Source organism: Schistocerca serialis, chromosome 2 (assembly GCF_023864345.2).
Source record: "Schistocerca serialis cubense isolate TAMUIC-IGC-003099 chromosome 2, iqSchSeri2.2, whole genome shotgun sequence".
NCBI classification, from domain to species: domain Eukaryota; kingdom Metazoa; phylum Arthropoda; class Insecta; order Orthoptera; family Acrididae; genus Schistocerca; species Schistocerca serialis.
The window spans coordinates 90,650,797-91,227,512 of NC_064639.1; the positions used below are offsets into that span (position 1 = coordinate 90,650,797).

Sequence of the window (576,716 nt, forward strand, 5' to 3'; positions counted from 1 at the left end):
CCTTGCTTCCATTATTAGCCGTAACGTCAGAATTGCCTCTCTCGTCCCTTTACTTTTCCTAAAGCCAAACTAATCGTCACCTAGCGCATTCTCAATTTTCTTTTCCATTCTTCTGTATATTATTCTTGTAAGCAGCTTCGATGCATGAGCTGTTAAGCTGATTGTGCGATAATTCTCGCACTTGTCAGCTCTTGCCGACTTCGGAATTGTGTGGATGATGCTTTTCCGAAAGTCAGATGGTATATCGCCAGACTCATATATTCTACACACCAACTTGAATAGTCGTTTTGTTGCCACTTCCCCCAATGATTTTAGAAAACTGATGGAATGTTATCAATCCCTTCTGCCTTGTTTGACCGTAAGTCCTCCAAAGCTCTTTTAAATTCCGATTCAAATACTGGATCCCCTATCTCTTCTAAATCGACTCCTGTTTCTTCTTCTATCACATCAGACAAATCTTCAGCCTCATAGAGGCTTTCAATGTATTATTTCCACCTATCTGCTCTCTCCTCTGCATTTAACAGTGGAATTCCCGTTGCACTCTTAATGTTACCGCCATTGCTTTTAATGTCACCAAAGGTTGTTTTGACTTTCCTGTATGCTGAGTCTGTCCTTCTGACAATCATATCTTTTTCGATGTCTTCACATTTTTCCTCCAGCCATTTCGTCTTAGCTTCCCTGCACTTCCTATTTATTTCATTCCTCAGCGACTTGTATTTCTGTATTCCTGATTTTCCAGGAACATGTTTGTACTTCCTCCTTTCATCAATCAACTGAAGTATTTCTTCTGTTACCCATGGTTTCTTCGCAAGTACCTTCTTTGTACCTATGTTTTCCTTCCCAACTTCTGTGGTGGCCCTTTTTAGAGATGTCCATTCCTCTTCAACTGTACTGCCTACTGCGCTATTCCTTATTGCTGTATCTATAGCGTTAGAGAACTTCAAACGTATCTCGTCATTCCTTAGTACTTCCGTATCCCACTTCTTTGCGTATTGATTCTTCCTGACTAATGCCTTGAACTTCAGCCTACTCTTCAACACTACTATATTGTGATCTGAGTCTATATCTGCTCCTGGGTACGCCTTACAATCCAGTATCTGATTTCGGAATCTCTGACTGACCATGATGTAATCTAATTGAAATCTTCCCGTATCTCCCGACCTTTTCCAAGTATACCTCCTCCTCTTGTGATTCTTGAACAGGGTATTCGCTATTACTTGCTGAAACTTGTTACAGAACTCAATTAGTCTTTCTCCTCTTTCATTCCTTGTCCCAAGCCCATATTCTCCTGTAACCTTTTCTTCTACTCCTTCCCCTACAACTGCATTCCAGTCGCCCGTGACTATTAGATTTTCGTCCCCCTTTACATACTGCATTACCCTTTCAATATCCTCATACACTTTCTCTATCTGTTCATCTTCAGCTTGCGACGTCGGCATGTATACCTGAACTATCATTGTCGGTGTTGGTCTGCTGTCGATTCTGATTAGAACAACCCGGTCACTGAACTGTTCACAGTAACACACCCTCTGCCCTACCTTCCTATCCATAACGAATCCTACACCTGTTATACCATTTTCTGCTGCTGTTGATATTACCCGATACTCATCTGACCAGATATCCTTGTCTTCCTTCCACTTCACTTCACTGACCCCTACTATATCTAGATCGAGCCTTTGGATTTACCTTTTCAGATTTTCTAGTTTCCCTACCACGTTCAAGCTTCTGACATTCCACGCCCCGACTCGTAGAACGTTATCCTTTCGTTGATTATTCAATCTTTTTCTCAAGGTAACCTTCCCCTTGGCAGTCCCCTCCCGGAGATCCGAATGGGGGACTATTCCGGAATCTTTTGCCAATGGAGAGATCGTCATGACACTTCTTCAAATACAGGACACATGTCCTGTGGATACACGTTACGTGTCTTTAATGCAGTGGTTTCCATTGCCTTCTGCATCCTCATGTCGTTGATCGTTGCTGATTCTTGCGCCTTTATGGGCAATTTCCCAGCCCTAGGACAAGAGAGTGCCCTGAACCTCTATCCGCTCCTCCGCCCTCTTTGACAAGGCCCTTGGCAGAATGAGGCTGACTTCTTATGCCGGAAGTCTTCGGCTGCGAATGCTGATTATTTATCAAAATTTAGGCAGTGGTGGGGATCGAACCCGGGACCGAAGACGTTTTGATTATGAATCAAAGACGCTACCCCATTTTTTTTCTTTCTTTTTTTTCATTTTGTTTGTTATTGATCGTTGTGTTTGGTCGTTGCGGACGTCGCAAGACATCCTGCTCAAGTTCGGTGGTTGATCCTTCCACTCAGTTTTTTATTACAGAGGCCAACCGGCCAACACCCCTAGACCACAGTAGGAAACACATAAGAAGACTAATTCTGATTTCCGTTCGACCAACATGGAGGAATACGACCTGCCTTTCTCTCTATGGGAGCTGGACAATGCATTGTCCGTAGCTTGTGATAAGACCCCTGTAAACGAGCTGATAAAGTACAGCACATTGAAACAGTGGATCTACGATCAAAGGAGTTCCTCCTTCAGCTCTTTAATGAAATTTGAATGATGGGCGACTTTCTCAACTCGTGGAAAGATGTCCACAGCTTGTGGTCTAGGGGCTAGTGTTGCTGCCTCTGGATCATGGGGTCTGGGCTCGATTCCCAACCAGGTTGGGGATTTTCTCTGACTGCGGACTGGGTGTTTGTGTTGTCCTCATCATTTCATCATTATCATCATTTGTGAGAGTGACTAGATTGGATTTTGAAAGGAACATGGACTGTGTAAAAATTGGGACTTTGTATGGGTGCTGATGTCTGCGGAGTTGAGCGTCCCACAAAGCAAACATCATCATCATCATCGTGGAAAGAATGTATTTTAATCGCAATTTTAAATCCAGGGAAGGATTGGACAGACCCCAGTAGTTATTGCAGTATTAGCCTGACAAGCTGTGTAGGAAAGACACTGGAGTGTATGGTCAATTGTAGATTCTCAAAACCAGGTCCATACTCAATTGCTCCCAGTGTGAGTTCAGGACATATCACTCCACACTCGATACCCTGACCCTGCCTGAAGTAGCAATTCAAGCTTTCCTTCGTAATTAACACCTTATCGGTGATTTTTTCAATTTGGACAAGAGCTACGATATTACCTGGAGGCATAATATTTTTTCGCAGCTCCATCAGTGGGGATCCTGTGGACATCTACCCACCTTGATACGGTCCTTTCATCTCGGACAGATATTTTAGATAGAAGGTTAGAAATTTCCTGGCTCTGAGCACTATGGGTCTTAGCTGCTGAGGTCATCAGTCCCCTAGAACTTAAAACTACTTAAACCTAACTAACCTAAGGACATCACACACATCCATGCCCGAGGCAGGATTCGAACCTGCGACTGTAGCTGTCGCGCGGTTCCAGACTGCAGCGCCTAGAACCGCTCGGCCACTCCGGCCGGCAGAAATTTCCTGTCTGACCATTTTAAGCAAGAGAATGGTGTCCCTCAAGGGACTGTTTTAATTGTTATAGCATTTGCCATTGCAATACGCAGTATTACGTCCACAGTGCGACGATTTCTCCATCTTCTGTGTATTCTCCAGCCTTGCAACGGCTACTCGGCAATTGCAACTGACGATAAGGTGGTTGGAGGAGTGGTCTTACACCACAGGATTTAAATTCTCTTAGGAGAAAACTGTTTGAGTTGATTTTAAACATTCCCATTCTCTTTTTAAATTACCCACTTTAAAATCGAGGGACACCATTCTGACTTTTAAGGAAAAGTATCTGCGCCTTTCTTTTGATTAGACGTTAACGTGGCTGCCACACCTTAAAGAACTGAAACTGAGATTTCTAAAGACCTTAAACATCCTCAAATATGACAGTCATAGGACTTGGGGAGCCGACAGGGCACGTCTGCTCCAACTTTATAAGGCCTTTGTGCGACCTGGCTTGAATATGGATGCCAGATTTATTGGTCAGCAAGGCGTTCAAAGCTCAATATGCTCGATGTGGTTAACCACGAGGGTATAAGGCTGTCAGCACGAGCCTTGTTGTTAGTTTGTTTGTGGATGTTGGTGAGCCTCTGCTGTCCATCGACGTCATCTTCTCGTGGTACGCCAGGCATATAGTGCTTTGTCCATTCCTACATCGCAAGCATCCAGTTATGTTGCGCAGCCGCCACTGGAATGACAGTTCAGTCTTCAGTCACAAGCTACAAGGCCATTTGGAATCAGTGCAAGGGAGAGCCTGGAGTTATTACAGCATTAAAGTCCAAGGCCATGGGTGGAGTAGGGCATCCCTTTGGCTACTACAGAGCCCCTGATTATTTCTAGAACTGAGTCTTTACAGTAAGCGTTGGACACCTGACTACATTTTTGCGATCAACTCTAATGAGATTTTGCGTCGCCGCTGGTTTGTCGTGTTCGCCGACATTGTCCCAAGGGTAGGCCCCCAGAGCAGTTTTCAGTTTACTACGCGGAATTGTTTGCTATCCTGAGGGCAATGGAACAGATGAGACGAGTCAAGACAAGAAATTCCTCATCTGCTCAGTTTCTTAAAGTACCCAACAGGTCGGATGGTGCTACAAGGACACTCTCCTTCTCTTGCAAAGACAATACAAGGAAATCTTTTCTGCTGTCCTCCAAGGCACATAGAGATTTGGGGAGACGAACTCGCTTATGCGGCTGCCAAGGAGGCTTGCTCTTTTCCCCCTCCTGCTCGCTGGTCAGCCCCCCTGCAGGCTGTCAGTTTGTGACCAGGAAGGTCAGGCGTTGGTGGGAGGCTCAGTAGCTGGAAATGAAGAACGATAAACTAAGTTCCATGTAAACTTGAGAGCGGCAGTGGTTTACCTTCTTCCAACCACGATGGTCTGAAGAAGTAGCCCTTACACGACTTAGAGTGGGACATTAACCATTGACGGCTTCGTCTCACTTCGGAAGGAGGCTCCAGTATGTAGGAGACGTGGGTCACAGTTGTAAAAACAACTGAGTGTGTTTTCTTTGTTGACCTGGGCGTTGAACTGGGGCTCCCACAGGATCTGTCCTCTATTTTAACTGATAACAAGGAGATGTTGTTCGTGTTTTAAGAATTTGTGTGGTGTCCGGAATTCTTCCCAAAATATTGGGTGTGGGGCTGGGTCACTCATTGTTTATAAGCAATCATCCAGCTGCAGTTATCTGTCCCTGCCTTAACAGCGTTTTTACAGTTATTTTATCCCGGGTTTTATCTAGCTATTCTGCTGTGTCTCACTGGGATTTTGTTAAGAGCTTTTCTGAAGCTCCCCTTGTTGGGGTTGTCTTGCAATTCTTGTGGTGGGATGAAATTTAGTTTTACGTTTATTGACCTATTTTCATTGATTTTCACCTTTCTCATCGTTAAATCATTACTGCAATGGCGCTGATGACCTTTCTGTTTACCGCCCTCAGCCCTCAGTCATTATTATCATCATCTCCTGAACTACGTGTAGCACCAAGATATAATTTTGTAGGTACATTTAGCTGCATATGTGGATACCATATGTGAAATTTACCAAGATTTTTTGAAACTGATCCAGTGGTTTAGGAGATACCATTGTCCACTATATGTGGCCCCTTGTTACCGTTATCCATTGTAATAATACAGTTTGTTCCATAATCTAAGACACCATTCCTTTTACAAGTTGATATGGTTCTCCTAACTGTTGTAACTTTTGTAATAGGATTATCTGAATATTGTTGTAGGCTCTTGTGGTACCAGAGAATAGAGCAGCTGAATATTTTAGCTCACGAAAGCTGAGGATACTGGAATAGGGATATTATCCATACAACTTCTACCTCTAGGAAATTCGAATTGAGAATCGGCTAATATGGGCAAGTATTCTAACCACCATTCCAAGCGTCTTTTTCTTAGCTTTACCGTTGTTTTTGTGATGCTTAATGATAATGTGATCTTTCCCCATTTTGTGTATAGGAATTATTTGGGCTAATTCTTGTAGTAGGCTATCCATTATATACTTAGAGAAGCAGCTCTAAGACATTCCCAGGAGAAGTAGGGCAAAGAGTGTGTCAGCTCACTGTGCATTGTTGCCATATTTATTCAAGATGACGGATCCAAGATGGCGGTGGTATATATGGCAACATCATAATGACATCATGGTGATAAGTTCAAATTTTTGCGTGAAGATAGGTCACTTGGGCTACCTCCAGTAATCTAACTCCCTCCCCTCTCCCCTCCCCTCCCCTCCCGCAGAAAAATGGTGGGAAGTTCACATTCCTGCAGGACAATACAACACACCACGGTAGTTTCCACTAACTTAAGAAAACGGTGGGAAAAAAGGTCACTTGGGCTACCTCCACTAACCTAAGTCATCTGACCGACACCTCTTCCTAGGAATTGATGGGAAAAGGACTCTGACTGTGCTGGGCTGCAGGACAGGATGGACGAAAGTCTGTATTTTGCATGTAGTGTTTATTTAAACAATCGGAGGCAGTAGCTCCATCCAGTGTGTTCATCATGAAGTCTAGAGTCCAACTGACCTAGTACACAGTACTGCCACCAGAGGGCACTGTCATTGCATGACATAATCCAAGATGGTGGTCTGGGGGGGGGGGGAGTGATGGGAACCAATAGGAACCCTTAACCCATTAACGTGTTAGATTTCAGCCAGTGGGATGGTGGTATCTGGTAATGTCATTGAAGCAGCATGTCTGGGACCTCAGTCTCACTCAGTCAGCAGCAGCAACAGGAGAAAAAGAACCATGAAGTGTCAACAGCAGCCGCAGTCCAACACATCCCTGCAGAACAGGAAGAAATGGAAAAGTAAGTACCTCCTATCACATATATGTCTGTGGTTAGCATTATCATTATTATTATTATTTTTATTATTGGTTGTTTTCGCGTCTTGGTCCATATGTAATGCTTCCTCTTCTTCGTTCACCTGTAGCCCTCGACACGTCCTAGCCCGCAGGGTCGAGCGCCAACATGCCAATCTCTGCCACATGTGGACCTGTAGCAACCTCAGCTGCCATCTTGTAGAGAGCTATACCGATTTCTGGACCTGCAGCAGCAACAACCTGTAGCGACCACGTGGGATCCTGTAGTGCACATAGCCCACTTGCTGGAGCAGGACAAGGAGCTTGCTGTCTGTGCCACTCATCAATTTGTGTGATGAGGACATGCGATCTGCTCCCCATACATCGAATGCTGCTGGTGATCCTAAACAACAGCAAGATGGATGACAGTACCGGCCACCAACATATGACCGATCCCATCAGAACATCCCTGTGCTAGTGCAGGCACACAGTACAGATGCTGTGGATTAGAAGGAATCGAGTGCACCCATGCTTTTCAGTTCTACATGCAATTTAACTCTGAGTGGAACGAAATGTGTAAACGTTGGTATAGAAACACATCATGTCTGGGGCTTGCATGCGATAATAGAAATTGAAAATGTATTGAAGGCTGTTAAAGTGCCAATTTCTGATATCGACTGGGACGAAATATGTCGTGCATAGCCCCACATCAATCAGCAGATGACTACAGAGTACTATCCAACTCGTTCTCCCCCAGACATTCGCCTTATTCGTGTGGCACTATTACAACAGTGTATGATGACTGTGGACTATGTGTGAAATCGGGTGACAACTGTGTTTATCTATGGCACACCTCAGTTATGAACTTATATGATCTGGATACTGCGCTATGTCTTGCATTGGAAAGAATGAACCGTTGGTTTCTGAGCATAGACTCTGCATACAATGACGTTGTAAACTTCCTAAGTGTGCATAGTGTACATGTTGATGATTTGTTGCAGTACCTTTGTTTGCACATGAAAGCTAAACCAAGAGAAAAACAGATTAAACGTGCATGTGAAAAACCCGAGCACTGTGATGCATCCATTGGCTTGAAGGAGATAAGCGCGGAATTTATTGCATATCAAAAGGCTTTGTTTGGGAAATAGTGTACAGGTGCGAAGAAGAAGAAGATACAGAAAGAATCTGACGATTTTCTTGAAATACTGTATCCTATGTATGACATTTAAATAAATAATATATGTATATATAATCTTAAACCGTGTTTGTGTTTTATTCCATACCTCTCTCATTATAGTCAAAGTATTACGCTTATTAATATCATTATTTTTTCAATGCTACACCTATAATGATGCAGCAGCAGGCAGTTACTCCAGACATCGTCTCACCAGTTATTGACATAATGAATGATCAAGTTACTCTTCATGGATAAAATATATATAGCTGATTTATCTGTGTAGCCAATATAGCTCAGTCGGTTAAGTGATGCAGCTATAGTGACTACACATAGTATGACCTTCCCTTCAAGCGTCTTTGTATATACGTCAACTACTTGTCAGTATGTGGCGCAGTTAGCATCATGGCAGGGTGGGTGAAACAACCGCATCACAAGGTTTTGTTGTCGGTGACTGGCCCTGTGAAGATGCAAAAGAAGATCTGAAGAAAAATAAGAATGGAATTCTCCTTCCTGATAATATACGAGCAATTATTGTCGGTCCGTCCAATTGTGGCAAGACTAATGTCCTCATGACGTTGCTAACACATGTAGATAGAGTCCGATTTCAACATTTTTGTGTATTCTCAAAAACACTGCTTCAACTCAAGTATCAGCTATTACAGGAGATATTGCGCGCTGTAGATGGTGTTATATACACGACATACAGTGAAAGCGGTGATATCCTTCCACCTGAAAAAGCAAAGCCAAACACTGTTTTCATATTTGACGGTGTTGCTGTGGAAAACCAAGACCAAATTCCAAAATATTACTGTTTCGGTCCTCATACGGGTGCTGACGTATTTTATCTGAACCAAACACATTCCAGAATCTCGAAACAGTTGTTTAGGGGTAAGGCAAACGTCATTATAGCCTTCAAACAAGACAGTCAGAATTTAAAACACATTTACCAGGCACATGTAGGAACTGACGTGTCGTTCAATGATTTCGTAAGGATACGTACTGATTGCTGGAGTGCGATAACGATGGTGTTGCCATTGACGAATTCATTATCCGTCGCTCCCCTAAACAGACAGATAGAACATTCGGCGTTAGCAGGGGAAGACCGTACATGTTGGACATGCATCCTATAACTGTAACTGATGACACAATACAGATTGTTGATAGGCGGTTTGAGAGAGCACCTGGCTTAATGAATCTTATTCTCCTAAGACCTACCAAAAAACCTATAAATTATTCAGTTAATGATAGGAAAACGTACTGTGAAATACTGCTCAAGACTGGTGTACATAAGATCGCGAAAAGCCTGAGCAACAAGAAATATAAAACCATTATAAAACCAATATTTGGTGGCGAAAATAACAACAACAGCAGCAGCAGTGGTGACGGTATTGATATTGAGCATAAAGAAGTGAACAACCGAATCCCCCAGTATATACACTCCTGGAAATGGAAAAAAGAACACATTGACACCGGTGTGTCAGACCCACCATACTTGCTCCGGACACTGCGAGAGGGCTGTACAAGCAATGATCACACGCACGGCACAGCGGACACACCAGGAACCGCGGTGTTGGCCGTCGAATGGCGCTAGCTGCGCAGCATTTGTGCACCGCCGCCGTCAGTGTCAGCCAGTTTGCCGTGGCATACGGAGCTCCATCGCAGTCTTTAAGACTGGTAGCATGCCGCGACAGCGTGGACGTGAACCGTATGTGCAGTTGACGGACTTTGAGCGAGGGCGTATAGTGGGCATGCGGGAGGCCGGGTGGACGTACCGCCGAATTGCTCAACACGTGAGGCGTGAGGTCTCCACAGTACATCGATGTTGTCGCCAGTGGTCGGCGGAAGGTGCACGTGCCCGTCGACCTGGGACCGGACTGCAGCGACGCACGGATGCACGCCAAGACCGTAGGATCCTACGCAGTGCCGTAGGGGACCGCACCGCCACTTCCCAGCAAATTAGGGACACTGTTGCTCCTGGGGTATCGGCGAGGACCATTCGCAACCGTCTCCATGAAGCTGGGCTACGGTCCCGCACACCGTTAGGCCGTCTTCCGCTCACGCCCCAACATCGTGCAGCCCGCCTCCAGTGGTGTCGCGACAGGCGTGAATGGAGGGACGAATGGAGACGTGTCGTCTTCAGCGATGAGAGTCGCTTCTGCCTTGGTGCCAATGATGGTCGTATGCGTGTTTGGCGCCGTGCAGGTGAGCGTCACAATCAGGACTGCATACGACCGAGGCACACAGGGCCAACACCCGGCATCATGGTGTGGGGAGCGATCTCCTACACTGGCCGTACACCACTGGTGATCGTCGAGGGGACACTGAATAGTGCACGGTACATCCAAACCGTCATCGAACCCATCGTTCTACCATTCCTAGACCGGCAAGGGAACTTGCTGTTCCAACAGGACAATGCACGTCCGCATGTATCCCATGCCACCCAACGTACTCTAGAAGGTGTAAGTCAACTACGCTGGCCAGCAAGATCTCCGGATCTGTCCCCCATTGAGCATGTTTGGGACTGGATGAAGCGTCGTCTCACGCGGTCTGCACGTCCAGCACGAACGCTGGTCCAACTGAGGCGCCAGGTGGAAATGGCATGGCAAGCCGTTCCACAGGACTACATCCAGCATCTCTACGATCGTCTCCATGGGAGAATAGCAGCCTGCATTGCTGCAAAAGGTGGATATACACTGTACTAGTGCCGACATTGTGCATGCTCTGTTGCCTGTGTCTACGTGCCTGTGGTTCTGTCAGTGTGATCATGTGATGTATCTGACCCCAGGAATGTGTCAATAAAGTTTCCCCTTCCTGGGACAATGAATTCACGGTGTTCTTGTTTCAATTTCCAGGAGTGTATATTATGACGACCCCAACGAGCAAATAGATCGACTGCGGCTGCTCATGGCATCAGGTGCTGCAGGTAGTAGAGGTCATTTGAATGAGGCTGTTTCAATAATCTCTGTGCTTAGAGAGAGATGTATCATCGAATAAATATAGAGACAGTAGTTCCAGAACTGCACAAACCAGCACGCAAAACATACCCTCGTAGGCATGTTATGATTAAAGATTTGGATGATTTATGGCAAGCTGATCTTGTAGATATGAGGGAATATTCACATGAGAATAATGGATTCAAATATATTTTAATGGTTATTGATACATACTCCAAATTTGCCTGGGCACCACCTGTTAAAGCAAAAACGGGTAGAAATATCGCAGACGTTTTCGAGCGTTTGCTACAGACAGGGACGAATCGATGCCCAGATAACTTCCAAACTGAACACGGTGGAGAGTTTTACAACAGGTATATTTCAAGACCGTAATGCAGCGGTACGGAATACATCACTACTCAACATTCACTCACCTGAAGGCAAGTATCGTGGAGCGTCTGAATATAACCATAAAAGGTGGAATGAGGATCCGTTTTAACCTACGCGGCTCATAAAAATGGACAGATATCCTCCCAGAAATAATTGCTCAGTATAATCCAACCAAAAACATACCACAATAAATATGAGACTAATCGACGTTCGTGATAATGGACTCATGGATATGGTGCACTACCGCAATAAAATGCTGGTTTCACGCAGTCAGAAGTTTAATGTAGGTGATTTGGTATGTATCGCAAAACACAAGACGGAATTTGAGAAATCATACTACTGAACTGGTCAACAGAGATATTTACAGTTTTAAGGGTGCAAAGAAGGAATCCTAGAACTAATATATATGGTAAAGGTGAAGACATTGCAGGCTGCTTCTACACCGAGGAGTTGCAGAAAATTTCAGAACCGGATGTTTTTCTCGTGTAGAGAGTCATAAGACGTCGGGGAAATAAAGCACTAGTCAAATGGCTTAGTTTTTCTGCTACAGCTCGACGAAGCTGGTATGGAACACGACATTGCATACACTGCAAATATAGATCTATCAAGTCGTCACACTGCAGATAGGATTTTAGCTGATAAGGCTAAGGCGATACGGAGAAGAAAGGTTATTGGTGTAGGTCAATGCATCGCAGCATTTGCAGTTGATAAAAACCATGCGTGGAAAAATTAAGTTGGGTTTAGGAGCGATGAATTTCAAGCGAGTTATGAATGCTGCACGTTGTGCACTAAACAAGAAGAAGAACAAGAAGGGCGGGAAGCAGGGCTGTTTGAAGAACTGTATCCTGACGGCGATGTATGCAGCTAAAAACGCACTGAAGTGGAAAGGTGTGGGAAGAAGAAGAAGAGGATCGGTTAACGCATCTCGAGTTCTACCAATTCCCAAGACACCCCGCGGTTTTCTCTCATTTCTCATCCCGGCCCTCTCCTCGCTCTCGGCGGTAGGGTCCCTCGCTGGTGGTGCTGCAGCTGTTGCTTGAATGGTCACGAACGAGCAAAACTTCCAAGCGCAGTTAGAACAGGCGAGAGGATATAACTGCATGATGGAAGGCGCAGCCATCGGAAAAGGACTATACTTGAAACTACACAGGAAAGGGCTTAGTCTATTCATAAATAGAAAAAGCCCATGAGCGGGCCTACCAGACAGACCACTCACAAATACTGATATCCTTAAGTTTGTTAGAAAGAAATTCAGCATTCCAAGGTTCCGTGGTGGGTTTAGGCGGAATACATTACCGAAGACTATGTGGAAAATGTGAATGTGGCATTGTGAACTTAGATGTTGCTGGAGGCCCCGGCACCCACTGGGTATCTTATGTTATGAAAAGTGCAGATACCGCCTACTATTTCGACTCATCTGGTGATCTGCAAACGCCAGAAGAATTACAGTGATACTTCACTCACAGAAGACGCGTGTTCTGCAATTATCGGCGCTATCAGGACTTTAATACATATCTCTGTGGACATCTGTGGATCATGTTTAACTTGACATTTACCAAGAAGAAGAAGCGTGCTATATAAGGAGTCATTAAAGAAAACCGACGTCAACAACATAGTGGGATCCAAGCTTACACGTAATGCTTTAGCATTCCTGTTCCAAGAGATACGCTATGAACTCAATGGGTCTGAGAACGACCGTACACGCAACGTCGGCATAACATCAACACTTAAAACATACGCCTCTGCATCACCCGCGGATTTGCATAGTTAAGAAAATGCGGGGTGGTTCGTAGACGATCCGGCGGATAGAACAGTTTCAAAGTACAAGCGATTTACTGCATGCATACCTCTAAAAATGCTTATGGGCTACTTTGAGGACATGAGACAGATTATTATGAACGCTAAACAAGAACTTATTCTGGTACAGAGTGTGATGGACAATAAGTCATACCTTCAAGGAGTTCAATAGGAGAATGTGATCACAATCAGCAAGATAATATGGAAAATGCCTCACATCAGTGTATCAGACGAGGAGCATTTGAAGCTTTTAAAAGTCCTGAATTCCGATACGTTTCTATCACTGACATTTCGCTTGTGGGAGGTTTTCGAGTACCCAGTGTTACCAACTGTGAGCAGACAAACATGGGCTATTAAAACCTCCTCTCCGCTAGAGACACCTAAATTCATCATACTTGCGTTTCAGACTGATGAGAAGAGGTAATGCCGGCCAGTGTGGCCGTGCAGTTCTAGGCGCTTCAGTCTGGAACAGCGTGACCGCTACAGTCGCAGGTTCGAATCCTGCCTCGATCATGGGTGTGTGTGATGTCCTTAGGTTGGTTAGGTTTAAGTAGTTCTAAGTTCTAGAGAACTGATGACCACAGATGCTAAGTCCCATATTGCTCAGAGCCATTTGAACCATTTTTTTTTTTTTTTGAAGCGGTAATACGAGGTGCATTCAAGTTCTAAGGCCTCCGATTTTTTTTCTAATTAACTACTCACCCGAAATCGATGAAACTGGCGTTACTTTTCGACGTAATCGCCCTGCAGACGTACACATTTTTCACAACGCTGACGTCATGATTCCATGGCAGCGGCGAAGGTTTCTTTAGGAGTCTGTTTTGACCACTGGAAAATCGCTGAGGCAATAGCAGCACGGCTGGTGAATGTGCGGCCACAGAGAGTGTCTTTCATTGTTGGAAAAAGCCAAAGGTCACTAGGAGCCAGGTCAGGTGAGTAGGGAGCATGAGGAATCATTTCAAAGTTGTTATCACGAAAAAACTGTTGCGTAACGTTAGCTCGATGTGCGGGTGTGTTGTCTTGGTGAAGCAGCACACGCGCAGCCCTTCCCGGACGTTTTTGTTGCAGTGCAGGAAGGAATTTGTTCTTCAAAACATTTTCGTAGGATGCACGTGTTGCCGTAGTGCCCTTTGGAACGCAATGGGTAAGGATTACGCCCTCGCTATCCCAGAACATGGACACCATCATTTTTTCAGCACTGGCGGTTACCCGAAATTTTTTTGGTGGCGGTGAATGTGTGTGCTTCCATTGAGCTGACTGGCGCTTTGTTTCTGGATTGAAAAATGGCATCCACGTCTCATCCATTGTCACAACCGACGAAAAGAATGTCCCATTCATGCTGTCGTTGCGCGTCAACATTGCTTGGCAACATGCCACACGGGCAGCCATGTGGTCGTCCGTCAGCATTCGTGGCACCCACCTGGATGACACTTTTAGCATTTTCAGGTCGTCATGCAGGATTGTGTGCACAGAACCCACAGAAATGCCAATTCTGGAGGCGATCTGTTCAACAGTCATTCGGCGATCCCCCAAAACAACTCTCTCCACTTTCTCGATCATGTTGTCAGACCGGCAGGTGCGAGCCCGAGGTTGTTTCGGCTTGTTGTCACACGATGTTCTGCCTTCATTAAACTGTCGCACTCACGAACGCACTTTCGACACATCCATAACTCCATCACCACATGTCTCCTTCAACTGTCGATGAATTTCAATTGGTTTCACACCACGCAAATTCAGAAAACGAATGATTGCACGCTGTTCAAGTAAGGAAAACGTCGCCATTTTAAGTATTTAAAACAGTTCTCATTCTCGCCGCAGGCGGTAAAATTCCATCTGCCGTACGGTGCTGCCATCTCTGGGACGTATTGACAATGAATGCGGCCTCATTTTAAAACAATGCGCATGTTTCTATCTCTTTCCAGTCTGGAGAAAAAAAATCGGAGCCCTTAGAACTTGAATGCACCTCGTATAACAAATGATTCCACTGTGTTTGACAACTGCAAGTTAACTAATGCCAAAGTCTATCTGAATGCAGAATTCTGCCCATATGAGAATTTACATCTGCAGTGGAATGAAAATGTATACAGTCTAGTATATGACATGTATGCCTGGTTTCTTGCTTCTTACTATGAAACTGCTGAAGGAGAGGCAGAAGGGCGTCTACTCAGTCCACGGAAGTTCAAGGAACTTTCACCGATCATCGTAATAGACTGCTCGTAACAGAATGTGATAATTAAGTCTGGACCTATGGATGTGCGAATTGAATTTGAATCTTTGACAAATTTCTTCAAGCAGAGAAGATATAATTTTAGACATGTCTGCTATATATCTTTAAAAAGCCGACACGGTCACGTGCATTCTGCTCCCATAACCCATATTTTTCTGTTTTCGCTTTTTAATATTTTTTTGTTTATCCTTCTCTTAAAATTTTTCTTTCTTTCACACAAACGCCGACACACACACACACACACACACACACACACACACACACAATTACTTTCAATATGATAAAAGGGTCACACTACTACTCTGCAGACTCTCTCTCTCTCTCTTTCTCTCTCTCTCGTTGGTTTTCTTCCTCTCACTCAATCAGGGTCCCCCACCCCCTCTCTCGCTACAAGTGAGTAGTGTGACTATGGGAGAGTTTCAATCCCGTCATCACAAATGACCCTTTCATCGGCATGTGGCGACAGACCGATTTTAGACTGCAGCACAGTGTACACCTCGTGTCCTCTCGATCGAATACTGGTCTGCTGTACCATATGCGGCGGCTGCGGTGCTGCACCGTGAGCACCACTGCACAGGCACCACAAATAGCTTTCGATATAGAGGGCTCTCGATGCCATACGACGCATGCCCTTAGCCCGCCTGTGGGTGGCACCTTCCAATATGCAGTACGCATACATTTTTGAGTGTAGACCTACAAACTCCACAATCAGCAATCCATTGGCCTCGTCCTTCATAAGACCGATAACCTACTTGTGCTGTGGAATAATACCATAAGGATTATCGGTCGTGTATGAGGACGTGTCGAATTCATTACTGCGGCACCTCATTCTTCACCCTTAAGATAAAGTTATCTGTATCCTCATAAAGCGATTTAGGATCTGCGAAATAAGTTTTTGCATACTCATTATGAAAGCGGTACATGTGGAGTTTGGATAGGTCTAGTATACGCATTCCCACACAAATAAGTTTCATAAACTCTACTGCAGTCTTCTCCACCTCCACAGCAACAAAGTTCTTATTAAATATGGTAACCTGCTTAAAACTTGGTCTGGCAATGCATTTTCTTACGCCATAGCGCCCATCCCATTCGGTTCTAATCAAAATTCCACATCGTTCCTTCAAATTCTCCATTGTTTTACCAGAAATTGAATTATGTATTAATTTATAAAAATCTTTCTCATAGTCACATGTCTGTCTGTCTTGTATTCAAATCAATATACTCTTTCAACCAGGGGGATTGCTTGAAGGAGATGGTGCGGGTGATTCTAACCAGCTCCATACCCAAGAAGCTGAGACACTGCTGGAAATTACGATAATGAATAATGTATCTCCGCTTATCCCCCTGTGTTGTCACCTTTTTTGTTGTGGTGCCACCTCGCGGAACTAGTTGCTCTGGACGCAGCGGCAAATCGGCGTGCGCATATTGCAAACTAATAGTGTATGTGAGTTCTGTCTCCACCACATACCCTACATCAGAATCAGCTGCCGTACCCCCCATGATTTTTCCACCTAATCCCTTGCATTCGTCTTTGGGCACCCATCAAAACTCACCAATCGGCAGTGATTTCTACATGTCATGCCCATATAAGTTACTTACGTCCAGGTATATTATTTAACTCAAATCAAGGGATGCGTTGAACGTGGCACCCATCTGCAACTATTTGCATTTGCGTGCCTATGGACACGTTGGCAAAGTTCCCCACGGATACCTTGCTCAAAGAAAAGAAACATGTCGGTGTCGGTCAATAATTCAATGCTGCTATTCATTTTCTTGAGCATTGTGTCCCAAGACAACCAAGGTGCTGTGTAATAAAAGGTGGGATCCAGAGAATATGTGGCCATGCATAGACGCATGTCTATGTCTATGTTAAGCCGTGCATACTCTCCTAAAGTGGAAATATTGAATTCCCGCCAGACATTCACGGCATGCTCATACTTTGCCTTCGTTATGGCATCACCTGTAAGGTCACTGGAGAATGCAGTTATGTCGAATAGCCTGGTTTCATTGAGTTTCGCCGTACTATCCACATACTCATATGGGAAAATCCCCTTCCTAGTCACAAGTTGAAACTTTTCCTCGTTAGGAAATGCTGCTCGAGTGAAATGCATATCCTCCCGAGGTAGCATTTCAACGATTTTATGGAGTATCAAGGAAGCATAGCGTAATTCTTGGCGTCGTTTGCTTAGAGAAGGAAATGTATTTCTCGACGCTCTCAGGTAGGACACTGAGCTGATTTTTCTCCCAACCGAAATCAGCCAAGTGCTCAACCAGGAAGTGAGCGTCATACCCGCTTAAATTGTGGAAGAAAATGGATATGTGTCTTGGTAGTTGGTACTTCAAATGCATGTATTGTGAGCTGCGCCACGGAACTTCCCCGTAAGATGACAGTGGTCTCTACAAGGAGTTTCCACTTTTATGTCTAACGGCAGCCCACAAATATAACAATCAGTCATGTTATTATACAGATCTTCATTCTCATTCGATTTGGTCATGGGAACGTTGCCACTGTAAAGCTTATCAACCTCATGTGAAAATTTTTCGAGCTCAGTGAGCAGCCAAACCACAGGATTATCCCTGACATAAAATTTGTAGCGATTAAGACTGGAATCATAGGACAATAGAGTTTGGTACACTGCCGCATATGGTAGGCGTTTTTTTGTAAAGGTGGTATGTGAGGCTGCGGGGTCATCTTCACAGTGGGTCACAGGAGCGAGGAGGCATTTGAAGTCGGCGTACACTACAAACAGGCATCGCTCCTGTTGGTGAGATTTCTTAAACTTTATGGATTTGTTTTCCTCAGTACGCATAATAACACGTACTGGGTCCTTGAAAGCGGAATCTACTAGGTTCGCCGCTAATAACTTGTCTGAGGAAAAGGCAATGAGGCACCTTAATCAAATATGCTGCTTACCATGATGATTACTCAGTTGGGAGGAAAGGAGTCGGGACATATGTTTGATCCAAACATAGTGATAATTATCACCTTCAGAGAAGAGCAGCATGTTTACATGCAACTCACGCTCCGCGGCAAATTTTGAGAAATGGAGGGGAGCGACGACAATATGCACATGTTGCTCACCTGATTTGCTTTTTTTCTCCAGGACATAAACATGAACCGATATTCCAGTATTCTGAGCCTCAAATTTAGGTATGTCCTGGATCTTGACAGGGAATTCGGTACCATCAAAGTGATAACACCCACGAATATTATCACGTATGTAGTATGTATTCGGACGATCTGGATGATCTCTGACCGCAAGCCAGGATCGACCACGCAAAACAAGCCTGATCGTTTCTGTTTTCGACATTAATTCATGCCCTCTTGTTAGCTATATCTTTAGGGAGCGTGATATAGCTTGACCCTCCATTTACCGCATCATAGACCTGTGTTTGCACCTGTGGTCTAGGGGTAGCATCTTTGATTCATAATCAGAACGTCTTTGTTCCGGGTTAGAATCCTGCCGCTGCTTAAATTTTGATTAATATCGGTATTGGCGGCCGAAGGCTTCCTGCATAAGAAGTCACCCTCATTCTGCTAAAGGTCCTGCCAAAGAGGACGGAGGAGCGGACAGAGGATCAGGGCACTCTCTGGCCCTAGGGATGGGAAATTACCCCTAAAGGCGGAAGAATCAGCAATGATCAACGACATGAGGATGCAGAAGGCAATGGAAACCACTGCATTAAAGACACGTAATGTGTATCCACAAGACATGTGGCCTGTAATTGAAGAAGTATCATGATGATCTCTCCATTGGCAAAAGATTCCGGAATAGTCCCCCATTCGAATCTCCAGGAGGGGACTGCCAAGGGGAAGGTTACCATGAGGAAAAGACTGAATAATCAACGAAAGGATAACGTCCTACGAGTCGGGGCATGGAATGTCAGAAGCTTGAACGTGATAGGGAAACTAGAAAAATCTGAAAAGGGAAATGTAAAGGCTAACTGAAATGGAAAGAAAACGAGGATTTCTGGTCAGATGAGTATAGGGTAATATCAACAGCAGCAGTAAATCGTGTAATGGGAGTAGGATTCGTTATGAATAGAAGGTAGGGCAGAGAGTGTGTTACTGCGAACAGTTCAGTGACAGGGTTGTTCTTATCAGAATCGACAGCAAACCAACACTGACAACGATAGTTCAGGTATACATGCCAACGTCGCAAGCTGAAGACGAAGAGATAGAGCAGGTGTATGAGGATACTGAAAGGGTGATACAGTATGTAAAGGGGGATTAAAACCTAATAGTCATGGGAGACTGCAATGCAGTTGTAGGGGAAGGAGCAGAAGAAAAGGTTACAGGAGAATATGGTCTTGGCACAAGGAATGAGAGAGGAGAAAGACTAATTGAGTTCTGTAACAAGTTTCAGCCAGTAATAGCGAATACTCTGTTCAAGAATCACAAGAGGAGGAGGTATACTTGGAAATGACCAGGCGATGTGGGAAGATTTCAATTACATTACATCATGGTCAGACAGAGATTCCGAAATCAGATACCAGATTGTAAGGCGTACCCAGGAGCAGATATAGACTCAGATCACAATATAGTAGTGTTGAAGAGTAGGCTGAAGTTCAAGGTATTAGTCAGGAAGAATCAATACGCAAAGAAGTGGGATACGGAAGTACTAAGGAATGACGAGATACGTTTGAAGTTCTCTAACGCTATAGATACAGCAATAAGGAATAGCGCAGTAGGCAGTACAGTTGAAGAGGAATGGACATCTCTAAAAAGGGCCACCACAGAAGTAGGGAAGGAAAACATAGGTACAAAGAAGGTAGCTGCGAAGAAACCATGGGTAACAGAAGAAATACTTCAGTTGATTGATGAAAGGAGGAAGTACAAACATGTTCCTGGAAAATCAGGAATACAGAAATACAAGTCGCTGAGGAATGAAATAAATAGGAAGTGCAGGGAAGCTAAGACGAAATGGCTGGAGGAAAAATGTGAAGACATCGAAAAAGATATGATTGTCGGAAGGACAGACTCAACATACAGGAAAGTCAAAACAACGTTCGGCGACATTAAAACCAAGGGTGATAACATTAAGAGTGCAACGGGAATTCCACTGTTAAATGCAGAGGAGAGAGCGGATAAATGGAAAGAATACACCGGGGAAGATTTTTATGATGTGATGGAAGAAGAAACAGGAGTCGATTTAGAAGAGATAGGTGATGCAGTATTAGAATCAGACTTTAAAAGAGCTTTGAAGGAACTGAGATCAAATAAGGCAGAAGGGATAGATAATATTCCATCAGATTTCTAAAATCATTGGGAAAGTGGCAACAAAACAACTATTCACGTTGTTGTGTAGAATGTATGAGCCTGGCGATATACCATCTGACTTTTGGAAAAGCATCATCCACACAGTTCCCAAGACGGCATGAGCTGACAAGTGCGAGAATTATCGCACAATCAGCTTAACAGCTCATACATCCAAGTTGCTTGCAAGAATAATATACAGAAGAGTGGGAAAAAATTGAGGATCCGCTAGATGACGATCGGTTTGGCTTTAGGAAAGGTAATGGCACGAGAGAGGCAATTCTGACGTTGTGGTTAAAAATGGAAGCAAGACTACAGAAAGTCAAGACACGTTCGTAGGATTTGTCGACCTGGAAAAAGCGTTCGACAATGTAAAATGGTGCAACATGTTCCAAATTATAAAAAAAGTAGGTGTAAGCTATAGGGAGAAACGGGTTATGTACAATATGTACAAGAGCCAAGAGGGAATAATAAGAGTGGACGGCCAAAACGAAGTGCTCGCATTAAAAAGGGTGTAAGACAAGGACGTAGCCTTCCGCCCCAACTGTTCAAGAGTCCATCGAGGAAGCAACGATGGATATAAAAGATAGGTTCAGTAGCGGAATTAAAATTCAGAGTAAAAGGATATCAATGATACGATTCGCTGATGACATTGTTATCCTTAGTGAAAGTGAAGAAGAATTAAGTGATCTGCTGAACGGAATGAACAGTCTAATGAGTACAGTGTATGGATTGAGAGTAAATCGAAGAAAGACGGAGGTAATGAGAAGTAGTAGGAATGAGAAAAGCGAGGAACTTAACATTGGGATTGATGGTCATGAAGTAGACGAAGTTAAGGAATTCTGGTACCTAGGCAGCAAATAACCAATGATGGACAGAGCAAGGAGGACATCAAAAGCAGACTAGCAATGGTACAAAGGGTATTCCTGGCCAATAGAAGTCTACTAATATCAAATATCGGCCTTAATTTGAGGAAGAAATTTCTGTGAATGTACATCTGGAGTACAGCATTGTATGGAAGTGAAGCGTGGACTGTGGGAAAACCGGAACAGAAGAGAATTGAATCATTTGAGATGTTGAAAATTAGGTAGACTGATAATGTATGGATTGAGGAGGTGCTGTGCAGAATCGTAGAGGAAAGGAGTATGTGGAAAACACTGATAAGGAGAAGGGGCAGGATGATAGGACATCTTTTAATACATGAGGAATGACTTCTATGGTACTGGAAGGAGCTGTAAAGGGCAAAAACTGTTGAGGAAGACAAATATTGGAATACATCCAGGAATTCATGGTGGGCCACATCAAGCCAGGCAGAAGACTGATTAAAAAAAAAAAAAAAAGAAAAAAAAAGACGTATATGGATGTCAAGATGTAGTAATCAGGTAATCGGCTCCACTTTGGGAGAGTGCGATAATTCTACGGAAAGCATCGCACTGCATTTAATGGCGGGATATCACGGATCGTTGACTACCCTGAGGAGCTTTGTTTCCACGACAGGAAGACACGCCCTTAGAAAACCAACAAGGTCGTGGTGTGACGCTACAACGCAGTCATTGCTATGAATTTTTTCGCTTACTTAACACATGAAACTGTTTGTATACGATGTATTGTCTAGTGTAAATATGTATTGTAAATACTATGTTTAAATTATGAAATATTTAACACTGGCAAGTCAGGGCATATTTAGTTAACGTTGAAGTCAGAGAGATTGTTTTGTCGAGCCGTTGGGCGCGGGAGCGCGCCAGCGGGCAGTAGTAGCAGTGACGCCGTGCTCGGAGTAAGACGTTCAGTCGAGTGCTGCTGTTCCTAGCTGTGTTAATCTAACGACTAGTGTGTGGATCTAAGTACGACGGGAAAGTAATGGTCGACATATCTGGCAGCGTGGCCGGGCAAGTTATTATGGATTAATGGGCATAGTGCTGAAAAAACGAGGGCTTAAATGTGAAGCGCACTGTGGGCCCAAGTCGCAACAGTAAAAGCCCGCTGCCAAATTGTGTCGCCGCCGTGGACTTCCGTCGATCCACCGGCAACGAGGGAAGTAAGATCTACGTAATTTTCGTAGGATAAAATTGTAGAAGGCTTGCCAGTGACTGTGCTTTTCTCTGAAGTCGAACAATTAATAACAAGCAGTTTATAATCGAAGTGTTGCAGTTACATTACACCCGACAATAACACCAACTAGATTCCTTCCGATCCTTACCTTATTGAACCGAGTGTGTCACGCCATATCAGGAGAAAATATGTTAATTTTCAAATTATTTACATAGACGGTGAAGAGTAAATTTCAGACTGTTTTGAACGATTGGTTATCGTTGTTAATTGTTGCACTTAATAAGCTTACGCCAACCGTAGTAACTTAATAATAGACTGAAGTAATTAATTTGATTATTAAGATTTATTTCAATGCATATTCAGCTGAAGTTAGTTCAAGGATATTTCATGAAACTATAAAGCTTATGCCAATCTCCCAATTAATGAATTATTATCATTCAAAACATAGTTAATTAATTATTGGCAATATATTTCATTATCAGTAGATTAAACTGTGCAAAGTACGTAATTTTAAAGACAGAATGACAGTCCATTATTCAAAATCTCGATAGATAATTATCTGTGTTGTCAGCATTGCACTTAGTTGACAAATTATGAACAAAATAATTATCAAAATACTTATTGAAAGTTAACCATTAATGTTTAAGTGTAGTTAGATTGTTATGACATTATTTTATATGACTACTGAGCCTGACACAGCACTTACGCAAAAGTTCCGGTTCCACCTGCTGCGCTACAAACAGGTAAACTTTATTTTTGACACAATTATTCACGTACTTAACAGTACCGTCGCTCATCAGTTGAGCTGGCGACCGATTTTTTAATTGCTTTTACAACTTAATCATTTCTTTCGGCAAAATTTCCACTGCCAAAATTTATTTCCAAATTATTTCCATTATTTCATTTACCGATCGTTATTGAATGAAATTACTCATTCAATGACGATCAAGTTATAACGTCTCCTGTTTCCCGCGGAATAATCATTATTTACTTCGGATTCGGATGCCTTATTCCGACACGGGTCAAAATTCATAATTCACGGTCAATGTTAACTTGTAATTTCGCAAATCCCGGGAAGCAGGGGGAAGTTATAGTGGTACCCCCCTGCCGGGTTCTCCATCCTCGTGAATGATATTCGTTCCTCAAAAGCGTCTGCAATCACCGAATATTCTAACTGTGGTATGGTATCACTGACCTGATGTCCTTCACTAAAAGGACGGGAGAGAGAACTGCCACTAGCCACAGGATCATCAATATTAGTATTAATACGATTCTGAGTCCACGCCGTTGATGATGGTGTTGGGGAGGGGCAGTTCAGTATGTGCTGAGGCACACGCACCTTGCGTCTACGCCGATTCTGACGAGGTTCATATGATGATGATGATGATGACGAAGGAGGATGTTGCGTTGCTGCTGGGCCAGAGCGATGGAAACAGCCAGGCTGCGGCGATGGTTCCCGATGCTGCCGTAGACCCGACCCGGTAACCTGAGGGGTGGTGGTTCGTTGCTCGGCCCACGGACGGCAGAGCTGCGGCGGCGGCGGTTTCCCGCGCAGCGAGTAGCGGCCCCCTTTTAGGCGAGGCGTGCCTTACCGGGCTCCGCTTCGGCGAGGATGACGGTTTAGCCGCCCCAGGTATGCGCACCACACTGTGCTGAGGTTGCTGAGACACGACTGCTCTAGAAGAAGAGATAAAATAAATAATAGTTGCGTACATTGCTTAGCGTTGCTGGCACGGTGAAAGAAAGAATTCTGTCCATCACAAGGTTAGAAGCAGAGCTCGTAATTACCTTTTTCGCTATGGCTCCAGGGCGTTAATAATTCTTCATCGGGCTACTCCACTACACCCTCAAAAAAGTCATCATCATCGTTGTCTAATAGGGCCAGATCAGAGAGCCTTTATATGACCCGTTCAGGTATGTCATCGTCCTCGTCAGAATCTGGAAATTGGTCTGTCTCGCCTACAACAACAACAACAACAAACAAGATATATAAATCGATTTGTTACAGAAAAAAATCTTCCTATACTACTACTATTAGCCATACTACTAGAGGCACGTACAAACGTAACCTTTTTCTTTTTTTTAACTTACGAGTATACTGCTTGGGCATCTCATTATTTGCTGGAGGCTGTTCCTGCATCTGCTGATTAAAAGCCTCCAGCTGCCTGTCCAAGAAATCGAACTCCTCTAGAGCAGTTCCTGTAACAGGACGAGACATAATTTTATCTATTTTGAATGCCGAGTTACACAGGAAAAGCACACATGGATATTTTTTTCTGTGCTTACGCGAGTGTTATTGGCTATACACAGCTGGGGGCTGTTCCACATAGCGTTGCTGCTGCTGCAGCGGATAGTTCTTTTCAGCCCCCAGCTCGGCCTCCAGCTCACTTTGCATTTGCATCAAGTGAGCCAGAGAAAAAAAGTATGAAATAAGAAAATTTTGAATCGCTACTATACAAGAACAAATTACAATAAAAGTTATACTCACATGGCAATTCTGGCTGTGAACCCAGCCCCGGAGGCTGGACGTCGAGAGTCTGCCGCTGTTCAGCCCCCTCCTGCCTCTCCTCACACTCAAAGAACGAATCCTGGAGTTGTACTATAACAAGAAGACGGAATTAATAAGGCTAATTTAACATACACACGAAAATTTACACTCAAAATAGAAATTATTTACTCACTTTATAATCCTGTCTCCAGAACTGTAAGCCTCTTGCCGCAACACTCTGAAGCGTTGCTGCAGCTACCTCTCTTCATCTTGCAGAGAGAAAGAACGAGTACACACAGATAGAACGCAAAGCAAGGCTGACAGCAGCGGACTGAGGCCGTTGGAGGTTCGTTGTGGGTTTATACACACATCAAAAAAAGTTTTGCATTACCCCAGTTCCCAGAACTCAAAAAAAAATTTTGCATTACCCCAGTTCCCAGAACTCCTAAAGATAGACGTTGACTGTGAATATTGCATCACGGACACAGTCCATTTGACTGTTCAGAGATGTCATTACACCCACCCAAAGATGTAAACAACCATGTACGAGCATCGCCTATTAGACGGAGCGGGCCTGACAGTCGATCAGTTCCTGTCAGGAATGACGTACACGGCTCGTGTTGTCTGTAGTTCAACCATGCCTAGATGGTCAATACCGCCATTCAATCGTGTCCGCATTGTCGTGCCAGGAAGGGCTCTCAACAACGGAAGTGTCCAGGCGTGTCGGAGTGCACCAAAGCGATGTTGTTCGGACATGGAAGAGATACAAAGAGACAGTAACTGTCGATGACATACCCCCTCAGGCCGTCCAAGAACTACTACTGCAGTGGATGACCGCTATCTACGGATTATGACTCGGAGGAACCCTAACAGCAACACCACCTTATTGAATAATGATTTTCGTGCAGCCACAAAACCTCGTGTTACGACTAAAACTGTGCGCAATAGGCTGCATGATGCGCAACCTCACTCCCGATGTCCATGGCGATGTCCATCTTTGCGACCACGACACCATGCAGCGCGGTATAGATGGGCCCAACATGCCGAATGGACCGCTCAGGACTGGCATCACGCTCTCTTCACTGATGAGTGTCGCATATGCCTTCACTCAGACAATCGACGGAGACGTGTTTGGAGGCAACCCGGTCAGGCTGAACGCCTTCACGCACTGTCCAGCGAGTGCAGCAAGGTGGAGATTCCCTGTTGTTTTGGGGTGGCATTATGTGGGACTGAAGTACGCCGCTGGTGGTCCTGGAAGGTGCCGTAACGGCTGTACGATATGTGAATGCCATTCTGCGACCGCTAGTGCAACCATATCAGCAGCATATCGGTGAGTCATTTGTCTTCATGGACGACAATTCGCGCCCCCATCGTGCACGTCTTGTAAATGACTTCCTTCAGGATAACAACATCGCTCGACTAGAGTGGCTAGCATGTTCTCCAGACACGAAGCGTATCGAACGTAGCTGGGATGGATTGAAAAGGGCTGTTTATGGACGACGTGATCCACCAACCACTCTGAGAGATCTACGCCAAATCGCCGTTGAGGAGTGGGACAATCTGAACTAACAGTGCCTTACTTGTGGATAGTAAGTCATGACGAATACAGGCATGCATCAATACAAGAGGAAGTGCTACTGAATATTAGAGATACCGGCGTGTGCAGTAATCTGGACCACTACCTCTGAAGATTTTGCTGTAAACATGTAAAACATGCAATGTGTGGTTTTCATGAGCAATAAAAAGGACGGAAACGATTTTTATGATGATCTCTATTCCAAATTTCTGTACAGGTCCGGAACTCTTCGGACCCGAGGTGATGCAAAACTTTTTTTTGATGTGGGTATATAGACCGAGGCGACCAATGAGGGAACTTCATTTTTAATGTTCAACCAATGAAAAGCTTTAATGGAACCTCACTATTTCTGAAAGGGCTTGATGCAACCATCGTCTCTCTCTCTCCAAGTAACAAAAATGACTTTATGATTAACGGTGGTTTTGCAAGCGTGCACATTAGGGTGAGTCAAAAATCGAAGTAGTTTTTTTTGAACGCATAACCTCTTAATTTATTTGTACGATGTCAAAACAACTATATGTAAGATTTCAGAACCGTAGGATGGTGGCAACCCGTGCCGACTTGCATTGAAATACGTCAGGTTGGCTGTACTTGGTAAGAAAGGCGAAGGCGCGCTCCCTCGTGTCGGTGTGTCTCTAACATTGTTAGTCTAAATTGTTGTCAGTAAGTGAAACTGTCAGTGGAATTACGTAGCCTTCTAAAACGAGTATATTTTTAATACTTGCGGAAAAACATCAGATAACAGGTTCGAAAGTGCCATCTAATGGACAAGTTCTAGCAGTTTTATTTTGTAATATCCGGGAAGTAATTTAACTGTCAGTGAAAGTGAAAATCTCACTATTCGGGAGTGTATGATCTTTTGGGAAAAGGCGCGTATACCTACCAAATCTGTACCTAATTGTTTGAAGAAATTAGTGAACTTATATCAAGTTTGGAGGAAGTTGCAAAAAAATGCTCAAAAAACCCAAAAGGTATTTTAGCAGCGCCGATAAGAGTTTGTCAACAAGTTGGATGATTTGTTCGACATTACACACGCCGATGCACTTCAGTTAATGAAAATAAATGAAGATAAAATCTTTTTACAGCGACGGAGAGAGCCAGGTCGGCCTCGCCACTTAGCTGGAGTGGACAAGAAACTGGCTAATAAAGAGGAAAGGTCGCGCATCAGAACTATTGAGTAAGAAAACCGACATGCTAAATATTTTTCCACGTCAGCTCCTTCGACAGCATCTTATGAAGCATTACAAAATGACTCATCTTCAGATTGTAATGAAAATGAGATGTGTTTGCAAGAAAATTTCCCAATTGTGATTGAGAACATAAAATCTGGAACCAGTAAAACAACTATGCGGAAAAATTTCATTACTCTAAAATTAGCAGCAGCGCTAGATCGGTGTCAGTTGAGTGTGAGAGATTCAGTGTATATTCTTAAAGCTACCGTTGAGGCACTTGGATGTAATATGAATTTCACATAAGTAAGTCCTCGACTCAAAGAATTCCTACGGAGAAACGGAAAGAGTGTGAGGAAGCTATAAAAGATAATTTTCAAAACGAAGTACCAGATGTTGTGACTGTTCATTGGGATGACAAACTGTTGCCTGCTACACATGATCGGGAATCAAAAGAAGGAAGTCTTCTGATAGTTATTTCATATAGAAATAAAGAGCAAGTTATTGCAGAGCCAAGGTTGTAAAACTCTTCACGATGTGAACAAGCGGAAGCTGTTTGGAACGCGATTGTAGACTGGAATGTCGAAGACAAAGTGCAGTTTCTTTGTTGTGATACTATGGCTTCAAATATAGGTCATATCAATGGTGCCTGTGTGCTACTTGAACAAAAACGTAACAGAAGTGTCATTCTTTTTCCTTGCCACCACCACGTGTATGAACTAGTGTTAAAAAACGTCTTCCAGATAAAAATCTGTTCAGTGACAAGTCCTAATATTCCACTCTTCGAAAAGTTCCGAGACAACTCGAAAAGAGTAGATCCAGATAACATACAGTGCTACAAAGAAAAGGTCACAATGAACCTGACTGTTTCAGAAATTGACAATCTGATTGAGTTTTACCGCACTGAACTGACAAAAGAAATAACCAGAGATGATTACCGAGAGTTGATAGAGTTTTCTGTTATATTTTTAGGTGGAGATACAGACAGAAAATTCAAGATACCGTCTCCAGGCGCCATACAACAAGCTCGATGGATGGCGAGAGCTATACATTCCCTAAAAATATAATTACTTTGTGCTCAGTTAAAACTTTCGAGCAAGGAGAAGATAGCGCTGTTTGATGTCTGCCTGTTCGTCGTGACATCCTACGTCAGGCCATGGCTCCGGTGTATTTTGGCAGTAAAGGCACCCTACACAGATTTGTGCTTTTTGAAGTCAATGAAGGGATATGAAAAAGTAGATAAAGACATCTCAAAATCAGCTCAACAGAAGATAATCCAGCATTTGTGGTATTTGACTGATAAAGTTTCTGTCTTGTCACTGTTTGACGGTGATGTGATCTAGAAACAAAAGTAAAAATGGTTGAGAACTTAACCAAAGATAATTTATCAGCTCATGCTAACCATTAGGCCCTACATCCCTTCGAAGGAAGAACTTTGCGGTCCATTGTATGGTGAATTAAATAAATGAACAGGGACGTTGTTTCATTAGTTTTCTGTTTACATCACAACTTTGTTAACTGGTTTGCTCTCTCTTAATTACAGAGAAAAACATCTACGACTTCATTTCAGTCAGAAGCAAGACAGTTTTCTCCACGAATGTTCTGCCATGTGGTCAAACAATGCTTCCTTTCAAGAAACCAGAAAGTTTCAGCACTGAGAGTAGTGAATGATACAGCTGAAAGAGGGGTCAAGTTGATGCAAGACTTCCATGGTTTAATCTCGGTTGAGGAGGAACAAAAACAATTTTTGTTACGTTGCGTACCGAAAGATTTATCCTGACTGAAAAAAAAAACTAACTTTGAAATGAAAATTTAGAGACTAATGTTTTTACATGTTAAATAGTGAATAAACACGATTTGGGCAATTTGGTGTTTTATTTGCCAAACAATCATTAAGTTCTAGAATCCCTCCATTCCCACTAGTAAAAGTTTTCAAGTCTTATGTGTAGCGTCAAGTCGGCACGTGTTATAATAATTTAATTGTAATAATATTTAGTATGTGAGTTATTAAGAAAAAAATAGAGGGTACGCGTTTTCGATTTCACAAAAATAAAATCCCCATTATATCTTGGGACACCCTACGTTTACAGCTAATGCAGAGGTACTACAAGCTAATTATACTATCTTACACAGCAAATACTATCGCTAGTGAAGTTCCACCCGAAAGGCGAAAATATTTCTTTGAGGTGGCTGGCTGTAAACATTTTACACTACCAGAAGCAAGTGAGAATTTAATTGGGTGAAACTCACATACTTAAAACTAGTTCTGACTGCATGGCTAGCGGTAGGTGAAACTTACAACTAAAATCTAACCTATAACCACTCACACGGAAGCACATATGAAGTGTGAAAACTTGGTTTTTTCTTCATATACAGGTACAAATGAAGCGCGAAAACTTGCTTTTTGTTCATATATTAAGTAGTAATAATGATGAAAAATATTTACATAGATAGAGACTTTTTTCTAAATGCTTTTTCAGCTTTTTTCGTTTTTATGATTTTCTTTGGCAAAATAATCAACATATATTTACACAGACATATACTTAACACAGGCCCCCACACTCATTCGCACTCTCAGGCATACATGGAAGCATGCAGACTGATACACACCACACAACACACTCATCCAATGTGATAAAAGAGCCATACTATTTCCATACATAATCCCCATTCAACCCATTCACACGCTCATTCCCTCTCTATCAATCAACCAGAGTCCCCCCCATCCCCCCCTACTTTTGTTTCAAGAAAATAGTATGAGTATGAGAGGGTTTCCTACCCCATCCTCACAAATGACTCTTTTATCGCCATGAGGAGACAATACGATTTTAGACTGCAGCACAGTGTACACGTCGTGACCTCGTGATCGAATGCTAGATTGCTGAACCATGCGTGGACGAGCGCCTTGAATGCTGCAACCATACAGGCATTGCAAATAGTAATGAACCGTAAGAGCATGAGATGCCATGCATCTAACAACCTTTGCCCGCCTCTAAGTGCCTCCATCCATTGTACTATATGCATACATTTTGGACCTCAACCCCACAAACTCTGCAATCGGTAAACCATTCGAGTCGTCATGAGACTGACAACCTTCTTGTTTTGAGGAACAATACCGTAAGGATTATGGGCCCCATAAGAAGATGTGTCGAATTCTTTACCGTTGCATCTACTTACTTCATATAGATCGCAGTTCTTGATCCAGTAGATAAAGCTGTCTGTATCCATATAAAGTAACTTTAGTTCTACGAAATGAGGTTTCGCAAACTCGTAGTGGAATCAGTACATGCAGAATTTGGAGATATCCATTATGCACATCCCCAAATAGATAGGCTTCATAAACTCTACTGCAGTCTTTGACATCTCCAAATCAAGATGATGGCACGCTTAAAATTTGGCCTGGCTATATATTTTCTCACTCCATAACGCCCTTCCCATTCGAATCTAATCACAATATCGTATTTATTTAGTACATTCTGCATAGTTTTCCCGAAAATGGAATTATTCATTAATTTATAAAAGTCTTTTTCAAAACCACTACTCGCGACCGCCCTCTTTTCGGTATTTAGTTCAATATACTCTTTCAATCAGGGGGATTGCTTGAAGGAGACTGCCTGGGTGACTCAAACAAGCTTCATCCCTAATCTGAGGCACTGCTGCAGGTTACGATAATGAATAATGTACCTCTGCTTATCTCCAACAGTAGCCAACAGATTAGGGTTCGTGCCTCCTAGCAGAAGTTACTGCTCTGGACATAACGGTAGGTCGCTTGTCTCTCCATGCAAATTATTTGGATATGCGATGTTTGCCTCAAGCACATACCCTACATCAGAATCAGCCGCAAGACCCATTATTTGTCCACCTAAACCCTCCAATTTGTCTTCGGGCACCAATCGAAGCCCACCAACCGGCGGTGGCTGCATCATGGCGTGCCCATATAAGTTGTTCACATCTAAGTTCAAAATGTAACTAGAATCAAGGAATGTATTGAACTCGACACCCATCCGGGGGTTATTTGCTTGGCGTACCTGTGAACATATTGACAAAGACCCCAGTGATCCCTCACTCAAAAAATAGAAACATTGCAGCATCAGTCAAAAGTTCAATGCTGCACTCAGTTTTTTTTTTTAGCATAGCGTCCCAGGACAACCCAGGTGCCATGTAATGAAAGGCGGGGTCCAGAGAGTACGTGGTCATACATACACTCTGGAAATTTTAGAAAACAGCTGCAAGCAAACGCACGTCCGTGTCCATGTATAACCTTGCATATTCACCCAAATTAGGGATGTTGAATTCCCCTCGGACATTCACAGCATGCTCATAATCTGCTGTAGTTATGGCTTTGCCTGTGAGATTACTGCTAAATGCAGATATGTCTGGAAACCTGGTTCCATTGAATTTCGAAATACTATCAACATACTCACATGGGAAAACTCCTTTCCTAGTCGCAAGCTGGAACTTTTCCTCATCGAGAAATGCAGATCGAGTGATATGCATATCATTCCGAGGTAAAGTCTCATCCAGTTTCTGGAGTGAAGTCTGCATAAAGCGTTACGAGTCAAGGAAGCGGAGCATAATTTTTGGCGTCATTCGTTTTGAAAAAGAAATGTACTTCTCAACACATTCAGGGAGGACACTGACCTGATCATTCTTCTTACCGAAATTAGCCAAGTGCTCAACGAGAAAATGAGCGTCATACCCGCTCAAATTATGAATATAGACGGGTATGTGTCTAGGTAACTGATACTTCAAATAGCATGCGTTGTGAGTTGCACTGCGGAACTTACTCGTAAGATAACAGTGATAGGAGTTCCCGCTATTCTATCTAAAGCCAGCCCGAATATGACAATTAACCGCCTTTTCATACATTTCATTATCTTCCTTTGATTTGGCCATTGAAATGTTAGTGCTGTAGAGGCTATCAACTTCCCATGAGAGTTTTTCAAGCTCAATGAGAAGCCAAACTGCTGGATCGTTCCCTATATAAGACTGGTAGTGGTTAAGTTTACAATCATACGCACATACAACTTGGAACGCTGCCACATAAGGTACGTGTTTTTGTGTGAAACTTGTGTGTGAGGCTAAGGGGTTCCCTTCACAGCAAGTAATAGAGGACAGCAGACATTCAAAGTCGGCATACACTACAAAAGGACATCGCTGCTGGTGGTGAGCATTTTGAAATTTAATGACGTTATTTTCGTCTGTAGGCATAATCACTCGTACCACATCCTTGGAAGCACAATCTAATAGCTGTATCGCTAATAACCGTTCACATGAAAAATAATTGAAACACCTTAAACAAATATGCTTTTTATTGTGATCTTCTGATAGTTGGGTGGAAAGGAGTCGGGACATGTCTTTGATCCAGACGTACTGGTAATTATCACCTTCAGAGAAGGGCTGCATATTTACGTGCAACTCTCTCTCACCTGCAAATTTTGAGAAATGGAGGAGACCAACTACTGTGTGCTTGTCTTGCTCATTTGACATGTCCTTCTTCTTCTTCTTCTTCTTCTTCTTCTTCTTCTTCTCCAGACCATAAACGTGAACCGATATTCCGGTATTCTGAGCCTCAAACTTATGTATGTCCTGGATCTTTACAGGGAACTCAATACCATCGAAGTTATACTGTCTCTTAAAATCTTTGACTTTGTAACTGCTGGGACATGCAGGATGATCTTTGTAATTGTAATTTCTCTGACTGATTTTGAACGTTAATGCACGCGTGCTTATTCTCAATATCTTTAGGGAGTTTAATACAACTGGACCCTCCATTTATTGGATCATAGACATTTATATGGATGTCGAGGTATGGTATACAGCTCAGCAGTTTAGAGGAGCCACGTACTTCCATCTCAGAAAATTGGGCCATAATAGTGTTCAAGGTGGATTCTCGATAACACTCAGCAATGGATGAGCTCCGAGAAATAACTCCTTTAGCACTCCATATATAGTGCAGGTTCGTTGTCTCTGCGTCACCTTGATGTTTAGGGGGATGATTCAATTCGTAGCATAATACTGCACTGCATTTAATTGCATTAAATCTTGGATCTTCTAGGACTTTGAGGAGCTCAGTCTCCAATACAGGGAGGCATGCCTCTAAAAACCCGACAGGGTCGCGGTACCTCCCTCACGGATTCTCAGTTCTAGTGAACGAGATGCCCCCCTCAAAAGCCCTAGCAACCGCTGAGTATTCTAGGGGGGTCATTCCGCCATTATTCTGATCAAAATCACTATCGATAGGGCAGGAGAGAGCACTACCACTAGCCACAGGATAATCACTATTACTATTGCTACTACTACTAGAACTAGGGGTCCAGCCGGTCGAAGATGGGGCTGGCGATGGCTCGTCATCGTCTACAGGGAACCTTGCGCTGGCGGCGGGGGTGAGCTGGTTGAGGAGGAGGCGGTGACTGCCAGCTGGAGCAGCAGGGCTGTGGCGACGGCCCCCGGGGTGCGTTGCTCCTGCTACCAGCTGGTGGGGTGGGAGACCGTTGCACGTGCTGTTCTTCTTCTTCTTCTTCTTCGTAGCCCGCCGGTTGAGTTGCCCAGGGGTGCCGAGGCCCTGGGACGGTGCGGAGGGCGGTGATGGTGTGGCTGCTGCTGCCTCTCACGCCGCTCTGATAGGGGCTACACAGGGTGCCACATGTGTTTGCGGCTGTGTGCCCCCGATTCCCGCCCCCGCAAACACCGCTCTAGGTATATGGCCCACGCCGAGTGATATACCTACAACATAAATAAGAAAAAAAGTTTAATGATGTAAATTTAAAAGAGCAATAAGTAATAATAAGACAAAATAATGGTAATTATTTGGTCTAATAATAATGTTCAAAACTATTCGTCTTCTCCGCTCTGGCTCCATGGTTTGAGCAACTCATTGCCACATTCAACCAGGTCTCCCACCCAATCAGCCAGATCGAACTCCTCCGCCTCCTCCTCTAAAAACTCCATAATTTGGTGGTTTTCTGCAGCAGCTGCCATTTGAGACCCTCCTTGCACACCACCCTCTGTGCTCCCCTCCCTATGCATGGAACCATGATCATCTAGAAAGAAAAGAATATGTCTTAGAAAGCTCAATCTTGACACTTTAAAAACGAGTATATACATTAATCGAAATTATTTGATCTAAGAACTACGATTTTATTAGAAACGTACTTACATTCGAGCTGTGCTTGTGCCCTCTCCATCTCTAGCTGCTGGTCAAGCTCCTCCAGCATTTGAGGGATGTAATCTAGAAAGATGGAAAAGACTGACTATAATATCGAGTATGGAAGAAAATATCAGTAGAACAAGTGCAATGAGTTAAATGGTACAGCAGTCAGCGGCCCAAAAACGGATATAACATATTGACACACAAACACATAAAATCTTTATAGTGAGCGATCGAAGAAAGATATAACATACTCACACACGGAACATAGACACACAATTTGTTAAAAGACCCGGGAAACTGTATAAAGAGCGGTCCAAAATAGATATAACACGTAACTCAGGACATATAGACACAAACAATCTGTTAAAAGACTTGGCAAACTGTATAGAGAGCGGTCCAAAACATTTATAACAGAGACACACACAGAACACATAGGCACATACAATCTGTTCAAAGACCTGGAAAACTGTATAGAGAGCGGTCCAAAACAGATATAACACGTAACACAGAACATATAGACACGCACACACACACACACACACACACACACACACACACACACACACACACACACACACACAAAATCTGTTAAAGGACGAAGCATTCTGTATAGAGTGAGATCGAAAACATATGTAAGACAGATACACTGAGTTAAAGGATGCAGATATTGGAGCAATGAAAATGTACTTACGAGGTAATGGAACTTCTTCCACATGAGATCGTTTGCTCCTGCTGCTGCCACTGGCACAGTCGCTGGTGCTGCATGCTCGCTTCATAATGACTGAATTCACAATCACGTCTACACACATACACTTATCGAACAAAATATAGGAGCAGAGTGAAGGTGAATTGGGTTGTGGTCGGGTTTATATTGGTTTTATGATGTAGAGTCACGTGACTAGTGCAGTAGCCAATAGGGGAGCAGCATTCTAGGAGTGGGGGTGGTAAATCACTGCGCTCCTAGTGGGGAAATGTTTTTTGAATATCGAAGTGGTACATTAAAATTGAAATGGAATTAAGTACTTCAGTAACTCATATGTTAGATGCACTATGTCGGTGTTACTTTAGTTAGAATATTTACAGAAGACTATGTCCGGCACGAGTATAATGGTCTAGGCTGGGGGACTGTGACGTCAGCGGTCGTGCGCTCGTGGGACTCTGACACGGCGTGAGAGAGAGAGCAGATGATCTTGCGTCACCACCCGACGTCACAGTGGCGTCCTCTGGTGGCGACGATATGAACTAAGGCAGTTGGGCTCTGGACTCAGTGGTGAACTCGCTGGGTACGGCCATGTTGAATAATGGTATTTGCGTCATTACCTGACGTCACAGTGGCGTCCTCTGGTGGCGACGATATGAACTAAGCCAGTTGGAGTTCAGACCCACTGGCGAACACACCTGCTTGAAATTGGATAAATAATAAAGACAAGTCCTTTTTTTCCACGAATCCTTAGGTTAGTGGATGTTGGCCTAGAGTCCTATCTTCCCTCAATTTTCTTTGCTTATAGAGATAAGAGTGGTGTGGTGCATTATCCTGTTGGAATTTGAACTTTTCGCCATTTTTCTGGGGGAGGGAGGCTTGGCACTTTCCCACCAAAATTCAAACATCCCGCCAAAACCAGTCATCTTGAATGACGTCACGGCCGCCATATTTGATGACGACATCGCTGCCATCTTGGATGACGGCATCTCCGCCATCTTGGATAATGGTACTTTGGACTAGTACAAAGATTGTTCTAATGCTGTCCCACTGCCTAAGTGAAATGGTGGGTGGAGGGTGTTGAGGTTATATAAACCCCCATCATGGTGCAGTCACTATCATTCTGCTATCGTCCGCGGTGGGATCAGCTTGATTGTGCTGTTCTCACTCGTGTGTCTGTGCTACCAGCTTACTTGAAAAAAAAAAAAAAATGAAGCAGTCTGCAGCAACAGGTGGCAGTGGTAGTGCCAGTAGCGGCAAATGCCGGAGACAATGGGAATTACCAGGTGAAAAATACTCATATTTAATTTCATAGCATAGGGTCGCCTTTCGCATTGTATATCTTCGTAAAAAGTTTCGTAGCTTCAAGTTCAGATTTCCATTCTTTAAAATAATGTTTCGTTGCATGAATTCATTACATGTTCAGATTTCTAAGCTAAAAGAAGTCTCGTGGCATATGTTTTCGGATTTAGGTCTTAATTGTTTTCTTATTCTTCAACAAAATTCTTCAGGGTATCAGACCGCATCGTCATAATTTTAAAATGCGCCAACGCATTGGCGCATTTTAAAATTATGACGATGCGGTCTGATACCCTGAAGAATTTTATTGAAGAAGACAACGGCCGCGGAAGCCTACGCTTACATGTTTTCTTATTGTTTCAGCATACGTCCACCAAATCGTGGAAGAGTTGGAGGCAGAGGTTCAACAGCAGCAGCAGCAGCAGAAATATCCTCGTAAGTAGTATATATATTTTTCATCGAATATGTAATATGACTTCCCATGAACTATGGACCTTGCCATTGGTGGGGAGGCTTGCGTGCCTCAGCGATACAGATAGCCATTCTGTAGGTGCAACCACAATAGAGGGGTATCTGTTGAGAGGCCACACAAATGTGTGGTTCCTGAAGAGGGGCAGCAGCCTTTCAAGTAGTTGCAGAGGCAACAGTCTGGATGATTGACTGATCCCACCTTGTAACACTAACCAAAATAGCCTTGCTGTGCTGGTACTGTGAACAGCTGAAAGCAAGGGGAAACTACAGTTGTAATTTTTCCCGAGGGCATGCAACTTTACTGTATGGTTAAATGATGATGGTGTCCTCTTGAGTAAAATATTCCGTAGGTAAAATATTCCCACATTCGGATCTCCGGCTGGGTACTACTCAGGAGGACACCGTGATCGCTATCAGAAGATAGAAAACTGGCATTCTATGGATCGGAGCATGGAATGTCAGATCCCGTAATCGGGCAGGTAGGTCAGATAATTTAAAAAGGGAAATGACTAGGTTAAAGTTATATATGGTGGGAATTAGTGAAGTTCGATGGCAGGAGGAACAAGATTTTTAGTCAGGTGAATACAGGGTTATAAATACATAATCAAATAGGGGTAATGCGGGAGTTAGATTAATAATGAATAAAAAAGTAGGAGTGCGGGTAAGCATAGTGAACGTCTTATTGTCGCCAAGATAGACACGAAGCCCACGCCCACCACTGCAGTACAAGTTTATATGCCAACTAGCTCAGCAGATGACGAAGAGATTGATGAAATGTATGATGAGATAAAAGAAATTATTCAGATACTGAAGGGAGACAAAAATTTAATAGTCATGGGTGACTGGAATTCGATAGTAGGAAAAGGGAGAGAAGGAAACGTAATAGGTGAATATGGAATGGCGGTAAGAAATGAAAGAGGAAGCCGCCTGGTAGAATTTTGCATGGAACATAACTTAATCATAGCTAATACTTGGTTCAAGAACCATGAAAGAAGGCTGTGTACATGGAAGAGGCCTGGAGGTACTGGAAGAGATTTAGGAACCAGGTTTTAAAATGTAAGTCATTTGCAGGGGCAGATGACGACTCTGACCACAATCTATTGGTTATGAACTGTAGATTAAAACTGAAGAAACTGCAAAAAGTGGGAACTTAAGGAGATGGGACCTGGATAAACTGACAGATCCAGAGGTTATAGAGAGTTTCAGGGTGAGCATTAGGAAACGATTGACAGGAATGGGGGAAACACTGTTTTAGTAATACGTCCATTAATTTTCTTTTTCATCTCCATAGTAGTGTGTACACGTAATAAAATTTCATTGTATATGTAATATGGTGCATATCCTTTGTTATTGTGGATGATTTCCTGATAGACGAAGAAGGGGGACAGGGAGGGGTATGTGCTGAAGATATCCAGGAACCACTGCAGATGTCATGTGAGTGTATATTCTAAAGAAAATATATTTGTGTCCCGTTGTTTTTGTGTGTATGTGTTTTTACTGTTAGATCATTATTGTTGTAGGCAACATCAGTGAGATGAATCAATGGGCCCTGCCCAATTCAGCCGACAGCTAAATGCCACAATTGGTAGAGGAGTTGGGCGAAGACCTTCGTCGGCGTGAGAAGATGACAGAGATGCCAAGGAGCCAGTGAGAAGAAATAGGCAATACAGACTCACTCTACGTACAAATAATCAGCATTCTTTCTTTCCTTGTAGCAGTAGCAGGGCAGCAGCAGCAGAAGGCGATGTCTAGAAATTTGTGCTTATTTTTTTGTCGTTATTCTACAGCGGCTGCATCAGGGGAATAACTCACGTAATACGCAGAGGCTCAGGTGCCAGAGGCGGCGAAGCCTGTAATATCGAGACGGGGTCCTGTGCGACATTATTCACCAGCAAGAGCGCGAGGGCGGCCCCCAGTCGCCGCGTGGGTCACTGCCGGCGCCGCCCCTGCACCGCTCTGGCGTCCGAGGACCACCCTCCCTCACGCTAGCTGCAGCAACCAAACTGCTCGCACTGGCACGATTCTGTAGCATCACCTCCTCCTCCGTCATGGCGTTCTCGCCGATGTCGTGAGGCACAGCACACAACCGCCGGCCGGTGTGGCCGTGCGGTTCTAAGCGCGTCGGTTTGGAACCGCGTGACCGCTACGGTCGCAGGTTCGAATCCTGCCTCGGGCATGGATGTGTGTGATGTCCTTAGGTTAGTTAGGTTTAAGTAGTTCTACGTTCTAGGGGACTGATGACCTCAGTAGTTAAGTCCCATAGTGCTCAGAGCCAACAGCACACAACCCTCAACACATTACCACAAGAAGCTTCATCACCTAGTTATAGTATTAGTAATGGAGACGATCCTCTGGCTAGAGGCAGTTCCCTCTCCCATCCTTTTGGCGAAGGCATCAGGTCAGTGACACCATACCACAGTTAGAATACTCAGGGATTGCAGACGACTTTGAGGAACGAATCTGATTCATGAGCATCGAGGATCGATCTGGAGGGTATGGTAACCATGTCGGGTTTCTAAGGACGTGCCTTCCTGTCATGGAAACAGAGCTCCTCAAAGTGATCAATGGTCCTTGGTATGCCACCTTAAATGAAGTGTGCTGCTCTGCGTCGAATTGTCGCATGCTCTCCCTCCCCAAAAGTTGATTTTGTGGCATTGAAGAGACAGGTCTTCATTATCTCTGGGGGAAGGGGGGGGGGGGGGGGAATGATGTGATAACGCGGAGCACATCAATCACCTAGTGGTTTTATAAATCCACCTGGAGTGCTATACTGGCCTAGTTTTCTGAGAGGGAAGTGAGAGGGTCACCTAAGGCACTCAGCCGAATACTACACCTGGACATCCATACACGTGTCTATGATACGGTAAATGGAGGGTATAGCTATATCAAGCCCCGTAAAGATATAGCTAATAAGCAGGCATGTATTAATGTCGAAAATAAAACCGATCAGGATTGTTTTGCGTGGTCGGTCTTGGCTTGTGAGAGAAATTACACAAAAGATCTGCAGCGGACATATTGATATGGTAGATACTTTGACATTCATATCTTTGATGTTATAGAATTCACCTTCAAGATATTGGACAAATCTAAATTTGAGGTGCAGAATACAGGAATATTGGTTCATATTAATGGCCTGGAGATGAAAGGCAAGTCAGATGAGCAGGACAAGCATGTTGTCGTAGGCCCCTCCATTTCTCAAAATTTACCAGTGAGTGTAAGATGCATATAAATATGTTGCTCTTCTCTGGACGTAATAATTATCATTATTATCGATCAGAGACGTGTCCTGGCTCCTATTATCTCAGTTGAGTTACCGCAAGTGTAATGATCATATTTGCTTAAGGTGTCTGAATCATTATTCCTAATACAAAGTTATTTGCGGCGCCTCTCGTAGATTGTGCTCCTAAGGACCCGGTACATGTTATTATGGCTACTTAGGTAGACAAATTCATAAAGTTTGAAAATTCTCACCACCAGGAGTGATGCCCGTTTGTAGTGTACGCCGACTCTGAATGTCTCCTCGCTCTTGTGACCCACTGCGAAGGTGACCCCACGACGTCACATAACACCTTTACAGAAAAACATACCATATGTGGCAGTGAACCAAATTGTTTTGTCCTATGATTTGAGTCTAAACCGGTACAGATCTTATGTCGGGGATAATCCCGCTGTTTGGCTGCTCACTGCAATTGAAAAACTTTCATGGGAGGTTGATAAACTTCACAGCGACAGCGTTCCAATGACCAAATCGAAGGGCAATGGAGATTTGTACAATAACGCGGTTGATTGTCGTTAGATAGAAAGGCAGAAACTTCTCGTAGGAACCACTGTCATCTTACAGGGAAGTTCCGTGGCGCAGCTCACAATACATGCAATTTGAGTACCAGCTAACAAGGCACATACCGGTTTTCTTCCATAATTTAAGCAGGTGTGATGCTCACTTTCTAGTTGTGCACTTAGCTGATTTCAGCATGGAGAAAGATCAGGTCAGTGTAATATCTGATAGAGTCGAGAAACACATTTCATTCTCCAGACGAATAGCGCCAAGAATTACGCTACACTTGCTTGATACGCTACGTTTTATGCAGGCACCACTCCAGAAACTCGTCGAAACGCTACCTCGGGAGGATATGCATATCACTCTAGCTGCGTTTCCCGACGAGGAAAATTTTCAACTTGTGACTAGGAAGGGGGTTTTCCCATACGAATATGTGGATAGTATGGTGAAACTTAACGAAACCAGGCTACATAACATAACTGTATTCTCCAGCAATCTTACAGGCGCTGCCATAATGCACACAGAGTATGAGCATGCTGTGAAAGTCTGGTGAGAATTCAACATCTCCACTTTAATAGTATGTGCACAGCTTAACATGGACACAGGTGTGCGCTTGCTTACAGACGTTTTCGAGAAATTCTGGAGTCTATGCATGACCACATATTCTCTGGATCCTGCATTTTATTACACGACACCTGGGTTGTCTTGAGACTCAATGCTCAAGACAACAAAATACATCATCAAATTATTGACTGATGCTGACATGCTCCTTTTCTTTGAGCGAGGGATCTGTGGGAGACTTTGCCAATGTGTTCATAGGCATGCGAAGGCAAATAACTCATGGATGGGTGAAAAGTTCAACGCATCCTTTGATTCAGGTTACATAATGTACTTGGATGTAAATAACTTACTGCCGATTGGTGAGTTTGATGGTTGCCCAAAGACAAGTGCAAGGGATTAGGAGGAAAAATCGTGGGAATTATGGCGAGTGAACCTGATGTAGGATGTGTGGTGGAGACAGAACTCACATACCCTACTAGTTTGCATGATGCGCACGCCAATTTGCCACTGTGTCCAGAGCCACGAGGCGGCTCCACTCCAAAACTGATGACAACACTGGCGAATAAGCGGAGATACATTATTATCACAATCTCCAGCAGTGTCTCAGAGATGGAGCTGGTTAAAATCAACTGGGCTATCTCCTTTAAGCAATCCCCTTGGCTGAAAGAATATATTGATTTGAATACAAGACAGAGAGCTTCTGCGATTTGTGACTTTGAAAAAGGTTTTTATAAATTAAAGAATAATTCAATTTTCGGTAAAACATTGGAGAATTTGAGGGAGCGGCGAGAAATTTTGATTAGAACCAAATGGGATGGGCGTTATGGCGTAAGAAAATGCATTGCCAGATCAAATTTTAACCATGTTCACCATGTTCAATAACAACTTTGTTGCTGTGGACATGGCGAAGACTGCAATAGAGTTTATGATACCTATTTATGTGGGGACGTGCGTACTAGACCTATTCTAACTCCACATGTACCGCTTTCATTATGAGTTTGCGAAAACTTATTTCGCAGATCCTAAATTACTTTATATGGATACAGATAACTCTATCTATTGGGTGAAGAACTGCAATCCACATGAAGTAATGAGGTATCACGGTAATGAATTCGACACGTTGTGCTGTGTCAAAACGTACGGGTTACGTTCACCCTTACTAGTGCTGAGCATTCTACACGATAACTTTATAATAACACCTGGTGGTTACTGTAAATACACATGTACGATGTATTAAGAAAAAGAAAAATATGTTGTAGATGAGCCGCGAACGTCGACCAAAACACAGGTGGTGAGCGCGCGCGACTTCAGCGATGCAACAACTCGCCATCACTGGGTCCAGAGATGCTGCCTGAGCAACGCGCAGTAGCCGGCCGCTGTCGTAGAGAACCGGCAGCAGCAACGAATAATTAATTAAGAGTCAAAAGTTGGCGTGGCTCTGCGTGTTTGTTCGTTTTAAATTATTCCTATGGTATGACATAAAGAGTTAGTTAGTTCCCATGTAGACCTCTCACCGACTAAGTGGATATATCGGTGTGCGTCTAGATCTGATAGTAGAGCAACCCACTGCGTGGTGTAGTGAGGCACCGCAGCCGGCGGTTAAGGTTTGGGAGAGGGAAAGGAGTTTTGATTGGTAGCACCAGTATTTTAATTTGGGTACAGGTCGCGGAGGCAGCGTGGCTATTTAGTCTGTTAGGGGCCTGCTTATATACCTGGCTGTGATGGTTGTTTCCTTCAAACGCTGAGCAATGGAATATACAGAGATTCTGTGGGATTTTCTGAATAGTCGCTGGTGATACACTGGTTTTAGCGAATTTAGGTGCACGAGCTATCAATTGATTGTCGTCTTGTGGACAGTTTCGGTCGTAAAGTTTGCTGTGGTAAATCCAGGGTGAGCCTGTTCAGAGAGAGAAGTAGATTTGTAGGTGCTGAGTTTTTGGGAATCAGTGGAACCGATATCCTGTCTGTGTTGTGCGATTAGCGGTCGAAGCTCACCCAGAGGTAATTGGGTTATTAGCCGTTCTATTGAAGTGGTTTGGTAGTGGTACTACTATTTTACTATATTGTGATAGAGTGCACCGGCAGTTGAGTGGATAAGCGACGTGAAACTAAAGGAACCATTCTACAAGCAGCACGCAGATAAACAAAAACTGGATTAGCCAAAGTGACGAGTGGCCGAATTCATGTAGGGAACTTAGCGGATCGCGTATTGTCAACGCCTGAAGAGGTTCAGAATTGTCTCCAACAATGCCTCTGAGCACTATGGGACTTAACATCTCAGGTCATCAGTCCCCTAGAACTTAGAACTACTTAAACCTATCCAACCTAAGGACATCACACGCATCCATGTCCGAGGCAGGATTCGAACCTGCGACCGTAGCACTCGCGTGGTTCCAGACTGAAGAGCCTAGAACCGCTCGGCCACACTGGCCGGCTAGATTTGTTTTAAATTGTTACTTAGGGTTAGATTTAAAGTGGCGGTGGCACTTGTGGTTTTTGTTTAATTTTTTTTTACTGAATTTCCGTGTTGTGGGGTGTAGACTTTGATCTTTGATGGCACTCGCTCACTTACGTGAATTAAATTGTATTGAAATACCCAGAGAAAATAAATTCAAGTTTTCTTGGGTTAACATAAACCTTATGTGTATTTAATTAGTATCTGGTATGTGTATATATATTTTACGAGAAAATAAAAGGGGCAATTCCAGAGATCTTAATACCACGTTGCAGGACACAAGCATACGCTGTTATTTGTAAGTTTGCCTAATCAAAAGTTCATTGATTGAGTGGAACCACGATAAATCTACAGAAGGTAGATATTCTGAAAAGTTAAGACGTTTTCATTGATGGAAAGGGTGTCTAAGTAAATGCAAGTAGAACTGAAGTTGTCGTAATTTATTGCGGAAAGGTCAACGATTACACCAAGGACAAAGATTATTAAATCTGTGAAGTACATGAAGTCGTATTATTTACATAGCAACGTTGGGCTAAATGGAAAGAGATTTAGTGGTAGCATAAACTATTTCAATTCTTATCGATATTGGTGGAATCGTTTTAATACAAACTGGTCATAACACTACGGTATATGGAATAGGAATTTTGTAAGTAATTAAAAAGTTACGAGTTTCTTCCAGAGATAATGTGCTGCGTTGTGAGAATTTCGTTGTGTGGGAGAACATTTGCAAGCTAGTTGGGGCATTTATCTCGACACAATATAATCAGATACTTTATTTAAAGAGATTTGGTGCTTGGATTCGACCAGTACCTTAGATAACGGGAATTGTTATCTAAATCGGCCTATCTCGTAATTACTGCTTGATATTGGTGATCATTCTCATTAGGTTTGGATCTGTCTATTTGTAGTGTAATCGTGTCATTGTTCGATCTCGGCGTTATGTAAAGTAAGGGTGTTGTCTATCATTATTCGATACTCGAGTCGGCTGCGTAGTCAGTGGTTGAGGTTGCCACAGTAGTACTAAGGTTGATCTATCTTCAATTTGACCCTGAGAGTGCCATTACGGTACGAGTTGGACTTCGAGTAGTCGCCAGGCGCTCCACTACGACTGGAATCTTCTAAAATCAGATAGCGATCCGCAGTCATAACATCAAATGTTCAAATGTGTGTGAAATCTCATGGGACTTAACTGTTAAGGTCATCAGTCCCTAAGCTTACACACTACTTAACCTAAATTTCCCTAAGGACAAACACACACACCCATGCCCGAGGGAGGACTCGAACCTCCGCCGGGACCAGCCGCACAGTCCATGACTGCAGCGCCTAACACCGCTCGGCTAATTCCACGCAGCACAGTCATAACATCGACTGTGAAATTACAAGCTGTAAATAATTAAAGCTGTAGTGGTCGATTGGTTCGCCCAAGTATATTGTGCTGCAGGAAGCCATACAATAACGTCCTAGCGACGTTGGTACAGTACGATCCATTGTCGTTGTAAGTTCGATCCAGGGTATTGCCAGTCGGCGCATTACAACGTCCTCATACACGTCCGACAATCCTTATGGTATTGTTCCACAGTACAAGAAGGTTATTGGCCTTATGAAAGACGAGGCGAATGAATTGCCAATTGCTGAGTTTGCGGGTCTGTGATCAAAAATGTAAGCGTATCGCACATTAGAAGGTGCCACCCAGAGGCAGGCTAAGGGTGTGCATTGTACAGCATCGAGAGCCTCTCTATCGAAGACTATTTGCAGTGCCTGTACAGCAGTGTTCACGGTGCTGCACCCCTGACACCCCATACGACAGAGCGCATTAGTGTCAAGAGGATACGAGGTGTACACTGTGCTGCAGTCTACAGTCTAAAATCGGCTTGCCACCTCATGACCATAAAAGGGTCATTTGTGATGACGGGATTGAAACTCTCCCCTACTCACACTACTCACTTGTAATGAGAGAAGAGGTAGGGGACTCTGACTGAGTGAAAAGGAGAGAATTAGTCATATATATATATATATATAAGTAACCTTGTATATATGTGTATGTGTGTGTGTGTGTGTGTGTGTGTGTGTGTGTGTGTGTGTGTGTGTGTATGTGGCTTGTAAATATTTATGTGTACTATGTACACATGCAACATATGTGGAAAAAAGATAAATATATGCACACCATGTGTGTGATAAAGAAGTTTAAAAAAGCATCATCAAAAAATATTTATTAAAAAAGGCATAAACAGAAAAAATATTTGTATATTTACTTATTCATATACAACATATATCTACCTTGTAAATATATATCTACACACCTTGTGTGTCTTGTTAAGTTTTCACCTGCTGCTAGCCGTCCAAGTCAGATATGTTTTTAAATATATATATCTGCATACCTCACAGTTCATCAGAATTATTATTGTAAAAACCTTTTCTATTGGGGCTGTGGAATTAGATTCTACACACCTGGAAATGGAAAAAAGAACACATTGACACCGGTGTGTCAGACCCACCATACTTGCTCCGGACACTGCGAGAGGGCTGTACAAGCAATGATCACACGCACGGCACAGCGGACACACCAGGAACCGCGGTGTTGGCCGTCGAATGGCGCTAGCTGCGCAGCATTTGTGCACCGCCGCCGTCAGTGTCAGCCAGTTTGCCGTGGCATACGGAGCTCCATCGCAGTCTTTAACACTGGTAGCATGCCGCGACAGCGTGGACGTGAACCGTATGTGCAGTTGACGGACTTTGAGCGAGGGCGTATAGTGGGCATGCGGGAGGCCAGGTGGACGTACCGCCGAATGCTCAACACGTGGGGCGTGAGGTCTCCACAGTACATCGATGTTGTCGCCAGTGGTCGGCGGAAGGTGCACGTGCCCGTCGATCTGGGACCGGAACGCAGCGACGCACGGATGCACGCCAAGACCGTAGGATCCTACGCAGTGCCGTAGGGGACTGCACCGCCACTTCCCAGCAAATTAGGGACACTGTTGCTCCTGGGGTATCGGCGAGGACCATTCGCAACCGTCTCCATGAAGCTGGGCTACGGTCCCGCACACCGTTAGGCCGTCTTCCGCTCACGCCCCAACATCGTGCAGCCCGCCTCCAGTGGTGTCGCGACAGGCGTGAATGGAGGGACGAATGGAGGCGTGTCGTCTTCAGCGATGAGAGTCGCTTCTGCCTTGGTGCCAATGATGGTCGTATGCGTGTTTGGCGCCGTGCAGGTGAGCGCCACAATCAGGACTGCATACGACCGAGGCACACAGGGCCAACACCCGGCATCATGGTGTGGGGAGCGATCTCCTACACTGGCCGTACACCATTGGTGATCGTCGAGGGGACACTGAATAGTGCACGGTACATCCAAACCGTCATCAAACCCATCGTTCTACCATTCCTAGACCGACAAGGGAACTTGCTGTTCCAACAGGACAATGCACGTCCGCATGTATCCCGTGCCACCCAACGTGCTCTAGAAGGTGTAAGTCAACTACCCTGGCCAGCAAGATCTCCGGATCTGTCCCCCATTGAGCATGTTTGGGACTGGATGAAGCGTCGTCTCACGCGGTCTGCACGTCCAGCACGAACGCTGGTCCAACTGAGGCGCCAGGTGGAAATGGCATGGCAAGCCGTTCCACAGAACTACAGCCAGCATCTCTACGATCGTCTCCATGGGAGAATAGCAGCCTGCATTGCTGCGAAAGGTGGATATACACTGTACTAGTGCAGACATTGTGCATGCTCTGTTGCCTGTGTGTATATGCCTGTGGTTCTGTCGGTGTGATCATGTGATGTATCTGACCCCAGGAATGTGTCAATAAAGTTTCCCCTTCCTGGGACAATGAATTCACGGTGTTCTTATTTCAATTTCCAGGAGTGTATGTGTTCACAGTCCATCAGAGTTACTACAAAAACAATGCTACGGGGACTGTGAAATTTAGTTGTAGCATTAACAAAAGTATCTCTGCATAGTTTTTAGCATAAATTTATATTTCTGGAAAAATTATAACATTCTCATCAACTGCTACTGAGAAAAATTTGTAAAAAAAAAATTATCAATCAGTCATTGTTGTAGCATGTAAGTTAAAAATATCTTTGTACTGGAACAGCAGAGTTAAATTGTACCTCGAGAACTATACTGTACCTCAAGAACTGAACTGTACTTCAAGAACTGAATTGTAATCTCAAGAACTGAATTGTATTTGTGTGGATAGAATAAACGATAAATTCGTTACCATTCGTCTTTGTTGTTGTTATTTACAAAAAGAACCTATCACTTATTGCATTATGTATGTTTATATATAAAGGCTGTGCTTACAAATGAAATTAGTTTTTCTCAAGATGAGTCATATCAAGGAAGTGAAGTTTAACATGGAACATAACAAAATAAAGTGTATTTGAAAAAGAACTCCCTAGTTTTAATGTGTCCTAGAATCTGTACAAAGTGATATATACAATTCTAATTTGTGGTATTTGATTCATCAGCTCTCCACGTTTGGCTCCCCTGGAGTTGGAAGGTCTGCTTGACCTTGAGACGGCACCATTACTGTTTTTTTCCTCTGTTCCATCGGTTCAGTTCAGTCCAGGCGTGCGTGCAGTGCAGTATAGAGCAACTCAGTAACAATGTGTACTCCACTACAAAAAGCGCAGCGTCATTTGGATTGTTAAAACTGAGTTATAACAGTGCAACGTAATATTAGACGTCAGTATGGTGGTGAACCACCTACTGCAAAAAATGTCATTGGCTGAAGTCTTTCAAGGAAACCAGTAGTGTTTTACAAGCAAAATCACCAGATAGACAGAGAACTTCTGAAGATGTTGTTGAACAGATCCGTGTTTCGTGTGTTCAGAGCCTGAAGAAGTCATTAGACAGATGTAGTCTACAATCAGTAGTATCTAAAGGTACTGTGTATGGCGTTGTGCATAAAAGACTTAAGTTGCTCAGCTAAAAATTGCAGCTGTTACATGAATTTTCTGCTGACTTTCTACACAGAATTGATGATGATGTCAATTTATAAAAAAAAACTCTTTTTGATGAGGCTACATTTCATGTCACTGGAAAAGTTAACTGTCATAACAGCAGAATGTGGGGGGCAGATCATCCACATTAAGTTATTTGGTATCACCGTGACTCCCCATAAGTTAATGTCTGGGGTGGTTTGATGAAAGACCATGTGACTGGTCCACTCATTTTTTTAGAAAAAACAACGAATGGGGACGTTTACTGTGACATGTTGACAAAGTATTTCTTTCCAGAAATGGATGATATTGAGGCGGGAAAGGGGCTTGTGTTTTTCCAACAAGATGGCGCCTCATCGCATTACAGTAACCATGAATGTGCGGCTCTTGACACTCGTTTTCCGGGAAGGTGGACAGGCAGAGCTGGCCCAATATCTTGGCCACCACAAAGTCCAGACTTAACCCCACTGGACTTTTATTTTTGGGCCACATAAACAATGTTGTGTACAGTGAAAAAATCAGAGACATCAATCATTTTTGGGAAAGAATCGTCGTGGCAGTTGGGACATTAACACCTAAAATGTTGGTAAATATGTGGCGAGAAGAGGAATATCGCCTCGACGTGTGCAGGGCAACAAATGGATCCCACATTGAAGTCTACTAACGTTAAACAAAACTTTGTGGAATTCTCTTTCATGATATGAACTCATTGATGTAATTTTTCATAAATTTCCCCATTACATTTATACTTAAAACTAGGGAACTCTTTTTCAAACACCTTGTATATAGAATGGCTGCATGCGATTACACCTATCACTCAGCACAAATTGGCTTATGAGAGCAGAAGGCATGTGACCATGTCTGCTTCCAAAGACATATAGCAAACATATCTAAAATTATATCTCCCGTCCTTGAAGAAAATCACAGACATAATCTGGGTAAAACTGTATACTATCAAAGGGGAAACAGGGCGGGAAAAAAATACAGAGATTGTGAGGTAAAAATTCATTTACTTCTCACCCAACTTAAAAGTAACGTTACATTTTCATAAACAGGCACAGTAAAACTATTTTCACACATCTTCCTCCTGAGTTGATTGAGAACAGGACACCCATAGAATTCCAGGTCTTGAAAGCAGGCAAAGTTCAATATTCTATGGAACCATGAGATCTTCTCGTTCCCCTTATGTAGATGATGGTATCTGTCTGATCAAATAACCAAAGCGACGTCACCATATCTCTGTGGGATATGTCAGGATGATCCTAGTGAATTCCATGGTAGAGAAGTGTTAACCACTTCACAAGCTTGAAATACCTTGGTGATGCAATATTTGCTGAGAATGTTCCTATTATTCTGCCATCTTCTGTGTACACTACAAATGCAACGTCTTTAAATATAAACTGCCTACGCTCAGCATCCTAGAAACCCTGAACGTCTGCATTGACTTTCACACCATGAGATGCCATTGCAGAATGCTCTAGGTATGGCACAGCCCCTGTTCATTTATACAGCTCGGTGCACAACACCAGTGAGGAGGCAGTAGCGGATCACATGGTCATATAGAACTGGAGCATATGTGGCAGTGTGTTCTGTGAAATTTGTCGAAGATTCTAATTCAATTTGTACATCTATAGGTCCAGACTTAATTATCTCGTTCTCTTTTGAGCAGTCTATTACGATGAGTGACGCCAGTTCCTTGAATTACTATGAACTGAGTAGACATCCCTTTTGTTCATAGTATGAAGCACAGAACCACAGATATATGTCATATGCTAGACTGCATTCATTTTCATTCCACGGCAGGTATAAATTATCATACAAGTGTAATTTATAGTTCATGTTGACTCTGGAATTAGTTAACTTACAGTTGTCGAATACAGTGGAATCATTTGCTATATTGCCTCTTCTATTGGTCTGAAACGCAAGTATGATGAATCTAAGCATCTCTAGCTGAGAGGAGGTTTTAATAGACCACATTTGTATGCTTGCAGTCGGTTACACAGGGTATTCGAAAATCTCATATGAAGGGAAAGGTAGCACTAGAAATACACTGGAATTCAGAACTTTTAAAAACTTCAAACGCTGCTCATCCAGTACTGTGATGTATGTCATTTTCCATATTATTTTGTTGATGGTGATCTCGTTCTTCTCTTGAGTTCCTTGAATGCATGAGTTGTCAACCATTGCACTTTGTGCAGAATAAGTTCCTGTTTAGCACTCAGAATAATCTACCACATGTCCTAAAAGTACCCCTTAAGCAATTTTAAAGGTATACGCAGTAAATCTCTTGCACTCTTCCATTGTTCTATCCACCTGGTCGTTTATGAACCATGCAGCATTTTATAAATCGTTCAAATCCAAGGGAGAAGCAGAGATATACATTTTAAGAGTTGAAGTTATGCCTACGAGGGGCGTTTGAAAAGTCCATGCAAAGTCCGAGAGATGGCACCACCGGCGAGTATCGAGGTCATGTCTAGTTAGTAGCATCTTTGGAAAGAATGCACACCAAGTTTCAGCCATATTGGGATATTTCTTTGTGTTTGGCATTCGTGTGAATCAAGAAAGTCGAGTGATGGTCAAAAAATGGACGAAAAACAATTTAGTGTGGTGATTAAACATTACTTTATGAAAGGCAAAACGCTTCAGGAGACTAAAGAGAAGCTTGATAAACATTACGGTGACTCTGTACCTTTGATTAGAACAGTTTATAAGTGGTTTCGAAATTTTCGGAGTGGCCATATGGGCACAAGCGATGCTGAACGTTCTGGACGCCCTGTGGAAGTTATAAGTCCAGAAATCATTGATAAAATCCATGATATGGTGATGGATGACAGAAGAGTTAAGATGCATGAGATTGATAGTGCTGTGGGCATCTTGAATGAACAGGTAAATAATATTTTGCATAAACATTTGGACATAAGAAAGCTATCTGCAAGATGGGTTCCGCGATTGCTCACGCTTGACCAAAAACGGAATTGTGTGAAGTGTTGCAAGGATGTTTTTTTTTTGCAGCTGTTCAGGAAGAATCCGCAGGGCTTAAAGCGTCGTTTCGTCACTGTATATGAAACATGGATACATTACTATACTCCTCAGACCAAACAACAATCTAAACAATGGGTTCCCAAGGGAGAATCTGCACCAAAAAATGTGAATACCATTCCTTAGGCCAGAAAGGTTATGGCGACTGTCTTTTGGGATTCGCAAGGGGTAATCCTCTTCGACAGGTGCGTATTATTCATCGTTATTGAACCGTTTGAAAACCGAGCTGCAAGAAAAACACTGGCGATTGGACCTTTTCCATCACGAGAATGCACCAGCACACACCTCAGCTGTTTTGGTCGCAAAATTAATGGAAATAGGATTCCAACTCGTTTCACATCCCCCTATCCTCCAGATGTGGCTCCCTCGGACTACTATTTGTTCCACAACTTGAAGAAATGGCTGGCGAGACAAAGATTTTATTCAAACGAGAGGTGATTGCAGTAACTAATAGCTATTTTGCAGACTTGGACAATTCCTATTATTCGGAAGCGATCAACAAATTAGAACAGCTTTGGACGAAGAGTATAAGTCTAAATGGAGACTACGTCAAAAAATAAAAAAGGTTTACCCCAAACACGAGTAGTTTTTATTTTTGCACGGACTTTTCAAATGTCCCTTGTACATTGCGTGTACGGTCAATCTCGACGCCTTTAAGTTCATACCATATGCCATGGAACAGGAACACTAAAGCATTCTGTGTAAGCTTCAATGCTGTTGTAGCTGTACCATCCCTTTTTGTAAATGACCCATCAAGACATATGAAATTCTTGCACGGGAGGGTTGAAGCATCCTGCTGCTGGATGGCAATCCCAATTTCATTCTTCTTGTTAAATTTGGTTTATGCATAAGGCTGGTGTATAATACTCTCGTCATGTTCCACTGGGCTAGTTATATCGAATAGCGTCATTGTGCGGTTTTGGTTCCGTTGGTTTAAGAAACTCGTTGTTTCCACATGTCTTTACCTTGCTGTTCTGCTGTGAAATGCAGTGCCGCACGTTCTGTACTTTGCTTTTATACCTTCCTCCCATCCTGTCTTTGTTGACAATACGGGGCTGCTGCGATCCCCTGACTGGTTGAGGCTCGCTATTAGCGCTTCTGGCTCTCTGAAATTTCAACGTCGCTGCTGGTTCGGCTTTAGATGTAGCTGTACAATGATTTCATCGCCGCGAAAATCGACAAGTTGATTATCCTGGTCCACAATACACAGTTCCAAATGGCCAAAGCCTGAACTGTTACTGAGAGCTAAATACCGTTGGCAGGGTCTCAACGTTCTTATACCATGTTCCCACTGATGGGAAGAATCCGTAAATTCTATGAATCACTCTGTTGTTGAGAGAGGAGTTCGTTGCAATGTTACACTCGACCCAGACTGTACTGACAGCGAGTATATACACTGACTGGTTGGATCTTTAGAATTTATTAGGATCCTTCTTCAAATGGTTCAGATGGCTCTAAGCACTATGGGACTTAACATCTGAGGTCATCAGTCGCCTAGACTTAGAACTATCTAAACCTAACTAACCTAAGGACATCACACACATCCATGCCCAGTGCAATCAGCGCAATAATCCACTTCCCATTGCTTAAATCAATCGGTGGGAAGTAATTTGCACATAATATCGACGATCGTTCTTTTAAAGTCAGAGTATACGATATTGCATGTAAACCTCGACTTGCAGGTGTATGCTTAATGCATCTCATTACGTATATATGATTCTTTGTGAATGTTATGAGGAACATGATGCGTAGATGCCCACATAAATAAGTACTGTATTTACAGGAATCTAATGCGCCATCAAATGTAATGCGCATCCCAATTTTAAAAATTTAAATTAATAAAAAAAAGGAATTTTGGCGCATCGCTGGCAGGGTATTTTTGAATTGTTAAAATTTATTTTACAATGGTAGCTTTACTTCAAAGAATAGTGAATGTATACATGAACTATAAGAAACAACAATAATTTATTTTTAAGTTACTCATTACAGTAATAAGTGACATTCATTATTAAAAAAGAATGCCTAGCTTGATTACCTACATGACATACCGTATTTAAGTGAATTTAATGAGCCATCGAATGTAATGCACACCTAAATTTTGAGTATTTCAAATGGTAAAAAAGATGCTCACAAGGTTAGCGCAAATACGGTATTAAAGTCCCGGTAGCGATGAAAACTGTAGAACACAGGTCTTCTGTCAGTGAAGTTCTTTACTCTTCTGACGGTTGCAAGTCTCCAAATGAGCCGAAAAAGTAGACATTATTTGCATTTTTCTTAAAATACTACATCCAGTGGGTTCCTGGTCCTCCAGCAACATCTAAATTCACAGTTCTACATTCTTTGGATTTCTACATAGTCTTTGGTAATGTATCCTGCATAAACCCATCATGGAATCTTGGAATGCTGAATTTCTTCCTGACAAACTTGAGCAGATCTGTATTTGTAAGCAGTCTGTCCAGTAGAATAGCTAATGGATTACCTTTTTAATTCATGAAGAGACCTACTCCTTACCTGTAAGGTTTCAGGTATAGTCCTTGTGCAATGGCTGATGTGTCCATCATGTGGTTATGCCTTCTTGCTTCCTCTAGCTGTTCCTGGGAGTTGTGTGTGTTCCACCACCACCCTGTGAAACAAAGTGAGAGGACAGGAATAGGGAAGAGGATAGTTCTACCTGATGGCTTGGGCACTGGAAGAACACGAGGTGCTTTAACTGCTCCTTTATGCTTCAGGGCACTTTAAGCTGCATACATTGTTCTCAGGCTACAGTTTTTTAAACACACCTGCTTCTTTATTGGTGTCTTCTTCTTCTTATTCTTCAGAGCACGACATGCAGCATTCATAACTTGCTTGGAATTCATCGCCCCTAAGCCCAATTTAATTATACCACAAATTATTTTATCAACTAAAAATGCAGCAATGTGCTGTCCTATACCAGTGTCCTTTCTTCTGCGTATCGCCTTGGCTTTATCAGTGAGAATTCCATCTGTGGCGTGACGTCCTGGGAGATCTTTATGTTTTGCGTATGCAATGTTGTGTTCTGAACACCCCCTGTCAAGTAGGTTAATCCCCTTATCACCACGGGCCAAATGTTTAGAAGCTTTGTACCAGTCCACAATAGTTATACCCTGGAATGTGTAACTGCACAAGCAATTTGTCTAGAATACCACCGCCTCCTGTAATAGTCTCCTATAATGTATATTAGAATACTGTGCTGGTTGTGTTCTGTGCACCCCACTAAATACCAAATCATCAGCGTCAATCTAGCGGAAAATCAAGCCATTTAAAGGGGCTGATCCATGAATACTAGGGGAAACTTTGAAAAAACTGTCAGGTTTTGAAGCAGTGTAACTCAAAGAATAAGATTTATAAGCTCATATAATGCTTGCCACCTATTGGGAATATTTTTATGTATGAACCACAGCTTTAGGTCCCACACTTTTTAATAGTATTTTATGGCTGCAAGTGAAATAAATCATGCTTATAATTTATGTTCATCATAGGTACACATTACTCAAAATACAAACAAAGTAGAAGGTTTATGTTTTTCCTGCAAGTACTGGGCACTATTATCTTTAAAGGAGACTATTGAAAAGATGATGCTGTCATAAATTGTAGTACAAAACAATTTAAGTAAGATTATAAAAAATTTTGGAAATGACTTCAGGGTTTTTATTCAAAAAACATCTTATTTTCAAAGTTAAGTCACAAGAGTGGTCTACTTTTTAGTTAAGCATGTTTTAAGACAGTATACAAAATTTCAGCTCTCTATCTTTAATAGTTTTTAGCCAATGTGTACCAGAACATGAAATAACTTTTGGGAGAATGAAGGCTTAAGTTAAAACTTGCTTTTTCTATTAAACATGGATGGCACTAATGCATCCCAGGTCTATATTCATCGTCTTTCCTGTGTTGTTTTTCCTCCCTTCTCTTTTTCACACTTCTTCTTCTTGTTCTTGCTTGTTTGGTGGCTTCCAACACTGAATTTTTTGCTTCAAAGTGTCTCCTTTGGTCAATGGCTATTAGATCTCTATGCCTATTTAGTCCATCAGGCACGCCCATCAGTTCCATAACATTAAGCCCTGATACTACACCATCTCTGAAATATAGCACAGCGTCTATCACACATATTTTCCTACTAGAACAGTTTTTGGTATTTGTTCCCATATATAATTGTTGAAACTTTCATTTAGATTTTGAATCCTAACATTTAAATATTTCTCTAATAATCTTGTGGCACTAAGATCCAACAGTAAACCAAAACTGCGGCCATCTTAGGCCAAGTATTTCAATGCTACCCTAATACAAATAATTTACAAACTTCATAAATGGAAAGTAGGTTCTAACTTAACCCCTTACCGCATACTGTGCCAGATATGGCACATACCACTTTTCTCTTTGTCAATCTCATACCTGAGAATATATTTCCAAACTGCATGTTGGGACAGATATGGCACACAGTCAAGAGCAGCTGTGCAAGTAGTGTATGCCATCTGTTGGGAGAGTAAGGAATTATGTGTTATGAATCTTTGCTTTGTGTTGCTAGCTGTTTACATCCACATTTAGTCACACAAACAGTTGCATCCGGTACAGTAAACGATTGATTTCAGTGCTTATATTATTTACAGAGGGAAAAGAACATCTGTGGACAGTTATAAAGAGGTAAGTTTATATATTTGTTCATTAGATTACATATAATAATGAAAAATAGGTCTGTGGCGGATATGGCACAACATGCAGCCTTGAAAGCATAGAGTAAAAGTTGAACATAACCTAACCTTTCCTACTAACATATAGCAGTTCGTTTTCTTTCTTTTCAGCTCTGTTACTGCAATGAACATAAAGTTTTATGGCTCTTCGGCCGCAATAAGAGTTATAGAGGACGAAAATGCTAGTGAGGATCCTGATATGTCAAATGACGAGACATTGTCCATGGAAAAAAAAACTTGCAAAATGGACATCTTGTTTTCTGTTCGGAATCAGACAGTGATGATGATATTAGGCCTAAGAGTTATAATACAAAAAAACAGAAGTGCTGTGATATCAGAAATGGAGTCAGAAACAGAAGACAACAGTGAGATTTGGTCTACTGATGATTGTGACCTTGAAAGCATTCCTCTTGCAGACAGGATGACATCAATGCAACGAGATTCAAAACCTTCAAACCTACCATACATTGGAAAGCAGGACATTTGATTAGAGAGGATGATGAGACGAAATTCCCCGGAAATACTGCTCTTCCTCAGGAAGTATTGGAACTTGACACTCCAGTGGAAAATTTCCAGTATTTCTTCACTAAAGACATAGTACAGTACATAGTCGAACAATCCAATCTGTATTCAGTACAGTGCCGACCCAATAAATGTGTAAATGTTAGTGCTGGAAAAAATTGAACAATTTATTGGTACTGCCTTGTTTGTCAGTCGTTCAACTCCCAGCAACAAGACATTATTGGTGCAAATATCTTGGCCAACCTGCTGTGGGTGACATAATTTGTTGTAATCGATGGGAGAAAATAAAGCGTTTCATACACTTCTGTGAAAACAGTAATCTAGTTCCCGCTGCTGAACCCAACCATGACAAACTTTTCAAAGTTCGCCCACTGCTAGACCAACTGTGTGAAAGACTGTTGCGAGTACCAAAAGAGGAAGTCTTAGCTGTGGATGAACGGATAATTCCAACAAAATGCAGATCTTCACTAAAGCATTACAACCCCAGTAAACCACATAAATGGGGCTTCAAAGATTTTGTCCTCAGTGGAGTGTCAGGCTTCAGCTATGATTATGAAATTTTTGCTGAAGCTCAGAGTAATATCGTAATACCTGGTGCTATGAATCTAGGAGCTAGCAGCAATGTTGTTGTGCGTCTTACACAAACAGTCTCACGACATGTGAATCACAAGTTATTTTTTGATAACTGGTTCACTAGTATACCCTTGGAAGTGTATTTGCACAAGGAAGGTATACAATCACTAGGGACAGTCCAGTCCAATCGAGTACGTGGTTGCATTTTACCTAAGGAGGCAGCAATGAAGAAGAATGGTCGAGGCAGCATGGAGGAAAAGATAGCAACTGTAGACGGTGTGCAACTGTCAGTAGTCTCCTGGTTTGATAATAAAGTAGTCAACACTTTGTCAACTTACGTTGGATGCAAACCAGAAGGCGAGATCAAGAGGCTTTTCAGGAAGGAAAAAGAATACAAATTGTCCACGCTCTGTGACGATCTACAATGACTACATGGGGGGTGTCGATCTATTAGATTCTATGATAGGATATTACAGCATTCAAATCAGATCAAAGAAATGGTACTTGAAGATATTCTTTCATCTAGTTGACTTGGCTTGTGTGAACAGCTGGCTGTTATGGAGAAGAAGAAATATGGACTACATACCCCTTGTTGATTTCAAGGTCGCAGTTGCAGAGGCCTTTCGTAAAACTGGGAAATCCTTATCCAAGAAATGTGGTAGGCCAAACAATGAAATACAAAAACAGCTTCACTGCAAGATGAAGAGAGGTCCTACAGCAGATCTTCCACAGCGTCAGGTGCGACTAGATGGGATAGATCAGCCGGCCGCGGTGGCCGTGCGGTTCTGGCGCTGCAGTCCGGAACCGCGGGACTGCTCCGGTCGCAGGTTCGAATCCTGCCTCGGGCATGGGTGTGTGTGATGTCCTTAGGTTAGTTAGGTTTAAGTAGTTCTAAGTTCTAGGGGACTTATAACCTAAGATGTTGAGTCCCATAGTGCTCAGAGCCATTTGAACCATTTGGGATAGATCACATGCCTATCTGGCTGGAAAATCGTGGTCGTTGCAAGTATCCAGAATGCAAGGGAAAATCCTGTATAGCGTGTATGAAGTGCAGTGCGACATTGTGCTTGAATAAGGAGAGAAATTGCTTCATCAAGTTTCATAATGAATAGAGAAAAATGGAAACAGAATTTGTGTTATTTTCTCAAAATATGTGTATTGTAATGAATAGAAAGTGTAATTGTTTTACATAAATACAGTTCTGCTAGTTCATGTACGTATCTTATTGTATATTTTCCACATTGTGCATCATAAATCCCAAAACTGGTATCACATGGTATTAGTCGTTACTGCATGCTGTCCCATATATGGCACAAACACTTAATTCTAAAATAACCGCCCATACATAAGATTTAGAATTTTTTAAGCATTTTTTAGGAAGTCAGAACATCGAACATAACATGTAACATTTTTTTCAGAAAAATAAAAAAAAAAAATCATCCAGTAAGGGGAGAGCAAGACGTTATTTTTAACAGAGATGACTGTGTGCTATGCTTTCTGTGGTCCATTTTCCTGGAAGTAAACTTTTTCTTGTTCAGAAAATTAGAGAGAATTCGATTTTTTGACCGTTATTTACATACAAGCCCCTTAACTATTACCCTATTCCCTCGACTTCGTAAGACACGTTCCATGAGAAACACGTGCGCTTCTGAGCTCTTATGCATTTCCTAGGTGTAAAAGCACCCTGAAATTTCAGTACCACTGCTATCCTTCAAGATGTAAGCTCTGAGGTTTGTTCGCTGTGCTTTGGAAACTGTGAAGATTTCACTCGATCAGTTTGGGAGGTATGACTTCTCAAATGCCGTCGTGTGTTCTGAGATATGCTCCAAATCACCTGTATTAAATTTCTGATTACGTGGATCCAGCGTTTTAACACGATAGTACACTGTATCCATGAGTCCATTATCATGAACACCAATTGGTCTCATTTTTATTGTGCTACATTTGGCTCAATTATACTGTACAGTTATTTCTGGGAGGACATCTATCCATTGGTATGAGCCAAGAAGATTGAAACACATCCTCATTTGACCTTTTATTGTTCTGTTCAGACGTTCCACTATACTTGCATTCTGGTGGGTAATAATGAGTAGTGATGTACTCCATACTGCAGCATCACAGTCTTGAAATACCTATTGTAAAACTCTCTACTATGATCGGTTTGTTGGTTGTCAGGGCATTGATTCGTCCCTGTCTATAACAAATGTTCAAACACTTTGTGACATTTCTCCCTGTTTTTGTTTCAGCAGGTAATGTCCCGGAAAATTTGTAGTATGTATCAATAACCATTAAAATGTATTTCACTCCATTATTTTCATGTGAATAATCTCTCATATCTATAAGATCAGCCTGTCATAAGACACCCAAGCCTTTAATCACAATATGCCTATGAGGGTATGTTTTGCTTACTGAGTTTTGCAGTTATTGGACTACCGTCTCCATACTTATTCCATTATATATTTCTCTCTAAGCTCTGAAATTATTGAGACAAACTCATTTGAATGAGCCATATTGCCCACGCAGCTGATGTCATGAGCAGTCGTAATCAATCTATTATCTCATATATACTGAGGACACTGACTGCTGACTCTTTTATACAGAATGTCAATACCATCACCACTGCTTTACCGGCTGTCTAATAATAATGGTTTTATAATGTCCCTGTATTTTGCACTGTGTTGGTTTCCTGCTTTCCTGTGTACACTGTTCAGTTGTACTATTTCACCATGCATCTCCAGATCTTTGTGTGAAAATTTTACCGTTTTTGAGTGTTTGAGGAAAATGAGGTTCAAAATGGTTCAAATGGCTCTGAGCACTATGGGACTCAACTGCTGTGGTCATAAGTCCCCTAGAACTTAGAACTACTTAAACCTAACTAACCTAAGGACGTCACACACATCCATGCCCGAGGCAGGATTCGAACCTGCGACCGTAGCGGTCGTGCGGTTCCAGACTGTAGCGCATTTAACCGCTCGGCAACTCCGGCCGGCAAAATGAGGTTCAGTACACATGGTGTTCTTTTAAATTGCCTATCTCCTCTGCATTGTTTTTTTCATTCAAAGTTATAGGCCATGTGCGCAACATGTATGGTTTTTCGCCACTAACACCAAATGTTTTGTATATTGCTGTGACGGTTAATGAAACTGGCAATAGTATCATTGTCATCATTGTGTAATTTCACAGAGAGTACATTGAAAGATTCAGTAACGGGTTTAAATGTTATATCCTAGCCAGTAATGCCACCCGAGCCCGCTGCCAAAAGGTTGGCAGCATCAAAGTCCGGACGCCGTCCGCATAAGCAGCGCCAGCGAGACAGGAAATCGCCACAAGTCTGCGCGCGCCACCGCTGGCTTCTGGTTTCTTAAGCGCTGGAGTCGCGAGCGCTAGGACAGTTCTGTATTCGCCGCTCAGTTGTATACTCGCCACCGAATTGTGTACTTGCTAGTCAGTTGTGTGTTCATCGCAGCAGAGTTGTTGTTTGTCGTCAGCCGACGCTGACCTAGCCGCTCCGACCCAAACTAGACAGATTTCTGTAGACACGGAGTTCACTACTGTGTTTCTGTATCTTCGTTAATAAAGATAAGTACCGAATTTTATTTAATCAGAGTGTTTGGGTTTTCATCTTTCTGTTCACTGTTCCAGCGGACCGGTCGGCCCGCTATTAAAAGTGTGGCGGTGACTTCGTAAGCTGTTTCTACAGCGAATTGTTTGTCGCTACGAACGCCGCCACAAAATTAAATATTCCTCCCAGTGTATTCCCTTGATCCAAATGTCCTAACTCCAGCATCCGTAACTTTTCTCGAATGGCCTTCCTTGCAGTGATGACCTTATGCTTAGTTGACATCTTGCTACCTATTAAGCAGGGTGCTTCAGCAGATGCACCTTATATGCATTTCATTCAGGCTTTACAGTTAAGTCATGAACTTTCTTTTCAGTTCCATCAACTTTTACAGCTAAGTCATCTACTTTCTTTCTCAGAATGATGTAGGTGTATATGTATAGTTCCTTAACCCTAGCATATAACTTATCGATCTGTCTTGGAAAGGTCTGCGCATATGTCTCTAGGTCCTTACATTTACGTTTGAGAGATTGAAATTTTCCACCTGTTTACAGATATATTCTCTGTCTATGCACACCTATCCTCTCAGGCTGAGTGCCTGACATATGTGCAAACTTGTTGATGGTGTAATGTAAACTGACATGCTCATGTCTTTTTCCATATATACACTCCTGGAAATGGAAAAAAGAACACATTGACACCGGTGTGTCAGACCCACCATACTTGCTCCGGACACTGCGAGAGGGCTGTACAAGCAATGATCACACGCACGGCACAGCGGACACACCAGGAACCGCGGTGTTGGCCTTCGAATGGCGCTAGCTGCGCAGCATTTGTGCACCGCCGCCGTCAGTGTCAGCCAGTTTGCCGTGGCATACGGAGCTCCATCGCAGTCTTTAACACTGGTAGCATGCCGCGACAGCGTGGACGTGAACCGTATGTGCAGTTGACGGACTTTGAGCGAGGGCGTATAGTGGGCATGCGGGAGGCCAGGTGGACGTACCGCCGAATGCTCAACACGTGGGGCGTGAGGTCTCCACAGTACATCGATGTTGTCGCCAGTGGTCGGCGGAAGGTACACGTGCCCGTCGATCTGGGACCGGACCGCAGCGACGCACGGATGCACGCCAAGACCGTAGGATCCTACGCAGTGCCGTAGGGGACCGCACCGCCACTTCCCAGCAAATTAGGGACACTGTTGCTCCTGGGGTATCGGCGAGGACCATTCGCAACCGTCTCCATGAAGCTGGGCTACGGTCCCGCACACCGTTAGGCCGTCTTCCGCTCACGCCCCAACATCGTGCAGCCCGCCTCCAGTGGTGTCGCGACAGGCGTGAATGGAGGGACGAATGGAGACGTGTCGTCTTCAGCGATGAGAGTCGCTTCTGCCTTGGTGCCAATGATGGTCGTATGCGTGTTTGGCGCCGTGCAGGTGAGCGCCACAATCAGGACTGCATACGACCGAGGCACACAGGGCCAACACCCGGCACCATGGTGTGGGGAGCGATCTCCTACACTGGCCGTACGCCACTGGTGATCGTCGAGGGGACACTGAATAGTGCACGGTACATCCAAACCGTCATCGAACCCATCGTTCTACCATTCCTAGACCGGCAAGGGAACTTGCTGTTCCAACAGGACAATGCACGTCCGCATGTATCCCGTGCCACCCAATGTGCTCTAGAAGGTGTAAGTCAACTACCCTGGCCAGCAAGATCTCCGGATCTGTCCCCCATTGAGCATGTTTGGGACTGGATGAAGCGTCGTCTCACGCGGTCTGCACGTCCAGCACGAACGCTGGTCCAACTGAGGCGCCAGGTGGAAATGGCATGGCAAGCCGTTCCACAGGACTACATCCAGCATCTCTACGATCGTCTCCATGGGAGAATAACAGCCTGCATTGCTGCGAAAGGTGGATATACACTGTACTAGTGCTGACATTGTGCATGCTCTGTTGCCTGTGTCTATGTGCCTGTGGTTCTGTCAGTGTGATCATGTGATGTATCTGACCCCAGGAATGTGTCAATAAAGTTTCCTCTTCCTGGGACAATGAATTCACGGTGTTCTTATTTCAATTTCCAGGATTGTATATATATATATATATATATAATATAAATATATATATATATATATATATATATATATATATATATATATAGGCACATGTATTGACTGGCTAGTCACTCTATGATTTTGTAAGGATATGTGCAGATTGCTGGAATCACCCACAGTATGGGTTTCTTGTTATTGACAAGTCAAGAAAACTGAATGACAGTAGGTATATATGGAACTTCTTGGAGTTTATATAGAAACTCTAGGAAGTTCCATCTATGTTATTGACAAGTCAAGAAAACTGAATGACAGTAGGTTTATATAGAAACTCCAGGAAGGTCCATCTATACCACTGTTATTCAGTTTTCTTGACTTGTCAATAACACAGATGGAACTTCCTGGAGTTTATATATATATATATATATATATATATATATATATATATATATATATATATATATATATAAAGAAACTCAAGGAAGTACCATCTATACCTATTGTCATTCAGTTTTCTTGACTTGTCAATAACAAGAAACCCATACTATGGGTGATTCCAGCAATCTGCACATGTCTTTACAAAATCATAGAGTAACTTGCCAATCGATAAATGTACCTGGTAAATGTGTTTTACATTCAAATTGTCTCACCTGAAAGCTATAATGACATTTGCATTATCCCTCATCAACTGTTTTGTCATACTGGAATATGTCTGACACAAATAAAAAACGAACACTGAGTTTGGCTTTACTTTTTCTGGTGGGGAAACCTGACTACTGAATGTCATGCATGTTACACCATCAACACTGCAGTATCTTTTGCAGTAGATGGTACTTGGGTTGAAACAGCATTTTTGAAAATATGCACATGCTCAATGTGGTCTCCATCTGTGTGTGTTAGTAGTGACATGAGAACATATGTCTTGCTGCAGTGAGCTGTACCTACAGTTATCGCTCTTATGTTATGTGGGAGGAGTATTCCATTCTTTTCCTTCTTCTTCTTCTCCTTCTTCTTCCAGTCTTCTTCTGCACCATCACAGGACCAGTCACATACAAAAAATGCTGATACTTCACCCACCCAGTCATGATACCTACTGTGTCAGGTTTTGGTGTGCAACAGGGTTGTATAGAAAAAATGAACACTTGTACTAATAATAAAATATTTTTGCTGCTACAGCGCAGTCATCTTACCAAGTGAACTGCAATGGCTACACCTTATATTACATAATTATGAAATAGTAAATAAGAAAAAACAAAGATTTACAATTATGTCTATTTTCAGAATGAGATTTTCACTCTGCAGTGGAGTGTGCGCTGATATGAAACTTCCTGGCAGCACTTACCTGCAAAAGGCAAAGGTCCAGAGTTCGAGCCTTGGTCCGGCACACAGTTTTAATCTGCCTGGAAGTTTCTTATGTCTATTTTATTTACATTTCAGCAATGATGCATAGGCTGCATTACATCAACAACAACGACAAAAACAACTGATTGATTTTTTACAGTGTTTCTCAAATAACTTTTCCTTGTATACAGTAAATTCAACATGTATTTCTCTCAAACTGATGGGAGTTCCTTTAGGTTAATCCTTTGGCACCATATTGATTCACTGCTCTATATCATCTGCATGCACACTGTATGTACAGAGATAGTTCACAGTGTCTTTGTACACAGTTTGAATACACCACAGCCCACAGGTCGAACTTTCCAGCACAAGGGATAGCATTGCCCATAGACTGAATAAGTTTGTAATGGTGGAGTGTTGCAGATAAGTGGGTCGACCTCCAGATCTCACCATGAGTGTCACATCATTGTATAATGATGTATAGAAAGTGTTAGACCTGCAAAGTAAATGTCTGGAGATGGAGACTATTCAGAGGTCATCTGTTGGTTGATGTAATGTTCTGCATGACTCAGTTCATCCCATTCCAGCTCCATAAACAGCACTTTAACACTTTTCGATGCATTTTCAATCTCTAACACAACACCAGTCACTATCCACTGATGCTTATACACCAACATTTAAGCGCTTTGAACCACTAGCTGTTAAATTGTAAGTTGAAGTGAAAAGTAGTAGAGCACTGGGAGGAACCAGCAGCTTCTCATCCATCACATCAATACTCTGTTCTTGCAGTAACACCAGAATGTTCTGAGATGGTGCATACGTTGGAGACCAGTACTGGCCTCCACTGTATGGGGTAGGGCACAGTTCTTCTGAGAGTCAGGGACTTCCTGGGTTGCTAAATCAATGAGTGGAATGGATAGTAGCAGCTCGTTATCTGCTTCAGCATGCTGGTGGTCAGGTGCGCTACAGGATCTTATGGTGTTGCTACCACTGCTGATGTTGACAGGCCAGGGTCCGCTGCAAGTCCTGATGAGCTGAAGGTGGCTGCTACAGGTCCAGACACCACAGGCGCTGCTGAACGAAGAAGAAGAAGAAAGAATAAGAATCTACAGACAATTACAAAGAGTTGAACGAAGAAAGGGAACTTGACAAAGAAGAGGAGGAGAAGGAACTACTGTATGCAGTAATAGTATGAATGAAATGTAATAAGTACTTACTTTTACGCTTTTTCTGCGATGGAGAGGCCATGAGCATTTCGACTGCTGGCGATGCTTCATGGTTGTTCTTCTTTCAGAGACTGACTGTGACTGAGAGTGGTGAGCTATCGCACCCACCATACAGCCCCTATATCATGATCAAGTGATCGGAAATTAATTATTTATTGACTTCAGCGATATTCTTGGATGGATTATGAGTCAGAAATTTGCCTTCGAGGGAGTTCTCGGGTGCGTCGGTATTCCGCAGGGGTTTACTGGATAAACGCTGCTTTGTTTGCAGTTCGGTCCGACCACAAGCAACGGTGCACGCAGGCCAGGCGGTGGCACGCTACAAGACGAGAGATAGAGAGAGAGAGAGAGAGAGAGAGAGAGAGAGAGAGAGAGAGAGAGCGAGCACGTGTTTTGACATAAATTTCTTGTGTGTCAAGTATCAAAGGATTGCCGCCGCCTAATGCTTTTGTTCGGGGACTAGGGAGACATCTGGTCTGTCAGTCGCGGACCCTGAGCCGACACTCTTGGACACTGGCGCGTGGCGCGACCACTGACGGACGCTTAGCTTTGTGAGACCCCGAGCAACCTGCATGTGCAGTGGTGCAAGCTGGCACTGGGAACGAGATGGTGGATGGTGCGTACTTCGCGATCGAAAGATTTTTAACAGTGTGATTACACGTGATGGGTGTTTCAGGATGGTATTCCTTGCGTGGTTGGAATAAAAAAAGCGATCGATTTAATTACTTCTTTTCGATGTATTTTACAAAACCTGCATCTTCCCAAACAGCAGACAATGATGAGTAAGAGAGCTCCAACCCCTACAAAATGAATTTCTTTATAGAAAAACAGCATACCCTCTGCTACATAATTGAATTTCCTGTCATGAGATCCTTTCTCTCTAGCAAGAGCCGCCAATTTCCAGGCTGGGGGAGACGGTAGGGGGGGGGGGGGTTGGAAGGTTTACCAGAGGGAGGTTAATTAACTGGTCAATTTAACTAAGCAGTCAGTCATACTGATAGATTGGGAGGGGGCTATTCGAATAACTCAGGCCTGAAAGTGTACCGGTATCAGTGAGGGGGAGGTAAGAGGGTTGGAGATTTCCTGAGGGGTTGTGAGGAGGAGGGGGAGGGGGAGGGATGGGGCAGGTTTCTCAGAAGGACAGATTATCCTCAGGGGTCATAATCCGCATGGCAGAACAATAGGTGAGGGCCTGTCAATCAAAAGAGAACATTAGATTTGCCTCTGAATATATACTTGGTCCTGAATGTAAGCAGTCCACACTAAAAAAACGCGTTTGTGGCCCCCTTGCCCCACTACCGAAGGAAACTATGGCGAACAGCCAAATATTGTTGAGTTTGAGCCTGGCTGGAAAGAAAGGAACGTGGCGGAGGACATATTCCCTATTAATGAAGGAATTCACACCTGGAGATATGTAGGAAGTTCGGAAATTTGTGAGAGTGCACATAGCTTGTTTTGAAGAGGTGCTGTTGATGAAGCTGAAAAGAATTCTCTCAAGTGGCTCACAAGGGGAGACCACGACGTTTGGAAAGCGGATTTACTGTAAACTTCGTACACTCGTAGTACTCCATGAGGACAGCAAAATGTGTAAGCGGTAGTGCGTACTTCTCAAGCGTTACTGAGAAAATAGCAAGATAATTTCGGTCGTCGAATATATATCTGTGGGTGTACATTTTAACCATGAAGCGACTGCAGCCGAGTGGTGACGGCACGGTAGCACGGCTGGTGACGGCACGGTAGCACAGCGTGTTCGGTCAGAGCGTTAGCTTCAATTTCTAATAAAGAAAACTGAGCGAACAGATGAACGAACAAACTGAATGGGTGTTATCGGACGCCCGCCCTGAACAAATTCAGCGAACAATATAGAACAATTTTTTTTTTAATGACGCTATTGAAATACACTCGATACTGAATAACCAATTATCAGCGCCGATTTTTAAGGAAATACTGTGTTATGCATGGTTTGCTTCCAAGCTACCGTCTGAAAGAGAGGTTTTTGAAAATGTTAACAAGGTTTGTTTTTCCACAGAAAACGTCTAAAGATCTCGTGTATGCGGAAACATAGCTTTTATTCAATGGAGCTGGTGCCGTCAAACTTTCTGTTTTCCATGTTTTTACGAAAAATACCATCCTCGTACTCGTAATGTCGAAAGCGACGATTGATTGTACATCTTTCGAAAGCCGTCTGTGTCGGTCAAAACTTTGAGGTATCAAGTCGTTTCAGGCTCCTTCCAGGTATAAGGGATTTCTCAAATCACGGACAAGCATACATTTTCAGTGTGACTTTATGCATTTGGTCGTTTACTAGTCGATAGTTATGAATATTACATTATTTGTGATAATAAAAATTAGTAGACTGCCAAATAATATTGTAAATTTAATAAAATTTCATGTGATTACACGTACTTTCCCCATTATATCAGTTGTAATATAAATAATAAAGAAATGACTGTATTGAAAATAAAAAAAAATTCACGAACGCAACTCGATCCAGCGATCTAACAGCTTGAACGCCAAACACTATTTTTTTTTTTAAAAACCATTTTGTTCTATATTGTTCGTTGAATTTGTTCATGGCAGATGTCCAATGACACCCATTCAGCTTGTTCATTCATCTGTTCTCTCAGTTTTTTTATTAGAAAGGGAAGCTAACGCTCTTACCGAACATGCTGAGCTGCCGTGCTGGCACCACTCAGCTGCAGCTGCTTCCTGGTTAAAATGGCCAAGCACAGATATATATATTCGACGACAGAAATTATTTTGCGATTTTCTCAGTAACGCTTGAGAAGTACACGCTACTGCTTACACATCTTGTTGTCCTCATGGAGTACTATGATTGTACGAAGTTTGCAGTAAATCGGCGTTCCAAACGTCGTCGCCTCCCCTTGTCAGTAATGTAGGGAGCAATTTAACATTATCAGAAGAAAGATTTAAACCACCTGTTTATTCATGTTATAAACAGCCTCTCTCTCTCCCCAACAATAGTCAGTTTCTTCTTCCTGGACTTCTGAAATAAAATAAAGATGTAATCACATCAAACGTGAACTTTCATTAAGTAATGTGCTATGTATAGAAATCGAAAAACACATGAAGGAGTTACTTCCATATTTACAAACGATTGATAACACACATGAAGATCATACAGTCACCTTGACTCACTGTATGCCTGTATTCAGATGTTTAATGCTTGTTCAGTCCATTTCATTTCTAGAATAAGAAACAGTCAGTACATAGAATGCTTTTTGTAAACAGCTTATATGTTATAAAGTCTGCTGGAAAAATACATAATTTTTGTTTAATTACTGCACTAATGAACTCTGAAAAACGTGCAAAATTACCAATGAGAAAACTATGAGAGTACACCATAAAAAATAAAAATTTCGAATTCCCATTCACTGTGCATTCTTTCAGTCGCAGCTACTGTGTATGGTACCCTTATGCGGAAATCAACTAGGTATAAACTGTGTTTCGGAGGTGGTGGAAAAAAGCAGTCTGATTTATTCAAGGACTGATCCTAGAGAATCATGTAAGAAACACTTCAATCGACCTAATGTAATGATATTCCAATGTTGTTATATGTATAACTACTTAATATATGTCAAAGAAATATAAAGAAATTTACTTCAAAAATGTAATGTACATATGAACAGTACCAGCAGAAACTATATACCATATTCAAGGCTGTCACTGACACATAATAAGAACAAACACTTAAGTCTGAAGGTATGGGGTCAGCAAACAGCACTCCCAGCTCTTGTCGACCTTCCGGTCTTGTAGCTGCTCCTCAATTGCCATCACAAGGCTCAGTAAACTCCAGTCTAGTCCTCCCACAAAGAGAAAAAACCCTGTCAGAACTAGGAATCGAACCTAGATCCCCAGCATGAGAGTCCGTCGCACTGACTATTCAGCTATCAAGGCAGACAGAATTAAAGGTGTGGTTCTAAAATATGACGTATTATTCAGTAGAAGAATACCATCAAAGTAACCAGATGGACATGTATAATGTGGAAGAAATCACTAATTACTAGTAAATGAGAATATCATATCTGTATAATCACAATATACTTTTTCAGTCACATGAACTGTATATATACCATGTACATAATGTGCAACTCGAGGAATATGTGTGTACTTTGCAGTGTATCTGCCTTTCTAGGGGTAAACTTTGTAAACAGAAACTAATTCAAAGTAAATATCATTACAGAAGATGGTAGCTGAAACAAATGATCTCGAAATGTGATGGGTATAGCTCAATTTGTTCAAAGTAATAAACTTTGAACAGAACTCATCTTCATTTCGTTGCTTCGCTGCAGTTGATGTTTCCTGTAAGTTTTTTTATGTAAGAAAGGACCAGAGTACACCATGGTTCTCAAAATATGTGAGAAGTCATTTGTCGTTTCAGGTGTAACATTTATTACATCACAGAGTGCTACTCAAGATCTTACATCATACAGGGCCTCCAACTCATTGTCTAATGGGACTTATATATTCTCGCTGACAACTGATGCATTGTTGTGTGTAGTAAATTTCTCTAATTACAGTTACAAAAGTTGTTATTACTTACAAAAGATGGCGGCCGAAGTGGCCGTGTGGTTCTAGGTGCTGCAGTCTGGAACCACAAGACCGCTACGGTCGCAGGTTCGAATCCTGCCTTGGGCAAGGATGTATGTGATGCCCTTAGGTTAGTTAGGTTTAACTAGTTCTAAGTTCTAGGGGACTAATGACCTCAGAAGTTTTGTCCCATAGTGCTCAGAGCCATACAAAAGATGTTATCATCCAGTGGTTACAATAGAAATGCATGGATGTGACATAAAAATGATTACATATATCTTGTTGTCGTGGAAAAATGAATGATATGATACAAATAAACGATGCTAATTACATTTTTGTTAATTACACTGAAACTGGATTATTCTAAATATTCCTACAGTGTTTCCTGTTTCAAATATGAGTACATAATTTTTTAGTGTGAACAAAATTTCAATAAAAAGAACAGTGGCCCAAATAAACACTTTTTTTCCTTGTTAATTTGCTTTCATTTTACGAATTACAGTAATTATGACGTAATTACATGTTGTTATGTTAGCCAATAGCATAGCAAGCTGGCAATATGATAAATAGAGTTGTTACAGGTTTCAAACAATATAAGTACAGTATATCTGGTATCTCTTTTGTTGCTTGACTGTTCATAAATAAAAACAGTAATTGCAATTGGACGAACTGAGAATGCATGTTTCTACGAATGGATGGAAAATATATTGATGAGTATTTTGACACAAAGTGACTGAAAATTACGTTACAGAGATCTAAGGACGAAATTACTTACAGGTATCCTACCTAATGATGTAACAGTTAATCATACAGTTCAAATTAGTTTCGAAATCGTATGAAAAATAAACTGTTACATTTCAACTTCTGTAATTAATATGCTGATATAATGGGAGAGGGGATGCATTTGTCTATGTATGATTGTGTAGACATGTAATGAGATATGCCAGAATGTAAATTATATAATGAAAATCATCAGTTTGTAAATGTTTTACAAATGAAACTGTTAAAAACTAAAAGGTAAATGTACATATACAACTTCAATTAACGAAGTCAGCTGCTTGGTAGATGTTCTGAAAGGCTAATAAATAAACATCTAAACAAACAGAAAGCATGCTATGAGTACCCCTTTCTACACATTGGCGAGTTTTAGCCCCTCTAGTGCACATACACATATGTGTTTAGAAGTAGTGTCTACTCTTATTTGCACATGCATATAATGTGTGTGCTAATTCCATTAGTTCCATCCATTGAACTGCTAGAATGCTCTCAAGCTAGTCATGTCCCTGTAACGAGTTACCCCTTATTACCCATTAAGGGTGCTCATTAACAGGAGATTATGGTATATCTATATTGGCGAATAGCTGACTAGACATCAGCATAAATTTTATTGGTTTTTCTGTATTGTGTTGTACGACTTTCGCAAATATGTGTTCTGTGTTTTTTGTGTGAGGCTAATCCCTCTCCCTATCTGTCTATAGAGCTGTGACAACACTGAGGTATTGCCGTAAAGACATTTACAATATCGCATTACATAATTTGTTGAGAAATGCGAGGTAAGCTTCAGAGCCCAGCCCACTACAGGATCATCTGTGAAGCAGTCAGAGTCCTCACTCTTGTCGCCATGCATACCCTACAACAAATAAGTACATGAAAACAATAATATTTATTCACTTCCGACACTGTGTGATGGCTTGCGACAGCAAACATGTAGTTTTACAGTGACGAAAACTTACCTCTCTCCCCAATGGAGTTGTGAAAACTTCTGTGCCAGGCCTTGTCACTTCTCCACTATGAATAAATGACAGTGGCTCGCAGAGGAACCAGGACGCTTTTGGCACATCAACGACTTGGGAACTAATTTTCCTCTCCGACATGTAGTCGTTATGTACGCATGTGAAGCAGGAACGAAGATTTTTCGTATCTTTTTTTAGTGTTACCTTCATTGTTGGTATGTTATACATATTTGTCAGGAACTGTACACAGTAATTTCTCGTAATTACGTCTTTGTAGTGTTCAGACTTGATGAACCACAAACAAGGAAAACAACGATTGTTCTCCACAAATTCTATTTGTTTCTCATTAGCTCCATCAGCGATTGTGCTAATGCAAAAACATACAAAAAACTGGATCTTTTCACTATCAGTGACAATCACACAAACAAATAAATGGAGGGAACTGTGAACATAGGCATGAATGTAGCACGTTTCGCCCTGACTGGAGTGGGAGTCTCCTGCACCTGTGCATGGAGGCCTATGCACACACATCAGAGGCATGTGTGACATTACACCAGTGCATGCACCCCCTCGCATCTTGCCTATTATGCTTTGAAAGTGAATCAGGTATAAACGCACCTTTACAGTATACACAGCATATTATTTGGCACTGGTTCGCTCCATATGTATTTTATCGAGTTACTGATTGTTGACATTGGCTACTAAGATGGCCACATCGAAGATACTGGAACAATTGTCTCACTAATGGTATGTAGTACCTAACATTACACCTCGTACCATAATACTGTTACATGTTTTGGCAGAAATTGTGGCTCAAAGGCGACTATATGTTTTTATTGGGGGATGTTGCTCATTGTACATAATTGGTTTATTTGTTCATCATCTTATGCACGTGTGTGATAGGAATGGTAGACTGAACAGCTTTTTTCAGTTCTTGCTCCGTCATTTCAGTGTCATTTCTAGAAAGTCCCTGGCAGTGTGCTCTGTGGTTTGGTAAGTGTGCTGACACCTTTTTGCCATATGAATGCTTGTCTTCCGCAAATTTGGTAATCACCTCCCTTGTAGACTGATACATTAGAATTCTTTTCTTTCCCAATGTCTTGAGATTCCTGATTTTATATACTTGTATTCAAAATCTATTGTGGATAGTACTTTACCTAAAGCCATAGGATAATATTTACCAACATTCTCATTGATATCATCAAAAAAGACATAAAAGGAGCACCTGCATCACTCTAATATCTATTGGTTTAATTCTGATTATATAATATATTCATATTTGTTTGAGAAGTGCTTTCAGTCGGACTATTTTGTGTTTGTTGCAATTGTTATTTGCTATTTATCACCTAATAACGGCTTTAAAGACATCTGTTGTGTATGGAACTTGGTTCTTGATTTGAAGAAAATGTGCAAGACATAAGTTCTTTGCTGGTTATTGTTGACGTTGCTGAGCAGTGACAGTACGTTACTTCTTTTGCCCTTCAATCCGTTTCAGTGTGCGTTTTGTCTCAAAACTCGACGATTAATACATTCTCATGTTTATTTTCAGAAGAGCTTCAGTATCCTATAGATCGTGAGAGCATACCTCCACGTAGAACGGCGGGGGAGGGGAAGGGTGAGGTGACCTCCTCCTTTCCCGAATGGGTCACCGTCTATTCTTATTGAACCACTATCTATTCAGTTTATGTAAAGTTTTGATCTTATTTTAAAAATTGCTCACACACGACTTGTAAGAGTACAAAGCGCATTTTTCTTATTTACTGCAATCAAAAACGAAAGATCCAGAATTGTTGTTCTCTGTTGCGCTTTCGGTTGTGTTTGCTCGGTTAAAAGGTGGCTAAGTAATCATATTAAGAATTCTCGTGATAATCTTGTTTTATTGACTTCTTATTTTCATGACTATTTAAAGAAGTTAAATTTTTATTTGCATATAAACCATTCTTATAATTTAATATACTGGTAATAAGTTAGTAGGAGGCGTGGTCGTACTTGTCTGTCTAAAATATCAACTTTGGATACCTTACACAGTAAATTCATTGGTCAGCGCTTCAATTGTTATGTAGCAACTGTGTACTGTTTCAGCTGTACTGCTGTAATCCGTGCAAAGAGTTTGTGTTCGTTTGTAGGCGTGTAAACTGTAAGCAGCAGTAATGAATATAACATCAGCAGGTTTGTATAAGTTATTTATGCTGGAAGTAATCAAATATATGACATTTCATTTCATTCTGGCATAATATACGGCTAGTTTCATATTAGCAAGTAATAGTTCTAACGAAGTTGCAAGTCACGTAATGTCATGACGAGCTTCATTTGTAAACACGATGGGGCTTGTTGAAATACAACAGTACTCCATCGTTTTGGGTTGTATACTTATTATTTTTAAATTCTGATAATATTTTGCAGCGGGGATTATTTCCCTGTTAGACGAACCCATGCCGGAACTCAAGGTTTTCGCACTGAAAAAACTCGACTTAATCGTTGACGAATTTTGGCCAGAAATATCAGAAGCAATAGAGAAAATGTAAGTACTTTAATAAACATTTGCCGTGTTTTAGATATTTAAAATTTTAAACAGAAATGCATATCTGAAAATTTTCTTGAATTACTAGCTGTTGCTAAATTTTTCAGCATATTGATTAGGTGGCAAAATGTCGCAATCATTTAGAAAAATTGGTTAAATTAAATTAGAAAGTCGTAAATTACACATAAACAAAACATATTTTGTTACTAACAGTGCCGTTAATTTCGCAAATTGATTCATAGATGCCTTGTTTGTTGACTGTCAAACATACCCTACTAAAATAGCTTTCAAAATTGGCTTGCTGTTTTTTGCAGTATGGTGTAGGTAAGGGTTTTAATTAACCTTTGCGATAGGTCAGGAACCAAAATCTGTCAATGTTATAATAGCTTCGGGAGGGATATCTTCAAACAGGCTGATACTTCTATGTCAGTATTTAAAAGAAAAATATTTAATACTTGTTTGAGTCATACGCCCTGAGTTGGCTTAATATTACAATACAGCTTGGAAGAACAATTTGGTGATATGACATATCCTGAATGCCAGTGTGGAGCTCATTGTGTATAGCATCATACTCCCACAACAAACTTCAGTATTTGTAGAGCCCCGATATTCTTTATTGTGGGCTCTTACGCCTCATTTGTCTTTGATCTTGCTTGTTGATGGGGTTTGACCCAAATTTTCCCTAATTCTTATTTTTATGTGTGATGTCAACAAACTACCCGTAGATGCTGTACTTTTGACACTAGATGATCTGTTATAGAAACTAGTTGTAAATTTAAAAAAAAAGTAGCCTGTTGTGATTCTAAGAAGTCATTCCTGAATCTATTGAACGCTGTAGACCACAGCCTTTAGAAAGCAAAATGGATGCAGTTGAGGACTGCAACTGTCTTACAGAAATTCCATTTCACACTTTTTTGCTTTGATTATTCATTAATCTCCAATAATAGTTTGCCATTACATGGTTAGGTGTAGCACTGTCATTCTTAGATACGCCTAATTGTGTTCATTTCTAATGTAGTGTTCGTGCCGAGTTTTCCAATTAGATTAGGTGGAAAAATTCTGTCTTCAGTTGCAAAAATTAGTAGGGTCGACAGAAGCGCCCGATCCCACGCGTCGGCTTTGACCCGTGACGTAAGGATGTTGTGTGTGACGTCATGACGGTGCGGAGTTTGGTTTGAGTGTGGCTGTCTCCAGTTCTGTTTTATCTTATTTTATTTACTTTTCTGATCTGTTCATTCTATCTCATGAGATTTTTTTAAAATTTAAAAACGCTTATTACTTATTTTAATTATGTTTCCTCCAATTTCTGTTTTAGTTTATTATATTTATCTTTCTGATCCGTTCGTTCTATCCCGTGAGATTTTTTTTTTTTTTAAAGACAAGAAACACTAATCAGCTACTGAAGCATCTTTATCTTCTATGGGTTGCTGGGGTTACGACCCCTGGGGGAGGTGGGTGGGGTATTCATGCATGGCTGTCTTCACTTACACGTTGTAGCTATGCAAGGCGTCTAAATTTGTTTATATTTAGTGTGCCCCCCCCCCCCCCCCCCCCCCAAAACACCCCATTTCCCGCGCTTGTCCCGTTAGTGTCATTAGGCTTCTTGTGGAAAGTGTGTGTGTTTGTTTTTGTTTCCGCCATATTTGTGACGTCATGGGTCAAAGCAGACGGGCGGGATCGGACGCTTCCGTATTTCCAATTAGTACATTAAATTAGTAGTTGGTATATTATACACAAACAAAACATTTTTGTTACTGCTGGAAGGAGCCATTTTCACCATATCAAAGCAGGCAGGTAGATCACTCTCTTCTGTAATGCCAAAGTAGTTATACCTCCTGGAGCACCCTGTGTAGGTCAAATTTTGCCGTTTAATTTGTTAGTGGTGTTCTGGGTGGTATCTATTTGGTGAGCATTGTTTAGATATCACAACTAACATGCTCTGAATTTCCTTTCATGTGATGCTCTTTCCTTAAACTAGATATGTGTATTGGATATATTGGTACCAATTTGATTTGAAATCAACTTGTTATAATGTTTTGTAGGCTACTGATTGTTGCAACTGTATCAAAATTGAGTTTGTTAATGAATGATTAATTTCTTTGCTTGGGTCAACTAAACGTACTAATATCAGGTGGCAGATTCATCGCATTACATAACAGTTATGAGGCATGTGAGGTCATATATATATATGGAAGGAAACATTCCACGTGGGAAAAATTATATATAAAAACAAAGATGAGGTGACTTACCGAACAAAAGCGCTGGCAGGTCGATAGACACACAAACAAACACAAACATACACACAAAATTCAAGCTTTCGCAACAAACTGTTGCCTCATCTGGAAAGAGGGAAGGAGAGGGGAAGACGAAAGGAAGTGGGTTTTAAGGGAGAGGGTAAGGAGTCATTCCAATCCCGGGAGTGGAAAGACTTACCTTAGGGGGAAAAAAGGACAGGTATACACTCGCACATATGTCTGCTTGTGTCTGTATGTGTGGATGGATATGTGCGTGTGTGCGAGTGTATACCTGTCCTTTTTTCCCCCTAAGGTAAGTCTTTCCGCTCCCGGGATTGGAATGACTCCTTACCCTCTCCCTTAAAACCCACTTCCTTTCGTCTTCCCCTCTCCTTCCCTCTTTCCAGATGAGGCAACAGTTTGTTGCGAAAGCTTGAATTTTGTGTGTATGTTTGTGTTTGTTTGTGTGTCTATCGACCTGCCAGCGCTTTTGTTCGGTAAGTCACCTCATCTTTGTTTTTTATATATATATATATATATATATATATATATATATATATATATATATATATATATATACACACACACACACTCACACACACTGATAGTTTTTTTCTATCCGTGTTGGTTTTTGGAATGTTGGTTGTGGTGACAGACTGATTTGTTGGGAGCGTGAGGTCAAAGTTAGATCCTTCGTAGAAAGATGCAGTCAGTGAAGACACCCACTGCTGAACACCCCCGCCCCCCCTCCACCCCCATCGTCGTCACTGTCAAAGTGCCTTCATCCAAAATCACCCTTCAAAGTGGTGGTCAGATGTGCGAGATCGCGATTACATGGTGAACTGCTCCCAACCAAATTGTTAAATAAGGTTTTGAGTGACAGCAGCAGAATGGGGACATATATTGTCATGGAGCAACACAATGCATGACTGAGCAATCCACACCTAATCTTTTGAATTACGCACTGAATTTTTCTCAATGTTTCACAGTATCAACCCCCACTGATGGTATCACCTCTGGGAAGGGACTCAACAAGCAGAATGCCCTGATGTCCTGTCTGTCACAGAACACAGCACGCTTGATTCTTTTGTGCAGACATAATTTTTTTCTATTTTTTGGGAGGGGTGGGGAGGGATCATGGAGTGCCTCTACTCTATCGGCTGTTGTTTCGATTCTGGAATGTCGTGACAAACTCATGTTTAATCACCAGTCATGATTCTGTATAATAATTCATCTCGGTCATCCCCTCACCTGTTTCAGATTCATTGATGACATCTTTATTATGTGGATTGAAGGTGAGAATACCCTGTCCACATTCCACCAGAACCTCAACATCTTCTCCCCCATTTGCTTCACTTGGTCCTACTCAACCCAACAAGCCACCTTCCTAGATGTTGACCTCCACTTCAAAGATGGCTACATCAGTACCTCTGTCCATATCAAACCTGCTAACCACCAGCTATACCTTCACTTCAATAGTCGTTTACCTCCTCTCTGTATTTTTGTTGTATAGTTCCGACGTGGGCACTTATGACCCCAGTTGTTTTTTGCACCCTACAGCAAAACAAAACAAAAAAAATCCTCCAGTTCAACAGCTGCCACCCATTCCATATCAAGAGGTCCCTTCTGTACAGTCTAGCCACCCGAGGTCGTCGCATCTGCAGTGGTGAGCAGTTCCTCTCGAAATGCACTGAGGGTCTCACTGAAGCCTTCGCTGGCCGTAATTGTCCTCCCAATCGTGTACAAAAACAAATCTCCCATGCCTTATCTTTCCAGTCTCCCACCACTTCCCAAAGTCCCACCGTCTGGCCACAGAGGAGCATTCTCCTTATAACTCAGTACCACCCAGGAGCAACTGAATTACATTCTCTGCCAGGGTTTCGATTACCTCTCATTGGGCCATGGAATGAGAAATGTCCAGGCCACTATCCTTCCCAGTCCTCCCACAGTAGTGTTCCACCATCTACCGAACCTACATAATATACTCGTCCATCCTAACACAATCCCTGCTTCCAATCCATTACCTCATGGCTCATACCTTTGTAATAGACCTAGATGCCAGACCTGTCCTATACATCCTCCCACCACCACCACCACCACCTACTCCAGTCCGGTCACCAACATCACCTATTCCATCAAAGGCAGGGCTACCTGTGGAACCAGTAATGTGGTCTACAAGATAAGCTGCAGCTACTGTGCTGCATCCTGTGTAGGCAAGACAACCAACAAGCTGTCTGTCTGCATGAATGGCTACTGACAAACTGTGGCCAAAAAACAAATGGACCCCCCCCCCCCCCCCCCTGTTGCTGAAAATGCTGCCAAATATGATATCCTTCATTTCAATGACTACTTCACAGCCTGCACCACCACACCCAGTCTTCTTATGTCTCTCCTTTTCCGTCCCCCCCCCCCCCCCTCCTCCTTCCCACCTCTGCCCTGGCCACCATCTGACCTGCAGCACTTCACTGTCCGCCACCCCCACTGTACTATCCTGAACCAGTAATGTGGTCTACAAGATAAGCTGCAGCCACTGCGCGCACACACACACACACACACACACACACACACACACACACAGATGGGAGTGACGACTGGGTGGGGGTAAGGAGGAGGCTGGGATGGGGAAGGATAGTACAGTGGGGATGGCGGACACACACACACACACACACACACACACACACGGGAGTGACGACTGGGTCTGGGTGGGGGTAAGGAGGAGGCTGGGATGGGGAAGGATAGTACAGTGGGGATGGTGGACAGTGAAGTGCTGACAAAGGCCTTAATGGCCGAAAACTTTAATTATGTGTGTGTTTGTTGTTCCGATCTGCAACTCAGCATCTCTGCTATATGGTGAGTAGCAACTTTTCTTCTCATAATATTATCACACCATCTGGTAAGAAATGTCAAAACACTGCGAAATTGCTGCATTTTCGGAACCCAACAGGATTACAATTTGCGGAAATTTAAGCAACTTGTGACAATGTCGTGCAAAACATTTTTTGAAATTTATGGAAACACATCAGAGCAGTTTTATTGTGAACCATCCATTTTCATGAATTTTCTCATTAACGTTCTCAAGCAAGTGTAAACACAACACATTCTGGCTGTAACTGTGTCAATTGAAAGACAATGAACCAGAGATAAGTGTGAATGTGCGAATCTGCGACACTATTGCTGTGGTGGCAATAGAATGAAATGGTACATATTTGTGGATAAACCTTGTATAAAGGTTGGTGCGCATTTTTTAGGGTGGGCTTTCTGAAGATTTATAATGCACATTTCATGTGCAGCATGGCAACTTCACATTTCCTGAACAATTGCATGGGCTGGGAAGCTAACTACAGCAGCACAGGTATGATTTCTGTAGCTACAGCTTAGTCAACTTCATTTTGAGCCTCAGACAATTTTATTGATTGTTAGTGTTTTTCTCTTAAAGCCAGGGAGCAATTTGCATCAAAAAATACCCTCTGAATTACTGTCTATCAGATGTGACTGCAGTTGCTTCCATTTAATTTATCTTTAAACAGCACATTGCAGGATTCAGTACAGTGCTACTTTTCCTTGTGTAAAATCAAATTTGTAAATTTGGTGGTGGTCTCTAACAGCTTCCAAAAAGAAGAAGAAGAAGAAAAAAAAACAAAGATTGTATATGGTATTTTTGTGATCTGTGTTCTTGTCAGAAATAAATATTAATGCATTTTGTCATCCACTTTAGTGAAATTCTTCACGAGGACAGGGGCTTCAACCAACATGAGCTAGCAGCTCTGGTGGCAAGCAAGGTGTACTATCATCTGGGATCATTTGAAGACTCCTTGACATACGCCTTGGGAGCTGGAGACTTATTTGATGTTAATGGCCATAGTGAATACGTGGATACAACTATTGGTAAGACATTGCTTGTGTAACGGTGGCAGCCCACACATTTTTTCTTTTAAATGTCACTTGTAATTTCTCTTGCATTGTCAGTTGTTACGAAAAGTGTCTTTAAGAATTGGTTGGTGGTGTAAATTTTTTTAGACTAAAGAGGAACTTAGCTAAGCAACACAACTGTTGATAATGATAATGCAGCTACTGCAATGGCTTTGTCAAAACTTTCAGATGTGTGCAATACGCAGTTGTCTGTTGCGAGCTATCTGAAGTAACCAGTGCCACAAATTACGTGAAAATGGTGAAAGTACCATCAGTTTAAAAAATGTGGACTAAGGGCCACTTAAATTCAGAGGGAATTTCATGAGGATTGATGACTATTTATTACTGGAGAAGTGTTTGCTAGTGTGATCACATGAGCATTTCATGCTTGCCACAGTTGATGGCCTACTGAGGTTTTGTGTTAAATCATTGTTGAAATGCTAGGCATCTCCTATTAATAGGACTGTAACATCTGGGATGATAACATGCATACATAGAAGCAAAGTGTCGATGTGTGGGTTGTTTGATCTATCTGGACCAATAACACTTGGGGAAGGATGAGACTGACAAAGCTTAATCCAAAGGACATGTGGCAGTGTGATGCAACTGAACGAACTGGGATACGCCGGTATGCTTTAGAGGTGAAACTACAGTCTAAATTGTGGAATGGAGAGGACGGACAGCCAAAAGCCACCAAAAGCTATTAGAGCCCTCTTGGCTTTTGACTGTATTTTGTAATTTACTGGTTACGACCAGGAGAGGTGAGAGTGGTGAGACTCTGGACTCATCCTCGAGGGCAGCGGTTTTATCCGTGACTGACCATCTGGATTTCGATTTTCATAGATTCCATAAATCATTTAAGGCTGGGATGTTTCTTTGAAAGTGCGCTGTGAATATTCTAACCCCAATCTGACCTAGTGGACGGTGGTGATTGAGTGCAAGATTAGAACTGCTTCATGTAGTTCACTAGGGGCTTGGTTGAAACAATTTTTTTATTTTTTTAATGAGTTATTTACTATGTTTTTATCAAACGCATTAGTGCATCTTGATATTCTTGTAAACCAGATCCATAATAATGCTTTCAAAATTGACCAGCTGTTGTTTGCAATATGGTGTTGTAAAAAGTTTAATCAAAACTTAATAGTAGCCTAGGAACTAATTTGTCAGTATTACAATAGATGCAGGAGTGGATCTGGCGCGTACTGCTATATCAGTATTCAAAACAAAAATGTTTAAAACTTGTTTCAGTTTTAGGCCTTCAGATGGCATAGTATTACAGAGTGCATACACCCCAGGAAGTGTACATTTTTTTCATTGTGGAAAACCTCCAGAATTCCTAGAATTTTTTATTGTTTTAGTTTTCAGTTAGTTTTGTAATTTTGACAGGCAAGAGCTGATACTCCAACAAAGAATTTTACTTTAGCCACTACTGAAGAACAATACTGCAGCAATAAAACATAAACGAGTGAATAATACCAAAATAAAACTTTAGTTGCAAAGAAAATGTGCCATTGGCAACAACAAAACACACCACACCCAAGTGTGTGCTGACACCGAAATGTGTGAAAGGCTTTAGGGTGAAGACTATGCAATGCAACAAATGGCTTTCGATGAGCATGATGTCATAACTATTCACATTTCTAACAGGTCAAGGGAAAATATTGTGAATGATGATTTTAGAAGTGTTACTTTCAAAGTAAATTTGCTTTAAGCAAATGAATTGCTAAGTGTGAAAGGGGGTGATTAATTTGTAAAATCACAGAGCATTTGACTCTCATTCAAAACTTGACACTTTTAGGAACAGCACTTCATTTATGCCATTATTTAGAATTTTACTGGCATATTTGTATTTGATATATCTTGAAGGGTAACACATGCTAAAATAGACCAGTATTGTGTGAGAAAGGTGAGCTTTTCTTTTAGCTATAAATCATTAACTTTTCCTATTTGTGTGTTCGTGCTATTTAGCGGTCGTGTTGCTATTAGCTGACTACGTCATGTGTCCTATACTCTTAGTTTCTGCTGTCATTGGCTGACAGGATCATGTGATGTGAGCTGTGACTGCTTGACATAAGCACATCTCAGTTTTGATTGGAGTGCTTCAGAAGCTACTGCACTGTATTGGGCAGAATTCGTATTTATACTTTCGTAATACGAAAATGTGCTGTGTACCTGTTCGCTCATGTCGAAGATCTTTCCAAAACATGTTTTTTTTCTTCTTGGTTTCATTTCCTAAAGTGGCAGGAAGTTCTGCGCCGATGTATAAAACCTTCCCCATTTAAAGGACTGATAAGTTTTACAGATCTGAGGGAAAGTATATTGTCACTTAATATGGTAAAAGTGTACTTTCATGTGGAATGTAGTGTATTGTCACCTGGGAGAAACTGTGGTTTATTTGGGAATAATCTGGACATTTATTTCTTGTTCAGGTATATATCCTTTATTATAATACAGCTTGGTGGTTCATTGACATCACGTAGAATGAATGCTGACTCATAGCCCAGTGTATGGAGCATCATGTTTCCACTACAGGCTTCAGTATTTGCAGAGCCCCAGTACTCATTATTGTGGGCTCTTATCTCTCATTTCTGTCTCCGATTGTTTTATTTTGATTTTAGGGTGCAAAAACAACTAGGGTCATATGCACCTAAGTCAGGACCATAGAACATTAAGACAAAGACAGGAGTTAAACACGACTACACGTTAAGCTCAGTTGACAGGAGGAAAGACAGCTAAAAAACAGGGATGTGGAGAAAGATCTATAAAATATACCATAGAGAAACGGAAATCCTGAAATAAAGATTAAATTTCCTTTGCCATATTGTTACACCAGATAAAAAGAAAATGCGGTTAACAGCCATTGTGTCGTCGGCTAAAATGGCCGATAACTCAGACAGCAAACACAAATGAGCTTGTGAGTTGCTTAAAGAAAAAAAAGACATTCCACCAGGAAATGGCAGACCGTCAAAGGTTGAGGGCAATTAGCACAAAATTGTGGGGGAGCACCACTTAACAAATGGCAATGGCGAAAATGACCGTGCCCAGTATGCAACCTAGCTAAAATAATGTCCTCACAGCAAGAGGGCCAAGATGAGATTATCCAAGCCTCTAGCAGATGCCTAATTCTCTGGACCTAGTTCACATGAAGAGAGGACCAGTGATGACACCAAAGTGACACCTCCTGCTGACAGATGGCAACACAGAGATCATCGGAGGAAATGAAAGAACTAGTCAGCTGAGGTATGACAACTGCAGCCTTGGCAGCAGCATCAGCAGCCTCATTTCCCATCAGACCGATCAGGAACCTACATAAACATCATAGTGGCTCTATCAAGAGCGAACAAGTGACAGCTTTCCTGGACCCATTTGCACTAAGGGATGGACAGTGTACTGCACACAGAGGCTTTGAAGGGCACTGAGAGAGTCGGAGCAGATGACACAATTGAAAAGCCTGCGTCACCATATGTAGTGCATGGTCTAATACAAGGTGAAGAACTCTGCTGTAAATACTGAGCACTGTTCCAGAAGCAGATACCGGAAAATGTCGGTGCCAATGATGAAGGTACACCTGACACCACGGTCAGTCTGAGAGCCATCAATATACACAAAGATAATATTGCGAAGTTCTGTGTGCAAAGGTCGTGAAACATACAGCAGTAGAGTGAGGCTGGGGTTGTGTCCTTTGGAAGCAAATGAAGGACAAGGTGAACACAGTCCTCGCATGATGCTAAGGTGGTGAAGGGTTCACACCCACCGGGAAAGTGGCAGTTAGTGTGAAGTGAAGCTGCTGGAGTAAGAGCAGAAAGAGAACTCCAGGAGGTAACAGAGAAGACTGACGCACCCCTTGCTGAGGTCATCAAAGGAGGAGGCATAGCATGGGTGGCCACTCAAGGCAGACAAACGGCATGCATATCTGCTGAGGAGGAGATCATGGTGGTAGGGCAGCGGTAGTTCGGCAGCTTCTGCATACAGACTCTCAACCAGGCTAGTGTAAAAGGTGCCAGTGGCGAAACGGATGTCACAATGGTGGATAGTATTGAGACTATGTAAGATGGACGGATGTGCAGATCCATAAACGAAACGCCCGTAGTCTAGTTTCGAACGGACAAGGGACCGGTACAGATGGAGGAGGGTGGTTTGTTCGATCTGCTCTCCAGGAAGTACCACAGAGGACATGTAGAACATTAAGGGATTGCATACAGTGGGCCGCCATATAAGAATTATGGGAGGACCAAGAAAGTTTCTTATCGAGCAGTAGCCCAAGGAATTTTGTAGTTTCAACCAATGGAACAGCAATAGGCCTAAGGTGTAAAGACACCAGAAGAAACCAATTGTGCTGCTAGAAATTCAAACAAATGGTTTTGTCAATGGAAAAATGAAACCAATTGTCAATGCACCATGAGTAAAGATGATACAGACATCGCAGGAGACGCAGCTCAAGGAGGCATCTGTGAAGAATTGCAATGGATCACAAAATTGTCAATGAACAGGGAGCCAGAGATGACCGGCAGAAGACAAGTCATTGTAGGGTTAATGAGCGATACCAAAGAGGAAGATGCTCAGGACAGAACCATGAGGCACACTGTTTTGCTGCATAGAGGTGTCCAACAAGGCAGAACCACACATGCTTTGAAGACAAGGTGTTTTAAAAATTCTTGAAGGAAAATGGGGCATACGGCCATGAAAGCCCCATGTGTAGAGTACGGAGGATACCAATTCTCCATAAGGTGTCGTAAGCTTTCCCCAAATCAAAAAACACGGCCATAGTCTGGGATTTCTGCAGGAAGCCATTCATGACATGGGTGGAGAAAGTGGCGAGACGGTCAACTGCAGAACAGCGCGCTTGAAATCCACCATGTGCAGTGGTTTGTAAATTGTGAGACTTGAGTTACCATATCAACCGGGCATGAATCATAATTCCCATCACCTTGCAAACACAGCTGCTGAGAAAAATGGGCAGTAGTTAGAAGGAAAGTGTTTGTCCTTAGTGGATTTAGGTATGTGTATGACAGTGGCTTCACACTAGCATTTGGGAATTGTGCCCTCTGCCCAGTTGCTGTTGTATGTATAAAGCAGAAAGTGCTTGCCTGCAAGAGAAAGGTTCTGGAACATCTGAATGTGAACATTATCCAGCCTGGGGGTGGAGGATCAGGATGAAATGAGAGCATGCTCTAGCTCCCCCATAGTAAAGACAGCATTGTAGCACTCGAGATTCTAAGGAGATAAGAGTATCGCCCGAGCCTTCTCCACCTCGTTTCCAATGGAGGAAGGCAGGTGATAGTGGGAGGAGATGCAAAAAATGGTGGCCCAAGGTGTTGGAGGTAGCAGTAGGGTCTTGTATGACATCGTCTGCCACTGTCAGGCTGGAAATTGGGGAATGGACCTTCGTCCCAGAGAGCCATCAGAGGTTAGTGCGCATGTAGGAAGAGGGAGTGAAACTATTAAAGGAACTAGTAAATGAAATCCAGCTAGCTTTTCTTGCTACCCAGAAAAACATGACGACACTGTGCACGCAACTGTTCACAACGAATATGCCTTGCCATCGTAGATGATGATTAAAAATGTGGAGAGAACGTCTGTATGTGCGAGTTGTGTTGCGGCATGCCTCAGTCTACCAAGAGAGTGGGACACAGTGTGGTAAAGAGGAAGTGTGAGGAATGAAACATTCTGTGGCGGTAAGGATAATGTTTGTAAGATATTCTACCTGGTCATCACAACTGTTGGAGAGAATGGATCACTGGTTGGCAAGCTGGGCAGTGCAGGAGGAGAGGTCCAAATGGTAATAGGTGTGTGTGGAGTGTAAGGCAGATAAGGTTCAGCTGATTGAGAAGGTCAGCCAGGAGGGCACCTCTTGGACAGTTCTGGGAGAACTCCAAAGGGGATGGTGTGCATTAAAGTGACCGAGCAGCAGAAAGGGCTGAGGGAGTTGCCAAATAAGCTGGAGTAAGTCTGCTATGATGACACCGAATGACAGAAGGATGCAAACGCTACAAAGAGAAAAGATCAAGTGAGGAAGTAAAATGCGGACTGAAACAGCTTGAAGCCAGGTAGTCAGGGAGATGGTTTGACTATGAACGTCATCCTGTATCAGCAGCATGACTCCACCATGAGAGGGAATGCCACCCTCAGGGAGGATGGGGGGAGGTCAAAGCAGACTAGGAAGAAATGAGAGCACTCAAAGCGGTCGTGAAGATGCAATTTTGTTTCCTGGGGCAGAAAACAAGTGGACGCCTGTGATTATAAGAGCAGTCCTCTTTGTTTGATCAAAGGCTGTGTATGTTCCATTGGAGGAGAGTCATGACGAGGAAAGGAGAGGAGGGAAAAAATGAAGGGGTGTCACCTCGGCAGCTGCTGAGTGCCACCCTTCGAAGACTCAGTGCTACAGGATGCAAAGGCTGGAGGATCCTGCTCCTTGAGGTCTACAGAGGTGTTGGACCGTTTACCTTTGTTGGATTCCTTGGAGCTCTTCTGGTTGGCAGGGGAAGACTCAGATATTTGTTGCCTGGAGGTACATAGGAAGTCTTTGTGGGAACATTCCTGCTGTCCCCTTTGCCTCGCTCTGTGAGGCAAGATTTTGGTGGCTTGTTGCACAGATTGAGAAGGAGACGGGGATGCTATCATTACACTGGGCAATTTTACAACAGTGGTACTGAATTTGAGGTCGGATGTGTGCGTGGCCACGTCCTTCGTGGAGTGGGATGTAAGCAAGAACTGTACTGTAGGTGTCAGATAGTAAATGCAGGGCTTGTGATTAGTCAGCAACTTGCGAGCAACTGGGTAAGGCACTTTTTCCTTCACCCGGGTCTCCTGGACAGCCTGCACACACCGGACAATCTCGAGAGGTGGTGGCATGGTCACCTTTGCAGTTGATACAGGGGGGAGGAGGAGGTGAACAGTCGCCCTCGTGAGCATCTCTACCACAGGTTACACATTTGGCTGGGTATCAACAGAACATTAGTGTGTGATTGTAACGATGACACTGGTAGCAACGCATCAGGTTTGGAATGTACGGTCAGACTGTGATAACTTCAAACCAGCTTTGATTTTTGACAGAAGCACTACTTTATGAAAAGTGAGAAAGAGAGTGCATGTGGGCACTGAGGACACATCTACCTTTCTCATCACCCAATGAATTGCAATGACACCCTGATCAGAAAGGTATGTTTAGATTTCTCCCTTGGTCAGGCCATCGAACAGCCTAGTGTAAATAACACTACAGGTAGATTTCAGTGTTCAGTGGGCCTCAACACGAACAGAATAGCTGTGGAGAAGTGAAGTGGCAAGCATGCTTGAGAATCAGAAATAGTCTCCAAAATCAAAATGCCACTTGCGTAAACAAGAGCAGAATTTCACAGGGTGGGCAATTTACGTTTGTCAGACGTTGACTGTGGAGATGATGATCGGCTCATAGTGAGAAAATCCGCCATGATTGGCAGCTTCTCCAATGGTGCATTCCTTTTAACTGGGTGCCCTCTTCAGAAGGGGATGCACCTCCCTTAGGTGACTGTTCGTGCCTCGGCTCACATCTCCTGAACACCTGCTAGAGGCACCAATCAGCTATTTGGGAAGGAAGCAGCTCAGGCAACCGCTCCTCCCTGGGCCTGGCATGTACCAGAAGGTATGTGCAAACCCCACCTGTTGACTTGGGGCTGGGAATTACATGTTACCCATTCACCTGTTACGCGTCAGACACGTGGGCTGGCCTTCAGAAAAAGGTAATTTTTAGTAATTTGAAGAAGTCACTCCTGAATCACTTGAGAGTTGTAAAACACTGCCTTTAGAAATCAAAACAGATTCAGTTGAGCGTTGCATCTATCTTACAAAATTTTCAACATTTCACACTTGTTTACTTTGATTATTTTTAATTTCCAATAGTAGTTTGCCATTACATGCTAAGATGTAACACAGTCATTCTTGGGCATTTCTAATTACATTCATTTCTAATGCAGTGTTTGTACAGCATTTTCCAGTTAGATGAGGTGAAAAATATTGTCTTCAGTTAGAAAAATTACATTAAGTTAATAGTTACTAAATTATACACAAACAAAACATTTTTGTTACTAAGATTGGCGATATGTTCACAACCTGATCCACCACTTTTACAAATACTATTTTACAAAGATATGTTGCAGCCTACAGTTGACAGACATTTAGTGTTGAATGTTGCAAAGGTGCCAACCTGTAACTGGTTGTATGTAGGACATTATTTTGCAGAGTTTAATTATTCCAGTACACTTACTAGATTTTTGGACTGGAAATACGAAAGAACTGTAGTTCATCCAAAACATGTTTGTTAGGGTTCAGGTAGAAGCAGTGGGCTGTCAAAACGAGCAGATATACTTTTTTTTGAGCCCTGATCCACTGCTTCAGTTTCGTACTGTTACCATAGAGAATGGAGTATCCTGTTGTCTAAATGTTTTTCATGAGCATGTGTGTTCATATTTGCTGAGCCAGACCACTACAGTTTATTCTTGAGATTCCTGTTATTCGAAAACTCTCATATTTTCAATTATCTGAGCATGGAGAGGTACACACACACACACACACACACACACACACACACACACACAGGGCACCTACTGTGACATTTTGGTGTGTAAATTCTTTTTACACTGTTCCACAGGCCAAATAAGCTGGCAGCTTGAAATAAAAATGGAGAACAAGCAGTGAAACAATAGTTAAGAAACTTTACAGATTCAAAGAATGTGATGCCATATTGTGAAACTGATGAGAAAATAGATAGATATGGAAATACTCCCGATTCTTTGGCCTCACTGGAGCAAATAACAGGTTGTTGCTTGCCCTAGTGCAACCACAGCAGGTGGAGTATAGAGTGGCTGTGTGTGCTCATGTAGCTGTGTGTGCTCATGTATGCACACTGCAACCATATTTATTTGGGAATACCAGATACCAATGTAGGCAAGTCCACCTTAATTGAAAGAAGCTAGTAGCAACTTGTTTATATGCCATATTGTTTCGAATTTAGATGTGGCAGGCGTCATAATAGAATACATAAGGTTATTTGGTGTACCCCAAGAAGAATGGCAAGTGTTTTAGGAATGGTAAATGTTTTGGGATATGTCAGGAAAGATCATTCGAAGCAAAAAAGTCTTGGCTAAATGTGGGCATACTTTGAGAGCTATGACCACTTCTTCAGCAGAAGAGATGTTTCATAGTAGTGAAGACAAAAAAGTGCTCATAGCTCTTAAGATATGCAATTATTAACAAGAAATGGGTCGGTGTAATAAACTTCTGAAGTATATTGCATGCGTGAGTGTGCGTGGGGTTTTGTCACAATTGTGTTACAATAAAAAAGCTACAGATTTTCGTTACAGTTCCTGTTAAGTACTGAGATAGTGGTAAATCCAGCTGAATTGCTTTGCCATCATATGTAGAGGTATTATTTCAGAACCTGCTAGCTGTTAATCTGTTAGGTAGAATAGTTGGTTGATGTCAAAATAGTACAAGTTAATGTAAACTCCTACCCAAGAAGATATTCAGAAAGTGTAAGCATTTAATAGACTGAGAAAACATCTGCATATAAATGTTGTTGTTGGTATTCCCTATTCTTAGCAATTGAATACAAATGAGAAATTCAATCTGTTTACTGTTTAAACTTTCTTATAACGACATTGGTTATGACAACTTGGCTAGAACATTGTGATTTGTGGTATGTCCGTATTCTTCGTAATAAACATACTTTTCATCCTTGCTTAATATGACAGATATATATGTGTATACCTCATATGTAACATCGCTTTATCTCATTTAGCAACAATACTTTCCAAGAATCAACGTACTGTAGAAGGAAATCTGTTGTAATAAGACTACTTAGCATATTGTTCTCTCTGCCATTCCATTGGCAATAGGTGTTGGATAGATTCCTCACCTGATTGTTATTCTAGGGCATTCATACTACAGTAGTGGTGACAGTCACAGAACTCGTCAACAGTACATGTGGTATTAGTTTCCATAACAATCTTCTATGAAGTGCACGCATTTTGAATCGCTTTATCTCATTTAGCAACAATATTTTCCAAGAATCAACGTACTGTAGAAGGAAATCTCTTGTAATAAGACTACTTAGCATATTGTTCTCTCTGCCATTCCATTGGCAATAGGTGTTGGATAGATTCCTCACCTGATTGTTATCCTAGGGCATTCATACTACAGTAGTGGTGACAGTCACAGAACTCGTCAATAGTACATGTGGTATTAGTTTCCATAACAATCTTCTATGAAGTGCACGCATTTTGAATAGCATGGCAGTAAAAGAAAAAGTAAGTGATCAACTAAATCGAGAATGGAGCTAAAATGATTGAATTATGCCATCAGTTTGGCCTTATAAATTCCACAGTCCAAATGATTTGGAAGAACAAGAATAAAATTGTTACTGCATTTGAACAAAATGGATCTTAAATCAGGCAGTTATAAAAAGCTGAATGGGGTGATGTGAGAAGTACTGCTTAAGTGGTTTAAACAAGAGGGAAACAACAATGTATCCATTAGTGGACCTCTCTTTATGGTGAAAATGGAAGAACTTACCAAGAAATTAAAATATGGGGAATTTATGTGCAGCAGTGGCTGGATTGACAGATTCAAGCAGTCACGGCATTACTTTTGGCAAAATGAGCAGTGAAGCCAACAGTGTGAATACTGAAAGAATCCAACAATGGCTCATTACCTTGTGGGCTTTGCTTCATGAAGGATATGCAGACTGTGACATCTTTAATGCAGATGCTACTGGCATTTTCTTTAAATTGGCACCTGACAAAACTCTAAAATTAAATGGTGAAAAATTTGTTGGTGGCAAGTTACCCAAAGACTGAATAACAGCTCTGGTTTATGTTAATGCAAGTGGAACTGAGAAAAAAAAATTGCTCGTGATAGGCAAGTAAAAAATCATAGCTGTTCTAAGCATGTAAAAAAAACTACCGGTGTATTACAATGCTAACAAATTCCCGGATGACCTGCGAACTTTTTGAACTGTAATACGGCATTGGGATTGGGAACATAGAAGTCAGACATTGAAGATACTGGTTCTAATTGGCAACTGTCCACCACATCCTGCACTCTCTGGTCTGGAGAATATTATGTTTGTTTTTCTTCCTGCAAATACAAAAGCTTATTGCAGCCCATGGACCAAGGATTAATTAGTAGTCTGAAGTGCCACTCTTGTAAGCTCATATTCCTGAAAATGATACTGTGCATTGAGAAAAAGTAGGGTTATTCTGTCACACTGAAGGATCTGGGCAGATACTTTACCAAAGCTTGTTGCTGGGTCATAGCCCAAACTATCAAGACCTCTGTCATGCAGGAATCACAAATGAAGGAATTAATGCCACTGCAACTGAAGACACGTGTGATAACACTGATCTGGCACCATATGGATTGCTGCAAGAAACAAACTGTGATATTCTGTCAGTGCAACTATGAAATATATGCAAGAATAGAGGATGACCTTATTACAAATGAAGTGCAAACTGAAGACTAAATTGCAAATTAAATGAAGAATGTGGGTCACAGTGGTGATGACGTGAGCTGAGGAGGAGGAGGAGAAAGAAAGAAAGTGCTGATCCTACTGTGCGTGGCACTTGAGTAGCCATTAAGATTATAAACATGTTCTATGAAGTTAGGGGAGGGAGCAGTGAAATTGCGAATAAAATAATGAATACAGAATGTTATTTAGAAAGTATGTATTGGGCAAATGGACAACAGAGTAAAATGACTGTCATTCCTAAGTTAAGAAGTTTGGTGAGTACTAGATACACCGCTATGTATACTGTATGCATGTAAGCTTAAGAGTGAAACCTGTATGCAAAGTAAAATAAGGCTAAATAAATTTGCTCTTTTCCATTTTCCACCACAATAGACTGACAATACGAATCTCTGTTACAACACTCGTTTATAACAACATAATTTTCAAGATCCTTTGAATGTTGTTGTATCTGGGTTCCGTTGTATTATAAATTCACTGTTTTGTAAAAGCAAAAGAAAATTCCTGCATTTACTTAATGAAGTTAATCTTGATATGTTAATGCAATGTTTTTGCTGCTTCTAATGCTGCATTGTTGCTAGATTCTCTGAGATTATTCTTACGCATTTGCATTTTTTGGTTGCAGCAAAATGTATTGATTTCTACACACAGCAGCGTACAGCAAACGCTGAAGATGCGAAGAAGATTGATCACCGTTTGGAAGCTATTGTAAATAGAATGTTCCAGCGCTGTCTTGATGATGGGCAATATCGCCAGGCTCTTGGTCTAGCACTGGAAACTCGTCGGATGGATATCTTTGAAAGAGCCATTAAAGAATCTGTGAGAAAATTTTCATTCACTCTTATCATGGTCTACAAATTTTCACTTTGCCAGATATTCCTCTCTTTATATTTTCAGCTGATTTATGATTTAATGCTAAAATTTGCTTTCCTCTTCCATGTTAAATTTCATTTTGTGTGTGTGTGTGTGTGTGTGTGTGTGTGTGTGTGTGTGTGTGTGTGTGTGTGTGTGTGTGTGTGTTTGGGGAGGGGGGGGGGGGAGGACAGAATGAGTGTTAGTTCGTAAGTAATTTTCCAAATTTAATTGACTTTTTTGAGTGTTTCATTAGTTTAATTATGGACACACACTGATGAGCTGAAGCTTGCTTGTTCAGAGGTGTTTGGTACTAAATTGCTGAAATGGCACTAAATGGCTGGCCAGTGGCCTTCTTCACGGGGCAAATTTCTTCTACTGCCAATAGCTAGATTTAAAGTAAAAAAAGAACTATCATGTAATTTCCAATGGCAAGAAACAGGGATAGGTTTGGGAAGGATGGGAAAGTCGGTTAGATCATCGGTTGAGAAGGACCCATCTATCTAATATACATTTGTAAACAATATACAGTCTATGGATTTCATCTGGATGTATACATTGATTAAATATACATTATATAAATACATGTACACAAGTAGCCACTCTTCATTTAAACACAAATACCTAAATACAGTTTTTACTCACCAAAGTGGGCGCTTATGATCCTAGTAGCGTTTGCTGCTTCTTCTGGCAGAAGGGTTGCAAACCATGTGTGAAAGGCAACAGGCAATTCCCATATTTCTAGATTTTGGGGAAGTATTTGACTCTAGTCTACAACAGAGAGATGGGTAAATCGTATTACATGTCCACCATGCCGTTGGTTATCATTGTAAAATAAATGAGTCTGAATCTGTTTCAGTATGGGCCAAAAGTGTTGACAATTGCAGCAAAATAAAACTAGTTGGTGATCCCACCCATTATTATAGAAATTAAATAAAGTGTTCCCTCTACCGACCCTTACCAATAGTACAGTGTCCTGTGTTCATCAGAGACAAGGGTACTGCTAGGAGGGCCGCAGGGAAGTGTGCTTATTCTCTATATACATAAATGGTCTGACAGCGAGAGCAGCACTCTGTGAATGTTTACTGATGATGCTGTGGTGTATGGGAAGTTGTTGTCTTTGAATCAGCCTAAGGATGCAAGATGGTGTAGACAAGATGTCTAGTTGGTGTGATGAATGGCAGATAGCTCGAAATGTAGGAAATGTAAGTTAATGTGGACAAGTAGGAAAAACAATGCCGTAATGTTGCAGTGTGGCATTAGTACTATGCTGTTTGACATTGTGATGTCTATTAAATATGCCGGTTTAATGTTGCAAAAAGATGTGAATTGAACTAGCATGTAAGAACTGCAGTAGAGAAGGCAAATGGCCAACTTTTGTTTGGTGGCAGAATTTTAACAAAGTGATGCTCATGTATAAAAGAGACTGCATACAGAACACTAGCGTGAGCTATTCTTTTATACTGCTTGGGTATTCACGGCCACCACCAGGTTAGATTAAGCTAGATTTCTTACCAGTAGCTTCAATCAACACAAGAGTATTATGGAGATGATTTGGGAACTCAAATGGGGATCTCTGGAGGGGAGACTACACTCTTTTCACTAAACTCTATTGAAAAAAACTTTAGAGAACTGGAATTTGAAGCTGACTGCACAAAGATTCTGCTGCCACCAATGCATGTTTCACATAAGGACCATAAAGATAAGAGAAATTAGGGCTCGTATGGTGGCATATGGACAGTCATTTTCCCCTCAATTTGAGAGTTAAATAGAAAATGAAATGACTGGTAGTGATAAAAGGTACCTTCCACCATGCACCATATGGTGGCTTGTGATGTATGTATGTAGATATAAGTACCACCCTCTCTTGGCACCCCAAAGGTTCCTCTCTTCCAGTGTCTCCTCCCGGCCCAGCCTGAAAAATATGATCAGACTGCCAGCCCTAAATTATATGCAACTTCAAGGCAGACACTGCTGCTTCATCCTCCTCCCTGCAGGCAAAGGCCTCATTTCTGTGGCACATTCTCTGAGGATGTAGCAGTAGGGCAGTTTCAGTCCTGACACCATGACATACAAAACTTTTCCTAATGACCCCATTCCCTTTTTTTACCTTGTACATCTCAATCATAATTTTTCATAGAATAGCTTTTAATGAGCAACATTATAGTAATAATGAAAAATATTTACTGTATTTGCTGCTGGCCCTTTTTTATGGTAAGAATTTGTGTTTATCCACTTTGAAGTTGGGTGCTATGAATACATACTCGGTGATTTCTCAGAATTAGAAAGTCATATATTTGCATACTGCTGTCTGAGTAATGTTTAAAAGTGGCATGTGATCGTACCATACCATTTTAGTTACAATGTTGTCTAGTACTTTTTATGTGAAACATAATTGACATACAATAAAATGTACTGCAGTTCTATTAAAAAAAAAGGAACCAGTTATTTACATAACAATGAAATGAATTATGTGTTATGCTCTTTTGTCTTCTCTTTGTCCTTACATGTGGTCCTTCTCATCCTGCTGTTGGAGTGACCTACCATTCTTTTTTGACCTTCCCAAACTACCTGTCTCTCCTCCCTAAGGAGGAAACTTCTAGTTCAGAAAGTTGAGATAGTGTCACATACCATCTGCATAACCTTCTGAAAATAGGTACTTGGCAACAATTCTCCTTCATAATTTTATGGTTTGCTGAGGAACTCTTTACTCTTGATAAAAATGTGTGTTAATCATTTAATGGGTGGAATATCTCAGTGCTGCAACACACGAAATGCATTTTTGAGTATTGCAGTAATATCATGATGTAGAAGCATATACAGCCACTGGAGTTTGGATACCGCCTTTTGAAACTAGTAACTCTACTGTTACTTCACCACTCGAATAATTCACAAACAAATTTATAAATATCCATATGTGTCTGGCATAAAATTTTCCAGTTTATGTACAACTTGATATGCTATCACTAATCATTTTGGGAAAAAAAATTATTTTATCTTTTCAGGATGACGTATTTGGAATGTTAACATACGCCTTCCAGGTGGCAATGAGCCTCATTCAGAACCGTGGATTCAGGAACACAGTTCTTAGGTCATTAGTTGATCTGTATAGGAATCTTGCCACTCCAGATTATGTTAACATGTGTCAGTGTCTCATCTTTCTTGACGACCCTTTGGCTGTAGCAGAGATTCTGGACAAACTTAGCAAGGATACAGAGGTAAGTGTTATGTATTATACAGTAAAAAGCTGTTACTTCAGCATATTTTGTTATATTCAAAGAAAGGAAATGTATGAATTGGCACTATTAGTGAGGCTTAGTTTATATATCTTGGACAACATGCAGGATGGTAAATGTTGTGCCAGCCTTCTCTGAAGATGTAACAGTAAGAACTCGGTGTCAGTGTTCGCACTGTAACAGTTGGACGAGTTTGAGGAAGCTCTGTACGGCTGATTACCATACCTGCTCTTCTGTTCTGTACCTGATTGAGGAGCTAAATTCTTGGGATATCCAGCAGCTCAAGGGAAACTTGTTGAAATTAAGTAATCTTAATTTAAATGTCAGGGCATTCATTTTAATTCTGAATTGTGTGTTGTTTATTTCTTATAATACCAGTAGTGCCTCTGATACACACCTCAGTTGCTTGTGCTCTGTTCTTATCTTTCTTTCTTCGTTATGATCCATTTTTCACATCTAAACTCCAGAATGATGGATAGCTGATTTAGTTTAGATTAGATTTACTTTCATTCCAATTGATCTGTAGTGAGGAGGTCCTCCAGGATGTGGAACATGTCAGGAAAACAACAATACATGACAAATATTTACAACTAAAACAAATAAGCTAATGTACCATTCCACAGGTCCCAAGTGGAATGATCGTCATTTTTTAATAAACACTATATGAAAGTAATTTTACAAATACTAATGCACTGAATTTACAATAAAGTTTTTTATTTATTTATAACGTAATAAACATGTAATACAACTACTGTAGGAATGTTTGCCAACATTCCACGTGGGAAAAATATTTCTAAAACCAAGAATGATGTGACTTACCAAACGAAATCGCTGGCAGGTCGATAGACACACAAACATACACACACAATTCAAGCTTTCGCAACAAACTGTTGCCTCATCAGGAAAGAGGGAAGGAGAGGGAAAGACGAAAGGATGTGGGTTTTAAGGGAGAGGGTAAGGAGTCATTCCAGTCCCGGGAGCGGAAAGACTTACCTTAGGGGGAAAGAAGGACGGGTATACACTTGCGTGCGCGTGCGCGCGCGCACACACACACACACACACACACACACACACACACACACACACACACACACATCCATCCGCACATACACAGACACAAGCAGACATTTGTAAATATGTCAAATATGGCCTTTACAAATGTCTGCTTGTGTCTATGTATGTGCGGATGGATATGTGTATGTGTGTGTGTGTGTGTGCGCGTGTGCGTGCGTGTGCGTGTGCGTGTTCGAGTGTATACTTGTCCTTTTTTCCCCCTAAGGTAAGTCTTTCCGCTCCCGGGATTGGAATGACTCCTTATCCTCTCCCTTAAAACCCACATCCTTTCGTCTTTCCCTCTCCTTCCCTCTTTCCTGATGAAGCAACCATTGGCTGTGAAAGCTAGAATTTTGTGTGTGTGTATGTATGTATGTGTTTGTTTGTGTTTCTATCGACCCGCCAGCGCTTTCGTGTGGTAAGTCACATCATCTTTGTTTTTAAATATATTTTTCCCGCGTGGAATGTTTCCCTCTATTATATTCATATCATTAGTATGGCATGAAATTATAGATTTTAGACTTAGTTGTTGGTTGTTAAGAACACACGATTTTCTTCATTTGGTTATGAGTGACTTATTACCCATCTGCAAAGTACATTTTTTAAGATTTCTCTTCCCACAGGACAGTGCACTGATGGCATGCCAGATCGCCTTTGACCTGTATGAGAGTGCAACTCAGCAGTTTCTCGGCAGAGTCCTCCAGGCATTAAGAGCCACAGCTCCCATACCAACTGGTACAAGTGACACCGTGGAGAAAAAGACTGATACTTCAGAGACCACCACTGCTTCTGCTGGTGAACAAGAAATAAAAACAGAACGCAAACTTGAAAATCTGGTATGTATCCCTCAGCCTCACAAATTATCGAAATTCTGCCATTTTCAAACTGAGGTGTCAGTTATCAGAAAAAATCACGAACTGAGCATTACTGTTGCGGTTATTGTTCTTGTAGTGATTGTCTGCCTTTATCTTCCTGAACCCTGTTCAGAATTAACAAATGTTTGTACATATCATGCAGCTGATAGTAATGAAGGGTTGTGCAGTACAATATTGTTTTTGGGTAGGTAAAAAATCTACTCATGAAGTGACTACAGAACATGCACATAAAAGGAGGCCAGAATTGTGCAAGCCTTTGGAGCCAGTGGCTCCTTTTTCCGGAAGAAGGGTTCAAGGGAAACGAAGAGGGGTGAAGGAAAAGGACTGGACAGGTCTAGGAAAATAGGTAGATTTCAAAAGTCACCCGGAACTGTGGGTCAGAGGAGACTCTGAGGGATGGTATTAGAAGGAAAGACTGATTCGATGGGACAGCACTAGGTGAGATTTAAAAACATGAGAGTTTAAAGATGGAAGACAGGGTGTTACTGCCAAAACATTGTGCAAGAGTCAATAAGAGTGAAAAGCTAAGTGCATTGTACTTAAGAGGTGGGAGGGGGATGACAAAAAATAGAAAGCAAGAAAATTGAAGATGTAGAAAACTGAAACAGAGTGAAGAATGAAGTAGCTATTGTGATGAAATCCTGAGATCGAAGAAATTGTCATAAATTAAGGGCAGGTGGGTGGCGAGAAACAAGGACATATGTAGTGGTAGTTCCCACCTGCGGAGGTCTGAGGGGGGGCTCCGGGGAAAGAATCCAGATGGCACATGTGGTGAAACAGGCACAGAGTTCACAACTGTCATGTTGTAGAGCATGTTTTTGAAACATGATGTTGTTTGTTGGCAATATACACCATCTGCCAGTCACAACAGTACTGGCAGAAGTAAAGCTGTGAGGACGGGGCGTGAGTTGTGCTTGGGTAGCTCAGTTGGTAGAGCACTTGCCTGCGAAAGGCAAAGGTCCTGAGTTCGAGTCTCGGTCCGGCACAGAGTTTTAATCTGCCAGGAAGTTTCACAACAGTACAGTGTTCTCAACTTCTCATCTCTCCCCTCCTGAATTATCTGTACTATCCAAGGGTCTCGCTTTCAGCCTTAAACCTGCATTTGATCATGCGTTGAACCCTGCCTCAAACAGTTCCGACTATGATCCAACTTGGTCCAGCACCCCTTACACCCCTTCCAAGAATTCCTCACATCCAGCATTGCTTCACAACCCTTCCTCAGGTCCCTACAACATGACCCAACCTGTTCTCTGCTGAACTCCAGACTCTGCGACCCCACCCCATGCGGACCCGGGGATTAGAATAGGCCCGAGGTCTTCCTGCCTGTCGTAACAAGTGACTAAAAGGGGTCCCACACATTTCGGCCTTTATGTGATGGTTTCGTCTAGGGCTTGACCTCCATCTTTCAAAATTTTCCCAAAGAGTGAGCCAATTGGGGAAGGGTACCTTACGTGGTGCATTGTGTCCATCATGCCTTGATATCTTCAGCCCACTTCCTCGTCATCACACTGCAGTCCACCTCATTCTCCATCTCTTGGACGAGGACACCTTCCTGGGTGCATTTTCCACCATGCGCTATGCAGTGTCGCTTTTTGCGCCGATGGTGACCATGTACTTCTTTGCACCTCACATCCAGCACAGTAGCCAGTCCGTTGTGGTGGGGCTGCCAAGTACCCTGTTGGCTGTAGCCCCCTGACAATACGGGGATCGCTCTGCTGATGCCTGTGCCGTTAACTCCCCGCATATGCCATTGAGTAGATGCCAGTCATCCTGGGGCATTGGGACTTCCAGCAATGGTCATCCTGCCAGGAAGCCTTTGCTGCAGCTGGGTGGCACCGTGGGGAGGCCCCCTGGTCAGAGTGGATGGCATCAGGGCAGATGATGGATGATGAAGCGTACCACGTTATCACTTAATGGTTATCAAACACCAGTAGTCTCAAACCGTTCCAAGGCTCAGTACAGTGCAAGAAAGTATGACCCTAAATCATTCCCATCCCTGGCCACACCATGGGAGGAATGCTAGGCAATGAACCTTACTCACCCCAGTACCTTGTATGTTCGAGAACTGATGTGGACTCCTTTGCTTCGATGAAGCCAGTTTTTTGTACAGCATTTAGAGGAAAAGTATGGGGTGGTGGAGGGCTTGTCCAAAATGCGACGTGGGTCATTCTTAATAAAAACAGCATCCTTTGCCCAGCCACGGACTTTACTCACTTGGAACAAGTTGGGGGATGTTTCTGTTACCATCTCACCACATAAGAGCTTAAATATGGTCCAGGGTATTATCTTCCACAGGGACCTTCTTTTACAGTCTGACGACGAGCTGCACACCAGCTTAGAACGACGAGGTGTCCATTTCGTCCGGTGCACCCATCAGAGTTAGAGGGATAATCAGGTTGCCACCCGTGCCTCCATCTTGGCCTTCGAGGGTGACACCTTACCTGAGAAGATCAAGGTGGTGGTCTATCACTGTGATGTCAAGCCATATATCCCTCCCCAGATGCGGTGCTTCAAGTGCTGGAAGTTCAGCCAATGTCTTCATGCTGTACTTACAGCATCACATGTCGAGATTGTGGACGTCCATCACGTCTCAATACTCCGTCTGCCCTGCCTCCCATCAGTGTCAACTGCGGACTGCATCATTCACCTTGCTCGCCAGACTGCAGGATTTTACAGAAAGAGAGGAAAATCATGGAATACAAGACCCTGGACTGACTGATGTACACTGAGGCTAAGAGAAAATGCCAGAGCCTACATCCTGTGGCTATGACTTCCTCATATGTCGCCACTATGAGAGCAGTTCTGCGAATTCTAGTCAGCTCTCAGACCCAGAAGGCTACATCTGCCCCCTTCATGGTGGGGGGCACTTCCCACCTGTTGTTCCCGCACCATCTACCTTGGGAGCACTCCCTCCCCCCCCCCCCATCCCCATCTATCGGGGACACCAGTTCCCACTTTTCGGCTGGAGAAGCGTAAGTCTTCTTCAGCTCCTCTCGCCAGGAAGGAGTCCCTTCAGTCACTCCCTTCCCAGGTTTCTGCTAATGGGAAAGATGACACCTGCCAGTGGCTGAAGTGCCCAAAAGCGGCTGGCCGTAGGGCTTCACGATCATCAGTCCTTGAGCCTGAATCAGTGAAGTCCTTCCAGCCAGAGAAACCCAAGGAGCAGTGAAAAAGTCCAAAAAGAGGACCCCCAAGACCAAGGAAATTGCGGTGGCACCCACACCAACGCTACCTACAAGCTCTGCGGCTGAGGATGGGGTGGAGATTTTGGCATCCGCTGAGGACCTATATTTCGCCAGATCCTCACACAATGGATATAGACTGCTCAGGCAATAAATCGGTAGCAGCAGGTGACCCTGAGGCGTAAACTGCCTCATTGAATGTTCCATGCCTTCCCAGTCTCACAATGTCACCCTCGAGTGGAATTGCGGCAGTTTTTCCACTGCCTGGCTGAGCTACAGCAACTGTTAAGCCTTACACCTGGTATCTGCATTGCCCTCCAGGAAACCTGGTTCCTTGCAATGCAGATCCCTATAAGGGATATTACAGGAACCATAGCGACTATACTCGAGTGTCAGGTGGAGTTTCCATTTATGTCCTAGATTCAGTCTGTAGTGAACATGTGCCCCTTAAAACCCCTCTTGAAGCTGTGGCTGTCAGAATAAGGACAACACAGGAAATAACTGTCTGCAATGTATCTCTTCCTCCAGATGGTGCAATACTCCTGAAAGTATTAGCTGCACAGGTCACTGGTTGATCAACTCCCTAAACCTTTTGTACTTCTGGGAGATTTTAATGGCGATAACCCATTGTGGGGTCGTACCGTGCTTATTGGCTGAGGCAGAGATTTCAAAATGTTACCATTGCAATTCAACCTCTGCCTCTTAAATACTGGGGCCGCTGCACATTTCAGTGTGGCTCATGGTAGTTACTCGGCCATTGGTTTATCAACTTGCAGCCCAGGACTTCTCCCATGTAGCCACTGGGGAGCACATGACGACCTGTGTGGTAGTGACCAGTTCCCCATCTTCCTGTCACTGCCCCAGTGTCAGACACATTTGACGCCTACCGAGATGGGCATTGAACAAGGCAGACTGGGGAACTTTCATCTCTGCTGTCAAAGCTGAATCTCCCCCCACATGGTAACATCGATGTGATGGTTGAGCAGGTGACCAGCACAATTGTTTCTGTGGCAGAAAACACAATCCCTCTCTTCAGGGTGCCCGAGGCGTAAGGCAGCCCCTTGGTGGTTGCCGGAAGTCACTGAAGCAATTAAGGAGTGTCGGTGAGCTCTATGGCAGCATAAGCGGCACCCATCCCTGGAGCACCTCATAGCTTTAAATGGCTCTGTGCCCGTGTTCACTACCTTATCAAACAAAGGAGGAGTAGTGTTGGGAGAGATACGTCTCCACCATTGGGTGCCACATGTCATCTTTTCGGGTACCAGGCCCCAACAGCTGTCCCCGGTGTTACCATAAATGGCAGTTATGTACCGACGCAAACACGATTGCCGAGCACTTTGCTGAACACTTTGCTCGAGCCTCTGCATTGGAGAATTACCCCACAGCCTTTCGCAAACTCAAATGGTGCCTGGAAGGTAATGTCCTCTCGTTCACTATGTGCTGCAGTGAATCCTATAATGCCCCATTTACAGAGTGGGAGCTCCTCAGTGCTGTTGCACATTGCCCTGACACAGCTCCTGGGCCTGATCATATCCACAGCCAGATAATTAAACATCTCTCATCTGACTATAAGTGACATCTTCTCGTCATCTTTAATCAGGTCTAGTGCAATGGTGTCTTTCCATCGTAATGGTGGGAGAACACCATCATTCCGGTGCTCAAACCCGGTAGGTATCAGCCCCTCAGCCTCACCAACGTTCTTTGTAAGCTGCTGGAACGTATGGTATGTTGGCGGTTGGGTTGGGTCCTGGAGTCGCGTGGTTTGTAGTGCTTGCTCCATGTCAGGGCAGCTTCTGCCAGGGTTGCTCTACCACTGATAATCTTGTGTCCATTGAGTCTGCCATCCGAACAGCCTTTTCCAGACGGAAACACCTAATTGCCATCTTTTTCGACTTACGTAAAGCATACAACACGACTTGGCGACATCATATCCTTACCACGTTGTATGAGTGGGGTCTCCGGGAACCACTCCCATTTTTATCCAAAATTTCCTGTCGCTCTGGCTCTGTATTGAGTGTGTCATGCACTTCTGTCGACATCGTACTGTTCATCTGGAACCCGCACTTTACCGTAATGACGATCCACTCACTGTAGTGGAGACATATCAGTTCCTAGGACTAGTTTACGATGCTCGGTTGATTTTTCTCTCTCATCTTCGTCAGCTAAAGCAGAAGTGCTGGCAGCACCTCAATGCCCTCCGTTGCCTGAGCAACACTAATTGAGGTCCAGATCACTGTATGCTACTGCAGCTCTACAGAGCCCTTGTCCAATTCTGAATTGACTATGGGAGTGCGGTTTATGGTTCGGCAGTGCCTTCAGCATTGCATTTACTTGACCCTGTGCACGACTGTGGGGTTCGATTAGTGACAGGAGATTTTAGAACGAGTCCAGTGACCAGCGTACTGGTGGAGGCTGGTGTCCCTCCACTGCAGATCAGACATGCGCAACTGCTCACAAGTTATGCAGCACACATTAATAGTTCCCCTGAGCACCCGAATTACCGTCTCCCTTTCCTGCCCCCGGCAGTCCATCTCCCGAATCGGCAGCCCAGATTGGGGCTAACAATACCGGTTCGCGTGCAGTATCTTCTCTCTGAACTGGAGTCCTAGCCTTTACCACCTCTACTTGCAGTCCATTCACATACGCCTTCATGGTGTAAGTCTCGGCCACAGCTTCGTCTGGACCTTTTGCATGGCCCTAAGGACTCCATTAACCCCATCGCTCTCCACTCTCACTTCCTCTCGATTCTTGATGTGTTCCGGGGCTCAAAAAAAAAAAAAAAATATTGGTTTACACTGACGGCTCAGTGTCGGATGGTCACGTAGGCTTTGCATATGTTCATGGAGGACACGTTGGGCAGCACTCCTTGCCAGTTGGCTGATGTGTTTTCACTGCACAGCTGGTGGCTGTATCTCATGCTCTTGAGTACATCCACAAGCTATCAACCAATGATACCCTCGCCACCCTCTGGTAGCGTCCATTCAGGAGTTCGTCTATGCTCTGGAACAGTCCTGCCATTCCGTGGTGTTTGTGTGGACCCCAGGACACGTCACAATCCCCGGCAACAAACTTGCCGACAGGCTGGTCAAACAGGCGATGTGGAAACTGCTTCTGGAGATAGGTGTCTCTGGAAACTGCTTCTGGAGATTGGCATCCCCGTGATTGACCTGCAATCATTATTACGCTGCAAGGTTTATCAGATTTTGTAGGCGGAATGGCATAATCTCAATATGCGTGCCATTAAGGCCTCCATGTGGGCCTCTTGCAGGGAATCTGTGGTTCTGTGCCGGCTCCGCATTGGCCATACGTGGCTAAGACATAGCTACCTCCTCTGTCACGAGGACCCACCTTGGTGTCACTGTGGCTCACATATGACTGTTGTCCATATCTTGCTGGACTGTCCACTTTTAGCCCTTCTTCGTCGGACTTCTAACCTTCCCAGCACCCTACCTTCAGTGTTTGGTGACAATGCCTCAACAGCAGATTTAGTTTTACGTTTTATTCCTGATGGTTTTTTTTTATCATACCATCTAAGGGTGCACATGTAGCCTTCTCTCCAAGGTCGCCACCCTCTCTCCATTTTAACTTTGTTGCACTTTCTTTGCATTTGTTTGTCTTGGTGGTCATCTTTTCCCTACTTGTGTTCATCTTGCCTTGTTTTCTTGGGGTGGACATTTTAATGTGTTGCAGAGTGGCTGGTTCATCCTTTTTTTATTATTGTGATCAGTCAGCCTAAATCATCTGATCTATGGTTTTATTACCTTCTACTTTTCCTTGTGGTGTAAGTTTTCCCCCTTTTTTGTTCGTTCCATTCGTTTTGTTTTTAGGTGTGGTTCCCCATTCCTTTTTCCCCATTTATTTTCTCAAACGTACTTGGGTATTTTTGTACCTTGAGCCTTGTTTGCATCAGGAAAAAGCGACTGATGACCCTGTAGTTTAGTCCCTTTATACCCCAAACCAACCAACCAACCAACCAACCAATCTGCATTCCCTGAAAGGTAATGACTCCATCATTATCCTCCCAGCAGACAAAGGATCTACCACTATGGTAGTTGATTGAAAGGAGTATGTTAGTGAAGGTCCATGCCAGCTGTCTGACACTTCTGTGTACAGCACCTGCCATCAAGTCCCATCCCTTTGATTCAAGCTGACCTGCAGTCCATCCATAAAACCTCAGGATCCTCACAAGGACTAACACCTCAGCCCATAGAACTTCTTACTCCACCCAAACCATGCTTCCCCAACTTTTACCTTCTTCCTAAGATCCACAGACTCAATCATCCTGGCTGTCCTATAGTTGCTGGCTTCAAAACACCCACCGAACATATATCTGCCTTAGTTGATCAGCACCTGCAATCATAGTACAGACTTCCCTACTGTATCAAAGACACCAACCATTTCTTAGATTGTCTGAAATCTGTACCCGTGCCACTCCCACCAAACACCTTGCTTGTCTCCATTGATGCCACCTCCCTCTAAACGAACATCACTACATATGTGGTCTGTCTGCTGCTGAACATTTTTTCAGTAAGTGCCCACCTAATTCAAAACTGATGATGTCTTTAACAAACTTTATGCTTACCAACTACTACTTCACCTTTGAGGGGCAGACATACAAACAGATCAGGGGTACAACCATGGGAACCAGGGTGGCTCCTTCCTATGCCAACCTTTTCATGGGTCACTTGGAGGGAGATTTCCTGGGATCCATAGGTCTTGAGCCCCTAGTTTGGTTTAGATACATTGATGACAGCTTTTCCATATGGACTCATGCCGACCTGATAAAATTCCTAAAATATCTGAATATCCCCCCCCCCCCCCTCCCCCCAGTTACATTTTGCCTGGTCCTGTACCAAATCCCGTGACATTTTTTTTTTTATGTTTGTTTTGTCCTCACCAAAGGCCAGCTACTCTCTCCTGTCGCGATTAAAGCTACTAACAACCAACAGTATTTACATTTTGACAGTTGCCCCTTCCATGCCAAACATTCCTTCCCATGCGACCTTGCATTTGTTCAGATGCAGACTCCTTACAGCAATACACTGCAATTCTCACCTCTGCCTTCACTGGATGTAATTACCCCACCAGCCTAGTTCAAAAGCAGGTTTCCAGGGCCATCACATCCAATCCAAAAAAACAACTTCGGGGCACACAAGTTGTCACTCAGTATTATCCTGGTCTGGAATATATTAATCAGCTACTTTGACAAGATTATGACTTCCTAAAATATGCCTGAAATGAGATACATTCTGTCTGATATTTTGCCCACCATACCTAGAATAGCTTTCCGTCTCCCTCTCAATCTCAGCAATACCCTTGTCAGACCCTACGCTCCTTCTGCACCCATCTCCCTACCCTATGGCTCCTACCCCTCTGACCATACTTGTGAAAGACTTGCCCTCTGCACCCTCCTACCACCATCTACACCAGCCCTGTAAATGGCAAAACATATACTATCAAAAGGAGAGCCACCTGTGAAATGACATATCATATACCAGCTGTTCGGCCTTTTACACCTGCATGACTATTAGGATGAATGGGCATAGGCAACAATATCCTGTTGCAGAGCATGCTTTTCAATATGACAGTTGTGACCTCAGTGCTTGTTTCACCACATGCACCATCGGGATCTTCCCCCAGACAAGCAGTTTCTCAGAACTCCACAGGTGGGAACTACCACTATAACGTGTCCTTGGTTCTTGTCATCCATCTGGCCTTAATTTACATTAATTTATTCAGTCTCAGCATTTCTTTACAGCAACTACTCCTTTCTTCACTCTTGTTTTACTTTTCTACATTTTTAATTTTTTTACTTGTCTTTTTTTTTGCTGTCCACCTCCCAACTCTGTTACGTACAATAGTCTTAGCTTTTCACTCTTACTAACTTGTACATGAAGTTTCAGCAGTAATTCCCTGTCTTCTACCATTAAGACCTCATATTTTCAGATCTCATCAGGTGCAGTCCCCAAGACTCAGTTTTTCCTTCTCATCCCATCCCTGAAGTCTGTCCTGTGTGACTTTTCTGAAGTCTACCCCTTTTCCTAGACCTCTCCAGTCTCTTTCTTTCACCTGTCTTCCTTCCCCTTCAACCCTTTTGCCAGAAGGAGCCACTGGCTCTGAAAGCATGTATAATTATAGCCTTCTTTTATGTGCATGTTCTGCAACCGCTTAGTGAGCAGATTTTTTATCTATACAATTACATTATATTTTTTTGTTGCATGTGAATCTTGAGTGGGAAAAAATAAGTGTCAGATCCTATCCTCTGCATAGTTGTGAAAGAATCTAATAGAGAAGTTTTTCTACTTTTCATATAAACAGGAGATTATTTAATTTAACATGCATGATGCTGATTTAAAACTCTCACTTCACATATTGTGGTAATATTTTCTTAAGATATACTTGAAATTTAATACAATACAGCTGTGACCATCTATTTACATATTCTGCAAACCACTTTCACACATCCTGTTACATAAATATTTAAGTTTGAATTGTTCGTGTGTCTGTGTAAACTCATTAGAATTTTTTTCCACCTAGAATGAAGATGAGAAGTTACATCAGTTGCGTATTGAGAAACTATCAAGTATTCTTAGTGGTGAAGTATCCATAGATCTCCACTTGCAGTTTCTCATTCGTAGCAACCATTCTGATATGCTTATACTCAAAAACACAAAAGATGCTATCAGAGTATCTATATGTCATACTGCCACAGTTATTGCCAATGCTTACATGCACAGTGGCACGACGAGTGATCAGTTCCTTCGGTAAGTTATAGAATTGTAAACATTATTTACATATTAGTTTCCAAAACATTTTCAGAGTCCCTGTGTGTGTGTGTGTGTGTGTGTGTGTGTGTGTGTGTGTGTGTACACAAGACATGTATTAATAGAGATATAGTGCTGGTAGGTCACCATCAGTTCAGGAGTAGTGTGTCTGTATAGTGATATACATTTTATAGTGTTATCTACCCACTTTCAGCTTAATCATCATCTCAGTTTAGTTGTCTTATCATTTTGTTGTTATACAATATTTTTTTTTTAAAAAATGGGGCTGCTTGGTCTCATAAATAAAAATGTCAAAGATCTGTACTTCTTGGTCTCATCTTTCGTCAGAGCAATGATTTGCAAGAGCCCGCCTTCCCAAGTATGTTGGGTGGTTCTGACAATGTCTGTTTAAGTATGCTGTGGCAGATCTGGGTTTTTTTTTTTTTTTTTTTTTTTTTTTTTTTTTTTTTTTTTTTTTTTCCCATGGTAAAATGTTAATGTAATGGTGTATTTTACCTGATCCGTTTGTATGTTATTGGTGAATGAAGAAACTAAGGGGATGAGCATCCACAGAAAATGTGGAGGGCACATGACATGCTCAAAGACTATAAACTGATGACTAGTACATGCGCTTTTTACTGTGTACAGAGAATGGTAATGTGCATACTGTGATAACCTGCCAGCTGGTAATGGGCACCACAGGAAGCAGTGCAGCTCATTGGACTAAAGCCTAGAACAGTAGTGTCAGCAAGGGCACTTTTTGTGGTACTGCATCTTCTTGGTGTCATCAATAGGAGGATGGTTTTTGGTAAAAACTCAGAAGAGCTGATGTACTATTTTGTGTGCCAAATTTGGAACTTTCTAATATTTTTAGCAGATTTTTCATAGTTAAGTTGCTTTATAAGAAATTGCCATCACCACACCTTCTATGTGTGTTTCTTCTTTTGAATGAATAGTGTGTTGACAGACTGATCGGTAGTCAAGAGGTAGACTGTTCAAAGAAAAAGGTCAGTTACAGCTAATGATTGGAGATTGGCTACAATTACTGAAGTGTTCAGGTAGCGGTATCAGCTGTATATAGTGTACAACAAAATTAATTTTGCTGTGTCGAATATCTTGCCAACTCTTAGAATTACAACCCCTATTTTTTTAAATAAAAGTTAGTTATTGGCCTTTCTCACAGCAGTTGTTTCCACAATTACTTCATGTTATTACTACTAAACGTGCTGTTCTCTGTTGCTCTTGTTGGGTAATTACAACCAGACACTGACACTGACACTGATACACCACCTCACATTGTCACATTTCATAGTGGGTACAGGATCTTGGAAGGAGGAGTAGAGGGGGCTTTAAGAAAGATGAAGAATCATAAAGCTAGTGGAATTGATGGAATACCAGCAGAATTGTTTAAGAGCCTTGAGAATAGTGGTGTGGAAGAACTAACGTCCATATGTGTAAGATGTATGAGAAAGGTAAATGACCAGGTGACTTCCACTAGGCAGTAATGATCCTGATTGAGAAAAAAGCAGTGCCAATAAATGTGAGGATTTTAGAACCACGAGTTCAATTTCTCGTGCAGCAAAAATTCCACTAAGGGTGATACATAGAGACTTCACAGTAGAGTGGAAAAAACGTATGCACAAGAGCAGTGTGGATTTAGAAGAGGGGAAGGTACAAGGTATGTAGTTGGACTGCTGAGAATTATAGGCGAGAGATACATTGAAAGAGAAATAGGAGTTTATACTGTTTTCATTGACTTGGAGAAAGCCTGTGATAGAGCACAGTAGAATAAACAATGGTGTTGACTGGAGGGATAGAAGGCTGATTAAGAACCTACACCTAAAACCAAAAATAAGAGTGCAGATTTGGAATGGAGACGACTGTGGAAAGCACAGTTGGAAGGGGAGTGAGGCAATACTCCTTAACATATGTCTGTAAAAATTTAGAAATGTTTGAAATAAAAAGAGGGGTGTGGGTAGGTGGCAGAAGGATAGAATGTATCAGCCTTGCAGATATGAGGTTATTGGCAGAGAGTGAAAAGCTATGGTTGGAATGTGAAATGAGTTAAATAAGACCTGTGGGGAACTTGGAATGAGAATAATAAGAAAAGACAAAATGCATGGTGATAATTACAAGGAAAATAAAAACAACTAAAAATTAGAGCAGGAAGATATAGAAAGAGTTAGTGATTTCAGATACCTGGGAAGCATAATTACAGACAACACGATATGTAATAAGGAGGTGAAAACACGTATAGCAGTTGCCAAGGAGACATGGAGACATTTAACAAGAAGAGGAGACTTCTATGTAGGTGTGTGGACAGGGACTTAAGGAAGAAACTGGTGAAGCACTTTATTTGGAGCTGAGATGTGGACACTGAGGATGGGGGAAGAAAGAAGAATAGAAGCATTTGAAATTTGGATTTGGAGGGGAATGGAAGGCAGAAAATGGGCAGACTAAGTGAGAAATAAGATGTTGGGAAGAGAGAGGAAACACATTTGACTTGGAAATTGGGTGAGAAGAGATTGTTTACTGATGGATGCAGTGGAAGGAATGGTGAATGGGGGGTGGGGGGAAGAGGAGGAGGAGGAGATGGTATAAGGATAGGGAACAATTATGAGAAAACAAACAGCGTAGCAGATAACAGGATTGCATGGAGAGCACACTTTCTTAGTGGCAAGGCATGGTCAATTAAGATTGAGTTGTCAAGTGAGCAGTGTCAGTAGGCATCGAAGCAAAGGAAATGATTGGGTCAGTCAGGCGAATTGCACTTCCTCTTGATTTGCTGTCTCTCTTCAGTGTGAGATGTTTGCTGTATTATGGTGTGACAGCAGATGTCTAGGCCTATTTGGAGTGTGTGTGTCAATTGCAGAAAACTCAAGACAACTCTACATTCTGCTGATAACTTTCACCACCAATGCCTCTCTTCCCCATGTTTGATGTAGCATTTTCCTGTGGAACAGTTGTGCTAAATGTCAGGGTGGTTTGAGGTAAATGGTGAACACCAAATGGCCTGTTACATACTTGTCGCCCTCCCCTCTCCCCACCCCCACAGTACCAACTGAATAGCAACTCCTACTGCATAAAAATCAAACAATGGAAAATCCAGGATGGAATGTAACAATATCAGAGAAGGAAAGTTGCTACTCACCATATAGCGGAGATGCTGAGTCGCGATAGGCATAATAAAACACACACACACACACACACACACACACACACACACACACACACACACACACACACACTTGCAACACATCTGCAGTCTCAGAGAGCTGAGACCACACTGCGAACAGCAGCACCAGTGCATGATGGGAGTGGCGACTCAGTGGGGGTAAGGAGGAGGCTGGGGTTGGGAGGGGGAGAGATAGTATGGTGGGAGTGGAGGACAGTCAAGTGTTGCAGTTTGGATGGAGGGCAGGAGAGCAGGTGCAGAGGGGGGGGGGGGGTGGCAAGTACTGGAAATTGGCGGTGAAATGATGGCTGTGTAGTGCAGGAATGGGAACAGGAAGGGGGATGGATGGGTGAGGACAGTGACTAACCTGCATCCAGTCGCCACTCCCATCATGCACCAGTGCTGCTGTTCGCAGTGGGGTCTCAGCTCTCTGGGCATGCACATGTGTGTGCAAGTTGCGTTTCTGTGTGTGTGTGTGTGTGTGTGTGTGTGTGTGTGTGTGTGTGTGTGTGTGTGTACTGCTGACATAGGCCTTAATGGCCAAAAGCTTTAATTGCGTGAATCTTTTTATTGTGCCTGTCGTGAATCATCATCTCCGCTATATGGTGAGTAGCAACTTTCCTTCTCTGGTATTGATACTGCATAAAAAAGTTTATATGCAGCTGGAACTGCTGTTGAATCAAATTGGTGACACTTGGGATACCATATCCCAGGAAGAACATGCTGAACAAAATAACAAAAATGGAAATGTGCTTCAACAATGATACTTTAAACTTGCTGTTGTTGCTGCTGCTGGCGTCATCATCTTCAGTTCAAAGACTGGTTTAATGGAGCTCTCCATGCTACTCTAACCTGTGCAAGTCTCATCGCCTTCAGGACCACCTCCATGGCGCAGCGGTAGCATTACCGCCTACCATGCAAGGGGGACCAGGTTCGATTGCCAGCAGGGGACTGGGTGTTGTGTGCCTTTCATCATAATTTTCATCATCATTGACACGAAAGTCGCCAAAGTGGCGTCAAATAAAAAGTCTCGCAATACAGCAGCCGAATCCCGAAGGGGATATCCCAGCCAATAAATGCCATATGATGATTTAATTTCATTTTTCATTATCTCCAAATAACTGTACTGCAACTTACATCCTTCTGAATCATCTTACTGTATTCATCTCTTGGGTCTTAAACCCCAGTTGCCTCCAGTCTAAATTGATGGTCCCTTGATGTCTCAGAATGTGTCCTATCAGCTGATCCCTTCTTTTAGTCAGGTTGTGCCACATATTCATTTTCTCCCCAATTCTGTTACCACCTCATTAGTTACATGGTCTACCCATTTAATCTTCAGCATTATTATGTAGTACCACATTTCAGAACTTCTATTCTCTTCTTATCTAAATTGTTTATCATCGCCGTTTCACTCCATACAAATACTCTGAGAAAAGATTTTGTAACGCTTAATTCTACATTTGATGATAATGAATTTCTCTTTTCTTTCCATTTCCAGTATACATTTTATATCCTCTCTACTTTGACCATCATCAGTTATTTTGCTGCCCAAGAACAAAACTTGTCTAGGCTTTAAGTATCTCATTTCCCAGTCTAATTCCCTCAGCATCACCTGATTTAACTAGACTACATTCCACTACTGTTGATTTGCTTTTGTTGATGTTCACCTTACACCCATCCTCCTTTCAAGATGCTGTCCATTCCATTCTACAATTCTTCAGAGTCCTTTGCTGTCTCTGGTAGAATTACAGTGTCATCGGTAAGCCTCTAAAGTTTTTGTTTCTTCTCCCTGATCTTTAATTATCGTTCTAAATTTTTCTTTGGTTTCCTTTACTGCTTGCTCAGTGTACAGATTGAATAACTTTGGATAAGTTACAGCCATGTCTCACTCCCTTCACCAGCAGTGCTTCCTTTTTGTGCTCCTCAACTCTTATAATTGCCGTCTGGTTTCTGCACAAGTTGTAAATAGCCTTCCATTCGCTGTGTTTTATCTCTGCTACCTTCAGAATTTCAAAGAGAGTGTTAGTCAACATTGTCAAAAGCTTTCTCCAAGTCTCCAAATGCTATAAACATAGGTTTGCCTTTCCTTGACCTACCTTCTAAGATAAGTTTTAGGTTCAGTACTGCCTCGTGTGTTACTAAATTTCTGTGGTATCCAAACTGATCTTCCTCGAGGTCCACTTCTACCAAATATTCCATTCTTCTGTAAACAGTTCGTGTTAGTAAATTCTTCATTTGTGTAGCCATATTGTTAATTGCAAAGATAGAATGAAAATACGCTCAAGAATTTGTATTAGTATTTTGCAGCCATGTATTATCAAATTGATAGTTTAGTAATTCTCACACCTGTCAGCACCTACTTTCTTTGGAGTTTTAATTATTAAATTATTCTTGTAGTCTGAGGGTATTTGCCTGTCTCATTCATCTTGCACACCAGATGGAAGAGTTTTGTCATGGCTGGATCTCCCAAGTCTATCAGTAGTTCTGATCGAACATAGTCTACCTCTGTGGCCTTATTTTGACATAGGCATTTCTGTGCTCTGACAAATTCTTTTCTGACTCATATCTCCCATATCATCTTCATCTACCTCCTCTTTCATGTCTATAATATTGCCTTTATGTTCGTCTCCCTTGTATAGAACCTTTATATATTCCTTCCATCTTTAAGCTTTCCCTTCTTCGCTTATGACATGTGAGCTCGTGATATTCATACAGCTGCTTCTCTGTCCACCAAAGGCCTTTTTATTTTCCTGTAGGCAGTATCTATTTTTTCCCTTAATGAACTGTGCTTTTTAAATCCTTACATTTGTCCTTTAGCTATTTGTGCTTAACCATTTTGCATTTCCTGTCACTCACTTTTTGGATGTTTGTATTCTCTTTCATCTGCTTCATTGGCAGCATTTTTTTATATTTTCTCCTTCCATCAATTAATTTAAACATCTCTTGTGTTATCCAAATATTTCTGCTAGACCTTGTCATTCTACTTATTTGATCCTCTGCTGCCTTCACTATTTCATCTCTCAGAGAAGCTCCTCTTTCGTTTTCTACTATATTCCTTTCCCCAGTTCCTGTCTTGCCTAATGCTTCCTCTGAAACTATGAAAAACATCTGGTTCTTTCAACATATCCAGGTCCCATCTACTTAATTTGCTATCTTTTTACAGTTTCTTTAGTTTTAATCTACAGTTCAAAACCAATCAATTGTAGTCTGTCCACATATGCCCCCGGAAATGTCTTGCTACATAAAATCTGGTTCCGAAATCTCTCTTACCATTGTGTAATCAATCTGAAACCTTCCAGTGTCTCAGTATGTGTACAATCTTCTTTCGTGATTCTTAAACCAAGTTGAAACACTCCCTATTAATGTGACTTGGATTGCCATGAACCAAAACAGGAATCTAACTTTAATTTTGATATGACCGTGGCCTAATAAATAAATCTGATTGTATTTAGCTGCTTTGTGAGTTGTTTCTGGTCAGGGTGTGGATGCTAAACAATGTTCGCACAGTAATTAAGGATTTTGCAATAATCAACATAAAGATGTTGTACGCTGTTAGAGTGATATATTTGCTTCGACACAATATGAGGCAGACACTACTTTCATCTCGTGCTTTTAATTATGGTTAATCTCATCACAGATATGAATTCTTGGTATTACATCAGTTGCTATAGTAATGGTGAATACATACAATCCTCACTCCAGTCAAATACAGGGTGTTTATGCTAGAATATCGGGGTTTTAATATAATAAATATTATTATGCGTTAAAACCCTGATATTCATTTGTAAACACCCTTTATTTAGCTGGCGTCGGTGATTTGAACAAAAATGTACAGCACACTTTAAACCTTTATAAACACTCATAAGAAATATAACTTGTCATGAATTTGTGATGTTTTGCTGAGGGTCAACCCATGGTGGTAGGGCTCACTCATCCATTACAACGCAATGCATAGCTCTCGACTCCGTCTGGACTCAATGGACTCAAGACTCAAACTCTTCTGACACTTCACTTACTTAACACTAGTGGCACTTAACAATAGATTTTGCTTGCTTTAAACCTGTGCAAGGAAAAAAAAAAGATGTTATCATAGGGTGAGGAATCACAAACCCCTTACAGAGTGTTAGCAATGATTAAATTATGCTATGTACAAAATTCTACCAGGCGCTTCCTCTTTCCTTCCTTTCCCCCAAGTCCGTGATCACCTACAAATTTTTCTTCTCTTCCTTTTCCTACTATTTGAATTCCAGTTCCCTATCACAATTAAATTTTTGTCTCCTTTAACTATCTGAATTTTTTTTGATCTTATCATACATTTCTTCAGTCTCTTCATCTGTGGAGCTAGTTGGCATAAGCTGGTACTACTGTGGTAAGTGTGGGCTTTGCATCTACCTTGGCTACGATATGCTTTCACTATACCATTCATAGTATTGTCCATGCAGAATGCTGTGGCTGGTATATGCACAAAAGACAGTGCACGCATAGGGAGAGCGGTAGTGGTGGGGGTTACAGGCAAGCATTGATAAGGAAATGCCGAGTGCTGGAAGGGAAGTGCCATTATAAACTGAAGCCTATGCTCACATCTTTTGTAAATACTAAGTGGCCCCCTCTGTGCGCACACTTTCGTGGTGACCATTCAAAAAGATCTGCTGTCACATCTGCTTGGGTTAGTATCTAAAAAGAAGTCCTCTGAATATGCAGCAATTTATTTTTGCTGGCTTCTTAACCATTTGTAACTTTCAGAGAACTGTCTTGAGAGACAAATTTTGAGTGAAACCTACACATCTCCGGTTGCCATGTTAAAATTTCTTTCTTTTCCCAAAACGCAGCAGAGTTACACAGTCTCACCTCACTGTTTTGTGCAGACACAGTTGTAAGAGAATTCTGAAACAGTGGTGTATTAAGTTTATTAAGTGATGAACTGAGGAAAAGTGAGGTCAATATCTTATGAAAAAGCAAGTTGTGCAAGTTGGCAGTACAAAAAAGTGTAATGTCTTCACTGATCTTCCAAAACTGAAGCATTTCTCATTTCATCAGCTATCGATGGCCCTTAAAGACTGCATTCATTCATCAAAAAATCCTGTAGTTACTGGAATAACTCGGTAGATAATGAGGTTTTACGTCATAATGACATGGCAAAATACTCTCCTCTTTGCACACTATCATTTGCCAAAGTCTCATTTCGATATCTGAAACCGTTTATGAAATATGAGGAATATTGTGGATATCTCACTATGGCTTTATTGCTGGCACGCTGCAATTGCAAATGAGTGTGCTCTGTCAGACAAATTTTCTTGGGATTGCCTAAGCCTAAAGAAAAATTCAGTGTGTTAGCTAAATTTCATATGCAACAACATAGTATGTAATATGCACGAAACCCAAAATCACAGTGACCTGTATTTTTCATTGCAAACTTTTTCGAACATTGCATAGTCTCTTGAATCCATGTAAATATCACAATCGTCGTGAATCTCTCATATAAAGCTATAAGTAAAACAAAAATGAAGTTGAAACTTCCTGGCAGATTAAAATTGTGTGCTGGACTGAGACTTGAACTCGGGACCTTTGCTCGTCGCGGGCAAGTGCTCTACCAACTGAGCTACCCAAGCACGGCTCACGCCCTGTCCTCAAAGCTTTACTTCTGCCAGTACGTCGTCTCCTACCTTCCAAACTTTACAGAAGCTCTCTTGCGAAACTTGCGGAACTAGCACTCCTGAAAGAAAGGATATTGCGAAGACATGGCTTAGCCACTCTGCAGAGTGAAAATCTCATTCTGGAAACATCCCCCAGGCTGTGGCTAAGCCATGTCTCCGCAGTATCCTTTCTTTCAGCAAGTTTCGCAGGACAGCTTCTGTAATGTTTGGAAGGTAGGACATGAGGTACTGGCAGAAGTAAAGCTGTGAGGACGGGACGCGAGTCGTGCTTGGGTAGCTCAGATGGTAGAGCACTTGCCCACGAAAGGCAAAGGTCCCGAGTTAGAGTCTCAGTTTGGAACAAAGTTTTAATCTGCCAGGAAGTTTCATATCAGTGCACACTCCGCTGCAGAGTGTAAATCTCATCCTAAAAATGAAGTTTTTTACTGAATAGTTTCTGTAAAATCGTTTGAGAAAGACATCAGGGTATGTGTTTTGATTCTGTCATTGCTGACCAGCCAAAAGGTGGAAAATATTTGTTGGCCTCTCCTTCTGAACCAGAAAATGAACTCCCCCATCACTTTGAATGAAAACTGGTCACTGCGTAGTGGCCACTGTGTCCTGCGTGGACTCTCACCCCCAATCCTGTTTTCTTATTCATTATTAAACCTACTCTTGCATTACCCCAATTTGATTTTTATTTATAATCCTGTATTCACCTGACCAGATGTCCTGTTCCTACTGCCACCGAACTTCACTAATTCCCATTACAACTGATTTCAACCTCTCCATTTCCCTTTTTAAATTTTCTAACTTAACTACCCGACTAAGAAATCTTAACATTCCACACTCCAGTTCATAGAATGCCAATTTCGTTTGTCCTGATAATGACGTCCATCTGAGTAATCCCCACCAGAGATCTGAATGGGGGACTATTTTCCTCTGGAATATTTTACACAAGTCGATGCTATCATTATTTAACCATACAGTCCAGTTGCATGCCTTCAAGAAAAGTTACAGCTGTAATTTTCGCGTGCTTTCAGCCGTTCATAGTACATGGTTGGTGTTGCAAAGTGAGATCAATCATCCAGGCTGTTGCCCCTGCAACTACTGATTAGGTTGCTGCCCCTCTTCAGGAACCACATATTTGTCTGGCATCTCAATAGATACCCCTCCGATGTGGTTTACCTGTGGTACAGCTATTGTATCGTTGAGGCACACAGGCCACCCAACTAATGGCAAGGTCCATGTTCATGGGGAGGACTTTCAACATATTGAGACCATTATCTTACTTGTTGAAATGAGTCACAGTTGTTGATAATGATCAGAATTACTTTTTTCCTTTGATATTACATTAATTTTGTGATGTGTTTATTGTATCTTTTATGTACTTGGCCAGTTTCAATGGATATATTATTCAATTTCAGAGACAATTTAGAATGGTTAGCAAGAGCAACAAATTGGGCCAAAATGACGGCTACGGCATCTCTCGGTGTTATACACAGAGGCCACGAGCAAGAGGCTCTTGCACTGATGCAGAGCTACCTGCCCCGTGAAGTTGGACCGAGCTCGGGCTATTCAGAAGGTGGAGGGCTCTATGCATTAGGACTCATACATGCAAACCATGGAGCTCGCATTATTGATTATCTGCTGGGACAGTTAAAAGATGCAGAAAATGAGGTAAGTTAATAAGAGGAGTTACAGTTAAAAATAGTGTGAGGACATAAGAGTACTTTCTCTAATTAGGGGAATCAAAAACCAAATGCAGAGTATGGACAGCTGCCCAGAAAGTATTGAGGAAATGTCAGTAGCTGTTTTATTAAGATTTAGTATTGGATCATTCTCTTGGCTTATGCTTTCATGCACAATGCATTTTATCCAGTGCACGGGGTCTATAGCTGGATTTCAGCGCCAAGATGTAAACGTTTTCTCACGACGAGATAAGAGACTGACGTGATGTTTTCTTTCCAATGTCAACAGTTTATCTCAAACTGAGAACCAGCCTAGTATTGTGACATATAAATGAATCCATCTTATCGGTTGACTCCTGCGCAATAATTCCAGTGAAGTGACATGCAGCTAAAACAAGCATTTGCAAAGCAGACACTGTCTTCCAACTGTAGAGTTCTGCGTGGTGATAAGGATTAACTCGCAGTGCTTAGAGGCCTGAGACTTAGGTCGACATCTTATTCAATAAAAAAACTCTTTTTTTTTTTTTTTTTTTTTTTTTTTTTTTTTTTTTTTTTTTTTTTTTTTTTTTTTTTTTTAAAGAATGGAAGTTTGAAAAGATTTGAACTATTGAATGAGGCAGTGACATGGTAAAGACACAGTATTTCCAGTTTGAAACCCTCTCTGGCCATCAAATTTAAATTTCCCATGGTTTCCCTAAATTGCTTTAGGCAAATGTGCCACAGTGTTTCTTTCAAAATGTTGTAGACTGGTTCCTAATCTGTGTTTGTAATGTTTTCAATGTTAATGGGACATCAAACCCTAATCTTCCTTTATTTCTTCATAACAAAACATAACCACATATGGTGCCACTGACAGTTTGTAAACTTTTAACATTCTGCGTGAAGTCTCATACTGCTCTATCAGTGGCTGTTGGTCTTTTCACTCTTACAGTTTTAAACCAGATCCTGGTTGTTTCTATGCCATATTGTTGATTACCTGTCGGGATGTTTCTGGAAAGCTTGTAGACTGTAGGTAACCAGCTAAAAGGGGGTGGGAATTTTGTAAGTCTTGGACAGAGCTCAGCCAGTAAAACAAGAATGATTCCGATGAATCAGCACAGTGGACAATGTCCACTCTACTGGAAACTATCAAACAAATGAATATAAATGAATCAACTTTGAAGACATATTTAAGTCAGCCACACAGTCATTGTACAGGCTCTCACGGAATGAGAGGTAGAACAAACTTAAGATGATCCACAAGATTTATAGGAAATCAGCATCATTTGTCACCATTGGAAAACACACTGAAGAAATTTTCAGTGTTAGAGCTGTGAAACAAGAGGACCCAATGTCACCAAAACTATTAACGGGTGTTTTGAAGATGGCAATGTCAAAGATCACTTTCAAGGGAACCTCCCCATCGCACCCCCCTCTGATGTAGTTATAAGTTGGCACAGTGGATAGGCCTTGAAAAACTGAACACAGATCAATTGAGAAAACAAGAAGAAGTTGTGTGGAACTATGAAAAAAAATTAGTAAAACATACAAGCTGAGTAGCCCATGCCAAAGATAGGCAACATCAAGGAAAGAGTAAGCGTAGGAGCGCCGTGGTTAGCGTGAGTAGCTGCGGAACGAGAGGTCCTTGGTTCAAGTCTTCCCTCGACTGAAAATTTTACTTTCTTTATTTTCGCAAAGTTATGGTCTGTCCGTTCGTTCATTGACGTCGCTGTTCACTGTAATAAGTTTAGTGTCTGTGTTTTGCGACCGCACCGCAAAACCGTGCGATTAGTAGACGAAAGGACGCGCCTCTCCAATGGGAACCGAAAACATTTGATCGCAAGGTCATAGATCAACTGATTCCTCCTCAGGAAAACTCATCTGATATATTCTATACGACACTGGTGACGGCATGTGTGTCACATGACAGGAATATGTTGTCGACCCACCTAACTTGTACACTTAGTGAATGGGTAAAAAGATTCTTCTACCTTGTGCGATTTAGGTTTTCTTGTAGATGTGATAATCTCTCCCAAAAAAAGTGATGAAAACATAAGAGTTTGTCACATAAACTGAAAATAAAAAATTAAACTTTTCACTCAAGGGAAGACTTGAACCTAGGACCTCTTGTTCTGTAGCTGCTCTCGCTAACCACGGGACCCCGGCGCTCCTTGACTCCCCTTGTCCTTGATGTTGCTTAGCTTCACATGGACTACTCAGTTTGTATATTTTACTAATTTTTTTCATAGTTCCACACAACTTCTTCCTGTTTTCTCGATTGATCTGTGTTCAGTTTTTCAAGGCCTATCCACTGTGCCAACTTATAACTGAATCTGAGGGGGGTGCGATGGGGAGGTTCCCTTGTTAGTAGAAAAGAGGAATGGAATGCAATTAGACACTTTCTCTTTGCAGATAATATTGTACTTCTAGCTAATGACATCGAGGGACTGCAGTTTCTGGTTTTGACATTGTTGAAATGTGTTAAGAATTTGGACTCGAGGTAAACATCTCGAAAATAAAAACAGTGTTCAGTATGTCAGAGGTGAATGAAAAAGTGATCAATGGCACAAAGGCTCCATTGTCATCTGAAGAGTTTGTGTGTCTTGGTCAGCTGTTGAATAATAATTGCAATATTAAGTTGTCAGATCACCGCTGAGAATCACAAGTAGCTCGAACTTCCGAGAAATTACTGCTTAACTTGAAGAGGCTACAGCTCACTATCTATTAAAATAGCTACTTACTAATAGTAATAATAATGCGTTCATTGGAGATCCAGAATGTCCCTGTAAAGTTTTTTTTCTGTATACATAAATGATCTTACGGACAGGGTCAGCAGCAGTTCACAGTTGTTTGCTGCTGATACTGCTGCATCTGAAGGTGGTGTTCAGTGACTGTAGGGTGATACAAGATGACTATATCATCTTGTATGAGGTGCTATCAAATTTCTAGTTGGTGTGATGGAAGGCAGCTTGCTCTAAATGTAGAAAAATGTAACTTAATGTAGGTAAGAAAAACAATCCTATGACATTTGAATACAGCATTATTAGTGTGCTGTTTGACACTGTCATGATGATAAAATATTTGAGCATAACATTACAGAGCAACATGAAATGCAACGAGATCGCAAGGACAGCAGTAGAGAATGTGAATGGTCGACTTAGAATTATTGGGAGAATTCTAGGTAACTGTAGCTCATCTGTAAATGTGTTTGTGGAACACTTGGGCATCACATTCTTGTCTACTGTTCAATTGTTGAGGATCCCCCAGCAGGTCAGATTAAAGAAAAACATCGAAGTAGTTCAAAGGCAAGCTGCTAGACATGTTACTGCTAACTTCGATCAACACAAAAGTATGAAGGATGTTCAATAAGTAACATAATGCATTTTTTCCGCAGCCAGTTTTGGTTGAAAAATGAGGAATTTGCTGTGGGACTGTGTGGAATATTCTTACTTCAGTCGCTATAGTTTCATGAAATTCAGAGAGGCTGTGCTATATGGAGCCCCCAAGATGGCGTCTGTAACAGTGGTGTGTTCTAAGCAGATAGCTGTCATTGCTTCTTTTGGCAGAAAACCAGAGGATTGCTGATATTCATATGCACTTGCACAATGTCATGGCAGGCCGGGTGGTGAACAAATTTACAGTGTGCCATTGCGAAAGATGTCTGTTATTAGTGCTGCAAGGTTGCACAAACCTACCTGATCTCCCACATGCTGGTCAGCTGCATGCAGGTGCGACTCCTGCAGTGTTGGAAAGTGTGGACACTCTCATTCAAGGTAATCAATGGATTACAAACAAACGCTTCGCTGCACAACTGGAAGTCCATGTTGGTAGTGCTGACACTCTCCACCAGTTGGGGGTACTGAAAGGTGTGTGCCCGCTGTGTTCCTCGCTGCCTAATAGAAGGCCATACAGAGCAATGAAGGACCACTTGTGCAGGATTGCGTGCACATTAAGAGGCTGATCGTGACAATGTTTTGTTTGTTGAACCTTCATCACAGGCAAAGAAACAATAGATCATCACATCAAACCAGAAATTAAACAGCAATCCATGGGATGGAGCCACACTGTCTCTCCTCCAAATAAAAAGTTAAAAGCTATACTCTCAACCAGCAAAATCATGGTGACTATCTTCTGGGACTCTGAAGGGGTTACTTTGTTTGATGTCTTCCCTCATGGTGCAACAATCAACTCTGTAGTGTACTGTGCTGCCATCAGACAATTGAAGAAACAACTTCCGCATGTTCATCACCATCAAAATGCAAAAGGACTACTTCTCCATGACAACGCAATGCTCCCCACAAATCTCCACACCCAAGAGGAGCTCACAAAACTTTATTGGAATGTTCATCCTCATCCACCTTACAGGACAAATCTCTCACCTTCTGACTTCCATTTGTTTGGCCCAATAAGGACGCACACCGTGGGAAGCAGTATGTGGATGATTGGGAGGTTATTGATGCAGCAAGATGTTGTCCCCGATGTAGCCCAGTAGAGAGGTACCGAGCGGGTACACAGGCACTCCCAGAAAGGTGGTATTAGGCCATCACATTGAATGGAGATTATGTTGCAAAAAAGGAGTTTGTAGCAAACCTTCTTTCAGAAGAAAAACGTGCTGTATTACTTACCTAATGCCCCTTGTATTACAGAGATGTCTTGTAAATACAAATGAGAAACCTGGAGGGAAGGTGGCTTTCTTTTTGTTAGTAACTATTGAGAAAATTTTGAGAACCTGCATATGAGGCTGACAACAGAATGATTCTAATGCCGCTAATGTACATCTTGCGTAAGGACCATGAGGATAAGAGATATTAGGGCTCATATGGAGGTATATAATCATTTTTTTTTCCTTGATTTGTTTGAAAATGGAGTGGGGGAAAAGGAAATGACTAGTAGTGGCTTGTGGAGTACATATGTAGATGAGGTTTTTATATTATTGTTATTATTATTATTAATTATTAATTATTATTATACCATTTCTACAACCTCAATTTTGAGTGCTATCATAATAATATTTTAGTTCAGTTAAACCCAATAAATTAACAAATAAGTCAGCGTAGGTGGTGGTGGTGGTGGTGGTGGTGGTGGTGGTGGTGGTTCTCTTCGACCCAAAGACTGAATTGTTGCACCTCTCCACACTTGTCTGTCCTATGCAGGTATCTTGTTCTTTGCATAATTATTGCAGCCTACATACATTTGAACCTATTCATTAGTCAAGGTTTGCTCTCCTGCTACAATTTTTGCTGCTCACACCTCTGTCCATTGCCATATTGATGATTATTTATGCCACATGGTGTTTCCTATTACCTGATCCTTTCTTTTAGTCACTGTACCCAACAGATTTCTTTTTTTCCAATTGGATTCAGCACTTCATTAGCTATCCGTTGTATCTTCAGCATTTTCATCGAGTGCTGCGTTCAGAAGCTTATATTTTCCTCATGTCTGTAGTATTTATCATTAATGTTTCACTTCCATATAAGGCTGCAGCTCTATTTGAATATTTTCAGAAGACGCATTGTATTTTCTTTTAGAAATGATAACTCGACATAAGTACAGTGTGTTTTAGTGTAATGAGAAACAACATAGAAGGGAAAGGGCCCTAACAGAAAGCTACACTCTGATGTTAAATGTTTTGAGAGATAGTTTTCACTAGTCTATATAAGTGTACAATAAATACAGATGACGATCCAGGTGGATTAATACTGTTGCCAAAACAATGACATAGATTTTGTGTGTTCTCCCAGTTGCTGTCAGGGGTTGCAAACATATGGTGTGGTTTACCTACAGTCTTAGCACCACGGTGAGTGAAATCGTTGCCAGAAATCATAATGAAACAATGTGGCCTGTCAAAATGTGGAGGCTTCTCATCAGCTCTATTAGCAGAGCCTGGGGGTGCAGATATTAATCTATTGTCTGTGATTCAGTAATGCATATATCCATGTGTCCAAATAAATTAACATAAGGCAATCTTCTGTGCTAACACTAATAAAAAATGAGAACACAAAAGTATGGTCTTTTGTCAATCCATCCAGTACACTGAAGCTCAAATACTGGGTTTGACAATCTTCTGTATTATATGCATTGCATGTTACATCTGCTCTGCATCTTTGAAAATTTTGCAGATTCATTGACGCTCTGTAAGCAGTTGGTGTCACTGTCCAATAAGAGAAATGTGATTAGTTATTTGCATATCCTGTGGATCATAATTGCGGCTTCTTGTTATGGTATGGAATGGATCACTTTTACAATTGCAGTAAATCTTCTTGGTGTAAAACATGGCGGTGTGTGTGTGTGTGTGTGTGTGTGTGTGTGTGTGTGTGTGTGTGTGTGTGTGTGTTTGTTTGTCTTTCTTCATCTGATAAAGTACTTTGTGTGATAACTGAATAATAGCCTAAAACTGTGCTTGTCTGCTACTAAACTTTAACCTTATAGTTACAGAAGGTGAAAACCAGTTATCGAGATCTCTGGTATTACTCTGGGCACACACTTCTCACAAATTACAGAAAAATATAAGTGGGCAATATTTTGTTATTTAAATTTTGTGTAGTATGATTTGTGATTTGAACAATGGCATGTACTGTGGAGAGACCGTTTTGAAATCCAAATTGAGTCTAAGGATATCATTTTGAAAGAAGTGTTTTTTTTTTTCTTTCTTCAGTATCCTTGAGGAGTAGGTAACTTTAAATTTTGGCATAAATAAAATATATGGAATATTCAGTATGTCTAACAGTAGTATTTGATAATGAATTACATTGCAGATGGTTCGACATGGAGGGTGCCTTGGTCTCGGTCTAGCTGCCATGGGAACCAATCGACAAGATGTTTATGAGCAACTGAAATTCAATCTGTACCAAGATGATGCTATTACGGGTGAGGCTGCTGGAATTGCGATGGGCATGGTAATGCTTGGGTCCAAAGCTACCCAAGCTATCGAGGACATGGTTGCGGTATGTAATTCTTAGTGAACACTGCTTAAATCTGTATCACTAAAGCTTCTTCTTCTTCTTCTTCCTTTTTTTGGAAGGGGGGGGGGATGAAGAGATATAACGTAAGTTTCATAAGATCATGTTAGTACAATATTGTATGAAAATGACTTTTGGGGGTATGAGTAAAATGTGAGTGAGTGCAATTCAGGCAGCAGTAATGGTTTCTTGAAGTTGTGAAAGACTGTGTGTACTAGATCAGGCAGAGTTGGAAATGCTATGATGATTGAATATTCATGTATTAAGAAATAAAATCCAAAGAACATAATGAAGTGGAGTGATGAAATTAAGGGAACAAACATTCAAAGGAAGCATTTGAAATTTGTAAAATACGAAACCTCAAGTATGAAAATTTGGAGGAAGATAGGAAAAGATGAGTGTCACAGCAGGCAAATGACTAGTTCTCAAAATGCAGAAAAGACAACTTCTGATATTTTGGTAAGGGTTCTTTTATATTATGTATTTCACATTTGCACTGAATGATTGTATGTAAGGAATTTCTTTCTTTGGTCATCCCTTGAGCCTTCCCTTGTGTTTGAGAAGAAAATTAGCCCCTCGGCTAGCTCTGTCTGTTGAAAATTCAGTAAAAGAACAAGGACAAACCTCACTGCATTTGTACTATAATGTAACACAGTAAATATATCTTAAATCTTCGTTTGAAGTTATAATTTACACTGAAAGGAGAATGATCATAGGGAAGAGACTAAAAAGGAAATGACACCCTTTATCTGCAACACCTACAAACTTTGTCTTTCGGTCGTTATTCATCATGTATGTGGCTAGGAATTGGATAGGTAGATTGGCTAACTAGTGAAGAGATACTGAATTGAACTGAGGGAAAAAAATCTTTATAGTAAAACTTGACTAAAAGAGAGTGCTTTAGCAAGAACAAACTTGATTTATGGAATATTTACTACTTTGCAGAGCAACATGTAAGGCACAGTGAAGGACAGGTTGTATGTAGCACTGGAAACATTGAGAAGACAACAGTAATATGGGTTACAGAATAGGCTGAGCGCACTTTTGTGATTGCTTAAGATTGCTTAAGTAAGACTGTTTCTTTGGTGGCTCACCCCTGTGCGCCAAGGGGCCGACCTAACATCGATAAGCAGGCTTGTGAACTGTATGGACACGCGATCTCTGAAATCGGGCACGTCGTGAGTGAAGGTACATCAGAGGGGCAGGTTGATAGTGTAGTGGACTGACAAGACAGCCAGTCCACAGTGACGGGTAACCGAAAGGCACGCGCTTAAACTCACGCAGGCTGGCGTGAGGTCTGAAACAGGATACGTAATGAATGCTATAAAGAAAAGTACGTAGCTGCTGGAATACTTAACTTTAATCCACAATTGGTGAACATTGATCTTGTTGATGTACATGCTTCATTAGATACATAGCAAAGGATAAATGGCACCTTGCTAGGTCGTAGCAATTGACTTAGCTGAAGGCTATGCTAACTATCGTCTCGGCAATTGAGAGCGTAATTCTCAGTGAGCCATGGCTAGCAACGTCGGCTGTACAACTGGGGCGAGTGCTAGTAAGTCTGTCTAGACCTGCCGTGTGGCGGCGCTCGGTCTGCTATCACTGATAGTGGCGACATGCGGGTCCGACGTATACTAGCGGACCGCGGCCGATTTAAAAGCTACCACCTAGCAAGTGTGGTGTCTGGCAGTGACACCACAGATAGCTCAGCTCTTGAGGTATCGGGGAGTAGTTCATAATGGAGAGAAGTGTGAGGAGTAAAAATTTTATCAAATGACCAATGCTTGACTACAGTAAATAGGTTTAAGTGAATGTACATTGCAGTAGTTGTATTGAGATGATTAAGCTTGCACAGGATAGAGTAGAGTGATACCAAAGCAGTCTATGGATTGAAGGCGGTGGCGGCAGTGGCAGCAGCAGCAACAACAACAGCAAAACAGGAAAAGTATGTATTAAATTGTTGGGCGGCTCATTTTGTTAGACAAACTGTGTTAAATTACCTGCCTGCATAGCCACGTATGTTAAAGTGCCATTTCTGGGATCAGACAGATAACTGCCTGTACTTCGTCATAAATGTAGCGTTACTGACAGAATGATGACATAACAAATATTAGCACCATATTGCTTATTCATTTGCTCTTGAAATGTAATGGTAAGTAAAGACGCAGTCACTTCACTGCTGAAACAAGAAATGTTGCTCTGCAAAGTCATACTGTGGATGATGTAGTGTAGCCTAAGGGCAGAAGTGTGTCCAGTCCCTTCTTACTGAGAGGTCATGATGTTAAAGCCGTAAAAGACAAATAAGAGATCAAGAGTTCCAAAGTTTCCATTGAATCATTGTAGATACAGAGGACTCCGGCTGATTTCAGGGAAAGCTGTGTGATAAATAGTTCCTTGTTAACAATAATATGGAAGAATAACAACGAAAACTCCAGGTTGAAATATCAACAATGTAAAGAAAAGATAAGTTGCTGTTGACTGTAAAGATATCATGGTTTAGCATCCATTCGCCGGGTACGGGCTTGGTGACCCCGGCTTCCTGAGCTGGGGGCTGGTAAGCACTGCCAATCTTCTCATTGTAAACTCTGCATATGTATCACAGGGGATGGGGATCTTGACTTGACCACCCAGATCGTGAGAATGGAAAAAGCTCTTTAAAAACCCCTCAATCTCGAGGTGTGCTGTGTGTTGATGAGACAGGTGGCTGTTGAGGTAGAACAGTCAGTGGGCAACCTCTGGGGGACCTGCTGCACCTCAATTGTATGTGACTTACCTCGGCAAGTGAGCTTTGACTCTGTATTTTTATTTCCGTAGCTGCTTGTGGGGACAAGATGGTTCCTTCGAAATTTTCTCTTCCTGCTCCCAGTGGAAAGGACGGGGCACTGGGTGGCATGAACACTGAGACAAACGAGGGGGCTCATGTAACCTGTCCTCCCGGCTCAGAATTCTTGTAGAATCTGTTATGTATAGTAACAAATATAAGTTGCTTGTCAGAACATATTTTTATTAGGTAAAAGGAAAGAGGAGAACTTTGACAGTCTCACCTTTTTACATTAAAAAGGATATAGGGCGGGATTGCTGGTGTGTTAAAATCTGTTAAGCAGTTGCAAAATGGGATGCTGCTTGTCTTAACCTCAAGTACCCAACAAGTGACAAACCTGTGGAAAGCTTAAAGAGGACATGCAGATACCTCGTAGATATCCCCAAAGAAAACCTCCAAATTGAGTGGGCCCAAGAAAGCATTGTGGCTATGCAGAATACCATGAAAAGGGTGGAAGGTGATCTGACCAAACACGTCTCATTCAGCCCCAGTTTTAATAGCATGAAACCCCTGGAGCATATTAAGGCAGGTTTTTTTCGCTTAATCCTGCAGCCCTAAAAGGGGTGTTTTACGTACCAGCACTTTGTGTGCACACCACTCTTGGATGTAAGGGATAAGCCACTTATGGCAAAAAGGGATAAGCCGCTTGTTTCAAAGGTGGTGATGTATCCAACAAAGGAGTCGGATGTTAATCTCCTCCAGCATGGGTGAATTGCTCTGGAGCTCATCCTGTCTGGAGTAGGGACTGCTATGTCTTCCTTGAAGAATGGAAGATGCAGAAGATCAAAACTTCAAAACAGATCCCCTGTGGGGAGGCCAAAAATATTTGTAAGGCCATGCAGCCCCTCACATTTGCTACCTCCTTTGCTTTGGTTGTTGAACATCTGGTTTAGAAAACTGATAATGCTACACTAATGGAGGTTGCCAGTGACAGCAGCTGCATTTGTCAATGCACTTGGGTTGCTGCAATTACTTTGAAGCCTATGCTTCTGCCCACAAAATTGGACACGGCCACAGTAACTGACGTTACGGAGTTCCCTGCTCATCCAAAGGTTTAGTCTGGTCCACGTTCAGCACTGCCTCACCACAGGCATGGTTTGTTGCTCCGACGTGTACCCAGGGAAAAAGATTAAATACACTCTGTTGCTGATGGAATCTGGAGGTGAGCTGTTTGACAATTCAATGTTGCTCTCTCTGATGTTCTCATGATTAGTCTTCGGAGCTGATGAAGCTTGCTTGATGTTGGCCTAGGGCAGGCTGTTCCAGCTCGTCGGCTCCATTGCGAGCCGCGGAGCGCTCCCTGCTCCAGGGAGCCATGTCACTTGCTGTGACCATTCAAGTGGGCCGGCACGTGGCATGGCTGGCTGAGGCAGGTGGCAAGGCAAGCATTTTGATGTAACAGCTGTGTCTTACAAGTTCAACAACCTCATACTCTTAGCTGCTAAGGCGTGGTGACATGCTACACCAGGAAATACGATGTTCAGGAAATAAATAAGAAACAACTGTTTTACAAGAAATTGCATACTAAATTTATTGGTCCCCTTTAGCGTGACCTTTTCTTTTCATTACAAGATCGGAAATATCAGGGGTCAAAGTGTTCACAGCATTAATGCGGAGGATGGCCTTCATTGTTGCATCCTGAAGAGATGATCGTTCCTTACTTTTTACTCTTTTCATTGCTGAGAAAAACTGCTCAAAACAATACGTAGATTCAAACATGCACATGATCTGAGTTGCATTGTTGTGAAACTTGGGAAATGTTTTTTGCTGTAGTGAACAATACCGTCATGACAAATCCAACATGTTGTAGTACCTCTGTTTCAACAAAGTTGAATGTTGCAAATCAGTAATCTCCAATTGAAGTGACGATGACAAGTCATTGGGGGAAACTGAAAAGAGTGCTGAACACCTTAAGTTCCATTTCCAAACTAGTGAGGTCTCTGAATTGTGTTTCAAACGACGCGATGAACTGCTTTAACTTTGCTTGGTAATCACCGAAAGTAATACCTTCAGGTAGTTTTAAAGAAGCAAGACGATTGAAGAACGTTAAATGTCCATTACTCATCTGCCTCTCAAATAAATGTAACTTTTCCATGAATGCTTTGATCTGGTCATGCATGTCAACGATTAGCTGCCCTTTGCCCTGCAATGACAGATTTAAATTATTCAGGTGCATAGTTATGTCACCTAGGAACACCAGGCCTGATATCCATTTTATATCTTTCAGACAACGCATTTCTTCCCCTTTCATTTAGAGAAAAAGGGATATTTCCTCACGAATGGCAAAGAAAACATCAAGAACTTTCCCAGACTCAGCTAACAAACTGTACTGTGGTAAGGTATATCCCCATAATCCGCTTCCATATCTTTCAGGAATCCTTTGAATTGGTGATGATTCATACCGTGACACCGCACAAAATTCACACACTTCACGACATCTTTCATTATGCCACCTAGCTCTACTGTTTCAGCACACAGTGCCTCTTGGTGAATAAAACAATGAAGAGTCAAAATGTCTTTCCCGAATTTGTCCCTGAGTTTAAACGAGAAGCAAAACCTTGGTGACGACTGATCATTTGTGGTGCACCGTCTGTCGCTACGGAATGGAGCTTATCCCAAGGCAAATTCATATTGTCCACTGATTCACAAACAGCTTTTAGAAATGTCACGTCCTGTTGCGATGTAATCAAGTGGTATCACATCCAAGAGTTTTTCAGTTACTTGCAGTTCCATGTCGACACCACGCACAGACTGCAAGCTGAGCACAGTCTGATATGTTGGTGCTTTCGTCAAGCGCTAGCATAAATGCAACAAAGCTCTCCAGCTTTTTCCTGAGCTGTGTCTCTAAATCCGTTGCGATGTCCAGGATTCAACGAGACATTGTTTGCTTCGACAGGCAAACCCCTTCAATTGCCTGCACCTCCCTTGGAAACAACATTCTGTGACTGCTACCATGCACGATTTTACGAGTGGTCCCACCGAAAACGATTTGCCACTCATCACAATGATATGAGCGACCCTGTAGCTTTCTCAAATTGCAGATTCAGTAGTGTTTTCTCCGCTCTCATTCACCTGAAAACTATAAACGAATTACAGAACACGAATTACGTTGCATGTTTTGATACTCTCCATATTACGAAACCATTTTTAAACTTACATTTCCTGGTATGTCATTCTTAAGACTTGCTACCAGTTCTGTGCATGCAACGCCTTCTACCTGATCGTAGTGCGCTGTGTGAAGATGTGTATAATGTCGTTGTATGTTGTACCTCTTCTCAGAATTAAATACTTTATGACATACGAGGCACTGCGGACGACCATCCCTCTCGATGAATAGAAAGGTATCCTCCAATAGAGGTACAGGGCTCCCGCGGCTAGTCATAGCTGTCATTGAACATGGATTATTGCGTCAGTTGCGGCTGCATGCGGCCAGGGGCAGTCAGTTTGCTTTCACCCTCCACGCGGGCTCCGAGCTGCCACAGTGAGCGCTCCAGCTCCCTGGAGCTTGGTTGGAACAGCATGGCCTAGGGCACTTGTCTCGCCCCAAGACCGAACTTCCACCCAATATGGACTCACCTCTCTAGTGGAAAGAGCTAACTCCTTGATAAATGCCTCCCATACTATAGTGGAACATTAATGGATTCAGGATGCATGTTGAGTAATTGAAACTCCTAGCACACCCCCTGTACTTGTGTTCACAAGAAACACATTTTAAAGCCACTGACACCCCTGCCCTAGGGGCTACACCCTTCATCAAAATAATGACCTGAGTGGGGACAGAGCCGAGGGTGGGATTGCTCTGTTTAACAATACATACCAATCCTCTTCTCTTTCCTTGGATACTGATCACTGCCGTTCATGTGGGTGAGATCAGTATCTGCTCACTGTACTTTCCTGCACAGGGTGCGACAGACTCTGAGTATTTCACAGGCTTTATTGAACATCATCTCCACCCATTTCTCCTACTGAGTGATTTTGATGCCCATAATGTATTATGGGGTTTGAACTATACTTGTCCTAGGGGTCAACTCTTGGACAACCTCGTGATGTCTTGAGAGCTGTGCTTTCTACACCCTTGCATATTTGGTTCAGTGGCAAGCAAATGATGACCTTCATTCCAGTGACCACTTCCTTTCGTGGATCCATCTACTGGATAGAGCATTACCTGAACAAGCCACTAAAATGGACGGTCAGCAGGGCTAACTGGATGCTGTTCAGCAAGCTGACTGTGACAACATCCGGGAATGGGGGAGGCCCATATTACACGAGTGATCCATCATGTCACTGACATACCCATCCCAAAGTACTCAGGTCATCTTAGGAGGCAAACTACACTTTGCATCGTGGTGGGCCGATGAGTGCCACTCAGCGATTCGGGACAGGCACTTCGACGGTTTAAGTACTGCCCAAAATTAGACAACCTCTCAGCCTTTCAGGTCATTAAAGCAAAGGCTCGACGCATAATTTAGGAGAGCAAGAAAAGGTCATGTAAAACGTCCCTGGACACCATCAACCATTCAACTTGGTCTGCAAATGTATGGGAAACCATCAGGATGATTCCCAGTAAACACAGTCGTTTACCAATAGCACTAGTGCTGAAATGGGATTCTCAAACAACACCCAGAGATACTACTTGCTAGAAGAGGTCCCCAGCAGTGAAATTGCTTTTTTATTTTTTATTTATTTATTGAAACCAAGTGTACGGTGGTGTAGGTTAAGAACCCAGCTATCACAACCTGCAGCGGTTCATCCTGGGAGTTTTGCTTGTTTCTGTTCCTCCTCCAGTGTTGTTGCATCAGTGACTCACTAGTTGCATCTTACAGTGATGAGGTTAGAATAGTGGGCAGTGAAGATCGGTTTTGTTTTCTGCAGGTGAGGGAAAGTTTTGTTTTCTGCAGGTGTGTGTGTGTGTGTGTGTGTGTGTGTGTGTGTGTGTGTGTGTGTGTGTGTGTGTGTAATTGGACGGTTTTTCAAAAACAGTGAATCGGTGACTGAAAATGAGAGCAATTTGGGTTGTCTGCTGTCTGGAAGACAATACTGAAATTGGTCAAAAACCAGAAATGAATATCTGTTACAATGAAAACTGTCTGACCAATCTGGGACCATTAGAACAGTAGATGGTTTGGTAGCTGTTGCAACAAACAGGGTTAATTTGCCAATTTACTAATTTATGAAGTGCGGGAGGTGGAGGTGGCGGCAGCAGCAGCAGCAGTACAAACTGGGGCAAGCAATATGTGGAATGTGGGAAGGAAAGCAGAACGGTGTGCTGGCAGCAAAATTCATTGTGCTCCCAGTTACGGGAATGTATGATGCAGGTTTGTACTTGTTATCAGCATCTGCTTATGTTATGCTATGTTCCCATGAGGGTCAAATAAGGTGGTGGACTAAATTTTGGTTCTAACCTTTTGTACACTTGAAGTGTAATTCCACCAATTGTTAGTCACGGGTTATTCACACCGACTGACATATCTACAAAGATGTGACGTAGTTGATCGCAAAAGCAAAGCTTGGTATCTTTCTTTATTCTCAGGAGACTCTTAAGAGTCAGAAATTTTTATTTCATGTTAAAAAAAAAGTGATTAGAAAATTTGTGGCCAATACCTGAGAAGCCACACCACAATTTGTAGGTTCATAGTTATGGACTTTTATCAGTTATCAAATATGATTTTTTGAGTTGTTGCTGAATAAATGGGAAAATGAAATGATTCATTTACTGCAAGTACAAGACTTTTGGCATTTAAATGTCGTCTATACTGGATCCTGACAGCTTCTTAAGAGCTATTTCAACTCATGACAGTAGTTACTCCTCAGATTAAATTTTGGAAATGACTAATTTTTTCCCAAGTCTGTAATCACAAGCGTACTGAAATTCTCTTCGGAGTTGCCATTTTCATGTCTCTGTCACTGTAATGTTTCCTACTTGATTCATAGAACAATGGCTCACTTCAATACTCTTCCAGCATCTGCATAGTTTCACTTTCGTGTATTATCACCCGACTTGTTGTTGACGTAGAGGAGGTGACTGAAGATCAAACAGATTTGGTATGAAGCATGAGTCCTCACACTGCCCTCTGACAGCATAGTATTTACCACAATACTTTGTTCAGATGGGTCATGGTTCATGAAAACCTGGCTCATGCCAGCAGGTTATGCCATGTGGAATGCGCATTTAAACCGGCATTGGCCTGAAACTAGTTGTAATCGTCATTGATTTGATATCACAGGTTCAACATTAGTACACATTTCTACAGGAGATAAATTAATTAAATCATAAATATGCTCACACAGAACATGAAAAATGTGGGACGTCAAATGAAACTCAAGGTTCAGCAGTGACACTAAATGTTCTACTGCTTCACATCGTTGTTGATTTTCAAGGTTAGCAAGAAATGGACAGAGTGCGCTGTTAGACCCATGTGTTCAAATTTTGTACCTGTTTGGCTGTAAGATGCTGCAAGACCAAGTTCTGAAGGAATCTTATCTATTCCTTCTGTATTGTTTGGTCTCATGTCTTCCAAATAGGCACCAGTTTCTTCTACCATGTCAGCGGCCATTTACCCCGATATAGGCCTTCAGTGTTAAGTTTTCATCTATCTGCTCTCTCCTCTGTGTTCAACAGTTGAATTATTCTTGAACTCCTGTAAAATCTCTTGCTCCTTTCCAGTGACAGTTATTTTTAGTTTTCTATATGTTGAATCTGTTTGCCTTCCGTCCAATTCCTGTTTAATTTTTTCACATTTTTCCTGCAGCCATTACGCTTTTGTCTTGCAGCACTTCCTATTGACTTTGTTCACAGGTTACATTGCAGTTAAAGCCCATTTTACACTGCCATTTTTTGTGACCTTTTTGTATTTTCTTCTTTTGTCAATTGATGTATTTCTTCTAGTAGTCAGTTTTTCTTGTAATTACTTTTCTTGTATAGTGTTTGTCTGCCCAGCTTCTGTAATTGTCCTTTTTGGAGATACCCATTCCTCTTCTGCTACATCATGGTATACAAACAATGGAAACCCCAGGTAGGAATATCAACAATGTGGGAAAAGACAGATCACTACTTACCATAAAGAAGACACACAAAGTTGCAGACAGGCACAATCAAGACACTTACATTAAGCTTTCGACAGGCTTCATCATGAACACACGCACGCACGCAAGAAAAAAGCAAGCACTCGTCATGCACACATGGCCTCCTTCTCCAGCTTCTTGGGCCAAGATGCTGGAATTGGCAGGTGTGTGTGTGTGTGTGTGTGTGTGTGTGTGTGTGTGTGTGTGTGATGGGTGGATGGATGATGGATGGATGACTGGAGATGTTTGTATTGGCGAACAAGAGCAAGATCTTTAGCGCCTGTGGGAAAACAGATTGAGACGAGTGTCAATGAAATTCATAGAATAGGAAGATAAAACAGTACGTAAAACACAGGTAACAAAAGTTGTAAAACTAGGCGCATGCCCGTACAGAAGCCCAAAACAAAGTATTGTGTCAGTATAAAACATTGGCACAGGAAGAAAGTGGTATAAAGAGTTAAAACAATATAGCAGATGGGTTTGGCTGGCTGATCACAAGAAAAGGAGTCAGCCACTCTGCAGCCTGAAAGTTTAGGCCAGAGTCCAGACATATAAAACTTTAAAACCTTAATTACATTTGTCTCATCAGCTAAAATAGGGAGCAGATCCCCACTAATATTTGCTTCTGCCCTTACAGTATAAAATGCACTCTGTTAAAATATGGCGGATAGAGATTTGCACGCCACAAGCTTCACAAAACAGGGAATCCTCTCACAGTAGTAAAAAGCTGTGTGTGAAAGGGCAGTGTCCAATTGTAAGACTTGTAAGAGTCACTTCATCCTGCCTGAGCAACTGGCAGGAGGAATGCCATGGCCGCGTTGTTTGTCACTAACCACAGCTTATTGGCTGTCACCGCCAGCCACTCCTCATCCCACAACTGCATGAATTTCCTGTGTAGTGTAGAAATGACAGCACGCAAAATAATAGGACACTGCCACTTCATTACTCCATATCCATACATGATGTGACACCCAGCAGAATGACACCTGCTTATCCCACCATTGGAACAAGTACAGCTGGACTAACTCCTCAGCTGGGTGCAGGTTCTGTAATGATTGTAAGGCACTAAGGGAATTGTTTGCTGTGAATATATATGACGCATCTCCTCCAGTGCCCTCAGGATCACGTGGAGCTCTGCTGCGGATATGGTGTACTCATAAGGAAGGTGAATCCAGGTGACATGGTCAGAAAACACTACAGAACAGCCAAGAGAATTCCCTTGTTTGGAACCTTCAGTGTAAATGTCTGTGAAACCATGATCCATATCTAAAATGTTACGAAACAAAGATTGGAATCTTGAATATAAAATCTGGCATACTATCTTTCTTAAAATTAGCAAATCTAAAATAAGTCTGGGTTGCTGGAGAAGCCAAGGTGCAAATCTGCACCAGCCTTAACATAAAACATTAAGACCAGCCACATCCATCCGTAAAAGGCAATCCTGTGTGCAAATCCCATAAGGCCTTATTGTTTGTTGCTGGTTATGAAAAAGCCATGCCAGTGGAAACCGAGGAACGGTATGGTATGCAGGTGTGTATGGTATGGACGGTGTTTTATGTACCTCGCACACTGTAAGTAGCCGTCACCTGACATGAAGTGGTGGTTCACCAGCCTCTGCACTGGGACTTGGTATGGGGCTTGTTCTGAATGCCACGGTGGCCAACTGAATCCCTTCATGGTGCACCACATCCAACATCTTATTATTTAAAGTCTTGCAGATCCATACCTGTGCACCCATAATCAAGCAGAGATCACACAAATACCCTGTAAAACCAGAGTAGGCAAGTCCTGTCAGTTTCCCATGTGCTGTGGCTAAGACATTTTAAAATACCAAGAGCCTTAAATGACTGTTTCTTCAGGTCATTAAGATGTGGCAACCATGTAAGTTGACAGTGAAATATGAAGCCCAGAAACCTCACTGCATCTTTAAAATTAAGAACAGTGTCCCACATCATCAACTCAGGAAAGTTAAGAATGGAATGAGAACAGTGGAAAAGAACACACACAAAAATCTCATTTGAAAACTTAAAACTACTTTTCTGCACCCATCCATCCAAACGTCGGAGTTAGTTGCAACTGATGTTTTGTCATTGCAAGGCTGGAAGAAGAACAAAACACAGAGAAGGCTTTTGGACAAGACTTTTCACTACTGATGTAAAGCTATTAATAGCCGTGGCAAAGACAGTCACACTTAAAACACTACCTTGAGGGACACAGTTATCCTGCTCAAAGCGGTCACCGTCTCGGTATCAAAAATACTATGGCGAGAGAGAGGACTAAATAAAAATGGGTAGACAACCACGAAAACCCCATTTGTGAGGCTGCTCGAGGATAAGATGTCTCCAAGTAGTATTGTAGGCCTTCTCGATGTCAAAAAAATTACCTAGAAGGTGATGCTGGTGTAGGAAAACCTATTGTAGAACTGCCTCCACAAGGGTGAGGTTATCAAAGGTGGAGTGGTACCTCCTGAATCCACACTGAAAGCAACTAAGGAGTTGTCTGGATTCTAAGATCCAGACAAGGCAGCAGTTGACCATCTGCTCCAAGGTCTTTCCCATGTAGCTAGTGAGGGCACATTCAGTCTTTCTCATGTTCTAAAACAGGAATCAAAGGGGCCTCATGCCATAAGTTGAAAAAGTGACGTACGCCCAAATGGCATTAAAAAGTGTGAGGAGGATATCTTTGTTTCGGCTTGTGAAGTGCCGCAGCATACTGTAATGGATTTTGTTCTGACCAGGGGATTTGTCACAAGTTCCCACATGGAAAATGAGAAGTGGTAATCTTCATCAGAGATGGACTGGAAGTCCAAACTGCTCCTCTCAGCAACTGCTCTTTGGTGCTGAAAATCTGGGTCCTGACTGGTGATTGCAGTAGCTGTGGCAAAATAGGACGCCATCATATGGGCAGTGTCTCGCGGATTGGTTCGGAGAGTGTCGTTCCACACTATAGCAGCCATGAGGCACCTCCCTCCTCTCCCAGAAATTCTCCTGATGGTCTCCCATACAACAGAGTTCTCCGTGGAATGATGAATGGTATTCAGGAACCATTGCTACAACCTCCTCCTTGCTCTCTCGAATAATCGGGCGACATTTCGCCCTCGCCACCTGAAAGACTGCAAGATTCTCTGCAGTTGGTAGGCACTTGAACGTACGCAGAGTAGCACGCCTAGTTCTGATTGCAGAGTGGCATTCGGCACTCCATCAAGGGACCGTGGACTGTGGAATGGATGCTTCAGTGGCACAGTGGATCATATTGGTAATATGATGCACCCATTCATCAACATGGACATGATGTTTAAACTGGGCTAGCTGCCTGTAAAGCATTCAGTCCGCTCTAGTGAGCATCCATCACAGTGGCTTCCTGTCGGATTCCACCGTATTGGGAAAGTGGATCCAGATCGGGAAGTGATCACTTCTGTGCAAGTCGTCTCCCACTTCCCATTGAGTCATGTGTGCAAGGGCTGGAGAGCAAAGCGAGAGATTGATGGCAGAGAATGACCCAGTTTGCAGTGCAGAAGTGCTTGCTCTGTCCTGTATTTAGCAAATATACACACGATGACACGAGAAGCCTCTCTACTGCTCGACATGAGAAGCCTCTCTACTGCTCTACCACTGGGACAGGTAGTTGCAGAACCCCAAAGCACATTGTGTACATTAAAATCACTACAGAGGATGAAGGGGGTTGGGGAGCTGTGTAAGAAGGTTGTTTAGAGCCTCTTCATCGAGCACATCGCGTGGTGGCAGGTGAAGGGGATATATTGTCAATGGGTGACGCACGTGCACTGATATGGCAACTGCTTGTAAATTTGTCGTGAGGGAGAGGGGAGGAGTGGTAGTCAGAACTGTTGAAAATACCTACTCCTCCTCTAGCTCTCTTTCCACTCAGGTCATCCTTTTTGTGGGGTACATAGCCCTGAAGCTCAGGGGTGTATGATGGAAATTAGTCTCCTGGAGACACACACACAATGGCCTAACCTGAGATAGTAGATGAAGTTCCTCCACATGTGTCCTGAACCCCTGCAAGTTCCACTAAAGTTTGGAAGCCATCTAGCCATCTATCACAGGGGTAGCACCTTCATCCTCTCTCCGTTTGGGGAGGGTGGGGGGGGGGGGGGGGGGGGGAGAGGAGCAGAGTGTGCAGCCGGTGGTGGAGGTTCAGTTATGGAGTGAGATGATTACTTCATACATACCTCATACTCCATCGGCTGTGGTTTACTACTTAATTTTACCTGCTGTTGCTGCTTTAGAGTAGCCTTTCGTGGAGTTGCCTTTGCTGGAGTAGGGGTGGCTTCTGAACAGTGCAAGCCGTTGGAGCTACCAGAGACTCTTTTTATGTCTGACAGTCCTTATGGAGTACTTTGTCACCCTTGTCAGCCTCAACAGTCTGAACTCCCACCACTCTGTCTTTAGTTCACATTACACATCACACTTCACATTTTCCTTCTGTAGTTCTTACCAAAGGGCTCCGTTCTCAATGTACAGGGTATCCTCACCATTTCATGAGCACCACTGAGTTGCACGGTGCATGCACACCAGTGACAGAGCACACTTATCTCGACATGTTGGCAAACTATGCAGTTCAGCAAATGCCTTTCGACACCATTTTCCACCCCACTATAATGGACATGTTACCAAATTTCTCCACGAGACATTTCCTGAGCATTGGACCTGAAGGCGTGGGTCCCATTGCCTGACCCCTAAGTCTACTGATCTGCTGGATTTAAGTGCGTAAGGGCTTATCACGGACATTGTTTACAGAACAAAGGTCTGACATCTGATAGATTTGAGACAACAGATCTACACCACAGTAGAGCCCATAACACTTGTCATGCTTACGAACACGTGGTCAGAAGTTAAGTACTGTTTCAAAATCTGTTGAGTTACAAATGGTGCCCACATTGAACTGTACCAATACGCATAAGTATGTTTGATCTCCTATGTACATTGTGGGACAAGTAAAGTTATAAGCACCAAAATATAAACAAATGTTTTGTACACCTCTAGCTCAAACACTCTGTATATTATTCACAATGAGCACAGTCATTATTAATCTTTATGAGTAGTAATCTGTGGACACTAAAATTAGGCTGAAGTTTAAAAGAATCATAAGGAAGAATCTAAATGTAAAGTGGGATACTTATGTACTGAGAAAGCATGTGTATTTGAAGTCCCATGAGGCAGTAGATACTGAAATAATGAATACCATGGTTTATCAAATGAGGAAAAGACAGATTGCTACTTACCATAAAGAAGACACTTCAAGTTGCAGACAGGCACATTTAAAAGACACTCACATGAAGCTATCGGCTACAGTCTTCATCAGAGAGAGAGAGAGAGAGAGAGAGAGAGAGAGAGAGAGAGAGAGAGAGAGACCATTCACAGGGATCTAGTCGGCACTTCCAAGTAGGAATTGTAACATCAGTGGGCTCCAGAAGGTATAGTAGATGTACAAAATGTCATGGTAACGGTTGATGGGAATCTCATCAATTCCGACTCCTTTATCCTAGCATTCAGTAGCGCGAAACTTCCTGAGTATGTTAAGTCTGGCTCCCTTCACCTTAGTGTGAGGCCTTATTTCACAAGCACAATGGGCTGTTTCAAATGCCAGTGTTTTGGGTATACAACAACCCTAGAATGTAAAGGAGATGCAGTGTGCAACAACTGTGGTAAGGCCCCTCACGATGGAGTTGTTTCCTCGTCTCCAGCCAAATGTACCAATTGCTCTGGAAACCACCTTGTTTCGAGTGGGGACTGCAGAATCTTTCTAGAGGAAAGTATAGAAATAAAAATAACCAAGCGTATCCCCTATGATGAGGCCAAAAAGATTTACAAATCCATGCAGCATCTCCCATTTGCTATACATCTTTTGCATCCATGCTTCAGAAGCCTATTCCAAAAGCTGATGCCTCTACGCAAACAAAGGTGGCTAGTATTGGCACTAACACCTGCATGTGTTAGTGCACTTGCAAGGCAGCAAGTGTTTCAGAGCCTGTAGCCCTCAACGTTTGCGAATCATGTAACTGATGTGGGTCTTATGTACCAGCCCAATATTCACTTAGTCAGATGTGGAGAAACCACCAAAAAATCGCAGTCAGGCTGGCAGGCACACACCCCCTCATTGTGAATCTGCTGGGCAGATCTGATCTAGGGCCAGTCCTGGAAGTGGCACTTAAACATGCACAGCTATCTGGGTTGATATTTGTCAATGCTACTTTCCATCTGAGGAAATTGTCAGCAGGTTGTTCCAGTGGATAGCTTTCTTGGGATCATTTGCATCAGGGACAAGAGATTGTGGTAGACCTCACACAGTTTGGATATCCTATGTGGAGGAGCAAATGATGCCACTAGTAGATGATTATCCCAAAGCAAGTCTGAGGATTGGAGCTGCTAAAGGCATAAACCACACTCCAGCATGATCATATCTGCATGAGCAATGCTTACAATGTCTAAAAGTTCTCAGGCCATAAGATGACCTTATCTTGTTACTGAAACAAATAGTGGAAACTCCAGGTTGGAATATCAATAATGTAAGGAAAAGATAATTGTTACAGTAAAGAGGATACATTAAAACACACATACACACACACACACACACGCACGGGGGAGGGAGAGAGAGAGAGAGAGAGAGAGAGAGAGAGAGAGAGAGAGAGAGAGAGAGAGAGAGTGTCGTGGTGTGTTTTTTTGCTGTGGGTGAAAGCTAATGTGTAAGTGTCTTTTAGGCGTACCTGCAACTTAAAGTGTCGTCTTTACCGTAAATAGAAATCTGTCTTTTTCTTACATTGTTGATATCTTGTTACTGGTTTGCAAATGGATTGTAAGGCAGGGTGTTGAAGATCTGCAGTTCAGTGTACATTTTAATTACTGATAAGGTGACATTCACTTACAGTGGGATGGTGAATTACGACAATAACTACAGTACACGTGGGCACATCCTTGAGCAATTGTGGAAGTAAGGCATTGGGTTCATTTCATTTCAGTGTGTGGGCAGGAATTGTGGGACTAGCAGGACCAGGCAACATAGTTGTGGCAAATTACCCACAGTATTGGAGAATGTAATCTTATGAGGGACAAAGCATAAATAATGCACAGGTTGGTATTATTGTGGATTGTTTGGTGCAACAAAAGTTACATCAGATGTAATTGGGAGTTTGAAGAAGAAGCACTTGGAACTCATCTGACCAGGCCATAGTTTTCCAGTCATATGGTCACAAGCACAGGAGAGGGGCTGCCGATGATGTCATGCTAGTAGCAAAGGCACTCGCATCAGTCATCTCCCGCCATAGCCCAGTAATGCCAAATTTTGCCGCATTGTCGTAACAGATACAGTATGTGGTCAAAAGTAGCCAGACTCCCCCTCCCCCCCAAAAAATAAGTTTTTCATATAAGGTGCATTGTGCTGCCACTTACTACCAGGTACTCCATATCAGCGACCTCAGTAGTCATTAGACATTGTGAGAGAGCAGAATGGTGCGCTCTGCGGAACTTGCTGACTTCAAATGTGGTCAACTGATTGGGTGTCACTTGTGTCATACGTCTGTACACGAGATTTCCACACTCCTAATCATCTCTAGGTCCACTGTTTTTGATGAGATAGTGAAGTGGAAACGTGAAGGGACATGTGTGTACACAAAAGTGTACAGGCCGACCTCTTCTGTTGACTGACAGACTGCCGACAGTTGAAGAGGTTCGTGATGTGTAATAGGCAGACACCTATCCAGACCATTACGTAGGAATTCCAAACTGCATCAGGATCTACTGCAAGTACTATGACAGTTAGGCAGGATGTGAAAAAACTTGAATTTCATGGTCGAGCGGCTGCTCAAAAGCCAAACCTGCCGGCAAAAATCCAAACGATGCCTTGCTTGGTGTAAGGTGCGTAAACATTTGACGATTGAACAGTGGAAAAACGTTGTGTGGAGTGAAAAATCACAGTACACAATGTGGCAATTAAAAAAAGGCACGAGGGTGATTTGAACACGGATCTCATGGTTCTTCTGCTTGGCAGTCCAACACAGTGACCACATAACCACAACTCCGTAGTACTTGTAATACACTTGATGTTGCACAGCTTATGCTAGGCCTGTTAACTGTTTCTGTTTTGCTGCTTTTTTCACAGTTCAGTACACATTCTTCTTTTCAAGCTTGACCTGTGTTCAGATTTTGATGGGCTATCCACTGGGCCATTTTACCATTAAATCTGAGGGTGATGCGATGGGAGTTTCCCCTGTGAGCATAAATGACAGCTCCCTCAATGCACTGCCCTTTTATACCTTGTGTACATGATACTACTGCTATCTGTATATAAGTATACCACTATGCACAATTTTTTGTCAAGCCATTTTCCTTTAGTTCTATCACAACTCCACGCAGTAACAACCTAATAAAATATATTAACCAAAATTCAACAGTGACTGCTTAAATTGCAGGATCATCTTGCTGACAGCTGGTATGTGTGCACAAATGTCCATGGGTTGATTATCTGCTGGAAATGTGTTCGTTTTACAAATATTCAATTTACACATGCTGTCTTCAGAATAAATTTTTCATCCGACAGTGCATTACTTAATACCAATAAAGTTACTCCAGTTAATACAGTCGATTCCCATTTATTCAAATTTGCTATTAGGTTAGTATATTCAAGGGATATTAGAACAGTAACAAGAATTTACCAGTGAATCACAGTTTCATTAAAAGACGTGATAGGAAAGTCCTTTATGAAATATAAATAATTTAAGGAGTAAAGGCATCATGAGTTGTTACTGTTACTTCTTAGATGTTATTGCTCAAAAGAGACTATTTTTTTCTTTTGTTTCTACATGAAGTTATTGCTATGAGAATGGAACATCACGTATCACTAAAGTGTGTTCAATGTGTGCACAAAGTTACTAGTAAATTATTGTGACTAGTTTTTTGTTATTATTCTGGTTGTAACATGTAAACTTTGATGGTCAGAAATATCGGAATTAATAAAAAGTTCTGGGCTGTAATGTTGTGGTCGACTTAATTTCATGTTTAAACACAATGTTTGCCTCCATCTGTGGAGGACATTCAAGGGGCCTTGTAGCTTCTTTGGCTGTCCGATTCATATGCTGCCAAGCTACTGTCCACACAACCAACAACAAAAGTGAGGCATCATAAAAACATTGGCAGATAGAGCAAGGGACGTCTGGAAACCAGAGCTGCTTGACGCGGAATTAAAACATCTCACCAATGCATTGCTGAAGAACGAGCTAATCATCTGTTGAGGTAAAAAATGCGTGAAGAGGGCCGCGCAAAAATTGAAGCGATGCACAAGCACCTGTGGAGTCCAAAGTTGTCCTGCCTTTCGTTAAGGATGTTACTGACTGTATAGGAGAAATCTTGAAAAAAGTGATTATACCGGTAACCTACAAATCCATGTGGAAGATATGGTATCACCTAAAATTGTTCAAGGGTGCTCACAAACTGCTGGAAAACCAGGAATTTATAGGATACTGTGTAGTTGTGGGGAGGCGTACACGGTTTCTTCAAAAAGAACCACCAAAAAGCGTCTAGAAGAGGACAAAGGCAATGGTAGAAGTGGGAGAGTGTGTAATGTCTCTTGCAGTGGTCTCTCTCTGATATTTTCAGAAATTTTAGAAATTATATATCTCGGTACATATCTCAAAATATCTCTTCTTATCTTACCGATTCCTAAACTTTAATATACAATGATTATCAATGCAAAGTAGTTTCAAGCCCTATTATTCCTTGGAGCGTCCATTTACTCCACGGAATAGCTTCTTTGCTATCTGTGTTATCTTTTAGGAAAAGAATGATTGAGATCTTGCCGATTAGCCGTGAAAGAACAAGGATGTATATGTATGTATTGCTGAGCTACTCACAATCTTGATGAGATTCTGTATGAGAAGGAATTTAATACATGAACTAAATAAAAGTGTGTTCGCGTGTTATTTAACTGATTATTATTGACAGTGTCTGCTTACTACACTGTGTTGCACGGGATCAGTGGGGAACGTCTGATTTACACTGGATGAACCTGCCGTTTTGTATGCTCAAGATATCCAGTTTATTACTTCAAAATAGGCTAACACGGTCTTACCAGCAGATCTCCGGTCTTCCCCATGTGATCACCGAAAGTTAATAATTATTACAAATGTTTTCAGGAGATCGACTGACAATTTTCGTTGCACTGAGACTTCGAAATTGCTTCACTGCTCCATAAAGTCAGCCGGGGAATACAAAAGGGGCAAACCTGTTTTAAACGAAATTAATTCCGTGGCAGTGTTGAGATATAAGGAGGGTGAATTAATGACAGATGAATTGACGAGAGACTTAGACGCCTGTGTAGTCGAAGATAAAAGGGTTCCTGTGTCTGAGATCATCACAGAAGTGGGAGGAATTTTAACCAATGTTGTATTGGACACAGCTTCATCTACAGACATAGTACCCGGAACTTTGTTTCGCAGAATTAGTAAAATTGAGAAAATCCCTGTTCTACCAGTACGAAATTGCCAAGTTATAGGTGCAGTGGGAGCAAAATCCCTGAACGTCAAGATACAAATGCTTATAGAGATAAAATTGGGAAATGTAGCTAAACAATGCACATTACTTGTAGTGGAAAAGTTGTTAGTAGATTGTATTCTTGGCATTGGAACTTTGCAAGCCTGCAATTGCAAGTTGGACTTGGTAGAAGGAAAGGTGAATTTTAAAATCGAAGATCAATTTGTTACACTAATCTTACTGAGAAAGGAGGCAGTGTATGAGCAATATTTCCGTGGTGCTGCTGTGCAGTTGATTTGTGCTGAAAATAATAATATGTACCGACTACCGATCAAGTCAGTTCAAGTAGAGGATTTCAGACAAACAGTCGAACAGAAAAACGGATAGTCAGAGGGAACAATTATTCAATATATTAACAGAATATGAGTCAGTTTTCAATGAAAAGCCCGGAATTATTAGAGGATATGTTTGTACATTACAGATTAAGCCCCATAAGACATTTTGCCGCACACACTATCCCATTCCCTGGTGATTAAAACAACCAGTTCAGGAAGAGATACAAAAAATGTTAAACTGGAATCTTATTGGACCATCGAACAGCCCATATTGTTCTCCGTTGCTTGTTGTACCAAAGCCAGGAGGAAAAGTTCGATTGGTATTAGATGCAAGGGAAATTACCAACATTATAGTACCTGTGCGCACACGTCCGGAGAACATCGATGAGTTAATACAGAAATTTCAAGATGTATCCTATTTAACCGGTATTGATTTGAGAAGTTCATTCTGGCAAGTCCAGTTAGACAAGGACTCAAGAAAATATACTGCTTTTATATATGGAGGGAGAAGCTATCAGTTAAAGGTCGTTCCGTTTGCTCTCAATATCAGCTCTGGAGTTTTTATTTGTGCGTTGGACTATGCCCTTGGACCAGAACTACGTAGTCGAATAACAGTTTTTGTGGACGATCTATTAATTGCCTCTAAAACTTGGGAGGAACATGTACAACTTATTATGAGGATTTTTGCTGTGTTCAAACAAACTGGTATAACTGCAAATCTAAAAAAATCCCGATTTTCTCTACAGAGAATTAAATTCATAGGACATATGATTAATGCAAAAGGCATTCTTCCAACAGAAGCGAAGATTAGTGCGATACAAAAATTTTCCAACTCCAAGAAACAGAAGACAACTGAAAGGCTTTATAGGCTTGGCTTCATTTTTTCGTCGATTTATTAAAACTCAATCAATGAACTCTGAAGCACTAAACCAGCTCCTGAGGAAAGATGTACCATGGCAATGGTCTAATAATTGTGAAAAGGCTTTTTGTGAAATTAAGGATCAACTGATAAATGCTCCGTCATTATACCACCCTGATATGAATGTCGGATTCTGTTTAGCCACTGATTCATCAGATGTGGGATTAGGATCTTGTTTATTTCAAATTAGGTACATCAATGGTGTAAAAACCTTTTGTACAATTGCATTTGCTAGCAGAGTTTTATCCACCTGTGAAAGAGCATATACCACTACGGAATTGGAAGCTTTAGCAGTTATTTGGTCTTTGAAAAGGTTTAATTATTATGTATATGGCTCAAGGATAACCGTTTATTGTGACCACCAATCACTAGCCTTTTTACAAACTTGTAAGTTGCTGCATCCTCGCTTGTCAAGGTGGACGCTGGCGCTGCAAGAATATCAGTTTCAAATTATTCAGGTAGCCGGAAAAGAAAATATTATAGCTGACGCGTTGTCAAGATCTCCAGAAGGAATGACAACTGAAATGGATGTAAATAATAAGGCAGAATTTCCAGTGCTTCTTCTTCAAGAAAATAATTACAAGTTATATTATATTCATTTATGTAAGACAATGGCTCAGCTTCAGAAGAATGATTGGCGATGGAATGCTATAATACGACAGTTCAATCAACAAAATCCTACGGTCAATTTGGAATACCATCGGCTTGTGAATAATATTTTATTTTTTAAATCTGGGAAGGCTGAGAATCCAAAGTGGTGTGTCTGCATATCCGAAGAATATGAAGAACGATTAATTTGGTTTACACATTTGACCTGGGGTCATGTTGGTGTTGTAAAGTGTCCTTATAAGATTAGATATTATTGTTACTTCCCAAATATAAGACAAAAAGTGCACAAAGTCATACAGAAATGTGTTCTCTGTCAAAAGGCTAAGCCGGACAACAAGGGAAATAAAATTGCGCTTCACTCAGTAATGCCTGAAGCACCAAGATCACTTATATCATGTGATATTTGTGGACCACTTCCTAGAGCCAGAGGTGGTGTTAAGTACATTATTGGATTCTGTGATGTGTTTACAAAATATGTTAAACTATATCCTATAAAATCAGCAACTGCAAGAGCTGCCGCAGTAAAGTTTGTAAATGACTACATTCCTCATGCAGGGATTCCAAAATCTATAATCTCTGACAATGCGAAGATATTTACTGGATATTTATGGAGAAAATTAGTATCACAACTAGGAATAAAACAGATATTTACATCTTGATATCAACCACAAGGGAATTTAATTGAACGGGTTTTCTGAGAACTAAACAGATTCATGAGAAAGTACTGTCATGATAAGCAAACTATCTGGATAAACTATTTGACCGAGTTTGAGCAGGTTTATAATAATTTACCACATAGTTCTACAAACTTTACCCCGAATGAACTGATGTTCAGAGATAACGAAAGAAACTTTTGGGTAGATAACTTGCCTAAACTCGAGGACACCAAAATGTCATGGGAAGAAAAAATTCGCAATGCTCTCATTAATATTACGGAGAAAGCAAGACAACGAAAGGAAATCCATGATAGAAACATCAAACGGATTCAGACTTTAAATATCGGACAGAAAATTCTTTTAATAAGACGCATCAAGTCATCGAAGTTGAAGAAGACCATCAGGAAATGCAATCTAATTTATACAGGTCCATATATAATAGTTGATATACCGAATCCTGGTGCGTATTTATTAGCATATCCGGATTCTGGAAGAATAAAAGGATTATTTCCTCATGCAGACCTAAAGAGGTACTTTTATGGCAAGTGTGTCAAATGAAATGAAAAGTCTGTATGAAGTATTTGGATGTTAAAAAAAATTGAAGTGCGAAGGACAGTATGCCTCAGCTACTGTAATAGATTAAATGACAGCATGCCAAGCATCTGTGATAGTTTAATGAACAGTAAGCAATTGCTTCTGTGATAGTATAGGAATATTTAGAAAAGTGGAACTGTAGCTATTGCTGCTGTGAAGACTTACGGATTATCTGTCTACGCGATGATCACCAAAGAAGCTTGTGCGTGTGAAATAATATACATTCAGAGAGAGTTAATCTCCAGTGATAATAAGTTAACTGAAACTATATGATCGAATACGGCGCTTGCGTGTGAAGTTAGTGTTTGTAAACTGACAGTTGACAGGAGAACAAATGAACCGCGTTAGAAAATTAGAATTGATTGCAACTGTCCACAGACATAAAGACTCGCTGGTTTTTTTTTGGTGCGAGCTAAATTCTATTCAAGAGAATTTCATTAACTAGCTTAGTGTGTGTTTGTAAAATTAGAGTTAATAAGAAAGTTCTTCATTGAATTTATAATAATGTGTCATTTTCCAGTTGGATTTGTTTATTGTTACATTGCATTCATACATGTTCATGAGAAAATGCGGCAATCGGAGTATAAAAAAGAAAAATTTGATCATCAATCACTACTAACAAAGATTAATTTCAGCTGGAGAGGTCATGCAGCAAGACTTAATTAAACGTTCTCTTTCAGCAAAATTTCATTGTAATTGTGTTGTTTGTTGTTGTGGTCTTCAGTCCTGAGACTGGTTTGATGCAGCTCTCCATGCTACTCTATCCTGTGCAAGCTTTTTCATCTCCCAGTACCTACTGCAACCTACATCCTTCTGAATCTGCTTAGTGTACTCATCTCTTGGTCTCCCTCTACAATTTTTACTCTCCACACTGCCCTCCAATAGTAAATTGGTGATCCCTTGATGCCTCAGAACATGTCCTACCAACCGATCCCTTCTTGTGGTCAAGTTGTGCCACAAACTACTCTCCTCCCCAATCCTATTCAGTACTTCCTCATTAGTCATGTGATCTACCCATCTAATCTTCAGCATTCTTCTGTAGCACCACATTTCGAAAGCTTCTATTCTCTTCTTGTCCAAACTATTTACCGCCCATGTTTCACTTCCATACATGGCTACACTCCATACAAATACTTTCAGAAATGACTTCCTGACATTTAAATCTATACTCGATGTTAACAAATTTCTCTTCTTCAGAAACGCTTTTCTTGCGATTGCCAGTCTACATTTTATATCTTTTCTACTTCGGCCATCATCAGTTATTTTGCTACCCAAATACCAAAACTCCTTTACTACTTCAAGTGTCTCATTTCCTAATCTAATTCCCTCAGCATCACCCGACTTAATTAGACTACATTCTATTATCCTTGTTTTCCTTTTGTTGATGTTCATCTTATATCCTTCTTTCAAGACATTGTCCGTTCCATTCAACTGCTCTTCCAAGTCCTTTGCTGTCTCTGACAGAATTACAATGTCGTCGGCGAACCTCAAAGTTTTTATTTCTTCTCCATGAATTTTAATACCTACTCCGAATTTTTCTTTTGTTTCCTTTACTGCTTGCTCAATATACAGATTGAAGAACATCGGGGACAGGCTACAGCCCTGTCTCACTCCCTTCCCAACCACTGCTTCCCTTTCATGTCCCTCGACTCTTATAACTGCCATCTGGTTTCTGTACAAATTGTAAATAGTCTTTCGCTCCTTGTATTTTACCCTGCCACCTTTAGAATATGAAAGAGAGCATTCCAGTCAACATTGTCAAAAGCTTTCTCTAAGTCTACAAATGCTAGAAACGTAGGTTTGCGTTTCCTTAATCTTTCTTCTAAGATAAGTTGTAAGGTCAGTATTGCCTCACGTGTTCCAGTGTTTCTACGGAATCCAAACTGATCTTCCCCGAGGTTGGCTTCTACTAGTTTTTCCATTCGTCTGTAAAGAATTCGTGTTAATATTTTGCAGCTGTGACTTATTAAACTGATAGTTCAGTAATTTTCACATCTGTCAACACCTGCTTTCTTTGGGATTGAAATTATTATATTCTTCTTGAAGTCTGAGGGTATTTCGCCTGTTTCATACATCTTGCTCACCAGATGGTAGAGTTCTGTCAGGACTGGCTCTCCCAAGGCCGTCAGTAGCTCCAGTGGAATGTTGTCTACTCCGGGGGCCTTGTTTCGACTCAGGTCTTTCAGTGCTCTGTCAAACTCTTCATGCAGTATCATATCTCCCATTTCATCTTCATCTACATCCTCTTCCATTTCCATAATATTGTCTGAATAAGATATAATTTTTTTTGGAAATTGTCTCAAATAATAAAGTTTTTAATATTCTGACATGCTATCCACATTCGTACTTGAAACCAAATTAGGAAAGATTCAGATCTACTTCCACCTGGAAAATCCAACAAAAAAAAAGGAAAAGAAAAAGAGCAGGATTAGAACCTTTCGGCTTACTCGAGAAGATGGATGAAATTATCCATGTTTTCAAAAATTGTTTTCCGATCTGGAGTTGTTATATTGTGCAACTACAGTATCGATTAAGACACCTAGGTGTGGAAAGTATGAGACGAATGGATTTTCCCATTCCTCAGATGGAAGATTGGATGGATCAGGTCCATATTTGAGTTCAAAATGAATCTGGAAAAATTCGACTAACCCTTCTCTTCCAGGAATCTTTAATAATTGACCATTCCTTAGATGAATTTCGATTGTTTCATGCTACAATCCTGAGTACCTGTTCCTGAGGTTCCTTCTGGTCTCTCAAATCCGTTACGTCTCCTGTCTGGTACGCCAATGCGACGCCTGTCCTCCATGCCATATCCCATGTTCCTGTTTGATCAGTTTCACCGCAGTTCAGCAAGACATGGATGAAGACAATTTTTCAGAAGATTGTAAAAATTTGCATGTGTAAAGATTTTTTTTTTTTTTGGCTATGAGGCAGATTTTATCTTTCCTATGAATTCTAGAATATCTCTCAAATTTCTAAATTATTCTGTCTTTCCTATCATCTGTGATACCTAGTTGGGGTCTAAGTCTCCAGATTTTCTGGGGTTTCCCTGTGAATGCCAGTTCTTGAATAGGTAGACCTGATCAACAACTATACAAGTCCATCTTCCCTGGTTGTGTACGTGGGATGCGGGTATGCCCCAGTACACGTGAAAGCAACAACTAGGTATCTAGGTGACGAAGATTGGTGTTACCTATACCAAATCTCTTTCAGTTCTTGTAATCAAAAAATCTTATTAACTTCTTAAAATTTATAGGAACGTATGTTCCACAAATTCTAACGAGTTAGCTAAGACAATAGTTAGCTCGCAGAGTGGATACATATCAACTTTGCTCACTGCGAGGGGCGATGTAATGTCTCTTGCAGCGGTCTCTCCGCGATATTTTCAGTAATTTTATAAATTATATAACTCAGTACATATCTCGAAATATCTCTTCTTATCTTACCGATTCCTAAACTTTAGTATACGATGATTATCAATGCAAAGTAGTTTTAAGCCCTATTATTCCTTGGAGCGTCCATTTACTCCATGGACTAGCTTCTCTGCTATCTATGTTTTCTCTTATGACTAGAATGAAGGATCTTGCCGATTAGCTGTGAAAGGAGGAGGATGTATATGTATGTATTGTTGAGCTAGTCGCCATCTTGATGAGATTCTGTATGAGAAGGAATTTAATACATGAAATAAACTAAAGTAAGTGTGTTCGCGTATTATTTAATTGATTATTATTGACAGTGTCTGCTTACTACACTGTGTTGCATGGGATCAGTGGGGAACGTCTGATTTACACTGGACGAACCTGCGGTTTTGTATGCTCAAGATATGCAGTTACTTCAAATAAATAGGCTAACACGGTCTTACCAGCAGATCTCCGGTCTTCCCCATGTGATCACCGAAAGTTAATAATTATTACAAATGTTTTCAGGAGATCGACTGACAATTTTCGTTGCACCGAGACTTCGAAATTGCTTCACTGCCTTATGGAATTTAAGTTAAGCTCAATTTAATCAGGATAGAACAGTATTGAACCGTGTGAATGTGATAATCCTGCTTTGTGAATGAAAATTCCCTTAATATACGCATGTTTTTTTTTTTACTGTCCTGATCAGTGAAGCTAAATCAGGCCGGTGTGAGAGAGGTTTTTTAAATTAGGAAAGATCCCACAAAAAAAATTAAGTGACAGATCGGCTGTAGCAGAACATACTTTGCAGCCTGGAGACCACCACATTCATTTTGATAGGACTAGAGTACTGGCAGCCACTAGCAGATACCATGAGAGGCTGTACCGAGAAAACATAGAGATTGTAAAACACCCTTGTAAATGCAATAGCAAGGAGGAGGGCATGATATTGAATTACTTTTGGATCCTGGTGCTAAAGATAATGTGTACCAGTCTTCCACCATGGGATGGCGACAACAGCAGGTGATGGCAGTTGACAAAGGCCAGTTGTGCATGGGTACGTAAAACGTGACCTCACACTACTGTGCAGGAGCGCACACAAACAAAATTTTCCTGTAGTCATTAGCGACCCAGCATGTGAATCAGACTCTCAAAGATGCTTTAACCCCTCTTAAAAATGTCCTCCACAGATGGAAATGAAACATTGATTTTTCAACTTTAAGGATTTGTTTGTTAACTGATATTTTTTATTGAAGGTGATATAATGTAAGGAACAGATTTTGTAGACAAATAACTTCAATTCCTGTAAGACATCCTAAAAGTTACCACCACAACACAGTTCATGTTGGAGCTTCAGATGCATAAATATCTGGATGCACACAAAGTAAAGTAAATAATATGCCCGAGAAAAGTAATGGTAAAATAAAAGCTGCCCTAATTTTGTTGTGCCAAGTCATTCATATTTTTACCAGCTGCAGACTTGAAATGTCAGATTTCAGGCTACAGTTAAAATCTTAAGAAACAAAGAACATCTCTCCCTTACACGTATAAATCTTTGGCAATGTTCAGCCATGTATGTGCTTATTTTTCTCCTTAGTTTGCCGTTTAAATAAATATTTCATGACAGTAAATTTAATAGTAATAGAAATAAAGATAGATTTAAAAAAATGGGGTGTATGTGCTCTCTCTTTCTCTCACGCACTTTACCAAGGTGGTATTGGTTGTTCTGGAGCTGCTGCTGCTGAACTGACCAAACACAAATGGTGTATTATTTCTTCATCCATAGGGCTTCTATGAAATAAGGCAGACAGGAGCAGACTATAGCAAGTATGAGGCATATTTTTTAAGTAAGGTCCGTTTTGCTGTAGACACTAGTAGTTCGTGCGCGTACCGCAATGAGTGCGTGCATCGTGTACCGGCATGCCACAGGAACAACTGCGCTCAGTTTCAGCTCTGTAGCTAACCTGTACGGTTCTTTCAAAATGTTTAAGACTATCAACTTGCCTGCTGCTAGTGAGGTTCGCTCAGTGATTTGGTTTTTGTCAGCAAGGAACCTGTCTGCTGCAGAAATTCATTGACAGATTTGCAAAGTGTACGATGATACTGTTAGGAGTGAAAGCAAAGTGTGTAAGTGGGTACGAGAATCCAAAGATTGCCGTGACAATGTCCATGAAGAGGACCGCTCCCGTCACCCTTCTTTGATTACAGACGATTTGGTGGCTTCATTTGAAGCCAGGATGCATGAGAACAGGCGCTTCACAATAACAGGTCTCTCAAATGAATTTCCCGACGTGTCAGGATCAGTGCTTTACAATATTGTTTCTGAACACCTAAAGTTTATGAAACTGTGCTCCCGTTGGGTCCCGAAACTCCTGACAGAGGACCACAAAAACCAAAGATTTGAGTGTGCGTTGGAGTTATGACTCGTTATCACGAAGAAGTTGACGGCTTCAAAATCATTGCATCGGTGTTTTGGGATAGGCATGGTGTTTTGTTGGTCAACTTCATGCAACGAGGAACCACTATCAATGCAGAAGCGTACTGCTAAACCCTGAGAAAGTTATGCAGAGTGATTCAAAACAAAAGATGCGGCATGCTTACAAAGGGAATTGTCCTTCTCCATGACAATACAAGACCTCACATTGCAGGTCAGACCCACGATTTGTTGGACAGTTTTTGCTGGGAAGTTTTAGACCACCCACCCTGCAGTCCTGACCTTGCGCCGAGCGATTACCACAGTTACGATGATGATGATGATGATGATGATGATGATGACGTGAAAACGGCAGTGAACTCTTGGTTATCGGAGCAGGTGGCAAGTTTTTATGAAGAGGGTATTTTAAAATTGGTTGAAAGGTGTGATACGTGTTGGAACAAACTTGGCAACTATATTGAAAAATAGTGAAGTATTTACTTTCTGAAAATTAACTTACTTTTTTGAAATAACATTTCGTTGAGTACTTATGTTCAAACGGACATTACTTAAAAATCACCCCAAGTAGTAGAAAATTAAATTTGTAAGAGGCTGGCAACTACAAAAAAGTTTGTAACTACTCAAAATATAAGTAATGGTCATTGAGGGAATTCAATTATAAAACAATTTTTATCTGTGAGCAGTTCAATTTCATAGGAATTTTCTTCAAACTGCAACTGAATTCATTTGTGACATGCTCATTAGTCAATGCTGAGAGACAGGAAAACTGGAAAATCCAGTACTGCCAATTTTGTCAAAATAGACTTGATTTTCAGAATATGAATCTGTGATAATCAGTTATCTCTCGTATTGATGTTACATGAAGTTATTAGATTGAGGTGTCAGTTTCTGAACATCTCAGCAGTTAAGATTTCCATCTCATTTGTTTAGACGAAGCAGGAATTCCCAAAGTGCCGAAGGCTCACAATTTTGGTACCAATTACAGCAGAGCTCATTTTTTTTGGGAACAGGAGACAGATACCAAATATAGTAACATTTCATATTTTGTGCACTGAAGTGAAAACTATGCACAATAAAGATTGTACCCTCATTTGGATAAACTGAGCCACAGTAGTGTACATCCAATGTTTGCTATTACCACAATATCAAGTTCCATGCCGAAAGTGTTGCTGTGAAACTAACATTAGCACCAGTTGGCCAGATTTTGTGACTAAGGTAGGGACTTACGCTTTGTTGCAGTATGCACAGGACACGCAGCACGAGAAGATCCTACGTGGACTGGCTGTCGGCATCGCACTCACGATGTACGGCCGTCTGGAGGAGGCAGACCCCCTGGCCACTTCCCTCTGCCAGGACAAGGACCCAATCCTGCGCCGCTCCGGCATGTACACAATAGCGATGGCCTACTGCGGTACCGGCAACAACCAAGCCATTCGACGTCTGCTGCATGTTGCTGTGAGTAGCTGCATGCATTTTATGTTACCAGAAGGGTTGGTCTGGCTAGTGTATATATTCAATCCTGTTGCCTGAGATTGTGTTCTGTTGGATAGTTTTCTGTGAAGGATTGTAATAAAACAGGGGAAAATCTTGGAAACAATGTGCCCAGTGTTGCAAGTAATGCAGTAGGTTGCAGGTAGATAAATGATAGTCTAGCATTAAATGGGTAAATATCAAATACTCTGTTCCACCAATCCTGACATTTGTAATTGGTAGGGTGTTAGGAATTAGAATATTCATAGAAATTACGCTATCGAATAGTCAATTGAATATTAGATGAATTCTCTGGAGGTGTAATTTACCTGCATGGAGACAACTTGTGGAATATTGGAGAGACTTATTGTGTTGTAAATGAGACTGGTAAGAGAAATATAGTGTAATGGTAAATACATGGAAGTACATTCCCTGGATGGAAACTAGGTCAGATGTTGCACAGGCAAACAAAGTTAGAAGGAAGCTAACTGTGAGGAGGAAATCTTGGGTAGCAGGAGAAATACTACAATTGATCAATCAAAGAAGAACAAAAATGTTCAGGGTGAGGCAGGGATACAGAAATGAGTCACTTATGAATGGAATTACATGTGAAGAAATTGAAGTTGATAGGGAATTGGTATGGGATCCAGTATTAGTCAGAATTTAAAAGATGTGTAAGACTTGAGATCTAATAAGGTAGATGAATGGATAACATTTCATTGGAATTTCTATAATTATTGGTGGGGAAGTGGCAACCAAGCAGCTATTCCAGACAGACTCTCAAAAAATATCATTTACACAATTCTGAAGACAGCAAGAGCAGGTAAGTGTAAGAACTATTGCACAGTCAGCTTGACAGCTCATGCATCCAATTTGATGACAAGAATGACGTACAGAAAGGATTGAGGGTCTGTTAGATGCTGAGTTTCGCTTTAGGAAAGGTTAGGACACATGAGAGGTGGTCCTGATATTGCACTTGATAATGAAAGCAAGACTGAAAAAACATCAAGACATGTTCATAAGATTTGTTGTCCTGGAAAATGTGTTCAACAATGTAAAGTGGTGCGAAATTTTGGAAATTCTCAGAAAAATAGAAGTAAGCCATAGGGAATGACAGGTAATATACAGAATGTAAAGAACCAAGAGGGAATAATAAGACTGGAAGACCATGAATGATGTGCCTGGATTAAAAAGGGTATAAGACAGGCACGCTGTCTGTTGCCCCTACTGTTCAACATGTACACTGAAGAAGCAATGACATAAATAAAAGAAAGGTTAGAGAGTGGGATTAAAATTTGGCGTGGGTGAGGATATCAATGATAAGGTTAGCTGATGGTGTTCTTACCCGTAGTAAAGGTGAAGAGGAATTACAGGATCTCGTGAATGGAATGAACAGTCTAATGAGTACAAAATGTGGACTGATTGTAAGTTGAAGAAAGATGAAAGTTGTGAGAAGTCGCAGAAATGAGATCAGTGAGAAACTTATAGGGATGGTGATCACAAAGCAGAGAAAGTTAAGGAACTCTCCTACCTAGGCAGCAAAGTAAACCATGACGGAGAAGGCAAGGAGGATGTAAAAAGCAGACTAGTACTAGCAGAATGTGCATTTATAGCCAAGAGAAGTGTACTAGTATCAAACAAAGCCTTAATTTGAAGAAAAAAATTCTGAGTGTGTACTTAGGAGCTCAGCATTGTACAGTATTTGAAACAGAGACTGTGAGAAAGCAGAAGAATCAGAAGAGAATCAAAGTATTTGAGAATTGGGGCTACAGAAGGACGGACTGGTAAGGTAAAGGAATGAGGTGGTTCAACGCAGAATTGGCAAAGAAAGAAATGTCTAGAAAACACTGACAAGAAGAAGGGACTGGATGACAGGACACCTGTCCTATGATCAGGGAATGACTGCCATGATATTAGAGGGAGCTGTAGAGTGTAAAAATTGTAGAGGAAGAAGGAGATTGGAATGTGTCCAGCAAATTATTGAGGGATGTTGGGTGCAAGAGTTTCTCTTAGAGAAGAGATTGGCACAGGAGATAAATTTGTGGCAAGCAACATCAAACCAGTCAAAAGACTGATGACTCAGAAAGAGAGATGATTCTAATATCGTGTAACACTATATGTAGCCCTTATAATAGCCTCAGTATGGCAAGGAAGTTTTTTCAGGTTTGCCATGTGATGCTAAATTGATTAGACATTATAATGCTTTGAAATTTTGGGGATGTTGAGTCCTTCATTTGGATGCTTTAGCAAGCAGCTCAAAATGTGGTAGGGTGCCTGAGTGGTAACTGGAAATGCATCCTAGCAGACTCTTTAGTGTTCTCAGAAACTGGTTGTGATTTACTTGAGTTCACTGAGGGCACCAATTCCTGATGGTTTTGGAACCAACTGTCATCAGTAGTGCAAGACACAAATAAGCAGTTACCAATTACAGGAGATAGGATTTTTTAAGATCACTTATCTTCTGCAATGCTACATGGCTGCGAGTGGTACACCACTTGGTGCAGACACATTGGACTGCCTTTGTTGGTGCACCAACAAATTGGGCAGCTTCTTCCACATCAAGGTCATGGGGACATCTAAACACTATAGCTCCTTTCTACTAAGTCTGTCATGTTAACCTATGTTACAATGATAATTCCATATGATCGACTGGCACATACATACTACTTCATTGCAATAGCTCTCGTCATAGTGTTGGCATCACTGCCTGGTACTAGTTCTATACTGCCTACAGTGTTGGAATATATGTGAACTGTGATTTTGATGCCAGATCATGTGTCTGTAAATTTTTCTGTAGGATATAATGTTTTTGTGATTTCTGGTGCGATGTGAGATGGAAAGCAGCTTAATAGGTAGTCACTTAACTGTAGTTGTAAGTGGTTGTATTTTACAATACTGGACTGTTGTGCTTTGAAACTACCACATGGCCCATTGCATTTTACTTCTTTTTCCCACCCCAATGACAGTGTGAGCATACATTTATAATTTCTATAAATAATTTAAGAATGATTTTAAAATAAATGTTACACATAAATCTGTTTTCTTACCCTGTTTTCTGTGTTCTGTGGTTGATATATCACTTGGAGGAAAACTTTCAGAATCACTACACATATTGCAATAAAGATCAGCTTTTTTTTTTATCCAGAGAGGTAGATTAATATAGGTTGGTAAATACAAATGGATGAATGATTTATTACGTATAAGGATATAGTCTCCCACTCGATGTAATAAGCCAATTCGTATTCTGAAAATTTTTCACAGGGCATTGTTTTACAGTTTTGTTTTCTTCAGTAACAAATTCAGATTATAGTCAATTCACATTTGTCAATGATACTTCTAAAAGTTTTGGGCATATTAAATAAGGGGTTGCCCTGTTACAATGTGAGTAATAACATGAAACATAAACTGTAATCACGAAAATACGAAATATGCGGTGCTCACTCTTCGGGAACACAGCGTTTTTATGTGCAGAATGTGTGTGTAACATGTACATGTTTAGCAGGTGCTGTCTTACAGGTGTCTGATGTAAACGATGATGTCCGGAGGGCGGCTGTAACGGGACTCGGCTTCCTGCTGTTCAGGTAAGTGCGCTAAAACATTTTACAGAACATGGAAACTAGACCTGGCTGTTACTGAGATTAGAAAACTGCCTTACAAGAGAACAGTTGTTTGGATTCCCACGGATCTTTTTGCTGCACACAGTTATGAAACTTCCAGATTCCCATACACTTGGAATACTGTTACTGGATACAGGTATTAGGGAGTGTGTGACTTCTTAAGAGTACATTTATTGTCTAACTTGTCAGGTTTTAAAAGTTCTGAAATTTCTTCAACTTTAATGTGCTGCCCAGATTGTAACCTCGATTTCTGTAAGTAGTTGTTCAATTTGTAGTTAAGTTGCCAACTGTTAGTTGTCGACACACACGCGCTCGCTCGCGCTCGCGCCTGCACAACAGGAACTGGGCTACAATATTTACTCTTTGAATTGTCTATGATTTGCCATTCTAACATTGAATTTCTGTTTACTTCCAATCTTTTGGCAGAAAGCATAGTATAAGTGTGAAGACTGACTGGTTTGTGAGGCTTCACTTAAAGATGACATTCATATTCTTTCATTATACCAGGTCATTACTGAAAAACGTCTACGCAAAGAAGGGCTGCATGAATGATCACAAATTTGTTTGACATGGTAGTGTGTCATAGGAATGTTGAAAAATCTGAATTGGCAGACGCTTCAAGAAATGTCATATATCCCACATAAGCCTACTTGAAACATTGTAAGATTTAGTATTAAGTGAAGAATCAAGATGTTCTTCATCCCCCTAAATATCGCTCCTGTAGAGATTGTGGAGACAAGATTGGAATAATTACAGCATGTACATGTACATGGACATTTAAGCAGTCATTCTTCCTGTGCTCTATGCCTGATTGGAACCAGAAAAAAACTGTTCTACCCAACAGTCCTAAATTTTGTAAGATTATAATACAATGCATTTTAAATTTTAATGTGAGCTGTAATAATTTGTAATGCATTTTGGGACGGTCTATACATGTCAATTGCATTCAGTCAGTCAGTCAGTCAGTCAGTCATCATTCCCACTTGCCAGTGATGGTGAAAACTAAAGTAAGAACAGTCTTTGTAAGTCTGTCTTTATATGGAATGACTGAGGGCCTTTGGCTGTTCAATATAAAATGCCAAATGAAAAACCACTTCAGCTGTCTAGATGTCAAAGTTTGTTTTACATATGTGACCAGTTTCGGCCTTTCACAATGCCGTCTTAATGGTCCATGACTGACATGTGGGAAGAATCCCATGTCATTTTCAATTGAAATAGTGGCCAGAATTCAGTAATTGACTACGCTTTAACAACATGATCCCTTTGTTCATCAGTAGCAGTCTGCTATTGATGAATGAAGGGATCATGTTGTTAAAAAATAGTACACGGGTACTACTGAATGCTGGCCCCTATTTTGATTGCACAAGAGGTGGGATTCTTCCTACACATTGAGCAGGGGGCTGAAGATGGCGTAGTGAAATTATGAAACTGGTCACATAAGTAAAATAAAATTTGAAATGCACGCAGCTGAAGATGTTTTTGATTTGACGTTCTTCAGAGTAAGAACAGTCTTTAATCAGTTTCATTGCGTGCACAGCCCAAGTATGTTGTGGTCCATACAGTTAATTTAAAATTCACAATGGAGAAAGAGATTGTTCATAAAAGATCAGCTGAATAAATATTACAGGTAATTGAGTCAGTAGTAGTCCAACTACAAGTAATATTGCCAAAAATGAAACGTTCAAAGTAACATGGTGTATGAATAAATGCAGAAATGCAGTGCTATGTATTTGACCGTGTAAGACTGTTTTACACACAACAGCTATGCAACCAAATCTGCTGTTTTTCATGAGCAGTCGATTTTATCTGTCTATTACCCCCCCCCCCCCCCCCCTGCACTAATCTTTTAGACCAATTTGCATGTGTCACGAATGCCTTTCTTGGTGTAAGCGATAGGCTAAAGTAACGAGGTTCTATGTGTATTAAAGAATCAGAAAGCAGTAAAAACAAACCTGTACTCTTACTTCACAACAAATGTCATTGTGAGGACTAAAATTCTACACAGAAACCAAACATTTCCTGGAAATTAAGATCCTCTTGACTACTAAAATCTCACGAAAACAAGGAAAAAAGTTATCTTGGCCTTGCGTGTTGATGAATCCTGATTATGATACAGACAGTGGAATTCTGAGGAAATTCAGGAAAGTATTTTTGGCTGAGTTTAGGCAGATAAGAAAGCTACTCTTCCATTTTTTGTTACTTAATGAACATAAAATGTGTGTACAGGAGTTGAGGTCCTGGTAATGAGGGCAAGTTTGTTTCTTGTCAGATTTCAGATCTGACATGCTATGCTGTCAAATAAGTGCATGTGTCACATTATGAGGGTGTGTCCACATGGATTTTGATGCTCTTCTTAATAATTATCTGATCCTGCCACCAAATCGTACAAACAACACAACAAGAGTGCCAATAAATCTATAGTCCTTCAAACATTCTGACAGTTCCTTCCTGGGTGTGTGATTATCCAGATGTTTGGTGGAAAGCAACGGTTAACTTCCAATAAACATATTAAGTGGATTCCAGAATCATCTCCTGTCAGATGTAGCTCTGCTCAAAGTAATCTGCATTGATATAGTCAGACCCAGATAATTGTTATGGCATTTCAATGGGAGGGGGACATGCTTCATGGCAGTACATTGAGGAACAGCTGCTGACTGCTTTACAGTGTCTCTGGGTCGTAAAGGATCTGGAAAAGAGCATTTCAGGAGAAACTGGACCTTGCAGCAGTGTCGTCCTTGTCATGGTGCGAAGATTGTTTGCAACTTAGAAGCAACCTGTTTATTTAACTTTTGATTTTCAGATAACAGTTGGACCCTTGCCTGAAGTAATGCCCCATGGTCAGTATTTGATATAATCTAGCTGCAGTTACAGACATGATGGTGCTTGGTGTCAGTCACAAGACTCTTTATTTCCCCCCACCCAAGCAATTCTTTGAAACATTTAGGTATTCGCTGACATCCCACATTTGCTCAAACTCTTAAAGAACCGTTTACTGAATTGGTACATTATTTTGGAAAAAAAAGGCAGTGACAAATCCATGTTTGAGAAACTGTTAATTTTGGAGAGTGGCAAGATGGAAAAAGTGCCACAAGCTACCTCAGCAGCCCACTGAAGTGAAGGGCAGAGACCAGCAGCAAGTGTGCTCAGGAGCTGAACTGCTATTTAGTGCCAGGAGAAAGACAGGTTAGTGATTCCATGCAGCTGGTAGATCAAGTCTTGCTGTATTCAATTCAAGGGCTCACAGAGTAATAAACCTCTGGTCTGTGGGTTCGGTATTCATTTTAAGCCCTAATAACGGTACACAAAATTTATATATATTGCAAGAACATGTGCATTGGCTACTCAAAGTGTCAGCATCTGCTATGATTTTGAAAAGAATTTTTGAAAACTATTGAATAACTTTCGTGCATGTTAAGTGACTTTTGCGGTGTACAGTATTGAATAAATTCTTAATGCAAGGCAAAATCAAGACTGCTTGCAGAACTTTTTTTAACTTATAAGAGGCATTGTAAAGAGCCAGATAGGATTGTTGTTGGGAGCAAACACAAATGATATTTTTTGTTCCAAATCCATCATGTTTTGAGCCAGATGTAGTTCAAAGATATGTGACTGCAACAGTCTTCGGCAGCATTCTACCAGGTTTGTCCGAGGCACTGGCAATTTTTGAAGGAGAACAGGAGATCAAAGACAGAGAAATCACTGTAAAAGATACTGATATGCCATCAGTCATAGGCTTCTGACTGTAGGTTGGAAGGATGTAAATGTCTCACTTAATATGTAACACAATGATGTAGACAGTAAGTCAAATAATCCAGCTACTGCAGAGTCATTGACAATGCCTTGAGGACACTGTTGGGTGCCTGGAATTGATTTCTTGCTGGGGTTTGCTTGTACCCTCAGAAGTGCAGAAATGGACAGCGAATTTGAATTAATTTTTGCTCGGTTCCATGAATATGACTATTTATCCTTGGAAACTAGTGTCATTAAGAGCCTGAGTGACATTTCCTGAGAGTTTCTGTACTGTTAATCCAGAAATTCTTAAAATTTACACCAGAACATGAACATTCGGTTATCTGCACTGGCAGTCTTCAAAAGAGAAAGTAATTGGAGATAGCTCACTATTATAAAGCAAAGTAGTGGCATTTGTCAATGCCTTTTGGGTAAAATAGTTGTTTGTGTAAATCAATATGTATAAGAACTTAGTTACAGGTAGTGTTTTTTGGCAACATTAGAACTCCAACTATGCAGCAAGATTCAAAGATTAATGGTGCTAATGTTTGGCTTATTTCACACACCAAACCCCAGCTTTATGGAACAGAAAGCATGATAAGTGAACTTGCACAATAATGCAAAAGAATTTCTCCTTCATGGCAATGCTAGGCCTCACGCAAGTCTACACACCCAAGTCATGCATTCCATGAATGTGGTGTACAAATTTTGTTTGTTACATGGTCATTATAAATTTAAATAAGCTTTTCTTCCTCTGTGTGCCAGTGCCTCCCACACAGCTCTACTAGCTTGGTACCTGTGCCTGGTGACTTGTTGGTTGGTGCTGACATTGTGATTTCTATGATTCAGAAAGGTTCCAAGAAGTTTTGGTTTTACTGTACTGTTATTGTGTTCTCTCTTTTCCAGCTGCACTCATTTTTTTAACTGTTACAATTTCAGAGATAAGTGTATATGAACTGAAAGTAATTGAAAATTAATTAAGAAATTTGAACATGCATCCTAGAAGTATGATGGTGCTTACACTGCAAGGATGTAATAATTTGGCTTTTTGGGCACTTGTATTCCTTTATCTCACAAGGGATTGATACAAGATGCTGAAATTTGGCCCATGCTGCCAACAAGTTAAATTTGGAACTCTTGGCCATGCAGCTGTTGTCAATTTTTTTTTTTTTTTTTTTTTTTTTTTTTTTTTTTGCTTTCTATCTCCTGGTTGTTTGAATATCTTGGGCTATCCATTTTGGCACCTCATAAATTTGTCGTAATTCAGCAAAGTAAAATTCCGTAATCCAGAATGAAATTTTCACTGTGCAGTGGAGTGTGTGCTCTATGAAACTTACTGGCAGATTAAAATTGTGTCAGACCGAGACTTGAACTTGGGACCTTTGCCTTTCACGGGCAAGTGCTCTAAAATTCCATAATGTTTCTTCTACATTGCTAAGTCTTTTATGTGTTCTCAGCAGCTGTATGACTGTGAGCTTGGCTCACCCCACCAATTAAATCTTGCGGAGATTGACAACATGCATTGCCAGACAAGCTTTCTGTGTACTATATTCATTAATTCTGGAAGGGATTTGGCAGAGGCATGTGGAACTTCAAAGTGGGCTTGGGGGGAGGAGGATTGGGGTAGGAGATTCTTTATTCTTTGTTAGAGCTCAGAGATCTGAGCAAAATCTGTCATATTTCTCTTTCGATTTTATTTAAATGTGTTTCTGTGTGTGTTTTGGCTAGACAGGATAACTAAAGTCAAAACCTGATTTATGACAGGAAATATTTGTGTATATTAGTGCTCTAGTGTAGGCTTGTTTTATGGTATTTATCATCTGTACGTAAAGTGTAATTGAGATGAAAATGCTTATCTAGCCCACCAGTGCCTATACAGTGTGGGTAACCACCTGAAAGTCATTCTGATACCTCAACAAAACCATATCTGAATTGAGACAGCATTTGCTTGCACAATCTGATAATCTTGACACATGGTTGCCGTAACCACATCAGTGGCTTAAAAATTTTCCAGTGGTTAACAGACACAAAACACAGACTGACATTTAACTATCTCTGCATTTAAACAGAGGAGTTCTTTGCTACATCACTGGACCGAATATTATGATGTTCCTCTGATGGTGGTCAAAAATGGAAGTGCATAACAACTGCTAATGTTTACATTAGAGAAATAAGATTGTACTATACATTACCGTGAGCCAAGATGGAAATAAAATAATAACTTCCAAAATAATTGAGTATGTGTTGTTGGGTGGGGGCCAAGCAGTTCACATTAGTGGTATGGGCCTAGCTCAACTTTAAACTGCCCATGGCTGTCGTACCCCTTTATCTATTTTTACTGGGTGTGGAGCTGAAGATGACTTGTAACAAAGGACAAAACTGGTAATCCAAATTAAAAAAAATGACCCAGGCTGTATCTTCATTATATTAATACTCGTCCTTTTACCATCAGTTGTCATGTGTCTTCAGTGATTAATGTACTTTCACTGAATGTTTTCTAACTGTCTGGCTCAGTATATCTTCTCCACATCATAAAATTCTATCATTTGTGGAAGATGTTTTAAATCTGTGTAAAACAAACAAACACACACACACACACACACACACACACACACACACACACACACAGAGAGAGAGAGAGAGAGAGAGAGAGAGAGAGAGAGAGAGAGAGAATGAATTTCATTTTTCTTATTGTGGTAAATGGACATAGATTTGTCTCCATGCTTACTCCTTTACTTTACAATATTTAGGCCAAGTGCAAAGATGTGAAAAAATTAAGTTACTGCATTTTTTTCCTCTTTGAAGGGACAATACTGTATCTTTGTGGCTACATGTTTGGGAAGGGTTTGAATCCCTCGTAAATATTCATCCTTTTCCAGGTTTGGAAATCGTTGAATGGGTGTTTGGCATCAAGTTTTGGTTAGCAGTATATACAGACACCAGAGTTATCATACTAGCTATGTGCCATGTGAATCTGCATCTGACCTTTGTGGGGAAGAGATGTACATGAATTGTGATGTTTTATCCTGGACTGTAAAGAGGGAACAGTTTTCTATGAAATGGTACTGAACTTCGGAACCAAAACAAATTCAGTCTCTGTTTATCCACCATGGACAGGGGACATCAGCTGGTCAAGTAATTGTCTGTGAAATTCACGAACAGCCATGTAATTGAGATGTTATTTTATTTCGACTACCAGTTTCAGTATGTCACAATGCCACATTCAGGCCCCACATGTATCTCTAAAAAATAAACAGTATTATCATATAGTGGCATATATTTCTGGATGTCATGAATTGAAAACCGTATCCCAAGTGCTTCATTTGAATACTTGAAAGCAACTCGAAATAAAGTCTTCAGATGAAGCACTTGGGATATGGTTTTGAATTCACGCCATCCTGTATGACAATATTGTTTATTTTTGAGAGATGCATGTGGGACTTAAAGATGGCATTGTGGAATGCCGAAACTGGTAATCAAAATAAAATAACGTCTCAATTACATGGCTGTTGGTGAATTTCATTGATAATTACCAAAAAAAATTTGTTGATTTTGAATTTCAATGGCATCTGCTCCCTAATATAAAGACGTAAAATTTAATGATGTGTTTATTTCTATCTCTCGGCAGTGTATCGTGGATGAACTGTGTACAGTGGTTTCATTACCTCTAACTATGAACTTAGATTCCTCTAATGCAGAAAACCAACGTGACAAAAGAGAGACAAAAATGCATTTAGCTCAAAGAGAAACACACAAACTGTTGGTGTCAGTAGGCTTGCGTGTCTGTGTATTATTTGTTTTAGTGTTTTACTATCTGTGAACAGCTGCCGAGAACTAGAGGCAATGTGGATGTTGATGTTCTTATTAACAAGTGGCATCAGTCCTGCTGTTCAGTGTAGAATATTTTGTTTCTGTAGTCTTCCAACTGCATTTGAGTGTGACCTAAAATCTTCCATTCTCTACTGAATTCCATATAGTGCATGAAAAAATGTAGAAGGTAAATGGCACCTCTTTCTACTTCTCTTTGTTCTGCTGTTGTACAAAATGTCGCCACTTTCTGAATGATACACAGCTTTTGATAGATGTGTTTGTCGTGCAACTATTAGTCATTAGTGTTGATACGTCACAACTACTTTTGGTTTATTCAGAACTAGTGGGAATGTAACAATCACTGCTAGTTTTCTATTTGTCTTTCAGTTTCAATATATTCCAACTGGAGCTCACTGGAGATGTTTCAACCATTTAGTTATGTCCTTGTCTGTTAATACACAACCAAGCACATTAGGTATAGCGAGATGAAATATTGTTGTGCCTATGTAGACTCTCCTGCCCTATTCATTTCATTCATTTATATTGTAAAGGCTAATGCCTCATTTTTGGAGTCACTGTATTCTGTTATTGGCTGATATGTTGCAATTAAGTTAACAATACTGTGAGCAGGTTTTACTGTTTGCCGAGGGGGGAGGATTCAATATGTGGTTTTGAGTTTGAAGGCATGTCGTCTCAATTCTTCAGTGTCCACAGTTTGAAGTCAATGTGTGTGATAATTCAAAGTAGAGGCTTAGGTAACTAATTTCTCTTCCCTGTCCCTTGAAACTCCATATCAAGAACATAGAGAGATTGAAGCCAGAAATAAAGGTAGTTAATAAAACTAAAAATGAAAGTAAAGAAATTATAATGGACAGTAGATTGGATATATGGCTGCGATATCATAAACAAATTGTACTGCTTTCTAAGTTGGTTGCATGCAAAAGAAATTGGTAGGTGCAAAACAAATTGGATGCCAAGAGGCGTTGACTGTCGTGGATGTTCATCACAGAAGTTAAGGAAACATGAGTGGTCTAAACCACATACGACTGCACAGCTAGAGCACAATGTTATAGGGAAACACAATATTAGACAGCAACCGTATAGTGCTTATAGGCAGTTAATTGAAAGAGAATAATCAATTTGCAGAAGTCATTATGTACGCTCTAAAATTATGGATTGTATGAAATTTTGTGGTACTTTCGAGATCACACTTTGTGGACGTGATAAATGCAATAACTCATCAAATCCAGGAATTTTCTGCTGTCATAAATTTCACTGCTGAACTTGGCGTGCTTACTAATCATTTTTCGAAGGCTCCTGGTTTCAAAGGTACTACTAAACATGTTCAAAATGATTTATTTTTTTGTATGCCGGAAGTTTATCATGACAGAGTAAGAAAGGAAATTGAAGTCAGGGATGATGTATCAGTTATCTCGGGTGAGACTACCGATATTTCAATAAATTCACAGTTGATTTTGAACTTTCCTCATTCCTCATGAACATGATGCAAAAACATTAGCAGAATCAATTAAAGAAACTGTATTGGATATTGTGGATAATCCAGATGAAGTTTCTCAGAGTTACAATGATGCAGCTGTTATGAGTGTTCTTACTTCAGGTTTATGGACTCTTCTGAATGAACATAATAAACATGCCTATTGTGTTCATAAGTTGAATCTGATTTTAGCTGAAGTAACAACTTGAATGTGGATATAAGGTTTTTTGTTCTTCTTCTTCTTCTTTTCTTCCTCCTGAACTTTGTGAGATTTCTAGTGTTTCATAGTTCATCACAGCAGTGCTAATTATCATAGTGAACAAGAAAGTTGAGTATAAAAATAGGGAGTCACCTGTAGAAAGCCTGGAGCAAATTCAGCTTATGTCTTGGCAGACTACTACAATTACTCAAGCAAGAGGGCTGCACTTGAAATTAGAGCATCCAGAATTTTGATTTTGATTGTGATTGTCTGTATTTGATTATTTGTGCCACATGTTGACATATCATACAGTCAATTACAAAATCAGTCAGTTGACCCACTGACTGTACAATGAGGAAGCAGAACATTTCAAAAGATCCATACAGGATATAAAAGGCAGCATCATTGACATTATCCGTACCTGCAGAGATCTGCTGAATCCTGTGAAGTGACGGACAAGGAAACAAAATTCCAGAAACTGTTGCTCCTAAAAAAGTGTAAGATACAGTTATTACTCAGATTTCTGCATACTTCAACATCAGAGGGCATCACACAACTGCAGTTTTATTTAATTCTGAAAAGTTTGTTTTGTATGCAAGTCACTTTCCACAACTGTTGCTGCAGAGCTCTTGCAAAATACATATCCATTTCTTGAATGCAGTAGGCTGAGACTGGAGCTTCAGATACTGTTCATGAGGAACTACTTTAAAACTATCACAGGTGCTGCTCCACTGTCATTTTTGCTCGAAAATGACTTGCAGGCACTTTTCAGTAAAATGATGAAACTCCTGAGAGTGATTATCATACCAGTGACAACATCTGAGATGGAGCAATCTTTTCTTTGCCCTGAAAGGAAAGAAAACAAAAACTTTCCCACAAAGTACCGTGAATTAGACTAGCGATGGCACTATAGACAGTCTTCATTGAGAAAAACTTGGTACACAGCATGGTCGATTTCAGTGAGTGGTTCATTCAGATTCCCTGCTCATAAGAAGTGTGTGAGTTATTCATACAAACATTCATCGTAAGGTAAGTGCATTTCTGTACTATAATTAATTTGTTAATCATTTTTAGCTTTCTTAAGTCCGTCATTTGGAGTTTTGTTGTCCATTTCCAACGAACTTCCTAGAAAAACTTTGCAAATTGTTGCTGACACACAAACCTCCATATGACCGACACTCAGATTGGTACCAAAAGTTGTGTGCTGATACAATATCAACCAAAACTGACGTAGTTCGTGTTAAATGCTGTCGTCCAGTAGAAGATGGGTAAACTGTAATTGAAAGTGACACCAGAACTACAGAGTATAGGCAAACTGTATGTGTGAGCTCTGAATGTGAAGATCTCTGGTAGAGCATCAGAATGTCTTACTAAAGGTCACGAGTTCAAAACCCACTGACGATGATTTTGTTTTAACAGGTTACGCATGAAATTGTTATATGGGAGAACATTTTACTGCCATGTAAAAGGATGTTTCAGAGTTTGTAGCAATTTTCTTTTGGCAGTCCACTTTAACTTTGTTAGTTGAAATTAGCAAACCTATAGAGCACATTTGATGTGATGTTATCTATACAAATGTGCAGTATAGGTTTGCTACTTTCAACTAATGAAGCGAAAGCAGACTGCTAACAGAACATTGCTACAAACTCTTAAACGTCCTTTTACATAGCAGAAAATGTTCTCCCGTATAACAGTTTCACAGGTAATCTGTTAAAACCATCAGTGGGTTTTGAACTCGGGACCTTCAGCATGACAGTTTGACACTCTACCAACTCACTTACCAGAGATCTTAACATTTAGAGCTCACAGATATGATCTGCATATACTCTGCAGTTCTCGTGTTACTTTTAACTACTGTGTACGCATCTTCTGATGGATAACAGCACACAGCACAAACAGAATCGGTTTTTTAATACTCTCATCGACTCACAATGTTTGGTACTGATCTGAGTGTCCGACATATGGAGGTTTGGGTATGACACACATTATTTCCACAGCCTATCTGGCCGCCATCTTCAGGTGAGAACACTGTGTACTAATCATACTGAAACTGATTCGTACTATGAATGGTGGTCCCTTTATAAGCTGCAGAAGGCCAACAGTGCTCCTGTCCCTTAATACAAGTGAAGGTACAGTGCCCCAGTGGTAAAACCTGGCAAAAGTTATGGATCGCTATTGAGTACCGCTGTCCAACCACTCTCCCGGCTGAGTTAACAACTGTTTTTTTGAAAGTCAGATAAGTCTTCCAAATCTTACTTAAAGGAGAAGTTTGCCTCTATTTACATTGTCTGAGAGTCTAACTTTAACTGATTCCGTTAAAACAGAGCCCCAATAATGAGACACAGTGGCAGCCATTTGCGTCCTTGTCATATAAAATAAAAATCTCTGAAAGGCAGTACCCTGTACTGTGGATTTTTCTGATTAGAACAGTCGTGTATGATGATGGTGTCCAATACATCTGTTGTGAATGGTGTGAATAGTTTGACTGCCATACTTTTCCCACAACTGCAACACACTTTGTAAAATCTGGGCTTCCTCAGTTCTAGGTCCTCTTTTAGCCAAGGAGCCATCTAATCGCGACAGGTGGACAAAATATTGATATTATTACAATTCATGCTATCTTTGAAGATATGCCCTGACCATATGATAAGAAAGCCAAACTATTCTATATAGTGGCCAAACTTTTAACATCATTTACGACAGATGTATTGAGCAGATTCACCACACACAATTGTCGCAGCATGAGAAATTCATGGTACAGAGCACTGTCTTACTGAGGGACACAGAATTTTGTATGATACTGGCAAATTGTTGCCACTGTGTCTCATTATTGGGCCTCTGTTTTAAAAGAAACAGTTGAAATTAGACTGTCAGACAACATTACAAACAGAGACAGTGGTTACACTGTAAGTAAGATTTTGAAGTCTATTTTATCTTATATTAAAAAACAGCAGTGACTCAGATGGCAGAATGTGTTGCCAGTGGTACAAGATAGTGATCCATAGTTTTTGCCAGCTTTCACACTGGAGCAGCTGTACCTTGGCTGGTGTTAAGGGACAGCAGTGCTGTTGGGCTTCTGCGGCATATAAGAAGGCCGCTGTTCATGGTATGAATCAGTTGCGGTGTGATTAGCAGACACTTGAAGGTGGCTTCCAGGTAGACTGTGGAAATATTGGGTGTAAATGATTGCATGATCCAGCTGCCGACCCGACAAGAATATAAGTTGCAGTGTTGGCTTAGAAGCTTCAGCATAAATTTTAGGATCATCTCGGTCATGTGTCATACAGCTGAGCATTTCCAGTTCTTTCAGGCAATGTATTATAGTTCAGTTTCATCATCACTAGTGAGCAAGGTGAGAAAAAATTTGAGCCGTGCAAGAAAATGACCGGATTGCGAGCTAGAAGCACCCAGATAGGAGATTATTAGTAATCAAATAAGTGGTTGGCAGGGATCTGATTCAGCTGCACTGTTTAATGCTTAGAGTGGGTCATAGTGTGGGATAGCACTTGTACGTGGCAACAGAATGATATAATGAAAGTTTATTTTATTATTGTTTAATTAAACAGTGAGTCAGCTCATTTAATGAAAGTTTATTTTATTGTTGTTTTATTAAACTGAGTTTAAACTGTGACTTTCCTCATATATGTTTACTTCGGTAACATCAAGACAGCTTATTTACCTATAAAACTTAATTCTTGTGGCATGACAAGTCTCGAAGTTGACCAACTCATTTCTATCATAAATGACTATTTCGGAGTCTGCCCTCTTCCCCTAACAACCATCTCAAATGGCAAGTGTTGAAAATCTTGTTTCTAACAGCTCGTTTGGTAAATTCAGCATACTGCAGACTATGAAAGAATATGAAAAGTGTTGTATGATGACATTAACTCAAATATTTGCCACAAAAAATTATACAATTAGAGAGAACATTATTTAGAAATCAACATTTGTGCTTTATTACTTCTTATTTTTCTTTGTAATTGTGAAAGAACATTAGTAAAAACTGTGTTATGTCTCATTAACAGTGTGTGTTTACTCTTGAAACAATTTTTGTAAGTGTGTCGTTAGAATGCAGTATACGCTGAGCTTATGTCAACCACGTATCATAAAACCTGAACAGTATAGCTCTGGAAGGGGGAGAGGGAACCAATTAACAAAACAAAAATAGTCGAAGTGGACACTATTGGACAGGAGCTTTGCCGGACTTTCATTCATTAACATGAGGCCTTTTCATGAAACAGTGTCACATCTACTGAAATGGCCACTGACAAGAATCTATCCTACAGGAAGCTTCGTTCATGTAAATGTTTAGATCAGAGCTTTCCAAGCTTTTCCTCATGGCTACATATTTGTGTGTTCAGTTGCAACAAATTATATTGTAAGGATCTATTAATTTTTCATTTTTTTTTTATTTCTAAGTCCAACTGTATGTGAAGCACTTTTTCACATTGTAATGGTTTAAGACACAGCCGGTGCAAGTACCGTACCTGGAACACTGGAAACCATGGTCAAAGTCCTGCTGATAGAAGCACCCGCACACCTTGTACCCACTTCCGTGTCATTACACTCTGTGCCAATAACCTAGGTTGCTGACCAGTCTCCTGGAAGCTTCAGCAACTTGATACACATTTGCCTGACAGCAGATGGACGTGGGTCACTGTCCCTGTTCCAGACTTTCTGCAGTGACTCACAGACACTGTCCTTCGATGAAGTTGGCACCGAGTAACTGCATTTGAACTCTGTCCCAGGGGAGTGGATGATGCGGCTGTAAATCTGTTGATGCCATCGCTGGACTGTGATCTGTGGATTTCTGCCTGTCTACCCAGCTTGGGCACCCACCATGCCACCAGTCGCTTACCCCTGCTGTGCAGTGTCATTCAGGACTTTGCCTGCCCTCACCCTGCTGCTGGGACACAGCCACTTGCTGCAATGCATGTTGACACTGCCAGTGTGGTGTGCCACAGCAGAGCCATATGGGGTGTATGTGCCGTGGTCATTAAATTAGAACACTGACTCGGCATACCTCTGTGAAAGCAGCTTGAATCCCTGCACGTCTGGTCACTGCTGCACATGCCACTACACCAGAATATTGTATGAAGACTGAAACGCATTCGAATTTTGGACAGATTAATTAAAGATTTGTTTGTGAGCATCCTCATGCCTGGCCACAACCATTTCTGACCGGTTACATGGAGGAGGCATTAAAGAAGTACTGCGTCACTCAACAGAACCTTCTTCTGTTGTGCATGTCCATCTCATCTTTGGCAGAGAACCACGTCCACACACGGCTCTTCTCTCTTTTGTTACAAGAGATACAAAACTTTCGAATACTAGCAATTCAGTGACCTACGGGAATTGACAGACATCATAAATCCATGTGGTATAACTGGGATGTATGACAAATTTGTATTTGTTTCCTCATTTCATTTGAACTTACAAGTGCTACTGTTTTTGTATTATAGAAAATGCTTTTTTGCGTGAATATGTTGTAGAAAACTGCAGCAGTATGATGAGTGCTCTTTTACTTAGGCCAGGGTAGTCTTCTTAAACATAAATCTAGAAGTTACAGAAATCTAATTGTAGGTATTTAAGTTTTAAAGTGCAGTTGTTCTTCAGATCTGCTAGTTCTTCCTCTTCAAGTTCACTGGTATAGGAAAGGGAGAAAGCATTTCTTATCCCTTCATACTGGTTATATCTACTCTTGGAAAATATCCAAGACTAGACAGTTCTGTGAGTGGGGTCCAGTATCATCTCGGTACAGCTGTGAGTGTCACCTGCTGTCCATTTTGATTTGAAAAACAGTGTAGACAAGGCCTCTACATGAAAGCTTTCTCCATTAATCACCTCGTTTACAGATGTGAAACATTCCACAAAGCACAGACCATTCTCCTGAGTGTATCCATTATCCAAAACTGACTGCATCTGCTCCCCACATTTGGGGCAGTTTGTGGCATTTTGTACATCTGTGGCATTGTTACTAGTTTTAAATTGACAGCCAGCTCTGGGGAAAGATAGTTAGTGGACTGGTGCTCACGTGCCGGCTCACGATAGCCAGATTAATGCTATCAGTGCTGCGAACCACTCAGCTGTCGTAGGTGCTCCTAGTGGTATCTAGGGGCTTTTCACTTTTGTATTGAGAAAGTCTAGCGTTAGGGGTGACTCCTCTAGATTGCTCAACTTAACACAAATCATATTGTCATAGTAGTATGATTTCACGTAAACTAGTAGTGGATTGTTGTTTTGACTCCAGTTGCAGTACTGAATTCGGAAGTCAGGGGTTGTTTTGCTCACTGGAATGCTGCATTCAGAGTCTTCAAGGCTTTTTGTCCCATGTGACAGGCCTGTCAAGTAAGTCATGTGACTCCCATGGAACTGTTATATGACAGTGGAGGTGACGTGTGTACACGAACCCAGACTAATACCACAGGCAAATTAGAGAGAAAATTAGCAAGTGGGGTAAAATTTTTATAAAGTTTTGAAACTTTGGGAAAAACTCATATGGGGTATAGTGGTAAGAAACAGTAAAGTTCTCCTTCATAGGGTGGTGTGGAGAGGGGGGGGGGGGGGGGGGGGCGTGTCACCCTTTTATCTGCTCCAAAAGTCAGTTTGTACATTATTTTAAATTTATACGTGAAAAGGCTCATTTTTCAAACAGAGCTTTATTAGTAAATACATTCCTCCCCGAAATTGTACAGGAAAAAGATCGTGTGCATCTTTTCATTTATATGAATGGTCTCTGAGGAATAAGAATGTAATAGTTCGCAGTTTTTGTTGCTTAACAAAGTATTTAAATGAATAGTGTAATTAAGTGTATGGAAATATTTCGTAGCCTATATATTCTACTTGATGATATTTATCTTGTGATCAGTATTGTTGAAATTAGGAGTACATGCCAACAATGAAAATGTCAAGTTCCCCATCCTATTCACGTAGAGCTCCGCTACCACTGCTGTCGTTGCTGTTTCTTTCTACCCAGTGTGTAGTTCAGTTGAGTTAATGTTGTGAACTCTGAGTAGTGCCAGAGAGTTCTGTTTTTGTGACTGTATTCATCAGTTAGTGGTGTTATGATGTGCTTCTTGGTAATCTCATTTCTTCTGTCTGGACTGAGAAAATAATAATGCTGGACCCTACTACCTGTTTTATGTGGTAACTATGTTTCCCAAGGAGAGACATCAATAGTGATGAAGGGTTTGGAAACTCTAATACGCATCAGCAAGGAACGGAAGGATGGGGCTCATAATCTTCTACAGAATGTTGGATTGATAGAAATGCATAAGGTATGTCAACGTGAATGTGTTAAGGAACGTAATATAAGGAAACTAATTAATCGGAGTGTTGCACAAGATGATAAAAATTTGAGATCCTTTTCCTCTTATCTATTCAGTTTTTAAACAAATACTGTTTCATATGTGTTGAAAAGTGTGACACAGAGGCGGAAACACACACACACACACACACACACACACACACACACACACACACACACACACACACACGGGGGGGGGGGGGGGAGAGAGAGAGAGAGAGAGAGAGAGAGAGAGAGAGAGAGAGAGAGAGAGATTCCACAAATGCCGTGAAGTGTTTGAAGTTCGCTCTTTAATTGTGAAACATACGCTGCTTCAGAAAGAAGAGAAATGCAATAATGATTAATTAGTGTCGAACCCTTCCTCTGTTCGAAAAAGAGGCCGCCATCAAGATACCAACTTTGATGCTGCTGTTCAAGAATTATGCAAATTTATAGATAGTTCAGAGGAAAGTCAATTTTCACAGCTCAATTTTTTGCAGAAAGTTAATGTTTGTCTCCCAGAAGGAGAGACAATGACTGTAAAAAGTCTGAAAAATAAACTGACTGAATGAACACTTTGGCAATGGGGGTCTTGTTTGTCACAGTGCCAAAAAATCCTCCAGCTGTATGTTTTCGTGGCAGTGGCCGCAAGCATTAGTATCAGTGGTACAATGAATGAGCTGTTAATGAAAAAGATGAAAGAAAAAGAATAGTAGAAGCAGCAGCAGCTATCACCCATGAAGGTGTAAGAATGACTCCTTACAGTATTGCCGATTACCCAGATATCAATGACTTGACAGAGAATGCTGAAGTTATGGTTCCTGACACTTAACACGAATTTGTGATGGGTGTGGTTTTGTCAAAAAAGAAAGGTAGTGACCAGTCCCCTTTAAAAAAATGTTCAGCAATATCCCATGCGATTGGGTCAGCTACCAGACCTCAGTCATTTATTTCCCCACTGCAACTTTGTTTCGCAGTGTACTTGTTTTGTAAAGCGGAATCGAAAAACATTGTTGAAACTTTCTCGAATATGGGTTTCTGCCATTCAGTTCTGGAAACCAAATATTTCAAATGATTTGTTCTCACTATTCGTTTTCGATAATGTTGGCTTTAATATTGCAACAATGATCGGCAAAGGTACATTCCATGCTGTGGTTGGAATCGGGTGTGTGAGTCCAGATAGATGGTTATGTGAAAAAAATATTTACAAGTATTTGTTTGATAGATATTGTGGTATTTTCACTGTCTACAGTTTGTATATATGATTGTAATTATATTACAACAAAAGTAATTGTGGATTAGTTTCACAGTAATTCTTAATTTTCATGAAAAGTGATTTTCACTCCAATAATTTAAGTTGCTTGAATCTAAAGTAAAAGGCTATAAAGCAAAATTATTCTATATAAATAAGTCTGTTTTAAAAGAAATTTCACTGTTTTTTATCTACAAATTTTAGTACTCCTAAACTAATTAGCTTGCTTGAACATGCATTTGACCTCCTCTGAGCAAAATTTCATCAGAAACATTTTTTGTAATATAGATAACTTTGTTAAATGAACAGTTTTTCGTAAAGTGTGGGAAAAGGAAAATAAATTACATTAACGGGTGAGAGAGGGGGAAGCTTCCCCGATAGGGGAGGGAACTTTTCTGTTTTTTATTTCTTCATCCCTTTTCCCAAAGTTTCAAAACTTAATAAATTTTCCCCCCCATTTTTCCTAATTTGCCTAGACTATAACCTTTCATAGAGTGGTTGTGGTCTCTCCTTTTTTGTGTTCACCCACGCAAACCATGCAGGCGACCAAGGAAAGGAGAAATTAAATTAAAATATTGATTCCTGTGTTGCTACAGCCTCATACAGCCATCTGAGTGTTATCCCCCAATTGTGTGTTTACTGCATATAGAATGTTTGGTTTATGTCTTGGAGGCACACCTAACACGTAAATTTTCTAATCCCACATGTAACTTTTCGGTGTTCGGAGCATATCCTCGCTACTTTGCATTATCATTGGATTATGAACTCCTTTGCAGTAATATCCATACATATGTTGAAAGTAACGTTTTTCCAGAAACGTGATATAAAACATCTTGAGTTCTGTAGGAAAAATTGGTGCAATTTGCAACACTTGATTGTGCCTGCCGTTCTCATTTGTTTCACTGGAAGTTCAATATTGAGTTGAAAAGTAATCACCAACACCACCCATGCACGAAACCAGTGCTACTACTACTACTACTACTACTACTACTACTACCACCACCACCACCACCACCACCACCACCACGATAATGCAGCTAGCAACCACAGCCGGCTTGCTACCGTCTCTCCCATTGTTTCCTACGACAAATACCGGCCTGAGCACACATCTGTGTGATCGCAGCAATGTAGTGTTTGTGGCCGACAATAAGTACTGAAGCCCTTCGGTCAAATCTTTGACTGTGTAGTGGGGAAGCTTTAGCAGAAATCTTTGATACAAGTTAGAGCGAAGCCTAACTTTGCTCCAAGTTCGCCACAGCACATATTCCACTGCACTTGCATTAGTGTAATGTAAGCTATAAAATGACAAAATATATTTGGTACGTGGCTGCCACCACAGTGATCATTGCAAAGTATGAAGATACGAAATTTCTTATAGCACAAAGCACGCTGATTACAAAAACTGTAATATGCGGTTGGACTCCCACAAAGAAATAGCAGCAGCTGTCAGCTACAGTCGAACTGGCTGCACTGTAGGATGATTAGCTTCCATATAAAAAGGATGTGGAAGGAGAAGTGAAAAGCCAAGTGTGTTCATTCAAAGTGTACATAAGTGAAATAAATGTATTTCTTTGTACAATAAATAACCTACTTAATCTTCATAAATTCTTCCTTAGGTGATTATTTGTTCACATTTACCTAGAATAATACATAATATGGTACACTGTGGATTCGAGTACTACATTGCAAGCTGGAATAGCGTTCGCCTGCTGCTAAAAATCTTAACCTCACCATAAGACGATCTTTAGCAGAAATAGCATTCATGGTTAAAATAATGAAACACTACACCAATTACGTATTTCTCCATAGTTCGCACGATACTTTGCGAGAATTTATTCCCATGATCATGTTCAAATATTTGTACAGTTATTTTATGTGATGATTTGAAAAATTGAACAAAAGAAATGTCACATTGCAGTAAACCATAAAAATACAACTGCAGGGCAAGAGAGGAAAAATAACACATATACTGACACCACATAAAATACCTATGTAAATATTTCCTTTTCATAATGGGAGTAAATTGCCAAATCACGCTATGTTTCCATACAACTATGACAAAAAATTTTACAGTCGTGTAGTAGTTCCAGTGAAGTAGTTTGGGCAAAAAAGTTAAACGACAGTGTAATATGGGCCTCAGGCTTTATACGTTTGTTTCGGTCAGTACTAATATTAAATTACTGACGTCACACACGTGCTCTGAGGCACTCTCTCCCAAATGACGTCACAGCAGGTTGCCTTGGCTGACAGTTTTGTGCGGGAAGCCGGGATGCTCCCTTCGTAGGCAACGACAGTAAGTTCAGCAGTGAATTCGCCAATGCCCAAGTTTACTCAAATACTACGGCCACTTATTTCTACATATCAAGACCAGCTTTACCTTACTTTTTGGTTAGGACTGTAGCATTTTAGTGCATGCGACACCCTCGACGGTGCGGGTTCGATGTGCAACAGGACCCCTATGAACAGCCTACTTGTGGAGGCTGGCGTACCTCCCCTACAGATCAGGTGCCAGCGACTGCTGCAAAACTATGCAATACACATTAGCTACTCCGCTGAGCATCCCAACTACAGTTCCCATTTTCCTCGTAGGGGGATGTACCTCCCATAACAGAGGCCAACGTCGGGAGTCACGGTCGCAGTTCGCATACAGTCACTCCTCTGAACTCTTTCCCCATTATCGTGTCCTGTCAGGGAGAAATTGTGAGTGCCCCCTAGGTGTGTAGCCCGTCCTCGGGTGTGCCTTGAGCTCCTTTGGACTGAAATGCTAAACAGACCATTTGGTTTTTCGCCGCCTGCCCTTGCCGCATTTCCAGGCTCAGACGGCTCTGTGGTCGCTGGACGAACCGGTTTTGTGTACACACACAAGATGCAGTGAACTACACACCCTGCCCAATTGATGCATTGTATTCACTGCAGAACTGGTGGCATTGCTTGAGGGCTCAGCCACATCCGTTCTTGCACTAGCAAGTCATTATTAATCGGCAGAAACTACCTGAGTAATCTTCAGGCTGTCGACCAGGGCTACCATCGACACCCACTATTTGTGACTATTTGGGGTCCCCTGTATGACCTACACCACTCTGGACCGTTGATCGTGGTGGCCAAGTTGGCTGCCGAGATGCTGAATTTGGAGATGGGTTACTGGAACTGGACCTTCGGACGACTTTACGCTTACAGTTGTCGAAGGCTTGGCTGCAGATTGGTGTGCCCTGGTTTCGTAGATTAAACTGTGAACCATAGAGGAGACCACGACCCTGTGGCAGTTTTCCCTTCGTGCTTTTCACAGGGAATTTGCTGTCTGTCAGGTTTGTATATGGTAACATTTGGCTGGCCCAAGGCCACATCCACCGATGTGAGGATCTGCCCAATGCTGGTGTTGTGCCCACCTTAAGGTGGCCCACATCCTGTTGGACTGTCCTAATTTGGCCATTATACGGCGAAAACTTAAACTTGCTAACACACTACCTCTGGTGCTAGTTGACAACAGAGCGACTGGTTTGGATTTACGTTTTACCCACGAAAGTCGTTTTTACTCCTCTCTCTGAAGGACATGTTAGCTTCGTCGGCGGATTGAGAGATTGGATGGGTGTCCTGCTGCCTGTTCTGACCTGAGGACTCCTGTGGCTGCCTTTGCTCGGTGGTCCGCCCTTCCCAACGTTTTAATTTCCTTATTCTTTTACATTGGCCGTTGTCTGACAGACTCATCGTCAATGCCCCTTTTCTAAGATTTTATATTGTCTGTGTAGCTAGTTTTCTTGTGGTGATGGAGGGTGTGGAAACACCGGTTGGATGCAGGGGTCGTGTCCCTGGTCACGTAATGTGTCGTGGGGGTCTCCAACTGCTTTCTTGGCGGGGCAACTCTCCCACCTTCACCATTTTTACTTCTCTTTCTTGGCTTTCTTGGTTCTCATATACAACCTAGTGCATTGAGATTTGTCTCTCGTTTATTTCCTCTCCTTGAACAGTTACCGGCTTGACACGCAAAGGATTAGAAGACCGATGACCTCGTAGTTTGATCCCTTTAAAGCCATCAGTTTCATCCGACACTTGACGGTGTGGCTTAGGCAATGTTCTTTCTTGGTCCTGGGATTGTCCTTGCCGCGCCTTCGAGGCTCGTCATCGTCTGTTTACTAGTAGCGCAGATTCTTTCTTTATACGAACAGCCTGAGGGGACAGCGTGTCATAATTGAGAATATACGGGCACTGATCACTCCACTTTCTTATTTCCTCCCACATCCCTCGTATGTTGCGTTAATTTTTAATCCGAACAAGATAATTGTAGGGCGTACAAAGGCGTGCGCTCACCTTATCTTCACTCCGTACGTGAAGGGAATGCCGTACAGTGACTTTCTGATCTTATAGGGGTTTCTCTGCGGCTGCATTTCGTCGTAGCAAATGAATCGAAGGGCGGTAATCACTGCCATTTGCGGCGGGCCTCTTACCTTGTAAAAGAATGTGAAGTGGGGGAAACAGCACTGTAGCGGTAAGTGGCGCAAGTGCGCGGGAAGACGAGAGGGCGGCGGCAGGAGCAGCAGCAGCCTGATTGAATACCGCGTTGTCAGCCGTCAGCCGGCGCGGTGTGTGCGCTGCCCTCCAGCCGCGGCCCGGCTGCGCAGTCAGCTGCCGCTCTTACCGGGGCGTCCCCCACTTGTCGGGATACTTGCGATGTCGGCTAGAGGGCGCAGGCGCGCTGTACAGTTAATACACAGAGTTTTGCTGCCGAGCTATTGGTGCATGTTTACGCGTTCCTTTTAGCGTACGACGAGAGTCCGTGGAGTTGCACAGACTGCCTAAACTCGCCACCCTCGTCTGCACATTGCACGGAACCGAGGCGGAGTCCCTATCCGTGCGCCAAACCGCATACCGTGTTGTACGAACGCTGCCGATGGAAGCCGAAACGTCCACTCACACAAGCGCTGTCAAACGGCGGATTGTCGGAGCGATTTCGAGAAGACATAGGAAGACTATTTCAACTTGCTGCGAAGAATAGTGCCTTACTTGAAAAATATGAACTAAAGCCGTGTCTTTTTTGACATCACATTTAAAAATGACCACAATAGGAACGAACGTGATAAAGCATTAGATGAAATATGTTGAGAACGTAGCCTGCAGACAAAGATCGAGGAAATTAAAAACAAAGTAACTATGCGTTCACAATATTAGCGGCAAGGACACGTCATTGCAATTTCTCTTAGAAGCTGTGCGGGTAGTGAGGTACTTACATACCATGAGTATCGCTTTTGACACACGTCAATTCACTGTGCCAACGAATATTCCTTAAAACAGTCGAAAACGTCTCGAAATAAGTAGTTGCTTTTCTCATCAGTGTTCTGCTTCGGTGATTTCTGTCCTACATGATCTGGTAAGAATAGTTCAGCTTCAATTTCAAAGAGAGTATTCGCAGTCATAAAGGAAATTTCCCTCTCTTGCAGCCTTCCCGTAAATTTTTTCACCTGTAATGACATTTTTTTCTTTTTCGTGTTACCATCTGGTACGGCAAAAATGCAGCTGCCACTGGAGAACTAAAATTGAGCCACAATAATAATTAAAACTCTTGATAATCTCCTGCGAAAAGGAACTTTTTTTAGGGGTTGTTAACGTATCCCTCAACACTTTTTGTAGCGTTAGCACCATACACCGAGTCAGATAGCAAGCGCTGCTTCTTTTGATCGTAATTCTGCTTGTCCAAGAACACATAACGATTACTGTCCGCGGATTTCGGACGTCGATTGGAGGGATAGCGTCTGATTGACTCAGGATTTTTTATTTTTTTCCAAGTTGTGACGTTGTCTCCTTCGCTCCTTCTCTCCTGTCTGATTCGTTAGGTTTAGCTAAAAATTGGTTTGGTGTTGATTTAACGATCTGTTTCAACATGTGCTGACTTCCAATTACTTTGTATTCAACCATTTCTATAAACAGAAGGACGGAGTTCAAATGTGAAGCCTGTTGTCACCTTTTATTTCCAATTTGTTTCTTGAAGACTTCGAGGAAAGTGCCTTAGAGTCGTCGGCATTGAAACCTGCATGTTTTTTCAGATTTGTGGACGATACTTGGGTTGCCTCATAATTCTGAAAATTTAAACGGCTTTTTAGAATATGTGAATTCAATACTCCGGAATATTCGTTTCACGATGAAGTTGGAAAAGAGGGCTGCATTCCCTCCGTTGATATGTTAGCGAGGAGGAAGGCTGATGGCACGTTTCCGTTTATATTTACAGGCTGGTAGTTGTCAGCATGTGGCCCGGCGTGAAGGGTACTTCGCACTTTGGTTCACAGAGCCCAACTCAGCTCAGACCCTCAGTGTTTGTCACCTGAGTTAGCCCATCTTGAAGTCACCTTTTGTCAGAATGGTTGTAGTGAAAGACAGGTCAATGGAGCAACGGGTGAGTGATGATAGTACCGAGGTGACAACTGAATCTGCTGACTTTTTGCTTGTATAGGGAGCATTTCCAATAGTATTTGTCGTATTTTGGGAAACATGATGTGAAATGTGTTTTTTCGACCACCATCTAAGACAAGGGCATTTTCAGGTTCCGTAAAGGATGATTTTGGTTTGTGTAAGGTGGATGGCTATCGTATTGCTAGCAGTTCGGGCGTGCGTGCTTATTGGCCAGACCATCAGGACTGTGGAGGACCCGTGTACTGAGCATAAGCCTCACACACATGCTTACAACAGCCTAGCAAATCTGCTATTGCAGAAAACTGTCTTGGCACAGGTCTTTCTTTGGAAAATAACTCGAAGATTCTGCCATGCAAGTCCAGCTATTGGGATAGTGTTAGTAAGGATGCAGTTGAGATACTATTAGCAACTAATATTGTAAATACGAATGGAGGTATTTACTTAAATTCTTCGTGGAATCCTGCTGTCTCTCTTGTCAAAAGACAGGAGGACAGAATAAATGCTTCCTCACCCTTCGGTTACGAATATTCATTATCGACAACTTGTGACGTCAGCACATTTGTTCGTGTGGTGGCGTTAGTGCGTACAGGGTGTTTTCAGATGTGATATGCAAACAGAGATTTGATAAGGCACAGAGACATGGAAAAAGTAAGTGAACTGTCTTTTATTTCAAAAGTAATGATCACTGTTAATAAGTTTGTCCCGTTGTTAGACAAAACGGTCAACGGCTTCAAGGAACAATGTTTGGGGTTGCCTAGGAACCATGACTGAACCTCTTGACCCGAAGTGAATTGACGGCCGTGAATGTCTTTCTTCATGGCTTCAAAAATATGGAAATCACATGGCGAGGGACGGGACTGTGTGGAGGATGCGCAAGGGCTTCTCAGCGAAACTTAGGCACCATCGTGAAAACAATCCTTACAACATATGAACCCGTCAACACTTGTCTCTCAGTGGAGCAAATGTACGAGGGTTGGAACTTTAATAGTGGCAACTATTTATTTACAGCTCGTACAAAGTAGATACGTGTTTCGAAGTTTTACTGACTTTAATAGTAGTCACCAGCATTGTGTATCATCAGTTGTCAGCGATGTGGATGTCATGGGATACTCCTAGCAGTGCCATTTGTGTTGACAGTTTGAGCGACGCGGTCTGTTGCCCGACGAATTTGTAGCAGTTCTGAAGCGAATGCCGTGAAGTGTTTCCTTCAGTTTAGAAATTGAGTTGAACACACAAGGGCTTAAGTCAGGGGAGTGCAGTAGGTGGTATAGCACTTGGCTGTCCCATCAGTCAAACAAATCAGTAACAGCCTGCACTGTTACGTGCTTGAGCATTGTCCTGCAAGGTCCCGCAGAAAGTGTCATCACTTCTGTTTCTAAGCTTTTCATAGGTTGTGTTCCAAAAATGAGCAGCGTAGAGACAGAAGTGATGACACTTTCTGCAAGACCTGACCATCATTTTGCAGGACAATGCTCAAGCACGCACAGTGCAAACTGTTATTGATTTGTTTGACTGATGGGGCTGCTAAGTGCTACACCACATACTGCACTCCCGTGAGCTCAAATCGATTTCTAAACTGAAGGAAACACTTCACGGCATTCGCTTCAGAACTGCTACAAATTCGTCGGGCAACAGACCGCATCGCTCGAACTGTCAACACAAATGGCACTGCTAAGAGTATCCTACGACATCCACATCGCTGACAACAGATTATACGCAATGCTGGTGACTACTTTGAAGATCAGTAAAACTTTGAAATACGTATCTATTTTTTACGAGCTGTAAATAAATAGTTGCCACTATTAAAGTTCCAACCCTCGTATTAACAGTTATGACAATTACTTTTGAAGCACTAGACAGTTGTGTAATTCTATCTGTGTCGTTTTCATTCGACTGCCCCGTATAAATTCCCTTGCACAGTGGCCCCTTGCGCGCTTGTGCATCACCGTGATGCTCGTTGCGCTGTAATCTGCAGCTACTCATGTTTCCCTGAAACTCCACAAAAAAAAACAGTGTACCAATATACTTAGCCAGGTAGAGGCTGAGTACGGTACGGCGCACATTTGATACGAGTGGCCTTGTTAGATCCACAACAAATTTGACCCGTTATTACGCTTTCCTCAAATCTGTTGTGTTTCACAGCATAGCTACCTGACTTATCCATGTTTTCGTAAGTTTATATCCAGCTTGTTCAGTGTTCACATGGGGTGCTGAAGTGTTTGGGATAATTCTCTCCACAATTTTATCGTACTACCTGCTTTCATTGTCAGGTGTATAAACGTTTTGGGTCATCAGAATATTATATTCCTGGCTTAAGAATCAGTGTGACTTGGGCTTCCCTCCGTATTAAAAAAGAAAAAAGGTAGGAAATATGTGGTTGAGCCCAAATTTTAATTTTGACTGTAACAACCACAAACTCATTTCCATTACCGATAGTCAAAGTTTCCTCAGTGTCTTCGGGATTTTAGGTGAAGTAAAGCAGCTTTTAAAAAGAAACGGGCGGTGTGTTAATGGTAATTAGATGTCTCCCTAAAACTGAAGTTTGCAGTGTGTGCTTAGAGAGCAGCTGTTATCGCGCAGGATTGAATTCCTCCGGATTTCAGAGTCCTCTTAAGACGTTATTAAACTTAGACGTCAGGGTTAGTGAAACCTGCTCTTCCATATCGCATACCTGACTTTGTACGACTACGTATCTGTGATCATCCGATCCCATGAGAGTATTCTAAACCAGTAGCAGCTCCCGACATGGTAGTGTCATACGTCGTAAGGTAAAGTTTATTCACGAAGATTCAGTGTTGGAGCTAGCAGGACCTGTTGAAAAAAATGCCTTTCCCTATCACTCTGTCCAGCATTATTTCAATGTCTGCTGCAAAGTTCAGTCGCTCATTTCTTCCGCGGCGCTCAGGTTACGCTCGACCGCTTCAACTGGATTAACATATTTCATAAAAAAAACCGAAAACTGCAGCCAGAGCTAATATTTCGTCAGATCCACCCCCCATCATCTGAGTGATGGACGTTGGTGGTGGGACTGATGACCACAGAGAAGTTAAGTCCCATAGTGCTCAGAGCCATTTGACGTTGGTGGTGATCTCCCTGCAAACAGGGATTGGTCCTTTAGTTACCTAAAAATGTTTCACGAGTACACGACTGTCGAGCTATTACAGTGGTGTAAAACTGCCCTCACGTCGATAATCACGCGAGGAAGAGTTAGAAGAATTATTTGAGAGCAGCTGTGCAAGTACTCTCTACTTATGTACTACGTTGCAGTCATTGTGTACCTTACTTCTCCAGAGCTTCTCAACACACAGAGAGATTTGTAGTACCGTCCATACAGGCTCATGTGCTTACTAATGTTCCAGAACGCGAGCAAACGAAAGCAATGACGTAACCAACGAATCGCGAACGCAGTGGTAAAGCCGCCGCTACGAAACAATTTATGGAATTAAGAATCGGCGAAATGCCGCGCAGAGATGATCGCTTTGTTAAGATTTTGAGTTCTGCTTTCACCAGTGCTACGGGTACAACTAAGAAACAGAAACCGACAATCGGTAGCTAATCGTTGTGAGAAATACAACAGTTCTCAACGGCCTCCCCCATGGTAACGCTTCCAAGCGAGACCTGTATTATGCGCTAGCCATCCACCTAATCATGTATCTCACGAAACGTGGTGTTTTTTAAATTCTAAAATTCAGTTATTTTGTTCACCGCTGACGTTTCGACGTACACTCAGACGTACGATTATACAGTCGCCTTAACGTCTCCATACATTCACTTGGCCGCGGGCGCGGGGCGCCGTGCGTGCGCTGCCTGCAGGCGACGGACCCTTCGATATTCGATTACGACAAGTGGGCCAGCGGGGCAGATGCCTTCCAAGCCATAGGGACAATTTTCTCGCCTTGCGAAGTGCACGTGCACGTAAATGGGTCAGTAGCTAGTGAGCGCGTAGGTAAATAGTTAATCTAAGAAGCTTTTACTCCTCTGATAAGTCTTTAGAAACTTCTAACCGCTAACGTACGCAGTTGCGCAAGACTTCATGCAAGCACTAAACGCGATGCGCTTTACAAAGTATTATCCTCTTCTCTAGGAGGAATAGAAGGTATATCGACATTTGTATATCTGCAAGCCACCTTAAGCCGTCGTCACACGGGACACGATACTTACCGTGAAGAACGCCAGACATGGTTTCAATCGTGGTCCGTGCACAGTCAGAAACCAGCTTGTGCCATCACATGGAAAGTGTTCCTCATCGTAGTTTGCGACCGCAACGCTCTCTAGCAGCAGTCATCGGCTGTATCTGGCTCACAAATAACACATGTTACGGAAATGGGACACCCTTAAAATTGTTGCATTATCTCCGTTAAAACAGATTTACTCCCTTGTCCAGATGCCTTGCCATGTTGTCCTGTCTGTAGTATATACAAATAAAACCTTTAGTGAACAACATAAAAGGCAAAAAGGACAGTGCTATGTCCAGTTGGTAAGGTCATGAGCTTTTAAAACATCCATTACAAATAGTGCGACAAAAATTTACAATCGCCTTCTCCAAAAGATAAAATAATTTCATAATTATCGCTTTATTAATTAACTCCTAGAGCACAGCTCCTATTTAGCAGCAGAATTCTAAGAACATCTGAAAAGCAGGACTGTCTTGTTTAAAGCGCAAAATTTACTACTGCGATTAGTGGAAGCTCTTTTCCTTATAAATCAAAAATAAAAAGATAATAATTTACTGCAATATTACCGCCAAAATTTTCGTACTTGGGTGGGTAGGTAGGTAGGTAGGTACGTAAATGAATGCAGAATTGGGATGGAATCAAAAAGTGGCGTAGAAAGCAATCTTGCCATTCGTTGATCCATATTTCCTGGTATATCCACAAAATTAAACACACACACTTGAGTGAGAGCACTCTTACTTGTAAATAATATTAGATATTACTTATCATACGTATGTTAATTTAATAAGGGCCCAGGATCTTTCAGAAAACATGAAGGTGAATAAAAGAGCTAGATGTAATAGGACACGAACCAACTAGACTCGACTTCACAACGTAGCACCTGTTCTTGACACTACAGCGAACTTGTATATATTTGATGTTACGATATTGTGATCGTTGATATGTCAGTAACTGATATTAATTATAACAAATCGTACCAAGAACGAAGTGTTTTTGTAAGCTTTCTATGCACCATGAAGCGGAATACTTTTATAACATGCAAGTTGTAATAGGAAGAAAACAACTAAGTACGAAAATTGTTTAACCACCAATATGACATTCCCCGTCATTTGATTACGGAAAAAGTAACAAAAAGATGTGATGTAGAACGCGATCTTGCATGTCATTGGCCGCGTTCCTCTCCACGAAGAAAAATGACTCGTCTTACTTTGGGATGCAGCGGAAAGTGAAATTCGACGTTGTGACGTCGCAGAACTCGACCAACTCCTCGCCCACGAACGCTTTTACGTGCCGTGTGAGGCGGAGGATGCTTCTAGTACTGCCAGCATTGCCCACCCCTCCCGCTCCTTCTCCCCTTTCCGTACGCGAATGGTGCGTTCGAAGAAAGACGGCCGACAAACCTCCGTTTGAACTCTTAATTTGTAGGGTTTTCTCATCTTGATTATTCTGCGAGAGGGAGTAGTATGCTGCCCGACACTTCACAGCGCGCGCGCAGCGTTATTGACTCTGATGAGCAGTACTCAAGAACTGTTGCAACGAGGTTTTTGTAAGCCACTACTTTCGTGGATTAATTAAATTGCATGTGTCATGTGGTGTCACCGCCAGACACCACACTTGCTAGGTGGTAGCCTTTAAATCGGCCGCGGTCCGGCAGTATACGTCGGACCCGCGTGTCGCCTCTGTCAGTGATTGCAGACCGAGCGCCGCCACACGGCAGGTCTAGAGAGACTTCCTAGCACTCGCTCCAGTTGTACAGCCGACTTTGCTAGCGAAGCTACACTGACAATTACGCTCTCATTTGCCGAGACGATAGTTAGCATAGCCTTCAGCTACGTCATTTGCTACGCTCTAGCAAGGCGCCATAGCATTTGGATATTTATCTTGTGAAGCATGTACAGTCAAGAGAGATGTTCACCAATTGTGGATTAAAGTTAAGTATTCTACCAGTTACCTCCTTTTTTTACTAGACTCAACTCCTATAACTGTTCCAGACCTCACGCCAGTCTGCGTGAGCTTAACGCGTGCCTTTCGGCTACTCGTCACTGTGGATTGGCTGTCTTGCCAGTCCACAACATGTCATTTCTAGAAAATGTTGATTCTACCAAATGTTGACAGATTGAACTTATTCTTGCATCACGTGATCTCAAGGACTCTGGCTGCAAATTACGTTTGCGGTGCTGTTCACTGTAAAATACGAACTTCGCGCAGCTCGGCGGCATTATATGCCGTCCCACAATCTACGACGAAGACGGATGCTGAATAGTCACAAAATAATCTTCGCTCTCCGTGTACGAGGGTCGATCGATATGTGGAAAAATAGTGATCCCTCGACTGAACACACATCTCACTGCTCATCAGCACAAAATAATCAGAGCTGCACTAAACACGGCCGCCATTTTAGATTAGATTAGATTTACTTTCATTCCAATTGATCCGTAGTGAGGAGGTCCTCCTGGATGTGGAACATGTCAGAAAAACAACAATACATGACAAATATTTACAACTAAAACAAATAAGCTAATGTACCATTCCACAGGTCCCAAGTGGAATGATCGTCATTTTTAATGAACACTAAGAGTCATTTTACAAATACTAATGTACTGAATTTAAAATAAAAAACGTTTTTTATTTATTTATAAGGTAATAAACATGTAATACAACTACTGTAATACTTATTTACAATGAACACATTACTGCACTGAAATGGTGCAGAAGTCAGATTATACTTACACACACACACACACAAATTTTCAATGAACACATCACTGCACTGAAATTGTGCAGAAGTTATGTTGTACTTATATACAAATCAGTTGGTTTTACTAAGAAATTCATCAATGGAGTAGAAGGAGTTGGCCACCAATAAATCCTTTAGGCTTCTCTTAAACTGAATTTCATTGGTTGTTAAGCTTTTTATGGCTGCTGGCAAGTTATTGAAAATGTGTGTTCCTGAATAATGCACACCTTTTTGTACAAGACTAAGTGACTTTAAATTCTTGTGAAGATTATTCTTATTTCTAGTATTGATTCCATGAATTGAGCTGTTGGTTTGAAAAAGTGATATATTTTTAATGACAAATTTCATTAAGGAATAAATATACTGGGAAGCTGTAGTTAGTATCCCTAGTTCCCTAAACAGGCTTCTGCAGGATGTTCTTGAGTTCACACCACATATAATTCTTACTGCACGTTTTTGTGCCCGGAAAACTTTAGCTTGGCTTGATGAATTACCCCAAAAAATAATCCCATATGACATTATGGAATGAAAGTAAGCATAGTATGCCAGCTTTTTCATTTTTATATCCCCTACGTCTGACAAAATTCGCATTGCAAACAGAGATTTGTTAAGACGCTTCAGCAGTTCTGTGGTGTGCTCCTCCCAATTGAATTTATTATCAAGCTGTAATCCCAAGAATTTAACACTGTCCACTTCTTCTATCTTCTTGTCATCATATGTTAGACATATACTCTTGGGACACCCCTTACAAGTTCTGAACTGCATGTAGTGTGTTTTTTCAAAGTTTAGTGACAAAGAATTGGCTAGGAACCAGTGATTAATGTCCACAAATATTTTATTGGCTGATCTTTCTAAGACTACACTTGATTTGCTATTTATTGCAATGTTTGTATCATCGGCAAACAAAACAAACTTGGCATCTGGTAATGTTACTGATGAAAGGTCATTGATATACACAAGAAAAAGTAAGGGCCCCAAAATGGAACCTTGTGGGACCCCACATGTAATTAGTTCCCAGTTGGATGATGCCTGATAGACATGTATCAAGCTCTTTCCTAATAACACCCTTTGTTTCCTGCCAGAGATATAAGATTTGAACCATTTTGCAGCATTTCCTGTTACACTATAATATTCTAGTTTACTTAAAAGGATATTGTGATTTACACAGTCAAATGCCTTTGATAGATCACAAAATATACCAGTTGCCTGCAATTTTTTGTCTAATGAATTAAGCACATTTTCACTGTAAGTGAAGATAGCCTTCTCAATATCAGAACCTTTTAGAAATCCAAACTGTGACTTTGACAGTATGTTATTTGAGATAAGATGGTTATAAAGACGACGGTACATTACTTTTTCGAAAATTTTTGAGAATGCTGGTAACAGTGAAATTGGACGGAAATTTGATGCTATTTCTTTATCTCCCTTCTTAAACAGTGGCTTAACTTCAGCATATTTCAGCCATTCAGGAAATATTCCACTGATAAACGACTGGTTACACAGATAGCTTAATATGTTACTTAGCTCAGAATCACATTCTTTAATTAACTTTGTTGATATTTCATCATACCCACTAGATGTTTTTGATTTTAAAGATTTTATGATGGACATTATTTCTGTTGGGGTAGTGAGGGTCAAATTCATATTATGGAAATTACTTGAAATGTCTGGTCTAAGGTAATCCATAGCAGCATCTACCGAACCTGACAACCCCATCTTTTCAGTAACAGTTATAAAATGTTTGTTAAAAAGTTCTGCAACACTATACACATCTGTCACCAATGTATCATTTACTCTTAATGCTATTTGTTCTTCTTCATGTCTGGTCCTACCGGTCTCCTCCTTCACTATATCCCATATTGTCTTTATTTTGTTATCTGATATGACTATCTTTTCCTTGTAATATATTTGCTTTGACATCCATATTACAGTCTTTAATATTTTGCAGTATTTCTTATAATGTGCTATAGCATCAACATTGGAAATGTTTCGGATTGACAGATACAGTTTTCTTTTTGTTTTACAAGATACCCTTATTCCTCGAGTAATCCATGGCTTCTTTGTAGATTTTCCTCTAACCTTGGTAAGTTTTGGGGGAAAGCAGTGTTCAAATAAGGTAAGCACTTTATTAGCAAAAGTGTTATATTTTTCATTCATGCCATGAGCACTGTAAACATCAGTCCAGTGAATGTCTCTGAGGAGTGTCCTAAAATAATCAATTTTTGGCTTACTGATTACCCTCTTGAGCTCAGATTTAACAGATTTTATATCCTGTTCAGTATTAACATTTAACAGAAGGAACTGCATGTCATGGTCTGAGAGGCCATTGGCTATTGGTTTTGTAATATAATTTTGTTCATTGGACTTTTCTATAAAGATATTATCAATGGCTGTTTGTGAGCAAGTGGCTATCCTAGTGGGGAACTTTACTGTGGGAATTAAGTTGAATGATAGTGTTACTAACTCAAATAAGTTCTTATTCGGAGAGTCTTTAAGGAAATCTACATTGAAATCACCAGCAACCACTATTTCTTTGTTTTTGGTTATTAAATGGGCCAGTACAGCTTCAAGGTGGTTTACAAACAGATTAAAGTTACCTGCAGGTGCTCGATATACACTTAATATTATCTGTCGCCAATTTTGAAACTAATCATCCACATCCCTTACCTCGCTGGACTTGATTTCCAAAACAGTACTGTGACTTTTTCACTGCACAGCTTAGACCTGTGCTGGCTTGCTGAGACTACATTCACTCTCCAGGCCGTTTCACACGAGCCACGTTCTCCTCTTAATCAGCTGTTCGTCACCACGTGTGCGCGTCACACACCAGCGTGTCAATCAGCCGATTGTGCAGAGTTCTAAAATTCTCACTGCTGAAGATTGCTCGTGCGTGGAAACTGGGGATTATGGCGTCGCCTGCGAACATCGGAAGCTAACCAAGTTTGTTTCCGCTCACTCATCTTACTGTAATGGGTTTTATGCTTCTTTTGTCTTCTTAATATTTTTCCGCGACTTGGTATTTTTCTTATTAGGTTTCTCCAAAAATAAACCAAAATCTGAAAGGAAAATGTTATGTAAGTTTTACAGTATCTCGACTGAGAATGAGCCTGCACTGTACATTATAGGGACGTAAATACAAAGAAGGTTGTCACTGAAAATTATTTCGTCCAAAGTCATCTGTATTGAACTAAGAAAAAAAACCAGACACAAAGAAGAAAGTAAAAATGTGCTGTGTACTGCCTTGTAAACGTTTTTGATATGTTTATGTACTGAGTCTCCTCGGGTTAGCTGCCGGAGCCTAAAGTGAACGGGATTCAAATAGATCGCGTCTGCTGCTGAGTCCCGCTGAAAACTTATTTCGCCGCGAAAGCCTACTAAGCCACACGTTTGTACGTTATTTTCTCGTGGGAATAATGGTTTCGACGATAATTTTCATATCGTGCCTCGAAAGAACGCAACTTTTAAAATTCTTGCCATTATGTCCTAGTAAGCTGACAACATTAATAGTTCCACGATTTTCACCTGTTTACTGTCTATGTTGTTAGTAATGGAGCGCTTTACGACTGAACGGTGTGTTGTCATAGTGGAAATTTACTGCAGATATGGTGAATATTGTGCAGAGACTGCCGACAGGTGTGGCCGTGCGGTTCTAGGCGCTTCAGTCTGGAACCGCGTGACCGCTACGGTCGCAGGTTCGAATCCTGCCTCGGGCATGGATGTGTGTGATGTCCTTAGGTTAGTTAGGTTTAAGTAGTTCTAAGTTCTAGGGGACTGATGACCTAAGATGTTAAGTCCCATAGTGCTCAGAGCCACTTGAACCATTTTTGTGCAGAGACTTTTCCCGAACTCCGTGGAATGTTTGGTCAATGTAATGCACAGAGAACGTCGACTGTGATGAGAATGATACTAAATTTGCGAGAACCAGTTCGGTGTTGGACATTAATCCTCCGGAACGTCCTCGTGGTAGATGTTCTGCGAAAAATGTCGCAATCGTGAGTAATGACGTTCTTGTTAATTTCGGTGAAATACTTTTGCGGAAGTTCACAACAATTTGACATTTCCAGCATGCACCGAATTTTCAGACACTGTGCGCCTTTCGGCGTATTATGTCCAACTGACACAAGAACTGAAGTCAAACGATCACGAAAAGAGCCGACATTTGCTCACTGGGCCTTTGCGAAACAAAGAGCGAATATCAGTGCTATCAAAATAATTTTCAGTTTCCGTTGAATGGCTACGTGAAAAAGCAAAATTATAGGATTTGTGGCACAGAAAGCCCTCGAGTAATTATGGAGAAGCCATCAGATACACCCCAGTGAGAGTGGTGTGACATTTGGGCTGAGGGCGTAATTGGACTCTGCTTCTTCGAAAATGGTGCCGGCAACGCATTGAAGTGAATGGTGAACGTAACCACAATATGTTCAGAGAATTTCTGTGGACCCAACTGCATCGTATGAAAGCTGAAGAGGCTTAGTTTCAACATGATGGCACAACCTGTCACGCATAGATTGTAACTGTGGAATTGATATGAGACGGGTTCCCTTGCCATCTGATTTCTATCAGCGCTAATGTGAATTGCGCACTCAAATCTTGTGATGGGATTTCCCTGTTGGGGCTATTTGAAAACTTGTATTATACGAAATCTCGTATGTAGGCCAACGAACCACGATCATTTCCAGAGGTCAAGTTCGAGATTCGTTGTGTAATTTCAAATCTAGAGATGCAGTTATGCCGAACAGTTATGGAAAATTTCATCGAAAGAAGAAGAGGGCGTCTGCAGAGTTCCGGAAGGTCTTTAGTAATGCCATGTTTCATACATAATTACATAATCACAGATAGCATATTCTGCAACAATATGTTAATTACTTAATTTATTCAATAAATTTGTATCTTATTATGCACTCGGTAGTTGCGTTCTTTATGGGAGATCCTTTACTTTGCTCAGATATGAATAGTTCATTCTACTATACGCACTGTCTCAAGAACATTGACTTCCATCATTACAAAATTCATCATCATGTATGGACAGAAATGCATCAGTTGAAAACAGAAAATACGAATTTGTGTACTAAAGCGAGAAAGGAAAAAAAGTGATATTTTCGTCAAATTGCAACAACGTGTCAGACTTTGGATACCACTAAGTGGACCTACAGTCATTTAAGGTGATTCACTTAATCTGCGCGAATGCTAAATATGAGTTAGACTTTGCACAAACAACCCAAGATGTAATTTTCAATGAGCATTTGTGAAACTTCAATCATGACAGCCAGTGTGAAATTAAGACATGAAAGTAATGCAGCTACACCCATTCATATTCTGTTTGGTTCCTTTGTAACGAAACAATGTTACACAGTATGTAAGAGAAATACAAACTTAAGAGAATGGACCAGATTCCTCATGTTTTTGGGGGTGCACCCTTGCCAGTACTTAACAGTAAAGTCCTGGTAGACAACACATGTGAGAAGTTTTGGCAGGTCATATGGATTTCTCATACAGTTATCTTAAACTGTTCATTGTGTGTAGCCTACTGTACTGTGGGGATCTTAGTCTGCCCAAAAAGAAACTTTGTAAAAGTTTTTATTGAATTTATCCCAGATGTTCCGCCAACCGTGAATAAGACCGAAGTTACAACTAACCTATCTGAAGTTATGCAACAGTCCGTCGGTTAAGAACACGTGAAAGACTGTGTGCACTTTGAAGACGAGGCATGTACAGGAAGCGGCGTGATGCATTCTTCAAGCGGTGCTGTGAGATGCCAGAGCTTCGGTGACATGTCGCCTACTAGTACTAGGATCTTCATCGACCGTGTACGGAATGCTTTTAGGTCAGTTGTACTACCGAATATTGGTCTACCTGGATCCGTGATAGGTAGTGGCACAAATCCTGCTTAAGCAACGTGACGACAACAGCAGCAAAGGTTGGGTGACTGGGCAGTTTTCTGTCTGGAAACAGGTTTGGATAAGGCCGTGCAGCCTCACATCCATTGCTGTTTGCAAGGTCGTACGTAAAAATCATCTAACTGCTCACGAAATGAGAATTCCGCGTGGGTAAACGCCGCACTTGCCCCCCCCCCCTTCCCCGCTCTCTCTCCCTCTCTCCCCCCTCCCTCCCCCTCCCTCTCTCTCCCTCTCTCCCCCTCCCCCCCGCAAAGTTTCCAAACGTAAGTGTGGCTCCATAGTAACAAAACTGGTATCAGTATTATCGCTCGGTTATCCGACAAAATGAGTCAATCACTGATTAAAAAGTATTTATGTGATGAAAAGTACCTCTTATAGTTTGGTCATCGCTTTACGTTTTAAGTATCACGGTAATCGACCTGTAGAATATATTATTCCTTTCAGATATGTTTTTTTTTTTTTTTTTTTGTACATCCTGTAAAATTATGTTGTCATGACGTCTTCAGGCTAACCCCCCCCCTTCCCCCCCCCCCCCAAGTGTATAAATTTTTCTGGACGCCTATATTTAGATGTGTACTAATGAACCTCTCTCAAAAGGGAATATCCTCCGGTAAAATGAGGTAGGACTGAATTTCGTCACCCATTAGCACAGCAATGAGAGCCTTGAATGTCGGAATGCACTGAGTTGTTTAAAGGGACTAAACGTGTGTTGAGTGCTGCTAAACTATAAACACGCCCCGATCTATTTAGTCGCGGTAGGGACTACGTCAGGAAACTGAACTCATACAGCGATATGTCTTAAGATATTCGTTCTATTACGAAACGTTTTTATTTTATTTATTTTTTTTAATATCGGCAGACGCCTCACACAACCGTGAGTAGGGGCTTAAAGTAGTTTCATGTTTCAATACGACACGACCGCAAACCACACATCTGCCCGATGTTTGTTCGATTAAACATTACGAGTAGTTTTTAACAAGGATATTTATGTTCGCTGAGACAACGCTCTCGTACCGCGTTTCTCAATCTCTTTTTCTTTTGCGGCAAATCAAAGCACGTTTCGAACTTTGAGCGACAGCGCTACATGTGGTTGTTTTACCTAGACGTAAAAAGAACTACGTACAGTAAATTGTTATTAAATGACTATGAGATACAAATTTTATAAATTTATTACTCCAGGATATGGCGATAAATTATCTGTGTTCTAGATATTTACCTGTGAAAGTTCAGAAGGCATGAAAAAATCTTGCGACACACCTGACATGTCTTTGCCACGCCAATGTGTAGCGACGCGGCGGATGAGAAACGCTACGCTAGTGAAGCTCTTGAAAGAAGCAGAGAAAATTTCTGCCTCATTATCCAACATGTTTGTGGGGCCTTGAAGCTATCCACGACGTGAGTCTCTATGGTCACAGCAGCTCGTCTTCGCCTTGTTTTTCTTCCCACGACAAATGATTTTCGATATACAGGGTGTAGAAAATCGGATTACAGAAACTTAGTGGGACGTTGGACTTTGGGAAATAAAGTAATTTATGAGGAGCGCTTGGACGGTGATTACGTAGGCCTCGGTAAGCACCGCGGACAGTTGCCACAGAACTAGGTACTTCGCTGTCCTGCACACCTCGTACCACTACTGCCGGTCGTTACAGCAGCCTGTACCTCCAGTATCCTATACCCCGCGTCAGAGGTCGACGATACTGACGGCTGCTGCGCCAGATTCTTCCTCAGCTGTGAATGCGCGAATACGGAAGGAATCCTCACTATGGCGTGCCCAGGCTGGAATGGTGCCCACAGAACGACATAACGCTAAACGACCACCACGGGAAAATTCGAGAAATTGGAGCTAATACGAAGATTTGCCGGCAGCCATTCTTCCCACGCACGATTCACGATTGGAGCAGGGAAATGGGATGAGACAATTGTAGCAGAATAATGCTCCGCCACACACCGTCATTGCCTTCCGGGGTACAGATATAGAATGTAGATTTGCTCTGTTTCTCTGGGCTAACACTTCCTGCTTCCCAGTGTGCGCTGGTCTAACCCGACGCATGCTCTACTGTGTGTCACCGCACCACCACGCGCTGAAGACTCGACTGCACGGCGAGAGCAATTAGTGCGACCGACTGCCGCGTATTTATCTTGTTCCCCGGGTCCCCGCTCTGTTGATGCCGGGAAACTCTGGCACGCGGTAAGGGAGTTCCTGTCCCCACCTCACCTCACATCGAACACTGACACTGCCTACTCCCCACTGCAGCAGTAAACTACCTTGATGATGGTCACTGCAGATATGAGGGCATGTCTTCGGCGATGTAACACTTGTGGACAGTATCAGCGAAACTCATAATTGGCATATTTTTCTTGACTTTGGTGCGCAACAACAGACACCCTGCGTTTAGGCCGTACTATTGGCTGTTACCTGTGCTGACGTTACAAACGTCAATAACATAGAAATTTCGAGCGACAGGCTGGCGGTCGTCACAGTGACATCAGTCTACAGTTCTAGAAACGTTTCTTTCTATTTCAGGGAACCAGCTAAGCTTCAGCCACAGGGTATGAGATTTGTTCGAAGAGATTTCAGTTGCTATGATAGAAATTCGGTATTAATGAAACTAGTGAGAATGATATCTAGATAAAATCTTCGGTGGAAGACAACGCAGTGACTCTTGTACACGATACAGCATATCAACGGTGATGGATGGAGAAGGACTTATTTTTCGTCAAGCAACGCTTTATTGAGGCATGTACTAAAAAAATTTGATCCTATCCTCCAAAGTGCAGACCGTTATTACTCACTCCTCTCATCGGTTCGACCCGCGACCTTGCCCCTTACGAGACGGTTTAATTAGAAAAGAAAGCAGACCGGTTAGGAATTTCCAAAACGCTATAAGATTCAAGCAACAGTACCAATCCCTGAAATCAGTACAAAGAGTGTGACACGTGAGTTCTCCAAATATGCGTTTTATTTAATACACCTTTCGGGAATGCGAATAATGCAGAATCTTCTATAACAGTTGCGGTTGCAGGTGGTGCACTCGGAACAATCCCAGAAAAGTTAGCACTACTATCTCTCTTCCGGGAAGTTAATCCCAAGAGATTGTTGCCCAGTAGGCCTACACATTTCATTGACATCCGAAGCAGCAACTGATCTCAAAACTGTACTGCAGAGATCCAGTATCGGTGGACGCAGTCGAGGCAGGCAGACAGGTCATGGCGCATTTCGGTAACGCTGTAGAATCAATCCATCTCTAAGTCATAAATGATGGACACTTAAAAATCTAAGTAACGATCCCACATAGTCGAGGCAGCACGTCGATGGTACAACAAAACACATAACCAATCGGTTGCTGCTGAACAAGGTCAAGAAACAAGGAGGAGACAAAGGGACATGAGAAAAGACACACATTAAGTCAGCAGTCACAGTTACCCCAACTATACTCGAGATGGAAAAGCGATCAGGGAAAAACAGCCGCTCTGGACAATATATGTGTCGAGCAAATGAAACACTTCGGACCAACTGTAAAAATCGGTGCATATTATAGCGAACAGGGACTACTGAAAACGAGCGATGGAGGGTACTGTGTACTCTAGCGCGAACTAAACGAGGCAAAAACACTGTTATCGGAATACCAGCTGACACAATGTCCGCAGCGTTACGTGAAGATTGGAGTCTGCCTACGGAGACAGATGCGTTGACTGTTCTGACTCCAAATTGCACGCCCAAAACATACAAGTAAAGCAAAATAATATAAGGTAACGACTGAAAAATATATACAAAATTTGGATTTACTAACCTTATCCACAGGAACCCGCAATGACAAGGTGCCTTGCGGAACGCCGCAAACGAGTTTTTAAAGGCATTTACAATGTGCTGCTGTGTATGCTGGGAAGAATAAGCTAGTGGAACAGCATTTTCTGTGGTAATATAAAGATAAGATTCGCGCGAAAATTTCAGTTTGTAGGGGCGGTTTTCATCTTTGGAATCGGCTTTGAAAATAATTACAAAAAATGTAAAAAATTCGTGTTTCTGTGAAACGCATTATGAAGATACTGCAGGAATCATTACGTGCAGCCATTTAGAGGGGCCCCCTCTGTCCCGTCGATAGAGATTAAGGCCGTTCTCCAAATTTAAAATTTTGGAGTTCCACTTAACGTGTCACACGACTTTTTCATTTTTTGCAATAATACTGCAAATCGGACACATCTTGTAGCTAGAGACGTCTCATGTTATAATCCGCTGGCCCTTAAATTAGTGTTGATATTGACAATACCCAATCAGAACTATCCAGCTTTGTAGCTTTGTTCCCTAAATGTCACGAGAGGCGGACCCGCCGGTAGAAAAGGAGGCGAGAAGAGTCTTGTGTTGTCAGCAGAGAAGCTGTAACAGCAGATTAGTTCGGTCTTGAAAGCTGAGTGACTTCGAACGTGGACTGGTCTCCATAGTAACGCTTCGTCTGCACACATTCACTCTGTGGACAAATTTTCGATGACTCGACAGCAAACTTCCGCTTGAATTTGACCCGTGACACGTCTAATTTCTGCTTTGAGGAGGAGGAGGGGAGGAGGAGGAGGAGATTAGTGTTTAACGTCCCGTCGACAACGAGGTCATTAGAGACTGATCACAAGCTCGGGTTGGGGAAGGATTGGGAAGGAAATCGGCCGTGCCCTTTCGAAGGAACCATCCCGGCATTTGCCTGAAGTGATCTAGGGAAATCACGGAAAACCTAAATCAGGATGGCCGGACGCGGGATTGAACCGTCGTCCTCCCGAATGCGAGTCGAGTGTGCTAACCACTGCGCCACCTCGCTCGGTCTGCTTTGAGTTTGAGGAGTGGTTCTTAGCTTGTTCACATAAATACAAGATTCGAAATACCCCCCCAAAACGTTCTCATGGTATCAATCACACGACCTCTGTGGCCAACTTCTGATCGCCATTGCGTGGGATGAAACAGGCAGGAAATCTTTCTCGCAGCAACCTCGTTGTTTCATCGGCATTGTGGCAGATTGCCCATCCTGTTGGGACCACATGTTCCACGTTAAGTTCTTGAAACTGCGCCCATAAAAACAGTGTTATCACGTGTCGATAACGATCACTAGTCAGTGTCTCTGCTTTTCCTGTCTCGTCTCCAAAAAAGTATGTCGTAATTAGTCCGCCAGCCCATAACCCGCACCAAACAGTGACTCGTTCTAGATAAGACACTTCTCACGGACCATGTGAGGATTCTCTGTGCTCAAAACCAGAAAATTTTGTTTATTCACATAACCATGAAGCTGGAAGTGTGGGTCGTCTCTGAAGATTATTTCTTTACGAAAACCACTATCGAATTCTTGTTTTGTGAATGCCCACTCGGCAAATGTTCGATGCTTCAGATGGTTCATCGGCTTCAGCTCTTGTTTTAGTTGAATCGTAAAATGATGCAAGTGCAGATCTTTTGCTAAAATTCGAGGCAAACTGTTTCACTGATTTGCTAACTGTTGATAAGGTTGAGAACGTCCAGGTGATTTGATGTTCATTATCGACTCTGATCTTCAAATTCCATACCAGTCTCTGTACTGCTTACACATTGGGCGCATTTCGCCTGCCAGAAATTACACGAAGTCTTCTAACGGTGTCTGCATAGCATTCATCGTATTTAAAATGCACTTTCAAAATCCGAATGCGTTGACTCATCGGGTATGGCTCCATTTTAGCTGATAACAATACACACAAATGCCAGTCGACAATTCCAGTCGATAATCGCAATATTAACTCATGACAGTTACCAGAATGAGATTTTCACTCTGCAGCGGAGTGTGCGCTGATATGAAACTTCCTGGTAGATTAAAACTGTGTGCCCGACCGAAACTCGAACTCGGGACCTCTGCCTTTCGCGGGCAAGTTTTAATCTGCCTGGAAGTTTCATGACAGTTACTTAAATTTCGGGTCCGGCAACCTAACACACTGGAAGAGGCGTTCCGTTTAAAAATTGCGTTCTTTACGGGTCATCCTTTACATCACAGACATTTGACCCCTTCTCAAGCTGCACAGGTCCACTGCGATTGTGAAGTTGTGGAGGAACAACCAGAGCTACATAAATACCAGCAGACTTCACGTAGATAGTGACGATAGAGAGCATAGAGCATTGCAGAGAGTGACTGTAAAAATCGCGTGAATTCAGCGGAAGGAACCACTCATGAGTTCTAAAATGCTGCCAGTAGTCCAGCTAGCACAGTGACTGTGCGTCGGGAGTTACAAAAGTGGGATACAATGACCGAGCAGCTCCGCATAACCCACACACGTGTGTACAATATTGCAGTGCCTGCGTTGCGTGTAATCAGTGCTGAGCGATGCTAGAGTAGGTGTAAAGAGCGCTGCAACTGGTCAATGGACGTCCGAAAATTAGTGATTTGGAGTGATGAATCGCGCTATATCCTGTGGAAATCCGATGGAAGTATTTGGGTTTGGCGAATCCGCGGAGAGCATTACGTGACGTCCGTCTCTGTAGCTGCAGGGTCAGGACGGCAGATTGCTAACGCAAGCGGCCCTGGTTCGTTTCTGGCCGGGTTGGAGATATTCTCCGCTCATGGACTGGGTTTTGTTTTGTCCCTGTCTTCTAATCGTCGTGACTGAAACGAAAATCTCCTGCACGGTGGAACATGACTAAAGTCTAAGACTATGTAACTTCGTACTAGGGTACGGCTTGGTCCTTGTGAATGTTCAGCACTGTCGAAACACACTGTCGTGTTTTCTTCTGTTGAGATGGCTGTAAGGGCACATCCCGAAAGCCGATTTTACTATTAAAAAAGAAAAAAAAGACATGTGAAGCGCCAAACGTGAAGTGTGGAGCAGGTGGCGTTAGGGTATCGTTGAGTTTCTCGCGGTTGGGGTGTAGTCCTCCTGTTGCGCATAAGAATACTCTAAATGCGGGGGAATATAAATACATTTTACGACATTGTCTACTTCGTATGGTAGAGAAACTGTTCGGGGACTACGATTTTATCAACATCACTATGCAGCCTGTCACAAAGCAGCAACTGAAAGGCAATGTGTTGTGGAAAATAACATTCCTGAAACGGACTGGCTTGGCCAGTCCCGACGTGAACCCTATGGGACACCTTTCGGATGAGTTAAACCGTAGACTTCGCTTCGCTCCAGATCCCAGCGTGTCTAGAATGTCGGTGGAGGAATGGGCTGCCATTCAAAACCTAATTCAAATACCTAATGGAAACAATTCCAATAGAATTAGATCCGTTGTAAAGGGGAAGGGTGGACACGCTCCATATTAACGGATGTCGTGAGACTTCTGATCAATTGGTGTATTGCGCCTTGGTATCGAGACACTGTATTGTTGGATATGAGGACAGTCGCTTACATGTTGGTTGTTGTGGAGGCTGAACATATAACGACTCCACTTTACTGAGAAGCTGCTGGTTGACTGCTGTCGTTTGGACTGTCAGTCGAAGGAACTGCATGGTCTCGCGATCAATGGCGCTCCTGTCAACTGACTCCTCTGGACATGCTGACAAATTCTGATCTCACGGTGCAAGATGCACATGTTCCACGTATTGTTGCTTGCATTCCTATTAGTCGGAAGTGGAGTTTGTAGCAATCGACAACGACTACATAGGGGCGTCAAGTAGAAACATTGGAAATTTCCTTTGGCTAGAATTACCACGGCATTATCCTATGAAGTAACATTTGGTGTCAGTTATGTAACAATTCATTCGGAATTGCAGATTACGAGTACAAGTGAATATAGATAATGAAAAGTAGTTTAGTATCGACTTTGAAGGGCATTTGTTTCTCTTGTGTTTCGTAGCTTCATTTGTTCGTGGGGCAGAGCTAGTTTCAAGCTTTTTTTTCTTTTTTTTGCGCACGCACACGATAGTGTGTGTATCTGCAAGTACAGCTAATATGTGATTGCATCTATAAGAGCATGGTGATCGTCATCTCGCTAGGAGAAATAAATAAAAACTATGAGTTAGCGTTGTAGCTTGAGTCCTTAACCCCGGCAGACTGCTTCGGCGCTTGTGCGACCGTCTGCTCTCGCATTCTGCCCCAACCCTCCGGTAGAGCCACCCTCACCGTCTCTTCCTCCAGGAAGCACAGCAGTGAGGTCGGCATACAAGGTTGCTGAGGTCGTAGCCTACTTACAGAAACGTGCTCTATGACGTTCTGCTACAATCGCAGTGGTGCCGAGCAGATGGAATGAGTGTGGGCAGATGTCCCAAGCAAGTATATGATTTGCATCATCATCATGTTGGAACACGTGTCGTTTTGGTTGCTATTTGCATCGAATAAATGTGGTGGAGGTTCCTTAATGTGAGTGCATCGAGACGTGGATGGAAGACTCGAACCTTACGTTCATTTTCTGCAAGCTGTGCGCCAAGTACATAAAAATATCTGCCGATACGTGTAATGACATCGAAAAACAGTTATCAATAGCTATACGCTGTTTATGATCCATAAACTGCAGGACAATATACAGGATCGTACCTAATAATTCAGTACATGTATTCAAAGGAAACGGCGATATAAGTGTCTCACGCAAGACTTGCGAAAGAATAAAGTACTATAAAACACTGATAATTTGAATGATCGTTTGTACTGAAATAATATTGATTCAGTTGCGTAATAATTATAAATATTCATTTACAATGTTGTCGAACAAATCTAGAACTACGGGACCATCTAATTATCGAAAATATACTGTTTTAAACTTGAAAAATACTGGAAAAAGTTCAACGATCAGAGACAAAATGTCAGGTAGCTGAAATATGACTATGCTTGTGTAAAAACAATTACGTTCATTTATTGTAATTAAATAAAAAACTGCATTGTGTTGGTGACTGCCTGGTGACTGAGAGGCAATATCACGGTCTACCGTGCAACGTGGCGTCAATAACGAAGATATTGTGGTCGCATCATAGTAAAATCTGTTGGTCGAGTAATAAGTACGTGTTCTTAACTTACTCGCAACGCCATCTGCAATATAATAAATTATCATTTGTGAACGAGTGTGCTGGCTTTAGCGGTGAAGATGGGAGGAACAACATTGAAAAGCCGCCTGAGGTTTACGACGTTTTCTCTGTACAATTTCTAGTAAATTTTAGTGGTCCTTTCTCAACTGAACGTCTCTGATTAAATTTCAATGACTGTACATTCAACTCGACAAACGTAGTTATTACCGCCTCTCAGGTCGCCGACAACAGTCAGCATCTGACAGCGCGGTCAAAGGTTTAATTCTGAAATGTCATGTTTGCGAAAGCATGATTTTTTTGGAGTAGGGTATGGAAACCTCGCAATGGCTCCGACCAGATATGCGAGGAGAAGCCAGTGGTAATTAAGACTCCTTCCAGCAAGTCGTGCAGGGCACGCGCTGTCGTGGGCGGAACTGTGCCCATTGAAATTTGCGCCCAGTGTTTCTAGAAACTACCTGCCCACTGAACGACTGCCTGCCACCACACCGAGTGGAGTCGTCCGAGGGAAACCCTCCGTGTGCAGACATTCGGGTGCTGTGCCGACGCTATGCGAATGACCTACAGCGTAGATATCCTGCTGCCAGCAGAAGAGAGCCTCCACCCATCGTCACCGACCTGCCCTCGTAAATACGCATATTGCACTGCTTCTTGTTCTAGAGTTTAAGTCCTAATTTTTTTTTATTTACACATACTCTGCCGTAGTATGAAAAATATTTATACATTGTCACCTTAATTTTTGTTCGTTATTTCACAAGTTATTTTATGATCCGTAGTCTGTCGTTTAAAATGTATTTATAATTCTAGCCTTTTGGTTAGCATGAAAACTTATTGTGCGCACCACACTCTGATCCACAGTGTATGGACCAATTTTATTTTACATTTAAAGTATGCTTTCTCAAGTAGAAGAGAGACAGATTTTTACTTTCTGTGTTTGTAATTTGGTTTTATGTTTTTTTATTGTTGTTTCTGGAGACTGGTTCGTTGGTTAAAATTGTGACATTGTGCATGGCATAAAATAAAATAACTTCCTATTGGAAAAAAGCTTTGGCGTTATTATTCGAGCCAGTGCTATTGAATAGAACAATAAGCTCGTGACAAATCGCACAACTCTTTCTTCTGTCGTAAGACAAGTTACTAGGTGTTGGTCGTCATTAATGCTTACCGACACAATAGGACTTCGTGAGACCGTCAAACGTTTTGCCTGTTGCTTAATTGCCCCCCCCCCCCCCCCTCCCGCCTTCCATACAGGCCTAAGCTATTATTCTGAAACTCGCCCTTGCGACGTTTCGTTGCGACTAGAAATTTCGGATTCATCAACTGAAATTATTCAATCAATAAATATGGGACCAAGCAGGACGCAGAGAAGTGCCGGTCAGAGACGGAACGCGTGTGGACAGAGGCGCGGCGACACGGCGAGCCGCGAGTCAGAGTTTAGGTTAGGGGGTGCAGCCGCAGTCCGTGTCCGCCACTGACGTACGACCATCGATCGCTGCGGCCGCCTCATTCTCAGCTCCATTGATTTCTCCACTCGCGAGCGGACGCTCTGTTCGCTATTAACCAACTGTTTGCTTCGGTCACAATTTCCAGCACGCGCAGTGCCTCACAGGGCTGCAGTTGACCGGCGGAAATTTGTCACTTACAGCCTTCCTCACTTTTCCGGATCAGAACCGTAAATAGCGTTCGGCCTGCTTTTTTCCGATGCGTCATGTCGTTCAGAGCGAATGGCAGCCAATGAGACGCCAACCGAGGTTTTAAATTCTATTTCAAAGTGTTACTCGCGCCAAGACAGTTTCTGCCGTAACGCGTAATTTCATCAGTCGGTCACAACGCAGTTAGGTTTAGGTCTGCGTGCACAGTAATTCTTCCACTGACATTTCGACCGCATACCTTCGGGCCATTCTCAGACTGAGCGCAGGAGTGACGCTACGGCGCCCACATTTTAAATCCGGTCACCCCGCTACGGTGATTACTTCCGCGGATACTAAATAGTCCTTACACGTTTGTTGGACGCATTCCTGCTGGCAGAGGGTCAGGCCGCTTTGACTGTTCTCAGCTGTGGAAACGTCGATAGAAGCAGTTTCTGTCAGCGGGACGGGCTGAAAGATTCATGCAGGCTCAAACCTTTACCTGCTTCGCAATTCGAATTTCCATCGTGTCCTAGAAGGGTAAACTGGATGCCGGAACCTGAACCTTGCCGTACTGGTGCAATGTTGTTTATCGAGCTGGCGTTCTCTGCCGCCTGCAGACCTAATAAACTCCCGACTTGACGGAGCATCTAATCAGCCTAGGGCGAGAGATGGCACTAACTCGATTTGCTGAAAGGCGCTCTCGAAAGGCAGCAGTGTGCTATACTGCCGAATTATCGGTGTGATCCTTCTACGTCGTCATTGCACGTTAGCTCTCTCCGGACGATTACTCCTAGATATTTTACGCTAGTTACTGTCTCCTGCAATTCATCGCCAATAGTGTAAGATGTGTGTAAGATGAACATCAACTAAAGCAAAACGAGGATAATGGAATGTAGTCAAATTAAGTCGGGTGATGCTGAAGGAATTAGATTAGGAAATGAGACACTTGAAGTAGTAAAGGAGTTTTGCTATTTGGGTAGCAAAATAACTGATGATGGTCGAAGTAGAGAAGATATAAAATGTAGACTGGCAATGGCAAGAAAAGCGTTTCTGAAGAAGAGAAATTTGTTAACATCGAGTATAGATTTAAATGTCAGGAAGTCGTTTCTGAAAGTATTTGTATGGAGTGTAGCCATGTATGGAAGTGAAACGTGGACGATAAATAGTTTAGACAAAAAGAGAATAGAAGCTTTCGAAATGTGGTGCTACAGAAGAATGCTGAAGATTAGATGGGTAGATCACATAACTAATGAGGAGGTAATGAATAGAATTGGGGAGAAGAAGAGCTTGTGGCACAACTTGACTACAAGAAGGGATCGGTTGGTAGGACATGTTCTGAGACATTGAGGGATCACCAATTTAGTATTGGAGGGCAGCGTGGAGGGTAAAAATCGTAAAGGGAGACCAAAAGATGAATACACTAAGCAGATTCAGAAGGATGTAGGCTGCAGCAGGTACTGGGAGATAAAGAAGCTTGCACAGGATAGAGTAGCATGGAGAGCTGCATCAAACCAGTCTCAGGATTGAAGACAACAACAACAGTGTAATCCCAAAGTCAAGGGATGTAGCATCAACCTAGACGCCAAGGTATACTGCGCTTTGGATTTCGTTGACGAACAGAGCGAGCGGCGTTTCAGAAGATTGCTTTGCTGAATCCCTGTCGTTATATATTTGTTCCCCAAAAAGATTTTAATAAGAGAGCATAAAAGATGATAGTTGTACAGTCGACTGAGGTAAGAGATATAGGCGTATGTTTCCGACGATCTTTCTTGAAATCGCAAACGTCTTGGCGCTCTTTTGCATAGGTAGGTTCTTAAAGACGTACTATAAAGTACAGATAGGAGGGGAGCAAGTGCTTTCGCATAATGCCTACAGAACGTTGGTCATCTCTCTTCAGTCCGGATGCCTTTTCTTATCTTGATTTTTAATCCAAATTGCTATGGGTCCCGGGCTGACGAGAGAATTCAACAGATGCAGAAATGAAGATTGTCAGCAACCTATACGAAACAGAGTTATACACTGCTTGTCAATTCCTAAGGAACAGAGGCTTTGTTGGACAGGATTAGTCACGGGATTCGATGGGAAACATAAAGAGTATGTAATAGAGATGGAGCGGTATATTTATAACGAAAAATGGCACACGTTTCAACACATGGGAAAGCATATTATGAGACACAAATAACGTTCATGTCTGACACAGGTCGGAGTGCCGACTTAAAAGTCGCTATCGGACTCTCAGTAAGGAGTATGTCCTCAGGCACATAGGCACACATGCACATTTTGCACCTATTGTGCATGGCGGCTACCAAACTGCTCAGGAGTCCTTGGAGCATATTCTCACACTCCTCTCTCAAGGCGGCTTTCAGTTCATACGCAGTTCGCGGAGGGGGTGTTCGTTGAGAAACCCGTCTGCCAAGAGCATCCCAGGCACGCTTCCAAAGGATTTAGGTCCGGGGATTAGGCAGGCCATTCCATACATTCAATGTCTTCACTTTCCAGTGTGGCTGACACCTTAGCAGTCGTACGTGGGCCGGCACTGTTGTTCATAAACAGAAAATCAGGACATACCGCACCCCTAAACAGAGGGACATGATCCAGAATAATCTCTCTGCAATACCACTGTACCTCGCTCAAAGATATTGCAGCGGTGTTCGGCCCACACAGCAACGCGTAGGCAATACCGATGACGTTCATGAAGAATCTGTGGCGCGTAACCGTTCCCCTCACTCTCCACAGTTAACTGGCGGCCAGACTCACTCGCCACAGTAAAGCGGGATTCGTCGGACGACATAACCCTGGAACACTGTTGCTGATGCCAACCGACATGGTTTCTGTACCAACGAACTCTTTGTCGACGATGGCGTGATTGAAGTGGGATGCATTTAACACGCTTCGAGCTTACAAACCAACGCGATCTATTCTCCACGAAATGTTTCTAGTAGATACATGTGTTCCGGTAGTGTTGCAGACTTGTTGCCGTACCGCACGGAATGTCGCACTAATTGGTTCCACAACCACGATCCTTAAAGGCCGTACTGCATGAAGCGTCGAATGCATCCAGAGCGTTCGTTCACAGTCTTCGCTGCAGTTAACATGATCCCGCTCTGTACATTTCCTTTTGCTGTCATTCCGTAGCAACGTCGCTTGTTCTGTAGCAATATTCATTTGATTCTTAGCAGTTGCCAATTAGGATTCTTGCAGTGAGTTCGCCCGTCATCTGCGTCTCCTACACTAATTTTAAGTGATTGCACCACGTGACATTGGACCGGACGCACGACCCAGTACACTTTTTCGTCCGTCCTCGAAGTTTGCTTTGCGTCGCTTGAAACACAGTGGCTACCGGGGCTAGAATGCACTCGTGACAAAACGCGCAGCTCACACGCTCTGCAGATTCCGTCGGAAACCTCTATTATCGGGCCCGTATTAATACTGTACATTGCCACACAAGTAAAATCAGTTTAAATAACGGTCACCAAACTCACTTTGGTCGACGAGACAGGGCCAGATCTTACCCTACTCCAAAGGCAATAAGTAAAAGTTTTGCAGCAATGCAACTACTTTCAGAAAGATTCTGAGATCCGGCCGATGGAGTGGAATATGTAGACCACCTACAGTTCATACACTATCTACAGCTGGCTCCAACCAACTTTCCCTGCTAATTTCCACAACAAAAAAACAAGAAGAATCGGTTGAAAGTCACTAGGAGGGAAAAGCCACCACCACCACCACGTGTTTCGAGAAATGACTCGGCTTATCACGAAGTATCACTTTCTGAAATACACTACGATTTTTCTTACTGAAGAAACAACTATGTTGATCCGTCATGATAGCCATCTACTGACTTCAGAACGACTTCAGAATAGAACTTCTGCCGCAGAGGGTGCACAACAGGACCTACATCCGCGAGGGCTGTCGTCTGAGTGCCGATTTCGAGAGTTAAAATCGTTCAACAAAAATGCTTAACATCCAGGTCTCACAGCCGAAGAGAACCAAATGCTTAACATCCAGGTCTCACAGCCGAAGAGAAACAGGAGCAGAATACAGCCATTTTCGTTGATCACGTCCTGATTCCGCTTACAACGCTTCTACAAAGGTGGTACTTCCCACCTCGCACCTGGGCACGTTTGTCAACACGGGTGTTGCTAAAGACCGGCCGTCGGGAAAATTACTGGCCCTTGAGTTCAGGTACGTCGGCTCTGTCCAACAACCGTTTTCGGACGATTAGGGTATGTTGCTCGATACAGTCACGTAGATTAAATGTGTAGGCACAACATTAGAAAGCGACACGAAATGGAACGATGACGTGAGGTCGCTAGTAGGGAAACCGAATGGTCAGCTTTGATTTATTGGTAGAATTGCTGGATAGTGTAGCTCAGGAGACCACGTAATTGACACTTGTGGGACAAATTGAAGAGTTCTCGAGATTTTGTGATATCCATTACTTCGGAGTAAAGGAAGACATTGAAGCAATTTAGAAGTGTGCTGCTGGGTTTGTTAGCGACAGGTTGGATGAAGAGACTCGAATGGGAGTCTCCGGAGGAAAGACGACGTTCTTTTCACGAAACACTGTTGAGAAAGTATAGAAAACCGACATCTGCGACTGAATGGAGGAGACTTTCTATCGCTACCGGGGCGCAACGGGCGTAAGGACCGTGAAGACGAAGTAGGTTAAATAGCAACCGGGAGAAAGAAACGGTCGTGGTCGTAAACGAGACAGGCAGTACCATTTGTGTAAGCAGTACTTATAGAAAGACAGAAGTGTAGTGTGTGCTGCGAAGCGGCCAGAGACGCGTACCGAGCAGACGGCAGCTGAGGAGCCGGTTGTTGACGGCAGCACCGTGGCCCCCATATTGCGGGAGAGGTTGACTCTGGGACTGGCTGCGGCGCGTGGCGCCCGCAACCCGACCGCTACCTGATCCGCCTGTCCCGTGCCGCCCTGGGCTTTGGACAGTGAGGCGGGCGACCGCTATAGTGGAGTGCAGTGCAGTGCGGCCGCACAAAGCAGCGCTGCCGGGCCGCGCCGCGCCGCGCTGCGCCCAGCTGCCTGCCGATTGATTCGCGCCGCCGGGCCGCGCCAGGCCGGGCCGCGCGCCCGCGACTGCAACAGCGCTGCTGCGGGGTCAGGCGCCACCGGCCGCCAGACACCTGCCGCGGCGCAAAGTCGCACCACCACACAGGAAAGGAAACGCAAATAATCCGTGGAATTACGAACTCCATCTCACTGAACTCGATTTGCCTGCTCGCACGGCATTAGGCGCGGCGCTCTAGCTTGCCGTCAGCCAGACCGAGATCGAATCCGCGCGGCCTGTCAACAACCGTGGCTGCTGCACGGCGTGTGTGTGTGTGTGTGTGTGTGTGTGTGTGTGTGTGTGTGTGTGTGTTTCAGCGGTTTCCCGGACAGTCAAATTACAAACGCACTCAGAACGCAGATGACACAGTTCACGGACAGGTGACGCACACCATTCCCTCCCTCAGGTCACTGACGCCTATGGTGACGGGAACTTCGTGGACCAATAAAGTTAACTTACTTTTACACGACCAGGCTCAACGTACCGCGCGGTGCGACAAGTTTCCTTTTCCATTGTCTTCTACTCATCGCCGCCATCCGTCCACATCTATCGCTGGCTGTTGCATCTGCAGCGCCTCTCCTGGGCTCTTGACCTTATAAGTTTTATTCTAGAAGACTGGAAAACCGTGGCTTGGTCAGATGAGTCCCGATTTCAGTTGACAACAGTTGACGGTATTGTTAGAGTGTGGCGCAGACCTCACGAAGCTACGGACCCATGTTGGTATTGAGGCAATGTGCAAGTTGGTGGTGGCGCCTCCATGATGGTGTTGGCTGTATTTAAATTGAATGGACTGGGTCCTGTGGTCCAGCTGAATCGGTTATTGACTAGCAATTGTTATCCTCAGCTACTTGGAGACTATTTGCAGCGATTCATAAACTTCATGTTCCCAAAGAATGATGGAATTTTTACGGATGACAACGCGACATGTAACTGAGCCACAGTTGCTCACGACTGGTTTGAAAAATATTATCGAGGAATCGAGCGACTTACTTGGCCACCCAGATCGCCCGACATGAATTCCATGGGATATTTATGGGACATAACCGAGAGATCAGTTCGTGCACAATATCATGAACCAACAATACTATTGCTTTTGTTGACGGCAAATTAGGAAGTATGGCTAAATATTTCTGCACGGGACTTCCAACGACTCGTTGAGTCCATGTTACGTCGGGTTGCTGCACTACGCTGGGCAAAAGCTGGTGCATCACGATATTAGAAGGTATCGCATGACTTTTAGGACCTGAGTGTATTGGCATCTCTGTAAATTTCATCTAGCTCATGGTTGTGTCAGACCCTCCGTTCTCGACTGTTTGCGTCTAACATCGGGTCAAAGACGTTGCGCCACACTTTTCTCTCAAATACGAGTCCATGGGAGTCCTGTTTTGCAGATAGTCCACGTCTCACAGCCATTTAGTACCACGAGTTGAATCAGTACTTTATGTAGCGGAACGTTGAACTGTCTCGACAGACGCCTGGATTCCTTCAAAGTTCTTTTAGAGTCTTACGTGAGACCTTACAAGGACAGCATTGAACAGGGTAGAAGACAAACTGTCTCCTTGCCTGAGACCCGTTAAAATTTCAAAGTCACCTGCTACTCGGTTTCTCATTTTCACCTTCCCGCATGTTTCACTCTGTGGCATCCCGAACACTCTTAGACAACTGAACATGTTCTAGCAGTGTATGCAATAATAGTCTTCTTGCCGGCCGCGGTGGCCGAGCGGTTCTAGGGGCTCCTTAGGTTTAAGTAGTTCTAAGTCTAGGGGACTGATGACCTCAAATGTTGAGTCCCATAGTGCTCAGAGCCATTTAAACCAATAGTCTTCTTGAAGTGTACATCAAATGTGTAATTCTGTACCGAGTTCTCCAGTAAAGTTAAATAAAAATAAATTTGCTAGTATTTGAGTACGGTGGAGGACGTTCAAGACGTGATGTACGCTGCTTAAAAGGACTAAGAGCATAATTGACGACATGTAGTAGGATTTTGGAACATATACTGTGTTCAGATATTGTCAGTTACCTTGACAAAAAAGATCGTTTAAACACACAACCAGAACGAACTCACAAAATATCATTCGTCTGAAACAACTGGCTCTTCATTCACATGAAGCGATGGGCGGTATCGAAAAGGGATCTCAAGTAGATTCCAAATTTCTAGATTTCCAGAAAGGATTCCAAATTTCGAGATATTCAGAAAGCTTGTTTCACCGTTCCTGACAAGTGATTACTAAATCAAATTCCGTTGGTATGGCATTTCGGCTCGGTTTTCCGACTGGATTCGTGATTTCCTCTCTGACAGGTCTCAGTTCGTAGTAATTGGCGGAAAGTCATCGAGTAAAACAAGAGTGGTAGCTGGCGTTTCCCGTGGAAGTCGTATGCCCCTCTGCTGTTCCTAATCTATGTAAACGTTTTAGGTGAGAATGTCAATAGCCCTCTTAGATTTTTTGCTGTGTTGCTGTCGTCTACCATCTAAAGATGGAAAAATAATACGAATTAAGAAAAGATTTAGACAAGGTGTCTGCGTGGTGTTAAAAGCGTCAATTGATCCTAAACGATAAAAAGTGTGAAGTCGCCCACATGAGTGCTAAAATAAAATCCATTAAATTTCGCTGTCACTATTAATAATACAAATTTGAAGGTTGTCAATGCAACTAAATACCTAGAGATTACAATTACAAGCGACTTAGATTGAAACCATCACATAGAAAATGTTGTGCGGAAGGCAGACGAATGAGAAACGTGTGGCGACTAGAATGTTGGCGACAATATTGTTGACGGGTAAGCTGTTGCAGACAGTTGCTGACCTATCGCCGAGGTGCTGGCAGTACTGTCCACCAAGTGCGGAGAATATTTCGTATAGCCGGCTCACGTCAGCCACTGTTGTCTGGGTATGCCTCCGTGTCTTGCAGCGTTCCATGCTCTTTCTCACGGTGACAGCGCTGCAGTCTCAAGTCGCGTGAAACAATGTCATTCCTTTCAGTTCGAAAGTTCTCCCGCGAGCGTAGAAGCATTCAGTGTGTTTGTTCTCTACAGCAACGTAGATGCGGCAGGAGACAACCACGAAATTCATGAACGTGTACGTACATCTACGGCAAGAGCTATGGAACACAGGAGAAAAATACAAAGACCGAAATCAGAAAAAGGACATCCTAGCCGATGCCTTCTTATCAGTTAGGCGATAGTGAATCACAATTTTATTCTAATAGTTTCTTCAGACTTCTAAATTTTTTTGAAGATTCATTTCCTACGTTTCATGGGAAGCAATTCACCTCATCGTCGTCATCATCTTGTTTCCGTACGTTACTTTTCATGTCTCGCGATTCTGATCGTAGATGTGTCGTCTTTATGAAGTTAATGGTTCTCTCACTGTGCTGATGAACTTCAGTAACACATTAAGATAAACATTTGATTATTATTTCAATTTACTTTACTGAATTTCTTGCTCCTTCCACCAAAACGTTACAAACGTTTTGTACCAAGAAGTATATCGATGGGGAGTGCACTATATAAAGGTAATGCGAACGTCTGTATGAATCATCACTAGCGACAAACTGAAGTGGGACCGATAATCTGGTTGTAACTGGTGTACAGTCATTCATATTTTGTTCTTACTTGGTCTCGGACGAATTGCTTTTAAGCGGTATAGTGGAAATCGTGTTTCAGTGTTTGGAAAATGTTCCCATCATCAGTTCACAATTTAGTGTCACAGTTGGCTTGTTTAAAAAAGAACCCATCCACGTAGCCCTTTTTCTCTTTTTTCTGCCAACATTTTTCTTGTCGAGTGGAAATGCATGAGAACCCCATTCACTCTCACTATATCGCGTTCGTCCATATCGCGGTCATAGTGTGGCTCCTCTAAAACCCTTCAACCCCGGAAATGTATTGCTGCAAACATTGCCAGGCAATGTTGCCATACATGTGGCTGCTATTCGCATGGCCAGAGTATTATCGGACGGCATTGGCGGGGTATATTGTCTGCATTACGCCCATTTTTTTCCGTTGTAAATGTGCCGTTACCAGATATGACTGACAATGGGCAAGTTGCTTGCCGAGGAAAGGAGTCGGGGAAGAGCACTCACTCTGCCAACGTAGGGGAGTCGCTACTACTGACGTGTGATGGAGTGAGTTTGGGATATGTGTGTTCTTATAAGGGATCCAGGAGTTTAGTTCCAAGCGACTCGGTAGTTTATTTCGAACACCTCTAATTTTTTGTGGCGTGGCCGCGACCGGTCAACCACGTTTTCGTTCTCTGCAAGAGTTCCGTGTTCACCGGCGTTCCGACTACTTACTGAACGCAAACACTGACCTTGTACTACTGGTCTTAACGATGTCTTTTTCTAGAGGAATTGCTGTTTGATGTTCGAGCAACGTAAGCTGTATAGTTCAATTTTTCTTTTCACTTTAAAAACACAGTCTATCTCGTCGTAATGGGGTGACCTAGTAGAGCGGTTCTCGTAGAGGAAACCGTTCCATTCGACGATCAACGCTAGGACTGTGTGTCACAGATTTGCGATTAGAAAGCTTTGGAGCTTCACCATCAGATGGAAGAATTATTCATATACTTCGCGTGCTTTATCAAGGAGGGTCGGGTCAAGAACACGCAATAATTTTAGTGAGTGCAGTTAATGAGTTGGTTGCTGACGGAAGGAAATTACTCCGCTTCCACTTACCGCGGTGCACGGTTACAGGTTCCTTAGCGCGACTGAGAACTATAAACCTGGCATCTTTCGTACTTGCACTGAGGCTAGTCTGTGATTATGACGCGGTAGTGCTGGGTGAGGACAGTGCGAAACTTTGGGGGGAGAAGGGTTGAAGCAAGCGCGTCATTGGGACCGGAGTATTGCGCGAGGGACATTCCGTAATCTCATTACGGAGGATAATTGATCGCCGTGCTCGGTTCCTCTGCGGTGTGGCACCATCTGGTGCGACGACGTAGACCTGAGACATGCCTGCAAAGCTGACGAGCGAGCTGTGAGATGCGAGAATATTACAAATTCTTCCGTAGGCGAGGTTTGGAATGCGTTTTGCGAAGACACTCACCCTATAAAACGAATCTTCCCTTCACAGTATACTTCTTTGTAGTCGACAGCAACTTTCCACCTTTTATGTCTTAGATGGCTTGCATTTAGATTGGCAGAAACGAGTTCTGCCTGATGGAGGAAGGGGCACGATAGAAAGCTCTAAGAGATCTCCTGCTCGAAGTAGCCCCATTTCAATAGGCACCCTGTGGAGCTACGGATCCTCCAACGGGCAGGCTGAGGCACCCTGTCGGATCAATAAATTTTTGTCGTTAGCAAACGCTGTGTGCGAGGGCTGTTGGCTAGTGGCGCCCTGGGTACGAAGCAGCTTTTTGTGAATTAGTCGCTCATCGACTGAAGGGCAGTCATTTTCCTGCTGCTCATTTTCTTGGATGCATTTCTATTCCTGTTTTGAGTGCAAACCTCCGCATTGTGCAGTGCGGATGAATTGTGTCACATGGAGGCAGGTGCATTTTTTTTTGCAGCAGACCAACTCATGGATTGAACATTTCTTCGCAGGGTATTTGCTTTTGCCATCCGGACGGTAGAAGACAGATGCTGAATGACGACGTCATGGACATTCGTTTTGATGTACTTCATCACAGTGTTTCTGAAGTACGGAAGATAATTAAGAAATAAGAGAAATCCTTGCTTACTTAGATAACATCCTGGCGGTGGTTCGAGGTAACTTTGGGCTGCACGACACGGGGGATCCTGCGGCCAGCTGGCGCTGTGTTGTTCGCACGAGGATCCGGACCGTTAGCTGAGGGGCCGTACCTTAAAATTAAGCTCGGAATGTACCTCAGACGGAATAGGTATTTCGTCGAAATTATGAACAAGGTGGCACCTGCACCAAGCAGTCTGGCACCTGGTTAATGAGTGTGCGCCGCTGGCAGCCTGCTATGGGATAGTAGAGATAAGGCCGCAATGGTCGTCACATTCTTGCAGGTTACATGGAATTATAAGGCTTGGGGAATAGGGCACGTTGATTCACTGTACAAGACACGACTCGAGCAAGCACACTCCTCCCCACACCAATGTATGTGATCGTGAATTAGACCACGTGTGGCCAAATAGCGGTTTTTGTGCGGCCCACCAAGATAGTCAGAAAAAACGCCTTGAACCGAGATTTCCTTCCCGTATGCGAGCGAAGATTTCCATTAGGACGGCCACGTCATACTGCATGCGCAGTGTATATGTTATTCGCTCAAACCAAGTCGTCATTCGGCGCGGAGACTGATGAGAGCATCAGACACCGCACGGATTGTACGACGCGCAGTGCTTTTCCGATTGACCTCGTTTGTTTCCATTTTATCAGTGCAACAGTAAATATATAAACTTCCAACTTTAATGGAATCAAACATCTCCCGAAAAAAAAAAAACGTAAAATCTGTGATAAATGTTGTGCGTTTAATGAATAATGGACACACACATTTTTTACTTGATAAGGGGAATAAACAGTGCGTTTGTCATGAAACGATAGCCTTGTTTAAGGAGTACAGTCTGAAACGACATTACGAAAAAGCAAATTTGGCTGCAAAACTTTCAAGGAAGGGCACAAAATAAAAGCTGTGGAGTTTGTGAAAAGGCTGAAGAATCAGCAAACATTATTTACAGAGCAATCAACACTTCAAAATAGCACTACAGAAACAAGTTTCAGGGTAGTCTATAATCTTGTTAAACGCAACAAGCCTGTTTCGGATGGTAGTTTATTGAATGGTGAATGGTAGTGTGTGCTAGCATATTATGTCGTGATGTTAGAAGCAAATTTGAAAGCATTTCCTTGTCGAGGAGGACTATGTTGTGTCTCACTGATTAAGTGACGAACTCAGAGAACGCTGAAAGAGTGCGAGCCAAAATTATTGTTCGGTTTTCCTGGGCAGTGGATGAGAGCAAAGTTAACGAAGACCCAGCTCAATTACCACATCTTTATCCGTTGAATTAATGAACATTTACTTAGCTTAGAATCAATTAAAGATAGAACCGCTAATCAGGATTTTCTTGATTGTGCTGTAAATTGTGTGGGGAAAAGTGGGCTGTCCTGGAACAAAATCGTATTACAACAGATGGGGCCAGAGCTTTCAGTAGGTAAAATGTAGGTGTGATAAAGCTTTTAAAGAACAAGTTAGAAGAACAAGATACAATGATATTTACTCTTCTCATTGCATTTTTCATCATAAGGGCCTTTGTAAAGCTTCACTGTTGTTGGTGTTGTGAACACGTTCAGAGCAAGGGCACTCCACCATCGACAGTTCAGATCTCTTCTTGAGGGTGTGGGGGCAGAGTATGAAGACGTAATTAACCACAACAATGTGATGTGGCTAAGCCTGGGCAAAATGTTCGAGTCTGGGCATTACGGAATGAAATCGTGTTATTTCTGGACACAAAGGAGGTATCTCATGATTGTTACAAAAATAAGACGCGAGGAGTAGAGATAAGGGGCAAATGTTTGCAGCTAATGTATTTGAGAAATTGAATCAGCTGAATGTGACGTTGCAGGGAAACTGGTTGTTTGGTAATGTAATGCGGACGCATGTAAAATTATTGAAAGCAAAACTAGACCTCTTATCAAGGCAAGCAGATGAAGGCAGTTTTTGTCATTTCCCTGTATTAAGAAAGCGGAAAGTGCGTGAAAGTGTTTCTGTTAAGGTTAGGGATCATCTGCAGAGTTTGGAGGACGAGTTCACAAGATGATTTCAGGATGTTAAGAAATTAACCTCATTGCAATTTGCTGTGTTTTCCCATCACTGCTGATATTGACACAGTCTGTGAGGATTTGCAGCCTGAACTTACTGACATGCAGTAAAATCAACTGTGAAATGCAGAGTTAACTAATGAATACAGTAGTATTAAAAGGTGCGGCCCTCTCTTAACTTCCACAAAGCGCCCCCTGAACCAAAACAGTTGCTCACGCCTGGATTTCAAGCATTATCAGAGGAACTGCGAATTATTTGTGCACAGAATTTGCCCACCTGCGTAGCACTAATGCCAGAATTTTCTAATCTCTAGTGTCAATAGTCAGTCAAAAAATATCACCAATGAATGAATGTGAGATAATGGCGGAGACCTTGAACCAAGACATGTAATGGCAACAGCGACGAGAAACTGTTCCACCATTGGAGAGACGGCCCTGCAGTGCGGGGCACACAGGTACGATGCTGCTACGATTAAAATCCTAAATATTCAAAAATTAAGGAAGTAATGAAAGCTCGTATACAAATTGTAAGTTGCACCAGCAGTGAATCAGAAATCGTCACCATTGCTGTGTTCAGTGGTGGCATCGAGGCCCATACCAGTGACCTGCAGTTGTAGCTATCGGGTCTGGAGAATATTTTGGTTAAGCTTTGAACAGCTTCGTAGGAAATTTCTGGGCAGACGTGCATATGTGTACGTGAGGCCCCAGGCTGTTTGCTATAGAAAACCGTCTGGGCACTCAAGGGTGAGTCCAGGCACCACCACCACCACGTGGCTACCTCTTGTCAGAACGGCAAGTAAAGTGAGGATCGAGACTTGAAAGCAGCCAACTACGATTCTTGGTTGTCAAGTGAAAATTAAGGTGAACGTCCTTGAAAGCTCATAAAGCATGTCGTATGCAACCAGATCAGAGTGGAAAAATGCTCTTAATAAGAGTGTAAAGGGGCAGTCATCGGCAGTAGCGAATCAGTAATGGAGTAAGAGAGTAATGGAGTATCGAGCAGCAGAGTGGCGGACTGTAGTAGTAGTATCCAGGAGGAGCGTGCAACAGTGGTTGACAGCAGTGACTGATGATGGAGCGATAGGACTTCATACACTTCAAGAGTTGCAACTGATAGATTAGTTGCAATTTTACAAGTGGCTTATATATGTTTCCTTGAGTAATGTCGGAGAGAGACAGGCGGTCTATGTCTCAAATCGCAGTGTTTCGGAGTTCATTTGCTGTTTAGGAGCAAGTAGCTGTCATTGATTAGCAGTGAGCCCAAGTGGCTATTGGTTGAGTAGACTCCATAGCAAGTGGCAACTTGAGCGCTTGTCTCTTAGCTAGGCACCCCAGGTAATGCATGACAAGAACAAGAAGCCAGATGGCTCGTGTCTCTTGGTACTTGGGATCCCGGGTGTAATAGGTGAAAGAAAGTAACAATTTTGTATCAAGTGTGGTCAGACAGCTCGTATATAAGTGTGTCTTTTAGTAAATAACCCTGTTTAAACAGTGTGCACATTATATTTGCTGTTTTCGGAGCACCATCAGTATCAAAGATCCTTGCCTGCTACATACACAAACCCTACTGCCTCTGGTCTCCGCTATAAAGATTAATAGGCGAATTAGGGGAAACACAACTGAACAATACTGCCGTTAACGCCCTGGTTGCGACACGCAGGCTACACCACGTCTGTACTGGTAGCTAGGATCTGTACCGGTATGGAGGAGGCGAAGCTGTGAAAGTGAATAAACGCTTGCCATTTCGTGTCTCGTAAGTTGTCTGATAATAGACTGGGGGAGGGGGTGCGGGAAATTGTGCCGAGGTGTCAGGGGCGAAGGGGATGGCGCCCAGGCGGCAGTCGGTTATCGGGCGGCTAATCTGCAGTAAAGAGCTGATACTGTTAGCCCTGAGATTGCGCCGCGAGGCCATCAGGTTGCTTTTCTGTGTAACAGATTGGCGTGTCGCGCCTGCAGGCTGGCTCATTTATAGACAGTGGTAGGGCCTGCATTGACGCCCGCTCAGCACGCTCTGTAAAACTGACTCTCGTCCCGAGATCTCACGTCTGGGGCAGTAAATTATCCGGTTCCACGTGCGTTAAGGGTGGCAGGCGCTGGGTGAGAGGCTGTGCAACCGTCAGCGAGCAGATTAGGGCGCCCCGAAAGGCCAGCTCGTACGCAGTAATCTCACGTACGGGCTCGCGACTGATAGGCTGCTGCCCTACAGGGATCTTCGCAAGTTTTCACGTGATTACCAGTCTTCTGGAAGCCTGGAAGCCGCGCCTCAACGGAAGCGTGGTTACACTAGGAGGCTGGGCTGAAACGTAACCTCAGAGTTGGTTCAAAATTACTTCAGGACTGACAGCAACGACGGAAGTGGGACAGCGCACGCTGGAGGCACGGACCGCATTCCGCAGCAAACGTCCGAAGTTGCCAAACTTTCATCTCACCACAACATTTTCTCCTTGCACTGTGTTCGAGTTTCAGGCAATTACTGTTCTACGTGTTTGCTGCACCCTGCGATTTTTTTGTCTTTTTACTATTGCAGGAGTTATTTCATTTGTTGTTACTATTATTTGTAGTGTGGTACTAAAATATCAGTAGAAAGTTAGTCGAAATCTAAGAATGGAAAGGTTCTGCGTTTTTCTCTCGGTCAGGGGATTGCCGTGCGAGGTCAGTCGATAGAAACGGTTTCCGCGTCACGTGCCTACTTCGAGAGTGAAAATCGTAATGGTGGCCCGCTGCTCTCCATTAACAATGTAATCGATAGAAATGCTGCAGCTCTGAAATAAACGGAAACGCTGTTGTGAAGATTGGCAAGGAAACGTTCGAAAAATAAAAGGAAGCTGGAAAAACATAGAATCTTGAAACATACTGTGGATAAGCGGAGTGTTACTGTAGATTCATTCGCTGAGGATGCCGTTCTTCTTCATATTTACTACCGCAGAAAGAAAATACGACACTAGAAAGTTATTGGCCACAGTTGACGAATCAGAATTTTTTTCAGGGCAGTCCCACATAGTTTTTTCATTTCATTACATAATAGCTGTGACAGGTACAGTGATAGTTAAGTATCTGTCATGGGGTTCTTCCATTATCACCACAGAAATAAAGTAAAGGCGGAGTCAGCTACATATTTGAAGTGCGCAGTTAACAGTAAGTAGCTACTTAAAAATTGTATGTTCGTAAGTTTTGATATTTTAGTAAGAAGTCCTTACTAGTGTCCAACTCCAAATGAAGTTCATCCCAGGAATACAGTCTGTATCAATAAAATAAATATTACCGTTCACAATACAGTTATTGCTGCAATACTGAAGTAATGTTTTTTGTATCACTTTTGATCTCTCCCAATACTGGTTGGCTGAGTTAAAATAAGTTTGGCACTGCGGAAAACACGCATAAATCTTATATTTTATTATGTTGGAAATACGTAGGTGGATTAGAAGAATTAATAACGGTTCATTTCTCGTAATAAAACCGCGTGGATGACTGCTTAGTACGTGACACACGAGAAGGTCATACTTAACGCAAATTATCTAGAGTTAGAAAAGTCTGACAGAGTTCCGGTTTGGAGTAGATGGAAATTTGATGTATTCTTAAGATTTAATTCGCATAATGTGGTCACGTAACTTCAAAACACTATTCCGCGTTCGAAAATTCGCTAAAGTCGACAGATAATTTATTTTTGTAAACTGTCCGTATACCGCCTTAATAATTATTTTCCGAAAATAAAACTAAAACGAAAGCATAGTGCTGCTCTTCCATGTTTATAAAATGAGTAGTTTGCGTGTTTGAGCGAGTTGAATTAAATGTAGGATTAAGTATGTATTCTGTGGGAGCTGTGGGAACACTGCTCCATTCATCGACTTGCTCCTGCCGAACTGACAGTCATAATGTAATTCTGAACAGACTGTAAAGATTCCGCACAGAATACCGTGCCAGTAGATGAGCAGACGTCAGAGCATCCGTGGTGAGGCAGTGCAGCAGTCGCTGCAGGGGAAATACCGAGGACTGGAGGGGAAGAGCCGTTCTAAACTGAAGTCTACACTCACATTTTTTTGTAAACATTACGCAGGGTGCCTCCATTCCCACACTGGCATGGTGACCATTGAAAAGATCTGTCACTTCTGCTGTGGTTAGTATCTTAAAAGAATTCCGCGAAAATGCAGCGATTTATTTTCGCATGGCTCTTTAACCATTTGTGACTTTCAGGAAAGCATCACTAGTGGCGAAATTTGAGTAAAACCTACACATTTCTCTTGTTGTCATGTTAAAATTTGCTAATTTGTTGTGGACACGCAGTTGCAAGGCAATTCTGTAACAGTGGTTTATTAAGTTTGTTAAGCGAGAAACTGAGGAAAAGTAAGGTCTGTACTTTATGGGAAAGCACATCCGGAGTATAAAATAAAAGTGTAATGTCTTCACGTATGCTGTTCCAAAACTCACAGCATTTCTCGTTTCAGCAGCTATCAACAGCTCTTAAAAATAACATTCTGTCACCGAAAAAGTTTGTAGCTAGTGGAATAACACGGTAGATAATGAAGTTTTGCATAATAATCATACTGAAAAATACTCTCCTCTTTGTATACTATCATTTCGCAAAATGTAATTTAGATATCTCAAAGCGTTTATGAAATACGAGGTATTTTGTTGATCTTTCACTCTGACTTTACTGCTAGCACGGCGCGATCGCAAATGAGTGTGCTACGTCAGCCCAATTTTCTTGAGATTGGTGACCATTAGAGACCTACACCCAGGTCGAAGAAAATTCAATACGTTAGCTAAATTTCATTCGCAGCAACATATTATCTAATATGCATCAAACGCATAATCATAGCTACCCCTATTTTTCGCTGCAGTCTTTCTCGAATTCCGCGCAGTGTGTTGCTTCCACATAAATATCACAATAAGTGTGACCATAGCCCGCCCGGCTAGCCGCGCGGTCTAACGCGCTGCTTCCCGAGCGGGAAGGCGTGCCCGTCCCCGGCACGAGTCCGCCCGGCAGATTAGTGTCGAGGCCCGGTTTGTCGGCCAGCCTGTGGTGGCTTTTAAGGCGGTGTTCCATCTGCCTCGGTGAATGCGGGCTGGTTCACCTTATTCCGCCTCAGTTAAACTATGTTGGCGATTGCTGCGCAAACACTGTCTCCACCATAATTACTCTACGACGCAAACATCTGACGTACACTCGGCTGGTATGAGATGTGTCATCGCCGACATGGCGAAAGGGGGACAAACACTTAACGGCCTCCCCTTCCGATCAAACGAATGAACTCTCACAGCGCTTAGGACGAAATTGGTCACTGCGCATCGGCCACGGTATCCTGCGCGGGCTCTAGTTGCCACACGTCTCCCCAGTGGGGCACAGAAAACATTCCTGCGTGCACTGATCCACGAAGGGAAAAGTCTTGGTTTTGAGTTGAGAAAACATCCAGTTATCCTGACAAACATCCGTATTTGATGGGGACTTTTTGCCACGATAAAAATAGTAGGCGAACAAACTGTTTAACAATACCAAACCAACGGGCTCTATCCCCTCAAGATGCAGCAACCCAGTGTGTAGAGGGATGAAAGTAAACAGAAAAAAAAACATACGCTAGCTAGCCGTTCCTATTTATTGCTAAAGCTATGTTTTCCTAGCTGCTGGAATTTCCCGCAACGTGCTGGGTAAAACGCGTGCGAAACCGCGCTCCCCACTCGCACAAGGAAACATGACAGACCGTTTTCCTAGTATGCGGGCAACGCAGTGCCGCTGCGAAGAAAAATGAATGAAACATGTAAGAAGGAATGTCTTTCGTTATGACCAGTGTAATATATCTGTACTGAGACTTTAACCATAGTTATAAGTTTGATGATGTTATTTTGTTTAATACTGAGAACGACGATTAAAATTCGGATTGTTGAAGTAATTAGTGAATCCACTCCTCGCAGTGAATTATTTAGCTTTGTCCTAACAGCCGACTCCTACCAAGGGTATGATATTATCTTTATGCAGTCCATTAATTTCTGATACGTCTGCGTTATAAGACAGTGGGAACTGGCATTCCTCCGCAAGGTCAAGTAACTGTTTTATTACTAAAATGCTATACGTTCTTCTCTTCGATGTAACATCATTTGTCTGACTGCTTTGCGCTTCCCGAGTACTCTTCCCAATAATATAGTCTTCCTCTTCTTTCCTAACTTGCATGTACTCTGAGTGCCAGAATTAACACGTTTGTTAGATCGATGACTGCGCGGCATGTTTTGCCTTCGTTGCCTCACCTACTACCGTCGCTGCGTACTGCTCCGCTCCTGTAATAGCAGAATGTTCCTCGCAGCGCGCTGGAACTTGCGTCATGCCTATGAACGACACAATACTGCTCTCGTTCAGGGGAAACTGTGGCGCTTACCGACTTCCGATGAACAGTAAAAATAAATTCAAACCTTTTTGAAACTTTTTCTCGCTTTGATTGCCCCCCCCCCCCCCCAACATAAGAGTAAAGGGAAAAATTTTGTCGCTTTCTACATTTCGGATGTTGGTTCACTAAAAATTCTGCTTCAAACGTGACATTTTAATTCATTACTTGACTGTTACTGACTCTCTTGACCAGAAAGTTTGCACACGTTATCGAAATGTACTACTGAATCCAACTATAAAATTATGTTGTATGACATTATAGTTCGGGAGATAAGGCGTGATAAATATTGAGTAGCGCGAAATTTCACTATTTCAATGGCACAAAAATTTGCATTGAATTTTTAAAAAAAGTGTTAGAAGGTAGTTCTCGTTCAACTCTATCGTGTGCAGTAGTAAAATTATAAGAAATAGCACTTTCATTTTTTACGTTCTGAGGCGCACCGCCCTGCACCCAGGAAGATGTGTTAGGCAGCGTCCTGCGGTCCGCATCGGTCAGTGAAATACGCAGGCGTGTTCCGCAGCACGCTGCGGTAAATTTCCACACCTGGGAGGCCGTTTCTTGACCAACAGTGAAGCGCGACACGTAGCAAACTGACGACGAATGTTACCCCGCGTGAGACGGACTGAAAAAGGGAACGTAGCTTTTTCCTTCTAATTAATCTGCACCACACTGTTTCTGTTGGATTATATCCGACTTGATCTTCGTAGATGTGTGGGTATGCCAAAATTGTGGACTTGTGAGCTAGTTGCCTCGTCCTTGGGGTGAAAATCTTCGTCGTGCATTCTCAGCGAGGCATATTGGGAGTTGGTCCAGTTCGATGGCCGGCTCCTTCTACTAGCGTCAGGCGGCTGTCGCGACGGTGCAGGGGGGGGGGAGGGTTCCCCGCGGGCAGGCGTTCTCACTGCGGGCTGCGTCGCGTCACTCCATCTAGACCACACCGGTACGACACGACTTCGTGCTTGCGTGCAACCTGGGAGACGACACTTCGAACGAGTGCTGTAAATGTAGCTATTCGCCCTGTGTGAAAGACATTTGAAATTTTCACTTATATCTTCGGTGGACTTATTTCCGTACAAAACTGACGTATCTGCCCTTTTTCATCGATATTTAACTTTTACCACCACACTCCGTATATATAGTGGTAAATATCGGCCCTATCACAATACCTTAAGACACATCGTACGCTGTATTCCCTCCTAACCAGCCACCCCGTTAAGGAAGACATGCTAACTGCGAGGAAGTCTTCAGTCCAGTCGCATATGATTTCGGTTATTTAGTATACGCGTACTTTGGTTGCCGTATGATTATTCGGAACTGTGTTAAAGTTTTCCTGGAAGTCTAGATACACAGTATCGGTCGGAGCAAAGCTGTCAAATTATCCTAAAGAGGAGTGCGTCGAAAAGAGAGATCATACGCGAGCGTATGTTATGATCAAACTTCTAAAACATGCTGACACCCTACTAGTTCGCTCAACAGACCTGTCTGGCCTCCCTTCTCAGGCATTGGAACGACCTCTAACGTGTCGCACTTCGTTGTCCTGGTGACCTGTGATAAACTGTTCGACCAGCTACGCTGAATCTAACAGGCCCAGTGGGCTTTCCTCTACCTAGTGACGAGCTGATTTTGAAATCGACGCCCACTTATTTTTCTGTATCATTTTACATTTGTGCGACCGACAGTTACTTATGTCAGTCCTGCCACGATAATCGGTCACGTGGACAGATGAATCCATCCCATTGACTGACTTCTCATAAGGATTATTTCGACATCTATACATGTAACGTTTTGATTTGGCATTCACTGATCGCTTGTCTCATAGCTGTCCTTAACGTTGTGTTGCATTCACCTAGCTGTTGGTGAACAGGGTTGCTGCTTCCTTCGAATCTCCCATGTATCTGTCTTTTCATGTTTGTGAATCACGGTGACTCCTTCCCATTCCTCACTATCTTCTGTGGCGCACGACCTAGAACATCCCTGAATATGGTTCGGAGAATTTCCGTATTTCCCTCTCAAGAGCTGAATGTTTGCTTCTGATCGGTCATGTAGTTTTTAATGATTTTCCTATCGCATTTGCTAAGCAGACACATCCTGGTAACCATTGCCGCTAAAGAACGAAACCCGTCAGTGTTGTACTGTTTGGAACTCGTTTCTGCAGCCGCATGTGGTTCGTGTGGAAAGAGCGGAAAGAGCGAGGTGAAGCGTGTTCCAGGATGGTTTTTGCTCTTACCTTGAAGGGATCGGCATTTTCCGACGGAGCCTGTGTTGGAAAGAATAGCACACAGCAACAGGATGGTTTATGGAATGCCACGTTTACATTATCTTGCCGTAATTACAGGTTGTACACATCATGCATACATCAGTTTGACGATATCGACTGTGTAGAGAGGGTATAGTGTTAAATGTTACTGGAGGTTTTTGTTTGGTTTCTGGGCCTGAGCCCGCAGCAGTTCTGTTTCATCGTTTTCTTGGAGCACTGTATTCGAGAACACGCCCGTTTACAAACACGTAGCATGCCGATTCCGTCAATCCTTCACGACTGCGTGACGGCGCAGGAACAGACGGCAGAGCAGGCGTCCTCCGGTCCACTTGACTGCCTGGTTATCAGTCTGGAACCATGGTGTGTGTGTGTGTGTGTGTGTGTGTGTGTGTGTGTGTGTGTGTGTGTGTGTGTGTGTTAAAACCCCGGAGGTATTTACGAATATTCCTGTATGTCCAAATGTCCAACCTCTCCTCGCGATGGAAAACAAAGCGACTAGAAACATTTCTTTCTCGTATTGTTACTTCTGATTGCGACATTAATTAAAACAGCGGTACATTAAAGTGTTTCAGTCCGGAAAAAATGGTTGTGACAGGTTTGATGTAGTATTGCTCGAGTGTATGCCCTGTTTTTGAGGTGTGTCTGAGCCATAAGACGACAGTAGTCGCAAATAAACTGCGGCTAATTGCAGACAATGCAACGTGACGAGCAATCGACTTTGGTCTGCGTTTTGTTAACAGTGCCTTACGTCCTTGTAAACTAGTAGCTCAGTGTGTGGGACTTAACGTTTTAACCGTGTATTGTAAATTCTAGGCTTACACTAGAGTGCGTGTGAGGTGTAGGGTTTTACGTAGAGGAGTGACTGTAAACGGACAGACGAGTGTCGTTCGGAGTACCTGCTTTGCCATATGGCAGTGGTTAAGGATTAAGAATTGTGCACAGCATGCGCATATTCGAACACAGTCTGGAAGCGGCACTGTAAGTCTCTGGGGCGAGCAGCACAGCCGGGCGAAGTGTCACACACAGTCAGGGCGACGGACGCCACGTCTTGGACTTGTACTGGCAGAGCAGCACCTTCCGGAAGGCCTGCCGGAAGACCTTGTTGAAGATGGTGTAGAAGACCGGGTTGACCATGGAGCTGGCATAGCCCAGCCACGTGACGAGGTCGAAGACAGCCGGCTGGATGTGGCGTTCGCAGCCGGCACACAGGGCCGGCACCAGGTTGAGCACGAAGAATGGCGCCCACAGCACGACGAACGTGAAGAAGACGACGCCCAGCACCTTGGTAGCCTTCTGTTCGAGGCGCAGGATGCGGCCGTGCCGCGACGACGTGCGCGACGCGACGCTCGACGTGCGCGAGTGGTGCGCGCGTACAGTCCTGCGCGCTGCCGGGCTGGGAGGCACGGACGACGATGCCGACGTCGACGTGCCGGCTGGGCCGAGGCGCAGCGTGGCGGCGCGGCGCAGCGGGCCCGCCGGCTGTGGCTGCGAGGGCGGTGCCAGCAGCGACGTGCGGCACGTGGAGGCGGAGCCGCGGCGCCAAGTCACCACCGAGGGCTCGTGTCCCGGTGGCGGGCCGCAGGCGCTGGTCGCCACGATGACGACGTCGCTGACCGCCGTCTGCGTCTGCGTCTGCGCCTGCGGCGGCTGCGACGATGGCAGCAGCTGGTGGAAGCTGGAGCCACGCCGCCGGCGGGGGACCCCTGCGTGCCGCGGCCGGGCTGGCGCCTCCCCCACCGTGGACGCCCGCCGCCTCGGCGTCGCCGCTGCCGACGGCGGCGCCGGCGCCGGCGCCGGCGGGCACAGCTGGGTCTGCGAACCGCAGGGGCTCGTCGACACGCTCCGCTCCTCGCTTGCGCTCCTGCCGACGAAACGCAGACGTCTGTAGCTGCAGCCTCAAAAGAGAAGCAATACATCTATTGCAAAAGTAATTCTACCTCGTGCTTGGTAGCCCGATACGGGCGATAGATTTGTGGCTCTACAGAGATTTGGAGTCACACCTGGTAGCCTAGCGGCAAACCGCGTGCCTGGAAACCGCAACGTCGAAGCACAGAAATTTTCCAGTCTGTCGCTAACCTAGCCTTCACTTCTCCACGATGCGAAGATTCGCGATGAACGACACGTTAAACTGTAGACCCACTTTCCCCCATTGGGATTACTGGGATAAGTTAATCGCCGAAGCGACTTCAATTTCTAACACTTGTACCAGGCTGTTGATTCGTTATCTGGGGGCGACAAAGGGAGGGGGAAAAAGTTCAGCAGACATTAAAGTTGTGTAGTTAAATTGGTGGCTTCGCTTCCACACGTTTCGGGTTATCTCTGGTGAACCGTCAACGAGAGACAGAGCAAACAGATCATTGAGAGAACTAGTTCACCTTCAGCTGGACGTGTCAGTTCAGTTATATCGGGGTTTCTCTGCGTGCAGGGCCACCAAAGAAGCTGGGAACCGTGGCGTTTTCTGACAAGTGGGCTAGCGTTACTGTATTTTGAGACAGGCAGCTTTAAGATACGTGCCCTATCTAGCACCTGGATGCTGCACAGCGAAAACTTAAAACAAATTCGAAGCTGGTGACAAATTTCGAAACGGACTTGCTCGATTAATCACCGTTCTTTCCTGGCCTCAAGAAATAGCTATGGGCACCACTATTCACAAACGGCGACGCGGCTCTAGACACCATATCATCTACGCTAAATTACCTTTCCTGCAGGCCTAGCGACGGTAGAAACGTCTTTTGATACTATGTGGCTGTAGTACAAATTGTTCTCAGTGGAGTGGCATAGCTGCCTGATTGGTTGTAGTGCCGCTTTTGTAAATAGCGTTTTATGTTGTCGGCGATTTGTGGAGCTACAAGACTTGGCAGAACACCATTCCTACAAATGTGACAAAAAAAGAAGAAAAAAAATGAAGCCCTGTGGTATGGTGTTATCGACGCAACCCAGTTCCGATCACCGGAAGACTGCATCATCACGAAGGAGGACTGCAAAACAGGGGATAATGGGCATGATTACAATACACACTATCCAATGAAAAGTATACGGACACTTCTGTGTAATGCGGCATTGTCTAGTGTATATCGTGAGGCTGATCCATCAGTGTGAAAGGGGGGCGACGAATATTGTGTTCTCTGTAGAGAAGCGATAACAGCAGAATTGGTCGTTTGAAAGAGATCAGTGACGCCGAACGTGGACTAGTCATTGGATATCATCTGAATAACAAACCCATCAGGGAAATTTGGATCCTTCTATAGCTGCTCAAGTCGACTGTTAATGATGTGGTGGTGAAACGGAAACGTGAATGAAGAACTAAAACTAAATCAAGACCAGGCAGACCTCATGTACTGAGGGGCATGAAGGGTCGAGCATTTCGGAGAGTGGCTGTAAAAAATTGGAAGGAGTCACTCGCGAAGTCCAAAGTGCTGCTAGCAGTCCAACTAGCACAACGACTGTGTGTAGGAAGTTGAAAAGAACGGTGTTCAGTGGTCGAGCAGCACCTCATAAGCCACACGTTTCTGTAGTTAATGCTAAGCGATGCGGCAGGTAGTGTAAAGAGGGGCGCCACTGGACAGTTGATAGCTGGAAACGAGTGATTTGGAGCGATGAATCGCGCTGTACCCTATGGCGATTCGACGGGAGGATTAAATTCGGCGAATACCTGGAGGAGATTTCTTGTAAACTCGTGCAATGCCGTCAGTGAAGTAGAGGAGGCAGTGTTAGGGTATGGGCGTGTTCTTCGTGGTCAGGGTGTGATCAGATTATTGCGCTTAACCCTCGAGTGGGCGCGCGACGTACTTTATACACATCTGAAGAATATGTCTTTATGTTGCCAAGGTAAACATGTATGAGCAAACTCACAGTTTAGACTTGGTTTGATTAAATTACCGCCGGTCGGGGTGGCCGAGTTGTTCTAGGCGCTACAGTCTGGAACCGCGGGACCGCTACGCTCGCAGGTTCGAATTCTGCCTCGGACATGGATGTGTGTGATGGCCTTAGATTAGTTAGGTTTAAGTAGTTCTAAGTTCTAGGGGACTGATGACCTCAGAAGTTAGGTCCCATAGTGCTCAGAGCCCCTTTTTGATTAAATTACGATAAAATAAATTATGTCAGCTGAATCACAGTTTAATTAAAGAATAATAAAATAAACTTTCATTCTATCGCTCTATTGCCGCCTACAAGTGTTCCCGCACAGTAATGACCCACTCGGAGCACTAAACAGGGCGGTTGCATCAGATCCCCGCCAAACTTATTCGATTACTAATTTTCTCCTAAGTCACTACCTCATTAGGGAGTTGTGCTGCTAGCTCGGAATCTGGGTGATTTTATTGCACGGATCATAAATCTTCTCTCGTCTGCCTCGCTGTTTATTTTACATTACTGATGCTCTCTCGAATGTATAAAAAGTAGTTTATATCTGTGTTAGCTGAAGCAACAATGAAGGGAGTAGAAGCGGGCTCGCAATTTTAAAACAACAACGGGTTGGTACAAAACTGTTGTTTGTGATTGGCGCACTTTACACGTAGACTCGCCCGTTTCATGCTAAGAAAAGACTAAATGTCAAACTATTCTGTGTATTGTGTACAGTGGAGGAACAGTTCGTAAACGTTGATTCGGCACGAGATTGCCCTCTGTAGTAAAGCAGCCTCTGTGAGGGAATGTTTTGTGGCGTTAAATTTCTGAAATGGCCTGTCCTGTCCAGAGTCCCGACCTGAACGGAATGAAACACGTTTGGGATAGGTTTGAACGTAGACTTCGCTCCATATCGGTGTGTCCAACGTGACTACCTCCTCCAGTTTCGGCTGTTTGGTGACAATGAGCTACTATTACTGCACAGTGGTTCACACATGTCACTTCATGCGTACCCGAGAGAGTTCGAGCCCTCATAAAAGCAGGGGGTGGGCGTATCCATTATTGATGTCCGTTAATTGGTCTCTGAATACTTCTGATTAGTGTGTTATTAGATTTACTTGTGGTTGTGAGACAGGTTCTCGAGTAAAAAGCTGTTTGGAGTTGGTGGACGAGTAACGGCTACTTTAGTGTGAAGAACCACTAGGAGAGGCGGGAAAACAGACTAATGGACCAGGAAAGAGACTGTATTGGAGGGCGTAATCGCGCCTGCGGTGCGGCAGGAGCGGCAGTAAGTGGAACGTGTGGCCAGGCGAGAGGGGGGCATATGGGACGAGCAAGTTGGTAGCTAGAGTCAGAAAATACGAGGACGGAATAGGGGCAGACGGCGGTAGTAGTGTGGGAGCAGTGGTGTGGACTACTCACGTGGTGGTGGCCGGCGGCGTGTGCGGGGCGGTGTGGGCGTGGGCCGGCGCGGCGCCGACGCACTCGAGGCGGCGCGACAGGCGGAGCATCTCGGCTCCCAGCTGGGAGAGCGCGCTGGCCGCCGACGGCGCCGCGTCGTCCGGCAGCCAGAGGTCGAGCGCGCTCAGCTCGGTGTCCGTGCTGGCGGCCGAGTGCTGCTGGCCGTGGTGGGCGCGCGGCTGCTGCAGCGGCGGCTGCTGCTGCTGGTGCTGCGGCGGCTGCTGCCCGTGGCAGTGGGCCGCGCCGCGGGCTCCCAGCAGCCGCCGCCACGTGCCGCGCCGCTCCAGGCCGCCGCCGCCGCCGCCTGCCCGCCACAACCACCACACTGCAGTTAGAACAACTCGTGATTGGCGTTCCAGCCTGTCAACGGGCTGGTTGCCTATTCTGTGGCTCAGGCAGAGCCTTGCGCAGCGTGGCTGGCTGCACGCTGCAAACGTTGCGCCCCCGCCCCTACAACCTGTCAGTAGCAAAATTATTCCGTTCGAACTGCAACTGCACCAAATGTTTGGGGTGACAATGTCACGTCACAGAGAACAGCTTTTGTTAGAGACAGAAAGTTGGCAGACACTTGCCAGTGACATCCTCGTCGGTTATGCACCTGAGAGGCTGCAGGGGAGTAGGAACTCTGCCTTCCATGTTGCTCGTAATCCAGCCATCTGCCCCCATATGATGGACGGTAGGCTCAGCAAAGTAAAGTTTCTGTATCGCTTATAAAATATCTTTCTCCACATAGAGTTACTCGTTCTTAACTTCTTGCAAATCATTTTTATTTGTTTACTATGGTAGGTAGTAGGTACTATGTAGCGCTTTGCTGAGTAGACCCTGCTAGTTCAGGGAAACATCGTCTTCCTAGGACCGGCAAATGCTAAAGGACACATAGCATCACCGAGAAGCAACCGCGAGTATTTTCTTCGCAAACAAATGTTCTCCCTCCACGATGTGATTTATCACCTCTATACCTTTGCTACACCCTGTACAGAGACGTGCAGCTAAGGAGGCAGCTTCGTGGTGCTTACTGTACAGACGTGTGTGGGACATAATTCACGGCGTCGCCATTATGACGTCCCACGCCACAGACGCAAGCCGTTGCCTACCCTGCTAACTGGCAACGTTGTGGTAACTGCGACTCACCGCCAGTTTTTGCTACTTACTGTCTCTAGAACAATACGTATCCTCGCAAAACTATCGCGTCGCTGCTTAATGTAATACTTGTCGTGTTTGCTTCGTGCCATCCACAATGAACACTGCAGCGGCTAAGTACGCTCAGAATACCCAGACTAACATGAAAACCGACGCTCAATGTTCTACATGCACCCAAAACTGCACTTTGCAGACTGGACTGGGGAGTCCAACACGGAACTTTGGGTCTGTAGTCTATCTCCTGCCAAATATTTTGGTCCCTCACCCACTGTACTGTTAGCCTGATTATTTTCGTATAGACGTGCGAGGCTGAGCAACGTGCGTGTTGCCGATAGAGCTGCCTCAGTGATTCAGCTAGGAGATAGGTACAGTTTATCTCGATATCGTACAGGCATGCTGTGGGTGATTCAACGTTTCAGGTCTTAATGTAGATAGATCGAATTAATTTTTTATATTCCTGGTGACATGTAACATATTAATACGACTGAGAAATGGTGAATTAGTAGGCATTTGTTGTACTAACTAGTTATTAGCGGTAGTGGTAGTGGTGGTTTTGGTGGCGTACCTGGTGATGGCGCGCCGCCCATCCAGCCGCTGGACCAGCCGCCCCCAGCGCTGCCCCCTGCGCCGCCCCCGCCGCACAGGTTCTGCTGCTGCACGGCGAGCAGGCGTACGGTGAGCGCGTACGTTAGCAGCATCACCACCAGCGGGATATAGAAGCACACGATGGAGCCGATCAGCTTGTACAGCGGGTCCGGGATCTGGCACGTGCCCGCCACCAGCACCGACGTGTGGTCCTGCAACGGTGGCCGCAGTGTGCTAAAACCCCGCGTGCCATCCGCACTGCTGCCATGGAGGGACAAAACGCTAAGCTAGCATAGGTGGAGGACGTGTCTCTGGCAGGAACCGAGCCAAGCCATCCAGCGTGAGGCAGTCGCGAGCAAAGGCTCTTTAGAAAAGGTCGTGGCCGATTCCCTTCTCAGTTCTTTCCGAATTCGAGATGTGCGCCTTCGCTGCCATTATCATCAATGGACGGTTAATCTCTAACCTTCCACTCTTCCAGTGGGAGGATACAACAGTGTACCGGGCTTCCGGCGTACCTCTTCTGTCCTGATGGTGAGCAGCAACGGAGTGTCTTTTGTTAAAGGCAGCAACAAGGAGACAAGATGTACAGGAAAAGCACGCATTAGTGGATAGAGCATCTCTCCAAGTCAGTAAGTCGCATTGCAGGTGCTCAGCGCGGGCACCATCTGTCAGGCAGGAAACGTCAATACACGCGTGCAGTTCATTGAAATCGCTGTCATGAATTGTTCGCGAAGGCGCGACAGCAGCCCGCTTTAGAAATCCGTTTCATTGGGTTCCCTACCTGCAGGCGCGAACTAATTCGCTGCAGATGTGTTCATATCCGGCAAGCATACAAGTTAGACAGCGAAAAGAGCATGAGCAGATAATGAGTCAGCTGTCATGCATCCTAAGGGAATAATAATAATAATCTTCATACGCATATTGATAAAATTACAGACATTCAAATTATTAATCCCAGAAGACTGACAAAAAAAGTGTTTACTTATTTCAATAATTTAAAAGTGGATAACACAGGGTGCAGAGAAATAGGAAGAGGCGTAGACGAACTCCGAATTATGCCACGCGATATTGCTAGATTCCAGAGGTGTCCATGAAGATCCCAGGAAAAAGAATTGAGACTCTTGGACAGAAGAAATAGGAGAGAAACATTGTGAAATGATGAGAGAGATGTGGAGGAAAATATACAGTTGAAGTAAACCTAGTACTTAGGGGCTCATACGAAAAATAATAATAATAATAAAACTTGGTAAGATCTTACAAAAGTCTGTAACACTCTCAACGAGAGTACAAATGTCTCGCACTTAACAAAATTGTCTTGGAAACACTCTGATATTTACCTGTTTAAAACAGTATTAAGACGACTGTGTTTAATGCTTAAGAAAGGAGAAATGCTTGAACGAATTTCTGACCAGTGCCAGAAGATGGTCCTTATAGGCTAAAGTTAGTAACATATTTATGAAGTTATGTAGCAGCTAAAGGTGTGCGTAAATGTATTTTATTAAAAATAATTGTCCACTACTTTCTTCGTTTTTCTTAGTTTGCCTTGCTGGCAATATCCCTTCTTGAGAAGTAGCTACTCATCAATTGGCAAAGCAGTGAACATTACAGTGACGATCTCGGAAATGTAAGGCAGGATGGGCACATCGGAGTTTTTGTATGGGAATTCTGTCCGTTGTTTGGCACTCTTTGTGCTATGTCACAGTGTGCAAATTTTGCGCTGTACAAGTGTCACAGTCTACCAGATTCTTGGAGGAAGAGTGCGGGCTGCCTGTGTGTGTGTGTGTGTGTGTGTGTGTGTGTGTGTGTGTGTGTGTGAGAGAGAGAGAGAGAGAGAGAGAGAGAGAGAGAGAGAGAGAGAGAGAGAGAGAGAGAGAGAGACGCATTGGCGCTGACTGTGAGGCATCGCTAGCTAATGCGGGCGCAGCCTCTCACCTGTGAGTACATGAGCGAGAGCGGCAGGCTCATCGCGATGGACAGCAACCACACGAAGACTATCTTGAGTGTGACGCGGCGGCGCGTCTTGTTGCGGCCGAACTTCATGGGGTAGCGCAGGCTGAGGTAGCGATCCACGCTGATGGTGGTTAGGTGCATGATGGACGCCGTGCAGAACAGCACGTCCAGGCAGATCCACGCCAGGCAGTAGACGGGCGCTAGCGGGAAGTAACCTGCGCACAACAGCGGCGGTCGTCAGTAGGCGTCCACAACGCGCCGCTATGCGTGCCCACTCATCTGTCCGTTTCCCTTCACAAATACCTAAATTTCTCCTCGAAATCGTGGAAAGGGAACGAGTGGCAACGCGGGGGCGTTCGTGTTTGACTCTTCCCCCGCTTCGTCGCTAAATATAAGGAAAATATGTTGATTCTCTCGATGTAGTTCTTCCACGACTCAAATTCTCCAACACCGTGATCCGATATCTCTCCAGTCAAGCTTCAAATTGCGAATATATTTTTTCCTGTCGCTTATATTTGACGTGCCTTCTGGTGACGAATATAGGTCGTTGTGTTCACAATACAGAATGCTTGAACGAATTTCTGACCAGTGCCAAAAGATGGTCCTTATAGGCTAAAGTTAGTAACATATTTATGAAGCTTATTTGGTTTCCTAGTATTTTACGAAGTTGTAGCTTTATATACTTGGACACTTAAAACTAAGAAAATGTTTAAAATTAAGAAGATAGGAAGATAGAGAAGAGTTTAGAATTATAAAATGGCACCGCCGACGCTGTTCAGGAGGGCATTCCTCAGAAAGACATTGCGTCTCCCGATCCTCGGCAGTCGCCGCCCAACCAACTACTGCTATCCATCCGACGGCAAAGACCTCCGCAATACTTCTGAGCCTCCCGCCCTCACATGGGCGGTGGGAGATTCAACACCGTCTTCAGTAGTCCGTTGATATAAATTAGCACTTTGCCGCGGTGGCCAAAGCAAAGCGTGTGAAAGCCGCGGTAGTCTTCGCCTGCGTCTACGTGCTGACTCCCACAGTTTTAAGGTCGACGTCAGACACCACTTTTGTCGGGCAGGCTACGTAGAACGGAATCGGACTGCTAAAAAGAACCTGTGAACCTGTGCACTTCTGCTGCTCTCGCCAAGGTACACCGATAGATACGTAAGTGACTGAAGATTTCCTTTAAAAATCAAGTCAGGTTGCAAGTACGGTAAACTACACTACGGGCATATTCCATAACGGTTTGAATGAATCAATTCGGAATCGAAAAATTCTTTCCTCTTGAAGATTTATAATAGTGATTCGTGTGAATTGGTATGTGATTCAAGCGAACCCCACCTTAGTATTTACAATTTAGGCTTTTCGTAGCAGTACGCACAGACGAGCATTCAATTTTTAGAGCAGCTTCAATAAAATTGTAAATCGGCATTTCAGTGAGGACGGCTCGCCAGTTCAGATGATGATCTGAAGGTGACGATTTCGAAGGGAACAGCAGGGAGCATGGAGATGCGAAAAGACTCGGTTGAGAAGAGGGGGACGGGGATGGGCATAAGCGGTGGAGGTTGGCCTCTGTGTTTGAGTTTGGAGTCGCGGCATCGCTGTTTGCTGAGCGCTGCGGGCAGCCAGCGAATTTGGAGGGCCACAGCTGCTGCTGCTGCTGCTGCTTCGGCGGCTGCTCCCGCTGCACGTCTGACAGCAACTCTGCTGCACTGGGCTATTTAGCAGAGAACCTTAACAGTAATTGTACCGTAAGCGGGTACCCATAACTAATTTGGGACCAGTGGAAGCATTATTAAACAGCGTGCCTTCGCTTCGATACACAAGTTAGTAATAAATGCTAATATTTACGGCATAGTTATCCTATTGCTAGCATTTGGAAACAGTGTTTATAATTTTGTATATGTCCCAAAGAAAACACACACACACACACACACACACACACACACACACACACACACCTATAAACAGGGTGACAATTATTGACCGAGCGAGGTGGCGCAGTGGTTAGGCACTGGACTCGCATTCGGGAGGACGACGGTTCAATCCCGCGTCCGGCCATCCTGATTTAGGTTTTCCGTGATTTCCCTAAATCGCTCCAGGCAAATGCCGGGATGGTTCCTTTCAAAGGGCACGGCCGACTTCCTTCCCCGTCCTTCCCTAATCCGATGAGACCGATGACCTCGCTGTTTGGTCTCCTTCCCAGAAACAACCAACCAACCAATTATTGAATTATATGAAAAAATAACGTAAATTAGCTGCAAACTACGGCGTGCGCACACTTTATTCAACATGTAAACGTCACTGCAGGTATTCGGATTTAGGTTATGACATATTCGATATGCCTGCCATCGTTGGCGATGATGTGGCGCAGACGAATAGCGAAATTCTGCATGACCTGACGAAGTGTCAGAACATCGACGCTGTCGATGAGCTCCAGAATGGCTGTTTTCAGCTCAGAAATGGTTTGGGGGTCTTTAATATAGCCCCACAGCAATCGAGGACCATGCCAGGGGGCTGTGGGTACCACAGATCCAGAATATTATCCCCAGAGTGCTCCTCCACGACATCAAACACACTCGTGCTTCGAAAGGCTCGAACTCCGTCTTGCATGAATGACACCTTGTCGAAACCAGGGTTGCTTTGGACAATGGGGATGAAATCGTCTCTCAAAACCTTCACTTTCCGTTCAGTAGTCACCGTGTCATCAAGGAATATCGCACCGATTATTACGTGATTGGACATTGTACACGACACAGTCACCGGTTGAGGATGAAGAGACTATTCGATCGCGAATCGCGGATTCTCTGTTCCTCAAATACCCTATTATTCCTTATTAGCGAACCCATCCAAATAAAAGTAGGCTTCGTTGCAAAACCAAACCATACAGCGCATACTAATTCGCATCGTGCCCCGCGGCCAACTGTGTAGTTTGAACGCCCTAACGGAACCCGTTCAGAAGTTACGACGATTCTATTTTATGTAGTTAAGTAATTGTCACTATATATATATCACTATAGTTGTCTTCTCAAGAGCTATCGAATGCAGTTATAAAAAATGAACGGCTCCATTTAAAAAAATAGTACTTGCTTCAATATTTCCGTTGATACCAGCGCTAAAAACATTAACCAAACAAAAATATACGAGGCCCTCAATGCTCTAACATTTGCCGAAAACCGCGTTTCGATACGTGTAACCGTTCGCGAAATAAAAGCAGTGTTATGTCTTACTCGCCCTGTAGATTTAAAATTAAGGCGAAACAGTCAACGATCTCTTCACTGCAGTTGCACACCAGGCCTGAACTCTTACGGTAATCGGCGAAATGCCGCGAGTGATGAGGATAATGGTCAAGGGGCATTATATCAATATTGGGTGGATAGGATGAGAATTTGGGTCTGACAGGAGACGTGCTAGGGTAGTACGTGCAGTTGCCATGATCACTGTGTCTGTCATTCCTTCGTGTCTTAATGTATAATTTAGTTGACGTAGATATCGAATAGTGACCGTGGTGTGCTGGTATCTTGCTTGCACCCTCCTCTTCCCCTAGAGCTCGGAAATTACCGCAATAAAACGGTCATGGTACGTAATTAATAAGAATCCCATATTTACGTGTGACAAAAAAGACGAGTTAATTTGCTCTGTTTACGCTAGGTTGCTGGTATTTTTAATATCGTTAGCTCCAATTTGGACGCTTCAAAGTCAGTATAGAATACGTTTACATTCATTTAGTTTACATCATGGCACATACTATGCTTGCATGATGGCCCATACGATGATCAGGATCTGTTAGTTCTGTTGAAATATGGCAACATCTCCACCTTGTTACAATTCGTGTATAGCAGACGCAAATAGAGAGAGAGAGAGAGAGAGAGAGAGAGAGAGAGAGAGAGAGAATTGCTGACATGCTTTTCATTATTTTCTGTTTTTAAATGAGTACTCAGTGCCTTTTATTCCAGAAAATTACTGGAACTGAGTATGCTGCAGAGTGAGACGGTACATTCTCCTGGAAAACCGATTGGGAGGCGACGGGGGGGTGTGATCTTAAACTGAAGACAGAGAGACAGTGCGCGCGCTTGCCTGGAACCGCTGTCAATACCAGCAGCAGCAGCCGCTGCTGCTGCCTGGAGTGTTGGAGGTCAGGCTTGCACGGCACTCGCGGCGCTGGCAGGTAGGCAGCCCCGCAGTACACGTCTGCACTGGGCACCCAAAACCCACGTCACCTGGAGCGGTTACTAAATTTCAGCCTCATTTGCGCTACGCCTTAAGAGTGCTAGAAATGTGACAGATTTGTTAATAAACGCTTCATGAAATATTAAGAAGGTTGCTAGTCCTGTATCAACAAAATATTGAAACTGAAGAACTACTATGTTACACATTATTGTGGCAGGTCAATGAACTTTTATTGGATGCTACAAATCACTTTAAAGTAAAACGGGCGCATTATAATATTTTTCAACACACATAGCCTCAGTATACAATGGTCAGAACTTGGTACCAATCGTTCAATCCCTCGACGACACAAATAGGCTACTTGGTCCTTCATCCATTCCAGGACCGCTATGTGGTCGCCCTCATTTTTTCAAAAACTGCATTTGCAGCGAATCAGTTCTTAGATTACGTCAGGGCTTCACAACATACGTGCTCGCGGAGCAAGCTGTGAGCAGCAAGGCGCGAGCACGCTACCCCCACTACCGGACCAGAGCGGAGAGTGGGGAGAGTCACGTGGGGCACACAAAAGCTGCCGCCAGTCAATGTAAATCCGCGGCCACCTGCAGGGATATCACTCTCGAATTATTACTGCGACAAATGAAACAAATAAAGGAGAATGCCACATAATTTTATTAGCTTAGTGTATGCCTCTACATTCGTATTAATTTGTGAACTGTTACACAATAAAAGGTGTCACTGAAGTGTGGGACTCTCGGTTATGTTGTACTTTTTGCCCTTTACAATTGCGTCTATGTTCGGAGTAATTGTTCTTGTGCATTGTAGGCGCAGCGTGCAGTTTAAATTTCGATCAGACGATGCGTTTCTTAGCCGCGTCTTGTTACATTTCATTGCAGAGAACAGTTCTTCACAAACATACGTGGAACCGAACATTGATATTATTGTAGCCGCCAGTTTGTGCAAACGAGGAAATCTATCCTGAGGGAAGTGTCTGTAGGATCCAAAATGTTTTTCTTGTTCTGAAATTTGTCTCTGTATTCTCTGTCACACTGCAGGTCAATAATTTCTAGTTGAAGCTCAGGACGAATCTCTTCAATATTCGCTGAATATGGAGAGGAGAACAGATCAAAATCACTGTCTAGTGCTGTCAGATCTTGAAAGCGTAGATCAAACTCTTCCTTAAGGGCAACTAAACTATGTGAATAACGTTCACAGTCTTTGTGAACATCATGATAATTTAGGAAAATGAGCTAGATTTCCTGTTTGCAGCTGACTCACCCGAAGTGTCAATTTAATTTTAAAAGCTCGTATTCGATCTATGAAATGAGTAATTAGCAGATCTTTACCTTGTAGTGAAATGTTCAAAGCATTCAGATGGCTAGTTAAATCTGCTAAGAACGCGAGATCACATTTCCATGAAGGCTCTTTCAATTCAGGAACACACATCTTATTTATTTCCATGAACATATTTATCTCATCTAATAGGCAAAAAAATCGATTTAATAATTCGCCACGACGAAGCCAGCGGATCTCGCTGTAATAAGGCAGGCTACCATACTGGCTTTCTACATCCTCAAGGAAGCTTTTAAATTGCCTGTGTTGTAGCCCATGCTTCCTTATATAATTGGTTGTACGAACATCAACAATCATCACATTTTTTAGAGTGATACTCTTTGCCCATAAGTTTTCCTGGTGGATCACACAGTGAACGCCTCTTATTTCATTCGGCACGGTCAGTTTTTGCATTTTCTCCTTCAACAGCGCAACTAAACCTGATTTTTTTTCCCTGTCATCGCTGGTGCACCGTCTGTAGACACTGAAACTAAAGAATTCCACGACAATCCTATATTTTCAACACTTTCTTCAACACTACTTAAAATATCACCACCGGTTGTAGTGTTCTTCATGGCTACTACATCGAGGAGCTCCTCCCTCACCTGAAGATCTCTATTAACACCTCTAATAAATATGGCAAGCTGCGCTGTTCCAGTGATATCAACACTTTCGTCCAGAGCTGGAGAATACGCCATAACATCTTTACAGCTATTTGCAAGCTGGCTCTGGAAGTCGTCTGCCATTTCCTGTATGCGACGCATAATGGTCATGTTAGATAATGGCACAATCCGAAACCGTTCAACTTGAGATGGACACAAATGTTCCGCTGCAACTACCAAACATTCTTTAATTAAATCGCCATCAGTGAAGGGCCGCAGGGATTTTGCTAAAAGCAAAGCAATTTTGTAACTCACTCTGAGAGCTGCCTCAGTTGATTTTCCTTCGTCGTCCAGATCTTCTTCGAATAGCTTCCTTTTAAGTTTAATAACTTCCTGTGCACGATCTGGTCCATCACATTTTCCACTTCCGTAGTCTTTCGCGTGGTACGACATATAATGTCGCTGCAAATTAAATTTCCTAAAATTGTTCAGCGTTTTGTGACATACTAAACATTTTGCAACACCAACTTTTTCTGTAAACAGATACAATTCCTCCCAATGGGGGTTGAACTGCGAAAGCATGATTGGGGTTACACAACGGCGACTTGACATGATTCTTAACTAGCGAAGTGACTGTTAGAGCTGATCGTAGTATTTTAAACGTTACACAGTCGGCGCGAATTCAAGAGGCACGTTGCGGCCCTATTCAAACGTGCGCGCGCATTTCCCCTCCCTCCCATCCCTCCCTACTCCGGGACCTTGCACCTGCTCGCGAGCACGTGCCTGAGCAGACGCGAGTGCTCGCGCTCAAAACCGGCTAGTTGTTAAGCCCTGGATTACGTGGACGTGCTCCTCAGACGTCGATGTCGATGGAGTTCCTTCCCGATCGGCATCACACGTGTTTGTGCGATTCGTTGCATTTGGTCCGTATGGCTCCAGAATTTGACGGTGTATCTCTTTGCAATTTCCGCGTTTTGTCCACTAGAATCGTTCTGTCTCGCTTACGTCGGCCGAGGAGACGTTTCCACTTCATGCGAACACTGTGATGCACCGGTTAATCGTACCGCAAAATAACTGTCTGTAGGAAATTTTTGTGCTGTCTTCTGACAGTGTGCCATTGTTGTTCCACAATTGTCTTAGAAAGGAAGTTACACATGTCGTCCCAAACTAAGTCGCCTCGGACAAGTGGCATAACTTTTCAGCAGAAAGCTTCGTATTACCCGAATTTGGACGCGGTAGCTTCACTGAGCACGTCGCTTAGGTATGGCGCCCTTGGACCTGCTAATTGCAGCTACAGTGGACCGTCTTCGAGTCCCTTTTCTGAATCTCTGAGCGTCGTTGACCGTAGCAACTGATTAATTGCTCTTACGTCTATATGGCTAATCAGTTCCGCTGCGCAGACTTGAGGCTTCTTACCGTTTTTACAGGTTAGTACGCTCTCCTGATGCGTCTTAGCCCGGACACTAAAACAGGTTTCTTAATTTCAGCCTAGCCGTCGCTACGTAGCGAGCGCATACAGCTGACAGGACGGACTGCTTGACACATTTGCTGAGATTTGCCACCATCTGTACTGATTTACGATGTCTCTTGCTAACAAAGCGTTGTTTTTCAATATCCAAGCTTGTTTTTACATATTCAGGTAAACGGAATGTCAGTCGCTTTTATTCTAAAACGCAAGTGCCTTCAAAATAGCATGGTAAGAGTGTCGACGGAGATGTGTCTACATTCGCAAATCACGTAGTGATTCCTAAAAATGGGGTGCAGCATGGCATAGTTTGCGATGATAATACATTTACTTGATCCATGACCAAGCTGCAGACACCAAACACACTATCTAAAAAATGGCTACAGACACAACGATTGAACTTGATAATTTCGCTCAGCGCGACTTATTTACTTTGGATGCGGATGATATGCTAAGCCTTATCGTGATGTTCGTTGATATTTTTGGGTTGTGGGGTGGTTGTCGTCGTGGGGTGGTGGTGATTGTTGTTGGGCTGCTGTTCCGGACGTCACCCATTTTCAGGGGAGGAAAGTTATTGACTCGACGCTGTTGTCCCTGCAGTGTTGGATGGTACAGTGATTGTAACAGCGAAATCGCCGAATCATCACTGTCGCAGAATACCAAACGAAAATTATTGGTATTTGATAGCGCTGCCCTTGATTGAACCGAGCAGTGGGTTGGAGCCGTATTAGCGGAAATGTCCTTTATGTGTACATTTTACGTAGAACGTGCTATTTCATTAATTTGAGTGCCTGTCCATTACCTATCAGGTTGTTGTTGGCCGATGTGTCCTGCTGAAAGTTCTGTGACGTGAGAACGGGTTGAAAATTTCCAAGACTTCACCACCAGGATACCATGACGGCGACGACGACGTCCTACGAGATGGCTAGCGGCAGGGGCTCTTACAGCAGTGGAATCCACGGCTTAGTTCAACTTAATCCTCATTGTTTGTCTTTACTTAATTTCAGAAGCTGGGTGCAGTGGTTCCGTAGACTGAGAACAGAGCTGTTGAATTTTCAGCCTCGCCGGCTCGCCGAATATTTGCGCTTGCTTCAAAGTCTGTCGCTCTTGCGCTGAAGGATGCAGGTAGTTCTTCATTCGACGTAAAAGATGCATGCTTGACTATCGTAGGTGCCGTCATTTCTGTCACATTCATGAACTGCTATACGGTAACTACTGTTAACCCAGCTGCTGCACGTTTTTGAGGAACTGAAGGTTGAGTAACATAAAGTACAAAACAAGGACGACGATGGAAGGTATTGGTGTTAAGCTGAAGAAAGCGCTCTAATCTAATCTGCAACGCTTGTGTCTAAAGGATTGTGTGGAGACGCGCACAAACATAGCAGAATTTGACGATAAACGCTTTTTCTCAGTAGAAACAAAATCTTGTTAAAACTGAAGAGAATTAGCTGCGATTTCACTTGGCATTGTTCACCGTGGATAATACGAGAAGAAAGCATAGTATACTATAAAAATGAATCCTCCACCACACACATTCTATAAATGTAGATGTCGAACCCAGCGAATGAAATTTGAGAGCAGTCGGTCGATCTGTAATTTAATAATGGGAACGGTAACGGTAATCTGACACACGACTGCAATTGATCATTTCAAGAGTTGGAGGTTGTTTAAGTGTTACGCTATGGTCTGTGGAGAGCAAGTTGTGGTAGTTTTCCTCTAGAATTTTAGAAAGCAAACCAACAAATCTCAGTGTGTATTAAGTGACCTTCATATTACCTGTGTAATTAAGTGTACATGAATGTTCAGTTGATACGCTTGCAGACCCAGAGTTCGAAGGAGAAAAAAAGTTTGTGAACTTTTGCACCATCTGGTACAAATACACGAATATTCATCGCCAAATAACTTTGTGCCAGTTTCTCATTTATTCAGAGCGAGTGATGCGCTCCAAACTGTAAAATGTTTCCGCCTCGGTGTACTGCAAGCTTTTTCTGAAGCCTTACCGCATACTGTTCGGCGAACTACTGATTTACGCATCTTACCTCTATTACATACGCTGATTACTCAATACACTATGACCAAGCTATTAACGGGGTGTTGACCCAGCTTTTGCAACGCAAAAGCGTGCTGGAAGATGCCATCTCCGTGGGGGACGACATCAAGCATGAAGGAATGCAGGTGGTCCGCAGTAATATTCACGTAATCTGCAGCTGTCACACTACATTTGATTATTACCACAGGTACCCATGCAAGTCAACGTCCTCTATAGCGTAATAGCGCCCCTATCAGTCTGCGTGCATGACTCAGTACATGTTTCGAGCTGCCGTTTACCTGGATGATGTGTTTTTGACATGCTCGCTCGTTCCCGGGCGTCGCACCACAATAATATGCCCTTTGTCAAATTTACTTATGTCAGTGGGTCCAGCACACTGGACACGCATTCTGTAACTCGACGGTTCAAACCCGCGTCCGGGCATCCAGATTTAGGTTTTCCGTGATTTCCCTAAATCGCTCCAGACAAATGCCGGGATGGTTCTTTTGAAAGGGCACGGCCGATGTTCTTCCCCATCCTTGACATAATCCGAGCCTGTCCTCAGTCTCTAATGACCTCGATGTCGACGGGACGTTAAACTCAATCTTCCTTCCTTCAGTGGCTCCGGAGAAATAATTACCTTATCGCGCCACATACCCGTAACGGCAACAAGCAGCATTGAGTCTCCCAGTTGGCAGTGGTCAAGCTTGGCTGATCAGTATACTGCGACCATCTTAACGGCATCACAGTAACTGTAGAATTAGGGCGCATGGAGTCACATCGTTGCATCCAGGGCGACTGATCCATCGGGGACGTACTTCGTCTTAAATACAATTTTAAAATGTGAACTAAAGAAACAGTCGCTGGCGAGCGGTTGAATATGCCCTGGTGAGATCTAAGATAGAGCTGACAACTGCACACTCGAGTAGGCACAGCATTTTAATTTTCTGTGTTAAGATTCTACATATAATGTGAAAGACTCAGCAGAAATACATTCGGATCTAATTGCGTTGCAACAAGTAGAAAAATTGAGGCAGTAACAGATTGTATAAACCATTTACAGTTACAACCGCCGTAAATGGTGCGAGGCACCGTTGATTGTAAGGAAGGGTGAAACAAAATTAGAGGCAGTAACAATGAAATTGCTGACATCAGTTCAGAGCCTCACAAAGTAGGATAATATTGAAAATAGAGGAATAAAGAATGAGCTAGAAGTAGAACAATGTATTAAGGGTGTAAATAAATCGGCCGTGTCGTATCGAAAGTACGGATAGCTGTGCAGTACAAAAACCATCGCGAAGAAGGCAATGCGTGTCGGAAGTCAGTTTTGCCCAGTGGATGGCCGGAAGGTGTCGGCAGAGGTGGCCGCCACTGACTCGCTTTTTCGCCTCTTGCTGTCAGAGCTGTTTTGACAGCTGTGGATTTACGTGCGCGACCGCTTAATGGCGTAACGTGGCCTGCTGTGCGAGGCGACTGGGTGGAGGGAGGGAGTGGGGGTGGGGAGGTTAATCGATTGAGGAGGCGAGGCGAGGCCAGGGCAGGACATAGCGGACCCGTCGCCGGTACTGTCATGGCTTCACCCCCCCCCCCCCCCCCCTCTCTCTCTCTCTCTCTCTCTGTTTCGTATATAATTTTTTTTTTATCTCATCCACAGCTCAGGGCTGGGCTGCCCCCTGCGATATCTCTCCTTTGTCGAGCAACTTCCGCCTGATCGCGTTATAACAGACCGCATACTCCTGCTACGTTTCCACATTTTCTTCTTCGCTCTTTCTCTTCTAATTGTTGATTCAGCGTGAAAATTAACTTCATGCTGCACTTACTTGCACGAGTCTTAACCATCTGAGATCGATAATGACCGTTTGCTCAATATATTGGAGAAGATTGCAGACCTTTAAAAATATTGACCCTCGCACAATACAGGTTGTATCATAATTAATGGCGTAAACGCATACAGTTGAAAGTACACGATACTGAAACCAAAAAATTCTCAGTAAACACAGGGTCGAAAATACATACCTTAAGAGCTACGAGCAATTTTTCATCTTCGATACTGTGAAGCAAATTCTTCTACTGCAAGCTCTTTGCTATCCATATTTTGGGAAATGGTCTGTGGACCAAAACAAGGAAAAATGTCCAGTAAACATGTGCTCTAAAATGCATACCTTTAGAGCTACGAACACGTGCTCATCTTCGCTACTTGGAAACACATCTCTTGTAATGAACAATTGCTCATAACTTTTACTACGGTACGCATTTTAGAGCAAATGTTTGCTGGACATTTTTTCTTGTTTTGGTCCATATTACTACTTTCCAAAATGTGGAAAGCAAAGAGCTTGCAGTAGAAGAGCTTAGCTTTTTCTGTATCGAAGGCGAAAAATTGCTCGTAGCTTTTAAGGTATGCATTTTCGACCCTATGTTTACTGAGACTTTTTTGCTTGTATTATCGTGTACTTTCAACGGTATGCGTTTACGCCATTAATTATGATGCACCCTGTATATTGTGAAGTATACTGTACCGTGCAGAGGAGGATTCGTGCAAAGAATTGGAAATAAATAAACGACAACAAAGCAGGAAGCGGACTCGAACATTGCGGTACTTGGAGAAATGAAAACCCTGGTTGATGAGGTAACGGCCGGCCGGAGTGACCGTGCGGTTCTAGGCGCTACAGTCTGGAACCGAGCGACCGCTACGGTCGCAGGTTCTAATCCTGCCTCGGGCATGGATGTGCGTGATGTCCTTAGGTTAGTTAGGTTTAATGAGTTCTAAGTTCTAGGCGACTGATGACCTCAGAAGTTAAGTCGCATAGTGCTCAGAGCCATTGGAACAATTTTTTTGATGAGGTAACGCCGGATGACTCGGTATCAACAATATTCGCGGAAGCTGTAGATCACAGTAAGCATAAATGCTCATGTTAGTTGTATCGTTTCTCAGAACTGACAAAGAAGATAATCAACTGTCTAGTGAGTATTAATGTTTATTTTTCGTGGAACAATGCGCAGACATAAGATCGTGTAAGCTTTTAATTAGTAATTCTTAAATAATTCATTTCGTTTGCAAAAGTTGTTAGAGTAGAGAAATACATAGGAAACAGCATACGTTCACGATAACTTAAAGAGTTCACTTGTTTAATTTGTAGTCAGTTGTTGTTGTTGTGGTTTACGAATCTATGCTGCCGTGAATGAGCCCCTGGTCCACTGAAAAGTTCACTGCAAGCTTTTGAGACATGGTTCGCCCATGCTGCATAATGTCTGCCTGGGTTTTGCAAGGCAAACAACCGAGTCACAATACGAGCGAATTGCACACAGTTGAGAGCAGACATATTCGCTATGACGGGAGAATTCTGACACTTTCTGGACGTAAATATCCCGGAATATTATTGTGCCATTTTGATCTCGCACTTCCATGCACTGGATTGGCATAGTATTATTGTGTCAGTGATATTGAGCGTGTAAGGACCGCTTTAATTGGTGAGACACCGATGTAGAGACACCGATGTAGAGGCAGATCATCTGTAAACGCCAGAAGTGGCAGTTGAACTGGATGCCTCATACTGCTGGCTTGGATGGGCTCACTCACGCTGTCTGATCGAGGAAAATCTCAGAGCGGGGAAAAGAGGCGGCAGTTGCTGGCCCTTGTATTGAGTAGGCGGGTGTCGTAGAGACTCTCACGCAAACTGCTGCTCTTGCCTCATTTTATATCCTTGTTTGCCACGTGGGGCAAATTGGCGACGCCAGAGTCCTGAATTTGCTAGCGCTGACGTTGTCCCTCCTTTCTTTCTAGGGTACAAGTCTCGGTTTGTTGACGCAGAGCTTCGAGCTACCGCGGAGACTTTGGACAAGGGTAAATTGTCAGGAGGACACTAGAGAAGACGACTACGGAGCTTAACACGCGATAAGACAGCAGTGCCCATTATGTAGTAGCGGTTGCACAAACTTAATACGAACCACATAAATGCAAATCAAAGGCTTCATTCGTGCAGTGAACACAACAGCTGCACCGCTGACCAGCGGGTTGCTAAAAGTTGGTTTCCTGTACCACGGGATTTCCTTACCAGACTCATACGTGGGGCGGAGGTTCCGTAGTGGTTTGGGTTGTCGTGTCTCAGTTTTCAGTGCCTCCTGTGGTAAGGTCCGCAAAATCGTTTGGATCAACCGTATTCATTTAATGACCCAAACGTTATTGCCAGCATTCTTATAACACCCCCACTCAATCGGCTGGATCAATTTGGTAAACAGGAGGAGGAAACAGCACGTCTTCCCCTTCGTCAAGATTCGCCAGATTTTCGAGTTAACATTGAGTGGTCAGTATTGAGGAAACAATTAAGGGTTCTTTTCTCTACTGGAACATGGCTGGAAAAATGCAAGTTTTATTTCGTGGAACGTTATGGAACCCTACCTTGGCATTATTTGGGATTAATATGCGTAGACTCCAGAGGGAATTATGGTAGTTTTTGTCGTTCATAATGTTGTGTCTGCACGCCGTAGTATCTGTGACGGCATACTACTAAGCGCGGTGCTGGTGCTCTACCGAGGGAGATGAGCGAGCTTTTTGGAAGAGTCCTACAAAGAATAACGGTGTGAGTCAGAATGCCCCGTCATAGCAGGCAGCACTGGGCAGGGGACCGGAGCAGTTGCCGGCGCCGGCGGCTGTGGCTGGCTGCTCCAGTCCCCCGTCCGCCACCTGTCGAGAGTCAGGCAGTCAGTCAGTCGAGACGCAGTGTGTGTGGGAGGGGTGTCTAGTGCGTCCTCACAAGAGTCACGATAAAGTAAGAGAAATCAGGGCTCGCACAGAAAAATTTAAGCGCTTTTTTTTTGCGTGCCATTCGAGAGTGGAACGGTAGAGAGACAGCTTGAAGGTGGTTCATTGAACCCTCTGCCACGCACTTTATTGTGAACAGCAGAGGAATCACGTAGATGTAGATGTCTCAGTACGTTCCTGTACAAACAACGAACTGGCCACCAGCTAGATCACTCGAACAAGTTCAAACCGTCTGTTGTTTACAAAATCAATTGCCAGAACTACTACTACCTCGGCGTAGGACAAACCGGAAAGAATTTCTCCTCAAGACTTGAGGGAAGCTGCTGCAGTGCGTATAAAAGAGAATAACGAGTCAATAGTTGCTGACAGTCTTCTCAAAACGGGCCACCGAATTGGCGGTACAGAAATGGACTTAAGGATAGTACTTGATAATCCTAGTGGCATCCTACAAATCCTTGAAATATAGAAGCGTCTGATGTGACACACTCTATCCACATTGAGCAAAAGAAAGCCGCACACTTTATAAATGTCCAATATGTCACTGAAGCCGAGAAATTGATTCTGTGCTCGGAAATGTGCATTGGCACATGCTGTTAAGAAGACAGTAGATGAATTGAAGCTTTCCATAAGTTTGAATATATCTTTTGCAAGGGGAGCGAAAGGTATGTCTATTGTGTTGTTTAGTGCCCTTTGCTGTTGCTGCAGAGGTGAGAACAACTCGTTCAATACATAGCGGCGCAGTGCAAAAGATTTCCAAAGTTAGCTCAGGGATAAGAGCATAAGTGCTTCCTGTGCTCGCCTCTGAATTAACGAATGTTCTAGTCGTGCGATGGACGAAGGTGAAGGCGGAAAGTTAGCTCAATGCCATTTAGTTGCGTTTTACTCGCACCAGTGCATCCAGCACCGTCACGGACGTAGCTTAGCGCGACTAATTACTGGCTCACATGTTGTGTATTACTTACAGACTGTCAGCGGGTGCAAGTTCCAAGTTGCCTATATAACGGCTTCCAGGAACAGCAAGAAGTTTATTTTCAGTATTTCATATAACTATTGACCAGATTTAAAAGTCTATCATAGAAGATATATAAGCCTTAACATAGCAGATAAAATGTGAAAGAAACTCTGAAAATGTCTTGATGCAGTATAACTCGCGTTGTGCAAAGTACGCAGAATATATTCCTGCAGTATTTGAGAACTAGACCATTTAGCGACTTCCAACTACCTTCAAACGTAAGGAAACTTTGTTACCTTCACCCCCCCCCCCCCAACCCAACAAAATGATGGAAGAAAAAAAAAACGTTTCATCGCTTAATACATTTTCGCTGGTCGCGCAGTAAAACTGTCTGATCGTGCATGACGTTTTAATTTATTACTTCTTTACTAACAACTCTACTCGCAGCACATTTTGCCGACGGTATCCACATACACCACTGAGTGTACCTGCAAATTTTTCGTTTTGTGTTACGCCTAAAAACTCATCAAGTGTTTGATAACACTGCTGGTGAGTAGGAAGAGGGAGGGAGGAGAGGGGGGGGGGCAGAGGGAGCGCACTGTCTGTTGTGAGGGGTTGGGCGTACTGCGTAAAAGTGGTGCTAGTTTATGAGTGACTGACTGAGAAACACACTCACCGGCGCAGTCGGAGGTCCGACTACGAAGCATGCTGCGGCGTCCGCGAGAGCACAGCAGGGCCGTGACGTAAAGCGACGGTCGATGCTGAGGTACTGTGGAGTGCGCGCCTGCCAAAGTTCTCACATGATGACGTTTTCGTACCTACATTTACATTTTCTTAAGTGCCACATTCCGGACCTAAAACTGAGTTTGAAGTGTTATTTGAGTATGCCTGCGTTACATATGATGTGCTATATACTTCAGGCAAGAACCTAGTCCAAATCCACACAATTTTCTACCATTTTTGCAGAGGAAGTATATATACGGCTACTGAATGTTGTAAAAGTGGAGTGAGTCGTGTACGCGAAGGAAAACACACAAGCGTGTTTCCCAAGAAGCCAGACGCTAATGAAGGCGCCTTGTAGATGACAAAGAGTGTAGGGGTGTGATGTGCCGCGACTACGAGACGGCAGCCAGCAGGTGCCGATGGCTCGAGGTGGCAGGACTCGCGAGCGCTGCTACTAACCCACTGTACGTCCGTGTGCAGCTGAAAAAAAATACGGTTCACATCTTGTCTCTGCGTTTCGTCTCAGTTTACTAATAAGCGTCTTCAGTCACCAGGAATAGGCACACACACTCACATACGCTCAAAAACAGGTTTCATTGCAGTTGTTGAATGTGTACAGTGGGCAGAGGAAGGAAAACATTAACACAGTGTGTACTACTTGTTCACTTTGCGATGACCGGCGCGCGGGTCGCGACTTGTGGCTGGCCAGCCGTAGGCTGCAGCCTAGATAGGCTAAACAGCGCTGCCTGCGAGGGGACTCGTATGCTGTGGCCTTGGCACACGAGGATGTACGAGGCGACGACATTAAGGACACCAAAGTGAAAATGCGCAGTCCGTAAGTTTTCGATTCGCTAGGCAGATTGAAATTTTCAATGACATTTCACTCTTAAGAATACTGCTGAGGAGGCGGCAGCTTATTGTTCTTATAATGGGGTACGGTACCAGCAGTAAATGGAACCCCCGTGTGCGCTGCCACAGCTCCGTCGCTTCATCGGAGTCACCGGCAGGGTCCGAGTCACGTATGCATCGTCCGTGATCGGCTCTCGTCCTCTTCTCTGGCGAATATCAACAAACCATATTCACATCTCCTCACATTGCTCACGTTGCTTTATTTGTAAAACTTCCGTACTTTGCTTTTGAAAACCGTGTTAGTTGCAGTGAACCCAAAACTGTTGCAAAATTCCACGAACTTTCCTCCGCTTTTAGTCGTACTGCCTACGCGTATGACTTGTAGTCCCTTTGTTAATCAATAGAGCTAGTAATGTAGAAGCCGCACCCTAATTTGATTTTATTAAAATGTCTGTAATTACTTACCAAAGCAAAAAAAAAAAGCCTTAACCCTTCTCCGAAGGCAGCTTGGTTTGCTCCACTAGTTGTTTCATGTACAGTTAAAAGGAAAACACGAATCTTCAAATGTGCGCAGACTAGCAAGTACTGGCGGGCTGCAGTAGCTTGTGACAAATTGTCTCGCGATCACAGGCGGAGTCTTGGACATAGTAAACGAATGCAGAGAGAATTGGCCCTAAGCGATGAGAGTGCAGACCGGGTCTGGGGGTGGTATGGTATGGTATGGTATGGTACTGCAGATCTGCCGGCATCCAGCAGCAGAGTGCGTCTCGGTGGGCTAAGAAAGAATAAATGACTAAAGCGACTAGAGTGTGACAAAAGCGGCGTGAACCTGTAGTTCACTGCTATGTTCTAGACCAGCAAGGAGACAGGATATTTGTGATACTGCCGAAATTCCGAAGTTTAACAGTCCCTTTATGTAACAATATCGAGGAACGTTCGCTGCAAAATTTTCTCATAATGATGAATCCATCTAAACAAACTTTCACCTAACGCTCTAGCATCACTATGGAGAGCAAAATCGACGTATCGAACGAGCAGCAGAAGAAAAACTGTCGGACATAGTAGATACGTTTTGGATATTTCAGTCGACCCCTGAACTAAAGACATGATTTTAGTACAGTGCGGTTTTAACAAAGTAGGCAATTTAAAAACCGTGCAAATTATCGATAATGCATGTATTATGTTGTGATGCGGAGAATAAAATATAATTGCTTGGCTGATATGTCCATACACCACACTTTGTTTCCAACAGTTTTAAATTTATAATGTCTGTAGTGTGATTTGAAACGTACGACTTTGAGTGTGCTGTTTTGCTCCGAATCTTGTTGGAAGAAAATCCATGGGAAAAAAAAAATTCCTGACAGAAAACGAATTATGTAAAAATTACACGACTCTTATGTCTCACTCCATAAATACTAGCTGTGATACACGGTTGATAGAAGCGGAGTTTATCTGTATCTGCTTCCACGTTTTATGCAGTTATTAGTCACCCAGATGGCTGTAAAAAGCCAAAGACTTGTTAATAGGACCTACGATATGTACTTTATGGCATTCACGAAAACTCTTTCGAGAGAACTGCCACAACAAAATTTAGAGAGACGCGTTGTGAGAAAGAAGCAAACTGGACTATTTGAATGAAAGTGAAGCAAGCTGGCAACCTGGAAAACAGCAGCTTGTAATCGTTTAAAAATACACAAGTGTTTCTTGTGCGTCGACGCAAGTTCATTCGTGTATAAAGGTTTGCAACTATAGTGATTAACATCGAAATGTTGAAGCTTAACATCGAAATGTTGAAGCCCGTTGATTCAATAATTTCCTCAATTACTGAATGAAGTAAGTCGTTGCACTCCGTGATTCAGGAAGCCTGTCTGAGGTGGCGGTATTATGTGTCTCATGTGTTGTGGACGCTGTTGAGCGGTCGTGGTGTTACCTCCACTGCGTAACCTTCACATCTCTCGCGTGGACCGCACGACGGATGATATCGCATCCGAGCAGGGAAGCCGTAAACATGATTTAAATTCGTGTTTACATCTGTATGATACAAGCTCAACCCAACTGGAGTGCATTGTAGGCTCATGACGTTGCTTTCTCATCCAGATCTATTTTCAGTTGACGATAGTTTCATGTGAGATGAGGTGCTGCGATAACTTTCGTTTACGTGGTGGGGAAGGGAGTTATTTCATGCTCAGTTAAATACATAACTAGTATCGCAACAAACTGTGCTCTCATTATGTGGCAAAAAAATGAAACGAAAACTAAAATCATTCATGGCATTTCAGTACCAGAGAATGGATACATTTAAATTGGAAGACGAGTGGTTGTAAAGCAGAATTTAAATTTATTTCATTGTTGGTGAACTCAAAACATTTGCGGATCTTTCGATTGTTCTGGTGCGAGAGAGAATTTTACCTGCATATGCCGATTCCCTGCTCATTGAAGGGGCAACCGCAGCGAGGGAGTGGCAGCCGGATACACGGCAACCACTCATCAGCGAGCTGCAGATCACATTATGGACGTGCATTAAAACTCGTTGTGCTTGCCTGCCTAACGTGAGGATAATTGCGTTATTTTAAACTCACGGTGATGAACCGATAATTATAGTTTGTGCAGGGCAGTATGATGCAGTCGCCAATCCCACTGACTCGTCACTGCTGAGCAAGCTAGGAGGGTGATAACAGACTGGACTCGGCCGATTCCATCGGAGTTACTTGTTGCGTGAGGTATTGCTCGCATTCAACGTCGTCGCTTTCTGTAGAACTCGAATTAGAGACATACACGCAGTTTGGTGAATAGCATCGGCAGTCCTGTTTTATTGCCTGTGCACGGTGTAGGACCAGATCGCACTGCTGCCCATTTAAGGTGGTAGGAGCAGGTGGTCCTCGATGACCCCTTCTACGGCCGTTTTACCGTTGCAACTAACATTTTGTGAACTGGCGAAGGGACGTACGTGTGGTAGGTACACTGACCTTTTGCCGAACGTCGCAGTGGAAGCGTCTCCACAGTTGTTGTATAGTTCACGGGATAGAACCATTAGGCCTGATGGTCGGCGTGATGACGAAACTTGTGTTGGAAACTACGCTTAAGCTGCTACAAGTAATCGAGAAACAGCCAGAAAAATAATGCATCCTCGCCACTAATGTAAAAATTTAAACAATGCACAGCGCTAGCGACACAAAACATTAATTACCGATTTCGCTCCTAAAAGGTAAATTTGAAAGTGTAATCAACAACACAGGTGTTTTACAACGCTCCAGTGTGCGTAGGAACAGTTGAAACTAATATTTAAAAGTTGATGCCACGTTTCTCTGTGTCTCTGCAAACAGAGCTTATACCGCGTGTAAAGTATCTTGCCGTCGACGTGGCGTTGAACGTTAGTGTTTGCTTCCTGATTTATACATCTACGTCTTGTGCTCGAGTATTGCAAGACTGGCTTTCGTACTCATCTGTATCAGTATACATATTTGCGACATTTAGAGCCAGCTGTCTGTCATTCATCACAGCTAACAGAAATTGTTTCCAAGTCATTTTACGTACACTGAAGCGTCATCAGTAAACCTTGGCAGATTGCCACTGATCCGTCAGATAATTTATGTATATAGAGAAAAAGGGCGGTCCTGTCACACTTGTAACGACAACTTTGTCAATTATTAATACTCCTCGTCGAGGACAGCGTACTAAGTTCAATTAGGTAAGAAGTCTTCGAATGACTCGACATGTCTGGGACGTTTATCATATGCTCGTACCTTCGTTAACAGCCTGCAGAGGGGACGGTGTAAAATTGCTTTGCCGAAATCTAGCAATTTGGAATCTGGCCTGTCGTCCTTGATCCGTGGTTCAAATGATAACTGCCTGGGTAAGTCAGTTGGAGGTCGGAGGAAGGCGAGGACGGAGCACCTCACCTCCAGTGGGCGGCGACGGAGCGTATTAGCGAGAGCCGCGACGGCGAAAGTCGCGCGGAGGCGGGCAGCGCCGATGAGCTCGTCCGGCGCCGTTTGGAGTACGGTGCCGCACACGGTGCTTCCAGCGAACTGCCTGGGGAGGGTCGCACAGGACGAGACCGCGGATGAAGTTCTGTTAGGGAACACGTCCCCGGAAATGTTCAGTTTGGGCATGAAATAAATCTGAGGATGGGTTCACGTCCAGACCTCCCGCTTCACGAGGTACACACAGCGGAGACGCTGAACTCCTGACCTGTGTGCTTTACAAAAGCTGCTTCTCGAGGCGATCCTGTTGTTTGCTGCACAAGCTGTATCCTCGACACTTACTTCCATACACACGGCCCACAAACCCAGGTACGTGTCCGTGCCAGTACAATAGTCAGCCCACCTGTTTACGAACGCATCAGTCTGTCGCCGCCGTTGTCGTCGGAAAAAAATTGTACGTGATGGATTGAGACAATCCACCAAACTTTCTCGATATTTGCGGTCGTGCAGCTGTACCACTACGTACCGATGCACGTGGTGGGAGATCCGAGCTTCAAGCTTACTTAATATCCAAACGGTGTGTTTCCGGACATTGGTTCCTTCTCAGAACTTGATCTAGCGTGTCTCCTGTGGAACTCCAAGCCTGTAATGGTCGTTGCGAAGGACGCCGTGTATCGATTAGACAAGTACCTCGAGCAGGACATGCTCCTGCTGTTGAAACCATTTTGATATGAAACTTGGATGCCTTGTCTAGAATTGCTCTGGTTTCAGAAAGTGGCGGCGTGTGGTACAAAGAAATATATGGACTGTAAGAATCGTCGCCTGTGTCCATTGCCAGTGACCGCAAACCGGGAGACCTAGTAAGCAGTGGCTACATCTGCCATCGCCCGAAACCCGTCAGTTGCGAGGACGCAACTTTGGCAGAATGGAGGCGACGTGAACTGGAGCGTCGCAGTCGGAGCGGTGTGTGTCTCGCGCATCGCCCGCACATGTGGGGGGAACGAGTTCCCAGAAAGCACGTGCCGTGAAATCGAAAACAAATTATTTTCTCTGAGATACACCACAATAAGTAACATATTTATAAAAAAAAGGTAGATATAATTTGCGATCTCGTAGCTGCAGCACGACAAAAATAATGGAAAAATAAGAAGACTGAAATTACGCAAAATGTGGCCTCTACTGAATTCAATAAATAGTTGTTACGTGAACTCCGTCGTTGAGACTAGTGGGTTGTTCAAGATGAGGTATGAGGAACACAGGGACGCTTGTAGGCAAACAATTTCCAATAGTCAGCCATAGCCGTGCATACTGGCTGCTGTCGGGAACTGAAGAAGACTTCATAGGTTTGCACATGCGACATAAGGACAGGAAACTGGATAGCCTATTACAGAACAGTGAGAGAGTCCGATTGTGGCGGGAAAAATGAAAATACATTAAATAATGTAAATGTTTTCTTCAATTAAAATGAACAGGTTACAGGAGATAAAAAGCAACTTTTTAAAAATTTTGTAGATCTGCAGTTTGTGATTATCTAATTCAATTATAGCGTCACTGTTGGCACTCAGTGCGTGGCGAGATTCGAACTCCCGGCCATCTCCCTAGGGGTGTGCATTATATTTCATGATTGGTAAGAATGTGTTTGATTTAGTGATTATACCCACGAAGTGCTCAGTTGCGCTACCTGCGTCTTCCCTGGGGGAGTACGGACCGTCCATGGAAACAGTTGTTGTCGTGACGCTGTGTACGTTGACAAACTCCATACCCGATTTATTTTAATTAATTATACACTCCTGGAAATGGAAAAAAGAACACATTGACACCGGTGTGTCAGACCCACCATACTTGCTCCGGACACTGCGAGAGGGCTGTACAAGCAATGATCACACGCACGGCACAGCGGACACACCAGGAACCGCGGTGTTGGCCGTCGAATGGCGCTAGCTGCGCAGCATTTGTGCACCGCCGCCGTCAGTGTCAGCCAGTTTGCCGTGGCATACGGAGCTCCATCGCAGTCTTTAACACTGGTAGCATGCCGCGACAGCGTGGACGTGAACCGTATGTGCAGTTGACGGACTTTGAGCGAGGGCGTATAGTGGGCATGCGGGAGGCCGGGTGGACGTACCGCCGAATTGCTCAACACGTGGGGCGTGAGGTCTCCACAGTACATCGATGTTGTCGCCAGTGGTCGGCGGAAGGTGCACGTGCCCGTCGACCTGGGACCGGACGGCAGCGACGCACGGATGCACGCCAAGACCGTAGGATCCTACGCAGTGCCGTAGGGGACCGCACCGCCACTTCCCAGCAAATTAGGGACACTGTTGCTCCTGGGGTATCGGCGAGGACCATTCGCAACCGTCTCCATGAAGCTGGGCTACGGTCCCGCACACCGTTAGGCCGTCTTCCGCTCACGCCCCAACATCGTGCAGCCCGCCTCCAGTGGTGTCGCGACAGGCGTGAATGGAGGGACGAATGGAGACGTGTCGTCTTCAGCGATGAGAGTCGGTTCTGCCTTGGTGCCAATGATGGTCGTATGCGTGTTTGGCGCCGTGCAGGTGAGCGCCACAATCAGGACTGCATACGACCGAGGCACACAGGGCCAACACCCGGCATCATGGTGTGGGGAGCGATCTCCTACACTGGCCGTACACCACTGGTGATCGTCGAGGGGACACTGAATAGTGCACGGTACATCCAAACCGTTATCGAACCCATCGTTCTACCATTCCTAGACCGGCAAGGGAACTTGCTGTTCCAACAGGACAATGCACGTCCGCATGTATCCCGTGCCACCCAACGTGCTCTAGAAGGTGTAAGTCAACTACCCTGGCCAGCAAGATCTCCGGATCTGTCCCCCATTGAGCATGTTTGGGACTGGATGAAGCGTCGTCTCACGCGGTCTGCACGTCCAGCACGAACGCTGGTCCAACTGAGGCGCCAGGTGGAAATGGCATGGCAAGCCGTTCCACAGGACTACATCCAGCATCTCTACGATCGTCTCCATGGGAGAATAGCAGCCTGCATTGCTGCGAAAGGTGGATATACACTGTACTAGTGCCGACATTGTGCATGCTCTGTTGCCTGTGTCTATATGCCTGTGGTTCTGTCAGTGTGATCATGTGATGTATCTGACCCCAGGAATGTGTCAATAAAGTTTCCCCTTCCTGGGACAATGAATTCACGGTGTTCTTATTTCAATTTCCAGGAGTGTATGTACTGCACGAATGGTGTTGAAGACGATTTTAGGAAGACATGGCTACTAGGAAAGTGGCAACGAATCTTTATAAATCTTTTATTTTTTTCCGCTTTTATAAGATTCTTGTAGAGTAATTATGATGGTAAAGGCTTGCAAATTGAAACTCTGTCAATTCTAGTGCTTTTGCAGTGCGAGATGTGGTTGAACCTATGCTTTTATATTTACTTCATCGGACGCGACGTCGCATTTGTCATTGATGAAATAAAATGCTGAAAAACATGTGCGTTGTGAGTGAAACGCGGTGGGAATGTGGAAAGAACGTCACGGGGGGGCACTAACCTGTGCGTGAGAAACTGCAGCAGCCGCCGATTAGCTTGCCTCCCTAGGCGCTGCACGTCACAGACGGCCCGCCGGCTGAAGCCAGCGCAGCGCAGCACAGCGGCGGGCGGCGACTCGGCAGCTGTGCTTTCAGAGGCGGCGCGCCATTTGCCTCGCTGTGGGGTGGCGGGCCTTTTATTTTTCGGAAGCCCGAATCAAATTTGTCTGCCGACATGAAAGGGACGGCCCGCGATGCGCGCATCGATCTCGCGTACACTAGCGGCGCGGTGGCAGCGCCGGTCGGTGGCGGGATAGCTGCTGGGGTCACCCTGCGTTCCGCACTCCGCACTCCTCTCTCTCGGTCACATCGTATTAAGCACGCGGTTCAGATATGTGAATGTGAAGGGAGCACGCCGGCCGTAGTGGCCGAGCGGTTCTAAGCGCTACAGTCTGGAACCGCGAGACCGCTACGGTCGCAGGATCGGATCCTGCCTCGGGCATGGATGTGTGTGATGTCCTTAGGTTAGTTAGGTTTAAGTAGTTCTAAGTTCTAGGGGACTGATTACCTCAGAAGCTAATGCTCAGAGCCATTTGAAGGGAGCACACTCGAGAATCCGCATGAACATATACCGCGTTCAAATAACGCCGTACGCGCACTAGGAATGCGCCTGCTAACGTTCAGCAATACAAAATAGCCGTCAGAAAACTAGGCAAGTGCCAATATAAAGCCATCAGTCTCTACTGGAGCATTCAGATCGACTCCAGCCGTTACTACTACTACTACTACTACTACTACTACTACTACCACTACTACGCGGGAAGTACATCACCGACAAATTATTGTTGTAACGTTTCCACCTCTTACACGACAGTTTATTGACAAAGATTACAAAACTCGGGCCGGTATTGGTTTAACAGGAAACTACAACCCTGTAGATCGCAAGACGAATCGACGGACCAAATTCGAGTTTCCTGAAGCACCGTACGTACTGCAGAAGTTAGAGGGATTTTAGAGGGACTTAAATACGCAAAAGTAGTTCAAGAAGAAACAATCATTATTTTATCAGATAGATGCCCGTCATTGATGCTCTTATGTCCTACATACCGTGACGGACTGGAATCAGGGCCCGATGGAACGAAAAACTATATCGTCTTACGAAATTAAAGGGAGACGCTAAGTGCAAGTAATACCTAAGCTCCCATCACATCACTGGTAAAAAAGTTGCAGACGCAGCAGAGATTTTATAGTGAGGTTGCCACGACTTTGATTTAGTCACGGTAGATGCCGGCAACATCTGTGCCGTCTCAGTATGATTCCATGTTCTTCATGTGAATGTGGCAATGGTGAAGATGTTAACTACATTTTCTATCGGCTGCGATAGAAGATATCAAGAAACCACAATAGTGCTGCAGGATGCAGCGTCAATACGGTACCAACGAACATTCAAACTATTTTAGCGAAGAAGAGTGTATAAACTCGTATGCCGCTTTATTGCAGAAGGTCAGATAAGAATACGAAAAGCGATTTTTATATGTTTTATATTATAACATCGTAAATAATTAAGTATGATCAGTGTTCTCAAGCCTTTTTTTCTTGTCGATGAGTATATTTTAATTTTTTTAGCTCGTGGATTTAATTTCATGTTAAGTGAATGTAATTGTAAATTATTGTTTTTTAACGCTTGCAGGCTGTCAGACATTTAAATATTTAAATTCTTTCTAAGGCTCACTTGGTGTCCAAAAGCCACAAACATTTTTTTTAAAAAAAAAGTCTTGTTACACCGGAGCAAACACAAGCGAACGAGCATCACCGAATCAGAATTCTGTCTAGTATAAACGGTAGGCGTGTGTAGCGCTTTCGGTGGCGATTGGTTCTCATTCTCTTATGCTCGCTCTAGTTTCGCTGGTTGTCGGTCTTCCACCAAACCATTGAAGCAAGTTACCGCCCTCTCCGCTTCGGCGCTACCAGAAACAACGCCTGCTATCTACTGATGTTGACACGAGTTGAGTGAGTGATAGAATAGTGGGAAGAGAATGTCATATTTGTGATACAAGAATATAGATAGTATACTCCCTCGTTGGATCCGAGAGATCCACACAAGTGACGGAAATAGATAAATGTGATAGGTAGAAAATTGCCGAAGCATTGAGAGGTCCAACTGCGGGCGGGAGAAAGACAATAAATTCATTAGTTACTTCCGTCAGGCGGGAACGAAGCGAATAACCACAAGCTTCGTATTTCGTTTTGTTGAAAAGAACACAATATATTTCCTTGAAAATGGTAGCCGTAATTACGTGACTTACATGTCACTACTGTTTTAGAGGTTTTCCGTGTAATAACCGCATAAATAAAATATTTCCCGCGATCTCACTGTCGCCCTTCTAAGAAATTATATGGCACATTTTATCAGGTGGTCTATTGGACAGGTTGTTTGTGTTCTTCACATTTCATTAATCGCACTTCGTTGACATTATCTGACTGATAAGTACTTTAACAAAATCCTTGAAGTGCTTAGCATGTCACTACGGACATCACAAACTTTCTGACATACAAGCAGCTATTGAAATGCGAAACAGGTACCAACATTAAGGCCTGCATTGCTAATATCCAAAGTTAAGATGGTAGTCTGTATTCAGTTTATGTATGTCTCGTTGGTAATTGACACTCTCCTAGATTTTCTCCTCAGTTGTAATGAGAAACATGCAAAAAGCACCAACGAACATATGTGAAAAGTTTTGGATTAATGGTAACTAAGGCTGAGCTGAAATTCATTGTTGAGGCACTACCTCCACCTGTTTCACGCTTCCGTCCAAATTCACACACACACATTCTTATTCCGCTACGCCATTTTGCATGCATAGTAATCATATCTGAGTATCGAAATTTTGGATCGTGGCTCTAACTAGCGTCATATCGAGTGAAACCTGTATGAAGATTACTAGTTGGAAAAATTAGTGCAGCCTTTCTACGGTTTGCAAGATCTGCTCGATCTCTTTTTGTCTTGCTTTCCCTCCAGTGTGAACGCTTGTTGGCAGATGAATGGGAAAAACAGTAAACACTAGCGAATTGTTCGCTTCGGTGTAAACGCGTCTTTCGACTAGGCAAAACCGACGTCGGAATTCCCTGCCGTACACCGCAGTCAGTCACTGCGTTCACATGGAGCTCCCAAGATCGGATTCCGTAAACCGATTTCCTAATACTGCTTCTGGGTAGGCATGTAAACATTTCAAAATCGATTTTGGAAATCCACTTCTAGTTGCCGGTATTCCAATTCCGCACTCTATTTTCGCTCCCAAGTAAATGCAGCCGGTTTTGAAACGTGCTTGGATTGGTAAGTTACGTCCTGTTTTCAGGATATCGGGTTAATATGGACTTATTGTCCAGTGAAGAAGCAGCAGAAATACTAGAGTGAGCATGAAGCTGCCTGCCTGTAATGATTAGGTGAAGAGAAATCAGAAACTGGATCAGCTCTTTCCCAGACGCCATATATAACTGGGCTAGCACATCAGCTTCAGACCTTAACATGTAAACACGACAGCGGAAAACGGTTTCCGAAATTCGGTTTTCGTCTTTCGAAAGATGTGTTGCACGTAAACGTAGTGAGAGTCTGTGTGTGTGTGTGTGTGTGTGTGTGTGTGTGTGTGTGTGTGTGTGGACTTCGCATGTAAACATAGTGAGAGTCGACTTAGCTCACCCTCGACAGAACAGCCATACAATGCGTGCACTTGGAGAGAAACAAGATTTACCGTTTCGCAACAAAAAGTGAATATTCCGTATAAATCTATCAGAGGGGTGGTGTATACCAATCAAAATTTATTGCAGCATCTTAAAGGAAGTGCAATTCACGAAGGCAGCCGCTTGAAAACCAATCTTTTGTCATTTATAGCCTATTTTTCGTCGGTAAGTGATTCTTACAAAGTCAGATTAACGAAGAAAGTAGAGGAGATTTAGAGACATCTGCCCAATTCATCAGGGATTCACTAACAGTGCGCTAGGGAGTGTCGCACCTACTCAGCAGTTGCGGACGGAGACGCTAAAGGAAAGTGTCTTGCACTGCAGAAAGTGTCAATCTCTAAATTGCGATTCTTCAGATCTGTTACTTTGTAACTCGTAATTATGTGTCGTGGTGACAACCAATTACGGCTAGATTCGCATCGCATCGATGCAACAGACGAGCTGTACGCTGTGTAGGAGGTTGCGACGCGGACTGGAAACTCGGCTGTATACGAGGGCGATTTTTACCCTTATAGGCTGTTGGCCGCTCTCGTGACTGCTGTACGATCAAGCTATGAATCGGGCTTTTCTCGTGGCTTCCAGTACTTGTCTGCGTAGAAGCAAGCTCGATAGCAAAGCAAACCAGGCTCTACGGCGTGGGATATGTGTGATCCGTTTCATACACACTCCTGCACATACATGTGTACCAGAGAAGGATGTAAAAATAGTTGTCGCTACATGATCTTTTCGACTATTATCTACTACAGATTGAGATGAACTGGTGGTGCAGATAGGAAGGCGCGGCAGGTGCGGCTGTCAGTGCAAATGGATACAAATCGTGGAGAGGGGGAGGGGAGTAGACGCTGTATTGCTACTATCGTTAAGGACAGGCAGATGGTGAGGGGCTTAAAGGCGGGCGGGACTCACCCGTGACGAGCGTGAGGATGCCGAGCGGCATGACGAGCACGGCCACCATGAGGTCGGTGATGGCGAGCGACATGAGGAAGTAGTTAGTGACGTTCTGCAGGCGGCGCTCCCACGCGATGGCCAGGCAGACGAGCACATTGCCGGCCGCTGTGGCCACCACCAGCAACAGCGCCAGCAGCGCCCACCAGTTGGCGCCGCCGCCGCCACCGCCGCCCCCGGGGTCCGCCGCCTCCGCCGATGCGTTGAGCATGCTAGGCCGCGCCCATGGCCACCTGTTGTTCGCCTGGTGCCACCCGGTCACCCGTACGGCTCCCAGACTTCGCCGCGCTGCTGCTGGGGGACATAACTCCACTTGCTCTCCATTTTCTTCAGTGTGTGTGTGTGTGTGTGTGTGTGTGTGTGTGTGTGTGTGTGTGTGTGTGTGTGTGGTAGCAAGCAGGTAGAGGAGGGGAGGAGAGTGGGCGAAATTGAGAGGTGCTGCTGGGTAGGCCTGGTCACCGACATCTCGTCTCCCTGTTCCAGCCCGTGACAGTGTAACATTCCATGTAATTCTTCACATTATAAGAGAACGTCTTCGTTAACGTCGACCACTGGGATTAATTAAAACGGCATATATGTTATTAAACAGCAGAACGGTCACCCGGCCGGCCGGTGTGGCCGTGCCGTTCTAGGCGCTTCAGTCTGGAACCGCGTGACCGCTACGGTCGCAGGTTCGAATCCTGCCTCGGGCATGGATGTGTGTGATGTCCTTAGGTTAGTTAGGTTTAAATAGTTCTAAGTTCTAGGGGACTAATGACCACAGATGTCAAGTCCCATAGTGCTCAGAGCCATTTGAACCAAACGGTCACCCAATCACGGATGCCGGTTGCCCATCTTTATTTCGTATAGTTAATGTCAGAATTTTAAAATTTAAAATACTTACTACTAACTCTATTCACAACATATTTTGCAGACAGTATCAATATATACCACTGAAAAAAGTACCTGCAAAATTATATCAAAATAAGACACACAATTCAGGAGGTATATCATAAACAATTCAGATGCATGAAAACCTGGCGGCGCGATACATAAGATATCTGTTCTTTAGAGAATCTTGGGTGCGGGTTTACTGGTAAGCATCTAATTCCGTAGCTTACTCGTAACACATCGACGTTCATCTTCGTTTTCTCCTTGTTAAATAAGAACTGAGGAACAGTTCTGGTCGCGAATACGCCTTGCATCCTTGTCGTTCTCTTGAACTGCCATCATGTGAGGCTGTACAGGCTACAAACGAAAGGATATTGTAGACATCCACGCACGTGGTTCGGTAATTGCGAGTGAATCTGCGTCTTCTGTGTCGGACATAATGGCTGATGTATTACACAAAGTAGTGATGGAGTTGTAAAGGCACTGGAGGAAGCGGAAGGACATTGCGCGAACGCTGCTGAATGCTGAGCGCAACACGCTGATATGGGGAGGTTGGTGCTGCACCAAGTATTGGCGAATCTCTTGCAAATTTGAACTACTATCGACCAATAGTGAGTTGTAAGGTGCTCCAGGTGCCGCGACGTACTGTTTAGACTGTTTTTGAAGTGTGGTAGCGGTCTGAACGATCGTCTGAGCAGACGTGTTACCTTAAAAACTATGCTTACTGACCGCTACATTAAATGTCGCGGCGGGGCCGCGTTTTCATCCAGACGTGATGAGAATTAAGCCCCATTTTCCTCTGCCAGCAGTCTCCGGATTCGAACTTTATCACGCCACTGTCGCCCCCTTACCGTGTCCCAATAGAACGGTTTTTGCCGTAGCTTTATTCGGAATGTATCCTTGCCAAGATTCGGGCTGTTTTCGGATGCTAGAAGTTACCCGTGGGTGTCGAAGTTGCCTTGCACAACCTACTGGCCGCGAAGTGCATGCTGCAGTTTCGTACACTCTCACGGACGTTTTGAGGATTTAGACTGCCTTCCCGTAATTACGTCACGTAAGCCGAGTTGACGCAGCTACAGCGGCAGGCCCGTCGCTGTGCCCAGTAAACAGGCCGGCGCCGTAGTCGACTCACGTAGCGGCGGGGCTCCGTTTGGAAGCCGCCGGAAAACGGGAAGCGCCGCCAGCATTCTGACAGTAGAGCCGCTCCGCTCTGGACCTGTGCTGGCCCACGCGGTCCAGACGTCTCCGCTCCACGAGCCACCACAGGCTGGTCCTTTCCTGTTCCAGTCGCACGGGCACATCTGTGAGGTTTTCGCGCTCGTTGCTCTTCTCGGGAGCTTCGCTCTTCTCTATAAATCCTGTCCGGTAGAGATCCAGACTGGAAGAGTGATAGTAGAGAATAGGTCGATCGAAGGTAGACTAGGGTCCGGGTATTCTGCCAGTGAATCACCTATCTACCTTTATTTCGATGGATTTTATGTCGTTCCACATGAAACCGTTCCGTTCGCATACTCGTAGATATTGAGTAGATACAACTATTGCGCAATTGCAGACTTTTGGGACTATTTATGCGCAGTATGTTACACTTGAGTACGTTAAGGGTCAACTGTAAATCCCCAGACAAAGCATCAATCCTACGCAGTCTTCCTACATTTTGTCTCAGTTTTCTAGCGTTGCGACTTACCTACACCAACAGCACCATCTGCATACAGCCTCATAGCATTGAGCTTCCGACTCTATCCATATGATAATTTATATCCTTTGTTGAAAGTGATAGTCCCATAACACTCCCTTCTTGTGCGGTGCTACTTTATTTTACGTCTTCCTTTAAGAATGTGTTCTAATTACTAGAACCTCTTGAATCCAATCGTGAAGCTAGCCCGATATTTCTTCATTGAGCGGCAATGTGAAACTGTATAGAAGGTCATTCCGCAGTCGAGGAACACATCAGATTGGGGAAGGGGATCTACTGACTTCAGTGTCTCGTGGACCATCAAAGCGAACTGAGCTCCGCGCGGTCGTTGTTTGAGGAATGCATGACGACTCCTAAAAAGGGGATTTTCAGTCTCCAGAAAGGTCATAATACGCGAGCATAAAACGTGTACCAAAATTCTACATTAGCGACACAGTCGTATGGTTAAATGCGTCTGTTTTATGACACTTCTCGAAAACAGTAATGACTTACGTTTCTTTACAATCAGTTCAAACGCTTAGTTCCTCCACCTACCAACGGTAGACTGCTGCTAGAAGAGTACCACGCTCGTGTAGAATCGCATTTGTTCCACGTCAGGTCCAGTAGCTGGCCTTCTTTCGATTTCAGCTGTTTTTCTATCGAACGACCACATATTTCTGTATCCGTCATTTTGACGTTCGTGCGACGGTTGAAAGGAGGAACCAGAATACAGCCTTCCTCAGTGAAACCCTTGTGCGAAGATCGGGTTTTACTTTTTAATTCGTAGAACACTTCACGCACGTCTCTCGTCACTCTTAATTTTGTCTTGGAGGGTTTCGTTACGTCTAAATCTGCGGCGAAGCTCTCTTTGTTTTCGGGGCAGCTTTATAACACGGCAGTCCAACCACGGCCTGTCATTCCTATCCCACACAACGTTGCTTGAGACATACATAATTTTTAACTGTGCCCGTTTACACTTATTATGCCTACTACCCACCTATATCACATTAGTCTCTCAGTCTACAGCTAATAAGTTGAAGTAGTCCCCTAATACTGCAATATGGTCAGGAAATTTACAAGCCGATTTCTTGAAGTTTTGCCTCAAATGCACCATCGCTAGTGCTCCAGAGTTAGAGGGTTTATAAAGGCATCAGATCACATGTTCGATTCAACTTTAACTCTCACCACCACCGAAATCGCGTCGCATTCGAAACCTGTACTTACCTCACTAGATATTACCGCATTATTTACAGCTATAAAGATCCCTTCGTCGCCATTCCAGTGGGAACTTGGAGTTTCATTCATATTAGTTTCTCGTTCTTGCCAGTTTCCTGTCCCTAGTGGTATTTGCGCATTAATACCTTTTATAAGTAAGTGTAATTCGAGCACATTGGCAAGGAGTGTCTTGCAGTAAACTAATACAACATTAACATTTTCTTTCTCAGTTCTGCACTGACGAATGCGATTTATCGGCCGTGTAAAGTTTTTTTATTCTCCACATGTACCCTGCTGCCCTTTTAGCCGCTTCCGACACTGAGTGCACGCCAAACGACCCATTATGAAGCTCCTATAGTTCTCTATCCGGTATCGTCTGAGCCTCTTAAGTCGTCCACTCGAAACCAGAAGCCCGCGCCCGGTCCTAGGAGCAATGTTGCAAAACGCTAGTTCAGCTGAAGTCCCGCATGTGAGGCTACCTGTCTTAATAAATTCAACCAGGTGAGTGTAGGAATTGGGGATGGCCTCCGAAGCCAAGCGGCAGACGTCATCCGTGGCCACATGAGCCACTTTTATAGCCAGGTGCACCCAATGCGCGCGATAGCCGCCATCAGAGAGTGCGAAACCCCCCGGGAAGCAACCGAATGGACACTGACATTCCTTCCCGATCTGCATGCTCGATCAGAATTGGTCCAGTAGGTGCATAGAATGAGTTTTAAAAAAATTAACCTCGATTCAAGGCCAGTCCAGCAAAGTGGCAAGAAGTCATTCTTGGGTAGCAACAAAAGGCAGCACACCAGTCGGCTTTCACAAAGCGATGGTCTGCACGGCTGTTTCTGATTCGCAAGCAAGTGGATACAAAGAAGTGAGATAAACTTGGCAGCTAGCATGTGTCGCACTTAGTTCACAGAAGATAAAAAGATGTAACGTAGAAACACGCACGTATGTCTCTCGCAGTGCGCATCTCTCTCTCTCTCTCTCTCTCTCTCTCTCTCTCTCTCTCTCTCTCTGTGTGTGTGTGTGTGTGTGTGTGTGTGTGTGTGTGTGTGTGTCGTTGGCACCTCTATACTAACTATACTAGTTACTTAAACTGTCGATCCGGCTAATGAATGAAACTTCATTCGCATCGGACTACTGCCCTCTTCTCATAACAGGTAAATCAGTCGGCATGCATGTGACTGGAATTCCAACTGCATAATCAATAGAACAACGTCTGAGAAAAGAAGATATATTGCTGAAGGTTAGAGAGACGTGTTTGCGAGAGGGGAACTTGCAGAGATATTGCAATATACGAGTACTCATTTGCAGTTACAGCCCGTTGTTCTTACGTAGAACACTCGATTTTCGTTCAAAATGAGTAGGAAGCTGGATGCTCAGCCATTGGCAACAGTATAAACGATTGTGCCGCGGAGAGTTCGTGGAAAATAATGACATGAGCCGCAAACACATCGTACTATATATACTTTTTTTTTCCATTCGATTCGTTCGGGACTTCGGCCTGTGTGTGTCAACGAGATTTGTACAGCTTTTCTCGTGGCGTTTCCGCTATTATTTCTGCGTTGCATCAAACCCGTGACCAGTAACACAACCTTTCACGAATCCCCTCTATTCGCTTCATTACTTTTGTCGGGACGCAAGGTTTGATACCAACTGGTGGTACTTCGTGGAGGGGCTCAACAGGCACCTTCTACTTCGTTCGAAGTGATTCAAACAAATGGAAAACATTTACTTGTAAAAGGGTGACAGAAATACCGATCTACGTTACGTACGTTCACTGGAGGCACTGCTCGGTTAATCAGAAATACCGCAGATCACTTTGTCGGCGCTACGATTGGAAATTGGGACAAGAATAATACTCGACAAACAGAAGGTGACGCGTGTGCAGCTGTCTCGGTGGTGACGTGCAGAATGTAAATGTCCAGGTAGAGGCTCGGTGCCGTGTCATTACGTAAAGTGTATACCCGGTCGCTGCGCGTTGCCAGTGGGCAGCCGACGTCATCCGGGTCCATGCGGCGTCGCCGTCAGCACTGTGGGGCACGGGGCGCGGGCCAAGGGCGGCCGCCGGTGGCGCCGGCAGAGTCGCGGAGCGCTGCGGTGTCGTCCGCTGCGCCGCGGAGCGTCTGCACGCGATGCGCCGCGGCCACTGCTGCTGCCAGACTGCCGGCGGCCGGGCCCCGCGGCGGCCGCGCCGAGCCGCGCGTGCGCACTGCGCGCGTGCCACAGCTGAGCGCTGCCGACTCCTCGCCACTTGTTCCTCTTCTGTACTTCTCGATATAGATTCCTGACGTGACCCATCAGTTCCGGTACCTGCCGGCTCTTGCACTCTGTTGCTAACGAATCCGGAAGACTTGCCACCGCCCGAGGCGATCGCCTGGCCTCGCCGTCGAAAGCAGCGGGCTTCAGACGGCTCCCACTCCCCAATCTCCCCCAGCCGCCGGTAATCCGCAATCCACCTTGCGGTGTGTGGCGGAGGGTACTTTGTGTACCACTGCCACTTTCCCCTCCTGTTCCAGGCCCAAACGGTTCGCGGGAGGAGGGACTGCCGATAATCCTCTGTCTGGGATCCAATCTCTCTAATTTTACCTTTGTAGTCTTTTCGCGAGATATATATTGGAGGAAGCAATATGTTGCGTCGCTCTTCTGTGAACGTACGCTCACGTAACTTGAACAGTAAACCACATCGTGATGCAGAACATCACTTCTTTCGTCGATGAATTACATTTCCTTAAGATACTTCCAATGAATCTTCTGGCATCTGTTTTTTCTATTATTTCTTTTGTGTCGTCATCGCACTTAAGGTCGCTCTGAATAGTTACTTCTAGATATTTTACGGTACTTATTATTTCCAGCATTTGTCACCAATAGTATAATTGTACACTAGTGGATTTCTTTTGCTATGTATCGGTTAAACGTTAAATGTATTTACGTTCAGTCAACTGCCAGCACTGCACTCTTCATCAATCTGCAAATCGATACTGTCTTCTGATACTGCTACTTTCTTGCAGACAACTGCATTATTTGCAAAGAGCTTAAAGAGCTTCCGACACTTTCTACTAGATCATTTATATTTTTGAATTTTTGCTCCATCAGGAGTTGCGTGCACCACGACCACCATATCAGTATCAGTAACAAAACGAGGATCAGCATTGGTCGTTGAAGTCCAAATATTTGTTTCTATTGCAAGCCCTGTGGACTGATAGAGGGCAGTAAAATTGCAATATCAGCACATATGAATGAAGAGTGCTTGTCAGACCAGTTGTATTAGTACCTTCGGTCTGACAAATACTCTTCATTCACATGTGCACATATTGCAGTTTCACTGCCAATATTTCAGAGTTCTCAGGGCTTTACTACCAGCATTGATGATTGTCACGCAGTGTTTGAAATCAATTTGTAACAGAAATAAAGACTTCTCTTTCAACGACCAATGATCACCCTCCTTTTGTTTTTAGTAATATTTATATACATTAAAAACAGTAACGGTCCGATCACACTTCCTTAGGGTATCCCGGAAATTACCTTTACATAAGTCGATTTTGATCTGTTAAGTTCCGTCTGCAAGAAAGTCTTGAATCCAGTCGCTAATTTGGTCCGATGCTCGGTAAGTTCGTTTTTTTTCCCACTAAAGGGCAGTGTAGGACACTGTGGAATGTCTTCCTGAAGTCAAGGAACACGGCATCAAGCCGAGCGCAGTTGTCTGCAGCGCTGTGGACCAGAGCCAGCCGAGTTTCTACAGAATCCATACTACTTCCTATAGGTATTCCTTGTCCAAAACTTCATTATTCTTTAGCATAAAACATGGTCGATAATTTTACAACAGATTGACGTGATGATATATTCCGTACGCCTGTAGTTATGTGCATATGTTCTACGACCCTTCTTGAAAACGCATTTGGCCTGCGTTTAACTCAGTTAGAACACTTCGTTGCTCCGGAGATGTATGATAAACTGCTGCTATAAAGGGAGATAGTTCTTTCGCTTAATCTTTGTAGAATCTTATATGTTTTTTATCTGGTCCTGATTAATTCACTAAGGTTGCACAACGAAGTATTGTTGGGATTTACATGAGATAGTCAAACCACGAATTGTTTCTTGAGTGAGTTATGGTGGGGCAGGAAAGAGTGACAGGGATATACCAAAGAGTGTCATCTAATTTATTTTGTTTGCTTGTTAAATTGGACTAGAGTACAGAAAGTGAACTATTTTTCTTCAGAAGAGACGTATAAAAATCGTTTCCCGAACGTCTTCTGCGCGGAAGTTAAATATCACGACATAACATTGACGTATATTTCGTTGTTAGTACTGCCACAGATTAGAAAGAATTTTGTATTTTATTAGCCGCTAACTGTGTTTAACAGTGATTTTTTCCGGGTAATTTACGTCGTTGTGACATAGATGTAGTTGTCATAATTTAGCAGTTGCAGTCAGTGTGTTGATGCGCTGTTTCAGTGACTGCCCGCCACGTCGGTGCTAATATCTATACTCCCGCATTTAACAAGTCCACTAGAATCGCGGCATGTGGTTTTTGGCAGTTGAACGAAGCTGTGTCACCCCAACGGGCGAACATTTCGTATCATAAATTTGCTGTGCTCAGAGCGAAAAGAGGGCGTAACAGCCACGGGATCGCCGGTGGGGCATGTGCTGGCGCCTCGCAGTAGTTGCACAAAAGAAAGCAGCAAGCAGCGGCCTGCTAGAGGTACGGGAGCAGCCGCCGCTAGCGGCCGCCGGAGCGATTGCGCGCCTTGCGGACGGGTCAAGGCCGTGCGGCACGGCTGTTCAATGCTATAGGTTATTGCCGCGGGCCGATCGTTAGGCCGGCGCGTTTTCGCACGGGTGTTGCTTTCGGCCGGACGGTGGCTCATGGGCGGCAGCCTTAAAGCAGCCCGAGAGCCGTGAAAAGACAAAGCACACGCCTATTGATTGCCACGTCGTTATGTCTCTTTATAGACTGGATGCATATTTGACGTCTCGTCGCTGTGAATAGCCTTCCTTGTGACGCACAGCACAAAAGCGGAAATGCCACAGTAGTCGCGGCAACTCGTTCTCCGGCCCTCCTCCCGCGCCCCCACCCCTCCCTCTGTTTTGTGGATGACGCCACACTAGCTCATATTTTACACTGCGAGAATGCACATGTAACATGTCTTATATTAGACTTCTGCGAGTAAATGGAAAGTGGCTGAGTTGGCTACTGCTAGCTAATACGCCCTTCGGCGTCGAGGCTCGCAATCGACGAGCCACCGGAACCGTTGGCAGGCGTTCCGGTGCGGGGCGGGTATCCTGGCGCCACGAGCGCTGGAGCGGAGGGGTGGTGCCCGCCGGACGGCGGCGTCCACGGCCTGCCGCTACCGGGACGGCGGAAATGCGCGTGCGTCACGCACCTGACGGCGTGCTTCTGAACGTAGAGGCTGCTGTTCTGTGGTCCTACAATCGCTACAAGAAGCCGCCCAAGTTGCCGGCGATCCTTATCAACACGTTGTTGCCTCCGTTGCGGCGGTTTTTCCGAATAGAGAGACGACACGCCCAAGACTCGGCAGCATGGCCACGGAGGAGGCGTGTCGGCGTGTTTTGTCCTTTCTGCCTGCACGTTGTCACTCCGGCGGCTGATACAAACTCTGAAGTTTACCTAGTCACGAGGCGCTGAGACATCCCGTTCACAATGGTGACGGCATCTCCCCCCCCCCCCCCCCCCCCCTCCCTCACTGTCTCCATCCCCCCTCCTCTCCCCCCATCTCTCCATCCCCCCCTCCCCGCCCCCCCCACCCCCACACACACACATGCGCGCGCTGGCACCATATCCAAGTTTTCATGAGTGTAATACTATTCCCTTGCTCTGTGACACGACGCCTCTGTCTTTGGAATGGTGCTTGTCGTACTCTAGTTTGGGCGACGAAGAGCACGTATTTTGTTTTCGGTAGTGATGTTACTCTACTAAACATCACCTCGAGATCTCTAACACGGCCACTACCCACTGCTGGTTCGGAAATTCGAGATGGTAAACGGACCACGTTCCCGGATTCGTATCACCAATATCAGGCCTTCATAGCGTGCCGTAGCTGTTACTTGAGCCGAATTCATGAGCTGTACCACTGGGGCGGTTCCCTAACCCAGTCACTGGCCAGCCCACACAAGTTTTCAGTACAAGTCGAGAAATAAGTTTCGCGCCCAGATGGCGCCAATGTGGTCAAGTGGACGTACTGAAATTGTTTGTCGTTTCTGTAGATGGTACGACATTGGGAAGTTTGTCGGAGTCTCGGACTCGCAAATTTAGGAACCTTTAAACCATCCTCAAACGGGACGTTGTTTCTCATCGCGAAGCACGCCAGACGTGATTCCCGTCGTGCTGCACGCTTTAGAATGACCTGTCACAACTCATGAAAAGTCCTCCTCAGCGCTCTCCAGAGGTAGTCGCCGGCTGCGTCCGGTGCGCTAATCACAGTTTGTTTACGAAAATGGATGTGCGTAAAACATCTGCGTTAACTCTGTTAGTGATCGTCGAGGAAGAGCATAGAAGATCCGAAGAAGATTCTGGGTTCGTCGTTGGCTTAAACAGCGAGTAGCTGGTAGAAGAACATCACCTCTGCCGAACAACGATCTGAGATATATTCCAGCAGAAGTTATTCCTTTATTCAGTCGAATCTTCATCAGATTTTCGCTGTTAATTTGAATATAGTTACAGTACAGCGTGTAATGTCACTTCGCCAGTACATAATATCCATACTCTAGATGTTGATTGATTACCATCTGTCTGGTCCGCAGCTCGTGGTCATGCGGTAGCGTTCTCGCTTCCCGCGTCCGGGTTCCCGGTTTCGATTCCCGGCGGGGTCAGGGATTTTCTCTGCCTCGTGATGACTGGGTGTTGTGTGATGTCCTTAGGTTAGTTAGGTTTATGTAGTTCTAAGTTCTAGGGGACTGATGACCATAGATGTTAAGTCCCATAGTTCTCAGAGCCATTTGAACCATTTTGAACCATCTCTCTGAAGTAACGTACTTAATCGCATAGGTTTCAAGCTCAAGATTTGTTTGGAAGAGGATTTTTTTTTCTCCCGAAGCTACTCGCCGTCATTGAAAGAATTTGTCTGACATGCCAAATTTAAACAAACGCAATATTCCCAAGATTGGAGATGCTTTACAGAAGCTCGAAATTTAGCACGGACGTCAGTGCGAGATGCTTATAACAGTTTCCACAAAGAAACTTTGTCTCGAAACCTGACAGAAAATCCAAAGAGATTCTGGTCGTATGTGAAGTATGTTAGCAGCAAGTAACAATCAATGCCTTCTCTGCGCGATAACAACGGAGATACTATCGAAGACAGCGCTGCCAAAGCAGACTTACCAAACACAGCCTTCCGAAATGCCTTCACGAAAGAAGACGAAGTAAATATTCCAGAATTCGAATCGAGAACAGCTGCTAACATGAGTAACGTAGGAGTAAATATCCTCGGAGTAGTGAAGCAACTCAAATCACTTAATAAAAGCAAGTCTTCTGGTCCAGACTGTATACGAATTACGTTCCTGCCGGAGTATGCTGATGCATTAGCTCCATACTTAACAATCATATACAAACGTTCGCTCGACGAAAGATCCGTACCCAAAGACTGCAGAGTTGCACAGGTCACACCAACATTCAAGAAAGGTAGTAGGAGTAATCCACTAAACGTCGATATGCAGCAGGATTTTATAGCATAGATTGTGTTCGAACATTATGTATTACCTCGAAGGAAACGGTCTCTTGACACACAGTCAACGTGGGTTTAGAAAACATCGTTCCTGCGAAACACAACTACCCTCTTCATTCACACGAAGTTTTGAGTGCTATTGACAAGGGATTTCAGATCGATTCCGTATTTCTGGATTTCCGGAAGGCTTTTGACACTGTACCACACAAGCGGCTTGTAGTGAAATAGCGTGCTAATGGAATATCTTCTCAGTTATGTGACTGGATTTGTGGTTTCCCGTCAGAGAGGTCACAGTTCGTAGTAATTGACAGAAAGTCATCGAGTAAAACAAAAGTGATGTCTGGCGTTCCCCAAGGTAGTGTTACAGGCCCTTTGCTGTTCCTTATCTATATAAACGATTTGGGAGACAATCTGAGCAGCCGTCTTACGTTGTGTGCAGATCACGCAGTCGTTTATGGACTAGTAAAGTCTTTAGAAGATCAAAACAAATTGCAAAACGATTTAGAAAAGATATCTGAATGGTGCGAAAATTTGCAGATGACCCTAAATAATGAAGAGTGTGACGTTATCCACATCAGTGCGAAAAGGAATTCGTTAAACTTCGGCTACACAATAAATCAGTCTAATCTAAAAGCCATAAATTCAACTAAATACCTAGGTATTACAATTACGAACAACTTAAATTGGAAGGAACACACAGAAAATGTTTTGGGGAAGGCTAACCAAAGACTGCGTTTTATTGGCAGGACACTTAGAAAATGTAACAGACCTACTAAGGAGGCTGCCTACACTACGCTTGCCTGTCCTCTTTTAGAATACTGTTGCGCGGTGTGGGATCCTTATCAGATAGGACTGACTGAGTACATCGAAAAAATATGGGAGAGAGTGTCACAGAAATGATACAGGATTTGGGCTGGACATCATTAAAAGAAAGGCGTTTTTCGTTGCGACGGAATCTTCTCACGAAATTCTAATCACCAACTTTCTCCGTAGAATGCGAAAACATTTTGTTGACACCGACCTGCATAGGGAGAAACGATCACGACGATAAAATAAGGGAAATCAGAGCTCCTACGGAAAGATATTGGTGTTCGATCTTTCCGCGCGCTATACGAGATTGGAATAATAGAGACTTGTGAAGGTGGTTCGATGAACCCTCTGCCAGGCACTTAAATGTGATTTGCAGAATATCCTTGTAGATGTTGATGAGGACCTAGATCTCGCTGCACCCTTAGACACAAGGGATATAGACTGCTCAGGCAAAAATTCGGTTGCAGCAGGTGACCCTGAGGCGTAAACTGCCTCATTGAATATTCCAGTCCTTCCCAGTCTCACGATGATGTCATCCTCCAGTGGAATTGTGGCGGTTTTTTCCAGTGCCTGGCTGAGCTACGGCAACTGTTAAACTTCACACCTGCTTTCTGCATTGCCCTCCAGGAAACCTGGTTCCCGGAAATGCGGGCCCCTACCCTCCGCGGCTGTAGAGGATATTACAGGAACCGTAGCGACTATAATAGAGTTTCAGGTGGAGTTTGTGTTTATGTCCTAAACTCAGTCTGTAGTGAACCTGTGCCCCTTCAAACCCCTCTTGAAGCTGTGGCTGTCAGAATGACGAAGCAGGAAATAACTGTCTGCAATTTATATCTTCCTCCAGATGGTGCAGTACGGCTGAATATATTAGCTGCACTGATTGATCAACTCCCTAAACCTTTTCTTCTTTCGGGAGATTTTAACGCCCGTAAGCCCTTGTGGGGTGACACCGTGCTTACTGGCTGAGATACTGTCTCAGTTCGATCTCTGCCTCTTAAATACTGGGGCCGCTACACATCTCAGTGTGACTCATGGTAGTTACTTGGCCATTGATTTATCAATTTGCAGCCAATGACTTCTCCTACGTGTACACTGGAGAGCACATGACGACCTGTGTGGTAGTGACCACTTCCCATCTTCCTGTCACTGCTCCAGCGACAGGCTCACGGACGCATGTCCAGATGGGCTTTGAACAAGGCGGACTGGGGAACTTTCACCTCTGATGTCACCATTGACTCTTCCCCACATGGTAACATTGATGTGATGATTGAGCAGGTGCCTACCACGATCTTTTCTGCGGCAGAAAACGCGATCCCTCGCTCTTTAGTGTGCCCCGGCGAAAGACAGCCCTTTGGTGGTCGCAGGAAGTCGCTGAGACAATTACAGAGCGTCGGCGAGCTCTACAGCGACATAAGCGGCACCCTTCCCTAGAGAATCTGATAGCCTTGAAGTGGCTCCATGCCCGTGTACGTCAGCTTATAAAACGACGGAGAAACAGGAGTGTTGGGAGAGGTACGTGTCCGCCATTGGGTGCCATACGTAATCTTCCCAAGTCTGGACGAAGATTAGACGTCTTTTTGGGTACCAGACCCCAACAGGTGTTCCTGGCGTTACCATCAATGACGTGCTATGTACCGACGCAAACACGATTGCCGAGCACTATGCTCGACCCTCTGCGTTGGAGAACTAGCCCCCCCCCCCCCCCCCGACCATTCGGGCCATTCGCACCCTCAAACGGTGGATGGAAAGGAAAGTCTTCTCGTTCACTACGCACTACAGTGAGCCCTACAACGCATTTACGGAGTGGGAGCTCATCAGCGCACTTCACATTGCCCCAACACAGCTCCTTGGCCGGATCGGATCCACAGGCAGATAATTAAACATTTCTCGCCTGACTGCAAGCGATATCTCCTCGCCATCTTCAACTGGATCTGGTGCAATGGCGTCTTTCCATACGCAAAGCGTATGACACCACCTGGCAACATCATATCCTTGCCACATTATACAGGTGGGGTCTCCGAGGCCCGCTTCCGATTTTTATCCAGAATTTCCTGTCGCTCGGTACTTTCCGTGTCCAAGTTGGTGCCTCCCATAGTTCCCCCGATATACAGGCGAATGGGATCCCGCAGAGCTCTGTATTGAGTGTATCACTATTTTTAGTGGTCATTAACGGTCTAGCAGCAGCTGTAGGACCGTCTGTCTCACCCTCTCTGTAAGCAGACGACTTCTTTATTTCACACTGCTCCAACAGTATTGGTGTTGCTGAGTGGCGCCTATAGGGAGCCATCCACAAGGCGCAGTCATGGGCTCTCGCCCACGGCTTCCAGTTTTCGGCCATAAAGTCGTGTGTCATGCACTTCTGTCGGCGTCGTATCGTTCATCAGGAACCAGAACTTTACCTTCATGACGATACACTCACTGTAGTGGAGATACATCGATTCTTAGGACTGGTTTTCGACGCCTGATTGACGTGGCTACCTCACCTTCGGCAGCTGAAGAGGAAGTGCTGGCAGCACCACAATACCCTCCGCTGCCCGAGCAACACCAACTGGGGTGCAGAGTGCTCTACTCTGCTGCAGCTCTGCAAAGCCCTTGTTCAATCCCGCTTTGACTATGGGAGTCTGGTTTGTGGTTCGGTGGCGCATTCAGCGTTGCGTGTACTCGACCCAGTGCACTACTGTGACGTTCGCCTAGCGACGGGAACTTTTAGAACGAGCGCGGTGACCAGTGTCCTGGTGGAGGCCAGAGTCCCTCCATTGCAGATCCGACGCCCACAACTGCTCGCCAGTTACGTTGCACACATTCGTAGTTCTCTTACGTTGCACACATTCGTAGTTCTCCTGTGCATCCGAATTACTGGCTCCTTTTTCCACCCGCATCAGTTCATCTCCCGCATCGGCGGCCCACGTCAGGGCTAACGATTGCGGTTAGCGTGCGATCCCTTGTGTCTGAACTGTAGTCCTTCCATTACCACCTCCCATCCAGGTCCGTCTGCATACACCTCCATAGTGTACACCTAGGCTGCAGATTCGTCTGGACCTTTCGCATGACCCTAAGGACTGAGTTACTCCTGCTACTCTCCACTGTCACTTCCTCTCGATTCTTGACGCGTTCCGGGGCTCTGAAGTGGTTTATACCGACGGCTCGATGGCTGATGATCATGTTGGCTTCGCCTACGTCCACAGAGGCCACTTTGAATAGCATTCCTAGCCCGATGGCTGCAGTGTATTCACTGCAGAGCTGGTGGCCATCTCTCGTGGTCTTGAGCACATCTGCTCATGCCCAGGCGAGTCACTTCTCCTGTGTACTGACTCCGTGAGCAGACTACAAGCTGTCGACCAGTGCTACCCTCGCCGCCTTTGGTAGCGTCCATCCATGAGTCCATCTATGCCCTGGACCGGTCCCGTCGTTCAGTGGTGTTTGTGTGGACCCCAGGACACGTCGGCATCCCAGGCAACGAACTTGCCGACAGGCTGGCCAAACAGGCTACGCGGAAACCGCTTCTGGAGATGGGCATCTCTGAAACTGACCTGACTTACACCGTAGGGTTTTTCGGCTTTGGGAGACGGAATGGCATAACAGTACACACAACAAACTGCGTGTCATTAAGGAGACTCCGAATGTATGGAAGTCTTTCATGCGGGCTTCTCGCAGCGAATCTAGTTGTCCTCTGCCGGCTTGGGCGACCCACGGTTACCTCCTGCGCCGTGAAGACTCACCTGAGTGTCGGTTCGGCGCCCTGTTGACAGTGACCCATATTCTAGTGCACTGTCCCGCTTTGACTGCCCAGCGACGAAATCTTGGGTTACCAGACTCATTGCTGCTAATTTTATCAGACAACTCCTTATCGGCTGATTTAGTTTTACGTTTTTTCGTGAGGGTGGGTTTTATCATTTGTTCTAAGTTTTAGCGTATGTCCTTTGTCCCTCTGTGTCCTCCACCTTAGTGCTTCTTGGGCTAAGATTTTAATGTGTTGCAGAGGGCTGGCTTCTCCGTTTTTATTCTCATGGTCAGTCAGCCATTGTAATCTGCTTCGTTGTTTTAATCCCTTCATCTCGTTTCTAGCGTTTCTGTGGTTTCCTTGTCCGCTTTTGTCCATTGCCCTTCATCGTTCTTGTGCTTTCTCCTTTCATTCCGTTTTGAGTTGTCCGTCTCGTTTGTTTTATTCTCTCATTTGTCGTTTTTTTATTTGGAACAAGGGACTGATGACCACGTAGTTTGGTCCCTTTTCCCCGTCTTTTAACCCAACCAACCATCGTCGTACTCGAATATTTTCACGTCCTGTGACGGAATCCTTCAGCGCTGGTGTTTGAGGGACTGTTTGCATGTCTTCGGCGCGGATTGAGGACCCGAGCACTTCCCGTGGACTGCTCTTACTTCCGCCATAGATAAAATAACAGTAAAGTGTTGTTCTATGAAACTGCAGTGAATGCGTTATGTTATAATTTAACATTATGATTAAACTGAACTCCTGATCACTTCAGTGACATCGCAGTAATCGGCGTTGTTTGCCGATGGCCTATACACCCTTTTGTATGAACGACATTGAACTTCTGTATGCATTCAGTACTAATAATATCAAGAACAATCGACGCCGATTCAATGTCATTTCACTCTAGACACGAAAAACGCGACATACATACATGTGTATGTAATCACAATAGCAGCATCTAGATTTATGTTTGTTTGGAAATTCACATTTACATTTTCCAATGATTGAGTTGCATAGTAGCAATCATTACGGTTGCCGAATTGTTTGAAATATGTATCTTTCACGGGAAACTTATGATTCTCCGTTCATGCAAGGACCAGGTAAGGAACCTCATATACGTAATCAGATACGAGTTAAGAGCTAATTTGCTAAATAGTATGTCAACACAGACTGCAAAACAAATCAAGTCACAATAGCGTTGGCTGCGATGGTGTACGCCACGCACTCATAAATTTTCTTCGACGCTTCATTGTATTAGTAGCCTCTTCCACGCCCTCACACACAGTTACCGGTGGCGACGTCGACGAGACCTTATAGTGGCGACATCGTTTCTGCCACAGCGTGTCATCGGAGCAACTGAAATTTGAAAATTAAGTAAAGCATTCGTGTTCTTGGCACTTTTGATTACTTAGTTATTTTTGTAAATATTTCGTAGCTCTTGTTTCCTGGAAGAAAGTACATGATAAATAAGCAAAAACTAACGATTTGTTTCAACATTAATTTCATTTCCCTTAACTTAATAACAGCATTTCCACTGGCGGTATTGACGATTTATGAAAATTGCACCAAGTTTAAAGTCGATAAATTCTTAGTTCTCTATTGTACTGTGGAAAACTGTTAACACATTCACAACGGACATTAGTATGAACAACTGATTTCTGAGACAAAACCATACTAAAGTACTCTTTTCAAGATCATGTTCTGTTCTTATGACGGTCGAAATACCCTCAGACCTCAAGAAGAATATAATTCCAAATTTGAAGAAGGTAGGTGCCGACAAGCGTTAATATTAGCGAACCACCAGTTTAAAAGTCATACTTGACAAATACTGATACTAATTATTCACAGTAGAGTGGAGAAACTAATGGAAGTCGACATCGAGGAAGATCAGCCCACGATCCAATTCTGACACTACGACCTACCTTAGAAGACAGGTTACAGAAGTGCAAACCTACGTTTATAGCACTTGTTGATTTAGGAAAAGCTTTTGAAAATATTGCTTGGCTACAGTTATTCTGAAGATGGCAGGGATAAATTACAACAAGCAAAAGGTTATTTACAACTCCCACGGAAACCAGATTGCTTTTATAAGTTGTGATGTTACAAAATAGAAGTGATGTTGCTATTCAATGGAAAGTTGGAAATTGAGATTTAACTAACTGTTTTATCAATCACAATTGGCGTAAGAATCATGGATTGACCATTGTCATAAAATATTGCATTATGAGATGTGAATAGTTTTTACTTGCGGTTTCGCGTGGCTTGAGGCAGTCACAACTAGCGTGCTATTGATTAAGAAGTTGCGTTATCGTCTTTCTAATTACTTCATGATCGTAGATACGGTCATACCCGGTTGTGAAGTTATTGTTATGACAAAAAAAGTTTCCTAAGGGACCAGAAAGTTCTTAAGGGCGCAAAAACAACTGTAACATCACACAAAAGAGAAATTCAATATTAAAGGTGATGCAAGAAGACGATAAAACAGTTTTCTTTTTATCAATGTAACACGCACATTGGACTGCTGATCTTGGAGTCTGTAATATTAGCAAAATGCATAATTAAAATGAAAATAATACTGAGGAGATAATAGAAATGAGCACTGCTAAATGATTCAGTATTCCCAGAACAAATATTTATTATAACTAAACATATATCGTACCTTAAGCTTAATACTACAATGACGGTAGATTTTTCTGTCCATATCATGTCCATTGAGCGCTCTTTTGTATAGCCATTGTCCTCTTGAGTCGCTCGTGCTTCGTCACGGTAAGTTACAACAGTTCTTCTTCCTACACTTCACTCAAAACTTAGACGGAACACGTTTTTATTTATTTAGTAAAAATAATTAGATCAGACCGCCACAAATCTGCGTCCGTCTTACTCGAGAAAAACAGTAAAAGTCTTTTTAGCGCTCAAGGCTTCATTTGTTCTCCAGCGAACAAAATAGTGAAGGATCGCATATCCATCCGTACTTTTCTGTTTATATTGCCGCCCAAAGACGACGAATTACATTATCTAGAAAATTCCATCGTCGCCATGCGACGCCTGATTATATATTAATCATTCTTTATAAACAAGTATTTGCCTTCTGGCTGAATTTGCTGTTTTAATTAAGCCAAAAATAGCGAATATCACAAAGTGGAAACACAGGATGGGGAAGCAGTGGTTGACAAGGGAGCGAGACACGACTGTAGCCTATCCCCCGTGTTATTTAATCTGTACATTTAACAAGCAGTAAAGAAAAGCAAGGAAAATTAATTTTGTTAGTGACGACAAAGATTTTTTAAGATCAGTTAAATGGAATGGATAGTGTCCTGAATATGGGTTGCAAGAAGAATACCAACAAAAGTAATATAACGATAATTTAATGTAGTCAAATCAGTCGCTACTGATCAGATAAAAAATGAAGTTCCAAGATGAGCAACATTATTTGAACAACAAAATAACTGACTCTGACCGAGGCAGAGGGGTATAAAAATGAATGCAGACTGGTAACAGCAAGAAGATCGTTTTTGATACGTAGAAATTTGTTTACGTACGATATAAATAGTTTTTCCTGAAGGTATTTGCCTGGAGTGTAGCCTTGTACGGAAGTAATGTGGAAGATACACAGATCAGAAGAGAGCAGAAACTATTGAAACATTTTCCAGAGAAGAATACGGCAGATCAGATTCGTATAGTGATAATTATTGAGGACGTATTGAATCGAACATCGTGTGTAATGAAATTTCCAAGAAATATTACTTCTTTATTTATCGCTTTGCAGTTACAAATCCAATACCCGTCCTTCGTATTTTTACGCAGAAACATATTCACAGCGTTCTCGGTCGTTTCAACTGTCACATACTGAAGTGTGTCATTCGTAAATAATAGTACACAGAAATCAATTTGGTGTAGTATTAGTAAGAAGTGTGTGTATGTGTATATATATATATGTGTGTGTGTGTGTGTGTGTGTGTGTGTGTGTGTGTGTGTGTGTGTGTGTGTGTGGGGGGGGGGGGGGGGGTGAACCTTTTGGTTCTGTAAACCAAGTCTCATATAATTTTTACTTCTCCCACTGTGTGTTCTTGGTCGCCATCGATTTTCTGATGAGTTTCGTTGTCATCTTACGATTTTGTACTGTCACGAAACATATTTCAAAGTTCTGGTTCCACATTATCAATTTTGCAACAAGTTTCTGCTTTCTCGAGATTCCAACAATCCTCATCTTATTCTTTATCTCTCAACGCTCATTAACTAATCATCAGTAAATTTTTATCTTTTTCTTAACACTTATAGGTGCCTAACGCTAAAGAGTTTTAAGTGCCGGTTGATTAGCTGCCGCATTAACTAGTACACCAGGTGTGTTTAAAAAGTAAGGGGAATTTTGTAATTTCGCATGTAGTATTAGCCCGATTCACGCGATGGTTCCGGGGTTGTGTTGGTAAACCTGACTGAAAAACATGTCTGCAGTGTTATTCATATCGGATGTTTATAATCTGATTTAAACTACTTTGCAAAGTTACGACGTTGGCGCGTAGCGCATAGCTCTCCGCGGCGATAGAAAATAGCTTTAAAGCTATCTGCGACAGATATCAAGTAAGTGTTTATAAGTACGTCAAAAATCCGATGTTAATTACGACTAGCGTTTCGTAATTTTTTCTGGAAACAAGAAATTTTCCCGTTCATAAATAGCTTCAAACGTATCTTCTCATATCACGATAAATATTGGACCTGTGGTAATACTTTTTCTTAGTCGATTATCAAGATCTGTCAAAAGCTGCGTATTGCATTGCGTTTGACATATATAAGCTTACAAAACCGGGGTTTTTATCCAATTGTATCAATATGTAACTCTCAAAAAGTACGAAGCTTGATCTGAAATACTCTAAGAAAGAAAGAAAAATCAACGACGCACCAATAAGGAATTATCCCAGTAGGACGGAAATCGGTAAACGCGATGTAAATGTAGACAGACAGAGAATTGAGTGCAATTTCGGAAAAATTGGATGATTTATTCTAGAGGAAGAACATCACAAGTTGAGCAAGATTATAACACATCGGTCCTCCCCTGGCCCTTATACAACCAGTTAATCGGCTTGGCGTTGTTGGATGTCCTCCTGAGGAATATCATGTCGTCAAAATCCCGAGCTGGTTGTAGGACCCTACCCCTAATGCTCCAAACGTGCTCAGTTGGGCAGAGATCCGGCGACCTTACTAGCCGCGGAATGATTTGACAAGCACGAAGACAAGCAGTGTAAACTTTTGCCGTTGCGGGCGGTCATTATCTTGCTGAAAAGTAAGCCCAGGATGGCTTGCCATGAAGGTTAACAAAACGGGGCGTAGAATATCGTCGACGTTCCTCTGTACCGTAAGGGTGCCGTGGATGACAACAACAAAAGGGGTCATGGTTGCTGGGACGTATGGCGGATTGGTATCCCACCGACGTCTCCAGACACGTCTTCGTCCTAGGATTTCATTTACTGACAGAATTGTTTTCAGTGATGAGCCCCGCATCGAATTGAGCTCCGATGACCAGCGAAGATGAGCGGGCGAAAGCGTCTGCCCAGCTACTCAAAAACAACAAAAACACGTGTGGCATAAAAACAAATGTCACGGCTCAGGAGTAGTCACACGCTACAATGATGACATGGTGTACTACATCTACATCTACCTCTACATTGATACTCCGCAAGCCACCCAACGGTGTGTGGCGGAGGGCACTTTACGTGCCACTGTCATTACCTCCCTTTCCTGTTCCAGTCGCGTATGGTTCGCGGGAAGAACGACTGTCTGAAAGCCTCCGTGCGCGCTCTAATCTCTCTAATTTTACATTCATGATCTCCTCGAGAGGTATAAGTAGGGGGAAGCAATATATTCGATACCTCATCCAGAAACGCACCCTCTCGAAACCTGGCGAGCAAGCTACACCGCGATGCAGAGCGCCTCTCTTGCAGAGTCTGCCACTTGAGTTTATTAAACGTCTCCGTAACGCTATAACGGTTACCAAATAACCCTGTGACGAAACGCGCCGCTCTTCTTTGGATCTTCTCTATCTCCTCCGTCAGACCGATCTGGTACGGATCCCACACTGATGAGCAATACTCAAGTATAGGTCGAACGAGTGTTTTGTAAGCCACCTCCTTTGTTGATGGACTACATTTTCTAAGCACTCTCCCAATGAATCTCAACCTGGTACCCGCCTTACCAACAATTAATTTTATATGATCATTCCACTTCAAATCGTTCCGCACGCATACTCCCAGACATTTTACAGAAGTAACTGCTACCAGTGTTTGTTCCGCTATCATATAATCATACAATAAAGGATTCTTCTTTCTATGTATTCGCAATACATTACATTTGTCTATGTTAAGGGTCAGTTGCCACTCCCTGCACCAAGTGCCTATCCGCTGCAGATCTTCCTGCATTTCGCTACAATTTTCTAATGCTGCAACTTCTCTGTATACTACAGCATCATCCGCGAAAAGCCGCATGGAACTTCCGACACTATCTACTAAGTCATTTATATATATTGTGAAAAGCAATGGTCCCATAACACTCCCCTGTGGCACGCCAGAGGTTACTTTAACGTCTGTAGATGTCTCTCCATTGATAACAACATGCTGTGTTCTGTTTGCTAAAAACTCTTCAATCCAGCCACACAGCTGATCTGATATTCCGTAGGCTCTTATTTTGTTTATCAGGCGACAGTGCGGAACTGTATCGAACGCCTTCCGGAAGTCAAGAAAAATAGCATCTACCTGGGAGCCTGTATCTAATATTTTCTGGGTCTCATGAACAAATAAGGCGAGTTGGGTCTCACACGATCGCTGTTTCCGGAATCCATGTTGATTCCTACATAGTAGATTCTGGGTTTCCAGAAATGACATGATACGCGAGCAAAAAACATGTTCTAAAATTCTACAAGAGATCGACGTAAGAGATATAGGTCTATAGTTTTGCGCATCTGCTCGACGACCCTTCTTGAAGACTGGGACTATCTGTGCTCTTTTCCAATCATTTGGAACCCTCCGTTCCTCTAGAGACTTGCGGTACACGGCTGTTAGAAGGGGGGCAAGTTCTTTCGCGTACTCTGTGTAGAATCGAATTGGTATCCCGTCAGGTCCAGTGGACTTTCCTCTATTGAGTGATTCCAGTTGCTTTTCTATTCCTTGGACACTTATTTCGATGTCAGCCATTTTTTTGTTTGTGCGAGGATTTAGAGAAGGAACTGCAGTGCGGTCTTCCTCTGTGAAACAGCTTTGGAAAAAGGTGTTTAGTATTTCAGCTTTACGCGTGTCATCCTCTGTTTCAATGCCATCATCATCCCGTAGTGTCTGGATATGCTGTTTCGAGCCACTTACTGATTTAACGTAAGACCAGAACTTCCTAGGATTTTCTGTCAAGTCGGTACATAGAATTTCACTTTCGAATTCAATGAACGCTTCACGCATAGCCCTCCTTACGCTAACTTTGACATCGTTTAGCTTCTGTTTGTCTGAGAGGTTTTGGCTGCATTTAAACTTGGAGTGGAGCTCTCTTTGCTTTCGCAGTAGTTTCCTAACTTTGTTGTTGTACCACGGTGGGTTTTTCCCGTCCCTCACAGTTTTACTCGGCACGTACCTGTCTAAAACGCATTTTACGATTGCCTTGAACTTTTTCCATAAACACTCAACATTGTCAGTGTCGGAACAGAAATTTTCGTTTTGATCTGTTAGGTAGTCTGAAATCCGCCTTCTATTACTCTTGCTAAACAGATAAACCTTCCTCCCTTTTTTTATATTCCTATTAACTTCCATATTCAGGGATGCTGCAACGGCCTTATGATCACTGATTCCCTGTTCTGTACATACAGAGTCGAAAAGTTCGGGTCTGTTTGTTATCAGTAGGTCCAAGATGTTATCTCCACGAGTCGGTTCTCTGTTTAATTGCTCGAGGTAATTTTCGGATAGTGCACTCAGTATAATGTCACTCGATGCTCTGTCCCTACCACCCGTCCTAAACATCTGAGTGTCCCAGTCTATATCTGGTAAATTGAAATCTCCACCTAAGACTATAACATGCTGAGAAAATTTATGTGAAATGTATTCCAAATTTTCTCTCAGTTGTTCTGCCACTAATGCTGCAGAGTCGGGAGGTCGGTAAAAGGAGCCAATTATTAACCTAGTTCGGTTGTTTAGTGTAACCTCCACCCATAATAATTCACAGGAACTATCCACTTCTACTTCACTACAGGATAAACTACTACTAACAGCGACGAACACTCCACCACCGGTTGCATGCAATCTATCCTTTCTAAACACCGTCTGTACCTTTGTAAAAATTTCGGCAGAATTTATCTCTGGCTTAAGCCAGCTTTCTGTACCTATTAACGATTTCAGCTTCGGTGCTTTCTATCAGCGCTTGAAGTTCCGGTACTTTAATATACCCCTGTGGCTGATTTCGTTTGGCAGCCATAGGACGCAAACAATGTAAAATAAAATAAAACAACTCACTGAGGATGCCACAAGTATGGCGAAACATGGGATGTTAAAGCAAAACAACAATTTGTGTCCTTGCAAAAGGCTGACCAATCCTTAATTCATTTCTCCAGGGTGCTTGTATCGTTTCACATGGTTCGTCCTTTTTTTGCCAGTTTTTGGTAGCAATACGTCGTTTGAACTCAAAGGAAATGAATTGTGTTTCATTGAAGTGGCAACGATAGGGAGCCAATGTGGACACTTCACGTACTTATGTTTTTGCCATTTCATGCACAAGGTAATCTGGATACTTCGGTTTGTGTTTCGGTAGAAGTTCTGAAGGGTTCGACGTAAGAAATTGGTAATTTACAAGACCAGACTTTGAGATGCTGTGTGTTTGGATAAATACAAATAAAATAAAAACGACATGACAAAACGATTTAGACAGAAGCCACATGTGCAATTACTGTTACCAGCATGTGGTGCATTCAGATGTGCAAATGACGAGGTGATCAGACTAATCCTTAGTAAATTGATGAGGGTTAGCACTTTCTTCCGCCGAACTCGTCAATTCTGCGTTTTTCAAGTTACTGACAAGTGGTATATACAGTTCCTCTAGCTAGCAAACTATGTCTGCATTCTCGTTTCCTTGACAGGCGCCTTATCTTGTATAACAGAATGATGTGTCGTGTTACCCATAACGTTAAGTCAAAGAGTTTTCTGTTGAGTTTCGAAGCACAGTCTTAGTAATTTTACAAAAATACTTTAGTTTTTCTCTTTGTGGTAGCTGTCTTATTCGAAATGATTAACAACAGACATTTAGGAATGACACCTTTTGAATTTCCGGCATGCGTTGCAGTTATTGTCTTCCTTCTGCTGATAGGTACTACAATACTATTGCTGGTGGTATTGTCTGTCCAGCGCTTTTTTAAACGATTTCCGGCATTTTTCCGTATTTCACTAAGCTGAATGATATCGTCAAAATTAGTCCCTCAGAAAACGGCAGCGTCAGGCTGTAGTATCTTGGCGTTCCATTAATAACTTGCTGCCACAAATAGATTTATAGCAGATTCCCAGCTTTCTCCCAACTCGTAGTAAGGACGATTTATTACTCTGAAACAGGGCCGTTGCTACCCGGGTGACATGTTTTCTTTTTGTGTGTGTCTGATGTGCTTCCTTCAGTTATATTCAGGTGTTTCACGAGTTGCATATCCATGAAAGGAGTCGAGATGTGATGACTCGCCTAATTCTTTCGCGAATTTCCCCTTGATAATTCTTATTACTGATTGTTCGCTGATTTATAGAGCAGACGCAGTATGCCAATATGTTTCACAGCTTTATGCAAAGGCCGGCCGAAGTGGCCGTGCAGTTAAAGGCGCTGCAGCCTGGAGCAGCAAGACCGCTACGGTCGCGGGTTCGAATCCTGCCTCGGGCATGGATGTGTGTGATGTCCTTAGGTTAGTTGGGTTTAACTAGTTCTAAGTTCTAGGGGACTAATGACCTCAGCAGTTGAGTCCCATAGTGCTCAGAGCCATTTGAACCATTTATGCAAAGCAGTGAGAGACGCTCTTGCATATCTCTCTCTCTCTCTCTCTCTCTCTCTCTCTCTGTCTGTGTGTGTGTGTGTGTGTGTGTGTGTGTGTGTGTGTGTGTGTGTCAGCTGCCATTGGTGCATCCATGAAGTGACGAGTACGTTAAATTGGACTATAGTCTGCTGTCAGCTGTCCAAAAGGTTGCATCGCTTTTGCTAGTGTTGGGGATTATTCATACTGTAGAAAATAAGAGAATTTTGCTATAAGAACATAACAAAAAAGTTATAAGGATCGCTAAATACTGCTTTTAGCGTTTCTGCTTTGGGTAAAAGAAGGGTTCACGACTGGTATAAGCGTTTCGGAGGGGAACATGTTGACGTTGAAGATGACGAGGGCCCTGGACGACCCAGCAGACCATCATCCGCTTAAATCGAGGAAAAAGTGAAACAAATGATTATGAGGGCTCGGAGAATCATAATTAGAGAAGCTTATTCTCGTGTCAGAAACATACAGGTACAAGTACATACATTTTACACAGTTATGATTAAATTACTTTTGACGGAAACTTAGCCACTTCTAGTACATTTTCTGTTGCTTGTTGGAGGTCATCTTCTGTACAGGAGACTGGACGCAATCGACACCGAAGCATGTGCCGTCTGTCTGTTCCTCTTCAAGTGGCACCGAATATCATTTGGATCAGTGTATCCCCATTTTGCCAGGTTAACTTGTGATCTTCCAACTCCGGATCTCAGTCTATTCAGGGACTTTCAAGTTGTTCTTGCCCCGTCATGGCTTGGAGCTTCAACAACTCTTTTGCAACCCGGGGGATTGTAGGTCGTAGCACTCCATAGTGGTAACCTAGCTTTTTCAGCTGTGGTTCTAAGTTCCTTTGATGTCCTGACGAAACTCTTTCTTGACTTCAGTCGTTGCACATGCGGCTTATACCCATACAGAGGATGAGGAATTTCCTGTTCAACTGCCTTTCTTTCCTTGTTCGCAGCTATCTCTCTTCAAACTGGTGGTGTTGCTATTCCTGCGAGGTGGTAAAGCCATTCGACTGGAATGGGTTTCATGCAAACTGTTATAATTCTGCAGGTTCTGTTGAGAGCTACATCCACCTGTTCAGCATGTGTTGAATACCAAACAGGACAGGCATACTCTGCCGCAGAATATCATAGTGCCATTGCAGATGATCCTGCCAGTTTCCGTAGGAGATTGTTCCTGATGGAGAATTTAGACTTGCATTTCATGCAGTGCTTTTTGAAAGTGAGAGGTCTATCAAGTGCCACTCCTAGGCATTTTGGAGTCTTGTAGTGTTCCAGTTTAACCCCCCGACCATACTAATTTCAACTTGCGAGTGGCTTCCTTGTTTCTCAAATGAAAAGCACAAGCACACTCTTGGGTCTTTGAAGGGGTTGGTTTAAGCTAGTTTGTGTTGTTGTATCTGGATAGATGTTCAAGAGCATTCGTGAGGTTGTTCTCCACTGATTCAGAATCTGTGCTCTGGGTGGCTAGAGCGAGATCGTCAGCACATGAGAATCTCCTGGTGTCTGGGGCTATAGGTTGGTCGTTCGTGTATATATTAAACAGAATTTGAGCCAAAACACTTCCTTGCGGGAGGCAATTCTGCTGTAGTCTCCATCGACTACGCTGTCCCTGAAAGTCGACGAAGAACCCTGCGTTGCCCAGGGTACGCTCGATTGCTTTTATCATTCTGATCGCATATCATCGCAATCTTCTCGGAGTCTCCTTTCGTCTACCCCTGGGTATGAGGTGGAAAATTATTTTTTTCCAAAATAGTTGAATTTCGAACAAATGCTGCGCCGAATACAAGCTGCTCTGCAGTCACTATATGAGCCGCCAACGTTACAAAACTATAGAAACGTATTAGAACATGCTATGAAACATGTTGTTTACGGGTATTATGTCGAAAATAAGGCTCGTTTTTGCCAGTGAAGCATTGTGGATCGTCAAGACCGAAAAATGTTAGGCAATTGCGGTCAAGTGTAAAGACTATCCTCACTATGTTCTTCGATTTTAACGACATAGTTCAGCATGAGTTCTTGTCCTACGGTCGAATGATCACTAAGAAGTACTATTTTCAAGTTCAATGCAGTTTGCTTGAAACAATCCGGGAAAAATAAACGTACCGCGCAGATTTATGGCGAATCAATTCGTTACATTTGCAGCACGACAATGCACCAGCTCACACTTAGTTCGTGAATTTTTGGCCAAAGTCGATACTGTAGTGTACCAGGGGATTGCAAAAGGCGTTGTCATAAGTGTGTAATATATCGCGGGGACTATTTTGGAGAGGATTAACATCGATGTAGACGAATAATTAAAATGCTTTCCAAAAGATGAAAATTACCATTATTTTTTAAGTAACCTCGTGCAACACAGACGACTAGCTACCAAAAAAGTGTTTCCTGAGCGTTGCTTGCTAGCTTGTACACACATGTCCACAGTTGCAAAAATAGACTAAGTAATAAAGGGACTGTGAAAGAACTTCGCTAAAAATCCATTGTAGAAGACAGTTTTTAAAATCTTAGTGGAAGATCTCGGAGAGTTTTACGAAAAAAATGGGACGTGGACATAGTTCCTATGAGTGATCTTAGACGTAGTAATAAGGGCCAAATGTCATCGTCTTGTGTTTAGCTGACTGGGAAGACTCCCGGCTGTGGTGCTGTTTGGTGGTGGGCTGGAGGAGCGGAGCGGCCCACCCTTCCTTCCGGCAGGGCACCTTTCTGTAATCTCCTGGGCGCGCCGCCCTGGAAATTGATGACATTTCTCAATCTCTCGCCGGCTAACGGGCTCCGCCGGCAGCAACGCCCTCTGCTTTGCCCACCACTCAGGGGGGCCACAGAAGTAGAAACCGGCGATAGTTCCCTGGCCGGCGCTGCTGGACGAAGCGCGTCTTCGGTAAAGGCGAAATACAGATACCTGAAATCCGCTCAGTGCTCAACTCGCAGCGTATCGAATATTGCGCGATAAATGAAATGTGTGCTAAGCCAGTGTGCGGAGTAGGAGGTCTGTTTGGCCTTTAGTACGGTCTGTCGGTCTGCCGCAGCTAAGCAGCGAGCTATTTCTCTCGAGAACACGCCGATTGCTGAAAATATGTTGTGTGATGACCTGTCATTGTGTTCACGATGTCTAAACAACCCTAGAAGCCCCAGTTTCATGTTCTTGTTGGCTGTAGTTCGGAACTTATTGGTTAAGTGTAACTTGGTTGATACTGAGATCGGCTGTGGATCACAAGCTACGAACACCAGATTTGGTATTGGGGCGTAGATGGACATTAAATTACAGTGTTAGTACCGTTTTCCTGTCGGAGCAGTAGTTTTAGAATTACTCATATTTGTTTTCGTTTTTGGTCGTGTCATTGTAGATTACCTCGGAGCAGTTTCGGTTGGGGGGGGGGGGGGGAGGAGGTTATAGTTGTTAATGTCATCAGTTCAGGTTAGGCATCTGTGCCAAGTTTTAGGTTCTCGCAGGAATGGTAATCGCTGCCCGTCCCGCTTCACGTACTACCGGTCTCGCAAACGTCACCGTGCCCACACTCAACACGGCGTAACTTTTCATTCAGGAATTCGCGTAATGAGACTTTTCAGTCTTTAACAAAGGTTCTTCTAACGTCGTGACTTCTCTTCAAGCATACACGCTTTTTCCAACTACATGGGCCTGATTGGGTTGGGAGGTTTGAACGGGTTCGGCTGTCGGGTGGTGCAGTTCGGTAGTGCATCTGTCGGCACTACATTGAATGCGACATGGAAGTTACAGCTGTTCGATGCTTTCTATCTCAGCGGCGAAGAAATCAAAGCCAAGTACTACGCGTTAGCGCGCTGTCTTGCTTTTGAAAGCCCCAAACACACTGCGCGCAGTGCCGGTCACATCCAGCACTGCGACATTCCGCTAATAAACTCTACGCCCCTGTCTCAGTGAGCTGCCTGACATTTTTTCGTGATACAATGCACGTACCACGAAAGCACTTTCCCTTCGATTTTCAGTTGAGCTAACAGAAATTGATGTCCGACAGGGTTTGGACTACGTTTTGGTCCTCTTCGTCACCGCTTTCGTTTAACATTTATCCAGTCTTCTCTTGCAAACATCAGTCTTTCTTTCGTCATCGTCGTCGATGCTGCCGCAAAGCCAGTACCTGCCTTGAACGCTTCCCCAAATGGCTTACTTCTTGACAACTTGTAGAAGACAGTCTCAGAATCGTTTCCACCGAGCCACTCAACACTTCTGAAATCTTTCTGTAGACTTTCGAATAGACTCGTCCGCACTTTTGTCTGTGAAGTTGATCTCTCTAGAATCTGGTTAAGTTCTTACGATTTTATCTTCGCAAGAGAGACCCCTAGATCTCATCATATGCTTTATTGTGCGCAAAAAACTGCTACGAAATCTAGATAGTACGACTATCTTAGCTCTGCACGCTTTTAGTCCACGAACCTATTTCGGCAACATTCCACGCCCCCGACGCCCCCCCCCCCCCCAATACTAGACGCTGGTACAGGTAGCAGCTGAACAGTGTCTTCCAATTTGATCTATTTTTAAAAATTAGTATGCCGGCCGCGGTGGTCTAGCGGTTCTGGCGCTGCAGTCCGGAACCGCGGGACTGCTACGGTCGCAGGTTCGAATCCTGCCTCGGGCATGGGTGTGTGTGATGTCCTTAGGTTAGTTAGGTTTAAGTAGTTCTAAGTTCTAGGGGACTTACGACCAAAGATGTTGAGTCCCATAGTGCTCAGAGCCGTTTGAACCATTTTTTTTTTAAAATTAGTCGCTATAACGGAACTCAAAAAAGTGGCAGCCTTTTGTATATAACAAGCTCGAGGCCAACGTGATGTGGCCGAGCGATAAGCCAGAATAGCGTGAGGCGGAAATGGCCGCCTATGTGCCTTTAACCCTTATACAGACTTCTGCGTCAGAATGCTTTGTATTGGGTTGGTGCGGGTGTAATTCTTTGTTTTGTCTCTGGTGTACTCCTTCCTTCTGTAGCCTTTATTCTAGAGTACAGCTTACGTACAGTCTGTTCACTTCAATACATATTGTTTGTTCATCCTCGGTACCGTTGTGGTGCCAAGTCTTCTATGTTTCGCTCTTTTCATTTTCTGAAATGTTCGATTCATTGCATATGAGAGAAAAGTTACCTGTGTCACATTCCCGTTTTAAATTGATGTCCCAGAATACTTTGAGACAGAAATTAGTCAGTGTAAGATTAGTGTTGAAATGTTGACCCTCTCGTGCAGTAACTACTATTTATAAGATACAGTAGTACGTAAACGCTGCCCGCATCTCGTGGTCATGCGGTAGCGTTCTCGCTTCCCACGCCCGGGTTCCCGGGTTCGATTCCCGGCGGGGTCAGGGATTTTCTCTGCCTCGTGATGGCTGGGTGTTGTGTGCTGTCCTTAGGTTAGTTAGGTTTAAGTAGTTCTAAGTTCTAGGGGACTGATGACCATAGATGTTAAGTCCCATAGTACTCAGAGCCATTTGAACGTAAACGCACTAATTAGTAAGTGAAGTGTACTTGAACATATTTGCCGTACAAGACTGAATTCTCACTACATCATTCCTTGCCTGTCTACACTTTGTAATATAACTGTAATATTACTGCGTTCAACAAAATTGTTCCAGCCTTAAATATTAAAATAAATGTTGTTCTTAAATTTCGGATGTCACCTTGGTACCGTCTCAGGGTTTCATATGTTTGTAGACCGATTTTGGTTTTTGTGTACCTTCTGATAAACTTTTTTTTAAAACACAGTCTTGTCAACTACCTCGTAACTCCACCATAAAATTTCACACCATTGTTTATGCTTTGGTGACGATTTATTTGTAAGAACACTATTAATGGATTTGTTTTTTGTTGCAGGTAAGACGTTCAGAGGTGCAACTGCTGATGGACCAGGTATGCCTCCGTTCTTATTGGTTTAGTGCGGCGCAATACTGTTGTCAGTATACAGTATACAATACTGCATGTCAGTATACAGTAGTAGGTGGCAGCAAAATGGTTGTGTGTCTACACGCTGCAGTATAGAGAGATATCACAGTACCGCCACGGAAGCAAAAATGCATCTGACACATTTGATAATTCCCTTTTCCGCAAGTATGTCGAGAAATATAGCCCCAGATACTAATGCCCAACTGTTTCAGAATTTGTTTGTGTATGACCAAATCTTCATTGACGCCTCACCGGAATGGGTAAAGTTCCCTACGGAATACAATAAAACTATCTCGTTACATTGTACCATCTCGTGAGGAGGAGCTGTTGAAATTCTGTAGATGGCTCCAGCCCCCTCAGAATAAACGCTGCACGAATGTCTGTTCGTAGACATTTGGCGTAGCTCTCTCTGCCTGCATTCCTTTCCGCATCGTGTGTTTGGTGTATTGGGTGGAATGAGCTACAGAATATACACTAAAGGGCCACAGAAACTGGTATAGGCCTGCGTATTCAAATACAGACATGTGTAAACAGGCAGAATACGGCGCTGCCGTCGGCAGCGTCTATGTAAGACAAGTGTCTGACGTAGTTTGAATGTGGTGTTACAGTCGGCACACGAGCGATGGGACACAGCATTTCCGAGGTAGCGATGAATTGAGGGTTTTCCCGTACGACCATTTCACGGGTGTGCCGTGAATATTAGGAATCTGGTAAAACATTAAATCTCCGGCATCGCTGCGGCCGGAAAAAGATTATGTAACAACGGGACCAACGACGACTGAAGAGAATCTTTCAACATGACCGAAGTTCAAACCTTTCGCAACTTGCTGCAGATTTCAGTGCTGGGCCATCAACAAGTGTCTGCGTGCGGACGATTCAACGAAACATAGATATAGGCTTTCGGAACCGAAGGCCTACTCGTGTACCCCTGATGACTGCACGACACAAAGCTTTACGCCTCCCCTGGGCCCCTCAACTCCGACATTGGACTGTTGATGACTGGAAACATGTTGCCTTGTCGTACGAGACTCGTTTCAAATTGTATCGAGGGGATGGACGTGTACGGTATGGAGAAAACCTCATGAACCCATGGACCCTGCATGTCAGCAGGGGACTGTTCAAGCTGGTGGAGGCTCTGTAATGGTGGAGGCGTGTGCAGTTGGAGTGATACGGGGTCCATGGTACGTCTAGTACGACTCTGACAGGTGAAACGTACGTAAGCATCCTGTCTAATCACCTGCATCCATTCATGTCCATTATGTATTCCGACGGACTTGGGCTATTCCAGAAGGACAATGCGACACCCCATACGTCCAGAACTGCTACAGAGTGCCTCCAGGAACCTCCGCCTGAGTTTAAACACTTCCGCCGGCCACCAAACTCCTCAGACATGAACATTATAGAGCATATCTGGGATGCCTTGCAACGTGCTGTTCAGAAGAGCGATGTCTCGTACTCTTACGAATTTATGGCAACCCTGAAGTATTCATGGTGTCAGTTCCCTGCAGCACTACTTCAGACAATATCGGTGTCCATGCCACGTCGTGTTGCGGCACTTTTGTGTGCTCGAAGGGGCCTAGATGATATTAGGCAGATGTACCAGTTTCTTTGGCTCTTCAGTGTACATACGTTATGTTTATACTCTTCCCTGCTTTCCTCTTCAGCAATCAAAAATGGTCTGAAACTAATGCTCCACGACTGGTGTATGAAAAATGACAATTGAATATCGAAAATCCATATTATCTTAAAGAACACATTCAAAATATTCTTATTTCTCTGGTGCTGCTGTTACAGGGAGGAATGTCGTGATGTAAATGTATCTTCGGATGTAACCAAAAGGGGTATTAAAAAATCATTACTGTACGCTGCGTGTACATGGCGACGAATAGTAACAAGTTTCCAGATTGAATTTTTCACTCGGTTTGTGACTGTGCGCTGATATGAAATTTCCTGGCAGATTAGAACTGTGTGCCGGAAAGAGTGTTGAACCCATGACCTTTGCCTTCCGCGGGCAAGTGCTCTACCGCTGCAAAGTGAAAAACTCGTTCTCCAAATACAGTGTTCCCCTAGGCTGTGGCAATGCTGGGTCTCTGCAGTATCCTTTCGTTAAGAATGCTAGACCCACAAGCTCCGCAGGAGAACTTTTCTGAAGTTTGGGAGGTTGGAGATGAGGTATTAGCGGAAGTAAATCTGTGAGGACGGGTCCTGAGTCGTGGTCGGGCAGCTCAATTGGTAGAACACTTGTGCGTGAAAGGCGAAGGTTCTGGGTTCGAGGCTCTGTCCGGGACGCACTTTTAATCTGCCAGGAAGTTTCAGGCGCACTTTTATCTATCGAGGGGGCAACAGGATCAAGTGTCCTTTACGGTACCGTCTCAGATTTCGTTCGTATTTGGTGTGAAGCTGCCTATACATGTTGTAGGTAATTCCACAAATACTCGGCTCTTAATGTTCAAAACGTGAGCTTCAGAGGACCATTTGGTCAGAGCTGTCGAAATTTTGCGCCGGGGCTGCAAAAGTTAACATCATTTTGAGGTGATGGATTTCATTGAATCGTTAATTCACATCGCTAAGAGGGTTAGTACACTAGATCAATAGCTTGAATGTTAAAGCGTACGTGAGTTCAAAAAAGTTTTCGATGTAGTATTCATCGCAACAGTGGCACCCAAGAGTTTATTCTCTGTTTGCGGAAACACACACAAATGTGTACGGCTTGGCGGCCTTTAAGATCCATTTCAGTGCGGATGCGCTCTGTCTCCTGAACTCTAGCGGCAAACCTGCGTGATGCGGCGAACAATGAGCATGATGGCTAGGGGCGCTATGTAAATAGTGTGCAACAAGTTGGGAATTTGGGTCAGACGGAAAGCGTGCTCGGTTAGCCGAAACTGTGACCTGTCGCGTAAAGCAGGAAATCAAGTATTAGAGTCCCAGTCCGGCAGATTTATTTGAATCTGCAAAATTCCACTTTCGGGAATGGATAGTTCTTGTTATTATCGCAGAGAAAGTTTGCACAAGAATATTTTTTCTTCGTAATTAAGCAATTTTGAACTCGTGTATTTCCGAAAGGGAAGCTCTAGTGCAGTTCTTTCTGCATTCTTAAGAAACAGCAAATTTTTATCTACAACGCACCATAATTTACTTTTGATGTATTTTCAGATATTCCCTTAATTACAAAGGAACAGCGTTGTTTATTGTTTTCAGAATGTTATTTTTTCGTGGATGAGATATATGTGTTGACGACAAGAGAGAGCCTATTACACCCTACTGATTAACTGTTGCAAAGTACACGTTTACACAGCTTTTCTTAACGGTTCGAGTTGATAAGTAAATTCAGTCAAGTTCATTGTAAAAAAAAGGATTCGTTGCTGATCGTGGAATTCTCCTTGAGCACTAATTTGTATTGGTTCACAGTGGCTTTCCTCGCCCCACTGAATAAAACGGTTATTCTCATCGCTAAAGGGCTATGTCTGACAGTGGAGCAAGACAAGTTACAGATGAGGAACTTTCCTGAGGGCCCCAAGCCTGTTTGTGAGACACGGAAATTTATGTTAAGCAATCCATTATGGGCTGCTTAGCCAACATTCCAAAACCTCTGGTCGGCTGCCTAATGCATCCCAAGCTGGAACTGCAACAACAAAGTCAAACGTTTGTTAGTATCTCAACAGTTTAAATTCGTAATCAGTTTTTTTGAATCAGCTTATATGGATAATTATAATGTCTGTCCAAAGGAATGCTTCAGGAATTGACAGTCTTAATAATAATAGTAATAATAATAATAATAATAATAATAATAATAATAATAATAAAAATAATAATAATAATAAAAATAAAAATAAAAATAAAAAACAACACCACATAGCAAACCTGACATCATACTCACCAATAAAAAGAAGAAATTAACACAACTAATTGAAATATCCATACCCAATACAACAAATGTACAGAAGAAAATAGGAGAAAAAATTTGAAAAATACATCCAACTGGCTGAGGAAGTCAAAGACATGTGGCATCAGGATAAAGTTGACATTATACCAATTATACTATCAACTACAGGAGTCACACCACACAATACCCACCAGTACATCAACGGAATACAGCTACATCCAAACTCACATATACAACTACAGAAATCTGTAATTATTGATACATGTTCAATTACCGGAAAGTTCCTAAATGCAATGTAACATACACTGTACAGTTAAAAGGAAGTCACGCTTGATCAACGTCCGCGTCACTTTCCATTTTTAACCAGACATAACGTCTGAGAAAGGAAAGAATAATAATATTCGGGAATCTAATAAATATCTCTCCTGAGTCGCGCATGGGACAAATATAAAGGGCCGCAGTGATCCATGGGAGTAATCATAACATAATATTCTCATGTGAACCATCACAAATGTTATCAATGCACTAGCTGTTGTCACAAATACGGACAACATACTGATCAAGATGCAAAGCTGACACGTCGGATTCTAAGAACGAAATCTGATGGGAACATTACTGAGTCATTTTTGGCAACAGTGGCAGCAAGTCTTGAAAATTAAGTTTTTGTCAGTTGGAACATAACTGTTGTTTCCACTCCTGTGAATCCAGACTAAAACCTTCGTTCTTGGACTATTATATATTGTTCAATCTGCAACGTTCCAATAAAACTGCGACAAAAATTCATATGAATCAAACGGCGTTGGACTTAGCTTTCTTTTGGACGCTGTATGCTAGTCCATCCAGTCAGTCGTTTGACAGTACCTTCTACTTCATCATATACTGAATTACCGTAGTTGGTAACAGAGACGTTTCATTCAGCCTTTACATCAAAATATTGGTGATTGTGTAACAAATGGATAAAGCTTTTATGTTGGACAGCATAACCATCGCCAATGTACACAATTTCAATTCACCTATTTCACAAAGTTTTGCTTTTACATACACTGCAAATAGTTCTGGACTATTTCTGTTGCTTTTGAACCAAATTAATCACAACGTCATGCACAGCAGCTTCACTATTTTCCCAGTGAAAACACTGCACGGTATTCTGAATCACAAATGAATAATTTTCTGTAACATCTAGCGCAACTATCGCTTCACCAGACTTAACGATTTTCTATCGTAGTTACAAGATACCGTGTCTGAATTTCGAAATGAAATGGTGACGTGTGGCCAGTTGCAGTATGACATCTTTAGTTGACAACTGAATGTTCTCAAATGATGCACGATCTTCACTGCGCCAAGCAGAAAATGTACTCTGTTGGTGTCAGCTAAGGAAAAAAACCTGTGCATTTCGCACAGTTATTTACATGTACAGGCAGACTTCCGGATTTCCGTTCATATGAGACAATGTGTGCCGGATAGGTCCGATTCGAAATTATAGATTCTGATGTTTCCCTGTTCGTGTCGTTTGCGCCTATTATTTCATTGATTGTCTCAAGCCTTTCATGTATCTTGATTTGTACACGTTATTTTTGGCAACAGTATCCTCCTTCAAAAATAACCATTTAATTTTGTGCATGAAAGTATCGTCGATAATTTCAGGCATGCCTGAGAATATACAACTAAATTAAGGTTCTTAAGGAAAGATGTGGCCTACAGCGACAGGGACTGTCGCGGGGTTGCCGCGAACGAAAACGCGGCGGGACCGACGGGAGCGGCCCGCGAACAAACAAGACGGACGAACGGGAATGAAGGGATAAGCACGACGACAGACTACCGAGCAAGACACCAAGATCAGCAACAAGGTAGTAAGCCACGGGGTCACAAGAGACAACCTCACGAAATCCAAACAACGGCCACTCGTAACGGGAAGTAAGCACACGCAACGTAAACACGATGTCTATAAGCGAGATGTCAACTGAATCAACGCAAATACCAGACTGCCCCGCTGAGTCAGATGCAGCCGCACGACAGTGTATGTCGCTATTGGCCGCTGGGACCACGTGCTCCACAGTGGCACCCTCACGTTAGACTCGGGGCGCAGGAGCGCGCGCAGCAACGGCTTACGGCGCGACTGCTGCAGCGACCTCTAGTGGTCATCGAGGTCCATGCCATCTGGCGCGGATTCGAAACCCGCGGCGCTCGGTACCAGATGGCCTTTTGGACGTGTGCGAATAAAAATTTCCGTAGGTATAAGTAACAATTTTGCTGGAGCAAAACTGACCAGAAGTTATCTCATAAACAATCCATTCCTGAAAGTTAAAATTTTGCAGATTCGAGAAAGAAATGATAAAGAACAAACTCTTGTCGACTTCGAGTGCGCTTAGTGCGTTGAATGCTGTACCAAAACTCTTTTTTTTAAAACTTGTTTAAATTATACAATCCAATTTATTGGATTGATTAATGTGCGAACTGTCGGACGTAGCTCCAGTTATTCGATAAAAGACATCACCTCAAGAATGATGAAATATTTCGCATCGTCGACACACAGTTTCGATAGCCCCGCCGGCCACGGTGGCCGAGCGGTTCTAGGCGCTTCAGTCCGGAACCGCGCGACTGCTACGGTCGCAGGTTCGAATCCGGCTTCGGGCATGGATGTGTGTGATGTCCTTAGGTTAGTTAGGTTTAAGTAGTTCTAAGTTCTAGGGGACCTCAGATGTTAAGTCTCATAGTGCTCAGAGCCATTTGAACCATATTTTATCGATAGCCTCAACTCAAAAGTCTTGTAGAACGCAAGTATCGAATATTGAGGGGTAATAGTTTGTGGAATTACATGTAACGTGTATGGTGGGCAGCCACATAGCTAACTTCAATAGAAGGTGAGCTCGTGAGACAGAGATAAATAGACCACTTCGCATGGAATGGCTCAGCGAGAGGATGGCGTCCTTAGACGCTAGAGGAGTCTAAAGTCAGGGCAAAGCAGCGCTCACGTGACAGGATGCTCTTGTCTTCACTGTGGTTACTGATCAGCGGACAAGCATGGGCTGCCGTTTTGAACCGTCTGACGATATGTGGGGTGAACATCAATAAAACCAACAAATTGCAGGGCCAGATTCCTGGCTGGAAGTAGGGGAGGCAAGGTCCTGCGAACATGTGTCAGGAAATACGTCGTTGCCACGGTAGGTGGCGCTGACTAATGAAAGTTCCTTTGCCCACGTGCCGTGTGTTCCTTGTGTGTTGCAGGCTGTGTAATGGACGCAGCGTACTTTAAGCAGCAGAATGGCTCGGTATTCATGTCGGGAACTAGCCGAGATTGTTTTTGTGTCCGGAAGAGCAGATGGAAACGGTCGAGATGCAGCACGACTACACCTAAACAAGTACGCTCACAGACACCAACCACATCACACAAGATTTCAAGCCCTTTTTGGCGTTTGTGTGATCATGGGTCCTTTCAGACTGACCAACGTACAGGGAGGCGGCGGACTGAGTGTACACGAGATTTCGGGGACCGGGTTCCACAGGATATTTAGACGAACCCTAGTAAGAGCTCCATGCAAGTGACCCGTGAACATATTGTAAGCCAATGTATGGTTATGTGTGTCCTGCATGATAACCACTACTATCCTATCACCTTAATCGAGTGCAAGGACTATCAATAGCGGATTTCCCTTCATGGGAAGGATTTTGTCGATTGTTTTTGCACCAGGCCATCACAATTACGGAATTTCTCTCATCAGTCTTCTTTACCGTTACCAGAACTGGTATCATCAATCTGCATAATCGGCATCTATTGTGACGTGGATGAGATGCAGTTCTGTTGTTTGTTCCGGGACGATTTGCTGTCATTGCACGCACATCGTCCATTCTCGAACACATGTTCATAGGACCTACCCCCCCCCCCCCCCCCCCTTCCGTTTCCAACCAGGAATCCGTCCCTGTAGTTTGTTGGTTGTATCAGCTTTCCCTGCATGATAAATATCTGGGTGCATCAGAGTTACAGACTCCAGTGTGTCGTGGCTGTTACATTTCGGGAACTACTGACGACTGCTAATGATTTTGGAAGCTACTGTATGTGATCAAAAGTATCCGGGCACCTCGCTGAAAATGACTTAAAAGTTATTGGCGCGCTCCATCGGTAATGCCGGAATTCAATATGGTGTTTCATGATGATGATTGGTTTTGTGGGGCGCTCAACTGCGCGGTTATCAGCGCCCATACAAAGTCCAGATTATTACATGGTCCACTCTTTTTCACAATCCAATCTAGCCACAGTCACAAATGATTATGACGATGAAATGATGAGGATAACACTAACACACAGTCCCTGGGCACAATAGGGTATTGGCCCACCCTTAACCTTGATGACAGCTACAACTCTCGCAGGCATACGTTCAATCAGGTGCTGAAAGAAACTTCCTGGGAGTTTAAAACTGTGTGCCGGACCGAGACTCGAACTCGGGACCTTGACCTTTCGCGGGCAAGTGCTCTACCAACTGAGCTACCCAAGCACGACTCACGACCCGTCCTCACAGCTTCAATTCTGCCAGTACCTCGTCTCCTATCTTCCAAACTTCACAGAAGCTCTTCTGCGAACCTTGCAGAACTAGCACTCCTGGAAGAAAGGATATTGCAGAGTCATGGTAGAGCACTTGCCCACGAAAAACAAGGGTCCCGAGTTCGAGTCTCGGTATGGCACACAGTCTTAATCTGCCGGGAAGTTTCATATCAGCGCACACTTCGCTGCAGAGTGAAAATCTCATTCAGGTGCTGGATGGTTTCTAGGGGAATGGCAGTAATTTCTTCACGGAGTGTTGCACTGAGGAGAGATACCAATGTCGGTCGGTGAGACCTGACACGAAGTCGGCGTTTCAGAACAACTCAAAGGAGTTCTCAAAGGAGTTCTCAAGGATTCAGGTCAGGAATCTGCGCAGGCCAGTCCATTACAGAGATATTGTCGTGTAACCACTCCGCCACAGACCGTGCATTATAAAGAGGTGCTCGATCGTGTTGAAAGATGCAATCCCCGAATTGCTCTTCAACAGTGAGAAGCAAGAAGGTGCTTAAAACATCACTGTAGGCCTGTGCTGTGATGGTACGACGCAAGACAAGAGGTGCAAGCCCCCTCCATGAAAAACACGACCACCCCACCCCACCCCACCCTCTGAATCTTCTGTTGGAACAACACACGCTGGCAGATGACGTTCACCGGGCATTCGCCATACCCACACCTGTCCATCGGATCGCCACATTGTTTTCCGTGATTAGTCACTCCACACAAAGTTTTTCTGCTGTTCAAATGTCCAATGTTTACGCTTCTTACACCAAGCGAGGTGTCATTTGGCATTTACCGGCCGTGATGTGAGGCTTATAAGCAGCCGCTCGACCATGAAATCCAAGTTTTCTCACCTCCCGCCTAATTGTCATAGTACTTGCAGTGGATCCTGATGCAATTTGGAATTCCTGTGTGATGGTATGGGTAGATGTCTGCCTATTACACATTATGACCCTCGTCAACTGTCGGCGGTCTCTGTCAATTGACAGAGGAGGTCGGCCAGTACATTTTTGTGCTGTATGTGTCGCTTCACGTTTCCACTTCACTATCACATCGGAATCAGTGAACCTAGGGATGTGTAGGAGTGCAGACATCTCACGTACAGACGTACGACACAAGTGACACCCAATCATCTGACCCCGTTAGAAGTCCGTGAGTTCCGCAGATAGCCCCATTTTGCTCTCTCACGATGTCTAATGACTACTGAGGTCGCTGATGCGAAGTACCTGGCAGTAGGTGGCAGCACAATGCACCTAATATGAAAAACGTATCTTTTGGGGGGTGTTCGGATACTTTTGTTCACATAGTGTACATTGCGCTGCCCTGGGATGTCTGGCCAGTAAAGTGTTTCGGCCTGTAACGCGTGGCGGCGTGACACGGGCCGATCGCCGGAGCGTGCGATGGCGCCGGCCCCTCCGCTTTTAGCGATCGGGGCCGCTGTACGGCGCACGGTGTGTACAAACGCTGTTCGTTTGTCAGGTGCCAGTCTCCTAGCGAGCCGCCCGTCTCTCCTTCCCGGAGATAAATTGCAGTCTGAATTTCTGGATGGGCATCTTAGAGTAGGTCACACGCCCGAAGACGCTGTCGGTCTCTCAATCTTCTCCGTGCGGATAACCGAGCGAACTGTCGTAAGCCGTCGGCATACGGACCGTACTGTCGAAAGTCAACGTTGAGCGTGCCTACTTCAACTTGTCTCTGAACGCTCAGCAAAAATGCGACTTGTGCATACGGTACGTAGGCCCCAAGATGGTATACACAATCGCAGCGCGCTCCAGCGGCAGTTGTCGGCTATAACTGGCTCGTAAATCACATTGTTTACGAAAAGGACGGGTGTAAAATTACCGTATTAGCGCTATTAAAACGTACTTTTCTCCCTCGGAGGTCATCAGTCCCCTAGAACTTAGAACTAATTAAACCTAACTAACCTAAGGACATCACACACATCCATGCCCGAGGCACGATTCGAACCTACGACCGTAGCAGTCGCGCGGTTCCGAACTGAAGCGCCTAGAACCGCTTGGCCACCGCGGCCGGCTCTGGTGATCAGAAACGGCATATATACATACGTTTGTTGTTGTTGTGGTCTTCAGTCCTGAGACTGGTTTGATGCAGCTCTCCATGCTACTCTATTCTGTGCAAGCTTCTTCATCTCCCAGTACCTACTGCAACCTACATCCTTCTGAATCTGCTTAGTGTATTGATCTCTTGGTCTCCTCCTACGATTTTTACCCTCCACGCTGCCCTCCAATGCTAAATTTGTGATCCCTTGATGCCTCAAAACATGTCCTATAGATACGTACAGGATGCAATTGGAAGCCAATATGGCGCCTCACACCTCTGCACCGAAGGAAGATGGCGTGCATGTGCCGTTTGGCGTTCTGCGATTTCATTGGTCAACGTTTAAACGCACGTTCAGAATATCTGACGTGCTAGATATTGCTCTGCACGTTCGGAAACACTTCCCAACGTGCAATTCGACGCTATGACGTCAGAAACTCGGCACGCTCTACGTTCGGATGCACGGTCAGTCTGCCGACGTCTTTAGCCAGTGCTGACATACCGGATCCAAGTATGTTACGATGACGCTTGTATTTCTGCCCCCCACGATCCCCAGACATCGTTATTTAGGCTCTCTGTGGTTTCCCTTAGAGGTGCACAAATTCCCCTTGCAACCTGCTTGCCCCTAGCTCCTCTGCAACCATTCATGCAGGTCAGCCTGCCGCGACGTAAACACAAGAGTGCGTGTGTACTGAGGCATAGTGGGTAATGCGGCCGACTTGGGGCTCCCGCAAGCCCGGGCTACTTGGGTTCCCGCAGGCCTGCCAAGCTTCTCGGGACCCGTTCAGCTTGCTGCGTCTGACAACAGGGTGCGCTGTCAAGCTACCGCGACTAGAGTAGCCAGGTAGTTATCCCGTAGTTCATTTATCGCAACGGTGGGGGTAGCACAATGAATAGGTCGAACTTTAGTGAGATTGAAAAAAATTGACAACTGGCGAAGACATGCTGGTAACGAAACAGAGAGCCGGCCGGAGTGGCCGTGGGGTTCTAGGCACTACAGTCCGGAACCGAGCGTCCGCTACGGTCGCAGGTTCGAATCCTGCCTCGGGCATGGATGTGTGTGATGTCCTTAGGTTAGTTAGGTTTAATTAGTTCTAAGTTCTAGGCGACTGATGACCTCAGAAGTTGAGTCGCATAGTGCTCAGAGCCATTTGAACCATTTGAACGAAACAGAGCTGAAGTGCCGCATGGGAAACGTTTTCGTGTGTTTATGAGGCCGCAAACGATGTCAAAATCTTTTGTAAGGTGCTCAATTCCATGCACTGTCCGAAATATTATGTAGACAGTGACGTTCCTCTTGATGGTCAAGCGTGCAAAATTTCTTAGAGATCCGAATAAAACTGTAGGTTGGTGTAGAAGTGTGTAAGTAAAGTACCCTCCCCCATGCACCATTCAGAATTTTAAGCAGACAGCGCCCTTCATCCTGCTTTGAATATCAAGTGTGACAAATTTCATCAAGATAGGAATAAAAACGTACAATTTGTGAATTCCGTTAGGTAAAGTAACCCCTGCCATGCACCCGACGAAATTTTATGTAGACTGTGACCTTCCTCTTCGTTTCAAGGTACAGTGTGTAAAATTTCGTGAAGATTGTATCCAATACAAACACACGGACACAATGAAAACGCACTTTCAGGTTTTCTCAAATTTTCCGATTTTTCGGTCGATTTTCCAAAGTTTTATTTCATAAAAACCTTGTCCTGAGAATTACGAACACAGCAAAAAAAATAGCCGAATTTGTCCAGCCGTTCTCGAGTTTTACGCTTATCAACACATTTGGCAATTCATTTTTATGTATATAGATAATAAGCCCGAAATATACTCGTAAAGGAAGAATGTACAAATAAAACCCAATATTTTTTGACCTGAAATTAATATATATATATAATTATATAACGTTGGGGTTTTTCTTTTGGTGCTCAGGTAAAATAAAAACTTTTAATTAACGTTCATAATACGACAATGATTCGCGCAGACTAAACGGCTGCGTAGCGCAGCTCAGCAGTAATATCGACAGACAAGCAAGTTTCCCACAGCCTGCCCGGGTTGGGTTCTGCTTGGCTTGGCTGGGAGTGAAGCAGCCTGCCCGTTCTGTTGACAACGCGCGGCGGCCTGCCCGCCTGGCCACCAGGCAAGCATGGGCGGGTTAAAAGCGGAACATGCACACCACTGGTTTCCCTGCACCGCTTAAGGCAAATGCCGGTGGGGTTCCCTTGAAAAGACCGCAGCCATTGTGCTTACCCAAGTAGAACTGTGCTCTCTACGTCGACGAGAAGCCCAGTCGTAATATTCCTTCCTTCTTGCATTTGTGTGCTAAAAGTAGCCCGTGCAGTGCTCGGCAGAATCTCTTCCACAGTCTTCCTCTTCCAGTTCCGCAGCTCAGTCTAAGTAATCTTCCTGCGCATATGAACATTTTGCTTTCGGACCACTTACGCCGTTTACACGAGTTGGTAAGCAGGAAGGTGTCTTTCCTTCAGTTCATCAGAAACGCCACATTCTATTAGGAAACATCCCTTAACAGTCAGGATGGAAGCGATCGAGGTACCTGACATGCCTTCGATGTGCACGTGTGTTCTACAAGGGACTTTGCCGATGTCGGAGGAACGCCCTGTTACTTGCGTCGCCTTTTTCTTTTCTTATTTCTTTTGATACAATATTAGATACTATGACGTGTAGTTCTCGACAGAAATATATTTGCTACATTGGCTGTTGTTCATTTCCACTCTATTTTTGTTTTGTGTACTACGATATTTCGTCCCAGTAGCAGTAAACTTTGCGGTGGCAATAGTCAGGGAATAGCGATGTGGACATATACAGATGGTGGTGGTACCGCGTACACAAGAAATAAAAGGGCGCTGTATTGGCAGAGCTGTCGTTTGTACTTAAGTCATTCCTATGAAAAGGTTTCCGAGTTGATTGTACCCACACGACGGGAATTAACAGACTTTCAACTTGGAATGTTAGTTTGGGAATTCAGTATTTCGAGATACATACTGTCAAGAGCGCGGCAAGAATACCAGATTTCAGTCATTACCTCTCGCCATGGAAGTAGTAGGGCAAGCAGGTTCTGGTGCACTTTTGTCAAACTGAGATAAAATTAATTATGAAAATCAATTAAATTGATCAATTAGTTACCGTGATGACATCATAGGTTTTACCTACAGTCATTTGCCCCTTCTCACACCACTTCGCTGGGAAATCCCCTCCCCTCCCCTCCCAGCAAAAAACAGGTGAGAAAATGAAATTTATTGGCGGTAGTATCAAAGTTTGTGTGTGTACCTTTGAGCTTCGGAGATGCTCTGACGTAGTTCACGACCACCACCAGAGAGCACTATTGGCCTTACCCCACTCCCCCTCCACTTTTGAAGTAGCTTCAGTCTGTTCTGAGCTATCGGATGCGATGGACACAAGTCTTTATTTTGTACACAGTGTAGAATATTGTTTATTTAAACAATTTGAGCTGAGCAGAGATAACTGCACACTAGACAATACCTCCCTCTAGTTCTGTGTCCGCAGTTCGTGGTCTAGTGGCTTGTGTCGCTGGCTGTGGATCATGGGGTCCCGGATTAGATTCCCAGCCGGGTTGGGGATTTTCTCTGCCTGGGGACTGGGTGCTTGTGTTGTCCTCATGATTTCATCATCATTTGTGACAGTGGCTAGAATGGACTGCGTAAAAAAAATTGGATTGTGTAAAAATTGGTACGTCGCACGGTCGCTGATGACCGTGAGTTGAGCGCCCCACAAACCAATAATAATAATAATAATAATAATAATAATAATCATCATCCAGTTCTGTCAATAACTATGGATTTGGAGTGGATATTTTCGCTGTTAGTCTAGCACCAGAGAGTTGCTCCAGCCAGTCTAGCCAATAGCCCTATATAAGTAGGATGGGTAATAATGACAGAACAGCAAGCTATCTCTGGAGAACAGCAGGGTAGCCTCCTGCCAATATAAAAGCGAATAGCTGCTGGGAGTTGTAAATATCAGGTCTATACTACATATCACTTTATAGATTCGATAATATAGCTGATTCCATGATGATGATCATTCTCCCTGTGTAGGTGGGAGATTGAAATTCCATTAGGAACGTTAAAATAAAATGGCAAACAACGTAAGCAGACGTGACACTATTTTTGTGACATGGTTTGGCAACGTAGGTAGTTCTTTGGGCCACTTGCCGGAAATCATCTTTAGACATAGACGGCGCCATCACACGTATTTGAGTCGTTGGAGTGAACTGTAAGCTGCTTTATAGATCAAAGGAAAGTTGCAACATTGCGTCTCCTGGTCTGCCATCTGTTATTTCCGTGTTCGCTGTTGTATTCGCCCCGGCCCTGTGTTTGGCTGTAGGGGGAACGGGGTTCTTGTCCGCTATGAAGATGGGCCTTTCTTTCCTTAATCATCCTCAATGTATGTTGATCGGAGCCGACTAGGCTGATTTCAAGGGAGAGAAGCTTCCCCACGGCGGCCAGTGTTCTCGAACATCCATAGCAGACTCAGTCATGACAGGAAACTGCAGCCGAAAGAAGCGCTATGAGCAGGGGCATGAAAAGGCCACTGAAAATTCATACATTGCGTTCCTGATGCTGATTGGTTGAAAGTCCTGAGTGTGTAATAATTTGGTGGAGCGTTATGCGAGCCCGCGAAGTCGAGGAGACGGCCGGCGGTTGTGGGTGCGTGTGTGTGTGGAAGTGGTGCCGCCGCCCTGTGCTGCTGCTGCTTCTTCTTGAGTTTTCCTTGTTTATTTCAAAAGGCGCGAGAAGATAATCTTTCGTGATCAACCGAGCTTTTTCTTGCAGTATGGGAAACTGAGACGTTCCGAATGAGCGCTCCCGAGCTCGGACTAGGATCTCTGGTTGAACTGTGTGCTGTTCTAGGCAAGGCTGCCCATGCCTGGAGGCATAGGGTCTGCGGCGCACCCACCCATTCCCCCGTCCCACTAGCTCTCAGGGAAAGGGAAAGGTATAATGTAGTCAGGTGCTTTTTTTCCAAGAACATTATTTAAAAGTCAATATTACGCAGGTTTTTAACTGCATGTGAACGAGAACTTCTTCGTAGCTAGTTACAAGTCACCGTTCGTCTTCCAAACTATTAAATATAGTGCATACCCCCAGGTCCAACACGTCCCCCCCCCCCCCCCCCATAAACTATTTTATGGGCGCCCTTGATTCTAGGCAAGTGTTGCGTAAGTGAAGGAAGATGCAGTTCCTCGGTAGACAGAGAACTCACATACATCGCGGAGCCAGTAGCTAGCTGGACGATAGGGTTGTGAACGAGACGGACTTGGCGAGGTTGATTAGAGGCCAATGAACTAGTTGGTGCATGAAAGTTTTGTTTTGTGTTTGTGTGACACTCGCCCTGTCCTATTTGTTGATGTGTTGACTATGGGTTGGAGTTGCTAGTACGAGTTGGAGGCAGCGCAGAGAGCTGTTAGCGGTCAGCATTCTGCAATCCCGTGTTGGGATCTCGAAACGTTTCCTCAGATTACTCTTATAGCTACAGGGCTTGCAGTTATTGACTTTGCGGTAGTGAGAAGTTTCAGACTTGGCTCAAGAGTCAGAGCGAGGCTGGCGCTGATTTTACATCTGCAGAAGTGGGGAAAACTAACCTGCCTGTGCCAACAATCTTTTGCGGTTGAATTTGAGGAGTAATATGTCGCGAAATTTTTGTCGCGTGCTGCACATCGCGAGGAATGCGAGGGCTCTGGCCGTGGCCGCGAGTCGACTCGGTGCAACACCATGGAAAGCTCCGGTGCACTGACGAGAGGGACGTTCCTGAGTGCAGTATGGCTTGTGGCTCACCGGCCGCTAATTTATTACTTGCTTTGTAGTTCGAGACCAACTAGCCGTGAGAAGAGAACGTATGTTACGGGTGAGGTGTTGCACCTCGTAGGATGGCACTTCCACGGAGTAGGCGCGTGGCCCCCGGCTGATGTCTAATTAACGTGTCTGGAAGAAAATAGTGCAAATCAGCAGTGAAATCTTCGAAGCAGTTGATGACGTTTTCTATTTAGGACACACAAAGACGAGTTGTGTGTGGACAGCAAAGAAATGAAGGAACTATGAATTCGACGTGGAGACTATTTGGGTAAAGGAACTGATGCTTCCAGTTCGGCTGAAGCGGGAAGTTTGTGATCAGTGTCCAGTACTTTGACTTGTGGTAGCGATGAGTGGTCTTTTAACGCGAAAACTTACGGTGAGCAATGGACACATGCATTTCCAGAATCACGAGCAGGAACAGAAATCGAAATCAGCGTATCGTGATACAACGGCAGAGCACTTGAGCGAACTGCGGGAAAACGAACAGAGGGTCGACTGTTGGTGCAGCGATCGGAAGTGGTGACCGAACGTGAATAAATGTGACGTACTCCGTAGAGATAGATAGATCCACTAACCATTCGTTTACTACGAAGGCGGATAGGAAAGTAACGCGCATAAATTTTTTCCCCCTGGTGTTGCAGCTGGAATGTTGAAATTCCACGACGATATAAGTGTAAAATTTACACTACACAGGGTATTTTGTTTTCATGTGCAACTCTAGCAAGAGAATCCCGAACTACGAAACAAGAAGATGGTGCGCATGTTACTGTTGTCAACTTGTGAAGAGCAGCGAAGTGTAGTTGGATTTTTGTGGGCCAAAGGGCATAAACCCTGTCAAATTCAGAGGGAAATGCGTGGCGTGTATGGGGGACGACTGATGGAACGTCTCCAGGTGGTGTGCATTCCTGCAAGATGGCCGTGTGAAGTTCAGTGATTCGTCACGCTTCGGGCGGCCAGTAACAGCTGCAACCTCGCACACTGTGAAAGTCGTCGAGAAAGCAGTTTTGAACGACAAGGGTGCGCAACTGCGAGTCTTATGGAAGCAGAACGACGTTTCGTATGGTGCGGTGTACGATATTGTTGATAAGTTTCGTGAAGTTATTGCTCGCTGGGTGCCTGAGGGCCTAACAGACAACCGCAAGGACCAGCGAATGATGACCAGCTTGGTTCACTTAACGGTTTACGCCGCAGAAGGGCAAGAGTTTCTGAAAGGAATCTCTCATTGGTTATGAGTCATGGCCATACTTCTTCTTTCGCTTTCGCCTAAGTCACGCAGCGATCACAGGGTCGGCGTGGTTACAACGGATTTGGTAATGTTAGTTTTAGGGGTGGCCGGATGCCCTTCCTTCCACCACCCCGTATCCCCGGGGACGGAATCAGTGTACCCCAACTGTTTGCGCCCAGTGTAAATCGTGAAATAGTGCGAAAGTGTTTCAAATGTTTGCGACTCGCGGAACGTGGGGACCAGCTCGCATTCACCTAGGGGATGTGGAAAACCGCCTAAATACTACATCCAGGCTGGCCGGCACACCGGCCCTCGTCGTTAATCCGCCGGGCGGATTCGATCCGGGTCCGGCACGCCCACCCGAGTCCAGGAAGCAGCGCGCTAGCGCTCTCGGTTGCCCTGGCGGGTGAGTCATGGGCGTACCACTACACGCCTGAAACCAAACAGGCCTGTATGGAATGGAAACATGCTGGTTCCCCAGTACGAGAAAAATTTAAAGTGGCTCAGTCTGCTTGGAAAATGTTTGTGACAGTGTTCTGGTATATGCATGGTGTATTATTTGTGAACTTTACTTAACACGCGACCACTGTGAATGCTGCATCCTACATTAAAGTTTGGTCAAGTTGCGTCATGCCCTTCGTGACAAACGTCACAATATTAACGCTGTCATGACAATGTTTGCCCCCATGTTGCTGCTTTTGTTCGTGAGAAAATCACCAAATTTGGGTGGGAGGTGCTGCAGCGTCCATCGTACAGTACAGGCGTTGCACCGTCGGACTGTCATCTGTTTGGTCCCATGAAGAAATTCCTGGGCGGCCAAAGCTTTGCGACAGATGTGAACGTGAAATCAGCTTTCCGCAGATGACTATACTCCAACCAATGGGACTTACACAAACAGGGCATATTGGAAACAGGTACCACGATGGGCGAAATGTGTTGAGAACGTCGGTGACTATATAGAAAAGTAGGCAAAAGATGTAAGTTCAGTTGTGATTTTTTTTTTTTTGTTTTTTTTTTGTTTGGTTACCTATTAATCTTTCAGTAATAAAATTATTGAGTTTCGCTTTGGCCGGCCGGAGTGGTCGAGCGGTTAAAGGCGCTACAGTCTGGAACCGCACGACCGCTACGGTCGCAGGTTCGAATCCTGCCTCGGGCATGGATGTGTGTGATGTCCTTAGGTTAGTTAGGTTTAAGTAGTTCTAAGTTCTAGGGGACTTATGACCACAGCAGTTGAGTCCCATAGTGCTCAGAGCCATTTGAACCATTTTTTTTAGCTTCGCTTTCCGATCTTCCCTCTCATGTTGGCAATAAAACACTGGATACAGGAACAGCAGCGACATACTTTGGTGTAACGGCCCAGAGTGGCGACATGAAACAAATAGTAGCAAAAGCAGTTACGGGCTCAGATTCATTGGAAGAAAAACTTTTTCACCATTTCTTGAAAATTGCTCATCAGTCTTATTAATGCGTATTGGTAAGGAGAATATCGGAGGAGGTCAGGCCGTAAGGTTTGTAAGGTTTCTTTGTTGGAGGGGCAGAGAGAGAGAGAGAGAGAGAGAGAGAGAGAGAGAGAGAGAGAGACCGCGCAATTGCTTTCAGATATTCTGTTAGAAAATTAAGTTCCCATGACACTGGAGTCGGGCTAGTCGTGACGCGGCGTTGAATTAAGGAACGTAAGACAAGATGCCGAGACGCGGAGAGTGACGTACTTTGGGCGGCCCCCAGCTGCGACGTGGACCGAGCGCAGCGCAGCGCGGCTCGGCTCGCTGTGCTTATTTTGCAGCGCGGATCCTGGCGGACGAGACGGGATGGGACAAGACAAGACAAGAGCAGGGCGGACGTGTCCCGCTGCTAATGAGGCCGCGGGGGACTGCAGAGGAGGGCGCCTCGCCTCGCCGCGCCGCGGTCTTGTGCTCGTTGCCGCTGCCCTCCGCCTGCGAGCGCCGAGTTGGCATCACAAAGCTGTGACGGGGAACGAAGCAAAGTCGCTAGCCACTTGACAGTGTGGTAGTGCTGGAGCTACAGCCTCACTCCACCGAAACGTGCAGGTGGCGGGGGTCCTGTGCGACCCACTGCTACCTTACTCTCCTTCTCTCCGGGCGGCTGACCCCGACTCCTCCGCGTGACCTGCTCCTCTCTCCGTTACTCTGTTTTCAATTACTTTTAGATGCCGCACCTTATGTTACTTCTTTTTAGGCGTGCCCTTTCATAATAGTATGCTGACGAAGGAAAGTCGTTAAAGATTCTATATTCTTGTTGCTAGCTGACGATGGAACAACAGTTGAACAGGTTTTTGTGCGTCCAGCGAAATGGTAATATTGACGTGGAACGTTTGTGCAAGTGACGGCTCCCACCGCATGACGACTGCAGCTACTTGACCTGACTCGACCTCCTCATTTCTCTCACTGAGTTCTGCTATTGTCGATCCTCCTGAACTTCGTCGCGCTTTTTGCCTTCCCACAGTTACAGATCTCTTCTCCACCCGACTAGAAGGAATTATTTTCTCAGGTCGTATCTGCCTCTCGCCACACATGCGTGACTCCTGCGGGAGCCCCGACCCATGTAATTTGACCGTTCATTCGGTTATTGCCCTTCTGAGACACCAATAATGGTTTCGATGCCTCGATTTTACCACTCCTGCATACTGTCACGAATCGATCAGATTTCTTCCTAATGTCAACCACTATCTCCTGGTCTACTATCCCGTGAACAGGAACTTACGAACCTTAAACCCCTACTCCCGTCAATATCCAGCCGACCAAAATCCACAGCCCCTCAGGTTTTTCCGCAATTTGTGTGATTCTTTGCTGCACGGCTGGCACACCCGGGCCTACGGCGTCGGGATTTAAAACCGCCTGCAATCGAGAGTCGGCTCACATTGCTCTTTTCGAAAAGTGAACTTCTGTTCATTCACTCGTCGTGTTGAGAGGGCTGTGACGCGGCCTTTTTTGGGTCGTCATGCTGGGCAGTGAAGGTACCACAAAGCGGACTAAACCACTACAACACAACCGTCGCGCACGAGACGAGCCGTTTGACGTGGTTTGCTCTCTCTGCGCTCTCCAACGACCGTCGCCGGCTTTGTTTGGCTCGCAAACCACACAGGTTCTTCATGAAAATGGATGCGCGTAAAATAGCTGCGTTAAGTATGATAGAGACTGTCGAAGGAGGTCAGAGAATATCGAGAAGCGTATTCTGGACTCGTCGATGGCTTTGAATAGTGAATGAAGGGTAACGACTCGGAAACAACCCACTCTGAAGAGGTGGAAGTGTGCAGCAACACTGCAGCGTCAGCATATGGCACTGTATAATGCTGGACAACGAGCTGAGGTGCAGACTACTAGAAGTAACTCACTTGAATTTTACCCCATTTTCGGTTTTAAATTGGATATAATTAAGGTATAGCAACTAATGTCAATTTATGCAAGCATAATATCAATATTCCTGATGCTGCATTGACTAACTACACTCTGAAACAATGTACTTCCATCGCATAGATTTCAAGATCGAGATTCCTTTCGTAATTTCACTTAAATGGAAGAGACTAGTTTTTCGAGGTAGTTTTCCATCTTCGAAAAAGATATTTACCGACAAGTCACAAACATGAGCGAGTCCGTAATCCCAGATATGAAAATAACATCGATTTTTGAGATAATACTTCTATCAAATGAATAAGAAAGACCCAGAATCGTTAAGATAACAGAAGGTGAGAAAAAACTGGGAAGGTGGTGTTCGCGAACGCTCTTACCTTTATCTTCACTACTCAGAGCTCGCGGTTGTGCCAACTACGCCATAGCTTCGATATACGAGCAGGCGTAGACTGTGTGAAGACGATAACTGTAACTGTCGCTATTTGACATTTAATATGCAAACTATACCAAAAAGACGCGCTTTTTATAAATTATTGTGCCGTACCATTGAAACGGTATACTTTCGTAGCACACAAGCTATAACACTAAAAACACCAAGCACAGGAAGCCTTTACTCACCTGATTGTAGCTTCCTGTCATTTTATTATAACAAATCGTAGCTAATACGACGCCTCTTTCACGTATCTTCAATTTGCTGAATACAAGTCCAGTCACGCAACCTCGCTCCCACCTCTGCCTACGCTTCCATTCGCAGTGTTCCTCGTGGCAAGATCTACTAAATATCACAGGCCTTCCCTTTTCTTCTCGAGAATTGGACTTTTTTTGTGAACAGGAACAATCAGTGCACAATTCAGCAAACATAATGAACTGTTTACTCAAAAAATATTGTACGTTATTGAAAACTGGTGTCACGTACACGATGCTCTTAATACGCTCCCATAAAAAAAAGTTAAATCAGGGGAGCGAGGTATCCATGCAATTCGTGTCTCAAGAGGCCAACGCTTGATCGAAGAGATTGCAACAGCATGTCATACTGTCTGCGATAACGTAACCGAGTAAATGTCCATGATTTGCCCGAGAGGTAATGACCGAAGGAACGAGCCAGCGTCATCTGTAGTTCATGTAGAACAAACTATGTAACTAAGTACTGATAATCTCCACAAGGCAGAAGCACCGATATTCCCTGCTACGAGATTAAGTTATTGGCTTCCGGAGCTGACGATTAGATAACTTTATGCATAACTTTTTAGATAACTTTATGCATGAATAGTTGTTTCATTTATTGTGGGAAGAGATTACAAATATTGTTTTCCAAACGCGAACATTCACTGTAACGAAAGTCTGTAAATATTTTTCTTATCGAGAGAGCGCAGCTGGATCAGACCGTTTTTAAATTTATACAAACTGTTAGGGAAACTAGTGCTATGCACAACTTAACTGGCAAACACAGATACCACGAACGGTATAGTATGAACTTTGGCTTTATTTATTTCAACAAGAGAACTATCTGAAGGAACGTCCCAGAAAGAAATGGCGTAAAATTAACAAGCATAATGTTGCAGTCGTTTTCATGGCGAAGGAAGATGTTAGTCTGAAGTGCTTAATGAGGTGAGAAAATGAAGAATTTGAATTGGAAGAGAATAAACTGCTCACATAACGTAGCAAAAACGACTGGCTTTAAATTAAGCCACAGGTAAAGACGACTACAGACACAGACAACATGGGCGGTATGTGGAATGCCGATGTCTCGTTTTTGATGCACTCCTCATTTATCCAGTGTGAGCCAAACTGACTCCGTCCTTAATATCGCATTAACAGTATAACATTTTGTCTCTGCCTTGTACTAAGAAAACCACTTTTTGCCCAAGTATAAATGTGAACGTATCCTATATTAAACATTCTTAAAATAAGGAAAGCGAAGGGAGACTTATCTAGCAACTACAGGTGTCGTGATAGATTTAATACAGTATCTGACAAAGCATGGAGAGCTGCATCAAACCAGTCTCAGGACTGAAGACCACAACAACAACAACTGACAAAATGGATACGAAACACACTATTGAGAAGTCTTGCTGTCATAGTGAAGGGAAGTACGTTTTGCTATGTTGACTCCGCTAACTATGATACAGTGTCTTAGACAGTAAAACTGGATTTTTTTAAAGTTTGATTTGAGAGTATTATTACCGCAGGATAACAAGTACACTAATATCACTCACTCCATATAATGTTACTTTGATTTTTTCTCTGCTGAAGGCAAATTATGTGGAATGTGCTGTGCTAAGGAGCATGTTGTTGTTGTAGTTGTTGTTGTTGTAGTTGTTCTTGTTGTTGTGGTCTTCAGTCCTGAGACTGGTTTGATGCAGCTCTCCATGCTACTCTATCCTGTGCAAGCTTCTTCATCTCCCAGTACTTACTGCAACCTACATCCTTCTCAATCGGCTTAGTGTATTCATCTCTTGGTCTCCGTCTACTATTTTTACCCTCCACGCTGCCCTCCAATGCTAAATTTGTGATCCCTTTATGCCTCAGAACATGTTCTACTAACCGGCCCCTTCTTCTTGTCAAGCTGTGCTACAAACTCCTCTTCTCCCCAATTCTATTCAATACTTCATCATTAGTTAATGTGATCTACCCATCTAATCTTCAGCATTCTTCTGTAGCACCACATTTCGAAACCTTCTATTCTCTCCTTGTCCAAACTATTTATCGTCCATGTTTCACTTCCATACATAGCTACACTCCATACAAATACTTTCAGAAACGACTTCCTGACACTTAAATCTATACTCGATGTTAACAAATTTCTCTTCTTCAGAAACGCTTTCCTTGCCATTGCCAGTCTACATTTTATATCTTCTCTACTTCGTCCATCATCAGTTATTTTGCTCCCCAAATAGCAAAACTCCTTTACTACTTTAAGTGTCTCATTTCCTAATCTAATTCCCTCAGCATCACCCCACTTAATTCGACTACATTCCATTATCCTCGTGTTGATTTTGTTGATGTTCATCTTATATCCTCCTTTCAAGACACTTGTCCATTCCTTTCAACTGCTCTTCCAAGTCCTTTGCAGTCTGTGACAGAATTACAATGTCATCGGCAACCCTCAAAGTTTTTATTTCTTCTCCATGAATTTTAATACGCACTCCGAATTTTTCTTTTGTTTCCTTTACTGCTTGCTCAGTATACAGATTGAATAACACCGGGGAGAGGCTACAACCCTGTCTCACTCCCTTCCCAACCACTGCTTCCCTTTCATGCCCATCGAGTCTTATAACTGCCATCTGGTTTCTGTACAAATTGTAAATAGCCTTTCTCTCCCTGTATTTTACCCCTGCCACCTTTAGAATTTGAAAGAGAGCATTCCAGTCAACATAGTCAAAAGCTTTCTCTAAGTCTACAAATGCTAGAAACGAAGGTTTGCCTTTCCTTAATCTTTCTTCTAAGATAAGTCTTAAGTGACTGAAATTGGTTTTGTGTGAAAGTCATAATCACTTGATGTGCTAAGACATTTATGTGTATGGATGATTACCTATACTTGTGTACCATGTTGCCACCTTAAGACACTAAGGAAAAGAACCTGCACGAAGGCAGTCGGACCTGCCCCGTAAGGGGCCTTCCGGCCAATGACGCCAAACGCTCATTTCCATTATTATTATTATTATTATTATTATTATTAGTAGTAGTAGTAGTAGAACACTTCTAAAGTTGTTACAGTTCAGCCAGCAATAACATTTTTCGTAGTATTTTGAGTAACATTCAAGTGACTAAGTGGTAGTAGTGGTAATTCATTTCTGTGACTTCAGCCACTATTATTGTCACACACTTACATACTGGAAGAAGGGGCTGACAATACAAGTAGGATCTTCCCTTATGATCCCAGACATGTGACATTTAGTACGTCAAGTATTTGCACAGAAAAGTGCTCAGGTGCTTCGCCTAATTGCAGGCAACCATACGTACACAGTAACAGTATATTGTCTCTCCTGAACTTAAGACACGTATGAATTGATTATCCTTGTTCCATTCCAAAGGTTTCACTGGCTAGCCTTGTCAGTTTTTCCTCAGAAGTTGCTTCTGGAACATAGTCTCTTGCCCTGTTTCCAATACCTGTGAATGGCTGCTCGTAACCATCCGTTCCACTGCGTAAGCAGTTAAAATACACTGAGGTGACGAGTCATGGGACAGCGATATGCACATACACAGATGGCGAGTCTGTCGCATACACAAGGTAGAAAAGGGCATTCTATTGGCGGAGCTGTCATTAGTACTCACGTGATTCATGGAAAATGACTCAGACGTAATAACGGCCGCACGACTGGGAGCAACTTACTTTCAAAGCGGAATAGTAGTTGGAGCTACACGCGAGGGACGTTCCGTTTCGGAAACGGTTAGGGAATTTTATAGTCTGAGATCCACAGTGTCGAGTGCGCCGATAAAACCAAATTTCAGGCATTACCTCTGACCACGGACAATGCAGTGGCTGACAGCCTTCATTTAACGACCGAGAGCAGCGGCGATGCGTATCGTTGTCAGTGCTAACAGACAAGCAACGCTGCGTGAAATAATAGTAGAAATCAGTATGAGTCGTACGACGAACGTGTCCGTGAGGACAGTGTGGCGGAATTGCGTTAATGGGCTACGGCAGCAGACGACCGACGCGAGTGCCTTTGTTAACAGGACGACATCGCCTGCAGCACCTCTCCTGGGCTCGCGACCATATCGGTTGGACCCTAGACGACTGGAAAATCGTGTCCTGGTCAGCTGAGTCCGATTTCAGTTGGTAAGTGCTGATGGTAGGGTTAGAATGTGACACAGACCCTACAAAGCCATGGACCCAAGTTGTCAACAAGGCACTATGCAAGCTGGTGGTGGCTCCATAAGGATGTGGACTGCGTTTTCATGGAATGGGCTGGGTCCTCTGGTCCAATTGAACCGATCATCAACTGGAAATGGTTATGTTCGGCTACTTGGAGACCATTTGCAGCCATTTATGGACTTCATTTTTATATATGACAATGTGCCATGTCACCGGACCACAAGTATTCGCGGTTGGTTTGAAGAACGTTCTGGACAATTCGACCTAGATATTTGGCCACCCAGATCGGCCGACATGAACCCCATCGAACATTTATGGGTCATAATAGAGATGTCAGTTTGTGCACAAAATCCTTCACTGACAACGCTTTCGAAATTATGGACTACTTATGTAGGCCACATGGCTTGGTATTTACGCAGTGGGTTTCCAAGGACTTGCCGGAAGGCGAAAGGAGGCCCCGACACGATATTAGGAGGTATCCCATGACTTTTGTCATCTCATTATAAGCACCGACATGTAGGCAAAGCAGTAGTGCAAAACTCATGTATTTGCGAAGTGCGCGTTGTAAATGCGGAAACGTGAACTATTGCGACGTTATAAACAGATGGATGCAAACAGTACCAACGTGCTGTTATTCCTTTCTTGGCCGCCCAGAGAGAAACGTCGGTAGACATCCATGGGATAACCAAGAATGTGTATGGGGATAACGTCTGTCGAAAATCACAGTTGTTCAATGGTGCACAAGGAGTGGTACTGGTTCCTGACAACGCGTCTCCACATATAGGAAATGCCGTACAGTCGAACGCAAGTGGGAGACACTCGAGCACCTATCCTACGCTCCCTGTCTCTTCGCATATGATTACCACGCCTTCAGTCCCATAAAAAAGGCTTTGAAGGGTCGACGATTCCTGTTAGACGAAGATGTGCAGCAGAGAGTTACGCAGCAAGACACGGAGTTTCACCAATCTTGAATCTGGAGCGTCGGGGGGTTGATTGCCTCAATAGTCACTGCGATTTCGCCTGGTTGGCATACCGATTCTGGAATGTACGGTTTTCGAACGGGAACTTTCTGATCATCCCTTATTATACACTGAAGAGAAAAAGAAATTGGTACAAGTGGGTCTCCCGCAAGGACGCAGAAGCGCCGCAAGACGGCGTGGCATGGACTCGACTAATTTCTGAAGTAGTGCTGGAGGGTACTGACACCACGAATCCTGCAGGGCTGTCCATAAATCTGTAACAGTAGGAAGGGGGGGGGGGGGGTGATCTCGTCTGAACAGCACGTTGCAAGGCTTCCCAGATGAGCTCTAAAATGTTGATGTTTGGTGAGTTTGGTGGCCAGCAGACGTGTTTAAACTCAGAAGAGTGTTCCTGCAGCCACTCTGTAGCAATTCTGGACGTGTGGGGTGTCGCACTGTCCTGCTGGAATAGCCCTCAAGTCCGTCGAAGAGCACAATGGGCATGAATGGATGCAGGTGATCAGACAGGATGCTTACGTACGTGTCACCTGTTAGTCGTGTCTAAACGAATCAGGGGACCCATATACTCCAACTGCACACGCTCCCACACCATTACAGAACCTCCACCAGCTTGAACGGCCCCATGCTGACATGCAGGGTCCATGGATTCACGAGTCTAGTCTCCATACCCCTACACGTCCATCTGCTCCATACAATTTGAAACGAGACTCGTCGGGCTAGGCAACAAGTTTCCAGTCATCAACAGTTCAATGTCGGTGTTGACGGGCGCAGGCGAGGCGTAAAGCTTTGCGTCGTGCTATCATCAAGGGTACACGAGTGGGCCTTCGGCTCCGAAAGTCCATATCTATGATGTTTCGTTGAATCGTTCGCACGCTGACACTTGTTGATGGCCCAGCACTGAAATCTGCAATAACTTGCGGCCATGTTGAACGATTCTCTTCAGTCGCCGTTGGTCCTGTTTTTGCAGGGTCTTTTTCCGGCCGCAGCGATGCCGGAGATTTCATTTTTCACCGGATTTCTGATATTCACAGTACACTCGTGAATGGTCGTACGAGAAAACCCTCACTTCATTGCTACCTCGGAGATGCTGTATGCCATCGCTCGTGCGTCGACTATAACAGCACATTCAAACTCACTCAAATCTTCATAATCTGCCATTGTAGCAGCAGTAACGGATCTGACAACTGCGCCAGATACTTTTTATCTTAATATAGGCGTTGCCGACCGCAGCGCAGTAGGCTGCCTGTTTACATATCTTTATATTTGAATACGCGTGCCTGTACCACTTTCCTTGACGTTTCACTGTATAACTACCAACAGCTTCTTTCTGAAACTCGCCCGAAATTGCCGCTTGTCTCTTCCTCGGACGCTTTTTTTCCTGGTGTCTGCAATTTTTGTTGTGGTAGTCCTGTCACTTTCTATACAGTACTGCTCTTTCCCTTTACAACCGTGTTTTTGCTTACTTTCAAAGCTGTTTTAGTCCTCTTAAGAACTACGTGTCACGTCCCGTATAACGGAAAAATATTCTGCGTCAGAAACCACATTGGCATCGCCTGTAAGGACAGACTGTTGGAGGCTGGGAGCTCGTAAGTGGTGGTCAATCACGAGCACCCATCGCGTTTCTTTGCCTTCAGTTTGTTGCGGGTGTTTCGGAGAGTCAGAGGCCACTGGCAATAGCTACCAAGACTGGAGGTTTACAAGCAAAGTGACGTAACAAAAACCAATCCCAGCTGAAGAATGTTTGAGAAAAATGCACAGGCAAGGCGGAGAGATCGCTGGGAGCATGCGGCACCCCCCCCCCCCCCTCCCCCCCTACCCTCACACCACCATTCTTACGGGTGAACTGGCACGTAGTCATTGCGGGGTCAGGGAACGTTATCTGGCGTGGCTCTGCACTCCGGCACAGCTCACGGCTCCTCTATATGGGCTACTGCACTGCCCAAGAGGGCACAGGGCCTGTGAGCAGCGCATCCCGCCCTCCGTACGCGATGTTACTCCAACACAACACAGTGCAACACAGTAGAATGGAGTAGAGTGGAATACCGGCTGCGTGACGAGAGTCTGTGTCGTTTATACTTTCATTGAAGCCAGATAAGCAAAATCAGAAATATTCACCCAGATGCGAGAATGGGCACACACACACACACACACACACACACACACACACACACACAGATACTAACCCCATCTCACTCTCTCTCCCCCTCTCTCAATTATGAACGGATTACACTACAATCAAGATTACGTGAATCCATGCCAGGAGAGGAATAAAAGGCGTCACAAATTACTACTTACGAAGTAGAAATTCTTATATAAACCGAGACTTGTGCAAATCCACGGACAGCAAATGAACCTCTAGCGGGGAAAAGGATATTCGAAAATCAAAAATCCCAGAATGGTGGGTACCAAATATAGAAGCTAATGAAAAGTGAAAAACCAAGCGTATTGTAAATTCTAGAATCCACTGATAAGGAGATCTAAAAAGGGCAGTGCACAGAAAGAAAGAAAGAAAGAAAGAAAGAAAGGACCGGAGACCCAAGTATTGGAAGATACGAAGATTTAGACTTACGTCGGATTTGGTGCGGTTGGAGTAGGACTGCCATCTTCATATGTGCATATCGGTATCGCATAACTTGTGTAACCTAGTGTATACCCGCTTCGCACTCACGCTACGTTCCATACGCTCTGCAGCAGTGTCCTCAACGGACACTTTTTGATTCCCCCCCCTATACAACTATTAAAGGGAATGAGACATCTCGCATTCGCGAAATCGCTTGTGTCGCTTCAGAAGGATTTTTGTTTCTCTCAAACTTTCATTGCGTGAAATACAGAAAGACGTAGGCTCCAACCTCGATGTTGAGCGCCCATAAACCCCAACACACACACAAGTAGGCTCCAGCTATTCATCTACACCTCCGTGATTACTTCACAATTCACAATTAAGTGCCTGGCAGAGGGTTCATCGAACTACCTTCAGACTGTTTCTCTACTGTTCCACTCTCGAATAGCGCCTGGGATAAATGAATACTTAAATCTTGCTGTACTATCCCTGATTTCTCTTGTTTTATTATGATGGTTGTTTCTCCATGCGTAGGTTGGCGTCAATAAAAAGTTTTCGAAATCAGAGGAGAAAGTTGGTGTCTGAAATTTCGTGAAAATATCTCTAAAAAAGCCACCCATGTACATCACTCTCTCTCCCCTAGTTCGCGAAAATACAAAACGCAGTGCCCTGTTTTCAACTGTTTGATGTCTTCCGTCAATCGTATCTGATGCTGATCCCATACAGCGAAGGAATACTCCAGAAGAAGACGGAGAAGAGTCTGTTTGGTAGACCTATTCCATCTTCTAAGTTTGTCAATAAAATGCAGTCTTTGGTTTGCCTTTCCTACAACGTTATCCGTGTGATCGTTGTAATTAAAGTTGTTCGTAATTGCAATTCCTAGATATTTAATTGCATTGACAGCCTTTAGATGTGTGTAATTTATCGTGTAACCGAATTTCAACAGATTCATTCAGTTACTCATGTGCTTGCCGTACACTGACGTACTGTACGTCAACAAATATATTTGTTTCTTTGGTTTGGTGGAATCTGTTCCCAGATTTTTAAAACGTCATTCTGAAACACCCACGTTAACGCTGTAAATAGTAGCCATATTTGGAGACGCGCGTCTCCAAATATGGCTACTATTTACAGCGTTAATGTGGGCGACGAGAAATGACGAACGTTTTTTAAATTAAATTATTTTTAAATGAAGCTTGTAAATTTCACTTTGCTTCTGAGCCACATCAGCTTGAACAATTCTGAGGGTGATGTAGGCAGTGGTCGGCCGAAGTGGCCGTGCGGTTAAAGGCGCTGCAGTCTGGAACCGCAAGACCGCTACGGTCGCAGGTTCGAATCCTGCCTCGGGCATGGATGTTTGTGATGTCCTTAGGTTAGTTAGGTTTAACTAGTTCTAAGTTCTAGGGGACTAATGACCTCAGCAGTTGAGTCCCATAGTGCTCAGAGCCATTTGAACCATTTGAACCATGTAGGCAGCCGGGAGCAATCCTTTTTCTGCAGAGAAGAATGCTCTCGACATGTCTCTCAGAAATATCGGCAGTCTCTCACGGAGGGGTTTTGCCAGACAATAGTAAATTGCGGATGTATAGATACTGCACGTCTCGGTCGGCCCCCTCTCTTAATTGAGCATGAGCATTTCAAAGATTTCCACAACCGCTCTATATTCCTGTTGTGGACCGATGGATCGTCGAATGACAATTTTAAAGGAATGGTTCACAAATTCGTTATCTGTGCCTCTTTTTTTCAAAGTTTTGTAAGACTTTCAGCCGTCAGTTATAATTTTGGTGTCTGGCAAAATGAAGGGGCACTGAAGTATTCTTACCCCTAGAATATATTTGAAGTATAAGGCATTTCCTAAATTTAGAAGACACCCTCTCCCGTACTTCCGAGTGGTGACTGATCAACTTCAACAAAGTTGTTCTCACACACTTTCATTCGTGACACTAACGCACTCTTCACGACAAAAACCGTAGTAGTCGCAAACAGTATTCACTGACACTTCAGTTTCCGACGCAGTGGCTGGTAAAGTATTTTCTCTTTCCCAGCACGACACTTCGATGCTCAGTTTGGGCCTATCAAACCGTGTATTTTATCCTGAGGGAAGTTCTTTTCTTGCATTTTGTGCAGCACAACCGAAAAGGGAAGCCTAAGTCGGCGGTGTTGTTAGAAAGTGCATACACGTCTCCCCATGACAATCGACGCAATTACTCGGATCGTGGTTCGACAACACCCCATTCTCCCGACAAAATTGTGAATAATTGTCTACGCTGCAAAATAGCGGACCTAACTTCCGCCACGTGAGACTGTTCGAACTCTGTTTATAGTGACGTCTGAATCCGGTGTAGTACAACGTTATTCGACGTTTCGTTGTCAACGCGGAAAACAATATCAATGTTTGCGGCCTCGAGAGTCGCGCGTTTGATATTACGTATATAAGTAGCAAGCAGACAGCGACTTTGATATGCAACGCTTCTTGGAAATTACAAAGCCGTTTGACTACACAGTGGGTATCTACTTCTAAATTACTAAATTTGGTTGCTGTTCTTGATTTAATATCTGGAATATTTACGTCAGTTATTAATAATCGTAAAATATTAATGGAAAATGCAGATCTTGTTGCACGGCGGTGTAGATTTCCCTGGAGGATCACAGGTGTCACGTTCGAAATACTGTGTGGTTAGATGAAACTAGATTTAATGATAGTCATTCGTTACGTAGATATGGAGTGAGTCATTCACTCGTAGATATGGAGTGATGGTATCCCCGAGGGGAGAATTACACTGCCTGTTGGTAAAGGAGGGCGATTTACTGCTTCACAAGCAGCTACGTCGGACGCTTTTATGTCATACTACCTGTTTATTTTAGCTACCAACTTTTAATTAGGTTACCGTCACATTCTTTTCATATTTGTTGGAATCCAGCAAATAACTTCCTTGGATCATCCACCATCCATTCAGCGGTCTGCGTATACTGCCTACATTTTCATTATCATCATAACCACATTGACGTCTTCCAAACCTGTCTGTTCCCCTGATCGATTTGTCTGTTTCCTTGTCTCTCGTTGTACTTTCCAGTATGCCTCCATTCATTCATCTCCAAGAAACCCTCGGTCTTAGATTGGTTTTCACTTTGTGACAGTCCTCCGGCATGCTGTGTCGCTATTTAAAAGAATTTTTGCCGACAGGAGGTTCCGTCTATTAAATACCGAAGTTGACAGATATGCCTTCTAATAGAAATCAGAAGACGTACACACATACGATCTGAAAATTGCGCAGCTTTCGCTGCTATATGTAAGAATTTTTTAAATGAAACGTGTCAATAACCGTGGCCTTAAAATACGTCACTGTTCCAAAATAATACAGCTTTCAGTCAATAGTAATAAGAAGACCAGACAACTTCATTTTCTAATAAATCTGCTTTTAAATGTAGTCAATAATGGATACGTAATTCTGCGATACACCACAAATGTTCTGATCGACGTAAATTATCTCTGTCATTAAAGTAAATGGAATATAATTATGTTTTATACTGCCCTTATGTAGCATAGTCTGCACACATCTTCAGTTTGCGTTTTTCATATTTACGTTGTAGCGTGCATAGAAATTATAAATAGGGCACCTACTTTCATTTGTCAATCTCGATAGATGATTCGCTAGACCATCGATGTTAGCTCTTATCAGCAAGGTTCCAGTTACTTATCCTGTTTCTCGTAGCAATTTCCTACTGAATATATTTCCATAAAACTATTCATTTAACAGCGATATAATCTTCTGAAGAAAACTGCCCCTTTTGTCAATGCCGAAAATCAGCTTTTCTGTCCTGGGAGTTTCTAAATGGGAATATTTAAAATAAGTGCACTGACATGACGATTTTCTTGTGTTTTTAAAGGAACAATCCACGTATGTATTTCGGCCCTTTTTTTGCTGGTACTGCGCTCGGGTTCCAGAGTTTCCCAAAATACCAAGTTCACTAGGCTGTCGCGAACACAAAAAAAACTGCTAATTGCAACTGCTATTTCTCATCTAATCACATATAAAACATTTAGAAAACTTCGGGCGTTGGTTCCTAGAACTCATTTATCCAAAAAGAGCTTGTTATATACGAGTGTAGAATTTCAAAACAGTTTTCCTTAAAGTGAGAATAACGCTGTTCAGTGTTTCTTACAGTTCTATGATTCCGAACAGGATCTTTGAGTCCAAGATTTCTTTCTATTCCGTATTAGAGGAAAGTCACAAAAGTCTCGACCTATTCGATACCATTATGATGCCATCCATCTATCCATCAATCAATCTTATAAATTATGATCCTCTTTTCTGTCAGACTTATTTCCCCAATCCAAGAAGTTTCCGATTACACTTAATGGGGCACTACGCATGTAAGTATCAGTCGGATAATGACTGGTATATTTCCTGCCAACGAAAGTTCCCTTTTTCCCCCCTCTGCTAAATTCGGTACGAGACACATTACATTCGTAATGATAGAACAAATCATCAATAACTACGTAACGCCATGCGTAAACATAACTAGAACTCTGTTTATTATTGAAATCAAGGGAAATCGTGTACCGTCTTGAGCTAACGTGAAATGCAGGTGTACTTCCTTAATCGCAATTACTACAGAGAACTCCTACCTAGAAAAGCTGAACACATCGTATTACAATAATCAGAAAGGAAGCATAGATGAGCGAAAGAACAACGGTTTTTTCCTCTTTCTAACAGTGTCGGTGAAACTTCCTGATAGATTAACAGTGTATGCCGGATCGGCATTCTAATCTGAAAAATTTGCCTTTCGGGGCACCGACTGAACTATCCAAGTATGGATCATGACCTGCGATACCCTTTACCTTCCGCCAGTACCTCATCTCCAATCTTGGAAACTTCACACAGAAGTAAGTTCCCCTGCAGACATTGCGTGGCTAGCACTCCTAAAATAAAGGTAATTGCGGAGACATCACTTAGAGCCACATCCCAGGGGATCGTGTCCAGTCTGAATATTCACCTTGCAGGAGTGTGTGGGCTGATTTGAAACTTTCTAGCAAATGTCGAAGGTACTATTCCATGTCCGGCACAGTTTTAATCTGTCAGGATGTTTTAAATCCGCTGCAGAGTGAAAATTTATTCTGGAATAAAACATTGTTATGGTTAGTTACGGTAGATCTTTAGTCAGACATCGTCCTGGATCCCACTGATTTCTCTGAGAAGGCAGCGATCTCTCTTCTGGGGTGTGTATTCCCGCGCTGTGCACATTTGCTACAACTTTGTGTGAAAACTGCCGTAGCTCACCTCGCGCCGCATTACACCTTACAGCACAGCACACTCAGTCATACGTCATATATACATGTCAGTCCCTTAGACATTGTAATTAGTCTCCAAATCATTGTGTAATCAAGATTGTCCTACACTTTACAACGTGATCTGACCGTGGCAGCAGTAAGAGTCCATCTGCCACTGCCACAAGTCAACCTGGCTATGAACTTTTCTTTTCAGACATATCAGAAGCTTAGTTTTGAAAGCTATATCTAGTTCTTCAAAACCTATTCGACTGGTTCTATGGTGTCATTTTGTTAATTTTTCAGATGTTTTCTACGATATGTTTACACATTAGTACTTTCTTGATTATAATTGATTTTCAGGCCCACTTCCAAACTTCCTCCGTCGACTTGTTTTACGAGTTGAAGTTCATCTTTACATCAGGCTAACGTTACATCTCGTCAGTCAAACGAAGGTAATACAGTCGTAGTCCATCAATTGTTTCCACACTTTTAAGGATCACAAAAGTAACTTAAGAGCAAACATAACTACTTAGCCTTGTGTGGCCGGCATCATGACGGTTGAAATTCATGTGGGTGTTGTACCGCGTCATTGGAAAAAAAAAAAAAAAAAACACTTTGATTATGACCGAGCGAGGTGGCCCATCCTGATTTAGATTTTCCGTGATTTCCCTAAATCGCTTCAGGTAAATGCCGGGATGATTCCTGTGAAAGGGGACGGCCGGCTTCCTTCCCCATCCTCCCTAATCCGTTGGGAACGATGACATTGCTGTTTGGTCCCTTCCCCCGAATCAATCAATCAACCAACCAACCAACCAAATTTAATTACGAACTATGGTTTCGATATCAAGTGTCACTTTATCAATATACCTATAGAGGAAACCATTCGCATAATACAGGAGCAGTTCCCACCTGATATTTGTGATTTGATGCGACTGTGCCTATCGTCAACATACTTCACCTGACGGGGAAAATTTTGCGAGCAATTAGATGGAGTGGCAATGGGCTCCCCCCCAGTAGCTGCGAACATCTTCATGCAAGCTTTGGAAGAAACGGCCCTATCTTCTGCACCGTTACGCCCCGTTGCTGCCTACAGGGTGTAGATGACATATTCGTTATCTGGCCACACGAGGAGCCGCAGCTGGGAAGCGCCCTCATAATTTAAACAGTCTGCATAGGAATACACAGTTCACTCACGAAACCGAAAACAACGGTGTGTTAGCGCTATCAATTATAGAACTGTGGATGGTACACTGAGACACAGTGTATACTGGAAGTCAACTCACACAAATGGGTACCTACACGTAGAGTGCTGCCGTCGCACAGCTCGGAAGTATTCAGTTCTACACACGCTGACTGTCCGTGCCTACGGGACAACTGACACTAAGAACATCAAAGAAGAATCGAGGGAGCGACACGACACGTTTCGCGCCAGCGCGACGAAGGGCAGCCGACTTAAAACAAGAGGGCAAGGACGAGAAGCTTCCGCTAGTGGAATTACCATATGTGTACGGCGTGGCAACGTCTTCCGCCAACGAGGTTTCAAACAGATTTTCCGCAGAATCCACAACATGATAGGCTGCACCAAGGATTCAGTCAACAAACTAAGCACTGCAGGAGTATACGAGCTACGTTGTGGGCGCGGAGCTGTCTACGTAGAGGAGACTGGGAGACAAGTTAGCAGACGAGTAGCAGAGCATAAATGGTATGTGCGATCAGCACAGCACAGTAAATCGGAGACAGCGGAACACCACCGTCACTGTGGACAGCGTACCTTGTTCCACGAAGCCCCTGTGCTGGCAAGAGAGTCGTGGACACGACAACGCAAAATTCGGGAGGCTATTGAAATTACTGAGCAGCCTGACGTATAGAGGTGCCTGCAAACTTCCAACGTCCTGGCTGACTGCTATCCGAGTCCAGCGGACCGCGAGCGGTTGTGGGGCAGAAGTCTCACCGGGCACCGAATTGGCAACCTCAACAGACAGCCATAGTGGTCCTGTCAGTGTATGTCCGCGCTCACCGCGAAGAAAACGGGCTCACCAGAAGCTACGCGCTGATTCACAGACCGTCTCCAATCACTGGAAAGCCGGCTAGCCCTCCAGTAGCTACTTTCCTACCCTCCCGTCTTTCGTGATAACTAGCCTATTATATTCTAGAGCCAATAAAATTTCACAAATATGTCGTAGTGACACCTGTTGTCAGCAACAGAGCTGACTCTCCTCCACCAACGCAGTTTTGCCCTGAGGAATGCCGTAGTAATATGGCCGAAACGTTGGATTTAGAGTTTATAATTACAGTATTGTAAAAATTTTAATTATCGTAACTAGTGCTGTTGACAATAGGCTTCATTAAATGAAACGTCGTTGCCTAACTCCTCATTCAGTTCTGAATTTTGTCATTATCTACATAGAGTCTAGTGGAAGCTTCAACCCACTAGCAGTATACACTCGCCAATATACTGACACAGTCGAAAAGTCGAAACATTGCTTATCATCATTGACGAACCCAGACAAGATTTACGGTCATAATTTGCTCATTTAATCTGTTGTAACAAAATAAGGCTTTGCCTAGACGAAAGCTTTCGTATTAAATTTTCAGTACAATATAGAAACAAATCATATTGTACAGAGTACATATCCCTTAGAATGTGGTGGATGGTGGTGACTGAATTGTGCGCAGAAACGACGGGCGGCAATGCATCGAGGCGCAGTTGCCGTATCTGACATCTGGCGAAGTTTTGGGGAACTACACGCTGCGAGCCACAATAAACTTCCACCCGAGACACACAGAGTGCGTGCGTGGAACGCGGCATGGAATTAAGACTGCTTTCTTAAAAGGATGAGTGAAATATAAGTTCTGTATTACATTGTGTGCGGTTAAGCTGTTGTTACTTGGCATATTAACGTGTTGTGTACATTTGAATGAGTATCGGTAGGTGTGGCAGTAGTTCTGGTTCCATATGGGTCTGAACACACCAGCTTTTAAGAATGGGTACAATCTGGTGTGCAGCTGCAGGACAATGGACGAACGATAATGCGTAGGGTTGTTTCGCATTTTTTCTGTAGACACTATTATTTAGAGTTCCACCAAGCTTCGACTAAAAACGTTGATGATCGTACGAGTTATTGAACCTTTGGTTTGTTCCTGCCCCGAAGTGGTGTGAAATGATTTGACAGATTTGCGCCATTCGGGTCGGTAGTTCTTTGTGCTGCAATTAATCCAAAGTCAGTTTCACGAAGAGGGAAAGGCAACAGTTCCCCTGTTGCTACGGTTTGCAGAAACGGAAATTCGGTACGGTCACATGTTGGAACGTTACCTAAGACACTGGACTCTTATTCTGATTCAGCAGAAATCCTTAACGACTTTCCAGCTTGCTGCCCCACCTTTACCGTACACTGTCTCACTTTGGATCGCGTTTCAGACGCAGTAGAGTGAACTGCTGCATTAAACACACAGCCTCCGACCAGTGTTGTAATATGCTCTGTCTTTCATGTGCTCATCACTGTACTATAACTATAGGTGCGTACTGTTCATATTTAGGAAGCGCCTAATCCGCCTACGTGTGATATCACTTGCGCTCAAGCTTGAATATCGGGTAAGGTCAACAAAGTGTGGTTTCGTGGGACGGCTGCAACAAGGAGAGAAAGATGCGGACGACAACTTTGGCCGTTGTGCACAGTGTGCGGGTGTCGGAACAGTACAGTACCGCGTATGGCCTCCCTAAGCAGTTTCTTGTTGAGCACTGCTCCCCACTCAGACGGCACTTCCGTGTGAAATAACTCCGCCCGGTCGCCTTCGCGCGCAAGTGCAACCGCCTTGCACTAGCGGGAACTGTGAGCGGGTTGGGGATGCTGGAGCTAGGCACCGCCCGACAAAGCTCTGCCGAAGGTGTACTGCTGTGCCCCCCCGCGTTTCGAGGACGGTGCCTGATCATCAAATGACTTCAGATAGTACACGGTATGTGTTTCCGAGCAAACGTGGCATTTTTTTCTGCAGTCAAAACTGTTTGGAGGTGAAAAAAGTGTTAATTTGTGCCCTTGCCACTGTCGTGCTTCTCTTTATGCCTTACTTACGTATTAAAGTGCAAGTAATTCGACTCGATGGTCGCACGTAGTACGCTAAACGTTTATATTAGTGTCACAAGACTGTACAAATCCGGCATCCGGCGTACGGACAGTACAGGGTGTCCCAGGAAGAATACTGAATGTTAGGAGATATGACGATATGACAGGAACGCTCATTTGAAGCAAAAAGATTTATATGGATACTTGCCTTATTCCGAATGGTTTCCGAAATAAAACAAATTTCATTTCACTTTCTTACAGTTTCTTCTCATGGACCAATATGTTTCGCGAAGAGAGCGAGAGTATACTGAAAATCTCGGGCGATGCTGTAGCTTAGGTAGCCTTTGTAGACCAGCTTGAGGTAGTTGCCCAACTTCATACATTGAAAGTGCCCCGCATCAAATTCTTCGCCTCGACTTGCTCTCTACTACGGTGGTAAGTTGCAAACAATAGCAATGTACCGAGTAAAACAGAAAATAAATTACTATGTTTGCGTTAAATGTGCTGCGTCACGGAAACCATTCGGAATAGGGCTGATGTCCATATAAACGTATTTGCTTCAAATGATCGTTCCTGTCAGATCCCCGAATATCGATTATTTCACGTGGGACGCACTATGCGGAAAATCAAAATGTTTCGAAGTCTCTAAAGAAACCCATTAGTCAACTGAAGGCGTAGGTCCTTCGGGTTGTATAATGTTACATAGTTGGTTAAATAATAAGACAAGCAGACAAATGCTGTAAGACTAAACACATTTATGTGGAAGGTGGTGATTTGTAGTGGTGCTTAGGAACTACTTATCGTCGTCATCATTTGGTGTATTCGAAAACACAACGGATTACTTGATCAGCTAATCCGTACTAAACCATTGATTACCATTTTTTTCCGCCGACCCTTTCAGTATTTAAGTGCAATTTGCCTATCCTGTGCAAAAATTAGGCACTCTAAGACGATTGTTTGTGACTATCTTTTTGTTCTATGGCCGTTAATTATACGTTTGTTTAATGTTCCAATATTGAAGCTGAGCAAAATGCGACAGAGAAGAACTGTAAACGTACACTTGTACCGAAATCGCACAAATAATATTGCTTACGAATATGTAGTAGCAGCTGAAAATTGGTGCAAGAACGGGGCTCGAATCGGGATTGGCTGCTGTTTATCGCGAGGAACCGTCAGGCTGTAAGATAGCGGTTCCAGGCTCGCCTCAAACGTGGATTGTCGCTGATAAGAGGACCAGAGAAAGAAAGACTCGCTGACATCTTTCAGCAGGAGTATCATCAGTTAGCCAGAGGACGTGACCACGGTGGTGGACGCTCAGCGAAAGTCTATTGTGGGCAGACGAAGCACGCTGCTTGTATTGTCTTCCTGCTGTGCTGTGCTGTAAATCTCAGCAGCCGATAAGCCGTATCAGGTGTATTGGATACCGAGGGCACACGTCACCTGCACGTCAGCGTGTTGAACCACACTGTAACCCCGCTGTTCGACCTAGCTGATTCGATGTCACGTGTACAAGCAAACGTAATTGAGTTGTCAACAGGCAAATAATTATAATCTGTAAAAAAGATGTAAACGTCAGTCGGTAAGAACTGTCGATTAAAATATTTTTGTCGTATTTGTCTCATTTTGTGTGCTCAAACATGTAATTGGTACAACTACGAGTTTCGGACGAAATTACTGGTTGAGATATTTAATGACATAATTTAAAGAATATCTGTGAACGGGCGTCCGGGCATCTGTCTGCGCCATTTCTCGCTTCGCAAAACTGTCGTGCTGGGGAAGCCTTGTTGCCGCATTGCCAAAGAAACACAGTACTCGTGTAGAAAAGAGCAGCCGGGGACCGCAGCAAGAAGCGAGGCCAATCTAGTCCGCTGTTGGGAGCCCCCAGCTAGTCCTAGGCCTAGCGACGATATCGAGTGTGCCCTTGTGCGTTTCGTACTTCAGTAAACTCGATGACGTGTGTCGACTCCATTCAGTATTTTGTACAGTTTGTTTCGCGATAGTTAGGGCAGTGTGCCGGCTTGGGAGACCGGTGGACGAGGAAGAGCGGACTCGAACTGTCACCAGCCGATGCTCTAGCCCAACCCGCCCCTTTACCTACCTAAAGTGTGCACGTCGCACGCTAAGGAATCAGACGGCATTTCCAGCTGGATAATGCAAGATCCTGCACTACAGTTCACACCACAAAAACCTTGATGAATGTACGGTTCTTGACTGACTGATTTTTCGCCCATGGAGCGTGATGGATCCGATAGATACATGTATAACCACGTAAACTGACACAGCATATGTTTGAGACACTGATGTTGATGGATATGAGTTACGAACGGAATGAACGTGTGATCATGTAATGCCCGTTATGTGACGAACATTTCCATAAATTTGGTAAGTATCTAGTTGGAGCTTCGGTGGAGTAACAATTTTCGCTTCCGTCAGAATATGTCTAGGACCAACGATTTAATGTGCCAGATGAGGTAGGTTGGTGTCTGACTCACTAGAAGCACGTCTAATTCATCCACGTTCCAGGAGAAGAGCTATGAGGCTCATTATGACTCGGCTAGGTTGGCGCGAAAAAGTGACACAAAGGCTCCTCAATACACAACACTGTGGGCTAGCTGATTCTCATGTTCTTTGTTGTTGGAGGACTGTTGATTACTGTTTCACATGAATTCAATGGACATAGGCGCAAATTAATTAAATTTTTACCTTTTGTCTCGTTTTCATCGCTTTCTTCTTGACAGAAAGCATCCGTTAAGGCTTTGCTCCTTGCTGGTGCTAAAATTTTAGGACTACATACTACTATTTAGGTTGCGATCCGTCGAACTTTTGAGTAATAAATAAAACCTTTGTACCACCACCTTGTTTATTTGAGGTCCGAGAAGTGCTCCTTAACAATAATAATCTGATAATCTGTAGCCTAGCTCTAGGACAGACAGATGCGTCACTGTCCTACCGTTAAAGAAAAAAAAAGTTAGGCGAGAAATTTTAAACATCGCTGGAAATTACCAGTATCGCAGCTGAAAGCTTCTCCAATCATATGTTTGCTTAGTTATTACTGTATAGCTAAAAAAGTTCGCCACTTGGGGACGTTGCATGTTCGAAGCACGTCCATCGTTGCAGTCCGAGAACAGCCCCGGATTTCCGTCAAAGGACTGGATGGTTATAGTTCTTAACGCTGGGACAGTTAATACATGGCGAGAGAGCGTCTAGTACTGCCCATTTCCTCCATTTGTAACGTGTGAAAATTCTTCTTCGGTAAGTACCCAGCCCGGCAGACCTGTCGCCAATTTCCCTACTGTTTTATATGGCAGGGCAGCACTGATAGTGTTTTTCCGATGACTACAGGCGAACAGCGGCCTGGTATGACCCAAGGCGCCCGCTAAGATTACCCGAGGTGGAGAGGGTGGCGGGGGGGGGGGGGGGGGGGGGGGCGGCGCAAGTCGACCAATGGTCTCGCTTAATGCATTCCAACCGGGCTGTTGGAGAGCATACGAATGCACGATGGCTCCAAGCGCAGAAATAGCCCCTTGAGTTCGCTGCTAGTTTCACACTGCCTTACTGGACAGGCAGATATCAGGAAGCCTAGTTAGTACGTGCGTGCGTGATAACGTGTTCTAGCTTCCGAATGCTCCACAGCTATCGAGGCGTCAGCGCTGCTATTTATAATTATGTGTATCGGTGAGCGATTCTGTAAAAACCAGTGTCACAGTGTCCATGTGGACAGTCCGATATTACAAGTAGTGGTTGCAGATATATTCCATGTTGACGTATAGGGCAGGAGGGGACTGACATTTGAGTGAGTGTTCTGAGACGCTGAAAGGAGAAGGAAACAATTCACTGAAGCAAGTAACAAGCTGCGCTTCTGCTATGCACGGCGCAGCACATGTTCTGAGAATAAATGAGCGAAGTAGTACCTGCTCACAAGGAACGAGAAAGAAAGGTAAAAAGGAAGAGAAATAACTGTACCGAATTTCAAATTCTCCTCTCCAGTGCACAGGCGATGAACGAGTAATCAAATTAAGGAAACCAATATCTAATTTGATAAACAAGTTTCAATTATATGCTTTCAGCACCTTAGTTTCCTCTTTGCAGGAGCGGATGCAATCCACTATACCATTCTCTTTCTATGTTGCTTTCAGCCCTTTAATATACAAATACGAACTCCATTGTACAAAATCCCTGTCATTATAGCTCAGTCGCCTATAATCGTCTGAGCTTTTGTTTTTTAGTTGTTAGTAAAAAGAACATACTCTTTTCATTATATACTCCACGTTAACTTCAGCTGTCTTCTTCTCTTTGAAGTAATGACCACAGGTGCAATGGAGCGCTGTTACAGTACAACACTGTCATTCAAATGGGGGATTTTCACACAAAATCTTTCTTCAAACAAAACTCCTTAGATTGTAACATAATCACATTCTTACTCGTTAATCCCTACTTTCTTGTCCATAATGCAAGCTGTTTTCTTCTTCGCTACAGCTGTTGAACGAATAATTCAGCTACAACAAACACTCGGATGAAGATAATGTCGTAGGAATTGAACACGGGCGGTGTGAAGCAAGTGGTAGTGTAGGAGCCGTATGAAAGATGAGACGCAATGGAGCGATACTGCAACAACGTCAATGCTACCTAAAAAGCGAGGCGTTGCAGTTCGGTATGACGAGACGCACGTCATGTGGCATAGGTAACGCTAACTAAAGTCTCACCCAAACTCGGTGCAGTGTCATGTTGTGGCAAATAATAAATACTTGGCGCTAAATTTCGCTGCTGTGATCTTCTGATATAAACGAAGTTACTGAGAATTAGGTTTTTTAGCCTTCAAAGAAAGAATAAAGATATGATTCCAGAATGAGATTTACACTCTGCAGCGGAGTGTGCGCTGATATGAAACTTCCTGGCAGATTAAAACTGTGTGCCCGACCGAGACTCGAACTCGGGACCTTTGCCTTTCGCGGGCAAGTGCTCTACCAACTGAGCTACCGAAGCACGACTCACGCCCAGTACTCACAGCTTTACTTCTGCCAGTAAGGTTCAACAACATGAAGATGTCGGACAGCTGCTCCAAGGAAATATTGTGGAATTTGTACAACGTGTCATCCGGCGGCAAACCCGTGAAGTCTATTTACAACATATCCGCCGAGAAAGCTTGAAGAGTCACGTGTGAGAGAACTACCAAAAAACCCAAAAAACTTCTAGTTCATTGCAGAAAAACTCTTAAATGTTACTATCAACGGAAAGCACCTTTCCTTAACAGTACTTACCCGAATTTAGATACACGCAATACCCAAAAGCAAAGGGAAAAGAAAAACAGTTAAAATTTTCAGACGTATACAAAAAACGAACAATACAATAATAGAAACCTAAACAACAACATATCGAGAAAACTACATACAAGCATCACACCAATAGCTACGAATAGCATATGGCCAACCATTTACTAATACTTCTCATCTAACGCTGTCTAATGATGAAATAACAGCCAGCTGTTCAAATTGTACGCGACTTAAAAAGTCGTCCGAAACACAGCAACACTAATAACCGTTGCCCATAAGAGCAGATGTTGTGTGTTAATGTCTGAGACTATACAGGTTTTCAAGAACTACTTTTAAGCTATGTTGTCAACTGCCAGAGCTTCACAAATAGCAGATAATACCAGTATTAAAGATATTAAACAGTTGTTCTAATTTCTACACGAGCACTAACTAGAATGTTCCCTAATGGAAGAAAGAGTAGCAGGAATATCAAGAAGTTAGCTACCTCGGAAAGCTAAATATCAAATCAGCTCTGCATACACTTGTGGTTTAAAATGTCGATTCTGTAGAATAACATGTTCCTCGTCTAACTACTCAGGCCGACGAAAGATGTTCTTTGAAACAGGATCGTTGTTCAGGTAGTTAAGTGTGGAACATCCCACTGTGTGCGCTCTCTGGTTTGCCATATGCGCAGATGGCGTGTGATGGACATCAGCTCAGTACATCGACAAGGCGCGACCTGCGGGTGAACGTCTCCACGTGCTGCGGTGGGCCGCTTACGATTCGGCGTCGCGGCCTGGCGGTGTCTTGGAAGTTACGGAGCTAAGAGCACGGGCGATAATGTCAAGGCTAGAACAATTGAAGATTAGTATGAGAACTGTCATTCTGTAATGTCATGTCAAGGTGTCAATACACCTTGAGATCTATTTTGAGCTACAGGTTTACAGATATCTGTTTACCCACAGTTGTAAATGAAGTTGTACAGTTCGTTTGTAACACAGGAGAGTTATCGGAAGAGTGACTACTTCATTTTAGTATCGTAAACAGATCGGAGCTCTCGCCATCCGCCCTTGCAAAAGGTGGGGAAAAAAAAACCATGGTGAAGCCGAGACATCTGGGCTATTGGCACTATATAGCAGGTCCACTACAGTGAATAACATCAGTAATGGCGACCATAAAATATTTATAAAGTAAAAGTTGGCACACACATCGGCAGGGTGGCAGATCGTTTGTGGAATGGAATACGTCATACCAAAACCCCATTTGTATTCCTCCACTCTCTTCAGTGAAGTGAGGATGGAAACTAGAACACTCAAAGCAAAACCAGACACAACAGACACTACAGTATAAGACAACACACAGTCAAGTTGAATATCTAGTGAGAATATCAGGTATTGATGTAACTCATAAAACACGATTTGTTAAAGAAGCAAGCACCAAAGTTTAGACATCAGGTTTATACAAATTATGCTATGAGAACTGTAAAGGATGTGTATGAGAATGAAAAGCAGGTCTTCTGACATAATATACAAAGCATACCATATTATGAAAGGACGAAACTGCCCTATTCACACTAGTGAAACTTTTAAAGCAAATACCTTACTAACATCAAATACGTAAGGGAGTAATCAGAGCAAGTAACAGCAGACATGTCACACATCAAAAAAAGTACACATGTAAGCAGCAACAGTATAAAACCAAACATATTTAGTATAGTAGGCACAAAATGTGACCAAAGAAGTACTAACTTCTTGCAAACTGATGCAGAACTATACCTACTAAAATTGTGTATAACTCTCTTTAGTGTTTCTGTTTAAAATATCGCTTTCAGTAAGAGTTTATCTTGTTTAATAATATCTGCACTTTGTTTTTGATTTTATGGTAGTAACTAGGCTTGAGTCCACAGCTGTGCTTGTGTATACGTTAGACATATGTATTGAACACATCTCTTCCTCTCTCTCGATATTTATCTTGTTTTCCCTCCCCCAGTCGGCCAATCTCCTCCTTGCTCCCCCTGTCAGCCTCTCCCCTCCTTGCCCCCCCCCCCCCACCCTCTCGGCCCATCTGCTTCTTCTGCCATAACTGTCATGCAGGGCAGTCTACATCTCTGGAGTGGGAAAATCCCGAGTCTTGCCCCTGACGTTTAGACTATCCAGCAAATCAGGTCGATAATAAAGTACGGTGTTATTCCTAAAACTGTCATGCAGGGCAGCCTATATTCATGGGCTGAAAAATAAGTTTGTCCCTGTAACTCCGCTTCCATTGAAGCCCAACAGGTATGATACCCATGAAGTGAAGTGTACTGTTTGTGTGCCAAATTTGGTTAAAATGGAATCAGGGCTCTGGAAGGAGATTTCAGGCATGTCAACATACTTACTGGTCAGCATCTGACAATGAGTATAGCTTTGAAGATATACAGAAAACAATAAGTTTGCTGGTTACAACAGATTTTCCCATCTGTAACTTGCTTATATGTACAGTTATTGTTACCAACTTTTCCAGTCTATTGTACATGTTTCCCTTAGTCAAAAATCTTCGAAAAATGCAAATGTTAAACGTACGAAATGAAGAAAAATATGCTTTATTCTCATTGCCGAAGTTATTACTGTGAATAAAACTTCTGGTGCCACATACTTTTATTAAAAATGAATCTACTTCCCGTAGAACACTCCATACGAAGGGTGTTATCCCTTCGGATCATGTATAGGCGGTTTGTTTGCAGATCTTTATTGCATAGGAATCTGGAAGTGTGAACTCAGTTGTTCATGTCGTAATGGCCAGTGTAGCCATTCTAAATACGGTAGCGCCCCCGACAGTATTTTGCAGTGTTTCTGTGGGAGCGTAGTAGTAATGCAGTGCAGAAACCAGAGGCTGCCGGTGGGCACAGTATGTCACCATGCCGCTTGCAGCACTATGGCTGTTGATTCAATGAGAATCACGCGCTTGCCGGTTACTACACCAGGGGCAGCCAAGATTTCGGCTCGAGTGCCAAAGTGCTCAGCCTCGCCTCACATTTCCTCCCACCGCCACGCCACGCTGCTTGAGCGTGAGGAGGAGGAGGAGAAGGCGGTGGCCGTTGGGGGGGGGGGGGGGGGGGGGAGGTGGGAAAACTGTGAACGTGCCTCATTTAAATAGCAATGTAGTCGCACTCGATACTAAATCGTTTTATATTTTTACAATTCTCAACAACATAGGTCACGAAAACAAATTTTCGGTGTTATTTAATTATTTTTGGCGCACTTAATACCTAATTTTTACCTGGTACAAACGGTTGGCATACGGACAGACGTGAACAGTTCAAAGATTTGCTCTCAAGTTGCCATATAATTGTGACTAGTTTCATAATCTTAAAAAGGTCATTCAGACAAATATGTCCACCGAAATATTGTAGCATTTTTGCAACCTCATTACGGAGACTTGAAAACTTTGCTAGAGGAGAGGAATGTCGACGTCCTGGACAGTTTTAATGTAAAATTTCGTCATTACAATGCGACTGACCTTGCAGGCCATTTAGACGTGCACAGAGGCGCATTCAAGTGAAGTGGCAAACGGTCTCTAAAACAGCTCAAAACAGATGGATGTCCTGAAAATCTCTATAAAACTATTCTTGTAATTCTTTCACACAATTGTTTAACGCCAGTGAGCTTATGGAGCTGGATTGTCTTCGTCAGTATATGTCCCTTCTAAAATGCGATTTTCCTCTTAAATGCATCGCCATCAAATCGAAAAGAAGTTACGTTACAGTGTCTCACTGTGGGCAGGGTGCAGTGAAGTCCACGTAAGTCTGCAATTGTAATTTTCGTTCCTGCACTCCCTTTTCCTTTGTAAATTCAACAATAGGGAGTTCTAAATCGAAAAATCGTTCCAGGCCTGCCCATTGATTTAATCAACATACTTTGCAGTAATATATTAGGTCTCCACACTCTTCGTTTGGTTCTATTGAAAACCGTTGCAATTGACAGTGGAATAATGCGCGCAACTTCAGAAATTTTGGTATTTGTACCAGCAATTTCTTTGCGTGCTCCAGGTTTGCAAATTTATTCTTTCATTGTCATCTAAATCTGTATATTCTGTCTGCTTAGTATTGTAATGCGTTTCATCGCAAATATGCAGTACCTGTCACTTAAGCGAACTGAGAATTCTGATCCCCTCTTCTTTCGTTCTCACTGGTGTTAAACGATTGCGACGGTGGATCGCTAGACTGCCATTTTTGTGGAGACAGCTTCTGGACCTGAGAAAGTCTTCCATACCATGAACGAATAGCGAAAGTGAAACAGCGCCGACAGTACGATCCTGCTGACCTCAGATGTTGGGCCAACCGAAACATGCCACACAGTAGTGCTAAATGAACTTCCGGGAAGGTCCGAGCGAAGCCGAGTGACAGATCGGGCCTCGGCCCGGCCGCGCACGCTGCACGTGTGAAGTTTGGTACGCCGTGGCCGGCCCTGTGCTTTACCTCCAGGACATGAAATTGCTGCCCGGAACGGTAGAACATCGCATCATCCGAGATCCTGAATTGTTCATAAACTCGCCGATTTCAGTTAAAGGACGAGCAGTGCAACACCGCCTATTGTAATGAGAGAGCTACGCTGGGTGACGAGGGGACACGGAGCAACCAGCGGCCGCCATTGAGTTCTGCCTTTCATCATCGTGGGGTCATATCTGGGTACTGATCGCCGGCCAAGGACTTGGTACGTTTCAACTGGGAGCCCTTTTCCTGGTACACTGCGTCGGCAGCAGACGTTTGCCCGGGGTGCGCGGGTAGGGAGCTGTGGTTGGACTCCAGAGTGGTGCGACCGCCCACCTGTCCTCGCCGCTCATAGAGGCGGGACTTCTCACAAAGAGGCTGGTTTCTCCACGCGCCATTCCGGCCATCCACATCGCCACTGACGGCGCCAGCTTGACTCAGAGCCTGCCATACTGGGCCGCGTGTTGCTAAGCTGGGCATTGTTCTTAGCAATCCTAGTCACACCTCACAGCCGAGTCCAGGCAGCCGCGGTGCATGCAGCAACCAACGAGGGAGCGAGAGGGGGCGTGGCGGCTGCACCGTGGCGCCCAGCTGTAGCTATATGGCTCGTAATGAAAAACTTGTTTTGCTGCTGTTGTTTCACCGAATCCTCCACCGGCCAGCATTCTCGCCTCGTGGCCGCCAACTGCCATGCCGCTAGGAATGGCGCGACGTCTTCTGGTCTGCTTCAGTGCTAACACACAACTGTTGAAGATAGTCCAAGTCTCAGAGGCTACTTGGAAGTGCAAGATATCAGAAGGATTTAGCAAACTATTCAAAGCAGCGCAGTTTAGCTGTCCACCATTGTGCGTTCCCGCCAGTCTGAAGCACGTGACGTGACTGCAGCCGACGTGTGCCGTGGCGCTCTACAGGTGCTGCTGCCTGGACGTTGAGGGGATCGTCTGCGAGCAGCGTAGGACTTCCTGTCACATCTAAAGTCCTATCTCGCGTCCATCCGATAGTTTACCTAATCCAATGTACCGGGCAGATACCGAACTGTTGCTTCATTTTGAGGCGTTTCGTGTCGTTTAAAATGTTTTCACGAGAACCTGCCGCCGTTTTTCTATCGACGAAAACGTACCACCGCTCAAGCTGCTTCTCACCGTATCTGGCACGTTTCCAATGTCACCAATAACTTGCGGCCAAAGCAAAGCACTGTCCTCGCTCCCTCAGTCAGAGTAACAGCATCGCACTAGTAGACAATGTATGACGGTTGTTCGTCTACCTCCTTAAAAGCAAAACACCTTTTGTGCTGTGCGTAAGGACCTTTCTGATTTTGCTTTTGTGATGTGTAAATGGAGCTCCAGAGACAGATACTGCTCCCGCGATGTTTCACTTGGTTTCAACGGAAAACTTTATAGTGAATCTCATAATAGAATACAATATATTTTACCTGTAACACCGCCCCCCCCCCAAACAAAGGAAAAAAAAAAAAAAAAAAGACGCCGATTGTGTAAAGGATCGAACGTCCATGAATGAGAGAATGTGCTAAATATTTGACGTCGAGCATGTAGAACCATTGTGGTTGATGATACAAAACCTCCGCTATGTCACTTTTATTATTTTCACGTCATTAACTCATAGACTAATGAAACACTCAAGAGTCATTGTAGAAAATCTTTGAAATTATATTTCAAGTTCCTTGGAAGTCGGTAAATGCTGTCATTGCCAAATGCTGGAGGAGTATAGTCTGGGTAATTTGGGCTCTGTGAGTTACGCTGCTACAAGACATACACACATCTTTTAACTTTAATACTCGTCTGATGTTGTTAAACCGTTACGGTAAGATTATACGTCCTAATCATTACATTTGAACAGCATTTTAAGTTTTTAAATTCGGTCGTTTACTGTATGAAATATAAAAGATCAAATTGTGTCCCCTAAAGACAACTTGAACTGGAACCGTGCTCCGATTTAGCCGTTTAGTGGTGAAGATGTGGTCAGTCGATAAGAAAACCTCGTAACTGAATGTGATGCGATATTCATTTCAGTGATACATAAGTCACACTTTTGCGGCAGAAACGTAAGAGTATCGTATGTTACGCAGGAACGTGACTATAGACATGGGTGTGGTCTTGGCTGAGGCTCGACCGTGACATAAACAAGGAGAGACTGAAATTTCCAAGATGGGCCTGTAGCTTCCTTAACGTAAATTTCGAGAAGTGGGATCCACAGGAATAAGTTGACAGCGTACCGGCTGGTAGTCTATGTGTATTTCTCAACGTTGATCTTTTACGAGAATATAAAGACAAATGCGTCAGTTAAATTATCTGAGATTAGAGAACACATGCGTAATTTTTGTGACTACTTAGAATCCGTGCCACGTTGAGTTTTCGTTGGATGTTTAACTATGTCCCGGTAACTTTGAGCAGGAGTGCGTTGCGTAAAACGTCCTTTGTCATTCAAACGGCCGGATGACGCACGCGCAGACGGTAGTTTCCTCTGTGCCGTGCGACGCACCGGTCCGCTCCTTTCCCACAACGCATTGCGGCACGCACTTCCCAGTGGCCGCCGCGATCGAGCCACCTTCGTCAGATACTAAACCTGTGTAACTATCTTACGTGTTCGTCGTTGAAAGTGGCGTTGTCATGCAAGCACGGTACATTCGGTATGCTAGAAAGAGGGCAAGTTTCTTCAGTTGAGTTATGGCAATACGATAAGCTCGCAGTCTCCTGTCGCCTCGACGGGGTTTCACAGAACCTTCTGCCTCGCGCAGGTGGCAATTCTGCGTCGCGCGTGTGACACGCGCTACAGGGCGAGCACCCACACCTCTCCGTCCTGGCAGCTCAGGCGAGCACCGAAATGAAGTCCACAACACCGCTCGCGTCGGTGACATCCCTTCGCTCCAGTTAGTTACATCTGCTTTCGGAATTGATTTCATCAGCTCCGATTTTATAAACGGCGACCCAACATTTCCTCGGGATGTCTCCGACAGTGATGCCAGACCCACCCACTCCCGCTAACATTCGTCTGCCGGAAGGGTCAGTGACAACGACGGTCGTTTTTGAGGAAGCAGAGTATCCCCATTTCGGCAGAGCAGCGCTTATCAGAGCGACAATCACATGAACACGTATCGCGATTGTTAAGATAGGTTTGTGAGGCAGGAGTAGTGCGCAGAGAAGAGCTCGTACAGTGCCGTCGTAGATGGAAAATGTCTGAAGACCGAACCTTCAGGTGCGCGAAAGAAAAATAATTTATTTCGCCAACAAACATTATCTCGTGAGTGTGGTGCGGTGTAACGGTTGCCCGCAAGTGCATTGCATATGTGGGTGCCATTACATCGCTAGTAGAGACGGATTTCGTTCGGAAGCATCTTGGATGTTGTGCACACGATTCTTAGGTGTCTGTTAAGATTTCTATCTATAACTGGAATGAACTTGGCATAAGGCTTTGAAAGAAGAGATGCAAGGGCCCTTTTTACAAGTTCGCAACTCAGACGTCGCTGTTTTTTTATTGTTATAAGAAAAACAAGGGATTGACACCGCTATTTTGGCCTTATACTACGTTTTACCGTATTTTCGAGGCCCAGTTTTGATTAATTGCGCTGCGGCAGCATTGCGAAAGACTTCCCTGCGCACCAAAGTAAAGTATCCGGAAAAAACTTGGAATTTGGGGCTGTGACATGCAGCGAATTAGCGATTTACGACACTTTGAAGTATTTTTAGGGACGAAACACCATTTTTAGTTTATGGTACACAATTTTTAATCTTTATTCATCCTTAGGGAAACAAATTTTAATCTAACGTAATCATTCTCCACCTCTGAAGTGCTAGTAGTAGTCTTCTCTCGTGTTACTTTAAAATAATCATAGTCCTTAATGACTTGTTTAGGGCCTATATGTGTATTCCGGAGGATATGACTCGAATTGTCATCTTATCTGCAGGTAAGTGTTGCTCGAAATATGTTCAATGGCAGCACACTTTCACACTGCTGAATTGATGTAGCACTTATCTCGTCAATATAGATGGCCATGCAGTCCATAAATTAGCCCTTCCGTATCAACTCATCATTATGATGTCCTCGATATTTTGTGTTACATAAAGCACCTATTACTGACATGATAACTGTACTTTGGCGTTTGTGCTGCATAGCGATGAAAAGTAACTTTTCCTACTGTGACGTATTTCGACTTGAGTTCGTAGCAGCAACAGTATTCACCGTCCACCGTTGCAGTTCCTAATTAATAAATGCGTGGGAAAAAGTAAAATATCGTATTACTGAAGTTTCAGCCCTAGCACGAAGTTTAAGCAGACAACGTTGCACGAAAATCACGTATAGTATGGGCAGAGTAACGTGGCAGTCAGCAGCAGAGCATAAACAAACTAACACCTAGACTGCCGGTGGGGGTGGGGGTGGGGGTGGGGTTGGGGAGGGGGAGGGGGGGGGGGTAACGAGCTCGCCTATGTCTGCAGCTGTGGGTCTGTGCTTCTACGAAAGCAGAATTATTTCAAAATTAGAAGAGAATGCAACGAGCAACGTACACTCGAAAGGAAAGTTTCTGAAGTGTGGTACTCCAGACTGACCTCGAATTGTGGCTCTACGTAGATCGCTGCCGCCCTGGATGCTGTGGCGATGTAGAGACTATCCTGATACTGGGGCTTGGAAGCATTTCACTTAATAACTAATTTCTCTGTGATTGTAAAGTGGGACTGTTTATAATGTATTTTGATTATTTACTTCAACAGTAAATTGTTATTCGGATTTAGGGTGCGCACGTCAACTACCCACCACCACCACCACCACCACCACCACTGTTACGATCACGGTTTGTGGTTTATGATTTCGTCAACGGATCAAAGACAGCACGTGGCAAGACGTCCAGATGGATGGTCTTCCTACACCCGAATCGTTGCACTGCCACACACGTGTTGTTTTTGTATTGTATCTATTTGGCGTCTGCTTGCCCAACTATTTATCCAGCCACACAAGTAACAATCCGTGCCGCCTACGGCTGCGTCGCCTTCTGCCGGCGTCCTTCGCGTTACGCGCGTGGCTGTCGCCGGTGACAGTCTTAATGATAGCTTTGAAAGTAAAAAAACAACGGCATTTGTCCTTCGCCTGCGTGCGCTCCCAAATTCGAAGATGACAGGCATATGCTTACCGCCTAATCCTGTGTGTGCCGTTACGCTTCCCCATCTTTCTGGCAGACGCCCTGTTCTGGTATCCCCTGTCCTCCGTGGCGAATGTGCATGGTCACAGAAAGATATTTTTTTCTTTATAAAGAACGCTGCACAGATTCTCCCGACATGGAATCAACTATTGAGTGAATTTGAGGAAGCTTGCATTAACTATTACACCCTAAAAAATGAAACTGTGTCAGTCCCATAGCCCAAGATATTGCATCCAGGTTTTGAAAATACTTTTTTGCGTGGAGTTGTTGTCAACGTAACGTGTTGGACCTTTGGCTTCGTCGGTCCAGACCATATTGGCATTTATATAACAGGTATATACACTCCTGGAAATTGAAATAAGAACACCGTGAATTCATTGTCCCAGGAAGGGGAAACTTTATTGACACATTCCTGGGGTCAGATACATCACATGATCACACTGACAGGACCACAGGCACATAGACACAGGCAACAGAGCATGCACAATGTCGGCACTAGTACAGTGTATATCCACCTTTCGCAGCAATGCAGGCTGCTATTCTCCCATGGAGACGATCGTAGAGATGCTGGATGTAGTCCTGTGGAACGGCTTGCCATGCCATTTCCACCTGGCGCCTCAGTTGGACCAGCGTTCGTGCTGGACGTGCAGACCGCGTGAGACGACGCTTCATCCAGTCCCAAACATGCTCAATGGGGGACAAATCCGGAGATCTTGCTGGCCAGGGTAGTTGACGTACACCTTCTAGAGCACGTTGGGTGGCACGGGATACATGCGGACGTGCATTGTCCTGTTGGAACAGCAAGTTCCCTTGCCGGTCTAGGAATGGTAGAACGATGGGTTCGATGACGGTTTGGATGTACCGTGCACTATTCAGTGTCCCCTCGACGATCACCAGTGGTGTACGGCCAGTGTAGGAGATCGCTCCCCACACCATGATGCCGGGTGTTGGCCCTGTGTGCCTCGGTCGTATGCAGTCCTGATTGTGGCGCTCACCTGCACGGCGCCAAACACGCATACGACCATCATTGGCACCAAGGCAGAAGCGACTCTCATCGCTGAAGACGACACGTCTCCATTCGTCCCTCCATTCACGCCTGTCGCGACACCACTGGAGGCGGGCTGCACGATGTTGGGGCGTGAGCGGAAGACGGCCTAACGGTGTGCGGGACCGTAGCCCAGCTTCATGGAGACGATTGCGAATGGTCCTCGCCGATACCCCAGGAGCAACAGTGTCCCTAATTTGCTGGAAAGTGGCGGTGCGGTCCCCTACGGCACTGCGTAGGATCCTACGGACTTGGCGTGCATCCGTGCGTCGCTGCGGTCCGGTCCCAGGTCGACGGGCACGTGCACCTTCCGCCGACCACTGGCGACAACATCGATGTACTGTGGAGACCTCACGCCCCACGTGTTGAGCAATTCGGCGGTACGTCCACCCGGCCTCCCGCATGCCCACTATACGCCCTCGCTCAAAGTCCGTCAACTGCACATACGGTTCACGTCCACGCTGTCGCGGCATGCTACCAGTGTTAAAGACTGCGATGGAGCTCCGTATGCCACGGCAAACTGGCTGACACTGACGGCGGCGGTGCACAAATGCTGCGCAGCTAGCGCCATTCGACGGCCAACACCGCGGTTCCTGGTGTGTCCGCTGTGCCGTGCGTGTGATCATTGCTTGTACAGCCCTCTCGCAGTGTCCGGAGCAAGTATGGTGGGTCTGACACACCGGTGTCAATGTGTTCTTTTTTCCATTTCCAGGAGTGTATTTTCATGTGTACTATTTTCCAATTGTTTACACTACTTGTAGCGACAATTTTAGTGGGATCATATAACTTACTGTGATTGTCACAAGAGGAAAAATAAGCTCAAAGTAAACAAAGGTACTGCAAAACTTTCCGTTAACTAAAGGCATGGTGAGGATATTGACTGTATAGTTGGTAGTGATAAATTAAGCGATGCTCGAATAGGGAAGAACCGACGGAACAGTTCGTGCCGAGGTAAATAAATCTTTTAATTATGGGAACTAATTGTCCATCGAAACAGTATTACATTTAGTTAATCAGTTTACCACGTAAGGTGCTAAATTTTCACGTCACACTGAGGCACAAAATTTTAGATTGATAAATCGCACCACGGATATAAAGAAAGCACTACTCAACCAACATTTCTCATGCCTTGAGACAGAAGTTTAATCAGTTGTCGCCTTTTGCTATTGAACAAATAATGAAGAACCTTTAAAGAAGCATAATTTTGTTTCAGTCGTCGATTCTTCCCTCCACGTGAGTTTTTAATTGGTCCTTTTAGTAGTGTGTTATATTCTCTTATAATATAGTAGTGTTACCTATATTCTCCTGAATTTTCAAAATAAAACCATTTCCGCTGAAAGATACTGGAATCTAACACGAAGGCGTACATGGTCTTGTTGTTGTTGATAATTTAAAAATAAGTATGTGGCGACAATTCTGGCAAAATCATTAGTGATAGCTGGGAATTTAGTTATCTTTTAAGTAGCACGTGTACTCCACATCTCCAAGGAGAGAGAAATATTGTTTTAATGGCTAGTAGGTTGAGCGCAGTTGCGGGAGATTTAATGATGTTCTACCTTTTCTTATAAACAGTTATTTCTTATTAACAGCTAGGCTGCACACACAAGTCACTTACTCCTAAACATTTTTTATAAACAGATGCAAGCCATAAAAAATAAGTTTTCAACTAAAATTCTGCAGCTACACAAAAAAGCTCCAGATCGTGAAATTCGTTATTATTTTTAGTTCTTTTATTCCTTTATATTTAGGTTTAATGTCACCATCTTTAAAAAATTGGAAGTCCCAGTTATCTATTATGTCAGGTTATCTATTATGTCATTGAACCTTTCTGGCAAAATTATTTTAAATTTAATATAGAGATCAAGAGAAATTTTATCACCATATCTAGTTTTTAAGCGTTCACAATCAGTAATCTAATAACACTCATTTACAGCAAGCTCACTAATCTTTTTAAACAGATTAGAATTGCTTGCATTATTGAGCTTCTTCAGTAGAGTGTCTATTTATATAGAACAAAATTTTAATAATCTTTTAAATTTTTAATCTTTATAAATATGGCTAATGTATGGGATGAATTTCAGATTGACATCTTTGTCAAAAGAAGTAATAATCCAAGAGAGAAACAAGTTGAACGTAATATTTGCAAAGCATATTTTAAACCATCATAAATTATAGAACACTTATAAAGTCAGAATCATGCTAAACGTGTTAGAGCATTAAAGAGAATTTACGGAGAAGAATATGAAAAGTACTTTGGTAGCTATGAGGAAACTGATATAGAAATATGGGAGGAAATAGAAAATTCGGATTCTCTCTTTTCTATAACTGTAAAGCAAATAGTGAATTCTAATTTGCCAATTAATAATTTACCTACAAAATTACGTTAAAGCCTATTCATTATTATTAAAAGTTTATCACACTATAACCAAAAAATTAGACAATGTAGAATACATCAGAATGCAACTAACTGATTTATTCTATTTGTATAAGGAATGTGGTATGAATTTTTTATTTACGTTGGAAGATATAGATAAATTATATAATTTTTAATATCCATAAGGCACTGGATCATAATTTTCTCGAACAATTCTTTTATCATACTGAAATGAAAATTCTTTGTTAACTTGTTTGTTTACTAGATTTTTAGTATCAACATCTCTTATTATCTGATTGTATTGTAACTGTATCTTTTCTTTAACTTCACTTTCTGTTAGCCTTATCATCGATTCACCATTCAACTTTTGAATATTCTTGTAATTTAAAGTGAATCCCTTTACCTTCATTTGTCTTCTTATCATTTTTCTCGTAATAGTAACTTTTTGCCCCCCATGAACCACGGACCTTGCCGTTGGTGGGGAGGCTTGCGTGCATCAGCGATACAGATAGCCGTACCGTAGGTACAACCACAACGGAGGGGTATCTGTTGAGAGGACAGACAAACGTGTGGTTCCTGAAGAGGGGCAGCAGCCTTTTCAGTAGTTGCAGGGGCAACAGTCTGGATGATTGACTGATCTGGCCTTGTAACACTAACCAAAACGGCCTTGCTGTGCTGGTACTGCGAACGGCTGAAAGCAAGGGGAAACTACAGCCGTAATTTTTCCCGAGGGCATGCAGCTTTACTGTATGGTTAAATGATGATGGCATCCTCTTGGGTAAAATATTCCGGAGGTAAAATAGTCCCCCATTCGGATCTCCGGGTGGGGACTACTCAGGAGGACGTCGTTATCAGGAGGAAGAAAAGTGGCGTTCTACGGATCGGAGCGTGGAATGTCAGATCCCTTAATCATGCAGGTAGGTTAGAAAACTTAAAAAAGGGAAATGGATAGGTTAAAGTTAGATATAGTGGGAATTAGTGAAGTTCGGTGGCAGGAGGAACAAGACTTTTGGTCGGGTGAATACAGGGTTATAAACACAAAATCAAATAGGGGTAATGCAGGAGTAGGCTTAATAATGAATAGGAAAATAGGAATGCGGGTAAGCTACTACAAACAGCATAGTGATCGCATTATTGTGGCCTAGATAGATACGAAGCCTACCCCTACCACAGTAGTACAAGTTTATGTGCCAACTAGCTCTGCAGATGACGAAGAAATTGAAGAAATGTATGATGAAATAAAAGAAATTATTCAGATAGTGAAGGGAGACGAAAATTTAATAGTCATGGGTGACTGGAATTCGTCAGTAGGAAAAGGGAGAGAAGGAAACGTAGTAGGTGAATATGGAATGGCGGTAAGAAATGAAAGAGGAAGCCGCCTGGTAGAATTTTGCACAGAGAACAACTTAATCATAGCTAACACTTGGTTCAAGAATCATAAAAGAAGATTGTATACATGGAAGAAGCCTGGAGATACTGGCAGGTTTCAGATAGATTATATAATGGTAAGACAAGAGATTTAGGAACCAGGTTTTAAATTGTAAGACATTTCCTGGGGCAGATGTGGACTCTGACCACAATCTATTGGTTATGAACTGTAGATTAAAACTGAAGAAACTGCAAAAAGGTGGTAATTTAAGGATATGGGACTTGGATAAACTGAAAGAACCAGAGGTTGTACAGAGTTTCAGGGAGAGCATACGAGAACAATTGACAGGAATGGGGGAAAGAAATACAGTAGAAGAAGAATGGGTAGCTCTGCGGGATGAAGTAGTGAAGGCAGCAGAGGATCAAGTAGGTAAAAAAACACGGGCTAGTAGAAATCCTTGGGTAACAGAAGAGATACTGAATTTAATTGATGAAAAAGAAAATAAAAAATGCAGTAAGTGAAGCAGGCAAAAAGGAATACAAACATCTCAAAAATGAGATCGACAGGAAGTGCAAAATGGCTAGGCAGGGATGGCTAGAGGACAAATGTAAGGATGTAGAGGCTTATCGCACTAGAGGTAAGATAGATACTGCCTACAGGAAAATTGGAGAGACCTTTGGAGATAAGAGAACCACTTGCATGAATATCAAGAGCTCAGATGGAAACCCAGTTCTAAGCAAAGAAGGGAAAGCAGAAAGGTGGAAGGAGTATATACAGGGTGATGTTCTTGAGGACAATATTATGGAAATGGAAGAGGATGTAGATGAAGATGAAATGGGAGATATGATACTGCGTGAAGAGTATGACAGAGCACTGAAAGACCTAAGTCGAAACAAGGCTCCGGGAGTAGGCAACATTCCATTAGAACTACTGACAGCTTTGGGAGAGCCAGTCCTGACAAAACTCTACCATCTGGTGAGAAAGATGTATGAAACAGGCAAAATACCCTTGACATAAAGAAGAATATAATAATTCCAATCCCAAAGAAAGCAGGTGTTGACAGACGTGAAAATTACCGAACTATCAATTTAATAATTCACAGCTGCAAAATACCGACGTGAATTCTTTACAGACAAATGGAAAAACTGGTAGAAGCCAACCTCGGGGAAGATCAGTTTGGATTCCATAGAAATGTTGGAACATGTGAGGCTTATCTTAGAAGAAAGATTAAGGAAAGGCAAACCTACATTTCTAGCATTTGTAGACTTAGAGAAAGCTTTTCACAATGCTAACTGGAATACTCTCTTTCAAATTCTGAAGGTGGCAGGGGTAAAATACAGGGAGTGAAAGGCTATTTACAATTTGTACAGAAACCAGATGGCAGTTATAAGAATCGAGGGGCATGAAAGGGAAGCAGTGGTTGGGAAGGGAGTGAGACAGGGTTCTAGCCTCTCCCCAATGTTATTCAATCTGTATATTGAGCAAGCAGTAGAGGAAACAAAAGAAAAGTTCGGAGTAGATATTAAAATCCATGGAGAAGAAATAAAAACTTTGAGGTTCGCCGATGACATTGTAATTCTGTCAGAGAGAGCAAAGGACTTGGAAGAGCAGTTGAATGGATTGGACAGTGTCTTGAAAGGAGGGTATAAGATGAACATCAACAAAAGCAAAACGAGGATAATGGAATGTAGTCGAATTAAGTTGGGTGATGCTGAGGGAATTAGGTTAGGAAATGAGACACTTAAAGTAGTAAAGGAGTTTTGCTATTTGGGGAGCAAAATAACTGATGATGATCAAAGTAGAGAGGATATAAAATGTAGACTGGCAATGGCAAGGAAAGCGTTTCTGAAGAAGAGAAATTTGTTAACATCGAGTATAGATGTAAGTGTCAGGAAGTCGTTTCTGAAAGTATTTGTATGGAGTGTAGCCACGTATGGAAGTGAAACATGGACGATAAATAGTTTGGACAAGAAGAGAATAGAAGCTTTTGAAATGTGGTGCTGCAGAGGAATGTTGAAGATTGGATGGGTAGATCACATAACTAATGAGGAAGTATTGAATAGGATTGGGGAGAAGAGAAGTTTGTGGCACAACTTGATTAGAAGAATGGCTCGGTTGGTAGGACATGTTCTGAGGCATCAGGGGATCACCAATTTAGTATTGGAGGGCAGCGTGGAGGGTAAAAATCGTAGAGGGAGACCGAGAGATGAATACACCAAGCAGATTCAGAAGGATGTAGGTTGCAGTAGGTACTGGGAGATGAAGAAGCTTGCACAGGATAGAGTAGCATGGAGAGCTGTATCAAACCAGTCTCAGGACTGAAGACCACCACAACAACAACAGTAACTTTTGGGACCTGTGGACGCCCGATCTATAATCCAATTGTTTCCTAAGTCATTAGTCCATTCACCTAACATACAACCTGTTTCCACAGTATTTTTACCATTATCAATATATCCTACAGAATCAGTATCAAAATATGCAACATTCTCGTAGTTTATCTAACACATCATACAATCTAAGCCTTGCATTTGATGTAGTGAATGCAGCTATGAATATATTAGTAGCTGGATTATTTTCCACGTAATAATCTTTGAAATTGTACCTCATCCGAACCATATGCTCTGTAATAAAATTTGCATCATAAGTTATCTAATCGATCATCCAGTAATATCTCATAAAATCGTTGCAAATATGTCACATATTTTGTTTGACTCATATTTTGCCTTTGTCCAAATTTACCCCACAATGAATTAAGACATATCTTAGCAACAGCTCGTTTTCCAGGATTTTCCTTTATTCTATCACGATCTAAGTCAATGTCCAATTTCTCTTTAACTATTTTGATGTGTTCTTCATCACTTTCAAAATTATGTGAACTAGTTTGTAATTTTATTTTCATAAAGTCTTTCACATAATTTTAAACAGCATATTGCTTTTATTTTTAAATCTCATGCTTCATAGACTTCTAAAACTTTATATCCCTTTTCTACAGCTTTCTTTACTTCATCAGCCGTTCAAGTTCCAATAAAACGTCTTTCTTCATCACTTATTTGTTCAGGAAATAATAGTTTTTCATTTTTATCGATTTGCATGCGTACAGGTAAAACAGGATGATACAATCCTCTAGGAGCCAACACTTCTCATTTTATTAAGCGATACCAATTTTTAGAATAATATCTTGGGCTATATATTTTTCTTTCATGTTGCTCAGGATAATAATCATAATATTGCACAGTAGGATAAGGACTATATACATCAATATATTTTATTTTTGAGCTAATACCATCTGCTTTAGCTCTTAATTTTATTGCATTTGTTCGTCCACCATAAAATGCATGTCTTGGATTCAATGGTTCAACAATTCCAGGTAACTGCGTTAATTTTTTAAGCGTTTTATACTCTGTTGAGTTCAGCCAATCACATTCCCACAAAATTGTACCCAGCGTTTCTTGTTTCTGCACTTCTTGTTTAAATCTTTTGATAAAGATCGTTCATCGTTTCCTAATTTTTACTGTTAATCGTTTCACTTTCGAAGCACTTTTTACATCCATGCCAGTAACAACCATGGTATTGATAAACGGTATTAGTTTCTTTATCAAATCCAATTACTTTTGCTCCCGCAACTCTTACTTCTCCACCATTAAGAGCATCTTGAATGAATGTTGCTATTATTTGAACTATCCACCCAAGCTATGGATTCTTTACTATAATTCTCTTTCTGTTCCTTATCCAATACTGCAATTGTATTTTCGGTAAATATTTAGATCTGTAAACTTCCATACAAACGCCAGCAATAGTTAAATAACAAAATGGATCAATGTTAGCAATTTCCAGAATTTTCTTAGTTCCAAACAACCTATTCTTAATATATCTACATCAGAATTACAGTACTCGTTAATTTCTTTCTTCATTTTCTTTAACTCTGGAGCTATGCCATTTGAGAAACGCTTCTCTATCTTTTGGCTTCATAGTGTCAACACAGTAATATTCAGTATCAGGAATCGGTCCTACATAATTTTCATTTTCTGGCTTATTGAATAAATGTGGGAAGTAACATTTCTTCAGTTATTTCAAATCAAAAGTTTTTGGAAAACTACTGAGTGGTTCTTGGATAAAGTTACTACTATCTATAATTTTTATACCTAACTGCTTGAACTCCAGTAACATTAGTTTAGTTCCTGTGTAGATGGTATATGGCCTTATTGTATTTTGAACACAGTACTTCAAAATAAATTGAGAATCGTAACCTTTTGTATAGTGAGCTATGAATGTGTGAGAACTGTTCTTTTCAGATATCATCCACTTACAGAATTCATCATTTGTCTTAAATTTATAAACAGTATCACCTTTAAAATTGTGGGCAATTATAAGATTTCGACCGAGCGAGGTGGCGCAGTGGTTAGCACACTGGACTCGCATTCGGGAGGACGACGGTTCCATCCCGTCTCCAGGCATCCTGATTTAGGTTTTCCGTGATTTCCCTAAATCGTTTCAGGCAAATGCCGGGATGGTTCCTTTGAAAGGGCACGGCCGATTTCCTTCCCCATCCTTCACTAACCCGAGCTTGCGCTCCGTCTCTAATGACCTCGTTGTCGACGGGACGTTAAAACAACACTAACCTAACCTATAAGATTTCGAATGTGTGTTCCAGTTTCTTGAGTTGCTTCATAATGAAACCACATGTATCTTTCAGTATAGGTACAATTCACTTTTTTTGGAAAGCCTTTCTTACAACATTTAAACTATTTACCACCAACTATTTTATTTCACACAAAGCACTGGTAAATATAAAAATCTTTGAATTCTCTATTATCATAACAACCTTCTTTATTACAATTTTAGCAACCTTGCACTATAAATTCTTAAACAAATTTTCTTTCACAGATACAACCTTCTGCAATATAGGTTGCATATAACATTTATGATTTCCAATTTCCACTATTTGTTTACAATTTCTACAAAGTTAAAAGCCACATTTATGTCCTTTAGATCTTAAACAAATCTCTTTACATCCTGCACACCTGTAAGCTGTATCACAAACTTCTTGGTGATTGTTGAAGCATTCTTCATTATAACAGTACCTATTACATTTTTCACAATAAATCTTATTTTCTTCACTTTCATGTTCTATACTTTTGCATAATATGCACACTTTTCTGTCTATCTTACATCTGTGATCATCCTTGTTGCTATATGGCTTGTTGCATTTATCACAGAAGTACACTGATCCCAAGAAAGCAGTCATACTGTTAATTACGTCAAAATGATTGTGATCTTTGTATAGATAAATCTTTATATATATGTAATCTCAATGCTGCAACAACCTTCCTCTGTAATGGTGCAAAACCGTAGCGCTCTGAGAAGTCATCCTCGGGCTCGGCGACGCGTCAAGCAGCAATGTGTCGACACATCCGAAAAAAAGTCCACAGCGCTGCAGCTCATGTGACATGTCAGATGGGTTAATAATGCCACATTGGCGCTAAATTTCACGCCAGTTCTGCCCAACGCCTCCCTGGATGTGTCTCACAACGGGAAGGCCGTCACAGCTTTTCTTACCCACGTTTCACCCCTTATTTTGACGCCTCTGCGATGGAGGTTAGAACCTCGAGTACAGGTGCTGAAATCACTCAATTTTTTTATGAGTGGCTGAGGAAACCGCCACTCAGAATCGACATCAAAATACCTCAGGGTGTGGCATGAAGGTTGTGTATGTAATCACATCTTTCCTTGGGGCGTTGATTCCCACACATTTCGTGGTCGAAAACGACAGTTCGCGGAGCAGTGAGCATCAAGACAATCTTGACAACATCTGACGCTGATACCTCAGGATGTTACAACCCTTCTCTACGGATGTTGTGGAGCTGCATCCGAAGTGAACATAATCGCACCCCTTTGGAGTGCAGCCCGACTGCAATTTTTGGTATCGTGCACAGAGTGGAACAACTAGTGACCGTTGAAAACCATAAGACAAAATTTGAATGTGATCTGAAGCAGGGAAGGATGTTTATGTTTTTCAGGTCTCCTATTTCGCGTCGTCTTCTGGCGTAATCACGAGGGGGTGCGACATTGACACAAACGTGAATTAAACGGCAAAGGGTCCCACTACGACCGGCCAGTTCGGCGCAACCCTCGGTGGCACCTACACGTTTTTACTCAGGATTTTAAAAATTAGCGACTATAGCGAGAACCTGTAAAGTAATCCGAGGCAGCCGGCCGGAATGGCCGTGCGGTTCTAGGCGCTTCAGTTTGGAACCGCGTGACCGCTACGGTCGCAGGTTCGAATCCTGACTCGGGCATGGATGTGTGTGATGTCCTTAGGTTAGTTAGGTTTAAGTAGTTCTAAGTTCTAGGGGACTGATGACCTCAGATGTTAAGTCCCATAGTGCTCAGAGCCATCTTTTTAATCCGAGGCGTTTGCAGTTATGCAACCCTTCGACATCTTTGCGATTCGAGTTGCCACTACACAAGAAACTTAGAGCTGTGGACTTTTTGTACGTGTCCCCACCTTGCTGTTTAAAGCGTCGTCGTCGAGCCCAAGAGATATGTCGCAACGCGCCACGCTTTTGCACCATTGCAGAGAGGAAGGTTGCAGGTACCTTTCAGCCAAATTTCAAACTTACGCGTAGAAATGACAGGCAATGGCGGGATATCGAAAAACTGATCCTTTAATTCTGTTGCGCAGTGTATTAGGGTCTAATGTTAACACTAAGATACAACTGAAGAAATGCAGGTTAGCTGAATGACAACGTGACTGTGACGCATCAGATAGAGGTCTTACAAGGAACCCCTTGAATGCGAGGTCGTAAGTTCAATCTATTGTTAGGCTCAATTGAAAGCGTTGTGTTAACAATTGTGACAGGAAAAATATTAACTGGTAATGAGTCACCATCTACATCTGGAGGGAGAGAGTGTTCTGGAGACGCAGAAATCAACCTTCTACGGAGTGTATGTATTACACCTTACAAAATGGACATCGTCGACATTAAATAAATGTTCAAAACAGATCATTAGCTTGCACCGTGAACTCCGAATGAAAAATGGTGTGCCACGGTGATCACAATGGTTCGCACAATCAAGATCGAAGGCGAATTCCTTGAGTGTTACAAACCGTGTAGGACGTTCAGCTAGGTATCCACTCTTAAGGAGTGCTTGTGGAATAATATTAGTGCAAAGGGGTGATAAGTTATGGAATGTTATAGCATTCAACCGAATGCGAAACTGTCTGACATGGAGCTCATCGTGAAACCGACCATCCTTTAAGGCTTCGATGCAGATAGTGCTATAATATGTTTTACAGACGCGGAAAACACAAACATCCATAGGCTGAGCTTTTCCAGTGGTTCGAAGTGGTATGAACTGCAATGTCACACACTTTTCAGAAGGGGTAGTTTGCTCTAAAGGAGTATGATTTTTATACGCAGACCAGGAATCAAGGAAAAGCTGGTTTTTTGACCAGCTGTTGGCCAAAGGCAGTCCTCATACCATATTTGTAGTTCTCTTAGCCTATTTACCCACTCTTGCTTGCTGTGAAGTAAATATTCCCTACTTCCCTTGCAAGGTCACGCACATGATAAAGAATCGTGGGGGTCCCCAGGCAGCGCAGAGCAGCGGCGGCAGCCTCCGCGCGTGCGCCGAAGTCTTTGGTTCTTCATCCTGTAGGTGGAGTTGCTGTCCTTCCAGCTATCGGTTGATGTCGTCGCTATTGACCATCGAATTTGGCGCCTCCACGCATGCGCACTTCCTGCCTAAGACTGGCATAAATAGGGGGCTCTGGTCCTGCCTAGCAGTGTGTTCGTCGCACCTGAAGATGTCGGCCAGTTGCGCTGATGAAATATTGTGGAGTTTTCACTATGACATCCGACGTCTCGCCCGAGAACCATATATACAACATGTCCGTCGCAAAAGCCTCAAGCAACACAAGTCCCTTGTCTGTTTATCCTCCTTTCTTCGTTCTCCATCTCCTCCCTTACTCCCGCTTCGGTGTTTGAGGTATCTTTCTTTCCTCTTCCTCCCTGTGCGGTTCTCAAGGCCGACCCAGGCGTTTGACGCGCAACAGGTGGCTGGGTAACGCGGGAATTCCCAGCCCAGGCTCGACCGGTTGGGTTCGCACGTAACCGGTTGGTACAGGCACAGGCCAGGCCCAGGAAGAAGTGATGCGCCCCTTTGTATAGAGTCCTGGAGGTGTAATCTGAGTTCTGAACAATCATCTGAGGTGAGTGAGTCCCTGCTGAGGAGGCCCCCAGTTGGAAGGAGCATGCCATCGGAGATGCTGGCAGCCATGGGGGATTTTTTCGCAATGAGCCAATAGTCTTCATCTCGGTCTACATCTACTAAATGTAACGGAATGAGGCTAAGGATTCCATGACTTCCCCAGTTGCATCTCAGTTCCTTGTGGTGTCACATACCGGAGAGTGTTTTTCTTTTACTACAGTCAATTCGTTAATTATTCAGAAAGGTGTTCACGCAGTTTCAGGTTCCTCGAAATCGTGCTCTCGCTTACACGTAATGGCACTTCGCTTCTGGAGACCAATTATGATTTTCAAGCCCAACAACTGCATACAACTTTGATTCTCCACAGATATCCTGTTCGTGTTGAGGCCCATCATACGCTGGATTCTTCGTGTGATGTTATCTACTCTTGGCTGCTTCATGGTCTCACCGAGGGGTAATTCAATATTTTCTATCTGATCAGTCTGTCACTGCGGTACATCGGATAATGGAAAAAGTGCCTACATGCTCTCTCTCTCAAATTTGATCGAGTAGTGCTACCATCTAAGATTAAGGCAGACTATGAAGTCCTTTCAGACTCCACGCATACCAGTTCCCATTTGGACCTCTCATTCTGCACTGCCGAGCTTGCCTATCATCTTGAGTGGTCCATTGTCTCTGACATGTACTCGAACAATCATTTCCCGTCCGCTATATTTGCTCACTCCTACCCCATCTATGTGTAAACGTAATTGACAGCTTTCTAAGGCCAACTGGAGGCTTTACTCCTCCCTGGCGACGTTCGACGAACATTTCCCCAGTTGTGATGGCCATCGTTATTCTTACTGCAGCACGATGTTCCGTACCTCGCACCTCTTCTTTTCCGCGCCGGTCCCGGTCCCCTGGTGCACTGAGGCGACCCGCGAAGCGATTCACGCACGGAGACGTGCTTTCCGCATTTCTAGTCGTCATCCTACAATGGCGAGCTGTATTCTTTATAAACAGTTGCGTACGCAGTGTCGTCGCATTCGTCGGGACAGCAAGAAAGCTAGCTGGATTTCATTTACTAGTTTCTTTAACACTTTCACTCCCTCTTCCACTGTGTGGAGCAGCCTCCGTCGGTTCTCTGGGACCAATGACTTCCGGGGAACCTATTGCTGCCGCCAACACCTTGAGCCGCTATTGTGCGGTGATTTCAAGCTCCACCCACTATCACCCCATTGTCATCTCTCGGAAACAAGTGGAGGACGCTCGAGTGATATCCTTCTCCTTCCAAAATCGTGAATACAACAACGCCGCCTTTACTATGAGGAAGCGTGACCCTGCTCATGTGGGCAGATGCTTTCTCCTTGGTACATACAATTGCATACAGATGGCACGTTTCCAAGACGGTGGCGTGAAGCCACTGTCATACCCATACCTCAGCCCGGTAAGGACAAACACCTTTCTTCTAGCTACCGCCCCATTTCTCTCAACAGCTTTGTTTATAAGGTGATGGAACGTAAGTTTCATGGCCGGCTGGTATGGTGGTTCGAGTTTCGCTATCTACTAACCACTGCACAATGTGGATTTCGAGCATGCCGTCCTGCAGTTGACCATTTCGTCACTTTGTCTATCACTGTCATGAACGGTTTTTGCAGAAATATCAGACTGTGGCCGTGTTATTTGATCTAGAGAAAGCCTACGCCACCTACTGGATGACTGTCTCCTTCGTGCTTTATACACGCGGGGCTTCCGAGGCCGCTTGCCCCATTTCCTTCAGGAATTTTAAAAAGACCGAGTTTTCAAGGGGCGTGTTAGTTCGGCCTTGTCGGACACCTTCATCCAGCAGAACGAGGTGCGTCAATGCTCCGTTCTCTTTGGTATACCCCATAACCGTATTATGGACTGTCTCTTGCGAGGCATCTCCAGCTCTCGTCGACCCCCCAGGGGGTTCACAACTCTTTTGTGGACACGTGCGTAGCGAGCACGGGACCCCGAGCTAATGTGGCCCTCCTTCCTTTCCGGGCTGCATACCTTCCCTTCCCTTTCCGCATCCTTCCCCGTCCCCCATCTTCGCCCCCCCCCCCTCACCTCTGGCTCTTTCCTTCCCTATCTCCCCCTCTGGGAGTATGGTTTCTGCCTACGTCTGGAGACGGACGCTCGAAACTGTTCCAAATTCCTTGCTTTCTACACTTGCAAGTCCTCGTCCTTCCTCTGTCCTTCTCTTTTCCTTCCCTCTTCTCTTTGCCCTTTTCTCCGCTGCGGCGTTTGAGACCCCCTCTTCTTTCCTTTCCCTTTCTCTTTTTTCCTCCCTGTGCGTGTCTGAAGGCCGACCCACGCACTTCCATGTGTAGCCGGTGACGGGGTAACGCGTAATTCCCCGCCCCGGGTAGACAGGTAGGACACGTACGTACCCCCTGGTAACGGCCAGGCCCTGGGAGGGGTGATTACCCGAGCTGATACCTTCCGAAAGTACCGATTGGTCCCTCCGTCCGTTTGTCGGGAGGTGTGACCTGAGGTGTGAACAATCACCTAAGGCGGGTGTGCCCTCAGTGAGGGCCCCCACAAGGGAGGAGCGCGCCATCGGAGACGCCGGTAATCATGGGGATTCTTCCGCAATGGTTTCCTCACCTTCCACTATGTCTGCTCACAAACGTAAGTTCACTGAGTCTCAGCCACAGACGGTTCTTCCATCGTTGCCACAGTTCCTTGTTGTTTCTCGGTCTGACGACGGTCACGACTTCTCCACGGTCAACCCTTTCATTATTCAGAAAGGTGTCGACGCAATTGCAGGTCCTGTAAAGTCTTGTTCCAGATTACGGAATGGCACCCTGTTGTTAGAAACACACAGTGCCCTCCAGGCACAAAAATTGCTGCGTACTTCTCTGCTCCACACCTTCCCTGTCCGGGTGGAACCGCACCGTACTTTAAATTCCTCGCGTGGAATCGTTTATACACGCTCCCTCGGTGGATTGTCTGATGAAGACATTCAGCACTACCTGTCTGACCAGGGCGTAACGGCTGTTCATAGGGTTATGAAAAGGGTTGACACGAACATCATTCCAACCCGCATTGTCTTCTTGACATTTGACAAAGTTCAACTCCCATCGAAAATCAAAGCAGGCTATGAGATAATTTCCGTTCGCCCTTACGTCCCAAACCCTACGCGTTGCTATCGATGTCAGCGGTTCAATCACACAAGCCAGTCCTGTTCCAATCCGGCCAAATGTGTTACGTGTGGCAAGGATGCCCATGAGGGTGCTTGTCCACCTCCATCCCCTCGCTGCATCAACTGTATGGGTGACCACGCTGCTTCCTCTCGAGATTGCCCCGTTTTTAAGGACGAAAAGCTCATCCAGGAAATAAGAGTGAAGGAAAAGGTGTCGACCTTTGCTGCTCGAAAATTATTCGCCAGTCGACAGCCCACCGTGCCTCAGACAGGAAAATACAGCACTGTCCTTGCTTCTCGTCGGCCAACAAAGGAGGCGGCCACGCAGACTTGCGACATCACCTTTAGTACCACGGTCGTCAGATCGGCCAGCGCAAAGATCGCCCGTTCAACCTCACCTCTTTCGCCTGCCCACTCTATGGCTCACCCTTCGTTGGGTTCTGCTAAATCTCGAGCCCAAAAGTCAGACGCCAAGTCTTCGAAAAAAAGAGCATACTCGTGAAGAGTTTTTACGTACCGCAACTTCACAACCATCGGTTCCTCCTTCATCTAAACATCATACTTCCAAGAAGTCTACAAAGAAATACAGTTACTCTCCTTCTCCGCCAAGGCGAGTCCCATCTACAGCACCACCTGGCGGAAATCGCCCTCGGCCGTCTTCTGTGTCGCCGAGGCGCACTGCTGGCGGCCGGTCAACCGGCCGATCGCTGGTGGCAGGAGCTGCTCCTGACCAACCTATGGATCAGGATCTTCTGCCTTCGACTGAACGCCATTCCATGCTGTCGGTCGCAAGCTCTGAGCAGTCGTTGAGTTGACAGCACCCTTGGTCACATTCCTCCATTTTCTGTTCACCCTATGTCCATTATCCACTGGAATATCCGCGGCATTCGAGCCAATCGGGATGAATTGTCGATCCTCTTACGATCCTACTCGCCGGTCATCTTCTGTCTTCAGGAAACAAAGCTGCGTCCCCATGACCGCTTTGTTCTCCCTCATTTTCAGTCCGTCCACTATGACCTCCCCTCTGTTGAAGGCACTCCAGCACATGGAGGACTCATGATTCTTCTCCATGATACTCTCCATTATCACCCAATCCCCTTAAATAGTTCCTTCCAAGCTGTCGCCGTCCGTCTTTCCCTTTCTGGATACACATTCTCTCTTTGTACGGTATACATTCCATCGTCCACACCAATGGCACGAGCTGATCTCCTTCATCTTCTTGGTCAGCTTCCACCCCCCTATTTGCTGGTTGTGGACTTAAATGGCCACCACCCGCTTTGGGGATCTCCACATCCTTGTCCACATGGCTCACTATTGCTAGACGTCTTCCACCAAGCGGATCTAGTTTGCCTCAACACTTTGGTCCCCACATTTTTGTCTGCCTCCACGACAAATTTATCTCATTTGGACCTTGCGGTCGGTACTGTTCCGCTAGCTCGGCGCATCGAATGGTTCGCCCTTGATGATACACACTCGAGTGACCACTTTCCATGTGTTCTTAGACTGCAGCCTCAACTGCCATATATGCGCTCGCGACGCTGGAAGTTTGCCCAAGCCGATGGGACACTTTTTTCGTCTCTAGCGACATTCGATGACCGTCGCTTTCCCAGCGTCGACGATGAGGTCACACATCTTAGCGACGTTATTCTTACAGCTGCGGAACGTTCAATACCACGCACCTCCGAATTGCCCCGGCGCCCCCCAGTTCTTGGTGGAACGAGGCATGCCGTGACGCAATACGTGAGAGGCGACGTGCTCTTCGCATTTTCCGTCACCATCCAACTTTGGCCAACTGTATCCGATATAAGCAGCTCCGTGCGCGATGCCGTCGCGTCATCCGCGATAGCAAGAAGGCAAGCTGGAAATTCTTTATTAGCTCATTTAACACCTTCACTCTCTCCTCGGAAGTTTGGAGTCGGCTTCGACGGTTCTCAGGCGCGCCTAGTTTCTCCCCGGTCTCTGGGCTCACTGTCGCGCATGATACGTTAGTGGACCCCGTCGCAATTTCTAACTCCTTGGGTAAACACTTTGCTCAGATTTCGAGCTCTTCAAATTACCCGCCAGCGTTTCTCCCGAAGAAACGTGCAGCGGAAGTGCGACATCTGGCTTTCTCCTCTCAAAATCACGAAAGCTACAATACTGTTTTCTCCATGCGGGAACTCCAACATGCCCTCTCTTCTTCTCGCTCCTCCGCCCCAGGACCGGATGGTATCCATGTCCAAATGTTGCTGCATTTATCAACCCATAGTCTGCGTTACCTTCTTCGCCTTTATAATCGAATTTGGACCGACAGTACCTTTCCCGGACGATGGCGGGAAGCTATTGTCGTTTCCGTTCCGAAACCTGGAAAGGACTAACATCTCCCCTCTAGCTATCGCCCCATTTCTCTCACGAGTAGTGTATGTAAGGTTTTGGAGCGTATGGTGAATTACCGTTTAGCTTGGTGGCTGGAATCCCGCAGTCTTTTAACACCTGCCCAATGCGGATTCCGAAAGCATCGTTCTGCAGTTGACCATCTTGTTGCTCTCTCCACTTATATCATGAACAATTTTCTCCGGAAACGCCAAACAGTAGCAATATTTTTTGATCTGGAGAGAGCATACGATACCTGTTGGAGGACAGGCATCCTCCGCACACTGTTCTCTTGGGGCTTTCGAGGCCGGCTGCCCCTTTTTCTTCGCGAATTTATGGCAGAGCGCACATTTAGGGTGCGGGTGAACACTACTCTCTCCCGTACTTTCTTCCAAGAAAACGGGGTACCCCAGGGCTCCGTGCTGAGTGTTGTACTGTTTGCCATCGCCATAAATCCAATTATGGAATGTCTCCTTCCTGATGTTTCGGGCTCCCTCTTTGTGGACGATTTTGCGATCTACTACAGCTCTCAACGGACCAGCCTTCTTGAAAGACGTCTTCAAGGATGTCTCGATCGCCTCCACTCGTGGAGCATCGAAACCGGCTTCCGTTTCTCACCCAGTGAGACCGTTTGTGTTAATTTTTGGCGACGTAAGGAGTTTCTTCCGCCCTCCTTACATCTAGGTCCTGTCAACCTTCCGTTTTCCGACGTCGCTAAATTCTTGGGTCTTATGTTTGACAGAAAACTGTGCTGGTCCTCCCACGTTTCCTATCTTTCGGCTCGCTGTCTGCGTTCCCTTAACACCCTCCGTGTCCTGAATGGTACCTCTTGGGGAGCGGACCGGGTGGTCCTTCTCCGCCTCTGTCGCGCCTTAGTGCGCTCGAAATTGGATTATGGAAGCATAGTCTACTCCTCTGCTCGGCCGTCTATTCTTCGGCGTCTCGACTCTATCCACCACCGTGGATTACGTTTAGTGTCTGGAGCTTTTTACACCAGCCCTGTGGAAAGCCTTTATGCTGAGACTGCTGAACCTCCGCTGTCCAATCGGCGGGCAGTCCTTCTGAGTCGTTATGCTAGCCATCTGTCTTCCATGCCTGCTAATCCAGCCCATGACCTTGTTCTCGACGCCTCCTTTTATGTAGGGTATGCAGGCCGCCCCTCCTCCCTACTACCACCGGGAGTCCGCTTCCGTCAACTGCTCCATTCTCTTTCCTTCCGCTTTCCCAAAACCTTCTTGACAACTTGGGGTACAGCACCGCCTTGGCTCCGTCCCCGGACCGGATCTACTTGCTCCGTGACCTTTGTCAATTTCCCAAGGATGGTACCCCTACACTTGGTTACCGTCGGGCATTTGCTGCTCTATGTGCACAAATGATGGACGCCACATTTATTTACACCGACGGCTCGAAAACATCGTTAGGTGTAGGGAGTGCCTATATTGTTGGCGACACCCCAAATCACTTTCGGCTTCCCGACCAGTGTTCGGTTTATACTGCGGAGCTTTACGCTGTCCGCCATCAGCGGATACAGTACGTAATCTGCTCAGATTCTCTCAGCTCTCTCCTCAGTCTCCAAGCTCTTTACCCTGAGCACCCTCTGGTCCACCGGATTCAGGACTGTCTGCGCTTGCTCCACCTGGGGGGCGTCTCGGTGGCGTTCCTCTGGCTCCCGGGACACGCTGGTATCTGTGAGAATGAGGCGGCCGATATAGCGGCCAAGGCTGCAGTCTCTCTTCCTCGGCCAGCTATTCAGTCGCTTCCCTTCACCGATCTACGGAGCGGCTTATGTCGCTAAGTTGCTCATTTATGGCATGCGCATTGGTCAACACTTCCCAATAATAAATTGCGGGAAGTGAAAGCCCTTCCTTGCGCTTGGACCTCTTCCTCCCGAACGCGTCGTCGGGAGGAGGTAATTTTAGCTAGACTCCGGATAGGGCACTGTCTTTTTAGCCATCGACATCTTTTAAGCGGCGATCCTCCCCCACTCTGTCCCCACTGCTCTCAGCTGTGGACGGTAAGACATCTTTTAATTGAATGCCCCTATTTTAATCCGTTACGCTCCCGTCTACAGCTATCGCCTGATCTAACGTCGATTTTAGCAGATGACACGCGCTCAGCCGACCGCGTTCTCCAGTTTATTAGTGACACTGAAATGACGTCAGTCATTTGAAGCTTTTTTTGGGGACAGCCAACCCCTTTCTGTAGTGGATTTTTAAGCATTCCTTCTGCTTTTAGTTTCTCAAATTTTATGACTTTGTTCTTATTGCTGCTGGTTTTAAATTTCGGTTTTTTACTGTTTCCTAAGTCACGGGCTGGGCCCCCCCTGCGGGTCCGGGGTAAGAATAGGCCCGAGGTATTCCTGCCTGTCGTAAGAGGCGACTAAAAGGAGTTTCAACCGTTTCGGCCTTCTATGTGATGGTCCCCCTTGGGGTTTGACCTCCATTTTTCAAAATTCTACAGAAGTACGAGCCTTTTGGGGAAGGACACCTTACATGGTGTACCACTGGTCCTAAGTGCACTATGACCTTGGCACTCAGCATTGCACTGGCGTTTTCACCATACCCATTATTCCTCAAATTGGGCCTAAACGCCTGATGGGTTGTCCAAGTTACGCCCATAGTGCATCTCCATCTGCACCAGCGATCATGATGGACTTTCCATGGCACCAGAAATCCAGCACGGTAGCCAGCCCGTTGTGGTGGGGTCGTCATGTACCCTCTAGGTTGTAGCCCCCTGACAACACAGGGATCGTACTGCCGATACCTGAGCTGCACCCTCCCCACGTTGGCCAAGGAGTAGATGCCCGTCTCCTTGGGGCATCAGGACTCCCGGCAATGGTCATCCTGCCAGGTGGCCCTTGCTGCGGCTGGGTGGCGCCCGTGGGGAGAGCCCCTGGTCGGAGTGGGTGGTATCGGGGCGGACGTTTCGCACATGAAACGTCAACACGTATCAGGTCGCTCTGCGGCCGAGTCTTCCAAAAGAAAAGGTACCGTTTCTAGTTCTGGTTCTCCTGCCCTTTCCCCCTTGGCCACTCCATGGGAGGAGGGACAGGCCCGCCGGCTTGGGGCGAAGTACTTCCCCCGCTATTTGGTCTGTTCTCGAACAGATGGGGGGACGTTCGCCACCTCCAAGCCCATGTTCTTTGTTCAGCACATTGAGGACGTCTTCGGGGAAATCGAGGCTCTCAGCAAGATGCGATCAGGGTCCGTTCTTATCAAGACCACCTCTGCCACACAGTCGGCGGCACTCCAGGCGTGCGACCGCCTAGGGGACATCCCAGTATCCATTGTCCCACATCTGGCACTAAATAGGACGCAGGGGGTTATTTTTCATCGTGACCTCCTGCTACAATCTGATGAGGAGCTCAGGGCCAACCTGGAGCGCCGCGGCGTGCATTTCGTCCGGCGAGTCCAGCGCGGCCCCAAAGACCGTCGCATCGACACCGGGGCCTTTATCCTCGCCTTCGAGGGGGACGTTCTCCCGGAGAAGGTAAAGGTGATGTGCTACCGGTGCGACGTGCGACCTTACGTCCCGCCTCCTATGCGCTGTTTTAGGTGTTTGCGCTTTGGGCACATGTCGTCCCGGTGTGAGGCTGAGCCCCTTTGTGGCGACTGTGGACGTCCTCTTCGTGAGGAACATACTTGCACCCCACCACCTCGGTGCCCTAATTGTCCTGGCGTCCACTCGCCTAGATCCCCAGACTGCCCCGCCTATCAGAAGGAGAAAAAGATACAAGAAATCAAAACTTTGGATCGGCTCTCTTATTCTGAGGCCAGGAAGAAGTATGACCGCCTTCATCCCGTGTCACTGGCCACTTCGTTTGCCTCAGTTGTGTCCACTCCTTCCGCTGTATCCTCACCTCTATCCTGTCCCCCCTCCGCCTCCTCTGCCCATCAGGGGGCTCTGCCTCCGCCTCCCAAATCCCTCCCTTCCAAATCCTCCTCCCCCGCGGCCCCCACCCCCCCTGCCCCAGGGGCCACCCTTCCTCCTCCTCCTCTCCCCACGCCACCTGAGAAGCGATCCTCTTCTCAGGCGTCCATCGGGGAAACGTTCCGGACCCCAGCTTCCGAGGTCCGGCGTTCCAAAACGGACCCCGCGCGTGAGGACCTTCTTCGGGTCCAGCCCACCATCCCTGTGCCTCCTCGGCCTTCCAAGAAGGCCTCCAAGAAGAAGTCTATCCCCCTCTCCACCCCGGCGCGTTTCATCTGACGCTTCATCCGTGAGTCGCTGCTCCCGGCCGTCCTCAGTTTCGCCGGGACGCTCTGCTGCCAGGCGTTCCGCCGGCCTTTTGTCGGCAAATGATGCGGCCCCTCCTACACAATCAGGGACAGCGGCCGCAGCTGGCGACGAGTCGATGGAACAGGATCCGCCTGCCGTCAGTTGTAGCGTTGTTGCCTCGCAACCTGGCCCTCCGCGGCCATCGAGGTGACCAGCTCTTCCCCGTCTCGTTCCCCCAACTTTTTGACTAGCAATGGCGTTGTTTCATTGGAACATAAGAGGTATTCGATCTAATCGGGAGGAATTACACCTGCTCCTCCGCCTGCACTGTCCACTCGTCCTTGGTCTCCAGGAAACCAAGTTGCGCCCGACTGACCGTATTGCCTTTTCCCACTATACCTCGGAGCGGTATGACCTCACCCCTGTGGACGGTATCCCAGCTCATGGTGGGGTCATGTTGCTCGTTCGGGACGATGTCTATTACCATCCCATCCCACTGACCACCCCACTCCAAGCAATAGCTATCCGCATTACTCTTTCTGCTATTACTTTTTCAGTTTGTACCGTCTACACTCCACCGTCATCTGCTGTTAGTCGGGCTGACATGATGCACCTGATCGATCAGCTTCCCCCGCCGTTCTTATTGTTTGGCGACTTCAATGCCCATCATCCCCTTTGGGGCTCTCCTGCATCCTGTCAAAGAGGCTCACTCTTGGCGGATGTCTTCAACCATCTCAATCTTGTCTGCCTCAATATCGGCGCCCCGACTTTCCTCTCGGACTCTACTCATACCTACTCCCACTTGGACCTCTCGATCTGTTCTACCACTCTTGCCCGTCGGTTCGAGTGGTATGTCCTTTCTGACACCTATTCGAGCGACCACTTCCCCTGTGTCGTTCGTCTCCTGCACCACACCCCATCCCCACGTCCTTCGCGCTGGAACATACTGAAAGCTGACTGGGGACTTTACTCCTCCCTGGCGACCTTTCCGGACCACGATTTTCCCAGTTGTGACAGTCAGGTCGAATACCTCACGGCTGTTATTATCCATGCTGCCGAACGTTCCATACCTCGTACTACTACTTCTTCTTCACGTCGCGTTTCCGTCCCCTGGTGGAACGAGGCTTGTAGGGACGCTATCCGTGCTCGACGACGTGCTTTACGCACCTTTCGCCGCCATCCTACGTTGGCGAATTGTATTGAATACAAACGACTCCGAGCGCAATGCCGTAGAGTCATCAAAGACAGCAAAAAAGCTTGCTGGGCCTCTTTCACGAGCTCCTTTACCAGTTTTACTCCCTCTTCCGTTGTTTGGGGTAGCCTGCGCCGGCTGTCGGGCATTAAGGCCCACTCCTCAGTACCTGGCCTGACCTCAGGTAATGAGGTCCTTGTTGATCCTGTGGCTGTCTCCAACGCCTTTGGCCGCTTTTTCGCGGAGGTTTCAAGCTCCGCCCATTACCATCCTGCCTTCCTTCCCAGGAAAGAGGCAGACGAGGCTCGGCGACCTTCCTTCCACTCGCTGAATCTGGAAACTTACAATGCCCCCTTCACTATGCGGGAACTCGAACGTGCGCTTGCACTGTTCCGGTCCTCTGCCCCGGGGCCAGATGCCATTCACGTTCAGATGCTGGCACACCTTTCTCCGGCGGGCAAAAGCTTCCTTCTTCGTACCTACAATCGCGTCTGGACCGAAGGTCAGGTCCCCATGCGTTGGCGTGACGCCGTTGTTGTTCCAAACCCGGGAAGGATAGACACCTTCCTTCTAGTTACCGCCCCATTTCTCTTACAAGCTGTGTCTGTAAGGTGATGGAGCGCATGGTTAATGCTCGGTTAGTTTGGATTCTTGAATCTCGACGACTACTTACTAATGTCCAATGCGGCTTTCGTCGCCGCCGCTCCGCTGTTGACCACCTTGTGACCTTGTCGACATTCATCATGAACAACTTTTTGCGAAAGCGCCAAACGGTAGCCGTGTTCTTCGACTTGGAGAAGGCTTATGATACCTGTTGGAGAGGAGGTATCCTCCGCACTATGCACAAGTGGGGCCTACGCGGTCGTCTGCCCCTTTTTATTGATTCCTTTTTAACGGATCGAAAGTTTAGGGTACGTGTGGGTTCCGTATTGTCCGACGTCTTCCTCCAGGAGAACGGAGTGCCTCAGGGCTCCGTCTTGAGCGTAGCCCTTTTTGCCATCGCGATCAATCCAATTATGGATTGCATTCCACCTACTGTCTCAGGCTCTCTCTTTGTCGATGACTTCGCGATCTACTGCAGTGCCCAGAGAACATGCCTCCTGGAGCGCTGCCTTCAGCGTTGTCTAGACAGCCTCTACTCATGGAGCGTGGCAAATGGCTTCCGGTTCTCTGAAGAGAAGACGGTTTGTATCAACTTTTGGCGGTATAAAGCGTTCCTTCCGCCATCCTTACATCTCGGTCCCGTTGTTCTCCCATTCGTGGACACAACTAAGTTTCTAGGGCTCACGTTGGACCGGAAACTGTGTTGGTCTCCACATGTCTCTTATTTGGCGGCCCGTTGTACACGTTCCCTTAATGTCCTCAGAGTTCTTAGCGGTTCATCTTGGGGAGCGGATCGCACTGTCCTGCTTCGCTTGTATCGGTCCATAGTCCGATCGAAGCTGGATTATGGGAGCTTCGTCTACTCGTCCGCTCGGCCATCCCTCTTACGCCGGCTCAACTCCATCCACCATCGGGGGCTACGTCTTGCGACCGGAGCCTTCTACACTAGTCCTGTCGAGAGTCTTTATGCTGAAGCTGCCGAGTTACCATTGACCTACCGGCGCGACATACTGCTGTGTCGGTATGCCTGCCGGCCGTTGTCTATGCCCGAACACCCCTCTTTCAAGTCCTTCTTCGCCGATTCTCTCGACCGTCAGTACGGGTTGTATGTGTCTGCCCTGCTGCCCCCCGGTGTCCGCTTCCGTCGCCTGCTTCGACAATTGGATTTTGCCCTCCCTACCACCTTCAGAGAGGGTGAGAGCCCGACACCACCTTGGCTCCAGGCTCCGGTTCGTATTTATCTCGACCTCAGCTCACTCCCGAAGGAGGGTACTCCGGCTGCAGTGTATTGCTCATGGTTTGTCGAACTTCGTGGTCGACTTGCTGGTCACACCTTTATTTACACCGATGGCTCCAAAACTGACGATGGTGTCGGCTGTGCCTTTGTCGTCGGGACCGCCACCTTTACATACCGGCTCCTTGACCAATGTTCCAGCTTTACGGCCGAGCTTTTTGCTCTCCATCAGGCCATTCAGTATGCCCGCCGCCACCGCCATTCATCGTATGTACTCTGCACTGACTCACTCAGTGCTCTTCAGAGCCTTGGGGCTCCCTATCCGGTCCATCCCTTGATTCAACGAATACAGCAGTCCCTCCATTCTTTCGCTGATAATGGCGGTTCTGTCAGCTTTCTGTGGGTCCCCGGACATGTAGGAGTGCCTGGGAATGAGGCTGCGGATGCTGCAGCCAAGGCTGCAGTCCTCCAGCCTCGGCCAGCCTCCCATTGTGTCCCGTCATCTGACGTTTGTGGGGATGTATGTAAGAGGCTTGTGTCCTTGTGGTGGGATGCTTGGTCATCCCTCCAAGGAAACAAGCTCCAGGCAGTAAAACCGCTCCCAACTGCTTGGACAACTTCCTCCCGACCATCTCGGCGCGAGGAGGTCCTTCTGACCAGGTTGCGGATTGGGCATTGCCGGTTTAGCCACCGCTACCTGCTCTCTGGTGACCCAGCCCCGCAGTGCCCTTGTGGTCAGGCATTAACGGTGCGCCATGTTTTATTGTCGTGTCCCCGTTTTAGTCAATTTCGTGTTGTCCTGTCCCTGCCATCTACCTTACCGGATGTTTTAGCTGATGACGCTCGAGCAGCTGCTCGTCTTCTGCGTTTTATAACTTTAACTGGCTTGACCAAAGACATTTAACCTTTTTACTTATTTAATCTGCATCTTTGTCAGGTCCTTTTGATGTCCCCCCATCGCCTTGAGTTTTAGCAGGTTCCTTGTGCTTTAACACCAGTGACTGGGCGCTAATGACCTCAGCAGTTGAGCGCCCTTAAACCCTACCAAAAAAAAAATCACGGGCTGGGCGCTAATGACCATAGAAGTTTTGCGCCCTGAAACAAAAAAAAAAACAAAAAAAAAACAAAAAGCTCTCGTCGAAGACATTGCTGTCTATTGCAGTTCTCACGGACTTGTCTCTTTGTGTGGTGTTTTCAGCAATATTAGATCGTCTTTACTCGTGGAGCATCGACAATGGATTTCGCTTTTCCACTGACAATACGGTTTGTATGCATTCCTAGCGGTGCAGTGGGTTTCTTCCACCGTCTTTACATCTTGGACCTGTTGCTCTTCCGTTTACCGAAACTACGAAATTCCTGGGGCTCACGCTTGATAAAAAAACTTTCTTAGTCATTCCACGTGCCCTAGCTGTGACCATACGCTGTACTCGGTACCCCAGTGTCGTACGTGTCCTCAGCGGTACTTCCTGGGCAGCAGATCGAACCTGCCTCCTCCGTTTGCACCATTCCCTTGTCCGTCTGAAACTAAACTATGGGGTTTTCGTTTATTAATCTGCACGTCCGTCCATCGTAAGCCATCTTAATACAATCCACCATCGTGGAACACGTTTGGCCACTGACGCCTTTTACACTAGCCTGTTTGAGTCTCTATGCAGAAGCTGCCAAATTATCTCTGTCATACCGGCGTGATGTTCAGGTCAGCAGCTATGCATGCAGTTTATCTTCCATGCCGGGCCACCCATCGTATGCCCTCGTTTTCGATGACTTCGTTGACCGCCAGCGCGAGGTTATCTCCCGGAGTTCTCTGTCGGCTACTGCTCCGGCACTCGCTTTCACACTATCTGTCACGTTCCCAATGGTTGTGAACCCTTCGCCGCCTTGGCCCTGTGTGGCGGCCCGTGTTCATCTTGGACCTGTTGCCGTCTGTCGCAAGATGGTGGTGTCGCTTTGCCATCACCGCTGGTCTTCCCTTCATGGCAACAAGCTACGGGGAATTAAACCTCTGCCAGCGGCTTGACTGCCCTCTCGCCGCGACATCATTTTAGCTCTTTCCTTACGTCGATTACACTTAACGTACAGTAGCTTTCAACTTGCTTCACTTATTGGTGTTCTGAGGTGTATGACAAGGGCGCTTATGACCTTAGTTGTTTTTGCTTCCTAAAATGAAATAAAACAACAACAAAAGCCACTGAATTATTTCAGTGCCCAGTTGCGGCTGACGTTGGTACCTCCCTCGAAATATGCGGTTTTTGTGTAAAGGGCACCCCAGAACAGGTAGTTTCGTAATACCCCACTCATAATGACAGGACAGGGTTGGGTTGGGTTGTTTGGGGGAAGAGACCAAACTGAGAGGTTATCGGTCTCATCGGATTAGGGAAGGACGGGGAAGGAAGTCGGCCGTGCCCTTTCAAAGGAACCATCCCGGCATTTGCCTTGAGCGATTCAGGGAAATCACGGAAAGGACAGGACAGGGATCAACAAAATATGAACAGTATAGTAAAATGGAAACAGGACTGCATGACACAAAGAAAAACATTTTCAAGTGCAAGATGACGGTTTCGGGGCATCACGCAACAGGTTGGGCAGTGTAGAGCTTGTTCGAGAAATGGCGGGTAGTTCCAGTCATGTCACTGTCGCCACCAGAAGGGGACACAAAAATGCAGATTCCGCTATGCCATGGAAATCTGCACGAGCATGAGACCTTGTTGATCCCAACTGCCGACGCTTCTACAGTACGGAAGAGCGAAGACTGCAGAGAAGAACACTTACTTGATCATCCTGAAATGTATGAAAGATAACTCAACACATTGATTCACCGTGAACGCTGTAATCTGTGAGTTATCTGTCACAGCAAAAATGCGAAAGTGCCACGCTTTATCATATTTCCTGTATTAACTTAGTAGTAGAGTGTTATATCGATAGTATATTATGTGTAGAATAGTACCAGACCCAATGGACTTGACGAGTCTCGAGTATTAGGAAGTTACATTAGATAATGGGGGTGTGGTGTAATAGTGTAGGAATAGTTTATAGTTTAGCATCAGGAGTGGAGAGACTCAAGTCATTCCGAGACTACCACTGGTTTTGAGGAGTATATATTGATAGCACGTGGTAGATTTTACTATTTTTCTTTAAATTTTTAAAAAGTTTTTGACGTAGGTTATATGCCAGCTAATTTATTTTGTATTTGGTGGCGGACAACATTTGAAATTCGTATAATTATTTCCATGAACTGCTGTTGTAAACTAAACGTCAGGTCATTGTTATGTAGAAAATAAATAAACAAATAATAATAATGCCGCCCAAAATCGTTGCTGTATTGCTATCGTGTTAAGCAGGTGGTCTTAAAGTTTTGGATCATCAGTGTGTTTGCTACTTGAATGAAGATAGAAATTTGAGGCAAATTTTAACATACACGTAGAGCTAAAAGTTTTTTTTTTAATTTTAAAAAGTAATATATGATTTTACAAGGTTGTATCTCTTACATGCATGCGACAACAGCCTTGGACGCCTTTTACATTTACATTTAGTATTAAGATTTTCATCTACCTTTCACAAATGTTCCACGTACCCTGTGGGATGCGTACCCCCATTGCGACCGTACCATTATTGAGGAAGTTCATTGTTACAAAATCTTGTTACATATAGGTGCCAGTGTGGTTTTTCTCCGTCCTTTTGCAGAGTGAAATTATCGGCATGTTCTTGCAATAGCAGAATATCCAGCATGACCAGGTAAGCGATTCATGTAAAGTCGAAACAGAAAAAAAGCTGTAAATCTTTCCCTGGGGAACGGTACAAAACACGTGAAGCTTCGTAGAGCCTCGGTTTCTTGATTGACTGTTATGTGTGGTATCTACGTTGTGGCGGTTCACTTTCCCACTTAGATGGAACGTAGTCTCATCGCTGAACACACATCATCTTCCATCTCCACGCCCACAACGAATTCACTAAAGTAAACTTTGTTGATCACGGTTATGAAAGACTTGTAGCAAGCGAATCCTGTGTGATTTGAGACACAAACGTCGCCGTAAGACACACGAGGCACAGGAGTAATGGTCGTCTCTCGGCCGGTACGCGTAGTTTTTTGCGTACCACATGCGAAAGAGTGTTGAATGCTCTATACGTCTTGAGAGTAAGCAGTGTTTTGAAACCGCTGCTGCTGTCATCGAATGAAAGAGCTGTATGAGGTACAGGGCCGTACTCGCGACTATAATGACACCGCACTGTTGTAATTGAATTCTCCGTGGAGATCACTAAACGCCTTTTTTGCTGTGTTAACGTGAACTTTAGTCGACACATTTTGGGTAATACCTAGCCGCACTAAGGTGAACCTTAGCGGCAACCACATGAAATGGCACCTTATAACTGGCGCCAAGGGTAACTTTTAGTTTCGATGTGTAATATTGAACCCATATTTCTATTTTCATTCATGATGAAGATGTAGCCTTGTCAAATCGGGTGTATGTTACTGAAGCACTCTGCGTTTAGTACTGAATGAGACATTCATCCTGTTGGAATATGGAGATTGACTTTACTTTAATTTAGTTTTCCACACATTCGGTGAATTGTTGATCATTAACAATTTTATTGGAATTCGAATGTTGTTCGCAGTATAATTCGTGTGTTGTTCTCTTTCCTCTGTTAAAATCCCTGCACGGCTTTTATTCTACATTGGTACAGCCTATCTCTTTTGATATTGCGTGTGTACGCTGTGTATTTCTTTTTTTTTCCTGTAGATTGTGTGTTTAATCGTGTGCTCAAACTATCGTAAGGTTACTGTCATCCTGTATCATATATAGCAATATGGGCTTTCACAGGACAAAAAGCAGCAGCAGCAGCAGCATCAATAATAATAATAATAATATGTTGCATTAGCGGTTTGAGCCCACATTGTGTGTACACTGAACACGGGTATTTATGTGGTGTAGTTACCACTGTTTACAATGTTATATACTCTCAACTTCTTTATTTCTTTTGCACAATTGTGCCCAACTTTGACGAGTAGACGGTCGTCAGAAACGAGAAGGAAGGAAGGGAGGAGGATGGAGAGTGTAATGTCCCATCGATAGTACTGTCGTTATAGACGTAGGTATAGGGAAGGGAATCAGCCATGCTCTTTTCAGAGAAATTATCTCGGCACTTACATGGGCTGATTTACTGGAATCACGGGAAATCTATACGTACATGGCCGGACGGGGATTTGAAGCGTCGTCGTCTCGAATGCGAGTCCATCTGCTGAACACTGCGCCAAGTCCCTCGGTAGGAGATAGTATGAAATGTGAAAAGGCAATTATAGACGTTGATTGCTTTGTCTCAAGAGAGGTCATTGGGGTAATGAGTCCCACGGCACCTACACAAGTCCAGTATTAGACGACGACGACGACGACGGCGTCGTGACACCATCTGTGCTCGTAGATCGAAGGACGGTTGTTGTGCAGATGAACGGAGTAGCAGTTGCGGGCACCTTCACACACTGCAGTGGAAAGTACCGCCTAATGCGAAATCTGCCTGATTACAAAGGACTTTTTTAATCTTCTGGGTGACGGGTTTGAGAGTTGCGGATTTTGTTTTCTCGATTGCTATATATTTAGAGTTAGCTGTAACATATTACGCCTGGTTACAAACTTTATCATTCCGTCTGTGTTTTTAAGGTACATGGATCAGTCTAGTTTGTACTATAGTTAAATTTTAAGTCGCTAAACATTTGCAATACACAAAGAAATGCCGGTACTGCGAGTTATAAAGCGCAGGTTTTATTCATTTAGCCTAAATAGGGTACGGCAGATTAGACCGTTGGTTCCGAGAGCACACACACACACACACACACACACACACACGTGACTGAAGCGTGAACGTGCTCGCTCGGCTGCGGGTGGGTGATAGCGTTGGCTTTCAGCACTCTGAGTCCGCGAATCCCGGCGAGGAGTAGAGGGGCGTGGTTGCCTGGGAAGAGGTCGTGGCTGTCGCCGTCCCGGAGGCGAGCACCGACAGCGACAGTGACCACGGCGGTGGCGCGGGGGCGGCCGGGGGGCGGCGACGGCGGCGGCGGATGCCGCGGCGGCAGCAGCAGCGACAGCGCAGGAGGCGCGCGAAGGCGGCGCGGAACGTGCGGTTGAAGGCGGTGTAGATGAGCGGGTTGATGGTGGACGACACGTAGCCCAGCCAGAGGCAGGTGGTGGCGACGCGCGGCGGCACGTCGCAGCCGGGGCACGCCGCCTGCAGCACGTTGAGGACGAAGAAGGGCGTCCAGCACAGCACGAACGCCGAGAAGACCAGCCCCAGCACTTTGCTCGCCTTCTGCTCCGTCCGCACGGCCCGCGCCGCTGCCGAGCGCCGCCCGCTGCCGAACCTGCCGGAGGGCGACGAGCGCTTTACATCTAGCCAGCTATTCCTGTCGCGACCTCGCCCTGCCGGCGACTGCGTTCGCGGCGCCGTTTCGCCTGTCAAAAATATACGGTCTTTAGAATATTCACAAGAGCGAGCCCACCAGGGAGACGTGCTATGGAATTCCCCACACAGTTGAAACATTGCTGTCGTCCGTGCGACGGAGCTGCCGTGGCATCGCGAGGAGTCATACTCACGCCAAGGCCACAGTCCAGGCTCTCTTGACGATATACAGATTTCTTCGGAAACGTTTATTGGCGGACCTGCTCTGCTACGCTGTCGACTCATCTAAATAAGGGCCACCAGCCTTGCATTGTCCCGCAAAACTGGGGTAAACTTCTCGCATCTCCAAAGTCAACACTTAAAAGCCCTGTAGCTTCTCACTACTTTCAGGAAAGATTCCGACATCCGATCACTGGTGTGGACTATGCAGACCGCTAACAATTATTGAGCCGATTCCATATGCCTCCTAGCAACTCTTGTCGGTAATCGAAAGAACAACTAAACGGGAATAAAATTCAGAGTGAGTAGAAAAAACCATACGCAAATATCACTCTCGAATCTGCAGGGAAACAAAAAAAAAATTATTTGGTATGAATTAACGCAAACTAACCTCGTAACTTTTACCAGGAGCCGCCTGCAGCTACATAATGGCTCGACTCTTCTTTCTGAGGCGTCTGGTCCACATTCAGTACTACGAAACACTGGCCAAGAAATTTCCTAAGCTGAATTGGACGGCCGCACACAGAAATGGACTTTGGAATGCTTCGTAGGTTTTCTGTGCCGGAAGAGTAACGTCGTTGAACTCTAAGGATAACGAGCTCCCGATTGCCGAAAGTATGGGCCCACGACTTGCCAAACCCCGAGCGCTGTCGGCCGACTGCCCGATTCAGCAAACTGCCAAAACGCCCCACGAATTTATTTCACGTGTAGGCTTTCCATCCAGACAGAATCGCGAGCTTCTGTAAGATGCTGTTTCCTGGTTTGACCTTTTGCAGTTTAACACTAATGTCCGAAAACACCGTTCTTCGTGGAGAAATATCTTGTCCTTAAAATTAACTAAGTCGGCTCATACAGCCATCCGTTTAGAATGATTAGGAAATGAGCGGCCCATCGCCTCCATAGCGAGCAAGAACTGACGAAACACCCACCTACCCCCCCCCCCCTGCCCCTCCAGCTGAAAACTCGCCGAGGCAACTATAGTAGCGAACAGGGCAGCCAGGAAGTGATTAACGTTTCTCAGTAAGTTAGATTGTCTGTATTGCGTAGCCCGCATCTCGTGGTTGTGCGGTAGCGTTCTCGCTTCCCACGCCCGGGTTCCCGGGTTCGATTCCCGGCGGGGTCAGGGATTTTCTCTGCCTCGTGATGGCTGGGTGTTGTGTGCTGTCCTTAGGTTAGTTAGGTTTAAGTAGTTCTGAGTTCTAGGGGACTGATGACCATAGATGTTAAGTCCCATAGTGCTCAGAGCCATTTGAACCATTTTTTTGTATTGCGTAGCTGTCCTTCGAATAGTTGCTCACGTAGATGAGCTGATACGTACGTAGCATAGTTGTGAAAATATGCCTCACTCTAGATTTCATACTCAGAGTAGCATTTAGAAAGTCATTCGAACGAGGTAGAAAGCCTGCTTTCGTAACTTGGAACGGGAGTTTACGTCGTGCCTCGTTTGTTTCGAACGTGAAAACCAATTTTAGACCCACGCATTAAGCAAACATTTGGACGTTTAACGGGAGCTTATCAAAGACTAGTCCCAGCAGTTAGCGAAAGCTTCTAAACATCTCCGCTCACTTCTCCAAACAGTTTGCGCGACCACTTGTTGCTGAGCCGAGTCGAAATGTACATGCCGCCATTCTCGTACGTGTTGCATTTTCCATCGCGCATACAACGTTCCCCACAGTTCCAGTCCTTCTCTCGTCTTCTCGCCGTGTGCCTGCTGTTTTCCTTCAGACCACACCTGTTCGCTCACCACTTCTACCTTCAAATCCCAACTGCAACTTTCAGCTCCTGAAAATATTTGTCTCTGCTGCTTCCTCTGCTTTTATATTTTCAATTTCTCAGTATTTTTTTAACGTGACAGTTTCAGATTGTTCTTAATTAATTGCCCCAGGGATATTTGAAGATCCATTTTTTTATTATATGTGGTGTCCATGTAGGAATGTCCCAGTTATAAGCCGGCCGGAGTGGCCGAGCGGTTAAAGGCGCTACAGTCTGGAATCACACGACCGCTACGGTCGCAGGTTCGAATCCTGCCTCGGGCATGGATGTGTGTGATGTCCTTAGGTTAGTTAGGTTTAAGTAGTTCTAAGTTCTAGGGGACTTATGACCACAGCAGTTGAGTCCCATAATGTTCAGAGCCATTTTGAACCCAGTTATAAATTTCAATAGTGTCAACTGTAAACATTGTAGTGTTGGATCGAGGTCACAGATAACGAGTACCTCAAACAGTTTTAGTTAAGCTCGTGCGCGAGTACTGCTTTGTCGTTTTCCCCTTGCAGCGCCGCATAAAACGTCGCAAAATGGTGACTTCTGAGCATAAGGCGTTTTGTGTTCTGCAGTTTGCTATGAGTGTATCTGTAATTTTAGTGCAACGCGCGTTTCGTTTAAAGTTAATTGTGATCTACCGTGTAGAGAAAACATCCGCCGATGGTTTAGTCAATTCCAAAGAAACTGATGTGTTTGTAAGAAGGAAAAGCACGGACGACCAAAAGTGTCTGAAGAGAATGTTGACCGTGTCAGAGTATCTTACCTTCGTAGTCCTAAGAAGTCTCTCCCGAAACCAAGTCTTGAACTCCAGCTGCCAAAGAACACAGTGTAGAAGATTTTAAGAAATGCTTGCACACCTGTTTCGATTAGTATATGCTTAATAGCTCTATGGCTATGATGTAGGTTATAACTTTGTACGTGAAGAGTGTTGCAGCGGGAAGATGACTTTCTTGGTCGTGTGGCGTTCACTGATTAGTTAACTTTTCATATGAACAGGAAGGCAAATCACGACAATGTTCGTGCCTGGGGGTCAGAATATCCTCATTAACCTGTACAATATCAGAGAGAGTCCGCAGAGTTAAACGTTTTCTTCGCTGTGTCCCGATGTCAGGACATTCTTTTATGGACGCCCTGTCCTTAAATGTCCAGGAATATCAGTATTTTTCCTTAATGTTTCTGTTAGAGAGAGAGAGAGAGAGAGAGAGAGAGAGAGAGAGAGAGAGAGAGAGTGTGTGTGTGTGTGTGTGTGTGTGTGTGTGTGTTGCTTTATTGCATCATTAGTTTCTGTGCTTGTTATTGAACCTGATTCATTCTCTCTCTCTCTCTCTCTCTCTCTCTCTCTCTCTCTCTCTATTAATGTCAGATCATACATTACGTATGCTAAGTCCAAAACAATGTTGAGGTAAATGTGAGTATCGTTACAAGGTAGTCTAAACTCCACGAAATTAAATAATAAACGCCAAATTTGACAGTACGTCGCGTAAGTTACTTTTCTGAGACAGTCTTTTGCTATATTTCATGAGGATGTCTGCAATGAGTGGCGGGTGTTTCGAGTAAGCATGTGTAGTGAAATGGTTTACCAAGTGGGGCGTAATACCATTCGAGTTCAAATCCTGAAATTGCTGCTATGAGCTTTTAACGGGCACAATGAGCTTAGACATTATAGTTGTAAGCTAGGCTCATAGCGATCGTTCAAAGTGACGCACGGTGTTATATAAACCAGGCCTGTGAACACGCGACAGACGGTTTTGAAAGCTTTAATCGAGATAGCGCCACCGACGCCGATGCTGCGAGTTAATGATGATGTGTAAGAAGTGCACTGTTCATTCCAGATCTCGTACCTCCCGAAGTCACTAATTAACAAGCATTAGTTCCTCATCTCACAATACTCAGTTTACGATCCTTCTGCCGTTTGCAGCCGGCCGTGGTGGCCAAACGGTTAAAGGCGCTACAGTTTGGAACCGCGCGGCCGCTACGGTCGCAGGTTCGAATCCTGCCTCGGGCATGGATGTGTGTGATGTCCTTAGGTTAGTTAGGTTTAAGTAGTTCTAAGTTCTAGGGGACTGATGATCTTAGAAGTTAAGTCCCATAGTGCTCCGAGCCATTTTTTGCCGTTTGTATGATTTTTGACAGTGAAAGACTATCCTGCTACTCATCCTCACCACTATCTATAATTGGAACCATTAGCTGTATACCGATGATCTTTCTAGTCGGCGATCACGTGTGAAAACGACACGTAATGGACCTGAATGCAGTTAACGTCTTCAGGCACTCTACCTTGGTTGCTACATCAATAATGTGTGTCATAATATCGGTCTTTTCTAACCGAATTTTAACATTTTTATCAAACATGTCTCTTCTACTCGTGAGCGCTCCAAGACGAAAATGCTGTCTATGCCAAACTTACCACCATTGGCATGTAAGTATCATCATGTGCAGGCGCACCATTCTTCAAGTTTTTAGAGTTTCACTGTGTTAGTTAATGTAGGCATTTCGAATACTTTTCACAGCTGCCGAATCACACGCGGGAGCTATTGCTTGTGCATGCTGTCTAAAACGACGATATTTTACATCTCAGTTGATTGGTGGTTCCAAATCAAGTTTGTTTATTTACTCTTTCCACGTGCGCGCGCGCGTGCGTTGTTGTTATTGTAGTTACAGAAGCTGCGAAAGTATACCTGGCGACCACTGTTTTAACTATTTTCAGTAATAAAATGAAAATAGACTGAAATCACAGTATAGTAAGAATTATTTAAAAATAACTACCACAGAATGCCAATGTTCCTAAATACAGCCACAAGGGAACAGTCCAATGACAGTTTTTGAGAGATGGCAAAAGTGGCGTCATAGAAGTGACGCCACTGGAAACTCGGTCTTCACAATGGAACTGTGGTGCTCCTCTTGACCTATCACAAGGTCCGAAAGACTCAGTGCGTCACGAGGCCACCTGTCACCAATTTTTCTCCATCCTTGGTGCATCCTGGGGTTCAGAAGTAGTCTATACTGATGTCTCGATTGTTGCTGGTCACATAGGCTTTTCTTATACTGAACTGCACACCTTACTGGGTGGTTGTAGTGGTTTCACTGTGGAGTTGGTAGCCATCTGTCATGCTCTTGAGCCAGTAAGTCCCTTCTCGTCTTGAGCGACTCATTGGCCAGTTTAAAAGATCATGACCAGTGTTACCCTCGCCATCCTTTGGTCATGGCTATCCAGGCTTCTCTGTATGACCTTGAACAATGTGGATGCTCAGTGACCTTCGTCTGTACCCTGGGCCACATTGGGATCCTGGGGGATGAACTCGCTGGTGGCCTGGCCAAACTGGCTACCAGTAAGCAGCCTCGAGATCAGTATTCCAAAACAGTCCTCCGATTGGTATTGTGCTTTCAAGTTACAGGGATCTGGAATACTGAATGGCTCACTCTGACTTTATCAAACTAACTATGGATGATAAAGGAGACTACAAATCTGTGTAGGACCTCCATGCAGGCCGCTCGCAAAGACTCTACTGTCCTTTGCCAGCTGTACATTGGTCTTACTTGGCTGACTCCTCTGTTGCGAAGACCCACCCCACAGTCGTTGTGGTTCCTGTTTGAGGATAGTGGTCCACGTGTTGCTGACTTTCCCAACCTAGCCGCCTTGCGCGGACTTTTAATATCGCTGACTCGCTTCCCCTGGTGTTATGAGATAATGCCTCAGCGGTTGACTTAGTTTTACGTTTTATTCGTGAAGGGGGCTTTTACCACCGTCTTCAAGAGAGGGCCACTTAATATTATTGGCCAATGGACGGGTTGGCAGAACATTGTCGCCTGCTCTGTCCAGACCGGGCTGCGGCTGTCTGGGCTTGGTGGCCCATCCCAGCCCTCACTTTACCTCCTCTTTTACTCTTCTTCTCTCTCTCTCTCTCTCTCTCTCTCTCTCTCTCTCTCTCTCTCTCTCTCCCCCCCCCCCCCCCCAAATGTCATCTGTTTGACTTTGGGGGCTTCCGGCTGCTCACTAGATGGAGCACCTCGCCTACCTTTCTTCCTATGTCTCCCTTTCTTCTTTTTTGTCCTTTATCTAGTCTTCGTTGGCCATCGGTAGACCTTAGGGTTTTCTTCGGCTGGGTTTTGCATGATAGGCCATCTCTGGCGTACGGGCATGCAGCCCAGTCTGTTCGAGAAAAAAAGAATCTACCAGTCATCCAACGAACCAAGCAACTGCGGTGCCACTGTAGTATACCACGAGCGGTGGTGTCACTTCGTTTGCGTGAACCCGGCTTAAGTGTGGGTATTAGGAACGGGAGAGTGGATTTACAGACCTGAGGTTGAGCGCCGACGGGCAGGAGCTGAGCTGGTCGCAGCGCCACTTGGCCAGCGGCAGCGCGAGCGCCGGCTGCGACGCGCTGGGGCGCAGGCGGCTGCGGCTGCAGCGACCGGCGGCGGCGGCCGGCGCGGAGGCGGCGCGCGCCTTGCTGCGCAGCAGCTGCGCCGTCAGCGCGTACGTCACCACCATGGCCAGCATCGGCACGTAGAACGCCACCAGCGAACCCAGCACGAAGAAGTAGCGGTTGTTGATGGCGCACTGTCGCTCCGACGGCATGATGTTCCTGCGGTCGTGCACGCCTGCCGGCACACAGACGAAGCCGACAATATCCCCTTCTTAATAGCAGCGGCAGCCGGGTGGCTCGGACACGCTTCGCGTTAGGGACGTGATCGTCAAACTTACTTGCTTAACAGCCGATAATGACATGGTAGGGCGACAGTTCAGGCCGCGTAAGGAGGAACTGGGTTCGGCGGGGGAGAGGGAGAGGGGGGCGGGTAGTAAACTGGCCGCTGAAAGAGAAATTCATTTTTCACCAAATAATGGTTATTGAATGATATATTGAAACTAAATGCATTTTTCTGGAGGGTTACACAGTGACCAATTTTCCGTACCTGAGCGGTACAGTGGCCAGTGCCATCGCAACAGGATCCCATGTTTGTTTTCTTGATTTACACGCACTTTTCCTAGGCTTCATCACGCCCACGTGTCTGAAGGAATAGCAAGCGGCTGCAGCAGATAGTTGTCAGACTTTTGCATTAGGCCAAGTAGAACAGGGACGATTTTAATAATAGAATTTAATTAAGTCAAAAATGTCACAAAGGGGCAGAATGGCGGATGATAGCTTTTTCTGTAGACGGGTATAGAAGTCAGTTTTATCTGTTGTGTTATGCGTGTTTTTTTGTAACTAACTCTTAGCGGGTTGACAACCTTGCCACTTTTTCCGACGAGTAGTGTGGCCACTTTTTCCGATTGGACGCCATGTTGGGATTACTTACTCACAGAAGAATCTATCAGTCTGAAATGAATAATAAGAAACTATATTTGTGGGCCAAAGACTTTACTTAAACGTCGATATTGTAAAAAATAAATTATTACTGTCCATACAAGTGAGGTAGTATAAATGACTTACTTACCTTTCATGAAACAATTCAAAAGTAAAAGTTAAAAAAAAAAAAAAAAAAAAAAAAAACCGCAGCGATATATATTAGTCTGACCACTGTGGGGCAGCAGCAGCGCTGTTTAGAGGAAAAAAACATCCCATCCTGGCCACTTTACCACAAGTTCCCCTACCGATCGTACTATTAACTGGTAATCTACATAAATTAGAATGTTGCATGAATTAGTAACAGTAATTCCAACATGAGACACGTTCGCAAAGTTTACTAAATGTTTTGAATGTCATTTTTGTTTTACATTGTTTTGCATTGTATGATAATTGTCTTAATTAGTTTGCATACTACTTGCTACAATCGTGTACTATCTTTACAACGAGCATTTACGAATCCATGTTACCTCCGTTTGATATTTGTACCGTAGCAGTTGCTCGGTGCTAGTTGAGCACATTCGTGAGTTCTCGTCATTGTAAAACAAGGATTAAAATATTGCCCCTTTCACTTCTGTTGACCCTGCAGTGGGCGCGTAACATACCACTCTGCCCCTGACGTAAGCAGCAAAGTCTATCGTAGCTCACGGCTCAATTTACCTACGTCAATTAAAATTAAGCACATATTTAAATGTTACTTGCTCTGTAAATAGTTTTGTTATTGAGCAAGTAAAATACGCTCTCAAGACACTCTTAAAGGTGGTTGACTTTTGAACCTGCTATTAGTTGCTAGAAGCACATTATTACAAAAACCAGCTGCGGACTCCGGCCCTCACGGACACTTGATTCGGGCCGCGGTTTGACGACCACTGCGTTAGGGCGTGTGGCGGATGACGCGCCGCGTAGACAAAATCGATGCGCGCGTCGTACAGTCTTTCTCAGTCGATTTTACAGAAACTGTTCCGTAACAATATGTCAAACTGTGGAAAATGCAGAATGGAATGTAACAATATTATCAAAAGGATAATTGCTACTCACCATTTAGCGGAGATGCTGAGTCCCAGGTAGGCACAACAAAAAGACTGTGACAAAATAAGCTTTCGGCCAACAAGGCCTTTGTCAAAAATACATGACAGACACAAACACACGCGCTCACATACGTAGCGCGCGCGCGCGCGTGCACACACACACACACACACACACACACACACACACACACACACACACACACACACACAGTTTCTGGCAACTGGAGCCAGTGAAGTGTTGTATGGCTTCAGCTGCAAGAGACTGGTCGTGTGTGTGTGTGTGTGTGTGTGTGTGTGTTTCTGACAAAGGCCTTGTTGGCCGAAAGCTTATTTTGTGATTGTCTTTTTGTTGTGCCTATCTGCGACTCAGCATCTCCTCTATATGGTGAGTAGCAACTATCCTTTACGTTAATTATAGCTTTATTTGTCAGCTTAGTGATGAAGTGTGCATTATTTCGTTAAAGGTCGTAATTATTGTAAGGCACTGCGGGAATTCGAAAAGTTGGCACCGGAAAAATGAGGGTCCGTATGATTTTTTGTGTTCGGTGCATTTTATCTTTTTGCTTATGAAATTTAGTTACGATTCTGAATTTTTCTGTAGTCTTGGGGAGAGGTCCCTATTTATCTCCAGTCTCGATAAAAAGCATTTTATGTGCCGGATCCAGTTCGGATCGCGCGTGCCAGCGATAAATCTAGAATAAAGTATCGGTAACGTCCCTCGTATCTGAAAACAGTTTGAGATACGGAAACGAGGTTTTTGCAGAGACGAGAGCATTTTGGCAAGTTACCCAGAGCGGTGATGGAGGAGGAGACGAGCATGGCGAGCAGCCAGACGAGCGCGATCTTGCAGCCGACGAGTCGCTTGCTGCTGTAGGCGCGGCGCGTGCGCAGCGGGCTGCGGATGCCCAGGTAGCGGCCCAGCGAGATGCAGCTCATGTGCAGGATGCTGGCCGAGCACGCCAGCACGTCGCACGTCACGTACACGTTGCACCACGCCGCCCCCAGCGGCCAGTAGCCTGCGCACGTCACACACTCCTGCTGAGGACCCGAGACGTGCACCCCGCCCGCTGGTCTGCAATCTTTCTCAAACGATTTTAAAGAAACAATTTTGCAGAACAAATAAAAAGGACGCTTTCGCATCTTAGAGACTCACATGCCAGTACCCTGATGAACTATCTCATCGAGAAGGTCATAGTTACTGTGACTTTTCGGAATTAAATATGTCATTCAGAAAAATCTGTAGTGATAGGTAAGAAATGTTTCACATGTTTATGTGGCAAAACACTCTCCTCTTGGCATGTTATAACTTGCCGAACACACATTTCGAACAGTTTGTGAGATACAATTGATGTTATGAAGAGTGCTCTCTGAGTGTGCTGTATGCACGTGAGGATGGAAGTGTGCTCGCTACTTGCAATCCATTTTTTCGATATATATAGTGGCACGTTAACTGGATTTTATATGCGGCAGTGTATGACCAAACACAAAGCTGCTCGTATTTTTCGTTGCAAACTTTTCGAATTTTATGCAGTAGATTAGTTAATTTCGAAATATCACAGTAACTATGTCCATTAGTGAAAAGATAGTTCACCAAGAAGCTGGCATACGAATCTGTCACTTGTGAAAGAATAAAATTATTTCACCGAGTAGATTCGTTAACGCCCTGTGAGAGATTTGAAGCCAGGCATCGTGCGCACACCGTCATTACCCCGAAGTACCGAGACGGCCAACTGCCACACCGAAGCGGAAAAATTTTGTCATTCCGAGTTGCCGACAGGTGCTGCTACTCTGCTGCCGCTGTGCGCTGAGTCATTAGATACAAAGTACTCGCTTCGCTAGCGATCAGAAGTGATTCGTGACACGGCCGCCCGTCAGCAATACTTACGGGAGTATAGTGTTGTTTCACCCCAGATTAGTATGGCAGGCTAACACTAAAATTTTGTTAAGATTCTTCTCTAGCGTAATTACAAGTCCAGCTGCCTGAGTCAGTGAGCGGCAGACTCCCAGCTAGGGGCGAGGCGAAAATGGAAGCGATGACGATACACGGGACGGCCCGAACGCCCCGAACTGCAAGTGAAGCGCAATGACAGTGACGTCACGCCAACAGACAGATGTCATCATACTGGTGACAGAACAGAGTGGCACAGCAAAGCCAGTTGTAACGCAACATTAACTATTCAGTTACTGATTGAGCAGGGGCGTCTGAAAGAAGAAGTTACGAAAATCTGAAGCCACTAGCAGAGCTGACCACGTGATTTCACTGCTACTCCCGACGCAGCAGACTGCACGGAAAGCGCCATTCTAAATACGACGCCTTTTGTCACTCTCATTCGCAGTTTCAGAAGTCCCACGATTCAGGGGAGGCTGTGTCGGTCGACCCTCTGCGCGCCTAACCGTATACAATTATCTGTGGAACCGCAAGTCTCTTTGGAGAGACTCTGCTGCCGCAAGGTGCAGCGGCAACTTCAGAGTCATCAATGATGGGGGTATAGAGACAGCCATCAGTGTACTGCCTCACTGGAGGCTTGACCAGCAAGGCCAGGAAGCTGCACGCCACCCACCGTCATGAGGGGGAGCCACTGCCGCTGCTCGTCCAGATCGTGCGGCTGACACTGATGCTGGTGGCGTCATCTGTGCCCCGACAGGAGGCCGCGCGTCCGACTCTGCACGACGAGCACTTCAGGCTGGGCGGAGGGCGAATCTCCTGGGCGCACGTCGTCAGCGAGAGCGCTTCGGAGATCGGGAGAGAGAGAGAGAGAGAGAGAGAGAGAGAGAGAGAGAGAGAGAGAGATGGTGAGGGGGCAGGGCTGCTGTCCACTAGAGATGGGCAAAACTGTTCTTTTCAGAGAAGGGTTTAGAACTGGTTACTCGCTGGAATGAATTATTTCATTTTCATGAGTCGCCATTCAGTCACAGAAATAAGTAAGGGGAAGGTACATTGCCTCTTTTAAGTCAGGTCACTAAACCTGTATTCTTATCTGATTTGGTCCTATTTTGAAAGAACATATAAAGAGGAGCAATAATTTTGTGTTATGTCCCTTGTCATTTTCAGATGCAGAAGTAATTTGCCTACTGCAAAGGTTATAAATATTAGAACAAAATACTATTCTTGTTGTATTTTGACATTTTATTGGAAAAAACAATAACGTAAGAATTATAACAACTGTAATTGAAGTATATCTACAGTCTTCATTTACAGTCAGTATTATCATACATGGACCCATAAAAGAAAAGTTAATCATTATTGTTGGTTATGAATAAAATTTGATCTATTTTAGTCGATGTGAGTCTCTTTCTCTTCTCAGTGCATATTTTTCCTCCTTTTGGAAATATTCGTTCGCAGGCGAATTATGTTGGTGTGATACTTTATACATTTAGAACCAATTGATATAGTGCTGAACACAGCAATTTTTTTGTTTCCAACCCGTTAACAGATCGCTGTATCTAGGCAAGTATCCCTATACTAAATATTTATCCAATTCGACAATTGATGCATTTTCCGGTTTGTAACTTGCTAAAAGTTAACTAATACTCTCGTTGAACTCCTACCAGTTTGACGAAGTCTCATGTGTAACGGTGGTAACCGGTTCAGTCATGAGCTCTGTTCTTTCTTGTTGAACAACCAACGCTTTCATTTTTACAACAGCCTTCATGAAGCAGTCTTGAAATGCTTTTGTCACCTGAAAATCTTTGCCTTTGAATTGGGGGTCCTGTAATGTTGCCTGACTAATCATTTCGTTGTTAGAGATAACACCAAATCACCCCATAAACCTTTAAAAGCAAATTATCAATCAGTGACTTTGTGTCTTGAGGAAATTTTTTATTTTTACTTTTAAAGGTTTTAGTTGTCATTTCATTAATCCTTGCAAGACTTTCATTATTGAAACTGAGACAGTTTTCTGTGGGAGCATCTCTTCGGTTACCTCATCAAAAATTTTCAATATCTGTAAAGCCTGTTGCATTATCTCCCAGTCTGTATCTTTTAAGTTTGAAGTGATTAATTTTCAACCTAATATAGCGAGGTAGTAAATTATATTAAAATTGATTTTTTTGAGTAACTGTGATTTTAACAAGTTTTGTTATTACGTTACTCTGGTCTGATGTAAAAGGATTGTTAAGGGCATTAATCCAATAAGGTTAAATGAATAAATAAAAGATTAAACATAATATACAGGTTGTCCCAGGATGAGTGGTCAATATTCAGGGATACGACAGGAACGATCATTTGAGGGTAAAAGCTTCATGTGGGCATATGCGCACTTCTGAATGGTTTCTGAGATAGAACATATTTAATGTTCATTGTTACTTATTTTCTTTATTATTCAGTACATTGTCATCGCGTTGCGCCAGAATTTATATATTATCTCGCTCTCTTCACGCAGCCTAAAAGTCCTTGAGAAAAAATGAATAGGACCCTTTTAAAGGAAATTTAATGTTCTTTAATTTTGTACTGCTTTCGCTAGAGGCCGCTGATTTCGTGTTATTAAAGAAAAGCATACAACAGTAACTTTAAATATGTTCCGTCTCCGAAACTATTTGGAACAGGGCGTGTGTCCATGTTTAGTTTTTTGCTTCAAATGATCGTTCCTGTCACACTTTTGAATATTGACCATTCCTCCTGTGACTGCCTGTATACATGAACTATCATGTATGTTAAAATAACTGTTACATTTAGTATGCTATCCACCCAAAGTAATTATAAGGTGCATAAAGACTACAAACACACACAAAAGAGCAACTATAAATGCTACAGACATAGAAGAGGACATAATAGTACATCTAACAAACACACACACACACACACACAAATAAACAGAAGAGCAACAACACAAGAAGATGACGAATAGAACAGATCAAATAACGATACAGAGAATTAATAGCTGAACTCAAGGGGAGACATGCTCAGTCATGAAAGCGAGTTGCAAGCTGTTTCACTGTGCCAAGAGCGGCAGAGAACAGAATGACACTTCAAGTCGCTCTGTGGTCTGCTTCGTGCGATATCGTCCGCAGTTGCCGTGGTGGGGACCAGTGAGATGTTTTGCTATTCGATCCTTAAGAGTGGTGGGGAGCAGTGAGTTAGTGAGACAGCCTACTGTCCGATCGGTGAGAGTGGTGGGGAACGCCGAGTTATTGGGAGGGGAGCGATGCCTGGATCGCTTAACGACACGCTTTTATGATCGCTGGCAACACATTACGAGTGCGATGATAAGTCAAAGAATAAGAATTATCAACGCGCTCAAAAGCATGTAAACGTTTATTGAGCTTCTGAAATTTGAAATACATTCTTTTGAAATCAAGAATGGAAACATGCTGGAAGTGTTTCCTGCGTTAGTGTATTGTTCCGAAGACCTTGCCTTTCGTTTGCCTCTGTAGATGCGTGGTCAGCGCGGCGAAGTGAAGGGGCCCAGATTCGATTCCCAGCAGAGTCGAAAATTTTTTCCATTCACGGACTGGCTGTTGTGTGGTGCTTATTTTCATATCGTCATAATTAGCATTGCTGTTGAAATGGCTGAATGGATACTGCTCGACAGGCAAAAAAATTGGAAAAAACGGAGTTTTATTTTCTGATTTCATGGATGAGAAAAGCTTCATGTATTAATAAGGTTTCCAAATCCACATGTGTGAATGGTCTATAACACACATTTTTTTACTTCTTATAGATGTAACATGGAGTGCCATTGCAGCAGCCTAGTGCAGAGTTTTTTTCCTGCTCATTGAAGCCACCAGAAACGCATTTTAAAATCGGATGAATTTTTTCTGAATAATCCATTATCCACGCTCGAGAAAGATCTGGCTCTTTGAATCAATTCAGTAGCAGTGTGTCCACTGTCCACTGCTGCCCAGTGAGGGCTGTGCCAGCGTCTGGGCCACCGATTGAGCTGTGTCGTCACGGCCACCACACTAGCCTTCCGTAACGCAGCAAAACAGCCGGTGATGCGCAGTCACCTGATTAATAAAAGTTTTGTTGTGAATAATACTTTCTTGACCCTCTCGAGGGTGAACAGATCCTTCTCACCGCACCCAGCTTGGTTCAGTCCTGACAACCGTAGGCGTCTGGGTCTGGGCCCCTGTGGTACGCTGAATATCGAACTGGCTAGGTGAGATGAGGCAGCATTTTGCTTCTATACTTCATTAGTTACGTTAACTTGTGATTACAAGAAGCATATAACGGCGACGGAGTAAACTGTTGGACGATGAGGTTTTGTTAAGATTCACAGTGTGACATGTATATTATTTCTTGATTCGAGAGTTCGTTGAGATGCAAACTCGACGAATAACTGCTTTTGCCACACAAAAATGAACTTGGCCAACGGTAAAGAAATGGCCAGAAAATTATACATTTTAAAAAAAAGGTATGACACTAGTCAAGTGGGTCAGTGCAAACGACACGAAACTGTTTTCAAATTGTGCGGAGCAGCACGGTTCAAACAGCTATCGTTAAATCCGCTCTACACTGTGTAGAGTGACAGTGTGTGACATTGCCCATGTGCGTAATATTTTATATTAAGTATTACGAATATGTTCTCGCAGTTGCTTGTCTGTGCTCTAGTAGCGACAGTACTTTCTGTCTAGCGACGTAGTAATGACGCCGTATAACGGGCTCAACTACCAGCCGGCTTCAAGGCAGGACGGAAGAAGCAGACAAACTGGGCGTCGCTGTTGGGGTGCCTCACGTGAGTGCGCCCGCCTGCTTGCCTGCACCATTAGCAGAGCTGACAACTAAAGTGGCGCCCAGCTGACGTGCTGGCAACTTTATCATTAGCAGGAGTCGTTCAAGTTTCACCGATGCCTTACGACACCGGCAGCACGCCCCTAGACTGCGAGGTTATATACAGCGTACACACCACATTGTCCTCTCAAAAGAATTCTCTTCTGCCGTGCTGGTCGTCATTGGTAGTGGTACAGTATTTCGATGAGAAACGCTCGTCCGTATCGACCCAAGTTGCCAACGAGAGAAATAGCGGTTTCGATGGCGACGCCTCGATATGCGAGCTCTAATTCTAGCAACAAAATTCAATGAGTCACGTAGTTGTCAGTGCAATTGTCTCCCACCAAAGGAAGAAGGTTAAGATTTTCGTGATGCAAGAGAGACACATCATCATTACTTCAGATTGAAGTTCCATGCGTGCGCGCGTAGCGCGTGCATGCACATTAAAGAGCGCGAGAGACCCCCCCCCACTTCAATTAATCAAACCGTAGTTTTGTGTACTGTCCTTTAAAATTTTTCTCCACAGTATACAAATGCGGCGTAACATTTGCTTCCACCTTCAAGGCTTCGTTATCATTTCACTACCCAATGTACATGCGCAACACTTCACCTAGTGCCGCTTTCGGCGAATGAAGACTCCTACGCCATCTGTTGGTGTTCTGTTAAGTCTGTACATTGTGCTGCCCTCTGCAGCGGATATATTTTAACTATAACAGTAAAATGGACGTGTGAAAATAAAGGTGTGTGTGAGCAGAAGTTTTACTGTGTCCTTGATTTCACTGGTGTGTAGCAACAGATGTCTCAAATCCTGATAAGAGATCACTAACCTGGAAAGGGTGAGAAGGCACTGACTGAGTCCCCATGCTAGGTATACTAGCTAAGGGGAAATCAGGGAATGGTGAGGTGTCGGTGATTGCCTCTTCACTGGTCCAGAACAGTAACCTTCGACAATGATGATGCTAGTGTGCGCAAAGGCACTGATGGATAAGTAGACTACCAATCGTAGATGAAGTAAGAGTAGTGGCCCAACTTCTCGTGATTCGGAGTGCAACACTCCGGTGTTTAGGCCCAAGAGGCTAATTCTTTGTAGGTGGTAGTAACATTTGCTGTTAAGTAATGAAATGACACAGTTCTGTAATGTATTGGCACGTTGTTTAGAAGTAGTAGATGAAAAAGGACGTATGTGTAGTAGTAATGCAGGACAATCAGAATTGTTAGAAAATGAGCTTAAATTGTAACATCAAATGTTAACAATAAAAGTCCTCATCGTCCTGCCGTAGTCGTTCGCGCAGGCAAAGGCCTTTACTCGACATTCTCTCAAATTGTCCCATGTGGGGAAACCGCGGAGAAGGGTTGGAATAAGAGTATAATTATCAAACGAAGAGAGAAGGAAAAACGAATGGGGTGAGTGACTATATACGGGCCGTTGCCTGGGTATGTATTTATTCAGTTAGTCCATCCCATTCTCTTCATCCATCCCTTCCACATCCCAGTCTCTCCCGTCCTGTCCTCCGCTCTGTACATATGCTCCTGCACCCTCTGTCCGTATGATCCTCCCCCCTGTGCTCATATCGTCCTACCCTCTCACTGAGCCCATCTCCTTCTCTCTCGTATCTGTGTCCATGTCCCCCATTCGCCTCTCCGTCTGTCCATTTCTTTCTCACTGCTTCTCTGTTCACTTTGTCAACGCCGCACCAGGAGGAGGTTGCTGGTTCTGGAACACACTCTCAACCCCCTCTGCCACAGTTCAAATGGCTCTGAGCACTATGGGACTTAACAGCTGTGGTCATCAGTCCCCTAGAACTTAGAACTACTTAAACCCAACTAACCTAAGGACATCACACATATCCATGCCCGAGGCAGGATTCGAACCTGCGACCGCAGCAGTCACCTCTGCCACAGTATTTCTTTTCAGACAGTAATATGTGTACCAGGTTGGGTTGAAATCGATCAGGGGCTGAGGAGGAGCTTTTTAGCCGCGGCTCGGCCAGCGTGCACACGTGTCAGATACATTTTACAAAAATTTCACACACATTTCACCTGTATCTCAAGTCCTGCAGTTTCGTTTTCACGCAGCTCAATCTCTATTATGTCATATCTTCTGCACAATGTGTCGTAGAATGATATAATTTACTGGTACATTTAATGGTGTATGTGGATACTGACTGCAAAATGTGTCGTGTATACAATTAGTAGTAAGGAAGTAATAAATTAAAATGTCATGCCCGGTGAGGCAGTTTTACTGCATGACCAGCGAAAATGTGGTAAGCAATAAACTTTTTTCCTTTCATAATTTTGTGGGATTGTCAGAGAGAAAAAGTTCCAGGTAAGGTCGAAATTGTGTGTAAATCTTGTTGCTACTAAGTGCTCGCATTCTCAAATACCGAATTAATAAAGTATGCGAATTCGCACGTCGTGAGCCACACTACTTTTCCTCACACCCTTTCATAGGTACGTGGTTCTTACCTCACAGCCATTCTGTCCAGAGAGTAGGTCTAAGTAATGTGTGTTGAAATCAAATCAGTAGTTTAGCAGGAAATATGCGACATACATGATAGGTTCATCCAGTTTTAAAATATGTGTGGCTGAAGAAGAAATATGCTCTTCGCTGTTCGGCAGCGAAAATAGTCAATGTGTTCATTTTTGGGAAAATTAATATGATAAAATGAAGTGACTAATTTGTTTTTTGGAAAGCTTGCTGCTCTTAACTTACACTGGCCACAGAACGGCTACGAAACTAGGCAAACTACTTTTCTTCTTTTTGTGAAAAGGCCGTACAACCAAAATCAGACATCGTCCCCATCACGCTAAGACGAGACGCAGCGAGCTACTGATGTAAAGCGCAGCGAATGGAAGTCACGCGATTGACTTGAATGTGCTGTCGCGCCTGCCTGTGTTGCGTTGGTTTATATCACGACAGAGGTGGCCCACGTTTGTGGCGGAAACACGCCAGGTCTTTACGGGCGGCTCGACGGGAGCAGACAAGCACAGATCAAAGCCTTATCCGCGAGCGACGAGTGCCGGGTGTCGGGCTAGGCTTGCAGCCGGAACGCGGCTATCTGCGTTTGCTCTGCTCTCCACAGGGGCGGTAATCGGTCTCGCTTGGCGCGTCGCGAGGCGAGGATAGCTCCGATAGTGGCTCGTGGATGGCAGCGCCGGCGGCCGTAGCCAGGTGCTGCCGCTCGCTGCCATCCGTGTCGTACGTTTCTTTTCTTGTTCCGGCGTCGGAGATTTCCCACAGAGACGTACTGTGTCAGAGTATTGGTCTGAAGCGTCGGAACTCCTGAAAACGTACACATCAAAATCCACCAACCTGCTATCTTAAGCTTTCGCGGTCATATGGCACAACAATCTTTCGGACTACACGCTTTCACTAGGCAGACTGATCGAGCCGAAGTTACTTTCTTTCAGCTGCATCGAAAGACTCTATTTATGTTACTCTTTGGTAAAATTATTACTGTGAAATCCAACCGCACGTAGGTCGTATAAAGGAGTGCGAAAAAATAGACGTAAGATTACGGTAAGGGCACGAACATAGGACGGGATACGGGAAAGTAATCCGTGCGTGTGCTGTAGTTGCTCTAGTTGAGAGTAGAGTTAGCGTAGCGCTGCTCCATCACCACTCCCTACAGTAACAACTAGCGAGTCCTTGCCATAGTCCTAGGTTACACGTAACCGTACCAGCATTATTGGCGCACTTGCTGGTCATCTCTGTTCTCTTTTCGGCGGGGTTAAATTTTCGTGTCCCCGGACGACTATTAAAACTCAGACTGATACACACACATTAAATATAGTCAGAATGGGGACTGTAGCTACTCCTGGTTGAACTCTGTGGCTAAGTGCAAGACTGCGAATGAGTCACAAAACGTGATAGTTTCGATTCCCGGTCACTCCCAGGATTTTAATGTGTCACTTATCAGCTCTTATAGATTTTTGTTACGCCGTGTCACTAATCTTGCGGCCCCTCCCGACGGAGGTTCGAGCCCTCCCTCGGGCATGGGTGTGAGTGTTGCCCTTAACGTTATGTTAGTTTAAGTAGTGTGTAAGTCTAGGGACCGATGACCTCAGCAGTTTGGTCACGTAGGAATTCACACACATTTGAGATTTTTGTTAGGAGATCACTTTAAACTGTAGAAGTTAGTTCGAAAGGTTGGAAGAAAATATACCACCTACAATATGGCCGCCTGGTAAAATAGGACTTGCAGTTAATGACAGATTTACCTTTTAGCTGCAGGACGCGTGTGTGCATTCTAGAGAAACAGGTCTCTCCACGTCTCGGAATTTATAAACGTAAGTGAGCAAGTAGTAGAACAAACAAAGGGTAAATATGGAGAAGCAATTATGAGTTTAGGGGAAAAAAAACTGAAGCTTGCTTTGTCGTAATTACATCAGAGCAAAGAACTTGGAACAGTAGTTTAACGGAACGGGTGGTCTCTCGAGAGGAGATTTTAGGATGAATATCAGCAAAAGTAAAAGGAGGTTAATGCAATGTAAGCGAATTAAATGAGGCGGTGATGATGTAATGAGATTAGGAAATGAGACACCAAAAGTAGTAGATGAGTTTTGCTATTTGGACATTGAAATAACTGATGACGAATGAAGTAGAGGATATAAAGCACAGATTGGATGCAGTACGAAAAGCATTTTTGAAAAAGAAGATTTTTTTTAACATTTAATATAAATTTAAATGGTCGGAAGTCATTTCTGATTAAGGTATTCACTTGGTGTAGAGGAGGAGGAGGAGGAGATCAGTGTCTAACGTCCAGTCGACAACGAGGTCATTAGAGACCGATGACAAGGTCGGATGAATGGGGGATGGAGCAGGAGAGCGGCTGTGCCCTTTAGAAGGAACCATCCTGGCATTTGCCTTAACGGAAGTCACGGAAAACATAAATCGGGATGGCTGGACGCAGGTTTGAACTGTCGTCCTCCCGAATGCGAGTCCACTTGTGCGAACGACTGCGCTGTCCCGTTCGGTGCGTGGTCTATAGCCCTGTAGGGATAGGAGGCATGGACGATAAGCAGTTCAGATAGGAAGAGAAGTTTCAGAAATGTAGTGATGGAGTAGTGGAAGATTGGATGGTTAGATCGAGTAACTAATGAGGAAACACCGAATCGAATTGGAGCGAAAAGAAATTTATGGCAGAACTTGAGTAAAAGAATGTATCTGTTGACAGAAGTCATCCAGAGGCACCAGATAATCGCCTGTTTAATGGAGGGGATGGGTGAGGGGGGGGGAGGGGGTAAAATTGTAGCGGGAGACCAAAATGCGAATATAGTAAGGAGGCTCAAATAGATGTAGGTTGTAGCAGTTACAGAGATGCAGAGGCTTTCACAGGATAAAGTATGTGGAGGACTGCACGAATGTAGTTTTCCAAGTGAAGACAACAACAACGACAGTAGTGTGGGTGCTGAGGGCAGCGAGCTCTCACCGAAGAAGCCGGGTATGGCGCCGAGCGGCATGACGAGCAGGCAGACGAGCAGGTCGGCGGCGGCGAGCGACAGCAGGAAGTAGTTGGTGGCGTTGTGCAGGCGGCGCTCGAGGCAGACGGCGAGGCAGACGAGCGCGTTGCCCAGGCCGCCGGCTGCCGCCGCGGACGCCGCCGCCAGCCCCCAGCCCCAGCAGCTGCCGCCGCACCCCATCTGTCCGCAGCAGCAGCAGCAGCGCCGCGGCGCCACGCCCGCCGACTGCCGCCGGCCGCCACGCGACACGCCGCGCCGCGCCGCGCCGCGGCCACTCGCTCCCCGCCCGCGGGAGGCGCGCCGCCGCCGACGCTGACGCCGCCTGCCGGTTGCGGGGGACAAACCAAATCAGTTCACTTCCCGCTCCTACCTATGGGGAAAACGAAACTAGTATGAAGCTAGCTCGTGTTTCCAGGCTGTATTAACGCAGGTCCACACTAGACCCAGATGCAACGGAACGGCAGTAGGCGTCGCCGTAAGATGGCGTGTTCAGATCGGCCGGAACGCTATTTTGCTTAGCGCACTGGACTCGCGTTCGGGAGGACGACAGTCCAAATCACCGTCCCGCAATCCGGATTTCGTTGTTTTGTGATTTTTTTTTTCCCTAAATTGCTTAAGGAGAAAGCTGGTAACGTTTCTTTCAAAGAACACGGGCGATATCTTCTCCATCCTTCCTTAATCCGCACACTTAGAGTCCGTGTCCAAAGACCTCGTCGTGGAAACAACGTTAACGTCTGAACGGTATGAGATGCCATCCGTGATACAAATGTTGCAATACTGGTACACTATCAAAATTAACGAACTAACGTTGATAAAGTTAATTAATTAGCAAAGCAAACATCATAACGGATGTTCTAAATTAAGTTTGTATTCTAAACCGCTCAGAAATGAAACAACAGAACTTTCGTGTAAACATTTAAAAATATCGGCTTTTCTTTACCAACGAAAATTGATATAAAACACGTCAAATAGTATTTTTGAGGCAGTACTAGAGCCTGTTATCTTATCCGTTGTGCTTTTCTTCTAACATAGTTGTTTCTAACAGTATTTTTCTCCTTCAATAGACCTGGTGTTTTCAATGTTATAAAAAGGTTATATAATAAAAACGGCTTCATCAATGTGTAAGTTCTTACTTATGTAAAGTGTAGACTTTTTGTATCTGCAGGTGTGAAACGTAAATAGTTTTTGCCCTTTAAATATATCGCTTTTTTGTGGAAGAATTCCCCGTGGCGAAAATGTCCAACTCGTCATAGAAAATTTTCAGTATGTCACGTAAACAAAGCAAACTAACAAAATTAAGAATACGCAAAATCGCGACATCCATGACTATGACATCAGCGAGTGTGGGCAAAGTTGTTTAACTTCCGATACTACTAGACGCCGCCGTTCCTCTCATAGTGAGCGTCAAAACTTCCTTTTCGAGAAATCCTTACCTTGACGTTCCGTGCCGTAAAGTGTGATTCGACGTTTAAGGCTACTATGAAATAGTTGACTGTTTACATAACCAGTATCATAGAGCGCCAGTGTAAAATTTTGTGGAATCGCCGTAGAAATTATCGTACGTTAATTATCACGTTATTCCAATACTTATCTTACATTTTTCTTTCTCACTTGTTTTACCCATTCGGATCAACTCCTACCGCTGCTGAGCATTAAATTTCGACGAAAATATAATGGAAAAGCTCGGTAACATTGGGCGTGCATCCGAGAATTAATTACTCCTGCTCGGAGAATCTTACAAACTACTTTTGAAACCAGTGTGTAAATGACTCAACAGTGTGAAAGCGCCTCAAACTCGTGCAGTCGAGTTGAACGCGCTTGCGCCGCAGGTAACACAGTGGGGCACAACACGCCAGTTGCAGAAGCCACAGTCCACACGCAGACCCGCTCCAAGATGCTTACCAGTTAGGTGTTTCGCCGATCAAAGCTTCGTATGGTGCCAGGATGTCAGCCATCTGCGTGAAAGGAGAGGATCACACTGTCTCGTGCTCCCACAATATCGAAAGGAATCACTTGCTGACAATATCTGTTAAGTTTTAGCAGTACGTGGAATGCTTTATTTCCTCTCCCGTATACAGTGCGCCGTTATTGTACAGCGCGTGTGATTTCTCCTATGCGACGAGCGCCTAAATTTGCAATTTCACGGCTCTCGTGAAAATACATCCTCCTACACTTCCGTCTCGGTTCATAATTCTGGAGAGTGCTGAAGAAAGGTCTGCCATCTACGGAAGAATAGCTCTAGACGTGCCACGCGTCTCCTTGTGGCAGGTCTCGGACGTGTTCCCTGCGTACGCCACCACAACCGCCAGCTTTCTGGACCCCGTCCGACCGTTAAGTAGCCTGCAGCCCAGCGCCTTCTTCTCTGTCCTTCACTGGGGCGGTCGAGTACACCACATCGACCGTCATATCCGCCCTTTCTATTCGTGGGATGGCACGGCTTGAACTGGCTTGAACTCTTCCGTGCAAGAGCCGTACTTGGAGTAGATTCGACATTGTGGAAACAGCAGGGCAAGATTATACGGAAGAACCCAGGCGGCAGACAGCAAAGTGGACGCGCACCAGACAGTCGCTCCTGCCGCTCGTGCTCTAGCAGTATAGCGTGAAGTAATTCCCCGTTTATCTTGTGGGTCTAGTTTTGGTGGTGTGTGTCGCGGCGAAACAGCGCAGGACGGACTGCGCTAGCTGTCGCGTGGCGGCGGCGCTGTCCCTGTAAGCAGAGACGGGGCGTCATGTCATGTAGCGTCGCGTTACTGTCGCGGTCCGCCGAGCGCGCCCGTCACGGAGACACAGAGAGAGAGCAACGCGTCAGCCGAGGGGCAGAAATGTTTCGCACTGATACGCGTAACTGTCCACGTATCAGTGAGGCGTCCGTAATTTTCAAACTTGAAATTATAACAAAGCAGCCAGCAGAGAGCAGTAGCTGTACGGCACTACCTTGGGATGCAGGAGGCGCGATTAGATATGAACCTGTTAGGAGATTCATTAGCCTGCAAAATCTGATTTAATGTTGCTCAAATCGTTGTCGTTATCGATTTTGTTTTCACGATATCTAATGTGGACGCACGCCCACAGGCGCGCGCGGATACACTCCGTAGAAAGAGTCTGGTGTTTGTAAAGCATTACCCAGCATCACTAATTCTCGGTATCCCTCTGTGAAACTCGTAAGTTGAAGTCACTCTCTTAGTTGTAAAGCGCGTTCAACGCTGTGTGAAACTGAGTGTTAGTGGTTTCCATAAAACGCCGTGAGCAGGAAAGCTAATAATAGTGTTACACTACACGGGGTTGTTACTAATTGCTGCCTCGACAACACTTTCAAGCGGGTAAACGTGTCGTCTTGTAACCACCTTGCGTCCACGTTGTGTTAGCGGACCGAGCGACTGTAACACACAATTCCCCTCTTTTTCTCGCTCCCTGCCATTCCTCTTTGTCGCTGGCATCACGGTAGACTTCCGTTACTGTTCATTTAGTGACTACACAATTTATAGTGCCAGAAATCCATTTTTACTCCATCTTCAACGAGGGGGAAAAGGACACGATCCGATGGTTCCATTTCTGTAAAGTGTATGCAGGTCGCCACATCAGATGGGCGGTGTTATAGTGTGTGTCGGAAGCGCGTTATCTGAGCCGACCGTATCGCTGGTCGACATCTGACGAGCCACTCTCAGATAACGGCCCTGTATATTGCTGCCACATGGCAAGTTATTTTGTCTCAGGCTTTCAGTAGCCGGGCGTCTTGCAGTGCATTAATAGAAAAGTCCCTGCAAAGATTTAGCACGACACCTTTCGTGTAGGGAGGCTCGCGTGGTGGCCAGCGACCTCTCTTCACTACACTTGTTCTGTACATGTACCTCCGTACCAGAATAAACGGTTGCACAGTTACTCTTGTCGCCGTCTCCGCAAACTTCTAGATCTGGCGATTCCGCTTGGAATCACTCCACGTAGATTACAATGAAACGACATTTTGAGTTTTCTGTTTCTCTCGTTGGTTTTACTTGCACAGTGCAAAGTAGCAGTTGATAATAATTTAAAAAATTAAACTTAACGAAACTGTACGTGATGTAGTAGTTAAAAACCAGGAACGACGCTCATTGAACATTTTCGCTATTTAGTTGCGATTAAAAAGCGCTTTTTTTTTAGCCGCAATGCTGTAGACATAGAAAGAGTCTAGCAGAGAAGCCCTGTGTGCTGTACTCGTTTTGCTAGTTATTGAGGAAGATGAAATTTGTTATTTTATGCGGAAGACTAGGTTAAATTTGCATCGCACTATTTGGAATGAAAGCTGATGTCCTTATTGACTGGACCTGGAACTTTCCGGTATGGATATTGAAATTTTTGTTTATGTATGCTACAACAGAACAATATGACTAGCATAGGGAATTGTGCGATTGAATAGATATAGCAACTACATGCGCGTCCATTTTCTTAAAGTGTGATTTCAAGTGGGATACAGCCGAAAACTGCCGCTGGAGAGTGCTGCAGTAGCACATCATGACAAGCATATTCCGTACGATGCTCCAGTTCGGTTGAATCGTGCACCGACCACGACGTAAAGCACGTCTGGCACGCTAGACGGTAAGAAACACGTGCAGTGTGAGGGCGGATCGAGCGAAATGGCAGGATTTGAGAGTCAACAAGCTGCACTTCGATGGGTTTAAGCAAAGCTGCTACCCTGGCAAGCCGAAGCAACTCCAAACGCTGCATCGTACTGAGGTGAATTGTCACACAGAGTTAAGCTTGCCGCGCTGTCAGGCTGGCTGTCTGCGCTGCGATTCGTGCCATTCCTCTTCCGAAAGTACACTATGACGCAAGGGATGTTCTTAAATTGTATGTACTCGATAGTGAATGTGTGAGAGCACGAGGGGATGGCTGCGATGTATAGAATGAGAACTTACAATAAAGATTTTATGCTGTATTTTTGCGTTTTAAACAGTCAAATGTTTGTGTGGGACGGTTGTACACCTCCTCCTCCACCACCTCCTCGTCTTCGTCTTATTCGGGAAAAGTAGGGTTCAGATCAGATTTAGGATCCAGTGAACGAGTCGACACGAACTGCGACTCTAATGACACGGATTGCGGTGGTGGGTCGCGACGCCGTTGCTGTTGTGGACACCTCGCCTCAGGCTGTTGTTCGTTGGGGCCACAATACCGTGCACACTTCCAGTACCACCGAACACATCTGGAACTCGTTTACTTGACAAGCAGTTTCAGGTGGCTCTTGTCAGCCACTGGCGACACACGCGGCACTTACAGAACGCCCCTGCGAAGCGGTGTCGGCCATTCGCAGTGGTCACTATGAGTTTTAGGACATGACTTGCACCAAGCGTTTTTCTCTTATGGACTGAGCGATGCGGAAAACATTTGCATCAGTACTTCAGATTGTATCTTGAAATTAATTCCCTAAGTTTGACTACGCTAGCAAACTTTAAGTTCAGATAGTTTCGTTTCTCGTCTTATACCATAACAGCTTTGATCAGCGTGAAATGCAACGAACCCCATTTCACCGATACCGTTGCAAACCTCGTTTATACTTGCAGATGTACGGCTTGTTTTGAAAAAGGAAATATACTTTTAATTGGCGAGCATTAGGGAACGATTGACAAGAATAGGGGAAAGAAATGCAGTAGAAGAGGAATGGGTAACTTTGAGAAATGAAATGGCCGACCGCGGTGGCCGAGCGGTTTTAGTCGCTTCAGCCTGGAACCGCTCTGTGCGGTCGGAGGTTTGAATCCTGCCTTGGGCATGGATGTGTGTGATGTCCTTACGTTAGATAGGTTTAAGTAGTTCTAAGTCTAGGGGACTGATGACCTCAGATGTTAAGTCCTACAGTGCTTAGTGCCATTTGAACCATTTGTTAGGACGTTCAAACTGCACAGTTGGCCGCGGGGCATGATAGGAATTTGTATGTACATGCACCTCAATAAAGCTCGCTTTCATTTGGATAGGTTCGTCAGTAGGCACAATTGCAACATTTGGGGGACAGAATCCGCATTTCGCGATCGAGAAGTCTCATCACCATCAACGGATGACCGTGTGGTGTGCAGTATCCAGTCACGGAATAATCGGTGCCATATTCGTTGATGACACGATGACTATCTAATAGTACGTGAAGGTTTAGGAAGATGATTTCGACAAGAAGTCGTTCATGCAAGTCGGAGCGAGACCCCATCGAAGCAGGAGAGTGTTTGATGTCCTATATAAGGATTTTGGGGACCGCATTATGGCTCTCTGGTACCCAGAAGTCACTGGTATGGGCCTCGATTGGCCACCATATTCTCCGGATCTGAACACATGCTACTCCTTTTTGTTAGGCTGTATGAAAGACAAGGTGTACAGCAATAACAACAAAACCATTGCTGAGCTGAAAACAGACCTTCAGGAGGTCATCGACAGCATCAGTGTTCCGACACTTCAGCGGTTCATGCAGAATTTTGCTATTCCTCTGCGCCACATCATCGCCAGTGGGGCAGGCATATGAACCCGTCATAACCTAAATCAGAATGTCTATAGTGACGTTTACATGTTGAATAAAGTGTGTGCACGCCGTAGTTAGTGACTAATTTACTTTTTTAAAAAATAGTTGTTACCCTGTATGTCGTAATTCTCTATTTCCGTATTGCTTAATCTGTGAAACACCGAATCCATTAAAACAATTTTCAAAGGTAATTAAAGTTCAAAATTATTTTGGAAATAGCTATATTTGTGTAAATAGTCAAAAAGATTCTGTATACAATTGCATAATTGTCCAAAATGATCCTGTAGCTCTCTGAAACTCAAAACTCGAGTAGCAATAACAAAGAATACAAAACATGTTCGAGATATAGCATGAATGAAAATTTATTCGTCGGGACAGAAGTGTTGTACGACTATGTAATTAGTAAACCGCCACAAAAAGTCAGACAGGTACATAACACACACAGCAATACAGTCAAGATACTGGGATGTTTGTCGCACTGTAGAAACAAAGCAGTTTCTAATCTCAGACCCTAATTAAAATGAAGGCAAATTTTATTCCTTGGATTCTGGAAACTAAATTGTGGTTAAAAACCGCTCAACGTACGTCCAGCATCATGCAGAAAGTTTGTCACCAGCTACCAATAATTCAGGATAAAAAATAACTACATAATTTCTTTAACTCTCCCAAAACACACAGTGATACTAGAACAATATTACTAAACGTAGGCACACCAAACAAAACAAATGACGCCACACTGATCTGTGAGCACAGACTGTAGTCGAATATATATTGACAGATAAGCTATTCAGAAAACTTAGACACACATGTTATTGTTAGGTACATTATTAACTAAAGGAAGTTCTGCACAAATTGCAATGCAAACATAATTGAAATAAGACTGTGGTTATAAACTTTGTGGAGCACTTGTATCATAATACATTTAGACATCAAAACATAACAAGCGTAATATTTAAAAAAGATGAAATTTACATATGATTATAAGTAACTGAAAAACTGTAAAAGGCAGTTCTACAGTTGTGTTATCTGTAGCAAGACATCAGTTAAAAGTGGTAGAAATTGAACACATGGAAGTAAATCATTGTAAGCATAAAGCAGCTAAAGGAGAAGTCGCTATATACAGGGTGTCGCTATAAACTAACGTTACTATTGCTATAAAGCATTTTACACTATTTCAAAACGATACGAATTTAGTTGTCACCTTCAGAATGCTCCCCTCTTCGATCCCTACAACGTCCAAGCGAATCTTCAACTGATGGAATATTGCTGGAAGTCTTGTTCTGTGAGCTCCTTCATGACGCTTGCTACTTTTTCTTTTGATTGCTTCAACGGACTGAAATCTTGTTCCTTTAAATGCAGATTTGATGTTGGGGAAGAGAGAAGTCACATGGTTCTAGGTCAGACGAATAAGGTCGGTAGTCTAACACTGGCATATACTTCGGTAGAAATTTCTTGATCGACAGTGCGTTATGAGCCGGTTCGTTGTCTGGATACAGAACTCATAACTTATTCTTCCACAATTCCGGGTCTTTTTTATTTTCTCGCTAAATTGAGCAAGAACATCAAGGTAGCAATGTTAATTAATAGTTTGGCTTTAAGGAACCCAGTGAAGATACACAGTTATATATATATATATCTTTGAATCTTGATTTCCTCATTCGAGCTTTTTTCGCTCTAGTTGAAGTTGCGCTCTTCAAAAACTGGCTCTAAGCACTGTGGGACTTAACATCTGAGGTCATCAGTCCCCTAGACTTAGAACTACTTAAACCTAACTAACATAAGGACATCACAAACATCCATGCCCGAGGCAGGATTCGAACCTGCGACCGTAGCAGCAGCACGGTTCTAGACTGAAGCGTTGCGCTCTTCCAATGAATTGACCCTTAGTTTAATTAGTTCTCATAAGTGAGAAACCAAGATTCGTAACATGTAATCACTCTTCCAAAGAAATTGGGGTCATTGTCAATGGTGGTCAAAGCATTAGTACAAACATTTTTGCGAGCTTCTTACTGCTCGAACGTGAGAATTTTCGCCACCAGTTTCGCACACCCTTTTCTCATGTTGAATTGGTTATTTGAAATTTCCCTTAAGCATTCTTTGTCAGTTCCTACATTTTCAGCTGTCAATTGAATATCCAATAGACGATCAGATCGAATAAGATTACCTACTTTTTTGATCTTTCCACTTTTTGTGTGTTGAAGGACGTGCTTGGCTTGTCATCTTCGACGTGTTCACGACAATCTTGGGAACGCTTGACCACAAAGAAATTATATATATATATATATATATATATATATATATATATATATATATATATATATATATATATATATTCGCGTAGTTGATAAACAATCTTCTTCATACAGTTCTTTTAGTAACAGATAGGTTTCAGTAGCAGTTTTTCGAATTTTCACTGTGAAACTTAACGATAGTTCGTTGCTCTATTATTACAGTTACCATTTTTGAGACGAAAAAAATAATAGCTCGTACACAAGCGAAGGCACGGCCATACTGATTTGTGAGAAGGCATCACGCTTCACATCTATTGGTGGTTCATCTTTGGCGCTTGCGTACTTACATTGTGGCAGCATCGGTCACGTTATTTTATCGCCACACATCGTACATATATCTAGAAGGCGTTGCTCTGGCACCCCTTCTTGCATGGCTCCCAAGCGGAGGGTTGTGTCTTACGCCGACCCACCTGACAACTCCGTGCGCTTACAATCTCAGGCCAAGGGTAAAGCTGTGTATGTGCGCGCGTGCGTGCGTCCCCTCCCCCCGCCTCCCCTCCTGGGCCTGTCTTGCCATCCCCTCGATACGGCCCTGTCCTCGTCTTTGCATGTATGGACTCTTCGTGTTAACTAGCATCAAAGTAGTGAATTTTGGCAGGGTATGCAACGCTGTAAATCCCATTAAGCAAAGTATGCTCGTAGTGCCTAGTCCTCTACTTATTACTCACATGGTGAGCACGTAGCTCTTGTTCAGACAACTGTCCACTCGTTAGAATGAAATATGCCCCACTCTTGCGCCACTTGTCGAGAACTGGTGGACGGTTCTATTTCGAAGTTTTCCAAAATGTCCTCGATAAAGCTAAAGAGATTTTCAGATTGCCAGCATTCGTGTTTGACACTTAATAGCCGCGCGGAGTGGCCGCGTAGTTTGAGGCGCCATGTCACGGATTCCGCGGCTCCTCCCGCCGGAGGTTCGAGTCCTCCATCGGGTGTGTGCGTGTGCGTGTGTTATTCTTAGCATAATTTAGTTTAAGTAGTGTGTAAGTCTAGGGACCTCAGCACTTTGGTCCCTTAGGAATTCACACATATTTGAACACTTGAACTAGACAGAAGTGCAAAAAAATTGCTACGCCGTAAAGAAGGCCTACAATACTTACAGTAAATTTCTAAATGCCACACTATACTACTGTATGGAAGAAGTCGCTTTTCTCTCCGTACGCACCACAGTTTCTTAAAAAAAAATCCAGTCGAAAAATACGGCGTCTGGGTGGGTGTAACTCTTCTGCTTGTCGTAGTCTTCTCTCAGTTGCTGCGAAGATCGAATAATAACATAGTACTTCTGTTGGGAAACCATTCTACATGCAATCTTGCGGTAGCTGTGTCGTTGCCATCAACTTTGCCGTATGCACGCAGCAAGTCAGTCGTTTCATTGCCTGTATAGTGGTAAACACAATCAGCCCAAAAGTTTCGATACTGGATTAATAAAAAATAAAGTTAGGTTGGTGGTTTTAATACTCCAGGCGTTCTACATAGTCTCTCCCCTCTTGAGTACAAAGCACACAACGTTCATACAAACAAGTAAAATTGTGAGAAAAGTGGCCCTTTGGGATGTTCAACTGGCGCATCACATCTGGTTGAATGTTTCTTATGTCGTCAAGACGTTGACGTTTCGTGTGAATTTCTGGAGTTTGTCGTTTTGTGATAGGTTCATATTGATAACACACACTCGTCACCCGTAATGATTTTTTTCCAGTGTACAACTGTCCGCATTGTGCTTTTAAATAAAGTTGCAGCTGGCGTCCGCGCATCATTTGTGTTCGGAAGTCGATGAGTACGGGACAAACTTCGCACACACTTTCCTGTCCCTCAGAACATTGTAGAGATTGTCTTGAAAACTTGACTTACAGATGTTGCTGCATTGTGATTTGTGACACAACAACCGTGACACTATGGCCGCACGTCGATTGCTTAACACTGCCTGTTCACGACTATCTGTTTTCAGTTGTTAGTTCAAGCTGCTGCTGTAGTTACTGCGCTGACGTCGCTTGTACCGTGAATGCAGGCTTTGGATTATACGCCAGGAACAGAACCTAACTTGGAACTTTTTGGACGGACGATATTCGTCGTAATCCCGAGAACAACTTCACCGCATTGGTGCACGGCACGGTTACACGGTTATAAGGACAAAGGGCTCGAAGAAGCAGGGAGCGGTTAGACGCTGATCGTGAATTCACCTTATGCTGACAGCTAGTTTATTGTAAAAATAAATACGGCACCAAATTGTCTCCGAAGATACGCTGGTAACACCATTCTCAAGTTTGGACGCCTCACACACCTAAACTATGCATTACTGTTTGAAAAGTGACCAGTTTGCCGTGCCGCACTACGTACTATCTGATCGAGATGATGATAATTCAAGTAAATGACCACATTCGGACAACAGTGAAGCTAGATACTGTTGGTTATTATTAAAACTTGAACGAGAAAAGGATACTATCCACGTCTTTACAGAATTCGTAGATTCTGCAGAAAGTCGCTGGGTTTTACACAACTCTAGTCACCGACGGTGTGTGACGTTGGCTGCAGACACTTCACTCTATGCGTGAGGCTACTTGAGTTTACCAGTAACCCCCTGCTCCACCCTGTTCCTTAAAGATTCTAACTCCCTTGTGTAAAATAGCTTGAAACACCCGTTAATTTACAAATGAGTAAATATTTGTCGTTAAACATGTAATACCTTTGTGGTTGAAGACGCAAAATCTTAATTAATGTTAGTTCTTTTGGTTTCGGTTTATTCAACAATAGCCTAATGAAAAAGTTTAGAAAAGTGTTGAAATTCTGTGAAAAGTTTGTTGATTATACTCTTGGGAATTTGCAGACTGTTAGTTACGCTACCTCAAGACATAAACACGATTTCCAACTTACTGTGTTAAAATTTAATGTGAGATTATAATTCTTAAGGAGTATATTTGGCAACATTTTAAATTCGGTCATTAATTATACGACACACTGAAAATCAAATTTTTCTTGTCCCTGGAAGCTGTGAAATAGGCTAACTGCAACCAGGATTGAGTGTTTGGTAATGTAGAATTGCGTTGAGGAATTGTTGTGGATAAACATTCGGCAGACGACAGTTGAGCGTGATGTGATGTGATGTGATGTTAGGCTGAGCAACTTGCATGGCGTGTTGCAGGACGCCGGAGCAGTGTCCCAGCGTGGTGTCGCTGCTGGCAGAGAGCTACAACCCGCACGTGCGATACGGCGCAGCCATGGCGCTCGGCATCGCCTGCGCCGGTACTGGCCTCAAGGTGAGTCACAAACATGTTTGTCGAAATTTTTCATTACCGTAACTCGAACTGGGTCGTATACCACAGTGGTTCATCATTCCCCCAGCAGTGATGTAGGACAGAGAAAGTGAGGTAAATGGAAGTCTGCTGCAGAGTGCGTTACGAAACGTGGAGCAGGAATGACTTGGCTATGTGTGAGCACAGCTAGAAACGGGAATTCTGTTCACCAAGCAATTAGACTGTCAAATGTTTAATGAGGTCAGACAGCGAAGACTTCGATGTACAAGACACGAAGAGTAACTAATGCTTCAGAAAATTTCAGCATCGATGAGGATAGAATTGAGTGAAATGTACTTTATATCAGTGATGTGGTGCATGCCATTGCCAATACAGAACTGTAAGTAGCTAGTCAGATCTTCTGAATGCCACGACATGAAATGTATATTATGTGGGACCACGACAGCTACAAGGATAGGCTGTAGGAGCTAGTTGTGACTCGGCCTGCTGAGCAGCAGCATGAGTAGCAGTACGTCAGCTGCCGGAACACCCCTGTGGGCAGTTGCCGCAGTCTGGTGGCCCTGCGGTCTGATTTCTAATATACGTCAGCTGCACACAGGCAGCACGAGCTGACCTGCCTGGCCCTAGCTTTTACATTTACTGACCCCTCTTCTGCTATTGCTGCTGCTGTATACACACATGTGGGTTTTGTTCACTGTAAATGCAGGACACTTAACTCGTCCCGCGGTGTTATCTACACCCGGCTATTGGATGGTTTGACGGAGGACGAAATAACTAATTATCTATCGGATCAGGGCATTACTGCTGTTCATCGAGTTATGAAGAAGGAAGCTGCCAATTTGGTTCCAACTCGCACATTGTTCCTGAATTTCGATCAGTTAATGTTTCCTACCAAGATAGAGGCAGGCTATGAATTCATCTCTGTGTGTCCTTACATTACCAATCCGTTGAGGTGTTATAAATGCCATCAGTTCAATCATACCAGCACGTCTTGTAGAAACACAGCCAAACGTGTCACTTGTAGCAGGGATGCACAAGAGGGCGCCTGTCCACCTCCTTCACCCCGTTGCATTAATTGTCATGGAGAACATGCTGCTTCTTCTCGTTCTTGTTCCATCTGTCAAGACGAGCAGGCTGTTCAGGAGATAAGGGTGAAGGAGAAGGAATCTTTTCCTGTTGCCTGGAAACTGTTGGCGACCCGTAAACCGAATGTCCCTTCATCTGGAAGCTACAGCACTGTGTTAGCCTCTCCCCATCCCACAAAAAACATGACTACGCAAACTTGTGGCTTACAGTTCAGTTATATGATGGCGCCTTCAAGCTGACACTACGTCTCCCACTTCCCGGGCTGTAGATCCTGCTACGCATTCTTCGCCCTCATCGGTGAAGATGGTTGCAATGCCAGCAGTGATCCATCAATTAAAAAAGGTTTATTCCTGAGAAGATTTCTTGCATACCTCGAGTTCGCAGCCATCTGGCTCTTCTGCCAATTGCCAAAAGCCAAAACACTCATCCAAAGGCAAACAGTCTTCCCCCTCTTCGACTCGTGAGTCCTTTTGAACTGACTGACGCTGGGGAAGCTTCGTTGATCTCACTGAGTGTATGGACGAAGATCCTCCACCTGTGGATTCCAGTGGCCGTCCTCTCTCGACGTCTCGCCCTAAGCGGCCGTCGAGGTGAGTGTTTCTTATTCATTCTCTGGTGTTCCTAAATTGTATGGCCCTTTTACAATGGAATATCTGTGGCCTTCAGTCTAACAGGGCTGATGTCCAGCTGCTCCTGCCATTGCGATGTCCGCTTGCAGTCTGTCTTCAAGAAACCAAGCTACATCCTCAAGACCATTTTGCTCTTTCCCATTTTACTTCGCTACAGCTGCACCTTCCCCTTACGGCAGGTATTCCTGTTCATGGTGGGGTCATTTTGTTTCTACAAGATGATGATTGTCATCATCCTATCCCCTTGCACACCCACCCGCTTGCAGTTGCTGGCCGTGTTTTCCTTCCCGAATTTACCTTTCCTCCTCTGCACCATTATATCCCTTCGTCTTCTGCTGTCACTAGGGCGGACCTGATGCAGCCTGTTTCTCAGCCTCCTCCAACCTTTCTGTTCCTCGGTGACAGCAGTGCCCATCATCCTTTTTGGGCCTCGCCTGTCACCTGCCGGAGAGGTTCTCTTTTGGTGGATCTTCTCAATCATCTTAATCTTGTGTGCCTTAACATCGGCAAAGCCAAGTTTCTCTCTGATTCCACACACACTTATTCCCTCTTAGACCTCTTGATCTGCTCTGCCCAGCTCGCTTGACGTCTTGAGTGGTGTGCTCTCTCCGATACTTACTGAAGTGACCACTTCTCTTGTGTGACTCACCTGTACAATCATACCCTGCCACAGCAGCCCACACATTGGAAATTTTCTCTTGCTGACTGGAGGCTATATTCCTCCTTGGCAGTCTTTGACGAATGGCTGTTTCCTAGCTGTGATGATCAGGTCGAGCACCTCGTGGACGTTATTCTCTAGGCTGCCGAATCCTCTATTCCTTGTACTGCTACTACTTCTCCCCATCGGGTCCCGGTCCCTTGGTGGACTGTGGAATGCGGCAACGCAATTCGTGCCCGACGACGTGCGCTTCGTGTCTTTCAGCATCATCCTACAGTAACGAACTGCATCTGCTACAACCAACTACGTGCGCAGTGCTGTTGCACTATTAAGGAAAGCAAGAAAGCATGCTGGGTTTCTTTCATCAGCTCATTCAACAGATTTACTCCGTCCTCTCTCCTTTGGGGTGGCCTTCCGGCTTTCCGGGATGACTGCCCACTCCTCGATCCTGGTCTGACTGTGGCGGGAAACATCATAGTCAACCCTGTCGATGTTTCCAAGCTTTGGGCCAGTACGAGGTTTCAAGCTCCACCATCGTGCCTTCCTCGGAAACAGGCAGAGGGGGCTCGTGCAATTTCTTTTCTCTATTTGAATCGAGAATGCTACAATACTCCTTTTACTATGAGGGAGCTTGAGCATGCTCTCTCCTCATCCAGGTCTTCTGCTCCTGGGCTCGATACAATCCATGTCCTCGTGCTGCAGAATCTTCCTCCTGTGGGGAAACGCTTTCTCCTCAATACCTACAACCGTATTTGGACTGACGGTGTATTTCCCACGCTTTGGTGTGAAGCTGTTATTGTTCCCCTACCTAAGCCTCGTAAAGATAAATCTCTTCCTTCCAGCTATCGTCCAATTTCCCTTACCAGCAGCATTTGCAAGGTGATGGAACACATGATCAATGGTCGATTAGTGTGGTGGCTGGAGTCACACCATCTACTCACTAATGTTCAGTGTGGGTTCCGAAAGTGCCGCTCAGTGGTTGATCATCTCCTCACCCTGTCTACGTTCATCGTGAATAATTTTCTGCAGAAGTGACAAACAGTGGCCATTTTCTTTGATTTGGAAAAAGCCTATGATACCTGTTGGCAGACAAGTATTCTACGTACTCTGCACACATGGAGCCTTCGCGGTCATCTTTCCACTTTCATCAGGAATTTTTAACAAACCGAGTTTTCCGGGTACATGTGGGTTCCTCCTTATCCCACACTTTTTCACAGGAGAACAGGGTGCCTCAGGGCTCCGTACTGAGTGTCTTCCTCTTTGCCATAGTCATCAACCCAATTATGAACTGCCTTCCAGATGGCATATCCGGCTCTCTTTTCGTTGATGAATTTGCTATTTATTGCAGCTCCCACTGGACGTGTCTGCTCCAATGCTGCCTTCAGCATTGTCTGGACTGTCTCTGTTTGTGGAGTGTCACAATTGGTTTCTGCTTTTCTGCTACCAAATCCGTTGGCGTCAACTTCTGGCGGTACGAGGCATTTCTTCCATCGTCCTTGCGAATGGGCCAAAATGCTCTCCTCTTCATGGATGCAACGAAGTTCTTAGGGCTTACATTTGATAGGAAACTCAGTTGGTCTCCCCACGTGTCCTACCTGGCTGCACGCTGCACCCGGTCCCTCAATGTCCTTCGTGTATTGAGTGGTACCTCATGGGGAGCTGGTCGGACTGTCCTCCTCTGCCTCTATCGATATCTTGTCTGCTCCAAGTTGGACTATGGATACCTTGTCTACTTCTGTGCACGGCCATCTATCTTACGCCGTCTAACTACAATCCACCATTTGGGGATCCGTCTCGCCACTGGTGACTTCCGTACCAACCCAGTTGAGAGTCTCTACGCAGAAGCCGGTGAACTACCACTGTATTGGCACGGCACCCTACTCAGTAGGTATGTCGGCTTTCTTCCATGCCAGGCCACCCAACCTTCGACCCTTTTTTTTTTTTTATGACATTCTTGACTGTCAATACGAGATGTACGTTTCATCTCTGCGGCCTCCTGGTGTCCACTTTCATCACCTGGTTCAGCAGCTGCAGTTCACACTTCCTGCCACTTTCCGAATGGGGGAGAGCTCTTCACCACTTTGGCTTCAGGCACAGGTTTGTGTTCATTTTAACCTCAGCTCATTCCCGAAGGATTCGACTCCCGAGCTGACCGATCACTGCAAATTTCTCAAACTTTGCTCACAACTTGCCGATAGCATATTTTTGTACACTGATGGTTCCAAGTCTGCCCATGGCGTTGGCTGTGCTTTTGTCGTTGGGGCTGATAAGTTTAAATACCGGCTTCTCGACCAGTGCACAATTTTTTACCGCAGAGCTTTTTGCCCTCTGTCAGACTGTTCACTATGTCTGGAGGCACTAGCTCACTTGCTGTGTGATCTGCTCTGACTCCCAGTGCCCTTTACATTCTGGATGATCCAGATCCAGTCCACCCTATTGTTCGACGGATCCGGCACTGTCTCCATTTGTTCCCGGGTGGGGGAGCCCAGGTGTCGTTCATGTGGGTTCCTGACCATGTTGGTGTGCCTGGGAATGACACTGCTGATCCTGCTGCCAAAGCCGCAGTCCATCTCAGTCGGCCCGCCTCTTACTCTGTTCCCTCACAAGATATTTGTACTTGTCTCTATCGGCGTATCATCTCACTTTGGCATGACCATTGGTGCTTCCTTCATGGGAACAAACTCAGAGGAGTCAAACCTCTCCCAACAGCCAGGTTGACTTCCTCCCGGCCGTCTCGCCATGAGGAAGTAATGTTAACTAAGTTGTGAATAGGGCACTGCCGCTTTAGTCACCGCCACTTGTTGAGTGGGGACCCTGCACCCAGCTGTCCTTTTTGTAGCCAGCCATTAACAGTCAGACATTTCCTGATCCTCTGCCCCTATTTTAGCCACTTATGTCTCATCAGGGTCTGGCTGCCACCCACTTTGCCGGACATTTTAGTGGATAACGTGAGAGCTGTGGCTTCCATTTTACGTTTTTTAAAAAGCAGTGATATGACAAAAGAGATTTATTTCTACCTGGTGACTCCGGTGTCTTGTCGACGAACTTTAGATACTCTTCCGTAACGGTTTTTTACCCTCTCGGTCCCGGCATTCTATGGTTCTATACTGACCTTAGATGTTTTGCACCCTAAAACACCCCCCCCCCCCCCCCCCCCAAAAAAAAAAAGAAAAAAAAATTGACTCTAAATGACTTGTGTTTTATAGGAAACATTGTCGTGGTGCCTCCATTTCTTGCATGTAGTCTCTTTGTATATAGATGGAGCCCACATGGATGGTGAACAGAACACCTAGCAGCAGCGAAAGTTAATTCTGCTTCTGCTGTGCTGCTATATTTGCGAATTTGAGTTGGCTGTTAGTTACTTGGTAGCCACATTTCGAATGTGTGTATTGAGGTCTTACATGCTGTGTGGAGGGAAAGGCTGTAATGTTGTGACTGCGCGCCTGTAATGTCCTGACTGCGCAACAGATAAAGAAAAAATGTCCAGTAAGTGAAATCGCTATTATGCAGAAGAGTATTGTTGTACCAAGTGCACTATGGTCCCACACTGTATTTTTCTGGAGCTGAAATAAACAGTTCAGCTTCACCAGCATACTGGAACACTACTTCCCTATTTAAGAATAAAAGAAATGTGTTAAAACTAAAAGCTCTTGGTGGCTGTGCATACTTCAAATAGCACTGCATCAGAATCCTGTCGGGTGTGTTAATAACACTGCTTGTTCTCACAGGATGCAACCGTATCTAGTTTCTAGAAGTGTTTACTTGTTTTTGCCTGCAAAACTTGGCGAGAGTGAGTGTTCTTTAAGCTTGCAGGCAGAGTGTCAGTGATTCGTCTACTTGGAGCTTGAGGTTCTGTTTTACTTAGTCATGAACAACCTTTTGTCATAACTGAAATTGTGACAGTGAAAGAAAACTGATCTTTGAAACATTGTGGTATTGTTGACTTCTTTCATGTGATTATTGATGCCATTTAAGCAGCGTGATATTGAATTTTGTGTTAAGAAGGAAAACTCTGCTGCTGAAATCTATCTCAGCCTTGAGCATTCATATGGAGATGTGTGCATGGGCTGCCAGATGGGAAACGGCTGTGGATACTTCAAATAGCATTGCATCACGCCCTGTTGGGTGTGTTAATAACACTGTTTGTTCTTGCACTTGAAAGATGGCACTGAGGCATCAGAGATGAGTCTCGTAGCTGTCACCCTTCCCGCTGTACGTGCCAAGGAAAGATTTGTGAACAAAATCAAAACAAACTTTGCAATAGGACGTAGTGCAGTGCCTGAGTTATTGTACCTGTGGTGTCCTAAGTATATTGACCAAATAAGGCAAAGTTCAGAGAAAAGGTGTCAGCCAAAGAAGGCATTCTACATGCACAGGCCACAGTGTAGAGCGCCCCCACACAAAATGCCAGGAGTCAACAGTATTGTAGAACAAACACCAACATTGTTTTGTATATGTTATTGGCAACAATGTAATGTATTTTAGTACTTTACAGCAGTAACATAGTATAGATTTTATGCTATTTGACACCACTGGTTTATATAAAATATCCAAGTTGTATTAAAGGTTTTAAGATGCTTGTTGACAAACTGAAAATTTGAACTGGTTGTAAATGAGCAGCTCTTGGTAATCAAACTGTGATCTTTTCTTTAAACGATTAGGAACTGTGGGCCGCCATTTTCAACAAAATGTGTTCAGTGTACAAACAAATGGAAACTACACTCCTGGAAATTGAAATAAGAACACCGTGAATTCATTGTCCCAGGAAGGGGAAACTTTATTGACACATTCGTGGGGTCAGATACATCACATGATCACACTGACAGAACCACAGGCACATAGACACAGGCAACAGAGCATGCACAATGTCGGCACTAGTACAGTGTATATCCACCTTTCGCAGCAATGCAGGCTGCTATTCTCCCATGGAGACGATCGTAGAGATGCTGGATGTAGTCCTGTGGAACGGCTTGCCATGCCATTTCCACCTGGCGCCTCAGTTGGACCAGCGTTCGTGCTGGACGTGCAGACCGCGTGAGACGACGCTTCATCCAGTCCCAAACATGCTCAATGGGGGACAGATCCGGAGATCTTGCTGGCCAGGGTAGTTGACTTACACCTTCTAGAGCACGTTGGGTGGCACGGGATACATGCGGACGTGCATTGTCCTGTTGGAACAGCAAGTTCCCTTGCCGGTCTAGGAATGGTAGAACGATGGGTTCGATGACGGTTTGGATGTACCGTGCACTATTCAGTGTCCCCTCGACGATCACCAGTGGTGTACGGCCAGTGTAGGAGATCGCTCCCCACACCATGATGCCGGGTGTTGGCCCTGTGTGCCTCGGTCGTATGCAGTCCTGATTGTGGCGCTCACCTGCACGGCGCCAAACACGCATACGACCATCATTGGCACCAAGGCAGAAGCGACTCTCATCGCTGAAGACGACACGTCTCCATTCGTCCCTCCATTCACGCCTGTTGCGACACCACTGGAGGCGGGCTGCACGATGTTGGGACGTGAGCGGAAGACGGCCTAACGGTGTGCGGGATCGTAGCCCAGCTTCATGGAGACGGTTGCGATTGGTCCTCGCCGATACCCCAGGAGCAACAGTGTCCCTAATTTGCTGGGAAGTGGCGGTGCGGTCCCCTACGGCACTGCGTAGGATCCTACGGTCTTGGCGTGCATCCGTGCGTCGCTGCGGTCCGGTCCCAGGTCGACGGGCACGTGCACCTTCCGCCGACCACTGGCGACAACATCGATGTACTGTGGAGACCTCACGCCCCACGTGTTGAGCAATTCGGCGGTACGTCCACCCGGCCTCCCGCAAGCTCACTATACGCCCTCGCTCAAAGTCCGTCAACTGCACATACGGTTCACGTCCACGCTGTCGCGGCATGCTACCAGTGTTAAAGACTGCGATGGAGCTCCGTATGCCACGGCAAACTGGCTGACACTGACGGCGGCGGTGCACAAATGCTGCGCAGCTAGCGCCATTCGACGGCCAACACCGCGGTTCCTGGTGTGTCCGCTGTGCCGTGCATGTGATCATTGCTTGTACAGCCCTCTCGTAGTGTCCGGAGCAAGTATGGTGGGTCTGACACACCGGTGTCAATGTGTTCTTTTTTCCATTTCCAGGAGTGTATATTGGAAGTGACAGAAAAATTAGAGCAATATGATGTACCATTTATGACTTACCTAAAAATCTAAAAGTAATATTCATAACAGTGGGTTGCTGGTGACTTTCTTTATGATACACATAACATAAAATTTGAAATTACTTCTATTTTAGACAGTGTGGTGTGTGAAAACTGTGTTCACTGCAAACAGAAAATGCCTTTCTTCAAACTTACTTTTGAATATTTTGATGTTTTAGTGGGCTGCTCAACTCATTCTTTGAATAAAAATATTTCTTGTAGTACATACCTTGTTCAAGAGTGAAGACGCTTACTGTTCTCCACTTTTGAGATCATCTCCTTTATCTGATTATTTTTAGAATTGGCTACAGAAACAATTACTTTAATGTTCTTTTTGTAAGAGTGTATAATTGTGTATGTCATTGTGCTGTTTCACTATAGGAGGCAATAGCACTGATTGACCCTATGACGAATGACCCGGTAAACTTTGTGCGGCAAGGTGCGCTCATCGCATCTGCCATGATCCTCATCCAGCACTCTGAGCACACGTGTCCTAAGGTGAGTACAGTGTGTAAACTGCACATTATGCTGCCTAAGTAGTTCAATACTTCTGTGGCTTTCTGGGGCACATGATACAGCATTAACACACCTTGCGTAGATCAGCAGTTGAAATATTGCAGGCAATGGAAGTAGAGCTACAATATAGAATGTAGTCGCCTGATGATGACCTGTGTGTCATTGGTTATCAGTTGGACTGGTGCCCAGATGAAAAATGTACCTCAGGGTACCTTCTGCTAGCTCATGCAAGACACACTTTTCTTTCTCACAATGACTGATATGAACCTGTCCAAAAATTACAAAGAAAAAGGCTATTGTACTGGGACCTCCCCTCTGTGATGTGCGTGGTATAGGGTATGTATCAACATTGTGATCTTATCTGGCACTGTTTCACAAGAACATTACCATTATTCCCAAAGCATCTCTCTTAATTTTGTTGTAGATTACACTTACATGTCATCATGCTAATAGTGCACCTCTAAATTTGTGGAATGCACACAGTTACACCCACTTCATAAGGACTTAAAATACTGAAACAATATTTTGGAATAGTTTGCACTAGTGCCTTCCTTGAGGTTTTCGTTGTAGGTGCACCACTCTTCTCCTGAATACTGTTTGCCATTTACCTTCCCAGCAGATAGTCAATGTGTCCTCATTATTCCACATTATGTAGTATTGCCCCCACAGACGTATAATTTCCCCTTCTACTCCCCCCCCCCCCCCCCCCCAAAAAAAAAATCCCGCCAGGGGCTTTGCCTGTTTTCTATTACTGTAACATATGGACATGTTTTAGTAACCTCTCCAGGACATGCCAGTGGAACCTCAAGTTGACAGTATGCTGTGATGGGATGGATGGATGGATGTTACACCATAACACCCATTAATGGGTGATTCTTTGGGACACCTGCCGCACCTCAGTGTATCAGGCAGGAAGGGCACTGCGCAGGTGGAGTGTGTAGATCTCTGCTTGTTCAAGGGAACATGTGGATCCTCACAAGCATCAAAGGGAATCACTTGACAAGCATTGTACAAATCCCATCACAGTTAATTTGCTGAAAACCTTGCAGCCTTTCACATTGTTTGGGCAAAAGCTGGACACATCTGCCAGTCTTTGTGGAACCCATGCCAATTAGAAGTAGCGGGACAAACTCAGTAGTATATACACTCCCAGCAGTATTCTAGGTTGGGTCACATGAGTGCTTAGTTTACAATCACCTTTGTGGTATTGGTCGCTTTTTCTCAGTCTCTTGGCAAAAAACTGAAGTCTGCCGCTGCTTCACCTACAAACTGAATTTGTGATCATTCAGTTTCAAACTCCCTTAAATTGTTATACCAGTATTTGTATAAATTGATTGATTCCAGTTGTAACTTGTTGATACTGTAGTCATAGGGTACTCAATTTTTGCATTTTGTATAAGGTGCCAATCTTTGCACCACTTTGAAGTTATATCAAAATCAGAGTGGATATTTGTGCAGCTTCTTTGAGACAGTATTTCCAGTATTGTATACCCGGTCATTAATATGCAAAATGGACAGCAACAGTGTCAGTTCACTTCCCTGTGCCATGCCTGAAGTTATTTCTAGTTCTGACAGTGACCCTCCATCCTAGACAACATGCTGTGTCCTCTCTCCCAAAAAATTGTCGACCCAGTTACAAATTTCATTCACCATGATTATACTTAAATCAATAAAATTGACTTCACACCAGTTGTTGTGCAAGCATAGCATCAACAAGGTTGACCTCTTTGCAAACAGCCACACTTTGGTGTTGCAGCTATAACCACTCCTGGTTATAACATAACATTAAGTCTCATCCATAAAAATTGTCATGGATAGAACCATAGCCGACTGGAGCATTCTCTATTTGTTGAACACCTGTCTATCACAGGGTGGTAGCATTCCTGAGAGCAAGTTCCTAAGGCCAAAATTAATGCTTCCATATATTTTTTCACCAAATTAAATCCCCTACATTCTACAAACCTCCATCCTCAGTGATCTCGTTTATGAAAATATAATGAAATGATCAAAAAATGTTCAAAGGTGTGTGAAATCTTATGGGACTTAACTGCTAAGGTCATCAGTCCCTAAGCTTACACACTACTTAACCTAAATTATCCTAAGGACAAACATACACATCCATGCCCGAGGGAGGACTCGAACCTTGGCCAGGATGAAATGATCAATTGTAATTGCAGTTAGAGATCCTCCATCGATTAACATATGGTTCGCCACTGTTAAAGGCTACCAATAAATCATCAAGAACATGCAGAAATAAACATTTCTTCACTTTCACTTGTCCTTTGTTTCCAAACCAAAATTGTAGATACACTACCAACCAATATAATAATGCCAACTACCATAGTTTTTGCCCTCTACAAGATTAACAGAAGAGGTGAAGCTTACTAATTCTTCCCAGTATGAACTAGCCAAAGGAATTGCTTAATAATGATGTAACTTAATTTGATCATTTGTTGGCAATACAAGTAGTCTGATCCTGCATATCAATTAAACATTCTCCCCTAATGGCCCTACCATCAAATTACCCATCTCTGGCTGCCACCTCTCCTTCCGCAATGGCCTCTACCTGTTCCACAATGACCTCCACTTGTTCAAATTCCGCCAATCCTTAGTCCTGCAAAACCAATCAACCAAGCCTAAACCTCCTTGCAGTACCTTCTTTCCATCTGCAAGATTCTCCTGTTATGCAATCCCAAATTCCCAGAACCGATAACACACATTGAAACTTCTGCCCTGCAGGAACTTGAGCGACATGCATAACGCCACCTCAAAAAGCTCTCCTTCCTGCTCACTTCCTACTCCAGCCTTGGAGTACCACTGTCCACCACCTCCAGACCTCCCACACGCCCTCTCATAGCTGACAAACACTGTCTCGCAGACCTACTACACTTACCCCACCCTCCAAAACTCCCTCCCACCACAATACAGAAACGAGAACCTAAACAGACCCACAACACAGTCATGAACCTTTCTTCCAGAAGCCTTAGTCTCCACAGATATATCAGTCCTTTTCAAAGACCTCACATTTTGCCCCACTCCTAAATTGAATCACACAGGACTTGTTGAAGACCTCTCCTTCTCCCAGTCCCTACAGTGGAAATACTTGTTCACCACCAAACCTACCAATCAGACTCAAAATACTGAACCATTTGAACCTAGCTCAGTGCACTCCCCCATCCAACTGTGATCCACCCTCACTGCCCCAAACCACCCCCAGTTGACTTAACATAATTTCTTAACTTCAAACCTTGCCTCACCATCATTTCCCAAATCCCTCAACATGCAGACTAACCTTATATCTGCAGAAAGAGCCGCAGTCCACCATCTAAAGAATGATCCTGACCTTACAATCCCACCTGCAGACATAGGTTCCACCACTGTTGTTCTGAACTGCAAGGATTACATGGCAGAAGGTCTCCGCCAGCTTTCAGACAATTCCACCTACAAACCTTGCCAGTGACAACATTCCAGTAATTCAGCAGGATCTCCAGTCACTACTCAAATCCTTAGGCCCATTCCAGAATCTCTCCCCAGAGTCCATCTCTCTACTCACTCGTACCATTCCCTGCAGTTCTGCCTTCTACATCTTCCTAAATTCCATAATCTCTACTCTCGTAGACCAACACCTTCAACCTATTACCCGGAAATTACCATTGTATATAAAAGATACCTACCATTTCCTCCACCGACTCTCCACTGTTCCTGTCCCATTACCACATGGTGCCCTGCTCGTCACTAAAGATGCCACCTCCCTATACACTGACATTCTCAATGCCCATGACCTTACTACTATTGAACACTACCTTTCCCAACGCCCGACGGATTCCAAACCAACAACCTCCTTCCTGGTTGCCATGACCAACTACATCCTCTCCCACAATTACTTCTCCTTTGAAGGCATTGCCTACAAACAAATCCGGGGTGCTGCTACGGGCACATGCATGGTGCCATCTTATGCCAACCTATTCATGGGCCATCTAGAGGAATCCTTCTTAAAAATCCAGTACCTTAAACCCCTCACCTGCTTCAGATTCATTGATGACATCTTTGCTATCTGGATCGCTTCCTCCATAACCTCAGTAACTTCTCCCCCATTTGCTTCACGTGGTCCCACTCAACCTAATAAGCCACCTTCCTAGAGGTTGAACTCCACCTTGAAGATGGCTGCATCAGTACCTCCATCCATATCAAACCTACAAACCACCGGCAATTCCTCCAGTTCGACAACTGCTGCTCATTCCACACTAAGAGTTCCATCTGTACAACCTAGCCACCCATGGGCGTCACATCTGCAGTGATGAGCAGTCACTTTCGAAATATGCTGAGGGTCTCACTGAAGTCTTCATTGACTGTAATTATCCTCCCAACCTTGTACAAAAACAAATCTCCCATGCCTTATCTTTTCAGTCTCCCATAACCTCCCAAAGTCCCATCGTTCAGCCACAGAAGAGCATTCCCCTCAAAACTCAGTACCAGCCATGACTGGAGCAACTGAATTACATTCTCTGCCAGAGTTTCAATTACCTCTCATCATGCCCTAAAATGAGAAATGTCCTGCCCACTATACTTCCCACCCCTCCTACAGCGGTATTCCGCTGTCCACCAAACCTACACAATATACTTGTCCATGTTTACACAACCCCTGCTCCCAATCACATACCTCATGGCTCATACCCCTGTAATAGACCGAGATGCAAGACCTGTCCCATACATCCTCCTAGCACCACCTACTCCAGTCCGCTAACTAACATCACCTATCCCATCAAAGGCAGGGCTACCTGTGAAACCAGTCATGTGGTCTACAAGCTAAGCTGCAACAGCTGTGCTGCATTCTATGTAGGCATGACAACCAACAAGCTGTCTGTCCGCATGAATGGTCACTGACAAACTGTGACCAAGAAACAAGTGGATCACCCTGTTGCTGAACACACTGCCAAAGATTATATCCTTCATTTCAATGTCTGCTTCACAGCTTGTGTCATATCCTTCCCACCAACACCAGGTTTTTTGAATTGTGCAGGTGGGAACTTTTCCTGCAATACATCCTATGTTCCCGTAACCCTCCTGGCCTCAACCTTCATTAGTTGCTGTCCTTGCCCACCCAGACCCTTCCCTGCTCTAATTCCAGCATTACACAGGCTTCATTCCATCACCACACCCAGTCTTTTTATTTGTTTCTCTCTATTTCTCTTCTTTTCCGCTACTTCCTCTCCTCCTCTCCCCTGCTCTCCGCCTAACCTTCCCCCTCCCCACCAAGCCTCCTCCTACCCCCACCCAGTCGCCACTCCTATTATGCACTGGTGCTGCTGCTCGCAGTGTGGTTTCAGTTGCCTGAGACTGCAGTTATGTGTTCAAGTAGTGTTTACGTGCGCGTGTGTGTTTGCGCGTGCGCGCGCGCTTGTGTGTGTGTGTGTGTGTGTGTGTGTGTGTGTGTAAGTTTTAAGTGTGAAAGTCTTTTTGTTGTCACTCAGCATCTCTGCTATATGGTGAGTAGCAACTGTCCTCCTCATAATATTGTTCACAGATACTTTGTGCTCCATTCAGTGGCTGTTCCCTTTATAATTTTCATACAATGAATTCCATGCCATTTTTTGAACAGGGACTTTTTTTTAAGAAAAGAAATGGGGAGGTTAGCTGAGTTGTTTGCCATTTTTCTAGCATTGTGCACTTTGGCTGACATTTGTTGTAGGTATGCAAATAGTGTACATGGAGGCAAGTACCTTTGTGCTTCAGAAGCTCTATGCTAAGACTGAGGCATGGCCAGAGTTAAGAGTCCCACACAGTACCATCATGAATAAAATGCAACATTCATCTTTTCTATTTACAATGGGAACAAGCAGAAGAGGATATATTACTTCAAAAATTATGCTTTTTTTGAACTGCACAGATGGGACTTACCCTTACAACACATTCTCCACTCCTGAAATTATCTTGGCCTTGATCTACAGTAACCTACTGTCTCCACTCAATCCACCCAACAGTTTGCAGCCCATCTGCCCTATCACCTTCTCCATATTCTTCTCCCCTCACCTCCTTTGTGTGCCAGTGCATCTACCCATCTTAATTATCCTTTCCTGCTCCTCTCATTTTTTTGCTCCCCCTTCTGCTTCCCTGTCTCTCAGCCTCCTGATGCTGTGCCTATTGACAGTCTAGTTCCTGCATGCTCTGCCAGAAAGTGCTGTTCTTTCCCCTCACCTATACCCTGCTATCCCTTCCACCTCCCCTTCTCCTTCATCACCCTTTCCAGGTTGCTGCTTCTGTTCTACAAGACAGTTGCATTCCAGTCGAAGGTGCTGGAATTGGTCATGTATGAACAAGATGTGCTTGCTAGTTTGAATGAATGTGTATGTACCCTTTTCTTATGAAAGCTTTGGCCAAAATCTAATGTGTAGCTGCCTGTCTTCAACTCAATGTGTCATCTTTACAGTGAGTAGGAATCTATTTTCCCCTTATATTATTGATATTCCAACATGGAATACTTTTTTGTTGTTTCAGGTCAAAGACTTTCGCGCACTATATGCTAAGGTCATTGTCGACAAGCATGAAGATGTCATGGCGAAATTTGGTGCTATTCTTGCCCAAGGAATAATCGATGCTGGTAAGTATTTTCATATTATACAGTGTTAAAATTTAATGTATTTGTTGGTGACAAAATATTTTGTCATTATACAGGGTGATTCAAAAAGAATACCACAACTTTAAAAACGTGTATTTAATGAAAGAAACATAATATAACCTTCTGTTATACATCATTACAAAGAGTATTTAAAAAGGTTTTTTTTTTTCACTCAAAAACAAGTTCAGAGATGATCAACATGGCCCCCTCCAGACACTCGAGCAATATCAACTCGATACTCCAACTCGTTCCACACTCTCTGTAGCATATCAGGCGTAACAGTTTGGATAGCTGCTGTTATTTCTCGTTTCAAATCATCAATGGTGGCTGGGAGAGGTGGTCGAAACACCATATCCTTAACATACCCCCATAAGAAAAAATCGCAGTTTGCAGCTCTCTGCTAGCTCTGAGAGTCGATTTTCCTGGGCTGCGAACAAATGCTTCTGGATGCTTGCTACATTTTCATCACTCGTTCTCGGCCGTCCAGAACTTTTCCCTTTGCACAAACACCCATTCTCTGTAAACTGTTTATACCAACGTTTAATACACCACCTATCAGGAGGTTTAACACCATACTTCGTTCGAAATGCACGCTGAACAACTGTCGTCGATTCACTTCTGCCGTACTCAATAACACAAAAAGCTTTCTGTTGAGCGGTCGCCATCTTAGCATCAACTGACGCTGACACCTAGTCAACAGTGCCTCAAGCGAACAAATGTACAACTAAATGAAACTTTATAGCTCCCTTAATTCGCCGACAGATAGTGCTTAGCTCTGCCTTTTGTCGTTGCAGAGTTTTAAATTCCTAAAGTTGTGGTATTCTTTTTTAATCACCCTGTATAACAGTATTATTTTGCGTGTTTGATAACTCAAAAGGTTTGTCGCATTTTCCTGTTAATGTTTTTTCTGAGGCAGTTATGCAGATCTTGGCTAACTCACTTCCATTTTCTACAATCATTTGCATCAGAGGGATGCTTCGATGGGTAGCACATTAAGAGCAAAATGCAGACTTTTCAACTATTTCTGTGTCTGGAGAGAGTGTGGACAGATATAACCTTCTTGGCTTGATTTGATTATGGGGTGTTTGTTAACTCCGAAATGAGGTTTCAGAGGTTATTAGTGAGCCACTAGAGGTGAGCTGAGCTGTCTTTAGATACATGAAAGGCTCGTAGAACTATTTTGTACCACTATTTGGCAGGAATTCCTTGTATTGAATACACAATGCTTGCTAAAAATTGTCGCTACATTTTAGGTGGCTGGTAAAACTTGTCTGCCAGGTGTAAAACACAAGATTAATGTATTTTGTTTCATACAAAATAGAGCTTACCGTTACCATTTTGTAATGCTGTGACATCTGACATAGGCCTCCGAGGCAGTTTTATGTTATTTACCCAGTAGTCTTCACTAACTATTCGTTGCTCCTGGCTCATTGTGCACATGTATGTTAATGGTTTTTTATTGTTGAGTGAGGTAATTGTCGGTGGACTTAGGTACTCGGCTTTCACAGGTGGGCGCAATGTGACGGTGTCTCTGCAGTCACGCACGGGCCACACAAACATGCTGGCTGTGGTGGGTGTGCTGGTGTTCACACAATACTGGTACTGGTTTCCACTGGCACACTGCCTTGCACTCGCCTTCTCACCCACCTGCCTCATTGCACTCAACGCTCAGCTCAAGGTGAGATCACCAGCACCGATGCTGCAAACACCGTAGCTGCTGCTACCTGTTCTTCTGTCTGACTAACTCTGTCTCTCTCTCCTCAGATGCCCAAGATGGAATTCCGCTCGAATGCTCGGCCATCACTGTTCGCATATCCGCCCCCACTGGAAGAGAAGAAGCGTGAAGAGCGTGAGAAGGTGACAACAGCCGTACTGAGCATCGCAGCCAGGGCGCGTCGCCGGCACCGTGAGACTGCTGCTACTGCTGCTGCCACTACGTCCACCGCTGAAAAGATGGAAGTGGTCAGTAGCGCCGCCCCTGCTGCTCGCATCCCGACGTCCTTCTCCCTCAAGGTGGCGCACATTTCTAGACCATCAATATCTGCTACACCTAGACACATAATGGCAACATTCTCTTGATTTTCTCACCGCATTAGTGTAAATGGTTGCTCAAGCATTTGACCTACATCAGTTGTCATCAATGTTGAATCTAAAGTACCGGAATGGCACTGGTCGGGCAGTCTTCTCCGGATTGTGACGTAATAGGGAGTTATCGAAAGCTCGCTTTGCTGTTTGTTTCTGAAGTGGTAAGAAAATGAATGTTATTTAATGTGTAGTGAATGTTGGCAAGTGGAGAGCTTGGCATCCTTTCTTCTATACTGCCTGCAGCAACAAGTTCCAGGAAAGATATGTACAAATGCTTAGCTACCACAGTGGCTACAATCTCTATTTTTGATTTTCCATACTCCTCTTGCTTGACTGTAGAAAGTGCCATTTTTGGGCTGCCTTAAAAAAGTTTCTCTCTCTTGGGTGTGGAGAACTTCGTCACAACAATCCTTTAGCCATGTTGAATGTCATCAATCTTAACACTTTCCCATCTGCACTACTTGTAGAAATTTATTCGCTTGGCGCCGGCAACACTAATTCGGATTACTTGGCTTGGCACCGGCTGCTCGTCACCTTTCTGTTGATGACAAGCTTCAAACACATTGACTTTTGCATGCTTTAATTTTTCTGGAAATCCTCTTATTTTGCCGTATCGTTCCACAAAGAAGGAAAAAAAGCACATATTGTCCACATTTACACTGTTTTGCAGTACAGATACCATGATAAATGAGGATATGCAGTCACATGAAATGTGATTACTCTTTGATGATGGAATGCTGTATTCAATGGGTCCCTGATACCAAACTACTCAGAAAATATTTGAATAATGATAATTAAAACCAACAGCTGTATTGTAATCCAATGTCATGTATTAAAAATATGCTACCAATTTCGATGCCAAAAAGGGTCGTCTCGGACCCCTAGCATAATCTGCCATCAGGCTATGAATCATATTGACAAAGACCAACAAAGTCTTCAAATGGAAACAGTGTAACTTATTAAGCATGTATGCCAGTATGTGCAACCAATAAAGACCTTGTCGGTTGTACATGTTGGCATACATGCGTAATAAGTCACACTGCCAGTGTCGTCTGACCATTGAACTTGTTACTGCTATGAAGATACAGAATAAAGTTTATTTTGGTCCTGCTGCTCACAACTTTGTTGGTTGCACATGCTGACATACATGCTTAGTAAGTTGCACTGTTTCCGTTTGAAGACTCTGTTGGTCTTTGTCATTGCGGTTCATATGTTAATTGCAGTTTACGCTTGGGGCCTGAAGATGACCCTTTTTGGCATTGAAACTGGTAGCATGTTTTGAATAAATAACAATGGATTACAATACAGGCTGTTGATTTTAATTGTCATTATTTAAGTACTTCATGTCTGGCTGCTGTCCTCATGGATTACTAGACACTCAGAAAATATTGCTGAAACACCTCTGAAAACTTTGTCAGAGTGTGGATTCATCATGCATGCCAGAGCACTTACTTGTTCTGAATACCTGATACAACACTGTTTGCTCTTTTGTTATATGTGAAATATAAAAACATTTTTGTCATGTTAGTGTGTAGATTTCAACTAGTGAAAATTTGTCGCTATCGCAGATAAAATTGTACTTCCGCTCTACAACGTTAGGAGTAGATAAAGAAATATTTCCTGTGTTCATTTTGAAGAAATTAACAATCCTTCATGATACTCTGCCCATCTGTGTATACTGGTCACATATTTACTTTTCTTCTTCTGCATTTTGTGTTTCTGTAGTTTTTTATTTTTATTTATTTTTAATTATTGGGTCAGCGAGAGGGGTGAGGAAATTGAACATATTTTTTGTTGTATAATTTCCTTGGGCAAAGGTATTTTGTTTGCACTATGTAACACAGACCTGTATGCCAAATTTTGTCTAGTTCTAGGGTGATTGATGTTGAAGGGATTATAATGTCAGACATTGGATAGCTCACCTCCAGTTTTTCTTTCTCCCTCATACTCTCTCTCTCTCTCTCTCTCTCTCTCTCTCTCTCTCTCTCTCTCTCTCTCTCTCTCTCTCTCTCTCACACACACACACACACACACACACACACACACACAAATGGAGGAAATTAATGTTTTTATTTTCTATGCATTAAGCTACAAACTCTTTTTATTGTTTAATCTATTAGAGAATTGCTGAATGTTGGCACTTCTTTGATATCTTCTTTAACAAGCAGCAAGGTGTTGCCTAGTTGTCTCTCAAGAACTGGCAATCCTAAAATATTTCCTCTAAGAATGGCGCATGTACACCAGTTTTCAACATCATACACAGAATTTTAAAATGTGACAAAGGTCACTTTCACTGGGGTCTGTGACTGCCTTTACCCATTAAAAACGATGATTGAACTGAGGCAGCAGTTGTGTCAGACCAGTCCACGTAACTAATTGCCTTGGATGAGTGCTGGCTGTATTGCTGTGACCTGAGCAGTGGAAATGTGTGGATTCACCACTGCCAAAAGATGCAAAGATCAGAGGTAAGGTTAATGTTTTTTAGGGCTGCCATAGTGTGGTTCCAACGGATTTTGTCTGTAAGGAGCATACTGCCAAAATCTCACATGCTGCTTTCTTGGGCTGTCAAATTTTACCTCATCCCCTTTATTGTCATGTCACAGTACTCAGTGATGTATTCTGGATTACTCAGATGAAGACACCATTGTTGGAATGCATTTTCAAAATGATTGAAGGTGATTTTTAAGGTAGAGTGTTTCATAAGCAGTTAAATGCAGACTTCTACAACCAAGGTCTCCATCAAGTCATTCATGAGTGGGTAAAATGTCGCATTGAACGGTGAATGTGTAGAGGGGGACCGACACAGTCAGCATGTATCATGATCACAGTTTGATTTTTCTGAAGTGATAACTGGTGACTATCCCTCAAATATGCTGTTTAATTATAGTGGGTGTGGAATTAGAGAAATGTTGGTGGGTTGTGAGTCGTGCCTGAACAGCTGTCGATAGAGCACTTGCCACTGTCGATAAAGCATTTGCCCACAAAATGCAGAGGTCTCAGGTTAGACACTCTGTCCAGCACAGTTTTAATCTTTTAGGAAGTTTCAGTATCCTCAGAGCCACATTTTTAATTTAACCTCAAAAATATTTGAATGAAATGGATACAAATAAAGATGTCGGTCTGGTAACAAGTAAATGGAAGTTATGGAACTTAAAATGAAGTTGAAAATTAAATCGGCACACAGAATCGACTGTGATACAATGATGGTTTTTGCTACAGAAATTATTAGAACATATAAAACCAAGACTGTGAGGATGATTCATCAGTTATCGGGAACCTTTGTACGTGTCCCTGTGTGTTCTGAACATGTTTACCCGCGCCACCAGTCCTTCTACGTGTAGACACGTTCAGAGTACCAGGTAGAAGACTGGTGGCGCCGGTAAACATGTTCAGAGCACACAGGGACAGGTGCAAAGGCGCGTGCGTTAACACGTCCAGAGCAGTTAAAGTGTTAAAATCACTTGAAATGTATTGAAGATTGGAGTGATGATAATTTGATTGTAATCTTACCTTACTATTGTACTGCATAAGGAGTTAGTCTGAGTTCAAACAGTAGACTTGCATATGGTGTAAGTAGTTTTATTGAATGAGAACACTGCAGTGCACAGCAGTTTTCTACTGAACTGTACTTAATTTCTAATTAATAATGGTTTAAGACCAGAATAAAAAGGTTAGCTCACAGGACTCACATTCGGGAGGATGGCAGTTTAAATCCCCATCTGGCCATCTGGATTTATTTTTTCTGTGGTTTTCCCAAATTTTTCTAGGTAAAAGCTGGGGTGGCTTGTTTTGAAAAGGGCACAGCTGATTTCATTACCCACCCTTTCATAAAAATCAGAATTTTTGATCTGTCTCCAATGACCTCAGTGTTGACGAGATGGTAAACTGTGCATCCTTTCTTTCTTGGTTTCAGATTGTGAACATAGAGCACTTTTATGTAATGTAAAGAAAATATCAACAATAATTAGAATGTGACATAATGCTGGTGAGGTGTACAATGTGTAGGAGTACACATACTATAATTTGTAATATTTGTTGCTAATGCATTGTAGGTATATATTAAATCTCTCTCTCTCTCTCTCTCTCTCTCTCTCTCTCTCTCTCTCTCTAAAACACTTGGAATAATAAATTGCACAGTTTTTAAACTGTCACATAACAAGTAACGTTTTATGCATAGGAGGAGGACAAGGATGAAACAAAGGATAAGAAGGAGGACACAAAGGATAAAAAGGATGAGAAGAAGGATGATAAAAAAGATGAAAAGAAGAAAGGTGGCAAGGATGAAGAAAAAAAAGAAGCTGAGCCATCATTTGAAATGTTAAGCAATCCAGCTCGTGTTATGAAACCACAGCTGAAAGTTCTGCAATTGCCAGAAGGGTGTTCATACACTCCACTGAAGGACCTGACCATCGGAGGCATCATCATGGTGCGCCAGCTGCGGCCTGGTGCTGAGGAAGAGCTCGTGGAACCTGTAGCAGGTGAGTCTCACGGCAGTAAAGGGCGGGAAAATGTGTGTTTTAGGGGTGATTTAGCGAATGTCAGAGATCTGAAAGAAATTGTGGTAAACCAGTTGCAACCATGGAGGTCAGAAATAATAAACTGGTGAGAGTTGTGTGGAGTGAATGAGCAAAGTTTGTGTGTGAATGCAGGACCATGTAGAGAGACCATATAGTGAAAATAAAGGGCTATTGAGAACTGGAAGATAAAATACAGCTACTGAATATTAATAATAATAATAATGATGATGATGATGATGACTTATTATTATTATTATTATTATTATTATTATTATTATTATTAATTGTCAAACAATAGAAATAATGAAAATGACAATAATGTGAATAAGATGTAAAAATGAAGGTAAGGAGAGTATAAGGTGCAGCCAGTAAGTCTAATGGCGGCATTAACTTAGAAGAGTTGCCCAACTCACGAGTGAATTGGTCACTGCAGAAAGGTCATGAGTCAACTTTTTTACAAAGCAAGTTATGTACACTCCATGTGGAAAGATCACAAGTATTGACTTATGCCCTTTTTGCAGTGGATATATGGAAGTGTGTTTAACTGAATGCAAAAAAAAAAAAAAAAAAAAAAAAATTTTGCTCTTTGCTGCTTTCATGTGTATTTTTTTTCTTGTTAAGTTTGACAAACTGTAACAATCTGGTTTGTGTTTCACTATAGAGGGTCCTAATATTTCTACAGTAAATGCAGTGAAAAGAAAAATAATGTGTGCGGGTTGAAATTTGACTGTATGCAAAATTTACCATTACCAAGTATTTCTGTTCAGGATATCTTTTATTTGAAAAAGCTGTAGCTCAATGTTTTTGACATACATGGTAATACGAAAAGTAAGCAGTCATAGTTTAACAGGTACGATGAAGGCTAAGCCAAGAAAGGTGGAAATGAAGTTTACCCATTTCTAAACCATTATATTGAGAGTTATACTCCAAAAGATATGAATCAGCTGCACATTTGTCCAGTGGATGTGTTGGTTAGAATAGGAATAACAACATGTTTGTTTAACACTTGTATCAACTGGGAGATTTAAGAACCAGTGGAAACTGTTACCAATAAATTGGTGACCTGTCTATTTTAAATAGTCTTGCCCCCCTCTGAATCAAGCAAAAGTATGATGCATATTATCCTGGGCGAGTGAAACAGAGCAGTTCATTGATGGCGCTGTCACAGAGATATTTCAGCTTCTTTACAGCTAAGAACAACAACAACAACAACAACAACAACAACATGTTCTGTTGTGTTTTGCTTCAGCATTGTTACAAGAAGCACTGCTACATCTCAAAACATGAATAACATAGTAATAGTCTCCCTGCAATTCATCATCATTTACTTAGTAACAAAATCAGCATGTTCTCCAAGTATAGCTTCCATTTATTGTAATAAATAGTTGTCGATTGCATAAAAGTCAGGAGTTAGAAAATTTAAAAATTTCTTTTATGATAAACTTTAAATTACAAAACAAAAATAAACCATGCTACCTAATCCTTGAAGACTCTACAACCATTGACACAGAAACAATAACAAATACACAGATGGTTTATGCTGTAGGAAGTTTTTGCATCCTCCTGTAAAGTTTTATATTTCAAAATGCTTTCATTTGCAACATTATTAGCTGCATCATTGGCATTCTATTTTAACTGTGACAGCAGTCCTCGTGAAGGAACTTTCTGTGGGCTAATTTGCAACAGTTGGGAGTAGGTAATGGGTTTCATAAATCTTTTGACAGAGAACTCCTGGGAGGAATAAGTTTGTAGGCACTCTCAAAGAGATGTGGATGGTTATCAAAATGGCCTCAGTATTTCTGAAAGTTGTATCAGTTTCAGAAATTTCTTAGTATACAGATACTCAGTTTTTTATTGTTCTCATTAGAGACATACACACACACCATTAAACACTACCATGCAGCACTGTACCCTTGTAGATGAGAATCTGCATATTGGGTGACTTAGATCAGCTGTTCTGCCACAGCATCCTGTGACCCTGTCATATGAGAAACACACAGGAAATGTGAAACTTCTTAATGACATTGCTCACTATTTATTTAGCGCTCCATCTCTCTATTTATTTATTTATTTGGTAAATTGTTGCAGTGTTTGTTTTCTTACAGTTTGGCAGTTACATTTACTTTGAAATAGCCTGCCTGCTACCATTGTCATAAGCAACACTGTGAGCAGAAACCTGAATGCATCATCTCTCTGTGCATTTTGATAATTTAAGACTTCCTCATAAATAGGACACCACTGCAGCATTTGCTGCAAAAATCTCCTGTGTGTGTGTGTGTGTGTGTGTGTGTGTGTGTGTGCGCGCGCGTGTGTGCGTGGGGGGTGGGGGGGGGGGGTGGGGGGGAGTGGTTCACTATTCTCTCTGATGTCCTCCATATTGGCAGCTCCCTTAGCCCTTCTCATTTTTGTCTTGCATTTTTTCAGCTTTCATGTTTCATTTCCTCTGTCTTTTCCTCTTGCCCATGCCCTATTTTCTAGATTTCTTCAATTTGATTAAAAACTGCATTTAATTTTTAGTGTTCATTCCTCAGTCAGCAAAAATGGAACCCTTATAGTGTCGTTTTGTTGTCCATTTGTCTGTCTGTTAAAAAGCTTAGACATATGAGATTGAAACAAGTCACATACTAAGGCCTATGGTCCCTTGGCGGTGTTAAAAACTGAAGCTTCTAAACCAATGCAATCGAAAGACACAGCCATTTATGTCACACAGAGTTTCATTTTTGTCACATACTTTGATACTCAAAAATTCGCTCACCAAAACCTGTAGGGTGCTTCCCTTTGACTTAGAAACATGAAATTTGGCAGGAAGCAATGTTTTACAGCATACGTAAATGGGGAAAATCTGAAAATTGTCAATTTGTATTTGTCACACAAAAATATTTCTTTTGCCAATTGTTAACAGACTTCAAAGTTAAAATTAAATATTCTTGAAAGTCTGGGAATTCCTGCGAATGAAACCTTATCAGTATCAGTGTTGATAACAGGAAAAAAATGGTAGAGATTCTTGTTTTCTGGTGTGCATGAACCGTCTATATACACAATTAAGTTTGTACGGAACCCTCAGAGCACGAGTCCTACTTGCACCTGACCAGTTTTTGTTAATAAACTATTCTGTCATCTATTCCATTTACAAATCAACAACTGCATTACCCATTTGAAAAAAGGGTTCTTGCTCATTTGTATTAACCATGTTCTCTTTATACTCCTTTAAAAATCTTCTCGTGGTATGACTGCTGTTTCTTTTGCAACAAATGTGGTTTGTGTTTCTATAGTAGCACTGCATATCAGACAGAAATTGTTGATGATGAAAGGTTATTGTGCGATACAAAAGAAATTATACCTGTCTGGAATAACTTTTTCTTTTGATAACAGTGGCATTGTGTGTGTGTGTGTGTGTGTGTGTGTGTGTGTGTGTGTGTGTGCAATACTAGCTGTTTGGCAATAACTTTATCTGCATAGGAGGTTGGTGAACACATCACAAAGAGGAACATGGACTCACTCTCCAGCATAACATAAAATAGCATACCATTCCAATCCCCATTTAGCTAATGCTTTTACTGAAATGTTACACAGAACTTATTGACTTGAGTGATTGATGGAAGCACATAAAGTAACCTACAAGACATTGACATTTATCATATATACCGTTTTGTATCAGTGCAACGTTTATCGTGTTTGTGATGTTATTTTAGCCTCACAATTGTACCCTGCTACTACTGTTGTTGGTAACATGAGGTTTTACCTAAGTAATATTAGGATGTATAATCTAAGGCCAATTTTTGTTAAATTCTGTATCTAAACCATTTATTAAAATCCTTTTACAGCATTTGGTCCAAAATCAGATGAAGACAAGGAGCCAGAACCTCCCGAGCCATTTGAATACACGGAAGATTAAAAGATATTTATTATTTATCAATAAGTTGTTATTGAACAGTTTTCAAATTGTGTCATGATTGAAAAAGAACTGTTTTGATAATATAGAAATAATGCATTTTTTCTAAAATAAATGTATGTTTAAGGATCAATAAATGAAATTTCCCTCAATAGATTTGAGTTAATTCACTAATCTAACAGGCCTCACATGTTTCTTTGACAGCACAAAATTAATTTAGATCTGTTTAGCAGAAACTAATGCTCTAAAAACATGAGACTTTTCGTCTCCTCAGTGGGCGAGTTTTGTGGCTACTATGAAAAGTGTTGCAGACAAGCACAATTCCATGCACACTTCATTGCAAATGGAGCTATGTAAATCACAATTCATGAGCATCATAACAAGTATTATAAGTAAATAGGGGTGGGCCTGCAGTACATCTAGTCTCTTACGAAATTTCCTGTCAACAATCAGTCGTAGTTCCAAAAAAACAATAATAATATCAAAAAATATAATACTAGGTTTGCCCAATCCATCATTCAGCCTTAATATGGCATGAAAAGGTGTGAGGTACTGAGCCGTAAGAATCTATGATCACTTTCCCAGCATTTTGAAAAATATAATAGACATAAAATTAATGTGAAACAGAAACTGCTCCTCCTCCACCGCCGCAGAATAATTCTGGAATGTCCAATACTAAAGAGAGAGAGAGAGAGAGAGAGAGAGAGAGAGAGAGAGAGAGAGAGAGAGTGTGTGTGTGTGTGTGTGTGTGTGTGTGTGTGTGTGTGTGTGTGTGTGTTTGTGTGTGTGTGTTGTCGGGAAGGACAATGTCTGCAGATAGCAATTATCCACTATTTGTACGTGTTTCTTTGTTACTATGGTATTAAATAAGTAGCCATTTAACAGTTTATGTCTGTGATATTCTTTGTTTGCATTGTATCAGTTCCCTCACTTGTTCCTCCTTAGTACTCTGTACCAAGAGCAAATTCTCCCTTTCCCAGTATTATAAATGAAGAAAGAAAAAGAGAAAGAGAGGGAGAGATCAGAAAAATATATATACAGGGTGGCCCACTTGAGTGTTTAAGCACAAATATTTCCGCTACAAAATAGATATTCAAAAAACAAGTTTCACTGGTATAAGTGTAAGGCTGGGGCTCATGAAAATAAATACTATGAGATATTCTAAAATGCAAGCAAGTATTAGTTTCAACACAAACTCATGTTTTTCTTTTAAATGGACACCCCATATTATTTCTTACACAATAAACAACACGAAAAATCACTAAAAGAATGGCACTGGTTGCATCTCAATACATCAATTACATCCCAAAAAATTTGCAAAGCAAAGTTGACACTTGAAGTAAATGAAACATGCTGTAATTGCACATCTTGAGAGACAACTGTGGACCCCATGTCACTCATAATCGTGATGCAATTGATGTATGTAATGTTACTTTCACTGTTGTCATGAGGGCCAAAAGTATTAATAGGGTTTCCTGCTGTAAACATTGATATGTTGGTATCACACATGCATCTCTGGATGTGCAATAGTGGTGTGTTTTGTTTATTTCAAGCTTCAACTTTGTTTTGTAATTTCTCAGTATGTAATTTATGTATTGCGATGGCAACCAACACCATTCATACACATGTTACTGATTGCATAACAAATAATATAGAGGGTCCGTTTAAAAAAATGTAAGTTTGTGGTGAAACTTCTGTTGTTGTTTTCTACATTTATGAAGTAAGACACTTCCCCAAAATAGGAACAGTTCTGCAGTTATTCCTGTATACACCCTGATGGGCAGGGATGTAATCAGAATTCTGTAGAAAACAGCAACAGAAGTTTCACCACAAAGTTACTATATTCACAGTTTTATTTCATCTGCCATCTACCAGTTTCGGTATGGAGTACCACCATGAGGTTGTCCTATGGTCAAAACATCACAGAACATACCTAAAATACTCTTCAAGAAACAATTACAGTATATGTTTTTGGTATGATAGTAAATGTGATATAAAGTGCAACCTCCCAGCCCCTTACCCCTTAAAAAATACTTTTACTATGTACTGTGATCTTATGATTGTAGGGTTGCCAGTGATGGTACTTGGTACTGAAACTGGTAGTTGGTATACAAAATAAAAGTGTAACTACAAACTATAGGAAATAATATTTAGTGATTGTCTTGGTCGCTGTTCCAAACCACAGTGTGTTGGGAATATGTAAGGTGCTAATGAGGTAGCTGAACCTGCTTGCAGAGGCAATTTTAAGAAATGCAAGCAAGTGAAACACTCTGAGGACTAATATTAGAACATAAATTGTAAGTAATCAATACACATTTACAGGTTGTTTTAAAAATTAATAGAAGAAGTAAATGAATGACTTATAGTTTCTTTGGAAGAGGTAATGGGTCCATGTGATTTATAATAAAAATGCAGCCTCGTGCCATTGAAAGTCAGACTTTGGATGGCCTTTTAGGATGAAGTGAATATGCAGTGTCAGACTTCCTTATGGTGACCATAACAACAAGGGTGGCACCATTTGGTCGCTGACATGAGCAAAAGACAGATCAGAATCATGAACAAATAAACACAATAATAAGACTGATGTTTGAATCAATTACAAAAGTGTGCAATTCACATGAAAAATGCAAAATAGTATTTCTTAACTAAAGGAAGCAATGGAAATTGGCTTTGCAACATATTACAACATTATGGCAGTTTGTGAGAGTAGGAAAATAAATGTTGTTACTGACACCGCACTTCTTATTGGTAAAATTCACTGCAGCTCGAAACAGATAGAGAAGTGTAATGCCATTGACTATATAAATTGTGTCTAACAGTGGTACAAAATTACAGTCACTACCAGAATAGCAAGCAGGGTGGAGGTCACTGTGGGAACAATTACGCTAACTTGTATCACTGGTGAAATGCTGTAATAAGGGGGCAGCTTAATCCCTTGTAATTTTTTGCTGTTCCTGCGCCATCAACTGATTCAAGGACTAGACTTATTTCATATCATTATTATTTGAGAGAATGGATAATGCAGGATCTGCAATGACAGTCCGTTGTAAGAGAAAACTTAAATTTGGGAACCAATAATAGGAGCTGTTTGATAGTGGCATTAAGAATGAGGAGAATTTGGAACCAGGTCTCCGGGTGCCACAACGAGATGCTTTGAGTAAAAGTCTCCTAGTGTTCAAAGATAATTCGTACGTTGGTGGAGTGAAAGTCCTACCACAATACTAACAGGTTGTTGTGCAGTAGAGCGCAGATGTGTTAATTTGACTGCCAGTTGAAGACATAGTGGTTGTTTGGTTTTAGCTAATAATACATCAATTTCACAAATCGAGCTGTTGGTGTATAATGTTAAATTGGTACAAATGTATTGGTGATTCTGTAACTCTCCAGAAGATGGAGTGGTATGCGTCTATCTCAGCTGACAATTAAGTGGTTCTTTGTTTGCCAAGCCTTTTAAATTCCTTATTACTCCAACTAGTTACAGCAGTTACAGGCGAACACTCTCATCCAGTGGTATACCCTGGCATCGTTCCCTGTGGCCCATATGGTGTTGGTCGGCAAAATCTGTAGTGCTGGTTAGTGACACAGAGGCATGTTGGCACAGTGCCCTAATCTCGGGAGCTAGGTGCATAAGAGGCGAGGTGGTGATGGTGACTGACTGGCCGTCTGGCAACGAAGGACTGTAGTGCTGGTTGGTGCATTGCTGCATCGATTGGTCATCACTAGAGCCTTGCCACATATTGATGTAACATGTGGCTCATTCTGCATGTCATCTGTGTCGTCGTGCACTTGCTTTTGATGAGGTAATTGGAATACGGTGTCTCAAATTTCCTTAAGGTCGTGGCAGTGCCACAACAGTGGTGTGAATGTGATGTTCGAAATGCCTACAAATAGCACTCCTGATGATACGTGAATTCTAAAATACCACTGAGTATAACCTAAGGCAAGTGACAATGCAATCAGTACAAAGTGGAGAAGTGACATTCATGTCATTTTTCATACAATATTAATATTTGGAGTAGTGTGCGTGCTACTCTGCAGTGCCTAGACTGTTTACAAGCTGGTCGTATAAAATACCAAGTGTCATTCGTTACAAGTCCTAACTATGGGCTGTTGACAGCCTCGTCTAAATAATTATAAAATAATATACTAGAGGGAAACATTCCACGCGGGAAAAATATATTTAAAAACAAAGATGATGTGACTTACCATACGAAAGCGCTGGCAGGTTTCTATCGACCTGCCAGCGCTTTCGTATGGTAAGTCACATCATCTTTGTTTTTAAATATAATTATAAAATAATGTCAATTAGTCCACTGAGTTGAATAAAGTGACATGCAAAAATCAACTAGAAATACAAACCATTGAATTGAGTACATGTGAAATGGGAAACTTCAGACAGGGGGAAATGAAACCTCATCAATGGCCAATAAAACACAAAGAGTGAGCAGTAACAGTCTGGATGTAACTGAAATCAGTTGGTACAGTTGTTTTTCTAGCATAGAAAATAGAGCCTATACAAATACATGGAAACCAAACTGTATCTTGGTTGTAACTGTTCTAACAACAACAAAGGTCAAGTACGATAGGCAACACAACAAATCTTATCCTCGAAGGAGTTCAAGAAAGGTTCTGAGTTTGCGACAGAGGTAAAACATTCACAGCCATAGAAAGATGCAGAGGAATATAGGTTATTAATGCAAAAAAAAAAGGGTAGTGCAAGAAGAAGCTGAAGAAACGGTACATCAAGCAAGAGGATGATTAATTCATTTTCTGTGTCATGCTTCAGAGTCAAGGCCAAAGACTTCCCTTAGGTAGGGGAGTAGTTTCCATCAGTAGAACTGCACTGGTATCCAAAATTAAAGCCAGAAACAGAAATTTTGTAAAGCTGTGTTTATTCTGCCACAAACAGTATAAACTGGCACTAGTTAAGTACAAACAATGTAAAGAATAAAGCACATAAACAACTGCATCATTCATAATGATAGACAAATATGTTCTCTGGTTTTCCAATTTAATGGATCCAGACACACATCCCAGCAACTGGTTAATGTGCTCAATATGGGGTGTGACCACCTCTGGCAACAGTACAGGCCTGACTATGATGGGGAATGCTGTAAATGATGTAATCAATCTCATGTTGAGGCAATAACACCCATTCTTCCTGCAGAGCTGCTTGCAAGTCTTGGAGAGTGGTTGGTGGATGCTAACGCGATGCAAGCCGTGTCCCTAGTGCATCCCAGACTTGCTCTATGGGATTAAAATCGGGAGTGCAAGTAGGCCATGCCATGCATGCAAATTCTTCTGTTTCCAAGTTAATATCAACCACCTGTGTCCTATGAGGTTGAACGTTATCACCCGTCAGCACAAAGTCTGGGCCCACAGCACTTCACAACCCCACATGAGGTCCCAAGATCTCGTAGATAACTGACAGCAGTTAAATCTTGCCGAACAAACCGTACAAATTCATGAACAAGTGTTCGAGTGGTCAACATAATCCCTGCTCACACCATTAGGAACAGCTGTTCTCAGCAAACAAAATATCAAATGATATGAATAAAAAAATAAACTTGTCTCACAAAAAAGTCGTAAAAAACAAAAAACAAAAAAAAAACAAGAAATAATTTGTTAGTTGAGCAAAGGTTGCTCATTAATATGTTCTGCTTGCTATTTGCATACAGCTGACTCATCCCTCACCAGCCATTACGTTTTTATGGCCTTCAGCTTGTAATTCTAATTTCATATAGACTAAATTAGTATGATGACCTGAACAGACACACAATCCCAGCTGCATTCATGTGTAGCCTGGGGAATGTTTTGTCTTTACATTTTGATACCATCGACACATATTCAAACAGGTGTTGTACCTATCCTGTAACAACTTCGAATTTTGTAAATCAGTTAGTTCTAATTACATTGTTGGTGACATATCTTCAGGTGCAACTGAGAAAGAAGTACTGAGGAGTTGCAGTTCTGTCTCTGAATTAAAGTTCAGTTCTTGGAACTGCAACTTGAAACTGTTTATTAGAGGATTAATTATACATTTATAGTTCACAAAAGCAATGTCATCATGCAAATGTACAGAATCAAGACGAGTGAAGAATGTCATATTTCTGTTCTCCATTTGCCTCTCAGACAAACGAAGCTTATCACTGGTCACCCTGAATTTGTCATGCATGTGTAGTAGCAACAAATCTCTTCCCTGTAGTGACACATTCAAAGTATTTAGCACTTTGTTATATCAGCTACAAAAGCGTGGACTGATGGCAATTTTGGTTCTTTGAGGTCATGAATTTCTTCCCCTATTATGCTTATAAACAATTTCCTCAATAATTGCAAAAAAGAAAACATCAGTAGCCTTACTTCTGCTAATCCACCGAACAGTGCAGTAGTAAGGTATATCTACATACTCAGCTTTATTGTCTTGAAGAATCCCTTTGAACTGATGATGGCTGACACCATATCTTCGTATAAAATTCCCACTTCACCACACTGTCCATTACGTGACAAAGTTCCAAAGTCTCAACACACAATACCTCCTAATGAATGAAGCAGTGTATACCAAAGATGTCTTTTCCAAAGTCTGTCTTCAGTTTATTTTTTTAAGCAAGAGAGAAAACCTTGCTGACAGCCAACCAGTTATGGCACACAATCTGTGACCACAGAATGAAAACAAACTTCCGATGGCAAGTTCGTACTGTCCACAGATTCGCATGTGGTTTCAAAAATATCAAGTCCTGTTGTTGTGAAATCCTGTGGTAGAATATCTGGCAGCTGCTCCATAACTTGCAGCTGCACATCCACACCACTTACAAAAACAGCACATTGAGCACATTTGGATATATCTGTGCTCTCGCTGAGTGTGAGAGAAACAGCTGTAAAACTCTAGGCTTTATTCCTGAATTGTACTTCCAAATCAGCATTCATATAGAAGATTCAACAGGATACTGTTTGCTTTGAGAGATAAATGCCTTCAGAAATTGCTAATTTCTTTGGAACTATGTATTTTGCTACTGCTACCAGACATGATTTAATGAGAGGTCCCAAAGATAATAGTTTGCCAGTCATAGCTATTATGTGAGCTGCATGTATCATGCATAAATTAGAGCTTCATTTAAGTTTTCTTCAGTGGAAATGAATAAACATATTAAAGTAGCACAAGAGGATTTTTAAGTTCTAAAAAATGCTCAGTAATACTATTTTCAACTTGCATCTTCCTGTATGTTTCCCTTCAAATTGGAAACCAGTTACTTGCAAATTTTTCTTTCAGTAAGTTGTATTTCTTTACAGAAATAAGCATTCTGTGATACGCCAAGCACTGTGGACGTCCATCTCTTATTGCTGAAGACATATGTTTCTTCTAATGAAGATGGCAGTGGGCTTCTGCAGCTAGACAGTTTTGTTGCTGTCACAACTACACATCCATGAGAACTAAAAAGGCAGAGGTATGTCTGTTTACTTGTGCCTGCAGATTACTGACTCACATGAGATCAGCACCCCTTGCCCCTGCAGCTCCAATCTGAGGCCGTGAGCACTACTGCTCACATTAGGCACTTGTTGGAATAATCTTTTCTAAGGTGTCAGTTTGCTTAGGCACAGAATTCTACTACGGATGACCACATTCAGGGCTGTCGACCAAGGCTGAAGTGAACACTGTAGATTGTATGTATGAGTAACCATATGAATGCATTCGTATCTATTAAATATATTTTGAAAGGTAGATAATGTGCTGTACAGTCAAGGTGAAAACACATTCAGGTCTCAGTTTCTCTTGAAGAAACAGAATACATTTGAGAAACATATCTGTAAGAGTAAAGGGTAAATTGTGCATCTCGTCAGTCGGGTTACGTACTGGAACTGTTGATATTTTTAAAAGCATCAGGACTCCAATATATTGATATTTAAAAGAATATCATTATCAGCCCTCGATATATTGAAAAAAATTATTGATACATTGCTGGAAAAAATGCATTCAGATGGATAAACAATTAGCAAAATTATGACTGACAAATGAAAATAGTACAACAATGAGATAATGTTAGCTGCAATCCACTCTAGCATCACATGTGTATGAATGAGAAAGCATTCTGAATCAAATCATTGTAACTTCGTGTGTACAGCATGGTTATAATTAAACTTTCGCTTCTTGAGCCATTGTAGACAGAAAACCACTAACTGTATGGGTACCCAGCTTTAGATAAATGATGTTCAGACTGCTGCAGGATTTGTGTCGTTAGTGGTGTTAGTGTCATGACTTGCCATTAGGCACAGGTAGGTTTGAAACACAAGCATCCGAGTGCATTACAGCTGTAGACTGTCAACATGGGTCTGGACAAGGGGAACAGTGCTTTACGCATAAAGTGTTTTATCAAAATAACGGCAATAGTGCTGCTGCACTTCGTATCAACACATTAAATGAATATGGAGAGTTCCTCTTTCTGAACTGAGGTTGAAGACCATGAGTTGGCAGTTCAAATTAACTGGTGATTTGCGAATTGCTCCTGGGAGAGTACACTGGCCAGTTGTGTCATAAATTGTTGAAGAAGTTATTGTTTTGATGACTGAGAATGTTCGATGCAATGTGCAATCATCAAGCAGTGCATGAGCTCTGTCAGGACAGCTGAATGTTCCATGGTTCAACATTCGAAAAGTGATGTGAACAATTGATTTGCTATCTGTACAAACTTTTGCTATGTGACACTGAGCAAGGTTTGTAACCTGGAACATAAACATGGTACCCAATTGATTAATGTTAACCTTGCATGCAGAAATTATAATGTGTTCCAATTATAATAGATTCCAGGTTGACATAAGCAGCAGTATATGTGATTGTCGTCCTTCCTCAAAAACGGCACCCCCTCTTGCAGCACAATAGTGTCTCAGAATAATGTACTATTTACCTATTGGAAATGAACACCCATGGTGGACTGAAAATTCTACAATCAGTATAACTGGATAGATAAAAATCTATTCACCAAATGGTGGCAGGAGAAAACACACACATAAAGGCTAAGGAAATTTGCAACGTTTTGGAGAAAGTGGTTCTTCCTCCTGGCAGAAGGGCTGAATGGGGAAGGAAGACAGATGAATAAAAAGGACTGGTGAGGTTTAGAAAATGGGGAGAGTTTGGCAAAGTTACCCCGTACTCCAGGTCAGGGGAAACTTGCCAAATGGGATTAATCTGTGCCCCCATTTTAACTGCCAGGTCAAAAAATATCCTCCCTAGGAATTGGAACCCTCTCAACTCTGTGGGATGTAACATGGCACAAAGCTACAAATTCTGCAGTCCAGTTGGCCTGACTGCCCAATAATGTGACAACCTGGAGAGATGAAGACCACCTTGCTTTAATCCTAGAGTGGTAGAAGTCAATTTCTCTGGCCAATTTCAGGGTGCTTTTGGAATATTTATCTCATTAGTCAGTTACAGGCTGTAGAATACATGTTGGGGCACCAAGCCAAATAATGTAGTTTTCAAAACACAATTTGTTCAGTTTTAGCTGTGCCTGTCAGTAGAAAAAACAGAAACTATACAAATAACTAAATAAAACCAGTAATGTAATTAAAAGTGTTCAATAAGTCAAGAATGTTGTAGGTGATATCACATCTAAAAAGGCTTTTTTCAACAATGTAAGAGAAGGTAGATTGCTACTCACTGTAAAGAAGACATGTCAAGTCACATACAGCATACAGGCATGATTAAAAGAGACTCACATTTAGTGTTAGGCCATAGCCTTTGTCAGTAAACACACACACTCACACACACACACACACACACACACACACACACACACACACACAAAGCAAGCACACCTCATGAACACACGACTGCCAACTCCAGCATCTTGGGCTGCATCACATGGGATGCAAGCAGCAATCTGGAAGGGGTCAGGATAGTAGTGTACAGATGGGGAAAGAGACAAACGTTGTCTGGTAGAGAGTGTAGGGACCAGACTTCAAGAGGGACAGTGTCAGGAGGTTGTGGGGCAGGGAGGTGCTCAGCAGTCGCATTTTTGTCGGTAGGTAACACACCATTTATGGTAACACTGGGAACACCTGTTGGGGTCTGGTACCCAAAAACACATTTGATCTTTGCCCAGACTTGGGAAGGTGACATATGGCACCCAGTGGTCGAGATGTATCTCTCCTAACACTCCTGCTTCCATCGTTTGATAAGATGGCGAACGCGGGCATGGAGCCGTTTAAAGGCTATGAGGTGCTCCAGGAAATGGTGCCACTTACGCGCTGTAGAGCTCGCTGATGCTCCTTAAATGCTTCAGTTACTTCCGGTGACCACCAAAGGACTGCCTTTCGCCACGTGCACCCTAAAGAGTGAGGGATTGTGTTTTCTGCCGCAGGAACAATATGTGTAGTCATCTGCTGAACCATCACATCGATGTTACCATGTGGGGGAGATTCAAGGGTGACAGCAGAGGTGAAAGTTTCCCAGTCTGCCTTATTTGAAGTCCATCTGGGCAGGCGTCCATGGGCTTGACGCCGGGGCAGTGACAGGAAGATGGGGAATTGGTCACTACCACACAGGTCATCATGTGCTCTCCAGTGGATAGATGGGAGAAGGCCAGGACTGCAAACCGAGAGATCAATTGCCAAATATGTGCCATGTGCCACTCCGAAATGTGTGGCAGCACCCGTATTTAAGAGGCAGAGCTCGAGTTGTGACAGTACATTTTCGACATCTCTGCCTTGGCTAGGAAGCATGGTGCCCCCCCACAAGGGGTTATGAGTGTTAAAATCTCCCAAAAGTAGGAAAGGTTTAGGGAGTTGATCAATCAGTGCAGCCAATGCATTCAGGAGTACTGCACCATCTGGAGGAAGGTATACATTGCACACAGTTGTTTCCTGCATCGTCCATATTCTGACAGCCACAGAATTATAGTTTCTATGGTTCCTGTGATATCCCTTATAGCGATGGAGGGCAGGGTTCAAGCTTAACAGCTGCTGTAGCTCAACCAGGCGGTGGAAAAAAATTGCCACAATTCCACTGGAGGATGATGTGATCGTGAGGCTGGGAAGGCATGAAACATTCAATGAGGCAGTTTATACCTCAGGGTTACCTGCTGCCATCGATTTATTTCCTGAGCAGTCTGTATCCATAGTGTCTGAGGTGCCAGCGAGATTTAGGTCCTCAGCAGATGCCAGAATCTCCACATCATTCCTCAGAAGCAAAGCTTGTAGGTAGTGGTGGTGTGGGAGCCACCGCAATTTCCTTGGTCTTAGGGGTCTTCTATTTGGACTTTTCCTGCTGCTCCTTGGGTTTATCTGGCTGGGTGGGCTTGAGTGATTCAGTCCCCGGGACTGAGGATGATCGTGAAGCCCTATGACAAGCTACTTTTGGGCACTTCAGCCAGTGGCAAGAGTAATCGTTCCCACTAGCAGAAACCTGGGAAGGGAGTGACCCAAGAGATCCCTTCCTAGCAAGAGGTGCCAAAGAAGACTTACACTTCTCTGGCTGAGAAGTGGGGACTGATATCCTCGATGGTTGGGTGGACAGTGCTCCCAATGTAAGTGGTGTCAGAGCAACAGGGAGGGAAGTGCCCCCCACCATCAAGGGGGCAGGTGTGTAGTCTTCTGGCTCAGAGAGCCGACCGGAATCACAGAACGGATGGGGCTACAACCGTTCTCATAGCGGCGGCATAAGAGGAGGTCATAGTCACAGCCATAGCTCAAATTTCGTCTTAGCCTCAGTGTAGGTCAGTCGGTCTGGGGTCTTGTATTCCATGATTTTCCTTTTTCGCTGTAAAATCCTGCAGTCTGGCGAGCAAGGGAAATGATGCTCTTCACAGTTGACACAGATGGGAGGCGGGGCACATGGAGTATTGGGATGTAATGCATGTCAACAATCTTGACATGTGATGTTGGAAGTACAGTAGGAAGACATATGGCTGAACTTCCAGCATTTGAAGCACTGCATTGGGGGAGGGATGTGTGGCTTGACATCACAGCGATAGACCATCACCTTGACCTTCTCGGGTAAGGTGTCACCCTCGAAGGCCAAGATGGAGGCATTGGTGGCAACTTGATTATCCCTCAGAATCCCGATGGATGCGCCGCATGAAATGAATGCCTCGCTGCTCTAAATTGGTGCACAGCTCATCATCAGACTGCAAAAGAAATCCCTGTGAAAGATAATACACTGGACCATATTTAAGCTCTTATGTGGCATGATGGTAACAGAAACATCCCCCAAGTTGTCGCAAGTGAGTAAAGTCCGTGACTGGACAGAGGATGCTGTTTTTATCAAGACTGACCCAGATCACATTTTGGACAATCCCTCCACTTCTTCAAACTTGTCCTCTAAATGCTCTACAAAAAACTGTGGCTTCATTGAAACAAAGGAGTCCCCATCAGTTCTCATACAAACGAGGTGTCAAAGTGAATAAGGTTCGCCGCCATCCTTAGCCCGGTATTCCTCCCATGGTGTGGCCAGCGAGGGTCATGATTTTGGGTCATACTTTCTTGCATTGTACTGAGACCTGGAATGCTTAGAGACTGCTCGTGTTTGATCACCAGCAAGTGATGACATGGTACACTTCATTGCGTGTCATCTGCCCTGATGCCACCCAATCTGACCTCCCCACGGGCGCCACCCAACCGCAGCAAAGGCCACCTGGCAGGATGCCAGGAGTCCTGATGCCCCAGGGTGAGAAGCATCTACTCCTTGGCATACGTGGGGAGCTAACAGCGCAGGCATCAGCAGAACGATCGCTGTGTTGTCAGGGGGCTACAACCAACAGGGTACATGACAGCCCTACCACAATGGACTGGCTACCATGCTGGATGTGAGGTGCAAAGAAGTCCATGGTCATTGTCGGTGCAGAAAGTGACACTGCATAGTGCATGGTGGAAAACGCACCCAGGAAGGTGTCCTTTCCCAAGAGATGGAGAATGAGTGGGACCATAAGGTGACGACGGGAAAGCGGGCTACAGATCTCAAGGCACGATGTGCCATATAAGGTGCCCTTCGCCAATTGGCTTGCTCTTCAGAAAAATTTTGAAGAATGGAGGTCAAACCCTACATGGAACCGTCATATAAAGGCTGAAACGCATGCGACTCCTTTTAGTTGACCAGTTTTATAACTGGAAGGAGTACCTCTAGTTATTATTAATTAACTAACATCAATTAAAATATGAGTATGATTGATTCTGACTGAAAAATCATCATGTCATATTTTTATTATGTATTCAAACAATTTTTGGCTTCGAAACCCAAAAATAACTGTCTCTCTATGATTTGGAAATATCGGAACTTTAATCATTAATTACTCCATAATTACAATAGGGAAATCATTCATACCGTGTGCCTGAAGATTCTATTGTGTGTAAATTATGACGGTACGTTAGTTTTTAATCCAACATGTTTCCTTCATTTCATTTACTGGTGAGACACAATGTAAACAATGTCAAAACAACAGTTTAAATTAGTGTAAATTACTAATGTTATATATATGCCCTCTCTGGGAGAGTGGAGATGAGATAGGAATAGGATACAGGGTCCCAAGGGGTTGTGGTATTACAGTAGGCCTAAAAGCAATAATGTATTTAGTAATGTTAACACTAATTATGTATACATATCTTGTAAACTGACTTGTTCCACATCATTGATTCTGATTTATTGATCCATTTTCATCAACAGCTGCACAGCGTGCAAGAGATATTTGGATTTTTATGTCAATATTAACAATTTTATATATAATTATACCTTTGTACATGTTGCTGTTGTCTTGGTCTTCAGTCCAGAGGCTGGTTTGATGCAGCCCTATCCCTTGATGCCACAGAATGTGTCCCACCAACCGGTCCCTTCTTTTAGTCATGTTGTGCCACAATTTCTTCTTCTCCCCAATTCTGTACAGTACCTCCTCATTAGTTACATGATCTACCCATCTAATCTTCGTCATTCTTCTGTAGCACCACATTTCAAAAGCTTCTATTCTCTTTTTCTCTAAACTGTTTATCGTCCATGTTTCACTTTCATTCATGGCTACACTCCATAAAAATATTTTCAGAAAACACTTCCTGACACTTAAATCTATACTTGATGTCAACAAATTTCTCTTCTTCAGAAACACTTTCCTTGCCATAGTCAGTCTAAATTTAGTATACTCTGCTTTGACCATTATTGGTTATTTTGCTCCCCAAATAGCAAAACTCATCTACTACTTTAAGTGTCTTATTTCCTAATCTAATTCCCTCAGCAGCAACTGATTTCATTCAACTACATTCCATTATCTTTGTTTAGCTTTTATTGATGTTCATCTTATATCCTCCTTTCAAGACACTGTCAATTCCATTCAACTGCTCTTCCAGGTCTGCTCTGTCTCTGACAGAATTACACTGTTATCAACAAACCCCAGAGTTTTTATTTCTTTTTTTATGGATTTTAATTCCTACTCCAAATTTTTCTTTTGTTTCCTTTACTGCCTGCTCAATATACAGATTGAATAACATTATGAATAGGCTACAACTCTGTCTCACTCCCTTCTCAACCACTGTTTCCCGTTCATGCCACTTAACTCTTGTAACTGTTGTCTGATTTCTGTACATATTGTAAATAGCCTTTCGCTCCCAGTCCCCTGCTTCACCTTCAGAATTGTAAAGAGAGTATTCCACTCAACATTGTCTAAAGCTTTCTCCAAGTCTACAAATGCTAGAAACAAATGTTTGCCTTTCCTTAATCTATCTTCTAAGATAAGTTGTAGGGTCAGTATTGCCTAGCATGTTCCAACATTTCTACAGAACCCAAACTGATCTTCAGCAAGTTCAGCTTCTGCAAGTTTTTCCATTTGTCGATACAGAATTCTTGTTAGTATTTTGCAGCCATGACTTATTAAACTGATAGGTCAGTAATTTTCACACCTGTCAACACTTGCTTTCTTTGAGATTGGAATTTTTTGAAGTCTGAGGGTATTTTGCCTATCTCATACATTTTACTAACCAGATGGTTGAGTTTTGTCATGGCTGGCTCTCCCAAGGCTATCAGTAGCTGTAATGGAATGTTTCCCACTCCCAGGACCATTTTTTGACTTTCACTTCTCCGTCAAATTCTTCACACAGAATCATATCTCCAATCTCATCTTCATCTATGTCCTCTTTCATTTGTGTGATACTACCTCAAGTACATCACTCTTGTATAGATCCTCCACATGCTCCTTCCACCTTTCTGCTTTCCTGTCTTTGCTTAAGACTGGTTTTCCATCTGAGCTCTTGCTATTAATACAACAGGTGGTTCTCTTTTCTCCGAAGGTTTCTTTAATTTTCCTGTAGGCAGTAGCTATCTCACCCCTAGTGATATATACCGTATCTCCTTACATTTGTCCTCCAGCCATCCTTGCTTAGCCATTTTGCGCATCCTGTCGATCTCATTTTTTAGACATTTGTATTCCTTTTGGCCTGCTCATTTACTGCATTTTTATGTTTTCTCCTTTCATGAATTAAATTCAGTATATCTTCTGTTGGCCAAGGATTTCTACTAGCACTTGTCTTTTTATCTACTTGATCCTCTGTGATCTTCACTATTTCATCTATCAAAGCAACCCATTCTTCTTCTACTGTATGTCTTTCCCCTGTTCTTGTCAATTGTTCCCTAATGGTCTCTCTGAAACCCTCTACAACCACTGGTTCTTTCATTTTATCCAGGTCCCATCTCCTTAAATTTCCACCTTTGTTGTAGTTTCTTCAGTTTTAAAGTACAATTCATAACCAGTAAATTGTGGCCAGAGTCCCATCTGCCCCTAAAACCTGGTTCCTAAGTCTCTGTGTTACCATGATATAATCTATCTGAAATCTTCCAGTATCTCCAGGCCTCTTCCACATATATAACCTTCTTTCATGATTCTTAAACCAAGTGTTAGCTATGATTAAGTTATGCTCCATGCAAAATTCTACCAGACAGCTTCCTGTTTCATTCCTTACCCGCCGACCATATTCACCTACTACTTTCCTTCTCTTCCCTTTCCTACTACCGAATTCCAGTCACATATGACTATTAAATTTTTGTCTCCCTTCACTATCTGAATAATTTCTTTTATCTCATCATACATTTATTCAGTCTCTTCATCATCTGTGCAGCTACTTGGCATATAAGCTTTTACTACTACGGTAGACGTGGGCTTCGTGTCTATCTTGGCTACGCTACTGCTTTCACTTTGCAGTTCATAGTAGCTTGTCCATGCTCCTATACTTTTATTCATTATTAAATCTACTTGTGCATTATCATTATTTGATTTTGTATTTATAACCCTGTATTCACCTGACCAGAAGTCTTTTTCGTCCTGCCACAAAACTTCAATAATTCCCACTTCATCCAACTTTAACCTATCCATTTCTAATCTACCTGCCCCATTAAGGGACCTGATATTCCATGCTCTGATCTGTAGAATGCCAGTTTTCTTTCTCCTGATAACAATTTCATCCTTAGTAGTCCCCACCCAGAGATCTGAATGGGGGACTATTTAACTCCGGAATATTAAACCCAAGAGGACGCCATCATCATTTAACCATACAGTAAAGCTGCATGCCATCGGGAAAAATTGCGGCTGTAGTTTCCCCTTGCTTTCAGCTACTTGCAGTACTAGCACAGCAATGCTGTTTTGGTTAATGTTAAAGTTACAGGACCTGATCAGTCAATCATCCAGACTCTTGCCCCTGCAACTACTGAAAAGGCTGCTGCCCCTCTTCAGGAACCACACACTTGTCTGACATCTCAACAGATACCCCTTCTTTGTGGTTGCACCTACGATACGGCTACCTGATCACTGAAGCATGAAGCCTCCCCACCAACGGCAAGGTTCATGTATCATGAGGGGGGGGGGGGGGGGCTTTGTACGTATTAACACATATTAATATATCAATTAATGATGAATACTTAAATAAATGTTGTTGCACTATATACAGAGAGATAATATACAAATATTTTTGTGTATGAGACTACACTGGGTTAACACAGAAAAATTTATTTTTGTAGGTATTCATGTACTGTGTAAAAGCAGTGATCAACCGAGTACAACTTCAAATTAGATTTGAAGTGACCAAAGTTCTGTTTGTGTTTAATGGTATCTGGTAAAGCACTGTATAGTTTGATATTAGGATGGATAAGACTGTTTGAAATAACTTTGTGTTGGCATTTAACATGGACATCCAACTTTGGCTTGTATTGTAGCTGTGTATTGTGGGATTTATATTGATGAGTAGTCTTTTTGCGTGCAAGTTTTGTTTTAAATACATTATATTTTCAAGTGTGTGTGTGTGTGTGTGTGTGTGTGACACAAGGAAGAGGCAGGTTCATCCTCTTTTGAAATAATGATCTACATGATTTGTGATTATCTACCCTTCCATTATTCTTATAAATTTTTTTGAATTTTGAATGCTTTGATGGAATTTCCACAGTTTTCCCAGAACATAATCTCATTCTGACAAAATAATCTTTCAAATGACCTATGGAACAAGTAACCAACTAACCAATCATACCATCACAAGGGCAGATCACAATATTGTGCACCAGTCATGTTGCAAACCCATAACATCTGTGTCTGCTATCGGAGAACAAGTAAGTGACCCCTTGCTACATTCTGTGTCATCCTGTACCATTAGTCAGAGACTAGCAGCAACCAGACTGGAGAATTACCGTCCCATGGATAGGCTGCCATCAACACCACAACACTAACAACTGTGTTTCGAGTGGTGCTATGACTGGGAAGCATGGACTGCTGATGAATGGCATCACATTGTGCCAGTAACGAATTGTTATCCGGTACTACCTGAGGCGACCACTGTCGATGAGTACAGTGGTGTCCTGGGAGGAGGCCCCTTTCTTCTGGTGTTTTGGATAGGCACAGTGGTGTTACCCCTCGTGTCATGGCATGGGGAACCATTGGATATGACTTCTGGTCATGTCTGGTAGTAATTGTGCAGAAGACACAATGGTGCATTGTTGATATCCTGTGTCCCCACGTTTTACCTCTCATGCGACAGTATCACGGTGACATTTTTCAACAGGATAATACTTATCTCTGTGAACTGCCTGAGTGATACTGAGATACTCTGATGGTGAGCAAGGTCCCCAGATCTGTCCCTGATGAAACGTGTGTGACTAATGTGGATATCAACTCTGTGCCAGTGCCAGTATCTGAATACAAGAGACCAATTTAACAGTTGTAACCTATCTTGCGTCAGGAGAGTATGCAATAGCCTTATGAGACCCATTCCCCACCAAGTTAGTGTATGCATCCAATCCAGATGGAATGGAATGTCATACTGATAAGTGGGATCATACTGTTAAGTTCTTGTACATTTTATTTGCTTTTGTAGTCACTGACATAACATCACATACCCTCTCAACCAGTGCCATTTCATTTCATTTACTATTCTCCTACTGGGTCCTGCACTTTCTTGCCAGGCAGTGTAAAGGATTTATGTGTTTAGCAAAGTAAATAAAGGGGCCAGCAAGATCCCCAGATCTGTCCCTGATGAAACGTGTGTGACCAACGTGTACATCAACTCTGTGCCAGTGCCAGTATCCAGAATGTAAGAGACCAGTTTACAGTTGTAACCTATCATATCCAAATCACGAACTTCCAACATTTAGCTCTGAGCAAGAACATTTTGAGGAAATATGGGTCAAGTTTAGAAGACTGGTTCACCAAGTGCTGCATACTTATGTACCTAGTAGAACAGTTTATTATCCAAGGGACTGTCCATAGCATAGAGTCTCTAGAAACTTATGAGGAAACAGAACATACTGGACAATAGGTGTAAAATGAAGTCCAGGGCTAGACATATGGAAACACTAAATGATTGGTGTCAGGAATGCAATGTGTGAAGTGCCTAATGACTGCCGTAGCAGAATCTTATCATAAGACCACTTGCAAAACCCTAAGAAATTCTGGTCATGTGTAAAGGTTGTCAGTGGAAACAAAGTTAATATTCAGACTTTCATTTATGACACAAACAAAACTGATAGTAACAAAGAAAAACCAGAAATGCTGGATTCCATTTTCAAATGTTTCTTACACAGGAAACTGAAAGAGTAAAAGGCCTGCTTAATTTTTGTAGCACTGCAAAGATGACTGATGTACCTATTAGTGTCAGAGGCATTGAGAAGAGCCGAAATTTGTAATACTGAACAAAGTTCCAGGGCTTGATGGAATTCCTATCAAGGTCCACACAAAATTTTAACACTTCTTCTAACCCCTATACCTGTGGCTATCGACCGTGCGGGGTGCAGTCGTCTGCAAGTAGTTGCTCGGCACCAATGATGCCTGTCGCTTGGGTTCTGAGGAGATCCTCAGTTCGTACAGGTGGCTGGCAGATTTGGTGAAGACCGCTGGCCTCGCACGCGGGGTGCAAGCAGAGCTCTCTATATGCAGCATCATTCTCAGGGTGGATCGGGGTCCTTCGGTTTGGAGCCGAGTGGAGGGTCTCAACCAAAGGCTTCATCGACTCTGTGACAGTCTTGTCTGTAGATTTTTAGACTTGTGCTATTGAGTGGGGAATTGTAGGATGCCCCTAGATAGGTCAGGGGTGCACTACACAAAGGAAGCAGCTACTCGGGTAGCAGAGTACTTGTGGCGTGCACATGGGGGTTTTTTAGGCTAGTCAGTAGTGCGAGGTGTCCTGATGAACACTCAGCAGTCGACGTGCAGGCAGGGAAATCAGGACGCTCTCAGTGTAAAGACATTTCAGCTATCAAGATATTGGCAGTAAATTTTCAGAGTGTTCGGAATAAAGTTCCTGAATTTACTGCCCTCCAGGAAGCTTGTGTCGCGCAAATAATTCTCGGGACTGAGACCTGGCTGAACCCTGAGATAGGAAGTTCTGAAGTATTTAATGAGGGTTTGAACATGTATTGGAAATGTGTCTACTGAGGTCGAAGTAGTGTGTGATTGTGAAGTTATCTGGACACGTTTAACAGGGCTAGGAGAAATAAAGTTAATTGTTGGTTGTTATTACCAGCCACCAGGTTCCACCGTGACAGTTCTAGAATCATTCAAAGGGAGTCTACACTCTGTATCGCAGAAGTACCTGGATTGTGCTATATTAGTTGGAGGCAACTTCAACCTACCTAGTATAGACTGGGATGTCTATGGATTCATTACAGGTGGTACAGACAAGCCATTGTGTGAATTACTTTCGAAAACATTATCTGAAAACTGTCTTGAGCAGCTAAATCGACAGCCAACAAGTAATGGAAATATTTTAGATCTGGAAGCCATGAACAGACCAGACCTCATCGACGGTGGCAGTGTTGAGACAGGGATTAGTGATCATGATGTTGTCATTACAACTATGGTTACGAAAGTTAAAAAGTCAGTCAAGAAGGCTAGGACAGTATTCTTACTAGAAAGAGCAGATAAGCAGTTGTTGGCATCCCACTTAGTAAATGAATCGACTTCATTTACTTCAGGTATGATTGACGTGGAAGAATTACGGTCAAATTTTAAACACATTATAAATCACGCACTGGACAAGTATGTGCCGAAAAAGTGGATTACAGATGGAAAAGACCCACTGTGGTTTAACAGCACAATTCAGAGAATGCTCAGGAAGCAAAGACAGTTGCACTCAGTGCTACAAGAAAGATCGGGAGAATGAGGACAGGCAAAAGTTAGTAGAGATTCGTGCTGCTGTAAAAAGAGCGATGCGTGAAGCATACAACCACTACCACTGTCATACCTTGGCAAAAGGTCTTGCTGAAAACCCAAGGAAATTCTGATCTTACGTAAAATCGGTAAGCGGGTCAAAGGCTTCCATCCAGTCACTCACTGATCAGTCTGGCCTGGCAATGGAAGACAGCAAAACCAAAGCTGAAATTTTAAATTTAGCATTTGTGAAATCTTTCACGCAGGAGGATCGTACAAACATACCGCCGTTTGAGTCTCGTACAGATTCCCGTATGGACAACATAATGATAGACATCCCTGGGGTTGTGAAGCAGCTGAATGGGTTGAAAATAAATAAATTGCCAGGTTCTGATGGATTCCAATTTGGTTTTTCAAAGAGTACTCTACTGCATTGGCTCCTTACTTAGCTTGCATTTATCACGAATCTCTTGCCCAACATAAAGTCCCGAGCGACTGGAAAAAAGCGCAGGTGATGCCTGTATATGAGAAGGGTAGAAGGACAGATCCTCAAAATTACAGACCAATATCCTTAACAGCGGTTTGTTGCAGGATTCTAGAACATATTTTCAGTTTGAATATAATGAATTTCCTTGATACAGAGAGGTTTCTGTCCATGCATCAGCACGGCTTTAGAAAGCATCGCTCCTGTGAAATGAAATTACTTCAGGCAAATGCCAGCATGGTTCCTCTGAAAGGGCATGGCCGATTTCCTTCCCCATCCTTTCCTCACCCGAGCTTGCACTCCGTCTTTAATGACCTCGTTGTCGATGGGACGTTAAACACTCATCACCTCCTCCTCCTCCTCCTCCTGCGAAACGCAGCTCACCCTTTTTTCACATGATATCTTGCGAACCTTGGATGAAGGATATCAGACGGATGCCATATTCCTTGACTTCCGGAAAGCGTTTGACTCGGTGCCCCACTGCAAACTCCTAACTAAGGCATGAGCATATGGGATTGGTTCCCAAGTATGTGAGTGGTTCGAAGACTTCTTAAGTAATAGAACCCAGTACGTTGTCCTCGATAGTGAATGTTCATTGGAGGTGAGGGTATCATCTGGAGTGCCCCAGGGAGGTGTGGTAGGTCTACTGTTGTTTTCTATCTACATAAATGATCTTTTGGATAGAGTGGATAGCAATGTGCGGCTGTTTGCTGATGATCCTGTGGTGTACGGGAAGGTGTCATCATTGAGTGACTGTAGGAGGATACAAGATGACTTGGACAGGATTTGTGATTGGTGTAAAGAATGGCAGCTAACTCTAAATATAGATAAATGTAAATTCATGCAGATGAGTAGGAAAAAGAATCAGGTAATGTTTGAATACTGCATTAGTAGTGTAGCGCTTGACACAGTCACATCGATTAAATATTTGGGCGTAACATTGCAGAGTGATATGAAGTGGGACAAGCATGTAATGGCAGTTGTGGGGAAGGCGGATAATCGTCTTCTATTCATTGGTAGAATTTTGGGAAGATGTGGTTCATCTGTAAAGGAGACCGCTTATAAAACACTAATACGACCTATTCTTGAGTACTGCTCAAGCATTTGGGATCCCTATAAAGTCAGATTGAGGGAGGACATAGAAGCAATTCAGAGGCGGGTTGCTAGATTTGTTACTGGTAGGTTTGATCATCACACGAGTGTTACGGAAATGCTTCAGGAACTCGGGTGGGAGTCTCTAGAGGAAAGGAGGTGTTCTTTTCGTGAATCGCTACTGAGGAAATTTAGAGAACCAGCATTTGAGGCTGACTGCGGTACAATTTTACTGCTGCCAACTTACATTTTGTGGAAAGACCACAAAAGATAAGAGAGATTAGGGCTTGTACAGAGGCATATAGGCAGTCATTTTTCCCTCGTTCTGTTTGGGAGTGGAACAGGGAGAGAAGATGCTAGCTGCGGTATGAGGTACCCTCCGCCACGCACCGTATGGTGGATTGCAGAGTATGTATGTAGATGTAGATGTAGATGTAGATATACACCTAAGATTCCTTAAATTAAAAACTGTGCCCAGTTACTGGATGAAAGCACAGGTCAAACATGTCTACAAGAAGGTGTTAGAAGCTATCCACAAAATTATGGTCAAATATCTTTCACATATATCCAGGATGGAATGTGACAATATAATGTTATAATTTCATTACATTTTGACATCCATCCATTATAGAATACTGGAACATATTCTGTGGTTATACATAAGCAGGTGTCACAAAAAGAATGACCTCTTCCAAGACAACTAGCATGGAATCCAAAAATGTCAGTCATGCGAAACTGAACTTGCATATTTTCTTACTTGAAATCCTGAAAGTCATGGACTGAGGAACTCGGATGTATGAGGTATGGTATTTCTTGGAAAGGATTTGACTCTGTCTCTCTTTGTCAATATCCATACTGCTCTGGGATGGCCCATGGCAAATTCCTCTCTTGTGTCCACCACTTCATCTCAGAAGAACACTTTCATCCTGTATCCTCATTTATTTATTGAATGTATTCCAATCTGTCTTCCCCTGCAGTTTTATCTTCTACAGTTTCCTCTAGTACCATGGGAATGACCTTGATATTGGTAGGACATTAAACCCCCTTTAGCAGCATGGAAATTTTTCTATGATGTCTTAATGCATGTCCTAACATTCTGTTCTGTCTTCTTGTCAGTGGTTTCATACATTCCTTTCTTTGGTGATTCTGTGGAGAACCACCTATTTTCCAACATCCTTTCATAACACCACACCTCAAATGATTCAATTTTCTCCTATCCAGTTGTCTTACAGTCCATGATTCATTACTAAACACTACTATGCCCCATATGTTCATTTTCAGAAATTTTTCCTCAGATTTAGGCTCATGTTTAATAATAATAGAATTCTCTTGACCAGGTATTCCCTCTTTGCCAGTGTTAGTCTCCTTTTTTAAGTCCTTGCTTTGTCTGTTGTGTTATTTTGCTTCCAACATAGCATAATACCTTAAATTCATCTACTTCATGACCCCAGTTTTGATATTAAGTTTACTGTTGATCTCATTACTTTTATATTTCTTTGATTTACTTTCAGTCCACATTCTGAACACATTAGACTGTTCATTCCATTCCACAGGCACTGTAATTTTTCTTTATACTCATTGAGGTTAGCAGTGTCATCAGCAAATCTCGTTGTTGATATCCATTCACCCTGAATTTTAATCCAACTCTTGGTTCTTTCTTTTCTTTCAGTCATAGCTTCCACTTGGTTTATAGACTGAAGAATAGGGCTGAAAGACTGTACCTCTGTCTAACTTTCTTTAAATCTGAGTACTCTGTACTTAGTCTTCCATTCTTATTGTTCTCTCTTGGTTCTTGTACAACTTATATATGACCTGACTTTCCCTACAGCTTACTCCTACTTTCCTCAGAATTTTGAACATTTCACACCATTTTGTACTGTCAAATGCTTTTCTTTCAGGTAAAAAAATCCTATAAGTATGTCATGATTTTACTTAAATCTTGCTTCCATTATCAGTCAGAACTGCCTTTACCTTCCTTATAGTGAAACTGATTGTCATCTAACAGGTCGTCAATTTTATTTTCCTTTCTTGTGTGTATTATTCTTGTCACAACTTGGGGTGCATGAGATGGTAAGCTGATTGTGTGATGTTCTTGTCCTTATCTGTTGTTGCTATCTTCAGCACCGTGTGGATGATATTTTTCTGAAAGTGTGATGGTATGTCTACAGTCAAATTGCTATCCTCAGGATTGTGCAGATAATATTTTTCTGAAAGTGCAATGGTATGTCTCCAGTCAAATAGGTACTTCACACTCACAGGAATACCCATCTGGTTTCTACTTCATGCAATGATTCTGATGGAGTATTATCTATCCCTTCTGCCTTATTTGATTGCAACTCTTTCAAAGCTCTTTTGAACTCTGACTTAAGCTGGATCGTCTATCATCTATGTCTTCCATATCGGCTCAAAGTTGTCCTTCTGTCTTGTCATCATGTAAGTCCTTCCTTTCCTTAAAGAGACCTTCAGTGTATTCCACCTATCTGTTCCTTCTCTTGTGTTTAACAGTGGAATTCCCATTTGTACTCTCAATGTTGACATTCTCTCTTTTCATTTCCCCTTAGGTTGTTTTGAATTTTTTATTCGCTAAATCATTCCTTCTGACTACCATTTCTTTTTCAGTTTCTTCACATTTCTTCTGCTGCCATTTCGCCTTGGCTTGCTTGCACTTTCTATTCAATTTGTTCCTGAATGACTTATATTGCTGTATTCCTGTCTTTTACTGTACACTTTTGTACTTCCTCCTCTCATTGCTCAATTAAATATTTCTTCTGTTACTCAAGGTTTCTTTGCAGTTGCCTTCCTTGTTCCTATGTTCATCTCTCCAACTTCTGCGAAATGTTCCTCTACACCTGAACTGCCTGCTGTGGTATTCATTATCACAGTATTTACACTGTTGGTGAACTTTAAATGCTTCTTGTAACTCCCCAGTACGTCAATGTCCCAGTCTTTCCATATTAATTCTTCCAGATAATTCTCTTAAACTTCAGTCTACTCTTCATAATTGCTAAATTGTGATCTGAATCTTTATCTGCTCCTAGATATGTCTTAAAATCCAATCCATTTTTTTTTGGAATCCCTGTCTGACATGATCCAACCCCTCGTCCAAGTCGTGGGAGATGGGCAACGGCACAAAGTAGGGGACTGCCTATAGGGGCGATGTACAGCGGGGACTTCGTGTGCCCCAGGACCGCTACGGTAGCTGGGAAGGCCCTATGGGAACCCTGAAACATGACGGCTAACGGAGCTCTGGTGAAGCTGCAATAGGCCTAGCAAGCCAGTAGTGGATAAATCAACTGCTTTCAAAAAGGAAACATGCCTCGGATCACGGAACGGATTTAAAGGAAACCGACCAAGCAATGGAAAAGGATTACGTGATGGTTTACGACTGAGCACCTTAAACGTAAGGACTCTAACTGGGAAGTTAGAAGAAATTGTAGAAATGATGGAAAGGAGGAAATTGGACATCTTGGGACTTGCTGAGACTAGGTGGAGAGGAGTTGGTGAAAAACCACTAAGTAAAGGATGTAAACTGTACTGGATAGGGAATGAGAGGGGAAGAAATGGAGTGGCAATAGTGGTCAGAGAGGGTCTGCAGGAGGAGGTGGAAGGTATCAATGATCAAATGATAAAAGCCAGAGTACGAGTGAAAGGAAAAAGCATTGAAATCATCCAAGCATATGCCCCACAGGTGGGGTGTACAAAAAAGGAGAAGGAGGAATTTGAAGATGACATGCAAAAGCAGCTAAATGGAGGTAATCAGATTATAATAGGGGACCTCAATGCACATGTTGGCACAGACAGGAAAGGATTCGAGGAGATAATGGGACCAGAGGGCTGGGGGAACCGAAATAGAGAAGGAAAATTGTTGCTGGAATTCTGCAAGAGGAATGGGCTGGCGATCGCAAATTCCTGGTACAAGAAGAGAAGTAGCCACAAAATAGCTTGGTACAGTGGAGACTGGTCCCAAACTTCAGTAGTAGACTATGTACTAGTGGATAGGCAGATGATGAGCAGCCTCACAGATGTTAAGGTTATTCCATCTGAGGCTTTAGACAGTGACCATCGGCTGTTGGTAGCCACCCTGAGAGAGAAGAAAGATAGGAGGGCAGCAGACATACAGGAGAAAAGGTTGAAGACATGGATGCTGAAAGAGGATGAACGGAGGACCCAGTACCAGACTGATCAGGAAGAAGCTGCCAAAGGAAGATCAGAGAACAGTGGAAGAAGAATGGGGAGATTTTAAGAGGGCTCTAGTTGAGGCAGCTGAGACTGCATGCGGAAGAACTAGCACAAAGAGGAGAAGTAAGGAAACCCCATGGTGGAACAACATAGTAAAGAGGCAGTACTTCGAAAGAACAGAGCCTTCAGAGAATGGTTCCAGACCCGAACAGAGGAAGCTAGGGTAAAATATAAGGAAAGTAAGAAAGCGGCACAGACCATAGTAAGGGCGGAGAAGAAGAAGTGGATGGAAAAATGGACAAGAATGTTAGAAGAGGACAGTGAAGGGAACAAAAAAGTACTTTACACCATGGTAAGAAATAAGAGGAACGACAGAAGCGAGTGCCTGAGGATCATGGATAATAATGGAAGAGTTCTGGAGGAAATGCATGAGCTCAAAAAGATTTGGAAGGAGTACTTTGAAGATCTGTTGAATGCCGCCAAGCGGGTAACTAACAGCGATGGAGAGCCTAAGGCAGCAGACGATTATAATAGTGCGGAAATTGATGATCTAACTTGGAATGAAGTGGAGGAAGCCATAAAGAGGATGAAAGGGGGCAAGGCACCAGGTTGGGACGAAGTAACAGTGGATATGATACGAGCAGCAGGAGAAGTAGGAACCCAGTGGCTATACAGAGTGCTGAGGGTGGTGTGGAAGGAGAACAGAATTCCTGAGGATTGGAAGAAAGGAATTATAGTCCCGATCTTCAAGAAAGGGGATAAAAGGAGATGTGAGAACTACAGAGGAATCACCCTGCTATGCCACTGTGGAAAAATCTATGAAAAGATCCTGGAGAAGAGAATAAGAAGCAGTATTGAAAGTAGACTGCAAGAGGAGCAGTATGGTTTCAGACCGGGAAGATCAACAACGGACCTCATATTTGCGGTAAGGCAACTGCAGGAAAGGCACTATGAGTACAGAAAGGACTTAATCATGGCCTTTTTAGATATTGAGAAGGCGTATGACAGTATCTATAGGGACAAGCTCTGGGATGTGCTGAACGCAAAAGGGATAGATGAAGAGATAACACGAAAAGTCAGAAAAATGTATGAGGGAAGTGAGAGTTGTGTGAAAGTGGGGAGGGAACGTACTGCATGGTTCAAGCTGGAAAATGGGCTGCGACAGGGAAGTGCACTTTCGCCTTTATTGTTTATTATTGTTATGGATGAAATCTTACAGCAAGTAACAGATGCAATTGGAGATCATAAAATGAAAGCAGTGCTTTTTGCCGATGACCTGTTGTTATGGGGAAATTGCGAGAAGGAGGTGCAAGAGCAGTTAGATGAATGGGAGGCGACGGCAGCACAATATGGAATGCATTTCTCTGCAAAGAAAAGTGAAATAATTGTCACAACAAGGAAGAAGAATAGGCCAAATGTGGATATAACTTGTGGAGGGGAAAAACTACAAGTGGTAGAGAACTTCAAGTACCTGGGAAGCATGATTGAAAGTAAGGGGGGAAACGCAATGGACATAAATGAAAGGTGCAGAAAAGCAGGGCAGTTCTTCAAATGCATTAGGGGGTTTATTTGGAGCAAGGAGGTGCCACAGAAATCCAAGGGAATTATATACCGAACCTACTTTGTCCCCATATTGGCATATGGAAGTGAGACATGGGTAATGCACAAAAGCGACAAAAGTAGAATACAAGCTAGTGAAATGAAGTTCCAGAGGAGCAGGTTGAGTGTAACAAGACAAGACAGATTGCGAAATGTGTATGTGAGGGAAAGACTAAAGGAGGAACCAGTACAGGACAGGATAGAAAAATCAAGACTGCAGTGGTATGGACACATGAAGAGAATGGATGAGGGAAGAATTCCAAAGAGGATGTTTGATCTGCAACTGGAGGGGAAGAGGCCCAGGGGAAGACCAAGAGATAGATGGGTGAAGGGAGTGAAGGAATGTGTGACGAGAAGAGGAGAGAACTGGACGAAGGTGGAAGAGGGGGAATGGTGGAAAGACAGAACACGATGGAGAGGCTTGTGTTCCCGACAGACCCAGCCAGTGGCTGGAAACTGTCCAAGATGATGTCTGACATGATGTAACCCATCTGTAATGTTCCCATGTATCCAGAACTATTTCAAGTATACTTCCTCCTCTTGGTATTTTTGAACAGTGTATTCACTATTACTCAGTACCATGTATTAATAAAAGTAATATAATATGGAATATCAAACAAAATTTCACACTGGATTGAAGATTTCTTGGTAGGAGAACACTGCATGTTATCTTAGATGGCAAGTCATCAAGTGATGTAGGAGTAACTTCAGGCATGCACCAGAAAAATGTTTTGGAACCCTTGCCATTCATGTCATATATTAATGGCCTAAAAGCAAATAGTAATAGTATCCTCAACCTTTTTGCAGATAATCTAGTTATCCATAATGAAGTACCGTCAGAACAAAAGCTACACACATATCCAGCCAGATCTTGATACGATTTCGAACTGGCAACTCATTTTAAATGTTCAAAAAAGGAAAATGTACACTTAGAAAGAAAAAAGTGGTATCCTGTGACTACAGTCTCAATTAATCACAGTTGGACTCAGTCTACCATAAAAATGCTTAGTTGTAACAATTCATACGGGTATCAAATAGAATGATCACAAAGGTTGACTCATAAGTACAGCAAGTGGCAGACTGTAATTCATTGTTAGGATATTGGATAGATGAACTCAGCCTACGAAAAAGATTGCATCCAAAACATTCATTGATCCGTCCTAGACTACGGATACAGTTCCAAATAAGAATAACAGGAAATATTGAATTTATGCAATGAATGACAGCATTAATGGTCACAGGTTTGTTTGTCACATGGGAGATAGAAACTGTCCTGCAAAATTGAAAAATAAACCACAAACAGCTTTTGTATGAGCCTGTAATAGTACTATAGGACAGACTGGTAGAAGTTTTGAGATCAGTTTTCAAGAGCACCTAACTCTGACAAACTCCACTTCAGCAATAAGTTCCCATTTACGAGAACAGAGCCACACTATCACCAATTTGTCACCTAACTTAAAAATTTTGCATTGCCATACTTTAAACATACAGGAAGATTGGTTGGTTGTTGTGGGGAAGGAGACCAGACAGCGAGGTCATTGGTCTCATCGGATTAGGGAAGGATGGGGAAGGAAGTCGGCCGTGCCCTTTGAAAGGAACCATCCCGGCATTTACCTGGAGCGATTTAGGGAAATCACGGAAAACCTAAATTAGGATGGCCGGACGCGGGATTGAACCGTCGTCCTCCCGAATGCGAGTCCAGTGTCTAACCACTGCGCCACCTCGCTCGGTCATACAGGAAGAGATTGAGATTGTATGAAGTAGGAAGTGTCATACAGACTGCATACTACATAGCCAAAGTGAGTTGAAACACTATAATCTATTCTCTAATTTTGATAGTCTACAATGTAATTAATTGATTCTTGTTATATTTCAATAGCCATTGTACTGCACTTTCTTTTTAATGCTATATGTCTATTACAAGGATACCTCCAAAATTCTTATTCAGGTTATTTACAATTTCACACGTCGTCTGTCTTTTCTGCATAAGTCGCACTTGTCTGTTTACTTGTTACTGACATGTACGCTAATATTCCGTCAGCATCTACCCATGACAGTTCTCACTGTCATGTATCATATCTATTCTGGTAAGACTTTAATATAACAAGTCTTACTTGCATCTTTTTACTATTCTGTTATTGATTCAAATTTTACTCTACAGCTACTTTTTAGTTTTTTTCATTGCGTCCTTTGTTTTATCACAATTACTTTTTAATTTTGCTTTCATCCATAAGCCCCCTTTTTTATGGTTCCACAGTTTTATTGTTCGTTTTAGAGCTGACTTGCTTCTATGACTGTCTTCTTCATTCCACTGTTTTAACTTTTGACTTTTGTCACTACTTTGATGAATTATTACAAACTGACTGGTAATTATGGGAACTTCAGTGCACTCAACTTTTGTCTGTAAATGACCTGAAAATAAGTAAGTCAGCTCCCATATTTAAATTTGTATCCTTTGTATATGATGATGTATTTTTCACCCAACACTCTTGCCATTCTAAACAATTTTTTTTAATAATTTTTCATAGTTCTTAATTCCCTCGTGAGCTACTCTTCTTCATCTGCTTGTACTTGAAGATGGAACTTTAAGGATGTGAAGCCAGGAGTACTATTAATGGATCATACAACAGCTGTTTGCAGTTTAGTTTTCAAGACTGTGTACCTTCAGCTGTGATGCCTATATTATAGTTTGCCATTATTCTGCACAAGCCCATTTAAAATGTTCCAAGAATCAGCATTAAGTGAGGAATCCTTATTTATGGTACAACCCATAAGTATTGCTCCTGTTGGGCCCACAGAGACAAGTTTGGATTAATTACTGTATGTACAGTGCTGTTTAAACAATAATTCTTCCTGCACGCCATAAGCAAATAGAACACGAAGAAGCTGTAATAAGCGATATAATTGGAAGTTTTGTGAAGCTTCAGATATTCCCACTTCCATCTTGTACACTGTCAGATTTACTGGCTTATGTAACTGAGGACACACTATTGTGGCACAGCATTTAATGCAACAAATAATGGCTCTCCAGGTAAGTGTGCACTAGTTTGTTAAAATTATGGAGCTTAAGATATTTCACTTCCACTTTGTAAACTATCAGTCCTCCTGTGCTGTGTGTTTCCAGATCCACTGTTGTGGCACAGTATTCAAAGACACGTGCAATAATTCTGCAAAAACATGCATAACTTTCATTAAAACTGCCTCTTTTTTTGTGAAGTTTATGAGTTTCTCACTGGCAGCTTGTGAATTGACAGGCCTACCATTTTATATGGATCCACTACTGTGGGACAGCATTAAATACCGCACCCAATGAATCAGCTCTTAGTGGAAGTTACTGTCAGTTAATAATATTAATACTAATTTATAAAAGTATCTGGTATGATAAAGTGCTAATCTGCATATTTTGTTTGTTTTTTCATGTGCTGTGTGAATGTCTTTCATGGATTTGTACAGCAATGCTCAGCTCTACAGCTGACCCTATGGTATGAGTCAGTGATTACTATTTGTGGTGGACTGAAGGCAAGGGAGCATCGCTAAAGTGACTGTTGTGTTATAGAAAGAACAAACTCTCATTCATCATTGGAAAATCTAATTAAAGTCTAAGAGGAATGAAACTAGAATTATTCTCATTTGTGAAACAATGGAAAAAAACTATCTGTAAAAAAAAAAAAAAAAAAAAAAAAAAAAATAATCATTATTAGAAGAGTTTGTCATTGTTTGGTTGTCTGTACAGGCTGCAATATTAAGACTGACTATTATGTGCTGAAATACAAGAAATGTTTACCTCTGATAGGAGTAACATAATCTGCAACATAATTGTGAATAAAATTCTGTGTGTGATCACAAAATTGTTTGTTCTTCAGGATGAATATCACTGACCAAAAGCAGTAGTCCAAGAATCACACTATTTTGTGATCACAGACTGAAACTTATTCTGATAGGAGTGTTGCTGTTTTTGGGGATTAATTAGTTATATGTATTGGCAGAGGAATTATTGCCAATACATCAAAAATATTCATTTAACAAAATTCAGCTTCTTGAATATAGTGAAAAAATTTAACTGACTACACAAAATTTTTATAGTCTATCAAGAACATGCATGGTCAAATATATTTTTCAAAGAACATGGACAGATAATGATTATATTACTGTAGTAATGGGATGCTTAATTTGTTCTGTGGAAGTGATTCATACTGTTCAGAATACAACAGGGGATTAGTACAACTACACTTGTTGCCCACAGTGATACCACTCTGCAGGTTTATTAAAATTGATGCCAGAACAGTGAAGAACTTGAAAATGTTTTGGACGAGGTCAAAGAATAACATGATTAAGAAGACATGTTCAAGGCTGCAAGGGAAAATAGAGCCAGTGGAAGAAGAGCCTGTAATTTTACTACAAATGGTTAGCAAAAACCCCCATCCCCATTTACCATGGACCTTGGTGAGGTGGGATGGCTAGCATGCCCCACAACAGGAATGGCCGTTACCACAGGTACAACCGCAATGCAGTGGGATATGTGCAGAGGTCAGATTAATCAATTGCTGCTGAAGAGAGTTGTTGCAGGGACAACAGTCTAGATGATTGATTGATCTGGCCTTTTAACATTAGCCAACGTGTCCTTGCTGTGCTTGTAATGTGAACAGCTGAAAGCAAAGGGAAACTACAACCATTATCATTTTGCCAAGGGCACGCAGCTTTCTGTTATGTCTTAATTATGATGGCAACCTCTTGGGTAAAGTGTTTCAGAAGTAAAACAGTCCCCCATATGGGTCTTTGGGTGGGAAATTATAAGCCGATAACAATTTCATTGTGATAGGTGACTGTAATTTGGTAGTAGAAAAGTAAGAGAAGCAAAAATAGTATGAAAACATGGACTGGGAGGAGTAAATGAAAGAGGTGGCCACCTGGTAGAATTCTGTATGGAGCATAATTTAATCATTGAGCTAACACTTGGTTAAGAACTATGGAAGAAGGTTACAAGAAGGGGCCTAGAGACAGTAGATCTCAGATTCATTATGTATAATGGCAAAACAGAGATTTGAAACCAGATTTTAAACAATTAGACATTTCCATGGGCAGATGTTGTATCTTGACAATAATTGATTAGTTATGAAAAACTTCACTCCACATTATTTACTAGACAAAACAAAGATATTATTACAAATTGCATTAATACAGGTGCATTTTTCAGACAACCTAAATCGAACAAACAGTATGCAAATGTGAAAATATAAAATATTGCTCTGTTACTAGGTGTGTGCAGTTTACCAGTCATGACTGGATGGACTGTGTCAAGGTTTCATACATACAAATGGGTTTTCACTATTTTTCAGATAACATACAAAGAAAACTGTTCACATTAACGACATATATAACAGATGAAAATGGCATCATTTTGTCCCATCACTTTGGTCACTGCTGAAAATTCTTCAATAGCACAGAATGGATGCTGTTTAAGTCCTGTGCAATTTTCCTTTTAAATAACACTGATGGCAGACATTGCATTTCTCAAGGCAGTGCGTTGAACATTTTTAGAGCAACTATTGGAAAGCTATCTTGTGTTCCAGAGAGTTGACAGCTTGGTATTGCAATATTCCTCTTGTTGTTTGTGTCATATTTATATATTTCTTACCTCACACTGAAAGCCACTCAGTTTTCCTTTACGTTGATGAGGGATAAAAACACATACTAGCCGAAATTGGTCTTTACTCCTAACTGGGCGAGTACAGGCTTGCAGTGCTACAGTCTTTTGCTATAATTGATGATCCCTTTTTTTGTAGTATTAACATGTTCTTGCAACCTGCTGAGTGTCCCCACAGCAGCAGGCCATAATTAATGTGGTTATGAAATAGTCCATAATACACTGTTATAAAGTACTGCCACTTACTACAAACTTTAGTCTCCTCAGAAGCTATATTATGTGGGAGAGCTTGGAGTGCACATATGCTGCATGTTTTTGCTCTTTTGATCTTGGGAGATTTCTCCTTTGACTGGTACTACTTTTCTTCAGTTTTCAAGATAAGATTTAAAAGCAGCCAGAGCAATACCTCCAATACCATAACATTTTGGCTATTAAGCAATACCTTGTGCAAGATTCACTCAAATGCTTTGTTGAGGTCACAGAGCGTCAATGACATACTTTCTCTGTCTCAAACCTGCTGCCTATCTTTGTAATTAAGTCCAGTGCTGCTGTAACCATTCACATTTCTTTGCAGAAGCCACATTGTGTGTCCTGGAAGAGTTTATTGTCTTCAAAGTAACTTGGTATCTGGTGTTTCTTCAGAGTCTCCATAACTTTACCTGAAATTGGAATTATTGAAATTGGTCTAAAACTAGACATTTCACATGGAGCACATATTTGGAGACTGGCACAGTTCATGCAGTTTTAAGAAATTCTGGGAAGACACTGAAGAATAAACATTTGTTTATTACTATGACTAGTGGTTGAGCAAGATCTGGAATAATTTCCTTCTGGACTGTGTTGGATATGCCATAGATATCTGCACTCTATGAATGCTTATATGAATTAACTATTTTTGCAGTGTCCTTAGAATGCACTTCATTCCAGTTTTTAAGTCTGAGTCTGGAATTTCACTTACAGAATTTTTCACTATCCTAACAAGTATAGTTTGAAGACATCAGGTAGACAGTAATTTAAGGCAAAGGTAATCTTCTTTCTGTATGCATTTATAAGATTCCAAGCTGCTTTACATGGACTATGATCATATTTAATGGATATGTCATTGTATATCTTTTTTGCATCCTTCACTCCCTTTCTGTACAGTCTCTTGGCTAGTAGTTACAATAAGGCTGCTTTTTAGTTGGAAGATCTAAAACTATCTTCATCCAATTCCAGAACATTATGGCAATGCATTTTAATTTATTCAGCTCAGGAGTATACCACATCTCCCTTGAAATGGTTTTTCTGTTCCTTGTGATTTGCCTACATTATTCTTCTTTGGGATTGTTGGCAACATTTCATCAAATTTCATATTAAGTTTTGGGAATAGTCATGCAACTGAGACACTGGTCCAGATTTCTGAAATTTTCTGCTTAACGTTTACATAAGATAGTGCTCAGGTCATTTTGTCTCTCTTCTTTAATAATCTTTCTACTGAATGTGTAATGTGGGAGCCATGTGCTTGGTTGCAGTTTACTATTTGCTCTTCATATTGAGTCCCATTACTAATGCACTGTGATCTGCAATCAATGGTTTATCTACACTGCGTGTACTGCACAACATCACACTACGAGAGACTCACCCTGTACCAAACACAAAGAATTGTTAAATGTGACTGACTTCCTCCACTGCTAATTCACATGTTTTTTTAGTGCACTTCCTAACCAAAGACATACATGCAAAACAACTGAATTACAAGCTGCTTACAAACATTGAAATATAAACTGTGTTTTGAACTGCATACAGTTGAAATGAAAACTCATGTGTCACTGTGGAATGAAATTACAAAATTTTTCAAAATGTGTTTTTTATTCACTTCTATTTACATCTGATGTAAAAATGTCAAGATGACTGTTTTTCTGAAATTATTGGGTTTCCAAATTTTAATATGAAAAATATTGTTCTTAACAAGAAAAAAATAAGGAAACTACAATAGCTGAATCGTACACAACTGTATCAAGTTCTTTAGAAAACGCCAAGTATTCTACATCTTCGTCTACATTAAACCATGGACAATCCAGGATGGAATGTAACAGTATTATGAAAAGGATAGTTGCTCCCTCCATATAACATAAATGCTGATTCACAGACAGCCACGACATCTACATCTACACTTATACTCTGCAAATTACCCTGAAGCACATGGAGGAGGGTACATCCCACAATGTCACTTATTAAGGTTTCTTTGCTCTCCATTCATGTATAGAGTGCAGGAGGAATGGTTGTCTAATGCCTAAGTGTGTGCAGTAATTATTTTATCCTTATCATCATGATCGCATCCCTATGCAAGCAATACATAGCAGTTTGTTTTATATTCCTAGTCATCATTTAAAGCCAGTTCTTGAAACTTTAATAGACTTCCTCAGAACAGTGTCTGTCTATCTTTAAGAGACTTCCAGTTCAGTGCTTTCAGCATCTCTATGACTCTCTCCCATGGTTCGAACAAACCTGTGACAATTCGTACTGCTCTTTTCTGTATAAGTTCAATATCCCTTGTTAGTTCTATCTGGTACTGGTCCCACACACTTGAGCAATATTCTAGAACCAGTTGCACAAGGGATTGTTTAACAATCTCCTTTGCAGACTGATTGCACTTCCCCAGTATTCTTCCAATAAACCATAGTCTACCACCTGTTTTCCCCATGACTGTGTGATCATTCTGTTTCTCTCTCTCTCTCTCTCTCTCTCTCTCTCTCTCTCTCTCTTAAAGAAAGTTGGCAATCTCTGCACCACTTTGAAATCTTATCAAGGTCTGGCTGAATATTTAAGCAGCTTCTTTCATAGAGTACTTTGTTATGGATAACTGAATCATCTGATAAAAACTATTTTTAACATTGTCTGCAAGATCATTAACATACACACTTTCCTGCGGCACTCATGAAGTTACTTCTATGTCTATAACTTTCCATCAAAAATAACATGTTGCATCCTCCCTACCAAAAAGTACTCAACCCAGTCACAAATTTCACTTGATACCCCATATGATTACACTTTTTACAATAAGTGTGGATGTGGTGCTGAGTCAAATGATTTTTGGAAATCAAGAAATACTGCATATACCGGACTGCCTTGGTCCAAAGCTTTCAGTACGTCATGTGACAAAAGTGCAATGTTTTTGGAACCCATGCTGGTTGGCATGGAAGAAGTCATTCTGTTCAAGATTTTTCATTATATCTGAGCCCAGAATGTGTTCTAAAATTCTACAAGAAATCAATGTCAAGGATACTGGATGGCAGTTTTGTGGATCACTTTTACTACCCTTCCTGTAGATCAGTGTGACCTGTGCTTTTTTCCTAGAACTGGGCACGGTTTCTTGTTTGAGGGATCTATGATATATTATAATTAGAAGAGGGATAACTCAACTGCAAATTTAGTATAGAATCCTGCAGGAATTGTATCAGACCTTGGAGCTTTGTTGGATTTTAATGATTTCAGCTGTATCTCAAAACCATTGATGCCAATACTTATTTCATTCACCTTCTCAGAGGTATGAGAATTAAACTGGGGCAATTCTCCTGGTTTTTCTTTACAAAGGAACATTTGAAAATAGAGTTAAGCATTTCAGCTTTTGCTTTGCTTCTCTCAAGTTCAGTAATTATCTCATTCTCTAGGGACTGGACACTAACTTTGGTGCCACTAACAGCCTTTACATAGATCCAAAATTTCTTTGGGTTTTGTGAAATATTGTTTGACAATATTCTGCTATGATAGTCACTGAAGGCATCACACATTGATCTCATGACAGTCAAATGCATTTCATTCAGCATCTCTCTATAGCCCTACACCTTGTTTTACACCTGTTATGCAGTAATCTCTGTTTCTTAGGAATTTCTTTACAGTGACTGTATATCATGGAGGTTCCCTCCCATTATGAACTGATCTACTGGGTACATATCTATCCAGTGCATGGTCAATTATTCTTTTAAACTTGAGCCATAGTTCCTCTACATGCTCATGCCCTGTGCTGAAAGCTTCAAGTTGCTCATTGAGATATGACACTACTGATTTTTTTTTATCTAGTTTACTGTTTGTTTTAGGTGTCCTTTGTACTTTGGTAAACATTTTTGCCACAACTTCATAATGGTCACTGATTGTAGTTTTGGTGTGGGCATCCTCAAAGTGGTCAGGCCTGTTGGTTGCCATTAGATTCAATATATTACCATCACAAATGAGGTTCCTAACTTTTATATCCTGCCTGGAAGGCGGCGTATGGGTAGGAGCAGGAAAAGGTAATACACATCAGTACTGCTGTATTAATTTAAATCACCTTTACTCTAGCAAAAATAATACATAACTTTGCATGGAGGTGTGAAGTGTCCTGGCCGTCTATAACTTTGACCTGAGGTGCAAAACTGAAGCAAAGTGTCCTGGCTGTCTGCTCTTGATCTAATGGGATGAATCTGCAGCGGAGCTCATAGATCTCAGAAGCACATGCTAGAGGGCGCTGTCGTTGGTGTCTCATGTAATGCCAACATAACTTATGCCATGGCATCATAGCTATCGATACCACATCCCTCCCCCCTGAAATGATGCACCGTCATTGTGTATGGCTTCCGACGGCAGGTGGAGGGACCCAGGGGCAGCGCAGCTGAGGGAGCAGACAGCGGAACTGCCGGGGCTTGCTGTCCACCTGCTACCCTGAATTAGTCATGAGGGGTTGAGTAAACAACCCATGGAAAACCTGCCCAGGCTGCGCACCGCCACTGGGTATGCTCGGATGAGTAGGCGGAGCAACAACCTCCATGGGCGATGGCAGCGGCAGTGTGACATCAGCCTCAGCGTCCAAGGGGTCTGCCATTGTAGAGGAACATGGTGGCGGCAGTGGTGGAGTCATGGGCTGAGGCAGTGGAAGCCACGAAGCCTCCAATTCTGCCGGAAAACAACCAGCAGCAGAAAACCGAGGATGGCACAAACGGATCTGGTTCCGGTGTTGCTTGACAGTGCCAGAGGGACTAGAAATGACAAATAAGGTGCGGCCAAGCTGGCAAATGCGCCCCTGCTCCCAGAGCTGCCTGCCAGAGAAAACGCGATAGAACACCAAATCATTCAGCGCCAAGCCAGAACATGGTGAAGCAGTGGGAACAGGTACAAAAGGTGCAGGAGTGACTGATGGGTGTGGCCATGTAACAATTCCGCTGGGGAACGGGTGCCACATGGCTGAGAGTGATATGAAGCAAGGAAAATCCAGAGCACATGCTCGCTAGAGTGTGTGGTGTGCAACTTCCTCATCTGTGACTTATACATATGCACAAAGCGTTCAGCCTCGTCATACGACTGGGGGTGGAATGGGGCTGAAGTCAGACGGCGAATGCCATTAGCAGCACAGAACAATTCAAACTCTGAGGACATGAATTGAGTGCCATTGTCGGAGACAATAACTTCCAGAATGCCCTCAATGCAAAAAATAGACATCAAAGCCCAAATAGTACTGGCAGATGTAGTAGAAGACATAGGCAGAACAAAAGGAAAGTTGCTGTATGCATCAATAACTATCAACCAGCAGGTGTCCCAGAAAGGATCCACAAAATCAACATCAATGCGCTGCCAAGCCACAGTAGGAGTCGGTCACGTAAAGAAGCACTGGCGGGGAGCAGATTGATGCTCCACGCAAGAGCGACAGTTAGCAAGCAAATTCTCAATTTGTTTATCAATGCCGACCCAAGTGCAGTGATGACATGCTAATTACTTCGTCTGTACTATACCTCAACGACCAGCGTGCAGTAAATGGAGGATTTCTGACTGCAACAAATGAGGTACAACCACACGAGACTGATCATTGTCAGTTTGTAACAACATAACACCGTGGTGTACAGACAAGTTGTGACGTTGCGCAAAGTAATGTCGAACAAGTGGATCACATATCTGTGTAGCAGATGGAGGCCATTGAGTATGAACATACTGCAAAAGAACCTGCAAAGAAGCATTGGCAGCCGTCGCAGAAGGAATGTGATGAGGATCCACCGTAAAACCATCAGTTAAGTCCTTATCTTGAGAATCGATAAACATGCATGACAATTCGGAAGAATCAAACACTGCATCAGGACCGACAGGTAGACGAGACAAAGCATCAGCATTTCCATGCTGGGCCGTAGGCCAAAACAAAATTTCGTAATTTTAGTCAGACAAAAACAAGGACCAATGTTGCATTTTTTGTGCCGTACGGGCCGGAACTGGCTTTAACGGGTGTAACAACGACATCAAATGCTTATGGTCAGTGACCAAATAGAACTTGCGATCATACAAAAAATCATGAAACTCAGTTACTCCATATACAATAGCTAAAGCTTCCTTCTCGATTTGAGAATAGTTTTGCTGGGCACAACTGAGCAATTTAGATGCAAAAGCGATCGAGCGATTGACAGAATTAACGCAGTGCGAGAGAACTGCTCCGATGCCATGAGAAGATGCATCGACAGCCAAAACAACCGGTTTGGAGGAATCAAAAGGAATCAAACAGTGATCACTCAACAAAGCAGATTTGAACTTGTGGAAAGCAGCGTCACATTCCAAAGACCAAACAAAAGGAACGTTCTTACGCTGAAGGCGATGCAAAGGCACTGCAATCTGTGCTGCATTTGGTATAAACTGAATATAATATGTAATCTTGCCCAACACCAACTGAAGTTCTTTCAAGTTCCTGGGTGCTGGCAAGTCTCTAATCGCACTGAGATGTGATGGCGAGAGGTGGATACCCTGTCCATTAATCATATGTCCTAAATACTGAATCTCAGTTTGAAAAAATTTGCACTTGTCTCTGTTACACTTTAGTCCTGCCTGCAAAAGTACAGTAAATAAGGCATGCAAATTCTGCAAATGTTCGTCAGGGGTGTGCCCGGATACAACTATATCGTCCAGATAATTTGAGCAACCAGGGACAGTGGCACACATCTGCTGCAAGTAAGACTGAAAAATAGCAGGAGCTGAAGCACAACTGAATGGAAGGCGGCGATATTTGAACAATCCAAGGTGGGTGTTGATCGCAAAATAGTGCTGCAACTATTCGTCGAGCAGAATCTGAAAGTATGCGTCCTGCAAGTCAATCGTGGAAAAGAATTTTCCCGCACCAAGTTTATCAAAAAATGTCTTCAGGACGCGGTAAGGGAAATGTAGCTACCACTGTCTGGGGATTTACTGTAGATTTAAAGTCAACACAAATACGTTTGGTTTCTTCACACACACTATAGGCGAAGCCCATAGCAAAGCAGAAACAGGTTCAATGACACCAGTGTCATGCAAATGCGTAAGTTCAGCAGCTACAACGTTGTGCAGTGCGTGTGGTACCGGGCATGTGTGCCGGAAAATAGGCATGACATTGCCTTTAACTACAACATGCGCTGCAAAGGTTGTGGCGCAACCAAGGCCATCAGAAAAGAGTTCAGCAAAATCATTGCATAGCCCGGCAACACTGTCTGTATGTTCACTAGTGCTGATTCAAAGGACATTGTCCTGAATTGCGAGGCCAAAAAGTTCAAATGCGTCCATGCCAAAAATGTTTGTAGCATCACTAGAGCGGAGCATATGGAAAGACACTGTACGGGTCATTGCACCATACGTGGCTAGCAAACTACACACACAGAGCACTGAGATTTCCTGTCCAGTAAATGCAGTCAGTGTGGAATGCGAACGACTAAGCGGGGCGAACCAAGCAAGTCATACGTCGATTTGTAAAGAAACCAATGTACCAGCGTCCAGCTGCATGTGAACAGAATGTCCACAAATGTTAAAAGTCACAAAAAGTTTCCTTGCACCACACTGAATGCGAGAGGAAGTGTCTGGCAAAACTTGATTCACATGACAAGCTATAGAAGCACGTGAAGCAGAAGGCTCTGAATGGCATTAACATCCATAGGCTGATGTGAATCATGATCATGGCAGTTGCCGTTGTGGTGACGCCCACTTGAGTCACGCAAATGGGAGACAAGTTGTGAATTAGAGTATCTCTTACTACACACAGCTTGCACCTGTCCTTTCTTATTACAAAAATAACATTGTGCATGACGGGATGGGCAATTGTCCGTGGGTGGGCACGAAAGCAGTTCGGACATGATTTCAGTTTCTGAGAGGGTGCCTAGTTTGAACCATGTTTACAGCGCGTGAGCAGCGTGGCATGGCTGGTTGGGCCAGGGCTCAGGAGGGCACATGTTGCACCACACTCAGGGTATACACACCCGGGGTCATGTCAAACGTGGAAGTAGCCATGTCTAATATATCTTGTCTGTCTAGCAAGTCCACTACTTCCTGCAAAGACGGGTTTTTAAATTTGAGGATTTGCTTGTGGATGTGGTGACCTGCCATATTCTGCACAATAGAATCTCTAATCATTATATCCTCATATGAGCGTCCACATGAGCAATTAAAGTCACAATCAGAAGTTAGTCCCTGAAGGTCCGCTAACCGAGATTTATTAGACTGAATAGGGGCCACGCCGGGGGCAAAAGAATTTGTAGCATGCAGCTACCACAATTACACTGTCACAAAAGTGGGAGTTCAAAGCATCAATCACTTCATCATATGTTTTAGTTTCTGGGCCGGTGGTGGGAAACAATTTCATGAGCACACGGTACAACACAACAACCGCGTTGGAAATGAAAAAAAGCAAGCCACTCTGTACCTGGTACATTGTAAGCTGCAAAGTGTGCCTCAAGCTGGGTGATGTATTCTGGCCATCATTCAATGTCAGGATTGAAGGCACGAATTGGCGGCACCGTCGGCGACGACGCCAGTACAGGCGGTGGCGTCGGAGATGCCAAAGTAGCTGCAGTTTGTAGTGTGACCAGTCCATTTATGGCAGCAAGCAGCTGCATCATTTGCTGAGCCTGAAAACGTACAAGATCGGACAGCAAAGCCTGTTCCTGCGGTGAAGCCCTGGTTTACACATATGAAAGTCTTATATGAGGCTAGCATGAAAAGAAAGCAGTACCGAGCAAAGAAAGGAGATGATAGGAAGGGAAAGGGGAGTCCTCGTCACCAACTTTTGTATCTCGCCTGGAAGGTGGCACATGGGTAGGAGCAGGGAAAGGTAATACACGTTGGTACTGCAGTATTAATTTAAATCACGTTTACTATAGCAAAAAGAATACATAACTTTACAAGGAGGTGTGAAGTGTCGCAGCCGTCTATAACTTTGACCTGAGGTGCGAAACTGAAGTGAAGTGTCCCGGCTGTCTGCTCTTGATCAGATGGGGTGAATCTGCAGTGGAGCTCGTAGATCTCAACAGCACCTGCTAGAGGGCGCTGTCGTTGGTGTCTCGTAGCAGTGCCAACGTAACTTACGCCACGGCATTGTAGCTATTGATACCACACTAACTGTCTGTCCTAGGTATTTTTTCATTTCAAATTAGTGACATCAAATTCTTCAATAGAGAAAGTGGTATCACAGATTCATTTCATATAATGACCTCAAATCTTGGAATGTTACAGACTGCAGACTAAAACTGAAGAAACTGCAAAAAGGTAGGAAATCCAATAGATAGGATCTGGATAAATTGAAGGAAACAGCAGTTTTTATAAAAGTTTCAGAGAGAGCATTAGGCGATGGATTGAAACAGGAGAAAGGAATATAGTAGAAGACAATTGGGTGGCTTTGGGACATAAAAAAATGTTGTAATAGTCAATTACAATATTTTGTTTTGTTTGTTTCTCTGTTATTCACAAACACTGTTAAACTTTCACATTTGTATTTTGTACATTTTCCAGTTTCCAGTATTGTGCTCCCATCTGAGACTTGTAAAGTGGACTCAGTGGTACAGAGACTGCCTTGACTTGTACTGTGTGTGTGCACATTATGTTGTGGCAACATCAATAAGCAGTGTTGACGGGGATTGATTGCGGACACTTAAATAATATCTCATCTGTGATATGCTTGTGTATGCATATTTCTTTGTGTTGAAGAGCAGTTTGGGAATGGTGACTGCATCATTCAACATGATCGAGGACCTGTTCATAATGCACGAACTGTGGTGGAGTGGTTACATGATTGTCTTTGTCTTTGTATTTTAGCTTCTTTGGTAGTTGTGTGTGATGGCCCATGTTTTGATGTGTGGTAAAAGTTTTCTACTTTGTGCAAATTGTTTTTAAAACAAATAAAACGTTCAAAACTTACAAATTACACACATTTTGAAGTGGAATCAACTATTCCCACACTAATGATATCACACTGAATGGTTAAAATGGGTAGTCTGCACTTTTACACAGAACAATGGACCCCACCAAAAAGTTTGCAGTGAAACAGGAACTCCAGAGTTTGCTGGTAATTAGCAATGTTACGCCTTCACCAGATACATCAAACAACAACAGTGGTACAAGCAGTGGCAACAGGTACACAATGTGTATCCAGACACCACCAAAAAAATACATTTTTCACATTAGGTGCATTTTGCTGCCACCTACTGCAAGGTACTCCATATCAGCAACCTCAGTAGTCATTAGACATCGTGAGAGAGCAGAATGGGGTGCTCCGTGGAACTCATGGACTTCGAACGTGGTCAGGTGATTGGGTGTCACTTGTGCCATATGTCTGTAAGCAAGATTTCTACACTCCTAAACATCCCTAGGTCCACTGTTCCTGATGTGATAGTGAAGTGGAAATGTAAAGGGACACGTAAAGCACAAAAGCTTACAGGGCAACCTCGTCTGTTGACTGACAGAGACCACTGACAGTTGAGGAGGGTCATAATGTGTTATAGGCAGACATCTATCCAGATCATCACACAGGAATTCCAAACTGCATCAGGATCCACTGCAAGTACTATGACAGTTAGGCGGGAGATGAGAAAACTTGGATTTCATGGTCAAGCAGCTGCTCATAAGCCACACATCATGCTGGTAAATGCCAAATGACGCCTCACTTGGTGTAAGGAGCATAAACATTTGACGATTGAACAGTGGAAAAACATTATGTGGAGTAACAAATTATGGTATACGTTGTGGCAATCTGATGGCAGAGTGTGGATGTGGTGAATGCCCAGTGAATGTCATCTGCCAGTGTTTGTAGTGCCAACAGTAAAATTCGGAGGCGGTGGTGTTGTGGTGTGCTCATGTTTTTCATGGGGGGGGGGGGGGGGGGGGGGCGGCTTCCACCCCTTGTTGTTTTGTGTGGCACTGTCACAGCACAGGCCTACATTGATGTTTTAAGCACCTTCTTGCTTCCCACTGTTGAAGAGCAATTTGGGGATGGTGACTGCATCTTTCAACATGATCGAGCACCTGTTCATAATGCACGGCCTGTGGCAGAGTGGTTGCACAACAGTAACATCACTGTAATGGACTGGCTTGCATACAGTCCTGACCTGAATCGTATAGAACACCTTTGAGATGTTTTGGAATGCCAAATTCATGCCAAGCCTCACTGATTGACATCAGTACCTCTCCTCACTGCAGCACTCGAAGAATGGGCTGCCATTCCCCAAGAAACCTTCCAGCATCTGATTGAATGTATGCTTGTGAGAGTGAAAGCTGTCATCAAGGCTAAGGGTGGGCCAATACCATTTTGAATTCCAGCATTACCGATGGAGGTCACCACGAACTTGTAAGCCATTCTCATCCAAGCGTCCATATACTTTTGATCACATAGTGTACAATAATATCAGACTTTATCTCGTTGGCCCACAAAGGCTCAGCTATGGCTAACCCAGATGGAAGCCATTCTCATCTACAAAGGACTGGTGTTGGACACAGAGCAATTTACATTGTTTATAGCACAGTTGGATTTGAGTGCTATAGAGCACTTAGATGATGGCATAATCCATATCACTTCAGGCAGGGGGATTACCTTCATAGTCTCATATGTTATTGAATTTAGCATATGTTAAAATTCAGGATACAGGCCTACAAAGATAACACAACAAACACCATTTTAAAGATGAGAATTTCAGAAAAAATTTAAAATGCTATATCTCTGTAACAGTTCTAGATATTTTGTTAGAGTCTTTTTTATTTGAAAGATAATTTCTTTATGATTACAATGGTATCCTCTGTTTGGACATATGTGTCAAAGTTATTTCACTGTCACCTTTTGAATTTTTTTATAATTTACAGATTTTTTTCCAAAAATGCCAGTCCAGAAAAATTAGATTTTTTCTGTTGATTAGTACCATGTAGTATTATATTTTCTGTACAGAAGAGCTTCCACTTTGTAAGTTGAACAGGTTTTATTTAAAAAAAAATCATTTTTTTAGCTTTCGAGGATAATGTCTGTCTTAAAGTTGTTTCTTACTAATTTCTTTGTTACAATGTTTATTTCTATTGTCTTTGTTGCAGTTAATTCTTACACTTTGTTTTTTAGTTTCTAGTCAGTTTCTTTGTCATGGTTGTTCATTGCAGGTTTCTGTATTGTAGTTGTTCAGTGCTAATTTGTTTACTGAAGAGGCTTCTAAGAAATCTGAGACCATCCAGTGAGTTCCGTGTTTTCTTGAGGAATTATGAAAAGGACTGTTTGAAATGTCTTCTGACCGGGGCCACAGGAGTGTGAAGTGTATTGACTATTTGCATATCCATAAAAGAGTGATAAATAAGAGAAAGAAAAAAAAAAACATACTTTGTTCAGGTTGGGAATAAGTTTTCTCTATTGAAGACTACGTTTTAACGTGAAGATGTTTCCAATGATGACTTTTTGTGTTCTAAATGTTTTGACAGAATAACAATGATAGTATCTGAACAAGGTGAAGCCTCCCATGGTGCAGATGATGCAGATTTTGGATCAATAGAGGAAGAGTTAAATACCCTGAATCAGTCAACTGCAGAGGTAGATGTTAGTCCTGTTAAGAAACTGTAGTAAGTGAAGTCGAGTCAATAGCTCTATGCATAAAGAAAGCGCAGAGAAATTACTAAAGCTATGGATGAATACACTACAGCAATATTGACCACACTCTTCAAAGTAGAAATTCCATCTTCAGAAGAAAATGAACCAAGGTACTCTTGCACCTCTTGCCAGGAATTTTTCACAAATATCAATTCAGCTGTTGAATATTGTGCATCCTACAGTGAAAAAGTGTAAATTTTAGCTATTATTCCAGAGACATTATCAAAGAAAATAATTTTGAACCATGTTCCATCAGTATCAAAGTACATGGTAGACAAATCAAGAAATGTGAGATCTGTAAGAGGAGTCTTTGGAAGGCCAGATCCCTATTATGGTCATCCTGTAGAAGCAAATCAAGTTCAAATAGTGCAGTCATTTTATCTGGTAGATAAATAGGACTGTTCCCACCAGAGTACCAACAAAAAAGACACTATAACTGAAACAGTTGAAGATCAAAAAGTTGTGAAAGTGACTCGGAGTAATAAATAAACTTGTGCAGTTTATAAGAGCAAGTATACATATTGGAAGGTCAAAATTTTACACACTATGATCTAAGTGGGCAGTTCAACACCCATCTAGATATGTCTGTTAATGTGTGTACTGTGCGAATTTTGAACTTTGTGAGTTAACTTTGAAGAATGTACTGGAGCACATGATATACGACACCTTGCTTGAGCATGTAAAGTCGTTAGTAGTCTTTGACATAAAGCAAGAGAATCGTGTCTTCAAGAATATGGTCACTGCTCTGGAAAGTGAGGACAGTCTTTACAGACACTTGGCCTGGAAGATGCAGCAGATAACTGCAGAAATTACATATGTGACATGAGAGGAAAATAAACTAATTAATAAAACTGTTGCCTTTGACAGTTTCATTGATGAACTTGGTAAATGGTCAGTGAAAGCAGTAACACACCAGCATCTGAAGAAATAGCAACAACAACACATTGCAGAGGTGAAAGGGTGTGCTCATACTGAAGAACTATGTTTAGTGCTTTACTGTCACTTTGCTGGGAACTGATCTGTAAGTCTCTCTGAAGAAGCACAAGAGTATCATTCGAGTAATGACAAGGTTTCAGTTTTATAGGACTAATATATTTTCAAAACAAGACCACAAGTGTTGCAGTTATAAGTGATGACTCAGGACATGACTCAGCACATTCCTTGCCAGCAATGCACAAAATTCTTCAACTGCAAACAGAGGCAACAAAGATCATCATTATTTCTGATGGTGCTCCTAGTCATTTTAAAAATTGTTACCAGCTGTTTGAATTGAGTAAGTCGCTTGTGCCAACTGACTGGGTACACAGTGCTAATGGTCATGGGCAGGGGTCTTGTGATGGTGTCGGAGGCTTGCTGAAGCACCATGCTACAAAACATAATCTTTCCAGACCAAATACAGCTGCAATTCAGAATGCTGAGGATTTTACGAGAATCATGAAATCTTACACATCCACAGCCCTCATTCTTTCATACAAAGAGGAAATCGAAGAATTCTGTAAACAGAAAAAAGATGAATGGTCCAAACAAACCCCTCCCATGAAAGAAATTCGGAAGACACATTTTTGGACTCAAACTGATGGGTGAACTCATATCATATTGCAAGCACTTTAAAGAGCAAGGAAGGAGAAATTTTGTTCGTTCGGCCAACACCTCATAAACAGCAGAATGATATTCAGATTAACAGCCTGAGAAAGGGGATGTTTGTGGTGTGTGTGTGTGACTGTGACAGGTGGATTGCAGTGATAATAGACACCAGTTATGATTTAAATGAAACTGTAGTGAACTTTATGCTACCACATGGACCAGCTGCTGGATATAGGTTTCCAGCTGAAGGACAGCAACAATGCCATTAGTGCTCCATTCCTGTTCACATTGTTTTGAAGATTGTAAGTGCTCCACTTCCTATTGATTCAACAGGAAGGCATCACTCTATATCTAAGGAAGATACTGAAGCAGTTGAACACATTTTTAGTTCATTGACTGGCTAATTTCAGTACAAAATGGAGTTCACAGAAGTTGTATAAATTGAAACCTTTAAGTCTTTGGACCTTTCACATACATTTTGGAACCATTCAAAATGCTTGAAAAATGAGTCTCTTTCTTATCTTTCATAACTAAAATTATGTTAAATAAGGCTAGGTTTTGATTTTTATGAACCTGTTATGTGATAATGTGGTAATAAAACAGGTTTTATGTATGGCAAAAATTTCAATTGTTTATAGAACCTGCTCAACCTAAAAGTGGAAGCTCTCATTTTTAGGGAATGTAGAACTATATGGTACTAATCAACAGGAAAATCAAAATTTTATGGATTGGTATTTCTGGAAAAAAAACCTGTAAATTATTTAAAAAAGTTTAGAATGCTATAGTAAAATAACTTTGACAGATAAGTCCAAGTAGAGGATTTCTTCGTAATCATAAAGCAATTATCTTTCAAATAAAAAAAACCAACAAAGTATCTAGAACTGTTCCAGAGATACAGCATTTTAAAACTTTTTCCAAAATTCACACCTTCAAAATGGTATGTGCAGTGTCATCTGTACCAAAGAGCAGAATTTTTTTTGGAGGAAACAAAAAAATGTGTGTTTCTTACTTAATCCTTCATTTTAACATATGCTAAAGTCAATAACATGTGAGACGATGAAGGTAAGATTTTTTCCTAGACTGCCTGAATTGATATGGACTATGCCTGATGTTTTCCACTAACAGTAATATGCTGTTCTTAAAGAGCCAGTGATCCAACATTTTGTGTTAATACCTGAGTTCCAGCTTTGCAGAATTACTGAAAGTGGTGCATGCTTCAGAGATTCCCCTCCACAAGTACTTTGCTTGCTGCATCTGCTTGTGGGCAGTGTACTCATGTCTGAGCAATCTCTCAAGATCTTTTCTTGTCTATGAAAATTGCTGCTGAATATTAGGGCTATTTCGTCTGCCTTCACAGAGCATCCTATTGATAACTTGGCACACAAGACATATGCTATCACTATTACCTGTATGAACAATAATTCATTTGCAGCAGTTATACAGGTTATGGTGGGAGACCCTGAACCATGCATTCAGACATTTGCAGTGATGCAAGTGAACAGACAGAGCCATCTGGTCCACAAGTTTGCTAAGCTGAATGACAGGCTACAGAGGCAGGAAGATAACAACAGTTTTTAAGGCTGTAACAGTAACCAACAAAATCTGAATGGTGTTGGTACCACAGACGAATGGGTGAAGCAGCAAGACAGAGCATGAAGCCATACCTCCACCCAAATGCAAATGATGAGTGCCAACAGGCATGCACGCTCATCCAGAACACTCAGTATGCCTCAAATTCAACACAACTGCAATGGCATTTGCAGTTGCAGGCTTAATTAGACTATTTGTAAATGGAAGAAAATCTGGTGATTAATTATTGATCATCACTGGATGTGAGGTAAGTGTATATTCAAAGAGGCCAAACAAACAACACTCATCTATAATAGTTCCACTTCTCACAATTTGGCCCTTGAGACATTCAGGAAGACAGAGGTAACATTAGATTTTGATGATTACTCCTGCCATACATGGACATTTATTGTCATGGACTGAGTGGTCCAATATTCTGTGCTGGATCTATCAAACCGTTACTCGAGTGCCTCTCATCCCTCTCATTCCTATCACATCAGGCCATGTGTTGTGCACAACGCCACTAATGTACATTGCATGGAGATTTTAGGGCTGTCTGCATCTTCCACACTGGGTATAATGTACTTGACATTGCAATCATCTAAATGCAGAATGCACATGTGTGTGTTACATGAGAAGACTTCTCATTCTACATTACCTGAACTTATGCAAGCTTCAGAATTGAGAATACATGAAATGTACTTAATGCAAAGATATGCAAAGTCAATGTATTATGTACTGAGGAGCAGTTTGCCATAACAGTATTATAAGACATCAAAGCTGAACTAAAGAGAAAAATGTCCACTATAAAATGCTTGTTGTACAAACACTTGAACTTTTTCCAGAACGTTTCACTTGAACTGTTGCATTGTTTACACTGCTCAGCTGCTTCGCGGGGCTTGGATGAGGTGGCTACCCCTACTCCTGGTGTAAAGGCTGCAACAAGAGTATGCGATGACCATGACCAACAGCTTTTGTGAGAATTCTCTGTGTTAACAGACTCAGTACTGGTGAAGAGCAAGAGAAGCCACTCAACACAACACCACATCCAAACAACACCAGGGCAACCTGTGGCCACCAGACCTCAGTGGTTACCTCCTGACAAGTTACGTGCTACACACTCTGAGTTCAAGAAGGTGATTTCTGAAAGATCCTTGACAAGATCTCACAGTGCATAGATATCACCTCTACAGATAGTAAAGGAGAAGGATAGCTCATGGAGAATGTGTGGGAATTGTAGAGGCCTAAACACTCACACAATTCTGGATAAATACCTGGTTCCTAACATTGCTGACTTTAAGAAGTGTGGTGCATGCTTGTTTTTGCAGTGTAATAGATTGCGCAAAGGCTTTCTCACAAATCCCCAAGATCAGAAATTATAAACATATAACTGCCATGACTAACCCTTTGGGATCTTTGAACATAATACAGTATCTTTCAGTCTATGGAATACTGCCCAAACATGGCAGCATTTTGTACTGTCATATGGACAGCATACTGGTATTTTCTAAAACCAAAGATGAACACTTCAGGTTTTTATGTTTGCTGTTCAAATGGCTGGAGTGCTATGGAGTCATGGTCAGTTGAGAAACATGTGTTTTTTGCCAAGCAAGAGTACAATTTCTAGGCTACACAGTCCCTCTCAAAGACATTTCACCTCTGCCTGAGGAGGTCAATGGCATTTTGCAGATGCCTCCAGCCCCAATGTTTAAAGGGCTCAGAAGATTCCTTGGAATGCTAAATTATTATTGGTGAATTGCCACATTTAGCTGAGGTACAAGGACCAATAAATAAACTGCTAACAGGCAAAACCATGCCTGGAAGCAAAAATATTCCTTGGACACATGGAGCTGAAAATGCTTTTCAGGATCTAAAAACTTCATCAGCTATGCTTTCTTGTTGGCACGCCATGTTTCTGGTGCCCTCATTGCTTTGATGGTGGTCTTATGAAGCTCAAAATGCTTTTAAAAACCTAAGAACTGAATTAGCTAATGCTTTCTTGATGGCACACCCTGTTTCGGGTGCTCTCATTGCTTTGATGGTGGGTGCGAGCCAAACAGTTGTGGGCACTGTATTGCAGGCTGGCAGCCTCCAGTTTTTTTTCCCCCCCGAGAAACCTCTCTATGCAGTGACAATTGTGGAGTGTGTTGGACATGTAGTTTCTTGCTATGTATTTGTCTATAAAGCATTTCTGGCTGTGGCTGGAGGGTCAAGCTTTTCAAATTTTTACTGATCCCAGACTTTAATGTCCATATTCCAGCATTTTATGGAACTTACTTCACCACAACAACTGAGTTCATTGCTCAGTTCACAATGGACATCTAGAACATTGTGGGTCAAGATAATATTGTGACTGATTGTTCATCTTGAAACTGCATGGCTGTCACTGCTATTGACTGGGTGGCAGTAGAGCCAGAGCAAGAGATGCATGCTTTCCTTTTGCACTGTTGTATGAATTCTGAACTGATAAGCTTTGAACTCTGAACTGATAAGCTTACATCTTGAATTCTTGACAATGCATGGTGCCTCAGTGTATATGGTGTGATGCTTCCAAGAACAAGATTTGCCCCTTCATTTCGGTGAGATGGTGGTGCCCCCTGTGTTCAATGCATTTCACAACTTGTCACATCCTGGCATCAAAGCTTCTGCTATATTGGAGGCAGATAAAGTTGTTGAGCCAGGAATGCTAGAAGATTGTTGGCACTGGACATAGTGTTCAGAAAGTGTCAAAGCTGTGAGCTTTCTAGACATGTTTTTGCTCTCATAGTCTCCTTTCCCTCGTCATAAAGAAGAGTCTCACATTCACATGTAGATATTGTGTCTGTTGCCCCCCCCCCCATCCCAAGCCCCATACTAGCCCCTACCTCCATCCCTCATCCCACTGGATTTTGATTTTTGCTGACTATGCTAGACAGATTCACTAGGCGACCTGAGCCCATGCTGGTACCTTATATTTCTGCAGTCTCTGTCACCAGGGCAATCCTAAATTGACGGTTCTTGAGATCTGGCATTCCAAAAGTTATTACCATGGAGAGGGGGTGCCAGTTATTTGAAGAGCTTATGAGAATGTGCGGTTGTATATCATCCCGCCAGTAATGATATAGTAGAGTGTATGCACCGCACACTGAAGGGGGCCTTGGCCTGCCATATGGGGGCCTCATTTGACTCAGGCTTTAGTACTCTTAGCACTGTGCACTGTCCTGAAAGAGGACTTGGGCTTCTCACCTGCTCAACTATTTTATGTTGAGCTATTAAAGGTTTCGGGTGAATTTTTCTCCCCCACACCTGAACAGGTCTGTTACAGGGGTATGAGCCATGAGGTAAGGGATTGGGAGCAGGGGTGGTGTAAGGATGGAAGAGTATATTGTGCAGGTTCAGCGGATGGCAGAATACCACTGTAGAATGGGTAGGAAGGATAGTGGACAGGACATTTCTCATTTCAGGGCATGATGAGAGGTAATCGAAACCATGGCGGAAAATGTAATTCAGTTACTCCAGTCCCGGATGGTACTGAGTTACGAGGGAAATGCTCCTCTGTGGCCAGATGGTACTTTGGGAGGTGGTGGGAGACTGGAAAGGTATGGCATGGGCAGATGCAACCTGACCAATCAGAGTCAACCAAAGACCATTATTGAATGTTGCCTAACTCAGATCACTCCTCTATCCAACTGTGATCCACTCCCACTGCCCCCCTAGTTCTTAACTTCAAACCTTGCCTCACCATCATTCCCCAAATCCCTCAACATAAAAACTATCCTTGCATCTGCAGGAAGAACTGCAGTCCACCATCTAAAACTGATCCCAACCTTATAATCCTACCTGCAGACAAAGGCTCCACCACCATTGTTTTGAACCGCAAGGATAACCTGGCCAAAGGACTCCATCAGCTGTCAGATACTTCCACCTACAAACCTTGCCAGAGTGACTGCATTCCAGTAATCCAGCAGAATCTCCAGTCACTACTCAAATCCTTAAGCCCATCCCAGAACCTCTTCCCCAAGTCCATCTCTCTACTTACCCCTACCACTCCATGCTTCCTAAAGTCTATAAACACGACCACCAAAGACGACCCATTGTGGTCGGTTACTGTGCCCCCACTGAGAGAATCTCTGCTCTCATAGACCAACACCTTCAACCTATTACCCGGAACCTATCCTCCTATATAAAAGGATACCAACCATTTCCTCCACCAACTCTCCACAGTTCCTGTCCCTTTACCTCATGGTGCCCTGCTTGTCACTATTGATGCCACCTCCCTGTACACTAAGATTACTAATGCCCATGGCCTTACTGCTACTGAACATTGCTTTTCCAGACACCCTATGGATTCCAAACCAACAACCTCCTTCCTAGTCACCATGACTAACTATATCCTCACCCACAATTACTTATTCTTTGAAGGCAAAACAAATCCGCGGTAGGGCTATGGGCACCCGCATGACACCATCCTATTCCAACATATTCATGAGCCATCTAGAGGAATCCTTCCTAAAAACCCTGAATCCTAAACTCCTCACCAGGTCAGATTCATTGATGATGTCTTTGCTATCTGGATTGAAGGTGAAGGCACCCTATCTGCATTCCTCCAGAACATCAACAACTTCTCCCCCATTTGCTTCACCTGGCCCTACTCAGCCCAACAAGCCATCTTCCCAACAAACCTCCAGTTCAGAGATGGCTCCATCAGTACCTCTGTCCATATCAAACCTACTAACCACCAGCAATACCTCCACCACCCATTCCATAGCAAGAAATTCCTTCCATATAGCCTAGCCGCCCGTGGTCATTGCATCTGCAGTGATGAGCAGTCCCTCTCAAAATATACCAAGAGTCTCACTGAAGCCTTCACTGACTGTAATTATCCTTCCAACCTTGTACAGAAACATATCTCCCATGCCTTATCTTTCCAGTCTCCTACCAACCCCCAAAGTCCCACAGTCCAGCCACAGAGGAGCATTCCCCTTGTAATTCAGTACCATCCGGGACAGGAGCAACTGAATTACATTCCCTGCCAGGGTTTTTATTACCTCTTGTAGTGCCCTGAAATGAGAAATGTCCTGCACACTATCCTTCTCATCCCTCCTACAGTGGTATTCCGCCGTCCACCAAACCTACACAATATACTTGTCCATTCTTACACAACCCCTGCTCCCAATCCCTTACCTCCTTCACTGTCTGCCACTCGCACCATACCATCCCTCTCCCTCCCCGCCCCAGTCTCCTCCTTACCCCCACCCAGTCACCACTCCCATCATGCACTGGTGCTGCTGCTCACAGTGTAGTTTCAGTTGTCTGAGACTGCAGACATGTGTGCAAGTTGCGTTTGCGTGAGTGTGTGTGTGTGCTTGTGTGTATGTGTATCTACTGCTGACAAAGGCCTTAGTGGCCGAAAGCTATAACTGTGGGAATCTTTTTGTTGTGCCTATTGCGACTCAGCATCTCCGCAATATGGTGAGTAGCAACTTTCCTTCTCTAATATTATTACATTCTATCCTGAATTTTCCATTGTTTGATTTCTCATAGTTACATATGTCTAAATTATTATCATAACGTATAAGCCAAATCATAGTCTACATTTAAAATAAAGAAATACATAAGATCTTCTCTGTAAAATCATGCTGCAACATTCATAAAATGTAATTTATATGTAAACCTTTTTATATCATTTTAGAAAATTTTTAAAAACATTTCACAAACATTCTTAATAATTCTTTACCAAATTTTCCATTATGCAGAATCACAAACAATATAACAACCTATCACCGCCTACAGCTTATGGTATCATAATGAGGTTGATTTTAATACATCCAGGAAGAGCTTGATATCTACAAGCATGATATTTCATCAAGAATACATTCAAGGTATGTGTACCAGCATTGGAGTTATTTAATGTTTGTGCTTTTGTTGTCAATTACAATGTTTACATGAGATTATCCAAGACAACACATCACTCAAGGTCCAAGTGGAATCTCATCACTCGACACCTGTGAGCGATGTGGTCACTTGATACTTAAGTGCACACTCTTCTAATGTTCAATATAGCCAATGGACGATTATTACACTGTACGGGATTGCAATTGCTCTTAAAATGAGTCCATGATGTAGCATTAGCAGCTCACTCTCTGAATTTATGAGGCTGTGCTAGAACAAATGTGTTCATGTGATTTGCATCATAGATGACTAAAATGGACACTGGCCATATGTGTTACCTAATAGCATTTTTGATATTAGTCATCTGAGATTAATATCCCATGAAGATAGTTGTTTATAATGGGATATGGCAGCTGTGAAGTGGTGATGAACATAAGCACTTGTAATTGGCACAGTTACAAATGCTTATATGGCTGTTATTTTAAAATTGACATGCTGACTTGTAATATAGCTCACAATATCAACACAGTTGTACACGGTATAGCATCACCAACTGTACTAAAGGAAATGACTGTGTAATAATGTAAATTCAGGTACGTTGCTATTCCATGTATTGCAAATCGTGGATGCAATTATGTGTACTGTTATGATAGTTGCTGTATCCTAATGTTTTCAGTCCTATCTCTTGCACACCCAAAGATGGCAACAGATAATTGCCAGAACTCGTCATTTATAAGAGTAAATGATTTTAGCTATCCTGGGAGCTGAAAATTTATTCTGTAATCATGAGTCCAGTGAGCACTGAGTGATGAGTTTTATGTGATGTAAATAAAACAGATCACCAGGTACAGTATTAATAATGTGTGAGAAAGAACTTTTGACATTATTTTCACCAGGTGCAAGTATAAATGTAACCTAAAAGTGATGGAAAGTTACATTACAAGAATTATCAAGCTCAAATGCATTGAGAAGTGGCCATTCAATTGCATATAGCCTTAAATGGAATGGGAGCTTGGGATATTGTCACAGGCTAAAAAATTAAACTGATGCATAATGACAACATGAATATTGCAGCAGCACAGGCAGGTAAAAACGATTTCACAGTGTGAGAAAAGATGGACAATGCAGCTAAGAAAATTACTGAAACATCAACTGAAGAGAAGCCACTGCTACAGATTATTAATTGTGGATCTTCAGCTGCAGTGCTGACCAAACTACTCTCAGTTTATGAAAAGAAAAAAAAATATAAGCATACATCTACTCCAGAAAGATAAACAACTGAGGAACAATCATTTTAAGAATAATGAGAAAATCATGTAAATGCATTAAATGTATTGAATCTGGTCACTGGGAAAGGACTGTAGATGATTTGCTTAAAATTTATAGCCATTATGAAGAAGTGTGCAGAAGCTTTATATCAAAGCATTGTCACAAAATTTTTTTCGTCAATAGCAGCCAAGCATGTAGATGAAAATGCACCGTTTTTATACTGTGGTGCTACTGATCACATGTGTAATCAAATTGAATGGTTTACAAATTATAATCCATTTGAGAGTGACATCCCAATATTTATTGGCGATCATAGCATCATTCAATCTCAAGGATAAGGTGACAATTTTTTTTAGTCTTTGAAGGAGATAAATGGGGTGAGAAACATCTGTCACATGTTTTATAACATAATGTGCCAGTCAGTCAGTTAAGTTTATTTTCACTTGGAGCAGCGCTTGACAAATGAATAAAATTTAAATCTGATAACATGCTGACTTTTCAAGGTAGAAAATTTTGTTGCAATGAGAGTTTGTGAAGAAAAAATTGTTTGGGATGATATTTAAGATATGACTGAGTGAAAATTACATTAGTCGTGCAAAATATGGCTTCTAAGGTAAGCCTTAAAATCTGACACAAAAGTTATGCACATTCTTTGTGAACAGGTTATAGTTGGGAACAGTACAAGTTAAATTTTTCATTCCATGTTGTTTGGGAGTGCTGGAGAAAAGTAAGTACATTATTTTTTATCAAATTTTCTTTTTGTAATTCCTTTAATTGCATAGAAATATATTGATCATGGCTTGAGGTTGATAGGACTGATTTTGATTTCTACGTCTACCATATTTACCTAAATAGCTTAATTTTTGTCCACAGATAACTGATATTAAGAATGACTGGCTCTAAAGAGAAATGTAGACAGTGAAATGTTGATTATTTGAAGTTTGGCTTCATTCCATCTTTGTTGAACAGATGATTACCTACATCCATTTTATGTAAGAAAGCATTAGGCAATGATGTTATGAAACCATCCAAAGTGGAGGATCATCTGAGAAGGTGTCACCCTTATAAAACAGTTAAAGATTTGATGTATTTTCAAATATCCAAGGAAAAACCTCAAAAGATACCCATGATGGACACTATGTTTGCTTCTATGCCACAATGAGACAATGATGGTTTGTAGGTGTTTTACAATATCTACATCTACATGTGTACTCCACAAGCTACTGTATGATGTATGGAGGAGAGGACCACATACCACTATTAGTCATTATTTTTTCAGGGCTCCTGAGTGCCAGGACTGGGCCCAGGCCAGGATGTGTAATTGGACCACAACTCCAAATATAACAATCCAATTTTATTGTTATTTTAAAGAAGTTGTGACATGATTTAAACATAACGTAATTCAGGAAGTATTTGAGATACACAAAAAATACTCACTGGGATGAAATATACAATAAATGTTTTCTTATTAAACACTAAATATGTTCACAAATGTAGTTTACAAATTGTATGAGATGTTGCCAGTGGAATTCAAGTGAACTAACAGTTGTTCTGTTGGTTCTTGCCCGCTCGCCTTGTATAAGGTGTCTAAAGGGCGCTGCATTCTCAGATTGCTATACAACAATTCAAGCAAATAATATTAGTAGCTTTATTTCAATAAATCAAATTGACAATACTTAACTTGTATTTACAAGGAGTAGTCGCAAACGATGGGTGACATGCAAACAGTAAAGTTCTTGCTATACACAATGTTCCTGGAAGTTGACACACGTCACTGATAACTGATCTGAGGGAAGAGAGACTGAAAGATCATAGTGTACATGACAGAGGTAAAGTTGATTTTGATGGCAGTGCCGCAAGCCATTTGGACCTGAAAGAAGATACATGCAAGCACCAAGTCGACAGATGATCTCACCTTGCACCCACCGTCTGCTGCCTTTAAAGCCCTGTAAAAGACAATATCATGTGGCTGAAAGCAATACTTGAGGCCTTCCTTCAGCACTGAATGCTGAGGAGGGTGGAGCAGGTGGAGCAGTGTGTGATGGTGGCAGCCGTGAAACAATTCCATCGACGATGGTCCATCTCGTGTGTGTGAATGGTATGAGGTGAGAAACAGTAGCAATGCTTGATCCCTGGTGTGTGCAGAGTGCAGTTTGGCCATCTGCTGCTTGAATGTTCTGACACAACCCCTTCTGCTCTGCCATTTGACTGTGGATGGAATGGTGCACTAGTTAGATGCTGCATGCCATTGTGTTCACAGAATGTTTCAAATTCATTTGATGTGAACTAAGGGGCATTGTCTGACACTATTACTTCCGTGAACCTTCTAGGCAAAAAATCGAAGGGAACACCTGAATTGTGCTATGTGACATTGTTAAGTTCATGGACACAGTAAAAGGAAACTTGCTATATGAGTCAACCACAATCAACCAATGAATGTTTGAAAAAGGTCCCGCAAAGTCTACGTGCATGTCGCCATGGTGATGGCAATTTAGGCCAAGAAAAGAACTTTTGTGGTGGAGTGAGCTGATTTTCCACACATGTGAGACACTGTGATGTCATCTGTTCTATTTGGATGTCCATACCCTGCTAAGTACAATGTCAACGTGTTCACTGTTTTGTACGAACAATTCCCCTGTGTCCTTGGTGAAGTAACTGCAACACTTCTTTTTGCAAAGTTTTAGGGATCAACACATGTGACTGTCCACTCTCACTTAGAGCAGGAATTACACCCTTCTGTACAGCAAGGCTATGCCAACATGCAAAGTATTGGCGCACTACAGAGTTCTTTATGCTATTCAATGAGTGAGGCCAGGATGTGTGAATGCATGTTAGCAAAATGCTCAAATCTGAATCAGCTTCCATAGCCTGTGCAATTTTCCTATAGTTCAACAGAAAAGACTGAAGCAATTCAGAATCCTGAGCATTGATGTGACAACAAGATGCAGAAGAAGTGTCAAAGTATGTATCAGCACCAATAGGAAGACGTGAAAGTGCATCCGCATTACCATGTTTTGCCATCGGACAATACACAATCTCGTACTGTTATTGAGACAACAACAAAGCCATTGTAGCAATTTTTGGACAGTTCATACAGGAGCTGATTTCATTTGATGAAACAAGGACTGCAAAGGCTTGTGATCCTTTACTAAGTAGAATTTACTGCCATACAAATAGTGGTGTAATTTGGTGACAGCATACACGATAGCCAAAGCCTCTTTCTCAATTTGTGAATAGCTACATTGTGCTTTGGGCAACACTTTTGATGTGAAAGCAATAGGTCTGTTTCTATTATCAATTCTATACAAAAGCACTGCACTGATTCCATAAGAGCAAGTGTCAACCTGTAATACAACTGGTTTTGTCAGGATCAAAGTGAACTAAGCATTGATCACTGAGCAATGCATCTTTAAGTTTTTGAAAAGCTACTTGGTACTAATCTGCCCAAACAAAGGGGACATTCTTGTGATGCAAGCAATGAAATGGAGCTACTATTTGTGCAGCATTCAGTATGAACTGAATATAATAGTTCATTTTCCCTAAAACTGTCTGCAATTCTGTGATGTGAGGAACTGGCAAATCATTTATGGCTAAAAAATGTGACTGAAAAGGATGTACACCTTACTGTTTTTGACATGACCTAGATGGTGCAACTCAGGTTTTAAAAAATCACATTTGTCCAGTCTACACTTTAGTCTGGCATCAGATACCACATGAAACAAAGCATGTAAATTTGCAATACGTTCTTCAGTTGTACGACCTGCTACTACAGTATTGTGCAAATAGTTTGAACAGTTTGGCACTTGTGCAGTCAGCTGTTCCAAATACCACTGGAAAATGGTGGGTGCATAAGCACTGCCGAAAGGCAAACACAAATATTTAAACAACTCCAAATGGGTATTTACTATACACACTTTTTGAGATACTTCATCGAGCAGTATTTGAAGATATGCATTGCCCAAATCAATTTTTTAAAAGTAGCTTCCAGCACCTAATTTGTCCATAAGATCCTCTGGGTGTGGCAACGGATAAGTGTCAATGACAGTTTGTGGGTTGACTGTAGACTTAAAGTCAACACAGAGGCAAATGCAACCTGAAGGTTTGGGGAGCAAAATCAATGGACTTGTCCATTGACTAGCTGATAAGGGCACAATAACTCTGTTATCTTGCAATTCTTTAATTTCAACAGCAACTCTGTCCCATAATGCAATGGGAATGGTTCTGGCCCAGCAAAATAACACTGAGCTTGTCGGGAGTGGCAATCTTGTCATTTGTGCTGTGTATAACAGCAAGGGCAAGATTTAATTCTGTTTGCCTATGTAGCTGCCTGTGTAGTGAACTGCGTACAAAGGGTGGAATGTTGTTTACTCAGCATGGCTAGCACATGCCACCAGTGCAGAAGGTGGTGATCACAACTAAGGGACTCAACGCAACAAACAGCTGGCTGCTCAAATGAATGAGCCGACAAGGCACCAGAATCGTACTGATCTAGTATTTGTTCTACCTGCTGAAATGATGAATCAGACTGTTTCAAAATATGTTCTCTGAGTTTGACATCAGCACATTGTACACAACCACATCATGCAGTATAACATCTGAATATAAAGCACTGAAAGCATATTTGAATTTGCATTTCCTTATCATACCTTGCAAATCTGTTACCCACTCACGATAAGTTTGTTCTGACCATTTTTTGCAATTGGAGAAATGATACCTAGCTGTAACCACATTCACCTGTTGGTCGTAATAGTTAGTGAGAAAATAACACTGTCATATGCAAGTTCACTTGGAGTGGCATTAGGAAACAGTTTTTGTTATTTCTAACATCGGGCCAGGTTTATGTCTAGGCAATGCCAAAAAAGCCTACAATCCTGATTGCTAGATTCCAGAGGTTAAGCATTACTATATTTCTGCTGCTTAAAAGAAGAGATAAATGTTTTTCAGGATGGTAATATTAAACTCTTTGTTATTGAACTAATGTGTGTAGTGTGTCTCTTTGCATGTTTGTGAAGGAAACTATCTTGATTGGCATTGACAACTCCCACAGCATACGTAATTTTGTACACATAGACAATTTAATCTCATGGTGGAGAAGCAGCTGCCAACTCCGACGGATGCCTGTAAAATTCTTGAAATATAAGAGAAAGAAAACTTATATAGCATCTTCTCAAATTGGAACACTGCCATTCGCATTTGGTCATTTGATGACTGTCTGTGGGTGAAATGCATTCTTTTTAGCAGAGAAAACTTTCTCTAGTCTCTAGTGTTATTGAAGCAGGTTCTGCAGCAAACATCGACCACCAAATGTTCGAAGTCCTATTCAAGCTTGTAGTACATAATAGTTCATCACAGAATCCTTTGATCAAAATTAAATATGCGCAGTTACTTTTGAAATGCAACAGACAGTATTACGAACATTTCTAAACTCCACATTGACATTACGTATCACTTGTGAACCTCAAAAAACACAAATTATCCAATATGGCGGCTAACAATAACTGTTTCATTGCACACACTTCGTACACGTCCTCTCATTACCCTGTCCCTTAACAAAGTCCATTCACATTCTGATTTTCTTACTTTTCTCTGCTCGCCATGGAGCAATGCAGAGTCAAGTAATAAACATTTTGCTCGCGCAGGCAAAACGTGCCACCTTGCAATATATCTTAACTTTAAACTGATAACAATAGAAAGGTTGTTGAACCGATCACTCTCTTCTGTCAGCTTGTATGGGCCAAGGAATATTGTATAACTCCCATGGGAGTGAAAGTTTGTTTACAACTTTTCTCGAACCCACTCTGTACTAGCCATACGCAACTGTCCTTACTCCAGGTTGGACTACATTTACAAAACACCCCAAACACCCCTGACAATAAGCGGTTGGGCCGTGGCCTTTTTAGACTTCAGACCCCCCCCCCCCCCTCCCCCCAGGCTGGGCAAAGCCTCCACAGTAAACCATGGAAAACTGGGAGTGATGTCAGCCAACCTGGTTTCCAAATCCCATTTCGCATTTTGGTAGTTTCAACTAAAATTTCTTAATTTAAAATACAATCTTTTTGCTCAGTTTTTTCACAATTAGCTATTACAGAGAAGTTAGGTGATGTCAGTCAATCTCACTAAGCAAGTTGTGCTGGTCTTGAATGATGACTCTCTCTCCTACGACTGCTACCCGGATGTGTAGTTGATGGATCGGGATCAGGTTGTCTCTTGTGGTGGACCAGGTGGTTATGGACTTGCATCAGGAATGGGATGTGGTGGATATGAAACAGAATGATGTCCAGTGAGCCTGCTGACCCCATACTCGGAATACCTTTTTGGCCCTGAAATTGTTAGTAGATTGGCATGCTAACATGTTTCTGCACTGTCATGATAGATTTGGATAAAGTTCTTCACTATTCTTTCACATTTGTAACACTTTTGTTAAACGTCACTGTTTTTATATCCTTTTTTCTTCAAATTACACCATGGGCCGGTCTCAACACAATACGAATTCTCATAATGTTCCTAATTATCGTGTACTGTTTGTACCCTATCATCAGTAACATGTTGTCCATGGACATGCAGAATTACACTGCACTTATATTTCAATAACTTCATACATAATTTAATCAGTCACATATTCCCTTATTTACAGTATAATATTACTTTGCTTGCTTCACTGGAAGTCCATTTGCTTAAGTAATACAAACATTTAACCACTAATACATGGTAATTTCTCATTAGCATCTGAATCTAACATAACTTACCTCAGCCACCATTAGATTACCTTTTACATGACACTGAAAATTTGGTTGTATAGCAAAGGTCCACCTAGTTGTAGTAAAGCCAACCACAAGATGGCATGCACACCCCTGCTCTTTGTTGTATAGTGCCCCAGAAAAATGATTCTGCCTTACCATACTTTTCAGACAAGTAAGTGAAGTTCACTGTCCAGAACTACTTGGAATCATTTCTTGTTAAAATATTTCCTTCCAGAAAGTAATGACACTATCACTCATAAACTACATTACTCTTTATACTTAATTGAGAACATGAACACACACAAAAAATTAAAATTAATTCTGGAAATAAACACAAAAGTTATTCACATACACATAAAAGTATACAATCAGCATCAGGTCTCCTCCTGTGGTTCTGCTGAAAACAAACATCAGTTAACTTACTTATTTAATTAAACCTACCTACACCAAAAAACTCAATGAAATGAAATCTCCTTAAACATATACAATCTTTACTAGATACTTGACTAATTCTAATTTTCACTTCACATAGTACTTTTTAATACTATGATGAGAATAGAGTCCCTTCACCTTTTCCGTCACTGGGTAGGCCAACAGATATACCCCAGGATGTGGAATCTTTATTATTTCAAATGGTCTAACAAATAATAATTGCTATTTCTTGTTCCTCTTCTTCAATAAAGATGCCTGTGGATGAGTGCGCAACAGCATTGTATCCCCTACAGCAAAAGTCTGTACTTTCTTTAACTTACTGTCGTATTTTACCTTTCTCTTTCTTGCCTTTTTGGCCATGTTCACTAAAGCCAATTTAATCTTTTCTTCCCAAGTGGGCTTATCATGTGGCACCTTTGTTAGACTGTTGACCCACTCATTCATTTCTTCCTTTTGAAACATAAACTTTTCTGATTTAGGCACTACTAACAGTGAACTGCAATATGGACTGACCAATGGTTCTATCAGGTCCCAATTTATCATCCTGTTTATTTCTTCACTTACTGATTTCTTCAATCTCCATGGAAATGGATGTGATTTATTACAATATGTCTCATCAGGAAACACCTCTAAACGGCATGTAAATCCCTTAGTAATTCCTGGCCTTTCTTCATAAACCTGGATATATTTCTCCAAAAGATCTACCAATATCATTTTGTTCATATTCCAATCCATCAGCTTCCTTTGCCTTTTCTTCCAATTTTCTGCTATCCCAGGTATCTTGCTTTCCTTCACTTCTTCTGTATGTTTTCACCTCCTTTATTTTCTAATGAGCTTAATGCCATGCCCAGGACAGTAATTTCCAGTGCTCCTTTCTTCCCTGATCGGATAAACTTGTGCCATTTCCCCATTATCACAAAAACTGACTTTACTGGATGAGAAGTCTATTTTTAAGTTCTTCTCCGTCATAATTTCTAATCAAGTGATACAATCTTCTATTAATTTTTGAATTACTAGGCACAAGCCTCTTATTGCTGTATTTCCTATTCTTACATCTAGCACAGTTTGTATCTGACTGATTGTGAGCAGGTACCTAAGGCTTTAAGGATCTTACAGTTTTGTATTGGCAACGTCAGTAACTTTGTCTTCTGGGATAGCCATTTAGATAAATCGTTGGAGACTGCATTTATTGAAGCTCCAGTATCCAAGATTACTCTGATAGATATGTCTAATATTTCGGCAAGAATCGCTGATATTGGTACTTTATTAAAAACTTGTTCCCCAGGGTTTACCTCTTCCATTAATTCCTCAATGATCCTCATTCCATCATTGTATCTAAAACAGTTTACATGTGATTGCTTGCCCCCCATTACTCTTTTATTGACCAAACCTCTGTGGCATAATCATGTTGAATTCAGTTTAAATTTCTTGGTCTTGCCAGTCCCTTGTTGCCATCGGTTGCTTCAACTATGACTGGTGGATTTTCTCACCATGCTTGCTTATTTATTAGCCTTGGCCTCACCTTGTATATGGTTTGATTACTTTGTCCTTGATTTCTATGGTCATTATATATGGGTTTGTACCTCGTTTCAAATCACCTCTGTCTGTTTCTGTTTGGTTCATAATTTCTTCCATTATTCTGCTGTTCCATACAGTTTACTCCATTGTTGTAATCATTGTTCTTATTGGTCCGATGAAAATTATCCACTTGTCTTCCATTCATTCTTCCGTTATTCCTGTTAGAATCTATCTGCCTATTTTCCATTTGACAGGATTTATTGCAGTTGTTTCTTCCTCTTTGTTCCTCCTGTAGCAAATCGACTGAATCTACTGCAGACATGAATTCTTCCAGATTATCTTCGGAAACATGCAGCAGTTTTTCCCTGATCTCCATCGGAAGATGAGCTTTGATGACCATTATCACACTTTTGAGATCTATTGGTTGATCCCAATATCTTGCTTTATTCAAATATTTTTCAAAGTATCTCCTTAAGTTCCCTTTTCGGTAAGAGTTCTGGGTTATGTACTTCTTTCTTCAATCTCTACTGAATGCCTCTTTATCAATGTCTATTGAGGAATGCATTCTCAAATTCTTCGTATGTGTGACACTTGTCTATAATGTCTGTCACCCACAGACTACCATCACCTTGGATGTATCCTGATACATATTTGATTTTCTGTTGACCAGACCAAGCTCATGGTAACACTCCCCTGAATCATCTGATAAATACAACAGGATTTAATGTCTTCTTTTCTGGAAAAAATATTTGGAACTGCCTAAGCTTTAAGATTTTATCTTCTATGATATATCTGGTATAATCACTCATAGGTGACATATTTCCATACATCTGTTCATTTGGGCTTGTATCTGGGTTAACAGACAATATCACCTCCTGTTCCTTATTCACTACCCAGTCATCTAACTGTTGCTTAAACTGCTGGGTTTTTTCTTAGAGTTTTTGTTCCATTCACTCTTCACATCCAGACACTAATTCCTTTACTGTTGATGCCAGGGTTTACACCTCTATTTCTACTGTTTGTTGTCTCCCCCGCACAGTTTCAATTTCACTGTTTACTCTGTTTATTTCAATCAGAAATTGTTCATGGGTTTGATTCATACTATTTATTTCTTTCCTGATTTCTGTCTGTTCATTTGTCAAAGTATTCACATCAGCTAATATTTTAACAAAATATTCCCTTGCAGGCAGTTCATTTACTTTATTGGTTATACCCTTTACTTTCTCAGTTAACTCTGCCTGTTCTGTAACTAAATTACTCACAGTGGTGGTCAGATTTATTACTTTAGTCACTATATATTTGCCTGTTCCACAGCTATGGTTTCTACATTTGCAGAAATAGCTGCCTGCGCAGCTGACATATTCGCCTGCTCAGCAAACAGTTTCGAGTAGCAGACATGTTGGACTGTTCTGCAGCTAAACTAGCTGTGGTATTTATCAAAAGGTTCATTTGATTTAAGACCTAAGCCATAGGATCTTGCAGATGTAACTGACTGATCTGCAAGATAATTCCCATTTTAAAGACAAATCTCTTTAACATTAGAACTGTCCTGCTTGTCTAAATTGCATTCGCATTTCGAGTTTTCACATTCCCATAATGAGGATGCTGAAGTGCTACACTATTTTGACCAACATACGTGTGTGAAATACTTTTTTCAGTTATAGTACTAAATAAGTCATGATTACATGGCAACATGAGTGTGAAAATTTCTGAAATTTTCTGCATATGTGCATGTGATGAACAGTTTGTACCAGATGAAAATTATATGCAAATAATTAAATATGCAAATAATTAAATAATACTGAAAATTTATCTATGTGGTTGAGAAATGTGAAATATAACAAGTCATATGCTATGCAACCGCACAGCCATTTAAATGCGATGCAATCATAGTTTTCCCCTCTTCCGCCTCCTCAAGGTCAGATAACTTGGCATGGCAGGAGCGCTATGCGACTTGTGGCAAGGCATGGCCTGTGAGATGAATTCTTGGCTACCCCTGCTATACACCCTCACAATACCAGATGCAAACTGAACCTTGTTACAAACAGACTCACAACAACTACAAACCTACTCAGAATAACATGCTTAGATTTTTTTGTAAACTTCCAATATCTGCTCAGACATTGCCCTATAATATTTTCAAAGTTGACATACATGATTGGGTACTCAAACACTCATTTTACAAAATAGTTAAACTATTTGAAATAAACATGTTTGACATTAGTACTTAAGGATATTTCTAAAAGAAGTGGAATCAAACTGCAAAAAATTCACTGTAAATTTGTTCCTAATTGTATATTTAATGTTCAAACCTATTCCCTTGTAAGTGGTCAATGGTGAATAAAGAATACTGAATACTGTCACAATTTTCACAAAGTGATTTTAAGCCATTTAATAAGCTCTGAAAGTGTCTTACTTCAACATAAATGGCAGTATTTTGACCTTACAGTAAGTTACTTCTGCAGTCAACAGATACGAACAACTACAGCCAAACTGATATCACTATTAAACACTTCAAGGTCTCACATAATCCAAAAACCCCATACTACAGAACATATTTCAACTAACAAGGGAACATCCCCATCGCACCCCCCTCAGATTTAGTTATAAGTTGGCACAGTGGATAGGCCTTGAAAAACTGAACACAGATCAATTGAGAAAACAGGAAGAAGTTGTGTGGAACTATGAAAAAATAAGCAAAATATACAAACTGGGTCGTCCATGTGTAAGATAGGCAACATTAAGGGCAATGTCAGGCGAGGAGTGCCGTGGTCCAGTGGTTAGCGTAAACAGCTGCGGAACGAGAGGTCCTTGGTTCAAATCTGCCCTCGACTGAAAATTTTGCTTTCTTTATTTTCGCAAAGTTATGATCTGTCCGTTCGTTCATTGACGTCTCTGTTCACTGTAATAAGTTTAGTGTCTGTGTTTTGCGACCGCACCGCAAAACCATGTGATTAGTTGACGAAAGGACGTGCCTCTCCAATGGGAACCGAAAACATTTGATCGCAAGGTCATAGGTCAACCAATTCCTCCACAGGAAAACACGTCTGATATTTTGTATACGACACTGGTGACAGCATGTGCGTCACATGACAGGAATATGTTGTCGACCCACCTAACTAGTACACTTGGCGAATGGGTGAAAAGATTCTTCTACCTTGCCCGATTTAGGTTTTCTTGTGGATGTAATAATCACTCCAAAAAAAGTGATGAAAACATAAGAGTTTTTCACATAAACTGAAAATAAAAAGTTAAAATTTTCAGTCGAGGGCAGATTTGAACCAAGGACCTCTTGTTCCGCAGCTGTTCACGCTAACCACGGGACCACGGCGCTCCTCACCTCATATTGCCCTTAATGTTGCCTATCTTACGCATGGACGACCCAGTTTGTATATTTTGCTTATTTTTTCATAGTTCCACACAACTTCTTCCTGTTTTCTCGATTGATCTGTGTTCAGTTTTTCAAGGCCTATCCACTGTGCCAACTTATAACTAAATCTGAGGGGGGTGTGATGGGGATGTTCCCTTGTAAGAAATTTAACAGCAGTGACAGTATTATCCAAGTGAGCTGCATTTGGTCTTACAGCCACAACTGACTACTCCAGTGGGTATCAAATATGCAATATTATTCAGGATTTTTGAGGGGACTTGGTAGGCAGGATGTAGGTGCTCAGATGGGGGTGCTGGTAAGTGAGTAAGAACATGCTACATGGGGGTTCAGAGAAGATAACTTGTACTTACTGCCACTTAGGGTACAGAAGAGTGAATTTATGGTGCCTGGAGGCAGCCAACAGACAGGCAGAGGGTATGCTGCCATGAAGAGGAGTAGAATGGTATGCCTAGATCAGACGAGGCATGGCTGAGGAGAGAGCAAGTGATCAGAACCATGGCCTGCTCAGCGGTCATCCCTGTATCCCCACGTGACCCACTGGCTTCTGGGGGTTCTTTAGATGAGTGTACTTGCCTAAGTGATGCTCTCCAAAGGCATTACCCTATCAGTAGTACTTACTTTGAGAATCTATTCACATGAACTGAGCATGGGTAGGTGGTGACATCCAATTGCATCTGGTTCTATGCCAGCACACACCTAGCCACAGTTCTGCAGAGAAACATTTCTATGTCATATAATGAACAAGAGTTGAGAAATACTTTGTCTGTCTGTCCACGATGCACAATATAAAGAACTTTCAGCACACAGTTTCAGAATTCCCCATAATTATGGACTGCAGCTACACAGATTGTTGAGAAACTGAATCACTCCATGACAACTCTCAGCTGCATGTACTCTACATAAATCAAGGCTATAAAAACCAAACTGAGAGAATTTTACTGCAAGATTCCACTGAGGAAAATAGGTCTGAGCTTCATTATAAGCTCCAGCCATATTACTTCTGTTATCATAACCTTATTTGTGACATTCTCTGGTAAGGGCTCAATGATTCTCAAGTGAGTGAGAGTACTAAGTAAGTTGCTAATTCTACAGATAAACAAAAGATACACGGTGCCTCATTCATGTCATTTCATTTGTTCACTTTGATGATTCTTCTGGGACAACTATATACAAATAGATATATTTTATTGTGTCTTAACTCATTAATACAAAATATTTTCTGTATGTTTTATATAAAATCACCTTGTGATGTAACCAGAAGTGCCTTATCTTTAAATGTTGTTGGAAATCCTATCAAATTATAATGTTTCACTGCTGTTGCCATGTTCATTTATTGGGGAAATGTTTTGATACAATTTCCAACAACCTTTAAAGAAAGTGCATTTTTGACTCCATCACAAGGTGGCTTGGTGCTCAATGTCTAAAGGAGATACTGTGCATTCAAGATTAAACATGAAATAGAATTGTATGCAACTGGCCAGTAAGAATCATAAAAATGAGGAACTGAAGTGGAAAGCAAGACTATGGGTATGCTGGTACTGGGGTAATGTTCTTTAATTTATTATTTGACACAATAGCACTCTGATATTTGCCAACTGCACACCCTGGAGGATATGAACCCTTGCTAATCTTGGGTCCCCTTAGGCTCCAGGTATTTTTGGAATGCTGTGAATAGTACCTAAACGGTACAGTCTCTTACTGCTTACACTTCCCAGTGACTGGGGATATTCATCTGTCTGTTTTTAATGGCTCAGATTATTCAGTAGACATTCTTACTCAAAAATCAACCACAGGTTTTGTTTTTAAATTTGGTGAAGCCACCATAACTCTGAACTCTCAGAAGGTGGAGGCCTTGTCAACAGAAGCAGAATATATAGCCTCCTGTTAAGCTGTAAAAGAAATCATGTAGATCCAGCCAATTTTTCAAAATATTATGAGGCTAAAAGAAATAACTGCCACTTTGTATATGGGCTGTCAAGTCACCATCTAGTTGATCAAGAACCCTTAGCCCTATAAGTGAGGAACACTGATAGATGTGAAGCATCATTTTAAAAATTCAGCTTGGGCATCTTTAACCTGCAACATGTCAGCTCTGCAGATAAGCAAGCAGATATTCTAACCAAACCAATTACTAGAAGCAACTTCAATGCACTAAGCTACTTTTTGTCATCACTGCTGGAGATATTAGAGAGAAAAGACAGCGAAAGTGTTAAACATTTACTAAATGAAGTGGGAGTGTTGTAACAATGAATTAAAAAGTTCTGTTTTGCTTGTTTCTGAGATATTCATAAACAGTCTTATACTTTCACATATATATTTGACATACTTTCCTGTTGCTTATATTGTTTTGCCATCTGGGATTTACAAAATGAACTCAGTGGTACAGAGGCCACCTTTTTCTTATGATTTGTGTGCATTATATATCATGTTTTACACTTGTTCATAAAATAAAACTTTGTCATTATCCTACTGTGAGAACTGCTGCTGTTTCACCATGAACCCATCAAATAGGGAAGGCAACAGAGTAGGTAAAAAGCCAAGGCAAAGCAGAATCCCTGATAACTCAAGAAATATTAAATTTAATTGACAAAAGGAGAAAATACAAAAGTACAGCAAATGAAGCAGGAATAAGGAATTATAGACATTAAAACATTGTAATTGACAGAAAGTGCAAAATGGCTAATCAGGAATTACTAGAGGTAGAGGACAAATGCAAGGCTGTAGAAGCATGTATAACTGTGTAATTAGAGGAAGAGAGAGAGAGAGAGAGAGAGAGAGAGAGAGAGAGAGAGAGAGAGAGAGAGAGAGAGAGAGAGCACCTGTGTGTGTGTGTGGGGGGGGGGGGGTGGGGGGGGGATGAGGAAGAGTGATGGGAAAAAGCAGTACCCAGTCTTCATGGGAAGAATTGGTATGAGCAGTAGAAAGAAGGAAAATGTTAAGGGGTGGCAGCAGGAAATAGGTTAGCAGAGGTTTAGGCCAAGATGATTGCAAGGGCACAAGGTATGCTGGAGATACAATTCCCACCGGTGTTGTTCAGAGAAAAAAGTGTTGAGAGGAAAAATCCAGATGACCTTTGTAGTGAAGCAGGTGCTAAAGTCATTTTTATGGTGGTGCACAGCTTGTTTGGCAGTGGGGTAGTCAACTTTACAGTTTGGCACAGTGTAATGATGGTCACTCATATGAGAAGACAAATGGTTACTCGTCATGTCCACACAGAATGTTATAAAGTAATTGTAACATAGCTGATACATAACATGTCTGCTTTCTCACATGACACAGCCTGCCCTGATCATGCCCTCCTCCAACAGCCCAGACAATTGCTCTCATGCAGATGATAGGCAATTCAGACAAGAAGAGAATAGAAGGTTTACAATTGTGGTGCTATAGTAGAAAGCTGATGTCTAGATGGATAGATCAGAAATAAATGAGGAGGAATCAAATCAGGGAGGATAGAAATTTATGACCCAACTTGTCTAAAAGAGGGGATCATTAATAGCACACATTCTGAGGCAAGAAGGATTTATCAGTTTGTTAATGGAAGAAAGTGTGAGGGGTAAAAATTGTAGAGGTAGAGCATGTCTTGATGGATGTAGGTTGTGATAGTTATGCAGAGATGAAGAGACTTGGACGGGATAGGTCTGCATGAAGAGCTGCATCAAACCACTCTTTGAACAGAAGACAACAACAACAACAACAATAGTAGCTAGAAGTATTGAAATACAAAAGGTTTCAGTTAAACAATGGCACATCGAGGACTGAATGTAAAATAGTATGAAAAGGATAGTTACTACTCACCGTACAGTGGAGGTGCTGAGTCACAGATAGGCACAACAATCTGGTCTGCCTTCAGCTGCCAGAGACTCTGGTCACGCGTGTGTGTGTGTGTGTGTGTGTGTGTGTGTTGTGCCTATCTGCTACTCAGCATTTCTGCTATAAGGTGTGTAGCAACCATCCTTTTCATAAAAAGGTTTCGATTGTAATAGGAGCAGAAATGATCACAGTAGTCAGATTACTGTTGCTGAAACAGGAGAAATCACTCAGAAGTTTACTTCCACCTGCTGGTCTGAACCTGATAGTTTCTACCCAACACTTTTGTAGTCATCACAAGTCTCTGTGCTGGAGTGATTAGGCACTTACTGCGTGGATGTTGAGTGTGGGAACAAGGATCAGTCATGATAATTAATTTAGAGAGATCCACTTCAGTTGTACTAATATTTATTTAAACCACGAATGGTTTTGAGATTTTAAAATGTCATCTTCAAGTGTATGAAACCGTAACATAAAAAGGAGAGGGAGGGAGAAATATAATTCAAAATATGTGTAGAAACAAAACAAGCAGACTGTCAAAACAAGCAACTCGCTTATATTATAGTGTTTGGTAATACATAACATGTGGTCAGGCCAGTCAGTGCAGGAGTTCAAATTGTTGCATGATGGGTCAGTCAGCTGGTCACTGCCAGCTGTCTGGTACTATTTAGACACCCAATTTAACTCACTGAGACATGGTACCAGTGGAGAGGTTTTAGTGTTACTGAGGTGACTTGACTGCCTATGATTAACACTGAGGAAGAGATCATCGAGGCAAAGCAACAAATTACATGAAGCAAACCTGTGTTCACAAGTGTAGTGCTAAATGTTCAATGTAAGCGCTTTTTGGATTAAAAATATTAAAGAGAATGGGGTGAACCATGGGTTTTCTTGAGTAATAAATCAGTCTTAGAATTAATATGTAGATCTGACATGATTTGTTACTACAGCACAGTAAATATTGTTTATTGCAACAAAACATAACATTAAGAGTTACAAGTTAACATACTGAAAGTAATTTGTATATGTTATAACCTTTAATCACTAATAAAGTGCGTGGAGATACAAAAGTAGAAACACTCGCGGGTTACATGTTACTAACTCCGTATCTGTCACTCGACTGCCGGGCCGTGACATGCGGCCGGCGCCGTTCATAACCAGGTGGCGCTCCCGCGCTCGGCCGAGCTGCGGAGCGCCTCTATCGCCGTGTTCGCGTACTAACGTAGCGGCACTTTTGAATGTCGTGGCACTGTCACAACACTTTTCCCCCCTTGAAAAAAAAAAGCTCACTTTCGTGGAGACACGGACAGTGCGGAGACATCCATGGCCTCTTGGGAGGTCCCGAGAAGATCCCGCGGAGAAACACGAGAGTATGGTCGAAAATGTCCAGGATGGAAGCTGGCGCGTGGAACGTGCCTCCTGGACGAGATGATGGGTGAAAACTCCGGAGCAGCATCCATAGGTGTCGTGGACCTGGGGGTGTGCTCCAGCGAGATGGGTCCCGGAGAAGGCGGCGTCGCGACTGGGGCCGGTTCCGGCGTACTCGGAAGCGGTAGCGACGGCGGCGGCAACAACACACCCGGAAGATCGGCAGCAGCGACAGGACTGGCTTCTCGGACTGGTGGAGACGAAAGAAGGGGCGGTGGTACCGGCGTGGCCACCACTCGTGGGCGCATCTGGTCGTAATGGCGAACAACCATGCCGCCGTCCGTACGTATTTCACAAAGCCGGCGGCCGCGAAGAGCCTGGACCACCCCTGGAATCCATTTAGGGCGAGATCCATACCCCCGTGCCCACACGTCGGCGCCCACCGGGTATTTTCCCGCACTAGGGGACACAGTACAAGGCCTGACAGGGTGAAGCAGATGCAGTAGGGTGCGCGGTTGGCGGCCATGCAAGAGTTCAGCAGGGCTGCGATCACCCAGAGGCGTGAAGCGATAAGAACTCAGAAATTGCAACAGAGCGTCATCTGTGGAAAAATCACTAAGGAATTCTTTCATTTGGCTTTTGAAAGTGCGGACAAGGCACTCGACCTCCCCATTCGATTGCGGATGGAAGGGCGGTGCTGTAACATGATGAATCCCTTGTCCAGTACAAAAATCACAGAAGGCCTGCGAAGAGAACTGAGGGCCATTGTCCGTGACAATCGTGGATGGAAGACCTTCTAGCGCAAAGATTTTTGACAAAGCCAGCGTCGTCGCCGCAGTGGTGGGCGACGGACAGCGAACAACAAACGGAAACTTCGAGAAGGCGTCAATCAACAGTAGCCAATAAGTGCCGAGGAAGGGGCCGGCAAAGTCAGCGTGCACCCGTTCCCACGGCTGCGCCGGATCAGGCCACGGAGAGGGCAGAGTACGAGGCGCAGCCAGTTGTTGAACACACTGAGCACACGCAGCGACCATGTGGGCGATGTCCGAATCGATACCGGGCCAATAAACGTGCCTGCGGGCCAGGGACTTAGTCCGAGAAATCCCCCAATGGCCCTCATGCAATAGTTTGAGAACAGCGTTGCGAAGAGAGGCGAGCACCACAACCCGTGGAGATGCGCCATCCGTGGCCAGAAGAACAACACCCTCACGAACAGACAGACGAAGGCGCAAGGCATGGTAGTTGCGAAGGGGATCCGACGCCCGGCCCTTCGTCCTGTCCGGCCAACCCCGCTGAACAAAACCAATCACCTGACGCAGGACCGGATCCCGCGCAGTAGCCGACACGACCTGCGAACCTGTAAGTGGAAAACCCTCGACCGCACGACGTTCTTCCTCATCAATGTGGAAACAGAGGAGTTCATCGCGATCGAAAACCGGGTCGGGGCCCATCGGCAAACGCGACAACGCGTCAGCGTTGGCGTGCTGGGCCGTGGGGCGATAGTGAATCTCATAGTGAAAACGAGACAAGTATAAGGCCCAACGTTGCAGGCGGTGAGCTGCCTTATCCGGAAGCGACGCCGAGGGGCTGAACAGAGAGACCAGCAGCTTGTGTTCGGTGATGAGGTGAAACTTAGAACCATACAAAAAAACGCTGAACTTTTTTAGAGCATAAACGATAGCGAGCGCCTCCTTTTCTATTTGAGAGTAACGCCGTTGGGCATCGTTGAGGGTCTTTGAAGCGTAGGCGATGGGTCGTTCCGACCCATCCTCATACCGATGGGCGAGAACAGCCCCTAGGCCATACTGTGACGCGTCAGTCGCCAGAACCAAGTGGTGACCCGGACGGAATGTGGCAAGACAAGGCGCCGACTGCAAATGAGCCTTCAGGCGAACAAAAGCCTGCTCACACTCGGCGGACCAACAGAAAGGAACGTTTTTGCGTAACAGCTGATGCAGAGGATGAGCCACCGCCGCCGCGGAGGGAATGAATTTGTGATAATAAGCAACCTTGCCTAGAAACGCCTGAAGTTCTTTGACCATAGACGGCCGGGGTAGAGCGGTAATGGCCGCAACGTGCTGTCGTAGAGGACGTATACCCTCACGGGACAAGTGGAAACCAAGATACACAATGGAGGGTTGGAAGAACTGAGACTTGTCGAGATTGCACTTCAACCCTGCTGAATGCAGAACCCGAAACAGTGAACGCAAATTGCGAAGGTGCTCCTCAGTGGAGGCCCCCGTGACAACAATGTCATCCAGGTAGTTGATGCAGCCGGGAACGGAAGCCGTGAGCTGTTCCAAAAACCGCTGAAAAATGGCCGGCGCGCTAGCGATGCCAAATGGTAACCGCTAGTACTGATACAACCCACAAGGAGTGTTGATGACGAGAAATTCCTTGGAAGATGCATCCAGCGGCAACTGATGGTACGCCTCCGATAAGTCAAGTTTGGAAAAGAACTGGCCCCCAGCGAGCTTGGTAAATAACTCCTCAGGACGGGGAAGAGGATAAGTGTCAATGAGGCTTTGAGCATTGACAGTGGCTTTAAAATCACCACACAGTCGCAGACTCCCGTTTGGTTTAGAAACCACCACGACGGGCGATGCCCATTCGCTGGAGGTAACAGGAAGGAGAATCCCCGAAGCTGTTAACCTGTCTATCTCAGCTTTGACAGGCGCACGCAACGCCATCGGAATAGGGCGTGCCCGGAAAAACTTAGGGCGAGCCGTAGGTTTAAGAGTAATGTGGGCTTCAAAATCTTTGGCCCGACCCAGACCCGCAGAGAACACGGACGAGAATTCAGAACACAAGCCATCCAGCTGTTGATACGGAATGTCCTCAGATATGAGGTGCACATCATCATCAATGGAAAACCCGAACAACTGGAAAGCATCATAACCGAACAGGTTTTCAGTGCCCGCATGATCCACCACATAAAACGTGAGGGGCCGAACAACAGACTTGTAGGCAGTGGAAGCATCAAACTGGCCAACGATAGGAATTTTCTGCTTATTATAAGTTCGTAGATTTCGCGTAACTGGAGACAAGGAAGGGGAGCCTAACTCCAAATACGTGCGAGAATTAATGAGAGTTACTGCAGAGCCAGTGTCCACTTGCATGCGAATGTCTTTATCCAGAACACGAACAGTAACAAACAACTTATTCGTTTGAGAAAGCACACAGTTAACATCCATGTCCAATGCCTCGTCCTCGTCGACAGGAACTTTAGGGGACTGACACACAGAAGCAATGTGGCCTTTTTTCCTACATGAATTACACGTGGCCCAACGTTTTGGACACGCGGCTCTGTCATGCTGTACGAAACAACGTGGACAAGAAGGAAGGGCGGAACGAGCCTGCTTCTGTGGTTGCTGTTTTCGCTGCGAGCGTGGCGGCCCAACGCGACGTTGTTGACGCGAGTGCACCGCCGCCACATCGTCGTTTTCCTGTGAAACAGGCACATTGTCTGCGTCGAAAGTGGTGTGTACAGCGCCTACATCACACCACGCGTCTATTTGCGCACCAGCAGCGTGAGACACTTCAAACGATTGAGCGATGCTGAGAACTTCCGACAACGACGGGTTTGGCAATTGTAAGGCACGTTGCCGAACTTCTTTATCAGGAGCAAGCCGTAAAATAGCGTCCCGAACCATTGAATCAGCGTAAGACTCATGATGAGTGTCCGTGACAAACTGACATTTCCGACTCAGACCGTGTAGTTCCGCCGCCCAAGCCCGGTAAGATTGATGGGGCTGTTTACGACACCAGTAGAAAGCCACGCGGGCGGCAACGACATGGGTGTTTTTTCGGTAATAGTTAGACAATAAGTCACACATTTCTTGGAAGGACAGAGAGGCAGGTTCCTGCAGAGGGGCTAACTGAGATAACAGCTGATAGATCCGTGGGGAAATCCAAGATAGAAATAACGACTTACACATAGGAGCGTCGACAACACCGAAAGCCAAGAAGTGTTGCCGCAAACGCTTCTCATAATCCTCCCAGTCTTCAGCGGCCTCGTCATAAGGAGGAAACGGAGGCGGAGAAGAGGAAGACAGATGATGAGTAAGCGACGTCGACAACGCCTGAATAGCAGCCGTCAGCTGTGTTTGTTGCGCCTGAATAGCAGCCGTCAGCTGTGTTTGTTGTTCAATAAGCGCTTGCATAAGCTGTTCCATGTCTGCCCCGACACGAACACACAAGTCCACAACGCAGGTGAAAAAAAACAAATATCCGACCTCGTCGCCAAAAAGTGTTATAACCTTTAATCACTAATAAAGTGCGTGGAGATACAAAAGTAGAAACACTCGTGGGTTACATGTTACTAACTCCGTATCTGTCACTCGACTGCCGGGCCGTGACATGCGGCCGGCGCCGCTCATAACCAGGTGGCGCTCCCGCGCTCGGCCGAGCTGCGGAGCGCCTCTATCGCCGTGTTCGCGTACTAACGTAGCGGCACTTTTGAATGTCGTGGCACTGTCACAACAGTATACATTATTACTAATATATGAAGTCAAAGATTTTCCCTCTTTTTTTAAAATGTTATTATTTTAGAGTCTGTATGCCAATAATTACTAGAAGAATGGAGGCTAATTTAGTACAAATGATTCATAAATTGACAGACGATTTAAACACTTGCTTTGACTAAGAGAATGTATGCTTTGATCCACAACATGCTCACTATGATCTTAACTAAGTCAATTAGATCATAAATTAACTAACTATAATATGGAAATGTAAACAAAAACGGAACAAATTCGAAAATTCTTAAAATTTTAGTGGAAAAGGCTGAGATACATTCTTCTTTTAGTCATTATTTGGTGATACGCAAAAATTCTGTGAGTAGAAAGATTGAGGGGAGGCTTGATATGGTGTGGAAGAAATGTTAAAACATGTGCTGAGGATTTATCTAAAAGTAGAAAGGAAACAAAAGACTCCTTAGGTACCTTAGAAATACAGTTGTTCAAATGGAACAAGAAAATTAGTGAGGACAGAGGAGCCTTGAATTAATTTAACAGAGGTTTAACACCAGATTCAAATTTCCTTCAGAAAATTCCAGCACTGAGTGTGAAGATGTGAATACATGCAATTCTTTTGCAGTAGACAGATGACAAGAAAGGCTTGATGAAATTAGATGAAAGTTCTATGTCTCTACAAGTGGAAAGCCTAATTGTGCAAAACAGGAATATTTTAATTAAAGTATTTGCTGTAGCCACCAGAAAGATCGCGGGAGGCGCACATTGGCACGGCGCGTCACGTATGGTAGTTGCTGCAAGTAGAGTCCCATCCACCAGAGGGCACGCGAGAATTCGGACGCGACCTCTGCCGGCATAACAACAACAACAACAACAACTCCGGCAGCATGGGCCGGGCCCAGTCAGTTCACATCGGGCAGGTCTAGCAGACAGTTCCCGCCGGTCTACACTAGGTGAAGTGCGACGGAAACCTGAATCGTGTTATTACACAATTGGCAACGAGTAGGGTCGTTCTTTCACATGTTGCGTCATTGTTCCGGTTTCGCAGATTCTCCACGGCATGGAGGATTTAGTACGGGTTTTGGTTGCGCAGCAGACGGAGCTCATGGCCACCATGAAACAAGTGCTTCCGGCGTTGCTCTCCACGCCGTCTGCTCCGGCCCAGTTCCCTCCTCCCTTTTGCATATGAACATCGCCTTCGGGAGCATTTCCAGGCGTTTCATGTTGCCGATGCGGAGGTATGTTGTGCTCTCTTCTTGTCTTGGATATCTCCCTCACTGTATCACGTTTTGCGGCAGTTAGTGCCATTGCAGGAACCCTCGTCCTTGTCTTTTGACGCATTGTGTTCCTTGCTGTCTTCATATTATCGCCACCGCACGCATGTTGTGGCGGCTAGGGTCGAGTTCTATCAATGCAAGAAACAGCCCCATCAGTCTTACCGGGCGTGGGCAGCTACCCTGCACAGTCTTAGTCGCAAGTGTCATTTTGTCACGGAGCAGTCACGAGAGTCGTACGCCCGCGTTATGGTACGCGACGTCATTGTTCGTTTGGCCCCTGATAGGGAGGTCCGGCTACGGGCCCTGCAGTTAGAAGACCCTTCCCTCGAGGAAGTCCTGTCCATTGCTCAATTGTATGAAGTCTCTCATGCAGCAGGTCAACAGCTGGAAGCATGGTGCGACATCGCGGAGGTTCAGGGCGGCGCGGCCGCGTCCACTGTGTCCGGGGTAGACGACGTGCGAGCGGTACAATCCGGCCGTTACGGCCGCTCCCGCACGGCGCGTAAACAAAATAGGTCACATTGCTAAAGTTTGCCACTCAGCCTCAAAAGAATTGAAGGAAGTAGGTCCAGAGGACATGGACGTTGAAATTCAGGAAGTTTCATCGGGCCAGGCTCCCGACGCATCGGCACACAAACTCTTTATCGAGGTGTCGGTTCGGTCGCGCTGGTTACAACTCCAAGTAGATACGGGCGCGGCAGTTTCGTTGTTGAATGCACAAACTTATTCCGACCTTGGATCGCCCCCGTTGGCGCCAGTTTACCGGCATCTCCGCGGTTATGGTAAACAGTTCATTCCCCTGTTGGGTCAATTCACTACCGACGTGACTTACAAATCAGTCACTCGGCCTATTACTTTTATTGTTGTCAGTGATGCGAGCTCCACTAACCTTTTTGGCCTGGATGCCTTTCAAGATTTCGGTTTTTCTATCGCTGACACCATACAGTTGGTCTCCGAAGACGTTCCCTATCAATCATTGGAATCTTTGATCTCAGACTTTCCAGATATTTTTGAGGAGGGCCTGGGGCGTGTTTCAGATTTTGAAGCTCACTTAACGGTGAAGCCGTCGGCTCGCCCACGCTTTTTACGCGCGAGGCAGATCCCCTTGGCTCTCCGCCCTCAAGTACAGGAAGAGCTAGACCGGCTGACAGCCCTAGGGGTCGTTCTTCCCATTTCTTCCAGTGAGTGGGCTTCGCCCCTCGTTATTGTAAAGAAGCCCTCGGGAAAATTACGTCTTTGTGGCGATTTCATGGCCACCATTAATTCACAATTGGTGGTGGACACCTATCCTTTCCCTCGTGCTGATGAATTGTTCTCCGCTGTGGCGGGAGGCCAATATTTTTCGAAAATCGATCTGTCTGAGGCTTATCATCAGATACCACTTGATGAGGACTCCAAACGGCTGGCGGTCATCAACACTCCTTTTGGCCTTTACCAATACCAGCGGTTGGCCTTTGGAATATCCAGTGCCCCGGCGATATTCCAGCGTTATCTTGAGCATGTCACGTCGACAATCCCTCATTGTATTAATTACCTGGATGACATAATTGTCACAGGCCACAGCACGAAGGAACACTTGCACAACCTTCGCACCCTCTTTCTCAAATTCAGGTCTGTGGGCTTGCGTTGCAACCTGCATAAGTCAACCTTCTTCCAACCGTCCGTTGAGTATGTGGGCTACACCATATCTCGGCACGGCATCCAGCCACTAGGAAGTTTGGTCCAAGGTATCGTCAACCCTCCTCGGCCCACTTCGCTGAAAGAGTTACAAGCTTTTTTAGGCAAGATAGCCTATTACCACCGGTTCATTCCCAGGGCTTCCACTATAGCCCACCCCCTGTACTGCCTTCTGCACAAGGGTGTTCCTTTTGATTGGTCCCCTGCATGCGAGCAAACGTTCACCTCGTTGAAGGGCCTCCTCACGTCAGCCCCTTGTTTGGCTACTTTTGATCCCCATAAGCCGTTGGTCCTGGCTACAGATGCTTCGCAGTATGGGGTGGGGGCAGTCCTGGCCCATCGCAACGCAGGTGGTTCCGAGCAACCACTGGCGTTTGCGTCTAAAACGCTTAGTCCCGCGCAGGCCCTTTCCTCCCAGGTGGAAAAGGAGGCTTTGGCCATTGTTTACGCTATTACCAAGTTTCACTCTTTCTTGTATGGCACGAAGTTTCAGTTAATCACTGACCATAACCGTTAATATCGTTATTTGGCCCCGCCTCTCAGATTCTGTATAAGGCGGCCCACAGACTACAGCGCTGGGCCATGTTCCTCTCTAAGTACCATTATGACATTCATTTTCGCCCTACAGGACAGCATGCCAATGCCGACGCTCTTTCCCATCTTCCGGTGGGCCCAGATCCTACGTTCGATCGAGAGGAGATTATGTGTTTTCATTTGGATGTGGCGTCCCGCCAAGCAGTTGATGGATTCCCAATCACTAGTTCTTGAGTCGCCAGGGAAACGGCGGCTGACCCGGTTCTCTGGCAAGTAGTTCGCCTCATTTAGCAGGGGTGGTCTTCCTGCCCTCCGGGCCGGGCCTCGGACCCTCTTCGTAATTATTTTCTTCTACGAGACTGTCTCTCGGTCTTGGAAGGAGTTCTCCTTCTGGCTACCGATGATACCGCTCCTCACGTGGTTGTTCCTGCAGGTTTACGAAGGGAGGTCCACACGTTATTACATGCGGGGCACTGGGGTGTTTGCCGTACTAAAACCTTGGCTCGCAGACATGTGTACTGGCCCGGTATTGACAGAGAAATTGAGCATTTGGTGGCCGCCTGTTCCCAGTGTGCGAGCCAACAAGCATCTCCCAGGGCAGCGTTCTCTTCATGGCCACCGGCAACCCAAGCATGGGAACGTGTTCACATCAATTTTGCGGGCCCGTTTCTCAATGGCTTTTGACTCATTGTCATTGATGCTTATTCCCAATTCCCATATGTGGTTTGCTGCTCCTCAACCACTTCAGAAGTTGCAATCCAGGCACTAGCAAAAATCTTTTCTGTGGAAGATCTGCCAATCACCCTGGTCTCGGACAATGGACCGCAGTTTATTTCACAGACCTTCCAGGATTTTTGTAAGCGCTTTGGTATTCAGCACGTTTGCTCTACCCCCTTCCATCCACAATCAAATGGGGAAGCCAAGCACATGGTGCGCACATTTAAGATGCAGATGAAAAAGTATGTGCACGAATTTCCTGCGGAGGAAGCATTGACGTTTTTCTTGACGGCATACCGGACCACACCAATGGGAGAACGCAGCCCCGCAGAGCTCCTCCGTGGGTGTCAACCTCGGACTCTACTGCACCTCCTCCGGCCTGGTCCTCGCCAGTCTTCACAAAACGGAGTGCCTGGTTTTCCACTGGGTACGTCAGTCTGGGCCCGTGGGTTTGGTCGCAATCCACGTTGGATACCGGTGGTCGTCCTGCGCTGACGTGGCCGCCGGCTCTATACCTTGCAGGCAGGGGACCGGGTGGTACGTTGTCACCAAAATCAGCTACGTCCACGTTCGGGCACCCACCCTCCGACCTCTCGGACACCGGCTTCCTCATTGCCGGCACCTGTGTTGGTTTCACAGGGGACGTTACCTCCTCTCCCCGCTGTGACTCTGCCGCACTGCAATGGTTCTCAGTCTTGGCAGCCTCCAGTAGCTCCAGCACCGGCATCACCATCGTTCAAGATGCCACAGCGAGAGCCGGCCCCCCTAGCAGGCCCGGTTTCTCAGGAGGCTGGTTCACCTTCGTCCCCGCCACTGGGTGAAAATGACCAAGATCCTGCCGAAAGGACTGGGTGAATGGAACCTGATGATTAAAACTGGGCCATTTGAAGGCTGCATTAGTATTTGAAAAGGAGCATTCAGTGAGGGAAGATTTGCTATATGAGAATGATAACTTAGAACATGGTATGTTTATTAAACCAATGATTCTCAGGCAAATTCAAGCTGTTAAGCTGGAAACAATGACTGATTCTGGTAGTGTATTGAGTGTTATATCACAAGATTTGCTTTGTAGAAAGGGCAAGGACTACACAAACCCAAAAGCATGTAAGTTATTTTGGAATAAAACTTTACAATGCTCTGCCAGTGTACATAAAGGAAATAATAGAAGAAGTAAAATTTAAGACTGAGCTTAAAAATTACCTTTTAAGCAAAACTTTCTATGACATAGATGAGTACTTTGATTGTGTGTAAATTTATTGCCAAAAATTTAATTTACATGTCTAAATTGTACTTTTAAAAATACCTTGAAAGTGATGTTCCATTATTATGTTTGTAGTACTTGGACTTGTATGATAACTATGTTGTGACAATTCCTACATCATGTACATGATTTACAAGAAGATAATAATATAAAAATGAAAAAAATGAGAAAAAATGTGGAACTTCCTTATTGCCCTTTGCTGATGTTCATACACAGAATTACAGTTTTCATTATGACAGGAGCACATGCTTGAACACCACAGCTATCTCTTACTCATTTGTGCATGGGTATGTTGACATCACAATAAATATAGTATCCTTCAACAAAGTTTCTCTTGCTGTTTAATGAAAACATGACCATCGGAAGTAGCAGTAAAGTGAAGACCAAAACTTTTCCAGAAAAAGAAATTTGCAGTGGTGTTTGTTACTTTAATAACATATTTTACTGGGCTTACATAGGGGTAACAGTGAGTGCATGTTGCTACCCAACATTCTGTATGTGTTTCATTTTCATATTGTTCAGTACTGGATTATCCCCCCCCCCCCCAACCCCCTCCCCCCCTCACCACCATCCATGAACCATGAACCTTGCCGTTGGTGGGGAGGCTTGCGTGCTTCAATGACACAGATAGCCGTACCGTAGGTGCAACCACAACAGAGGGGTATCTGTTGAGAGGCCAGACAAACATGTGGTTCCTGAAGAGGGGCAGCAGCCTTTTCAGTAGTTGCAGGGGCAGCAGTCTCGATGATTGACTAATCTGGCCCTGTAACACTAACCAAAATGGCCTTGCTGTGCTGATACTGTGAATGGCTGAAAGCAAGGGGAAACTACAGCCGTAATTATTCCCAAGGGCATGCAGCTTTACTGTATGATTAAATGATGATGGCGTCCTCTTAGGTAAAATAATCCGGAGGTAAAATAGTCCCCCATTCGGATCTCCGGTCGGGGACTACTCAGGAGGACGTCGTTATCAGGAGGAAGAAAAGTGGCGTTCTACGGATCGGAGCGTGGAATGTCAGATCCCTTAATCATGCAGGTAGGTTAGAAAATTTAAAAAGGGAAATGGATAGGTTAAAGTTAGATACAGTGGGAATTAGTGAAGTTTGGTGGCAGGAGGAACAAGAGTTTTGGTCAGGTGAATACAGGGTTATAAATACAAAATCAAATAGGGGTAATGCAGGAGTAGGTTTAATAATGAATAAAAAAATAGGAGTGCGGGTAAGCTACTACAAACAGCATAGTGAACGCGTTATTGTGGCCAAGATAGACATGAAGCCCACGCCTACTACAGTAGTACAAGTTTATATGCCAACTAGATCTGCAGATGATGAAGAAATTGAAGAAATGTATGATGAGATAAAAGAAATTATTCAGGTAGTGAAGGGAGACGAAAATTTAGTAGTCATGGGTGACTGGAATTCGAGAGTAGGAAAAGGAAGAGAAGGAAACGTAGTAGGTGAATATGGATTGGGGCTAAGAAATGAAAGAGGAAGCCACCTGGTAGAATTTTGCACAGAGCATAACTTAATCATAGCTAACACTTGGTTCAAGAATCATGAAAGAAGGTTGTACACATGGAAGAACCCTGGAGATACTAGAAGGTTTCAGATAGATTAATTAATGGTAAGACAGAGATTTAGGAACCAGGTTTTAAATTGTAAGACATTTCCAGGGGCAGATGTGGACTCTGACCACAATCTATTGGTTATGAACTGTAGATTAAAACTGAAGAAATTGCAAAAAGGTGGAAATTTAAGGAGATGGGACTTGGATAAACTGAAAGAACCAGAGGTTGTACAGAGTTTCAGGGAGAGCATAAGGGAACAATTGACAGGATTGGAGGAAAGAAATACAGTAGAAGAAGAATGGGTAGCTCTGCGGGATGAAGTAATGAAGGCAGCAGAGGATCAAGTAGGTAAAAAAACAAGGGCTAGTAGAAATCCTTGGGTAACAGAAGAGATACTGAATTTAATTGATGAAAAAAGAAAATAAAAAAATGCAGTAAGTGAAGCAGGCAAAAAGGAATACAAACATCTCAAAAATGAGATCGACAGGAAGTGCAAAATGGCTAAGCAGGGATGGCTAGAGGACAAATGTAAGGATGTAGAGGCTTATCGCACTAGAGGTAAGATAGATACTGCCTACAGGAAAATTAAAGAGACCTTTGGAGAAAAGAGAACCACTTGCATGAGTATCAAGAGCTCAGATGGAAACCCAGTTCTAAGCAAAGAAGGGAAAGCAGAAAGGTGGAAGGAGCATATACAGGGTCTATACAGGGGTGATGTTCTTGAGGACAATATTATGGAAATGGAAGAGGATGTAGATGAAGATGAAATGGGAGATATGATACTGCGTGAAGAGTATGACAGAGCACTGAAAGACGTAAGTCGAAACAAGGCTCCAGGAGTAGACAACATTCCATTAGAACTACTGACAGCCTTGGGAGAGCCAGTCCTGACAAAACTGTACCATCTGGTGAGAAAGATGTATGAGACAGGCAAAATACCCTCAGACATCAAGAAGAATATAATAATTCCAATCCCAAAGAAAGCAGGTGTTGACAGACATGAAAATTACCAAACTATCAGTTTAATAAGTCACAGCTGCAAAATATCAACGTGAATTCTTTACAGACAAATGGAAAAACTGGTAGAAGCCAACCTCGGGTAAGATCAGTTTGGATTCCATAGAAATGTTGGAACATGTGAGGCTTATCTTAGAAGAAAGATTAAGGAAAGGCAAACCTACATTTCTAGCATTTGTAGACTTAGAGAAAGCTTTTCACAATGCTAACTGGAATACTCTCTTTCAAATTCTGAAGGTGGCAGGGGTAAAATACAGGGAGTGAAAGGCTATTTACAATTTGTACACAAAGCAGATGGCAGTTATAAGAGTTGAGGGGTACGAAAGGGAAGCAGCGGTTGGGAAGGGAGTGAGACAGAGTTGTAGCCTCTCCCCAATGTTATTCAATCTGTATATTGACCAAGCAGTAAAGGAAACAAAAGAAAAGTTTGGAGTAGATATTGAAATCCATGGAGAAGAAATAAAAACTTTGAGGTTCGCCGATGACATTGTAATTCTGTCAGAGAAAGCAAAGGACTTGGAAGAGCAGTTGAATGGAATGGACAGTGTCTTGAAAGGAGGATATAAGATGAACATCAACAAAAGCAAAACCAGGATAATGGAATGTAGTCGAATTAGGTTGGGTGATGCTGAGGGAATTAGATTAGGAAATGAGACACTTAAAGTAGTAAATGAGTTTTGTTATTTGGGAAGCAAAAAAACTGATGATGGTTGAAGGAGGGAAAATATATAATGTAGATTCGTAATGGCAAGAAAAGAAATTCTGAAGAAGAGAAATTTGTTAACATCAAGTATAGATTGAATTGTCAGGAAGTCGTTTCTGAAAGTATTTGTATGGAGTGTAGCCGTGTATGGAAGTGAAACATGGACGATAAATAGTTTAGACAAGAAGAGAATTGAAGCTTTTGAAATGTGGTGCTACAGAAGAATGCTGAAGATTAGATGGGTAGACCACATAACTAATGAGGAGGTATTGAATAGAATTTGCCGAGAAGAGGAGTTTGTGGCACAACTTGACTAGAAGAAGGGATTGGTTGGTAGGACATGTTCTGAGGCATCAAGGGATCACCAGTTTAGCATTGGAGGGCAGCGTGGAGGGTAAAAATCGTAGAGGGAGACCAAGACATGAATACACTATGCAGATTCAGAAGGATGTAGGCTGCAGTAGGTACTGGGAGATGAAGAAGCTTGCACAGGATAGAGTAGCATGGAGAGCTGCATCAAACCAGTCTCAGGACTGAAGACCATAACAACAACAACAACAACAACAATAACTGGATTATCTATCATAGAAGAGACAGAATAAAACTGAAATACCACAAATTTAATCATATTTTGAAATGGTACAGCAAACAATAATAACATACAAAATAAGAGACACTGCAGCTTTGCAAATATTCATATCCACTGTTGGCACATGATATGAAAACACAGCATATCAGCATGGATGTGAAAATGGAACAAGATAGGAATCAGTCCACTCCAGATCAACAAAGCATGGATTTGTCCACTTCAGATGTATGGGAGTTTGGACAATCACCATAATGACTGTGTGTAGGCAGCCACCCACTTGGATGGAATTGAGATTGCTGACAGACGGACACCTAAGTGAATGTCGCCTGCAACCCTTGACTGATGTGAGCATAGGGGAAAACTCACTTGGGGTCCCAGACAAGGATAGCAGAGTGCTGGGCTGACATGAGCCTGCACTCTTTGCTGCTAGCTCCTGACCCAACAACACATCCTTTCCTACATTCCTTCAATGTATTCAATACTTTTGATGTAATGGCACCTCTGAATGTCCAGCATATTCTTCTGGCGAGTTGGTGTATACCTGAAGATTTAATAAAACTGGAGCTTGGTTAAACAGATTTTTCTGTTTCTTTCCAGGTCCGCTCACACTAGATTCCTACTCTGTAGCCTATTCCCTCCAATCCTGCATAACTGTATCCACCATTAGAAGTAACAGCTCACATTCACTGCATCCAATTTTTCTGCAACATGTTCATTCTTTGCCCAGAACTCAGAAACTAAACTTCAGTTTACTTGTTCCATATAAAAATCCTCTTGTCACAATAGTGTAACACACCACTAAATGAGCCAAAACAAAATGGCACAGCCTGTCTCTACTTTATCGATATGCTGATCCATTTTATTTGCCTCTTCTAGCAGTATGCTACTGCACTGTAACATGTACCAAGACTGCAACATCTACCTGCAAACAACCAAAAAATTAAGTGTGTAACTTTATTTTTTTGAGGTGATTATTAAAATTTTATGACTACCTCTTATTCCAATATGCCTTTCAGATTCTGCAAGCCTCCTATCCCGAAGATATGAATGGATTGCAGTGGAAAGATGTCTGGTACTGTTGTGTATCATGTTGCTATTAACAACGTATGGCTGCATGAAGAAACTGCATCATTAGACAAGGAAATACATCACTTCAGGGGCTAATAAATGACAGAAGTGTCACAAGTTCAAAAATTCACGATTTCTTGGAAAGAGCATACGAAGATTATTGTACATTAGAACTCACAAGATGATAGACACTTGTTTGTCTGGTTTGCAGCAAAAATGGAATATCTCCCATCAAGAAAACAAAGCTGCCATTGTGGATTTCTGGTGCAACAAAACCCCAAGAGAGCCTGACTCCATCTCAGTGACAACATTTCCCACAAGACTAATCTAGCAAATTTTGCATCAAACAAGCTTCCAGCAGCAAAACTACAGTCTTCCTTGTTACGATGGCATGGAGGACGCCTTCATTTTCCAGAGATGACTGCATGTGAAAAGCACCCACTAACCATTGAGAATTTCCACCCATTTTTGAGAATGCTTATTGACCATATGTAATTCATTCACATCATCTATGAACTGCAATAATAATTTTTTGAGTAAGTTACGTTTTTCATCTTATCTTCTTTCACAATTTGGGTACAAATTCTTCAAGTGAGGTACAACATTCTGGTCTAAGCACAAGTGTTTTTGAACTCCTTTATCACAAAAATCTACCTTTATTTTGTACACCAAGAATTTTATCAACATTACAGAGATATTATCACATAACTTTTATCAGTGGCACAGCTATTTTGATCAATCATCGGGCCAATATATTGAAAGTCTGAAAACTTTCCTTTCCTTATGGGGAGTTTTTGGAGGTTCACCAGTGTGGTTTTATAAAACATTTTTAGGTTATTTACACAATGTTGGCCATTAAAACTGTGTCATGAGATGATATGCAAACTTAAAATTGGCATATAGTGTACAACATGCAAATGATTAGAATTTCAGTACAACTACATAAAGTAAGTATATAACATATATAATGAAAAATTATGTAGAGGGTTTCTCATTCAGAAATAATATTTGAATGTTGCTTGTTTGTGGGAAGAAAGTGATGTGTCGCAGGTATGGAACGCAATGGCCTTGCCGCAGTGGATACACCGGTTCCCGTGAGATCACGGAAGTTAAGTGCTGTCGGGCGTGGTCGGCACTTGGATGGGTGACCATCCAGGCCGCCATTCACTGTTGCCATTTTTTGGGGTGCACACAGCCTCGTGATGCCAATTGAGCAGTTACTTGATCGAATAGTAGCAGCTTCGGTCAAGAATACCCTCATAACGGCCGGGAGAGCGGTGTGCTGACCCCACGCCCCTCCTACCCACATCCTCCACTGAGGATGACATGGCGATCGGATGGTCCCTGCTCAGGTAACGGAGAGAAATGGCAACCATCATGTTTTGAAATTCAATACCAGCAGGACTGAGGCCAATTAACAATGTGGTCTATCCTTCCATGATATTGTAGCTCATGTACAGGATCTCATGAGTGCAATCTGAATATGGAATCAATGGCTTCAGGAGGGCTGTACTTAATGCCATGCATGATCTCAAGTGACCCACATGATTATACCCTAAAGGTCAGATATATTGTTCACTCATCTGTGCAACATCATACAGTTGTGACATGTATGTTGACCCATGAACTGGACTTGTTTGCAGCAAGACAAGTATTTGCAGGACAATGCAATCATGTCTATAGCACCACAGGCTGTCAGCATTCAAACGCTGTTGTAATTTCTGTTGACATGTTAGCAGAGAGGTACATCAACAGTGATGCACTCAATAAGAAAAATAGACACAGAGTGGCACTATGCCATTTTTCAGACAAGTCACAATAGACATATCTGTGTATGGAAGCTTCAGAGAGACAGCACAATCACCTTCGGTTTGCGTTTCTGGTAATTTGGACAGCCGCTATTACATTTCTGTACCCTGTCATTGAAGTATCCTAATGTTATCTTTCAGGAAGAGAATGCAAGATCTGATGTTGCCTATGCATTCCTGACATACCATGATGAAGAGGGTGTTTGGCTGTTGTTCTGACAATTTGAAAACATCTGGTCATTGGCTGCTGAGAGATTGGCTCATCACCACTTGCCAGGCACTGTGATTGATCAACTATGGCATAGAGTTGTCTGAGATACCCGTATCTGTTATCCAAGCCCAGTCTGACTCAATGCTCAGCTGGGTTAAAGACATCATAACTGTCAGAGGTTGCAACTTAGCGTGCTGAATTTCACACTTTGCATAGCCTCAAATCATCAACAAGTTTAATCATGTCTTTTCCTACCATATTATATACACACAATAAATGGAATTTCATTGTTTGCTATCCTTCTTGGTGATGCAGTTTTAATGGTAAGAAGTGTACTGCAGTGTTTTTCCACATATAAGCAGCAACTCACCTTATCAACTGGCTAATTATTTCTTTGTCTGTATCACAGCATTTAACAATCTTTGTTGCTGTCTTTCCACCTAAGCTGTCTTCTGTAAGTGATACCCAAGATTGATCAGCAAATTTGGAATCACTCATTTTCTCTCTGAATACTCAAATCCCATACCTGAAATGCCTAAAAAATAGTGCCAATTAGGAATTGCTTGCAAAAGTTGTTAGTGAAATAGAAAGGAGGTACACTGATTGCTCAAATACTTTCAAAGTCTACAGATTCTGATTCAGGCAAACCAGAGCCAAAGAAAATGTAAATAAATAGTACACAAATAATGACAGTGTGACAATACAGTGATACAACACTCCTCATAACTAACATGTAGATAAGAAATCTGCCCAGTGACATTACAGTGCCATGACAATAGAGGTGTGTGTGTGTGTGTGTGTGTGTGTGTGTGTGTGTGTGTGTAAGCTCTTGAGACAAATGCAAATTCATAACCTTAGTTAACATTTCACTTAATGTTTATGTGCCTGTCTATCACCCAGTGCTCCACTGTACAGAGAATAGTCATCTTCATTCATTCCATTGTTTGTACATCACACATGTTTTTCCAGTTTTTAACTAACAATAGATGTATATGCAAGTTTATAAAGCAACATACATTTAGTTCCCAGTTATTTCTACTAAGTCTTGTTACTACCCCTCTAATTGCTTAATGATGTTTAAAATATTTTCTGTCGGGGGTCAATGGAGTGTCTGAACTGCTTTCTTGTGTCTGTTTCTCCAAGTCTATTACTGAAGCGCACCAGACCAACTGGCCTTCAGTCTATTATTCAGTGAGGTCTGTGGCCTAGGATTTTTGTGTATATAGGCATTCACCCTTTCCTCACATCATCCCTATAGTAATGTGATACTAACATACATCTATCTAGGCACATATATATTCCATTTCAGTGAACTACAAGTGATGTTCTGATATGCATAGGACACCCCTAGAAATATCTTCAAATTTTTCAATGTCCTATATTGATATGAAAATCTCATATCTCTTCAATGGCATGGCTTTGGATGTTGCTCCAATTTTGCACACAATATTTTGATGACTGACTAATAAGGGAATGGTCCAATAAGACATGTTGATATCTACCCTGAAATTTTTTACACAGGAAGAAGACAATGAAAGAAACGCACTGCCAAAATTTTAGCTGTTAAGAGACAATGCAAGTATTTTGTAAAAAATATTGAAGTTACACATTTTTGCTCCATGAGGAACAGCTTATAACAGTGGTTTGTACAGCCCTGCCTGCCTAGTGCATGACTTGGCGAATCACTCATGTAGCGCTGAGTAGTGGAATTTTTCGGAGTTCAGAGACACCAATTTTAAGCACCTAGTGCTTGGTTTCCAATGGAGCAAATGGAAGTGAACATGTGCAGATGAGAATTTGCAGAAAATTCACTGCCAATCACTTGTATATAGGTAGAATAGTTTATACTAGAGGGAACGTGAGAGAACACAAGGTAGCAAACATTGGCTATGAATGCTGTGTTATTAGTTTTTAGTTTTTGGAGCTAATTTTTGGCGAACAGGATACAATTCTATCTTGTTAGAGCCACAATGCGAAACTTTGCTATTCAGTGAGGATTTTTTTGTATGGCGAGTGCACCGTTCTCGATGGAGTGTGCAAAATGGCACAGGGAAGGAAGAAATTAAGTGTCTCAATTTGTATGGAAGCATGACATGCATGGAGACCATGCACTTTACACAGAATTGCATCTCTATCTCTCCTTCTTTAGCACTGGTTCAAAATTTTCCTTGTATGTCAGATGCCATTTTTCCCTTGCTTCTCGTTATTATTGAGAGGAAATTTATAAACAGAACACTAATCACCGACATCAAATATCATCTCAAGAGGTGACACAGGTCTAATGGTTTTTTTTGTTTTTTGTTTTGTCAATAATGGTCTAGTGGCAAAGCGCATGCTTCATAACCCAGAGAGTGTGGGATCAAATCCCGTTCGGACCAAAAATATTTCACTATGTTTTTTAACCAAACATTCACTTCTCACAGATGTTGGAGTGGGCATGAAAGACATTTGGTATGGACCTCATGTTAAACTGAAGGTCTCCATTTGCTGATTAGGTAACTGGGGAAGGTTAGGGACAAATAAGTAGCTCCAATGGTGTCCAGTTGAAAGACTTGCAAGAGGCCTACCGGGTACACCAGACAGAATTCTCTTTTGCTCTTGCTTGTTAGCTCTTGTTTGCTATGGTGAAAACCTGGCTTATGTTATACATTCTTTATATATATATATATATATATATATATATATATATATATATATATATATATATATATATATAATAGAGGGAAACATTCCACGTAGGAAAAATATATCTAAAAACAAAGATGATGTGACTTACCAAATGAAAGTGCTGGCAGGTCGACAGACACACAAACAAACACAAACATACACACAAAATTCAAGCTTTCGCAACAAACTGTTGCCTCATCAGGAAAGAGGGAAGGAGAGGGAAAGACGAAAGGATGTGGGTTTTAAGGGAGAGGGTAAGGAGTCATTCCAATCCCGGGAGCGGAAAGACTTACCTTAGGGGGAAAAAAGGACGGGTATACACTCGCACACACACACAAATCCATCCACACATATACAGACACAAGCAGACATATTTAAAGACAAAGAGTTTGGGCAGAGAGGCGGAAGCCTCGCCTCCGCCTCCACCTCGACTGACATCTCTGCCCAAACTCTTTATCTTTAAATATGTCTGCTTGTGTCTGTATATGTGTGGATGGATATGTGTGTGTGTGCGAGTGTATACCCGTCCTTTTTTCCCCCTAAGGTAAGTCTTTCCGCTCCCGGGATTGGAATGACTCCTTACCCTCTCACTTAAAACCCACATCCTTTCTCGTCTTTCCCTCTCCTTCCCTCTTTCCTGATGAGGCAACAGTTTGTTGCGAAAGCTTGAACTTTGTGTGTATGTTTGTGTGTCTTTCGACCTGCCAGCGCTTTCATATATATATATATATATATATATTAAATTGAGGTAGAGCCCCTCCATGCCCACACCAGCATGATGGTCAGCTCAAAAGGTCTACTGCCATCTCTCCATAAGGGTTGGTTTTCACTAAAGTGAGGTGTCGCATGATGTGGGTACTGTGTGGGTCAAAAGTTTAACAAAGGGTAGCGGTTTGAAGGGCAGAGGGAACAAAGTTCCAAGGCAAGAGCCAAGGGAAAAAAAACCTCTGCAATAGTTAGGTCAGGTAGCAAGAGCAGTAGTGGATGTCTTGCTGCCTGTGACAGGTCTTGCAAGGGTAGGCTTTGTTAGTAGTGGGAATCATGCATGTCGATACCTTCGACATTGTACACTGCTGTTACTCAGTGGCTGCTGCTGGGTGCTGGTGTTGATCTCTCAGTCAGGATCAGCATACCTGTAAAAGTAAGGTTCATCATCGTTTTGTGTCCGATAGATCATATATCACATGCACAGTGTACGGTGATGTTGGTGATTTGTTTGTGCATCAATGTGGAAACTTGTTGGTTTCCCTGCCATAGCCTTTTGGTCAGCTTTAATAACAGCTGGCATATCCAGTCAGTGCTGCTGAAATACAGGGGCTTGCCAAGGTTTGTTGCTTGTTGGTGTATGTTAGCTTGTCATAGGTGGTTATGCCCTAGCTTATGCTTCCACCTATACAAATATTTTTTTGAATAACTTAATATCGCCAGTTCAATTCTTGCACATGTAATTTTGATAAAAGTGGCTAGTAGAGGAAATAAAGTCATGGCAGTGTTCGCTGTCACAGATGACTTCCATCAATGAGAACTTGTAAGGGGTCCAGCAAGGCTGCATACTGTCACCGTACTTATTCAATCTGTGTGAAGAACATGTTATGAGGAATGTGAGGCTAGATGAAGGAGAAACAGGAATTAAAATAGCTGTAATAAATGTAAACAACCTCAGGTATGCGGATGATATGATCCTGTTGGCAGAAAGTGAAGAAGAATTGAGAACACTCTTGCTGAAGGTGAAAGACGAAAGTGAAAAGGCCGGTCTTAGGCTGAATGTGAAAAAAACGAAAATTATGGCAACTACACCTACCATTTCATGTGATATAGCAGGAGAAACCATGGAGGTAGTGACCACATTCAGTTATCTTGGTTCCCAGATCTCTGCTGATGGCGACTGCAGCCATGAAATCCAGAGACGCCTGTTGATCGGTAGACAGGCGATGTCAAACCTTGACAAGGTTATAAGGTCCAGAGATACAACACTAGCAACAAAGATCCGTATTGTGAGGGCTATGGTCTTTCCAGTTGTGATGTATGGATGTAAGACCTGGACAATAAGAAAGGCTGAACGGCAAAGAATTGACTCCTTTGAATTGTGATGTTGGAGGAAACTTCCTAGAGTTCTGTGGACTGCAAAGAGAACCAACAGATCAATATTGGAGCAAATAAAACCAGATTTCTCCCTGGAAGGTCTAATGTTAAAACAAAAGCTGACCTACTTTGGACACACAATGCGAATGCCTCGCTGGACAAAAACATTAATGCTGGGGAAGATTGAAGGAACTAGAAGAAGAGGATGTCAGAGGATGAGATGGATCGATGGCATCACAGAAGCAATGTGTTCCAACCTGGAATGTCTATGGGAGAAAGTGCAAGACAGGAAAAAGTGGCGTGATTTGGTTCATGGGGTCATGAAGAGTCGGAACCGACTAAACGAATAGAGAGAGAGAGAGAGAGAGAGAGAGAATTTGTTTAAATGAAATGTGTCTTGCAGTACTACATTTTGTAACAATTCCTGTAGGCCATTCCTCTTAATAATGTTTGAATGTTGTACATTTGACAATCACTGAAACAGTTCTTTGTTTATTCCCTGTAGTTGTCACAAAAATATGAAGTGTCTATTGAATGACAGAAAGAAACATTTTTCTCTCACCAGGGAGAAATAAAATGGGGTGTATGACCAACATATTCATCAGGACAGTTAAGTGAAATTTGGAGTTAATGGGCTGTAGCAGCAGATGACCAACATGAGTGCCTCTGCCAACAGCATGACATTACCTGCAATACCTCTCCTGGGCTCATTATCATAAGTTGTCAACAAGGTGCTGTGCAAGTTGGTGGTGGCTCTATAATGGTGTATGGAACGAACTGGGTCCTCTGGTCCAACTGAACTGATCATTGCTTATAAATGGTTATATTTGGCTACTTTGATCATTGCAGCCATTCATGGACTTCATTTTTAGGAATGGCAATGTGTCGTGTCACCAGGCTGCAATTGTTGGCAGTTTGTTTGCAGAACATTCTGGACAATTTTAGCAAATGATTTGGCCATTCACAATACTTGACATGAATTTGAATGAACATTTATGTGACATAATCAAGAGCTCAATTCGTGCATAAAATCTTGCACAGGCAAAACTTTCTCATTAATGGATGGCTATAGAGGCAGCATGGCTCAGTATTTCTGCAGGGGACTTCCAGTGACCTGTAGAGTCCATACCATGTTGAGTTGCTACACTACACCAGGCAAAAAAGGAGATCTGACACATTATTAGGAGGTTTCCCTGACTTTTGTCACCTCAGTGTCTATTACAGTTACAAGATTTCTGGATACATTAATATATAATCATGAAGCAAAATAAGGCAGTCTTTTATGAGAAAAATAATTTTTCTTCTTTAACATATAATGGCCAATTCACAGATAAACTGGTTAGCTGGTGTTGCTCCAGAGCTACATGCTTATGGAGCCATTGGTGGCAGGTAGCAGCACTTTTTAAATGCAAAGCATGATAAATATTCAAACTACAGAGTTTATAAAATTGAGTGTAGTAACTGTAAATGCTATTATGCTGGTCAAGTGGCAAGAACATTCAACGTAATGTTTTTTTGGACACATGTAAGATAGTAAAGAAGGTAGTATGAAAAACCAACTGTTTCAGTTCAGTCACACAATAATCCAACACAGCAAAACTCCATAATGCAACCATAGGTTATTTCCTAGATATTGTTGAGGCAATAGAAATCTACAATGAAAGGAAGAATTTGAACAATATGTTGAATGACCAAACAAAGTTTATCAGAAACTGGTACTTTTCTGTTTTTGACATTTGTATGTAATATTTCACCTGTTTGCACAAATACTTTTAAATAATATGCACAACATTATTTAACATATACTTTTAATTCTTAAGTTACTGGATCACCCCAAAATATCTCCACAGATATGTCAACTCTTACTTATTTGTTTATTTTGCTTGCTACGTTAGTCCAAAGTTCTCTTAAGCATGTGAATTTACAGCACCTTCTGTTGAAATTCTTTTTTCAGCTGCTGTTCATGCTTGTGAAATCCTTGATACAATATACTAAAATGTGGAATCATGATTGCACATGATCCAAACTAGCACTAACAAATAAATGGTGACACTTTTTCTCTATAGTATAATATACCTGCTGTGCAGATGTGAGATGAAGAGGTTGGCACAGGAGAGAAAGTACTGGAGGGCCCCATCAAACCAGTCAGAAGTTTGATGATGTTGTTGTTGTTGTTCTTGTTGTTGTGGTCTTCAGTCCTGAGACTGGTTTGATGCACCTCTCCATGCTACTCTATTCTGTGCAACCTTCTTCATCTCCCAGTACTTAATGCAACCTACATCCTTCTGAATCTGCTTAGTGTATTCATCTCTTGGTCTCCATCTACGATTTTTACCCTCCACACTGCCCTCCAATGCTAAATTTGTGATCCCTTGATGCCTCAGAACATGTCCTGCCAACCGGTCCCTTCCTCTTGTCAAGTTGTACCACAAACTCCTCTTCTCCCCAATTCTGTTCAATGCCTCCTCATTAGTTATGTGATCTACCCATCTAATCTTCAGCATTCTTCTGTAACACCACATTTTGAAAGCTTCTATTCTCTTCTTGTCCAAACTATTTATCACCAATGTTTCACTTCCATACATGGCTACACTCCATGCAAATACTTTCAGAAACGACTTCCTGACACTTAAATCAATACTCCACGTTAACAAATTTCTCTTCTTCAGAAACACTTTCCTTGCCATTGCCAGTCTACATTTTATATCCTCTCTACTTCAACCATCATCAGTTACTTTGCTCCCCAAATAGCAAAACCCCTTTACTACTTTAAGTGTCTCATTTCCTAATCTAATTCCCTCAGCGTCACCCGACTTAATTCGACTACATTGCTTTTGTTGATGTTCATCTTATATCCTCCTTTCAAGACACTGTCCATTCCGTTCAACTGCTCTTCCAAGTCCTTTGCTGTCTCTGACAGAATTACAATGTCATCGGCGAACCTCAAAGTTTTTATTTCTTCTCCATGGATTTTAATACCTACTCTGAATTTTTCTTTTGTCTCCTTTACTGCTTGCTCAATATACAGATTGCATAACATCAGGGACAGGCTACAACCCTGTCTCACTCCCTTCCCAACCACTGCTTCCCTTTCATGCCCCTCAACTCTTATAACTGCCATCTGGTTTCTGTACAAATTGAAAATAGCCTTTTGCTCCCTGTATTTTACCCCTGCCACCTTTAGAATTTGAAAGAGAGTATTCCAGTCAACATAGTCAAAAGCTTTCTCTAAGTCTACAAATCCTAGAAATGTAGGTTTGCCTTTCCTTAATCTATTTTCTAAGATAAGTCATAGGGTCAGTATTGCCTCACGTGTTCCAACATTTCTGCAGAATCCAAACTGATCTTCGCTGAAGTCAGCTTCTACCAGCTTTTCCATTCATCTGTAAAGAATTTGCATTAGTATTTTGCAGCTGTGACTTATTAAACTGATAGTTTGTTAATTTTCACATCTGTCAACACCTGCTTTCTTTGAGATGGGAATTATTATATTCTTCTTGAAGTTTGAGGGTATTTCGCCTGTCTCATACATCTTTCTCACTAGATGGTAGAGTTTTGTCAGGAATGGCTCTCCCAAGGCCGTCAGTAGTTCCAATGGAATGTTGTCTATTCCCGGGGCCTTGTTTCGACTCAGGTCTTTCAGTGCTCTGTCAAACTCTTCACGCAGTATCGTATCTCCCATTTCATCTTCGTCTACATCCTCTTCCATTTCCATAATATTGTCCTCAGGTACACCGCCCTTGTATAGACCCTCTACATACTACTTCCACCTTTCTGCTTAGAACTGGGTTTCCATCTGAGCGCTTGATATTCATGCAAGTGGCTCTCTTTTCTCCAAAGGTCTCTTTAATTTTCCTGTAGGCAGTATCTATCTTACCCCTAGTGAGATAAGCCTCTACATCCTTACATTTGTCCTCTAGCCATGCCTGCTTAGCCATTTTGCACTTCCTGTCAATCTCATTTTTGAGATGTTTGTATTCCTTTTTGCCTGCTTCACTTACTGCATTTTTTATTTTCTTTTTTCATCAATTAAATTCAGTATCTCTTCTGTTACCCAAGGATTTCTACTAGCCCTTGTTTTTTTACCTACTTGATCCTCTGCTGCCTTCACTACTTCATCCCGCAGAGCTACCCGTTGTTCTTCTACTGTATTTATTTCCCCAAATCCTGTCAATTGTTCCCTTATGCTCTCCCTGAAACTCTGTACAACCTCTGGTTTAGTCAGTTTATCCAGGTCCCATCTCCTTAAATTTCCACCTTTTTGCAGTTTCTTCAGTTTTAATCTACAGTTCATAACCAATAGATTGTGGTCAGAGTCCACATCTGCCCCTGGAAATGTCTTACAGTTTAAAACCTGGTTCCTAAATCTCTGTCTTACCATTATATAATCTACCTGATACCTTCTAGTATCTCCAGGATTCTTCCATGTATACAACCTTCTTTTATGATTCTTGAACCAAGTGTTAGCTATGATTAAGTTATGCTCTGTGCAAAATTCTACCAGGTGGCTTCCTCTTTCATTTATCTCCCCCAATCCATATTCACCCACTATGTTTCCTTCTGTCCCTTTCCCTACTCTCGAATCCAGTCACCCATGGCTATTAAATTTTCGTCTCCCTTCACTACCTGAATAATTTCTCGTATCTCATCATAAATTTCATCAATTTCTTCATCATCTGCAGAGCTAGTTGGCATATAAACTTGTACTACTGTAGTAGGCATGGGCTTCGTGTCTATCTTGGCCACAATAATGTGTTCACTATGGTGTTGGTAGTAGCTTACCCGCACTCAATTTTTTTATTCATTATTAAAGCTACTCCTGCATTACCCCTATTTGATTTTGTATTTATAACCCTGTATTCACCTGACCAAAAGTTTTGTTCCTCCTGCCACCGAACTTCACTAGTTCCCACTATATCTAACTTCAACCTATTCATTTCCCTTTTTAAATTTTCTCCTGATAATGACGTCCTCTTGAGTAGTCCCCGCCTGGAGATCTGAATGGGGGACTATTTTACCTCTGGAATATTTTACCCAAGAGGACGCCATCATCATTTAACCATACAGTAAAGCTGCATGCCCTCTGGAAAAATTACTGCTGTAGTTTCCCATTGCTTTCAGCTGTTCGCAGTACCAGCACAGCAAGGCCATTTTGGTTAGTGTTGCAAGGCCAGATCAGTCAATCATCCAGACTGTTGCCCCTGCAACTACTGAAAAGGCTGCTGCCCCTCTTCAGGAACCACACGTTTATCTGGCCTCTCAACAGATACCCCTCCATTGTGGTTGCACCTACGGTACGGCCATCTGTATCGCTGAGGCACTCAAGCCTCCCCAAGAATGGCAAGGTCCATGGTTCATGGAGGTAGGAGTTTGATGATGAGGGAAGCAAAGGAATAAGTTGAATAATGAATAAATGGGAATATGGGTAAGTTACTACAAACAGCAAAGTGAACACATTATTATAGCCAAGATAAACGTGAACCCAACAACTCCTGTAATATAAGTTTAAATGCCTACTAGCTCTGCAGATAATGAACAGACTGAAAGAATATATGATAATTTAAAAGAAATTATTCAGATAGCTAGGGACACAAAAATTTAATTTTGATGGGATACTGAAATTCAATAACATGAAAAAGAAAAAGGTGGAGAAGTTGTAGGATAACAGGGCTGTGGGGAGAGGGGTGTGGGGTGGGAAGGGGGGAGGGGGGGGGGGGAATGAAAGGGAATGCTGCTTGGTAGAATTTTGTACAGTGTATAATTTATTCATTGCTAATACTTGGTTTAAGAATCATGAAAGGAGAGTGTGTAGTTGGAAGAGACTTGGAGCCACTAGAAAGTTTCAGACTGATTATAAGGCAGAGATTTTGAAGCCAGATTAGAAGCTACAAAACATTTGCAAGGACAGTGAATTATGATCATAATTCACTGGTTATGCCTTGCAAATTAAATCTTCAGAAATTTGGAAAAGGTAGGACATTAATAAAATGGGACCTTGATCAATTAGAAGATCTGGTAGGTGTTGAGAGTTTCAAAGGAATGTTAGGCAATGATTGCTTGATACAGATGAAAGGAATAAAGTAGATGACAAATGGGCAGCCTTTAAAGGAGGACAGCAGAGAATCAAATGAGAAAAAAGACAAGGCACAGTAGAAATCCTTGGATAACACCTGAGATATCAAATTCAGCTGACAAAAGGAGAAAATACAGAAATGAAGCAGTCAAAAGGGAATACAGGCATATAAAAACGAGACTGCTAATAAGTGAAAAATGGCTAAGCTAGAATAGCCAGAGGACAAATGAAAGGATCTAGATGTGTACATGACTATGGCAAAGACAGATGCCACCTGTAGGAAAATGAAAGAGATGTTTGGAGAAAAGACAAGCAGACATGTGAATATGAAGAGCTTAGATTGCAAGTCAGTAGTAAGCAAAGAACAGAAAGCTTAGAGGTGGACAGAGTATCTAGAAAGACAATACTATAGAAAGAGAAGAGGAAGTAAATAAAGGTGAAATGGGAGATGTGATGCCTTAAGAAAAATTTAACAGAGCACTTAAAGACCTATACCAAATGAGGACTCTGGCCTGGATGACACCCCTTCAGAATTATCGAAATCCTTGGAAAAGTCAGAAACAATAAAACTATTTCTTATGGTGCACAAGCAAAAAAGTTAAAGATGGAAATAACATATAGGAATGCTACACAGGAGAAATGAACTTGATGACAATACTACAGTACTGAATAGGAAATAAATGAAGATGAGGTGGGTGATATGGTACTGTGAGATGTATTTGAGAGCACTGAGAGAGCTAAGTTGAAACAAGCCACTTGTAATACATTATCTCTTGCCAGAAGTATTGAGAGTCTTGGGAAAGCCAGCCAAGATGTAACTATTCCACCTTATGTGCAAGATATATGGGACAACCGAACTACCCTCAGACTTCAAGAAGAATGTAATAATTTGAATTCCACAACAGACACATGCTGATGTATGTAAATATTACCCACCTTTAACAAGTCTTGGCTGCGAAACACTGACATGATTTATTTAGAAAGGAATGAAAAAACTGATAGCAGCCAACCTCAGCGAAAGTAAGTTTCGGTTCCAGAGAAATTTAGGAATGTGTGAGCCAATACATACTCTACTGATCGTATTAGAAGACAGGTTAAAGAAAGGAAAACTTATATTTACAGCATTTGTAGATTTAGAGAAAGGTTTTAATTATGTTGACTAGACTACACACTCTGAAAATTTGAATGGACAAAACACAGTGAGCAATAGCTATTCACAGTTTGTATACAAAACAGACTGTATTTGCAAAAGTCAAACGATGTGTAATGGAAGCAATGGTTGAGAAGGAAGTGATACAGGTTTGTAGACTATACCTGATGTTATTCAATCTGTACATCAAACAAGCTATGAAGGAAGTCAAGGAGAAATTCTGAAAGAGAATTAAAGTTCAAGAAAAAGAAATAAAAGTTTTGTTGTTTGCTGATGATTTTGTAATTCTTTCCCATGTGAAAAAGTCCTTGGAGGACCAGGTGAATGGAATGGATAATGTCTTGAAAAGAGATTATAAGAAGAACGTCAACACTAGTATAACATGGGTAATCAAATGTGATTGAATTAAATCAGATAATGCTGAGACAATGAGATTAGGAAATAAGACTAAAAGTAGTAGATGTATTAGATGAATTTTACTATTTAGTTAGCTAAATAACAGATTGTGGCTGAGATCAAGAGAATATAAAATGCAGACCAGTAACAGCAAGAAAATATATTTTGAAAGAGAGGGTTTTGTTAGGACTAGATACAAATTTAAATTAAATCTTTCTGTTTTCCAGGAGTGTAGCCTAGTATGGAAGTGAAAGGTGGGCCTCAACCAGAGCAGACAAGAAGAGAAGAGAAGCTTATGAATTGTTTTGGTGCAAAAGAAAGCTGAAGGTTAGATCTGAAGACTGAACATCTAATGAGGAGGTACTGACTTGAACTGGGGAGAAGAGCAAAGTAAAAGAAAGGACTGATTGATAGGGCTTATTCTAAGGTATCAAGGAATTGTCAGTTTGGTAACAGAGAGAATTGGGTATATGGCCGGGGGCAAGGGCAGGGGCAGCGGCAGGGGCAGGGACAGGGAAGAGGAGGGGTTGAAAAAAATTGCAGAGTGAAACAAAGATTCAAATGACGTAAGCAAGTTCAAATGGATGTAAGTTGCTGTAGTTATGCAGAGATGAAGAGGCTTGCACAAGGTATGTTACCAAATAGTTTCTACTCATCACATAGTGGAGATGCTGAGTTGCAGATAGGTACAACAAAAAGACTGTCAGAAAGTAAGCTTTCGGCTAACTCAGACGCATATGACCATAGTATCTGGCCAAAAAACAAAATTAGTAAACCCCTTTGGAAGTCTTCAATTCACTCAAGATTTATTGCTATAGTAGTGCATATGGAGTAATGAAATGATTACATTTATGGATCAATAACACAAGCAGTTCTGAGGTACCATGTACAACCCATGCTGAAACACCCGTATTAGTATGTGGTGTAGCCTCCACAGATGGCACAGCAGTCGCATACTCTGACATCCAGTTGATCATATAGATGATGAAACTTCCTGGCAGATTAAAACTGTGTACCAGACTGAGACTCGAACTTGGGACCTTTGCCTTTCGCGGTCAAGTGCTCTACCGGCTGAGCTACCCAAGCACGACTCACGCCCCATCCTCACAGCTTTACTTCTGCCAGTACCTCATCTCCTACCTTCCAAACTTTACAGAAGCTCTCCTGCGAACCTTGCAGAACTAGCACTCCTGAAAGAAAGGATATTGCGGAGACATGGCTTAGCCACAGCCTAGGGGATGTTTCTAGAATGAAATTTTCACTCTTCAGCGGAGTGTGTGCTGATATGAAACTTCCTGGCAGATTAAAACTGTGTGCCAGACCGAGACTCGAACTCGGGACCTTTGCCTTTCACAGGCAAGTGCTCTACCCACGAAAGGCAGAGGTCCCGAGTTCGAGTCTCAGTCTGGCACACAGTTTTAATCTGCCAGGAAGTTTTATATCAGCGCGCACTCCACTGTAGAGTGAAAATTTCATTCCATATAGATGATGAATATACATCCTGGTATATGTTATGCTGTGCTTGCTTGACCTGTTCATGGAGGTCTGTAAGACCTGTTGACTGACAAGTTGCATGAGTCACTTCTTGTCCCATTATATCCCATATGTGCTTGACTGCAGACAAGTGCAGAGATTGTGTAGGCCAGGAAAGTTGCTGCACATATTACAAAGGAAATTGAGTTTCATGGGCAGTATGTGAGTGAGCATTATCCTGTTGGAACAACACATCACCTGTCTATTACAAGCATGGCAAAAGAACGGGTCTACCAACGTTCTGCACATATCGAGTGCTGATTAGCATCTCCTCCAGAAACAGCAAAGAGGAATGTGAGTTGTAGCTTATTGCAACCCAGATTTTAAGGCCTGGGATGGGGCGAGTGTATCTTGGATGAATGCACTCTATGAGATAGCACTCACCAAGTCTACATCACACATGCACATGACCATCACTTGTGTGCAGGCTAAATCTGCTTTCATCACTGAAGTGATCCTCTGACAGCATCATTTGAGCAGTGCACATTGATACTGTGGCTAGAGGTGTGCATACCCACTACTAATAACCAGTTCCCAACAGTTCATATTGACATTTTTGGGCTCACAAGCTGTCTTCTCTGTCCTGTGGTAGCTGTATGATCTGCCACTGCTACCCTTACAAAAAGATGACCCCGGTGGGCATCTGCGCTGCATGGACCTCATCTATGGGTGTGAGAATGTTCATGTGATCACTGATACCAGCATCATTGCACAACTGACACAGCATGTTCAACTTGTGTGTCTCTTCTCTGAAAGGACCATTCCATCGCTCAGCAGATGACAATGTGACCTTTTCCACAATCACATAGTTGACTGTAGGAAGCATGACTGGACCTCCATGGCATGGATGCCTTCATGCTTCACAAGTTGCACTGCACTGGGCCTTCTGGTTGTGAGCATTCCCTACTACAGGGTGGACACGGATGGACTCTAGTATCTATGCTGCTATGTAGTATATTGGCACATGACGTTGAAACCATGTAAAACAACCCCCAGGTGGCATATGCCATCATCAGGTAAAAATCATCTTTCCAGGTGTACTAATTTTTTCTGGCAGTGTATTTTAGTTGTAACTAATGTGGGGAGAATCCTTGCATGTCCATTTTTATATTGGGAGTGTCATGTGATTGTAAGTGTGTCTTGTAAATCACACACGGGATCTATTGGCTTTGTATTACAACAGCTTTATATAGTAGCTGCATTAATAGTTTCATATTTGTCTTCTCTAATGTCTATTAATGTACCCAACATTGGTTAGTAATTATAACATATGTTGTAACATTTGGAAATGCATTATACATCAATATGTCAAAGAGCACAGTGCCATTTGGTGTCCAAATTAGTTTCCTATGTGTCACTTTTTGTCAAATCCTATCAGTTTGCACTGATGATTTATATTAGCAACATCTATGAGATACTTTGTCTCCATCTTGTTTCATGATATGTCTGAGCATGTTAATGTAATTGTTGATGCATATGTTACATTTCTTTTTCCTGTACATGATTCCTATTTATGCAACCCATGGTCAGCCTTAGTATTTCAGTTTACAATTGCCTTTTATTAGCAAATCTGACAATGTAAATTTTATTAATTTCGTTCATTCCATTTTGAAACTAATAACTGCTAAATATTTATACATATAACTATTTTTCTGGTACTTCATCTTGTTGTACAGTTCTTTTGAAGGTGTCCATGGCCCAAACATACCAGTCAATTAATAAAATAATTGTGGACAAGACAAACATACAATCCAGTTATGACACAGATGGTGACCTGAACATGATAGTCTTTGTTAACAGGTGGCAAGAATGTTTGAGTAGTTGAAGACTTACAGCGCCATAATTACACTAACCTTGGTGGGGCTGTTTGATTTGTTAAGGCAGGACTGGGAATGGCGCTGATAACTGATGGTACACACATTGCACTGGTACCAGCTGGACTCTTCAGAGATGAGGTTTCACTAGGCATGGCCTGCATCTCAATAGGACTGGGATGATAATGTTTGTGGAGATAATTACTGAGAGTATAGAAGGAGGGGATAGGTTCACACAAGGTCAATTTCTTGCTGTTCTGGCTAGGGGAGCTACACCTTATTAAAGATAGGTCATGACAACAGGTTTCCCCAGCTAAAAAGTGTCTCAACCACTACAGATGTTTCTGTAACAGATATGCCAAAGACACAATGTACCAAATGGAGGGCATGGTTAGCAGCAACAGAAAATATAAACAAATTGTGTGGGCAACCACTGCAGAAATGCACATAGAATTATCAATCCTTCACCAGAATATGCAGCCTGTTAAATAGAAAGTACAACTTGAGGAGGAATTGCAGTTTCTGTTCAGTGTGGTGGTATGCATTATAGAGTGGAGATGTAGAGACACTGAAATACAGCATGTAGTGATCTTCCCATATGCAAGGACAGCTATGGAGGGTAGTGGATTATGCATTTACACCAGGAATGGAACTCTCTTTAAAGACAGGCAAGGTCCAGATACAATTAATGCAGATAAACTTCTTGAAATGACAACCACTGAACACACAAAGCTTGTAGATATCAATAAAAAGTTCATAATTTTAAGCATGTATAACTCAATTAGTGGCAATGTGGACACCGTTTTTAATCAAATTAATCCAAGTTCTGCACAGAGTCTCAGTTCCCAAAACTACCAAAATTTTCTGTAGAGATATGAACATAAAAATGTGAAGGATGAAATTAGCTACAGCTGCCTCAACATTTTGAATGCTATGGTACAACTGGTAAATACAACTATGAGAGTAACCAAAAGTTAAGCACCACTACACACAGATATCAACTATGAAAATTGCAGTGTATATAAAAAAGTCTTGGCCTTCAAATAATTGTGCCCTGATGATAAAGCTAAAGGCAAACCTGGAAAGTCCCATAAAACTGCAGGCCTACAACAGATTCTTCTTGAAGCTGAAAATGTATATTTGTTCAACGGTATTAGCAAAACAAATCTGAAATGTAATGTACACAGAAAATGGTAAAGATGCAAAATTCTCTAAGTTCTGCACATTGTTCAAACTAGTTTTTGAGGAGATATTCCCAAAAGTGGCTGCTTCAGTAACAATAGGTAATGAAAATAAGTGGATAACTGTCAGTGTTATGAAGTCCTATGAGACACCTAAATACCTCAATATTTTATAAATTATTATCACAGTTCCATGAAGATATACAAGAGAGCACTGATTGCTAAGAAAAATGAAAATTCATATCTACATTTACATGGTTACTCAGCAATTCACACTTGTGCCTGGCAGAGGGTTCATCCACTCTTGAATGGCATGTGGGAAAAAGGAACACCTAAATCTTTCTGCTTGTGTGCTGAGTTCTCTTATTTTATTATGATGATCAATTCTCCCTACGTCAGTGGGTGACAACAAAAAAATTTTGCATTCAGAAGAGAAAGTTGATGGTTTGAATTTCATAAATAGATCTCAAGGCAAAGAAAACTGCATTTGTTTCAGTGACTGCCACCCCAACACTCATATCATATCAGTAACACTCTCATCCTTATTGCACGATAATATGAGATGGGCTGCCCTTCTTTGCACTTTTTCGATGTCCTCCATCAATCCTACTGGGTAAGGATCCCACACCGTGCAGCAATATTCCAACAGAGGACGGACAAGTGTAATGTAGGCTGTCTCTTTAGTGGGTTTGTTGCATCTTCTAAGTGTTCTGCCAACAAAGCGCAGTCTTTGTTTCGCCTTCCCCACAATATTATCTATGTGTTTTTTTCAGTTTAATTCCTAGGTATTTAGTCGAATTGACAGCCCTTAGATTTTTGTGATTTACCATATACCCAAAATTTATCAGATTTCTTTTAGTACCCATGTGGATGACCTCGCACTTTTCTTTGTTTAGTGCCAATTGCCACTTTTCACACTATTCTCTCTAGATCATTTTGTAATTGGAACTGATTGTCTGATGATTTTACTAGATGGTAAATTGCACCATAAGCTGCAAACATTCTAAGGGGGCTGCTCAGATTATCACCTAGATCATTCATAAAAATCAGGAACAGCAGAGGGCCTATGACACTACCTTGTGGAATGCCAGATATCACTTCTGTTCTACTTGATGATTTACCATCTGTCACTGTGAACTGTGACCTCTCTGTGAGGAAATCACAAATCCAGTCACACAACTGAGATGATACTCCATATGCATGCAATTTGATTAATAATCGCTTGTGAGGAATGGTATCAAAAGCCTTCTGTAAATCTAGGAATTTGGTATTGATCTGAGATCCCTTGTCGATAGCACTCATTACTTCATGGGAATAAAGAGCTAGCTGTGTTGCCCAAGAATTATATTTTCTGAATCTGTATAATGCAATGGGTTACTCCTATTTCCTTTCTTGAATATTGGTGTGACCTGTGCTACTTTCCACTCTTTAGGAACAGACCTTTAGTTTGGTGAGCAGTGGTATATGATTGCTAAGAAAGGCACTATTGTTTCTGCATACTCTTAAAGGAGCCTGATTGGTATACCATCTGGACCACAAGACTTGCCTTTCTTAAGTGATTTGAGTTGTTTCGCAACACTTAAGATATCTACTTTTATGTCACTCATACTAATAGCTGTTTTGGTTTTGAGTTCTGGAATATTTTCTTCGTCTTCTTTTGTGAAGGAATTACGGAAAACTATATTTAGTAACTCCGCTTTAGTGGCACCATCATTGGTAACATTTCCATCGCTATCCCGCAGTGATGATATTGACTGTTTTTTGTCACTGGTGTACTTTACATATGACCAGAATCTCTTTGGGTTTTCTACCATATTCTGAGACAATGTTTCACTGAGGGAACTATTAAAAGCAAATCGCATTGACGTCCGCACTAAATTTCGAACTTCCGTGAAGCTTAGTCTGTCTTGGGGATTTTGTGTTCTCCTGAATTTGGCATGCTTTTTTTTGTTGCTTCTGTGACACTGTTCTGACGTGTTTTGTGTACCATGGTGGATCAGTCCTGTCTCTTATTAACTTATGCGGTGTGAATCTATGTATTTCTGTCGATAATGTATCTTTGAATTTGAGCCATATCTGATCTAGATTACATAACTAGCTTGGAAGGAATGGAGACTCTTTTTTAGGAAGGCATCAAGCGAATTTTTATCTGCTTGTTTTAAATAGATGGGTTTTGGGTTTATTTTTAGTGGTTTTGGTTGATATGGTTTTGAGCCTCGCTACAATGACCTTATGTTCACTAATCCCTGTATCCGTCATGACGCTGCCTATTAGATCAGAGTTATTTGCGGCTAAGAGGTCACGTGTGTTTTTGCAACCATTTACAATTCATGTGGGTTCATGAACTAATTGTTCAAAAAAATTATCAGAGAAAGCATTTAGTACAATTTAGGAAGATGTTTTCTGTCTGCCACCGGCTTTGAACATGTATTTTCGCCAACAAATTGAGGGTAGACTGAAGTCTCCACCAATTATAACTGTATGAGTGGGGTACTTATTCGTAATGAGATTCAAGTTTTCTTTGAAGCGTTCAGCTATTATATCATCTGAGTCGAGGGGGTCGGTAGAAGGAGCCAATTGTTATTTTGGTATGGCTGTTGAGTACAACCTCTACCCATGGTAATTCGCAGGAACTATATTTCAACTTCACTACAAGTTAAACTACTATGAACAGACACAAATACATCACCACCTACTTTATTTAATCTGTTCTTTCTGAATGTGGTTTGCACCTCTGTAAAAATTTTGGCAGAATTTATCTTCTGCTTTAGCCAGCTTTCTGTTGTCCCTATAATGATTTCAGCTTCAGTACTTTCTATCAGTGCTTGAAGCTCTGGTACTTTTCCAACATAGTTATGACAATTTACAACTGCAATACTGACTGTTGTTTGGTCGATTCTTGTCGTTTCTTTGCCCTGTACCCTTTGAAACAGGAGCCTTTTTTGATCTTTCCCAAGACTGTCTAACCTAAAAAAAAACGCCCAGTCCACGCCACAAAGCCCCTGCTACCCGTGTAGCCACCTCCTGTGTGTAGTGGACACCTGACCTATTTAGCGGAACCCGAAACCCCACCACCCTACGGTGCAATTCGAGGAATCTGCAGCCTACACAGTCGCAGAACCGTCTGAGCCTCTGAATTAGACCCTCCACTTGGCTCTGTACCAAAGTTCAGCAATAGGTCCTGTCTATGATGTTGCAGATGGTGAGCTCTGCCTTCATCTCGCTAGCAAGACCAGCAGTCTTCACCAACTCAGATAGCCACTGGAAACCAGAGAGAATCTCTTCGGATCCATAGCAACACACATCATTAGTGCCGACATGAGCCACCACCTCCAGTTTGCTGCACCCTGTACTCTTCATGGCATCTGGAAGGACCCTTTCAACATCTTGGATGACTCCCCCCAATATGCACACAGAGTGCACATTGGCTTTCTTCCCATCCTTAGCTGCGATATCCCTAATTGGCTCCATCACCCGCTTAACATTGGAGCTTTCAATGACAAGCAATCCCACCCTCCACACTTGTCCAGGCCTCTCAGGAAGACCGGCCACTGCCACAACAGGCTAGGCCGTCCTTGCTGGCTTAGAAGCACTTTCAGCAGTGGGCAGCACCTCAGACCTGCTACAGAGGCCTAAGGGTACAGCCTTGCGGCCAGCACCAAGTTTCACTTTCCGCCCAGGGATTCGCGGCCCCGTCGCGGTTCGCCAATCACCGTCAGGCAAGTGTCAACTGCCAGGGACGTCCGAATTCGAGGGCACAGTGCCATCAGAGATCCCAGGCGATGCTACAGATTTGAGAGACGCCAAAGTGCTTGACTCTGGTGTCCCAGTGTCACTGCGGCCCAGGGCAAAAGCCTGGAGCCTGTCAACCATGGCCAACACAGCTTCCAGCTGTTTATGGATGGTGGCCAATTCCCCCTGAATCTGTACACAACAGGTGCAGTCCCTATACATTCCTAACACTTTTTTTCCTCTCTTTTATATCACAAGCCATTCAAAACAAATAGATGACTGATGACTACGCGAATTTACACTATATGGGTACTAAAATGCGATGCTACAACTCTCAAATATTATAATACGCCCAAAATTTGTGAATTAAACTATGCAAGTTCCCAAAAACCCGCAAAGAAATTAAGAATTAAACTATGAAACAAATAAGTGAGATAAGAGTATGACTTGCTGCTGGCTGCTGCTTATCCAACGGCGGCAGGGAGCTCAAAAAACAAAGGGCAGTTTGGCTTCCATGGTAGCTGACATAATATCAACAATAACAGAGTTTCTATGAGGTGTCTGAAGCATTTGACAGGGACGGCAGCATTACAGACACATTTCTAGATGTATATAATGTTGTGACACTGTTGACCATAGGGAATTATTGAACACATTACAAGTACTAGGTATCACTTCAGACAGATTTTTAGTGAAAGACTTTTCAGACCATTATATACTAAAAAGTATTCCTCAGAGGACCTAATGGGCTCAATTATATTCTTAACATATATCAATGACATTCCATACAATGTAAAAATTGAGAAAAAATTTTCTATGCTGGTGACTGCAGCATCATAATCATTGATAAAACACCTATTTATAAAAAAAGGTGGAAGATGTAGTGGACTACAGGTCCATTATAATTTCCCCTTGAATTCCAAAAATACTAGAAAAAATGATATAAGAGAAACTAATGGAATGTGTAAACAAAAGTAATATCTTGAAATACAGGATGATGTAACAACCTTTTCAAGAAGAGCAGTTGATTATAGACAGTCTGATATGATAAGGAATACAATAACCAGACAAGAACTAAGATTTAAAATCATAAATGAACAGATCGAGGAGTATAGAAATGTATGGAGAGATTATGTCACAAAAATGAATGAAAATAAAATGCCTAAAACAACATTTATTGACCAACAGGAGGCAGAGAGATCAAGTAGAAACTAACCACAAACAATAAAGGCATTGAACAAGAGGATGTAACAGGCATATGCCTAATATCTGAAAAAAGTAGACAAAGAAAAGAAAATCATATGTAATGAACAACACAGATTAAGAACCAAAAGATCAACAATAAGTCCCATTTATTATTACATACTTAACCCAAAGACAGGAAACAAGGATCAGCATGAGAGAGTTATTTTGACACAGTGTATCATTAAGATTCTGCTGTCAAAGCTTGCATATTATGGTATTTGAGGCCTGGCTAACAGTTGGATCACACTGATTATGAGTAATGATAGAAAGGCGATAACGACATATTACTTAATGGTCCAGTGCAAGTCTTTCAATTGGTCACCAGTTTTGTGAATTGCATATTTGTAAGCACTAAGCACACTGCTGTCAACCGAGACAGTAATTCTGGACACTTATCAAAGTATGATCTAATTAAATATGGTATTCAATAATGGAACTTACATTCCTGTTGTACATTAAGTACTGGTAGTAGTTTTACACATTTGTGGATAACTTTTATGAGGGTGTTGGATGTGTCATGATATTAAAATTTAAGAACAAGTAGGAAAACAATTAATATATTCAGGTATTTACATATTTACAGGTCTAGTTTGACAAGGACGATATGAGCTTAAATGTGGATGCTCATGAAAATGTTGTATTTGTGGATGCCACCACAATTTCAAGAATGGAAAATAAGGTAGATTTATAGCAATCAGGAAACACTGGCTTAAAACGTCTTAACAACTGGCCACTGAATAATCGGTTTTTAATAAACAATAAAAAACTCTGTTCCTAAAATTCGACAATTCTATAAGCAAGGACAGTTTTAATTCCATGTCAGTTCAATGCAGAAAACCAACATTTTCAATCTGATCATTTCAGATGGCCTTTAAATTTGGTGCATCCAATGATCCAGATAAATGATGGAAATTGGTATTTTTAGAGGTATATGCAATTGTGAAGGAAGTTACAGGCCAGATAGTATGGAAATTGTGTAAAATCTACACTCATCTGTCTCAACAGAAATTATTATAATTCTGGATGTAATCTGGATACAGCAACCTAATTTATATTATTGAAAAGACACCAGTAATGAATGTACCTTTACTTGGTCTCTTATCTGCATGTTCTAATGCACCAGATTTGAAAGAAATCTGTGTGGGTCAGGTTGAATGGTGTGTTGAATTGACAGGGAACTACTCACAGGCCCTGTGTACATTCGTCTCTATCAATGTCTTATCATTGGCGTTACAGTTCCAAGTAAATTTAAAATGGAAGAAGTATACAGAAAATTTTATTCAAAATTAAGGAAAACTCGCTACATTCTGTGCTCAATAAAATCCCGCTGTGGTGAGAAAACAGTAAAAAAAGAATATCATGTCTACTTTTATTCTCACCTGAGATATGGGATCACTTTTTGGGCAAATTCTAAATCAGGTTTTAATGTATTCAAATTATAAAAAAGGGCTTTCAGAATCATATTTTGATGCAAACCTAGAGATTCACATGTAAACAAACTGTTTAAGAGCTTTGGTATTCCACTTGCACCATGCATCAACTTTTATGTTCTTTAAAATAAATAACAGGTAAGGACAGAACATTGCACACAATGTGATATCCTTTATCACTATACCAGCCAAAATGAAAACTTACATTTTACCATGATCAACACTTACCTGTGCCAGAAAGTGCAATATTTTATCTGCTCCAAGTTTGTTGAAAACCACGTAACAGTTCAGACAGCCAAGAATGTCAATTAAAGTTCTATGTTTCCTGCTGTGTACCAACATTCTTCACTGACTGATGTAGCCTATGGTATTAATTTTGATTTTTAGATTTGCATGTTTGGCTACGTACAGCGTGAGAAGGAAAAGATAATGCAATATATAAAGCTGGGACGGCGAATGTGGTAAACTTCTGACACACCTATCATCCACAGCATTAAATAAGTCATCGCAGTGCGACACAGAACTTCTATAAACAATTCGAAAAATAATAAATAAAATTATTCTCTCTTAAAGTCGACTTTGATTGGTGTCATGTACATTAAAATAAACAAGCGAATCTGATAGATTGAACTCCTCCATTCAGTGCAATTCCATTAACATGACGTTTCCTATTATGGTAATAGTCAGTGAAAATATGTGATTATTGCTGAGGGACGATGGCCGTCGGCGTATTTCGTCTTGTGACCAGATATTTGACAGCGCTGTCTGTCTTCAACGGCGTCAGACATTCTTCCCCGTCATCAGCTGTTACATGAAAAGAGAATAATACAATTTCTGTAGTCACATAGAAAACAAGCATTTTAACATGCACCGGTAAAACGGTTTGTTTGTTGTACATATATTGGGTCGGCAGTTCCAAGTTGCCAGCGTCACTGATAATGAAGGTCACTATTTTCAAATTTTTAGTGAGTTAGTTAGTTTCTAGATGCGTCATTTCGCAAGATTAAAACTATATAGGTGACTCAAAAACTCGAGAATTCTGTTAAGAATGAAAATTCTCCCGATTCTGCTGGGGGTTAGGGGAGGGGGGAACAAATATTCCCTCTTGCCCTCCCCTCCCCTCATTCTTATGGACGCCCATGGTAGTTGGGGTTATTGTAAGGAAATGTTCTGAAAATTGGGTACCCTTACTGTCCAAGTTCGTTTATCAATCTGTGGCGCACATCAGGTAAAAAATTAACAAGTATGTCACAGATAGTTGAGTCGTGCACATTCGTTAGACTGCCACTAGTCTGAGTTACCATCTTGTGAAGTGAATGCAACTCTTGGCTGCCTACCTCATCGCTTGCGAAAGTGTTTGTCGCCGGACCTTCTCAGAGGTTGATTTCTGGAGCACCGTCTGTGGCCCCCTTGTGTTATAAAGTTTTTCATTCGTTTGGTGATCAGTTTCTTGTTTTTTAATTAACTGTTGCTATTGTATTTGCTCTTTTACAGAAGGTTTCTAATTTTTTTTATATTATTGGCGTTCCTGGCGTGTAAGGCCTTCAGCCATGATCGTGGTCATTTGCCTTAAAATTCTAATTTGGTATTTGTATGTTAGCAGTAAGCCTTAAAACTGTTTACTGTCATTCCTGGCGTCTGATGCCTTCTTCTGTGTTTGTGGCGACTTGCCTTTAATATTTCAATACCTGTAATTTGAAAGTTGCAGCAAGTTTTAAACAATTCTTAATGTATTGCCATTTCTGGCATGTAAGGTCTTCTGCCCAGATCACAGTGGCTTGTTTTTAAAACATTATCTGTTGCATCCATATTTAATGGTGATTTGCTAAGTTTTAGCTCACTAAAAACACTATTATTTACATAGTTGTTTATTCCTTCATTAATAATGTGTGGTATTTTATTTATTGTTGAGTCTGGAATTACTAGTTTGGTTCAAATGGCTCTGAGCACTATGCGACTTAACTTCTGAGGTCATCAGTCGCCTAGAACTTAGAACTAATTAAACCTAACTAACCTAAGGACATCACACACAACCATGCCCGAGGCAGGATTCGAACCTGCGACCGTAGCGGTCGCTCGGTTCCAGACTGTAGTGTCCAGAACCGCACGGCCACCACGGCCGGCAATTGCTAGTTTAAAATTAATTGTGTCTAACTATAAAAGGCAACCAACAGTAACTGATTATGACCCCATCCACAATCGTATTCGAATCCTGCCTTCCCTTGACTATCAGGTCTCAACTGGTAGCAGAGCGTGGTTGCGATTGTAATATCACCATTTCGGTTACTGTTGGTTTGATATGATAAAGTCTGTTAGTGTTGTACAATTTCTGCCTTTGCTATTCTGTTCTGTTTTAGGTGATCAACCCTGTAATGGCGGCCAGGCAGTGCTCCGGGATTGGCCTATTGAGGAAGGACCACCTCACTTACGAGCTGGCGATGAGACGCCAGCCTATTGGGGTTAGTATTCCGGACTTGCGTGCTACCGTTCTTCAGCCGATTGATGTCACGCCCGATGTTCTGGGCGAGACAAAGGCAGCCATTGAGTTTTTGTTTATAGCTGTTGGGAGTCTTTAGGACAACATCAGCTTTTTAGAGGGTACTCAGCCCAGTGGCAGTCAGTTAGACAGGATGCGGGCATAGTTGATACATTTAACCAAGCGGATATCTGATTTAAGGCAATTAAAAGTTAGAGGATCGTGATAAGGAATCAACCGCTGATTTGGGGTCCTTGGTTAATAAATTGCAGTTTAAAGTTACATGTTTAGAGCTTGATGGGAAGAGGATGGTGGATCAGGATTTGTTATCTTCTGGGCGGTGCACTAGCGAGCCCTTATGTCCTTCGAGGGGTTAGCCGAGGGGGGTTTGCTAAATTGCCAAATCCCCTGGTGCATCTGTCTCGAGACATCACAGAATCAGCTATAGACAGAATCGAGCAAATTGAAAGGTTGTTATGGTTTGAAACTTCCTGGCAGATTAAAACTGCTTGCCGGACCGAGACTCGAACTCGGGACCTTTGCCTTTCGCGGGCAAATGGTAGAGCACTTGCCCGCGAAAGGCAAAGGTCCCGAGTTCGAGTCTCGGTCTGGCACACAGTTTTAATCTTCCAGGAAGTTTCATATCAGCGCACACTCCGCTGCAGAGTGAAAATCTCATTCTTGTTGTTATGGTTGTTGGTTCGCTTCGAGCAACACGCTGATGCGTTTGGTGTTTCGCATCAGGTAATTTTGTCTCTATTGTATCCTTTAACTAGAGGCGAATTGAGGACTCTAGTATCCAGGGCCATGGCAGAAAGGTTTTCATTGCAGCAGTTGAGGGAGCTTGTGACAGCGAAAGATTGACCACGGAAGTTCGTAAACAGCTCGAGTGTCGCTATATTTGGCAGATGCAGCAAGGTAGGGAGGAGTTGCATCAATACGTAGGAAGAGTTAAGACGGCCTGTTTGGCCTCGTTAGGCGACTTGTCAGAACGGGAGTTAGTTTCAGTTGTCCTGAGGGGAATGCGAGCGGTGGATAAGTCACATTTTGTTTTTCGTGGTCGTCCCTCCACTTCTTGCCGCCATTGTAGCGATATGCGCGTTGCCACTCTCGGGCAATAGACACTGCGAAGTTAAAGTTTAGCTCGTGGCGTCACCGAGGGGAGCTCTGGATTACCAACATCAGCTGAGTCTGCTAAAGGAGAATCGTGGCATTGTTTTAGGTGCGGTCGAAACGGGCATGTAGTTCGTACTTGCGTTCAGCTGTGGACACCCAGAGTCAATAAATGACGCCCGGGTAGGCAGCGACCATGGGGTCGAGTCTTTAAACCCTGGTGTGCCCGTGTCGCTGCTCGATCATCACCCCCACTGCTTTATATCTGCTCTCGAGTAGGTAGCGAAATCTATTTGTGCCCTTTTGGATTCTTGTAGCTCCTTTTCATTGTTGAGCTTGGAATGGTTTCTTGGATTTGGTCATCTTGTGAGAATTAGGCTGTTCCCTTCTTCGGTGCAGAGATGTCGGGTTACCAACGGGCAGGTGTAGCCTCTGCATGGTTGGGTCCGAGGGAGTATCTCGGTTGGGGATTTCTCGTGGCCCTTGTCTTTGGCATTTGTTAAGGAGCTGCTGGTCGATTAATTTTGGGATGTGATTTTATAGGTAAAACTGGTCTTGTCTTGGATTATTCGGGGTACATCGTTTTCTGTAAGTTCGCTTCTGGTCAGAAATTTGGGTTCTGTGAGTGTAGTAAACGTAAGGTGCACCGAGATGCGGGAATGCTGGCTGTTGATGCTGAGGTCAGAGTTTGATCTCATCCATCTTTCTTCCCAGCAGGCCTCTGAACTAGGGGGTTTGTTGGAGAGGTTCCCAGATCTTCTCTGTGATAGACTGGGAGTTACTAACGTTCTTGACTACCATATACGTCTGTCTGACCATATTTCCGTCAGGCAGCCCCCGTATCGTCTCTCACCGTCTAAGATGAAGATACTAAGGGGAAAGATCTCCAAAATGCTTGATCAGGGAGTTATTAGGCCTTCTACATTCGCTTATGCCTCCTCTATATTCCTCGTCCCTAAGGATCAGGGACAGGTTGTCCTTAAATCGCTTCCTTAACCTGATCTTCATAACTCGTTTACTTGGTTTGCTAGGGCTAATTGGTTTACTGTGCTCAACCTGAATCAAGCCTTTTTTCAGATTCCTTTAGGCGAAGAATGTAAACACGTACCAGCATTTTGTACTGATTGGAATCTGAGTTTAATAGAGTCCCCTTTGGTTTGGCTACTGGCGCAGCCGTCCTTACTCGTTTGCTGGATAATATTCTTGGAGACTTGAAATTAGTCAGTGTTTACAATTACCTGGACGATTTGGTAATTGATAGTCATTCGTTTCAAGAGCACTTTGAACATATCCAGCAAGTTTTTGCTAGGTTACAGGGGGCCGGTTTGACTGTTAAACCCAATAAGGTGACATTAGCCAGGCGGCAGGTATCCTTCTTAGGTCACCTAGTATCAGGCGAGAGTATTCGCATTGATCAGGAGCAGACTAAGGCCTTGAGAGTCCTTCCACCACCCACTGATTGGCGAGGGATTGCCCCGTTCATAGGGATGGCGAATTATTTTAGGCATTTTATCAATAATTTTGCTCAGTTGGCGGCTCCTTTAAATCAACTGCGCCGAAAAGGGGTGCGTTATGAGTGGGGACCTGCTCAAGAGGCCGCGTTTGAGCACATTAAGACAGCTATAGCCAATCCTCTGGTTCTCGGAGTACCTGATTTTAATAAGAAATTTACTGTCCAAACCGACGCATCTAATGCGGGAATTTCGGCAGTCCTCCTCCAGGAGGCGATATTCCTCATTTGTTTAGTGACATTGCCAACCACCAGGACCAGGAGCCCACTTGGGAACCCTTTAAGAAACGGCTTTCGGCGGGGCAGCCTTTGAATGAATACATTATCAAGAAAGGCATTTTGTGTAGAACGGGGGACGGACCAAGGATCTGTATACCAGGCACCCTAGTGGGCCCGGTTTTCCAATATTTTCACAACTCGTTGATTGGCGGGAATTTAGGAACCTATAAGACCTTGCGTAAGATTAAGGAGCATCTTACTTGGCCGTTTATTGACCGAGATGTTAGAGAAATGGTTTCTCGGTGTCAGTTGTGTCGTATAGTCAAACCGAATAACGCTCTTCAACATGGGTTCCTTAGTTCTGAGCGTGAATCTTGCGCCATGGACAAACTCTATATTGATTATGTGGAAGCCTTACCTCGCACCAAAAGAGGCCATCGGTATGTATCAGTCATTATTGACACGTTTTCGAGGTTTACCTGGCTTCTTCCGAGTCGTAATGTGACTGCTGCCACCACCAATGAGCATTTAACTAACTGTTTAGCGTTCTTAGACCCCCTAAGCAAATCGTTAGTGATAAAGCGTCGGCCTTTCTGTCGGCTCCCTTAAAGGCCTTCTGTTTTAAAAGCGGTGCTAAGCATGTAACTACCACCCCGTATTACCCACAGGGGTCCTTTGCGGAAAGGGCCAATCGTAACCTTAAATCCGCACTGATTATCTTTCACCAGAAGTCTCCCGGTAAGTGGGATTCTAGTCTGCCTAGGCTTAGCTTTGCCTTCAATACCCCCAGCCAGGAGGCTTTGAAGGATACTCCGGTGTCCTTGACGTTTGCGTATCCTGTTAATTCCCCCTTTCGAACTTATGGGGGATTCGAGGTCTAATTCCTGTGGAGATCACCCCTCAGGTCGTCAAAGAAAACTGGAATCGTGCGAGGCGCAATATTCACGGGGCTCACAACAGACAAGCTGGGCATTACAACCGTAATCAACGAGCCTTCAGGGGTAAGCTGGGAGATCAGGTGTATGTCCGTAATTTCCCCGGGAGGGAGGTGCGTGTCGGCAACCTCGGTAAGTTTACTCCCGGTTTTCTGGGTCTGTGTATGATTATGCGAATTTTAGTCTCAGTTAATATTCTGGTTGAGGACAACCATACCGGTAAGTAATACCAGGTCCACCTTAATCTAATTAAGTTTGGTTAGGCCGTGGCCGAGCGGTTCTAGGCGCTTCAGTCTGGGACCGCGCCACCGCTACAGTCGCAGGTTCGAATCCTGCCTCGGGCATGGATGTGTGTGATGTCCATAGGTTAGTTAGGTTTAAGTAGTTCTAAGTTCTAGGGGACTGATGACCTCAGATGTTTAAGTCCCATAGTGCTCAGAGCCATTTGAAACAGAAAGTGACCTTCATGCCTCTCCACCCAACGCATCTCATAGATGCCCTGAATTGTTATTTCACCAAGTGCTATGACTATGTGTTGTTGCCGAGACATCAGCAAATGCTACGATCGTCTTCACTGTTTCCGATGCTTCGGGACAAGCAGTGACTTCGGAAGATTTCGCAAGACAATGATTGCTATTAGGCAAATGTTTTGCGTGAGTGACTGTCTCAGTGAGAGGGAAACCATGACTAAAGAGATGTCAGTGCCAGTTTCAGGATCGATATTAAATTTCTTGCAGAGATCTTTAACTATATGAGCACCAACGATGCTCTTCCTTTGCACTTTCAAGACGAATCTTCTCATGTCCATTACAGAACGTAATAAAATCTTCCTTACGAATTCCTTTGTGAAGGTGACAGAAAGATAAACTGAGGTGTTCAATATAAGAAATACCGGTGGTTTCGACAAGCATAATGGAAAAGAAACGTCGCCTTCCTAACTTTGGATAAAATCTTGTGTTGAATTTCTTCACTGCTTTGGAAGAATTGTTATCTAACCAACGATTTATATTTGAATCTTCCGAATCACTTATGAAGCACAAAAGTGTTCCGAAGTTCCCCTCGTTGCTGGTCAGAAGGTTATCTGTTTCATAAACAGAAGAATCAGTTTTTGTGTTAACAATGCGTCGGGAGTTTATACTGCTGACACCTGGACACAACCGTTCTCGATTGTCCTTTACTTGAACGTCTCTTTGTAAACAAACATCAAATCCAGGATTATGAAAACCAAGGAAAAAAATTTGGCGTGACTTAATAACCTCTTGGTGACATTTGTCAGAAGGATTCTCCTTTCCCCAAGCAAACCCTCGAAAGTCTTTAAAGGTTCTCTGGTCAGTCGCTTTAGAGTCTCAAAACCACCGTCAGAGTCTACAGTGATAAGAGGGCAGTGTTTCCAGTCAAGTTCTTGATCTTCATGTCACAGTACGAGAGAGTAATTCGTACGATTTTGTCACCACAACCAAGATCCATATTTTTCAAACGACATTTATACTATCAATAGATAACGTAAAACAGTTGTGTCTGTTTGTCGGTTTGAAAATGCTAATCACCGAAACTACTCGACAAATTCCCAGAGAGTTTTCATAGTTAACTTGAGCCTAACTTGGGACAACTTGCTGTCTTTCATCAAAACTGGAACGGGAAAAAAAGGTATAATTTAAAACTGTTTAAAATCGTCTGCTCAGCTTAGTAGTTATGACGCTCAGTGATCATGATGTAGTACACCAAAGAGCCAATAGATAGCGTTGTTAGTTTCGTAGTACACCAATAGGACCAATAAAGAGCGCTGATAGTTAAAAAAAAACTCAGTGATAGATGTATTATTGAAGTTAATATCAGTGACAGAATTAAGTGCCGTAATTTCATCTTTATGAATACAAACTAACAGCGAATTTACTTGGTTAGGGTATGTGAATTTATTGATTTCAGTTTCTGTATAAAAACTTAGCAACATTGCTTTGCTTCTTCCGATAGGTTTTATTTACATTCTTTGCTAGGAAAAACGAGTTTATTAAGTTTGCTTCGTGACTCGGGTGCGTATCCATTGCATTTTGATTTCGTTTTGTTTCCGAATAAAAATACGGTCAATGTGGATTGTGAGGCGTAACTTTCTGTGGATCGAGAACATCAGGCTTTAACTAGCTCACTGCAAACTCATTTCGTAAGTGAGGGTGCGACGTAGCTCTGATCGAGAGCATAGTGCATTATTTTGCTCCTGAGAACCGTTCACTCACAGAGGCTTAAAGTTACTTCTCTCGAATGTATCGCCACAGAAGCAGATATATTGAAGGGAAGTGGTGCAGGCGAATGAGATTTTATACCCCAAATTCCATTTATTCCTAACAGCTTACTAGCTCGCTTTAAATGTATTCAGTTCCTGATGAGCTTCTTTTGTGCCATGACCATAAAAAAAAAGCACAAGACCAGACGCTGCATTTTGCGGGCGTGGACCTATAAACTTTTATGTATGTGGTAATGAACATTGTCTTTAAGTAAATAACAATTCACGCTCATCAGGGAATTTATGAATTTACTGAATTCTGTTAACAATTTTTTACCCGCAGAAAGGCATGATTTGCACCTTTTTCGTTGCTGCAGAACCAATGTTATGCATCCACAACGTCTGGTTGGAAAAAAAAATGTATCGCTTGTAACATCCTTATATTAAATATCAGTTTCAAAGTGGCTGCAGAACGTTTTCCGGCATATTCCGTTCCTTCCAGTGTTTGACTCTTGTTGTTTTATTTATTTTCTAATTAATTTGCTGTTGGATAATTCCGCTGTAATTGATGCTACCTGGTTTGAAACGTCTTAAAGAATAATTGATGAATTCCTAGGATATCTGCTGAGCAAACTGCTGTATTTTTATCGACATTCCAGAGTGTTTCGTACTTGTTGTCGCCTGTGCAAAGTATGAATTTATTTCTGCAAGTAGATTCTGGCGATTGCGAGGCTAGTGGCCGGTGACCAAAGTAATTGACTGATATCTTGATTCAGAAAAATCAAACATCATGGAAATCTGTGATCCTGGTCATTTCGGATTGTCATTTACAAGCACCCTATAATAAACACTGAAAAATTTACAATGTATGGTTCCTGCGTAGAACTTATTAAAAGTAATTGTGCTCTTACGTCAGAATATTTCACTTCAACTAAATTTGATGTAGGAAAGTGGCTCTGTAGGTTGCACTCTAGGTAAGCACAGATGCTTCATGTAAGTGGAAAATGCCAATGTCCTACAAAGTTTTGAAAGGCAAATGGAACACATTATCTTGATAGATTACAATTTCATCATGAACCTAATCGTGTGGTTGAACGTTTCCTAAGGACCTTTAAGGCAGAAATGAGGAAAGTAAGCGACGAATACAGTAAAGAAGACGGACTGATGATGTATCTAACTTCCTGCAGAAGCATTACACACATAGAAAAGTCTCCAGCCAAGAGGCTACGTGGAGGGAAGAAGAGAACTTTGCATTCCCTAGTAACTCCTTGTAGGAATGCAGTAACCGCCACAAGAGAGAAGGAAATTACACATTGGCGATAAAATAATACATTCAGCGGTTCGTCGAGGAAAAAAGTATGGTATCCAGGCACAGTAGTATGTAAATGGGGGAACTTGCTCTACCTCGTAATGGCTGAAAGTGATGTTACCCTGGCGTGTCCTGAAACAGGACAGAGGGAAGACAGGGGGAGTTTAAGGTCAGTCTGCAATTTCCGAGAGGTGAGGAGCAAACACAGAAAGACAAATTCCCAGCGAAGGCAGGTTGACTCTTGGATCAGCGCCAAACACTGTCACAGGGCGTCTACGAGAGATGCGGATTTTGGGACTCGACAGGATGCTTGCAGCAGGAGGCTCATGGAATTCAAGGGTCTGATTAACACTACTTTTATGCGATCAGAGTAAATACTACACTGAAGGCTAATTCTAAACATTAGAAAAAGCAAAGGAGGCAGTTGGCTGCACAACAGAAGTCACTGGCTGAAGCCACGGGGGCGGGTGCTAACAGAAGTAGCGAACACTAGCAGCACGTTATGTACAAACTTTAGAGCAGCACTCCGAGTGAGAAAAACAGACTTGTCGGAGCGTACCGAGGCTGGCCACGAGCGACACAGAGTCGGCACCCCAGCAATCTGACTGATACTCCCTATGAATACAAAAAACATGGGTTTTTAAAGAATCGTGACGGCGCACCATTTCTCCCTTCCTATAGCCGATCCACCAATCCACCGGCACTTAACAATCTTCGGCCAATCTGTCGAGTCGTTCTGCACCTCCAGGGCGCCTCTGGCCAACCACCTTTAGATTCCTCCCCTACTCCTACTCGGTAGGTATGGATGCTTCTGGATTTTACATTAGGAAGCTCCAAGTTTGGTAGAAACAGCGTGCAGCTGAAAGCTAAGCGTCACTGCCGCTCCTTTTATGGCCAGCAACACCAGTTCTTTACATGTTGGGCTCCATAAGGTTCCCTTTCTGTGAAGCGACCGTGGAATATAAAATTATAAAGAATGTAGCAACCAGTCGCGGAAACAGAATTTATTTATGTTGTTGCAAATCGATATCGGCTGATATCAGTCATCATCGGTGCATTTTTCTAACCGATACATGCCATAAGTAGCTGCTTATGATATGTATCGGTTAGAAAAATGCACCGATGATGACTGATATCAGCCGATATCAATTTGCAACAACATAAATAGATTATGTTTCCGCGATTGGTTGCTACATTCTTTATAATTTTAAACAGTGTTTTACGTCACTTGGTTCCGCCCTCCGTCCTTCTGTGGTTGAGGACTGCTGCAGTAGCTATCTAACCTGTGTCAACCCACTGAAGTTACAGTTCTCCGGAACAAGCATCAAGCTTGCTGCCTCTGCTAAGACGTGGCTTCGTGGCCATCTTCTACAGTGACGCCTTACGACAGCGTCTAGGTGGTGGACGGAATCAACAGTTAATTTTATGAAGTGAAACTTCTCCCCTGGTTCAGCTACACAGAACGTCTGCTATTTGCAAGAAGCTAATGTTATTACTTATCTCCGGTAACCTAAATGCTACCACTTTTGCCTGCTCTGTGCATTGTGTCTCTGATTTCTTACCTTGGAGTTCCCTTGATGGCTCCAAACAGCCTTAAGCGTAACGACGTACAAGTCATTATGTCGTACATACATGACAACCCGTTGTAAGTATGTGGACCATCTACGACTGCGTCATGATAACACTTTCCATTCCAGAAGCTACAGACCTCATCAGTATCAGATGGGGACAGGAAGTCAACCCTGGGGGGAGAAGGAATGATTTATTGAGTCACAGAAACTAGAATCCAAGGAGGTTGGGCCAAGCAGTTGGAGTTCGGAGGTGAGCATGAAGGTGGGATTCATTTGCACGCAGCATTAGCAGTGAAATAAGAAGATTCTCTACATACCTCTCTGGACAGGGGAGGGGGAGCGGATTGGCGGGTGGGTGGATATAACATGTTAGTACACTTAAATAGATTCAAAGACAGTAATTTCAATGATTTAACATACATTAAAAAAAGGGTAGGTGTTGCACGTGTTGTCGTCCGCAATACGTACGGCTAAGCGCAGTAAACAGCCAATGCTTGGTACCGACTTCGGCGCGAAGCTGAGAATGCAACTTATAAGGAAATTAACCACCATGAAAAACTTTTAAATGCTACTAACAAATGATGCACGCGTCTGTGCAGGTTTGGCAAGTAATAGTATGTGGTAATTTTCCGTTTATACTTCTTAGTCCCACAATGTCCCCAGACTATGTGTGTATACCAGACAAGCTGATACCGGTATGCACGGGGTATACGAACACACCACAACTCATTGTCAGTATTGCTCCTGTAGCACAACACACCATTATTCAACGTGTGATAATGAGTCAGTCTGTTGGCTGAAGTGCCAAAACACGTTCAACTTTTGACCCCCTAGGATCTCCCATATAAGCAACACTTTGTAATCTGTCAGCTGCATCACAAGTTCGTTAAACTCAGGCAAGCCATGGGGTAGCCTGGATATGGCATCAGCGATAATGTTTTCACTGCCTTTTAAAGAAACAGTTTCAAAATAATATTCTCGCAAGGACAAACATCCACTGCGTTAACCTCTGGTGGAATAGCCTACAGGTTAGAAGAAAACTTAAAAATTTGTGGTCGCAAAACATGCTGACCGAAGATGAAGTAATTAAGCTTCTTAAAAGATCAGACCAGGGAGAGGACCTCTAATTCTGTGGTTGAGTATGATCTTCCACACTCTGTTAACACCCTACTAGCAAAGCCGATGACACGAATTTCCGTTCGGCCATCAACCTCGTCTGTTTGAAATAAACAAGATCCAAATCCTGAGTGGATGCATCTGAGGCAACACAAAAATCCTTTCCCATATTGGGATGGCGCAAGATCTCGGCGTGGACTAGCGCATTTTCAATTTTGTCAAAAACTTCCTGGCACTGGGGAGACCAGGACGAGGGAACATTTTTCTTCAACACACCAGTTGTTCTTGAAGTTGATTCGAAATGAATCGCCTAAAGAATGACATCAAGCCCAGAAAACACATTGGTCGTCGACATTTGGCAATAGCTTGTATCTTGCCTGAGATAGGTTTGCTGCCTGGTGGAGACATGACATGTCCTAAAATTTTGACCGGTTGTTTACCGAATTTCGCAGTCACTCTGACTCTGAAAACCATTGCAAAACTTGCCCTTAACTAGCTCCTCCCAGGAAGCTGCGACTGTTAACTAATTATCAACATAGATGGTAACTCTGTCTAACAAACCCAGCCCGAGGGCGCTGTAAAGGGCTGTAATAAATACGCCAGAGCTGACTTTCAAAACGAATTGTAACAGATACAAATGGTATGACCACCCAGGGAAGACAAAAACAGTATATTTTCTAGAAGCCTGTGGCTACGGGATCTGCCAGTATGATTATCGGAGATCGAATGCCGTTAGGGAGTTAATTCCACAAAATTTTTGCAATAACTCTTTGAAAGCTTCCAGATGGGTTTGTACAGGCACGACGATTTTGCTTATGTTACGTGCTTCGAGAACTAGGCGCATGCCACCTGCTGGCTTCACTATGGCTTATAACAGACAGCAGTAGGAGAGAACGAGATCTCAACGATGTCCCGCTCGAGCGTCTTGCGTAATTCTTGTTTCACCACCTTCCTCCTAGCCCATGGGATGTGCATAGACGCGATTACAACAAGTGTGATGCGGAGCAACATTCTTGTGACCGATGTATCCTTTCACAATACTATGCTTCTTATAGAAAACGCGTACATATATCATCAATAAGCGCAAAAAGTTCATTCTTTTGTTGCACGTCAAGGTTTTTAGATTCCTGAGCCTTGGTGTGAATTTTGTTTACATCAGGTGGATCATCATTCGTACTGACTAACAATGGTTCTGCTTCGGTGTTGGTAAAATGACTGTTTGCCCCCAGTACATTTACGCCAACTAATTTGATCGACAGGTCCTGCCATAATCTGCCATGATGTTCCGTGGTACGAATCAATTTTAATTTCACCCTTTTTTCATTAACACGAAGGGTACATGTTTCGTGTTGGAGACTGACACACGTATTCCTCCATCTTAGGAATTCCATCCCCACCAAGACCCTTAACCACTAAGAACGTACACTCAGTGGCTCTGGTCTCAAATTCTATTAAAACAAATACCCGCTTTTCTACTCGTTGCGTGCAGGCGCCAGTAGCTCCCGACACTAAACAATTCTGTACTGGCAACGTCGGAACCTTAGTTCTTCCCAAAATTCTGTGTAGGAAATGAATAGCCATCACACCGTTACTAGCTCTGGTGTCAATCGCCGTGGCGGCCACAACACCTCCGACTACACCATTCACTGCCGCTTGCTCCTTATCTATTCAGACTTCCCTACGTGGTATCGGATGACTACGCAGTTTATCACGGATATCTTGATTATAATTACAACGAAGCATGTTCGTCGGATCACAAGAAGACCATATTTAGTTTGACGCATTGTCCGTTTGTGGAGGCCACTCGTCCATGCACTCCACAATCTGTATTGCCTCATTCCGTGCGGTTTGTGACCATCCTGTTTGGTGGCCTCGGCTCGCAAACAGGTTGGTTCCAGCCGTGATTTCCGTTCGGTTGATTATTATTCTGTTACCATGGTTACCATGTTTTTGCCCCGATGCCCACTGCCCTGCATGTGATCCATTCCTACCATTGTGGTAACGAAGATGGACCCTACTATTTCGGTTTCTACATTATAATCCTGCGCCGTTATGCGTCTGCTGATTTCTGTTTATGTTTTGCTGTGAGTCTTGGGTGGGAGGGGTCGCACCGTTGCGAGCAGGGCCTGAGCAATGGTGCTCAGTGCGAGGGGACGGTTTCATTCGGTAAGAGGATGTTTCCGAGAATTTCGAGGGATTGTGGCGCGAACGGACCCGGACGGGGTGTGGAGACTGGCCCCAAGTGAGCCGACTGGTGCTGCCTTGGTGGGCTGCGACTGTCTTTCGCTGAGGTGGTCCGTGGAGTTGCGAAGTGGTGGCCTCGCGTCTATCGATGCCACGGTGGACGCTGCCTGATGGGACCAATTCCGGCCATGGAAAACGGTGAGTGTAACGAATGTTCGTGAAGTGGCGAGTTGGATCACAAGCTGGTTATGAATGTTTCTCTCGAAATGAGCTTAATGCTTTGTGCTGTGTACACTGGTTAACGGTGTCACGGGTGTGGTCAGCTGAATTACATGGGCTAGTCTGTTAAGATTCACAGTTGTAAACGCTCCCTTGACGTGTCGTACTTGTAATTACATACATTGAACGTTAGTAGGTCAACGCTCGTATGCCACGCGCCCCTTTAAGCAATAGAAGCTTTCGGTGTGGTCGACTATTACTCCTTAGTAATGTTATAATCTTAGTCTGTTTTAGTGCACTACTCTTCGGCTCCTGTAATTGGTCTCCTTTCCCACCAAGTTGCTAGGAAGGTCCAAATGGTCTGGACCGAACAGATGATGGAAGAAGGAAACTGCCCAACGCATTAACCGTATTTGTAATAGTGCTGTGACAAAGGAGTTCGTTGGCACCTTGGCCTTGGATTACGGACTAAGTTATGTACACAGCAGTTGTGTTATAGTTTTTATGTTTGAAGGTTTCTGTTAAAGTGCGTCGCTTAATTTGCTTGCCACTTGGCAAATGAACTGTATTTAAGTGTGTGGCTAGCAGTATTTTCTTACACTCTGTGCGAGTGCACGAAATTAATTTAATCACGTTTTAATCTCTGTGAATTATTACGAGTCGGTTATTGAAAGTTGGTTTTACGATTGCAGCCAGTTGTACGTCTCGAGAAATGATTGTTTCTGAAATGAAGTGACTAACCGTCTTATTTGTGTTGGTATTCTTGATGTTATAAATTTAATTTGTCATTTTCTTAACGGCAGTATTTGTTAGTCTTACGTTTCAGCACGAATTCAGGGAGCTGTTAGTAGTTCAATACGTTGATTGCCATAATACCTGCTAAATATGTAAAGCAGACATCTTACTTGAAATATCAATATTCTGAATTTTCTTGGAATTTGTTAAAGCTATTTATGATTCAATGTTTCTTTAAAAAATTACCCTTTTTTAAGAGGTCATTTTTTAAAATATATCTGAGATTGTTCAAGATGAGTGAGATCTTAAAAAGAAAAGGAAATATTCTCCTCAAGATTTCTAATTGTTAAATAAATTGTCTGTTAAAACATTTAGCCGGCCAGAGTGGCCGAGCGGTTCTAAGCGCTACAGTTTGGAACCGCGCGACCGCTACGGTCGCAGGTTCGAATCCTGCCTCGGGCATGGGTGTGTGTGATGTCCTTAGGTTAGTTAGGTTTAAATAGTTCTAAGTTCTAGGGGACTGATGACCTGAGATGTTAAGTCTCATAATGCTCAGAGCCATTTGTTAAAACATGTAAACTGTGAATGGTGTTACTGCTGTGTTACCCTTGGGTACTCATTCCACACCGCAGTCCTTGTGCAGGCGTTTACCTTCCCCTATGGTACAACCCTTTTCAGCGCCCCTCGTCATTGTTGCCATGGCTGCAGAAATACACTGCTGGCGCACCACCGTTTCCGTTTGTGTCGCATGTCGTCATGGATTAAATCTAACGCGTCTTCCTTTCCTGTTCCACTCGGAAAAAGAGCGAGGAAAAAACGACTGCCTATCTGCTTCCGTATGAGTCCTAATTTCTCGTATCTTATCTTCGTGGTCCTTACGCGCATTGTATGTTTGCGGCAGTTGAATTGTTTCCTAAAATACTCTCAACAAACCGAAGTCGGCCAATGGCCTTGCCAACCACAGTTCTCACATACTCGTTTCACTTCAAATGGCTTTGAACGTTACGCCCATATACACTCCTGGAAATGGAAAAAAGAACACATTGACACCGGTGTGTCAGACCCACCATACTTGCTCCGGACACTGCGAGAGGGCTGTACAAGCAATGATCACACGCACGGCACAGCGGACACACCAGGAACCGCGGTGTTGGCCGTCGAATGGCGCTAGCTGCGCAGCATTTGTGCACCGCCGCCGTCAGTGTCAGCCAGTTTGCCGTGGCATACGGAGCTCCACCGCAGTCTTTAACACTGGTAGCATGCTGCGACAGCGTGGACGTGAACCGTATGTGCAGTTGACGGACTTTGAGCGAGGGCGTATAGTGGGCATGCGGGAGGCCGGGTGGACGTACCGCCGAATTGCTCAACACGTGGGGCGTGAGGTCTCCACAGTACATCGATGTTGTCGCCAGTGGTCGGCGGAAGGTGCACGTGCCCGTCGACCTGGGACCGGACCGCAGCGACGCACGGATGCACGCCAAGACCGTAGGATCCTACGCAGTGCCGTAGGGGACCGCACCGCCACTTCCCAGCAAATTAGGGACACTGTTGCTCCTGGGGTATCGGCGAGGACCATTCGCAACCGTCTCCATGAAGCTGGGCTACGGTCCCGCACACCGTTAGGCCGTCTTCCGCTCACGCCCCAACATCGTGCAGCCCGCCTCCAGTGGTGTCGCGACAGGCGTGAATGGAGGGACGAATGGAGACGTGTCGTCTTCAGCGATGAGAGTCGCTTCTGCCTTGGTGCCAATGATGGTCGTATGCGTGTTTGGCGCCGTGCAGGTGAGCGCCACAATCAGGACTGCATACGACCGAGGCACACAGGGCCAACACCCGGCATCATGGTGTGGGGAGCGATCTCCTACACTGGCCGTACACCACTGGTGATCGTCGAGGGGACACTGAATAGTGCACGGTACATCCAAACCGTCATCGAACCCATCGTTCTACCATTCCTAGACCGTCAAGGGAACTTGCTGTTCCAACAGGACAATGCACGTCCGCATGTATCCCGTGCCACCCAACGTGCTCTAGAAGGTGTAAGTCAACTACCCTGGCCAGCAAGATCTCCGGATCTGTCCCCCATTGAGCATGTTTGGGACTGGATGAAGCGTCGTCTCACGCGGTCTGCACGTCCAGCACGAACGCTGGTCCAACTGAGGCGCCAGGTGGAAATGGCATGGCAAGCCGTTCCACAGGACTACTTCCAGCATCTCTACGATCGTCTCCGTGGGAGAATAGCAGCCTGCATTGCTGCGAAAGGTGGATATACACTGTACTAGTGCCGACATTGTGCATGCTCTGTTGCCTGTGTCTATGTGCCTGTGGTTCTGTCAGTGTGATCATGTGATGTATCTGACCCCAGGAATGTGTCAATAAAGTTTCCCCTTCCTGGGACAATGAATTCACGGTGTTCTTATTTCAATTTCCAGGAGTGTATTTAAACAACTTGACTGTGTCAAGCAGGACACAAGCATTACTGTGTCCGAACATTACAGGTTTGTTCTTCCTACCCATAAAGGAAAGAAAAGAAAAATTCGGAGTAGGTATTAAAATCCATGGAGAAGAAATAAAAACTTTGAGGTTCGCCGATGACATTGTAATTCTGTCAGAGACAGCAAAGGACTTGGAAGAGCAGTTGAACGGAATGGACAGTCTCTTGAAAGGAGGATATAAGATGAACATCAACAAAAGCAAAACGAAGATAATGGAATGTAGTCTAATGAAGTCGGGCGATGCTGAGGGCATTAGATTAGGAAATGAGACACTTAAAGAAGTAAAGGAGTTTTGCTATTTGAGGAGCAAAATAACTGTTGATGGTCGAAGTAGAGAGGACATAAAATGTAGACTGGCAATGGCAAGAAAAGCGTTTCTAAAGAAGAGAAATTTGTTAACATCGAGTATTGATTTAAGTGTCAGGAAGTCGTTTCTGAAAGTATTTGTATGGTGTGTAGCCATGTATGGAAGTGAAACGTGAACGATAAATAGTTTAGACAAGAAGAGAATAGAAGCTTTCGAAATGTGGTGCTACAGAAGGATGATGAAGATTAGATGGGTACATCACATAACTAATGAGGAGGTATTGAATAGGATTGGGGAGAAGTCTGTGGCACAACTTGACTAGAAGAAGGGATCGGTTGGTAGGACATGTTCTGAGGCATCAAGGGATCACCAGTTTAATCATCAGCAAACAATCACAGATTGCTGTCCAGCCTTTCCACCAAATCATATCTCATATATCCTGGCTTCTATTACTTAAGAAGTCTTCGAGCCACTCACATATCTGTCGTTCGTTCGTTAACAGGGCTACAATAGGCCACTGTGTCAGATGCATTCCGGA

General features: G+C 43.2%; 1 protein-coding gene across 2 annotated transcripts; it reads left to right on the forward strand.

Annotated features, from left to right (window-relative positions):
• Positions 1-74,557: 74,557 nt before the first annotated feature.
• On the forward strand, positions 74,558-443,746 carry LOC126456773 (26S proteasome non-ATPase regulatory subunit 1). 2 transcript variants are annotated; one of them, XM_050092542.1, is made up of 18 exons: positions 74,558-74,682; positions 74,917-75,034; positions 80,984-81,153; positions 93,300-93,493; positions 96,532-96,744; positions 98,439-98,651; positions 108,410-108,636; positions 118,872-119,124; positions 125,870-126,058; positions 156,628-156,843; positions 160,375-160,439; positions 417,289-417,403; positions 426,350-426,466; positions 432,980-433,082; positions 434,609-434,778; positions 434,865-435,113; positions 439,363-439,663; positions 443,527-443,746. In XM_050092542.1, exons 1-18 carry the CDS (start codon positions 74,664-74,666, stop codon positions 443,595-443,597), a joined length of 3,003 nt encoding a protein of 1,000 aa, XP_049948499.1. In that variant the 5' UTR covers positions 74,558-74,663; the 3' UTR covers positions 443,598-443,746. The 2 variants fall into 2 exon arrangements, with proteins under 2 accessions (XP_049948499.1, XP_049948500.1); XM_050092543.1 differs by having other exon boundaries at positions 434,865-435,062.
• The last annotated feature ends 132,970 nt before the right edge of the window (positions 443,747-576,716 follow it).

What these genes read in the sequence shown, in the direction of transcription:
- LOC126456773 (XM_050092542.1), top strand. An exon ending in ACGAGTGATCAGTTCCTTCG is followed by an intron (nt 108,637 to 118,871) that starts GTAAGTTATAGA and finishes ATTCAATTTCAG; the next exon opens with AGACAATTTAGAATGGTTAG. An exon ending in GCGCCGGTACTGGCCTCAAG is followed by an intron (nt 417,404 to 426,349) that starts GTGAGTCACAAA and finishes GTTTCACTATAG; the next exon opens with GAGGCAATAGCACTGATTGA.